The 576,716-nt window shown below is 35.2% G+C and overlaps 18 protein-coding genes, 2 long non-coding RNA genes, 1 other non-coding gene and 2 pseudogenes across 26 annotated transcripts; 6 read left to right on the top strand and 17 right to left on the bottom strand.

The window, feature by feature from the left end:
- Positions 1-32,726: 32,726 nt before the first annotated feature.
- LOC105233758 (C-type lectin 37Db-like) lies at positions 32,727-33,576 on the bottom strand. Its single transcript, XM_029548328.2, has 2 exons — positions 33,312-33,576; positions 32,727-33,253 (listed from the first exon to the last, which is right to left on the bottom strand). The coding sequence occupies exons 1-2, from the start codon at positions 33,498-33,500 to the stop codon at positions 32,825-32,827; spliced, it is 618 nt and encodes a 205-aa protein (XP_029404188.2). The 5' UTR covers positions 33,501-33,576; the 3' UTR covers positions 32,727-32,824.
- A 1,343-nt stretch (positions 33,577-34,919) lies between these two features.
- Positions 34,920-35,766, top strand: LOC125779036 (C-type lectin 37Db-like). Its single transcript, XM_049459436.1, has 3 exons — positions 34,920-35,101; positions 35,168-35,235; positions 35,294-35,766. The coding sequence occupies exons 1-3, from the start codon at positions 35,023-35,025 to the stop codon at positions 35,717-35,719; spliced, it is 573 nt and encodes a 190-aa protein (XP_049315393.1). The 5' UTR covers positions 34,920-35,022; the 3' UTR covers positions 35,720-35,766.
- Positions 35,767-36,401: 635 nt separating this feature from the next.
- Positions 36,402-37,092, bottom strand: LOC125778100 (C-type lectin 37Db-like). Its single transcript, XM_049454420.1, has 3 exons — positions 37,014-37,092; positions 36,880-36,947; positions 36,402-36,821 (listed from the first exon to the last, which is right to left on the bottom strand). Exons 1-3 carry the CDS (start codon positions 37,090-37,092, stop codon positions 36,402-36,404), a joined length of 567 nt encoding a protein of 188 aa, XP_049310377.1.
- A 111,573-nt stretch (positions 37,093-148,665) lies between these two features.
- LOC105223483 (odorant receptor 24a) lies at positions 148,666-157,081 on the top strand. Its single transcript, XM_049454417.1, has 5 exons — positions 148,666-149,212; positions 149,284-149,653; positions 151,180-151,278; positions 151,351-151,525; positions 157,053-157,081. The coding sequence occupies exons 1-5, from the start codon at positions 148,692-148,694 to the stop codon at positions 157,079-157,081; spliced, it is 1,194 nt and encodes a 397-aa protein (XP_049310374.1). The 5' UTR covers positions 148,666-148,691.
- A 15,659-nt stretch (positions 157,082-172,740) lies between these two features.
- On the bottom strand, positions 172,741-173,781 carry LOC109579377 (C-type lectin 37Db). The gene is made up of 3 exons (XM_049459444.1): positions 173,488-173,781; positions 173,348-173,421; positions 172,741-173,272 (listed from the first exon to the last, which is right to left on the bottom strand). The coding sequence occupies exons 1-3, from the start codon at positions 173,531-173,533 to the stop codon at positions 172,814-172,816; spliced, it is 579 nt and encodes a 192-aa protein (XP_049315401.1). The 5' UTR covers positions 173,534-173,781; the 3' UTR covers positions 172,741-172,813.
- A 1,645-nt stretch (positions 173,782-175,426) lies between these two features.
- On the bottom strand, positions 175,427-176,375 carry LOC105223480 (C-type lectin 37Da). Its single transcript, XM_049459449.1, has 3 exons — positions 176,116-176,375; positions 175,985-176,055; positions 175,427-175,913 (listed from the first exon to the last, which is right to left on the bottom strand). Exons 1-3 carry the CDS (start codon positions 176,198-176,200, stop codon positions 175,518-175,520), a joined length of 552 nt encoding a protein of 183 aa, XP_049315406.1. The 5' UTR covers positions 176,201-176,375; the 3' UTR covers positions 175,427-175,517.
- A 2,749-nt stretch (positions 176,376-179,124) lies between these two features.
- Positions 179,125-181,296, bottom strand: LOC125779027 (C-type lectin 37Db-like; annotated as a pseudogene).
- A 2,234-nt stretch (positions 181,297-183,530) lies between these two features.
- Positions 183,531-184,477, bottom strand: LOC105223482 (C-type lectin 37Db). Its single transcript, XM_019989318.3, has 3 exons — positions 184,317-184,477; positions 184,186-184,256; positions 183,531-184,109 (listed from the first exon to the last, which is right to left on the bottom strand). The coding sequence occupies exons 1-3, from the start codon at positions 184,399-184,401 to the stop codon at positions 183,645-183,647; spliced, it is 621 nt and encodes a 206-aa protein (XP_019844877.3). The 5' UTR covers positions 184,402-184,477; the 3' UTR covers positions 183,531-183,644.
- A 1,806-nt stretch (positions 184,478-186,283) lies between these two features.
- LOC125779056 (uncharacterized) lies at positions 186,284-186,822 on the bottom strand. Its single transcript, XR_007423091.1, has 3 exons — positions 186,664-186,822; positions 186,535-186,608; positions 186,284-186,466 (listed from the first exon to the last, which is right to left on the bottom strand). It is a non-coding gene; the product is annotated as an uncharacterized LOC125779056 (long non-coding RNA).
- A 9,390-nt stretch (positions 186,823-196,212) lies between these two features.
- On the top strand, positions 196,213-202,806 carry LOC105223479 (zonadhesin). The gene is made up of 7 exons (XM_011201216.4): positions 196,213-196,648; positions 196,811-196,975; positions 197,440-197,815; positions 199,380-199,615; positions 199,688-199,849; positions 199,930-200,523; positions 202,302-202,806. The coding sequence occupies exons 1-7, from the start codon at positions 196,363-196,365 to the stop codon at positions 202,700-202,702; spliced, it is 2,220 nt and encodes a 739-aa protein (XP_011199518.2). The 5' UTR covers positions 196,213-196,362; the 3' UTR covers positions 202,703-202,806.
- Positions 202,807-207,999: 5,193 nt separating this feature from the next.
- Positions 208,000-208,913, bottom strand: LOC105223478 (C-type lectin 37Db). The gene is made up of 3 exons (XM_011201214.4): positions 208,745-208,913; positions 208,605-208,675; positions 208,000-208,533 (listed from the first exon to the last, which is right to left on the bottom strand). Exons 1-3 carry the CDS (start codon positions 208,824-208,826, stop codon positions 208,090-208,092), a joined length of 597 nt encoding a protein of 198 aa, XP_011199516.2. The 5' UTR covers positions 208,827-208,913; the 3' UTR covers positions 208,000-208,089.
- A 3,908-nt stretch (positions 208,914-212,821) lies between these two features.
- LOC125775292 (C-type lectin 37Db-like) lies at positions 212,822-214,461 on the bottom strand (annotated as a pseudogene).
- A 3,644-nt stretch (positions 214,462-218,105) lies between these two features.
- On the bottom strand, positions 218,106-218,864 carry LOC105223477 (lectin subunit alpha). Its single transcript, XM_011201213.4, has 3 exons — positions 218,687-218,864; positions 218,553-218,620; positions 218,106-218,494 (listed from the first exon to the last, which is right to left on the bottom strand). Exons 1-3 carry the CDS (start codon positions 218,763-218,765, stop codon positions 218,141-218,143), a joined length of 501 nt encoding a protein of 166 aa, XP_011199515.2. The 5' UTR covers positions 218,766-218,864; the 3' UTR covers positions 218,106-218,140.
- A 2,868-nt stretch (positions 218,865-221,732) lies between these two features.
- On the bottom strand, positions 221,733-223,905 carry LOC125779039 (C-type lectin 37Db-like). The gene is made up of 3 exons (XM_049459441.1): positions 223,738-223,905; positions 223,604-223,671; positions 221,733-223,545 (listed from the first exon to the last, which is right to left on the bottom strand). Exons 1-3 carry the CDS (start codon positions 223,814-223,816, stop codon positions 223,123-223,125), a joined length of 570 nt encoding a protein of 189 aa, XP_049315398.1. The 5' UTR covers positions 223,817-223,905; the 3' UTR covers positions 221,733-223,122.
- A 3,455-nt stretch (positions 223,906-227,360) lies between these two features.
- Positions 227,361-229,354, bottom strand: LOC125779030 (C-type lectin 37Db-like). The gene is made up of 4 exons (XM_049459421.1): positions 229,140-229,354; positions 228,001-228,205; positions 227,875-227,942; positions 227,361-227,816 (listed from the first exon to the last, which is right to left on the bottom strand). Exons 2-4 carry the CDS (start codon positions 228,077-228,079, stop codon positions 227,388-227,390), a joined length of 576 nt encoding a protein of 191 aa, XP_049315378.1. The 5' UTR covers positions 228,080-228,205; positions 229,140-229,354; the 3' UTR covers positions 227,361-227,387.
- A 2,752-nt stretch (positions 229,355-232,106) lies between these two features.
- LOC105223475 (C-type lectin 37Db) lies at positions 232,107-232,939 on the bottom strand. The gene is made up of 3 exons (XM_049459425.1): positions 232,773-232,939; positions 232,639-232,706; positions 232,107-232,580 (listed from the first exon to the last, which is right to left on the bottom strand). Exons 1-3 carry the CDS (start codon positions 232,849-232,851, stop codon positions 232,155-232,157), a joined length of 573 nt encoding a protein of 190 aa, XP_049315382.1. The 5' UTR covers positions 232,852-232,939; the 3' UTR covers positions 232,107-232,154.
- A 2,138-nt stretch (positions 232,940-235,077) lies between these two features.
- On the bottom strand, positions 235,078-235,843 carry LOC105223474 (uncharacterized). The gene is made up of 3 exons (XR_007423093.1): positions 235,367-235,843; positions 235,216-235,287; positions 235,078-235,158 (listed from the first exon to the last, which is right to left on the bottom strand). It is a non-coding gene; the product is annotated as an uncharacterized LOC105223474 (transcript).
- A 15,178-nt stretch (positions 235,844-251,021) lies between these two features.
- On the bottom strand, positions 251,022-251,615 carry LOC125778099 (uncharacterized). Its single transcript, XM_049454414.1, has one exon. It carries the CDS (start codon positions 251,613-251,615, stop codon positions 251,022-251,024), a length of 594 nt encoding a protein of 197 aa, XP_049310371.1.
- A 13,852-nt stretch (positions 251,616-265,467) lies between these two features.
- On the top strand, positions 265,468-267,174 carry LOC109579378 (uncharacterized). Its single transcript, XR_007423094.1, has 3 exons — positions 265,468-265,714; positions 265,814-266,114; positions 266,203-267,174. It is a non-coding gene; the product is annotated as an uncharacterized LOC109579378 (long non-coding RNA).
- Positions 267,175-274,980: 7,806 nt separating this feature from the next.
- LOC105223481 (Down syndrome cell adhesion molecule-like protein Dscam2) lies at positions 274,981-565,686 on the bottom strand. Of its 6 annotated transcripts, XM_049459355.1 has the most exons (10): positions 565,183-565,686; positions 562,389-563,097; positions 401,538-401,739; positions 385,649-385,909; positions 381,805-382,001; positions 324,315-326,537; positions 323,122-323,562; positions 299,221-299,589; positions 278,379-278,422; positions 276,107-276,247 (listed from the first exon to the last, which is right to left on the bottom strand). In XM_049459355.1, exons 2-9 carry the CDS (start codon positions 562,417-562,419, stop codon positions 278,394-278,396), a joined length of 3,753 nt encoding a protein of 1,250 aa, XP_049315312.1. In that variant the 5' UTR covers positions 562,420-563,097; positions 565,183-565,686; the 3' UTR covers positions 276,107-276,247; positions 278,379-278,393. The 6 variants fall into 6 exon arrangements, with proteins under 6 accessions (XP_049315299.1, XP_049315301.1, XP_049315295.1 ...); XM_049459342.1 differs by lacking the exon at positions 278,379-278,422 and having other exon boundaries at positions 274,981-276,247; XM_049459344.1 differs by lacking the exon at positions 278,379-278,422 and having other exon boundaries at positions 274,981-276,247; positions 565,318-565,686.
- LOC105223472 (macrophage mannose receptor 1-like) lies at positions 450,562-452,692 on the top strand. Its single transcript, XM_011201206.4, has 4 exons — positions 450,562-450,854; positions 451,407-451,462; positions 451,553-451,661; positions 451,731-452,692. The coding sequence occupies exons 1-4, from the start codon at positions 450,782-450,784 to the stop codon at positions 451,985-451,987; spliced, it is 495 nt and encodes a 164-aa protein (XP_011199508.2). The 5' UTR covers positions 450,562-450,781; the 3' UTR covers positions 451,988-452,692.
- Positions 514,641-516,093, top strand: LOC125779022 (putative nuclease HARBI1). Its single transcript, XM_049459373.1, has 3 exons — positions 514,641-515,260; positions 515,316-515,463; positions 515,543-516,093. The coding sequence occupies exons 1-3, from the start codon at positions 514,848-514,850 to the stop codon at positions 516,050-516,052; spliced, it is 1,071 nt and encodes a 356-aa protein (XP_049315330.1). The 5' UTR covers positions 514,641-514,847; the 3' UTR covers positions 516,053-516,093.
- On the bottom strand, positions 516,191-517,729 carry LOC125779026 (uncharacterized). Its single transcript, XM_049459385.1, has 4 exons — positions 517,517-517,729; positions 517,264-517,456; positions 517,022-517,201; positions 516,191-516,937 (listed from the first exon to the last, which is right to left on the bottom strand). The coding sequence occupies exons 1-4, from the start codon at positions 517,543-517,545 to the stop codon at positions 516,392-516,394; spliced, it is 948 nt and encodes a 315-aa protein (XP_049315342.1). The 5' UTR covers positions 517,546-517,729; the 3' UTR covers positions 516,191-516,391.
- Positions 565,687-576,716: the final 11,030 nt, after the last annotated feature.

Raw genomic sequence — 576,716 nt, 5'->3', positions numbered from 1 at the left:
CTTAGTCCTTGTCCCAACCATCGCATCATTTCCATTTCTTGGACGGTCTTTGTCAGCCTTTACTTTAATGAGAACATCAACCAGCTGGGCAGCGGCATCTTCCCAATTAAGGAAGAATGAGCCATCGAAAACCGGTCTCAACGGATGCAGCATCTGAGACGTTGCCGCGGCTAACATTTTAAAGAGCTAGTCTTCAAAAAATAAATGCCGAAAAATAAAAAATCCCCAATAAGGTTTCTGTGCTTTTTAAAAAAGTTGGGAATCTCGACATGGGTCACTCTATAAAGCTTCAGTGTAGACAATTTAATGTTTTTTCCTGTTAGAAAATTATTCAATCCCATATCAAGGTGACTTTTAGGTAATCTATCTAGGCAGTTTTAGTAAGTATGTTGCAAAAAACGCGAAGTCAATCTTGACTTAATTAAAGTTCTCATTCGCGTTCTTTCTTCGTTGTTTCGTGACTTTCCACAGTGTTTTTAATCACGCAATTTTTAATTCGTCTGACCTATAGTAAACAAGTTACTGGGTAACTAACCTCATTTTAATAAAGTGAACAAAAAAGCTCACTAAACCAAATACATTGTACATATATTTCTAAAATAAAAGTTTCAAATTAACGCAAGAAATACGCTTTATGCACATTACTATTTTCACTTTCTTTTGGTGCCACTTCACACTCCTTCAAGAAGGCGGATATTGCTAAGAAAAAGGCACAATTGAAAAGCAACTAAAACGTGTGAGCAAAACGCTTGCGTAAGTGTGTGAGCATATGTAAGTGGCCGGACAGTAGCATAAACAATTGTGGCTCAAGTGTACGGAGCGAAGAGCATGAGTGATAGATAACGGTAAAGTGTATTTACATTACTCGGTGATAACTTAAATGGAAGTAGCCATCAGCTGGTGCGTGAAAAAGTCAAATGCTAAAGTTGCTAGTAAAAACAAACCCACATACTTATGTACGTAACGTAATGTTAATGCTACGTGGCGCTCACACACACATATATATACAAACATATGTGTTTAATATAGAAGTGCACAGATGTGCATTTCGGTCAAAACGTACTATTTTAATGGCTTAGCAAAAAACTAAAAAAATACACTTAAATTATGCTTGGTGTGTTTGCGTAAAGGCATGAGCATTCCCGTATGCGTAGATGGGAGCAAATGGACTGGGTGCGTGTTTTTACTTTTCAGCACCAGTTAGTACTGTTTTTAAAGTAATGCTAGTACTGTTTTCATAGTAATGAAAAATACGATATTAAGTTTCAATCTGCATATCGAAATATTACGTTCTTACTTTAAATAAAAAAATGCTTAGAGTACTATATGAATAAATATTATACTTTGTTTTCTAAAGTTATGACATTAACTTTTTTTTAATTTAAAACTCGACATAAGTATGAGTTGTGCAAAATTGCAAAATAAATGGTTTGCGGTTTCACATATTTTTTCGGTCCTCTTTTTAAAAATTTTCTGCAATTGCAATTTTTTTTAATATTTGTTTTAGATATTTTGTTTTTAATATTTTGTAAAAATATTTTTATAATACTTTTTTAAATATTTCTTTTAAATATTTTTTTAAATAATTTTTTAGATATATTTTTAAATAATATTTTTAGCTATTTTTTTAAATATTTTTTTTTAATAATTTTTTTAGACATATTTTTTTAATAATTTTTTTCAACATTTTTTAAAAATATTTTTTTATATTTTTTTTAATTTTTTTAGATATTTTTTTTAATATTTTTTTTTCAATATTATTCAAGACATTACACTTATTGACATCGTTGGTATATATGTATAAGGCCATATTTGTTTTAAGTACATATAATATTCTAAAATCTTTCAGGTAAAACAAAATATGTGTGTGAAAATTAGGGTGTTCGTAATTTCCCAGATTTATGCTTTTTATATCTTCTGAATTTTCAGTTTTTGTCTTAAAAACAAGCATTCAACGTAAACAAGCTTTTTATTTTCAATTTAAACTTTACCATACATGGGACACCACGTCGTATGAGTAATACAGAATGCGTATGGTGTATCACTTGTATGGATTCTCAGTACATTTGATAAATAATTTTTATTTGGGCTTATTCGAGCAAAATACAGTTTATTTTCGGCAATTTTTTTTTTTATAAAACATGAAATATTTTTTTTTTTCAAATTTTTTATTATTATTTTACAAAATGTTTTTAACTTCATTCTAGATTTTCATATCTAACAAAATGTGTTTTTAAGCATGCGAAACTACCATTGAAGGTAGTTTATTATCAGAAAAGAAAACTATTAAACTCTGAAGAAAAATGCTGTAAGAGTATAGAAATCACTTTCCTTACAGTTATGACCACCACTGTACGAGTATAAGCAACTCAGTTATTGCACTTGTAACAGCTGTTGTGCCCTTAAAGATCCTAGCATGAGTATGCTATTTTTCTACTAATCTCCAATTTATGTCTATACATAACCATATATAGTACCCTTGTTTAGTATGTAGGCTCTCTTTATATATTAGAGTACATAAACTTTGCCGAATTATAAATGTGTGTATGTTTTCGAAAGTTAGACGTTTGCATTTTGTGTTTTCAGTGTTGAGAGACATATTGCTTCCAACTCATGAACTTAACTGCTCACACTTTGAAATGTGCAAGTCTTTTTTTTGTCAAATTCTAATTACTTCGAATGTTATATTTGAAATATTCTGCTTGATGGTAACTATTTCGTAAGTAGCTAGACAAGTATATCGTCACCTAAAATGAAATAGAACGTATCATCAAAAAAAAAAAAAAATCGAAAATCACTATCAGATATAATAACCAATATATAACTATATTGTAACCAAAACTAAAATTTCTTTAAATGTAAGAGATTTCTATTATAACGTTTTCCTTTGCTTGTAAACTTATGAAAAGTGACGTTACATTATATTGCATTTTAGGTAACGATGTGTACCTATGTATGTACATATACATATGTATGTATGTTTGTAAATTAATTTGAAAGAATTTGTCGGTCTGAACAATCGAAGTTAATAAAGCTTAGCATTATTTTATCCAATATAATATTTACTAAGCGTATTATGCCAAATACGGACCTTTTAATACATTGTAAATTTTATGTTTATGATAGGTGGCAACCCTTTTTCATATAAAAAATTGAAATTTTAGTCTCTCTAGCCACTTTTTTTGATTTTTTTATGAAATCACTGTTATATACAAATGTATTTCGCACTGTTTAAGAATTTCAGATAGGTGGCAACTCTGTTTCAAACTATATTTAAATTAATCTAGTACCGTACCTTTTCCTTTAAGTCCTAATATTTTAAAGTTTGTAATGAGGTTTTTAACAGGTGGCAACCTTTTTACACACAAAAAAATTGAAATTTTAGTCTTTCTAGCCACTTTTGATAAATTTTTTATGAAATCATTATTATATACATGTTTCTCACTGTTTAAGAGTTTTTGATAAGTGGCAACTCTCTTCCACAATTTTAATTGGAAATTTTATTTTTAAATTAAAACTTTTGTGAACAATAGCAGTAAGGTTTTTCCTAATCCAATTGTAATATTTTAAAAATTTTTCTAAAGGTGGTAACTATTTTCCATTTTTTTTTAATTTAGCCTTCTTGCCATTTTTTTTGAAGTTTTCATAAAATAACTACTTTTTGCAATTTTTTTGCGGTGTAAGATTTTTTAGTTAGGTGGCAACTCTTTTTCAAACTAAATTTAAATTCAAACAGTCCCGAACATTTTACGTAAAGTTTTTCTATTCGTTCTCTGCCTTCCGTAATAATTTACATTTTTATTGAGTTTTTCAATAGGTGGCATCTCTATTCCAATTAATTTCTAATTAAAGCTGTGAATATATCCTAAAAAACAATTACTTACTTAGGAAACATTTTGTAATTTTTTGCTTAAAAACAGCGTTAAAATCAAAGAGTTTCCAGCTAGAATTTCCACGCCCATCGCAGGCATACAAAAAAATTTTTAGTCATGCTTTATACACAGTATTATCTATGATTGTTCTCTTTTCAGCGTTAAATAGTTATCATATGAAATTTTAATCGCAATTATCATAATCTACGAATATATTATACTCAAGTAGTTTCCCTTTCTCTAAAATGAAACATGAGTCATTGTGAATTGTGAATCACCCGTTACAAATGTTGAAACGTTTGAAATAGTATTTTGAGCGCAACTCAATTAAAAACTTTTCTCTCTATTGAATATGTTGTGGGTGAAACGCACAGTGCGATTACATTTACTCAGCTAAGGGTGGTACTAAATAGTTAAAGGCTGAAGTAATGGCTATGTTACCAAAGAGCCGCCTAAAGATAAAAAGGCATGACTGTGATTATTATTATCGCAAGCCTTCATAACTTTTAAAGTACTTTAGTAATATCTGCAGTATTATTCATAAATAAATTTTGTAATTGTGATCCATATTTTTTCTTTCAGATATGTAAAAATTCTTATTGGATTTTATAAATGGCTTACGTCAGAAAAAAATTCTAATATGCATAGATATAAAATGGTATTTCATTGAAATCATTTGGTAAGTTGAACATGCAATATTAACTCGACATTGAATTTTTGAAACAAAATAACTCGGCAGTCATACTCTTGTCATTATTTTCTCATTTCGCTGTCAAATTTCTAGCAGCTTTAAAAATGACAACATTCGAATATATTTTTTATAATTTGTCCGACTTTTTGTATGGTTTGAGGCAGTGCGGAGTATGTGTACAGGGTTCTCTAAAAAGGGTGATATGATTTCTTCAAAAAAAAAAGACACTAATATTATAGGAGATGTTTTTTTTATCTAATGAGAGGTAAGTCAATTAAGTTCTGAATATAACATCTTTCAAATGGCCTCCATGACTTCTTTTGCCTACGAATTAGATGAATACAATTTTCGAACACTTTTTCTACTAAATCAAGTCGTATGTCAGGAATATCACATTCACTATTGACCGCTAAAGTCTGAAGAGATTCTGATTAATTGCTAAAGACCAATGACTGCAAATAACCCCAACTTCTTGTAGGCCATTCAATCTCTCAATTTCTTGAAACAATCGAATTACCAAACTTTTTTCGCAATAATTCGGTTGTTGCATACGCTGTGTGGCACGTAACCGCGTCTTGTGGAACCAGAAGTTATCAAGATCAATTTGTTCCAATTGCGGTCATAAAAAGTTGAATGTCAGTCATCTATACCGCTCTCCATCACGGTGACACCAGTTTCATTTCGAAAGAAGCATGGATCAGTGATTCCACCAGACCCAATTCTTGTGAACGCCAGTGTTTGCTGGTACTTTATTGCGTTTACTGTTCCATCTATTTAGCAAAGTAACCTCAAACCATTCGGCTGCCTTCCTGCTCAACCGTTCTTCGGACGCTCTCTTCGCTATAGCGATGAATTCGATGATAAATATAAATATAGTTCTTAAAGAGTCTTATCTATCGAGTAGATATTTGGCATTAGTATGTAATTTTGATTTTATATATGTATCTTCTTAATGTGAATTCAGATAAAAAATGCTGCTACCAGCGTAACCTTTCTGATAATAATAACAGCAATAACTGTGGATCACTTATCGGTCCAATCTCCGAATAATTGCTGCTGTTTCTTCGTTTTCAACCAACATCAAGTCTATGTTGAGCAGTCCTTTGCGTAGGCAACTTTTGCAACAATTACATTTTATACGCCTCAACAGCTTACCATATATTGCAGACAGGGCGTATGAGTGATATTTTCATATAAGATATTTGCGCATACCATGGTTATGTCCGTACAGATGTACATATGTATATTGAGAACTATCTTTACTGATGGCTTGATTTGAATCATAAATGAACTGGTACACATTTTTTATTACGATAGATTTTTTTTAAATACATCCAATTTTTTTATGTATTTCTTTATTAAATTAAGAAATATAATAACGTATCGTAAAATAAAGTATGCTTTAAGGATAACAAAAATTATTAAAGATGCCACAAAGTGCTAAATTTACCTTTATCATTTATTTAATGTTTTTAATTTCGTACGAAATTTTTGGTACCAACCTAATATTGCTTTTCATATGCTCTCATACGCGCTGATATCCCGAAATGCTACGAAACAAAATACTAAAGTGAAATTAGATTTCAAACAAAATGCGCGTTAAGCTATTACGAGTGAAGTTTCTTCCCACACATACATACTTACATTTGCACAGATATATTTGTTTGCAATTTGCTGACTTTAATTATAATTACTCGCTCACACATTCGATTGTGTGCTTACAAAGTTGTTAAGTTGAAATGAAAAATTTTCAAAAGAAAGCAAAATTGATATTCGCACATTACTGCATTTAACAACAAGTGAAATGGTATACAAGTATATTTGTGTTTAAGAGTTTGTTTCAATTGAAAGGCTAAACATGAATTTATGAATTTTATTCAAAATCCTTTTTTTATTTTAATTGAATTGCACAATACTATTAAGCGAAAAAATTTAAGACTTATTTTTAACAAGAACATGAATAGCCTTGGTCGGAGACAATACTAATTTTATATGTACAATTAAAACATTTTTACTACTGTTATCGCTTATTTCTTTCATATTTAATATGTGTACTATGAAATATTTATGATTTAAAAAAAAAACGACTCACCTGACCATAAATATACACATAATAATCGGATCATAGATTAATTTTATATCGGTGATTTTATTTTAATTTTATAGGATCACCGTTTTCAAAAACCTTATAACAAGTCCCATCATTCTTAATCCACCTTAAAATATGTTAAAGTTAAAAAAAGAAAATAAGTTGAGAGAGTTACAAGGCTTTAAGTAATGATCTCTGTAAATATTCGAAGTTTGATGTCTGATCGATCCCCTATGTAATCGGATGTAATGGAGCTGGGCAATCATAGAAGAAGTGTCGAACCGAAAATATGGAGAAGGTGAAATAAAAGTTCAAAATATTTTTGTAGATTCAATACTTTATTGCTTTCCAATGATTAAATATTGTATATAAAAGAATAGTACTACCAACGAAAAAAGTTCTTTGTCAGTGGTTACTCATACGTAATGGTGTTCCGATACTTTAGCCATCTGCCGTCAAATTTCAGCCATATCTGTTAGCAGAAGGTAGGCGAAAGCGGTATAAAGATGCTCGTAGAATACCCCCATCCATACTCCACAGTTTATTTTGGACTCGTCGGTATAGATTGTGATTGCATTCCCCTCCCCTACTTAATTTCACCTTCATTCACGTCTAGAGCGTATTCTGAAAGTCACTATTGAAATCCGGGATTTAGGATATCACTATCTTCTTGATTCTTATTGGAGAAAATGTTGCCACTTTTCGTATGAAAATATCTATTGGCATTTAATTTCTTTTTATTCTCTAATATTATATTGTTTTATCTCTTTAATGCTGTCCTGCAGATCAGTGCAACATATTTTAGCAACATGACTAAATCTAACTAACTATATACGGTTTTAGGCCCCTATTATTGAGAATTCTCTTGCACATATAAAGCGCCATAAAAGCACTTTAAATACGTTTTATTCATTTATCAGCTTAGTTTGGTATCGATTTCGACTCCTAGATAATTTGACCTTTGGGACAGTGAAGTTGTAGTACCACCGAATGAGAGAAGATAAAATTGAGGTATTTTGGTGTTTTTTTGGTGAATAGCATCAGTTTCGTCTTACTAGGCTTAACTCTTAGTCTGTTGTTTGCGGCTCGTATTCGTAACCTACGCCTTCAAAGTTTTTTTCATAATCTCAGTGACTGTGGATGTAAGCAGACCTGGTACCATTAACACTACATGTCGTTTGCTTAATCTACTTTTTTAACTCCTCCACCATTGAGTTGAAATTAGTGTTCGTTCAATGCCACCACATGAGGCACTTTCCTACGCGGGGAAAGCATATCTTCCTTGAGGAGTCTCTGTGCTTACATAGCTGGATAGAGTCACTAAATCGTTTAATGCTATTATAGTTCTGTTCATAAGAATCTTTTATATCCATTTGCTCACTATGCCGTCTATGTCACCATATAATAAGGGCTCATTTATTGTGCGCTTAAATCTATATTGTTAAGAGCTCTCATTATATCCAGAAAGGCAGCTATTGTATACTGTTTGAAATGTAATGGCTTTACTATTGGCCGCTTTTCTTCGAACTTATAACAACTTTTTACTGCCCTCTTAATTAATATATCAACTGAACTTAAGACAAATTCTGTTGGCTAAAGTCTCTAAGGATCTGCTCTCAAGAGCATTTTCGACATCTTCATGCAGGAATATTCTTCTTTCTGGTTTTTTTTTTGCTTGAAAATTGTTTTTTCTTTACTAAAATCTTTCGCCCCTTTTCACATATCTTCATATTTACTGCCTGCTACAGCACAGGTTTTCAGCCAAAATACCACTTTTGAACTATTCAAGTAGGTAACTGCCACTGCATTTCCTCACTCTGGCACACTTAGCGTTACCTACGTTATGCCTGCATTTACTTTTCATTCTAAACTCGTATCGTAGCACTTCACGGAAGCTGAAGTATTACTCAGCTGCCTTCACGGCTTCTCCTATGCTTTTTATGCCATCCATATTTACCGTTTATTTCGCGTATTTTCGTGCAGAGTCCAAAAGTGTCTGCAAGCAACTGCGGCGCAACGTGTGCGCATCGTCTTCATATGCGTCTCATTCATATGAAAAGATAACTTTTTAGCTACTAAATGCAGCAACAATGCCGTCACACCTTTCGCATTGCCTGCCAATGCGCTTCCGATACGCTTCCGCCATTGACTGTCTAGTGGTAAAGGTAATGCACTTTCCATTACTTACTTACTGCCTGCATCCGCGCGCGTACTACTCAACACCAAGCCAAGCGCGCACACACACTTCAAGTGCAACTGCAAATGCAACGGATTCGATTGCCAGCGCGCCACACCGCCGCCGCCGCCGACTCATGGAATGTCCATGTAAGTGTATGGGTGTGTGTGAGAATATTTCGGAAAATGTGCTAAATGCAAAGCGTGGAGTGCAAGTGCGGAATGTGCGGCAGCACTGTATGTATTTGTGTGTCGGCGTATGTGTGTGCGATTGAATGAGTAACTTTTCAAGAGTGCTAACCCAAGATAAATACGTACTCAGGTGCTATAAATGATGGCATCCATCCATCTATGTATACGAAATACGGAAATCTGCTTTATGCATTGGCGCGTAAGGCACGTAAATGTATCAACATGCAAGTGTTCTAAGCTATGCGCATCACATTTGCACACAGATGCATACATACATACATGTTGCCGCCACACATACTATATAATATTAAAGTGGTTTTCTATGCACCCTGTGCCGAAAAAATTTAGAAATATTTTTGTGGATTCGATATTTTATTGCCTTGCAATGATTAAATAGTGTATATATTATAACAAAAAGTGCAATCAGCGAAAAAATTCATAGTTTGTGGTTACTCATACGCACTGGTGTTCAACTACTTTAGCAATCCGAAAAGGAAATACGGTTAGGTTGCTACTGTTTACATTGGTTTTGTTATAACATCGTTTTAACTTAATTTTGGAGAAAAACCTTTTTTGTTAAAGATGCATTTCATAGTACCGTTATTGTATTCTTTTTATTGATTTCACTCAATTGTTTTATATCTTTTCCAGCTAACAAGAACACTAAAGTTAGCGAAATGTGTTAATTTAAGTACATATTGCTGTAGTAACGTTGTCCTAATTCCTTACAAATCCTGTCGAATCTGAGATTTGAAGGAGGTACTATCGGGATCCCGAAATGCTTCTATTAATTTTGCATGAAAATGCCGAAATTTTATTTTACTTTTAATTTATGCCATTGGTGTAGTTTCAAAACACAGTTAATTTCGGGATTTGAAAAAGTTACTATCGGGATCCCGAAATACTTTTTTTAATTTTGTTTCGTGACGACGAGGTTTTCTTCTCCTCAAATTTAAGAGAGGTAGTTGGTTTCAAAAATTGCTTTAGGTAAAGTCGTGATCCCGAAATGTTTGTTTTAACTTCGCATTGAAATACCGAAATTTTATTTTTACTTCAAATTTATGAAATTGGTGTACTTTCAGAAAGCAATTGATTTCGGGATTTGAAAAAGTTACTATCGGGATCCCGAAATATTTGTTTTATTTTTGCAACGTGATATCGAAATTTATTTTTCTCATTAAATTTAAGCGATAGGAGTAATTAAAATGTGGTTATATTCGGGATTCGCAAAGGTACTATCGGGATCCCGAAATATTTTTTCTTTCATTTCGCATAATTCATATGTTGTATATATTATATTACTGTATATTATTTAGAATTTCGCATAATTATACAAAAACTTTGCTTTTTCATAAAATTTTTGCGGCACAATTCAAATCAGTTGTCGTAAACTCAGCTCAGCTAAGCCACATGCGCTTTACTATATTTGAAACTTTAATGCCGAGAAGCAAAGAATTAAAAATGCAAATACTACCAAGTTTAAATTATATTGAAGTTTTCGGGATTTCAGGCTTTAAATATTCGGGATCCCGAAATTTTATTGAATTTGTTTTTTTTAATAGAATATATTTATTTTTACACTACACATTATATGATACAATTAAGAGTTTTATTTTTGCGATAGAAAATTTAATAATGGAAATAAAATACTTAGTGATAAATAAAATATGTATATGTACTAATATATATAATGTAATACATGTACATATGTATATAATCTAATGTTTACTAAAATTATAAAAACAATTCTCCACCGTCAACTTTTCTCTACTGGGTGTATTCGCATGCTTCACACAAGCAGCTTATGCTCATTCTCTTAAATACCGAAATGTTTATGCAATTTTCTGAAAAGTTTTCATATCAATAAGGAAACTCATGCATAAGAAAGGAAAGCAATCGATTTCACTGCATTTGCCAAAATTGTGCGAAGCTCTTCTATTCGCATAGGAGAAGTAGTAGTATTAGAGTATGGTGGAATATAATAAAAGTATTTGAGTCCACATAGTTTATTCAAGCAAAATGTACGTGTGCAAATCGTTGGCTGAATTCTTGATGCTTCAGAATTTATTGAGCGATGCGCTTGCTCTTTTGAAACCGACAAGTGAATGGAAGAGAGAAGGTCAACATATACATAGATATATTTTAAGAGGAGGCAGGAAAAAATATAGGTATTTTTTCTGCGAAAAAATATGAAAATTAGAAGTTTTGGACACTAGCGAGTTAATTATGGTTAAATTTTTATTCTACAAATTGTCGACTCTGTTTAGATATAACCTCTGAGGTAGTAAGGAATTCAGTGTAGAAGGGATCTGAACAGCTTCAAGACGTATACTTATTTCAGAAAATGACACACGGAACTTTTAAAGGTGCTGAGGTAATATTAAAATCATGAAATCGGACTATTATTGCCGTTTTATTGCATCTAAGATCTGTTTCCTACTTGTTTACTTACCGTATTCCATGGCGTATGAGCAACATTTATTCGCATATCTACTTTATATGAAATTTCAATAATTTGAAGCATTCTCCATCAAAACTTCACATGTATTCTTCAAAATTAAACAAAATTCATTTGCATAATTTTTTTATGTGCTTTAATTACACTTCATGCCACTCATCCACCCGCCAATGAAATGCGCCTAGAGCAGGCTTTAATAAAAGCTTAACGCACACTCTCTCTTAAGTCTACGTCTAAGTATATGCATTTGTATTTTAAATCTTCACAGTCGCCTTTTTTTCTTCCTCCTCCAGCGGCACGTGCCTTTCAGCGCTGCTATGTGAGCATGCTTTGGCGAAAAACTGTGTCTCTGTGTGGCACATTTGTCACATGTGTGACACATGACTTCAGCCGCTGAGCGCTCAAGCGTACTTGACAAGCTCTTTCAGCGTGACTCGCTTGTAAAAGATTTCATTTTCTGTAGCTACTTTAGTGCATATACCAGTCGTAAGTGCGTATGCATATGCGTGTCTGTGTGCCTGTGTGTGCTTAACTCTCATATGAGTAAGCTTTGAATTAGTTTTTAAGGCGTACGCTCAAACAAAAAACTTTTTAAGTACTTTTACGAGGTCAATTTAGAATAAAATGGCGATTAACAAGTCTCAGAAAAATAATATCCGCATGGCAGAAAGCAAAAACAATAGCAATTGATGTGTAATAAAGCAAATGTTGAGTGCGTACTGGAGTTAATGTGTGCTTGCAGAAAGTGCGAGGGCTTAAGAGGAGAAAGGAATGCTTGAAGTGTAAATTTTAATTTAATAAACGAAAGTTTATTCATATATGTAGCTTATACTAATGAAATGTTTGATTTTAATGAGAAGTTAATATTAATAAAAAGATGTTTGTCTAGAATATACTAGCAAAATGTTTGAAATTCTTTTAGAGTTTAAATTAGTGAAATTTTGAATTTAATGAGCATTTTGAAATAATTAAAATTATAAATTTTGTGCAGCGTAACTCATTGTAGTTTGCATGTTATTACTAAAATTTAGTTCCTTCATGGTGCAGGGCGTATGAGTAACATTTAAGTACGTTATGAATTTCGCAAGGTATACATATACTTTCATGCACTCTGAGGTGTGCTTCATAATCATTTTTTTTAGAGTTCTTATATTTACTGTAATTTCCCTATATTTTTCTTTTTAGTAAATATAACTATGTATGAGTACATGGCGTATGCGTAACTTTTGTGCAGGTCTTAATTTCCTATTTTATGCATACAGGGTTTACTAGCTAAGAAGATGTAATGTTGAGATGAAATAAAACAGCAAAATTGTCCAAACTTAATTCCATTTCTGGCTATTTTCAACGACTCGGTGAAGCATTTCGGCTGGAGTTTCGGCACGAGGATTTCACTCACCACAATAGCGTCAATTTTGTTTGTTAAGAAGCCAGAAATGTGCCTCTTCTAAGACGAGCGTGTAATTCCTGTTTCGAATTTTCATCTCCATTTGGGTAGAAGAAAAGATCCCTAGTAATCGCCTGCAATTAAATCAGACCTACCTGCAAGGTATTATATTCACGGCAGAAGCCAAATTATACTGGGAGAAGCACTTCATTATCTTCCATGTAGGTCGACAGTCTTTCTTTCACAACTTTTTCAAAGATTTTTCTTACTAATGACAATAAACTTATAAGGCGGTAGGAAGCTGGGCATTCTGCAGCTTTGTTGAGCTTTAATATTGGTACATATTACCTTTGAAAGCTTCCACTGGGTCGGAAAATAGCATAAGCGAAGACATTCGTTTATAATTCTTGTGAGATACTTTAATCCACTATGAGGTCAGGTCTTCAAGCATATATTTTCCATATTATCTAAACCTGGCGATTTAGTTGTCTTAGAAATTTCGATAATCAAGGAAATGTCAGAAATATTTGATGAAAATATCTAAATTGCACACAAAGTTGGCGACTTCTGATATGGTTGCCTCATCGCTAAGGTTATTGGATTAACATTGATGACATTCCAGTGTTGTGTCTGTACTACTTTACAGTTGTGAACCCGTGTCTATAACCGACCACCTTACTTCAAAGTTTCAAAGCTTTGTTAACAAATGCTAGGTATATTATTAAATAAAATGTATTTTCCTCGAATTTCAATAATTTATCTCACAGATTGACCGATATTTTGGGCAGAACGTTTGCAATACGGACAGGGGTCCACATGTAGAATTGGGTTTGATAAGTTATAAGTTATACTACGATTTCGAAAATTTTTGTCTGTTAGATGAAATACTTTGACGGCTCTATTTGTGCAAAGTTTTAGCCGGATACATTAAATATGTTATGTAGGAAATTTGTCGTATTTTATACCCTGAACAGGGTATATTAAGCTTGCCACGAAGTGTGTAACACCCAGAAGAAAGCGTCGGAGACCCTATATAGTATATATTTAAATGATTAGTGTGTTGAGCTGAGTCGATTTAGCCATGTCCGTCTGTCTGTCTATATACGAATTAGTCCCTCAGTTTTTAAGATATAGTTTTGAAAATTTGCCATCGTCATATTCTCTTCAAGGAGCTGCTCATTTGTCGGACCACTATAACATATAGCTGCCATACAAACTGAACGATGGGAATCAAGGGTTTGTATGGAAAACTTTCACATTTGACAATGTATCTTCACAAAACTTGGCACATGTTATTTTCTAAGATAATAATGTAATATACGAAGAAATTGTTCAGATCGGCTTACTATAGCGTATAGCTGCCATACAAACTGAACGGTCGGAATATGTGCTAGTATGGCAAACTTACTCATTTGACGATATATCTTCAAGAAATTTGGTATGAATTATTGTTCATAGAAATAATGTAATATCGGAAGAAATTGTTCAGATCGGTTAACTATAGCATATAGCTGCCATACAAACCGAACGATGGGAATCAATGGCTTGTATGGGAAACTTTAGCATTTGACGTGGTATCTTCACGAAATTTGACATGGCATTATTGCTTAAGGTAGTAATATGATCTCCGAAAAAATTATTCATATCGGATTACTATAGCATATAGCTGCCATGCAAACTTAATGATCGAAAATAGGAAATTTTCTCATTTGACGATATATCTTCAAGAAATTTGGTATGAGTTATTGTTCATAGAAATAATGTAATCTCCTCTGCTCTGTGCTTTTATAAAGCAAACTGTAAATGTATGTATGATATATGTATATGTAATAATATACAAATATTATAATTCTTTTCCCATAAGTTTATGTTAATAATAAATCTTCTTAAAATTTTAAATAACTGTAAACGTCTAAAAGATCCATTTTTTTATTAAATAACCTTAATTTTAATCCGTCCTTACTTAAATTTTCAAATTTCTACAGTCACATCAAACATTATACTAATTATGTTACTCATACGCACTGTATGCCAAAAATATTCGGCGTACACATGCGAATGAGGTCATAACGAAACAAAGCGATTTTTGATCGATCAACTGCTGTTGATTAGCAGACATATTGACTATAGTTATTTTACAAATGTGAATATGACAAATTATAACAGCGTGAAGCTGAAAATTTACATTTCCTTAATCTGTCAATTAGACGCGGCTTCGCTGCGCGTTAAGCGAATTAAATTAATCGCCAGTACAAATTATGGCCTTCTAAATACCATGCAATATTAATATAATTTGAAATATGTTATATACGCAAGTGTGTGAGTGAATACGTGTGCGTAAGTCTCCAAATGCTGTAGAAACATGCTGTCGGTTTTTCATGTGCGATTATTGGCGAATTTGTCACGGTCATTATGCGCTAATTAATTGCTCACTCAGGTGTACACACGCACATGCACACACATACATGCTTCGCATACACCCACTTGTGCTAGTAAACGCATGTCTGCTATATAAAATTATATTTTAATCAATAGTTTTCATGGCGAGTGGCAGCTAAAATAGTTGAATCACCATTCGTTTGGCCTTTCATTTGCAAAAAGCTCATTTTTTGGTCAAATAAATATTTTGCATGCATTTGCACATATGTCTGTGTGTTTGTTGGCAAATTGCAATCAGCCTTCGTAGTCTCTGCGCCTCCCGCGTTGCACCGGAATATCTGCTGGCGATCGGCAATCACCGCTTAATTATTGTAATTTCTATAATTAATTGGAATATTATAATTGATATAATGACTTTGCATTTCTGTGTTTCGCATAAACGTTTTGTAATAAATATTCAATTGAAAATTTATTTCAATTTATCACTTGAATCGGTACGCATTTAATTTGTTAATAAGTATCTTGGTTTGTGTGTGTGTGTGTATGAGCGGGAAATTGCTATTAGTAATTAACTAACTGGAATAAATGGAAATTATAGCCCTACATACATATGTACATTTCTAAACTTATGAGTAGAGGCCTTATTGTGTTGGGTTGTGAAAGGTTGCTTCCACATGAACTGAAAGTAGGAAAAAAAATATTTCAAATAGTTTTTAAAAGTAGAAAATAAATGTGTATATACGACGTGACCGAGATTTTTTCTTTAAATAAATATATTCTTTTTGACTGGAACAAGTACTATTTAAATGTAGGTTTTTCTACTTTTACGATGCCCAAATATGGGAGAAAACTCTCGAAATTAAATTGCATTGGCGCGGTCTATTTGCTACATATGTACAGTAATTGCGCGTTATAATTATACTCCACGTTTCGTACAGTATCTGGAGATGCTGCCCTAGTAATCGCGACACACATTAGACCTTTTAGCTAAAAACTGCGTTTAAACGATAGAGTATCACCCACAACTCTAAGAGAAAAAAGCAGAGCAGATACAGTGAAGCGCAGGTAAGAACATTGGAAAGGCAGCCGAATTAGTCGCCGGACATTTCGACTAATCTCCAACATAAAGTCACGGCTAATAGACCGCACGGTGAAGAAGACTTTCACTTAACCCATATTCTCACAGAACACCGCTTTTTCCAATCATATTTAAAGCAATTTATAGTACACTAAGTCAACAACATATGCGATTATTTTAGAGGTAAGACTATTGAGAATTCAGGGCACATATGTATTGTTCCACTGACAAGAAGGATTTGGTGACAATTACTGTACAAGGGGGGGTTATGAGCCTAACAGAAATAGGGCTCAGAATATGCAGCGTGTTACTGAATGCATTAGGATCATCACGTACGGATGAGTAATATTCAATCATCCATTCTTCGTAATACTTGACGGTGGTACCGAGGGGATCAGTACAAAAGAATAGGATGTTTAATTTCGATTAAAGTTCCACACTGACATGGAGTTCCGGTTTTCGATGCCTCCTCTTCGTAAAAAAGGCAAAAGGTGATACTAACAATGCCACTTAAGCTAAAATAACCAAATTCGCGAGGGAATTCTTACCCACCCTGTGAAAATCGGTTATCCAGTGTGAAAATCGGTTAATCCAGATTATAACCTCGCCCACTCTTCATATAACGGTAATCTTAAAACTACTAAAAGTGCAATAAACATATATATAAATGTATCAGAGACATAAAACTTCACACTCAAGATGGTACGAAAGGCTTTATAGGATCCGATGTCACATTTGGACAATGGGTTGCCCAAATTTAGGTACAAATCCATAGCTCAAGACAAATTCGGTAGATAATACTGTGAGAATGAGCGAAATCAGACAAAACAAGTAAGGAAGGGCTAAGTTCGGGTGTCACCGAACATTTTATACTCTCGCATGATAAAGTGATAATCGAGATTTTATTATCCGTTATTTACATATTTTTTATTTTGCTGTAAATTTAATTAAAATTAAATTCTGAGAGATTTACCGATATTTTCGGTGAAAAATTAGGTTAGGTTAGGTTAGGCACTGAGTTCTACATGTTCGATATCAGGGACCTTGAAAAGTTATAGTCCGATCACGACAATTTTTCCACAAGGGATACCTCAGCTCAAATACCGTATTTGTGTAAAGTTTTATTCCGCTATCATCATTGGTTCCTAATGTATATATTATACAGAGAAGGCATCAGATGGAATTCAAAATAGCGTTATATTGGAAGAAGGCGTGGTTGTGAACCGATTTCGCCCATATTTCGTACATGTTATCAGGGTGTTAAGAAAATATTATATACCGAATTTCATTGAAATCGGTAGAGTAGTTCCTGAGATATGGTTTTTGGTCCATAAGTGGGCGACGCCACGCCCATTTTAAATTAAAAAAAAAAAATCCTGGGTACAGCTTCCTCCTGCCATTTCTTCCGTAAAATTTAGTGTTTCTGACGTTATTTGTTAGTCGGTTAACGCACTTTTAGTGATTTTCAACATAACCTTTGTATGGGAGGTGGGCGTGGTTATTATCCAATTTCTTCCATTTTTCAACTGTATATGGAAATGCCTGAAGGAATTGACTCTATAGAGTTTGGTTGACATAGCTATAGTTGTTTCCGAGATATGTACAAAAACTTGAGTAGGGAGCGGGGCCACGCCCACTTTTCCAAAAAAAAATTCGTCCAAATAGGCCCCTCCCTAATGCGATTCTTTGTGCTAAATTTCACTTTAATATCTTTATTTATGGCTTAGTTATGACACTTTATAGGTTTTCGGTTTCCGCCATTTTGTGGGCGTGGCAGTAGGCCGATTTTGCCCATCTTCGAACATAACTTTCTTATGGAGCCAAGAAATACGTATACCAAGTTTCATCATGATATCTCAACTTTTATTCAAGTTACAGCTTGCACGGACGGACGGACAGACGGACAGATGGACGGACGGACGGACGGACAGACGGACAGACGGACGGATGACGGACGGACAGACGGACAGACGGACGGATGGACAGATGAACAGACGGACAGACGGACGGACGGGCAGACAGACATCCGGATTTCAACTCTACTCGTCACCCTATCACTTTGGTATATAAAACCCTGTATCTGACTCTTTTAGTTTTAGGACTTACAAACAACCGTTATGTGAACAAAACTATAATACTCTCCTTAGCAACTTTGTTTGCGAGAGTATAAAAACACCTCTTCTTCCCTGATAACATAATTTGCAGTTCCATGTGGTTCTTTCACTAATAGTGCCTTTGAAGTTAGTCTTTGTGGCATAATTTTGTTTAAGTCGAACCAAAACTATTTAAGTTTCTTGATACCGAATTTGCAGATGTCTGTTTCTATTGCGAACTTTTCACCGAAAATATCGGTCAACCTGTCAGATATATGATTTATTGAAATTTGAATTAAGAATTTTTCCCTACTTTGATCCTTGCCAGTTGCCAGAGTATAGAAAGGTTGGTTATACCTGAACTTAGCTTTTTCTTACTTGGTAATTATCTATCAATATATCCAATCTTGCAAATTTTGCATCAATCATATTATAGCCGTTTTTTGGTAAGAAAAAGCTCGTTTGATTAGTATATCATACAGCCTTCTGCCATTGGCTTGACCACTGCACCAATAACTTTACCTATAATTGAATGAATTTAGCGATGATAAGTTTTTGCAAACCAAGCATATCCACTTGTTCCCTTTTACTTCTCAAAATATTTCTCAAAAAAACTCATATCGGATTGTATCATAAACACTATTTCTAGTAGCAAATCGACTATAGTACCACCCAACGGAATTGGGACAATATAGCAACAAGATATATCAATCGATACTTTAAAATTGCGGCTGGAAATGCCGGATTATACGATATAGTGATCAACGTATAGTAACTTTTTTACATAAATTAGGCATGAGGTACATGGTTTTCGTGTGTTATTTTTCCTCTCGTGTTTATCTTCTCAATTTATTCGTAATTCTCAATTAACTAGCCTCAAATCTAGCTACGCGTAAACACTTACATGAACACCCAAATGAAAAAAAATATTTCTAGGTGTGCTCGTTTTATAATTTAACTGCAATTAGGGACACAATAGCCATTATCGAAAGTGCAAATCGTTTTTGCAACAACATATTGACCAATTGTGTGCATACATGACCGCACTAATACCAATGCAAATTTCAGTTGGTCGAAAAATTCGGCATTAACAAATGGCGAACTCGCTTAATAGCGAAATCAATATCAGTTAGGCTCATGCGGACTCAGGTGTGGAAGCCTATCTGCAGGGGCATACATATGTATATGTAGGTATATCATGTATGCAGTTTATATGAACAATTGCCCATTCAAAGCAAATAGAATCTAATTAAATTTGGTGCAATCAGCGCCATGGTTTTTCCGAAAAAGAAAATACAGCTAAATGAGGTAAATAAGTGCTGTGATGGATTATAGGGTGCATTGAAGAAGCGTTTCCTGTTTTTGAGTTTAAATGACCGGGAATAATTTGAAAAATGGCTCTGACTTTACCAACAGTTAATGAAAGATTTCACTCTAATTCCTTCGCGAGCCGATAAATGGAAGCTTTGTCCTTGATGCATTGTCAACAAAGGTTGAGTTGTCGTAGATCGCTTGAATTGGAATCTTACTGTCTCAATTTATCCTTCAAAAATCCTATCTTATTTAATCTTATAAGAAACCTACAATGTGTTTCCTTATTTATAAACATCTGGTACAATTTTCTGATGAAATCATATTGTGTCACCCTTTGTATATAGTTATTAGGCTTCCTGTTGTTAGCGTAACCACCAGATATACTAAAGAAGTGCATGTGGTTTCATATCGAAGAGCGCTTTATGATTAATTTTTCCTGTGGTGTGGAAATCAAACACCGCCGCAGTGCTTCTGTTCTACATTCAATTCAAGTGACTTCAATTGAAAATTTTCGGCCTCTGTACCATATAGCACGTCGAGGATGATGAGCGACTTGTAGAATTTGGTCTTTGTTCATCGATAGAGAACTTTACTCCTCAATTGCCTACTAAGACCGCAGTGGTACCTGCTGGAAAAATTATACTGCATTGGATTTCGAGGCTGACGTTGTTGTTGGTGTTAATACTGGTTCCAAGATAGACGAAATTATGACTTCGAAGTTATGACTGTTAGCAGTGACGTGGGAGCCAAGTTGCGAGTGCGACGACTGTTTGTTTGATATTTAGTAGCGATATTTTGCCCTGCCCCCATTCACTACCAGACCTATTTGCTTCCTTTGAAATCAACGAAGAGGTGTTGTATGTTGATCCTCTTGTCACAGATTTTTCCAAGATTTGGCGCATGGTGAGTAGCTGGTCAGTTGTTGATTTTTCCGGACTACAGCCACACTGATGATATTCTATCAGTTTGTTGATTGTGATCTTTAGCCTATCAGACAGTACACTCGATAGAATCATATATGCGATGTTGAGGAGACTCACCCCACGGTAGTTAGCGCAATTTGTGGATTATCCGTTTTTGTGGATTGGGCAGAGCACACTCGAATTCTATTCGTCGGGCATGCTTTCGTAGAGTATCTAAAAAGAAGATGATGCATACTCCTTATCAGTTCTTCGCCGCCGTATTTGAATAGCTAGTCCGGCAATAAAAAGAGTGATCTCAACTCAAAGGTTGACTTAAGTTTCGAAAGACTTTCCATTTTCTGATATAAAGGTGGAATTCAGTTCCAATTAGCGCCGTAAACTAAGCGTTCGTCCAATTTTATCGCTTCTTCAAGAAAAATTATATTACTTATAATACCAAATTTTCTCAATTTCAACGCATAGTACTTCTCGGCATTATCTTCATAAAATAAGCCATTGTGACCCCACCAACCCGCTCCGTTTAACATTACTTACCATACATTCAGTCGTTATGAATATTTTATTGTTATTTATGAGCAGCCTCTTTACATTTATGCTCGTGTATGAATTACTCTCAGATCTACATACGGTAACCCTGTAGTGAAATAATCTAGTGCTTGATTGGTGTAAAATTGGTATGAATTGAATAGAAAACTAAATAGTTAGTCATATTTTTCTCTCGATATCGAGAAGTTATATATTTATTCAATATATTAGGAGTAAACACCTTAGAAGAAGTGAGAAGTATACAAGTCTCTTATCAAATTTAGAGAAAGAGAAAACAGAAAGAAAAAGTAATAGGAAAAAATTAATGTTTGCAGCTAAATGAAAATCAATATGTACAATATTATACTTACAAGTTTTGTCTGATTAAATTAATAAAGAACGCACTAATACACCGATATATGTATAAAGGACCAGTACTAGTTATTTTAGGGACAGTAATAATTTTATCTGATTAAATCAATGAAGAGCTCATTACTATACCGAATTATATTTGGTCCAGGTCTAGTTATTTTAGGACCAGTTTTATTTTTAAATTTTATCTGAATAAATCAATGAAGAGTGCACTGCTACACCGATTTATACTTGGTCCAAGTCTAGTTATTTTAGGTCCAGTTATAATTTTATAAATTTTATTTGATTATATTAATGAAGAATGCACTGCCACACCGATATATACATGGTCCAGATCTAGTTATTTAAGGGCCAGTCATAATTTCATCATTTTTATTTGACTAAATCAATGAAGAGTTCACTACTATACCGATATATACATGGTTCAGGTCTAGTTATTTTAGGCCCAGTCATATTTTTAAAAATTTTGTCGGATTAAATCAATAAAGAGCGCATTGCTATACCAACTCATAGGTGGTCCAGGTCTAGTTATTTTAGGCCCAGTCATAATTTTATAACTTTATCTGACTAAATCAATGAAGAGCTCATTATTATTCCGATATACTATATACATGGTCTATGTCTAGTTTTTTTGGTGCCAGTACTAATTTTAAAACTTTATCTGATTAAATCAATGACAAACTCATTACTAGTTCTTTTATGAAAGTCGTAAAATTTTTATTTTAAACTAATACTCTCCGGACTAGTCCGACTTCGGTCAGTAATATCGACTAGTATTTTTTTGACTACTTTCCACCAGCCACACCCACACATACTTTTGCTAAATATTCTCATGTTCTCATATTCCCTGCACCGAAGGCATCATCATTGCTACAAAAACTACTACAACAAAAAATGAAAACAACTGGCGCTCACGCGCTCGCTCACCACGCCATACGAAGTGAGTGAGTGTGTTACCGGGTCGTGCGTTGATTCCGCAAGCAGGTCAGGCGTGCACACACAGTTGCGCATGCTGTGGCCTGACACACTTGATGTGTCCTTTTAATGTGACAAATTTCAGCGAAATTGTTGCAAGGACAATGGGTGCAAATACAAACATTACTACCCGACCAACAACAACAATAACAACAACACACATGCATAGCGAAATAGTTGTATGTTTGCATTACAAAGTGCATTCGAGTAACTGTGTCATGGGTCGCGCCGGAGAGCGAGCGCGGGGCCGGCACTGCAATAAAGAGTTAAATGTAAGGTATGAGCAAATTGTTAATGGCCACGTCCACTCCTCACGCATACATGGTAAATGGTTGCCTATTAAAAATGCTTTTGTGGTCAAACGGCATGGTGCCGGCGCTGCGTCTCGTGTCATCACGAATGCAATAAAAACAGCAGTACAGCAGCAGAGCAGCAACAACAAACCGCATGTTTGCTCAACGGCACTGCAAAACAGCGGAGCGGGGGTTTAATACAACCATTTACGCACACAACAAGCGCAACAATAACAATTTCGTGAATAAGTTAAATACGTATGCACGCGGCGCGGCTCTCCGCCCATCAGCTTGTGCGCGCGCTGCGTTGTTGGAAAACATTAAATACTAATGAGCGTTAAACATATGACACAAAAATACTTATATAGAAAATACTTAGTGGGAATTTATAAGCGAAATATTGCAAATTTTCTAGAAAAAAAATATAGGAAATTTTCAAGATATTCTTTCCATGACTTATTAGTTTTTGAAAAGTTCTTTCATGCGAAGAAGCCAATTAGGGGCACGCTTTCAGAACGATCTCTTCAATGTTTGTTTTTCATGGATTGTCCAATTTTCACATTGTGATATAGAAATATGTCTGAGAAGAATGCTATGTACTAAGTTTAATCGAAATTGGTGATTTCATCAAAAAATGGACGGTGCCACCGGGTCGCAAAGCCTTCTCATATCATTTTGGAGTTAAAAAATAATGTCACTGTTGTAAGTAATTTTATTTCACACTGTCGATAATAGTTCTTATACGATTTGTCCTAAGTGAATTTGGCTATTGTGGTTTAAGTACTGTTGGAGATATGAATAGATATGAGGATGAGTGTTGAGCTATTTGGTCGAAGATACCGAAATCCATAGCGTCGTCTTCCTCTTACTCGGACTCCTCCATTTTGCCTTCTTCCTTCTTTTCGGCAGCAGTGCCAGCAAAAGCAGCTGGTAGCAGCAGCAGTAAAAAACTTGCTGAACTTGAACTCCTTGATGGTAGCAGCTTCCTTGAAACGCAGACATCCTGATAATTTATATACGTTTTAATTTCGTTATACCAGACATCCTCCAGAATTTTATCCAATTCAGCTAACGTACTGGTACTGGGAGGAAATCTTTTACCTAGAAAAAATAAAAAAAAAAAATATTAGGTTGTCAAATATTTCGCTTCCGCCTTGTTTTCAATGCTTTATAAAAACTGTTACAGTAATCGGACTTCGTTAAAATATACGCCGTTTCCTTTGTGAATCTGTTTCCATCTAAGACGGCAACTTCAGAATACCCCTCTCGTAGAAGCCCCCCTCCTTATTTGCGAAGAACTCTTACAGCCACTTCTCACAAGCCTCTTTTGAGTTCAGCTTAACACCAACAACGGCATTCGTCATGGACAGGAACAGGTGGTAATCACTTGGCGCTATATCCGGGCTATATGGTGGATGCGATAAAACCTCCCATCCGAGCTCCCGTAACTTCTGACGAGCCATCAACGTAGTGTGTGGTCTGGCGTTATCTTGGTGGAACACTACTCCCTTCATGTTGGCCAATTCTGGACGCTTCTGGTCGATCGCCTGCTTCAAGCGGTCCACTTGTTCGCAGTAGATGGTATAATTAAGCCTCTGGCCATATGGGAGCAGCTCATAGTGGATGATTCCTTTCCAATCCCACCAAACATACAACAAAACCTTCCTGGCCGTCAATCCCGTCTTGGCCACTGTTTGGAACGATTCACCGCCCATCGAACACGACCGTTTTCGCTTGATATTGTCGTATGTGATTCATTTTTCGTCGTCAGTCACTAGCCCCTTCAAAAATGGGTCAAGTTCGTTGATTCGGTCCAGAAGGTTTCTTTGCGTCAAATCATGCGGCACCGAAACATCAAGCTTTTTTTTTTATCCAGCCTTCTGCTAATGGTTTAAAATGGTTTGTTGGCTAACTCCTATCTTCTGGGCGATGTTACGAGATTTGTGGCCGGTCTAACTCGATGTTTTCCATGATTTGATCGCTATTCCTATGACGGTCTTCCGTCGGCTGGCTTATCCACGGTGTCGTTTTCACCCCCTCTGAATTGGCAAAACCATTCGTCCGCAGTTCGAAGTGATAGAGTGCCGAAATTCAAAAAACAAAAAGGTTGAAGGGAGATATTTGATAACCTAATATAATTAATATTCTTAATAAAATAACAATCAGACATGAAAAAGAAATGATACCTACTATTTTGGCACTATTTGGCACGATGAGATCGTTTTCTTGTGAAAAATGCTTTTCAATTGAAGGCGTTAAACATTCCTCCAGTATTTGCTGGTACTTAAGTTCGTTAACTGTTCTATCTATTAGAGCCAGTTTTCCAAGTCTATGATAAAAAAAGAATCTCCAAACCATTCAGCCGCCTCCCTTCGTTACATAAGATATTGTGCTTGTAGTCGAGAAGAGAAGATTACTTTCTAGCAATCGGCTGCATTCCAGCTTTGGTGCTTTATAGCCCACCGAAAGCGTTGTTGACGCATTTGCTTAGTATAAAGTGTATTTTGCAGATCGTCGAGCGTTCAGACTAGCATCTCGGAGTCTGTGTTATATATTTCTAGCAGTGATATCGGTTCAGAGTCTTCTGTGATCTGATATCTAATGTCCTCAGCGGTTTTGAGTCGATTCTTTAAACTAATGCTCTCTATTTACCGTTCCTCCCTCGAATCTGTTTATCTTGCTGCTCCTGAACCTGGTTTTCTACTCAAAGACTCACTGCTTTGAAATGTTTTCAAAAAATCCCCGAAGGCAGACTTCTTGAATCCGACTCTTTCACTGATCTTCCTTATGTTAAAATTAGGATAAAAATTGAATTGTAAAAGTATTAAATGATTATTTATCAATTGTCGAGAAACGGACGAAATTCGGGCTTCTAGAGTAGAATACACACTTAACTGACTGATTAAATAGGCACTAAATTATAAGGGATTAATTTTTCTTAAAAAATTAAAAAAAGACGGGATTTTCTTTTGCAGTTTTCTCAGCTTTCTATTCCAGCTCTACCTAGAACAGGTCTTATGATTTTAAAATCTTAACTGGGAAAGTTTTATTCAAATGCAGATAAAAATCCATAAGAGAAGAGAAATCACTGACTGAAAGCCACAACGAATCAGAATATCTCTAATATATAAATAATGATAAGCCCGTTTAAATTGTGTTTAGATAAAAAGATGAATTTCCATTATTTTGAGTAAAAATAAAATTTTAGAGCGCCCGTGGAGATTCGCCAATACAGAAGGTCCGGTTTTGGTGCTATTCTCGCATATTCATATGTAACGGGTGATTTTTTTTGAGGTTAGGATTTTCATGCATTAGTATTTGACAGATCACGTGGGATTTCAGACATGGTGTCAAAGAGAAAGATGCTCAGTATGCTTTGACATTTCATCATGAATAGACTTACTAACGAGCAACGCTTGCAAATCATTGAATTTTATTACCAAAATCAGTGTTCGGTTCGAAATGTGTTTCGCGCTTTACGTCCGATTTATGGTCTACATAATCGACCAAGTGAGCAAACAATTAATGCGATTGTGACCAAGTTTCGCACTCAGTTTACTTTATTGGACATTAAACCAACCACACGAATGCGTACAGTGCGTACAGAAGAGAATATTGCGTCTGTTTCTGAGAGTGTGGCTGAAGACCGTGAAATGTCGATTCGTCGCCGTTCGCAGCAATTGGGTTTGTGTTATTCGACCACATGGAAGATTTTACGCAAAGATCTTGGTGTAAAACCGTATAAAATACAGCTCGTGCTGGACCGGTCGCCGAACGATCTGCGACAACCTCGAATTTTCAGTGAATGGGCCCTAGAAAAGTTGGCAGAAAATCCGCTTTTTTATCGACAAATTTTGTTCAGCGATGAGGCTCATTTCTGGTTGAATGGCTACGTAAATAAGCAAAATTGCCGCATTTGGGGTGAAGAGCAACCAGAAGCCGTTCAAGAACTGCCCATGCATCCCGAAAAATGCACTGTTTGGTGTGGTTTGTACGCTGGTGGAATCATTGGACCGTATTTTTTCAAAGATGCTGTTGGACGCAACGTTACGGTGAATGGCGATCGCTATCGTTCGATGCTAACAAACTTTTTGTTGCCAAAAATGGAAGAACTGAACTTGGTTGACATGTGGTTTCAACAAGATGGCGCTACATGCCACACAGCTCGCGATTCTATGGCCATTTTGAGGGAAAACTTCGGACAACAATTCATCTCAAGAAATGGACCCGTAAGTTGGCCACCAAGATCATGCGATTTAACGCCTTTAGACTATTTTTTGAGGGGCTACGTCAAGTCTAAAGTCTACAGAAATAAGCCAGCAACTATTCCAGCTTTGGAAGACAACATTTCCGAAGAAATTCGGGCTATTCCGGCCGAAATGCTCGAAAAAGTTGCCCAAAATTGGACTTTCCGAATGGACCACCTAAGACGCAGCCGCGGTCAACATTTAAATGAAATTATCTTCAAAAAGTAAATGTCATGAACCAATCTAACGTTTCAAATAAAGAACCGATGAGATTTTGCAAATTTTATGCGTTTTTTTTTTTAAAAAAAGTTATCAAGCTCTTAAAAAATCACCCTTTATATACTCTAGCTAGAGCCCTACGATTAAGTACATAAGCATAAAATCTGAGTTTATATCGTCCAATAATAGTTGAATGGATAGCTCAACTATCAAGTTACAGATCTTGTATCGTCCTTCTGTGGTCAGAGTTAACCTTATTATATACTTATGTAAGTATGTCAGGACTAACTACTTACTAAAATTTAAACTTCCATCTGGTTAAAATTTTAACATTAAAACTATGTTCTCACCAGCTTTATTTTATGCAAATTGATCAATATTTGTATGTAAATTTATGCGTCAGTATTCAAATTTGTGTGCGATGATTTCCCATTAAAAGTCTGCGTGTTTATGTCATACGAGTAAATTTACACATTTCAATCACAATATTAAACAAATACGCATATTACACACATACAAAATGATTCAGTAACTTAAGCATCAACTACATATTCTAGTAATATATAACTGTAAGCATATATAAATATATCTATGTATGTAGTTGCTGGAAAACTCAGACGGAACGTGTGGACCTTCAAAAGTGTCGGTGCGTGAAGCAAATGTTTCGGGTGTTAAAGCGAGATGTAAAAAATATTTTTCAAATTGGAATTTATTAATTTTAAATAGAATTTATGTGAACGTAAATTTATGCAGATTTTGAAAAAACGGCATAATAATTTAGTCTGGCATTTCACAAAGCTTATTTTCAAATTTTACATATATTTATAGATTATTTGAATATATGTGGTATGTGGTGAAATTTATGGAAACAGTATTTGGAAATAAAGAATCCACAAAAGGGTTCATCGAATGGATATTAAGAAATAGTATAAGCAGGGGTTCAAAATAACTCTAATTTAGCTAAAAAGTGTAATTTATACATATTCTCCGCATAGACATTAAACTTCACATATTTCCACAGGAAAAAGTCTAACGGTGTGATATCACACGGACTTGGTGGCCAATTGAACAACCTTAAACGTGAAATTATCTGTTCACGGAAGTGTTTTCTCAATAAATCCATTGACTGATGCGATGTGAGGAAGATGGCGCTGCCTTGTTGAAACCAAATGTCGCCGAGGTGTTCAGCTTCAATTTCAGGCATCAAATATTCGTTTATCATGGCGCGGTAAGAGAAATATGGACCGATGATTCCACCGGCCTAGAAATCACACCAAACCTTGTTTTTTCTTTGTTTACATAGCCATTGAGCCATAAATGAACCTCAGCACTGAACAAAATTTGGTTCGAAAACGTCAGATCTTCTTGAAACTTTTCGAGAGCCTAAGCGTTGTTGCTTGGGAAGCTTGATAAATTCTTTCACAAACTGTATTTCGTACGCTTTCAATTTAAGATCTCGACATGCTGGACTTTCAAAATTTCATTTATTTTACGCAGAATTCCAAATTTATCATCAACGCTGGTTTTTCGATTAATAACTATACTCAATATTATTACTAATTTATATTTTTGCCCACAGACTTGTTCTGTAAGCAGCAGACAGCTAAGATATCTTTTCGACTTACAGAATTCTCCTCATTAGTCGTCTGTAATGTGAGGTATTTCACGATGCTTAGTAAGTTTCCCTTTCGACCCAATATCAAAAATTTTCGAAATCATTTAGAATCAAACTTACAGAAATTCGATGTCCAATATTGCCTTACCTTCCAGACGAAAGTGGACTTCGAGTGAGTTGGATAAGGACACAGGTATAAGTATCTATACAGATGGTCCAAACTAGCTATTAGAGTGGAAGGAGGTGCTTTTTCAGAAAAATTAGATACCAGAATCACCTCCCGACTGACATACCGCTGTAGTGTCTTCTCAGTGGAGATCTCGGCAATTAAATAAAAAGTTTCAAGAAATATATAAATAGCCAAGCGGTATTGAAACCACTAAAGTCTCATAGGGTTTCAGCGAAGAAAAAACGGAGATCTCATAGAGGATCTCACATCCTATTTCACGATAATCCTGCAATGGTTTCTTGGACATAGTGATATTCCTGGTAATTGTAAATCAGTTGAACTAGCCAAAAAGGACACCACCCTACAGTTACACTTCGATAAAGAAAAAATATATATGCCTCTGGCTACTTCTAGGCATTTAATAGACAAGAATGTTATAACTAGATCTAGCCGAGTCTCGCTGCAGTCAATTCCTAACTTTCTTAACTTTGGCATGAATGGAAGCCGAACGTGCTGACTATTCACATTCATAAGAAAGACATAAGAACTCTAGTAGGAGGGCTAATAGGTCACTGGCTTATTAGAAGACATATGAGCGGAACAGTCTGGTAGAAAAAAAAACAAGCTAAAGAACCTCTTCTATTCCAATACCTACAAAGCTTCGAACAGGAAAAGTATCGCAACTATCGGTCGAGAGTTCCTTGACGATGAAGTTGCACTTATAAATCGTTTTGTATGGATGGATATTATCAGGAGTACTGGTCAGTTCAGAGAATACATGATATAGAGTGAGAGACATTTAGTCCCGGTGGATCACAATCGATCTCCAAAAAGTCTAGGTGTATTGTCATTTCGTATTACCTCGCTGCTTACCTACTACACTCAAAAACTTTTTCTGGGCCTTTCATTTGCATTATGACAAAATTCCGCTTTCTGCCTATATATTCGGCTTTGGTGAAACTTTTCAAAATTACAATAACAACATTCCTTTACTACACTATATAGATGATCCAGTGTAATTTTAGAGCTGAATTCTCACCCAACCAAACTCAATCGAAATTATGATCTCAATACACACATGCTTACTTGCAACTAACTGCATATACACTTACAGCTTTCTATAGAATTTGGCACACATTCCCTTATACTGTCGTCTTAGCTGCGAACTTTTAGTACTTCAATTCCATTGCTTTCATTTGTTGCGCTCTAAAAAATTTCCAACTTGACAGGTGATAATCTATGCATGTGTCGTCGTAGTCATCGTCGTCGAGGGCGCTTTGAATATATTACAAAACTCAGAGCCAAGCAGAAGAAAAAAAGTGGCATAAGTTTCATAGAAAGTTAGAAAGTAGCAGCAAGTAGCGAACGACGCCACGACTTAAGCTGACGCGGGCGCTAACTGCAACGGCAAGCGCGACGGTTGAGTGAAAACTAAGTGACAGGTAGCGGTACGATGTGAAAACTTCACCACTAAATGCTTTAAGCACGCTAAGGACCTTTTCGGATTATCCTCCTTGTTAATACTTGAACCGTTGCGGACAATACCTGCGCAAGCTGAGTCTTTAAGGGCACTGTTGAGGCTGGTGTGGGTGCCGTGACAATGCACAAGCGCTGGTGTGTCGACTTTGTGTGTGGCTCATCCTCATGACTTGGTTAGTTAAATGCTTGGATGACTTGCACAGGGCTGGCTGTAATGAGTTTGTTAAGTTATTATGCAGCTTACACCGAATAGTTGCACAGTTGCTGCAGATCATTTGCAGCTGCCTTGATTGAAAGTGATGAGATCATAAATTATGATTCAGAATCCATAAATTGTAGACGGATTTAAGAAAAAATGTAAAATTGTAAAGGTCTTAATATAAGCGTGTTAGATGAACGTTAGAATGGTAGCTTCTTATAGTACTTTGACTAAAAAGAGGTTCTTTTAGAACATCAAAAATGTTTGTGAAGACATCCCTTTCATTTATAACATTGTCTTTCAATGTATTTTGTACTTTCTCCCATTATACTCATAAGTATTTGTGGTGCACCAGGAAACACAAGTATGGTGCTAAATGTCTAGCTGTAGATAGCAACGCTGAAAATAGCCGAAGGTGTATGTTCCCAAAAACTGCCCTTAAATTCAGATATTCTGGGCACTTAGATGACTGCGAGCCAGGTCATCTTAGAATACTCGCTCACTTTGTTTTCATTGCAAAATACTGGGCTAAGTAGGTTGCCGAGCCTAAACCGGGCTGTCGTTCCCCAGCTCTTATACCATCGAGAGAGGCATGGCATTGAAGTACTCGCTGAAGGAGAGGAGGGGTGCGGTTTTTTATGGATGGAATAAAGTTTGGTGGAGATGAACTTTCCATCAGCTCCAGTTTGAGGTTTCGTGATCATTGATCCTGGGCCTAAGGCCAGCTCAGCAAGCGTTGATCAACAAACAGCAACTGTGCTGTCGCAGTCCTTCTGGTCTGGTAAGAGGTTTAGGGAACTCCTCGCTCTCAATTTAAATCTTTCCGATCCGTTTTCATGCGGTAAAATTTAACAGCTGCATCAGCTGTGGCCAGAAACGATTCTTTTATATATGACTCAAGCAGCTCACGACTTCCGGTCTTTGACCAAGTATCCTCTGGGTAGCCTAAGAACATCCGTTTGAAGGCGAGCTAAAGTGAGAAGGCGCAACATCCCCTACATGGGGTTCTCATATTTCGGGACCCGCAACAACAAAATGCTGAAGAATCAAACGGAAGTAACTGAACCTTCGTTGGAGCCTAATAATCCTAATAAGGTAAATGTGGTGTTTAATTCTCTGGTTTTGGAAGTAAGTTCACTGAGAAGTGAACAATCGAAGCCGCTCACATTAATACAACAACTATGTGATGATCGAAATTCGTTAATCGTTAAGCTTTACGAACTTAAATAAGAGATCTGAGTATGGTTTATCTCGCTCCCGCTATACCGAAAGCAATCTCTGCCGCTCCGTCTGCTCCTTGCTCCACTCTCTCTGTTGCTGCTGATAATGGTACAAATACAGCTCCGTTCAACATTGCTGTTTCAGTTTCTTCTGGTATTGGCTGCGTGGATTACTGTGCTCCTGCGGCTCGACCTGCTGCTGCTCCCAATGCTGTTAATTATGCCAATACATATGCTGACGCTGTTGCTAGGAATATCAACATTCACTCGTAAACCAAAAACAATCCCACAGGTGCTGCTAAACCAGATCGTCCCTCAGTCGCTGTCAATGCTGCTCAATCAGTTGCCGTTGATGACTCTGTTAATCTGAACTCTTCTACTTCACTTACTGCTAATGGAAATTTGAAGTTGAAAGTGAGCACTAGGAACAAAAAATCCCCAGCTGCTTCAACTGTTATTGGTTTTAATGCCAATTGTGATCTCGATGTCGTCATACATGACTTCCCAACATTCGATAAATATATCTATGTCCGGCAATGACCAAAAAAATCAGAAACTTTTCCTCACCTTATGACATCTTTTTTCTGAGTTCCTCCTGGAGATGGGCTATGGGAACAAGGAACTGCAAAATTTTAAAAAAATAAACAACGTTTATTGAATTAAATGAAATTCTGTAAGTGCGAAATTTTTATTTCGTTCATTCTTGCATGTGAATATAATATTCTAACGCATTTTGAAACCCGTTTGGATGAGGTTTAGAAGTATAATTCTGAAACTGTTTTATACTACAAGTAAGCCGAATATCATTTATCTGTTCTGTAGGTCCTGCAAGTTCTGAACATAGTGGTAGTTCTACCTAACTAATTTTGACAGTATGGAATATTTGTTTGTTGCATAAATCTTTCCAAAAAAATTTTCAATTCACACACGTCACAAGTCTTCTTTGGTTGTCGCAACTCGCAGATGGCATAATACTCAGCCATGCAATTCTCATCATTCATTTCGAATATATTATTAACGAGCCAAAGATCTACACAATTCTCATTTCCAGCGTAATTCGTTGGTTGACCCTCTGACCATTTAGCATACGGCATTGGGCGTCCGTCTTTAATTGACAAAAATTTACCCTCCTCGGCCGAATCGGTAAGACCCAACCAAAATCTTTTATCAATATGACTTTCATTCGTAGTTAAATAGGAACTCAGTGCATTCATCTCAGCTTCCGATTCAATTACAGCCAAATCACTATCATATTTGCGACAATAAAGCGCCGCACCGAACCAATTCATCTGTAATTAAGATACTTGAATTACATAATTTTAATTGTGAAGCTTTAAAGTAAATTACCTTAGACACAGTATTTATTAGGTAATATTTACTACCGATCCCTATGAAGGGTTGTGTCTTATTTTCAACTGCAGAATAAAAGAGTTTATTAGGTTTACAGAATGATTCACCGGGCTTGGAAATATCAATACAATCGGATAGGACCCCCGCAAAGCACAAAATAAAAATACAGCATTTTGTCAAACCCATTTTGTCGTTGATTAATTAGTTTATTAACACTATATTTGCAAGCAAGCACAACCGACACCGAAGAATGTTCATGGAACAATGTGATTATAGACTGAAATACCAAATTTGTATATACAGTTTTTTGTATATATGTATGAGTTCGGATATATAACATATACATATATACATATGTATGTATATGTCGTTTCATACTTTTGCTGATATGAAATTTCGATTTTTATATTACTTACACCCACACAATTTAAAGCGTTTGATAATATGATGTGATCATCTAACGGAGTGATTTTGTTATATTTATGTGTGAACAGAAAATAGTAAGACTTCGAACCAGACCAGCTTTGTTTCATGGTAGTTTTTTACTTGCGTTTTGTTTTTATAAAATCAACAGATTATCGTTTTAACGAGTAACGAAGAAGTATAAGACTGGCAGGCATGATAGTTTTTTCGTTACTTGGTAACTTCTCTCGGCTGTTTGGTTTGCTTTGTTGCCCCAAAAGTGAACTTATTCATTGCGAACAAATATTGTATAAAGTCCGATGTCCACAAGCATCAGAGACCTAAAAAAATATGTATATTGGGTAGTCGAAAAAATCTTTTCGTTTTTTTTTCAATAGATTTCGTTACAGTCGTATATCTCCAGCACTAGCAATTACATTGTGTCATACCATATAGATGTAGAAAGGTAAAATATATGTAAATTCGGTGAAGTGGAAAAAAAAATTACAACTTTTCAAAAATTAGTGAAAATAATAAACAACAAAATGGAATAACGTATCTAACTGAAAAATAGTTGAAGTTTGATTAGACATACGAAGCGACTTTTTCGACTACCCAATATATAAATGATCAGCATGATGAGCAGAATCGATTTAGCCATGTCTGTCTGTCTGTCTATATATGAACTGAGGGACTAAGTTTTTGAGATATCGATTTAAAGTTTTGCACCTCTGCTTTTCTCAGCAAGATGATAATCATTTGTGGGAACGACCGACATGGGACCACTATAGAATATAGCTGTCATACAAAAAACAATCGGAATAAACCGCTTGTATAAAACTTTTTCATTAAAAAAAATTAACCCAACCGACATAGATGCAGTACAAAAAAATAGCAGCTTCCTATTTGGGTAATAGGCTAAATTAAAATCCAACTGTACAAACTAAAAGGCTCACTTCATGTAGGCATGAACATGCTTGTATTTAATGCTGATAATAGTCGAAGCTATTTACTTTTCAAAATTTTATCAAACTGCAGTTCCGTCGTATTTTGGTCAGCACACGCATTATTTCTGGAATCATGCGGAACACTCAATTTCTGTTGAACTTTGATTTGCTCACGCATTGTTGCGAGAATTTCGGAATTTCGTGTAAAATTCTAAATTGAGAAATTTAGTCGTTAGAAAAATCTATATAAATAAATTGGGTATTCCAGCCTATATTCACATTGTTCCGTGAACAATCTTCGGTGTCGGTTGTGCTTGCTTGCAAATACGGTGTTAATAAACTAATTAATCAACGACGAAATGGGCTTGACAAAATGCTGTATTTTAATTTTGTGCTTTGCGGGCGTCTTATCCAATTCCATTAATATTTCCAATCCCGGTAAGTCATTCTGCAGGAAGAATATGCAGTTTTTCTTCGGCAACTATAATTGTTTCCAAATTGTAGATGAGAATCAGACACAACCCTTCATAGAGATCGGTGGTAAATATTACCTAATAAGTACTACTTCAACGGTAATTTATTTAGAAGTTTCACACTTGAAGCTATATAACTCAGGTCTCTTAATTACAGATGAATTGGTTCGGTGCGATGCTTTACTGTCGCAAATATGATAGTGATTTGGCTGTAATTGAATCGGAAGCTGAGATGAATACATTGAGTTCCTATTTAACCACGAATGGTAACATTGGTAAACAGTTTTGGTTGGGTCTTACCGATTTGGCCGAGGAAGGTAAATTTATGTCAATTAAAGACGGACGCCCAATGCCTTATGCTAAATGGTCATTCGGTCAACCAGATAACACTGGTCGAAATGAGGATTGTGTACATCTTTGGCCGGTTAATAACATTTTCCATATGAATGATGATCATTGTATGGTTCTGCATTATGCCATCTGTGAGCTGCGACAACCAAAGAAGAGTTGTGACGTGTGTGATTTGAAAAATTTTATAGAAAAATTCATGCAAAATACAAATCTTTCAAACTGTCCAAATTAGTTAAGTGGAAGTACCAATTATATTAATAAAATCGTTGTTTCACAATACTACCTTGTTTTAAATATTTTATAGCGTTATTAATAACCTTGTCAGTGTCGGAGAATGTGATAAGAGTGTAAATATCATTGATTAAGATTGGATGCAAAATTGGGCATCGGCTGTGCCACCTCCAAATGTTTGCTACAAAATCTGAAGAATTTTTTCATATCGGATTCTTATATATTCATACTTATTTTTAAGATGAATTGTGGAAAAACGGTGTCTTATTAGAATACTGTTACACCACCGACAGAACAGATAAATGATCTTCGGCTAACTTGCAGTGTAATAAAGTTTCATAATTATACTTTTGAAACCCGTTTGGATGTGGTTAGAGAAATTATATCCACTTGCAAGACTGAACGAAATAAAAATTGTACAAAACAAAATTTCATATAATTCATATAATTCATACAATGATTAAGCCTCCTCTTCATTCGAAAAGCAAAGCCTTACATAAGACGCAAAGGGTTGATTTTTTTGTGTATTGGGCATGCATGTAAGTATTTGAGTATTTTCTTTGAAAATTTCAAGTTAAACGCGGAAATAGTTTCGGAGATCGCTAACAACGCTATAAAGTTTTTAAAACAAGGTGTTCTTATGAAACAAGAATTTTATTAATAAAACTGGTACTTCCACCTAACTAATTTTGACTGTTTGAAACATTTGTATGTTGCATGAATCTTTCAATCAAAATTTTCAAATCACATATATCACAACTCTTCTTCGGTTGTCGCAGCTCACAGATGACATAAAGCTTAGCTCTGCAATTCGCATCATTCATTTCGAATGTATTATTAACGCGCCAAAGACAATCATCAAGTAACGCATTATTATCTGGTTGACCATCTGACCATTTGGCATAAGGCATTGGACGTCCGTCTTTAATTGACATAAATCTACCCTCCTCGGCTAAATCGGTTATACCCAACCAAAACTGTTTACCAATGTTACCATTCCTGGTTAAATAGGAACTCAATACATTCATCTCAGCTTCCGATTCAATTACAGCCAAATCACAATCATAGTTGCGACAATAAAGCATCGCATCGAACCAATTCATCTGTAATTAAGGGACTTAAATTATATAATTTTAATTGTGAAACTTCTAAATAAATTACCGTAAAAGCTGTATATATTAGGTAATATTTATCACCGATCTCTATGAAGGGTTGAGTCTCATTCCCACCTACAATTTTGAAATAATTATAATTGCAGAATAGAAAGTTCATATTCCTCCTGCAGAATGACTTACCGCGATTGGAAATATTAATAGAATTGGATAAGACGCCCGCAAAGCACAAAATTAAAATACAGCATTTTGTCAAACCCATTTTAACGCTGACTAATTAGTTTATTAACACCGTATTTGCAAGCAAGCACAACCGACACCGAAGAGTGTTCATGGAACAATGTGATTATAGACTGGAATACCCAATTTATATACGTGGGTCACAGAAGTATCTTTTATAACCCTTACCATTCCTTTTATTAAAAATTTCAGTGGTTAAAGTAGCCAATTTCATTTATTTAAATACGTATGTTTATTTATTCAAATTTTCTTTTGAAAAAACTGTAAATAATGGAAATAAATACTGTCCCGTTATGTAGAGCAAACAAAAAATCGGCGAAATTTTGCGCTAATAAAATATTTTGCTTTTGTTTTCAATACTGCTAGTTGGTGCGAATTTTGTTTATTTATCTATTTTTCGATCATATTACGGTTATTAATGCATATTAAAATTGAATTTAATTTTAGTTGCATTCAGGCCGATTGTGATCGCGGTTTTGTAGATTTTAAAAATGCCTAAAGGTAAGGTGTTAACTGCTGCTGGGAAAAAAATTGCTTCGCCCCTTCACAATAGAGGGAAATCCATGAAATATATTAATGATATGCTTAGTCGATATCGCCAAACTATAGAAAGTTTGACAAAAAGGTGCAAAGAACGCGGTAACTTAGAAATCGCGGGCCCTAGTGGACGACCAGACTTACTGAAAGTAAGGGGGGAGAGTAAAATATTATATTTTATTTATTATATCGGATATTAATAAATAAGAGAGATTATCGCAAGCTAATACCTATAAAATTAAAGGTTTTGTGTTTTGGAAAACATTAATATTTAGTGACGAAAGTAAGTACTTTTTATTTCAACACGACAATGACCCGAAACATGCAGCCCACAACGTTAAATTGTGAATTTTCTTCAACACAAAATATCTGCCATCACCTCCACATTAATCCAATCGAAAATCTTTGGGCCAATCTAGAAAACAAAGTTCGGAATCACCAAATTTTATCAAAAAGTTTGCTCAAAAGAGTTTTGAAAGAGGAATGGGACAAGATATGCCCCGATTTTTGCCGAAAGTTGATAGAATCTATACCAAAACTTTTGGAAGCTGTCTGTAAAAATAATGGCTTTCATATGAAGTAGTATATAATTTTTACTTATGTTTCCATTTGACTTCTACTCAAAAACAAAATACTTTTGCGAGCTATTCTGAATATTTTATGGTTTTACAGAAAAAGACAGGTGCAAAACTTCAAATCGATATCTGAAAAATTTAGTCCCTCAGTTCATATATAGATAGACAGAGATGGCTAAATCGACTCTGCTCATCATGTTGATCATTTATATATTGGGTAGTCGAAAAAGTCACTGCATATATCTAATCAAACTTCAACTATTTTTCCGCGAGAGACATTTTTTCATCAGTGTAAAACTTTCATAAGTGCAAACCGAAATTTTGAAATTTCCAGAACGGAAGCGAGGCAACCATTGTTGTGCTACACGAACTGGTACAGCATCGTCTCCGTAAACTTTAAAAATTTCATTGGCGGCTTGCGTGGCATTCTTCCATTTTTTATACAAAAATTAAAAAAAAAATAGCGTATTTCTTCATAATTTTTACTCATCTTTGAATAGTTGTAATTTTTCTTCAACTTCCCCAAATTTAATTTTGTTAAATCAAGCTTAAAATCTCACCCTTTCAACATCGAATGGTAAGACATAATATGACTGGTAGCACTGGAGGTATACGACTGCAACGACATCTATTGACAAAATACGAAAAGACTTTTTCGACTACCCAATTTACATATTTTATTAGGTGTCTGACGCTTCCGAATTAAAAAGTCTGAATACACTCAATATTTTGAAGTATAGGTTATCACGCGAAATTTAATTTAAAAAGTCTTACTGTTTTCTGCTCACACATTAATATAACAAAATCATAAAAGTTCATTCAAATATTACGAAACAAACCACATATTATCGGTCTTTTGGTATTGCGAAAATATTCCCGAATTATTTCGATAACGCGTTGTTTTTATTGTGTATTGTATTTAATTTATTTTTATGTTTCTTCTGTATAAAAAGTTTGTTCTAGGTTGTGCTGATAAGAAATCCAATTTTGATATTTTTTTAGTTTTGTTTGGAAAGTAAACCAATGTATCGAAATAACACTCTAACTATATAACCACCAGTGTATACATATTTATATTTATGTATTTACATATTTCTGGCTTATCTTTTAATAAGAAAATAATAACAAAGTACTAGCTGGTGCGCCAGCGCATTGCTTTGCGGTTGAGTAAGAAAATAGAAATAATAAAATATAAATATATATTGGAGGTAAATTAAAAACGAAAACAACGATGCAGCCAAAGTCAGAGTACCTTTCACAAATAAAAAAAGTGTCATTAAAGAACTTGATCAGTTGGTTTGAATGCAGATATATCTTCTGCTTCTTTATACATAAAAAGTACGTGTCACGTTGTTTGTTCGCGATGAACTTCTAAACTCCCGAACCGATTTTAGTAAAATTTAGAACACTGTGTCCTGATCGAACCAACTTGGAAGATAGGATAGTGAAAATAATTCATAGTAAGTAGTATACAGTGAAAGCTCTATTACATAGACGCTCTGTTAAGCGGACAACCCTATTAACTACACAAAAAGACATTGAGAAAGCAGCCTTAAATTCGTTATTTCTTCCAATGAAATTTATTTTTATGAATATATTCAAAATTAAACCCCAAGTACAATCCCTTGGATTCTAATACCGCCAAAAACGTTTTCGTCTTTATTGGTAAATAAAATTTTCACTGTATTGAACAGTTTATTATATACTCGTATGTATGTATATGAATAGTATAAAATGTATACCACAGTAAAATATAATAGTGGTAAGCTTTGCGTGGGTACGAGGGTATACTATAAATGAAAAAATTTAGGTTATGGACAATTTCCTATTACACTTCACAACCTTACAACCTCTTCGCTCCATTACTGGAGTTTGACGACAATTTTTCCTAAGAACTGAGCCTTTTTACGATGAATCAAGTCTAATATAATCTAAGTAGACATTTTCTTTAGATAAATACGTGTTATAAGCAAATATAAGTCTGCTTGAAATTACAAAAGAGTTTGTATATGTATATTATGTCCGCCGTCGGGAAAAGGTGCTTAAAGTAATGCCAATAATATTAATATTGCTACAAATGAAACAATTAAGGGTTAATTAATGATTACTACAGCAGTTAAGTGATAATAACTCCCATAATGGGCAGCGAAATATTTCAACTTCCGCGTTTTAAAAGTTTTATGTGAAAAGAAATGTTCATACATATAGGTATGTGTTTACAGGGTGGATCAAAAGTTAGTTCATTTTTCAAGTTATGCTTTTGCGCTTCTGCTATCAAAATAATGGGAGAAGTCGCCTACATTTTTTTTGGGAAATTTTTTTTAGAGATATATACAGAAAACTGTCCAAATCCTGCAAAGACTTTTCAAGTCACTAGGTACCGCATATGTGGACCCCAGTAACCATAGTTGACCGAAAATGTCGGTAAATATCTGGGATATACAATTGAAATTCAGAGAAAACCTTTTCTGAATAATAATATCTCTGTGTATGAAAAAGGGTTGAATCGTGTCAATACTTCTCTGAGCCCCGATATATACATATTATATATACTTTCGAGCTTCCGGATTACTTTATACCATATATTGGGTAGTCGAAAAAGTCTTTTCGTATTGTATCAATAGAAGTCGTTGCAGTCGTATATATCCAGTGCTACTGTACCATACAATGTTGAAAAGGTGAGATATAAAGCTTCATTTAACCAAAAAAAAAAAAATTCGGGAAAGTTGAAGAAAAGTTTCAGCTGTTCAAAAATGAGTGAAAATAATGAAGAATTTTTTTATTTTAATTATAAAAAATGCTAGAATGCCACGCAAGCCACCAATGAAATTTGTGAAGTTTACGGAGACGGTGCTGTACCAGTTCGTGTTACACAACAATGGTTCGCTGGCTCCGTTCTGGAAATTTCGATGTGAAAGATGCCTATCTTGAAAAAGGTCAATGAAATTATGGAAGATATAGAACAGGATCGTCACATAAGCAGCCATGACATCCCTAGGGAACTTAATATTCATCACCAAACGGGCTTGAACCATTTAAAAAAGGCTGGCTACAAAAAGAAGCTCGATGTTTGGGTATCACATGAATTGTCTGTGAAAAATTTAATGGACCGAATTAACATCTGCGATTCTTTGCTGAAACGAAATGAAATCGAACCATTTCTGAAGCGAATGGTAACAGGAGACAAAAAGTGGATCAAATACGACAATAATGTACGAAAAAGATCATGGTTCAAGCGCGGTGAAGCTCAGCAAATGGTCGCAAAGCCAGGATTGACGCCTCGAAAGATTATGTTGCGTGTTTAGTGGGATTGGATAGGAATCATCCATTATGAGCTGGTCCAGCCTGGTCGAACGATTGATTTTACATTTTACTGTCAACAACTGATGAGATTGAAGCAAGCAATCGAAAAAACGGCCAGAACTGATCAACAGAAAGGGCTTCGTCTTCCATCAGGACAACGCTAGACCACACATATTTTTGATGACTCGGCAAAAACTGGGAGAACTTGGCTCGGAAGTTTCGATGCAATCACAATATAGCTCTGACCTTGCACCATCAGACTGCCATTGGTTTCGGTCTTCCATTAGAACAACGCTAGACCACACACATCTTTGATGACTCGGCAAAAGTTCGGAGAGCTTGGCTGGGTAGTTTTGATGCAATCACAATATAGCTCTGACCTTGCACCATCAGACTGCCATTGGTTTCGGTCAACGCAGAACTTCCTTAATGGAGTAAAGTTGACTGCAAGAGAAGTCTGTGAAAATTACTGGTCGCAGTTTTTCGTCAAGAAAACAGAAACATTTTACACTGATGGAATAATGTCTCTAGCGGAAAAATGGCAAAAAGTAGTCGATCAAAGTGGTACATATTTGGTTCACTAAAATACTTTCTAACTCATATTCTCTCTTTTTTTGTACTCGTCATAAAATTAAAAGTGCTTGTGGCTCACCCTGTATATTTACATAATTCACTTTTCAATTAACAATCAACACACTGCGTGTTTTAATTGATCATTATTATTTGTTGTTGTTTGTGAAATGCACACACTTAAGCAAATATTCATTTTTATTATAGAAATATATGAATAAACCGCATACGCTTTTATATAAAGGTTTGTCGGCATCGATACATACACTTTTTTAATGAACGCAAACTGTGAATTGTTTGCGGTTTCATTGCGCGGCACTCGTCAATATTTGCGCAGTTGATATGTAAATACACAGATATGTATGGGTATACGTACATATGTATGTTTGTGTGCACACATTTCAAGTATTAATGTGCATAAATGAATGTACGCATGTGTAAACAGGTGAGTGAGACATATATTTGCACGCATTTATTTATTTATATATGGGTGTGTGTGTCTTCTTACTTGCAAAAACGCTGTCGCAATATTTCTTTATTTAATATAAACATTTATGAAAGTTATACAGATATTTTTAGAATAATAAATAAAATCGTTCACAGGTGCATTTCTTATACTATAATGATATAAAAAAGCTTTATGTTGATATTTATATGAGATATGATACAGCGGTTCAATATAAATAGCTATATACTTCATACTTAATTGAGTCTTCCCATGCCCTTATAGGTATTACAAACTTTGTGGCATAAATATACCCGATTCAGGGTAGGAAAATATCTAATACTTATTGCTACGAAATATTATAGACTGTCTTGCAGGGAAAAAAAGTTCACAGGGCAGAGAACCAGCTCTCGGAATTTTCTCTTCGGGTGAAGACTGTTGAATTAACTGACTGAAAAAAATCGAAAAAGCGATATTTCGTCTGCTCATTGCTTTTTAAACGAATCCTTACCATCCGCTTCTATTTCACTGAGAAGGAGTCGGTGAAGTCAGTGCGTGTCTGAGGTTAGTTATGTCCAAAGACTTAGCGGCGTATGATTCGATGTCATCGGCAAAATTAAGGAAATACCTCTTGATGTTCTTAGAAGTTGATTCCGCTTCAGCCTGAGGGCTGTAAGAATAGTTTCCGTGAAAACATACCACCAGAACTCCATAAAGAGTAGCTAATTATGTTCCTTAACCAGAAGTATGAGGGCTTTGCTGTGCAAATATTAAACTGGCGATATCAAGAGGCATCCTGTGATAGTCCGGAGTGCAGTATTTTCACACGCCTGAAACTTTTTCGTCTGCGTTTAACTGCATCCAGGCGACCATATCGGTGCGGCGTAGTTTATGATCGGCTGGCCGTGAGCCTTGTATGTTAGTAACAACGTTTTTTTTGTGCTTTCCACAGAAGCTGCCGGCTAGCAAGTTCATGATCTTTACTTTAGTGTCTTCACCGTCGCATGGGTGAAGGAGCACAGGCTGTGCAATGTTAAACCTAAAATCTTAGGGTTATTGACAGTCGAAATTTTAACGCCATCGACTGTAATGTTAACATAGACTTCTGTAGTTAGTGGTGAATATGGTATATGTGTATTTAGTGGAGGAGAATGTCTTATTTTGTTGTAGATAAGAAGCAAGAAAGCTCGAAGCCCTTTACTTTCGAACAATTGTCATTGATTCCGTTGCCCGACGTCAACATCGTGCAATCATCACCGTAGGAGGTGAAAGATATTTCTGAGGGAGTTTCGAAATAAAGCAGTTAAACTGTAACGGGAAGAGGACACCATCCTGGAAACATCCCTTTAATTTTCTTCATTTAAAGTTTTGACCTCGAAACAGTATGACTGATTGTCGATAGCTCAGGTAGTTCATGGTCCACCTCTTGGATTGTTCTATGTCCTAAAATAGCGTTGTATTATTAACTGCGTCAAAGACTTTTGACAAATCCAACGCTACAAGGATCATCGCTAAAAGAGTGTCTTTTGATTTAGACTATAAACTATTTGAGCGTTTATGGCGCCAAGTGATGTGGTGGTGCCGTGCAGTTTGCGCAGATCATGTTGATGCTCTGTTAGTTTCCGGTGGTAAGTGAACAGCTGGAGAAGGTAGGCCTCTAGTGTTTTCACTATTGAGGAAAGGAAAGTGATCGGGTGATAGTATTTCCCTAAGTTGGCGGGTTTCCCAGGTTCAATGTTAGACCAGTTTACTGGTCATGCTTTAGCATGAACATGTTTATTCTATCTGTTGCAAGGGACTTGGATGATTTAGCCTTGTTGATGATACTCCGAAAATTCCTAACGGTGAAAGTAAGTGGCACGCAGTCTCCTGGCATTTTACGCAGCCGTTGGGTAACACATCGTTTGGCTTTGTCTGTCGAAGGCTGCTGTGTAAAATGTCGGCTAATATAGTTTGGGTCCGAGAAGGCATCAACACGATTGTCATGTCTCTTCTCAAAATAGAATTTTCAGCACTGTTGTTAATCCCACTATTTTTGCTCGAATATAATAAAATGGTAATTCCTAATCTTTCTTCGGAATATTGAGGTACTCGGAAGACTTGAAATTTCTTACTTTTTCTTTCGTGATAGGCGTAGATAACGCTAACACAATTATAGCCGAGTTTACAACAGCGCACCAGTTGTCCTTACTTTTCGCCTTTTGGCGTTAATCCAAGATTCCAAGTGTAGCCAGGTCCTTCTCAGTCTGGTATTTTCAACAGAATGGAGGTCTACCTCCAGCGGGTATCTATTCCATCCCGCACGTGCTGTGGTCGATTGTAAAGTTGCGAGGTCGGCAGTCTGCTTTCTCTCCATTTCAACAAGCCACTTCTCATTGTACCAACTATTCTTTTGCCTTTTCCTTTGCTGATGAGTACACTTCTCGACATCGAACCTTCATTGGGTTTGTGAAGTGCGTTTTTTGCTTCACAGAGGCGGGTACATATCTTCACTGCAACTAGATAGTGGTCCGAGTCAATCCTAGGATCACGGTACGTACGAACGACGAAATTTCTGGCGGCGTGTCTTTTATCTATCACAAAATGATCGATTTGGTTGGCTCTCCGCTCCGGAGAGAGTCAGGCAATTCAATGAATTTTCATATGCTGGAACCTAGTATTACAGATAACCATGGTTAACTATATAAAGTGAGGCAAATTTTAATCTGACGTTAATTTTGGTACACCCTGTACTTAATTCCATTTCTGTGTTCATTTTGGGACTCTCTAAGCCTGATCTATTACTAATTAGTTGATTTTCCTTCTAGAAAATCGGTTTTGAAACTAGTGTGTTTTTGACTAGTTGGACATCAGTCCAAAATTTTTCAAAATATTTGTTGTTGTAAATAATAAATTTAAAGTAGCTATGTTGCTCGCCACTTTGATGTTTGACTGCTGTATTGCTTCAATGTTGCTGCGTGTCCACTGCTCATTTTTCAATCGTCCGCGCGGTTCATGCTCATACTCGTGCCAGATTAGATGTTGTCGCAATGAATATGTCAAATTGGTCAACACCACCACGGGCACAACTCCCATGCGCTGACTGACCAACGTAAACACACAAATATATTTATGCGTATGTCTGTGTGTGCTCCCTTCGGGCGTACTGAGGGCGCAGCCAACTTGTCGAGAGCGTGTTCCATTGCCGTCTGCATGTTTACACTAATCATAAGTTGACATTAATTGGGCGCATGACAAATTGATGGCGAAATGTAGGACCCAAATACCGCACTGAATTCTATTAACAATAACAAAAACACACGCAACAGGGGTGGCTACGATGATATTTGTGGTCAACGTTAATTTTTTATGGACTTTACGCAAAGTTGCTATTAAAACAATTAATCAGTATAATACTTCGTGCGCGCGCGTGTGTGTGTGGTGTTTGTATGGCGGGTCAGCGCGGTTCATTTAAAACACATAATTTTTGCTAAATATTTTGCAACGGACATCCACGTCCGGCAGCTTGTTCCGCTTCCGGCTAATTTATCGCACTTTTATGTGGCAAGCGTCACCTGCGGTGCGACGGGCGGCAGAGGTGTTGCTTCGCATGTAATTTTTCGCACGCTGAACTGCAACAACAAAAAAGCAAGAAATATTCGAACATTTCTCATATTTGCTGTTTATTGCAGGTAGCTGGCAAATGCAAAAATAAGAAAAGTAAAACTAATAATATGTACTTCCCCCATAGACATAAAAAGTAAATTATTAAGGTGGAAGAAAGTGTAGAGAGCGTAACGCGAAGGAACGTGCAATATAGCAAGGATGTCCTGCTTCCAGTGTCACACTGTGCCGTTATAAATATAATTATCTGCAATTATCGCTTGGCCAACCGCGGCATTAAGGTTGCATTACGCTTATCTACCAACTTCCGGCAAACAGCAGACGTTCGAAGATGACAGACATGAGCATAGCGTCGACGATGAAGCTGAAGATGAGGGAGTGTAAACTATATAAATAGTAACTGGTTAGCGCGCATTCAATTATATTGGCAGTTGTGTGTGTTGGTTGTGTCTTCAACAGCAACACCTTGATTTTCCAGCTCTTACTCTTTCATCCACGGTCTTACTCTCCACACAAACTGCATGCCGCCTTGAGTGTTGGCTGTAGCACATATTTATCTATGTTGATATGGCTGGTAGGAACCGTCGAAGGTCGACTTAAAGTCTGTCGAAACTAATCTTTCAATGTAGAGTGAGGATTTCCAAACTATCCATATCAGTCCACAAGATAATTTTCTTTAGAGGATCGTCTTTTGTGTGACTGACTTCTCAAATAGTTGATAATACATCCTGCGATAATGGCCTGGAAACTTTCAATTTGAGAGTTTTCGTGATAATTCAGGTTAGTTCTTTCCTTTCAACTGGGTATGAGGGTTTTTCAGTTTAGACCGGAAACGAAAAAACTTACTTCGAGATTGTGGTATTTTACGGTTTTCTGTGGGAGATATGGGCTTAGTTCGACACTGCGGAATTTCACTGTTTTTTAATGGAAATTCCTTATTTTTATGAGTCACTCATGAAATAGTGAATACTAACTCCAAAAAATGTACTGTCAAGTTTCAAGAGTATTTTCGTAAAATTTCGGGTCAGTTCATCATTTTCCACCTGGGATTTTCAGGTTAGGTTTTTCAGGATAGGTTAAATTAGATGGCTGATCAGAGATCGCACTTGGACTACTATATGTAGTCCTTTGTGAGGCGATAGAAAAGAAAAACTCTAGAGGGCTAGCCTTATCGAGCGCAAAGAGATCACTGCATAGATCTATTGCCATCGATCTTGGGTCCAAAGGCTTGTGCGACAGCACATATACCGATTGTGTGCCAGCGCTGACCAAGGTTCCATTAAGTCCAGCTATTAGTAGTAGACCGCAAGAGGATACAGGAGCGCCGATCCACTCCTATTTTACCGACAGCAGTTCTAGGATACCTTTCCTTGCTAGCTCATCAGATACACACTTTCCTGCGATTCCGCTGTGGCCTAACAGCCATACCAATCATATCACAAAGGTACTCGACGCTATTGAGGTTAGGCACTCGGTATCAGGATAGATCAGAACGAAAAAAAAACTTAGTTGCAGATTCTGGTGCTTCACTATTTTTAATAGAAGATCGTTTTTAGGGTGACTTGTTCATGAAATAGCTAATAAAATCTTTGAAGACGGTCCGAAAATGGGCGGTAAAACTTTTTCACCAATTTAAGTGGAGGGTTTCAGAATGATTTCAGTGAAATTAGGTGTTGTTGCTTGCCAACTTGCCATTAATAAAACTGGAGTGATTCTATATGTCTCCACAGCCAAGAATACCAGCTTGTCGAGCTGAACGTGCGCCGGGTTTCCCATAATATGCCATTAAAGATAAAAGACAAAAGTAAAAAACAGATAAAAGATAAAAGTAATCTTTGAAAATCTTCAAAAGTCAACTCAAGTAGTGTTTTGAGCGCTTATACTGAGGATAGATCGAATATAGTATGATCTGCAAATTCGTAGATCAAGAATCCCCTAGCTCTCACTGTGAAATCCTGGATAGATAGATAGAAAATAATTGAGGTTTTGCAGTGTGACCTATGGTCTATTGCACCCTCTCCTACATATATCACATATGGTCACAAAGGTCCAGCACTCTGAACAATTCCAGGAGTTTGCTGGGCGCTGTGGAGGTAAAGTGATCCCTGTCCACATAGAGGGATCCAAGAGGCTTGAGCCTGCTTCTACAAATTTGCTGCAACCTATATTCAGGTGCTCTGAAGTTTTCAGTTATATGTCGACAAACCGGCAGCTTGCTGAAGAGGCTATGCCCATGTTGTACAAGTGTTGTGAAACTAAGTGGAACCCAAACATGAGTTAAGCCCTTACTATGAAACCAATCTATTATTATTTCTAAACAAATATTTCACCACAAGGCCTCTATATCTCACAGCAAGAGTGATCAAGTATCCTCTCAATTCTCAGAAATTTCTTGCTTGGCTCATTACTTCTTCAACGCATTCCATAAAGTCTCTACCATAAGCACACACAGAAATATGTATTTATGTACGTAGTGCATATAATTTCCATCCAGCTGGCTTGTTGTTGTTTTGCACGCACACACAGGTATGCAGTGTATTTGCAAAGTCTCAGTATTACTCCATTAATTTGTGTAAATTGCTGAGCTCATTTACGGCGCCACGACGTACACATATTTCCCATGTCGGTTGGTTCATTGCTTTCACAATAAATAGGCTGCTGCGGTGCTTTCTATTTAATAGAAAAGCGCCATTTACTGCTTTCACTCGCTGCTATATTTATTTTACGCAGCGGAAACGTATAAATTATTGCCAGTTGGCTGTCAGTTGACCAACTCGCATTAAAGTCTAGTGCCGCCGGTATAGCTACTACGCGGCTTCGGTAAACATTTACTGGTGTTCATGAGATTATTGATGCAGCAGTCGCTACAGATTTAATGGCAGAAATACGGGAAAATAAATATATTGAGGGGATGAGAAAATTTAATAACTCAAATGGCGTTATTGAGGAAAATAATAGGGCTAGATTTTGAGATTCCTCCTGGTATGTCTCTTAACTTCCACATGCACATAAATAGATCATATCTGAAATTTAAAAAACATTTTCACGTGAAGAGACTAGGTTATGTTAGGTTAGAGGGCTGGCTGTAAATAACACTTAGACTGTTGAATGCAGTCCTTTGTGAAGCCAGAAGAAAAATTTCTGTAGTTTGATATCAGCTATCGGCAAAATACGCTTTGAACCTTTCTCAAATTTACTTAGGTGTTTCTAGTTCCGCTATTTCACCTAGATGTCTAAAATATGAGATCCGAAGTCTTTTGAATTGTCCTGGCAAAAACGACACGGTGAGGTAGAGGTGGAAGTTTGACATTAACCTATTTTACCCTTTTCTAAACAGCTAATGCAACTAGAACCGTAACCAGTTAGAACTCTTTCTACTATTGAAAGGAGGACCCTGCTGAGAACAAAAAGTTCCCTACACCTACGATTTACTCTGGCCTAGAAAGACCTTACGACTGCACAACTGTTGGTAGTTGACCTACGCTTGCTGAGCTACTCTGAGGCCCAACAATCCAATATGGAACCACAAGAAGCCAATGAAGACTGAATTATCTGCCCTAGGGTGCCCGCAGAATGGACGCTTAAAATCGAGCTCGGCTGGGCTTTGAGCGTGCTCTCTGCGGGCACCCTTAGCAAGTTCATTAGCCTTAGAACTTTCTGGAATAATCATAAAATAACTATAGATTAGTAAGTAATATAGAAATCACTAGTAAGTAGGAGTTTAACCTGCTACGGTATCCAGAACGACGCTGCGCAAGGGTCGCTCTCATTCCTCGCAGCAATTCGAGATGTTCGATGAGAGACATTAAGAGGTATCCTGCCGTAGTCCTGAGTGTAGTGTTCTCACATGATTGCAGCTTTCTCGTCTGCATTTCACTGCTTCCAGGCCACTATATTGGTGTGACGTAGTTAAGGACCGGCTAATCAGCAGTGTGCGAGGTGTCATTCTTCTCAGTTTGCAGTTTTTACCTCGAAGTAGTAGTAAGGATTGACAACCACTCAGGTAGTTCATAGTCCACCTCTTTAGTCCTTGATGGAGTGTTGAACCCATTTAGACCGGTAAGTCTTAGTGCAGGACCGATCGTCTCCTGCGGCTTGGCCTCGTCGGCTTAAATTTAAACAAGTTAGCTTGCGCCTATAAATCGCCCTCAAAAGCTAGTGAATAGTATTACCAGGAAAAGTCGCTTGGAATGACCGCTATTAGACTTATGATGAGCGCGTTCTCCACCCAGGTCGAACACAAGTTGAGATCTGCATTAATCTATTTGTGATATATAATATGGAGACATAGTTTTTATTGAAACCTTTGCTCTCGCTATCTTTTATTTGTTCAGATGAAACACCTTTCTAACAAAGAAAGCTTACTAAAGATATTCTAAAAACCATCTTCGGATATATATTAATTTCCTAAGGTAATTAGCCAAGGCTACGATCAAAGCGACTAAATTTAGTCATAACCGCAAAGCTTTGCATACCAAATACAACCACAGCAAGTACAACAGCCAAACATTAACTGAGCTCACGGAGCTATTCAAGTGAATACTGAAATTCTTAGAGCCGCAATCAAACGCATTCAAGTACATGGATTTGTCAAAACATTAACATGTTTATTGTGACACCAGGACATGTCAACATGGCAGCATTCCAATATCGGTGACTGTGACTAACAAACTATGCAGCAGCGATAACCGCCAGCCAAACGAGTCGCACAAAATGTGCATAGGCAAACAGTTTTGGAGACCTTGGCATTTCGACAAATGTAAAAGCCACGCACAAAGTTCCAGCGGCAACCTTAAAGCAATGTAGACGGCACGCGGCAGTCAGCAGGAGGCCGTTCAGCAGTTGGCACACCAGATTTGGCGGTGGTGCGTTGTTGGCTGTTGCTTGCTGGCTCAAAACCAATGCACTATTACATGCATAAATAAAGGGGCGGATGAGCAAATGAGTTATGGACTCGTAGGTGTGCCGTTTTTATTTGCTAGCTTTGTAGCTGACATCATTATGCGTAAAATCTCCGTCTACCTTCTATCTAAATCAGCATATTTTGGACCAGCAATGGTCTATTATTTTTTCCAAGTTATTTTTCATATAAAATTACTTTATTTGTGAACCTTTTCGCGCTCATAGAGCACTGCGTATCACTAAGATATGTAACTCGAAGTGAATGCCAGTATTTCCCACTTGACAACTCTGATGTAGGCCTTACGTCTAGATGACATTATTATTGTATTTAATATTAAGATATGCAACGGTCGATCTTTATACTCATATAACTATCGAGTAGGAAATTTAGCTACATATTAAGGCAGATTGAATATTCGATACCAAGCTGTAGGAATCCAAACTTTGGAGGGTTCGTTATGAAGCGCTGCTTTACTTAACTTGTTTCTTCGAGAAAATATTAGGGCTGGAAAATAAGTAAATTCCAAGCGAAGCCAGGTCCTTCTCTACCTGCTCTTTTTAACGGAATGGAGGTTTTCCTCTTCCTCTGCTTCCCCCGGCGGGTACTGCGTCGAAAACTTTCAGAGCTGGAGTGTTTTCGCTTATTAGGGCGACATGACTTATCTAGCGTAGCCACTGTCTCTTAATTCTGTGAACTATGGCAATGCCGCCGTATATCCATAGCTCATCGTTCCATCGAATGTGATGTTCGCCCAACCAACGTAAACACCCATAAATCTTTCGCCAAACCTTTATATGTGATGTAGAGGAGGATTTTCCCACGGTAGTTTTTGTGGATTGGGCAAAACATATATAAATTACTATCGTCCGACATGCTTTCGTCCGACCATATTCTAAAAATAAGCTGATGCATGCTTCTTATAAGTTCTTCCCCGCCGTATTTGAATAGCTCGGCCGGTAATACATCGGCACTCGCTGCTTGTTCGTCACATGAGTAATTGCTATTCGAACTTTTTCATGGTCGGGCAATGGAACGCCCGCTCCATCGTCTTTGACTGGGGAATCGCGTGCACCATCTCCTGGTGTTATGCTTTCCCTGCCATTCAGCAGGCTCGAGAAGTCTTCCCTCCATAATTTTAGTATATTTTGGGCCTCAGTAACTACCGACCCTTTAATCAAAATCGTAAATATTTCATTGCTCTCAAGCGTTCTCGGAGAGTCTTAGAGGTCCTTTATTTCTTTTATTCGACGAGGTTCCTGTTCGTTCTATTCCCACTATAAAGCAGGTTATAAACAATTTGTATCTAATGAAGAAAGTACGTAAATTTGGATGCTGGAATTTCTTTACTGACCTTGACCTGATGTTTTGAGAAAAGAATGTATGAAAAGGTGCTTATGTTTCTGTCTCAAACTAGCCTATATAAAGTTTTAAACATCCTGCAAGTACTTCTGGAATCTGAAATCTGTTTTTGTATCAAATCAGTAGAATGGATTTTATCGAAATATGATCACTACTGTACGCTTTTTTAAATAATAAAAGTATACACTAAGGCGCCAATGATACGTCGACGATTTTTATGAGATTTGATTTCATATCAGAGTACGCTTAGAGATTTACTCGTACATAGTACATTGTTTGTTGAAGGGCAAAGATCCTTGGAATAAATCTGATATCTGATAGATTGCGTTGACCAAAATTGACTGTCATGCAGGTGTTTCAGCATCATCTACTATATGAAGTATACATCTAGGCGCCATCAAGTATCTGATCTATCAAGTTTTGTTTATTTTGCAGAAATAACTTATAGTACATACAGATAAGAGACTAAAGGGACTTTTAAAATAAAGTTTTTAGGTGGTTGTTGTTTCTTTTGGTTCTATAAAGTTTGTTTTTCTCACACATATGTTCGAGTATATCCTTGTGTATGAAGTATACATCTAGGCGCCGTTGAACATCATGATTTTTCTTACATTTTTTTGCAAGAATATATTGTTCAGGATTGTTTTTTTGCAGGAATATATTGCTCTGTATGATATAGATCAAAATATGACTTTAGCTATCGATCAGTAGACGATTTTTATGAGATTTAATTTTATATCACAAATACATTCGAAAATTTAGTCTTGTACTATACATCCTTTGTGTAAGGGCGTATATTTTTAATACAAATTTGTTCAGGTTTCTTTGTCAGAGATTGGCTGTTATGTGGGTATACCAGTATACATAAATGAAGTATACATGGAGGCGTGTTCGAGTTTTTGAGATTTTTTCGAAGGGATGTATTTCTCAGGATCTTATAGAGCAACTGCTTGTTAATGTTTTTGAACGTTTTTTTTACCTCTTTTCTAAGAGTTGGAGCCTTTTAGGTTAGGTTGTGTTAAAAGGTCGATCTTCCTAGGATCTTGGAGCCCCTTGTATAGACTATTAAATCTAGTCTTTGAAAGCGCTTGGAATAATGTTGTAAAAGATTGTTGTTTATGTTCGTACGTCAGAGATTGAAGTATACATCTAGGCGCTGTCGATATTTTGAAATTTTGGGATATTATAGAGCAACTACTTGTTAATGTTTTTGAACTTTTTTCTGAGAGTTGGAGCTTCTTAGGTTAGGTTAGGTTAAAAGGTCGCACTTTCTGAGAAGGAAGTGTAAGAAGGAAGTGTAAAAAACACTGAAGCTGATAGAAAAAATATAAGTCACGTCGCAATGCCAATTGTCGCCGAGTTGCAAAAAAATTGACGATGTGCTGTCTTGTTTTTGTTTTTTTGACAGCTAGCTATAAAGCTGTATATCTTTTATCCTTTAGTTGTATAAAACACCTCAGCACTGCAACCTTTTGCAATCACAACCTTTACTGCATTACCTGTGCACTTACCCACCGCCACACACACACATATATACATGCATGTAATCGGCGTGAGGACACGAGTGGCAGCAGCTGTCATAAAATACACAGTTGCGCTCATAAATTCACTTATTGCGATAACTTTTATAGGGAATGCCCTGCAACAGACATACACACTCATTCACATGTAGCTGTATTGTAGTGTAATAGATAAACTGGGAGATAGATAAACTAGCGCCAGCCGAGAGGGGAAGTTAATAGATATGCACACTTTGCTAACTGCAATAAAAGTCGACAGCAATCAAGTGTGACGGATTTCGTACATTTGATTTGAAATTATGACGCATATGCCGAAAGAATGACGATGATTCAGCAGCTGACAGCTGCAACAAAAGCAACCAAAGGGCTGTGATGACATGAGATGATAGAAATAAAAAAAACAAACGATTTGAGCCGCATAGTTCCTATGGCGAACGAGTGTGGCAGTGCAACTTTCGCATGTGTATGTGTGTGTGTCTCGGACAAGTACTTTGTACACGGCGCGCTCGACAATGTCCAGTTTATAGTAGAAACGTGACAACGCATACGACATGACACTCGGTCGTGCCTCGTGCGTAGTAGCGCCAAGTAAACTTGAGTCTTGGACATTTTATGACACTCAATAAAGGCAGCAATTTAGTTGTCGTTCAAGTGTCGTACTCAAGTGCATTTAAATCACACTTTACGAACATTGGCAGTATAATTTGCTTTTAAATGTTGCTGCAGACACATAACACAACACAAAGCCACATAGAGAGAGAGAGAGCGACACACACAAGCACAATGCTTTTAAGTAGTCATGCATATGCTTATGGTTAGTCACTCGGCCATTAAGAGCATTCGCACGAGTTGCCAATCTTGTATGACGTACACGCATACACACACACAAAAGCTACACACACAAAAAAGACGCACACACACATATAACACACACACAAAATACCCATTTCATACCCAAACTGCCACAAGAAATGTTTAAAGCAGCCGTGTGTGTATGTCTCTGTCCCAGTCGCCGTTTTTTAGTAGCTTCTATATATTATTATCCTGGATATCCTGTCATTTTTTTGTTGCTGCTAGTGTTGTTGTTGTTCTTGTTGGTGTTGCTGCTGTTAATGCCGCTTTATTGCTCTCGCTCTATTAACTCATCCTTAATTCGGCCATTGCCAGTGGACATAAATTTTATGATTATGCCGATTATGCGCCGCCAAAGCGATATGGAAATGCGCAACGAACAAAAGGCGACGAAACGCGAAGTGTGTTGAAAAAAATAAAGAAATATTCAAAAATTATCGCATAAAAAACTACCTACACAGCAATTACAATTTGTTGAGCGGCAAGTTGGGCATAATTGCGAATGGACAAAGCGAATTATGTGTGGCAATAAAGCATGGAAAATTGTGCAAACGTGCAAATGTGATAAATGTGTGGGCTTTGCACATATTTTCGGACTACTTTAAAATTGAGATAAACATTAATGACACTGTTTTGAGCATTTTTTGAGACTTTTATTGCTCGGATGTGAGCGCTTAAGGGCTTTCACTGAGCATATTCGTGAGTAATTGCTGGCACTTTTGAGTTGTGTTTGTTGGAATGGTTAACCAAACCAGAAAACTCTTATTAGTGAAATGTTTACATTTATAATTATATAACATATTTAAGAAATTTTACTCGCTACTCTATTAACTAGAATTTTTTTCATAAGTCCACCAAATATGGATTTATTTGCTTTGTACTGCTGCAGAGGAACTTGGTGAGGTGTCTCACCGACAGTAGTCCTTTGACTCTACGACATCATAGTAAAATTCATTATGTTATAAGCAGTGTTTGTGATGGTATTTATGTGGTGAAGGCGCTTAGAAAAGATGACACCTACACGAAAGCTCAAGAGCATTCAACGTGCGATGCTCAGCAGCATGCACTTAATGCCATTTTGCATATAGTACCTACTCAAAGATTTAGCCAGAAAGTGTATGGCCGCAAAAGCTGCTATCAGCCTCAGAGAAGCTAGGTTTTTAAATAAACACATATCTGAACATTCGGAAATCCTCACACACATTGACTTTATACCGGATCTTTTGGATCACGGAAACGCCTAAATAAATTCTGGCTCCCTGATCATGCGTTTAAGGCTGGCTAAGTAATACTCAACCTCGTTATCAATACCAGGCGATAACAGAATGATAGGCAACTGTAAAGCTGATGAGGTGGCAAGAAAAAGTACCTAAGACCCACTAAAAGTAGCCTCTCCCTAGTTGTGGGGGTTGTAACCGGTCATTGCTCTGTCCACATTCATGCTGTAAGATTGAGAATCTTACCCGACGCCACCTAAAGAAGCTGTATGAAGACGAGGTGGAATCATCTTTGCACTTCCTTCTTGAGTGTCCGGCGTTTGCGAGATTAAGACTTAACGACTTCGGAACCTTGAAAAGCAGTTGGTTTATAACATCTTGAGAAATACACTTTTCAAAAAAATCTCAAAAATTCAACGGCGCCTAGATGTATACTTCATTTTGAAGGATATGCTCAAACATACAATAAACGACAGAAACAGCAAACTAAAACCTTTATTTTAAAAGTTTTCTTCGCTGTATGCGATGTAAGCCCCCTGACTGCATTTCTAACGAAAACAAAAGAAATTGATAGCAGTCAGTTATTTGACGGCGGCTTATTATATTCTTGAAATAGTATATGAAACTGGTATACCTGTACAACAGATAATCTCTAACAAAGTAACCTGCATTATTTTGTTCTAAAAGTGTACGCGCTTACACAAATAATATATAGTAAAATACAAAACTTTCGAATGTATTTCTGAAATAAAATTTCATAAAAATCGTCTACTGATCGATGGCTTAAGCTATAGTCTTTATATGTAATTTATTTCTTTAAACAAAAAAATAAGATTGATCAGATATTTGATTGCGCCTAGATGTATACTTCATATAGTAGATGAAGCCGATACAACTGCATAACAGCCAATCTGGGACAACACAAATATGTTGTACAACCGCCGAATATATTGCTAACATGAAATCAAATCTCATAAAAATCTTCTATGGACCACTGATGCCTTAAGGTATACTTTTATTACAACAAATATTAGAAAATTTAATAATGTTCAACGGCGCCTAGATGTATACTTCATATAGAAGATTTCCGATTCCAGAAGTACTTGCAGGGTGGAATTCTTATATAGATTATTTGAGACAGAAAATAAGCAATTTTTTACGAAGCACGTCTCTTATTTGTATGTATTCTAATTTATTTCTGTCAACAAAAAAACAAGATAGATAAGATATTTGATTGCGCCTAAGTGTATACTTCATATAGTAGATGAAGCCGATACATTTGCATGACAGCCAACCTAGGACAAAAAAATATGTATGGCTTTATTCCAAGAGTCTTTGCCGTGCACAAACAGTATACGATGTACAACCGCCGAATGGATTTCTGATATGAAATCAAATCTCAAAAAAATCTTTTACGAATCACTGGCGCCTTAATGTATACTTTTATTGTTACAAAAAATTCACAGTATTTAAGTGATCACCTTCTGATAAAATCCTTTCGATCAACTTTTTATCATCAAGGCTCAAAGACTTCGAATCTAATAATTTCAAATGTCATACCGGAAATGAAAATATGGAATATATTGAAATAAAAACGCCTGAGTAAGTTTTTATCAATCAATGTTTCGATCAGTCACCTAACTTAACATAATCTACTTGAATTTTCCAAGTCGATTGTTTTGGCCGCCGAAGCAGGGGATTTCTCGATACGCGGTTGTCCATTGGAGGCTTTTCAATATTCACATTTTGATTTTCCGCAATATTTATAAGCACAAAGCCGGAGCTTAGGTTTCATTTTGGACTTTAATTGTTCTTGTAATTCATTTAGTGCTGTTGTTAGCACTTTGTGACACAACAATCAATATTTAGCTACACATTTTTAATTGACAGCTAGTTTTTCTCTATCCTCCATTTTTTTCAGCACTTTATGCATCAAATCACTTATTTTTTATGGCTCAAGCTTTCCATGAGCCACTGCCGTAACCTTGCCTTAAACCTTTGAGCTGTGCAGTTATTTACGATTGAAAACCTTTACGACTTAACATTTTATTACCAAAACGTACTTAAGTTGTATCGCTCAGCTGCGTTCAGTCAACATTATTGACCAAATAAGTCTGCGTTAAATCGTTTTTAGAATTCCTGTTTAAGCATTTTTAAGCTCCACCTCGGCCTACTTTTCTACTTCGTTTTTTTCTGCACCCTCATTCACTGTCATTGCTGATTTCGCTACTTCATATTTTTCGGTCACTTCTATTGGCTTTATTTCTGCTTTTTTCCAATGCTCACTTGTGGACTGGCAATTTTATTGCCTTTTTCCGGTACAGAGTTTGCATTTTTCAACTCAAATCTCCATACGATTTATCGACTTTAATGGTTTGGAATGAAAAGCCGGCGTTGTTCTTGTAAAATTTACGCACACTTCAGCAAGTAAAACTACATAAGTATACAGTAAAGGAAAAGCATACAAACCCTGTTGGAAAAATTTGTGGGTTTAAAATATTTTTTTTTTACTTTTTGGGTATTTCGAAGGATAGAGACTTATTATATAATTTCCTCTCATATTCGGGTATAAATATTCATTACTTAATTTAAAGTTTCTTTAAAAATGTAAGGAACCACGAAATGGATCACCCTTTAGTAGTGCTTTGCAACAAATCCGTAAAAGAGTCAAATTCGTCAAAAGTTTCTAATCCTTTACCTTCTAAGCCACTTAAAAACAAGACCTTCGCTTTCATACTCTCATCTTTCTATGAATATATGTATATTATATTATGCTAAAACCTTAGCTAAAACTTTTGTCTTGTCTTTTTTTGGTATTAATTTTGTGTTCCGTGTCTCTATTGGCTTGTGGCTTCCTGCTCTATCCACCACCATAACCAAAACAGCGTTTTTTCCTACAGGATCTTTACTAATTCACACACTTACGCATACTAATTTTGGTCGTTTTATTTTTTGAATATTCGATACTTTACGGCCATTAACACATTCCGACACAACGATGTCATCCTATCTTCGTGCACCACTTCTTCTCCACCTTCTTCACCTCCTCTTCAATTCCTCGATTTCCGTTTGTCGTTGATAAACGGAAGCTGCAAAGCCATGAAGCTATGCATCGTCGCCAGAGCTCGGTGATAGCATTTCTGAATGCCTTCTTGTAGACCGAAGTGCTTGTGGATTCGATAGGCACATGAGTTGTTGCCGAAGTTAGACTCTCTCTCTATAAATTTAATTTTCATAATTTTTTACTCTTTTAATTTTGCACTTTTCGACAGCCACTTCAGTATCGACCTGGGGGCAATAGTCAAGCCCGCAAAGTTTTCTATTCTGTGTCCTTAGCATGTGTAAATTCCAGTGCGGTGCGGGGGGGCCGCATTCAGTTAGTTACATCGTATCTTATTTGCACTTTTTCCATTTGATAGTTTTTGTTCGGAACTATTTTTTTACACTTGACATTTCACTTGCGATTACCTGTGTTTGACTTATGCATACATATGCATCTACATTCATATATTGGTAAGAATTGAGTTTTGACTTTTAGAGACAGAATATTTTGTTTTTTTTTTGGTTTAAATTGCTCTTTATTTTATTTCTTTTGACCGTTCTACTGTTTTGGCGATGAAGTATGTTGAATATGAGTACATAAAACTGGCATTAATTTTTTTGTGGTTAAACAGCTAATCTGTACTAAGATCTTTGTACGAAAATTATAGATTCAGATATTTTTGAAGTTAGTTCAGTGATGGACACATGCCTGTGGTGATAACGGTGACGCCTACTCTTGCTTATGAAACAAAAGAAGCAGGAAAGTATTTTTATTTGGAACGAAAATCCAACGCATTTTAAAAATTGTATCGTGGTGAATATAAATAGAGTGGTGAATATCTTTAGTGTGGTGAATATCATAAGTGTGGTGAATACCATAAGTGTGGTGAATATCATGAGTGGAGTGAATATTATGAGTGTGATGAAAATCATGAGTCTGGTGAATATACTAAGTGTGGTGAATATCAACCGTATGGTAAATTACACGACTGTGGTGAAAAGTAATATAACTTCATAATTTTTCTCACAAAACATAGTGATAAATCCGACAAAAGCTATCCTAAAGCCCTCTAATTAGCGCTTTACCAATGGACTGACAGATCTTTTCCTAACAAAAAGTGAAAAAGTCTACCAGAGTCACTCTACTACCGTTACTTTGCTGCTTTAACCAGTTTCTGCAATTTAAACGTAGAAAAGACAAAATCCAGTTATTTTCAGTTATATTTCCGATAACACCAAGCATAACACTGAACAGCTCAGCAGCTTGCGTCTTCAATCCACGTTCACGTTTCGCATCATTGCAACGTTATTGCTGTGTGACAAAAAGCGCAGCGAAAGTATTGAAAACTATAAAAGTAAAATGCGTACACACGAGTTACCATGAATTATAAAACCTGGGTTGACGGCTGTACGGAAGCACGGACCGAATACCTAGTGACCAGCCGCTGCAGCTGCAACTGTATTACCAGCAAAGCGTAAAAAAAGAAAGAAAATGCAAGACTACGGGCGAGCAGTGTGCGGCAAATTGAATATTTGCGCCTATATGTGTGTCTACATAGGTTTATATGTGTGTGTGAGTGTGCTGGTTTGCCAGAATTTATGTTTAATAAAAATGAACAGCACAGCTGTCACGCCCACAAAAATATTAATAATAATAGCAGCGGCAATGAACAGGCAACTAAAGCAAATACACGCTGAGTGTGAAACGGCACTATAGAGCGGAAAGGTGATTTTCAGAGAGGAATTTAAAAAAATTGACTAATAGATTTTGTTTAAAGTATATATAGTAAATCGATACCAAACTAAACTAGAAAATTGTCATTAAAAGGCATATAACGTCTTCTTCAACTACTAAATACTAATTAGCTGAAACTGGAGCCCTAAAAGAAATACTTATAACTATAGTCATGTGGTTATAGTATGTTGTTGTCATTAGACCAATTCTAACATATAAAGCACTGGTTTGGTGGCCAGCATTCAAGAAACACTAAACTAAACAGAAATTAAACGGATTCAGAGAGCAACCTCTGCAGATGTTACCTGACTGATGCGCTCAATATACCCTTGCATCAGCTGCCCATTGCCTACTTTATTCTGCTATAAGAAAAAAAGGAATGAGGAGTATGGAATAGGAAAGATTATAGATAGGTAAATCAAACTTTATGCTCCCAATATTAGACTTCAATAGACACTTCCGGTTGCGGATATCCTATGGACGTCAATGGAGGAGAGGAATCCTGCCTTATAATGATATAACTTCTATACATACCGACGGATATGGACTGCATAGTAGAGGCGGATCTATAATCCATTGATCTCGAAATCTCTCTCTATCTATCTACCAAGCTCTGTCTTAATTTTTCAATCGGAAGTACTGAGTATAGAGAAAGCCTGTGGTATTCTCTTAAATAACAATGGGAGACTATAGAAAAATATGGTTGTTAGCCAGACGTCATTGTCGGCCTTTTCGACGGCACTTATCAATTCCAGCATACTTAACAATTGCAGGAAGGCTTTAAACTCACTGGCAGGTCAACTTCACTGATTCATAATCTGAGTTCCGGTTGCAGAAAATGTTTCGGCAATGAAATAGAGGACGAGTTGGAGGAACCTCTTTAGAAGAATCCGAGGCGGAGTTAGTACATACCATGACCGCGGGGAAGTATCAAAGGGGATTTTTTTATGCACTTTGAACAAATAGTTCAGAATAGATGGAAATCTATAGCCAACTGCATTTGCGAGATATCGAAGCAGATATGGCCCAAATATGGTGAATCTAGAAGCAGGGTTTTATTACATAGGCACGGGAATAGTATTTGCACTAAAAATGGGTCTGTCCTATAAAAATATTTACTACGGTTGCAAGCTAGAAGCGTATAAGGAAACCGTGTTCAACTTTATTTGTGAATGCCCAGCTTTAACACATACTACACGCAATATACTTGGAACCCATTAGGTATAACTAGTTTCACTGAGAGCACAAAATGGTTTAGCGCAAAGATTAAACGAGATAGCCAGATTATAGAGGTCCTACCATGGCGCATCCAGCGCTTCTACCTTTCTGTAATTATGGTGCATACCGTTAATGTTTTGTTAAAATAAGTAATGAGGCGAGGCTGGCTGGCGAGGTTAAGTCCAAGTTACAAATGTTGTAAAGCTTGAGATTTCGTCAAAGCAACGCTTTTCTTTTCGAATCGACTTTGGTTAATAAGAAAAGCTCTGTATTTGTTCAAAGAAAATTTCTTTCAAAACTTTAATCAAGTGGCGAAAAAAAATTCTCTTTCTATCAATAATCGTCTGGGGTAGACTAAAGGTCAGGAATTAGTATTCAGATCCCAGATGACTTGTACCAAAAATCATTTAAAAACAGTACCCTTAGTCCAAAGTTTCAGGCACGCCCATATCACATATTCAATTTTTACTCCGCTTATTTGTCGCCTTAAACGGAGAAGCTTTAACTCAGAAATAGGACTCCGGTAGGTAATGGAATTCTCCGTTGCTCCAGTTATAAGTTTTGGGCTTATATTTATTGCTTAAGAGTATCAGACAGACAATATGGTAGCTAATCTAATCTGAACCGGTTATTTTAACTATAAATATGTATATATAAATGATCACCATGACTGTCTGTCAGTCCGTCTGTTATTATTTCCTCATATTGTGGTATATCTCTCCAGAAATTTGGCGCAATCCCTTTTCTCTCCAACAAGCTGGTCATTTGTCTAAGCCGCCTATAGAATCACTATAGCATATAACTGCCTTACATACAAACTGAACGATCAGAATCAAAAATTTGTATGGAAACTTTTCCTTCGAATATTTATCTTCGAGAAATTTGGCATGAGTTATTGTCTAAGACAATGGAGTTATGTCAGAAGAGAGTGTTGAGATCGGTTCACTATAGCATACAGTTGTCATACAAACTGAACGATCGTAATTTAGTGCTGGCATAGAAAACTTGTTCCATTGACGAGGTATCTTCACGAATGAAGTGTTTTTGTCTAAGCTAATAATAATGATTTTCACATCGGATTACTTTGTGGCTGCCATACAAGCTGCCCGATCAAAATCAAGTTATTGTTAGTAATGTTTTCTATTTTTTTTATGTTTTTTACTTGTTCTTCTTTTTTTATTTATATTTATTATTTTATTTATATTTATTCTTTTATTTTTATTCATCAGCAATTTCAATATTGCCCACTGTATGAATCCAACACACAGGTGAAATTTGTAATTGCAATTCTGCGTCACCCGCGTGTAGTTTTCACACTTATTTTAAACAATGTTCCAGAGCTGCTGCAAAGAGCATACCTATAAAGGTACATATATAAAGGGTGTTTTAGAGGTTTCTTTTAAATAAAATATAAAAGTATTATTGAAACGGCCAAGAATTTAGGCTGCGTAGTTCGCAAAATTTAAATGTTTTATTTTGTGAACGAAATTGGGAGGATAGAACTGCTAAGACTACGACTTGTGAAGACCAACCTAACCAGTTTTATAGCACTTTCCAGCACAGCTATCTATACTACCTATCTATCTAATTAAATACTGATTGAGTAGTTTCCAAGTCAAAGCTGCTTTCGTAAATTATATCACAGACTGGACTTATCCTGAACAAGAGAAGTCTAATAAAGTATGTTGATGACCATTGACAAGTTCATTTCTTGATAGGCTTCCGCAAACCAAAAGTTTCTTATAAGGATGTTACGATTTCACAAAATTATTCGGTTTTTGTAGCACCGAGTTAGAATATTTTAGGTTTCAGGTAATTGTATTGACGCGGGAAGCTAAAAAGGCGAGAGCTATTTGACTCAAGACTTCAGTTTTGTATGCGAATGGTACAATAATGCCATTAGGACATTTTGAATTCAAAAGAGCTTGAAGAATTTATCCAATATATCCCCTAGGCAGCAAAAAAAAAGTTTGCATAACACTTAAAGAACACCCTCTATAAAAACATACTCATCGACAGCTGGCCAGCAACAGCAGCTCCCCCACTCAACAAGCACATATGTACATACCCACAAGCACATAGACTTTTAGGTACGTAGGTTTGTATGTATATATATGTTTGAAGGTACGTATGAATGTATCCATGCATGTATGTTTGTATGTATATATGTTTGTGCACATAATAGCTGCAAGCGTGTCGCATCGTTATAATAAATGTTTGCAACTGCCCGTTTTTATGCCGAATAATCGTAATTTTTAATTGAAAACCACGCGGCGCAAACACCAGCCTCACTACGCGCGCGTGTGTGTACAAAGAATGTTTGTATTTATATATGAAATTGAGTTTTTCAAACATGTCGCCAACTAAAAAAACAACAAAAAACCAAAAAAAGAAGCATAACCAAATAGCTCCAAATTCACTAAGAACACAAACACAAATAGAGAATCAGCACTTAAATGTGTGAGAAAATATAATTTCGTTGTTGTTATTTTTGTGGTATTTGTAAAAAGTTAAAATGTATTTAAAAACTGTGAATGTCTATATATTTGCGTGCAATTTTAATTTTAATTGGAAAAGTGTTTTAAATCACAAAATTGAAAGGTAAAAAGTTCGCAGCCGAGCGCCGGCGCACGCGTCGCTGACTCTTCCGTTGCCGCTTATGGCATGAATGGTGTGAATTGCCGCGTATAAAGCGCAGGAAATCCGCAATTTATGTGTGAATGATAAATTTGCGCTTATATAAGTGGGACTACAACAAATATATGATATGCAGAAACAGAAACAAAAAAAGGAAAAAAAAGAAACAAAAAATGGCCACTCAATACTCATCGCGTGTTGCACGCTTGTAAAATCGACTGGCGCATTACTTTTATTGTATTGTTGTTGTTTTTCTGCTGTCGTATTGCCGTTTTCCTGTTGTCATTTCGCAACATGGCCGTAGGGAATTTTGTGGTAAGCAGCCACTTTGATTACGCCACTTTAACTAACTCATTACAATGCAATTAAACATTATGACAGCGGAAAACAGAGTCAGCGATAAAAACGGCAAACAACTGTTATTAACGATGTTCTTGTATATAAATAAAAAGTAGCATAATAAAAAGTAAGTAGGTAAGTAATAAAGTAACAAGTAAGAGAGTTAAACCGAAATCAATCGATTCTTAGTAGAGAGACCACAAAGAAAGTTTGATTCGGGAACACAAAAACAAAAACTATAAACTACGTGTTCCAAATTTCTGATCATTATCTCATTGTTTTTCCATATTACGTATACCTACATATATCTCTCAAAGCAACAACTTACCATTGTTTTTTATTCTGAAAAGAGCTTATTAAATGTACCATGTAGTTTGTAATACCCAGCGTGACATACTGAGTTGATTTACCCATGTTCATCTGTCTGTATATAAGCGAATTAATTCCTCAGTTTTTGAGATAACACTTGGAAATCTCACACACATCCTTTTCTCTTTAAGAAGCTGCTCCTTTCCCACAACCGTCAATTTCTTGTGTGAAAAACTTTTTTTTACAGACAAGATATCTTCATAAAATTTCACATGGATTGGACTTTCGCAAGCGACATCGCTTTGCTCTATGGGCTCTTGAAAAGTTCCAGGAAGATCCATAGTTTTCCAGCCAAATTTAGTTCAGCGACGAGGCCTATTTCTGGCTGAATAAGTATGTAAACAAGCAAACTTGCCACATTTGAGACGAAGAGCAGCCCGAAGAAATTCGAAAGCTGCCACTTCATTCTTAAAAAAAAAACGGTTTGTTGTGGATTGTGAAGCTGTGGAACCATCAGTACATAATTCTTCAAAAATGATGTCTGTGAGAACGTAACCGTCAATAACAACCATTACGCCGCCTGATAATCAACTATTTGACCCCTGAAATTAACGCTCGTGATCTCGGCAATATTTGGTTTCAGCAAGATGGTGAAACTTCCATACTTCGCATCAATCAATGGAGAGAAAACTTCGTTGAGGACATAATTTCACGCTTTGAGCCGGTCGATTGATCACCAAGGGTCTGTGATATCACACCGTTGGACTTTTTCCTGTGGGTATATATAAAATCTAAAGTCTATGCGGACAATCCTGCTTCGATTCAGGCCTTGTAGCAAAACATTATGGTAGCCACGACCAATATTTGAGATAGATAATCTTCAAAAAATAAATACCAAAGAATGTTCATTCGAATGATAATAGACATTCCCCACTAAGCTTGAAATTTCTGTGTTATTTCTGTAAAAAAAGGTACGGACCTTCGAAATGGCTCAATCTTTAGCTTTTGGTGAAAACGTTTATTCTTTTTTTATCTGATCAAAATTCGAATTTTGACCAACGTTTTTCAGAAAGTTTACGTAGAGTCACTGCGGCACTGGAGGACCGTGTTTTAGCATCGCCGGCGATCGCATGTAATCCGAAAAATATTTTATTTTCCATTCAAAACTTTTACTGCGTATTCTTAAAAAAAGTATAGATATCTTTAAAAAAAAAAAAAAATTATACAGCATTTACTTTTTTTTGACTACACTGGTACTATGTTTTTTTTTGTTTGAGTCGATGATAGTTAATGTATTGGATATTGACTATCATCGACTCAAACAAAAAAGTCAATATCAATATTGAATTTTATAGATTGCTTTACATATCTGGACAGAAAACATAACAGGCTGCTGAAGGATTCTTTACTCTTCGTTCGGTTTTTCTCTCTAATAAACATTCTTGACTCTCTTTAGGTTAAAAGTGCTTACCTTTGAAATACGGACGCGTTGTAGGAAGCAAAGATTACTATAGTATAACACTGGTACACTGTCTATGTATAGTTTAGCAGAATATAGTCGTGTCATATTAGTGAAGCAGTCGACATTGTAAATGCTTAACAAATGCTCCACAGGAGAAAGTAAATACTTTTTTCACACAATATCTTAAAAGCAAGGACATTTTTGATTATCAATTTCCGTAAATTACTCAATTTGAAACGTTCGCAAATAAATAACACATAATTAAAATATACCTTCTTTACAGATAACTAACTTAGTCTTACTCAAAAAGTATCATTATTGAAATATCTGTGTTCAATAATCAGTAATAAGTATGATAGTAACACATAATATACAAAAAATTGTGAACAATTACACGGGAATCTATAATAAAAAGTCAGTTGTCACTTATAACGCGAATTTTGATTATTATTGTCTATATTATGGTCTTATTATACTCTCGTTAGTGATGGTATATACTGGGTATGTGTCAAAAAGTTGATACTTTTGCCTTTATATTGAAATTTTGATTAAGTCTTCAAATAAATATTGTTTTATGCGATCAAGTTTGGTAAATTATACTCATGTTAGTTAACATACGTAAAAGGTGTTATTGTTTTTTAAATCTAACATACTACCAACTCCAGACTCCTCCACGGCACCACCTGACTAAGTATTACTTCGTGGGAGTGATAAGACACTACGTCACCTCTATGGCACGGGCTGACGGACGCCTATTTTGCTCTAAATTCAAACCGTAAAACTACCACCGAGTGCAGTTTTAAGTGTTTCCCTTGTACTTAATAAGCGAACGAAATAAAAGAATACATGCTCTTCAAAGCACTCTGAACATGTTGGGCAATTCGGACTAATGTCGTTGTACAGGTAGCTTTTAAAGCACCCATATACACTTAGTATTTCGGTTAGGTGGAAATCCAGGTGTTCGTGTCGTCTGTCGATTCACAAATAGATGTCTGGCATCAGTCTGTGGGTCCACCGTCCTTTGAGTGAAGTTTGCAACCGCTGCTAACCATTTGTTAAGCTTTTGACTCTCCATCTCTTTTGGCTCCTATAGACGGCTTTGATAACTTGTAAATCCACTCGCATTCGTCACTCTGGATGTCAATGGGGGTCATACTGGGTATTTCTTCTGCTTTGTCACTTGATATTGTTCGAAAAACACTGATAACTCTTAGTGCCGACAGCCTGAGAAATGTACCTATTTGTCTGACATACGAGTATGCCTAGCGCCTGGATCCATTTTGGAGCCACATATAACACAACCGATCTCATTATCTAGAAAATCGCCGGCTAAAATACACGTAGCCTCTATTTGCCATAATTTTTGATAAGGCTTTTAGGATTTTATTCAATTTACCTGCAGTGTATTCTAGGTGATCCTTAAATTTGAGTCTTGAGTCTATTATTACTTCGAAATGGTTTAATTGTGGTTGCGAAGGAATCTTACGCCCCCCTATGACGAGAGATATACTTTCCTCCACTTTTCTAGTACTTATGAGCAAGACTATTGTCTTTTGCTCAACCAGTTCTAAACTCATTGAGGAGAACCATTGGCGCAGACCGTTTATGCACTCATTGCATTTGCTCCGGAGGTCATCTAGGTACCCCATTATACATTAGGTTCCATAGAAGCGGAGCTAGAACCGAGCCTTGCTATACTCCACTCGAAATAGAGTAGGTCTTAGTGTTCTCATCAGTATCTATAATTTGTTGCCTGTTTTCAAAATAACTCATAATAATTTCTATAAGATATTGAGGGACGCGTGCATAATAGATGTGTTAGGTAACTAATGTTAACTATACAAGGTGGAATTTATAGGAATATTGCGAAAAATATGGGCCTTGAGCATCATGAATCCATTAAACCAGTTATAGGGTTAGTGACAAAGAAATTCTTTTAAAAAATGTGTAATCCTCTATTTTGTTTATTCGACTTCAAAGTGTTGTAAAGTAAGAGAAGTATTCTCACTCCCACCTTGTTTGTTGTTATGCACTTCCCTCATGCATGCAGAGTTGAAAATAATAAATACAGTGATAAAATGATCATCTCATGGAAATTTTGTTGTAATTAGTTCCATGTAAAGTCGCAGGTATTTCTCTCCAAAGTATTTTAGTGTCATGTAGATATTAGAATTATAACTCACCTACTTACACATTTACACATTGGAGACTGCCTGAGTTAGTTTATTAGTCGCCGGCTTTATCAATGTTACTCATACGCAGTGTCGTTTCGAACTACCTAATGTATAAAGACTTGAACGTATTGCATATTATAATTCAACTTGAGATTTCTTGCGGTGAGAAAATAAGATAATGATAATCCTATTAATATTACAATATCTATATACTCATTTTATTATTATTTTTTTTTTTTTTGATGAAGCTGTATAATCCTGAAAATGCGATGGAGTGTGTTATCTCCAGACATATAAAATTTTCCTTTGATACCTTTTATATAAATATACTCATAATATCTAACATATTTGTTGCTGCGTATTGAGGCAGCAACATTTTTGCAAACTTTTTTATTTTCTTTCTAAGCATTTTCTAAGTAATTCAAACGCCTTGATAGACGCCACTTTGTGGAAGTGATACGCTTACTTAACCAAATATGAGCTAATACTAAATTTACGCACACTTCGTTTATAAAACGTATATCACACACATAGTTAAGTGGTGAATAGTGAAAGTTTTCATTGGCAATTTTGTTGAAAGTAAATTTTGTGATATTTGCATGCGTAACTCTATAAGTATTTGCTACGCGCCAAAAGGAATGCAGCTGCAACTCAAAGTAACAAAATTGCCGTATTGCAGTTGTGGTACATAGTAGAGATTATGCACACCACAGCATGCATGTAAAGTGTATATATTAAGCATGTAAAATGCGCTGGCACAATTTTGTCGAGTTTGCAATGCAAATTAACGCTAAGTTAGCGTCTTCGATTAGAAAATTTGCAAGGATATGTTCGCACATGTGTGCCTATATGTACTTATGAACATGTATACTATGTTATATGGACATACATATATCTGTAGTAAGCTGAGCCACACGCAACTACTCAGAAAATAAGCATATCGTTTTCACACAAGCCATGGTGTGGCGCAGAATTGAATATTTTATATCATTATGCAAAACTTTAGCACAGTTAAAATATCGCTTGTGGCATTTTATATTATCTCACATAATTAGGGGTGCGCGTAACGCTTGAGCGTCCTATGAGAGTGAGGAATTGTGAATTTTTGCTCATTAACTAGGCGTTGTTTAAGAAAAGGCAATAAATAGTTGCTATAATACTTTGTTGCCAAATTTAGATGCAAAAAATAAATCACTTCACTTGTATAACGGTATATTATATTTTCATGTACTTTGCCTCCAGATTTTCTATTTATAGATATTTTATAGACTTCCATGACCTTATGCTAAGTTGCAAATGAACTTTTACCGTCTGATGTTGCTCATACGTCATGTAGTACCAATAAACATGTTATTCGCTATATTAATTAAAAAGTAGCAAAGCCATATTTTCGAGCTTCCAACCGAACGCAGAATTTATCGCAATTAATATATACATCTGTATTGTGCCTTTGTCTCTCTTGATACAGTCGATGTTGCTCATACGCAGTGCGGCACCTAACAATGTTTTTTTATTATTAAAAACTGTTAACAAATTCATGTTTATTTTCGCTTTTAATTATATTTTTTCAACTGAAATTACATCAAATTTTTTACTTGTAATGTATATTAAGATATAATCAGAAGTAGTGGCTATATCAATTTTGGTAAGCAATTTCCCTCGAAACTTTAGTTTTGAGATTTTGGTTTATAGAGGCTTCTTAATTCGTCAGAAACGTGCTCCGATAAATTAATATTAAATAAATATGATTTTATAACGGCTTTCAAATTATGCCATAGTACGATTTTCAACTCTGTTTGGTCTTCGGAGAGCGTGCCATCGTTTTTCATCAACCACAAAAGGATTGGTATTAATGTACCCCCTAAATTTTAAGAGTATTTAATATTAATACAAACGTGTATTTTGTATTTTATTAAAAAGTTATTAAAACTGGTTGAGAAATCACGAATAATAGGCATAAAGAACAAACTATCTGATAATTAACCGGTATAAGTAACTGGTACCACAGATGTACCAAACAGAATTTCCTCTAATCTAACGATACTAGCTATGCTGTTGTTTTTGATGACCCTCATTTTTCTTTACCTAGTTTAAATCTCGAATTGAAAGGCTTTAATTAAACTCTAATGCTTTCTAGAAGTGCCAAAACTAAATTCTTTCCAAGATGAAGTTACATATCGTCAATTAAAATGCAAGATAAGTTAACATCACTTTTCATAAGTTGACAGACAAAGCAAAAATAATAATAGAAACTACTCATATTGAAACAAAATTTGAGTTTTGGTTATAAAATAACCAATATATAGATTATACCTGACAGCGAAAGCTGAAAATTTTATGCTATAAACATATGTATATATATGTGGCACGGTGTAGTGAATCATGAGCAATAAAAAACCGAATTTTGATTTTTTGGATAATACGTTGTTTTGCATTTTTGGTGACGATTTGTAATGATGATAGGGGGCTGTGAGCTGCAAGCCTGATGATGTGATAAGGAAACACTCAGGAGAAGTTTTCTGTAGAAAATATATTAATTTAGCAAACTTTCTAACTTCTGTTAACATCTCTTCAATAGTGATTATTAGCGTTTACATATTTTAAAGATATATCAACCTTCTAAATTTGTTTACCATGTATTTTCTTAGTTCTCAAACTCATTATTTGAAAGTATTGAGTCCCTTGGATTATCTGATTACGTCTTTTTCAACTAACATCACATGACATTGAAATCGAAAACATCTGAACCGCATTATCGCATGGAATGAAGGTCATTTCAAAAAGGTTAAAAACTTTACCGCAATCGTCAATAGCTCTTAGCGAAGTCAACAACTTTACGGTTTATTGAACACGCTAAGGGTTGTTGTTCTCGATAAAAGTAAACTAAAATTTCACTGTACTGAAGATTTGGGCCCTTGCTAAATTTAAACATAAGGGTAAATAATGATCTCTAGGTTGGTGACTTCGCTAAAGTCAAACAAAGCGATCAACGAAAAGTAACTAATCGATTCTCAAAATCACTTCGGCAATTTTATTTTATTTTTGATTGACCCTAAAGCTATTGAATTTTTTGCCTTCTTCTTTTTTTTGTTTTCGGACCAAATTATAGGACAAATATATACTATCATATATGTCTCTAATCCAAAACAGAAGAATTTTAAGAAGCTCTATAAGGTTCTATATATAGCTCTGATTTTACACAGAAGAATATTAAGGTGTATGTAAGATTTGTGAAAAAATATCTGAAAATTTCGACGACTGATTCCAATACACTCCAAAGTGGGTAGTTTTTGGCATTGACATCGCATAGTGCAATTTACTATTAGGTTAATCACAAGCTTCGATGTAAAAATAGCGTTTGCTTTAAACTCGAGGCGCTCGAAATCAACTGTAAACATTCACCTTTTGATTTTCGAAGATTTGGAAATTTAAGGCAGATATGGTTTTTGTTAATAACTTAGGCCCATTAATGGATTTATTTATGCTATTTATTAGTTCTTCCTTAATCTGACTAAGTACTTATGTCTTTTTTGTAGATGAAAAGTACATAGTCATATTATTAAATAACTTTGAAGTTCATTTAAGATTAGTCGTTTAGTGGGCATCTGTATTTTTGCAGTCCAGCTGTATTTTTGCAAGCTTCTCTCACTCTCTAGCATTCCCGGATCGTTATTTTTTCCTCCTTTTGGCTAACAAGAGAAGCTCTTCACTTTCTGAGATCTATAATTGAACATGTTTTTGAGGTAAACTTTCTCGAAGTTACACTAGGACTTATGTCTTTTCGTTTAATGAAAGATCTGCGAGTAGGAAGAGTTCCTGTTATAAGCCAACATGTGAAATAAAAATAACAATCACGTCTTTATTAAAAATTATGAGCCGTGTTCGAAACGCGCTAGATATAACCCCACATCATGACGTGCCATATGTCACAATCATGAGGCTAAGGGAAGCTACTCATTATAGAAATCAATAACTCTAACTTTTTATTCAGCAATTTGGCTTCATTGAAGCTGCCTCAATTTGAGGAGAAATCCATGGAGTTGATATGAGTGCAGGAAAATGTACAAAATAGTCGGAAATGTGTGCAATATTGTATTTTTAGCTAGATTTTAGGCTTTGAAGCCAGTTTATATACCAATAGCTCATAAGTTCACTACTAAATCATAGTTTGAATCAAATTGGTTCGAAGTAAAGCCCTCAAAACAATCTCATTACATACATATATATATTTGGAGGTTACTTTTTGCCAGAAAAATTAAAATATTAGCTCGCGCTCCAATTCCACTCATAACTCTTATTCGTAATAGTTATCAGAAAAAATGCAAATAACCAATTATTGTCACCACAAAACGATTGCATGCGCAAGCAAATCACTGTAATGCATTCCCAGCAAATTAAAAAGCCAACAGTCAAGTGTGCATTACAAGAGGAGTGCAACAACAATGCACGAAGCATAAACGCGTGCGTGCAGGGATAAGTAATGAATACATATGTTAAACATTTCACAAATTAGCACAAATTTCTGTTGCACTATTTCCGTGTCAACGCTTGGCGGGCTCAAAACAGCTGTCATGCAACAGTCGCGGCACACAATGACCGACTGACACAACAACTGAGTGACTGAGTGCCGGCGCGTCTATGTGACTCTGTAGTAATCAACCGCTGAGGTATTTTGTAGTCGCTTGTGTATGTGTGTGTGTACGGTTATGACATCTCAAATGAAAATATTAGCCATAACTGCGCACATAAAAAACATAATACATTCCGTTAAGTGCAATTTATAAGCGCGGAGAATTGTTCGAGTGAAACACACGAAGGTTTGTGACGGTGATGAAAAAATTTACTTTAATTAAAATATCGTGTGACAGTTGAACAATTGTAAATCACAGCCTTACATATGTATGTATGTATGTATGTATGGGTGTCACATACCCCAGCATATAATTTACACATTTGAGGTTATGTCAACTTACATACCTGTGTGTGCACCTTTTACTCACACATACATACGTGTGAATGTATGTCTATACAGCAAATTAATTTCCCCATCACGAGTGCTCATTTTTTAACAATCCACACCCTCTACTGCCCACCGCACGCACCTCAAGGCAAATCCACACGATTCAAATTATTTATTGCATTGCCCTCACCGGGGCGTTGCAATGTAATGAATTTTCGTTGACATTTCATTTAAATCGTACTCCCGGTGTTTCAACCACTCAAACACGCACACATATATGTATATATATAATGACACACACAAATTTCTTCATAGCACCGAGTAGGTGTGCCACTAACTGCTTTAAATGACGCTTTGTTGGCATTTAAACACGCAAATCGCGTGGGTTCTCCTAAGTCCCCGGCAATAATAGCATGACATACTCGCACAAAAACAGCTAGAACAACCATAAAAAATTAAATCACATAAGAAGAAGCCTTTTCAAATGGCACTCGTTGACTATGACGAATTAGACGGGAAACGAGTAATTAAACATAATGACAGAATGATTGTGGTCACTCTTCTCTAACTGTGTGTAGTTGGTGCTCGCTGCCACGTGTGTGCATGAGTATATAAATATGTATGTATGTATGTAGGTTGGTAAATATATTTTTCCCTACTGCGCACCCACTCCCATAAAATTATGTTAAATTGCGTCCGTGGTTGTTTTTGGGTGTTGGTTTAGGTGAATCCAATTATAGAAATACCAAAACATTTGTATAAAAGACTCGTTTGTCGTTGGGTTTAGAGTTCCAAAAAACATATATAACAAAAAAATTCAGAGATAAATATTTATTTCAACAGTAGTTAGGTGAAAGCTGTAAAACTCAGCTTTAATTTCCTTGATTTTGAGCCGACTACCTTCTAGCATACACTTGGAACTGCTATGTATCTCTTTGTTATATTAATGCAGCAGAATATTAGCTGGGGATATGACTCTGTGGTCATTTCATTTCAAAGGCTAGACTGAGCTTAAAGAGTCCTTATCGCTGTGTAATAACAGGCAGTCAAATAAACATACTTGTATCATATTTTCATGAGTTTAAATTATAGTTAGTTTAATAGGTGGCGAGACACGCCCGCAGAATCGAGAAGACTGCAGAAAATGTCTAGAGCAAGGCCCCAAGTAAAGAATAAAGCATCTCTTGTGCATTTGTCTCACATTGTCCAGACTACGCTGTAAGCCTCTGAGGTCCCCACAGTACGATTTATTGGAAAAAGTATCGATAGTGAGGACTGTTAAAATTCGCGTCAAGCGCAGGCATTCTTAAGGATGATTTCTCCTCATGAACGTAGTAACTGAATTTCATCTGGTATTGCAAAGAATCAAAATAATCTGTCCGTGGCTCATTGGCCTATCAGACTAACCTAACCATAGTAGCAACTTCTCAGTAGCTAGACTTGGAAATCTTTTAGTTAACCAGATACGAGTGCGATCCGAAAATAAGATGGCCTCCCCAGCCAATAGCGTCACTACTATATTGTAGACTCGTAGACAATTTCTGTCAAAATTTCAACCAAATTGGACTCGTTGTGTTGGTAAGACTGCGTGTGAAATAGGTAAGAACTCGCTAGTTTTAGGAAAATAGGAAAACAGCAATATTGGTCGATAGTTTTCTTTTTTTTGTTTTGAGGAGAAAAAGAGCGCAGCGAAGTCAAAAAACGCTTGGATGCTGTAGTTAGGTAATCTCCGCTAGGATGGTAATGACTAGATAAGTTATCATAGAAGTCATCCAACGGTAGGCCCAGGAAATGTGCTGTTTCGAAGAAATCGGATCATAGGGAGAGGGGTGTGAGATGTATAGGATTAGCAGGGCATGCAAACAGGTGGTTATGGTCATTTGGGGGCTGGTTGCACGCTGGACATATGATGCTGATTTCTGCGATAGCACTCCAGCAGAAACTGCTAGGAGAGGAGTTCATTATGCACCTTAACTGAGAGCATACGAGCCTCACTATGCAGGTTTTCGATAGGAGACATCCTGTTGTGGTCCGGAATGCAGTATTCTGACATATCTGTAGCTTCAACGTCTGCGTTTCATTTGCCTTCATGCGACCACATTGGTGCGGCGTAGTTAAGGACCAGCAACGTTTCCTAGTCTTTTCCCCATGTGCTGCCGGCTAGCGACATGATTTTTCGGCACAGTACTTTGGCAGTAATCGCAGTGTGAGGAATGAAAGAGCACAGGCAGTCGAATATCACACCTTAAATCTTAGGGTTGTTGACAGTCGGAATTATAACGCCATCGACTGCAATATTAAAGTTAAGTGTGTACTTCTTTGCCCAGTTAGTGAATATGGTCACTGTGGATTTAATGGGAGAGAGTGTTAGGTTCCGTGCAGCGAAGAAGCGAGAAAGGACGAAGAGACAGCCATTTAAGTTTAAGCATGTCCCATCGATTCCATTGCTCGATGCATTATCGTGCAATCATCAGCATACGAGGTGATAGAAATTCCCTAAGGTGGAGGACGAGGTTTCGAGATGTAGAAGTTAAATGGTAGCGAGAAGAAAACACCACCCTACGGAACCCCCTCTTTAATTCTTCTCAAATAAGAGCTTTTACCTTGAAACAATACGAATGATTGTCGACCGCTCAAATAGTTCATAGTCCACCTTTCCATTCTTGGAGGCAGCGTAGATTTTTCGATGTCCTGAAGTAGTGGTGTCTAACCAGACCAAAGATCAAAACTTACTTTAATGAGTTTAAATATGGTCGTATATCCGTTTGTTGTCTCGAAATCGGCAATCACGAAGGAAAACTTCGCAAAAGTCCCTAATCTCATATTGGTAGGTTGGCGATTGAGTATGAGCAGAGTTATCGCGAGAAACTGCGTGTAAGTTTTGAATATGAGAAAGCTGTCGCCTTGAGCGATCGCGCCGCATTTGCTTTGTTTATGTGCAATCCCATTATCATCGACGTAACAGGGCTCGGCTGAAATGGACTAAGGAGCAGATACAACCTGGACTTAATCTGTTCTAACGATGGCAAAGACTGTGTGTTCGACAGCCTGGAGAAGGACAAAGGGACAAAATATTCTTTAATGGCAAATATATTGGGCCACTCGATGAAAAATTCCCGAAAAAACGTTACCATTTGAGGAAGAAAATCGTCTTCTTCTACTATGCCAACGCACTGGCTAAGATTTAAGCTCTTGTCACTGCCGCATGGTCAAATTAGGCTAGAAACTGCTGTTTCGCCCCCCAAATTCACCAGTTAAGGTACCTTGCCACATATTTTTTGTAACGGGTTTTTCAAAAAGAGCGGTGCAAAAGTTCCTGTGAAAGTACATTCGATGTCATTACGTATGTAACTCGATTTCTTTTGCATGGCAAACACAGGCATGCTTGCAGAAGTCTAGACGCTGAACCTAAAGTTTTCAAGCACAAATCGGCCAATACTGCTGCAAGTTCGATATTTGTACGAAGTTTATCAATCGTCGCTGGATTGTTGTAGACCATAGACTTGACGTGGCCAAACGTGGTCCGATTATGACATTCGCAGCGTGGCGCCTACCTGTTAGAATCACATATTTTCCAAATCCATATCATCTAATTCGAGCCAAAAATATTCTGTTATCGCAGAGCGGTAGCGATTCACAGTAACGTGTCGATCTTGGCATCACGGAGGAAGTACGGCCCAATGACCCCGCCGACTCATAAACCGCACCAAATCGTAATTTTGTCGGGATGCAATAGTGACTCATGGAGTAGGTGTGGATTGCTGCGTAACCAATAACGCATATTTTGCTTATTGACTAAACCATTCAGCCAGAAATGAGCCTCATCGCTGAAAATGATTTTTCATTAAAAATCTGGATCATTTTCAATTTGTTGCTCCATTTCATGAATATACGGCCATTCTGGTGATCAAGCGGCTTCAGTTCTTGTGTCAGTTTTATCCTGTAAGAATATAGGCCAAGATTTTTTTTTCAAAATTCGCCACAACGATGTCATAGACTGATTTAGGTCTTCCTCAATGGATGCCCTGGCGACAGTATTCTCGACACCATAGACACTTTTTTGTCTCACTGGCTCGGGATTATTTTATCGTCGTTTGCAGTCCTTATGGGTCTACTTGAAAAATTCGTTCATTTAATTTCCAAATTTGAGATTAACAAAAAGCACATGGTAGCCTCTAACTTTCGGTTCCACTGTACTACTTTAGGTTTAAGTTACTATTTGAGTAGAAGAATAGCACACTTGAAGCGCCTCAAAGAATAAAGTTTAATATTTGCAGCTCAAGGAGTTTGTTAGCAAGGAGCTTTCTCAAAACAAACCTGAGTATGTCATTATAAAAACTTTTAGAAAGTCAAAAATTACTTTTATATTCTAAAACCTCGTTATTTTAAAGCCAAATAACGTTACGCTGTGATTTACTTCCCACGTGCTCTGCGTTATATTTAGCCAAATAACTGTAACATCATAATATTCACATCACTTCAGCGTAAATAAAATTAACAGATTGCTTTACAAACAAGCAAAATAATAATAACAGTAACCTTTGCACTTTAGCAGCGAATATAGACAAACGATGTACACAATCCGCAGCTGCGTGTGAAGCATTTTTGCACAGATAAAACCACACAGTGCAGTCGCTCGCTCGCAAAACACTTTGCCATCAATATATTTGCATGCACAACGCCATATATATAGTCATAGATACATGTATATACATACGTACGTATGTATGTGGTCGAGCTGTGCTGTGCGTAGCTTCACCCACGGGCGTAATAATTTGCTCTTGTTTATTGTGCACTTCCACTTCCTCTTCCGGCGCCGGCTGTTGCATGCCACAGCTGGCTCTTGTGCCTGCATGTGTGTGTGTGTGTGCGTTTGCGCCAAACGGTCGCTATTGTTGCCATCGTAGCTGGAAACTTCCGCTCAGGCACAGCTGTTTTAAATGAAAATGTGATAAACGCTCGCATTCACCAGAAATTGATACGCAACCAAGCGGTGATAAAAAACTATGGGCTCTGTGTGAGGCTTGAGCCGAATATTAAATACTCTTGGCAACGGTAAAAATTTAAAAGAAATATATGACCCGATTTCATTTGCCTTTGGTGGGTGTCAAAAAATAATAATTTTATTAAAATATCTGAGAAATAAAATTAACCGGCGGGTGTGTGTTAGCTAGGGTAATATAATTCTAATTCTGTTGATAAGTTTTGTTTCCCTTGATCAAATAAGCTGATTATTCAAAACTTGGTTTCTGTGTTTTTGTAATGGTTGTTGTCTGATATTGATTGATTTGGACAAGTTACTTGTTAGAATCACTATCCATAATGTCTACGAGTACTTCTCTTCAAAGCTTCACCTGTAGTATTCTTCGAAAGTTCTCACGCAGAAATTTTCGAGTTGTGTTTGTCGGCACCAGATTCTTGGTCTTTCCTCGTCAACTTTCAGTTTTGTTGCCATTTTTTTCGTGTCTGACTAAATAGATCGAATATGTTCCTTACCTTTTTGTCTTCGATTTCGAAACGTTACAAGCAGCGGTTCTATCATATTTGATGTCTGTGCCAGAACGATCGATTCTTTTTGGAGAATCACGCTGAGTGAATGAGTTAGAGAGAGGATATCATATAGGAAAAATATCCCAATTATAAATTGGAATTTGCACACGGCTGCGATGAGTATCATTGTTTTGTCTGCTGTTCCCTTATTTGTTCAAGGTAAGAAATTCTGTAGGTAGCTGCAGTATTTAAAAAGAATGATGAAGATTGAGCTGAAATTGCCGTCGTAGCAATTGACTAGCGACTGTTTCATTCTTCAAGGCAGTTTTATTAGTCGAAAATGCTAACAAACTAGATCCCACAAGCAAAGCGTGCGCATCAAACCATCACTGAATTGGATCTTACTTTTGATGCCAAAATCACGACTAGAAGTAGGCTCTTTAATTGAGTAAAACTAAAATAGGATGCACAGGATCCGCGGAATGCAGACAGCATTATAACTATCATACTTTCAAACACGAAAAACTAGAAAAATGGTCTAGGATGTTTAATCAGATACAAACGTTCCCTACGGTTAAAAACACCGCGCTGGATGTTTTCTAAAATTCATAATATGAGAGATTCCTATAAAACCTTTCACCATAAATTCCTGCTTTCGAATTTCAGTATACTGCAATTTAATATTCTTGATTGTTTTGAGGTTATAGTTTTTGCTTAATATTTTACAATTAGTTGAATCAGGGAGAGAGGTCTATTTTTTGTCAAAGAAAACAGGTGGAATTTAAAAATACATATATTCTAAATTAATTACACTTTAAGTATTTGAGCTTAATTTTTTAGTCAAAAATTTCAGAGTGCGACTCATTTTAACCCGTATTTTATATGCTTTCGTTGTATCTTTGAGAACGGAACTTGAGAAGTTCAGTAAGTTGTAAGCTCGACAATAATACTTGTATGTGAGTTATACTGTCAACGACTAATTTTACTCTTATACGAAGAATAGCTGCCATGTTTTCTACCTTTCAAAGTACTCATCCCTGATATATTGCACTTCTGCTTTTTCCCAGTTTTTACAGCAATTAAAAAAGTAATTTTGTGTGATCTTGTTTAGCTCCTTCTTCGATGTAGTTTTTATCTCCTCAATCATAGCGTGACATCATCCGTTTATAGGAGTTTTAAATTTTGGCGGAAAACAAGGTCACAGGGCTGGTAGGTCTGAGGAATAGGGGGCAACAATGTGGATGGATATTTTTTGTTCTTTCACAAGTTTGTTCTTTGATACGCTTTTCTGGCGGTTTGCTTAACTCAAATTTCGCATAGTTTGCAGGTGATATTCTTTATTGACCGTATGAGCCTTGGCTACGATTGTTCGACGATTGATCAATTTATTTTTTCTTCACTTTCTATTCGTGTTTTCGTATTTTTTGACGTTTTCGGGCGTTCGGCGCGATCTTGGCTGGCGCCGTCTTGTTGAAACCAAATGCCACCGAGACCACGAGCTTCAATTTCAAGCATCAAATAGTCGGTTATCATCTCGCGATAACAATCGCCATTAGCGGTAATGTTCTCACCGGCATCATTTTCGAAGAAATGTGGACCGATAATCCAACCGACCCACGAACCATACCAAAACTATTTTTTTGTGGATGAAATGACAGTTCTTTAAACTATTCAGGTTACTCTTCGTGCAAATGCGACAATGTTGTTTGTTTACATACCCATAGGGCCAAAAGAGTTTCATCGCTAAACCAAATTTGGTTTGAAAACCTCGGATACAGCTCTTAAAGACAAATTGACTCAAAGCATTTACTGGAAAGAACGATTAATGAGTTGGTTAATGAAACTCACAGCAGCTAAAACAGTACCGTAAAATATTCAAAAATTCCCCTCATTGTAAAATCAGACTTACCCAGTTATCGTGGTATTAGCTAAAAACGATAAAAATCCAATTATTTACTCCAAACAATATCCATTAGAATATATTTAAAAAAATCAGCCAAAGACCGGAGCATTCAATTGTTTGCTATGTTAATGGTAATTGAACAAGTACCAACTTAAAACAGCCAAATTAGGCAGAAAATGTCGACGCAAAGAAGTCGTGTAATTCAATACGAACATTTAGCCACTTGTCCAACTTTCATTAAAGCATAACAAATCCCGACATGCCAGGTGAACATGTTCTACTTACGAAAAGCAAGCAACACGCTTCTGCTGTCAATTACGAGCTGCATGTGACTCACACCACGAACTTTAGGAGACCAACCGTTCAGGCTCCAAATTTCACTCTTCTCTTTAGGCTGCCTTTGCCTTTACGCTCACTTGCGCTTTGTAGTTGTAGCTGTGGAAGCGTTCATTTGACCGTTCAATGTTCAAGTTATTGTCATTACCATCAATATTTTATGAACCATTAAAAGTTTGTGAAATTGTACAAAAGCTTAGTGAGCTCGGATAGTTGGGTTTGGGGTAGCTGAGAATAGCACGAAAATTTGTTATCACAATCGCCATTGTCTTAACGGTTTTTTTATACCCTGAACAGGGTATATTGGGTTGGCCATGAAGTTTGGTAAACCAAAGAGGAAATGTCGGAGGCTCTGTAAGGTACTTATTCCTGCCATATCATTATATGAAATCTTATCGATCTCACACAAGTCCTTGTAAGGAAAACTTTTGTACTTGTCGAGATATCTTAACGAAGTTTGTCAAAGATTATTTTCAAAACACCAGCACTGCAATCTCTACGCAAATTATTCAGATCGTATCTGTATAGCATATAGCTGCCAATCAAACTGACCGATCAAAATTCAACCAATATCTTATCAACCTATTTGTTGCCATGAAAAATTTTACCTGTGAATGGCATTATAGCTTCGGTGCAGCCAAGGAATATTTTTTTTGGTTTCTGTGATGTCTACATATACGGGCCAACATTTGAGAGAGGTCCAGATTGTACATACATATATTTAGTATGTATGGTATATATCATTGTACGTTTTTTGGCTAATAGCCAACATAGTGCGCAGTTCAAAAAGTTCGAAACGTTTATGTCGCTGCTATGAAAATTAGTTTAAGTGTGTTGCCGTTGAGTGCATCTGTATTATACGTTCGAAGGCGGTACAAATGGGTTGAAATTTGAGATTAAAGGCTTAACTACGTATATATTTAATTCAACTATGTATATGCACAAGTAGAAGCTAATTACTTATCCGATCAATCCACTATTAAATAAGTCTAGTTAATATAAAACGAGACATCGTTAGTTAAGTCGAGAAACCAACGTTAGATATTTCGGAGAGTTTTGGAAGACCAGCTAATTAAGTCTCGTTATTAAGCCCCATTTAGCAGCTCTCTTGATAAATTATTTGAGTTATTCTCATCTCATTCTCACCAAATATTTAGAAGCCATTAAAGATAGTAGTCATGAAAGATGTCGTCCCTAGCGGCTGAAAGCTAGACATTCTCAAAGGCATTGTTCCAGAAAGTAGGAGTTAATTTGCCAATATTGCTTAGGTTGCTCTTTCATAAAAGTAAAAGCCTCTATGTCTGCCCATTATCGAAGCTATTCAAAAGCACTTTTGTGGTATAACCGGTTTAGCTGGTATTCCAAGTTCGTTAACCTCCACTCTTAAGTGGTAAATCACATGAAATTATCGTGACTTTTTTGAGGTGTGACAACTGGCAAAATAAGCTTCTATAGTGATGAAAACCAACGTCCTTAGCTAACTAAACTTTTTGGCCAATGAGTCCATTTCTCATGAAATCAAATCAAATCCGGCTGGTATAATATGACGCTGGCGGTTTTTGACATTGAGAACTTTCTCTTTTCTTGTGTGGACTCTCCCACGTTGTCCATTAATCTGCTAATATAGGAGCTGATTTTCGCTGCCTTTCCTTCAGCGTACTGGATTTGTACCCGAAAGGTTAATCTGGGGTGCAACCTTACGAGAGGTATGTGGTTTGTTCGTCAGCAGTAGTAGCTCTGTTTTTTCTGTAGCGAGCTGGGCGTTATAGGAGTCAAGCGTTTGCGTCCGAATCATGACCTGATTCAACTTTCTTCGGGCTTCCTCTGTACCTTGGGCTATGATTACGGTTACTTTGTCGTCCATATATCCGATTAAAATATAATTCGTCTGTTATTCCATAGGTCTGGACCTAAAAAGGGCCCTTATGCTGCTCCTAAGATAATTTCTATTTGTCGTGGTCTCTCTTTAGTGGTACAACAGTTTTCTGCTACTAAGATAGCTCCGGGCCACAGCATTGAGGTAATCGGGAATTCTAAAATATTTTTCTAAGGCGCTGATCATATCCGCCAATCTCGCGCTATTGAAGGCGTTTCGGGCGTCTATTGCATGCCGTTTCGGGCGTCTAAAGTCGCCAACAGAACTATTCACCTGTATTTCGGGCAACCTATGTGTGCGAACTTCTGCACTTTGTATGACGCTGCGGATAGTTCCTAGAGTTGACCTTCCGGGTCTAAAATCGTGCTGTCTCGGGGAAGTCCGTCCGCCGGCTTAACTGATCGCCGCTTCCAGTCTAGGTTTAAGTAGTTTTTCATAGAGCTTTCCCGCAGTGTTGAGCTTATACAGTGGGCGGTTATACTGATGGCAAGCTGGGATGTTTATTTTTCTCTTGCTGATTAGCCATGGTTTTTTCTAAATTTCAGGAAATATATTCCTGCTTTGAGGCAGGCGTTGTACATATTAAAGAGTACTCGCGAGTCGTTTCTGCGAGCGATTGTTTTCAGTATTTCTACTGCGAATCCCCTCCGGGCCGATGACTTGTTAGTTTTTAGCTTGCCAGCGGCCAGTTGCGGTTACTCGAAGGTGAACTTGGAGTCTTATAACGTCTTCTGGTTCACTGACTCTTTTTTTGTGCGTAAGAAAGAGCGCGTTAACAATGCCATCGATTCTGACAGCGTTTAAGTCAGATGGCTTGGCTCGAGCTCCAAGTTCTTCATAATTATTTTATACCCGATAGCGAGTTTTCCCGTCCACCAGTAAAACAGCCATTATTTCGGCATTAGGCTTCGAGCCATCCCAACAATTCGGCTGTGTAGAAAAACTGTCGGCTTATTATACTTCTTCTGGTAGCTAATGTAGGTGAAGTCATTTCTCTTACAATACCATAGTACAGACCATTTACAAAGCCAAACGTTTGTCTGTCGATTTTTATACATTGGGTCAATGTCCTTACAGCTCGTTCCCCTAAGCGGATTTTTCAGTTTCCAAAAATATAAAAATGCGCAGATTTGGCTTAAAGCGAATACGTTGGAGTCGCTCCAGCAGAGTTTGTTGACGCAGTTTAAATAGTAATGAAGTATATATTCAACAGTTGTCTTAGACTACTAGTTCTTTGGACATATTATACTAGAAAATTAATAAATATTTAGGATTACTTAGTAATCCAGCTTCGCAATATTTGCTGATTCGCGCTGCTTTTTAATACCATCTCGCGAAGTAGTGGAACCAGGAACGTGTGTTAATTTACTGACTATCTCTTTATATGTTGAAATCATTTTTTTTTTGGAAACACATTGCTTCCACTTGGCTGACTGTCAAGCGAAGTGTCGCTCATGAAATGACCTCTAAATCGTGCCGCTCAGCACCTTTTATATGCTTCAAATTAACGATTTTCTTTGCTAAGCGACGTGCACGTCTCACAATGAATTGCCTTTGTGAGACCACGTGCGCGACACATTCATTTTACAACACTTCTATAGCAACAAAATTCGCATAATTAAATTCTTCATAGAGTTTTTGGCGCACAACGGAAGTGCACATACTAACTAATTAAATTTCGTTTTGTGCGTCGGGAGTAAGACGTCAATCGAAGACGCGCGATAGTTAGCCCCATCTGCATATGTATGTGTGGGAGTGTGTACAAATGTGCATGTTTGCGTGTGAGTGAAGGTGTGCGTACGTGTGGCGAAGACAAGCGTTGGTGGAACTTATGCGCGTTGCCGTAGGCCAAAGACGCAGCCAACTTCAATCACATGTTAGCAATTTTAAGCAGCTGTCACCGATTGAGTAGACGCAGACGCGCGCGACCTCAAGGCATCAATGTGCGCATGTGTGTGTGTGTTCGTAAAAGTGAAAGTTCAAAGTTAAGTGCGCACAGGCCCATTAAAATTCCACAAAGGGATTTTAATCCAGCTGAGAGCAAAATAGTCTGCAAATATGTACCATGCGCGCGTGTGTGTGTGTGTGTGGGAGTGTGTTTACATGTGAAAAATTCCCTACAAAATGCAAACAAATGCGTATGTGTGAAGCTGTAAGGAATTTATGCGTTGCGCCTAAAAGCAGGCAACGCAAATCCCAAAAAATTGTTATTCAACGCACAAATAGCGAACGGAAAGACAATGACTGGTATGTCGTGCTATCAAACGATCAAAAATTATATTCGAATGACAGCGGCGCACACCCATTCGAGATTCAATATGTGCTTTTCGAAAAGCTTGTCAACCATTTAAAATGCCATAAAATCGCGTTTACTTTGGGTGGCGCGCCACAGCATAGCAGCGCATAGCACTGCTCATTGGTAATGGTTAGAATTTGACGCCATTGTCGTTAGCTTGTCGCAGGACATTAGCACACGCACACACACATGCACACGCTTGCGGCGACACAGAAAGTTAGCTGACAGCATGGCGCCGGGAATTTTATGGCTTTTGATGCACACTAATGGCATATACTCAAAAAGGTAGCGTACAAAATTGATAGTTGGTATGCGAATAGGGATTTCGGTTTTGGGTTCGAAATTTTCAAATTGCCGTCAGTTGTGTATGTATGTGTGTGTGTGTAAGTGTAACAAGGTGAATATTTATAGTATATACTCATTTCATGTAAAGCTAATTGCCCACTTGCGACTAATAATTGAAGGAGCATATTCGAACAAGCTGGCATATAAATTCAAAAAACAAAATTTGTGAATCCCGATTTTCTGGTTTTGTAAATTTTGGATATACAAAAGTTCACTGATAACACAAAATGCTGACTTGTAAAATGAAATATTGAAAAAAAAGAATATTAGATGCAGAAAAAATATAAAAACTGTTAATACCGAAAATTCGAATTTTTCGGGATTTTCGCAATCCCGATTTTGCATATCCCAATTTTGTTTTGTATTGTGTTGATGTAGTATTGGGAACAAGAATTTCTAATTTTTATGAAATTAAGTATTTAGTACTAAAAATAAAAAAAAAATTGTCAATCCCGAAAAATCGAGTTTTTTGGGTTTACCCATTGTAAGTAAAATTTGAATATAAAACTAAAGATTATGTGTAAACTAATATTATTACAATTTACTGAAATCTATAAACTGCAAAATAACTACATATGCTAGAGAAAAATCCCGAAAATCTTGAATTTTTGAATCGCTAAAAAATGTATTTCTCACTTTTTTTAAGAAAATTTTATTACTTAGAAATGATAACATAATATGTTTCTTACATACATTCTTAATACGGGATTTTTCGGGAGTTTTTCTTGACAACTCCAAAAATTCTTAAGCTATTAGAAATAAACCTAAAAAATGCAACAAATTTTATTTTTATTTCTCTAAAGTATATTTTTATGATATTATACATATCCATCTTTTTTCTAAAGCATTATAGTTCTAGTAAATAATTTTAAGTCATTGAAGCTTTTAAAATTTTTATACATTATGGGTTCAGCTGCTAGTCTGTCGAAAATTCATTATTTTTTTACTGCCAAATAATTAAAACCGAACCATAACTAGTAATTCAGATATTTAAACTAACAATACCGAAATTCGGGATCAATAAATTTCGGGATCCCGAAATTTTTTGTTTGTACTAAAACTTTAATGCAAATATATTATGAACAATTTATTGTTTGACAGCTAAAAACTGCAAAAACTACGCCACAGAAAATCCCGAATGCTTGCATCGGAAAAGAATGTATTCCTCTTTTCTTTTAAGAAAGTAATCGGCACGATAATTGATATTTTTGCGAATAATTGAAACCAAACCAAAATAAGTAATTCAGATATTTAAACTAAAAATCCCGAAAATCGGGGTCAATAAATTTCGGGATCCCGAATCATTTTGTTTGAACCAAAGCTTTTGCATACAATTGAAGACATAATATTGAAGTCTACATATCTTACTTTTGTAGTCCGGATTTTTGGAAGCTTGTTTAACAAACCCGAAAGTTCTGGATATTTTAATTTCAAACAAAATAATTGCCAATTTGTACGAAAATTAATTATTTTTTGCTACCGAATAATTACGACCAACCCATAATAAATAATTCAGGCATTTAAACGACTAATCCCGAAATTCGGGATCAATAAATTTCGGGATCCCGAAATATTTTATTTGCACTAAAGCTTTAATGCAAATCTATTTTATACAACCTATTGTTTGACAGCATAATAAGGAAGCATACACTTACTTAAGCACATGTATTTAGGCAAATTTGTGCTCTTCCCTTTGTATATTTTGCCGCGTACGGTAAACGCTTTTGATAATGCCGCACAAAATTGCTTCCTTATTGCCTGCAGCCATTTATAAAATTTTTAATCTCCACGTGGTATTTAATTTTAATGCAAATTTTACACTGTTTACTTTACAGATTACTTGGTGTGAGAATTAGCAACACGCGAAGTATCTTTTGTGTTTGGTTTTCCTCGGATTATACAAACAAAAATTAAAAATTCAATTCCGAAATATCTATGCATGTAAGTACAATTTAATTCAGATTAGAAATAATTTCGTTTGTTATTCATGCACGCTCCAGGCGTATGTATTCTTAAAGCAACACAATGAACGGCTTTGTTTAAGATACAAATTTGTAATTTTTAAACGGTTTTATGGAAAGACAAAGCGCCTTTAAGTATTTAAAGTTGTGATTTCCATAATTTATTAATATAGCTTTGTTGATGGATGCATTTGAAAACTAAATCTTGGTAGACACCTACATACAAATATTATTTTATCTCTTCACTGAAGTTCGCCCAGTAATAGTTGTTTCGATTCGCCGTGCACGAACTGTTCCAGTCGTTGAAAACACGCTGGCAGTCGTTTCAGCAACGGTATATTCCCTTCTAAGGATCAAATTTACATTACCACCTTGGGATCACATTTACATTACTTCAGGGTGCCGTTCCATTCTTTTCATTGAGAGATTTATATCTGCGTCCAAGTCTTGCTTTTTTAGTCCCCCAGTTTGCTTCACTCTCCAGCATGATGTTGAATTGTCCAAGTTTATTGGGCCAACTAGGCCCAACGGCGCCTCGCCTCTCGTTTCCAACCCACACATTTAAAGAATATGTGTTCATCGGCGTTTTCTGTCGCGTCGTTGTATAATCATACGGATCTTCGACTTTTCTTATTGTGTGGAGATACTTTTTGAAGTGTCCGTGACCGGATAACAGCTGGGTTGTGTAAAAATCGACTTATAACAAGTAAGGAAGGGCTAAGTTCGGGTGTCACCGAACATTTTATACTCTCGCATGAGAAAGTGATAATCGAGATTTCATTATCCGTCATTTACATATTTTTTTATTTTGCTGTAAAATTAATTATAATTAAATTCTGAGAGAAATTTGGGGTGAAAAATTAGGTTAGGTTAGCTTAGGCACTGAGTTCTTCGTGTTCGATATCAGGGACCTTGAAAATTTATAGTCCGATCACGACAATTCTTCCACAAGGGATACCTCAGCTCAAATTTGTGTAAAGTTTTATTCCGCTATCATCATTGGTTCCTAATGTGTATACTCGTATTATATAGAGGAGGCATCAGATGGAATTCAAAATAGCGTTATATTGGAAGAAGGCGTGGTTGTGAACCGATTTCGCCCATATTTCGTACATCTCATCAGGGTGTTAAAAAAGCATTATGTACCGAATTTCATTGAAATCGGTAGAGTAGTTCCTGAGATATGGTTTTTGGTTCATAAGTGGGCGACGCCACGCCCATTTTCAATTAAAAACAAGTAAGGAAGGGCTAAGTTCGGGTATCACCGAACATTTTATACTCTCGCATGATAAAATGATAATCGAGATTTCATTATCCGTCATTTACATATTTTTTTATTAGTAATTAGAATTGAATTCTAAGAGATTTACCGATATTTTCGGTGAAAAATTAGGTTAGGTTAGGTTAGGCACTGAGTTCTTCGTGTTCGATATCAGGGATCTTGAAAAGTTATAGTCCGATCAAGACAATTTTTCCACAAGGAATACCTCAGCTCAAATACCGATTTGTGTAAAGTTTTATTCCGCTATCATCATTGGTTCCTAATGTAGAAGGCATCAGATGGAATTCAAAAGAGCGTTATATCGGAAAAAGGCGTGGTTGTGAACCGATTTCACCCATATTTCTACATGTCATCAGGGTGTTAAAAAAGCATTATATACCGAATTTCATTGAAATCGGTAGAGTAGTTCCTGAGTTATGGTTTTTGGTCCATAAGTGGGCGACGCCACGCGCCCATTCTCAATTTTAAAAAAAAGCCTGGGTGCAACTTCCTTCTGCCATTTCTTTCGTAAAATTTAGTGTTTCTGACGATTTTTGTTAGTCAGTTAACGCACTTTTAGTGATTTTCAACATAACCTTTGTATGGGAGGTAGGCGTGGTTATTATCCGATTTCTTCCATTTTTGAACTGTATATGGAAATGCCTGAAAGAAACGACCCTATAGAGTTTGGTTGACATAGCTATAGTAACGGGTGATTTTTTTGAGGTTAGGATTTTCATGCATTAGTATTTGACAGATCACGTGGGATTTCAGACATGGTGTCAAAGAGAAAGATGCTCAGTATGCTTTGACATTTCATCATGAATAGACTTACTAACGAGCAACGCTTGCAAATCATTGAATTTTATTACCAAAATCAGTGTTCGGTTCGAAATGTGTTTCGCGCTTTACGTCCGACAAATTTTGTTCAGCGATGAGGCTCATTTCTGGTTGAATGGCTACGTAAATAAGCAAAATTGCCGCATTTGGGGTGAAGAGCAACCAGAAGCCGTTCAAGAACTGTCCATGCATCCCGAAAAATGCACTGTTTGGTGTGGTTTGTACGCTGGTGGAATCATTGGACCGTATTTTTTCAAAGATGCTGTTGGACGCAACGTTACGGTGAATGGCGATCGCTATCGTTCGATGCTAACAAACTTTTTGTTGCCAAAAACTGAACTTGGTTGACATGTGGTTTCAACAAGATGGCGCTACATGCCACACAGCTCGCGATTCTATGGCCATTTTGAGGGAAAACTTCGGACAACAATTCATCTCAAGAAATGGACCCGTAAGTTGGCCACCAAGATCATGCGATTTAACGCCTTTAGACTATTTTTTGTGGGGCTACGTCAAGTCTAAAGTCTACAGAAATAAGCCAGCAACTATTCCAGCTTTGGAAGACAACATTTCCGAAGAAATTCGGGCTATTCCGGCCGAAATGCTCGAAAAAGTTGCCCAAAATTGGACTTTCCGAATGGACCACCTAAGACGCAGCCGCGGTCAACATTTAAATGAAATTATCTTCAAAAAGTAAATGTCATGAACCAATCTACGAACCGATGAGATTTTGCAAATTTTATGCGTTTTTTTTTTTTTAAAAAGTTATCAAGCTCTTAAAAAATCACCCTATAGTTTCCGAGGATATGTACAAAAAACTTTTTAGGGGGCAGGGCCACGCCCACTTTCCAAAAAAATTACGTCCGAATATGCCCCTCCCTAATGCGATCCTTCGTGCCAAATTTCACTTTAATACCTTTATTTATGGCTTAGTTATGACACTTTATAGGTTTTCGGTTTCCGCCATTTTGTGGGCGTGGCAGTGGGCCGATTTTGCCCATCTTCGAACTTGACCTTCCTATGGAGCCAAGAAATACGTGTACCAAGTTTAATCATGATATCTCAATTTTTACTCAAGTTACAGCTTGCACGGACGGACGGACGGACAGACGGACGGACGGACATCCGGATTTCAACTCTACTAGTCACCCTGATCTCTTGGGTATATATAACCCTATATCTGACTCTTTTAGTTTTAGGACTTACAAACAACCGTTATGTGAACAAAACTATAACACTCACTCTCCTTAGCAACTTTGTTGCGGAGAGTATAAAAATGTACGGGCTTGTCCATAAGATCATACTTGTATCCTTTATTAGTCTGGCCGTCCATCTACCGCGACTGTCATGCTCCCATCTTTGTTGCCATGTTGTTATGCAACTCTGAGGGCTACAGGGCGGTGCACTCTGGCCACTACCTTACGTCGGGTTTCCTTTTTAAGCACGTCTACTCTCAGATCTGATTGAAGTCGACATTAGAAGCTTTCTCTTTTCTTGGCTGGGGCGTCCTGCCATTTCTGTGGCGTGTTGGACTTGTACCTAGAAGGTTAAACGAGGTCCAGTCTTACGCTTAGGTAGTTTACTTCTTTTTGTGTTCTAAGAATATCCGTTGTCGTTTGCATACTTATTTCGAGCGGTATGTGCTTCTTTCTTAATATTAGTAGCTCTGTTTTTTCCATATCATGACCCAATTATGATTACTTCGCGCTTCTTTTGTGTCTCTGCTGATGGTTTAATAACGACGTTGTACCAGGTGGTGTTTTTAACAACCATGTTTTCAAGTTCAACAGTTTGTTCCCGTCGAAAGGTCTAAGGCTGTTGTACTAAGTAGGTTTTTGTAGGCTAAAGTGAACAACCGTGTGGCCCAAAATACCTACCTGTCCGACCTTCGCAATAAACTTCTTGTGACCAATTTTAAGTTTGTGGGCGGCGCAGCGGTCATAGGTGTTCTCGAGATCACTGTAAGAGGCATCTTTTACTTCTTTTCCTCTAACGTTCCTTTTCCTGATTTAGAAAAATCGTTGCTTAAGACGTATAGTGGCTAGCGTTATAAACACTTGGGTGAACTGTGAGACAGTGTGGCGGAATTTCACTGTAATCACAAATCCTCATCAAAAATTACTCCGCTTCTCATGGTAGATTTTATCAGTGATAGCAACCTTTCACTTAGCGAGGGCTTCCAGCAGTTGGATAGAGGCACCTTCCCTATAAAATTCGGCATTTTCAAGTGGATATATTTAAGTCGTAGTCGAATATCTGTATCAAATTTCATCAGAATATCACAGTTTGTACTCGGCTTATTGGCTACATGGATGGTAGGACAGGGGCATCATTGATTCGTCTAACCATTTCGATAATATCGATAAATATTTGTAGCTCTACATCTTTCCAAGTGGAAATCAAAACTTATTCCCTGTGCAATAATTTAAGAGCGCATAAAAATATATCAACATACAAAGTTCTATGTGCGTTAATATCTCCTCATTGCGTCTCCTCAGAGAAGTCAATTCGTGTATTTTATCTGTCTCATTGCGATAAATCACAGTTTCCAGCAGCGCAAATAATTCCTGTTTATCGCTAATTGTTGGTTTAGCTAACGAAAAACGACAATGGGAGCGCCGAGATAGAAGAGTAGATAATGAAATTGCAGGTGGCGGTTGGCAGCTGGTGAGGCAACTCTCCGCGCTGGTTGCCCTGCTAATGAGCCATTTTAGGTTGGCTTAAGTTGAAGTAGTGCCTGCGGCTGTCGCTTTGACAGGATAAAGGATAATTAGTTGTAAAATTGTTGGCGAAATATTTAGGTATGCGTTAATTGCTTTAGTATTTATAATGTTCGTACTTTTGTTCTCAAATATAATATAATTAATAATTATCGTAATTAATACCCCCCATTTTACGAAATGATATATTTTGTGATTTGTGGAACATTTCAGTGTTTTTTGTGTGTAATGATGCCGATTTAAATTTATAGCAAACAAATATTATTTACTAGATGGTTTAAAGGATGGTACTCAGGGATTAATTGTAATGTCATAATAGACTGTTTTATTCCTTGTGATAGAAGGATTTAATTAAGGTCGTTAGGTTTACCCCAAAGATGTATTTTTCTTTTAGGTAATATTAATTTTCGTCTTTCAGTATGAAATCCATTTTCTATAACCCGAAAACAGAAATGTCGGTATGCTATCGCTACTTAATTTCAAAGGTGTCCCTTCGGATAACTCCATATGTATAATTTTGATCACATATACATACATATGTGCTTTGAACTACTTAGTCGTCCATCATCTTAAAGTTATTTTTAGTACACAGTCTGCCACTTCGTTCGATATTAAGTTGGAACCATGTAATCTTCAGTTAAACTCTAGAGGTTCATACAAGCTACTATTCCCAATAACATATTGACAGCCTCCATAGAGGTATTTTTAAGTTCCGTTCCTCCCTGTTTCCAACTAGGACCGGTCCTGTGTCCTCGCAAACAAATATTTCTTACTGTTTTCTAAATTAGTTCCATCGAACTTTGTATATATTGAATCTATCCGAGCTTTTTTTCACAACAAGCATCGCGTTGATCCGATCTCATATTTTCTTTATATTTAATTAGACAGTCAAAGAAATGTCTTCGAATATGTTTTTACTATGATAAATATTCGTACAAGATGCTTCAGGAGATCGTGGTTGCCCCATATATAACAGAAGGAACTCGGCAAAGTATTCATATGGGGAAAAGTATTAGCGCGAGTTAAGTATAAGCCATATCATTCTGCTGTCGAGCTGCAAAAGAATGTTGCAACTATATTCACACTCCACCATTTGTATCTTTATCAATCGTCATTTAATGTAACTGCGTAACATCTTATGTAGTTTAAATGTGAAACGTTAGTACCGGTTCTATGAGCTGTCTACCCTAGAATTGTATGCAACAGCTTTGTGGTCACACCTAACCTTGGAGAGATAACACCTTCAAATGTATAATTTTTTTTCCGCTGGCAGACAACTGGTTTGTGAGACGATATGCTCTAGACGGGCCTCCGCTATTTTTTTTTTAAGATCTGCTGATCACTTTTTGGGATGGCTATTAGCTCCTTCAGCGAACCTCTCGACCGACTTAAGCAGCTGCTGTAGACTGGTTGGCAGATCGTGTGCTCTTTTGTCATAATGTATTTTGAACCAAAAAAATATACAATATAAAAGGGTTTGAAGGACTGGCAGTCGTACGTTATAGCGAGTTAATCAGCTAAGCTCCCCACATAATAAGGGAGCAGAGAGCTTAAGAAATTCGACAGATGCAACCTGTTTTAACTAATATAATATATTAGTTAGTCATATTATGATCTAATATACCTATAATATTGTTTCAAGAGGGAGAAGAAAATCAACCTAGAGTAAAAAAATCTAGTCCAATCGCATGCAAACCCGAATTCCAATCAATCAAAGTAACTACTTACTGAAAAGGGAGAGAAATTGACATGTCTCTGAATTTAGGACATATACTTTTCTATAATTAACCGAATTTTGGTACGACGATTTGTAGGAGCTCTAGTGGTTTATCAAGTAAATTCCATTATCGGTTAATACGATTTAAAAGCAGTTGTTTGTGTTTGTATTTTTTCATGTTTTTGAGAGGATAAAATTTTCATGTAGACTCCATTTAGAAACACATGGAACATATGCCACATACCGTATATGTATACATATTTCCATGCCTTTTCCACTTCACAATCATTGTTCGTAGCACATATTGCCACGTCACGTGCAGAACTAAAGAGTTGAAGCTATTTTGCTTTTATATTACTTTTCTACTATGTTTGTGCTGTAAATAATGGATGAGTAAATGTGCAACAGCGGTTGCATGTGTTGCATTTCTCTTTTTCTTATGCAACTCCATGGCATACTTACTTGCATTGCTTTACTGACAGATGCTCACATAGGCTCATATACAAGTATGTATAGTATATGTGTAGGTTAGCAAGTTTTCTTTTATATAAACCTATTTTCTTAGTTCAATTTATTTTATATTGCATTATTCAATATACATATATATGAATACTCATAGATATATGTAATGAGGTGGTTGTTGTTGAAGCTACTTAGAGGACTTCCTTGGCAAATCTGTCATAATCCCTGACTCTCGCATCCAAAGTGCAAACGTTTTGATGAGTGAGTTTAGTTGTTATTATTTTTGTTGCTTCTGTGGGTTTTTTTTTTACTAAGCAAAGTTTTTTGTTATCGAATCTTAGATGGATATGGAAAATTCGACTAAATCACAGCTACTCAATCTTGTAATCTGGAAATTATTGCAAAGGTTTTGTTCATAAGAAAACAATTACTTACGGCAGACATATAAGCAAATCATTTGAATCGGTATTGGTATCCTCCTCACGGCTTTGCGCTACCACCACCACCACCAAACCGATAAAATCTGAATAAGAGGGAGAAAGTATAAGGTAGAATTCTCTCAGTGTGCTAGCAATTATTGTTATTCGATGCCGTTGTGATAATACTAAAATCTTTGACTGAGTTTGAAATTAACATTAACTTATCACGTCCTTTTTCTTCTTCTTTAATGCTAAGACGCCGCTTACGTGGTTATAGCCGAGTTTACAACAGCGCGCTAGTCGTTCTTCCTTTTTACTGTTTGGATTTTGCCAAATGGATATCCCAGTGTATCCCTCTCTGGCTTGTCTTTCCAACGCAGTAGAAGACTTCTTCTTCCTCTGCTTCCCCGGATCGTACTACGTCGAATACTTTCAGTGCTGGAGTGTTTTCATCCACTCGGACTACATAACATAGCCAGTGTAGCCGCTGTCTTTTAATTAGATGAACTATGTCAATGTCGTCATATATCTCGCACAGCTGATTGTTCCATCAACTGCGGTATTCGCCGCTGCCAATGTGCAAAAAACCATAAATCTTCCGTAGAACCTCTAAATCCATGAAGTCCATGCCTCTGCACCATTCAGCAGGACGGGGATGATGAGTGGACTTATATAATTTGGTCTTCATATTTTAAAAGAGGACTTTACTTCACAATTTCCTTACCCAATCCGTAGTAGCACCTCTTGCCAATAGTTATTATGCGTTGGACTTCGAGGCTGACGAAGTTGTTGGTGTTAAAGCTGGTTCCAAGATATACGAAATTATCTACTATTTCGAAGTTTTGAATGTCAACTGAGACGTGTAAAGTCACGAGTGAGACGACTGTTTGGCTGATGACAGGAGTAATTTCGTCTTGCCCTCATTCCCACATAAACCCATTTGTATGTTATCGAACGGCTCGGAGAGGTCCTTCAGGATCCTGACGGAGATTTTGGTATTGCTCATCACACTGATGCACGCTTCTTATCAGGTTTTCGCCGCCATATTTAAATAACTCGGCTGGCCCATCGTTTGCGCGAGAACTTGCTTTTCTTACTTTTTCATGCTCGGGTAATGATACATCGGCTCCATCGTCATTGTTTGGGTAATCGGTTTTAGCGTCTCCTGGAGTTATGCTTTCACTGCATTTGGCAAGATGGAGAAGGGTTCCCTCCATAGTTCATAAATCTGTCACTAGATCACCACTATTGGTTCTACAAGAGTATGCTCCGGTCTTAAAATCCTCTGTTATTCACATCTTTTTGTAGAATTTTCGAGCTTTACTCCTGTCCGCCAGTTTGTCAATCCCATCGCTCACGTGTTGTGTTCGATGCAAGGGAGACAGTCTGTTTTCTTTCCACTGCGACACAGCACTCCTCAATGTACCAGCTGTTCTTTTGCTTTTTTCGAGAACCAATGGTTTCGTTTGCAGCAGTACGTAAGGAGCTTCAGTTCCCTTATCCGAGTATGCTGATGAGTGCTTTCAAAGAGCAGGAGTGCAAGTCGAGTAGAAAATATTTTGGCTATTGTTAGCACCTCGGAGCGTAAGCACGTCTAAAATACTGGAGACGTGTCTTCCATCTATCACAACATGATCGATCTGGTTGGTGGATATTCGATCCGGAGACAGCCGCTCTCGCTGTTGTTGTATTTGGTTATCTTCACAGCAGTGCTCGGGTTTTTGTCCATTGTAAAGAAGACTTCGCGTTTCTTTGGCATTGCAAATGCATTTATTTTAAATGTTGTGATGACCTTAATGGCAATAGGTTTAGATGAATGGCAATGAACAATGAGTTCGTGTGTGTTAGCGTTCAGTATCAACACTTAAGAAAGGATAACATAAGAAAAATTTACTTACTTATATTGTTCTTAAAGGGACTATAATTAAAACTACTTATTGACAGCGGTCTATTTTTCCCTTCCCTTCGGTTCGTGCTGACCTTGATGGTGACCAAACAAACTCAGAATCTCAGAGAAGTCAACAGTTTAAAGTTCAGTTTCAAAAGTGTCAATCTGTGATTAATTCATTTAGGTTTAGTACTGTATTACTCATTTTAGGGTAGTACTGTATTACTTGCAAGAGTAAATTTCCCACATGCCTAGGCCGATAAGTCTATAGCTCCCTAGCTTTGAAGCGATTTTCTATGTTGAACAGTTATTTATTGTTATGTAACTTATACATAAATACACATATTGATTTCCCTAAATTAACTTAATTATGGCACTTGAAAAGAACATTCAACAGCAGTGCTTCCAAAACTGTGCCATAAATTATGCTTAACTCTTTTCCAAATCTAATAATCGCTAGAAGTGCTTTTGCCGCTTCTTGTACAACAAATTGCCCCAAATTATTAGTGATGTTTGAGAAGTGCAATGAAGCAGTTGCGCTGGCAGATTAAAAAGGCAACAACAATAACAACAAATGCAACAAACAAATTTTGTAAATATATTATTTAATTCGGAGCCACTTCAAGTGCCGAATACTTGAATAACTGCCACTGCTTAGCTTTCAATGCGCTCTCATGCAACGCTGAGGCAATAACTGACGACGGCAGCGCTTCGTAGAACGAGCTCGTGAAGGACACTTTCGTGCTCGCCTACTTATTTGTTTCATAATTATGCGATTCAAGAAAGCTGCGCTTTTCCACTTCAACTCATCAGCTTTGCCATGAAGTGCGCGCATACATAACTGTACATGAGTACAAGTACAGTTGCAATAATTCGCTAAGATTTGTCGAGATAATTTGCAAACATTGCGTACAAAACAGTAAAACAACGATGCAATAAAGACAACTTTGACACGCACACACAAACAAATATATAACTTCAAGTGGAGTGGAGAGAACTGGTTACATAGTAACAAAAATATTTCTTGAAGTGAACACAACTGGTTATAAAGCAACTAGTACATACTTCATGTGTAACTAGTCAGCTGATTTAGCTAATATTTTTAATTTTATCTTTTAAACGTGCGTCGTTTTTTAAGTTTGTTTTACTGCGAAATGTCAGTTGACATAATTTGGTCCGACATGTACTAGTACCATACTAGTTCAAAATGGACCAGTATTTTGAAAGTGCTTCTTTGCACTAAAATCAACATTTTGATATTGCAAAACGAGAATCAGAAAATAAATTTTAATTGATTTTTAAACATTAATAACTAGTTACATAACTAGTCCGATTCGGCCCAGTTCGCTTTCGGTCCACAAATTTCGTTTGACATTTTCCAGCACTCTTCAAAAACAACTAAGCAACTACGCATACAGCCATAGAGCGTCAGATAAACACAGGGATCAGCGCAAGCCGCGCGTACTTGCATTTGGCTGACATCCTTTCGTGTCCTTGGGTCAAGTGGTTGCGTGAAATGTTAAGCCATCATATTGCTGCAACTTAGTGCGGCGAGCGGTAACGTGGCGCAAATCGCTAAAACTTTCTTTCCAACTGAATTGACAAATAAACAGGCAAGCAAAGTTTGTGGCGCTAAAGCACTGTTGGGGAAATTGCTGGAAAAGTTGGCTCGCGCAAATGGCAAGGGGTACTAGTTATTATGAAAAAATATAGATGATTAACTAATGCTCACTGATGCTGACAGAAATGGAATTGTGGCTGACATATAAATATACATTGGTGTGTTAGTGCATATGTATATGTGATTACTAAGTAGTAGTTCGCGATTCAAGCAATTAAGATCGTGATGGATTTGCTAAAGACATGATTACCATTATAAACACGAAATATATATGCTATATATGTAGGGATTTCATAAAAACCTCCGGTGAATTGAATTACATGAGTCCGCAGCACTACTCTCTGGCAATTTTTCGTATTGTCATACTCACATCTTTCGAAAAGAATTGCGGTTTAAACAGTACAGTAGGATTTATGTTGGGTTAGGTTAATCTGGTAGGTCAATAAGACACGCATTGTCCAGTTTTAGTCCTTTGTAATACCAGACGTAGTTCAGTTGCTAAGTCCATGAGGAGTAGTCATCATTTGGTACGCCGCGCTCGACGCGAATTTTAACAGACTATGCGGCCTCACTATCGATACCTTCTCCAGTGTATCATACCGTGCGAACCCCACATGCTCACAGCGTAGAGTTGCCAATGCGGAACAAGTGCACAAGGGTTGCTCCATTGTTTCCCCGGTGTTCTGCTCTCAACATTACCTGCAGTCCTCTAATCTGTCAGCTCTATCCTACGGGCGTGTGTCGCCACCAGACAGTGACCAGTTAGTATTCCCATCATGTTCCTACAGTCTCTTCTATCGAGTGCCAATAGGAATTTTGTGTACTTCCGATCTACCGTTTTGCACATGACTTTTGCAGTTTTGCACCCAGGTAGCTCGTTCCATCGGGTTTTGATTTTCTTTACCATGCTTCTGTCGAGATCGTCGTATAGACAATGCATGGGTTTCGTCCACTATTTCATTGCCCTCGATGACTTTGTGGCCTGGCACCAAGTTGCTTGATTCTGGCAACACTGTTCGTTGCTGCCCTGCTTCCCAAGACACTTCTGGCCGATATGCGATACGAGTTTACTGCCTTGATTGTTTCTTGGCTGTCTACGTAGATGTTAACTCTGGACTCTAACTCTGGTTTGTTAGAGGCCAGCTCCACGGCTTTCACAATAGCATAGACCTCATCTTGAAATAATAAATGAATGATGATGTAGTCCGGCCACTTAAAAGGTTGCCTTATGCCTGACTCTGGACAGTATATTCCCGCACCAACTTTATCGACCAGTTTCGAACCATCCGTATAGATGTTTAGGGTGTTGTGCGGAGCTAATTACGCCAGCCATCTTTTTCTATGTTGACTTTGAACCATCCTCCCTAGTAAAAAAATGGGCTCATGTAGTCGCTGTTTGCCCAACGGCCATTACCCACCGAGCTATGCGCGAAAGTTCTTCATCTAATTTCTCCTGCATCCAGTAGTCTATCCCTCCGATTTGCTGCGCGGTTTTAAGCAAAGATGTCTATAGAAGAAGTACTCGAATAGAATTTGAAAGCCTCTGCATATTAGGGTAAATGAAAGTTTTAATAACCCACAAATGAATCAAACTTTAGCAGCCAATGCGGTTAGTAAATGTCAGGTTAGGTCCTATGGCTGATGCTTAAAAAGGAGATCATCTCTAATCAACCAAAAAAAGTCCTTTATGGGTCAACATCCGATGTTTGATTTCATTTCACTATAAAGCTTCTTGATAACAAAATGGTTTACATATTACTCTTAGAAGATTTAGTTTGATTCCACATGGATGACGTAAGATGCATGTTGTTTCAGCTTCATGTCGATTATCATCTGCCCCATTTTCTTCAAAATATCTTCGACAACAGGTAACCGATAAGCTTTTAGCGACGTGTAGACTAAGCGGACAATGATAATTATGGAAGAAAGATATAAGGAGCTCCGTAAGCCAATTGTTATGTACCGCCTAGTCTTATCATGTCGTAGACTTTTGTGAAGAAAACTACATTCCGCAGTCACACTTTAATTGCAGTCATCTCAACTGAAAAAACTTTTCTGGAAGCTTGTTTCTAGAATTCATGGATAGTTCCTGACAGTAATGCACTAAATTTTCGACTTTTGATATAATCTCTGACTTCGTGACAAAAAAACATATTATTTGTATTTTCTTCTGAAACTGCACCTTAAGTACTCTATTTATAGACTTTAACAAATCCTTACTCACACCCAACCAGCTCAATCTTTCTTCTAGCAGTTGTACAACAATTACATAGATCCGATTAATCGCAGACACTAAAACTACTCAGTTACGCTGCTAAAAGCCAATAATAACTTTTAATCTCTCGACGCACCCAACAACAGAGCTAAAAAAACTACGAAACTAATAAAATTGTTTGGAAGAAGCAAATGCTTTGTATATGGTATTCTTTTATAAGCTTGACGTCTGCATTTAGTATGGTATCCGGCAGCAACTTTTTAATATGCCAAACGTCATTCCACTTGAGCTACGCTTGTCAATCCGCAATTCACTCAGTCATTTGTTGGAAGAAACAGTGAATTTGATTAGCATGACAGGGGCAGGGAGCAGTCTCGTGTTGTGTTGGCAATATTTATGTGCATATATTAAAATGTAGACCCTGTTGGAATATAGTTTTGTTTGAAAATGTTTTTTATGATTACGGTAGTTTTGCAGCAACTGATTTAGTACCAAGAAGATTATTAGTCCCGTCGCTGATTTGTTCGTCTGTATATACGCGAACTAGTCTCTTAGTTTTTGAGATGTTGAACTAAAATTTTGTATATATACTATTTTCTTCAAGAAGCTGTTTTTTTTTGTCGGAACTGTCGATATAGGATCATTATAGCATATAGCTGCCATACAAACTGAACGATCAAACTGAAGTCCTTGTATGAAAAACTTTTTTGTTTGACGAGATATCATTACGAAATTTTGCATGGGTTATTGCCCAAGACAGCAGTGCAATCCCCGAAGAAATTGTTCAGATCTGGTTGCAATAGCATATAGCTGCCATACAAACTGAACGATCAAACTCAAGTTCTTGTATGAAAAACTTTTTTATTTGATGAGATATCATCACGAAACTTTGCACATATTATTATCCAAGGCAACAGTGAATTCTCTGAAGATATTGTTTAGATCGAACTACTATAGTATATAGCTGCCATACAAACTAAGCCGTCGGAATGAAATAGTTGTATGGAAAACTTTTTTATTTAAAGAGATATCATTACGAAATTTTGCATAGATTATTATCTAAAACAATTTGGCTATCTCCGAAGAAATTATTTAAATCGGAGCACTATAGCGTATAGCTGTCATACAAACTGAACGCTAAAAATTAAATGTTTGTATGAAAAACTTTTTTATTTGACGAGATATCATTACGAAATTGTGTAGGGATTGTTGTACACAGACACGTTACAATATCCTTAACAAGTTTTCAGATCGGACCACCATAGCATATAGCTGCCATACAAACTGACCGACCAAAATCCAGTTCATGTACGATTCTAAGCAACTAACTTTCCTAAAGGGTACATCTACTCTTTATAAATTCTTACAGCGAATGCGTAGTTATTGCCCAAATCCCTAACTAAACTTCTGCTTATTTATATCCCTTGCGCCCACACTTTCTACCCAGCACTCGTCGTTACTCTTCACCCCGGCATGACGTAATTTACTTTCCGTACGCGTAATCTCGTACTCACCTCAATTGTCAACAGCCCTTTGCGGCAAGCAGTATTTATGTGAAAGAAAAAAGTACAAGAATCACACCGTACCCTTTCCCACATCAACGCCGGCACACATAAGACTGTGTGTATGTGTATACACACAAGGACACCAATCCTTTCCACGCTGCAACGCACACATAATAACGAGCGCACGCCCGCTCATCCATATGCATATTATAAAATTATATTAAATTGTGGGTTGGCATGCGTTTGCTCCTTTTCTTAGCATTTAATTTGGTCAAATATATGCACCCCTCGTCCTTGTTGCGGTGGCAGACAGTCAGCCTGTGTGAGTGAGTGCCCTACTAGTAATTAAACACTCGAACGTCCAACGAGACCAAGTCCAACAGCCCGCCTGCCATACACTCGAGTAGTCACCCCTAAAGTTGCTTTGATTTTTGTGCTCTTCTTCATCCTCCTTCTGCTTCTTGTTCTTCTTCATCCTCCTTCTTTTTCTTCTTCTTCTCTTTCCTTGCTTCTGCTTAATGCGTCCGACTTCCGTTCACATTTATTGTTTATGTAAATTACCCCATCCACTTCAGGCAGAGTGCTCAGCTGAAGTGCCATCGCTATCATTGCCATTGCCACCACTGTTGCCGGCCGTCAGGCGCTATCAACAGCAACAGCAGCAACAAAATCAGCAGCTCGTCAACTGCCTTTTGTTGTTTAGTTCAATGTTGCATTGCAACTGTTTAAAGTGCAAGCAACCCTCTGCTCGGCTTGACTTTATGGCTTCGCAACATTTATGCCTGCTTGGCTGTCTGCCAACAACAATCAGCAAGCAACATTAACAACAACAACCAACATAGCAATTACAACAACTACAACTCATATATGTATGTATATGTAGTGAGCACATTGCTTCCGTTTCTAATTACTGTACATTGAAGCGCATAAATAATGAAAATCCACACACACACACACACATACAAAACACATGCACGAACGTCTCGTGCAGCTGCCATATTGTATTTGCACTCAGCACGTGCGTAAGAAATTCATTTGATTCGGTTTAGCAGGTTCGTTGAAGCTTGCCATATTAAACTTTCGAGTAGACGAATTGCAGGAGTAAGTATCAGGCAACAGCACACAAGCATACAAATATGTATATGTAAATAATACACATATATGCTAAATACATATAAATCCACATTCATGCAGCTGGGCATCAATTATATAATACACACTCACACATATAAATTTACTTGCTTAAAATGCACTCAAGCGCAACATTTGGCAATATGCACAAATATAGTTGTACATGTACCGTTAAGTTGCATTTATGCAATAATAATGCTTTCAGAAAGTTAAGTCCTAAATTCTGCCACACACAAGCGCATGTTTTGCATATTGCAGCACACACTTTTCTCCTTTCAATATTAACTTACAACTATTCGAGATATTAACTATAAATTTATATATTGTATACATATATAAATATATACATATATATATATATCTATTCACACATATGCACCGATTACTAAATTATATTAGCTCAACTGGTGAATATTGCTGAGCGCACTAACCAATATTCATAACAATCGAAAGTCAAGTGGAAATCAGTCTACCGAATCGTTTGTAAACATCTGCTCATTTATTACCAACAACAGCTCCACTTCTGTAAATTACAACAAATACTTATTAAGTCCATTTCACTAAATTATTAGTTATATAAAGGGTAATGCATTTCGAGGATCCCTATACAAACACAGAAACTTCAAATTTAGTGAAAAATGGTTATTAGCATTCGAATGAACATTCTTTGGAGTTTATTTTTTGAAGATTATCTCTTTCAAATATCAAATATCATTTTCAAATGATCCATCCGTTGAGTCCAATTTTCGATGACTCGTTCGAGCGTTTCTACTGTAAACTGTTGAATGGCACGCATGAAGTTTTGCTCCAAGGCCTCAATCGAAGCAATATTGTGCACATAGACTTTAGACTTTACATATCCCCACAGGAAAAAGTCTAACGGTGTGATATCACACGATCTTGGTGACCAATCGACCGGTCCAAAACGTGAAATTATCTGCTCATCGAAGTGTTCTCTCAATAAATCCATTGATTGATGCGATGTGTGGGAAGTGGCGCCGTCTTGTTGAAACCAAATGTCGCCGAGATCACGAGCTTCAATTTCAGGCATCAAATAGTCGGCCATAAATGGCGATACGGTCGCCATTCATAGCTACGTTCTCACCGGCATCATTTTGAAGAAATATGGCCCGATGATTCCTCCATAACAACACCGACCCAACTGTCTTTTCTGGATGAAATGGCAGCTCTTGAATCTCTTCAGGTTGCTCTTCGTCTTAAATGTGGCAATTTTGCTTGTTTACATACCCATTGAGTCAGAAATGGACCTCATCGCTGAACAAAATTTGGCTCGAAAACGTCGGTTCTTCTTGGAACTTTTCAAGAGCACATAGAGCGAATCGATGTAGCTTGGGAAAGTCGAGTGGCTTCAGTTTTTGCACAGCCTGTATTTTGTACGCTTTCAATTTAAGATCTCGACGTAAAATGCGCGAAGTCGTTCCATACGTCGGTACGAGTTGCTGCGATTGGCACCGAATCGACTCTTCACGGTCTTCATATGCCCTCTCAGCTGCGGCTGCTATGTATATTTTTTCACTGCGTACTGGACGAGGTCTTTTCGGTCGGATATTATCCAATAATGAATGCTGGGTCTCAAGATGGATGGTGTTGCGAATAGTACACTCAGTAGGCCGATAATGTTGACCATAAGTTCAGCGAGTCCGCCAAACACATTCTTAACAGAACGTAAATTTCCGTAATAAAGTTGAACTATTTTTAAACGTTGTTCGGGCGTAAGTCTCTCCATTATGAAATGCCAAAAAAAAAACACTGAGCAAAAATAGCATGCCATGGTCTGTAAAAAAAGGCCTTTGAAATAGTACCTCTATTTGGATCACCCGTTATAATAGTAGAAAGCTGAACTTAAGAGTATTGGAAGCGTTAGAATTCTAATACTTGATGGGAACTAATTGAAAATATGGGAGAATTGAATATACACATGCCGTCATCGTTTTAACATTTCTCTGCTCGTTACCTTAGAGCGCTACTCTCCTGTCAAAGAATTTGCAAGAATGAGTAACAAGGTAACTGAATTCAATATATTCTCCCTACCTCATTTTCCAAAAATCTAATTGTTTTGCTTAAAACATATAATTTTTAGAATATTCAACTATTGAACTACGTACGATCTACATACCCTGAATAAAGTACATATATTAAGTTTGCCACAATGTTAGGTTAGATTAGGTTCGATGGCTGATCCAGTGATCGCACTTCGACACCTAATGCAGTTTTTTGTGAAGCCATAAAAATATAACTCTCTGTAAGTGTGAGCTTCTGAATATTTTAGCCTTGATCCTGCGGGGTAATCAATGAGTAAATGTTGAGATTTTTCCACCACGTTTTTCTGCTTATAGCTTCTGCAGCTTGCGTTCGGTAAGATTATGAACCTGGCAATAACTGTTTGAATTCCCACAACTAGGGAGAGCCTCTCCTTACTTACAATGAGCTCACTGGATCTGTTACGAAAATGATCTTCTGACAACTCATGAACTGATAGTGGTCAAGCACTGGCCAAGCTCCCGTGAAGTCCAGCTATTCAGTAGTAAAACACAGGAGGTGATGACAGTCCTGACTCGTTCATATTCTACTGATGGTGCAGCTAGGATGCCTTTTCTTGTCATCTCGTCAGCTTTACATTACCTGCGATTCCGCTTTGGCCTGGCACTCGCACTAGTCTTCATTCAAAGTGACTCTAGTTTAAGCATTCCTTAATCGGCCTTGAACGCACGGCTAGTGAGCTCAATGCTAATGCCGCCTTCTTGTTACCAGACTGGATATTTACTACTCTGAAGGAGGCTGCAGTCCAGAGCAGTAAAACTACCACTACCTTAATGAGAGTTCTCCATCCATCTCACTCCATCTATTAGGTAAAGTTGTGAGACATTTCGTCATGACGCCACACATATAGTCCAATTTTAGTCCTATTTTAAATTATGTTCGTTACCCCTTGCACTCGTCGAAGCTTTTGTAATCGCATATGCCACCTCAGTGTAGTGTGTTCAATGCGAAGTTAGGACCTTTGGTCTATAATGCTATTGAATTTTAGCACTTCCATTTTTTTTAAATTTAGTCTATTTCCATGGTATTATTTATAGAATAATAACATCTTATTATTTCGATTGTCAGTATACTTGACTCTACAGTTCCTTGTAGTAGGTTTGTTTCCGAAGTGAGAATCTTCCATAGCTACTGATACTAGTAGAATGCAGCATGCACGATTCGTACTGCTCACCAAAGGTACACCCCATTTGGGACCACGCCTAATCAGTAATATCTTACTATATTGGACTTGCAAAACAGTACGTTTATGTGCTAATCCCTTAACCCCGTCATTGTAGGTTTGTGGAAAGGACCTGCGAGACCGTCGCTAAGCATAACATCGCATTGGATCATGTCATTAGCTCGCTATTCGTGGCTCTAGCTTCACTGTTTCTTTGTTGTTCGGGTTTTCTCAGCTCTTCCAGTATCAGAGCCGTCGTCCTCTCTATGCTGTACTATACTTATCACGTTTGCAGCACTATATTATCAGGTGTTATTCGGCCTGCAACTTCCATCTCCAGATCCCGTCGCTCTAAAGCCTCTCTAAATCTCGGGCTTTAGAAAAATATAGTTTTTTCTAGGTATTTTATCCAACTTTGTGCAAATGTGTGTGTTTCTTTTTTCCTTTTGTTACTCGATCTTTATCTTATCGGTCTCTACTAAATCATTTCAGTTGTAACCATCGTCTAACTTTCAGTAAACTCTCGTTCATTAACTCTCACTCATTCTACTTATTAAATCACCTCACATTATTCTAAATGTCAGCAATTTCAGGAAGACTTAATAGGCGGTGCATTTTTGGTATTTTTTGATTATCATAATATAATCTTCGTTTGCGTTGCAGCCTTGCTCTGAACATCTGCAAACCTCAATTAAGTTTGCCAGTCTTCTTCAAGGTAATTAAAATTAAATGCGAACCAAAAAAAATACGTCCAGCAGCATTTGCTTTCGAAGTTGTTTTTTAAAAATTTCAAATTTTTAAGGGTTGCACTGAAAAATAGCAATCAATTTCATCTCCCGAATTACACCATGCCACTTCTCGGCATGCCGCATTGTTGGCAACAACTCTCCCTGCTGTATTGTTTTGATAATAAACACAAAATTCTTGTAGTTCTTGCCTCACAATAAAAAATAAGTGAAAAATGTAAATATATATATTTATATATATGTATGTATATACATATATCTATACTCCATATTTGAGTGTTCAATTGAAAATAAAAATATGCCAAAGAAAACATTTACATAAAATTGTGCAAAACAAACTTTATTACTCTTTCATTACGCTTCATTTCATTTTAATTTTATTAGAGCCAACTTAACGCAAAATGTGCTTACAACAACATTGACAGGAAAGAAAATTACACTAACATTAAAAAATCCACTAACACCACTGAATAGCCTGCAGGCTGCCACAGACGCCGAGGCCACACTGCCATTAAACGGCTGACTGCCCCAGGCATAGCTGCTGTCAAGCCGCGGTCGTGAGTAGGCTTATTCAGCCGCTGGTGGCAGCACAGCGGAACTCAAACCGCCTCAAACAATAATTGAATTTATTTTTCAGTTAAATAAGCGGCGGATATTCAAATAACTCAGTAAAGTGGAATAGCTATTGGATCACATAATTTTCTGGATTTGCACGAATTATTTTTGTTCCAACCTCAAAATTATATAAATTTCAATACAGACGCTACAAGAGTAGACCGATAGGAACGACCAACGACGTCATATTTTTCCCGCTTTTTTGACATTTCTCTTCAGTAAGGTTTGCCATTTTATCTTGGAAAGATATACGACCCAACAACGAGTCGAAGTTATTAAAATTTCTTTCCGAAATTCGGAGTCAGTGGTCTCAAATTAAAGAGCGCTACGTCCAATTTATGGTCGTCATAATGGTCTTGTGAGATCAACAATTGAGTATCCAGAGGGAAAATATGAAACCACAGGCACAGTACAAAATGTTCTCGTACCATTGAGATAAGGAAGTGCTCGTAGTGTAGAGAATATTGCTGCCGCCAGCGCATCAATTGAGGAAGACCCAAATCAGTCTCTCACACGTCGTTCTCAAAAGGTGGGGTTGACCATTGGAATCGTCGTATGACGAAATGAAAATGATCCGGAATTTAATCGAAAAATCATCTTCAGCTATGAGGCGCATTTCTGGCTGAATGGCTTTTTCAATATGCGTTATTTTTCAGTCAGCAATCCACACGTGCTCTATGAGTTACCATTGCATCTCGAAAAAATTACATTTTGGATCAGTTTATGGGCCATCGGCGTCATTGGGTCGTACCTCTTCCGTGATGATCAAGACGTTACTGTGAATGGGGATCGCTACCGCTTAATGATAGCCAAATATTTTTGGCCCGAATTGGATGATATGGACTTACAAAATATGTGGTTCCAACAAAACGATACCACAAGCCACACAGCGTATGCCACAATCGATTTATTGAAAACCAAGTTTGGTGAACGCGTTATCTCACGAAATGGTTCAGTCAATTGGACGCCTCGGTCGTGCGATTTGACGCCGTTAGACTACTATATTTCATGTGGGGCTACGTAAAGTCTATGGTCTTTATCATTATTTAATTTTCCCTGTGATGATCCGTAGCTTTGCACCTTTGTAAATCTCTTTTCCTTTCTCTTCGTCTCTTTTTTGTGCTTGCTCTTTTAAGGAAGTTTATGTAAAAGATTCTTAAGTTGGTCAAAAATTTAATGAGGTAAAACTAAAGTGCCATTTGTCGGACATCAGGCTACTTCTTTAGATAAAGCAAATAACCTCGACTCCACTAACTTTAGGCACCCAAATTGGCAGACTCGCCAAAGAAAATTCCTCAGTTATTCATAAAAATGTGTAATTTTTCAAACGCAGCTGCCACAGGCATTCACAACATAATTTGAGAACCACTGACCAACAAATACACACACACATTCTATTCACACATATTCCGCAACTTGTTGGTTTGGCGCTCTTTCGCTGTTAGAATTACCAACCAGCGCGCTGTGGGCTCTTTAAAAGTGAACAAAACATTACGGTTAATTAAATTTTTTAAATTTAAAAAAAATTGAAAAATTATTAATTGTTATGCAAGCGTTGGTTTGCTTGTTGTTATTGTGGGAGTATTTTAAGATTATTTTTGCTGTGGGTGGATGGCGCCAGAGTTACGTGCAATACACTCAAAACTCGGAACTTCACTTTCGTTTGAATTTTGACGAATTTTCGGAACGTTTGGATAATAAAAAAAAGCTAACAGAAAAGGAAATTACTATAGCTAAACAATTTCTGCTCTCTTCGTTCTGAAATTGTATTTTTATCATTATTAAATATTTCCCTCCTTGAGTACGATATGTTTTCGTATTACAAATTCAGTTTTAATTTTAATAAGCTCACTGCCCTTAGTGGATTATGATAGGCGCTTTGGGTCAACGTTTGTAGCAGGCAGCGATTAGCCGATGGAAAGTACTGTTTTGAATTTAAATGTTGTTTAACGCGTTGAACTCCAAAAGACCAAACTCTATGATGTATGTTAGTTGAAATTTAAATGGAGCCGCATAAGAATGATTATATAATCTGGTGTGATAAATAACGAGTTTAATTGTTTTAATAATAATTTAATTGTGTAATGAAACAGATGTTGCCTTACCTTGTGTGTGTCCTTTTTGAAATGATTTTAAACATTCAACTTTTTAAAATACAGTCCACCGACTTCCCACATTATAAATCATCTTTATCAGTGAAGTGCATAGACGGAGATCGGGGGCAATTCCTTATATATAAAGAACTCGTTTTAATTCCGATTCTTTCATAAAATATGCGATTTTTCGTATTTGCTATAGTCATATATTTCTGGATCCATAGACGTTGACGAACTCATAGCTGAGAATTTTCGAATGTTTCTCTTAACAACGTCGTCTAACAATCGCTCAAGATAAATAGAAATCAATTGAGGATTGCACCGCGTCTTAAAGGCTATTGTTCTCTTCCCTCTGTTACACAGACTCGCAGCACATCACTTTGATAAATTCCACGATCCTACTGAATGTTTTCGAAGCGATATAAGTTGAAACAGAACCTTCATTTGTTGGGACGAGATTACCTTACCCTCTTCCACATCCTTCTGTTATCATGTAAAGCAATGCATTTTGGGTTGTTTGATTAATTGCCAGGTCTAGCGGTCCAGCATGACTTCTAGTGCATGACTACATAGTGTTAGTTTTGGGTACATTTGCCCTTGGTTTCGACACGCAAACGCAGTCAAATCTGTGCAGTTTCATTCGGGAGATCCTCCCGAAGTTTGCTTTCAATGCCAGTAGCACGGCTCCATATGTAAAAATTGGTCTCGCGATCATGATATACATCCACCTGATAATCCTTGGCTTGCAACCTAAGTGTTTTCCAACCAAACGATTGCATATCATGAGTGCTTTTGTAGCTTTAAACTTGGTTACATCCTCATGATATTTTCATCAAAGAGTGAAATTCAAAGTGAAACCTCAATATCTGACTTTTTTTGTCATCTCTCTGGACGATACTGGTTTACGATTAATTGATGTTTAGTCCAGCCGCATCTGACAAAACGCATCGATAGAACTTTATACGCGATGTTCAGGAGGCGTATCCAATAGTAGTTGGCGTAAATTGTAGTATCTTCCTATTTGTGGATTGGGCAGAGCACACTTAAATTTCAATGGTTGGGTATGCTTTCGTCCGACCATATTCTACAAAGAAGCTATTGCATGTTCTTTATAAGTTCTTCGCCATCGTATTTGAATAGCTTGGCCTGTAATCCTAATTGAACTTCATCACGGTCGGCCAGTGAAATGTTCGCTCTATCGTCATCATCACCATCTCCTGGTATCATTCTTTCGCTGCCATTGAGCATGCTGGAAAAGTATTACCTCCATAGTTTTAGTATGCTTTGTGAATCAGTTACTTGATCACCTCTGGAGGTTCCTTATCAAGCGTGATCACTCATTTCAGCCTCTCTCTATTTTTCTGTAAATGCGTTTCGCTTCTTCAACTATCGGTATCTATCACATAGTGTCGGGCACGGCGAAGCCTCAACCAATTTGGGGATGTTTCATCATGGAGGCCGAATTTAGCGAGATATTTTTCTTTTAGACATCCTTTTTAAGCTATTATGATTGGACGAAAACTTGCCCACGTGTGCCTAGATGTAATTGGTCACCCGGTTCTTTAATTAAACTAAGAATGTATTTAGTAAATATCTTAAGTGTGAAAATTTTTGGTGTTTATATAGAATGGACAATAAGTTTGTGTTTATATGTAAATAAACAATCAGCACAAATGTAGTGAATAAATAATGAAAATAAATAAGTTTATGCTGATATTTGCATCTCCGGATTAGTTGTGCTGACCTTGCTTAGATAATGCGCCTACATATGTTATTGCGTTTACGTGTTTGTAAATACAAATTTTTAACAGACGCAATTAGCTCGGTTATCAAATTATAAATTAGCTTATTTGACAACGACAATTTGCATGATTAATTAAATTTGCCAGTTTTGAAGCGTGGCCATGGGAATGAAAGCGCATATTTATATTTACAAAGCATAAATGTATGTATGTACCAATCGTAATGTGTTCTTTTGAACATTCGTCTAAAGTTGCGTGCGATTTTTCGTAAGCAAACAACAACGCCAACATAAATATGTGCGTGCTGACAAGCTTTTGTAAAACATATGTGGCTCCTATGTGGGTATAGCTGTATATTAAAAAGTTTATTTCGGCGACATTAATATTTATGTACTTATGATTATGTCAATGGACCAAACAAATAATAGAATAACAGCGATATTATTTTATCGCCCGACGAAAAGTCAATATTTATTTGGTCAGCAATACGCGCGAGCACACAATGGTTTTTGTATATAGTCTATGCATAATATATTGTGCCTTTGTTTGCATTTAGCTTGCAGCTAATCAAAAAATTTAAACATTTGCTAAACTTCTATTTGTTTTGTTCATTCAATAGCCCGACATACACACATGCAAACATACCAAATGTGTACTCGTATATGTTTCATAGTTTTGTTTTGTTTATTGGGCATATCAAGCTCAATACTTTTGGAATGCAAATGATGTCTGGTTTTATGTGATCGGGGTGCTAATATGAGTGACAAATTTAAAAATCCCGAAAAATTGGGAATTGTAATTTCGGGATTGAGAAAATTTTCTTCATAAAATTTTTTGCGTTTAAAACATATTTCTCACCGATTTAGGAAATCCCGAAAATATACGGTATATAATTGCGGGACTGCGGAAATTTTTAATATCCAATACTTTTGGAATTTAAATGTTGGAAATCCAATATAAGCGATGGCTTAAAAAATCCCGAAAATTCGGGATTTATGTAGTTTTAAGTCAAAAAATGTAATGTGTTGTAATTTCTTCTTTTAAACTGTTGTAAGTTTTATTACTTACATAGATACATACATATGTGTAAATCCCGAAAACATATTGGGATTATAATATCGAGATTGATAAATTTTTTTTATAAAAATTTTTTGCGTTTAAACGTATTTTTCACCGATTTTGCAAATCCCGAAAATATCGTGATGATAATTTCGGGACTGAAAAAATTGTTAATATCAAACACTTTTGGCTTTTAAATGCTGGGAACTTTAATATTAGTTATAACTTATAAAATCCCGAAAAAATGGTATTGTAATTTCGGGATTCACTAAGTTTCTTCTTCTTCTTCTTTACTGGCGTAGATACCGCTTACGCGATTATAGCCGAGTTAACAACAGCAAGGCTGTTGTTTAGTTTTCATTGGTACGGTTTTTACGTGGTGGATCCCAAACCCAGCGCACAACCCTGCGGAGGGAAGGTTTCGCCTTCTCACTTTAGCTCGCCTTCAAACGGATGTTCTTAGGCTGCCCAGAGATACTTTGTCTAAGACCGGAAGTCGTGAGCTGCTTGAGTCATATGTAAAAGAATCGTTTCTGGCCACTCCCAAGTGAATGGCAATCAGAGAACTTTCCTCACTTGCGTGAACTTCTACACATGACTCCATCCTCGCTTAGTTTTATGTCAAAAAATTTAATGAGTTTTAAACTTTTTAATTTTTTATTACTTATATGAATAAATCCCGATAAAAATTGGGATTTTAAATTCGGATTGTAATTTTTTTTTATAAAAATTGTGTTTAAGCCATATTTTTTACCGATTTTGGAAATCCCGAAAATATCGTGAACATAATTTCGGGACTGATTAAATTGTTGATATCGAAAAAATTTGGTCTTTAAATGTTGGAATAAGTGATAACTTTAAAAATCCCGAAAAATCGGGATTATAATTTCGGGATTTAATAGTTTTCAATATCAAAAATATAAATGATTTTATTTTATATATTTTTACAATAACTGCCCCTTATATAACTTTTGGATTACTAAATAACAAGATCGTTGCCTTTACGAACTTGCAATGGTGTCCTTTGTAAAGTCCGGTTAAGTTTAGATGAGATAGATAAAAAAAAATTTTGAACTTCACATCTTTAAACTATAAAACTAAAATAAACACTTTTTAAAGTAATACTAACATTTTACCTATTAAACCTCATAAATCCTCAACGGGCATTCCAAAGCAGTCAGTTTTAAAAATGTCTGGTTTCTTTGAAAATATATTAAATATGTTTCAATAAAATCGAGTCCCGAGTTTATTTGTCATCACTTAAATACATTCTTTTGTTGTAAAAGTGTTTGCATGCATATTTAACCCGAGGCTATTGAAATCAAAAATTCGCTTATCAAATAAATGCTCTTTATCATTTGCGTATATACTTTGGCGCACTCACCTTTACACCCCTGGCAGCCATTGTCATCAAACTAATTATGCCTATTTTATTATTATTGCTATTATTGTTTAATTTAAATGAAAACTAAATATTTTTGTTTCAACAACATTTAATGCAGGCAATTAGGAATGTGCATACATATGTGTGTATGTATGCACATATAAACAAACAATAAAAATGTATGAATGCTTAAAGGGCATAAATATTTTAATATGTACAAAAGAATACGAAACAAAACAAAGTGATTTTCAATTAAGCAATTCAAAGAAGAAAACGTTTAGAATAAAAGGATATACATACATAAGTATACCTACGCAAAATGTAGTTAAATGCCTTCTACTTCTTCTTTAATGGCGTGAACACCGCTAACGCGGTTATAGCCGAGTTAACAACAGCGCGCCAGTCGTTTTTTCTTTTCACTGTTTTCCGCTAATTGGAGATTCTAAGCAAAGCCAGGTCCTTCTGCACCTGGTCTTTCCAACGTTTTGGAAGTCTTCTTCTTCATCCGCTTCGCCCGACGGGTGCTGCGTCGAATATTCTCAGGGCTGGAGTATTTTCATCCATTTGGTCGACATGACTTAGCCGGCATAGACGCTGTCTCTTCTAAACTATATGAATGTCGTTGTAAAACTCGTACAGCTCACCATTTTATCGACTGAACCATAAATCTTCTGCAGAATATTTCTCCCGAAAACTCGTAAAGCGACTCATCAGATGTTGTCATCGTCCATGCCTCTGCACCACATAACTGGACGGGGAGGATGAATGACTTGTAGAATTTGGAATTTGTTCATCGATAGAGGACTTTATTTCTCAAAAATTCCTACTCAGTCCAAAGTAGCACCTGCTGGCAAGAGTTATTCTGTGTAGAATTTTGAGGCTGACGTTGTTGTTGGTGTTAATGCTGGTTCCAAGATACACGACTTCGAAATTATCACTGTCAAAAGTGACGTAGGAGCCAAGTTGCGATGGAGAGAAGATGATTTGTATTGCCAGATACATATCAGATCCATTTGCTTCGCTTCTTTTTCCAACTTGGAGATAACGGGTGTTATCCCAGAGAATGCTTTGTCTAAAGGAACGGAAAATAGGCCAAATTAACGCTTTTGCATTCTATGGGTAGGCTGGTGGTTGATGGGGATAGCGAAAGTCCTGATGTGTATTTATTTGATCCATGGTTTCATGTGGTTTCGCCCCTTAGCCCTAATATCCCTTTAGCGAAATCAGAAGGAGTAACTGAATCGTTTCTTAACCGTCGAATGAACATGGTTGGACTGGCGCACATAAGTGACCAAGGTGCAGTTGAAAGAGTGTATTTCATAAACGACACGTCGCGAACTGAGATGTAATGGCCATCGTTTTTTAAGATTCATGAGATATTAACTACATTGGCTACTTAGATGAGAGCGAAAACTTCACGGGTCTCTGCTTTGCCGAGTTATAGAACAAACGGACTAATTTAGAAAAAATAAAGTGTTCTTATATTATGACAACTAAACGGCTCAAACCTCCGCCGTCTTCTATGCCAAATTGCATGAAATTTAGGCCTGGTATGAGCTCTTTTTGATTTCAAATTTGAAAAAGACTCGCATCGGTCAGATCACCGGTTGAGTCGAACAAAAGGGTGAGCTTTTACAGACCGATTAAAGGTGTTGAGTCGCGCTAAAAGAGAGCTTACATTGAAAAATATCTCGCAATCTGTCCAAAATACTCCTTTTTAAGATTTTGTAAAAAAACAATCAGTCCACACTTCCATCACTTCATAATGTGTTCAGTTTCAGCGGCAGCTTTTTCATTTCCATACTCGCTTCGCATATACAACAGATCTCCTCAAAGAATACTAATTAAATTTTTAAGCACTTGAGCTTTATTTGTAGGAGGCCAGACCGCAAAAAAATTAATATCCGCTTATGTGTTTGCCAAATACAATACATTCGCAGAGGCTTAACAAAAGAGCATTCTCATCATAACAGCAGGCAATTACTGCTTTTGCGTCACAAACACATACACACACTCATAGGCGTATGTACACACTTTATGAGACCACAAAACACTCGACTATAAAATAAGTGAAATGAAATATTCACATTGAAACATCTACTACTTACATGTATGTGTGTGTATATGTGTAGGCAATTGTATGTGGGAGTGTGTTTGTCATTTTACATAATTGACATTAAAACATAACAAGCAGAAAATGCGCAGCTCTCTCGCTCTCACACCGTTAATATGTGTACACAAGCGCGTGTGTGAGGCTAGAAATTAAATAAACGCGCCACATGATGATGCCACAATAACAAATCGAATTAAAAAATGCAATTTATAGCACACACACTCTATAAGCTCACACCCATACACACATACATATGTATATGTAGTCAACAGAAAATTCACTGCTCTCCGGAAGCTTGGTTTGTGTGTTAAGTGTAAAAGCTTGTATGTGTGTGCGTGTGTGTGTTGTTGTAGCACTTGAAGTGTAGGCAAAGGACAGCTTGGCTGAAGTATCAATAAATCGCACAACCGCTGCAATTTGTGACCCGTACAGCGACAACAACAACACATGTGGCAACATGGGCGCAAATATTACAAAGTATTTATATAAAGTATACTTCCAATGCCATTTTTGTTGTTGGCATACGCTATTTTTTCACTTTTCCCATGTTGCACGCAACAATTTAACCACGTAAATTTCAAGTATGCGTTTTAATATTATGAATTAAATTTTTTTTTAATTGCAGATAACATGCGCCTGCTCTTAGTGGCGCACAGAAGTGCGGCATTTTTGTATGTGTGTGTTATATATTATATACAAGTATTTATGTGCATATAATATGTTTTGTATCTGCTGTTGAAATAATTTTATGCCAATTTTTGTTGTGCATTGGAATTTGTACTGCTTTCGTAATTTTTGTTGTTGTATATGTCAACCACAGGACTCATGTAAAACTGTACTATTTTCACCTCATGACCTCATTTAACTTTCTCCAACGCGTTTGGTTGAAACTGCTCAAATAGTTTATAAGATGTAATATACGATGTATGTACTACTATGAGCAAAAAATGATGAGACTTCGTTCGTAATTTTAAATTTCTTGATTTATTTTCCAAAACACATTTCGTCCCCTTCACAATACCAACGACTTTTCCAATCCTCGAAGTATGCGAAGGTGCATTACCGTGGAGCAAAAACCATGAGTTGTCGGCCCACAATTCCGGCATCTTCTTTCAAATAGCACAAATGACGCCTAACACTCTAATAGTATTCCATGTTGACAGTTTGGCCTTTCAGAAGGAATTCGTAGTGCACCATACCTCGATAAGGGAAGAAAACTGTTTAGTCTTAATTTTTGACCGCCTTTGACGTGTTTTTTTCGGATTCGGCTCACCTTTTTCTAGTCGTAAATATAAACCCAAGACTCATCGCCTACAATAAGTTTCATGATAACCTCGTAGTCGTTCAATGCTTGTTTCACAGATTAAAGCGATTGAGTAAAATTATTTCAAAATCATTCCTTCACTTTTTTTAGACCCAAATAATATTTCAAAATGGTTTTCACTGATCCCTTCGATATTCCAATGGTGTCAGTAAGATCTCTAACTGATAATCGTTCTTTCTCAAGCAACAATTCCTTTATTTTATAGTCGTATTGATCATCAGTTGATGTTGGTGGCCGTCCTGGACGTGGTTCATCGTCCACGCGTTCGCGACCCAAAAATGCCCGGGAGAAACAATTATCACCGAAGGCCTTTTCTAACATCTGAATGTTTTTGATTCCGAAAAAATTTAATGGATCACTGCATGTATGTACTTCAGAAAGACAAGCGTATACTAAACACTAATGATTATTTTGGTGGGACATTTGGCGGAGATATCATTGACAGTATTCCGACAAATGGGTTTCCACATCTATCACAATCAAAATAAAGATCTTTATGTACCATTTTATTGCGCTTTTTCTTGTTTTTTTTTCCTTGTCCATTTCGGTAATACCAACCTCTTCAGACAACGGCACGTTGAGTTTTTCATCGAAATATCGACACTTTTACTGAAGTTTTCACTTGTAGATAGGAAATCAATTCTAAATTATTTTATCTAGTAAATCTCCTCACTATGACCCCAAATCAACTGTGCCCATTTTTTTGAGAGGTTACAAACAAGTGTTTGGCGAACATGAAGAAATTAAGTGAGCAAAACCGCCAAATACATATGAATTTCTAAGTCAATAAGAAATGTAATCAATATTATTCGCCTCAGCGGAATCGAGATAATACGAGGGTGTATTGATCCATCCGTAGACGCTTTTGACATGAGAGGGAAGTGGTGTTTCCGCTACACCCTTGTGATCCCATGATTGGGAAGATTCTAATATACGGATACCCGAAGCAGTTAACCCTGCTGTTAGGTTAAAAAACTTACCAATCCTAAGTTAGAGGACCATTTGGTCCATGCTACAGTTTTCATACAAAATAACAATTTAATCTTAGGCTTTATATTTAGTTTGGTTCAATACTTGCTAAATATTATTATTTTATTATTTACTCAACTCTGGTAAAATAAAAACTAGGCGAGGGGTTTCCCCGTTTTGCATGTTGCAAAGAAAAAAATTGGACCAAGTGGTCCTTAACCTAACAGCAGGGTTAAACTTAAAAATTCCTTACGGAATAAGCCGAAGTTTGCTCCCGGCCAGCAATCCTCATAGCAATTGAGATTGCGAGGATACTGCACCTTCCCGCGGAACTTGACCTAACTTAACCAATAGACAAAAAAGGTTAAACCTCAAATTGCCCAAGAGACTAACTTCGCTGATTGATGTCGGAGCTGCACCAAACCGTATGATGGGCGTTAGTATCAGCTTCCACCACCAACGCCTGCTTTCTTCTACTGGATGTAGCCGATATTGAAGGTCAGCTGTCGATGCCTCATAATCGTGTGGCATAAAGCACGATAATAGGAATAGAGATTCACTGCCTTAACCGTCACATCATCTATGGAAAGACGAAAATCAATACAAAAAATAGACTATTTTTCACCAATATCGCTGATCTTACTTTGTTAATTACTCTTGGAATGTAAGTCGTGTAGTTTTGTGACTTCAGCACAGCGACCACGTTACCCGTTGCAATATATCGTTTCTAGATTAAAGCCACGTCGTAGCCGCCCTTCTCTAAATTGAGAAGAAGCTCGGTTAGGCCGTCTTACTCCTGTAGATGTTCACTTGGAGTACCCTCAGCTCTTAGTTTTGGACCATCCCACTGCTGACTGGGTTCTTTCTCCGCCTCAATCTCCTGTTGAACAACTGAATTAGTCATATTCTCTTCTATGCCGAGATCCTTTTCTACTTCATCCACCTTCAACTCTTCCTATGCCATCTTCCCGAAAATCGCGTATAGAAGATCCTCTGCCGCCATATTTGTTGATGGATTTAGCCTCGCTTAACCCTCTCCAGTCTCTAGTTGACAAGTTCGGATTCTATCTTTGTAGCAGCTGCAGAGCATCTTTCGGGTCCACCACTCGAGGCATGGTTACTTTCACTTTGGCCACCGACGAAATGCTGCTGCGGTCTACCACCTCCAGCTGCGCTCTTTCCCACAGGTTTGTAAGCGTACTGACTGTTTCCTTTACCCATGTTAGGGTCGGGCCGTCGTTGTATTTCAAGATTTTGACTCCGCTAAGCCATCCTGCTCCATAAAGTGACGGCTCGGGTGCGCTCGGTTCGACGTCCATTCTCGTGAAGAGGGCTTCCAATAACTTCATTTCTACTATTTTCCATCGCAGAACAACCAGAAGTAAGAAAAAGAATTTATCAATGTCTATTAAATGTCTAATATCTATTATTATATCTCATATTTTTGAGCTGTAAAAACAAGGACCATGTGATAAAACTCTCCTTTTTTCAAACTCTTACTATTCTCACGCAATTTCTTCATTTTTTCTCTGAACTACTCTCATGAAATACTGCGGTCACAAATTGTTCAAAGCTTCAGTTGTAAATATTTTCAGTTTTTCGTTCAAACAGAATTAATCGCTTCATTTATAAAGAGTTTAAATTATTTTTTTTAACAAATACATTTTTATAACTGGTTTGCACTTCTGTACTTCACTTTTCTTTTTCGAGTATTAACTTTTGCATAATTTTTTTCATTACACAAATTCCTTTTTGGCCGCCACGTTGATAGACGGTTTTATTAAATTTTATTACCACACATAATCGTACTTTTTACCTGTTTCATATGTTTCTGCTGGATTTGGTTAAATTTGATGTAATAATTCGATACAATTGGAATTTCATATGGCGTACAATGGAATTCCAATTAAATAACTGCCACGTGTGGGACTACGAAAATATACGATCATGAACTTGCATATACATATATAACATATATACTTCTCTACATTTATATAGAGTATATATGTATATGATATAATATGGCATGCATTTGTCAGGTGAAAAATTTATTCGCTACACTTGCCAAGTATTTAATGCGAATATTGTTAGAGCATTTTTTCAGCTGAAAATATTTCAATTTCAGCTTAGATAAGTTCTGGTGATGAATGCTGTGGTTTTCAAAAGCTTAAATCATGTCGATGGCGCACAGCTTATAATTTATATAACGCTTGTTTGTAATATGAATGAAATGCTACGATTTACGCAGTGAATAATCAAAAAATTTAGAATTGAAGTGACTTCAAAATTAATGAAAATTGACAATAATGGCGCCTATTTCCTATATAGCCGGCTTGTGACTGTCCTTAACTTATTTTAGAATAAAATATGAAACTAACGCATCAAAGGAGAGATATTCTTTATTGGCGTAGACACCACTTACGTGGCTATAGCCGAGATTACAATAACGCGTTAGCCGATCTTAATTTTCACTGTTTAGTGCCAATTAGAGATTTCTAGCGAAACCAAGTCCTTCTCCACCTGGTCTTTCCAACGAAGTGGAGGTATTTCCCTTCCCCCGGCGGGTATTTAGTCAAATAATTTCTGAGCTGGAGTGTTTTCAACCATACGGACGACATGACTTAACCAAGGTAGCCTCTGTCTCCTAATTCGCTGAACTATGTCAAAGTTGCCGTATATTTCGTACAGCCCATCGTTCCATTGACTGCGATATTCGCTGTTGCCAATGCGCAAAGGACCATAAATCTTTCGCAGAACTTTTCTCTCGACAACTCGCAACGTCGACTCATCATCGTTGTTGTCATCGTCCATGACTCTGAACCATATAACCTTTTGTTCCTACGAAAATTAAATAAAATTGAGTAAAAACAAAGTATTAAGGATTTGGTTTTACAATTTATTAAGTCAGCAACCCTTTCCAGGACCTCCATTTTGAATATACTGATATCCGTCCGATAAATATAAATTTTGGATATTACACGCTTGACCTTTATCATAAACTTTAGCAACAATTGTATAAATGTTTCGTTCAAACAACTTAGCTCTTTCTTACCTGAAATCATTAGCTTTGTTCTAGCACTGAAAGTATTTAACCCTCTGAAAGTAGTAGTATCTGTAGACTCCTTTAATGAAAATTATGTTCGCCTCCATATTGTATGTTTCCCTACTGTAACGTAAACCAAGGTGACACCGAATAAGCTCTAAATGGAAGGGAACTTTCTCCATATTGACAACGGGAAACTTCTCCGTATCAGAAACATGTTCGAAGCCGTTGCTTTGTTATCAACTTTAATGCCGACCGTATTGTAAGTCAAGCCTCGGGTCGAGTCTTGGATGCGTTTTACTGCAGAATGCCTGATTTACTCGGCCCTTAGAGATCTGGGTGGTATGGGGATTAGCTGGGCCGATGGATGCCTGATGCGATGTGATCTCCACTGGTCGGAATATCGAACAGAAGGGTCGTTTGCGCGTGTATTTTTTAAACGGTTCTTGTGTGAATAGTGTCTTCGTGTTATGTGCGTATGGATTCAACCTTTGGTCGTCAGTCTAGGGTAGTATGGAAGCGCAACTGGTAGTAATTTCGGCTATGAGTTCTGAGCGGAGACTTCACTCCAGTACCACGGGGAGCAGGAGCCCTTGGAATTCGCTCCAACCTGCTCATACAAACTGGACCTTTCGGAAGTATCATGATGGTTGTGGTTAAAATCGGAATGCGCGAAGAACTGATACTTTGTCTGTTGAATGGGAGTTGTATCGGAAACGTGTTCTGGACCTAAAGTACGGCAGAGGTTTTGGATGGTTAAAAAATGTCTGGCATTTTCAGTGCGCTGTTCAACGCAATGATTTCATCCGCTATGCTCTTGAGCGCCATGGGATAAAGTTGTCCTCAGCAAGTACTCCACGCTATACATGCAGAAGGCTTTACATTACATTCCAAGGGGTCATCGAATTTAAAAAAAAGGATTTCAGTCACTACGATCTGAAGAAGAAGTTCTTCAGCTATACTAAAATGATGGATGTATTATAATTGTAGACAAATTTATCAAGTTTTGGAACGAGTTATTTTATTTATAATAGTTTATCGTTGGTTTAAGAAAAACGTAAATTAAAACGCGTAAAATGTAATTCATTAATTTAAGAACATTTATTATCTGTTGAATCGTTCAGTGCTTGTCTCTTTTACTTACAACTACAAAATACTTTCCATATCAATTTTTTGTGTTAAATTTCACAAATATGTAACTGATGCCATTAACTTTATTGGTCACGCTTCGATTGATTTAAAGCCTTTTTGGAATGCATGAGACAGAAATCAGTGAAAAATTACAATTTTTCATGCAAAATTACACGCCATTGCAAGCTTTTTTCAGTTTTCATGAAAGACTCGAAAGGATTTTTTCTATTCTACTGGACGTAAAGTAAGCGGCTCATACAAGTATACCAATGTGTGTTATGTATCTGGCTCTAGTCGTTGGCTACTTAGAAAATATATTTAGATTACTTCCACCAAACATTGATCAGTTTCGCACCATGTTTACCCTAGTGGATAATAATGATAAGTTTCGGACCATTTTTACCCTAGCGGATACTGTAAATCCTCATTTTTCAAGAAACAGAAGCTATTGTTAAGACGCTGTTACATCCTTTAAAAGTCAGTGTTTGGTGTGCTATATGAGCAGAGAGAGAATCATTCTCCATATTTCTTCAAAACTGAAGGCGGTCATAATGTTACAGTTAATGGGGAGCTCTATAAAGGCTTGATTAATGACTTCGTGCTTGACTTGGAGGAAGTTGATGTGGCCTATCTTTGGTTGCAACAATACGGCGTTTCTTACCATACAGCCAACGAAACAATCAATTTGGGTTATATGAAGCCGCTTGTCTGTGCAGATCAGGCTTATATGTTGAAGTCTTGAAAGAAAATATTTGGCACGTCATTGCTGACATGCGTTCCTTATTGCTGTTAAATATAAAAAGTGGTCGAAAATTAGGCCTCTCGGCCGGCATTAATACGAGCCAGCCACGATAGTGACTTGCCCAAAATCATTTTAAAAGCATAATAACCAACCCTCAACTTTATAAATTCCTTTCCATAACAATAAATTATAAGCCTTTTATTCATTCTTAAAAACTGCATTCAAAAAAATATCCTTTATATAGCTGTATAAGCTGTATAAGGAGACCGACATTTCTTGAAATTATTACGGCGAAATTAAGTATGTTCTTGAGCACTTTCGCAAAGCAGAAACATTATAGAAATATGCAAGACTATAGCCAAGATTGATAGAATATAAGATTACGATATGCTGCGTCATTAACGAAGCGAAGTACTCAGCCCACATTGTAAAGAAAAGTTTTTTGCTTTGAAAAAGTAATGAAGAGCAGCGACAGAAATGGCTCAATATACTCACATACATACCAACACGTGTATACCTACTTGTATCTAGTCATAAACTAAACGTATTCACTTTGCACTTTAAGCATTGTTGCCAATTTTCCCCTCAACGTTACGCGTTACGTTCATGACTCGAAAAGTTAATATCGGCGGCAGGTTATATTTTTGACTGCGAAATTATTCACGACCAATAATTCACCGTTTGCTGGTAATTTGTTTCAAGTCGTAGCCTATCTGCCAATCTTTTTTATACTCTTGCAACATGTCGCTACGAAGTATAATAGTTTTGTTCACCTAACGTTAATCGAGATGGATATGAACGATCAAAATGAAAAGGCAAGTTCAAATCCGGGTGACTGTTTGTCCATCTATGCAAGCTATAGCTATAGACATTTTTATGAAACTTGGTAGACGTACATATGTCTAGGTAAAAAAGTAAGTAACGAGTTCGTAGATGGTAATCGGACCCCCAACACTCTGACAAAACACCATTAATCCAAAACGTATAAACTGCCTTAACTAAACACTAAACTAATATGCAGAACTGTAATGGCACATGGGATCGGGTAGCATAGAACATCAGTGGACTTAAAAGTTGGAAAAAGTTGGTATGGCCTTATACCACTTCAGCTACCACAATCAAATTCGCTCAGGATAAATCCCTTAGGCCCTAATATCGGGTTTGATTATTTCAAGTTGAAAGACTAAAATTATTCGGTTGCAGCCGAACTTAACCCTTCCTTACTTGTTTTTTGCATATACTTGCCGAAAAAATGTATCGAAAGTAAAATGTCGAAAGCTATGGAATTAAATTAAACAGCACATATACATATGTATGTATGCACATAGAAGTTTAAAAAATTATGTATTCTCTCATACCTACATGTATGTACATATATATATATTTTTAAATACGCTTCATAGGTGCATATTTGGAAGTAAGTTTTTCATTGAATGATTTTGAGTAAGTTTAACGAAATTTGTAGCAAAAAAAATTTTGTTCGGGGCTAAATTATTATATTTGATTAAATCTATTCGAATGGAAAAATCAGTGTGACAAATTGAGTTAGGTATTTTTTATATACTTATAACCGAAGCATGCGCTGAGCTATTTGCTTATGCACTTCAGTTTATTTTTTCTCATTTCATGGTATCGCTACACTTTTACTTTTTTCTTTTCGATTTTCACATTTGACCAACTTTCCACTGATTTTGTAGCCAGACTAAAGATTTTCGCTGTCATTGGTGGTCAATAACCATTCACACAATAGTATTTACATATAAAGAGACTTTTTTAAATTTGTAGCAGAACCCTGCAGGAAATTGTAGACATTGTTCTGTCGCTGTTTCTTTGCTTGTTATGTGTGATTTCCTCTCAAAAAATGTATACGTTAAAGCAACAAAAAGTTAGCGAGTAGCATTCGAAAGAAGAAAGTATGCAGATAACTCATCAAAGGGGCCAAAAGATCTTTCAAATGGTTTTTTTTTTCGAACATGAGTTTGTGAATTTTTCGAAGAATGCGAATTTTCGTAATAATTTCGGAGAATTTCCAAGCCAAGCTACTAAGTTCTCTTATTGGGGTGTCAGATCTCCCACATCCTAATTCTTAAGAATTCGGTGGGTTCTGGGAATCGACCACGCAACCCCAGCATTCTTATAGTCCTACTCCAAATTTGTTTCCTACCGAAATTTCCGGCAGGCCTTATTGTTCCATACATTTATTTATATGCGAACGCATTTGTAGTTGTTGTTGACGTCTAGTTAATGACCAAATCACGCTTTGTTCTCTGCAGACCTTTGCGAAGCTTCGTTAGGCTTCTCACAGAGCTTTGAACTCAACGTCGCAGACCCTCGCTGACGACTTGCACAAGCCTTCGAGCGCTGGAGGAGAGTGTTTACTCTTCTAGTGCGCTTTTAGGCGCTAAAAATTGTAGAACAGCAGCACCCCTGCCAGTGCGACTGCTGCACGTTTGCTGTGCATTGTACTCTGGAGTCGTCATCACAACTGGCACACGGCCATGCGGTTCAATGCCATCAACGGCGTAAAAGATATGCTTGAAAAGTGCCGAATAACGCGGCCACGTCAGTGAATAAGCAGAGCGCAAATGTGAAGAATAAAAGCAGTGCAAAACACAACAATAACAAAAAATCACGGAGGAAAATGTAAAAAAAAAAAACAGAGTAATAAAAAATGAAAATTAAAACGTAAGAGTGAAAGTGAAACAAAACATTCCGTGGTAGTTCAGCTGTGTCGCTGCTGCTGACCTCGCTGCACGTCGTCGACGTCGCAGGCAATGACATCGCCGCTGGCATTTTGACATTTCGCAAATCGCGACACCAAGTCGCTTATTTTTACGCTATTTTGCGTCTACTTAATGCCTTAGTAGCTTAGACATAAGATTTTCTGTATAAATATGCATGGGTATGTCTATATGTATGTATGTAAGTGAGCTCGCAAATGAATGATGTCAACAAAAATTCGTTAAGTCATTATTCACAAAACAGGCTGCGGAGGGCTGTATGTGTTTCTCAGTGTGTCTGTCTGAAAATTTAAATTCGTAAATCCAAAGTGGAGGCGTTTTTGGCGGCGTAAAAGATTTGCTGACGCAGCAAACAGTTAGTGGGCGTAAATAACAGTACTCGAGAGACGAAAAGCTGTCTTCACCTCTTTGCTGATTCACTCAGTTTTCCTATTAAGACTTTAATATTTCTTTCATGCGGCCAATTATTTTTGATTTTGTAAAGAAGTGGCAGACAGAATAAAAAAAATTTTCACTAGAATAAGCAGAACCTTTATTTTCCTAACTGCTCCTCAAAAGAGAACACAAGGCCACAAGATCCGCCAGCGGAACTTTCGATATTTTCACGGAAGGATCTAAAATCGCTATAGGAGTGCGCACTGGAATCTATTCCGCGGAGCTAGACCTCAGGCGATAGTGCAACCTGCAGTTCAGGAAATACGCAGGTCGCTAAAAACGATACACCATGGATTCCCGAAAGGGCTGAAAGACAGATCAGGGTGAGACTGAAAGGCTTAGGAACATTTTGGATCACCAAAATCATATACAAGGGAGTGGAAGGAAATCACGAAACTTTTCAATAGATCTCGAAAAGATTGAAGACGCTTGTAGGTATAACACTAGGTCACAACTTACTGGCATCACATGGGAGCTGTTATTACATGGAAACATTGAGAGACCAGGAAAGTAGGCATGGTAGAGACACTGGAACACCTCCACCTCAATCTGGCCATATCTAGAAATTTGTTTAGATATCTAGATGCTTCGTAGTTCTGTAAGAAGTATCAGAATAAGATATCAAGTATCTATTAAATCACGTAAAAAGTATTGACGTCCTACAAGACATAAGCTGCAGCTCCAATTAATAATGAACATCCTTCTGGCATTACAAAACACCTGTTGGCTAACATAGCCCAACCTAACCTAACAGGAGCAAAGGATCTCGACAAACTTATGCCACACAATTGATACCTATGATCTTTGCTCTGCCCCAGGTGACGCTAGCTTCGGCTAACTTACGCAGTATCGATCTTCTTCGTATTATTTTTGATCAGTTGTTGTTGTAGCGGCAGAATCGCTCCGGTTGCTCAAACCCGACAATCATGGAACGGATTTTCAATCGATCGCAACTTCTGCATCCTTTAGGATTCTGTAAGCTTTATATTGCCGTCTGTGGTCACTTATTGATGAGTTTCTGAGTGATGGAGTTCGAGTCATTTCATATTTCGTTTCTATCAAACGGGAAGGACTTCACGAATGCGAAGAATAATATACAAGTATGATTTCAATTTCTGAAGATTTGCAAGCTAACCCGCATCGATTGCAGTCCTCCAAACGCTACTCTATTTTACTCAATCAATAAAAAGCCTCCACAATATTGATATTTTCTTTCTCAGCGAAGAGTTTGTGTTAAGTTAAAAATATCGAAAGACCATTCCGTTGTCTTTTCCCGGTAGCCACACATATTAATCTAAAGCATAATTCCATTAGCAGCTCTACATATAATTAAGTTCTGTTAGATTTTTAATTTCTTGGAATTCAAAAAGATTTTAGAAAATATTCTTACACCCGTAAGACTATTCGAAACTATGGCCTTAAAATTGGCTATCGAAGAGTTGACGATATTTATTTTCATACCAGTCCTGGCTGATAGTTCTTAGTCCGAGTTTGTCTCTCTCCCTCTTTTGCTGATATCCAAAAATGAACCATCCCGTATGCTCCCTATAGTTCACACTAAAACGGGATAGCTGTTCGAGTTCTCAAGTTTAACCCTTGATCTCACAAACATGTAACAATGAAAGAGTAAGTGTTGAGATATTTCCACTCCATCTTCCTTAATGCAGATTCTGCAGCAGGCTTCTGGTAGGATTCTAAGCCTTCCAGTATATTGGACAATGCCCTGTTAGAACCCCCACATCTAGCTACCCTTAGTGAGAGCAAAAATCTCACTGGACCTCTTGCAACCGATCTTGGGTCAAAAAAAACTTGCGACAGCGCATGAACTGATGGTTGCCTAGTGTAGGCTAGTGTTCCCGAGTAGCCAAACTTTCTAGTAGTACCTCAAACAAGTAGAGGAGGCAATCGATTTCTATTTTACTGAAAGCGGCGCTAAAGTATTCTTCCTTGCCAGCTCTTCAGCTTAATGGTCTTATAACACAAATTGGCTTGAAAAACACTGGAAAAGGCAAGAAGTCAGAAACTAAAGTTGATAGAAAGAAAAGTCCAACAGCAGCTTAGAGCTCATCGGCTAGTACTAACATACAAGACAACTGGTAAAAAAAAACTCGTGACAAGCCCTGTTGGGGTTCTCACCATAAAAACAAATCACTTGACCTACTCCTCCAACCAGCTGGGGCTTTTCAATTTCATTGCGTCTATTACTTTGTTACTTTTTATTTACGTAATAAAGAAATACCTCTTCACCGTTTCGGCTTACGCAATGAATTTCAATATATTCCCCTACATAAATACTTGAATAACGGTTCTACAAACAAACTATGAAATCTGAGAATCGTACGACGGTAGTGACAATCGCGATGTCTGCTGTGCGGCCATCAACGCACATGTCGGTGTCATATCCACGTGCTGAGTGCCGCAGTCTCATTATGATTTCCCAGTTATTGTTGTTGTAAAGTGCAGCATGCAGGTATATGAAATACATATGAAAACTCGTATGAATATAAATATGAGACCGACTGTGATAATGCAAGTGAAAGCCGCTCATTGCAACGCGTGATTTTTCCTCTTCATTATGGCGATTGGCGCCTTGAAGTAATCGTAGGTAATCAGGGGAATGAAAATGAAACGCACACGGCGAGAAGAAATGAAATTTATATTTTACAATAAGCCATGGACTATTTGCACAAGTATGCGTGAACTGTCGCGTGCCAGCGTGCACTTACACATCTACATATATTTACATCGATGTACATATGTAGTAAAGGGTGATTTTTTAAGAGCTTGATAGTTTTTTTTAAAAAAAAAACGCATAAAATTTGCAAAATCTCATCGGTTCTTTATTTGAAACGTTAGATTGGTTCATGACATTTACTTTTTGAAGATAATTTCATTTAAATGTTGACCGCGGCTGCGTCTTAGGTGGTCCATTCGGAAAGTCCAATTTTGGGCAACTTTTTCGAGCATTTCGGCCGGAATAGCCCGAATTTCTTCGGAAATGTTGTCTTCCAAAGCTGGAATAGTTGCTGGCTTATTTCTGTAGACTTTAGACTTGACGTAGCCCCACAAAAATAGTCTAAAGGCGTTAAATCGCATGATCTTGGTGGCCAACTTACGGGTCCATTTCTTGAGATGAATTGTTGTCCGAAGTTTTCCCTCAAAATGGCCATAGAATCGCGAGCTGTGTGGCATGTAGCGCCATCTTGTTGAAAACCACATGTCAACCAAGTTCAGTTCTTCCATTTTTGGCAACAAAAAGTTTGTTAGCATCGAACGATAGCGATCGCCATTCACCGTAACGTTGCGTCCAACAGCATCTTTGAAAAAATACGGTCCAATGATTCCACCAGCGTACAAACCACACCAAACAGTGCATTTTTCGGGATGCATGGGCAGTTCTTGAACGGCTTCTGGTTGCTCTTCACCCCAAATGCGGCAATTTTGCTTATTTACGTAGGCATTCAACCAGAAATGAGCCTCATATAAATCGGACGTAAAGCGCGAAACACATTTCGAACGAACACTGTAATAAAAATTCAATGATTTGCAAGCGTTGCTCGTTAGTAAGTCTATTCATGATGAAATGTCAAAGCATACTGATAATCTTTCTCTTTGACACCATGTCTGAAGTCCCACGTGATCTGTCAAAATACTAATGCATGAAAATCATAACCTCAAAAAAATCACCCGTTATATGCCCTGCATACATACTATATACATATAGCTGCGTGTATGCGCCGTCAGCGCATTCGCAGTTATTTTCCACGTTCAGCAGAAATTGCATAATTATGCCGTTGATTGTTGCAACTGCAGGCGTTTGGCAAAAAGGAAAACCGCCGCTGTTGAATTGTTCTGTGGACTCAGGTGCACATATGCGCTTACATATGTACATACATGTGTTGGTGTGTGCTTTTTGCGTTGATTTCTGCTGATGTGACGCCATTGCCAGAGTCTGTGTTTTCCTAGTAAATACCCGCACAGCAGCGTCAGCTGCACAAAAACGTAAGTTGAGTAAATGTGGCAGATTTTGAAAAGCAATTACAGGGTGATACCGAAGCAAGATTTTTAATGCTTTATCTAAACTACTGAGTTTTATAGCAAATAATTGTTAATGACGAGGCAAGTAATCATGAAAAAACACAACGTTGTATATACCAAGCAAACTTTAACACAACACACAGAATTTCTCTGAAAACTCTTACTGGGAAGTACTTCGGAATACCATATAAAAAACGTTAATTCTTTATCTTTCTTGGGGTTTCTAACCTATGAATTAACAGCTCAAAAAAGAGTAGCCTCGACAAATGATTGCCATTTCGTTCTATTGTGACTTCGGCACCAACGAAAATTAAAAAAAAAATATCAAACTTTCAAAAGAAATTATTCATATTGGCCTTAAGGGGTTACATACAGCTAGAAGGCCGAAAAAGCGAATTTTTCACAAATTTCTGAGAAAATTTTCAAATTCGTTGATCCAAAATTTTTTCACATATTATGGTATATTTTAACTGTATTTTAGTACTTAGTATTAGTAAAAATATTTTTTAGGAAAGGAACTACAGCTGATTTCCGGAAGGTTCACTCCAAACAGACGATTTGCGCTGACCATTATAATTCTGAACTGGATCCTCTGGGGGTTTCCCAAAATAAAAATTGATTTTCGACTAAAATTTCAACTTTAAATTGTTTATTAAAAACTAATTTTATCAAAACTTAAATACTTTGTTATTCATATGCGCATATTTTCCTAATCTTTAATACTAAGCCTTTCATTAACTAGCTTCAATAAACATATTTATTCATCAGTGTCACCCTGTGAATGCTTCAACTCTGAAATTCTATCTGTGAATTCGTAATATACTGTTGTCGCGGCTGCGGTTTCAACATCCAATTCAAAGCAATTATGTTAAACATGTATATAACGCAACAGGTGACGCACCTGAGCTGTGGTTTCCACTTGGGAACTGGTTCTTTATGAAATTATCAGTATTCCCAAGATGACTTTTGGACTTCCAAAAATTCGTTATTTGATGATTATGGTTTATAAATATTTTCCTATATCTTTTTTGGAGGTGTATGAAATATCATTGTGGATGCTCAGAGTAGCATTCAGAATGAAGCTTGTCAAGACGAATTTTTCTCTTGGCGAAGCATAGATTCTAAGAAGCGAAATATCGCAAATATGTTTCGACATATACATTATGACAAAAACTTCGCATATTTAATTTTGTTTAATTTTATAAAATATCCGAATACTCCTCCTTTGCTTAACCTGAAAATCGAAGTTGTTAGTATAACTCGGAAATATTGCTATAAGCTGACTTAAGGTTTTTAAAACTATAATACTCGAAATGTCCTTCTTTTTCTTGATTGGCGTAGACATTACTCACGGGATTATAGCCGAAAAGGTCTCTTATTCGAGGTTGTTGTTTTCTTTTCCATCTGGGCGTTTTTTACGAGGAGGGTCCCAAACGCAGCGCAAAATCCAGGGGAGGGATGGTACACCTTTTCACTTTAGCTCGCCCTTAAATGGATGACTTTCGGCCACGCAGAAGATATTTGGTCTAAGACCGTAAGTCATGAGCTGTTTGAACTATATGTTAAAGAATCGTTTCTGACCACTCTCAAGTGACTGGCGCTCAAAGAACTTACCTCGCTTCTGTGAACTTCTACACATGGCTCCACCCTCCAATGTCCAGGATTGTATAAATAAAAATATGTAAGTCTCATCCATTCTTGTCTTGAACATACACAGTATTGTTATGATTTTATGAATGTACACCAGGGCGTATGAGTATCTCATTGAATGAATTTTTAGGCATGGTTAGGAAAGGCCTCTCGACAACAAGTGAAAATGTGTCCAATTATAAGGAAAAAAGCAGATATAAATTGTATAAAATATGTTTCAGTAAGATTTTACTATAACCAATTAATTGTATATTATTAATATATTCTCTGAGTTTAGTAGACTTAGTAGACTCATGGTTGTTTTGGATTGGGAAACGTGAATTATTGGCGTGCGTAAAGGGGAGGCGAATAATGACTACAATTTCTATAAAGCTCGCTCAAAAGGATATTTTTGGTGTTGTTGTTATATCTGCAGAAAACATTATATAAATCCTTATGAGCACTGCTGTCGACTTGTTGGTACTTCAGGAAGACTTTAACTCCGTTGGGAAAACCAGGTGGGGAAGGTGGCTATACTTGGAAGAGTCGAGTCAGTAAAGAAGAAGAAGAAGTTTGCAATAGAAATTCTCACACCAAAATAACATTAATTTTTCTCAATTACAGTTACGTTGAGTTTTCCCTACAGGTCACTTACAAGTGCGCCAAAATCCTTAAATTCGTCGAAGCCGCGTTCAGCGAAATGCGAATGTAGCAGCTCCTTGCGTTTGCGCTGCTATCATTTGTACTCAGCTTACCGTTTGAGGTGCGCTAGGGTCAGCAGATGCTACAGTGTGTCCCTTAGATTGTATGATTTACCACCGAACTATTTGCGTATGTGTGTGTATGTGTGGGTGAATAAGATGAGCGATTTTTCGCGTAATTATTGCATGCTCAATGCATAAGTGGTTTGTTGCAATCGTAACGGCATTGCTGTTATTAATATTACATAACCTTTGCGATAGCTGGCATTTACACGGGTGCATATGAGTGTATATGAGTGTGGTGTGTTTGTGTGTGTGTAAACAAAGTGTATTTCGAAAATGTGATGCAAATTGATTGCAAGCAATTCAGCAGACAATACTTAATTAATATACATACGTACAAATAAATTAAGACACTTATGCCAACAAGCTTGCACTCACACACACATACATATGTCCGCCTGCAGGCATTGTGCGAAGCACACCTTTCACTTTGCACTTTAATTCTCATTTATTATAAACACAGAAAGCGCTTTTTAAAACAGTTACACATACGCACACACACACACTTGGCCACTCTTACCGCTCATCACCCGTAAAAGTAGTTAATGAAAAATTTACACAACTCAATGCGATAAATCCTCGCTCGCTTGATCGATACGCTCACTCTCTTATGCACATGCGCGTCCAACGCAAACGTTATCGCTTGCCAATATGCGTATGCTACACCGCTATCACTGCGCGTGCGTGTGTGTGTGTGTGTGCGGCTTATGGATTCGTGGCAAATTGAATCCGCACTCAATCACTTCACTTAACGCAGCAGTAAATTATCGGTCGGCGATGTTTGTGAAATTTTTAAGAGATTTCCCGGAAAGCATTGCAATCAGTGCGCATTGAAAATGGTTTTTGAGGTAGCCATGTGTTTTACGCTTGTTAACATAATAATAATAATGTACCGTATTAACGCGTTACGTTTCACATAATTTATTGCATTTCGCGGCAAAGAATTGTTCAATAATGCTATATTCAACTGTGCGCATTAAAAGTACGTGACCACGACCATTGCGGACGGTTTGCCAACGGTTGGCATATAATATTTACAGCGAACTGAAAAGAAATTAGAATAAATACAGGGTGCGTCATACTCCAGGTCAGAGCTTAATGAGCTTTGTTTTATACATGGAACTGTAACAACCAAAAGAAAAGGTAAACAGCCTTTATAATATATGTAAAAATGACCGGCCTGATGAGCTGAGCCAATTTTGGTATGTCAGTCTGGTTGTCTGTATACTTATGTATATTCTGTCAAGTAATGATCAATAATATGTCCAGTTACCACCGGCGTCAATAATTGCCTGGCATCTCCGAGGCATGCTTTCTACTAATTTAACGCGTATACTAGTGGCAAGTCTGTTTAATATATGCCCACACATTTTCAATAGGGTTTGCATCGGGCGACTGCGACGGCCAATCCAATGTAACGATGCCAGATTGAGTGTTTAGGATCGTTGTCATCCTGCAGAATCCAATCTTCATTTTTTCTGATGAACCATCGTTTGGCAGTAAAGCCCTTTTGTAGATTTTTATCATTTTCTCGGCATTTATGTTGTCAGTAAAGAGGTACAAAATGCCGAATCCCTGCTTTGAGAAGCAGCACAAAGATGCACCTTTATTACATGTTTTACGGTCCACTAAACAAGCCTATTGGTGGAAGTTGGCCAGACTTGCGTGAGGACAGAACGTGCCCATATTGAAAATTCATCAGTAAAAATGACATATTCAAAATCTCTATCAATATTCTCATGCGCCCAAGCGAGTTGCTTTGTCACAAGTTTTTCAGTCAACAGACGCTTCTTCATTGTGTTATGGCATTTCAGATCATGAGTATAAAGAAGGGTTCGGATAGTTTCGTAGGATATATCTAAACCTTTAGCCATTAATTTAGCTTGTCCTTGCTGCAGTGTTTAAGAAGGATTCCGCGAAAATAGATTCACTATTCTTTTTTCATCTTTTTTGTTCACTTTTCCTATCGAACCACGTTCTGGTAAATTATCGACATTTTTCGACACTATATGTCGCTGTATCCACTTCTGTACAAATGCCTTCGACTTTCTCATATATTTAGCAGCCGCTGATTGTGACCTTTCGGGTGGATGCAAAGGAACACAGCTTCGTAGCGCGACGAGTACTTAGCACTCATGGCGTTTAACGTGATTCTCTTTCAAAAGAACGACGACAATTGAACCTTTGTTGACAATGCATCAAGGACAAAGCTTCCCTCTATCAGCTCGCGAAGGAATTAGAGCAAAGGCTTTCATTAACTGTCGTTAAAGTTGACCACGCCCTTACTTGACAGACTGTACATATATAGAAACTGGCTCCTCAGATTTTAAGATATCGCCCCTATCTGAACAGTTTTTTTTTTTTTTGAAAATATACCTTTGCTTCGAACAATAATCAATGCCAAATTTGTTGAAGATATTTTGTTAAAAAAAAATTTCATTACAAGGACTTGAGTTTGATCGGCCAGTTTGTGTGACAGCTATTTTCTATTGCGAGCAGATCTGAACAAAATCTTCTGAGATTGCACTGTTGCTTTGGCCAATAACCGGTGTAAAAATTTGTGCTGCTATCTCGTTAAATAAAAAAGATTTCCATACAACCATTTCATTCCAAACGTTCAATTTGTATGTCAACTATAAGCCATGGGTGCGATATCAGCAGTTCCGAAAAATGATAAGTTTTTTAGAAGGAAAAGACTGATGAATAGTTCCAGTTAACGTATATACAGACAGATAGGCCTACATGTTCATCATTTATATAAACATTTTAAAGAGCCTAAGGTTCCCTACTCTTCTACTCAGTTCAGAGTACAAAAATACCGATTTATTTCCCAACATAGCTCCTTTCAGCTACATACATTTGACCCAACGATACTCCAACCTTCATAACACGTCCGAAAAATACGTTTGGTGCAGGCGTGCAACATCCTGGCGATAACTTAAAATAACTTACCCTTCTAATGACAAAAATAAGTTCTTATCAATTTATCTTTTTCGTCTGTATCTTAGTCTCAAGCATATGCCAGTGGATTAATGTTTCTTCGACGGTCACTGTAGATATGTAGATGTTTCAGTTTAGTCTGATTGTTGTTGTTAGGAGTGAGCGGCTTTTAATCCTAAAATTTTATGAAGGAACGGTGTTTTGAGATTCCTATTGCCTCAACTATCTCGCACACCATGCACTTTACTCACACGAGATCGTAGACTTTTGTCACGTCTTAGCTGAGAATCGAATAACCGACAAATATACCTCATATTCCAATTATCTAAAATCACACGCTCAAAGCAAAACTACAAATGAGATTCAGATCTTATCCATCTACCAGAATGTATATTATTTATTTATTATAGAGTCTTTGCAATAGCAGCGCCAATGAACGGTTAGTATAGGTATTTGCGACCGTATGTACTATGTACTTCATTTACTTTCAGTGTCGTAATGAAGAAAATTTCGTCGCAAAAATATAAGGTTGGGTGAGGTTAATTTGATAGGCCAATAAGCCACGCATAGACCAGTTTTGGTTGCCAGGTCCAAGCGGAGTAGTCACCCCTTAAGATGCCTGCGCTTGACTCGAATTTTAACAGACTCTGTGTCCTAATTATCGATGCTTTCTCTAGTGTATCATATTTTGGGGACCCCAACTTGCCAATGCCGGACAAATGCACAAGAGATGCTCCTTTGTGCCTTTGGTGCCCTACTCTAGACATTTCCCGCAGTCTTCTCGATCTGTCAGCTCCATTCTGCAGATAATGCATGGGTTTCACAATGTTGATCCCGTTTTCGAAAGTTAGCCGTACACCATTCAATGTCGTCCACTATTTCATTGCCCTCGAAGCCGCTGTGATTTGGCACCAGGTAAAAGGGAAGTTGCTTGCTTCTGACAACACTATTCATAGCAACCCTGCTTCCCAAGACACCGCCTTGATTACTGCTTGGCTGTCTAAGTAAATGTTGACGCTGGAATTATCTCCAGGTGTACTAGAGGCCAGCTCCGCGGCTTATGCAATAGGAAAGACCTCAGCTTGAAATATATTGCAATGGTCCAGCAACTTAAAAGGTCGCCTTATGTCTAACTCTGGACAATATTTTCCCGCACCAACTCCATCGTACATTTTCGAGCCATCCCTATAGATGTTTAGAGTGTTGCGCGTAGCTAATATACCTTTACGCCAGCCATAGAAAAAACAGTTTTCCTTTGAACCTTCTTTGCCAGTTGAAAAGTGAGGTCCTGCAGTCGGTGTGTGCCGAACAACCATTTCCCACCGAGCTATGCCCGAAGGTTCTATATGTAAACTCTCCTTAGGTCAGTTTTCGGATCTATGGGTGGTTGGTTCAGTACTAGTTCAAGAACCGTCTTTGGATCCCGTTATGCAGCCTCTGAACCCTTTCCATTGGCTTCCGGTAGAGGGATTTTCGTACGCCTGTCCACCATACTACTGTCCGGTGAAGCAGCACTGGTCTAACAATAGTTGTGTAACACCAGTGCATGATAGAGGGAGAGAGCCCTCAGGTTGCCCGAGCATCTGCCTACACGCATATAAAGCATTGCTAGCTCTTCTTACTCTTTCTTCTACAGCAGTTTGCTGTATTTTCAGAACTATCTAAGTAACTGACTAAGTACTAGCTTTCTATTATCACTTACCTCATCTTTCCTTTGTGATTTTAATAACGATGCGCTTGAGAGCACTATGACATACTATGCACCTTAGACCATAAAATACCCAGCAATTTGGAAATTTCACTTTCCCCAGCTCCTTTTGAGTGATCCTGCACAGCTATCAAGTAATTAATGTGCAACAATAAATTGAATATAAATTTGTACTCAGTGTGACGAACGGAAGTTCGCTTAACAAACACGATGTATGCATGCGATGACGACGACAACGATGGCAGCGACAATGACGGCAGCAGCCAAAGTGTGTGTGTGTGAGTCGGAAGTGCAACAGCCGAGCAGCCACAACTGCTGAAAGGCAGACATTGCATGAGGCACACTTTCGGTGACGGAATACAAGCGGCGCACGCGGAAAGACGGATGTGCGCACGTGTTGCAGCAACAAAATGCGACAGTAAACAAAGCAACTGCCAGACCAAAGCTGCAATCAATTGAGCCAAGTTCAACTGAATTGACTAGAGCTGGAGTGGCTGATTGGGAAGTGCGGGTAATGGCATTGGAGTTCAAAGCAAGTGGCTGACACGGCTGATGCAACTGGTGGTGTGTATGTATGTATATGTGTGTGTGCCATTTTTAATAAACGCATATATGCAAATGTGCAGTTAATTATATGTGTGTGTGTGTCAAAGGAGGGGTGTGCTGAATTGCCACATTGTTTTGCGCCACAATGACGTTGCAATGTGGAAAGGATATGAGTGCGGCACGTTCTCGCCGAGTGTGACTTTCACGGCAAATTGCATTTATTAATGACTTCGAGTGGTAATTTTGTGTGTTAATTGAGTACGATGTGCTGAACGTTGAAGGCGAAGGATGTTGCCGGTGAAATAGCAGGAGTTGGAGATGGAGTTCTGAATTATACTTATTTTTGTCATATTTCACAATTACTGCCATCAGTACAATTTTATTCAGATGACAGATATTAAGTGGCGAAGAATTAGTTGTTAGTCAGAAAATGACATTTCTAACTAATTATATTTGAAGCCTTAGAAATATATATAAATATAAAGAGTGGCTTATTTTAAAGTTTCCTTACTTTTTTTTTAAGGAAAAATGTATAAACATGAAATTTAATGGAGAATGTTTTTTTTTTGTCATTCAAATGAACATTCGTTGGTATTTAATATTTTTAAATATTATGTCTACCAAAAGTTGACTGCGGCTACGTCTCAATAGTCCATCCGTTAATGCCAATTGTCTTTGACTGTTTTGCTCCAAGGCACTTTACATATGTATATGCTCACGAAAAATTCTAACGGTGTGATACCACTATCTTGGTGGCCAATCGATCGGCCTGAAACGTTGCATTATCCGCTCAGCGAAGGATTCTCTCAATAAATCCCTTGATTGATGCAATGTGTGGAAAGTGGAGCCATCCACTTGAAACCAAATGTCGCCGAGATCACAAGCTTTAATTTCAGGCATCAAATAGTCGGTTATCATGGCGCGGTAATGGTCGCCATTGACTGTTACGTTCTCATTGGTATCATTTTTTAAGAAATATGGACCGATGATTCCAATGACCCACAAACCATACCAAACCAATGTTTTTTCTGCATGAAATTGTGGCTCTTAAACCTCTTCAGGTTCCTATTCGTCCCACATGTGGAAATTTCGCAGGTTTACATACCCATTGAGCTAAAAATGGGACTTGTTGCTGAACAAAATCTTATTGGAACTCTTCAAGAGCCCATGGAGTAAAGACATGTCGTTTGGGAAGGTCGAGCGGCTTCAGTTCTTGCACAAGCTGTACTTCCCTTTCATTATGAAATATCGGAAGGTTCAGTGAAAACCATTTTGGAAAATAATTTGGGCTAAAAAAAATGAGAGCAGGATCGGTTTCAACATCCCTAAATTTTTTCGCGTCGCGTCGCGTTAACGTCTGTGAAACAATACTTTGCGATTGATTACCAGGATGTCATGAAACGTGTTATTACTGGCGATGAGTCTTGGATCTACGAGTATGCTTATGACCCGGAAACAACCGTCAAAGTCAAAAAACAAAAATTGTTGCCATTATGATATAATAGTCTTAAATGTGATATGATATCTTTTACATTATTTATTAAATGCTTTACATTCTTTAAATAAAACGCCACTACAATAAGCTTAGTTATTTATTAAATTTATAAATTTTATACATAAATATTTACTTCGAAATTGTTATGTAAATAACAAATTTATCGCAATAAATCTTATATAATATTTTATAATATATCCATATGTATATATTTTTTTTATTTTCAGACTAATCTGGCTGTTGGTTGTTTGCTTCACTTCCCCATATATTTTGCTTACATGTACTCGTAGTGAAAAATCTGTAGTGATAAATTAATCGCATGCGATCCGTAAATAAAAGTATCATGTAATAGAGCGACTTCTCATAACCACGATAGCGTGACATGTTATTGTTGCACATAACTATTAATTGTTGTATAGCAACTACACTAAACGAAGGAGCATCTGCATTTAATGAGTGTGGAAGAGCATAGACTTTGGTATGCACCTGTGAGAGCTGCAAAACAAAAAACAAAACACAAAAGAAATTATTGCAGCGTCATCGCTCAGTTGACAATTAAACTCGCAGTGCTTTGGTTTCTCATAGAAAAAGTGATAATATTTTTATTTAATATTTGCGCGTATATCGCCGGTGTAATAAATAAAATAATTGTATAATAAATGAAATATTAAAAGTGTGTAAAATGTTATAAAAGTGAAGAAATGTGTTGTGCAGTGAAATCAAAGCAAATAAGCTTACTGATTTAGTGAAATCTAATCAAAATGTGCTGCGTTGTCCGATTTCTTGTAATTCGATTCGAGTTTGTTTTCGGTCGGTTTAAAAGTTCTTAAATAATATCCGTGCGTACATATGTATGTATGTATGTTTGTTTAAAAAAATATCATACTAGCATGAGGACGGGGTAGCAAATCGTCGTGAAATAAATTTATGTGTGAAATAATTATATTTGTAAAAAATAAATCAAGTGTTAAGTTATTTATAGTGGAAAGTTTATTTAAACACTTAAATGTGCATTAATTTATTTTACTACTTTTGGAATTGCATTTTTCCTTTGGAAACTTACAATTAATACACAATGGTGAGTGTTTTATTTTTAAACATTAATTAAAAAAAAATTATTATATTGAAATGTTTGTTAATTACAACCAAACAATGCTCTTATGTGATATTAAGGTACATATTAAGGTACTCGTAAATACTAAAGTATCATTCAATAATTTTTAATTCTAGTTAAGAATAATAATAAAGTAGATAATAAGTTCTCTTTCTCATTTTAAACATAATTTTCAGATAAATTATTGAAATATTTGTCTTAATGTAATTTAATTCTTAATTGTAATTATAATAAAGTGTTCAATACTTTGGCTTCAATGATTGACACAGTTTCTGTACATATCAGTGAAATTTCTCAGACACGACACCCAATCGAGCCAAGGTCAGGCAGGACTGAATGAATAAATGTTCAGTTAAGGGAGGGGTTAGAGTTTCAAGGTAAAAAAAAACTTTTTTGCAAATTTTTTTCGTAAATATGGATAAAGCAGCTTTATTCAGTCCTTTTGTACATTATTAAACATACTTTTAACAATATAGGTTAATTTTTTCATTCAGAAATATTGAAGCATAAGCCGGTATCAGAGCTTTCCCCTAAACGTCTAGGGAAAAATACTGTTACCCTATATTGGAAAAAGTGTGCTCAATAATCTACAAAAGGTCCGAAGATCAATCAAAGTCCTTGAAACACTTTTTATCAGCACTTTTTGGGATAGCTTTCAGCTCCTTCAGCGAATTTTGTTTTATCTCTTCGAACGTCTAAAAACGGGTTCCATTCCGATGAGTTGTTTGCATATCAAACTCATAAACCCTTGTTTCATTGACAGTTATAATAATCTCTATGAATGTGTTATTTGAATTTGCATGATCAAACATGCCCTAAGAGACCTGTTTACGGTAGTCTTTTAAAAAAAATTCAGCTTTATTGGGACGAATCGGGCAAAATACGCGTTTCACACCCAAAATATCCACCAAAATCATTCGAGCAGACTTGCGAGAGATGTTGAGCTTTCTTATTTGATGAGTTTCAAGCGCCATATCCTTCACTTTTGGAATATTTTCATCAATTGAAGAGGTCGAAGATGGTCCAGAACAAGGAATGTCTTTAACGATCTCTTGACTCTCTTTGATGGCTTTGTACCACTCGTAGACCTAGGGTTTTTATAAACCTGAATCACCATAGGCCTTCTCCAACATTTGCAATGATTCCGCACACGAAATTTTATTAGAAATACGAAATTTGAGACAAATTCTTTTTTTCGGAATTTTTATCTATTGTAAAAATCGCAACGCACTACCGAGGTATACCAACTTAAGCAGCTGCTGTAAAAATACCGATTGACAGACTTTGATGTTATTTGGCATTATAATTAAGGATAGTCCTACCAACTTAGCAAAATTTATTTTTTTAAATATCATTTACCCAGAGAATTTAATTACAATTTTCGAGTGATTTTTCAGTTTTTTCATGCAATTTCGTTTCAAAAAGTCTACCACGACTGCGTCTTTTGCAGCCGACCTGCCAGATTGTGCACCACTTTTTCCAGCATAGCCGACATTATCTCGCTGTTAAAGCACTTAATTTTTGTAGTTTATTTGTCACAATAGGTAATTCCTTAGGAGTCAGATATCTGCAATATCTTACCTTAAAAATTAGAAATATTTCCTGTAACAACTGTTCCCTACATTTCGGCGCGCAATTGAATCTACTTCGTTGCCCACATCATACAGACCAAGGCGAACTATCCAAACATTTCGCTTATGACGCAAATAATCGTATAACGGAATCAGTTTACACCTCCACTAAACTCCGAGTAAATTTTCGGACGAACCAAATTCAATTGAGGTGCCGTCTCATTGCTGTACGCGATGCAGCTGCCACTCATGTGGCAATATTAACGAAATGCCAAAGTGCCGGGCACAATTCAATTTAATCCGCAGACCTGTTCAAAATTGTGGATGCCACAGCAAATACAAGGACGCTCATAGAGTGACATGTATGTATATAACGGACATAAAATTGTGAGCATGTATAAGTATGTGAACACATACGAGTTGCATTAATATGGAAAAGGTATACATGCTTTGATACATAGGTTCTCTTCTAGATGCTTAATCGAGCCTTCAGTTGTAGATGACCTGTTTTTTGTCGGATTAGAGATAGCGTCGGGATTCTTCGTAGTAGTTCTGGGTTTTTTGGTGACATTCCGCAAATATTTCACTTCAGATTGGTTCTCTATAATAGTAAAGAAGTCGCAAGTTTAAGATAAAGCGAAGACTACAACCTATTCGTTACTTCGCTATTAGTTAAAAACTACGAGACTCTAGAAGAGAACATGCGAATATTGATATAAGTCGACGAATTGCACAATATATATTATATTACATATATGAATACATATGCGATGGCATCGAATAAATCTACTTCCAGTCAAGAGGCAAAAGAAAAATGCAAAATTTACGTTCTCATTGGTTTAGGCCCTATTCGCTCAAAAATTTTATTTTAAGTTTTCATTGTAGGTTAGTCAAACGGTTGATCCAAAACTCGATGGATCTCCCTTGGACAAATATTTATCCTTTGTGTTACTCAGAAACTATTTAAAGTGTATCGCCTCATAGATCGACCAAGAGAGCACTAGATTGACAAGATGATCCCTCCTGGACTTACTTCATGCAGCTTTGACAAAGAGCGTCTGAAAAATAGTTAGTCGCTCCGCATGGACAGTGTTCAGACAGAACACCTACAATTACAATGAGATTGACTTTGCTAAGTGCAAGTTGTTTAGAGAACGTCTTCTGGATCATTTGATTTCGCAGTTCTGGTTGTTGACCAGCGTTTGCCGAGTCCATAGCTCCAGCGCTGGAACACAAGAGAACATCGGAAAACCAACTCGTGTCCGATCGGATGGAATTGTAGTAAGGTGCCCTGCTTTGCAGTTTCCGCCGGTTCCACTGTGACCGGGCACAGTATTCAATATGGGGTTCTCTAGAAAATCAGCCGAAGGAATGTTTCAACCGTTTAGACCACACTCGTATAAAGATTTAGGTTTGAAAAAATGTTCTATGTGATACCAAAATCGATAGCTTGCATCGGATTAATTTTAAAAATATCTAACAAATGAAGAATAGAACGACCACCAAACCTAAAATCTACCGAAGTCGAGCAAGCATCAGTAATCGAAACATCCCAATATCCGTCATTTGCGAGTATAAACTCAGATAATTTCGACATCTCCACTACCTTCATAAACATGCGAGTTAATAACCACTACCAATTTTAGTCCGACGGATTTCTTACAGGGTCGCCTACACACAATTGGTCAACTAAACCTCAACCAACGGTATTTCTTGCATCCATTGACTGTGTATACAGGCGGTGCTGCTCCACAGTCAAAATAACTGTCAGAACAGCAGTAAAGCAGCCTTAGCCGAAACCTTTAACAGCCACTAGTAGTCAATGTCAGAGATCGATAGCCCTTGCATGAGCGCACACAGCAACATACTGTTATGTGTATGACTACACGTACATACGTGTACACTCGCATAAACATGGTTGTTATGCGGCAGGAAATCGCTCTTCGCAATTGAGTGACTTTTAGCGTTGTTGGCATTGATTGAAATTCGATATTGCGAAGGCGTGTGCTTATGTCGGCATAATTTCGTGCGAGCGTGTAAGTGGCAGGCAGGCAGGCAGGCAGGATGCTAGCAAGTTTGTTATGCCTAGAGCAAATTACTGCTGAGTACTACAAAGTAAATGTGCTCGTATCCACGACTGAATTTGTAAGTGTCATGGTATATGACTATATCGTAAATGCCGTTTATATATAATATATGTGTGTGATTGTGCGTGTGGCCAGTCATAAAACGTAGGCGGGTGAAAATCAATGCGCCATTTCATAAATTGTTATATCGCATAAAAAGACGATGACAACACTTAATTTCGCAGAAACTCACTTGAAATATTTTTCACTTTCTTTTTTTGACGCATAATAAATATTGAACAAATGTGTACAAAAGGAGTTTAGCAAAACTAGGGTATGCAACAAATGATTTAAAACTAGAAATTTAAGTCACTTATTTAAGTAAAATTAGAATTTAGGAGAGGAGAGTTTACAACTAATTCACATTACATTTATTGAATTAGATCAGTCTAGAGCCCCCAAAAACAGCCTTACTTCTGCAACTTATTCTTGAATTAATATAATTGAACTCCTTTATTTTTGATTTCATTAAACTGTATTTAAATGTATGAACAGTAGTTGAGATTTTGAAACACCTAGGGAATACCTCTACAGTACCTCTATTCGTCTAGAGGTCAAAAGGCTTCTGATCCAGCGTTGTATAGCGGGATCAACACCTATTGACTGGATACAATTCACTTTAGATTCAGCAGAGTGGCACTTCCGCCATAATGTCCACGTTCAACATGGCTGAACTTCATGCATCCCCTAAAAATCAATTTTAGTCACGGCGCTGATAGACAGAGTGCATTCTGTAGCATTGCTTGAATGATTTCGTCCATACCGGGAAATTTGAATGGGTCGAATAGAGATTTGTATGGGTCGAATCCTATTTTATTCTCCATAAAGATGTGCTCGGGAACGTTTACATCTTCGTTGCTAGAACTTACTGCGTCCTTAGAACCTGGAAAGTGCGCTCGGACTAGGTCTTCCAGTGAGTCCTGGCAGTTGTTTTGCGAATTAGTCCAGGCGCAGCGTGGGTTTTGGATAATAGCTTCATAAGCCTCACCACCTCGTTGATATTTTCAAGTCCACTATGAAAGTTTTTCCATTTGCTTCCGATCGAAAGGATAAGAAGATGTACATATGTTATGGTCAGAGAACGACGGAGTGCTTAGCATTCTCCAGTTTTCTACCAATGCACCTCAACTTGTGTATAGAGTTATGTCTAGAACGCCTCTGGAAGTTGGTCCTATGTAGGTAGATTCCTCAACTCGTTTAGCTATCACTAGACTACTTTTTAAAATGTAATAGAGTAAGAACTAACCTCGTTGATAGATGTCGGGACTGCCCCAAACTGTATGAGGGGCATTAGCATCACCGCCCACCACCAATGTCTGCTTCCTTCTGCTGGATGTATCCGCCAGCCTTTGGAGCTCAGCGGTTGGCACCTCGAAATCGTGTGGCATACAGCAGGGTGCCAGTTGTAAAGACTTATATTTCGCACCCTTCACTATCATCTGTGGAAAAACTTAAATTAATATGGGAAAATAGGCTTTTCTTCACCAATATCGCTGATCTTACCTTGTCATTTACCCTCGGAGTGTATGTTGTGTAGTTTTGTGACTTCAGTCCAGCGACCACGTTACCCGATGCAATCCATGGTTCCTGAACTAAAGCCACGTCGTAGTCGCTCTTCTCTAAATTGAGAATAAGCTCGGCAGAGACGATCTTAGTTTTTTGGAACATGTTAGCGTCAGTTGTCGTTACATTTTAAAATTTTGATACCGGTAAGCCATCCGCTCCTTCCTTCAGATCACTTTACCCGCCGGTAGTATCAGCCTCAACTCTCACCGATGTTTGACTTGATACCCCAATCCACTTTGTTTCTTTTTTGACCTCCATGATGAGTTTTAAATTTGGGGGCCTCTACCCTTTAGCGTTTTATACCTACCGCCAGGTACCTCTTTAGCAATGGCCGTTGTATTACCCATTCACCTACTTTGCTTCTGGGGATGCATGTAAAGCAGTCCAACATAAGGAGATGATTGGAAAATCATGTCAGTATTCATTAGAAGTCGCCTGACTGCAATAAAAGGAGTCTGCCAGGAGCCAGCTTGATATCATGACATTGTAAGCAGCGACATCTACAGCTAAGAGGATTTTTGTCGACCTTTGCTAATATTAACACCAGACAAATTTTTTTTCTCACTTTAGAAGAAAAATGTAGAAAAACTTCTGTCACACTTGTCGGAATCGAACTTTTCATATATGTATCTAAGTAGTGGAGATCGTTCAAATCAGTCAACGGAGTACATCGTTTACATTGGAATATATATTAGTATATTGGTTGTAAAGAATATGTAAAAAAATTAATAGGATCAAAAAATTATGTTAGGGTAATAATATCCGCTGACGAAACGGCTTTTAAAATTACTATTCAAATAAATAATTTGGTGTACACCTTAAGGAATTATACCATACCAAATAACCACCAGGCAATAATTTTTCCATAAGTGGTTGAAACCACTTCTCCTCGAGGACGTGTAGTTAAACAATATTTAATTGCAAATTACTACCTCAAGCAATCAACCAACCAGGGTCATATTTTTTAAGCAGCAGGCTTATGAATAGATATTATATAAATTATAAAATTTATTTCACACAGTGAAAGTAAATGTAAAAGGATGTATACAAGTACCAGTGTACGTATGTATGCTTCTATCGTTTATAATATTTTTTTCACCGTTTTGATTAAATTATTATGATAAGTGCCGAGCACGCCCTATTTAGCGAAGTGTCGATTATGCATAGTAATGCTCAGTTTACTTGAATGAAATTTTTTGGATTATTTAACGAATACCCTGAAAAAAAATATCGTTTCAACTAAATTATATTGATTCAACATATTACTTTTTATAAAGTTCTTGGTTTCAATGTGTGTAATATATGGGGCGAACGATTAAATCCAAAATTGACACTATGGAATTCTATGAACAATGTTCTCCAAGTGTTTTTATGAAAATACTTAAACGTTTGGTAGTGAGGACTTGGGATTTCTCGATCTTTCGAAGTTTCTGTTTTCTTCAATTTTGGATTTTCTATCTCTACTTTCTATCATACTACTGTTCTTTTAGAAGCTCGGAGTGATTTTTATTAAATCTTAAAATTTATATTTACGAGTATTGCGATAGCATTCATAAATCGCAGATCGTAGGGATTTAAATGAAATTTTTGTAGGTCTTATATTTGATTGTTTGTTTAGCAGTTCAAATCTCTAAAAGATTTTAAGATCCTCCTAAACCTATAGCATAACAACTAAGATTTAGAACATTTCGATAAGTGCCTTGAGAACAAAGTCCATAGAAAAAACGGGAGTTTAAACTTAATTTAGGGACAAATGGTCCACATTTTAAGATGCCGTATTTTTTCAACCATTTCCTTCAGTGTACAATTCCTATTAAAGGGTTTCGTGCTTCAACTCAAATTGATTTGATAATGGTTATTACAGGCGTGAGCTAATCGTATTATTATAATTTCTTTGTGGTTGCTTAATGTTACACATGTTCAACAATTTTCTAAATATACTTCCTGCTAAACTGCCTATAAGTACCTCTGTTGAGCAGCAAGCCATTTCATACCAACAAGTACAAGCGTTCAAAATGTTTCTGAAGTTTCTATCGCAATCGTATCCAACGGAGGAAAATGTTTTTCTAATACCAAGGTTTGCTCTACGCATCGCCGGCTTCTACCCTGGGGATGGTAACTCTAGACGAATGCAAGCCTGGCTTATCTTCAATTTTGTCGTTCTCGTCTATGGTTCTTATGCCGAATTCATGTTTGGCATACATTATCTATCGATCGATGTGGTACGCGCTTTAGATGCTTTATGTCCGGTTGCATCGAGCATTATGTCGGTGGTGAAGCTGGCCTTCCTCTGGTGGCATCGTGAGGAGTTGGATCGTTTAATTAAACGTGTCACTGAGCTCATCGCAACACAAAATAGTCGCTTGAAGTTGGCCGATAAACGCCGCTACTTTACTATCGCAACACGTCTTTCAGCATCGGTTTTGTTTTTCGGCACCACTACGAGTACTTTATACACCATACGAGCGGGTATTGTGAATTACTTAAGCCACTTGCGTGGAGAGGAGATTCCATATGAGACGCCATTTAAAATGATGTGAGCACATACATAGTTACATATGTGGTTCAATTTCTATAGTCGATTTTTATTTTTGTTATGTTTTGCAGTTTTCCCGAACCGCTAATTTCCATGCCGATATTTCCGCTCACATTTATATTCTCCCATTGGCATGGGTACATCACTGTTGCCGGTTTTGCCGGCACTGACGGACTCTTTCTGTGTTTCTGCATGTACATTGGCACACTGCTGAAGGCTCTTCAATATGATACGAAAGATCTGCTTTCGGATGTTGGCTGTGGAGAACGTAAACACTCATCAGAAGCTGAGATCAAGGAGAGTTTAAAGATGATTATAGCGCGGCACAATGAAATTATAGATCTGGTTAAACGCTTTTCGGCCGTCATGTCGGGCATAACATTGGGACACTTTGTGACATCGAGCGCAATTATTGGCACTTGTGTGGTGGATATGTTGTTGGTATGATTAATTATGATGTGTGTTGTTATAGCGGCAGAATTCTGCCGAGTTTCCTCGGTTGGATAAAAATTCGGATCCGTTCCGTTTACGTAGGCCCGATTTTCGTCGGAACGGATTAATTATTATCTCTAATAGTACTGCTAACCTAGTAACCGGTACTTCAGAACCAGTTAGAAATACTTTGCTTTCGATTAAAACATAATTATTTTTCTTTATTCGCATAGACACCGCTTACACGGTTATAGTAGAGCTAACAACTGCGCGCCATTCGCTTCCGCTCTTTGCTATTTGATGCCAACTGGTGTTACCAAGTGCAGCCAGGGTGATCTCCATTTGATCTCCTCCAACGGAGTGGGGATCTTTCTCTTCCTTGCCTCCATCGGCGGGTACTGACGCGTAAGCCTTCAAAGCTGGGGTGTCCTCTTCCATTCGGACAACATTTCCAAGCCAGCGCAGCCAATCCTTAGATACGGTGAACTAGGTCAATGCCGGCCTATATCTCCCACAGCTCATCGTTCGATCGACTGCGGTAGTCGCCGTCCTACCCAACAAATATTGACATTGTCCATGCTTTCGCACCAAATATTAGGACGGAAATGATGAGGGGCTTTTGGTCTTTGTCCATCAAGAGAGGACTTTAATTTTCAATTGTCTACTCAGTCCAAAGTAGCAACTGTTATCAAAGTTTTTTTGATGTTGGTGTTAAAGCTGGTTCCAATATAGACGAAATCATCTATGACTTCGAAGATATGACTGTCCACAATGACGAATGAGCAAATCGCGAATACGGTAACTGTTATTTGATTTCTGCTGGTCCTTATTCACAACCAGACCCATACGCTTAGCTTCTTTATCCTATCTGGATAAAGCAGAGCTCTCGGCGCCATTGTTGAGCCCACGAGAACAATACGATCGACGTACGCCAGCAATTGTGAAGAAGATATATCTAGAGATTGCACCTTTTCTATTTTGGTCTGTAGCTCTTAATATTTTCTCCAGAAATTGATTAAAGGAGTCGAAAAAGGAGACTCTTTGTCTGAAACTTCACTTGGTATCGAGAGGAGAATACTGACAGATTTTTTGCTGCTGCCCAACGTCAGCCAGCCTTGTTGTCGTCACTCTTCTTTTCACTGGTCTTTTCCAAGATTTCGAGCATGGTAAAAATCTGGCCAATAATAAGTGATCTATGTCCAAAGCCGCATTCAAAAGATTGATAAGGTCCAATCAATTCGCTGACGGTGACCTTCATTTTCAACACACTTCGCTCGATAGGACCTTATATGCAATATTGGAGAGGCTTGTCCCACAGTTATTGGCACAAATTGTGGAGTTTTCTGACTATATTTGCTTTAGGTGATAAGTTTTGGATGAATCCTTGTCTTAAATGTAGCATAATTTGTCATGATTTCTGCAAACAACTTGAAAAGTACGATTAGTTCTCACAGTTCTAGCTTTCATATCATTTTTCTGTGCTGCTCATATATTTTACTTGACCTTGCACCTTTTCATAATTATATTATCTCTAGTTCTCCGATTACGGCGTTTTGGTTTATTTGGTTCACACCATGGCCGTCAGCACCGAATTGTTCCTCTACTGTCTGGGCGGCACAGTGGTCATTGAATGTGTGAGTAGTTAAATATTTTTCGAAAAAATTATTAACATTCTATTATCGGCGTTATATACTTATTTGTTAAAGAGCTCGCAACTGGCCACTGCGGTATACGACAGCAATTGGTATACTCATACTGTAGATGTCCAGCGGATGGTGCTTTTGATAATTATACGCGCTCAACGCAGTTTGGTACTGAAAGTGCCGTTTTTTGCGCCGTCACTGCCAGCACTAACTTCAGTAAGTAAGCAATTGAGGTTATGTAGGTTACTTATATGCTATTTTTTTTAGTAAATATTGGTAAGAATTGTTAGCGAATATTTAGTCCACAGACTTTATTTTATTCATAAATTGTGTTTGTTTGTATTTCCTACTTTTTCAGATTTTGCGTTTCACTGGTTCTCTGATTGCTCTAGCGAAATCTGTTATTTAATTCTCCAACTTCTTATAATTTGATTTTAAATTAATCAAATTTAATAAATTATATGAAAACTAATAAAAAAAAATATTCAAAATTATTTATTTTGTTTTTGTTTCGAGCTCTTTCAATCTGAGAATTTTTCACTGAGTCAATAACTCAGAATACAAAAAGTTGTTAAGGCTTGATACAAGTCGATTTCAGCCCTCTTTTCGAACTGTACCCTCCTTTAAGATCAAATGACTTGACGAGATCGTCTTCAATTTTAGATTTTTATTAAATTAGGATATATTTCGACCTCGAAGGCCGTTAAATAGTTAATAAGTTCTGCGTTTTTCGAAATTTCTTCAAAACTTTGTGTATAGTGTATATTTCAACTATGTTTCTAGTTAATGGGACTTAATCCCCTCCTAAACTCTAGCGAATACTATCTGATCGCTCGAGATGCACTCGTTGTTATGGTATGTTGCACGCTGAAATGATTGTTTAATGAACGGGCTAAGTTCACTTACAAGCTAAATAACAAAAACCTGTCCTCTTTTAAATGTTGGCCGCGGCTATGTCTCAGATAGGCAATTTCTCCAATTTTCTATGACTTGTTCAAGCATTTCGACTGGTAACTGGCGAATGACATGCGTGATGCTTTCCTCCAATCGAATCGGTATTGTCCGCATAGACCTTTAAAGTCTAACGGTGTGATATCATACAATCTTCGTGGCCAATAGACCGGCCCAAAACGTGAAACTATCTGCTTACCGAAGTGTTTTCGATGTATGGGAAGTGGCACCGTCTTGTTGAAACCAAATGTTCTCGATCACGAGCTTTAATTTCAGACAACGAAAAGTCTGTTATCATGGCGCGATAACGGTCGCCATTGACGGTTGGGTTCTTAGCGGCATTATTTTTGAAGAAATATGTACCGATGTCCAATTCTTTCCATGATGAAATGCCAAAGAATACTGAACAAATATACAACAGCTTGACACGACTTACACATGATCTGTCAGAAAAAGGCTATTGAAAGAAGTACATCTACTTGGACACCGTTTATATGTTCCTTGGCAAGAAGAAAAAGACAAGTTTGTTGATAGGCGTAATTGGACTACAGACACGCCCACAGAATGCCATTAACCGAAAACGTATATAATATCATAACACTAAATTGAGATATAAAACTCTCTGTCTTTCAAGTATGTCATCCTATGACCAGAAATTATCCAAACGTGACTAAAACTGTTCAAGCACCGAATATGCGGACCCCTATAATTGACTTTTGGCCGAAAATATCGGGCAATATGTGAGATCTATAATAGGAATTCAAGGAGAATCCTTTTCTGTTAGTAGTATGTATGTGTGTTTTAAAAGAGGTTGAGTCGGGTCAATAAGTCCCTGAACTTCCCTAACTTTAACCCTTAGCATTGCCAAGAGTATAAAGTGTTCAACTGCAACCGAACTTAGCCCTTCCTTACTTGTTTATTTATTGTTAAGAACCAAGAAACAGTTGAAAAAAGTTTCGACTATAGAAAAAGAGCAGATACACTTGGGAGATATCGTCTCATAAAAACAGAATGAATTTAGAGCTAGACCATAAAAGAGCTTCGATGATTTTCCAAGAGACTAATGCTAATCAAGTTGATTCGCACGAAAGTTGGTTCGACATTACCGCAAGTGAACTGGATTTGATCATATATTTTTAGCGATTTAAAGCTGTAAAATGTTTTCTAATATCTCTACGGTCTGTCCCATTCATTCGTTAGCTCGACCAATCTCAAACAGTGCTGCACAGACAATTAAAAAGACATAAAATAGGGTCATAAATTTAGGAACTCTGTTACACTTATTGGGTACTTACTGGTAATATTGTGTCAATATACTGACAGTAATCTTACTAAGCATACCCCAGTCGGTACATACATAGCTACTGAATAACCCTTTATGTGTATGAAAAATATGGTTTCTTTCTCACTGAGTTCTGAAAGTAAGTCATCCTTTTAACGTGAACTCTTATTACATAATAGGTAGGTGCATAAATTGACACCCCGTACATACAGACAGACATATTACCCTATTGTATTGCCACAACCGCATAACGCAAAAGGCAACCTCGTGCCGCGCACACAATATAGCTAACTGTTCGGCTTGACTACTTAGCGGCTGTGCGTAGCCATAAATTGTGTAAGTGACTGAACGTTTACACGGGGCACGTGGGCCTTCAAATGCGATAATATGACTTCATATACAATATTTTATTTAGTGACACTCTTGGCAAAGTAATGCCAGACATTTGTAAGTAAAAATATGCACGTGGTGTTAATAACTTCGTGGGTGTTTGGTCGAGTTCCTATGAGTATTGAGTATTTTTATACAATAGGAAACTGATTTTGGAACTCTGATGTATTTTTTGCAGGTATTCTTATTATATACATAGTACATACTTACTTATATGTTTCGAACTAGTGATTCACGTTGTTATAGTCACGCATTCAATGCACTCGGCTACAACGCCGAGCTCCTACCCACCTCATCGAGCATAATTTCATTAAGCCAATAAGATTGAAACGTATATCGCTTACGAACATATCTACTTACATGTGTGAAGACATTCATAAACAGAAATATGAAATTTATACCTTTTATTTGAGACTTCTTTTCAACGTCTTGGATATATATTTTCTCATAAAGCCTCCACAATGGCAGGCGTCATCATCGTTATTCCTTCTTTATTATTTTTTTCACACACCGCTACTTTTCATTGCCATCATCTTACTACCTCACTTCTATTAAGTCTGTTCACTCATCATTTTTCATAAGCCTCATCAATGCTGTAACATCGTCTATACAGTGGCATCAATAACGTCTTCACCATGACACTAACATATTTATTATCTTTATTCTCACATTATCTACATATAAATATAGTAATAAAGCAGTAACTAAGTGTTTAAAGCTACTCTTAACAAACGGCTGATCCAGGCAAATGTATCTTTTTCTATAACCTTGAGTAGTGTCAATTTGTCATGATATTTTTCTTCAATATTGTTTGACATTTCATGAAAAGGCTAACGTCGGAACAACGTTTGCAAATCGTTCAACTTTTGGTCAATATAATCGGGCAACTAAGCGTACTATTCGCAACATCATCACCAATCTTGAGACCCAGCATTAATATCTATGGGGTTTCAGGCATTGAAGCAAATGTCACTCGCCCAGTTACCAGTCGAAAGGTCAGGTTCGAATGAGTCATCGAAAATTGGATTGAACGGATGGACCATGATAGTAAAAAATCCCCATTAAATTTGAAGTTCATATGTTTTTTCTTTAAAACAGTAGAGAACCTCGAATTGGATCATCCATAATATGACATCAGTACTCATATTCCGCTCTAAACAAATTCTAAAATTAATGATATTTTGCGTCAGATCACTTACTACCGTTTTTTAAGCTTGCGAAAGTCATCTGAGCTTCCCATTCTGATTTGGTTTCAAGTGTTTAATAACTAGACTTCATAGAACCCTTAAAGCTGTATATGTCTTAATCTTACCATGATAAGTTACGATCAGAGGTAGACACAAGTGTGAGCTCTGAGAGATAATCGCCGCTGGTAGGAAAAAGTTTAAAAAGGGTCTCTTGCTGGACTCGAAAGTTTTTAACTTCTTGCACATGGAAACACCATAGCAGAAGACGCTACTCCATTAAAAATGCCTGCCTGATCGGTGGTCCCGTCATATTTTGAAAACCTTTAGTTTCGGTCATTACTTGAGCTTATCACAATCCCATGGGTGTAGCCAGTTGACTCACAAATCTTTGTTTCTTCACTTCCATTGGATCCGATGTGGGTTGTCGTTGTAGGTCCTCGAAAGTCCATTTAAGAGAGAAGCCTATTTGACAGCTGAGAACGGCAAGCCATTGTGAAACCTAAATTGTCCGAAGTATTGATCGAAAATCAAAAATTTAAACAATACTTCGAGCATGCTACAAATTTTTTTGAGACGGCTAATGTGAATGCCAAGCTTTTTCAATCTCAGTCTTGAAAAAGCGGGATAATGGAAGATGTTGGATGTTTTCAACTTACCTACCGCCATACAACATTGAATGTTACGGTCCGACAAGGTTTTCATCCTCAGACTTTTCTAATACGAAATCCAGAAGTAATCCTACAATTGCGGCAAGATCAACCTTGAAAGTAAGTAGTTCAGTGGATATCTTGCATTCTACTGTAGGAAATAAGCGCCTGCTAAACTCACGCGAAACTCAGGGGTCCAGCGCAATCCACTACTATCGGGACAAGAGCACCACTGCTACCAGCTCCTGGGCTTTGCAATTTTTAATACGCAAACTTCGTCAAATATGTATGTAAAAATATACATACATATATGTAAATATGCTTTGTATGAAAGTTGAAATAAATTCATCGCATCAATAGTTTCAGTGGGATAAAGAGGCCGCGCCGACATCGAGGTGAAACGCGTAAACAAAGTTGTGCCGAGCAAGGCGCCAGTTGTGAGCTTCAACTCGGCTAGAGCTCTTGACGTTACGTCGGCCAACTGATGGGAACTAACTATTAGCCGATTTTGTGATAAATTATGCAACATATTGCGCAACAGCTTTGCGACGCTAACTACCAGGCGCTACCTTCTAAAGTGCCACCTTAGCGAACGCACACAATCATAAGCACTCACTTACACAGCAGCTACTCGCTCCAAACACACCCAGGCATCTACAATGCCATCACTTGTGGCCTAAGCCAATGTATATTAATACAGTTAGAATTTTTCGCAACAGAAATCACAACAAAAGCAAGCAAACAAACAATTAAATAGGAAACTGTGCACACAATCTTTCAACAGCCATACAGCAACTTTTCCACAATGTCTGACGCGTCAGTTGGCTTGAATAGCCCTTTTACAATATGCGACCGCTTGAGCGCACACATTCCAGCAGCCAGCAATTGACTGGGCAGCGTATAATATATATGTATGTATGTGTATACATATAGTATGCGCATTGGTAGCAGCATTCTAGGCGCAGTGGTCAACAACGTCATCGCGGTAATCTGTGTGGACTTTTATTGATTTCAATGAAAGGATTTATTTGCTTGTGCCCTTTTGCAGCCGGGCAGAGTCGCGCTTAGCTTACCCGCGTGTATACGCTCATGGGTACATATGTACTTACATACACATGGTTGTGTGGATCTGTGTGTGCGGTGGAGGCAATATTTTTCGCATTGCAGTCATTAAGGCAATGCCTTGCCAATAAATAACTTTTCAGCTTACAAAAGCATTGCTTGAACCGAATGACTGGCTGCTGGGCTATTTGGCATTTGTTGTTTTTGTTTTTGTGCTCCTCTTCACTTTTACTGTTTCCTTTTTAGACCCGCGCAACATGTTGCATCAAGTATAAGAGTTTTATCAACTAAAGGTGGAATGAGATAAGGGAAGACGAAGGGTATGAATAAGAAGTCGGGGTAAAATGTTCAGTTGTAGTTCCATAAAGCGCCTTCGATAGGGCACAACTCATGCATTTTTACAGATATAACGGGTGATTTTTTTGAGGTTAGGATTTTCATGCATTAGTATTTGACAGATCACGTGGGATTTCAGACATGGTGTCAAAGAGAAAGATGCTCAGTATGCTTTGACATTTCATCATGAATAGACTTACTAACGAGCAACGCTTGCAAATCATTGAATTTTATTACCAAAATCAGTGTTCGGTTCGAAAATTTTTTATCGACAAATTTTGTTCAGCGATGAGGCTCATTTCTGGTTGAATGGCTACGTAAATAAGCAAAATTGCCGCATTTGGGGTGAAGAGCAACCAGAAGCCGTTCAAGAACTGCCCATGCATCCCGAAAAATGCACTGTTTGGTGTGGTTTGTACGCTGGTGGAATCATTGGACCGTATTTTTTCAAAGATGCTGTTGGACGCAACGTTACGGTGAATGGCGATCGCTATCGTTCGATGCTAACAAACTTTTTGTTGCCAAAAATGGAAGAACTGAACTTGGTTGACATGTGGTTTCAACAAGATGGCGCTACATGCCACACAGCTCGCGATTCTATGGCCATTTTGAGGGAAAACTTCGGACAACAATTCATCTCAAGAAATGGACCCGTAAGTTGGCCACCAAGATCATGCGATTTAACGCCTTTAGACTATTTTTTGTGGGGCTACGTCAAGTCTAAAGTCTACAGAAATAAGCCAGCAACTATTCCAGCTTTGGAAGACAACATTTCCGAAGAAATTCGGGCTATTCCGGCCGAAATGCTCGAAAAAGTTGCCCAAAATTGGACTTTCCGAATGGACCACCTAAGACGCAGCCGCGGTCAACATTTAAATGAAATTATCTTCAAAAAGTAAATGTCATGAACCAATCTAACGTTTCAAATAAAGAACCGATGAGATTTTGCAAAAAAAGTTATCAAGCTCTTAAAAAATCACCCTTTATATGGGAATATATAGATTTTGACAGACATTTTACTTACATCTTCACCAGATACTTGACTTAGTATTACTTACCTTAAGGGAGGCCACACTTAGGCCATAATTAGGTCCATTGTGCTCCCGGTTGGTAATCAAGTTAAGCCTCATCCAGTAAGTCCGTGGATTTGGTAAAAAACTTGATTTTTTTCCACCCTAGCTTTCCATTATCTCTTAAGTTGGTACGATAGAATCAGTGGAATTGATCACCTGGGTGAAGATAATGTTCCAGCTTCTCTTCATCGATCCGCTTATATAAACTGCAAAGATATTCGCCTTTGGTTGCGCTCGAACTTTGGCCGTCCTTTCTTGTTTTATTGTCTGTGTGAAGGATTTAAGTATTGGTTGGTGCACTTCAGAGGCTATTGCCGATTGTTGGCCTTTTCACTAATACCCATGTACATAAAGACCAGGCTCTAAAGTAGATATATAGACTTTCTCTAGTTACTTTTGATTTCTGATCCAGTTATAGATACTGAAGTTTTAACGCCTTTCTTAAATCAAGGGAAACATTACCATCTCCTGATTTCTTTAAAAACTATCATTTTCGCACAATGGGATAACTGAATTTGTGTGTTACGACTCTAAAACGATTTTACAATGAACTTCCGAAATTAAATTATTTTTATCCCGGGCAGAGACACTCTGAAATCCTTCACTGCTTCGATTACATTTCTGACAATCTGGATCACTGCATCGCAGAACCTTCTCCTGGCGGTTCCTTCTTAATTCACGCACCAGCGAGCGATTTGAGAGTGGGCCGTTGCCGTTGGAGAAGGGGTGCAGAAGCTTTTTCACGGATGGATCGAAGTTAAAAGCAAAATTAGAAGTTCTCCATCAACTCTAGCTTCAAACTACCAGACCATTGTGGCGTCTTAAAATGCGGAGATGGCTGTCATTATGTACCGCTCTGAAGTGCAACTTCCTTTAGAGAGCTGTACCTTCATTACGATAGCCGAACGGCTATACTGGCTTTGAGCTCGCCGACTGAGTACTCAAAACTAGTCAACGAGTATATGAAATCATTATAAATATCATCAAGTTTCTTCCATATTTTACTTGAATGATGAGTGACCTCCAATGGACTCAGGAAGCGCTGGTTAACAGCCAAAACTTCGGCGATTTCGATAGCCTTATGACCCAGACTAAACAGTAAGAGTAATCTCGTTGCATATATAGGTGTCCTGACTAGACACTGTCCAATAGGTTTATGGCTTTTGCCAGACTGAGATTGAAATAACTCGGTAGACACACCTTTGGCGAACCTAGAGAATTGGATGGGATTGATATTAACTGGTCTAATAAATTTGTGCTGAGCTCAATACGCTTCCACTTCTTAAGAGTTAATGGGTTACAAAAAGGGCGAATATATGTGAAAGTAAGATCTATCGATTGCGGACTAAACGACGACTAAACCTATCCTGCACCTAACCTAAAGATTCGACCGCAAACGATGACTATTGAACTGATTTATTATACATATAATTAAAGAGTTTCACAAGAACTTCAAATGGAAGTCTTTTCAGAAAAGGAATGACACATATGAAAACCATGTTTCGGAGATATGTATTACTCAATTTATAACTCAAGGGAATCCAGAGTGAGTCAGCAATATGCAACGAGTCACAATCGACCTTTGAGACACACGTGATGACACTCATCATGTCATGTCCGCATGCGACCTTGCAAACAGATACTTAACAAATGAAATAATTGTGAATATGTCATCCTAGGTACTGGCGATTGCTGGTTCGATTCGCCAGTTATCAATGTTTGACGAATAAACCCTGTTATGTCCATACATAAGTAATTAGTATACATTGTTCAAGTACATTGTTACTTCTGGTAGTTGTAGGTTCATTGACTTTTGCCTTATTTTGTCAACACAGTTATGACACTTCCGCATTGACTAGCTGTCATTCTATGCGCGGAACTGTCATTTTGTTGTCATAAACTTTTGTTGCCTTTGATTGATCAACAACAACGTAAACATTAAGAAAAAGGCCAGTTGGTGTCAGTGTAGATGGAGGAATTGCCAGCTTCCATGGCGTGTACCTAGCAAGTGGCAGTCATTCCACTCACGGTTTCTGATTACATTGACGCTGAGAAACCAACCAAACACTGTAATCGAAAACAAAAGGTAGAGCAATGTTATAGCAATTATTGCAGGTAACCACAGCGAATCAGCAAGCAAAAGTCATCCTTCAGTTAAACAATTGCGCAACCCTTCGGTTAGAATCAATAATCGTTACTTTGTTCACATTCCCTACAACTCCACTATGTCAGGCATGCTCGTTATATTTTGCTAAGGCTTTCGCTCTCTCTCTCTCTCTTTTTCGTCCACGCCTTTACTTCCTTCTTGCGCTGCTTCCGTGTAAATACTACAAATGTCAGCAATGGCTTTATTGACATTGATTGACACATTCAACGGTTGCACTGTTGTCCCTTGTGCTTCGGGTTAGTTAAGTATTTACCACTGGCCACAAAGGATTTGTGTGTGACCGGTGTGCTATGAGGTGTGAAATGTCCAAAATTCATAACAATTATCGATTACTACATTAAGTTTTTCTGGGTTTACGTGCCTGATTTAGTCATTTTCGGACGACAGTTCACATTGAAAGCATTTTTATTCGTATGACTGAGTAGATATAATATGTGTATGAGTATGTAAGTAAATTGGCGGTTATAGATTTGTGTTATATTGTAGTTTGGCGATGTCTCTGGTGTGCGTCTTAATCTGATGGTTTTTAGAGCACTCCGATTGGGATGAACTTTATACCAAACTTCTTTTATGAAAACTCTACGAAGAGAGTTGATAATATCTGTTCCAAAAGCTCGAGATATTTCTGAATATTTTACACCTTATTTAGCAGTATTGTTCTGAAGCATCGAGTTGCTATATGAGACTACGAATTCAGTAAGACCAGTAAGAACTTAAAAGAGAAAAGAGTACATTTAGTTTCCTACTTTTGTAAATTCAAACATTTTTCGCAGATTTAAATATAAGCTTTCTGGCCTATATCGTACAGAAGATTCTCAGATCAGTCTCTAATGGCACAATCATCGATTGCTCGCTACACAAGTTAGCCTCAATTCGAAACAACCCTTTGAAGTCAATAAAGCATTCCAATGAGGTCACCAGCTAATGTTTCATCAATAGCCTTCCGAGATTGTTCGTTCACAACACGTAAAGGTCTTTCTGTGAAGCCTCGAGTATCCTAAAAACCTCATATTATACAGTATAATAACATTTGAACTTTTTTACCTTATATCCCGATTAACATGGCTATAGGTCGTTCCCAAGCCTTTGTTGTAACAGTAGCAGGATTGAAGTAGGCATCCCGAATGGCTTCTGGTAAGCGTTACGGAAAGTAGAAGGAAGATGCGAACAATATACTCTGAAAGACCCATCCACTTTCAGCTTAATGTTAAACTGTACCCAACCAAAATGAGCGAAGGTGTCAACATTAGGATTAATACTCCAGGTCGCACCCACGTAAGTGTAATCCACTCAAAACTTCGGGTGTGGAAGGATCATTGATTCTCGAGGCCGAAACCTCAGTTTCAAACGAACGAGAAAACGGCCATTTCTATAGCAAGTGGTAACCCTCTCTTTTTACAAGAAAGCACAAAGCTTTGTTAAATATCTAAAAAATCTAAACTTGAGTGAAACCATTGAAAGCAGAGCTTCCCAAGCACTTCAAATGTGGAACTTCTGCAAAAAACCCATTGTATCAAAGTGGGGTTTACGACCCCCCTTTGTCTATTGGCTCTCGACAAGTACCCCATATTAATGTATGTTGCTTGGGCATGGTGGCAGAGGTACGCGATTAAATTCTGTGTGAAACTCGGTAAATCTGCGACAGTGACGTTTGATATGATCAAGCAGGCTTACCCAGATGTTGCTTTAGCAAGAAGAGGTGTGTTTAGGTGGCACTGGACCTTTTTGGAAGGCCGGGAAAAGGTCGCTCATGAAGACCGAAAGAATGAGCTATTCCAAAGTGAAAACTATACTCGTTGCCTTTTTTGACATCAAAGGCTTTGTCCACCATGAATTTTTTCCTCCTGGACAAAGCGTCAACGTCAAGTTTTAGGTGGAAGTCTTCAAGAAACTCAAACGAAGGGTAAATCGGGTCCGACAAAATATTGCAGCCGATTGGAAGTTGCAGGAGAATGCCTTCCGTGGCACCTTCCATGCTTGAAATTCACGCTGGCGGCGCTGCATCGACGCAGAAGGAATCATTTTTGAAAGCTTTTAAAGAATTGTAACGATTGATTCAATATATTTTTTAAATCGACTCAGTCCTATTACTTGCTGACAAACTCTATAAGAACATCATCTAGTTTTAATGACCTTGGTGCGGTCGCCTGCGGTCTGGCTCTTATAAGCCTTGCCTTTCGACCGACCAACATGTTGAGAGAAAAGGACAGAGAGTGCGTTATTTTGTTTTCGCCTAGAAAGCACGTTGAATTGCTTTATTTTTCCAAATTAGCTTTTCAAGACCAACAGTGTATTCGATCTACGAAACATTAGCCAATTGGTCGTGCTTTTCTTCAAATTTATAAAACAGTGCCGAAGGCGGTTCCGACCGACAACTAGTTCGGTTTCTTTATCACCCAAGACTATCTCAGAATGTGCAATGCTATACACATTTGGACATGGAATTCCAGATTAGCAATATACCTTTGCATACCCAGAAGCAAAAGTATCCTCAATCACTTCTTTAAAAATAACTATTAGCGGAGATACTTATAGTGTCTCCTTACTAAATATCCGTTTAAGTCTTACTTGTTAGCTAAATAATCAGAAAATAATTGATTTATCCTAAATCAGTAAAATAATATCCGCCCCTCTTATAGAAAAATTTAATGCTATTAAAATTAATTCATCCCCTCAATTGCGGCTTATGCAATCGGACACTCGGTGCTCAAACTGAGAAGCTGCAGCTGATGTAACTCGAAATATTACTTTAATTTATGTACATATATTTTTTCATAAGGCAATAAATTGCAGTGCAGTGGACCGCAGTCTCTAAGAGGGGGGTTGAAGCACACACCACCAACACCACTGCCTCTCCTTTACTTGCAACATTTTTCAGTCCACCATAATCACATAAATATGACTTAAGTGAATGAGCCAACCACCACAAACAACAATCGTAATATGAATAAATAGACTATGAAATTTCGTAAGACCTCCAAGAGCAACAACAAAAGTGATTACCTACAAAAACTAAAAGGAAAACGGAATTAAATAAGCCAAGCCCTTGGCCGGGAGGGGTTGACTAGAAAGGAAACAAATCTAAAGGATATGAATAAGGAAATAGTGCATGTGTATATATGTATGTATGTACACATTAAATCCGAAAGCGGGAAGTGAGCTGGAAAACACTACATTCGAATAGAGTATAAAAGATCTAGTGAAATCTCATTTACCAAATGCAATGCAACTCAATTCAACTGCTTCCATTTTGTGAGCATTTCAATTTCCCACATTTCTTTTGATTTTATTTCAACTGCGAAAATCATAATTTATTGTATTTCGATATTAATGTAGCTTGATGGTATTACAGAATGCAATCATTCAATTTTTTGAAAAGATAAATCGAACAAACGAAATGCCACGAAAGGCGAACGAGAATCGCGCGAAGGGCGCAACGCAACGAGCTATGTGCAAGCAACGGGATTTGTGCATGCTACGAAGCAAAAGCGGATTGTGCAGCATGCGAGCTAGCGAGCGAGTGAATAGATGGCGCTTCGGCTCTTCTGCGCTTGGCAAATTTATACACTAATCAGTTTTACACCAGCAGCAAACGGCAGCAAATAGAAGAAAACCCACAAATAAATAGAAACAACAAACGATGGGACGGGGTAGCAAACCGAAGGAGCTGCAATAGCAATCACAGTAGCAGTCATGTCAATGCAGCGACAGCAGCTGTTGCAACAACGTTTGTGGCAACCAAACAACGACGCTCGTCATTGCTGTGGCCGTAGCAGTGGCAGCCAGCCAGCAGCGTTGCAATTGTATAATATTTGTTTGGCCTTACAACAAGGAAACAATAGACGTACAACAAAGCGTATTGTGGCGGCAACAATTGCCACTACACAAAGTTGAAACATATTGAAGAGCACCGTACGATGGCGTGTTGAAGGAACGAAAAGAGTTAGAGGAATGAACTAAGGATTTCGCTAGTGAAGAGAGTTGCAGTAAATAGAGCGAGAAATCAAAACAAATATTGGCCAATGGTCAGAACGGATGAAACTTTGGCGCCAAAGTAAATAGTACATTGTCTTTATTGTTGCAGTCGCAAATGCACAATTCTGCTTAAATATTTCAAATCTGACATTGTTGTTAGTACAGATGCCTCTTGTTCTATGCTATGCTTGCAAGCAATGTAAGATGAGCGATAAGTTGGTCAAATGGTCGCGAGATCATCTTGTAAGGGTATACAAGAAGCCGTAATTTTTTTGTTTGAAAGATATTTGTTAAACAACCTTCTGGTTCTTGGGATGTAGGAGGAATCCATCTTTAGCATACCATAAGGTTAAACTATACTAAACCAATATGAGCGAAAGGTGACAACATTGGGATTTATACTCACGGTGGTACCCACGCAAGTTTGTAATCCACTCACAAGTTCGCTTGTAGAAGGACCACGCATTCTGGAGATCCCAACTCCGGCCATTTTGATAGGAAATCGAAACACTGTCTTTTTACAAGAAGAAGACAACCCTTTGTTAAATATCTAAAAAAAAACTAAGCTAGAGAGAATAGATTGAAAGCAGGGCTTCCAAAGCATTTCGAATTTGAAACTTCTTTTAAAAAAGCGATTGCCTCAAAACGGGGTTCAGGACCCCTCATTATCTTTTGGCTTTGCAAGATATTTACTAAATAACTATCAAAGCTTCCGGGACTTCTGTGTGATACAGATTTATGAGGCTGCCGCAAAAAGCCACTACTGACCCTGTGCAATGCTCCGGAGGATGTAATACATATTTATTCCGAGCGACTTTTCCTACAATAATCCATAAAAAATCTAACAAGATCTGTGAGAGACAATCATAACCTGAAACTATTTAGGTGAAATGAATACCTTAAAGTTGACTGCTTGTGAGATACCGCTCTGTCATTTTGCTGGATTTCAAAATTTCGTTTCGTCACTAAATGTTATTAACAGCTGAGTTCCGCATATTTTTCCAAATGCTCTGATCACTTAACAATAGTTAAATTAAGTATAACGCCCGTATAATTTTTTCCGGACGCAAAATCGTTAAATTCGTAAAATTAAAGGCTGCGAATAGTCAAACAAGTTCTTGAGTCGTGGATTTTCGGCAGACTTTCTTCGGAATATGTTTATTCAAATTTTCCTTCTGTACTTGGAGTTAACATTGAAGAAACTATGCAGCCTGTCGCATATACATTGTGACGAAAAAGTACCCAGAAATAGTAATATAAATTCCCCAAGTAAATGATATTTTAAAAATATGTCTTTTGCTAAGTTGGTAGGACTGTACCGTAAACAAGTCTCTTTGGGTATGCTTGATCGTGCGAATTCTGATCCAACATTCATGGAGAGCATTATAACTGCCGATGTGGCATGGGTTTATGAATTTGACAAGTCAACAATCATTGGAATGGAAGGAAAAACACGAACCGAAACAAAAAGAACACGCCAAAGCCGCTTAGAAATCTAGGCTACTCATTTTTTTTCGATATTCGTGGTTTGGTACATCAAGAGTTCGTGCCGGAGGGACAAAGTTCTATTTGAGGCGAGTATCCGTCGAAAACCGCCGAGCATCGTGGTTTGGTGCATCATAAACAGAGGTCAATAATGAGTTCTACATTTCTAAAGAAAATCCATCGAGAATGGCCGGAATTTTGAAAGCACAATTCATGGATTTTACGCGATGATAATGCACCATCGCATCGAGCCAGGATTGTGACCAAATTTAAAGCCAAAAACCCAATGAATATCATCGATCAGCCACCGTGATCAGCAGGTGTGATTTTTTCTTATTCTCCAAACGTTTTATTTACAATTTCTGGGTACTTTTTTGCCACAAACATTAAACTCTCACCGGTAGTGAGAGTTTTTAAATTTGAAAGAACACGAGCGGGCTGATGGTATTCTTCGTCGATATTTTGCCGATTTGACTTCAATGCGAATGTTGATGTCTTGTATGTAGGCAAGATCGCTTTATGTGGGGTGGGCTTCAATACTGGCTCCGAAAGCGATCGAATGATATTATTTTTACACCCAAACTAGTTCTTAAGTTTTTGGGATATCGTTCTGAAATTTTAGTGGTGGCTTTCTTTCAAAGAAGCTGCTCATTTGTCGATATTGGCTACATCAAACCAATCCTGGTGAGCTGTGTTTGGAAAAAGTCTTTAATAATGGCTCCCGAACAGCAGTTACAAAATGTATTTTTATTGGTTTCCTTACATGTTATAAGTATATATACCATGTGGTCAACCGATACACTAAAGTTTCAAAAGACTTCATATACCTATGTATATCCGTACTGTTTGGCTTTATGTCACACACATTTGTATGCATGCCGAAGTAATTGTTGTTCGGTTCACCTTTCATCTCTGACAGCGTTGATACCCCAAATGGACTTTGAATTGCCAGCAAAGGCACAATTCACAATTCGAATGTTAAGCAAATAAATTACGCATAGCTTTGTGTCAAAGTTACAGTGAAGTCGACAGGTGACAGGGAGTAGCGCAAGTCTAAGTTATGTAGTATATATGTATATAGACATGTTCGTTGGTGGTTTGGTAGTTGAGCTGCGCACATTGAAACTCGCTTATCGTCGCAATAAATCGACTTAATTTATTGTCAACGACAAAATTTCTAAGGAACTGGAGGTAACCGCTGTGGTTGGGCGGTCATATTTATACAAAGTTGTTGCAAATATAGAGTTGTCTTGTGAATGCAGTCGGGTTGTATATGCAATGGTTTATTGCGTGTTCGAGACTGACCTAACCTCTAAAGCCCTCTAACGCAAATGGCCAAGTTATGAGGTACTTGTTAGCGAAAGGTTGCACCGCAATTGCTGTCAGTCACTTTAAAAGGCTTATTAGTCCAGTCATTTAAGCTTAAATTAGGTAAGAATCTCGGAATTCGAGATACCCAGCTGTATGTCTGTAAATACTTGTATATTGACACATTGAGGTATACCCTACCATATGTAGGTTTTGAGACAACTTTAGGGTTTCAATATACAAGTATTTACAGACTTAAGGCCGTGTATCTCGAATTTCGAGGTGAACTTACTATTATGACTGGACTCTATTCGCCAACTCGCCACTCTCTAACGCTTTGTATTATAAGTAGAATATGGTTTTTATTTAGTTCAAGTCATCACTCGCACAGGCGGATGCTCGCGCAGACATGTACCTTTTCCATTGATCAATTCTGGCCTCTTTTGTTTAAGTGTATCATTTGTCCAACTGATCACAATACACTTCCGAATTAATCGTGTTATTGGCCCCTTGAAATCTCATCAAACAGACAACAAAACTTTTCTTCAGTGACGATGAGCCTTCAAAGTGACTTGAGCTGGTTCATTCTTTTTCAACCATGATCTCTCGCGTAGTTTTATTCTTCTTTATTGGCGTTTACAATAGCACGCCAGTCGTTCTTCCGTTTCGCAATTTGGTGCCAATAGTAGGTTCCAAGTGTAGCCAGGTCCTTCTCCTCCTGGTCTTTCCAACGGAATGGAGGTCTTCCTGTTCCTCGGCCTTCCTCAGCGTGTACTGCGTCGAATACTATCAGAGCTGTAGTGTTTTTGTCCTTTCGGACAACATGGCCTAGCCAGCGTAGCCGCTGTCTTTTAATTCGCTGAACTATGTCAATGTAGTCGTATATCTCGTGCAGCTCATTGATCCATCGACTGCGGTATTCGTCGTTGCCAATGTGCAAGATGTATTGTCCATCTTCCGCAGAACCTTTCTCTCGAAAACTCGTAACGTCGATTTATCAGTCAGCGTTGTCATCGTACATACCTTTGGAACAAATAGCGGGGATTATGAGTGACTTTGACAGAGTTTGGTCTTTGTTCGTCGAGATAGGACTTTACTTCTCAATTGCCAATTAAACCTTAACATGTTTGCAGTGGTCATTATCAAAGGGAGGGCATCGTATCCGATGCTATTTTGATCTCTTAATTGGCTGGGTATTTTTACTTCACGGGTCCCAAACCCAGCGCATAAGCCAGGAGAGGGATGGTTCCTTTTTCATTTTAGCTCACCTTTAAATGGATGTTTTTTGGTTATCCAGAGAATACTTGGTCTAAGACTGGAAGTCGCGAGGTACTTGAGCCATATGTGAAGCTGCGGTGCAGCTAAAGTTATTGCATTTTCTTTTGTTGTTTTTTTCTGTTTTTGTTGTTAAATGCTGTAACTTATACTTACCACATATGTATACATATGGACATACTCGTTAAGTGCCAAAATGTCCCTCCATTCGCGCAGCAATGCACTGCAGACCTCCTCATTGTATGTTTCCTGCACAAAAAGGCATTCTTTGCGCATTTTACATTCGGCTCTACTAATTCTATTTCGTTATCAGCTAAACATTATGGCCTGTCTGCAGCGACTTATGCGCCACAACCGAATACCATATCCAACTATGGGTAGGTATATGTGCATGTGTGTGTATGCAACGGTTGACAAGTATTTCCTACAACAAAGCGGCATTAGGAAAAACTATGTCAACTGTTCGTGTGTGTATGTGTGTAGGAGGGTAAAGCGTGTTGCTATCAGTATTAGTATTCACCAGTCGATTGCAACTAGTACCTCTAAGCGAGTGAAAACGGGCTGTAAATAATCGCTTATAAACCTTTAAATTGAACATGCTTTTCTTTATATGCGGTCGTTTAAATGCACAAACTGTGCTTGTTGTGCCACCAACAACCACACACATGCCACCTTTGAGGTTAGCGTACACTTGCGAGGAGTTTCATTTCGTCCTTTTGTAACTTATCTTTGTATGTTTTGGTTGTTTGTGTTGTTGTTGTTGTTGTTGTTGTTGCGGCCCGATGTCATCGTTTATTTTATACCAGCTTTATAAACTAATGCCTCGGTCATGTGCGAAATTGTTGAAGATGCTTATCAACGGCAGCAAATGTCGTTTGTCGTCGTCGTCGCCAGTGTTGCCGCCAACACATTTCACAGTTACGTACTACGCACACAAACATAGTTATAACTTGCATTCAGTCATATGTGTGGCGGTGTGTGCTGTTGTCCTTTCTACAGCCTAACAGTTTGTAGGGAATATTTATTTCAGGATACTTGCAATTTATTATCCTGCAACTGTGTATACATATGTATATGGGGAAATGCACGCATTCAGCGCATATATAACTTATAAAGTCTATATTTATGTATATAATGTGTATATATGTATGTATATTGAGTTATATTTATGTAATGTTATGTATGTAAATGTTTTTGTCGGCTCGTTTGTCCACTGAGGCGATGTCACCTCAGGTGAAGATTTATGCGATGCACAGGCACACACACACAATCACGAGATAACATACACACATTTTCAACTCCAACTCATATACATATACATCAGTAGGCCGGCACACCTTAAATAGCTGCGAACAATGGCCGAGAGCGACTTGTTGAAGGCTAAAATTTTAGTTGCAGCTCTGCATATTTAAATGCATAAGTATGTGTATGCATATACATATATTACATAAACACCTTCGTTCGCACGTGAGGCCTCATTATTGCTTCGAGCCGCTCGTGGCAGCACACAAAAATAACTGCTCATATGCCACTAACGCTAGAACTAGACGTTTCAGCATGTGTATATATGTATGTACATATACCCCTTCGTATATTTAATACTGCTGAGCGTATACTTATACGTATATGTATATATGTATGTATACAAATATATGCCCATGCAGTGCATCAAAATGCTAGTTGTACTAGACCATTTCCAATACAGAGCTATATACATATGTATGTATGTATGTCTCACCAGTCTAAGAAATCGGTGAGTTGCTATCTAAGGTTAAAGCCAAAAATTTTCGAGTAAGAAAAATGTTTAAATGGGTTCCACTCATGCTAGATACGATCAATATTAGCTATATATGCTTCAGCATGTATTAGAGAGTAGCTAATCGAACAAACTAAACTAGCTATTTAAACAGACCGACAAGCTTAGAGCCGGTAACATCTCCTATAACGAATTTTCCAATAGCGACACTACAAAAGTAGAACGGACAGCAAAAGGATGCCATATCCGCTCCATCCCGCTCTTTTGACATTTCTCTTAAGTAAAGTTTGCCATTTCACGACGGAAAGATCCAGTAACAAGTAAAAATTTTTAAAATTTACTATTGGATTTTTTTTGGAGTCACTGGCCTCAATTTTAAGAGCGCTACGTCCAATTTATGGTCGTCATAATCGTTCTGTCAGAGCAAAAATTGAGCGTTTAGTTGAAAAATTTCGAAGCCATGGGCACAGTGCAAAATGGTCCCGCGCCAATGAGACAAGGAAGTGCCCGCAGTGTCGAGAATATTGCTGCCACTAGCATATCAAATGAGGAAGACCTAAATCAGTCTCTCACTTGTCCTTCCCAAGCGTTGGGCATCTCTGTGACGTCGTTGTGACGAATTTTGCGAAAAGATCTTGACCTACATCCTTACAAGATCAAATTGAGTCAAGACCTGAAGCCGCTTGACCACCATAATCGTCGTATGTTCATGAATTGGACAGAGCAACAGCTTGAAATGATCCAGATTTGCATTGAAAAATCATTTTTAGTGATGAGGCTCATTTCTGGCTGAATGGCTTCGTCAATAAACAAAATATATGTTATTGGTCAGGCAGCAAACCACATGTACTTCATGAGTCACCATTGCATCCCGTGAAGATCAAAGCCAGCAAATTACTGTAAATGGGAATCACTACCGCTCATTGAAAACCGAATATTTTTGGCCCGAATTGAACGGCGTCACAAGCCACACAGCGAATGTCACAATCGATTTATTGAAAACAAAGTTTCGTAAACGTATTATCCCACGAAATGGCCCAGTCAATTGACCACCTCGGTCATGCGATTTGACGCCGTTAGACTATTTCATGTGGGGCTACGTCAAGTCTAAGATCTATGCCAACAAGCCAGGGACGATTGATGAACTTCGTATGAATATCGAACTTGAAATTGCAGCAGTATCGGCCGATTTATGCTTGAAAACCGTCAAAAATTACGCTCAGCGTCTGGACTTCTGCAAGAGTGCCTATGGTGGTCATGCAAAGGAAATCGAGTTTCATACATAATGAAATCGAATGTATTTTCACACGAGTAAAGAATTTCATTGTTATCCCAAACCGTTTTTATAGCGCTCTTATTAAAATTTCCATTAGTTTGCTGTTCCTACAAATACGTAGCTTCTTGTGGAGAAAATTTCAAATCGATATCTCAGAAATTGACAAACAGACAGACATGACTAAGTCGATTCAGCTCTTCATGCTGATCAGTTATATCCGGCGTATTTTTTTGGGTGTTACACACTTCGTGTCAAACTTTATATATAAATACCCTGTTTAGGGTATAAAAAACTTCATATACATATGTATTCTCTTTTAGAGTAGTTCATCTTTAGATTTATTCACAAAAGCACCGGTGGTTATAGCCATAAGATGAAAGTCACCCTCAGACTCAAAGAAGTTCGGTGCTAAGATGACGACGAGCCTGGGCACTCTGGAATCCTATTCCAGACTTCCTATTTTGATTTAATTTAAAAACAGTTCAGTGAACAGCTCGCCGTACCTGTGCGCTTAAGATGAGGAAAGGAATATCTAGACTTCTCATAACTTCATGAGTTTGCTAGATTAAGTACATCAGTCTCAGCTCCATGGACTTCTTGCAGTGCACTACTGGATGGGTGAGTATTGAACCAGTTCAGCATGCGTTGATTAAGTACTGGCAACTGTGCAGTCCCAAGGACAAGGTCTTTTGAAAATTGGACTCTCTACAAAAATTTTCTTTTTCATAATCCTCATCGCTCAAAAGTTATTAAAATTTAAGACATATTTATGCTTTCTTAATGCATTCTACAAGTCGCTAACAAATAAAATAATACTGATCAACCAGTTCGAGATTTCTTGCCGAATTCTTTGCATTTCAAGTGAACCCAAATTAAAAAGAAAAACTCAGAGGTGTAAAATTAGAGATCTGTTAGTGCTTTTTTGTCATAAGACCGCCAAAAATGTTTTTTTATAGAAACTGAATAGTATCAAACTAGCCCTGGTAAGCCACGCGTGCTCATCGTCCCTATTTTCGCGCGTTCGCGTCAAGTCCGTTGTAACAAAAACTCTTCTATTTAATAAGATATCTTCGCAAATCTCAGCAGAGGGTATTGCCCAAGACAACCATTTGTTTGCTCATGATACTTTCGATTTAGCTCAAAGCCCAAAATGATTTTAAGAGGAAATAAAATCATACCAGCCTTGTTTTCTGTCACAACGAACTAATCTCTTTTCATACAGCTCAACAGAATTTCTTAATTTTGCTATTATAACTCTTTATTCTAATAAAACCACATCAGAACACAAAGCAAGCTCAATATATATTCGAAATAATAAACAGAGATGTTTATTTACATATTATTATGCGCTGCACTTTAATATATTTGATCAGAGTTTAGATATACTTCCACTCGTTTTTTTAAACCGCAATTCCATGCTACATTCTCACAGTTTGATTTGGAGGCGGAATTACGATTGTTTAACGGTGAACGCTTTTCACAGATAATATACCTTTGTCTTTTAAGGCAATTATTATCGAACATAGAGAAAACGTTAGGTGTACCACCTACCATGAGTTCTGTACAATCCTCCGCATCTCCCGCATTGTTCGGTTCGCCCCGATGCCACATTGCATAAATCATTGGACGTCCACTATTCAGCGACATGTATGTTCCTTCCACCGACAAATCGTTGATACTTGTCCAAGCTCTAAAACGTTTTAATTTTAACTCCCTTAAGTGCAATAATACAGCTATTTCTTCAGCCCGTGATTCAATCGTTAGCAAATCACTGTTGTAAGAACGACAAAAATGAATAGCTTCGAACCAATTCATCTACAATGGGAGGACAATGTGTTTTATGTATGTAAATAAAATTGTAATGGAACTTAGGTATTTATGTTTGAGTACCCCTGTGGCCGGAGTTGTCACTAAATAATACTTGCTGCCAACTTTAATGAAAGGTTGCAATTCCACATCTTCACCTGTATATTTAAAAAAAAAAATAATAATAATAAAAATAATAAATTAATTAATAAAGTTTGTATTACGTTCTTGAACCGATGAACTGCATGTAGTATACATTGAGGAGTTCATCAAAAGGAAGAGCAAAATGACATATTGTACTTAATCCATCACTAAAACGTTTCGCTTAAGCGTCTACGCGTCTAGTTGGTGGTGAAGTGAAAATCAAATGAATTGTTTCAAATTTTAAAGATCATGTTTCTTATAAAAAACAAGCTTTAAATATTATATGTATACGTGTAAGTGTTTACCAAGCAGTGAATTCAACCAATTACTTTAACCTCATAACCTTGATATTATTCAAAGATTTCTTATTGTGGGCTAGTATTTTTACTCAATGACATAATGCTGTACTGACTACTTGTGCCATACGAGTATTCTGGTAAGGCACACTGATAAGAGTCCATCGCTTATCGCAGTTCGTGGCGAGATCAAGCAAAAAATTAAATTATTATAAATTATGATTTTTATAATTATCATTATCATTCTTATAGTGTCTGTTTGCAATGCTCTGCAAAATATGGTGCATAGGGTCTTCCCACTGTTTATAAGCTATCGCTTCGTACATATTAGCATATTAGTGTGAATTGATTTTTTAAATTGTATATACATATGTATATTATAATACGATTTATTTAAATCTTAAACCTGGAGAGGTTGTACCCTCCTAGAAGTAGCTTGGCGTATTCCTGCTGCCTGCTGCCAGTGTTGTTCTCTCTCTCCACTCTCTCCTCCGTGCGGAGCAGCTCCTTAATAGTGTGCGACCCCACCGCGTTGCATGGTTCTGGTTCCGTCATCTTGGACGCTGCCGCTTGACTGTTGCTAAGAATGGCGATGCCTTCCGGTGTTTTCGAGATGTCAATGTATCACTTAATAGTATTGTCTCTCAGCAGTGTGTCAAGCGTGGAGTTGTTGAAGTGGTGTGAACTCCAGTATGACTGCAAGCGCTGCTATGGAGCATGTGCGCATTGCCCTTAAAGCACAGACACAGGCAAGCCTTTGCAGCTTCGATAGTTTAAGGCATACCGAAGACTGCGTTGCCTTGGCAGCCCAAGCAACCGCGCCATGGTTGACAATAGGCATTACTATCATGATATACCGCAACCTAATGATACTTGGGTTGTATCCCCAGGATCTGTCGGCCAGCCGTGTGCATATATGAGTGCCTTGGTGGCTTTGGACAGCATTAGATCCATATATCTACTCCATAAGGATGAGTCTAATGTGAGACCAAGGAATTTGACATCTTTCGACATCTCCAACTCCCTGCATCCAATTGTTAGAGGCCTCACGCCCGGATGAGATCTCCGCTTAGTAAAAGGGATCACGGCGATTTTTGCCGGGTTGATACTTAGCCCTAGCGTGTTACACCATCCCTTTGCTAAACTTAAGCCACTTTGAACAATGTCGCAGAGTGTTCTCAAATTAGCCTCGTGCAATTATGACAATGTCGTCAGCATACCCCTGACAACGAATCCCATTGCTAGTGAGCAACTCACTGGTAAGGTTTGCACGGCCATGTGACTATATATGTATATATATATATACTAATAATAATAATCGATATATATATATTATCTAGCTGACTCGATTTAGCCATGTCCATCTGTCTGTTCCTCTATCCGTCTGTATATATACGAACTAGTCTCTCAGTTTTTGAGATATTTATCTAAAAATTTGCACTCGTCTTTCCTTCACCAAGAAGCTGCTCCTTTGTCGAAATTACCAATATGGGACTATTATAGCATATAGCTGTCATACAAACTGAACGATCGGATTCAAGTGCTTGAATAAACAATTCGCGAGTTCACTCCACAAAATCTGTCATAACTTATTGCCTCAGGCAAAGATACAATCTCCGTAAAAAGTCTGTCATAACTTATTGCCTCAGGCAAAGATACAATCTCCGAAAAAAGTATCGACTCACTGTAGCGTATAGCTGCCACACAAACTGACCATTCAAAGTTCTTGTTCGAAATAAAATAAATAGATGTTTATTTACATAATATTTTGCCCTGCCGTTTAAAACATTTGAAATTGTAGAAATGCCTGGAATTCAATCTGTCTTCTCACAGTTTGATTTTGTGGCGGAATTACGAGCAATTAATGGTGAACGCTTTTCGCAAATAATTTGCCTTTGTATTGAACACTTATTATCGTTCATTCGAAGGATACCACCGAAGCGCACGATTTCTACACAATCCTCCGCATCTCCCTCGTTGTGCGGTTCGTTCTGCCCCCAGAATGTATAAAGCATTGGACGTCCACTATTCAGCGACATGTATGTGCCTTCCACCGCCAAATCGTTGATACTTGTCCAAACACCCGTATTACTAAATAACAGGAAAACCCACAAGGGCGTAACTAAAACATTATGTTCATCCAACGATTCAATCGTTAGCAAATCACTGTCGTAAGAACGACAAAAATGAACAGCTCCGAACCAATCCATCTGCAATGAGAAGACAATATGTTTTATGTAATTAAAATTGTGATGGCTCTTAGGTGTTTATGTTTGAGTACCTTTAAGCCGTGAGCAAATAAATAATACTTGCTACCAACTTTAATGAAGGGGTGTAAATCCACATCTTCATCTGTATATTTAAAAAATAAAATTAATAGTGAAATAAGTGAATTGATAAAATATGTATTACCTTCTTCAACCGATGTACTGCCTGCAGTGAATAATAAAGCATTAATAAAAAGTAAAATAAACGGAATATATCGCACGTCTCCCATAATTCAAGTATATTTTTTAAGCTCAAAAAATAGTCAAATTAGTGGTAGATCTAAACTGCGAATGAAACAATCGCAAATTTTATAATTCATATTTATAATGATATGAAGACATATGTACATATAAGCAAGTAGTTTTTTTCCGTAGTGTGCTTTCCCACCGATTACGCTCTATCGCTTTACTCACACTGATGAGAATTTTTTTAGATGTTTAATATAAAGTGATAATCGAGATTTCATTATCCGTCATTTACATATTTTTTTATTTTGTTGTAAAATTAATTAGAATTAAATTCTGAGAGATTTAATGATATTTTCGGTGAAAAATTAGGTTAGGTTAGGTTAGGCACTGAGTTCTTCGTGTTCGATATCAAAGACCTTGAAAAGTTACAGTGCGATCACGAAAATGTTTCCACATGGGATACCTCAGCTCAAATACCTTTTTTGTGTAAAGTTTTATTGCGCTATCATCATTAGTTCCTAATGTATATATTATACAGAGAAGTCATCAGATGGAATTCAAAATAGCGTTATATTGGAAGAAGGCGTGGTTGTGAACCGATTTCGCCCATATTTCGTACATGTCATCAAAATGTTAAGAAAATATTATATACCGAATTTCATTGAAATCGGTCTAGTAGTTCCTGAGATATGGTTTTTGGTCCATAAGTGGGTGACGCCACTGCCATTTTTAATTTTTAAAAAAAGCCTGGGTGCAGCCTCCTTCTGCCATTTCTTCTGTAAAATTTAGTGTTTCTGACGTTTTTTGTTAGTCGGTTAACGCACTTTTAGTGATTTTCAACATAACCTTTGTATGGGAGGTGGGCGTGGTTATTATCCGATTTCTTTCAATTTTGAACTGTATATTTGAACTGAAGGAAACAACTCTATAGAGTTTGGTTGATATAGCTATAGTAGTTTCCGAGATATGTACAAAAAACTTAGTAGGGAGCGGGGCCACGCCCACTTTTCCAAAAAAAGATCGTCCAAATATGCCCCTTCCTAATGCGATCCTTTATGCCAAATTTCACTTTAATATCTTTATTTATGGCTTAGTTATGACACTTTATAGGTTTACGGTTTCCGCCATTTTGTGGGCGTGGCAGTGGGTCGATTTTTCCCATCTTCGAACTTAACCTTCTTATGGAGCCAAGAAATACGTGTACCAAGTTTCATCATGATATCTCAATTTTTACTCAAGTTACAGCTTGCATGGACGGACGGACAGACGGACGGACGGACAGACAGACATCCGGATTTCAACTCTACTTGTCACCCTGATCACTTTGGTATATATAACCCTACATCTGACTCTTTTAGTTTTAGGACTTACAAGCAACCGTTATGTGAACAAAACTTAGCAACTTTGTTGCGAGAGTATAAAAATTATTCCGAAGAAATCAATAACCGGTGGTTGGCGAAAGTATGAAGTGATGATCCTCATTTTTGTCTTATCAGTGTATAAATATTATATTGCTTATGTTGGAAATACATACAAATGTATGTATTTTAACCCCAGACAACCCAAGTAACCCAGCATATTAGTGCTGGTGAGAAAAACACAGCGACATCACAGTTATGTAGTAACGAAACACTTAATGCTCAGCGCAATATTTCCGTGCAGTTTTATTGAGAAATCGTTCATCCACTCCGTTATATGGGCCTTAGAGTCAACTTGAAGCAAGAAATTGTTTTAAATAGTGTAACTAGTTGTTATGCAAGGATCCTTAATACTCGATATATATGGAAGCTAGAAAATGTATGGAAAAAATATATTTCCGCCAGTTTGGATGTGAAGTGGAACACATCCAACTCATTATTTGTGAAAGTTGTCATAAATTATAATTCCGTTGTTGTTCCGTTGCTCATTTTCAAGTTTTGAAACACATGGAAGCTCGCTGCTTTATCCTCAATGTGAAATGTAATGCTCCCTATGTTTTCCTTCAGCCCGTTATTTACATGGCTGTGCTTTGATTCAATCCTGCCTACCTGCACAGAAAACCTTCTCAAAATGGCAAAGAACATCTACTATTTCTATATGTTGTCTCGATATTAATAAAGAGAAACACGAACATACAGAAATCGGATATTCAGCTCACCGTGTTTTCTGATCATTTTAACATATATGCATATATAATTGTATGTATATTAGAGTGGGTCAATTTGTATGGAGCAAAAAAAATACACCAAGCGGTTATCAAAATCGTATAACTATAACTATGATGAATTTTAAGAAAATTTGCCCAAGAAACCATGGGTCTAAAATCAAAATGGAGCTTCCGGTTTTTAACGAGAAACTTTTCATTTTGTTTTTTTTTTTCAATAAATGAAATGGAAAATAGTAACAACTACTGGAGCCGAAAACATCAAGCAGTGACCGTACAGGTGCTGCTACACCTTCTCATCAGCGTTCTTTTTGTGATGCATATCAAGTTGATCTTAAGAACTCTATATACTTGCAATTTTGAGAAAGTGCTCTACACAAATTTAAAACATTCAAAAATGTTATTGAATCTTTTAAGAAAACTAACAAAAATGGTTATGTCTGGATTTGTTCGAAAGGAAATTCCAAGAGCTTTAGAAGCTGTATAGATAACGGTCTAATTTTGATGTTTAGATTAATATTAAAAAAAAATTATGAAATTAGTCATTAAATCAACAATACACATAAAATGTAAAAGCTCATGGGTTTTGTAATTTTAAGAAATAAAACGTTGTGACCCTTAAAAATAAATTAGATATTTATAAAATAATAGTATTTAGATCGGGTTTTAAAAAGTTTCGGTGATCGGACGAAAACCGATGTATTCAGCGTGGTATGGTCGTTGGTCGCTTTGGTCGATGTGTGTATAAGTTACCTATCTACCCATAAAAATTAAAATAATAATAAATAAAATTTCAAACTTTAATAGCTTTAATCTTCCGCGAAATCGTATTGTTAACAATATCATTTTATATCTATATATAAAGCAAAAACTTAACTGTTAAGGGCCAAATATACTTCTAAAGTTCAGAATTAATTAGTTTTAAGGTCTTGTTTGCTGTCCATCCTAGATGTTGCGTTTCGACTTGCAACCGTGACTGCCATAACACCACCGCGATTTTTTTCTATAGTTCGACGTGAAACGCTAGTCAGCAGTTGCACAAAGCGCTCGGTTTCTTGAATATGTGGAGGAATTTGTGGATCCGGAAGTGGAGGATTGTCAAATTCTATGTATTCGAGCAAATGGTCATAGGGTATGATTGCAGTGAAGGGCGGCTCCGACAAAATGCTATCGTTATCTAAGTTTATCATCTCAACATAATCAGTGAAGTCAAAATTTATAGTTGGTTTTTTGTAAGCTCTTAATTTTGTTGGGTCGTAAAGTTTTTCACGATAGTACAAATTTTTTTTTTTAGAGCCCTCTGGCGCACTTCCTTTCTGGCATCAAAAAGCATTGTTAGTAGAACATTTTCTGAATGTGCAAAATATAAGTTATTTTGAACAACATTATTTACAATTTCGCGCAGATTTTGTGGTAAATATTGCGTTGAACAAATATATTTACATAAGAGTGAACTGCCATATATTACCGAGTTGTAATACTTAACATTAAAATACATAGGTACGTAAGCTTTCATGACAAACGTTGTTAAAATTCTTACATTTTCGGATGGTGAATTTGTTGTTACGTACAATCTACTACTCTACTAGTTTTGGTTAACCAACGAGAGCGAACGATGGGTCCAGGTTTAACGTTTCCTAAATCTTCTGGACAGGAGCCGTTATGAATCGCGTTTGCTATCCGATAAAGGTACTTAACGTCCGTTGAAAGAGTTTTTTCCTGACGACAAGGATACTCATGATACTTTCGATTTAGCTCAAAGCCCAAAATGATTTTAAGAGGAAATAAAATCATACCAGCCTTGTTTTCTGTCACAACGAACTAATCTCTTTTCATACAGCTCAACAGAATTTCTTAATTTTGCTATTATAACTCTTTACTCTAATAAAACCACATCAGAACACAAAGCAAGCTCACTATACATTCGAAATAATAAACAGAGATGTTTATTTACATATTATTATGCGCTGCACTTTAATATATTTGATCAGAGTTTAGATATACTTCCACTCGTTTTTTTAAACCACAATTTCCTGCTACATTCTCACAGGCGGAATTACGATTGTTTAACGGTGAACGCTTTTCACAGATAATATGCCTTTGTCTTTTAAGGCAATTTTTATCGAACATTAGGAGAAGATTGTCTCGTCGCGCGAGTTCTACGCAATCCTCCGCATCTCCCGCATTGTTCGATTCGCCCGGACCCCAGTTTGCATAAATCATTGGACGTCCACTATTCAGCGACATGAAGATGCCTTCCACCGATAAATCGTTGCTACTTGTCCAAGCACTAAAATGTTTTAACTTTAACTCCCTTAAGTGCAATACTACAGCTATTCTTTCAGCCCGTGATTCAATCGTTGCAAATCACTGTCGTAAGAACGACAGAAATGAACAGCTTCGAACCAATTCATCTGCAATGGGAAGACAATGTATTTTTTTAAATAATATTGTAATGGCATTTAGATATTTATGTTTGAGTACCCCTGTGGCCGGAGTTGTCACTAAATAATATTTGCTGCCAACTTTAATGAAGGGTTGTAAATCCACATCTTCACCTGTATATTAATAATAATAATATGTAGTGAAATAAGTGAATTAATAAAGTTTGTATTACCTTCTTGAACCGATGAACTGTAAGTAAACACTGAGAAGTCAGAAGGAAGAGCAAAATGACATACATATTGTGCTTGATTCATCACAATTAAGCGTCTAGTTGGTGGTGATATGAAACAACGCATGAATTGTTTCCAAGTTTTATAGATAATGTTTTTTATAAAAAGCTTTTATAACAAGCTTTTAATATTATATACGTATAAGAGTGTTTACCAAGCAGTGAATTCAACCAATTACTTTACCCTCACTCTCAAATCATATGAACCGTAAGCACAGGTCGTATTTTTCTCTCGAGCGATAAGAAATTTTGAAAGCCGGTGTCAATTTGGTAATTTATATGTACACTACATACTTATATAATATATGTATAACTATTTCATACTGATTCAAAATAGACAAAATAATTTGGTTCAAACCAAACTCTTTTTTTGAAGTTCTAAAAGTTAGGAATAAAAGCTAATTGAGTTATAACATAAAGTGAAAAAGATGTCTTTATTTTAAGTGCATTTTAAAAAAGAAATTCTTGTTGCCACCTAGTATTTTACTAACCAGTTTGAGTTTACTCATAAATACCTTATTGTGGACTAGTATTTTTACTCAATGACATAATGCTGTACTGAGTACTTGTGCCTTATTCTGGTCAGACTCACTGATAAGAGTCCATCGCTTATCGCAGTTCGTGGCGGGATAAAGCAAAAAATTAAATTATTATAAATTATGGTTTTTTATAATTATCATTTAATATTAAGTCGTGGAAAAAATAAAGTATGGGTATGTTTGCAATGCTCTGCAATATATGGTACATAGGGTATTCCCACTGTTTATAAGCTCTCGCTTCATACATATTAACATATAAGTGTGCATATTTTTTTTTTAATATTGTATATTATAATACGACTTATTTAAGAAAAGTAGTAGAAATGCTAATATGTAATATGATGTAGTCGGTCATATATCGATAACTTATTGGCATAAATTCTGTCTTATTAACTCAAAATGCACCTTAATATTCAAGTCATCAGTATATCACTATATCACTACATTCTTCATATTGGTGGTGTGGGGAGTCACCTACTGATATACAAATTCTTATTAACCGAAACCCTTAATGCAGTATTGCCAAGTAATTATATCGAAGCATTTTTCATTCATGTATTATACGGGTATATCTGAACCGATTCTACCCATTTTTAACTAACCACATGTTATGCAGAATAATGTAACCACTTAATTTCATGATCATAATAGACAAATTTACCGACAGTTTCAGTAAGAAGTTAACTTCACTACTGAGATCATCCTCTTTGTTTTATGGAAGCTAAAAAAGTAAGGGTATTTTTTGCTCATTGTTAAAAGAGAACTGGCCCATATGAGACTCATTGTCATAAACTTACATACATTTTTTCTCTGCTGTAAACCGAACTCATCTATTGTCAAATGAAAAACTTTGACATAAAATTGCATTTAACCCGGTTATGAGAAATTAACAAAAAAATATAAAACTTTGTAGAAAGCTGTGTGTGGCAATAGTAGCTTTCAACTTTATAAACACATGGAGCTTTCTGTGTTATTAGCTTTGTAGAATGTAATATTTCCAATGTGCCATTAAATCGTTATTGCCATTTAATTAATTTTTTACCCAGAATAAGGTACTTACATTAAGGGGTCACCAATCTTTTTTCAAGATTTTTTTTCTTGGGTTTTTGTGTTTCAGATGATCAAAACATGAGAAATCGTGTCCGCCAGTGAAAAAACGCATCTCATTCACACAGCCATTTCTCCAACAGATGAGACGTCATCAAAAAATTCCGAAAAACTTTGTTTATACACCCCACAATATACCTCATGATATGTGAAAAAATTTCTACTGTGGAATAAAACTTTCTATGGAAAAAGTGTCCAAAAAGCAGGTCAGATTACCCTACTGACCGCTTAAGGTTGTCATGATATGCGTAACGCCCAAAAGAAACATCAGAGACTGTATAATATATATAAAAATCTTAGGGTGTTTTTTGTTTGATCTCTTAATTTTTTCAATCCTCTCATGAAATTTCTTTGGAAATACACTAAAAAAAATTCCCTGAAATTTTAAGCCCTTAATATTAACATTTTGGACTAAACCAAGGCATGTACAAATTTTCCATTGAAAATACACGATAATCGTGATTTTCTATCTTTTTTTCTAGCATTTTATGGCATCGCTTTCACTTTAGACACATATTTCTCAGAATTGAACAGTCTACAAAAGTGCCCGTTGCGACAAAATCCAAATTCACATCGGCGAGGTAGTACGGGGCTCTAAAGTTAATTTTTCCACGAAATTCATATTTTTTTGTGTATTTATCTCGTAAATGTCAAAACTATAGAAAAATGTACATAACAAACTTGTAGGAAATTTTATTTGGTACAAAAAAGATCCATGGTTAAAGTCGCTATCATTAATACTTCTCGAGATATTTGCTTTTAAGCAAGGCTTTATAAAATTTTCATAGATGGTATGTAATCAGAAAGCTATGAAAATTCCAACAGCCTTACTCAAAAAGCCAAATCTATTTTGTTTTCTGTCACAACGAGCTCATCTCTTTTCATACAATTCAACAGATTTTCGGAACTTTACTATTATTACTCTTTATTTTAACACAAAAACCACAGCAGGTTACAAAACAAGCTATACAAGCATCACTATATTTTCGAAATAAAATAAAAAGATGTTTATTTACATAATATTATGCCCTGCAGTTTAAAACATTTGCAGATTGTAGAAATACTTCCACTAGTTTTTTTAAACCACAATTCTCAGTTATATTCTCAAAGTTTGATTTTGTGGCGGAGTTACGCGCATTTAACGGTGAACGCTTTTCGCATATAACTTGCATTTGTGTTGAACAATTATTATCGTTAATGAAATAAAGATCACTGCGTAGGATGACTTCTACACAATCCTCCCCATCTCCCGCATTGTTCGGTTCGTTCTGTCCCCAGAATGTATAAAGCATTGGACGTCCACTATTCAGCGACATGAAGGTGCCTTCCACCGACAAATCGTTGCTACTTGTCCAAACACGCATTTGACTAATTTTCCACAACGGCGACAAGTGCAAATATAAAGCATTCTTTTCAGCCAGCGATTCAATCGTTAGCAAATCACTGTCGTAAGAACGACAGAAATGAACAGCTTCGAACCAATTCATCTACAAAGGGAGGACAATGTGTTTTATGTAATTAAAATTGTGATGGCTCTTAGGTTTTTATTTGGTTTTTAAGTACCTCTAAGCCGTGAGTCACTAAATAATGCTTGCTACCAACTTTAACAAAGGGTTGTAAATCCACATTTTCACCTGTATATTAAAAAAATAAAATTAATAGAGAAATAAGTGAATTGATAAAATTTGTATTACCTTCTTGAACCGATGTACTGCCTGCAGTGAATAATAAAGCATTAATAAAAAGTAAAATAAACGGAATATATCGCACGTCTCCCATAATTCAAGTATATTTTTTAAGCTCAAACGTCTGCGCGTCCAGTTGGTGGTGGATCCAAATTGCGAATGAATCAATCGCAAATTTTATAATTCATATTTACATAATTTGATAATGATATTAATGCATAAAAACAATTACAAGTGGTATTTTTATGATACATGAGTGCATATGTATGTATTTATACAGTTGTGCAGTATTGTGCTTTCCCACTGATAAGGCTACATCGCTTTACAGATTCCTGCAAAAATTTATAAAAATATTTATACCGAAGAAATCAATACCCTTACCGGGTAAAAATATGGTGAAAATATGGGATGATTATCCTCATTTTTTTGTATATTTTAAACACAACCGACTCAAGTAACCCAGCCTATCAGTGCTGGGGGGAGAAGCCCAGCGACATCAAAGCTATATAGTAACGAAACACTTAATGCTCAGCGCTATATTTCCTTGCAATTTTATTGAGAAATCATTCAACCACTCCCTTATAGGAGCTTTGGAGTTAGGACTGTATATCCTTTGTGAAACTATAGAAAAGAAAAACTTTTGTGCTCGAACTTATCATTTAGCAAAACACTTGATATAGAATGCAAATTTTCACAGGCATTTAAATTCAACTCCTGCCTGTTCTGTGGGATAACTGAACGTATGCCATAAGTATTCAAGTCTTAACTTCTCAAATGCAGGACAGTCAAGAAGAAAGTGTTGAGTTGTATCCCCCTCATCCTCTTCCATACAGTTTCCGCAAATGGCGTCTGGTAAGATTTCCAACCTTACGGCATGGGCGCCAATAAGACAATGGCTATTAAAGGTCTGAATCTGATAGCCAATTTCGCAACCATACACCTTCCGACGATGTCTACGGGCACTATGTGCTAGATGGCGTTAACTATCATGGTTGGAGTGGACCTTATTGCACTCGAGTTTCTTTGTAAGTGTAGTCTTTTCCAGAGCCCTCCATCACATCAAGACACCATAGTACATAATGCGTTTGACTATGGTATCATAGAGCGAGGGGATTGCTTTCGGCGACTTTTGCTAATCCTCTACAGCAGTATAAGGCTGCCTTTTTGGCCATCTCTTTGATATTCGGCTTCCATGAAAGCTTCCTATCCAGGGTAAGTCCTAGATATTTCGTTGTTTTTGCCGGTTGGAGACGGATGTCTAACATTTGCGACAACGGTGCCACCGGGATCTTGTAACTTCTAGTAAATAAAACCATCTTATTACTTACATACTTGGGTTGATGGCGAGGCCACCTGCGATCGCCAAATTTGTTGCGACGCTGAGATAACTCTGCGTAAACTCGTACACAGTACGCTGTAACTTTCCTTTTGACCTTCGCAATCAGCTATGATCCTCAAGTTTTTGAGCAGATTCTTTACTATCAGGGACCAAAGATGAGTAGAAGGAAGCCCACCTTATGGGAGTTTCCTACTCACATTTCGTCGTGTGGCTTTAGAGTCAACTTGAAGCTAGAAATTTTTTAAATGGAGTACGAGTATATGGTGTTAGTGAAAATTCTGAATCGATTCTATAAATTGTTAGCTAACCACATTGTTTAGGGTATAAAGGATCCCTTATGCTCCGTATATGTTAGCTAGAAATTGTATGAAAAAAGATTGCTATAAAAGCTCACCGATCATAATCGCAATAAAAATATTTATTTTTACATCCTTTTATACCATAGAACAATGCACCCGTGAAGGGTATTACGAAAGATATTTCCGCTTCAACCAAACACTAGTATTCCTGACTTATTTGACATACAATATAGCAGACGTTCTAGACGACTAGCCTTAATACATCATCTAAAATACATTTGAAAATATGCGAGTATTTCCTCTTTTGACTTCGTTTCTCTTTTCGTATGGATAGTGTATATAGAGATTACTTTTCATATTTATTAGCACTTTTCATTTATTGTTCATATAAGACAAGATATTAAAAATCAATAAAAGTATTAACAACACATGTTACTACAGCAGCAACGCGGTCGAAAAATGAAACCACACACTAGCGAATATCTTGCCATGCAGGCTGGACGAGGGGAGAAAAAATCTAACTAAAACAAAAACATTTAAACCATTTTCAGTTCCAATTCCAATGAATAAAATCTAAGCAATATATTACTAATGATGTTCGCAGTCCTAAACGGAGACCGCCGTATATTGATCCATCAATTTCGATCGCATCCGCATAGTTTCCTGTATTGTAAGCCACTTTTAATAAAAAAATATTTGTAATTGAAAGCTTACTTACCTAAGAACTGTTGTGTCACGAGTGCCAAACACAAACACGAAATTAATTTTGCAAGACCCATTATAGCGATTCCTGGTGGGATACGTGAAGAAGTAGACAACGTAGTGTGGTGGACCTGCTGTGAATCTGACTAATCACGATCTTCACCTACATTACCGTTATATATACTCATAAGCTTACCTAAGCCGAGTACTATATATTAATGAAATCTTTTGTCTTTCAGAGAGAATCTTAATTGAAAACGTGACTTTTCATATTATAAGAAAATAAATTTAATTTTATATTTTCTGCATTTGGATTGTATAAACAATGCTTTAAATTACCATACGTGGACAATACCCATATTTGTAACCCGAGAACCATTGTTGGCTTGTGCGAATAACGGTGAATCGATAAGTTAGCTGCCGTTTTTACTTCTCTCGCCTACAAATGCAGAGCTGTTCCTCGTAGATAAAGAGTGATCCAATTAGATGTACATTTTTCAAAAGCCTTTTATTGACGGATTCTTCAAGATTCATGTCAAGCTTTCATATTATTTTTGTACAGTATTGTTTGGCATTTCATCATGGAAAGACTTACTTCTGAACAAATTGTTAAATCGAATTCACTTTTGTAAAGAACGTGTTTCGCGCGCTTCGCTCAACTTATGGTGAATATAAAAGACATACTGAGCGTACTGTTCGCAACACCATCACCGATCTTGAGTCCCAGCATTCATTACTCGACCGAATAGACAAAGGCCTGCACGCAGTGAAGAAAATAAAGCAGCCGAAGCTAAGAATGTACTCAAAGACCGTGGAGAGTCGATTCGGCGCCGTTCGCAGCAACTCGTGCCGATGTCGAGATCTTAAATTGAAACCGTGCAAAATACAGCTTGTGCAAGAACTGAAGTCGCTCGATCTTTTCCATGCGACATCGCGTCCCTCTATGGGCTCTTGTAAAGTTCTAAGAAGATTCAACGTTTTCGAGTCTTTTTTTCGGCGATGAGGCCCATTTCTGGTAGCATTGGATGAAGAGTAACCTGAAGAGATTCAAAAAGCGCTATGTAATCTAGAAAAAAGCACGGTTTGGTGTGGTTGGTGGAATCATTAGTCTTCAAAATTGATCGAACTATCCATTCGTATAGCAGCTATATTCTTTAGTGATCCAATCTGATGAAATTGCTTGGAGATTGTACCGTCGCTTCCGACAGTAATCCACGCCAAATCTCGTAAAGATATTTCTCCTAAAGTCTCCGCTTTAGGAAATTTTTCGAGCCAATCGCGATGGCTACTTGCCCGAATCATAATGGTATGGTATCTTTACAATAAAGTTATTTCTTGAGCATAACATTGAATTATATGCGTTATATTACCTCTTCAAACCCAGCTGTCTAAAAAGAACACACCTTATTTCTAGACATCTTTCGAAGAGTATATACCAAAAGCCTCATTCTTGTGAAAGTACATTCGATGTCATTATGTATGAAAGTCGACGGTTTTTCGACGGTTTTCAGGCATAAATCGGCCGATATTGCTGCAATTTCAGGTTCGATATTCATACGAAGTTCATTAATCGTCGTTGGCTTGTTGGTATAGAACAAAGACTTGGCGTAGCCCCACAAAGGATAGCCTAACGGCGTCAAATCGCACGACCAAGGCGGCCAATTGACTGGGCCATTTCGTGAGATAACACCTTCACCAAACTTGGTTTTCAATAAACCGATTGAGGCATTCACTGTGTGATTGTGGCGCCGTCCTGTTTAAACCACATATTATCCAAGTCCATATCCGCCTGTCGTGATCATCGCAAAAGAAGTACGGTCCAATGACGCCGTCGGCCCATAAACCGCACCAAACCGTAATTTTTTCGGGATATAATGATGACTCATGGAGTACATGTGGATTGCTGCTTGACCAATAATGCATATTTTGCTTATTTATGAAGTCATTCAGCCAGAAATGAAAAATCCGGATCATTTTTAAGTTGTTGCTCAGCCCAATTCACGAACATACACGATTCTGGTGGTCAAGCGGCTTTAATTCTTGCGTCAATTTGATCGTGTAAGAATGTAGGCCAAGATCTTTTCGCAAAATTCGCCACAACGACGTTACAGAGATGCCCAACGCTTGAGAACCACGTGTGAGAGACTGATTTGGGTCTTCCTTAATTCCTATGGGCACTTCTTTGTCTCACTGGCGCGGGACCATTTTGCACTGTGCCAATGGATTCAAACTTTTCAACTAGACGTTCAATTTTTGATCTGACAGAAGAATTATGACGACCATAAATTGGACGTAGCGCTCTTAAATTGTAGGCCATTGACTCCGAATTTCGGTAGTAAAATTTAAAAATATTGACCCTTTCCATTATGAAATTTCAAACCTTACTGAAGAGAAATGTCAAAAGAACAAGGAAAAATATGGCGTCGTTTGCTGTCCATATCGGTTTACTTCTGTATATTAAAACGGGCAGATTTTTTCTAATGTATTCAGTTCTTCCTGCGAAGAAGATCGTTATGTTTTAGCAGACTATTTTTATTCCGGCTAAACTGCAATATACGGTTACATACAGAAAATATCTTCGAATTATTTTAGTGCCAAAAGAAAAGAGCTTAAACTTCGACAGTCTAGTCAGTTTGTTTCCTATGTGATAAATTAGGGTTTAGAAAAAGTAAAAAACCTGAATAGTCACAGATGATAGATCTGTTGTTGCTTTCGTTTCATGCGTCAATGTGTTACAGTTCAAAGCGTGTAGAGTTAAGTATTGACAGAGGTGTCGGTGCATCTGGAAGTCAAATTTCATTCTTAGGGTACTATTAGGCTGCCTTTTCACTAATTCGTTAGCGGTAAAATAATCATGTGTGTACATAATTTCTTATACTCGTATATAGATTTTATATTGTTAACAGTGGCACTCTCCCCCATATTACCCACTTCCTACCAATAACAACGGCATCAAACTTTTCCATCTTTGACCTATTGTGTACTCTACGCATATAAAAGATGATCCTTCACGGAGTCAACAGTTAACCCTGCAATGCGTTGAACATGCTTCAGTAACTCAGGAAATTATGCAGCTTTCGCATACTTCCGCAAGGAGTTCAAACTGAACTGGCTTCCTTTTCGAAACTTTTCATTAGAAACTCAATCATGTTGAAATATAAAGCAATAGCGCAACTAAATACTCAACTGGCGGTGATGATAACTAAACGATTGCCACATTTCCTATGTATACCAACACCAGCAGCATAACTTATTGTGGCGGTATTGGTGCGACGAAGTTTGTGAAATCTCGTCGTCCATTGGTGTTTTCCCATTGGCAATAGGCATCAAGCGCTTGGCAGCAGGCAACCAGTTACGTAAGCCCACACACCGACGTTCAGCATTCGATCAGCCACACACTAAGCTCGCTAGTTAATGGTGAATCACTGCGGCAACGAGTCGAGTTTTGCAATCGCACAGATAATCACTCAATATTGACAACTTCTTATTGCCACTTCCGTTGTTGAGCTGGGGAGTGATGGCGCGTCGAATGGAATTGAACACAGTAACGACATGATGTGGAGGAGGGTGGAATTGCAGACGAGTTGTGAATGGCCGACCAGACGTTATGTAAGGTAATGCGAAGTGCGTTGTGGTGTACAGTGCAATGTTCAATACTGCACAACTTGGTAGGGTCGCTGGGGAGTTGCTTTGACTGGTAGCTATGACTCCGACTGTATGGCTTTGGCAGTGACTGTCGGCTGTTGGCTGTCGGTTGTCTTGCCACGCGTCATCTATAATTCACCATCATCACCGTTGATGCTAATGGCGGCACGTGACCAACGCACGCAGCAGCAGGAACAAGCACGACGGCAGGCAGGCTGCTAACACTCATCATTCTGGCGCAATCAGCGCTTGAGACTGCTTACCGGCGACTGGTGGCTTCTGTGTGTCGCCCGGATGCAAAGCAAAAAGCCTGTGGATACAGACATATACATACATACATACACACACAATGAGATGTTTGCATGTTTGTGTATATCAGCAATAACTGAGCGCAGCCGGAGACGCAGTTGTAATAATGTAATTCAATGTTTGCAATTTAATTGCCGCGAAAGCAAGCCAACTGTAATCGCACAAATGCCTAACTGGCATTGCACACTCTTTCATATCTAAATACACGCGGCTCTTGGCATTAATTTCTCTCTCATTTCGCTTGACAGTTTCTATACCCGAGCGCAATGTGTTGTACTTCTTTATGGGCATATTGGAGCTAAGTTAATGAATAAAAATTTGGACCGTTTGGGTCGGTGCGGTATTATCCGCATAGACTTTAGACTTTACATATCCTCAAGAGAAAAAGTCTACAGGGTGTATCATACGAACTTGGTGACCAACTGACTGGGCCAAAACTTGAAATTATCTGCTCACCGAAGGGTTCTCTCAATAAATCCGTTGATTGATGCTATGTTTGGGAAGTGGCATCGTTTTGTTGAAATCTAATTTCGACGAGATCACGAGCTTCAATTTCAGGCATCAAATAGTCGGTCATCATGGCGCGATAACGGTCGCTATTGACGGTTACGTTCTCACCGGCATCATTTTTGAAGTAATATGGACCGATGAATCCACCGACGTACAAACCACACCGAACCGTTCTTTTTTTCTGGATGAAATGCCAGCTCCAGGTTCCAGGTTACTCTTCGACATTATTGCGGCAATTTAGCTTGTTGAGCCGGAAATAGGTCTCATCGCTGAACAAAATTTGGCTCGAAAACCTCGGTTCTTCTTGGAACTTTTCATATGCTCATAGATCGACGTTATGTCGCTTGGTAAGGTCGAGCTGCTTCAGTTCTTGCACAAGCTCTATTTTGTACACTTCCAATTTAAAATCTCGACTTAAAATGCGCTAAGTTGTTCCATACATCGGTACGAGTTGCTGCGATTGGCGCCGAATCGACTATCCATGGTCTTTGTGTGCACTCTCAGCCTACAATATTTGCTTCAGTGCGTGCTGGACGTTGTCTATTCGGAAGAATATTATTCAGTAATGAACGCCGGGTCTCAAGATGGATGATGGTGTTGCGAATCGTACGTTCAGTGGGCCGATTATGTTGACTATGAATTGAGCGGAGCGCGCAAAAAACATCCTTTGCAGAACAGGAATTTTCGTAATAAAATTGAACGATTTATAAATGTTTCTCAGACAGAAGTATTTGCATGATGAAATGCCAAGCAACACAGAACAAAAATAGCATGACAGCTTGACAAGACTCTAGCAGAATCTGTAGAGAAAAAGTAATTGAAAAAAGTACCTTTACTAGATCACCCGTTACAACGAATCTTCATATATCTGAGACGATTTTTTGATCGTATTTGAAAGACGTCAGCAAATTTTCTACGAAACGACTGAACTGATTAGCTTGAAATTTCACTTGACAGATATGATAGATTTGTAAGATAATGTTCGACGGAATGAACTTTTTTTAAGTCACCATATTGTCGAATATGTCTATAATCTCTTAGCGTGAAAATTTTTCTAAAAACATAATATATATTTTACTAAATTGAACCGGGGTATAAAATTCGGTTGCACTCGTTATTTGTACTACCTTTTCGTTTGTATTTGAGCTCAGTTTTTACATTGTTTAATTTTCTAATAAGACTCATTGTTTGCTTTTGCAATGTTGTTGTTGTTGTGCTGCATAGTTTTCGGATGCTGTCACAGCTACTGTGGCAAATATAAATGTCAAAAGTATGCGACATTCTCTTTAAGGGCGGGTTTCGATAATAAAAACTACCAATGCATATATTATTCATTCATATAAACATACATACAGATGCACTTAAATATGTAAATATATTTGCATACTGTGTTTTAGTGGTTTTCCCGAACTGCACGTGCTGTGAACCTTATGATATTGACTCGACGACAGTTCACGTCATCTTTATACATCCCTCATATACATAGTTTTTTCTATAAATGTGTGTGCTTGTATGAATGTGTGTGTTTGTGTGTATGAATGTATGTGAGAGTGTATATGCACATTTTTTTTCGAATTCTCCAACTTCCATCAGCATTGCTGCCTGGGTAAATATTTACTGGTGATTAGCGAAAGTGGTGAAATGCCAGCAAAGCGAGTATAATTCGTTGATAAATTCGTGATTGGACCTTGGGGAATGCGAGCATTAAAGCGTGCGAAGTGCTCTTTGCGAAGAAGGCTTTATGAGGATGTAGATATTCGAGAAATTTAATACATATGATGTATGCGTTGATGCAGTTGGGTTTTACTGAAAGAGTGGTGGGGTGTGGTAAAACAATGCTGAGCCAATAGGTACTCGTTTACACCGTGGGAAATGCTAAACAAAGTGGAAGTCATAGTTAATTTTTTGAAATTAATAGTTGTATGGTTTGCTAAACTAAAGTATCATATTTAGAATTCTTAACCCCAAACCCTAAAAAGGCACATAACCTTTTGTAGCATGCTTCTTTATAACATATATTTGAAGACAAACATAAAATAAACATTCAAAAAGTATTATTTTTTTCTTCGAGAAGTTTTGATTTCTCAGTCCAAAGGCATTATCTCCTCTCAAATCGGTTATGGTAACATCGGGTGAGTGAAGAAAAATTTTTATGGTATGCGTGAGAGACATCATATTATAGATCATAGATTTTGCCCACATATCTCATTTTCGTTGACATGTTTGATATGATCGGGTTTAATCCTATCAAAGGATCTGCTTTAATTGCAAATGGAATTAAGAGTGCAGGCTCCGAAGAGATACTTTATGGAGGGAATCTCTGAGGCATACATTCACAAAACTCTATTCCGTTAACACCGTTGTTTGAACTTAAAATAAACCTATTTTGTGTAAAATTAATAATATCTTAAAAGTTGAAGATTAAGCCTCATTTAATTGTATTTTGAAGTGAAGTTCGTGGTCTGGCTGGTAATATGTGGCGAAAAAATCAAAGAACATTTGAAAAAAATCAAATCGAAAAGGCATAGAAAATTCCTTAAAATATTAGTATGCTTGTATGTACGTAGTAGTGCATGCTTTCTAAAGTAAAAGTTTGTAGAGACCTAAGCTTAAGCCCATATTTACTTGCAATAATTACTTATTATTTATTTCTGATAATAACTGACTCACTTCGCTACACTTTGCCGGCAAGTTATAAGTACTACTATGGGCAAAATCTAAAAAGACTTTGGTCATATTTTTAAAATTTTTGGATGGACTCAAAACGGCTTCCCCGAAACAGTCGTTTAAGTTTCCTGAATAGCCAGAAGTCACAGGGAGCTAAATCTAAATGCGACGATGCATTACCGTGATGTACAAATCAAGAATTGTCGGTATACTATATAATTCCGCCCTACTTTTTATGAAAAGCTTCGCGCAAACGACGCATAATACTCAAATAATATTCCTTATTGACAGTTTGGCCAGTCGAAAGAAATTCGGAGTGCTCCACACCACGATAATCGAAGAACTTGATTTTTGATCGGCTTTGATGTGGTTTTTCGGCTTCGGCTCATCTTTGCCACGAAATTCGGCCAATTGATCGTCGGTTTCCGGGTCGTAAGCATAGATCCAAGATTCATCGTCAGTAATTATACGCTTCATGACATCTTAGTAGTCGGAAAGTATGGTTTCAGAGATACTACGCCGTTTTTCGAAAATTTTCAGTGATTTTGGAACCAATCGTGCTTACACATTTCTTAGGCCCAAATGATCGTTCAAAATGGTCTTCACTAATTCTTCCGATATTCCAAGGATTTGGAACAGATGTTACTGACTGTCATACCAACCTAGAGAAAAAATATTTCGACGTATGGGTTTTCGTGCAAAATTTTAATTAAAAAGTCTTACTATTTTTTCCCACTGTAGTACACATTCTTATATACATATGTCATACACATACTGCTGTAGCCATCGTTAAATGAAAGACGATAAAAAGTCATTTCTTCTCTGGAGATATCAAACATTCTTTCACTTCTGGCACATACAGTATTCACTCGATAAACGATACATTTGGCGCTCACAGCCTCCCGCTTTAGAGCGTTATCTGCTTATCGTCTTGCTTTGAATTCAACGCGCTCACATTGTTGTTGCTTTCGCTCGTAAATGTTTTCACAAGAGAGAACAGCGCTTGAAGATAGCCCGCAGAGAAATGGCGTATTGATGACGGCTCTTATTTTACCATACATAGTGACAACTCAGTTAAACAAAAATTATGAAAGTGTGTGGCTTATTTCATTTTTAGAGATTTTTTTTATTTGCTTTGATATATAGTATACTATTTTGTTTTAAAAATTCTTAGAAACCCATATTCTTATGAAATATTTTCTCGTTTAAGAGTTTGACGAAAGTTATTGCACGATTACCATTAGTAGGAACTGTGGGTGTACCTGCTATATGTATGAACTGAGTCATGCGCATAATTTACTGTAAAAATTTCAGAGTCTTTAAGCAGAATTTTAAGTTATCCTTCGAGGTTCTTTCAATAACAGCATATGGAATTCATTGTGTCTCTGTAGAATCTGATTTTAAGTATGACTTTGTAGGGTAATAGGAGCTCTATTTGTAGGGCATCTTGAGTTGTTCACTACTACTTCAAAGATATTATAAAGGCACAGGTCCTGAAGTTTGTCCTGAAAGTAAGAGGACTGATTTCCTTCCGCCGCGACTTTGTTCCTACTGGACAAACCGTCAACGCCAAGTTTTACCTGGAAGTTCTCAAAAGACTCAAACGAAGAGTCAATCGGGTTCGACAAGATATAACAGCCGATTGGAAGTTGCACCACGACAACGCCTCGGCTCACACCGCTTTTCTTGTGAACAACTATCTTACCAGGGCCGGCATAACAACGCTTCCGCAACCACCCTACAGCTCAGATGTGGCCTGAAAAGGCCTATGAAAGGCAAGCATCTTGAGACGACAGAGGGGATCCAAGCAGCATGCACCTCGGCTCCCAAGGCCAATCCGAAAAATGCCTTTCGTGACGCCTTCAATGCGTGGAAATCACGCTGGTAGCGCTGCATCGGCACAGAAGGGGACTATTTTGAAAGTTTTTATAGAATTTTAACGATTGCTTCAATAAATTTTTTTAAATCGGCTCAGTTTTAATAGTTTTCGGACAAACCCTGCATATAACTATGTGCTATAGCTGTCTTATATCGACCTTTTGGTGAGAAAAGGACGTGTACTAATTTCAAACCTATGTCTCGAAAGGTGAGAGACAAGTTAGTATATATAAATAACTTTTATAGGGTTTCTGACGTTTCAAGGCTTAAATATTTTTTTACCGTTACTAATTCGTTGACTGTGAGTGTACAACTGCATCAATACATGTAAATTTGAAGTAATATCATACTGCTTAAAGAACTGGATGACTTGACGCCTTCAGGCTTATCAGCTATGTGTGCAAAACAAAGAGTAGCAAACTCTATATTTGTGTATGTATGTATGCTGGATATGCCTATATGTAAAAAAAATTTACTTAGTATATATATATATATATATATACATATCGTGGCTTTGTACTTGTATTTATCCATAATTATTTTCAGTTCCATCGCCCAGTCGCCAGTAAACTTATTAACCCCTATCAGTGCCCATTGTGGCTGTTGCGAGGAAAGAACTAAATTTGGAAAATTCTTTTACATTATTTTGGAGAAAGTATAACTTTGATTATTTTTATCATTTTTTTTGAAATCAACGGAGTAAAAAATGCCTCAACACCAGTCCGTGAAGCGCATTACTCACTTGCAACTGATTTTCATCTGTTGTCTAATATTTTACTGGATGCACAATGTGAGTGGCGCAATACGTCGCGTGCCCGATCGTTCGCGAATACCATGTGAAAATCCTGAGCCGCTACCAAATGGTTTTTCAGCGCTGCGACGTCGCAACATGATGCTGTTACACTATTGTAATTACGGCTTCAAGCTGTTCGGTGATCGGCGTACGACATGCAACCGTGGCAAATGGGTTGGCAATCGTCCAATATGTGCAAGTTAGTCCAAATGTTGTAGTTGTGTTGTCATTTTTAGCGACAAATAACGAAATGTGTGAGATTCTAGAACATTTTTGCACTTGTTGCGCTTGAATCTTTCTTACTTTCGCAATCTCAAAACAAATGATTTCATGAAAAAAGTATAACTTTCTATCGTTCCAGGCAATGTATGTAGTAGTCCAACGAAGAATCCAGAAAATGGCCGAATACAATATGTGGATCAGTATCATATCGGTGTCTACTGTTCGGAGGGCTTTGAGTTGGCTGGTAACCGATATGCATATTGCAACGGCACCGATTGGGATCGTCCGCTGGGCTATTGTAGACGTGAGTACAACAATCGAGCTTTAAATGCAACGAAAATTTTTTTTTGAAAGTTGTTCGGCTTTGCACTTAGACGAAGGTGACTTTTTTGTCCAATACCTCACACTAACAATTATCTAGCTTATTTAGACATTTGAGCCATTTAAATGTGTTGGTTGGCGTATGTGATCCTTTATTAGTTAATGACAATATTCATAGTTAAGGACCTATCCTACGTTTAGGTCCAGAGTTTATTGAGAGTGTTACATCTCGATGCCTGTGGTTTCCGCGTACTCGGCCTTAGTTTAATTTCAACTCTCAAAATATTGTTAACAAGCATCGTATGCATGTATCGTGTGAAGCATAGAAATTATGATGTCATCCACACTTTCAAAAACAACTTTTTCTAGATTGTCTTAGTCTTCGTCTTGACTATTTAAGTAAAAATGCATATCCACATGAATTTTTTTATTTGGTAATTTACACAGGACGCCCCGGCAGAGTGAGTCATGAATGTGATTTTGAGCCAGACGACAAGTGCGGTTGGGTCACGGACATAGCCGATGGTTTCCAATGGAAACGCACCATGGCCACTAATGTGTTCACCTCATTTCACACGGGACCGCGTCACGATCACACTACAATGCAAGCCAGCGGTGGCCACTATATGCTGATGGAAAGTTTCGGTGCCACATCAACGCCAGCCGCCCTCACCTCGCCCATATATGAACGTGCGATAAGCTTGAAGACTGCGTGTTGCTTTCAATTTTACTATTTAATGTATGGCGCTGGTGTTGGCAATTTAAGAGTCTACATAAAACCGTTGACGAAAATGCTATCGGAAGTTATTGACGACAAAGAAACGTAAGTAACGAAATTTGAAAGGAATTGTAGTATGATTGAAGATCTAGTGGCTTGGCACCGCTAATTTCAAAGTGATAGAAGATTCATTGTTTCCTTATAACCTTAATTTATAGTATGTTGGGTCTATAACTACCATATATTCATGCGGTTTGCGTAAGATAGCCTAACTTGATTAATTTGTCATTATTCCAATATTCGATGAAGCGTTGGAAAGCTACTGTACTTTCGCATCTTTTTGACAGTATAAATAACAATCATTTTTTCATACAAAAATATGTCGAACTTTATGTATAAGAAAGTTTTTTTGCGGAAAGTACTTCTTCATTACTTTAATACGAGTGAACCCTCAGCTGAAAGTTATCCTACTTTGGCGGTAGTTCATCGTCAACCGAGCGAATCTGTCGAAAGTGTTCTGATGCTGATATTATATACAATATTTGAATTTCGGCTCGAAAGACGAAGAACATTCTAGGCACCCAAACAAGTTTGAAGGTGAGGCATTAAAAGCCTTACTTACTAAACATTGTTGCCGAAAATGGAACCTTTGGAAGTCGCTCGAGCTGACATTTTCAAATGTTTAAAAGCAGTCGGAAAATTGGGTACCATAAGAATTCTATGATATCCTGAAAGGCGAGTTTGCATGTCAAAAATGATGCTTGAATGAATGCTCGAAAAAGAAGTCCATTTTTCAAGGGATTGTAACTGATGTTGAAAAATAGATCAATTACGTCAGCATTAAACGCAAAAAATTGTATGTGAAACCTGGCCACAAGGCCAAATCAACAGCGAGTTCGCATCTCTGTATTTGGTGCAATCAGAGAGGCATGTTTTATTATGAGCTTCTGTATCCGTGACCCCTCGGAAAAAAGATGCTTCCACATTGGCAGGATAACTCTTAACAGGTTCATCTAAAGTAAAAAATACGTGTTTTAGTTAAAACTTAACATAGAACTTTGACGAAGGAAAAAAGCAAACTGAAAATTGGATTTTTGACAGACACTTTTACAAAAAAATGAAAATTTCAGTGAAAATTTCGCCACATTTTTTTTTTTCAAAAAGTTGTAATCGAAAAAAATACCCTTCGTCAGAGTCCTTGGGAATTGTAGCACAAGGACCTGTGTAAAATTTCGCAAAGATCGTTGGAGTAGTTCTCGAGAAGTCTTGCCAACTGGCTTTAAAAAGACAGTTTGGAGAAAAACGCGTCTAAAAATGGCGCACTTAGCCTAGCTAGCCTCGAGCGCACGAGTTCTCAAAGCTGTATCTCCGAAACTATTACTCGGAGCAACTTCAAAATTTAGAACAATATTCTAGAGATATTGTAGAACTTAATAAAGCAATAAAAAATCGATTTTTTGAGACCCTTAAAACTATGTCATTCCTTAAAAAAGCTCACAGTATAATGGCTGGAAGTAATGCAGAATAATGACAAATACAAATTGAGATAAATAATAAAAAATATATTAAGAAGCTTCCCAGTCTTAGACCAAGCAATGAATTTATCAAAAATAAAATTTTAGTGTGTTTAGGGTATATGCATATATTTATTTATGTTTGTTCTTTGTAGCTATTTAAAATTCACCAAGTCTGGCAATCAGAATAGTAACTGGAACGAGGCGCACTTCAGTATCGACGAACAGGAAGACGATTTTCAAATAGTATTCGTCGCGGATGGCGCTAAGAATCACTTAAGCGACATAGCTATAGACGATGTGAAAATAATGTTCGGTACCGAGTGTAAGGCTTTGGATAATCATGATGATGAAGCCGATGACTCCGGCGAGTATGAGCCCACCACTACAGGTCAGCCGACTACTTTTTGCCAAATTTCATTCAATTGAAAAATATTTTATTAATACTTTTATGGTTTTGTAGAACAATCACTGTATGACACTTTATCGTGCGTGTCACGTTGCGGCACTGAGACGAATAGCGGTATAATGCGTAATGCTACACATTTGATAGGTCTTTGCAGTTGTCACGATAGTTGTATAGCGGACGATGATTGCTGTCCGGACTATACGAAAGTGTGTCTCGGTAAGTTGTGAAAGTCTCAAAACAAAATAAAATATTGACGAAAGAGAAATAATAAATAAACGTACTTCGGTTCAAATCAGATGCGCCACCGGAGTCGTCAACGGTAAATATACCGGAAACTACAACAACTACGGTTAGAAGTGATACGAAATCGACAACAACAACAACGTTAAAAGAAATTATAACCACAAAACCAACAACCACGTCAAGCACAACGACAACAACAACAACGACGTCAACAACAACAACCAAGAAACCCACTACAATAACCAAAAAAGCCACAACAACAAATACAACCACTACAACATTGCCTCCGACTACATCAACCACACGCAAGCCGACAACAATAGCAAAAAACACAACCACAACACAGAAGCCGACAACAACGAGCACGCGCAAGCTGATAACAACCTCATCCACAACACCGAAACCAAAGCCTACAACTACTAAACGCGCAACACCCTCAACAACAACAACAACTACTACTACTACCACAACAATTCGTACAATTCCAACAACAATAACGTCGTCTACAAAACGTTCCACTACGTCAACCACAACTTTACCTGTAACTCAGCCTTATACACTCTACACACAACCTATTTTAAGCGTGACCACCGTCGCAAGTGTTAACCGCAAAACTGCCGCAGGCGAGACCAAGGAATTGCCAACAAGTGAGTACTTAAAATTTCTTAATATTTCCAAAGAGCTTAAATTCCAAATCAAGCCAGCACATTTCTTAAATCATCAATAATTTATCATTACGTAATTTGAACTGATTTTGAGGTTAGAAATCTGTAAACTATGCTTATAAAGCGAGATGATCGTTGAACTTGTATAATCTTAAACTTTCCTTGTTTAATAACGGACCCGCAAATATTTTTCTGTACTTAAAATAAATAGCTCTGTTAAGCCCCCGATAAGTTGTAGTAAGACACCTGGTAGGCAGATCTATGTAGGGCTTCGTATATTCCTGAAACTTGTTTTTTCTTTTAGGGCAAAAGCTTGGTCAAATAAATGATTAACTACAGCATGGAAGTAGTTACTTCAATCTCAAACTTAATATTAGATTAGTATAGATGAGATTGTGGTATCGATCTTAAAAGGTAGAAAATGTGCTTGGAACGGCGTACTCGTAAATTAATAATTATCCGAAATAAATGTTGGAGCATCTCAGTTCAAGGCTTGGTCTGTCTGAGTATAGTGATCCGAATGGTATTCAGAAAACGAAAATGTCGATTTATTTCTCCAAATAGTCTCTCTTTAAATACACTTGACTGAGCGAGGCACCAACTTCTTATACAGACCAAAAAATAAACTTTCTTTAAGCCTGCATAGTAAGCTTCCGCAATGACAAAAACCTCCATATTGGACTCAAATTTCTGTCCGGTGAGTAACTTTTTCAATTTTGGAAGCAAAAGGGAGTTGCACGAAGCCTCAACTGGAGAATCCAGTTCGTTGCCCAATTTGATAACTTCGATCATGGATTCCACCACTTTTTTCTTAAGGAAATGGATCCGTTTTTTCTGCAATTCACCAGTAAGCCTTCTGTACTTTTCACCCTACTGTAGGTAGTGGGTTTAAAACAACCCTTCTGAAAACTATCAACATTATCTTTCAGGCCAAAAGGACAGTCTTCCCGTTCTTCTGATCAGCTTAGGACTGCAAATTTCATCGTTTAGACTGTTTCTTGGTCTCTGGTGTGAGACAGTGGATTCATGTTTAATCTACGGTCACTTTACGATGCAAAAACTTCTTTGGTTGCCCTGAAACAGTGTCAAACGTTGCTGTGCAGTGGTTCCACGGTTGCACTTGTGGCCCGGAGTGCTTAATATTTTATGCAGTATGCAATCCACTTGGTCTTTTGAGGCTAAGTACTTGTCAAAGCGAGGCTATTGTTTCCTTTTCATTGGTAGATTTTTTTACGTGGAGGGTCCCAAACCCAGCGCACAACCCTAAGGAGGGGATGTTTCGCCTTCAAACTGATGTTTTTTAGCTACCCAGTCAAAGACTAAGATCGGAAGTCGTGACCTGCTTTAGCCATATGTAAAAGAAACGTTTCTAACCACTCTCAAATGAATGGCGCTCTGAGAACTTTCCTCACTTGCGTGAAATGCTACGCATGGCTCCATCCTCCTACGCTAATAAAGAAGGGACTTGTCAAAGCGCCTGCATGCAGTAAACTCACTGAAGTCTAACAAGCTATGTTTAGGGTTTTCTTTCTAGTAATTGTTTAGTAGTTTTCGGTGCTCATTGATTCCTCTTTATTTAGAGTTTTGAAATAAAATATTTATAAAAGTAAAATTTAAGGTTTCTCATCATCATTAACACAAATGTACATTCAGCATTCATTACATCCTCATTCAGAAAACAAAACGAGCATAACGAGTCTCTCACACAATAAACCAATATGTCCTCAACACTTTCTCTCAATCATTTTGAATTCTTACAGAGAATCAAACGCAAACCAATGCCAACACACATACTTGGGAATGGCATCCGAAGCCAGAGTCAAACCCGCGCGAAAATTTGGTGTTACTATTTATATTTGGCGTACTGCTTATAGCAATTGCTACAGCAGTAGTATATCGTCGAAAAGAAGCAATCAAAGCCATTTGGTTAAGAAAGAATGAAAACGAGGGTGGCGCAGAAGACACTAACTCGATAATAGCAAATTTTGCAACCGACGACACCCCTCGCAATGGCGGCAATACGCCGGGTGGAAGTACAGCCGGAAATCATATAAAACTGTCATTTCCCGGCTTAAAGAAGGGCAAACCGGATAAACGTGCACGCTCAGATGAAGAACCATTGTTTAGTGAAAATCAAAGTGACGGCATACCGCTTCTCTGAGCAACCGAAGTATGCGAAGAGAAGGCCGTTCCACGCACAGCTAACCGTAACTGAGTAGTTTTTGTGAAATTGTTCCATAATAATCTAAATAAAGCAGCATATGTACATTTCTCGAAATTCATACGAGAAATTTTAAAGAAAAAATTAATTTTGTGGTACATCAGATATCGGTTATTCAGTTATAACAAATACTTTATATTATTTTATTTTATTTTTCATTTAAGAAACAATAATTAATACTTCCTTAGTGTAACGCCAATTTAAACTTCCAATAAAATCAAAAAAGTGTCAAAGTTTAAAGCAAAGAACTTTAAACTTTGTTAGATATTTGACCGAGCTTTTCGTCCAATCGCAGCTTGTATCGGATATTATATTATATATTGAAGGTCTCTGAGGCTCGCTGTTTGTATTAAGTATTTGTTTGTATATTGTATTAACGAATGCCTGTCCACCTTCAGGTATTTTTGTATTGATTATAAACGTAGTCGTTCCTAAAGGTTCCGAACAAATAAATTGATGCCTTTCACTGCCGTTGACACTGTTCGACAGAGTTTGTTAAGCAATTATGTGTATAAATCATATATATTGATGGGTAGTCGAAAAAAGATTTTCGTATGTTGGAGTCGTATATCTCCAGTTCTAGCAATCGCATTGTGTACTATATAGTGTTGGAAAGGTGAGATTTTAAGCTTCATTTAACCAAAAAAAGAAAAATTAATAAATTCGGGGAAGTCGAAAAAAAGTTACAATTGTTCAAAAATTAGTGAAAATAATGAAGAGATTCGGTATATTTTGAAATTTTTGCATAAAAAAGGAAATAAAAAAAATTTGTAAAGTTTACAGAGACCATGCAGTATCAGTTCGTGTGACACAACAATGGTTCGCTCGCTTTTATTCTGAAAATTTTGATATGAAAGATGCACCTCGCGCTGGTCGATCTATTGTTGAAAATGTCGATGAAATTACGGAAAAGATTGAGCAGGACCGTCACATAAGCATCACATCGGTAAGTTAGCTACAAAAAGAAGCTCGATGTTTGGGTATCACATCAATTGTCTGTGAAAAATTTGATGGACCGTATCAACATCTGCGATTCTTTGCTGAAACGAAATGAAATCGAGTAATTTCTGAAGGGAATGGTAACGGGAGACGAAAGGTGGATCAATTATGACAATAATGTGCGATAGAGATCATGACCCAAGCGTGGTGAAGCTCAACAAATGGTTCCCAAGCCACGATCGACGTCTCGAAAGGTTATGCTGAGTGTTTGGTGTGATTGGAAAGGAATAATCCCCTAGGGGCTGCTCCAATTTAGTCGAACGATTGATTCTACATTTTACTGTCAAAAACTGATAATAGTTAACCAAACAATCGAAAAAAACGGCCAGTAATGTGATCAACAGGAAAGGCTTCGTCTTCCATCAGGACAACGCTAGACCACACACATTTTTGATGACTCAGCAAAACCTGGGAGAGCTCGGCTGATAAGTTTTGAAGCACCATCGGACTACCATATGTTTCGGTCAATGCAGAACTGCCTTAATGGAGTAAAGTTAGCTCCAAGAGAAGCCTATGAAAATTACTTGTCGTAGTTTTTCGCCGAAAAACCAGAAAAGTTTTACACTGATCAAATAATGTCTCTAGTGGAGAAATATGGTTGACCAAATGGTACATATTTGGTTCATTTAAATTCATTATAAATATAAAAAAATAGTTGAAGTTTGATTAAAAATACGAAAAGACTTTATCGACTGCCCTATATATGTATATACATATGTTGCCTAGAGTTAATATAGGGGCTGAGATAGAATTGTGAATCTTATCGGAAAATATCCTTTTACACGTCTACATTGTTGTTCATTTGAACCTTTAAGTTTTTGATAGAAAATTGCTATATACACTAAATCTGGTAGCATTGTGATTGGCACTTTATTTCGATTATGGGGGCTTTGGAAATTTGAGCCGTTGAGTTGTCATGAGAGAATAGCAATTATCCTTAGTGAAATGAGCAAGACTTTTTCTGCAATTCGGCAACGAATTCGGTAATTCGGCAATGCGGAGTTCTGTGAAATTTTAGCTATCTTTAAGATATCCTACACTAGTGAAAACGATGGTGCTTGTATTTCCGGCCGAGCGAAGAGTTTTACCCTTCTTCTGATCAGCTTCACCTCTGAAGTCTATTGTTTCGACTGTTTTGACTGCTTCTTGATCTCTGGTGTTTAATAGAACCACATTTTTCCGACGGCACACATAGCGCCGAAAACTTGCTTATATTGTATACGACCCACTTGGTCTTGTAGTAGTCCAGGGAAGTTTGTTTGTATAGAAATTAGCTGTACTGATATAGTTAAAATTTCTCTGGGTATCCTTCTAATCCAACATAATTCCATCAAAAAAAAAATAATGAAATTATTACAAAATAAATAATTTTGCTCGCTCATATTCAATAAAAAAGTAATACTCTTACTTTCTAATTATTTTCAATAATCCGTATTGTCATTTTGATATTTCCAACCACTTTCTCTACATATGTATCTCTGCATATGTGTGTGCGGAATCGAAAATAATCCCTTATTGTGTGAAATTCTCAAAATACCGAAATACGATGGCAAGCGTAAATAATCGAATCATTACGTCGTTGATGCGCTAAATGAGGAACAAAGTGTCAGTTTCCACCCTCCCCGGGGGGCAAATTCGAGCCATGCACGCCTTCTTAGCATAAACTGGTGGTTGACTTCACAGCAAAAAATTTAGCCTCGGGCATTGACAGGTTTTTGTTGTTTTTTCTGTGCAGGAAATCTTGTCGCGTGCAGGCGAAGCCCTTATAATGTGTCGTACATTGAAATATTTGCAACCCTCTGTTGCTAACTCTGTGACATTTCGTTGCACGTCTGGCCGGCGGCGCAACGCCCGAAGGTTGACTGGTTGATAACGGCTTTGTGTGTGTCCGTTGGTGGGCTGGTCGGCTGACTGGTTGTTTTAACTGGGGATTATCGGTTTTGATTTAATGGTTGGGTTGCTTTTCTCTTTTTTTTTGCTTGGAATCTATTAGCTAGGGGGTGCGTTGAGATTTTCCTTGTATGCCTTTTGGAAATAGTTATTAGATTTCTTAATATCGTTTTAAGCGTTTTATGACATTTGGCTTGCGGGTATTTAAGGGCATTATACTTGTCAAGTAGTTATTAATGGAAAGTCGTTAGTTTGAAGGTATGTGTAACTACGAATTTTGAAATGCGACCGTGGGACATATTTACTAAAATTCGATTCACAGTTCATGTGCCTCACAGACCTAACCAGCACAAAAAAGATAGTCGTCTGCTAGAAGACAACAACCACCGTACATTTTATATCGCAACACAAGGAATTTGTTTCAAAGAATCACAAGTTCAAGCAACTAGAAGTTAATTCCGTCCATTGAATCCGATATCTCTGAATTCCGTTAATTCTAACTTAGTCTATTACCCTTTGAACAAGTGGACGTCCATATTTTTCTCAAATCACCAGATTTTTTTTTTGCAAAAAAACCTGTTCGTTTTTATCGAGAAAAATTCACATAGCTTCGCTTTTGGCTTGTACATCTACTTCAGATAACCAAATCTAGAATTTAGTGCTAGTATGGAGTCTTTTAAGGATCGGATTAATGGATTTACGAAAAGCTGAGTATCATGCTCACAAAATAATGTGCTGAAATGTAAGGATCAGACTCTTTAACAGTCCTTTAGAGCGAAGTCTTTCTTTACTAGTTTTCAGATCTTGTTCCTAGGTTTGTTTGAGATTCCATTTGTGTTAGAGTAAAACGGTGATATTAAAAATATTCATCGCCACTGAAAATTTCTAAGTTTCTTAACTCTGACAGCATGTGTTCGTAGGCACCAAGTTTCAGCTAAGCACAGGTATGACTAGTTTGTTCTTTGTGGAGAGATATCCATTACTGCTGGTAGATTATATTAGCCTCTCTCTAGCTCACTACGTAGACTATAATAATGGTTTCTCGCTATCTTATAGAGATATGTAAATATTTCAAAATATTCAGACATGACAATATAATGAAACTTTTGGTATACGTACTATTCGAAGTGTGTTCACGGTAATTCTAAAAATTCTTTCTAATATATTTTTTGAAGATTATATCTGAAAATTTTGCTGTAGCTACTTCTCAGATGATCCCTCCGTTGAGTCCACTTTTCGATGACTACTTCGAGCATTTCTGAATCGAAGTGGGACTGTCCGCATAGATTTTAGACTTTACATATTCCCACATGACATAGTCTAAAACTGTGTGCTATCACATGATACTGGTGGTCAATAGATAGGCCCAAAACATGAAATTATCTGCTCACTAAAATCTTCTCTCAATAAGTCCATTAATTGATGTGATGTGTGGGAAGTGGTGTCGTTTTGTTAAAACCTAATGTCACAAGCTTCAATTTCAGGCATCAAATACTCGGTTACCCAAATGCGGCAATTTTGCTTGTTTACATAGCTATTGAGCCAAAAATTGGTCTAATCACTGAAAAAATTTTTGCTCGAAAACGTTAGATTTTCTTGGAACTTTTCAAAATCCTATAGACCGAAGCGATGTCGCTTGGGAAGGTCGAGCGGCTTCTGTTCTGGCACAGACTGTATTTTGTACGCTTTCAATTAAAGTTCTCGACGCAAAATGCGTCAAGTCGTTCCATACAACGGTACGAGTTGTTGTGATTAGTGCCGAATTGACCCTCCACGGTCTTCGTATACACTCTGAGCTACAACTGCTACATTTTCTTTTTTATCAGTCCGTGCTGTACGAAAAGTACGCTCAGTAGGCCGATGTTGATCATAAGTTGAGCGGCGCGCGCGAAACACATTCTTTACAAAACGTGAGTTTGAGTAAAAAAGTTGAACGATATGTAAGCATTGTTCAGGCATGAGTCGTTCCATGATAAAGAAAATCAGTCCTATTACTTTTTTACTTTTCAACAGAAGGGGTATCGATTTTTTTTATCCCAAACTAAGGCGTTCCAATTAGACAAGAACTGCACAACCAGCAATTTACTAAAATCTTCCAAAATTTTCCCTGTCTATTTCTGCTTATCTTCAATACAAAAGTGCCTCCTGCAGTGATCTCTATTTTGCATTTCGGCAATCAGCGAATTTTAACATTTATTTATCAAAATGACTTAAGATAAAAAAAAATAATAATTTGTTTGTAATTGTGATTGAAAGAAATTGGAAAGAACACTTTAATGGCTGTGACAAGACTCGTTCGTAGTTCGAACGTTGTGTGTGTGATCTTAACAAAAAATTATAGTTCCGCGTTCCCTTTTGGTTATACTTTAATTCATTTATTTTTGCTCAAAAAACAATTTTCCGTAAACTTACTCATATTTGCATATATAAATTCCGCACTAATCGCGGCAATTCAATATGGGATATGCACTTCTCACATACTCATCTACGAGCTTTTTCAAACCATTTTTCGATAGTGCACTTTCACCACAACATTTTGGGCGCTGTCGCATCTCACAAAGAGCATAACCTTCCGAATAGCATGGATAATCATTCATAAAATATATATTATTAACGGGCCAAAGGTGTACGCAATCTTCTCTTTTTTGACTATCATCTGGTTGACCGCGTGCCCATTTGGCGTAGGGGATTGCGCGTCCATTGTAGTGTGACATAAATTTGCCCTCCACAGCCAAATCGGTGGCACCAAGCCAGAAAAATTTCCCAAGATTTCCATTTGTCGTTACATGGAAAGACAGTGCGTCCATCTCGGCCTCGGACTCGATTACGGCCAAATCACTGTCAAAAGTTCGACAAAAAAGGTCAGCCTCGAACCAATTCATCTGTATTAGTAAGAATGATGTCTTAATAATGCTTCAGCAGTTTAAAAATCTCAAGTGCGAGCAATAATCACCTTAACAGCTGCATTTATTAAATAATATTTACTACCGATCGGCATGAAAGGATGCGGGTCCGTCGAGCAGTCTGCAAAACGATATATAGTATTAATGTATTTCAGTTGATAAATGCGGATTTATTTGTCTGAAGACTCACCCGCACTTGGCGCACTTGTATTGGCGGTATTGCAGAGAACGCCAGTGAAACACAAAATCAAAATATATTGTACAAGCGCCATTGTGACCCTGATTTCCTTGCAAATGCGAAATAAGTGTATGCGATATACAGTGAACCAGTGAACGAGTGCGAATGAAATAAAATAGACCGGGCGTGTATTTTATATCGCCAAAAGAACACTGGTCAACAAAACACAATAAGAAATATTTCCTTTATTAGAGTATGCCAGAGAACAGCGTTGATAAAGAGTCAAATGAGACCTTCAACAACTCTCTTCCTAATGGGAACCACCGCTATTTAGTATACCAAAAGCGAATTGCCACAAACCCTTGACATCAAGTGGGCTTAGATCTGGTTATTGTAGTAGGAAATATTCCTATTTATCCAGACCTGCTTGGAGTATATCAAAGATTCCCTGAAACAATTATCCAATTACTTCGCTCTCTTGTTTAACCATGTCGAAATAGTTAATTTCTTTATGCCCTTCAGACACTGCATAAATTCACCACTTACTCCTTTTGGGATCACCTTTTACAAAAAATACTATTTAATGTCTGGTTCCAAACAACTAAAAAACCGTTTGTACGGTTTTCGGCCCTCAAAATGTTGGCAATCGAATATATATATATATTTTTTTTAATTTGGATAAATTAACTTTGAAGTCTGAAAAGTTATGTGTTTCAGTGTAAAATTTCCTGCACTTTAAAATATCTTTTTTTGGTTTTAGTTTGGAATTCTTACTGATTAGGTATTTGGCTTAAGTTATGGCAATGGCTGCAGTGTTTTTAAAATATTCGCATATCTTTTATATATTGGATTATTCATCAACATTGAGTGGGAGTTTTGCTTTTATAAATGAGGTGCGGCTCCTTAACTCTGAGGAACATTCTATGTGAATACGAGGCTCCATATTGGAAAAGAAAAGCAACCAACTGTCGATAGTTTCTTGACGTAGACCCGAAGGTTGTAGTGCTAAAACTTTTCTCACTGATGGATAGAGTAAAGAGACTTTAGTCCCGGTGGTACGTATATAACAATGAGCCTCCTGTAGGCCTGAGCTTTTCTCAGACTACCTACCTACCTGCCTCTACATAACAAAAACGGCTGTGTTAATTATGACGAGGAGAGCTCCCGAGAATTCCAGTTGTTTGTAAGTTCGTCGGATCGCCTTAATTCCCGCTCATTTATCCATTCGCCTATTTATTTAAGTTATAACTTAAGTAGAAATAGAGACATGAACTGGTTGGTGTTGTAGATTATCAAAACAGGGCACCCACAAGCTTTGCACAAATGGTGGGCTCAAAAATAGCTAAAATAAGGTCAATACTACCCTTAGCATACATATATCTCATATTAGCAAAACATAGTTAGACTTTGTTCATAATATCAGTATTCTTTTTTTATTCTTCAAAATCTATGTCGTCCCTCTCAAAGTAGTCCCCCTTAGCTCCGATGCACTTGTGCAAACGTTTTTTCCAATCCTTGAAACAGTTTTTAAAGTCAATTTCCGGCATAGCCTTCAATGCGTGTAGCGATTCACGTTTAATAAACTTCACTTGACTCAAAACAGTTTGCTCGGAGTGGTCGTTTGAGTTTGCTGAATAGCCAGAAGTCCCACGGAACTAAATCAGATGAACGCGGTGGCTGCAGTGCTACATACTTGTATATCGATTGAAAATTGGGCGAAAAACGCACGAAGAATCAGAGCAGTATTCGATGGTGCTTTATCGTGGTGCAAAAACCAAAAGTTCTCTACTAATAATTCCGACCTCTTTTTAGCAATAGCTTCGCGCAAGCTACGTATAACCCTCAAATAATATTCCTTGTTGACAGTTTAGCCGCTCGAAAGGCATTTGGAGTGCACTACTCGATAAACGAAGAAAACTGTCAAAATGTTTTCGGCTTTGGTTCACCTTTGACATGATATTCGGCTGATTGATGGGCTGTTTTCGGCTCGTAAGCATAGATCCAAGACTCATTGCTAGTAATAATACGTTGCATGACATCCTGGCAGTCGGAAAGCATTGTTTAACAGACGTTAACGAGACGCTGTTTTTCGAAAAATTTTGAGTGATTTTGGAACCAATCGTGCTTTCACACTTCTTAGATCCGATGTTTCAATGATGCCAGTAAGATCTCTGGCTCTTAAGCACCAATTCCTTTATTTTATTGACGTGTTGATTATCAGTTAATGTTGATGGTCGTCCTGTACGAGATTCGTCATCAATGTGATCTCAACCCTCTTTGAATAACTTGTTCCAAAAACACTTGCTCGCGACAAACAATTTTCACCGAAGACCTTTTCCAACATTCTGAACGTTTTGATACCAGAAATTTGATTTAATGTAACTTCTCTGTTGAATAATTTCACACAACGCAAAAGTCGCCGAATGCACTTGTTCAGCAGACATGATTATACTAAACATTAATGATTATTTTGATGTGACATTTGGCACAGATGTCACTGATAGTCATACAAATCTATATAAACAAAATTTCGAAAATTTTCACGCGAAATTTAAATTACAAAGTCTTACTATTTTTTGCTCACATATAAAAATAATATAATCATAAATATTTATTGAAATGTTAAGGTAAAAAACTATGCATTATCGGTCTTTTACTTTTGCGAAAATATTTTCGTACTATTTCGATATCGCGTTGTTTTTATTATGTACTATATTAAATTTAGTTTCTTCTGTATAATAGGTTTGTTCCCGGTTGTGCTGATAAGAAATCCGATTTCGTCTTTTTTAATTTTTTTTTTGCCCAACAAAAACAGTGTTTCAAAATAAAACAGATTGTATTTATATTTATATTTATACAGTTACATACATATTTCTAACTTATCTCTTAATAATAAAAAAAACAACAACAAAGTATAGGGTGATTTTTTAAGAGCTTGATAACTTTTTAAAAAAAAAAAACGCATAAAATTTGCAAAATCTCATCGGTTCTTTATTTGAAACGTTAGATTGGTTCATGACATTTACTTTTTGAAGATAATTTAAGATTGAAGACATTTAAATGTTGACCGCGGCTGCGTCTTAGGTGGTCCATTCGGAAAGTCCAATTTTGGGCAACTTTTTCGAGCATTTCGGCCGGAATAGCCCGAATTTCTTCGGAAATGTTGTCTTCTAAAGCTGGAATAGTTGCTGGCTTATTTCTGTAGACTTTAGACTTGACGTAGCCCCACAAAAAATAGTCTAAAGGCGTTAAATCGCATGATCTTGGTGGCCAACTTACGGGTCCATTTCTTGAGATGAATTGTTGTCCGAAGTTTTCCCTCAAAATGGCCATAGAATCGCGAGCTGTGTGGCATGTAGCGCCATCTTGTTGAAACCACATGTCAACCAAGTTCAGTTCTTCCATTTTTGGCAACAAAAAGTTGTTAGCATCGAACGATAGCGATCGCCATTCACCGTAACGTTGCGTCCAACAGCATCTTTGAAAAAATACGGTCCAATGATTCCACCAGCGTACAAACCACACCAAACAGTGCATTTTTCGGGATGCATGGGCAGTTCTTGAACGGCTTCTGGTTGCTCTTCACCCCAAATGCGGCAATTTTGCTTATTTACGTAGCCATTCAACCAGAAATGAGCCTCATCGCTGAACAAAATTTGTCGATAAAACACATTTCGAACCGAACACTGATTTTGGTAATAAAATTCAATGATTTGCAAGCGTTGCTCGTTAGTAAGTCTATTCATGATGAAATGTCAAAGCATACTGAGCATCTTTCTCTTTGACACCATGTCTGAAATCCCACGTGATCTGTCAAATACTAATGCATGAAAATCCTAACCTCAAAAAAATCACCCGTTACAAGTTGGAGCGCCAGCGCATTGCTTTCCGGTTGAGTAAGAAAAAAAAAATAAGAAAATATTAATATGTATGTTTACTGGAGGTAATTCCCAAAAGAAATAAATAAGGAAGGAAGGTCTAAGTTTGGGTGCAACCGAACATTTTACTCGTATACTCCTCGGATACTCCTCCTTTATTCAACAAATTTTTTCTAATATAAAAAATTAAATATTTGTTTAAATTTTTTGGTTGTTAAAAACATGCACTATTAACGAAGAAATTCTGAAATTTTTGGAAAAAAAAAAATTTACAAAAAAATGAAAATTTCACTTCAAGAAATACCCGTTCAAAGACGGCGCACTTAGCCTAGTTAGCCCCGAGCGCACAAGCTCTCAAGGCTTTATCTTTGAAACTATTACTCGGATCAACTTGAAAATTTAGGACAATATTCAAGAGGTGTTGCAGAATTAAATAAGGCAAAAAAGTAGATTTTTTGAAACCCGTAAACCCATGTAGCCATTTAAAGCCGGGGTGATACCTTAAGTTGTAAAAAGTTGCCTGGAAGTTCGAAAATTTTTACACTAGGTATATGAGGGCTCAGGGAAATATTGACCTGATCTAAACAATTTTACTACACAGAAATACTATTACCAGGAAAGGATTCTCTGTGAATTTCAATTGCATATCCCATACATTGACCGATATTTTCGGTCAAAAGTCTACTATAGATCCTGCGTTCCATATACTCAATACCTAGAGGCTTGAACAGTTTTGTTTGGATTCGGACAATCTTTGACTGAAAGGTGGCATACTTTACATTTTGGCAACATATTGCATGAATATAGAAACGATGTAACCGAAGTTAGCATACGCTTCACAAATAAAAAATTCTCTATTAAAGAGCTGATCAGTCGGCTTCCAATATGAAAAATTTCTTCAGATTTTCTAGCATCTCCTTAGACAGTTGGAGGTATCATAGTAATTCTTAATTTTGCATCGAATCTTACTCACCCTCTCTACAACAAATATTTAAAAAAGTGTAACATTATGAAACAACGATTTTATTAATAAAACTAGTATTTCCAACTGACTAATTTCGACACTTTTGAACATGTGTTGTTGCATGTATCTTTCCATTAAATTTTTCAAATCTGACACGTCTCAACTCTACTTCGATTGCCGCAACTCACAGATGGTATGAAAATAACCCATGCAATTGTTATCATTCATATAGAATATATTATCGAAAGCCCAAAGATGTACACAATCCTCATTTTGACCAGCGTCATCTGGTTGACCCTTTAACCACCTAGCATAGAGCATTGGACGTCCGTCTTTGAGGGACATAAATTTACCTTCCTCCGCCAAATCGGTGACACCAAGCCAGAAATAAAGGCTAACGAGACCTTCATTTGTGGTTAAATAGAAACTCAGTGCATTCATCTCGGCTTCCGACTCGATTACGGCCAAATCACTATCATAGTTGCGACAATAAAGCATCGCATTGAACCAATTCATCTATAATTTAGAGACTTGAATTACATAATTTCAATTGTGAAACTTCTAAGTAAATTACCGCAGTAGCAGTATTTATTAAGTAATATTTACTACCGATCTTTACGAAGGGTTGTGTCTCATTCGCACCTACAATTTAGAGAGAATTATAGTTGCTGAAGAAAAAGTTCATATTCTTCCTGCAGATTGACTCACCACGATTGGCAATATGAATAGACTGGGGTAGGACTCCCGCAAAGCACAAAATTAAAATAAAATATTGTATCAAACCCATCTTGTCGTTGATTAATTACTTTATTAACACCGTATTTGCAAGCAATCTCAACCGGCACTGAATAACGTATCGCGAAAAGTGTGATTATAGCGTAGAATACCCAATTCATATATGTGTGTATGTTTATTTATATGTATATTTGTTGATATACAGTACATACTTTCATATTTTTGTACACGCGCACAATTTGTGGCGATGGATATTATAACTTTGTTCGTCCACAGTTGGGTAATTACGTTGCATCATATATTCGCATAATCCCCAGATAACGCCACTCTTTCTTTGTATATTTCAAGCTATACATATTTTTAGTGGATCTGGTGAATCATACACTTATCATAGGGAGAGTCTGCATCGAAAGTGGTCCAATTAAGCGATTCCAATTATTGTCAAAATATTATCTGTTTGTATTTCGGTGAAGTTAGCATTTTAATTTGTATGGTTGCCTAGAAACTTCTCTAATACTCAAATAAAAAACCGCTTGATTTTTGTAAATTAGTTACAAGAGAACAACCTGTTTAAATCGTGGGCTGGTTCTGTTGTTGGTTCTGCCCGTTGTCCCGTGAGTAGCAATAAAATACGCAACAAGTTTTATGCCGTATTGGTCAAGAATATACACTGAGTCGAATTATCACGTCTGCGGGGTTGGGTGGTTATCAGTTCCACGGCTTATCAGATTGACAATTGAACTACAAGTACATCTCTAAGTAAAATTACACCATCTCAACATGTTGTTATAGAGGTTTGTTTACCTAACGGTTATTTATATCACCTAAAACTAATCGAGTTAGACATAGATTTATATATACATATATACCATAAATCAGCTAAATGCGGTATAACCCTAGTCTCCGCGAAGAAGAAATTCCTACACCCCTGCCAGCCAAAAAGCAATGCCGGCAGCCTCGGAACTAGCCTACGGTTGTGAGGACCAATCACACACTCATCTTAAAACTCTTGAAACTGATAAATACCTACATAGTGTTAGTCCTATGTTACATATTCAATGTTCATTACCGTTTTGAAAAATAATCTCTGGTAACTCTATCAGATTTCCTTCAATGTTTTCAAGGAAAGGGGTCACATTTGTTGTATATTCTTTGAAAGACTTCATTTACCATATAAAATTTGATTTTATTGTTGATGAAAGAAATTTGATAACTTGAGCCAATGGTTGAACCCGTAGTTTTGTAACTCCTAAATATTTATAGGAAGAATAAAACAGAACTGTGTGTTATAATACAATTAGTTTTGATTACCTATTAGTTGGTTAGACTATATTTATCAACAAAATGAAGGTTTTGGACCAGTCTAGAATATAAAAAGAAATCGATTTTGTTGGCTTAATTTATAATTAGAGGTCGTAAAAATATAAATCAGCTAGCATAAAAAGTTCTAGTTCTGCTTTCTCCAGACTGAACAAGGAAGCAAAGTAAATGGGTCTGGCAGTGAACGAGGGCAAGACGAAATATCTCCTGTCATCAAACAAACAGTCGTCGCACTTGCGGCTAGACTCCCACGTCACTGTTGACAATCAAAGATTTAAAGTCGTAGATGATTTCATCTATCTTGGAACCAGCGTAAACACCACCAACAATGACAGCCTAGAAATCCAACGCAGGATAACTCTTGCCAACAGGTGCTACTTCGGACTGAGTAGGCAATTGAGAAGCAAAGTCCTCTCTCGACAGACAAAAACCAAACTCTATAAGTCACTCATAATTCCCGTCCTGCTATATGGTGCAGAGGCTTGGACGATGACAACAACTGATGAGTCGACGTTGAGAGTTTTCGAGAGTTAAGTTCTGCGAAAGATGTATGGTCCTTTACGCGTTGGCCACGGCGAATATCACATTCGATGGAACGATGAGCTGTACGAGATATACGACGACATTGACACAGTACAGCGAATTAAAAGACAGCGGCTACGCTGGCTAGGTCATGTTGTCCGGATTGACGAAAACACTCCAGCTCTGAAAGTATTCGACGCTGCACCCGCCGGGGGAAGCAGAGGAAGACTTCCACTCGACTGGCGCGCTGTTGTTAACTCGGCAAAGCATGAAGAGTACGAGTTCAAATCCGGGTGACTATCCATCCGACCATGCGCCTGTGCAAACTGTTACTTAAGTAAAAGTCAAGAGTTCTTAATGAAACTGAGTATACATCGTAAGATGGTTTATATTGCAGTTGTGCGTAATCGGACCATAGCCACGCTCACAAAATGACATTAAGCAAAACGTATAAAATGCCACAACTAAGCTCCAAATTATGATAAAACACTGTAATTTGGCACAGTTGATCGCAATAACAAGGTGTACATTTTTGAGCGTGACCCCATCCTCATACTGTTTTATTGTAAATATCTCCTAAGACAGTTAAGCTAAATACCAAATTCGTTCAGGGCAAGTACCTTAAGCACCCCTAGTAACGTGTAAGAATGAATGAGATTGGAATAAAACTTGTACAAATCCAACAAAAAACTGTTCAAGCCCCATGGCTGACTTTTTGCCGACAATATCAGTCAATGTGTGAGAAATATATATGTAGGTTGTCAAAAAAGTCTTGCGGTATTTTCGCTAGTTGGCGCTGAAAGCGCGTAGTTCTAGTTTTATTCGTCGCATCGGGTCATGCTATACCTTTTTGGAAAGCTCAAGAAGAGAAAATACGGCATATTTTACAGTACTACTACGATAAAGGCAAAAATGCATCTCAAGCCGCCAATAACATTTGTGCATTTTATAGACCCGATACAGTTTACATTTCCACCGCACAACGATGGTTTCAACGTTTTCGTTCTGGTGTAGAGGTGGTCGAAGATGCGCCACGCTCCGGAAGGGCTGTCGTCGAAAATTGCGATAAAATCGCTGAATTGGTCGAAAGAGACCGGCATAGTAGTCATCAAACCGTTATGAACAGTTCGAAGAAGCTTGGAGTCACTAAGAAGCTCGATGTATGGGTGCTACATGAATTGATTCAATTAAAATACCGCAAGACTTTTTGACAACCCAAATTTGAAATTCAAGGATAATCTTTTCCTAATAATTTTATGTCTGTATGTCAAAAGTGGGTTGAATCAGGTTAGTACTTTCCTTAGCTCTCATATGCCTGAGATTCATGGCCAATAATGGACAGATGTTAACGTTTTCCGAAAAAAAAACTGAATGATTTTGCACCAATCATGCTTTCCTTAGGCCCGAACGATCTTTTAAAATGGTTTTCACTAATCCTTCCGATACTCCAACGATGCCAGAAAGATTTCTGACTATTAATTTGCAGGCAACAATTCCTTTACTTTATTGATGTAAATCGTCATTCTTTACCCTCCTTGAATAATTTGTATCAAGCAAACACACTTGCTTGCGAAAAACAATTATCACCGAAGTCCTTTTCTAACATACTGAACGTTTCGGCACCAGAAATTTGACTCCGCAAGCAAGACTTAATGGAACTTCTTTGTTAAACAATTTCACTCAAGTTACTTAAGAAGGACATACGTATGTATTCTAAACACTGATGATTGTGTTGATGCGACATTTGGAGGTGGTTATAGCCAATCCTCAATTTTGCATCGAATCTTGCTCATTGATATTTTCACTCGTGGCACATTCCGAGACACTGACAATGTCACATATAACATTATAAAATATTTATATCAAGGTATTGTTATGAAACACGATTTTATTAATAAAACTGGTAGTTTCACCTAACTAATTTTGACAGTGTGAAATATGTTCCATGAATCTTTCCATAAAATTTTTCAAATCACACACTTCGCAACTCTACTTCGGTTGCCGCAACTCACAGATGGCATAAAGCTTAGCCCAGCAATTTTTATCATTCATATAGAATATATTATTAAAGAGCCAAAGTTGTACACAATCCTCATTTCTATCGTAATCTCTTGGTTGATGACCCCCTAACCATTTAGCGTAGGGCATTGTGCGTCCGTCTTTAACTGACATAAATTTACCCTCATCGACCAAATCGTTGGCCCCAAGCCAAAAATTTTTACCAATGTGACCTTCATTCGTGATTAAATAGGAGCTCAGTGCATTCATTTCGGCTTCCGACTCGATTACAGCCAAATAACTATCAAAGTTGCGACAATAAATCATCGCTTCGAACCAATTCATCTGTAATTAAGAGACTTAAGTTACAAAATCTCAATTGTAAAACGTCGAAGTAAATTACCTCAACAGTAGCATTTATTAAGTAATATTTACTACCGATCTCTATGAAGGGTTGAGTCTCATTCCCACCTACAATTTAGAAATAATAATAGTTGCTGAAGAAAAAGTTCATATTCTTTCTGCAGAATGACTCACCACTATTGGAAATATTAATAACATTGGATAAGACGCCCGCAAAGCACAAAATTAAAATAAAATATTGTGTCAAACCCATTTTGACCTTGATTAATTACTTTATTAACACCGTATTTGCAAGCAAGCACAACCGACACCGTAGAATGTTGATCGAGAAATGTGATTATAGAATGGAATATGCTATGTATTTATATACGTATGTATATATAGATTTTTGTAACGTCTAAATTTCCCAATTCCTGCAAATCAAAATTCTAGGGAAATTGAGTGCGCGTGCTGATCTAAATTCGATGGAATTGCAGTTTGATCGATTGCTCGCTTCGCCGTTGTAAATTTCACATGAATTCGCGCGTTGCAAGTGTCGCAACAACTTTGTCGCCACCAGTATTAGGCGGATTAAGTATTTTGCCGCCCTAGGCCCTATCTGATTAGCCGCTCTTTTTAAAGGATGAAATTTTATTTCTTTGAGTCCGTTCATATTATTAAGATATAATATTTATTTCATAAAAGTATAATTGTTAAACAATACAAATAAATATTAACAACATAAATAACAGTCAGTTTTCTTTTTGAGAATGCAAAAAATTGTATATTCCTTGCGCGGAACGAATATCTTTTGTGTTCATTAGAGAATCTTTGAGTTGACAGTGCAAATGAATACATTCATTCGCGAAGGTATCTTCCAAATCATCAGAATACTTAGTAACTAGTTCATCTGCGCCAATTTTTAATTCATTGGTATCTATTTCATATAAATTGTCAAAAAAATTAAATTTTTCGTAAAGATTATGATAAGCACTTTTACGTCCTGTCAATTGTACATTAAAATTAAAATTAGATAGTAAACGTTGGTTCGAAAATTTTCATCTCCAGATAAAGCTGTTCTTTCGTTTTCTCGTGACTTGTCAGCCTGAAGTTTTCGGGTTTTTTACGACGGGTATCATAGTGGTAATAATTTTGAACTCCAGATAGTGCTTTGGCTTTTTTTCAGAATCAGAAAATTGTTTATCTCTCATATCTTGGAGAAATAATGCTAAAGAACACAGATGATAAATCAGCTTGAATCCTGAAGCTTCTTACTCGCAGCATAAAAGCGATCCAAAATTGCATTCCAAACAATGCCTAGAATTGCTGTTTCTAGATATTGTAATTTTTGCTGCAGTCCCTTAGCTTCATCTCGCGTAGTAGGTTTTTCATCTTTGTTTTCACCAATAAAGTTTTGTGCAACAATTATTCCAGGCCACTCTTTTTTTAATGTGTAGCATGCATCATGTCGAGCCGACCAACGAGTTTGGGAAGGGCTTTTAAGTCTTAAACTTGTATGCTGTCTTAAAATTTCCCAACGGCTTATGAAAGAAAATATACTTAAATGTTTTGGATTGGCCAGCACAAAGCCCTGACCTTAATCCCATAGAGAACCTATGGAACGATGTTAAAATTAAAATTGCGGCTAAATATTGCTCAAATTTTTAACATTTATGGGAAGGTATTAAGGAAGCTTGGTACTCCATCCCAAAGGAGAGGTGTGAGAAGCTTGTAGAAAGTATGGTACGCCCTAGGCCCGGGCCACGCCACGTTCTATATCGGCAGAATAGTTTAGACTTTAAGAAAAGAACAATTGAAATGGTGTCTTAAAATATCAATGAACACGAACAGTCGTTCTGTTAATTAATAAATAAAAGTTTTAAAAGTAAATAGCTTCGACTATTATCGGCATTAAATAATACAAAATTCATACCTACATGAAGTTAGCCTTTTAGTTTATATTAGGTGCGTTCCAAGGTAAACAGGAATCTTTGAATCTAGCGCCCCCTGGTGGCGCCATCTATATGTCGACTGGTGCGTTAAATTTTTCTATCTTTATCGACAGTCCAGTGAAAATTTGATTACATTTCATTGATTGAAAGTGAAGTTACTGCGTTTTAAGTGTCAGTATGTTTGTGTTATCGGTTCGAAAATGAGCTTCGGACAAAGAGCCAACATTAAATTTTGTTTTGAAATTGGTAAAACATTTACCGAAACGTTTCATTTCATGAAACAAGTTTATGGCAATGATTGCCTATCCCGCAGCAGAGGGAACGATCAACGTGTGGGCCAATCAAAATCCGTGATCACCGGAAATTCCATCAAAATTGCGCGTGAATTCATCAAAAATCAGCGGAAATAATCATTGAAACTCATGGAATTGGACTTGAACATCGCCAAAGCATCGATGTATTGCATAATGACTGAACATTTGGGCTTACGAAAGATGTGTGCACGGTTTGTTTCGCATAAATTGACTAAAGACCAAAAATTGCTCAGAATTCAAGATTCGAAGGACGAAGGACGACCGATTATTTGACCAAAAATCACATTCTAACCATTAACCACTCCCCGTATTTACCTGATATGGCACCGTGCGACTTCTTCCTTTTCGGAAAAATGCATTTGCCCATAAAAGGAAAGCGTTTCGCAGACGTAGCGGCCATTCAAAAGGTTTGCACCGGCATACTGGCGGCCATGCCGGCCAACGGGCTAAAACACTCGTTCGACATGCTTTTTGACCGTGCCAAAAGCTGTGTTGAAGCAGGAGGACACTATTTTGAATATCATAAATTGATTTTGCCGAAAAAACTATTTTTTCTGTTTTTTTTTTTTCAAAGTCCTGTTTAGTTTGGAACGCTCCTTGTATATAAAGTTTGCCTTTTAGTTTGTACAGTTGGATTTTGATTTAGCCTATTACCCAATACAAAGCTGCTTTTTTTTGTACCGTACCTACGACGGTCGGTTTTAACATTATTCCTTCGAGGACCGGTCAAATGACCGATTTTATATTTTCAACAGGAATTTCCTACATTTAACGTAAGTGAATCGTCATTTAATTTTACGACTTTTCCTCATATATTGTAAATGTACGTATCATACATTTTTCAATATTCACTTATTTTTTTATTGTTCATTTTCTGAGAAAAAATTTTACGGTCATTTAACAGGTAGAACGATTTATATATCTTTGTAATAGTTTCTCTCTAAGACTCAATACCAACACTATAAAGTCGTTACAAACGAAAGATAATGTAGCTGTGGCACTATTTTATCTGAAAATTGTCTTCCAGGAAATGGCTTACGGCACTTCCAAGTGTTTATACTCGTAGTACTCATTCGATTATCGTTTTCAAAGTGGTCGTGAGGACATAAAGAACGGAAAATTACAACAAGAAAAATTATGATCCACTTGAAACCGACTCGAACACCGTTGAGAACGAAGGGAATATTTCAAACGTACGTAGACTCTGAAAGAGAAGGAGATTTTTAGTTAGTTCCGATAGTGAGAATGAGGAAGAGGTAAGCGAAATTGCGATGGACGGAACTGAATTCATTGTTTTACGAGTTTGTAAGTAATTCACGAACAAAATTTCTCTCGCATCCCAAAAAACTGATGCCAAAATCTTCTTGGCCGATTTTCGAACACTCCGACCACTCCGAACAACTAGGTTCACACCTCTCTTTCGCCTCTTGTTTTGATTCAGGATCATGTTGATAGACCCAAGTCTCATCTATAGTGATCAATCGACGCACAAAATCCATTTTATCCTTTTTGAAACGCTCCAAATATTGCTGAGAAAGTCGCATTCGAATGTGTTTTTGTTCCATTGTTAGCGAATGCGGCAACCATTGTGCACACAGTTTTCTAAAACTCAAAATTTCACTTAAATCAAAAACGAATTGTTAAAAGGTTCTGTCATCATCTAAGCGTTTTTTGTTAGCACGATAATTAGCAGGAAACGATTTCACTCCTTTGAAACATCGTGGTTTCATTGCTTTTCCTAACACTAAGGGCTTAAGTTTTTCCGATCCGTTCATATTTACAGCAAATAAAACTGTCAACCTCTCTTTATTATGTTTTCCCCATGATATTTTTCATCTTTAAAAGTAAGGGTCTTGTCGGGTAAACTTTCGAAAAATAGTTCAGTTTCATGAGTATTAAAAATGTGTCGGCCATCATAATTTTCAATCAAGGTCTTCAATTTACTGTGCTAAATCCATTTTTTTTTTTAATTTGTAAGCCATCTTTCACTTACAGTTGAAAGAATATATGTATATTCAAATATATGTACGTATACTAGAGGTAATTCCAAAAAGAAAACAACGCTGCAACCGGAGTCAGAATACCCTTCACAATTAAATAAGTTTCCCCTAAAGAACTTGATAAGTCGGTTTGAACGCCGATATACTTGTATATACTATTCTACTACTATTTTCTAGCATTTTCTTTGACAGTTGGAAGTAGCATAGCCAATCCTCAATTTTGCTTCGAATCTTGCTTATTGATATTTACACTCGTGGCGCAATCCGCGACACTAACAAGTTCACTTATAACGTTATAAAATATTTATATCAAGGTATTGTTATGAAACAACGATTTTATTTATAAAACTGCTACTTCCACCTAACTAATTTTGACAGTGTGAAACATGTTGCATGAATCTTTCCATTAAATTTTTCAGATCACACACGTCGCAACTCTTCTTCGGTTGTCGCAATTCACAGATGGCATAAAGCTTAGTCATGCAATTGTTATCATTCATGTAGAATATATCATGCACTGGCCAAAGATGTACACAATCCTCATGTTGGTCTCTATTGTCTGGTTGACCGCCTGACCATTTAGCATAGAGCATTGGACGTCCGTCTTTGAGTGACATAAATTTACCCTCATCTGCCAAATCGGTGGCACCAAGCCAAAAATTTTTGCCAATGTGACCTTCATTCGTAGTTAAATAGAAATTCAGTGCATTCATCTCAGCTGCCGATTCAATTACGGCTAAATCACTATCATAGTTGCGACAATAAAGCACCGCACCGAACCAATTCATCTGTAATTAAGAGACTTGATTTACATAATTTTAATTGTGAAACTTTAAAGAAAATTACCGTAGTAGCAGTATTTATTAGATAATATTTACTACCGATCTCTATGAAGGGTTGAGTCTCATTCTCACCTACAATTTAGAAAGAGTTGAAATTGCAGAAGTAAAAGTTCATATTCTTCCTGTAGAAAGACTCACCACCATTGGAAATATTAATAGAATTGGATAAGACGCCCGCAAAGCACAAAATTAAAATAAAATATTGTGTCAATGCCATTTCTGACTTGATTAATTACTTTATTAACACAGTATTTGCAAGCAAGCACAACCGACACCGAAAAATGTTCATCGAACAATGTGATTATAGACTGGAATATCCAATTTATATAAATTCATTAAATTGAATATATGTATGAATATGGATATATGTACATACATATATGCAATATATATATATATAAGTTGGGTTTTCCCGTCTCTATATATGTATATATGTCTTTTTGTACTTTTGTTGATATGAAATTTATAATTTTATATTTCTTACACGCGCGTTCGTCTAACGGAAGTGTAATACATTGTATATATTCGTAAAAGTCCCAGAAATATACCCTAAATCTTTTTGCAAAGGATATTTTAGACAATAGTCCACAGAAAACGCTACAGTTTTCTTTTCGAATAGAACTAGTGGATGTCACCCTTATGATAAGAAGAATCGCTGTCCAAAGTTGTCTAAGTAAACAGCTTCGAGTATTATCAGCATTAAGTATAAGTTCGTACCTACGAGGTATGACAATTAAGTAATGAGACTGATTCCATAAAAACCGTATATTTGAAAATTATTCTACAACTCTGCCATCCCCTTCAAATTAGTCCCCTTGGGCAGCTATACAGCGATTCCAGCGCGTTTTCCATGCTTTGTAACATTTCTGGAACGCCTCGACTGGGATGTCCGCGAGTATTCTCGTCACGGCGGCCTGGATGTCCGTAATCGACTCAAAATGGGTTCCTTTGACCCCCGATTTTGTTTTAGGAAACAAAAAAAGTCACAGGGTGACATGTGAGCCGAATAAGGCGGCTGTTGTAACACGGCGATCCCTTTAGAGGCCAAATACTGGGACACGCTGAGGACGGTGTGGCACGGCGCGTTGTCGTGATGAAGGATCCAGTTACGAGCGATGTCTGGGCGTGCCCTGTTGACTTGTTTTCGCAATCTTTCGAGTACTTGGCAATAGTAGACTTGATTTACAGTTTTCCCGGTGGAACGAATTCTTTTTGTACGATTCCACGGCTATCAAAAAAGGCAATAACCATCGTTTCCACCTTCGACTTGCTCATGCGAGCTTTTTTCTGGCGGGGGGGCGCGCGGAGACAACCATTGTGAGCTTTGGCGTTTCGTTTCCGGGTCATATTGGTCTAAGAGCACTATCACCATATACTCTTACAATTCTAGCGTACCTTGCCCAAGTTGTTTCGCCCAATCTGGCGCAAAATTTTATCGCGACGCGTTGCTCTTGATTTCGTTTTTCCATTTTCATGACGAGCACTACAAACACACGTCTACTCAAATTGACGCAGCATGCGAACTAAACAAGCTAGAGCAATGGTACATATATCAATGGAGAGGGGATGGATGCCGGAAAAAGGTTTACCACAAGCGCGGCAATAAAATCAGTCTCATTACTTAATTGTCAAACCTCGTATATGAAATTTGGCCTATTACCCAAAAATAAACACCCTTTTTTTGTACCATCCAGATTTTTAGCCGGCAGAGGATTGTTAGTTCGGTAACATTCAACAAATTTATTTGAAAACTCTATTTAAGTTGTTTATAAGCTTTCGCAACTCGCAAGATTATCCAGTTTCATTCTGCCCAAGCTCAGTCCCTCCTTAGTCATACATCATAAATATTTTAAGCTCGAGAAAGGAAATATATTTCATTATCACCTCAGTCTTTTAACCACTACTTGCACACGCATATACTTGGATGGATTCATGCTTGCATTTCTCTTATAATAAATGCAATATACTATGTGATTGATAATTAGAAAACAAAATTAAATTTATTTATTTTCGAGATTGCATTATTGCCTTCGATAATGATCCAAGACAAATTTCGAGAAGATGTCTCGTTTCCGATTGTTCAGTCCATACTGTCCTACAGCTATTTACTATATTAGCGTGATATCGATCCTTTACACAAATAAAGATATTCTTGGCGAAAAAAGGACGAGTGCAAAATTTCCAAACGATATCTCAAAAACTTAGTCCCTCCGTTCATTTAGAGACAGACAGACGAACATGGCCAAATCGACTCTACTCAACACGCTGATTAAAAATGATATATGTACATATGTTTTATTGGATCTTCGACGTATCTCACATTTTATTTTAACAAAACATGAAAATCAGCTAGACAGTCTAAAATCACTATAGGGGGTAAATTAGGTATGGGCTTGCTGCATTAACCTTTAAGATTGCTCAGATATATTCAAGCAATTTCACGAACATATAAACTGATATATTGATTCACATATCGGCATATGATGAAAATCATTAGTATAAATCATTTCAGATATTCTCATCATTAAACTGAAGTATATCCAGTAGCATACGTTTAGTTAATTTTGCTAAGATCACTTAGATATTGACCGATATATACGGTCCAAAGCCAACCAGAAGTTTGAAAATCTTGTATTAGGTATATAGTAGGCAGGGGTAGGGGTATTTTTGGCATCACCTCATATTACTAACAGAAACAATGCTCTGAGTTTCATTAAGGTACTTCACATATTATCACCAAAATTAGGCAGTAAAGTCAACCGTAAACTCGAAAATTTTTCAATTAAATATGTGGGGATTAAGGGAATTTTTGACGTGAATCAATTCATATCATATTATTTATAGAAAAAGAAAAAGATTTTTTCGCCAAGGAACAAAATGTGTACCAAGTTTAATGAAGATATCTTAAATTTTACTAAAGTTACAGTTTGCATGACGAGCAGACGTACGGACAGACTATTTGTCCCGGATTTCAAATCGTCTCGTCATATATACATATACATATATATATATATTAGGGTGTTTTTTTTAACTATTCATTTGTATACCCTGAACAGGGTATAATAAGTTTGCAACACCCAGAAGGAAGCGTCGGACACCGTATAAAATGTATATATAGTATAAATGATCAGTATGTTGAGCTGAGCCGATTTAGCCATCATGTCCGTCCGTCTGTCTGTATATATACAAACTAGTCTCTCAGTTTTTAAGATATCATTTTGAAATTTTGCAAACGTCATTTTCCCTTCAAGAAGCTGCTCATTTGTCGGGACTACCGATATCGGACTACTGTAACATATAGCTGCCATACAAACTGAACGATTAGAATCAGGTTCTTGTATGGAAAAATTTAAATTAGCTCAGAGGCATTTTACGGCATCGTTTTGACTTTAGACACATATTCCTCAGAATTGAACACTCTATAAAAGTGCCCAGTGCGACAAAGTCGAAACTCACACCGGCGAGGTAGTGGGGCTCTCTACCTGATTTTTCCACGACATCCGCATTGTTTTGTATTTATCTCGTATACGACAAGAGCTATAGAAAAAATGTTCATAACAAACATGTAGGAAACTTTATTTGCTACAAAAAGGTCGAAAGGACAAATCGTTATCATTAATACTTCTCGAGATATTCGGCTTTTTAAGTAAGGCTTTATGGAATTTGAATAGATGGTATGTAATAAAAAATAGTATTACTAATACCACCAAAACATCCATGGATTTTGGGCATTCAAAAAGAAGGCATTGTTATGACACAACATTAATAAAACTGGTACTTCCACCAGACTAGTTTTGACAGTTTGGAACATTTGTATGTTGCACGAATCTTTCCATAAAATTTTTCAAATCAGACACGTCACAAGTCTTCTTCGGCTGCCGCAACTCACAAATGGCATAAAACTTAGTCATGCAGTTGATATCATTCATATGGAATATATTTTTATAAGCCCAAAGATGCACGCAACCCTCATTTTGAGAAGCATTGTCTGGTTGATCGGTTGACCATTTAGCATAGCGCATTGGACGTCCGTCTTTGAGTGACATAAATTTACCTTCTTCGGCCAAATCGGTCAGCCCCAGCCAAAAATTTTTGCCAATGTGACCTTCATTCGTAGTTAAATAGAAATTCAGTGCATTCATCTCAGCTGCCGATTCAATTACGGCTAAATCACTATCATAGCTGCGACAATAAAGCAGCGCATTGAACCAATTCATCTGTAATTATGAGACTTAAATTATATGATTTTCATTGTGAAACTTTAAAGAAAATTACCGTAGTAGCAGTATTTATTAGATATAATTTACTACCGATATCTATGAAGGTCTGTGTCTCATTCTCACCTACAATTTAGAAAGAGTTACAATAGAAAGTTCATATTCTTCCTGCAAAATGACTCACCACGATTGGAAATATTAATAGACTGGGGTAAGACCTCCGCAAAGCACAAAATTAAAATACAATATATTGTCAAACGCATTTTGGCGTTGATTAATTGCTTTATTAACACCGTACTTGCAGGCAATCTCAATCGACACTGAAGAACGTGTCGCGAAAAGTGTGATGATACAGTAAAATGCCCAATTCATATACGTGTGTATGTTTACTAGTAAAGGGTGATTTTTTAAGAGCTTGATAACTTTTTTAAAAAAAAAAACGCATAAAATTTGCAAAATCTCATCGGTTCTTTATTTGAAACGTTAGATTGGTTCATGACATTTACTTTTTGAAGATAATTTCATTTAAATGTTGACCGCGGCTGCGTCTTAGGTGGTCCATTCGGAAAGTCCATTTTTGGGCAACTTTTTCGAGCATTTCGGCCGGAATAGCCCGAATTTCTTCGGAAATGTTGTCTTCCAAAGCTGGAATAGTTGCTGGCTTATTTCTGTAGACTTTAGACTTGACGTAGCCCCACAAAAAATAGTCTAAAGGCGTTAAATCGCATGATCTTGGTGGCCAACTTACGGGTCCATTTCTTGAGATGAATTGTTGTCCGAAGTTTTCCCTCAAAATGGCCATAGAATCGCGAGCTGTTGGCATGTAGCGCCATCTTGTTGAAACCACATGTCAACCAAGTTCAGTTCTTCCATTTTTGGCAACAAAAAGTTTGTTAGCATCGAACGATAGCGATCGCCATTCACCGTAACGTTGCGTCCAACAGCATCTTTGAAAAAATACGGTCCAATGATTCCACCAGCGTACAAACCACACCAAACAGTGCATTTTTCGGGATGCATGGGCAGTTCTTGAACGGCTTCTGGTTGCTCTTCACCCCAAATGCGGCAATTTTGCTTATTTACGTAGCCATTCAACCAGAAATGAGCCTCATCGCTGAACAAAATTTGTCGATAAACACATTTCGAACCGAACACTGATTTTGGTAATAAAATTCAATGATTTGCAAGCGTTGCTCGTTAGTAAGTCTATTCATGATGAAATGTCAAAGCATAGTGAGCATCTTTCTCTTTGACACCATGTCTGAAATCCCACGTGATCTGTCAAATACTAATGCATGAAAATCCTAACCTCAAAAAAATCACCCGTTATATATAGTATATATATTTTTGTTCCAACTTTTGCTGATATACACACGCAAAATTTGTTGCGTTGGATATTATAACTTTTTTCGTCTACAATTGTGTAATTACATTGCATATGGATACTCGTATAATCCCCAGAAAGCGCTACTCTTCCTTTGTATATTCCAAGCAAGACATATTTTTAATAGAACTAGTGAATCGTATACTTATCATAAGGAGAGTCGGTATAGAAAGTAGTACAAATAAAAACTCCGTACTTTATAAAAATATTATATGTTTGTTCGTCTACTTAATATCCAAATAGACAACTTGTTTTTGTAAATTAGTTGCAAGAGAACAACCTCTTTGAATCGCGGGCTGATCCTGTTGTTGGTTCTGCCCGTTGTCCCGTGAGTAGCAATAAAATACGCAACAAGTTTTATGCCGTATTGGTCAAGAATGTACAATGAGTAGAATTATCGCTTCTGTGTTTGGGGGTTATCAGTTCCATGTCTTATTAGATTGACAATTGAACTACAAATACATCTCTAAGTAAAATTGTACCAGCTCGATTTTAAGCAAATTCGGTACTTTCCTGAAATGAAATAAAATTGGTGAATAATAAAAAAAGAATAAGGAAATTGATATGGTTAGGCGAAATTTTGTCTCGCCATTGACCTGTGAAGCACCTCTAACTGGGCATGTATAGATAAATACTTGTATGTAGATATCCATATGTCACTGAGTTTATGCATTAATACATTAATATAACTCAGGAATTATTTGAAAAATGTTCGATAATTTTTTCTAGTCCTGCAACATGTTGCTAGGGAGTTTTGTTCACCTAACGTTTGTTTGTATCACCTAAAACTAATCTAGTTAGATATAGGGTTATATATATACAAGAAGCATTCCAAAGTAAACAAGGCTTTAAGAAAAAAACAGAACAAATGGTTTTTTCGACAAATTCATTTTATTTTATTCAAAATAATCTCCTTCTGCTTCAAAACAACTTTTTGCACGGTCCAAAAGCATGTCGAACGAGTGTTTTAGCTCGTTGTCCGGTATGGCCGCCAATATGCCGGTGCAAGCCTTTTGCATAACGCTTTCCTTTCATGGATTTTTCCGAAAAGGAAGAAGTCGCGCGGTGGCATATCTGATGAATACGGGGAGTGGTTGAAGGGTAAAATGTGATATTTAGTCAAATAATACGTCACAAGATTTCATTCGAATCTTGAATTCTGAGCAATTATTGGTCGTCAGTCAATGCACACACCTTTCTTAAGCCCAAATGTTAGGTGAAAATAGAATAAATCGATGTTTTGGAGATGTTCAATTCCATTTTCATGAATTTCAATGATGGTTTCGGCTGATTTTTGATGAATTCACGCACAGTTTCGATGGAATTTCCGGTGATCACGGATTTTGATTGGCCCACATGTTGATCGTCACCACTGGTGCACTCTGCTACGGAATAGGCAATCATCGCCATAAACCTGTTTCATCAATTGACACGTTTCGGCAAAAGTTTTACCAATTTTAAAGCAAAATTTAATGTTGGCTCTTTGTTTGAAGCTCATTTTGGCACCGATAACACAAACATACTGACACTTAAAACGCAATATCTTCACTTCCAATAAATGAAATGTGATGAAATCTCACTGGATAATCGATAAAGATAAGAGATTCTAACGCACCAGTCGACATACAGATGGCACCACCAGGGGGCGCTAGATTAACTTTGGAACGCACTCTGTACTATAAATGATCAGCATGAAGAGACGAGTTCAAATCCGGGTGACTGTCTAACCGTCCGTCTGCCTGTGCAAGCTATTACTTAAGTATGAAAAAGTGAAGAGTTCTTAGTGAAACTTGGTATACATCGTAAGACGGTTTATATTGCAGTTGGGCGTAAGCGGATCATTGCCACGCTCACAAAATGACATTAAGCAAAAACGTATGAATTGCCACAACTAAGCTCCAAATTATGATAAAACACTGTAACTTGGCACAGGTGCTAGCAGTAACAAGGCGTACATGTAGGCCAAAAATTGTTTAGTTTAGCGCCATTCTCTTACTGCTTTATTGTAAATATAATATCTCCAAAAACAGTTAAGCTAAAAACCAAATTCGCTCAGGGCAAGTAGCTTAAGCACCCCTAAAAATGAACGAAATCGGAAGAAAACTTATCCAAATCTAACAAAAAACTGTTCAAGTCCCATGGCTAACTTTTTACCAACAATATCAGTCAATGTGAGAGATATATATTTGAAATTTAAGGATAATCTTTTCCTAAAAATTGTATGTCTGTATGTCAAAAGTGGGTTGAATCAGAGGTCAGTACTTTCTTTAGCTCTCAAATACCTAAGATTCATCGCCAATATTAATACCTTTCACGGTGTCCTGGTAGTCGGAATCATTTTTTCGCTGATGTTAAACATCTATTTTCCGAAAAAATTGAGTGATTTGGAACCAATCATGCTTTCCTTAGGCCCAAATGATCTTTTAAAATAGTTTTCACTGATCCTTCCGATATTCCACAGATGCCAGAAAGATTTCTGACTATTAATCGTCGATTCTCAAGCAACAATTCCTTTACTTTATTGATGTAAATCGTCATTCTTTACTCTCCTTGAATAATTTGTATCAAGCAAACACACTTGCTTGCGAGAAACAATTATCACCGAAGGCCTTTTCTAACATACTGAACGTTTCGGCACCAGAAATTTGACTCCGCACTCAAAACTTAATGGAACTTATTTGTTGAACAATTACGCTCATCGTAAAAGTCGCCGAATGCACTTTATGTACTTCAGAAGGGCAGACGTATACTAAACACTAATGATTGTGTTGATGCGACAATTGGAGGTGGCCATAGCCAATCGTCAATTTTGCATCGAATCTTGCTCATTGATATTTACGCTCTTGACACATTCCGCGACACTGACAAGATCACCTATAACGTTATAAAATATTTAAAACAGGGTATCATTATGAAACAACGATTTTATTAATAAAACTGGTACTTCTTCCTGACTAGCTTCGACAACTTTGAACACTTGTATGTTGCATGAATCTTTCCATTAAATTTTTTAAATCACACACGTCACAAGTCTTCTTCGGTTGTCGCAACTCACAGATGGCATAAAGCTTAGCCATGCAATTGTTATCATTCATGTAGAATATATCATGCACTGGCCAAAGATGTACACAATTCTCATTTTGACCAGCATTGTCTGGTTGACCGCCTGACCATTTAGCATAGAGCATTGGACGTCCGTCTTTGAGTGACATAAATTTACCCTCCTTGGCTAAATCGGTGGCACCAAGCCAAAAATGTTTTCCACTGTGACCATTCGTGGTTAAATAGAAACTCAATGCATACGTCTCGGCTTCCGACTCGATTACGGTTAAATCACTATCATAGTTGCGACAATAAAGCACCGCATCGAACCAATTCATCTGTAATTAAGAGACTTGATTTACATAATTTTAATTGTGAAACTTTAAAGTAAATTACCGTAGTAGCAGTATTTATTAGATAATTTTTACTACCGATCTCTATGAAGGGTTGTGTCTCATTCGCGCCTGCAATTTAGAAATAATAATAGTTACTGAAGAAAAAGTTCATATTCTTCTTGCAGATTGACTCACCACTATTGGAAATATTAATAGACTTCGGTAAGACGCTCGCAAAGCACAACATTAAAATACAATATATTGTCAAACCCATTTTGGCGTTTATTATTTACTTTATTAACCCGTATTTAGAAGCAAGTGCAACCGTCACTGAAGAATGTTCATCGAACAATGTGATTATAAAATGGAATATCCAATTTATATAAATATATTAAAGTGGATATACATATGTATGAATATGGATATATATATTTATATACAAATTATAATTCATATATTCATTTATATATATATATAGATATAGAAACGTCTTTCGTACTTTAGTTGATATGAAATTTGTATTTTTATATTTCTTACGCGCGCACAATTTAAAGCGTGATATTATAGCGTTGTTCGTCTAACGAAAGTGTAGTATATTTCATTATTTGGTTATATTCGTAAAAGTCTCAGAAATAGAAACGAAATCTTTTTGCAATGGTTTATTTAAACAATAGTCCACAGAAAATGTCACAGTTTTCTCTTCTAATAAAACTAGTGAAAACAACGCTTGTGACAAGAAGAATCGCTGTCAAAAATTGTCTTAGCTTCGAGTATTATCAGCATGAAATAAATAATGAAATAAACATTTGAGCTTTAATTCAGCCTGTTACCCAAATTGAAAGCCGTTTCCTCAATGGCCAAGTGTATGTAACCTAATTGGTGCCGGGTTTTTTGCCGACAGAGGATTGTTAGTTCGGTAATATTCAACAAATTTGTTTGGAAACTCTATTTAAGTTGTTTAATAGCTTTCGCAACTCGCATTATTATCCAGTTTCGTTCTGTCCGAGTTCAGTCCCTCCTTAGTCATTCTCTGATAAATGTTTTAAGCTCGAGAAAGGAAATATATTTCATTATCACCTCAGTCTTTTAAACGCTACTTGAAAACGCATATACTTGGATGGATTTATGCACGCATATCTCTAATAATGTATGCAATATATACATATGTATGATAGTTAACAAAAATAAATGTTTTGAGTGGGGAACTTTTGCTATTAACTTGTGGGAATCAAAACCAGGGAAATAAGGATTAAAACTGCAGACACATAAGTTTTGTTAAAAAAGGAAAATCAGAAAGTGTAGTACATATATGGGAGTTGGGGTAATATCGACTCAATTTTACCATTTTTCCCAATACCACACACTATTGACAAGCCACATACTAAAAAACCAGTCATATGGAGTAAAGTTGACTGTATGTTCGAAAATCCAGATATTAATTTTATTTGGGCTCGGTCATGATTTCGCCCAATTTTATCTATTTTAGACACAAAAAATATACTGTCATGAGTAAAATATGTTCTGTAAATTTCATTGAGACAACTCAAATCTTGGCTTATATACTACTGATCAAATTGAAAGGTGAATTTTTAATTTATAGTTTGCGTGTTTTTCGAATAGATAATTTTTTTTTCTGTGAGTTGGTAGTATTGTTAGTGGCATCTAAGTTAAATATAACGCCAAAATATTCATTAGTGTTTGAGATACGCGTCGTTTTGTCAGGCTTTAAAAGAAAGAATTCTTCGATTATTACTATGTCTGAGTTTATTGAACAAAGAACTGCGATAGCTCACTATTTTTGGTTTTTCGTGATCATTTCGCCACATTCTCAACTAATATCGTGCCGCAACCACCGCATTCGCCTGATTTACCTTCGTGTTACTTCCGGCTATTCAGCAAATTCACATGACCACTCCGAGGACACCGTTTTGACTCAATTGAGGATATGAAAGCTGAATCGAAGAAAGCTCTGATGGCCATCACGACGGAGGATTTTTCCAAGTGCTATGATAACAGGAAAATCCGTTGGCATAGGAGTATTGAAGCGGGAAGCGTTTACTTTGAAGGGGAAGAAATGTACAAAACTGACCTTTCAATTTGATCCCAGTAGTAATATAAAGAATCGTTAGTAAATAAAAAATTCGCTTCTTCTATAAAAGTAATATTTGTAATTAGGAACATTTGTAGGTTGCATAAATCTTTTAATTAAACTTTTCAAATGAAGTGAGTTGTGTGCGAGTTACCGCAGCTCACAGATGGCATAAGCCTTCTTCGTGCACTCATGATCATTCATAAGGAAAGTGTTATTAATGGCCCAAAGAAGTACACAATCATCACTTTTGCCGTAATCATTTGGCTCACCGCCTGGCCATTTCGCATAAGGCATTGGGCGATCATCTGTGAATGACACAAATTCTCCCTCCTTCGCCAAATCGGTGATGCCAAGCCAAAACTTTTTTCCAACATGACCTTCGTTCGTGGTTAAATAGAAATTCAGCGCATTCATCTCGGCTTCCGACTCGATTACGGCCAAATCACTATCAAGGAAGTGACAATAAAACGCAGCATCGAACCAGTTCATCTGTTATTGAGAAGCTTGAATTATTAAACTGTAACGTAATTATTGAAGCTAATTCACCGCCACAGTAGTGTTTATTAGATAATAGATATTTGCGGTCGATCTTTGTGAAAGGTTTTGTCTCATTCTCATCTGCAATTTAGCAAAAATAAAATTGGAACTAGAAAAATAAAATACTATATTTGTATATAATTATAATAAAATGACTCACCGTTATCAGTAAGTTTAAATGGTAATACCCGCGTAACGCACAAAATTACAATACAATATTTCAATAACATCGTATTTGGTGGCAATCGCAACCGACACTGAAGAATGTGGCGCGAAAAAATGTGATTATAGAGTGGAATGCCCAATTAATATATGTATATGTGTATGTTTACATACATATATTTGTTCCAATTTTTGCTGATACCAGGGGCGGATCCAGAATATAATTTTGGGGGGAACGGTCGAGGGGAGAACTATATAATTTTGTACTTAGAACTCAAAGTCCTTTTTTTTGGGCGGAGTGTCACATATGATGCAAATAATGTATAATTTTTAACTTTAGGGATCCGCATCTGGCTGATACACAGTATATATTTTCATATTTTTGTACACGCGCATAATTTGTAGCATTGTATATTATAACTTTGTTCTTGTACAATTGTGTAATTACATTGCAGTCTTCGTATAATCCCCAGAAAACGCTACTCTTCTTTTGTATATTTCAAGCAATATATATTTTTAGTGGATCTAGTCAATCATACACTTATCATAGGGAGAGTCTACATCAAAAGTGGTCCTATTAAACGATTCCAATTATATCAAAATATTATATGTATGTACTTCGGTGAAGTAAGCATTTTAATTTGTTCGGTTGTTTATCAATTTTGTCTGGTTCTGCCCGATGCCCAGTGAGTAGCAATAAAATACCGTAATGGTCAAGAATGTAACGGGTGATCCAAGAGGAGATACTTTTTTCAATAGCCTTTATTTGACAGATCACGCATGAGTCGCGCAAAACTGTCAGGTTATTTTTGTTTAGTATTGTTTGGCAATTCATCAAGGAAAATCTCACGCCTGAACAATGTTTACAAATCGTTCAACTTTATTAAGAAAATTCACGTTCTGTAAAGAATGTGTTTCGCGCGCGTCGCTCAAAGTATGGTCAGTACAATCGGCCTACTGAACGTACTATTCCCAACACCATTACCCATGTTGAGAGCCAGCATTTATTATTGGATAATAGCTGACCGAATAGGTCACGTCCAGCACGCAGTGAAAAAAATATAGCAGCCGTAGCTGAGAGTATACACGAAAACCGTGCAGAGTCGATTCGGGGCCGTTTGCAGTAACTCGTACCGACGTATGGAACGACTTGGCGCAATGGCTACAATGGCCTTGTAAACAAGCGAAACTGCCGCATTTGAGATGAAGAGCAACCTGAAGAGATTCAAGAGCTGGCATTTCGTCCAGAAAAAAACAACGGTTTGATGAGGCTTGTGCAACGGTGGAATCATCAGTCTATATTTCTTCCATGAATAAAGCCGGGGAAAACATATCGGTCAATCGCCATTGACCGTTATGGCACCATGATAACCGACTATTTGATGCCTAAAATTGCAGCTCGGTTTCAACCAGATGGCGCCACTTGCGATTCATCGCATCAATCAATGGATTTATTGTGATAAAACTTCGGTTAGCAGATAGTAGGAGGTTTGGGCTGGTCGACTGGCCATCAAGATCGTGTGATATCACACAGTTGAAGTTTTTGCTGTGGCGATATGTAAAGTTTAAAGTCTATGCGGACAATCCCACTTCGATTCAGATTTTGAAGCAAAACATCAAGCGTGTCATGCGCCATTTCGACTGGTAAATGCTCGAACGAGTCATCTTGCACTCAACGGATGCTACCATTTGAAAGAAGGAATCTCGAAGTGGGTCACCCTTTAAAATAAGTCGAATTATCGCGGCTGCGTTTGAAGGTTATCAGTTTCACAGCTTATCAAACTGACAGTTGAACTGCACGTCTAAGTAAAATTGTACCAGCTTGATTTTGAGCAATTGGGTACTTTTCTGAAATGAAATAAATACGAGTACATATATTGTATATTATTAGAAATCGATTTTCAGAGAGCTAAAAAAACAGAACAATCTCGTTTAATTTTCGGGATTATATAAATTTCTTCGTCAGTTTATAAGATACGCAAATGAAACTACCTACATACTAGGTGCGGTTTAGCATCCTACTGATCATTTTAACATAAACTACTTTATATAAGAAACGGATAACCTTATACTATACTTCCTTTACTTGTTATGATAATTGCGGTATATTGCTTGGTGGGTTTATATCTTTTTATATTTTTTATGGATATTTGAGTAAAATAGAACAGTTAGGAACTCTAGGACTTACCTTCTATCTCTGCCTTAATAACGCCTCAGATGGTGCTAAAAGTTTTGTGAAAAAAAAACGCTTATTGGTGCCATCAAAAGCTTGATATTCCTTTTCTACGGTGGCCGCCATTAGAAAGAAGCTTTTTATGTTGATCAAATGTGAGGTCAAACTCAGGCTCCATAGGTGTAACGTGTTAATATTTTTCCACTGTCAATGCCTGCTCGAATATAAAGCGCTCAAAAATTTTAATTTTACTGAGAAACGTGCCTAACCAAAACGGCATAAACAATTCCCGAAATACAAATGTGAGAACAAGTTTGAGTTGACAATGGTGGTGATTCGTGAACTTGAGAGTATAATCATAAGTCAAGTAGTTCACTGCCGATCACCAGTACATACCACATATTTACATACATACATGTCTTCAATTTGAGCACATTAATGAATTTCCGTAGTCGCTTTGTCGCCATTTGTGGCAACTTGCCTCATGCTCATTTAATGTGACGCTGGTCGGTTGGTGTGACATTGATTATGCCTGTGGCTACGGACATTTGCTTTAATGCCACGCTGACAGTTGCTTCATTTGTCAACACCCGCACATACATCTCTGTACACACAAGCTTCTAAAGAAACGAAATTTCACAACAGATTTGTCACCCTTTTGTTGCACAAAGCCTTTATAACAGTTGTCCAAACGCCGGGTCCGTTTTCTTGTCTGTCTCGCATCCTGTTGGGTCATTATTTGTTGTTCAAAGCCGCTTTCTCGGTTCTCTTTCTCTGGTATTTTCAAGTTTTTCATTATTTTATATGCCGAAGTGTAAAAAAACAAAAACAAAAATCACCAAAACAAAACTAAACACAACGCGATTTTCTTTACTTTGTCTCAGCTCCGCCGTTTGGCTCAAGCGTTCGATCATTCCCAGACGCCATTTTACTCGAAATAGAATTTTAATTAAAAAACATCCCTGCAAAGGCATATTTATTTGCTGCAACGTTGGTGGGCAGTGCGTTGGAGAAAGGACTATTTGTTTTGCCATAAAAATACGTAGAATCTCGCAGACAATCAATTTTAAGTTTCACTTATCTGGTTTGAGTGCACCATTTTAAAGAGGAAAAAAGTAGTGGAAAGAATTTACATTTGCCCAAATTGCTTGCAATCTGCTAACGGCGCGCACAACATTGACTTGGGGTTGAACGTGATTTTTAATTAAAAGCCGAACATTTTAAGTGCTATTATTTACATGTAAACTTTTTCAATCAAAATCGAAAGGAAAATGTGTGCTCCCATCTCTGCCGTGTCTTGGTGTCTGTATATACATACATAAGTACATATTTTCGCACAGATTTTTGGTATCAATAAATGCTATTAAAAGCAGACACTAATGCGCTCTCAACTGTTCACTTTAGTTTGCAATGGATCACTGAAAGAGTGCTTAAAGCGAATGTTTCGGCGGTTGTCTTAGTTAGCAAGCATTATAGAGCACGACGAGTATGTGAAATGTATCATCTGGCATCTGGTCCGCTATTGACCAGCGAATTATTGAATTCATCAGTTTCATCCAGTCTAACTCATTGCATGCCTCATAATTCACTTGTATGTACGTGTATTGGCTTAATGTCGAGGGTAACCTACAGAGCCTTTGTTGACATAGTTTTCAATACATCCTTTATCCCCAGCAAGCAGGCCTGTTCACCTGTGCCAGGGCCACTTTGTTCCATAATGCCATTGCACCATATGTTATTATGGGATGGACAACACTTGTGTAGAGCCAATATATAGTATCATGTGGAGTTGGAAACCATATTTTGGAGCAATGGCTCTTTTGCAGGAGTTCCAGTTTCGAAGGACTTTGGAAGCCCTGCACTCAATGTACTCTCTCCAGCTTCTTCTTCTTCTTTACTGGAGGAGACGCCGCTTACGCGGTAATAGCCGAGTTAACAACATCGCACCAATTTGCGCCAATTGGAGGAACCAAACGAGATCAGGTCCTTCTCCACCTGTTTTTTCCAACGGAGTGGAGGTCTTTCGCTTCCTCTGCTTTCCCCGGCGGGTACTACGTCGAATACTTTCTGATTTGGAGTATTTTCGTCTATTCGGACGACATGGCCTAACCAGCGTAGCCAAGGTCGTAGATTTTGGGGTCTCCCTTTTTGTGAATTAAATTTCAATCGTCGGTCTTGCATTTGTCTGACCATGTTCTATAAAGATGCTAATGCATGCTCCTTATCACTTCTTCGGCGCCGCATTTGAATTGCTCGACCGGCAATTCATCAGCCCCGCCGTTATTCTTCAGACGGATAATTGCTATTCGAACTTCTTTATGGTCGGGCAATGGTACGTCTGCTCTATCGTCATCGATTGAGGAATCGGATTCGCTTTCTCCCGGCATTATATCGTCCTTCCATCGGGGCGTGGTCATAAATCAGCGATATGTTGAAAAACTTCACTTTCATGCGGATTGTGGCTAGACATTCATCCACCGAGTTGAATACCAGGACTTGGCGACGGAGTTTCTCTCCCACCACGAATCCTACACCGAATTTGCGCTCCTTTATATGGCCACTGTAGTGAATGCCACAAGAACGTACTCGTCTCAGTTCGTGTCCTGTCCATTCCACTTCTTGGTCGACGGTGATGTCAGCATTTATTTTAACGAGGACATCAACCAGCTGGGCAGAAGCACCTTCCCATTTAAGGGCCCGGACATTCCAAGTTCTTGCCCTTAAATCATAGTCCTTATTATGTTTGCTGTGATCGTCATCAAAATGGAGGTTTCTCTTCCGAGGCTGTTGTTTCATTTTCATTGGGGCTCTTTTTACGTAGCAAGCGCAGAATCCTGAGAAGGGATGTTTCGCCTTCACTCTTTAGCTCGCCTTCAAATTGATGTTCCTTGGCTTCCCAAAGGATACTTGGTCTAAGACCGGAAGTCGTGAGCTGTTTTAGCCATATGAAATAAATCATTTCTGACCAAGTTTATGGAGCTTAGAGAACTTTCCTCACTTAAGTGAACTTCTACACATGACTTCATTTTCCAGCTTTGTAAATTTTATAGTGGAAATATAGCTGGCAAATAGCTAAAAGACGAACTTTTCTTAGAAGGTTATACCTGCTTAACTATTAATGTGCGTGGAATAGCTCAAACTGTCGGGAATTGTGTAAGACATTTTGAGAGTTATTGTTCTATAACCAATTACCTAATCGGCAAAGCTCAAATCGAAGAGAGTAGTGTGAGAGAACTCTTCGACACCAAGCCGAATATCTTTGCTAGAACTAAAAACGGAGGGAGTAATATAAGAAGATTCAAAGTCTCCGAAACTCAGCTCTGTGAGTTGTGGTTCCCACACTGATTGCCTAACAGATGGCTTCGTATTCGACAACTCGAGCATTATAACTGATACAGGAACAATATATTTTACCCATGGTACCTCAGGCTGTTTATTTAAAACTTGCAAAAATCGGTTCTTAAACCGAATATGATTATTTTCACCGGTGCGTCTGCTTAACTTTAGAAAATATTTTTCGAACAACAAATACAATTTTTTTTCAGAACTTTAATATTTTGCTAAGTGACAAAGATGTTAAGCAGAATACTATTGGTTATTATGTCTATATAAAAATTATACTAATATTTATTCGCCCAAATCTTTACGCGACTATATTGTAAAGTGATTCCACACGTGCTTGCTTGTATGTTTGTTTCAGCCTTATATTCCCGTGGACATTGTATTATTCACAAGTCAATGATCACCGCTGAACGCTTGCCCACTGACCATTAGCTTTCCAATGTTTAGCACACGGTTTATGGTTTTCACCGTTAAACCGGACCAGCTAATGAACGTGGTGAGCAGCTGGTGGTGGGGTTGGTGCCAAATGTCGCGCCATCATCCCTATAATTATCGCTTACAGCGCTGCACAGCCACCGGCTGGTGTTTAAGCTGCGGTAATGTGGGCAAATCGCTTAATTTGTTGGTCGTCTGACTAAACTTGCCGCATTTGTTCTGACCAAGTGAACTTGGACCACACACATATGTACGTGTGAACGCGCTGGCAACAATGTGAAATACTTCCGGTTGTACAACAACATTGAACACTCACTGCAATTTGCTAATTGTATACTTGATTATTTCATAATTAGTAGTCAAGTGCGGGAATTGGGTAACTCGCTCTACGATGGATCTTGGTTTTAAGCCACAGTCAGTGGCATAGCTGAAAATATTGATTATTTTAACACAAATATATTAAAACTTCGCCTTACCATTGAATCTGTATTTAGTAGTCAAGCCTTTATTAATTTGAAAGAGATATTTATGTGACGTAACAATAGCGATACTCGAAGAGAGTAAAGGAGATTTGTTAGTAGAGGAAAACTGTAGAAGAAAGTGTAGAGAAAAAGTAAGTCGTTTGCCACTGAGATTAATTGAACGACATGTAGAGTGGGTCTCTCGCAACATATTGTCCAAAGTATAATAGTTTTGTACAACTAACGGCTATTTTCATCACAAAAATCTAATCGAAATAGAAGTGAAGTTATGTCTGTTTTTCTGTGTGGCCGAGCGAGGACTTGAGTAAAAATTGACATATCTTGTTGATATATTCCCCCCAGAGGTCTTGTATTGCAATTTCGTGTAACAGAACCACTGCCACGTCTGCAAAACACTTTTAAATTAAAATCTGTACAGTGAGAGAGATTTTTTCAAGTTGTTAGAAACGAGATTTTAATTTTTCTATTTGATAAGAAAAACAATTGAAATCGGTAAGACGAAGAACCTTTGCGTTACAATTAAGAGCTCATACATGCAGAGACTTGCTTAGAGGTATCTAAGAGCCTCTTTTCATGCTCTAATGTAAGGAGTATTTAAAGACTTACCTCAACTCTGTAAAGCTAGAGAATCCAATACTTCATAGATTACCGCAAAACCCCTTTGTTATAATCTGGAAAAGATAGTTCTCGGCCTTGTTGTGGTTATTACTGCTGAAGCTCAACTTAGTTTTGATATTTGTAGATCAATATTCTAGAAACCGTTTTCTTCACGACTGATCACGAATTTCATCATAACCATTCGGAATTCCAGCCATTTTTTCTCCAATTTGATCCTACGGGTATAGTGCTTGGAACCACTTAACTCGTAGTCTGACTTTTTTCTTTAGGATTTTTTATATACTAAACGGAAATTAATATAGATGTGGCATCCGATGTCATTTGCGCTATATAAAAAATGTTTCCACAACATCTATAATATCTATATCTGTATATAATACTTAATACTTCAAAAAAAAAAAAAAAATGGCCACTGACGTATCTCTTTACTATAATCCTTTGTATTAAGTTAGAATTTTTGTTAGATATAGTTATTATAATTTGTTTAATGACATATTGTGGGCGAGGCAACAAGTCGATTTTGCCCATCTGCAGTACGTGTATGATCAAAAGGCCATGAAATATGTAACAATCTTTATTTTGTGAAGATATCTCAAATTTTATTCTGGTTATCAACCACAAATGTGGACCAAGAGAAGGTGAGCTACGTAGACATCGGGAAATTCGTATTCGTCTTGTCATCATTACCACTTTGATATATATAACTTAATATTTATGTATCTCGTTCAAGGATGGATTGAATTAAGTTTCAGGTATTACAAACAATCTTTGAGTAAACAAAACTATTTCTGTTCTTACGAGCATTTAAAAATATCTGAGATATCACCTGAGTCATTATCAAATAATAGCCGATGTAAAACCTTTACTTTTCTTATCAAACTGTTTAAGTTTTTCTTCACAAATCTATTTATATGAACTCAGTGCGCTTCTTCCATAAATTATTTCTAATTTGATATCCAGTTTAGATGCACTACAATTGACTATACCTTTCAGGCACTCATTTACTATAATTGTTCAACGCTAGAGCCAATGGTAAGCGTTTCACAATAATAAACTTTGAATTGGCGGAAATTTGCCGTTTCGTGCATTTCGAGTGCGCGATTGATGGAAATATTTAGTAGCTAAAAGCACAATATCAATACGAAAATATATTCATCGCTCTTATGTACTATATATAGAAATATACCTCTGTCTAATATTTGGCCGCCAAATGTATTTCGGCAGAAATATCCTTAACGAAAAGCGGTCTATGTGTGGGCTGCTCTCCTATGTGTGATTCACTTCCACTTTTAGCGGTATGACTCTTATATCGAAAGTGTTGTCCGATAAGTATACCCTCCCGTGGCGCCATTATCATAATAAATTGTATGTTACACTCTCAATGACAGCTACGATCAAAAGTTCAGCTAAATCGGACTCCTAGTTTGACCATGTGTGGAATTTTAGAAAAATCATAAAAGCAGTATCGGTTACAGTTTCGATTTTGGCCTTTGGATAATAAATCACGCATTGAAATGAATGATTGCTCTAAGCCATGAAGAATTACGCGACAATTGTTTTTGTATTGTCTCAGACTGCCTTATGAAAATGCGCAAGATAGTTGAGGCAGTAAGCACCATTTAGCAAAGTAAAAACGCTCCTCCACCGAGGCGAGGTTATGTAATCATATGGTCTCGTGTAACTTCTTTTCGTTTCCAGTCCTTCAAAATTTTCTTTCCGGGAAGTTTTAGTCGTTAGAAATCTGTCGAGTTGACAGTCTTTGGTTGGATAAAAATCCAGATCCATTCCGGCTACGTAGACCCGACTGTTACGACTGTGTTAACAGGGGAAATTATAGTCGAATGAGGCGGTTATCCCAGCCATAAAGCAATACTTTGCAGACCACCAAAAAAGTGACACAGCACTTTGAAGAATTGTTGAGTTAAGTGTACCGAGCAAAAGGAAATAATGTTGAGAAATATTTTTCCAAAATTTTTGTTTTTCGTGGGTTAACTTTTTATCGGACGGCGTTCGTATGTTACTGTTATGTGGGTATCGTTGTGGTAAAATAGAGACTATTCATTACATTGGTGGAAAGTTTTGATATCATGTTCATAAAACCATAATTCCTCACCTGTAATGATGAGATTGATGAAATAGCTGTTTGGTGCCAATTGGAGACTCCTAGCAAAGCCTGGTCCTTCTCCACTTAGTCTTTCCAACAAAGTGGAGATCTTCCTCTGCTTGCCCCGAGGGGTACTGAGTCGAATACTCTTAGAACTGAAGTGTTTTCATCCATTCGGACATCATGGTCTAACTAGCGTAGCCGCTGTCTCTTAATTTGCTTAACTATGTCATTGTGGTCGCATATCTCGGTCATCGTTCCATCGAATGCAATATTCACCGTTGCCAATGCGCAATCTTCCGCAGAACCTTTCTCTCGAAAATTCGTAACGTCGACTTATCAGATGTTGTCATCGTCCGATTTGGTATTTGTTCGTCTAGAGGCACTTTACTTCTCAATTGCCTACTCAGTCCGAAGTAGCACCTGTTCTTAATACCAGTTCTTGATTGGATTTGTTGTTAGTTTTAGAGGAAAGAGGTTAGAGGAAATATTTTGCGTAGCTTTGTAACTTTTCACACTTTAAGCTCACAAAGCTCACAGATGTTATAGGTCGTTCGATACGCTAGGCTCTTCTGTTTGTTAACTTTGTTATATTCAACAACTCACTGAAGACTCACTGAAGAAAAATATTTTTTTAAAACAAAATCCCTTAATATTACTATGTATCCTCAAAATTTCACACTTGTCTCACCTCATCGAGGTTGGGGGTGATTTTATAGCAAGAAATACTGTTATGCGTAAGATGCACAGACATTCCCACACTTGCGTTCGCATTCCGCCAGCGAGGTGCCAACGAAACCGTTAAAAGCTAAACTCAGCTCAAAATTCTGGCCGCGAAAGCACAGCAAATAGCAGTTAAAATAAGTACCTACTTCAATTGCATGCCCAGAATTGAGGAACACACACACATATTGTTGCAGTATATGCTACCCTGTCTGCCTACACATGCGTTTTTGACTGCCAAGCAATCCTCTTCCCCCACCCTACTTATTTGATGTGTGTATTATGTGTCTGTGTTGGGTATCCGACTCGTCACTTGCGCCGCCTAACAGGTAAATGCAGTTATGCGCTGTTTGCGAACTTCAGTGCAACACATCGCTCAAATTATTGGCTTTAAAGTGGCAACACTGATTTACTCATTCACATGTCAGCTTTTGACAGTTGCTACTCGTAACTGACTGACTAACTGTCGGCTTGTACATTTGCACCTTACTCTACCCCTTCCATATTTCCTGCGCGCTTACAACGCTGTTTGTTAATATTCGAACGTCAACTTTGCACGACAAGCTTTGCGCTGGATTTGGTTGCATTGCTTCCGTTCGCTCGAAGGTTGTTGGCAAAATAGCTGAGGCACTGCACCTTGATCGAAACATATACTATATACCATAAGTACATGTGAGGGTGTATGCGTGTGTGTGTTTGAACAGGTGGCAGCGGTGTGGTTGGCTGCTCAGTCGCGCAAAAGTAATTGAGCTTCATAATTGCTAAAAACAGCTTGTGTGGCATCTAATAAACTTAGAGTTTGACTTGGAAATTATGTTGTCGAATGTCGAAAGTTACTTTGCTTAGCTCTCGTGAAAGTGATATGTTAATTTTTGCACTTCAAATGCATATCGTACAAAGTTTTTCAGTTTTCTTGCATGTTACTTTAATAGGCTTCAGAAAATTTAAAGTTTTATAGCAGAAAATTCGATTTAGAAATTATTTATTTATTTATTTATAATAATTCATACAACAAAAGGAGTTTTATTATATAAATACATAAACGCAGCACTGGCTACGAGGCCTTCAGCCGCCTTGTAATTATAACTAGGTAAAAAATTATATTTGCTAAGGGTTAGTAAAGGTGTAAGTTGCTTAAATATGTTTTGACAAATCGTTGGTTTTTAAGAATCTATAAACAATCATAACATTTTTTTCTGAAGGTTCACTTAGTATTTTTATGAGATCAATGTTGCCAGAGTTGTGGGTTGTTGAGTGAAGCATCGGACAGAGTGTGAGTAAGTGTTTGATAGAGGGAAAATGGATGGGCTTTTACCCGATAGTAAGTGGGCGTGTGTTATGATAGTGTGTCTAATCCTTAATCGAGTATATGTCTTCATTGCGCTAGTTGGAACTGTTGACGAGTAGATTATTCGATTTCTGACTAGGTTTATGCCCGCGTAGTGATGTTTAAATGTTTTCCATTCGCTTGCGTTTTTTTGATGCCTTTTGTGCTTAATAAGGTTAAAAATGTCTTGCTTGTATGAGGCATAGTATGTTAAGGCAGGAGTCCTGGCTACATTTTTCGCAGCGAGGTCCGCAAAGTGGTTGCCTGAAATACCAGCATGGCCAGGGATCCACATTACTTGGATTTTCTGAGGGGCACCAATGACCTCGTCCCTGATAACTTCTATTATGGGATTGCGATTGGAAGGAGACGTTATCGCAGACATACACGATTTGCTGTCTGTACAGATGAGGAACTTTCCTTTAGTCTTTTTTGCGTGATTAACTGCGTGAAGGATAGCAGATCCTTCAGCGGTAAATACAGAGCTCGTTGAGGGGAGAAGCCAATTGCAAATAATTTCTCCTGTGGCAGTGACAACTGCTAACGAAGTGGAATCGATGGACTTGGAGCCATCCGTAAACAATAGCTTCCAGCCATTATTTGTATAATTAGATTCCAGTTCAGCAAAGGTTTGTTGAAAGACTACGTTTGGTGTGTTTTGCTTGGACAAAAACAAAAGCTTATTCTGTAGGATTTTGTCATTGATCAGCCAGGGAGGATGTCGTGTGGTGGATTTGAATTTTGCGTTACGTAAAATATTATTTTCTTCAGCGAAACTTAAGCATCTCGAAATAGCCGATTGTATTCTTGGAATTTTCTTTTTTTCGTGGCATGGTTGATAGTTGTACTTAGTAATGGGTTGGTGTTCTCAGCCGTTTTCGCAAGAATTTGGAGCGAAGAATCTATAATTCTATCTTGAATAGTTGGTAAACCAGATTCAGCCATTATCGTTTTTATTGGCGAGGTTGGAAACGCCCGGAGACTTCGCCGTATTGCGCAGTGGTATGGTGCATTTAAAAGGTTGATACTGCTTTTGGAGCAATTGCCATAGATGGGGAGCCCATAATCTATTTTTGAAGTTAGCAAAGCTCTGACAACATTGACTAGTGTGTTCGGATGAATAAATGAATGCTTAGACGAGAGATGTTTAACAATATTTAATCGTGTCATTAACGAGTTTCTGACATATTTACAGTGAGCATTAAAATTATACTTAGAGTCAAAAATTAATCCTAGTAATTTCAGCTGTGTTTTACATTCGATGTTAGTTTGGTTGTGGGTAAGTGAAATACCGTTGCAATTTTGCTTCCTACATACATGAAGGATATGTGTTTTGTCTAAAGAAAGTGAAGCACCAGACTCCAGTGACCAAGTCTCAATTCTGGCGAGTATATTAGTAAATAAGGGTTGAGCTAAATTAACGTCAGAGACTTTTGTGTAGATTAGGACATCGTCAGCATATGTAGATCTGGTGCTCAACTCCTTTGTAATTTTTTATCATCCTACTAATATCATCGAAAGCAATGATAAAAAGGAAGGCTGAAAGAGGTGAGCCTTGCAGCGTACCATTAGAAAGCGGGAGTGTTGAAGAAAGAAAACCATTTACGTTGACTTTGAGTTTTCTGTTTGTGAGAAAGTTGGTAATAAAACGTATCATATTCTGACTATTTTCCATTTTCTAAGTTGTCGAATAATAATATGGGCTCCAATTTTGTCGAAAGCTCTGTGGAAGTCCAGAGATAGTACGGACACGTGGTTTTTGCTGGACAAAGCGTTAGTAATGAAGTAGTCAAGTTGGATTAAAGCGTCTAACGTGCCTTGACCTTTTTTGTAGGCGACTTGATTCGGTGATATGAACTTGTTTCGCTGAGCATACCACATCAAGCGGTTTGCCACGATCTTTTCCAAAATTTTGCCCATACATGGAAGGAGGGAAATCGGCCTATAGTTAGCAAGTTCATCGGAGGATTTGTGTGGTTTAAGTATTGGTATAACACAGGACGTTTTCCAAAATTGGGGGTAGACACCAGTATTGAAAATTTTGTTATAAAGCTTTACCAATCGGAGCTTGACACTTTTCGGCAATGTCTGATAATTGGATAAGAAATTTTATCTTGCCCCGGCGACTTACCCTTAACGGTAGATGCAACGAACTCGAATTCAGACAGTGAAATGCTGGTTTCTATTTGTCTAGCAGAAAAAGAAAGAGGGGAGACAGAGTAGGAAGTGTCGGACAGTGTGGTGGTTTTAGAGGTTTGAAACTGTGTGCTGAATGAAATATCTGAGCTTGTTTCAGAATAGTGGTTTGCAAATAACTCGGAAATTTCGAATGGATTGGTTACCAAACCTGTTGGCCCCTTTACGCATTGATTGGTTAGATTTCTAGGCACTCAATAAAGTTTTTTTAAAGCGTTCCATATTAACTTAGGACTAGACGAAGTATTTATTTTGCTTGTGAAATCCTGAAAACATTTACGCTTGGCCTGTTTCGGGGAACGACGGAAAAGAGCATTGGCTTTCCTGAAAGATATTAAGTTGACTAGTGTTCGAGCCCGTTTGTACTCATACCAAGCTGTCTGTTTTTTTGCCCGCAATTCAGCGATTTCTTTATTCCACCAAGGAACACTCCTTGAACTTGCTGTTGGCTTTGTATGAGGAATGCTAACATTCGCTGCTGAACGAATAATTTTTGTTAAACTCGCACTTTCTTGGTTAGGGTTGTCAGATATTGGGGTATTATTGCTATTTATCTCGCAATGTGTCTGGAACTTGTCCCAATCAGCGTAATCAGTTTTGAATACCTTATTTATTTTGTGGTTTTTAGTTGTTGAACCTAGGTGCAATTTTAGTACAATGGGGAAGTGATCGCTTCCATGCAGGTGATAGAGTATACTCCATTCGCACTCTGTGACAAGTGTGTTGGTGCACATTGTAAGATCTACATGGGAAAAAGTGGAGTGAGTGGAAAAGTGCGTCGCGGATCCGTTATTCAAACATATTAAGTTAGAGCAAAGTAAAGCATCTTCAATGCATTTGCCCCTCTTGTTGGCTATTGGAGAGCCCCATAGTGGACTCCATGCATTAAAATCACCCGAGAATATTAAAGGAGTAGAAGCTTGGTCGATTAATTGGAGGATGTCTGTACTGGTAAATTGTTCGTCTGGTGCAATATAGATGCAGATAATGGTGATTTTTTTAACTAAGATAATTTCGATCGACATAGCCAGCAAATTGGATTGAATGGCATTAATTTTGTGTGGAATATCTCTTCTAATGAGAATCGCAATGCCTCTTTTACTTGTGCTAATATGTGGAAGATTGTGAAACATGCCAGTGTACTGCTTAGGAGTAAAAGCCGACAAGTTGAAAGAGATGTGAGTTTCATTTAAGAGTATAATAGCTGGGGTATGATCATGTATTAATAATTGAAGCTCATTGTAATTGTTAGTGTAGCCGTTTAAATTCCATTGTAATATTGGAATCATAAGATCTATGTAGGAAGAAAAGAAAAAGGGAAACAGAAGAGAGCTAGAAATTCAACTCGTATGAGCAGTCAGTTGAAGCTGAGTGTCACCAATTGAGTACTAGTTCAAAAGAGAGTAAAAGCTAAGCATATTTATTCTGAGTCAATTTCTATTTGTTCCGTATGTTCAGTAGAGTATTGATTATCGTTGGAAATGTTTGTTGTTGGAAAGAGATTTTCGTGATTAGGTGGATTAGATTGCACAGTAGTGTTGGTAGTAGTATTTTTGAGGTCAGTATATTTATTAAGCGAGTTTAAGGAGTTGTTTAAGTTAGAAATGAAAGAGGCTGTTGTTGGACTGAAAAGTTTGGGATTTAAGAAAGAGTCTTGTTGGGTACAGTTGTCGCTGATATTTTTAGCTGAATGTGAGACGTTGTTGTAGTCAGAACTGATCGATGTAGGCTTGTTGATGGAAATATGCTTATTGTTGGCGTTTGATGAGTGATTTTTGTTAGTTAAAGATTTTAATGATGAGTTGGGTGCAGAGGTGATCTCTGCGTTTTGTTTTGATGTAGTAGGCAAGTCATTGTCGGCGGTTATATGAGTATTTTTAGATTTTGTGGAATTGTTGATGGCTGAAATTTTTGTTGGTGTGGTGGTTTCAGAGGATACCTCTTTTGCAGGTTGAAGCACATGTGCAAAGCTAGCAGTGAGGGAAGGGAGGGAAGTATTTTCTCTATACTTTTTGAGGGCTTCGTGCATACTGCACTTTTCTAGTGTCTTTATTTTTAAAATTTCTTTGGTTTGCATATACTTTGGACACGTATAGTCAGAAGAGCGATGCTCGCCAGAACAATTCGCACACATAACTCGGATGCAGTCATTATCGTGTGGTGAGGGAAAATTGCAAATTTCGCATGTTGGGGAGCCTTTACAATGTTTTTGCGTATGACCCAATTTCATGACATGACCTGCATGGCATTGGATTAGGCACGTCGCACAGAGGTCATCCTCCATGCGATGTTTATTTTGTTTGGAAGGGAATAACTGTTGAATAATATTAGCATAACATCAGTAGGCTTTATAACACCTTCAACTTTGCGAGTGAACTTATAAACCGCGGAAACTTCGTAAGAACTCAGTCCTTCTATTATTTCGTTTTCAGGCACATCGAATAAGAACGGTGCATAAATGGTGCCTTTGTTACAATTAAGATGTTGATGATAGCTAGCGCTGACAGCGCCAATGTTGAAAAGACATTTCGTTTTTATAAACTTTTCTGCTACTTGCTTATTTTTCACTAGCAGTAATAGGCTGCCGTCGCGTAATTCACTAATTTTGTTTATATCTTTGCTCACGGTGAGTAAGGCATTGTAAACACGAAAACAAGAAACCTTCGAAAGCGGTGTAGTATTCTCATCGGATTTAATCACTATATACTTTGGGTCATCACTTTTTATTGGCGGTAAGTCAGGAAAAGCATCTTGCAGTTTTTGATACGATTTTTTACGTTTTGGTTGGGGACCTTGGGCCAGCGCAGCAAACCTGTTGTCCCCGAACTGGAAGCCCACCGGGGGCATAGTGGAAAAATTATAATACACTTATATAAGTATTGGATTATATTTCTCACTAAAAATAAGTGTTAATCGCGTTACTTAAGTAAGCAGACCGGTGTGCAAAAAAAAAAACACCAAAAGAGAGCTATACGAATAGCTGTAAACACAGAGAAATACGCTAACTCAACTGCTCAGTACGAGGTTTAGTCGGTGACTCCGATTTAGAAATATTTTAGTCGACTGTTAGAAAATTGGTTGTTTAGCATTCACAGTCCTCTTTAAGTGAGCATAATAGTTTATATAAATATTAAGATTAATTTATGAATATTTGACATAAAACTATCTTGGGCCTTCAACCTTCTCAGAAGGTCAAAGAAATAAGCCAACATTTATCAAAATTACTATCCAGACAATCAAGATATCGCAGCTTATAAACAAGTTATCGTTAGCAGAGACCACGAACAACCAGACATATGTATGTTCAGTTGTACGTCTCAAAATTAATTCATTTCATCATTCTCATCAGCCAAAGGTACGGAGTGTAGTGAGTACTGAATTCTTCTTGTATTTTATGCGGATGCCTTTATAAATAAAATCCTCTATCCTGTACTCAGCAAATTTCTTTATTGGCGTATACACCGATTATGCGGGTCACTTAGAACACCTCCAGAAAAGACATTTTCCAAACGAGTTGGAATGTAGCGAGCTAAAAGAAGATTGCCCTTGAATGATTAATATACGTCGAGTAGGGTATATTTAATTTACCACGAAGTATGTAATATCCACTAGCTGGGTTGATTTAGCCATGTCCGTCTGTACCTACATACGAGGCTTGATAATTAAGTAATGAGACTGATTTTATTGCCGAGCTTGTGGTAAACCGGTGACCTTGAAATTGCCTTTCTCTTTTTCCGGCATCCCTCCCCTCTCCATTCATATATGTTTAGTTCGCCTGCTGCGTCAAGTTGAGTAGACGTGTGACGAAAATGGAAAAACGAAATCAAGAGCAACGCGTCGCGATAAAATTTTGCGCCAGATTAGGAGAAACAGCTTTGGAAACGTACGCTAAAATTGTAAGAGTGTATGGTGATAGTGATCTTAGACCCGGAAACCAAACGTCAAAGCTCACAATGGTTGTCTCCGAGCGCCCCCCGCCCAAAAAAGCTCGCATGATAGTCGTGGAATCTTCCACAAAAAAATTCGTTCCACCGGGGAAAACTTTAAATCAGGTCTACTATTGCCAAGTACTCGAAAGATTGCGATAACGAGTCAACAGGGTGCCGACATCGCTCGTAACTTCCTTCATCACGACAACGCGCCGTGCCACACCGCCCTCAACGTGTCCAGTATTTGGCCTCTAACATGTGACTTTTTTTGTTTCCTAAACCAAAATCGGTGGTCAAAGGAACCCATTTTGAGTCGATTACGGACATCCAGGCGGACGTGTTGTGGGTACTCGCGGACATCCCAGTCGAAGCGTTCCAGACATCACTCGTAACTGGATCCTTCATCACGACAATGCGCCGTGCCACACCGCCCTCAGCGTGTCCCAGTATTTGGCCTTTAAAAGGATCGCCGTGTTTCCTAAAACAAAATCGGTGGTCAAAGGAACCCATTTTCAGTCGATTACGGACATCCAGGCGGCCGTGACGAGAGTACTCGTGGGTATCCCAGTCGAAGCGTTCCAGACATCGCTCGTAACTGGATTTTTCATCACGACAACGCGCCGTGCCACACCGCCCTCAGCGTGTCTCAGTATTTGGCCTCTAAAGGCCATGTCACCCGGTGACTTTTTTTTGTTTCCTGAAACAAAATCGGTGGTCAAAGGAACCCATTTTGAGTCGATTACGGACATCCAGGCGGCCGTGAGGAGGGTTCTCGTTGACATCCCAGTCGAAGCGTTCCAAAAATGTTACGAAACATGGAAAATGCGCTGGAATCACTGTATTGCTGCCCAAGGGGACTACTTTGAAGGGGATGTCAGAGTTGTGGAATAATTTTCAAATATACGGTTTTTATGGAATCAGTCACAAACTCTTCCTTCAGTTTTTGAGACATCGATCTGAAATTTTACACATGTCGGAACCTCCGAAATCGGACCACTGTAGTATATAGCTGTCAAACAAACTGATTGATCGAAATCAATAGCTGAACATTTTTTTTTAATTTACAATATGTCGGCCCGAAATTTCGGAAAAAATTTCAGGTCTTAAGCTAATAAAGTAATTTGAAACTTGTTTAGCATTAACATCAATTGTTAGTGTTATAATGCCGTGAAAACTGTCATTCCAACGCCTAAGCGCAATAATAATAATAACTTATGTTTTAATTCGACTTAAGCTATTCCTTTATATAACCGCAGTTAACTTTTATATAACTAAAGGGTGATTTTTTAAGAGCTTGATAACTTTTTTTTAAAAAAAACGCATAAAATTTGCAAAATCTCATCGGTTCTTTATTTGAAACGTTAGATTGGTTCATGACATTTACTTTTTGAAGATAATTTCATTTAAATGTTGACCGCGGCTGCGTCTTAGGTGGTCCATTCGGAAAGTCCAATTTTGGGCAACTTTTTCGAGCATTTCGGCCGGAATAGCCCGAATTTCTTCGGAAATGTTGTCTTCCAAAGCTGGAATAGTTGCTGGCTTATTTCTGTAGACTTTAGACTTGACGTAGCCCCACAAAAAATAGTCTAAAGGCGTTAAATCGCATGATCTTGGTGGCCAACTTACGGGTCCATTTCTTGAGATGAATTGTTGTCCGAAGTTTTCCCTCAAAATGGCCATAGAATCGCGAGCTGTGTGGCATGTAGCGCCATCTTGTTGAAACCACATGTCAACCAAGTTCAGTTCTTCCATTTTTGGCAACAAAAAGTTTGTTAGCATCGAACGATAGCGATCGCCATTCACCGTAACGTTGCGTCCAACAGCATCTTTGAAAAAATGCGGTCCAATGATTCCACCAGCGTACAAACCACACCAAACAGTGCATTTTTCGGGATGCATGGGCAGTTCTTGAACGGCTTCTGGTTGCTCTTCACCCCAAATGCGGCAATTTTGCTTATTTACGTAGCCATTCAACCAGAAATGAGCCTCATCGCTGAACAAAACACGCGCGCGAAACACATTTCGAACCGAACACTGATTTTGGTAATAAAATTCAATGATTTGCAAGCGTTGCTCGTTAGTAAGTCTATTCATGATGAAATGTCAAAGCATACTGAGCATCTTTCTCTTTGACACCATGTCTGAAATCCCACGTGATCTGTCAAATACTAATGCATGAAAATCCTAACCTCAAAAAAATCACCCGTTACATATGTAGCTTCGTATAGGAAAATAATTGCAACCGATGGTTTCTTGATGATGTCTCGGAGCTCGAACAAATAAATTTGTTTTTTTACTAATGAACTGCATCAGGAGCACAGGACGGGTTTAGAGAGGATATACAAGAGTGTTGGGATTTTAGGTTTCGCTATCGGCCTTTTAAAGGCTTAAGTGCGGTAACAGATATTCATCTTAACTTCCTGAAATGTTAACGCTCATATGACTATCATATTTTTTTTGGCAATTAGTTTTATATTTCATATGAGAAAATGGCAACCAATGCATTTTCTTTTAAATTTTCGCATCCTGTAGACTGCCAAGACTCAGACGATAAAACATAACCAAGAGAAATGCAGTAAAAAATATATTGGCACAAAAATAAATAAAGCGAAATATCGGTGGAGGCGGTTGACAATTGTCACTTCTGAATGTGTCCGCGGCGAATGCGCTCGCCTGTTATTATGACCAAAGAATTCAAGACGAAGACGTAAGCCACCGCGAAACCGCAGCTGTCGCAACCGTTTATTGTGTCTTGTTATATAACGGTATTGAAAGTGCATACACAGCGATATATTTATATGAACCAATAAAATAAAATTCCCATGAAAATCCAATTTTACACAAATACATACATATACTTTTATACTCACACGCACACACCACACATTCATATGTTTTCCTCCGAATGTATACCTTGGCACTTCTACCTCGGCGAATATGAATTTATTGTGCATATATGGTGCATACTTATTTATACGCTCGCCATCATATTTGTATTTATTTAATCAATTCGCATTGCTGCTTTTTCATGACCGATTTTCCGTTCTTCCTCTCCACCCATCCGCTGCTCTGTTTCCAATCGCAAAGTTTGTTTAATGAAGCAAACGCTCAGCGGCATCCTTGTAAAGGCAACCATGCCATTGTGCCACATAAATATGCTTGTATGTGTGTGTGCGTGTATATATTTTATGGTGGCACTTGCTGCAGCGCACCTTTACGAGCACATTGGTTGGCTGATTGGTAGAAAAATTGTTCATATGCGATTGTCTGTTTGATTGCTTGCCTGTTTCGTGGGATGGCTGACTTGCTGACTGGCTGTCTGCTTGGCTGACTGGTTGGTGGCGGTTTGGCTGTTTGGTTGACTCAACAACGTTGGTTGTTTATTTGCTGCCGTGTTTGGGTTTCATGGCAGTGTTGATTTGTCACATTTTCGCTTTTCGGCGCTAATGAATGCTGAAGTGACGTGTACGTTGCATGCAACGTCAGCATAATTGCACATTCTACGGTTACAAAAACAACGCACATAAATATTGGTGTGAATATATTTTTATTGATATTTATTTATTGGTGGAAATGGGTATATATGTACGTGCATACGTTCTTGCTACGATCGACCTTTTAACCCAACCCTGGGTATGCAGGTGTATGCCCTATAAAGCAAACATGAAAAAAGTAAATACTTTGACTATCCACATAACTCTTTAATTAACTTAACTATACCAAATAACAATTTGGTATTTTCCTATACTTTGTGGTCGATCGTTTATTGGCTACTACAGCCTCGCACCTACGTGGCATCGAGTCGACCAAGTCTTTTTTTTAAACAAAACGTTTGACGTATCTTCTTTAGTTTTCTATGAGGCTAAGATCCATAGCTGTGTCATCAAATCAATTTTTTCTTGGCTGAGCCAATTTTTAGCCAATTTGCTGGTATGTTTTGGATCGTTAACCTGCTGGAATATCCATTTTAAAGGTATATTTTAACTGGCATATGGCAGCATAACGCCCCTTAACATCTTCCACGTACACATTTTCATCCATGATCCCATCGATCGTAACTATTGGGCCCACACCGCTACAGGAAAAACAGGTCCATATCAAAATTTTAAAGCCATCGTGCTGCTCCACAAAACAATACCATTTTTAACTCATCTCTCCTAACGATATTGCGTCATTTTGATATTGGCCAGTTCAAATGGCTTTTAACAATCTCCAATCGGTCTTTGATTTGTCTCTGACTAAGAAAAGGCATCTTTCGTGGGCTTCGGGCATTTAAATTTTCATTTCACAGTCGTTATGGTTATGTTGCTTATCCCCAACTTCAGCTCCGCTTTTATTTCTCTAGAAGATGCAAAAGGTTTGTTTTTGCTAAAGCGCCCTCTGAGTCGGTCTTCTAAAATTGTAGTTTTGCGTAAGGCACCACGTTTTTCGGGCTTTAATTCATAATTTGCGGCATCGTATACCATCTTGGCAGAACGATTTTGTATTTCTTTGTGAGTTTTTCTCTCCTTTCTAAGCTCAACAATCAAAAGCCTTCTATCTTCCTTTGAACAGTGAGGTCCTCTACCCACTAAAATTTTATTAATATGCAAAAAAAAAACATTATAAGTATTCGTCTCTCTCGCACTGCTATTTCAATGAACACTACTGTATATATTTTATAGGATTTCCTTCTGGGTGTTACTAACTTCGTGTCTAACTTAATATTCCCTGTTCAGGGTATAAATGTATATTGTGGTCAAAATAATAGAAGTGAACCCTTCAGGTAAAATTTTATATTCTATAAGGTCTAGTAAAAATAAATCCACTTTTCCAATAGATGATCTTAGTTATCTGTTACGCTTTATGACGTTAGAAAGATAAAATTTTGCTCAGAAAAAAACCTCTCAGACAGCTTTGTACTTACTTCATCCACTGTTGTTTGAGCACGAGTCAAAAATGGACACCAGTATATAGGAAATAAGCCATATTTTACAGTTACTCTTGAAAAAGTTTTTACTTTCGTCGATTCTGTTGTGATAATTTTGAAATTTAAGAAAGACAACGTCCCAAAATGTCAAGAAAATAATGCAAATCGTCCAGTTCGACCTTTCTATAAAGGGTTACATGGGTTTCATTGAGTTTTTAAACAATATTTTTCTCATAGAAAACATTAAACATTTTTTTAGAATTTTTTACTGTTACATACAAACACTATTAACAAAGAAATTCTGAAATTTTTGGAAAAAAATACTTGGACGAAGGAAAAAAATGAGAATTGGATTTTTGGCAGACAGTTTTACAAAATAAAATTTAAATTTCTATGAAAGTTTCACGATATCTTTTTTTTTTTGAAATAGTTGTAATCGAAAAACAAATCCTGCATCCAAGACTTTAAGAATTGTATCTCAAAAACCTGTGTAAAATTTCAAGAAGATCGGTTGAGTAGTTCTCGAGAAATCTTGCCGACCGACTTCAAAAACCATTTTCGAGAAAAACGTATAGCTAGCCTCGAGCGCAGAAGTTCTCAAGTCTGTATCTCCGAAACAATTACCCGGATCAACTTGTTAATTAAGGACAATATCCTAGAGGAGAATTTTAGTCAGTTTTCCGAGGTCATTTAATAAATTGCAAGTGAAAATATTCGTTGTCGAATCGCGGTTAGCGAAAATAGTGGCCAAACCAGGATTGACGGCTGGAAAGGATTTAGTATACATATTTCAGTATGCGCGATTTACAGGGAATCGTCTACTAAGAGGTGCTCCTAACGGACAAAATTTTAATACAGACCGGCACTGACTACATTTGAACCATATGAAGGAAGCAATCGTCCACAAAATTTGGTTAATAGTAGACAAATTGTGTTCAAGCATAGCCACGCCAAGCCATACATATCGATAGAGACGCGCTTCGTTGGGAGTTTCATATGCATCCCCCTTTTACTCCAGACCCGACACCAAAAGATTATTACCGAGTTGTTTTGCTGAAAAATTCGTTTCAAGAGAAGCTTGAGCAAATCTGCTATGCCAGATATTCCCCCAGAAAAAACGAGGTTTTCTATGAAAGTGATATATATTATGATCTTACCTTCAAGATGGCAAGAAGTTCAAGATGAAATTTAAGGAAATATATTTGACTTAAGCTCGTTTGTTCAGAAAATATTCTCAATATATTTTATTACGATGTATGCTGTAAAGCTTTCGCCTAACAACAAAAAAACGACTCTGAAATGAAACTGGGGCTAAATTCTTCGATATTATTTCCCACAAAAGTAATACTTTTGTTGTTATGGTCTTCAACATTTCGATACCGATGTTGATTGTGAGGGGCCTGCCTATAGGTCTTCAAAATAGTCCCATGTTTCCTCCTGATCATTCACAAATAGTTTTTCGGCAAGCCACTTATTAAACTGTGAAAGTAAAAGTAGTCGCTGTGATCAGATCTGTAGGTCAAATTTGAAGAATGAGGGATCAATAATTCATCAAATTTATTGGGAGTATTACAGAGTGTATGAGATCGGTGTTGAAAAGATTTCCAATTTTTAACAATTTTTTTTTGTAAAAATTTCTATTCTTAACCAAATTTCTGAATAATATTTAAAGAGTTAATATCAACCATTGGCATTTGCACTTAAAGTACGTGAACAAAGTTCTGAGAAACAAGGTGAAACTCCTGGAAAAATACAAGTGGAATTCGTTAAAAAATTTTATATGTATTTAAATATTTATAAAAATAACTGAGAAGAACTCAAGAAGTCTGCGCTAACTACATATCCTTCCTACAATATATTTAAAACCTTCTCTGACCTCCTTCTGCTAACCTCTTCCGAGTAAAAAATTGTTTACATACTTAGGCGATAACATTTTGCATACTTACGGGCGCACCTGTAAATTTTAAAAATATTTTCCAACTACCGTTATGCAATTAGACGCTGCACATACCACACTCACACGAGTCTCTACCAACTAAACGTTCAATAACGTGGTTAGTTATTTCCATTTTTCCGAAAACAGCGCATGTAAAATTCATTGCATACCCACGAGGGGCGACATTTCATTGTAAACACTGTGACACCAATTGCTAGTTGTCGACGTCTAATCGGTTTCTTATTGTTTTTTTATTTACTTTTTTTCCAGTGAAGGGCCAAGTGATTCACCTACCTTCACCCGCCAGCCGCTGACACGATAGCCACAGGGTAACGAGTTCGTCGATGATTTTGTGGCAAATTGGTCATTGCTGCACGTTGCACATTATTGGTTGCCCGTTGTACGCGTTGCAAGAGTGCATTGCACTTCGGCTTTGTTGTCCATGCTGCGCTTCAGTGGTCACATGGCACGTAATTTGTGTTAGCCTACATTGCGTTTGAGAACTGAGTGAGTGCCAAGCGATTCGTTTAAAATGTTTATATTTGTATGTTTGTGTATATTTGAAAACGTATTCATTTACAAATCGATTGACAGTAGAAATTATTTTCTAACACAAGTTAAATTAAGAACAGCGGCAAACGATTCGTTTGAATTGATTTACATTTCTAGTTCTACTTGGGTATTTGACATTAGGATGAACCGATTGTTATACTGGAACAGGGCAGGCTAAGTAAGACCTAGAGTAAAACGGCGAGGCCTCTATAAAGTACAAGGGTTTCCAATAAGAATGATAATAACAAACACACTAATTGTTAAGATCGGTCCAATTAGGTTCTGAATATAACATCATTCAAATGACCTTCACGACTTCTTTTTGCAGAAACGAATTCAATGAACTAAATTTTTACACACTTTTTCCACTAAATCAAGTCGTATGTCATGAAAAGTACGTTCAATATTGATTTCTAAAGCTTCAAAAAAGTCTGGTCTATTGACTTAAAGTAACCCCACAAGAAGTAGTTTAATGGTGTTAAATCACAACTTTCTTGAGACTATTTAATATCACAATATCTTGAAATAACCTAATCTCCAAATTTTTATCGTAATAATTCGGTTCTTGCATGTGCTATGTGGCACGTAGCCCTGTCTTGTTGGAACCAGATGTTGTCAAGATCAACTTAATCCAATTGTGGTTATTAAAAGTTGGTTATCATCTTCATTTTAAAAGAAGTTGGGACCTATGATTCCATCAAAATCATTCATTTGACTGTAAAAAAGTGGTTCACGTTGAATCCCACATATGTAATTTATCAATCGCTCAAAAAATTGCTCGTGTCGATTGGTAGAGAGAAATGCTAAAAAATACAATTGCTCCATAATACATCTATGAAATTGTCACAGACGATGAATCTCAGTCAAATGTACATATGGGTATTTCAAAATAAGCCAAATCCAACAAACTATTGCGCGAAGCACTTCCAAGCAAATGGTTGCTTTTTTTATGGATAAGCTGGGCATTTGTTTACCAGCTTTTAAAAAATACTCGTATACTTAGTGCTCTTAGTGTTTTGGAGATACCTCAATCTACAGTGGCGTGCACAAATGAGTACATAATTCATTTCTTTACTTTTCTGAACGATAAAATAAGTAATAACAAAGAAAATAAAAACAAATATTTTTTCGTTTATTCGTTGTTCCATTCTGAATAAAACAACAAAAAATTCAAAACATAAAGCAACAAATTCATAGAGATAAAAAACCATAACAAAAATAACTCGCATGTACTCAATTTTGCACTTTTCAATAAAGTTGTTAGTGGAGCACTTTTTTAGTACTTGGTCCATAACCCTTTATTTTTTAGTACCATATTAATACGCTTTGGCATGCTTTCAACCAGTTCCTGTATTATTTCTTTTGGTACATTCTGCCACTCTAGCTGTACTCGTGCCCACAGCTCTTCTAGGTTTGATGGAGCTGATTGGTACAACCCCAGCCGTCTTCCCACGATTGACCATAAATTCTCAATCGGGTTGAGGTCGGGGCTTTGGGCTGGCCAATTCATCAGATGAAAATTTTGCTCACTCAACCATTTTTTCACTATTTTCGCAGTATGCTTTGGGTCACCATCCTGCTGAAACACGACTTCTTCTTCAGGATAGGCACACTTGTCAACGAACTCGGGAAGATGAGTCTGCAAAATGGTGAGGTAATCTTCCTTTTTCATTATACCTTCAATTCTGTGTAATGGCCCAATATGCCACCAAGTAAAGCATCCCCAAACCATGATGTTTCCACCACCATGCCTCGCAGTTTGCTTGACGTGGTGGCGTTGAATGCTATCACCAGGGCGACGCCAGCAGTACTGCTTACCGTCCGATTGGAAACGATTAAATTTTGATTCATCTGACCAAATAACTCGTTGCCAGTCATTTATCGTCCAATTTTTATGCTCTCTTGCAAATTTCATTCGCGCCTTTTGGTTCTTTTTGGACAATGCAGGTTTATTTTTTTTAACGGCTGAAATATAGCCAATGTTGTGGAGCGCTCGTCGTGCTGTCCATTCACTAACGTGCTTATTTTTGGCAACTAAAGTATTTTTCGGTGTAATGGTCTTGTTCTGCCTCATTTCTGCCATCATAAGACGTGCATCCGCGTCGGTCAACAGTTTGCGGCGGCCTTTGGTTTGCTCTTTGGGAGCAGTATGTCGTCTTTTTTGAACGCGAAAGACCACAGATTGACTAATATTTAACTCCTTGGCTATTTCCCGAGATGAAGCACCATTATTTGTTAAGGAAACTACATTATTCTCCACATCACGCGATAACTTTTTCATTTTTTTTTAAATACAGAATATTATTGCGGTTCACTTGATATAACACTTTATTTATTACTAATCACACGTTTTTACACATAAATTTGCATTATTGGTCGTAGACGATAGCAAACAATTCAAAACTAACGGTATAAACTGGCTTTATGCTGAGTACATACAAAAGTGCAAAATTGAGTACATACGAGTTATTTTTGTTATGGTTTTTTATCTCTGTGAATTTGTTGCTTTATGTTTTGAATTTTTTGTTGTTTTATTCAGAATGGAACAACGAATAAACGAAAAAATATTTGTTATTATTTTCTTTGTTATTACTTATTTTATCGTTCAGAAAAGTTAAGAAATGAATTATGTACTCATTTGTGCACGCCACTGTATATGGCACAAGTACTCCGACAAAACACTTTTCAGATGCTTGCAAAAGTGCTTAGAGCTTAATGGAGAATACGTTGAAACCCAATAAAGTGATTTTCGATTATTAATATTTATTTATGTTATCTAAGTTCTGAAAATATATAATCTTCGTATATGTGAGTAGATATGTTGAAAAAAGTTATGTTAAATTTCGAGGGAGACTTATAGGAATCATATAAATTATATTTTCCACATTTGCTTCCGATTCATTTCCTCTGAAATCAATACGACTGATACGAATTCCCAAATCTTCATCGTTATTTGCCAATTTATTTTTTTGCTTTCTAATAAAAATCTATTAATATATACCATACGTATGTATATTAAGGGATAGGTACAAAAGTATTGTAAAAATTTAAATTATTTGAAGGAAGTTCCTAGAACCATATACATATTTCCTTCAAAATTCCGTATAATAATTTACTTTAAAATGTCAAGCGAGCTGACAATGCCAGAAAGCTCTATTTTTAATCTCGTATTTGTCTTATTTATCACTTGATTCAACAGCATGTTGACATTTTTTACTACTACTTTTGCCCTTCACCTCTTTTATAGTACATTTTCTGTTTTTATAAAAAATTGTGTAAAGGTGAAAATTTTATTTCAATTTAAGTGTATTCTCTTTAATTTCTCCCTTAAACATATCTGTACAACTTCGACATACACCAGATGATATTTTCTATTTTTTATCATAATAAGCGTTATCATAAAATTTAATTATCAAATAAGTCTCAAATCTTTTGTTTTTTATTTTTATAAAGTACATACATACATATCTTTCAATTTTACTTCTCCAACAAAAATTACTACACTACTACATAAACTTTTTTATACGTATGGCTACAAGTGAATACATACATACCTTATGTGTTTCTTTACTTATTACTTATGTAGATCATCCAACAGAGGCTTAGAGCTCTTTGACTATTGCATACTTTTAGGCGTCGAGTTTCATCGGTGGCTTTATATTTTTGGCTTACTATACATGTGTATATTCGTGATCAATACGTGACATACGCTTGCGTTTAATTTAGTGCAGAACAAATCGTTTTACAGCCGCTAGAGATGAATGAATAACACACATTACAAGCGGTAAGTAAAAACCGACTCACTGTAAAAACTTAAATTTTAGAATATGTATTCTAACACACATATTGTGTATGGCTACTATAGTGACCATGGCCAGATTTGATTATGCATAGCTGCCGGCTTCTGATCATAGGCAACTGGGTAGCTAAGTCTCTTTATTATTTTGTATTACCAATCCTTATTATATATAGTATGCAGAAATGAACTGCCAAGAACAAGAAAATAGGAATTTCTTAATTTTTCTTTACCAAATTATTTCATTATTCATTATTTTTTCGATACTTTCTGAAAATGATTTTTTTTTTTTAAATTATTCCCTGCGCTTAAGACCGGAGATCATATAAATTTTATATAAAATTATAATATTGAGTCGATTTAGTCATTTCCATCTGTCTGACCGTTTGTACATATATACGCGAACTTCCTTCAATTTCTTGTAAGGAAAACTTTTTTATTTGACAAGGTATCATCACGAAATTCAGCACGGAAATAGCGCTACAATATCCGATGAAATTGTTCATATCGGATTACTACTTATATCACATATCTGTCATACAAACTGATCGTTCTAACTCAAGTCCTTGTATGAAACCTTGTTTTTATTTGACGAGGTATCGTCACGAAATTTTGGATAAGATATTGTCTCAGACATCGCTTCAATCTCGAAATGTGGTGTTCAGATCGGATCATTATAGCTTATAGCTGCTATTTAAACTGGCCGATCAAACTCAAGAAAAGGATCTCTTTATATCATTTTATGCTATAGCAAATGCACCTGTGAAGAGTATTAAAGCTTCGGTGTAGTTAACGTTTTGTTTTATTTTTACTTCATAAAGTAATTCTTTGCTTTTTGATACTATACCTTTGATGCTATAGACGAAACAATTCCGCTTTAAGGGATTATATGGATTTCCTCGGCTAAAAATCAGCCTTTTTCAGCAATTATATCCCACATAAAAAATTAAATATTTTATTAGAATTTTTTATTGTTACAAACATACACTACTAACAAAAAAATTCTGAAATTATTGGGAAAAAAATATTTTAAGCTTGGCCATTGCGACGCCATTTCATCTAAAGTGAAAAAATACGTGATTTAGTTAAAACCTTAACATAGAACTTGGATGAAGGAAAAAAACTGAAAATTGGATTTTTGGCAGACATTTTTACAAAAAAATTAAAATTGCAGTGAAAATTCGCCAAATTTTTTTTAAATAGTTGTAATCGAAAAAAAAATGTTTCCTCCACGACTTTATGAATTGTACCTCAAAGACCTGTGTAACATTTGATAAAGAACGATTTAACGAGAAATCTTGCAAAACAACTTCAAAAACACAGTTTCGAGAAAAATGCGTTTAAAAATGGCACACTTACCTAGCTAGTCTCGAGTTCACAAGTTCTCAAGGCTGTATCTCCAAAGCTATTATGCGAATCTACTGAAAATTTAGGACAATATTCATGAAAATAAAAAAAATTGTTTTTGTGAAACCAATAAGCCCATGTAACGCCTTGAGGTTACCTTTACTATATGTACGTATGTTAATAGCATCTATACATTATATATATTATATTAGTAACAACTATGCAGTAATCATTTAATGGGGGTGGAATATTAATGTCTTTTTATTATCGAAATATAAAATTTTATTTTTCATAAAAGTCTGTTGCTTATTTAAACTTATATTAAAGCTGTGGGTATGCCATTATAATTTATCATTTCTTATTTTCAATTACAGATGTTATAAAACTGTGCAGCATGCCGACAGTGGGAGAGATCGAATGTGAATGGGTGAATAAGTAACATCTGTCAATTAACAGCACACTGTCGCTGAACATCAGGTGAACATAATTCGAATGCATGCAAATATGCAGCAACAAATACTGTATAAAAAATGAGTTGCTCTCATTCTTTGCGAATTTCAATTGCTTTTTCTTTAGCACACCTAATGATGTTGTGAGCACAATTCGCAACAATACGGAAAATAACTGCTTACAGAGGCTACGCTTATTTTGCATAGGGACAAATGGAAATGAAAGGAATGCGTACATGACTTTGCTGGAAAGGACAAATATATGTATACATATGTATATGAATATATGCACGAAATTGTTGCTCGAAAATAATGTGAAGTGCTGCCTGGATGCCTGCGCTAAAACTTCTGATCGATCACCTAACATTATGACGATTTATTTATTATGGGCGATTAGTACCAATGAGTGGAAGCACGCAAATGTGAATGTAAGTAAAGCAAGATTGCATATTGCATTGTATTTTTTGTGCTTTTAAGTATTATAGTAATATTAAATCATATTATATATTTCCACAGATTTACCAGCGCACTACAGTCGCATATGGAATACCTACAAAAGTGAAAGGGAGCTGTAAACCTTTGTCTGATATCAGAAACTCCAAAAATGCAAGGAAGCTGTAAACTTCTGCCCGATTTTGGTGCCTCCAATAATGAATGGAAGTTGTAAATCTTGGACAGATTTCTGTTGGTATGATCGGTCTATATTGTTTAAGATTTATACATAATCTTAGGGACGAGACGAAATAAAATTAGCATTGTGGTGTTATAGCTCGCAAGCTGACTCCCGTCGAACCGCTTTATGATCGATCACCTGGTCCAAAATACGAGACAAGCTGTTAAATGGGAGCGCATATGGAATGAAGTTATTTATTGATCTAATGATAATATGATACGTACATATGTATGAACATACATAGATGATAGTACTTAAGAGGCAATAAAATCATTTTAAGTGGCTAATATATCTAATAAAAATCTATAAAGTCTGTATTAATTTCATTTTTCTTCTATAATTAGTGAAAATCTAATAAATTGGTAAGTTGCAAGATAATGTCTAGATTCTAAATTAAACATTTAAGAGTGTATTAGTTTAGAGCCGAATTTTATTTTTTCATCTACGGGATCCCACATATTTTCTAAATAATCTGGCGCCAGCCTTGCACCAGGAAAACAGAAAATATAGCAAGGAGCCTATTACACCGGCAACTCAAAGTGTTTGTTGTTGCTAATTTTTCGTAAATATGGGCGAACTGAGTGCTCATTCTAAACTTGTACTCAATACAACAACTTCAAAAGGTATTTGACTAACGGGGCATAATTACTACACCTTTGAGAGACGTAGAAAATTGAAACACATAATTTGTTGTTGCCATTATGGAAATGCGTTTGCATAAGAATTACACAAGAAATAGCAATAAAATAGAACACTTGCTGATCGTTATGAGCGACTGGTGATTTGTTGAGAAAATAATATTTGATGTGTGGCGTTTTTAGTTTTTTAATTATTTTTTTTTAATTCGCAGAATTTTCAACCAAATTAAACAGGTGCCCATAATAAAAACAAGCAAATCTATTTGAGTGCAGATCGTAGTGATTTTGGTGTTGGTATTTCTGGCTTCCAATGTTTGAGTGCAAATAAGTGCTTTTGCTACAAAAACTGAGAAAGGTATATACATATGTATACGGCAAGGCCAAAGTGAGAGCAAATTTTGGAACTTATATTTGTTGTTACTTTTTGGAAATACAAACGAATTGAAGGGACAGCAAAAATATATGAAACATCTATGTATTTGTTTTTATGCTTTTGGAAATGCATTTGAATTAAAGTGCACGGATCAGTGCTACACCTTATCCTTGCTACTTTTTTTGTTCGCCTGGTGAGTTGCTGCTAAGCTGGTAGTCGTTTCTAACACTTTTTTACTGTCTTGTTCTTCTTCTTTCTGTACCAGATTTATTTTATAATTTCTGCTGTACAACGAAAAACCACTAGGCGCCCATAACGCATAGCAGATTAGGACATTTACTTTTCTTTGTTTTTGCAGCATTAGTTCAGTTCTTGGTTTCCTTATGTCTAGTGTGAAATGTATTAAGATCGAAACATATATTTATTGTTTGGCAGGCTGGAAAGCATGTAAGGTGACCAGGAAAAATTATTTACTAATTGCTTTTGCTTACTGCAAAAGTCTGTTGGCCTAGTGTTTTGGGGGTCGCTAGAATTTTAAAATTTTGTTTCTCTTTCTTGATTGATTTGTTGGATCCTCCACGCTTCAGAGCAGTTTTCCCATCGACTCAGCAAACGAAAAAAAAACGCGTTTAAAATTTTGTGAACTGGTTAGAAGTTAAAAAATTCTTAAAAATATGGTCTTGACTCCGAAAATATTTACTGTGTCAATCTCAATGAAGAAAATTAATAGACTTCGAAGAATATTTATAGAATTCGAACAATATTCTCAAATATGTGTAAATTCGATATATAGTATCTACAAATTTCTTTTCAAGGCAAAATAACATTTTTCCTCTACTTCCTCATCAAGTCAACAGCAATTTTTCATGCTCCCCTTCATCTGACATTGGTTGCAGCACTCTTTAAAAGCACTTATCTGCTTTTAAGCTGCACAGTGAGGCCTCAAACTAAAAGTCCAAAGCCATATTTATATTAAAAATAAAGGGTGATTTTTTAAGAGCTTGATAACTTTTTTTAAAAAAAAAACGCATAAAATTTGCAAAATCTCATCGGTTCTTTATTTGAAACGTTAGATTGGTTCATGACATTTACTTTTTGAAGATAATTTCATTTAAATGTTGACCGCGGCTGCGTCTTAGGTGGTCCATTCGGAAAGTCCAATTTTGGGCAACTTTTTCGAGCATTTCGGCCGGAATAGCCCGAATTTCTTCGGAAATGTTGTCTTCCAAAGCTGGAATAGTTGCTGGCTTATTTCTGTAGACTTTAGACTTGACGTAGCCCCACAAAAAATAGTCTAAAGGCGTTAAATCGCATGATCTTGGTGGCCAACTTACGGGTCCATTTCTTGAGATGAATTGTTGTCCGAAGTTTTCCCTCAAAATGGCCATAGAATCGCGAGCTGTGTGGCATGTAGCGCCATCTTGTTGAAACCACATGTCAACCAAGTTCAGTTCTTCCATTTTTGGCAACAAAAAGTTTGTTAGCATCGAACGATAGCGATCGCCATTCACCGTAACGTTGCGTCCAACAGCATCTTTGAAAAAATACGGTCCAATGATTCCACCAGCGTACAAACCACACCAAACAGTGCATTTTTCGGGATGCATGGGCAGTTCTTGAACGGCTTCTGGTTGCTCTTCACCCCAAATGCGGCAATTTTGCTTATTTACGTAGCCATTCAACCAGAAATGAGCCTCATCGCTGAACAAAATTTGTCCGAAAAAAAAAAAAACCGAACACTGATTTTGGTAATAAAATTCAATGATTTGCAAGCGTTGCTCGTTAGTAAGTCTATTCATGATGAAATGTCAAAGCATACTGAGCATCTTTCTCTTTGACACCATGTCTGAAATCCCACGTGATCTGTCAAATACTAATGCATGAAAATCCTAACCTCAAAAAAATCACCCGTTATATATCTTTATTTCTAGCATTTGTTCCAGCTTCCTTTAATAACACTTACCTGTCTTCTATGCCACAGAGTGAAGGCTCCAAATAAAAGTCTCAGGCGATTTTTATATTTAAAAAAAATATTTATTCAAATTTCAAGAGATTCTTACAATTCGCAATATGCGTGTGTGTGTGTATACATATATATGTATATATATATATTTATGTATATATATGTTTACATAACTTAGACGACTTACAAGCAAATTTTCATATTCAAAACATGTTCTTTTGTTAAATAAAGTATATAAAATGTGTTTACATGTATATATAGTATGTGGAATTGTATGACAAACGAAGCGCAAAACAAAAGGCACACACACACACGTATATATGCATGTACGTGTAACGTAAAATTACAATATAACTATTTACAAAATAAAAAACGAAATATAGTTATATTTTATTTTGAGATGCTCATTAATTGTAATAAGTATAACTAGAGGATGGCTGCACAGCGCGCACACGCAGACGCACGTAGCATATATGTAGGCATGTACATATGTACATATGTATATTGTATATATACATATTATATATATGTATATACTTGTATATATACTTATGTTTGCATTTGCTTATGCCTCACAATGCCACTTGCATGGCCGCGCTTTTATGCCAGTTGTTGCTTTTGTTTTTTTGTACGCACTTTCACTCAAGCATCCTCAGGCGCGCGCTTCTCTTTCATATTCATATTTAACTACATTTAATTAAGTAATTATTTATTTAAAATATTTTTTTTTTGTTTTTGTTTTTTTCTTTTCTTACTTATTTCAACTCGCTTCGTACTGTATAGTGTATGCACTTAAAAGTTATCTATATTTATGTATATGTATAATATATATATATAGCTAAGTATACTTAAGTAAATAGCAAACGTTTCGCTGCATTTCGACGACTATTCAGTGTTTTAATTTGTTGCTGCTTTTTATTATTATTAATAAATTTCATGTTAATATTTCGGAAATTTGTTTGCTGCTTTCATTTCGCTTTTGTTTGTGTGTGTGTGTGATGGTGTGTGTGTGTATATATAAAGTAATTGCAGACATTTACAATATACATATACAAATATGTATGTGTAGGTGTATTAATAATATTATTTACATTAACTAACAGTTGGCGGTGTATGCGCATGTGTGTGTGTATCTGTGTGAGTGTGTGTAACACATATTTAAATTACAGCTTGCACTTGAATATGCACTTATTCATCAATTAGCCAATTTATTAGCAATTATTTAACTTTTCACACACAGTTTTGTTCGTTTTTGTTGTTGTTGCTGCACTTTTACGCTTAAGTCTAACTTATATTTAAGTGCTTATGCAGTTTATTCATTTATTTGCTCACTTAAGTTACGTTATTAGAAAAAAATTACACTTAACGCATTTGTTTAATTTGTTTGTTTTTGTTGTTTGTTGTTGTTTTTTGTTTCTGTTTCACTTTTCAACTGGCATTTTGCATTATTACATTTTCATGTTTCCATCACACACTTACAGTTTTGCATTAATTTTTGTTGCATGTGTGTTTGGTTGTTTAACATATAACTGTACTTTGCAAAAATATGTTAAAATTTCTTGCTTTGCTATTTTTCCATTGAAATTGTTCACCACTAAAACAACTAATTTAGCGCTAAAAGCAAATTTAACTAAGTAAAAAATATTTAATAAACAAACTTATTGGCAAAACGAAAACATAAATGCACTTTATTACGCAAACGCCACTTGCGCTTGCAAATTATTTAAATTTATTTAATATTCAAGTAATTTAATTTAATTAGTTTAGTTTAAAGTAGTGCGTAAACTTATCTATGCTGCCATAGAAATTTATTCATAATTTTTATTTTCATTTCTATAACACAAACAAAATAACCACAGTGTTGTTGTTGTTGGTATTGTTGCATGTACCAAAAAAAGATATTTAGTTATTTTTGCAATTATTTTCAATAATTAATTTAAAGCATTTATTAAAGTACTAAGCGCAAGCTGCGCTAGGAAACTCAACAGCTGTGAAAAGTGAGTGCAAAGTGTGCGAAATTTGCAAGGAAAACACTGAAGTGTGCAAAACTATGAGATTTGGTAAAAATTAAAAATATAATTAAATAAAAATATTGCTTGAAAGTTGAAAATTGATAAAATATTAAAAAAATATAAATATTTTATCACACATCCAAAATAAATATACAATAAATTAAAAAAAAAACATAATAAAAAAATTATTAAAAAAGGAAATAGAAAACTAAAAAAAAAATTTTAAACATAAAAATATGAAAAATGTATTAAAAAACATACACATATAATAAAAAGTATATACTAATAAATTAAAAAAATATATATAAACAATAATATATAATAACAATAGAAAAATTATTTAATACAAATTGTAATAAAATCTTAAATAAATTATTAATAAATTAAAAAACAATAATAAAAAAAATTTTTATAAAAGAAATATTAAAAAATATTAAAAAGCTATATGTTAAAAAAAAATGTTAATGAAAAAATAAATATTTAAATAATAAATATTAAAAAAAAAATAAAAAATATATGCCAATAAATTTAAAAATAAGTATTTACAATAAAAAAAATTTTAATAAAAAATATTAGAAAATCTTTAAAACATTTAAAAAAATTAAAAAACAACAATCGAAACAAAAAAAAATAAATAAAAAAAATATCTATGTAATAAAAGAAATAAAAATATATGAAAAAATATTAAAAAGATATATATTAAGAAAAAATTAATAACAAAAAAAATATATATATTCTATATTATAATAAAAAATTAAAAAAAAAACTTAAAAAAAAAATATAAAAAAAATTTTAATAAAAAAAAATATTTAATAAAAAGTACAAAAAAAATGTATTAATAAGAGATATTATGATTTTAAAAATGGAATAAAAAAAGTACCAGGAAAAATTTTACACAAATTCACAAAAAACAGTAATTAACGATATATTATATGTTTGATAAAAAAGATAACCCTCTTCTAAATAAAATAAAAAACAACACATTTTTTGATATCTCTTGGTAGCCAAAATTAATGGCCGTATAACTTTGCACTCTTTTTCTCCACGGCAGCACATTTTCAGCTTAAAGCAAACGGTTTGTATTTGAAGCAAATATTAAAGCTACAAAAGAGCATTTAAATTATAATTAAAGTTGAGAAAGCACTTAAAACGCGAAGCTCTTAAAACTCGAGTTTTTGAAAAGCGGTTCGAGCGGTGAAGAGGTTAAATAGTGTTCATTAAGCTTTTGGAGACAACTTTGGAAATCTTTTAGTGAAAATTCATTTAGGTGCAATTAAGGAACATAATATTACATATTTCTTAATATTTTTTCCCACAAATATTAAATATTATTTATAGTTGAAACGACTTTTAAACAGCCTGCACTAAGATTTTATAAAAACAACTCTAGAAACTTTTTAGTGAAAGCTCATTTTGGTGAAATTGCTACAAGCAACGTCATTAATCTTTATTTTTATTTTCAAATCAAATCAAATCGACATAACGTATAATTAGAGCTCGAATGGAAGCAAGTAAGTTCAGTTACTTATTAGAGCTTTCACTCAGTAGCTCACTCAAGCTGCCGCTATAGGTGGTATCATTTTAAGAAAATACGAAAAGTATAGAAATATGTACCTACTAATACAAAAATATAAGTTTTAACAACAGTACCGAAAAAATTTTCATATATTAGTAAAATAAAAAAGGGATATCAAAATTATCATTAAAAAGCGAAAGCTTTCGAAAGTTTGAAAATAATTTCCTAATGCTTTTAAAATCATACAAAGTTTTCTGAATTGAAATTTAACTAGTGCGTTATTTTGTATCAGTTTTCATGTTTTCGAGCTTACAAACACCGAAAGCTTTACACATTTTTTCTTTTTTCGAGACTTCGTTATTTTTCGGAACACCTTTTTTACTACCCTCAATTAAGCCAAAAATGTGCTGCCCAGCTTAGGTTCGCTTTGTGTCAGTGCTGCAGATTTTTGTTAACATTTCACTTAGCTTTCATTAACTATTCAATTGCTATTATTCAATTCACTTTCACTCAAATGTGGCACTTCAATGCTAAATAATAACTCATATGCTACAAAAAACTCAATATATTTTGCAAATATTGCAACCGAAGCAGCAGTAACAATGTAAACGAAAATTCTAAAAAAAAAATACTAAAAAAAATGTATTTGTGATTTAACGAAGTGAAAGCTCAAATAAAAAAGCTTCAATAAAAAGTTTAGTAACAGCGGTGAACAGCTTTCACATAAGTTTTTCGTTTTTAGTTTGCAATTGAAGGTGTGTCATGCTTAAGAAATTTATGGAAGCGGCAGTTCATCACAATTTTTGGAAAAAAAATTTTTTCTTGTTTAACAAACTTGAACTAATTTCGTAAATGCGGTGCTGTCTTGAACAAATGCAAAAAAAAACTAGTAATAACAACTTAAGTTTCAGAACAGTTTCCAGGTAATTTAAAATGCTGTGATCTGTGAAAGGAGAAATACAAATGTAATAATATATGTATGTATACTCGTATATATAATATAAGTAAATGTATAAAGCATGTATAGTATATGTCTATGTATGTACATATATAATATATATACATATGTGCTTGGTGAGAGAATTTTTGGTTTTTTGCTTTTAAAAAATATTAAAATCTTTGCTTATAAAAACAAGTCTAAATGTACCGAAAAAAATTTGTTTATTATTATTGTAGGAAAATATTGGTTTTTCAAATAAAAATTTATTATATGTGAAAATATTTACTATTTTTCTATAAAAAATATTTTTGGTGAGCAATATTATGCAAAAATATTGCAACTGAGTGAAAAAATGTATGTAAAAAAATAGTTTGAAAAATATATTAATAAAAAAAAAATATATAATATTTATTTGTGAAAAATATATGTAAAATATATAAAATAATTGAAAAAAATTTAGTTTTTTTTATTTGTCAAGGTTATGGTGAATTTGAAATTTTTTTCTTATCTTTTAGGTTATGTTTTGGCAGTTTTTGACAACTATGTAAAGATTTCATGGTTTCAGTTTATATATTGAAGCTTCACCTGCACATTTGTATATACACAGATACATACATGCTATACTTACATACATACTATACATACGTACATATATTCATATGCATTTTTGCAGTTTACTGTGGAAATTCGTTAATGCACGCCTTTGCAGTTTTCTGTGTACGTTTTTTCTTTTCCTTTCGCTTTTCTCCACTACGCCGCTATGCTACCTAATTAATAAGTATTTAGTAAACTTGGGCTGTTGCTTCTTATTCACGCTTAAATGCACATGCACTTAATTGCATTTAGCTTTTTCTTACTATTTTCTGCTTAACATTTTTTTTTGCAATTTTTGATTTTTTTTTGTTACATTTTTTGCTTTGTTTACAGTCGAAAATATGGTTAATGGTGATGCCACTGTCACAGCAGCATGTGTCGCAGGCACGTTCATACACTCACGCACACACACATACACACGTTTCACCGCTTGGCGCTGCAAAGAAGCCAGTGGTAAGGCCTCAAAATATAAATGAATAACGGTTTCTACTGCCAATATTTTTACCACTACGCTAACTACTACTACTACACTTGCAACATTTTTCGCTAGTTGCAGATTTTCGTAAAATAATTAATTTTTTGTAAAATAAAATAAAAAAAATTTTAAAAATATTTTGCTTATATACTTTAATTATGTACTAAAAGTTATAAAAAATGGCAACTTTCAAATACGTTGTTTTTATGTTTTTGTTGTTGTTGTCGTAGTTTTCGCTTTTCGTTGAATTTTTGAATATTTTTTTGTTTCGTTGGGTAAACAAATACTCGTAGAGTTAGTTGGTGTGGCTTAAAACGCATTCAATAAGTGCAAATATGTAATGCATGATTGGGTGAGAATTTGGCGTGTGTGGGTGTATATGAAATTAATGAGTGCGTGAGTGTGTGTATGAGTGAGTATGGAGAAAGTAAAAAAAGTGCGTGAACTGCAAATGGCAAAAAGCAACTTATGGCAGTTGCCTAAAATATACACACACACACATATACACTTATGCTTATGAAAATGTGTTTGTAGCTGCATATGTATGTGTGTGTGTGTATTTTGAAAAATAATCAAAATTATTTATACAAAAATTTATGCAAATTTACTCACACAAATAATTGGTATGTTGCCAGCTCCACATATACATTGCATATACAAGCGATGTTGCCACCCGTCGCAACTGCTGCACTCCAATTATTCAACATTTTGCAAGAAAAATCGCATAACGGCTTCTGCTGTTGAAATTTCGGTGCAAATTTTCTTATGTGTGTGTGTGCGTTGCATTGCCAGTACTTGACAATGTATGTGTGTGTATTTGTATGTATGGTATTTGTGTGCACGTATTGTTAAGTTGACGGTGCTCATTTAGATTTTACTCCACTTTTGTAAATTTTTCGTTCATGTTGTTGTATATTACTTATTTTCTTAAAAATAACACATAAAAATTTATAAAACATTTCGTTAAAGATTTCTGGCTTTTTGTGTGTGTGTGTGTGTTCCGCTCCTTTATGCACACGGAGACATTACAGTTTTAATTAATATTTTTCGCTTAGTTGCACGTGGTTGGCACTTTTACACAACACACACACACTCTCTGTATGTCGCTCCCCTGCCTCCTCATACGTTGTAATTTATACCTATTGTATAACGGTTTTCGTTCATTTCACTTTCTATTATGTTTAATGTTTATTTATTAGACGATAATTTCGCGTATGACACGACGATTCCGTGAATTGGGCGTTGACGAGTATTCACCCTCGAAACTGTCATCGTAACTCAGTGACATGTGCTGCTGTGGTGGTATCACTTCATCCTGTTCCATATGCTCCATATTATAGGGGTTGGGTAGGCCGCTTACGTCGTGATATGGTGAATCTGCGAGGAGAAGAGCAAAATAAAAAAAATTAATTAGTAATGTTGTTTGGGTAAGAAAGAGAATTAATTATTAGCTGTGCTTAAATATAGCTTTTGAGTGGTTAAAAAGAATAATAGTAATAAATATGTACTAAAATTAAAAATTAATAACTAATAAAATAAAAAATTAATAAAATTAAAAAAAAAATAAAATAAAATTTAAATTAAATTAAAAAAATTAAAATTAAAAATAAAATTAAATTAAAATAACAGTAATAAATTAAATAAATAAAAAAAATTTATACTAAAATTAATAAAATTAAAAAAATTAATTAAAATAAAAAAATTTTTAATTAAAATTAAAATAAAAAATTAATTAAAATTAAAAAAATTAATTAAAATTTAAAAAATTTTATTTGCAATAAATTTAAATTTTTTCAAACTAAAATCTTAATATGTCTGAACAACGATTTATTTTTATTGAATTGAAAAAAATTAATATAATAATAAAATAAATTAAACTAATTAAAATAAAAAATAATAATTATAATTAAAAAAATTTAATTTCAATAAAAAAAATTAATTAAAGTTGAAAAAATTTCAACAAAAAATAAAAGAAAAATTTGTAAAATTGTAAAAAATTAAATTAAACTAATTAAAATTAAAAAGAAAATTAATTAAAAAAATTAATTAAAGTTGAAAAAAATACTTCTAAAATTTAAAGAAAAATTTGTAATTCAAATTAAAAAAAATTATCAATTAAAGTTAATTAAAAAAAACAAATTTACGTATTTTTTAATAAAATCATTTGAGTTTCTTCTAAGAATATATTCATGTTCATTGTTTCTTCGTGAGATATACATACATATATACATATCGCCACCTAAAATGCAAAATAACGTAACATCATTTTTCATAAGTTTACAGGCGAAGGAAGAATCACGTAATTATATTGAAACAAAATTTGAGTTTGGTTATAAAACGGTTATATATTGGTTATATCTGATAGCGGAAGCTGACAATTTTATGTCGCAATATGATGTAGAGAAAAAATAGTCACTTAGTAACGGGGCACATACAATTTTTGTCGCAATTACAGCTCTAATATATTTATTTACTGAAGATTGAACTTGGATTACATACTCGTAGACCAATTATAGGGTATCTTTTTACCAGTGTGGAACCCTGTCAAATCAGCTGTCTAAGTCAAAATTTGAATTACGCGTTTTCTGTGGCAAAAGTATCTAAAAATCCATATATAAGAGCGACACGAGAGATTACTGGCTTAACTGGTAGTTAATTAACCAAAAATCTACATATATGTGAAGTTCGAAAATTTCTGAAAAATCTCTCCAGAAAGCCTGACTCCAGAAAACGATAATTTGTGGTGCTATTTACATTACGAACTCTTTATAAATTCCTACATTTTTCAACGCTCCTTTTATAAGTCATGTGATTTGGTGCTGTTGAATCACTTTTTGTACGGATAATGATTATAAGGAACATGAAATGTAGCTCAAGCTATTTAAATTAAAGCAGTGGTACTTGCGTATTTTAGCTAAAACTTTGGACTAATTTACATAAGTTATTATTTTTAATAAAATGTGAGGCTATATATGAATCAGAGTCAAGCTTTAGAGTTTTTAGTTAACTTTTTTAATTATAAAAAAAAAATATATTTTCTTTAAATAAAAAAACTTTAGAGTTATCTACATAAATTTTTGATAAAAAAAAAAAAATAAAAAAAAAAAACATTAAACAACTGTAGTTACAGAAAACTTCAAAACATATTTAAAAAAAAATAAAATAAATTTTATGCACATAAGTGCTTCGACATTATAATTTCAATATTTGTTTGCGTTTTATATTAAAATAATTGCATAAAAGTTAGAAGCAACTTATAAAAAATGTATATAAATATGTGTACAACTAATGTTCAAATTAAAGAAAATGATTTTTTATAAAATAAAAAATAATCGACAAAATAATTGGAAAATGTAAATTAGCTATTTTAGGTTCAATAATTCAATCGCAGGATATTAGTGTAATTCTTTGCGATAATATTTAAATGTCTGTATGTATGTATGTATGCATGTGTAATTGTGCGTATAGTGTGTTTACATGTCGTTTCATAAATACAATACAAACTTACTTCAGGCGCTCTCCGTTAGAGCGTAACATCCTGTATTATATCCGCTTTACGTATGCAAGCATTAATAGATAAAGAATAGGTGATAATATTTATAAATGAGTTAAATGCACAAAAAGCTTCGATTCAAAAATTTTATGCTCAAATACTTAAATTATATATATATTTATTTACATATGTATAATATGTATGTAGTTATGTATGGGTGAATATAAGACTACAAGTAGCAGAAATTATTGGTTTTGAAAGTCTAATGCTTTTGTTGTGTATAGATATATAGTACATATGTATATATAAAAAATATATATATAATGTTTTCAAATTATATATGCGTATATGTATATATATACATATATATATATTTTATATAACACATTTAAACGTATGTGACGATAATGAATAATAAAGGCGAAGAAGAAGAGTTATCAACCACAATTGTGTTGATTATTTTCCTCAGTAAGAGCCTTTATATAGTTTGTAGCAAATATGTATATACAAAAGTACATACGTACCCACATATGTATTAGGATATTAATTGGCATATTTTCCAATCCATAAAAACTAGCATTTGATACTGCAGTTCATTACATTCGCATACACATTCCTAAACAAGTATGTGCAAAGGTAATGCGGAAGTAACTGGAAACGGAAATGTGATTGCTCATGTTTCTGAGAAAGCAGCAAATGCCGGTCATGTGTCATATTACAAACAGTAACATGTGCGTATTTAATACTTTCAACTATGTCGACTATCTAAACTATAATCACGTGAAGCTAGCGGCACATCTGAAAAAAAAGTTTCTACTTCAAATTGTGCATATTATAATAGCTACTCGCCAAAATTTCAGAAATTTATCTTGCGCAATTATCTGTTGACAGTCGTTTTTGTGAGTCTATTTCGGTGATTTCCCCAAAATGGAAAAAATTGAATATCGAGCTGTAATTAAATTTTTATTTTTGAAAGGAAATACGCCTTCACAAATCAAAGATGAGTTGGGCTCTGTGTATGGTGACTCTGCACCATCGTTTACCACCGTAAAATTTTGGGCAACTGAATTTAAACGTGGTCGCAGGAGCTTGGAAGATGATGAACATCCTGGGCGTCCAAAAACTGTAACCACTAACGATAACATCGCTAAAGTTCATCAATTGGTACTAAACGACCGAAGGATTAAAGTTAGGGAAATAGCTGAGATTATGAAGATGTCAAAAGAAACTGTTTGTCACATATTAAACCAAGATTTGGGCATGAGAAAGCTGTCCGCGCGTTGGGTGCCGCGTTTGCTTACGCTAGACCACAAACGTGCGCGCATGAACATTTCCAGCGCTCTGTTGGCTCAGTTTAGAGGCAATAAGACCGAGTTTTGGCGCCGATTGATAACTGTAGACGAAACTTGGATTCATCATTATACGCCCGAAACAAAAAACCAATCTAAACAGTGGATTGAAAAGGGGAAACCAGCCCCAAAAAAACCTAAAGCTGTGTATTCGGCTGGGAAAGTGATGGCGAGTGTTTTTTGGGACAGCCATGGAATTATTTTTATCGACTATCTTGAAAAAGGAAAAACTATAACAGGAGCATACTACGCATCATTATTGGACAAGCTAAAGGAAGAAATTTCGAAAAATCGGCCACATTTGCAAAAAAAGAAAGTCTTGTTCCACCAAGACAACGCACCATCTCACACCTCAACAGTCGCCATGGCGAAAATCCACGAATTGCGGTTCGAACTGCTTGACCATCCACCTTATTCACCGGATCTAGCACCAAGCGACTTTTTTTTCTTTCCTCAACTTAAAACTGCGCTCGGCGGCCAGAGATTTTCGTCAAATGAGGAGGCAATCTCTTTCGTGAACTCGTATTTTGCAGACAAAGACGCCAAGTACTATTTGGAAGGGTTGCAGAGATGGGAGCATCGCTGGGAGAAGTGTGTGGAGTTACAAGGAGACTATGTAGAAAAATAAAAAAAAATTTTTTGAAAAAGTCGCGTTCATCATGGTTAGGTCGGTTATTTATCGGACAGCCCTCGTATGTAGACTATTCAAACTGTAATTATGAGAAATTTTACACTAACAACAAGTACAAATATACATATGTACGTTTGCAGCTTTCTGCTTCGATGACAGAGATGTATGACTAATGTAAAAATTTTTAATTGAAATACCAAATGTTCGTTAGCATGACAGACAAATCGAAATTGTTCCGAACTAACACATATGTATGTACATACTTTTAAATGTAGAAGTGATTGTGAATAGGAAACGCATCAATCACTCACAAGTGTAGAGGCCAAAAATCAACAAACACCCCTAATGTTCGTTAGTTTGAAAATTAATTTTGTTTTAATTGCAAATATTTTATAGGAAATTTTGTTGAGAAAGTTGTATATGAAATACTTCTCTAATCATAGTGAACTCGCATATGAAAATTCAAAAAATATATAAAAGAATATTAATTTAGTGAAGAATCGATTGAACTTTTACCCACGAATTCTAAATAATATAATATTAATAACATTGATATGCCCAAATATACCCATCGACTTTACTATAAACCCAAAAATAAATATATTTTTATAAGCTCAGATATACGTTTTTCACTTTCAACAGCAAACTGTTGAACTCATCTTAATAAAAGTGCATAAAGTAGGCATGAATGTTGCAGCAACATTGTTGCAAGACAAATCAAGTCAAAATAAAAACTAACCATATGAACCTGTGCTAGTATTTTAAATAAAATTTTAGTTGCTAAAAAAAGCGTAAGTTTTATGGTAAACATATGAAAATATATCTGTATGTATATCTACTATTTTTAATAAAATCATAAATATTTTTCCTATGCAAATAATGAAACTAAACAGTTTTGTTTTTTTGAATATATTGTATTTGCTAATTAATGCGTTTGTCAAATACAAAATCAGTAAAATAAAAACTATTATTCTGCATATAATTGAAAATGAATAAATTAGGAATATATATGTATACAAAAGATTGTAAAATATAGTATGCGTAGCACAAATGCAATATTAAAATAAGTGTTTATTTAATTCTTTGTACGGGTAATGTGGCAAAAACCGAAAATTAAAAGCCAAAAAATATGAAAAAAATAAAATAAATAACAAAAATAGGAAAAAACACTCAAGTTGATCTAAAATATTGCTCGGTATTATTTTCTCAATTATTTCAGACTAAAAAATTATATTTATATTTTTATATTAAAGCTGAAAATGCTAAAGTTTAGTAAATTATTTGCTTAAAATGGAGCGATTTGCCAAAAACTTCTGTAAGAATTATATTAACAACTTTGAAATATTAAATTTTTGTGCAAAAAACGCCGAGTTTAGAAAATAAGTCTGTTGAAACAACATTTTAAGTTTGGTTTTAAGAAAATTGTATACAAATATGAAATAGTTGAAGTTAACGGATGAAGAAAATATATTATACGAAAAAGTGCCAAAAAAGTACAAATTTAATTTTTAAAATAATAATTTAAAGTGTAAATAATATGAAATATAAATATAATACTGGCAAAAAAAATACTTTCCAACCTAAGTTCAAAAGCTACTAATACTATTTTTGAAATTACCCACTGCAAGAAAAATATAAAAATAACATAATTAAAATAAAATTGAAGTTTCTTACTTCACAGTCGACTATTGTGGGCTTAGTGTTGCCAGTTGACTAGTTGACTAGCTGGCTGACAAGCAAATGAATTTATTTGTGGACAGCAAACAGGAATGAAATTATAATCAAAAGGAATTTAATATTTCATATGTGCGAGTGCGGATGTGTGTGTTTTGGCTACAAAATGCTACAGTACACACAATTGGTGCAGACAACATACAGAAAGCATGTCAAACAAGCAGATTCTCTACTTTAACTAAGCACCGACTGACGAGACTAAATACTAAAACTGACGGGATGGAAATTTGACAAGAAAGATGTGAACTGCTGACTTTTGGGCTAATTGGTGCTTTTTGTGTTGACAATTCTTGAAAAATTTATAATACAGATTCACGAAGCAATAAAAATGGCTTTGTGTTGCATCATCACGCAGTTAGAACCGGTGTTAGAAGAAGAAATCAGATTGATTTGTGATAAGAAAGAGTTAGATTGTGTTTAGTTACTCAAAGTATGTGGATACTTGAATAAAAATGTTAGACGTATTCGATTCAACAAATCTTTGCTACTACTACCTACTGCTTTTGCTATTGGGACACTTCTCTCTCACTCTGCCCTCTCTTTCTCTCTCTCTCTTTTTCTCTCTCAGAAACTTATTTGTGAAAGCAACAAGTGAGTTAAGTGAGTTGAATTAAACACAAGAGAGTATGAGCATTCCTCGCTAAAGTGATATAAGCTGACAGTTACCCTATAGCTGCTTAATTTATACCAGTCTTTTACATTTATACCAGTTGTCTGTTCGATTCATTACACCAAAAATAGAGAATATAAATTGAAAGACTATCAACTATTGTTAAATGCAAATTTTCTGCAATTTAACAGTACGAGGTATAACAAATCCAATTTTTATCAATAGAGTTTAAGGTTCTAAAACTAGCAACTCACCTGTTTCTATCGTCTCAACAAATATGAGAATATACTCTCATATGGGAATATAGAAATACTATACATAACGGGTGATTTTTTTGAGGTTAGGATTTTCATGCATTAGTATTTGACAGATCACGTGGGATTTCAGACATGGTGTCAAAGAGAAAGATGCTCAGTATGCTTTGACATTTCATCATGAATAGACTTACTAACGAGCAACGCTTGCAAATCATTGAATTTTATTACCAAAATCAGTGTTCGGTTCGAAATGTGTTTCGCGCGCGTGTTTTGTTCAGCGATGAGGCTCATTTCTGGTTGAATGGCTACGTAAATAAGCAAAATTGCCGCATTTGGGGTGAAGAGCAACCAGAAGCCGTTCAAGAACTGCCCATGCATCCCGAAAAATGCACTGTTTGGTGTGGTTTGTACGCTGGTGGAATCATTGGACCGTATTTTTTCAAAGATGCTGTTGGACGCAACGTTACGGTGAATGGCGATCGCTATCGTTCGATGCTAACAAACTTTTTGTTGCCAAAAATGGAAGAACTGAACTTGGTTGACATGTGGTTTCAACAAGATGGAGCTACATGCCACACAGCTCGCGATTCTATGGCCATTTTGAGGGAAAACTTCGGACAACAATTCATCTCAAGAAATGGACCCGTAAGTTGGCCACCAAGATCATGCGATTTAACGCCTTTAGACTATTTTTTGTGGAGCTACGTCAAGTCTAAAGTCTACAGAAATAAGCCAGCAACTATTCCAGCTTTGGAAGACAACATTTCCGAAGAAATTCGGGCTATTCCGGCCGAAATGCTCGAAAAAGTTGCCCAAAATTGGACTTTCCGAATGGACCACCTAAGACGCAGCCGCGGTCAACATTTAAATGAAATTATCTTCAAAAAGTAAATGTCATGAACCAATCTAACGTTTCAAATAAAGAACCGATGAGATTTTGCTCTTAAAAAATCACCTATATATGAGAAAATACTCTTCTGAGCTTAAATAATTTCATACTTTACTCGTACTCTTACATAAATGCACCTTATACACCACTTTTTTCCTCGTAGAGCAGAAGCGAATGTGTACAAACTAAAATAGATGTAAGACATTACACTTCTACTTCATAGAATACATACTTTGAATTATTATTTAAACGATTCTTTTGTACCACCGCCAACACCCCAAACAAGTTGCCACGCATGATTCGTGTCTGCTGGTGCAAGTCGCATGACCTTACAAGGCCTTTAGGTTCGGAAACAGCAGACAGGCGTCTTCGAAATTCATGAATGTGTCCCTCGTCCCTCCTTCACTTTAAAAATACAGCCTTGATTTGAATTCAACACAATTGAAGCATAAAGTATAATAGAATAGAGAAACTAGTTTAATTTTCAAAACACAAAGGTTGAACTACACAAACACTTGCACAATGCATACCCGAAGGCTTAAATTAGTATTTACTTGTTTAGCAGCAGGCGATTCAATTATGCAATCCTTTTGCTTTATTTTTCCCCTTTTCATCTTCAATTGTTTGTTGGGCTTGTTTTGGGTTTCATGTTGGTAATTTCATGGAAGCGTATTTAAATGCAAAACTACAACTTAATCCTATCAGCCAAACTGCTTGCTTAACTTCATACAATTTGTTGTAAATAGGTGTTTGCTTTCATAAGAGGATTTCGGGAAGTGAATGCTTTTTTATTCACACTTATGTGAAGTTTAAGTGATAAGTAGCTATGTATATCCACTTTGCTATTTGATGCATGAAGAGAAGTTGATATCAAAATACTTGAAATTGAGACTTCAAAAAAAGAGAAATTTCATTGTTTCCATTTTGCAATCAGACAACCACACAAGTGGGTTTGTCTTCAAGGCGGATCTTCTGCTCAACATGTCTAAAGAGCCTGATAACTAACCCAGTGATGGAAAGATCAAGTCTGTTGTTTATGCTACGATTTAAAACCAATATTAAAAAAAATATATGAATAAGTGAATATCATAATCGACAAGTGTACGACCGAGTCCTCCAGGCATATACAAGTCATGTTCGATTCGCATTTTTTCTGCTCGCTAGCTGTGAGCAATATTCGTTTGTGGAAAGATCTTGATGTGAGAGTAATAACAGTGTTAGTTAGTTGAATTCAAGGCTAGAGAAAATGTGCTTAGGAGTAAGCTTTAATGTCATCAGCAGGAACATTTTTAGAAGAGAATAAGAAATGTTTAGAATTCACAATTAATAAGCTACAAAGTACTGCTATATACCGTTATACAATTATATCTGTAATATGATAAAAAAATAGCTTTCATACCGTACAGTATACTCTTTCCCCACAAATATTAGTTTTTGCTCAAAAAAAAGTCTGCATTTGGCGCCACTGTCCCATAGATCCAAAAAAATTTGTAAATCACTTAATTGAATGTTTCTTTTGAGTGGCAAAATCTAGTTAAATTAAGACGTCGTGATAATTCAACTCTAGAATTCTGTTTCAAGTTTCATAAAATCTAATTCACTTGAGAAGGGTTACAAAGGTTACCCAAAAAACAAACATACATTTTTCTACGGCGGTGGATTTGTTGAGCCTTTGAACTGAGCTGAGTTGAGCAGGCAAAGCAATAGGAGACGACATAAGTTATGCAAGTGCTTTACTTCATTGAAATGTGGATTTTTGACAAACAACAAAAGCAAAGAAAACAAAAAAATGTAGAAAAAAGCAGCAGCAAAACAGCTGCAAACAAAGAAACCAAAATAAAAAGAGCAACAAAAGTCAAAGCAAAAATAAAAACATAAACCAAAACCAAAACAAAAACTGCAAAAAATTAGCACAAAAATGTAAATAACAGTGATGGCATTCAAGTACCAACGACACAACAGCCGCACCAAAAAACACGATAGAGCAGTCAAAGTGGTAAAATAGATATCTGCCAGCGTGTCAAATGACAGCTAGAGGATTGTGTGCGCGGAGTGCGTAAAAGTATGTGGCATGCCTCTGATAAGAGCAACAGCCACGCCGGCAACACCAAAATAAAGTAAACAAGAATTAACAGAAAAAAACGTGAAAATAATACGAGAAAGGGTTCAAACAATGGAGCGATAGACATGATTTCGAAATTCGAAGACGACCTTTGGGAAATTGGAATAGTGGAACAAAGGAAAAAATAGAAATAAATTATTATAAACAATAATTTGAAGAAAATGTGCAGGTTTTTGTGAAAGCAAAACTTAAAAAAATTAATTCAAATTTTTTGTTAAGAAGCATAGTACTAGTTACCGACTAGTTAGTTTCGGATAAGTTTATTTGTTAATATATTTTGCTATTTAGATAGAAAATATGTTAATAAAGCAATTATAATATTTTCAAAAAACTAGTTACCAACTAGTTATTTTCGGATGAGTTGATTTGTTTATACATTTAGCTAGACAATTTTAGAAAATGTGTTAAGAAAGCAATTATAATATTTTTAAAAACTAGTTACGGACTAGTTAATTTCGAATAAGTTTATATGTTAATATGATTTTTTATTTAGGTAGAAAATCTGTTAAAAAAAATGATTGTAATATTTTTACAAACTAGTTACAGACTAGTAATTTTCGGGTGAGTTTATTTGTTAATATATTTTGGCATATCGGTAGAAACTGTGTGAAGCATACAGTGAATTTGTAATCTCATACAAAGCTCAATTCAATAAGGAAAGTTTTTTTATCACCTACATGTCCTACACGGCAATGCTTACAACTCTCCTAACACATACATACATGAGTGTTGCTGCCACTTCTGATATCGTTGTTAGCAGCGACGACGACGGCGCTGGCAAAAGGATTCACATGCAAAAGACCACTTAAAGTGGATTTATGCGTTTACAGCACACAAAAACAAACAATGAAAATTACAAAAACAAAAAACAAATAAAGTATAAAATAAGAAAAGGCAATCAGTACAAATCCACTGTGGCAAAGCACAAAAGCGCACGAACGGCACTACATATATACATCAGTCAGACAGGCTCATATGCTGCTGTTGCTGCTGGATAAGACGCTTATCCGACACCAGCCACAAAGAAATCCCTAAATACAGTGTCAAACATATACAAATGCGCACATTTGTACGAATGCGTGTGTGTGTGTGCGTGAGCATATTTTGATAACTCCATGCACATTTAGCATTTATCTAACTAGAAGGGTGTATTTAGTTGTCAAGGCGGCAATGTAAGAGTATGCGTGTATATTTAGGTGCGCGTGTGTGTATACTTTTATTTGGCTTTGTTTTTCACTGCATGCATAAATTCATTCTCAATTTGTTTACATTTCGACATTCACAAAAATTTACTAAAATGGTTTACTTCTAGCTTAGCATAATAATAACGAGAAATTTGCATAGGACTTTCGCGTTCGCCAGCTGACTCTCCGAATTGCATTGGATGCTGTTGGCTGGCTGTCTGACGCACTATTCGCTAGCACCAACACACTTGCATATATAGGGTGATTTTTTAAGAGCTTGATAACTTTTTTAAAAAAAAAAACGCATAAAATTTGCAAAATCTCATCGGTTCTTTATTTGAAACGTTAGATTGGTTCATGACATTTACTTTTTCATTTAAATGTTGACCGCGGCTGCGTCTTAGGTGGTCCATTCGGAAAGTCCAATTTTGGGCAACTTTTTCGAGCATTTCGGCCGGAATAGCCCGAATTTCTTCGGAAATGTTGTCTTCCAAAGCTGGAATAGTTGCTGGCTTATTTCTGTAGACTTTAGACTTGACGTAGCCCCACAAAAAATAGTCTAAAGGCGTTAAATCGCATGATCTTGGTGGCCAACTTACGGGTCCATTTCTTGAGATGAATTGTTGTCCGAAGTTTTCCCTCAAAATGGCCATAGAATCGCGAGCTGTATGGCATGTAGCGCCATCTTGTTGAAACCACATGTCAACCAAGTTCAGTTCTTCCATTTTTGGCAACAAAAAGTTTGTTAGCATCGAACGATAGCGATCGCCATTCACCGTAACGTTGCGTCCAACAGCATCTTTGAAAAAATACGGTCCAATGATTCCACCAGCGTACAAACCACACCAAACAGTGCATTTTTCGGGATGCATGGGCAGTTCTTGAACGGCTTCTGGTTGCTCTTCACCCCAAATGCGGCAATTTTGCTTATTTACGTAGCCATTCAACCAGAAATGAGCCTCATCGCTGAACAAAACACGCGCGCGAAACACATTTCGAACCGAACACTGATTTTGGTAATAAAATTCAATGATTTGCAAGCGTTGCTCGTTAGTAAGTCTATTCATGATGAAATGTCAAAGCATACTGAGCATCTTTCTCTTTGACACCATGTCTGAAATCCCACGTGATCTGTCAAATACTAATGCATGAAAATCCTACCAAAAATCACCCGTTACTTATGTATGTATTTAGATGACACTGAATGGTGTTCGAAATCCCTTTTTGTTGTTTTAGCTACACTTGAAGCATTTTACGTACAAACACACACACTCCCAAATAAACATACAAACATTTATGCGAACATATGTATAGTACGTCAACAATAGTGCTCAGTTCAACTATGCAGTGCGAAAAAGAGAGATTTTCGCCTAAAAATACACACTTGCAAAATTTGTGCTTAAAATAGGAGAAGCTTTTTGTTTTTTCACTTTTTATTATTGTTGTTATTTTTGGCATATTTTAAATATTTTACTTATTTCTTTGGTTCTTTATTCTTTTAGCGTTGGAATAAAGGATCGACACGCTCAACAATGATGAAGACATGTGGCAATGCTGTACTCGTATACCTCCGCTAGATTAACCCCTAAACACACCCACCGATAAATGGTTATGTAAATTAGGTGTAGATTGAAAATAAAGCAGAGGCTTACAGACTTAAAAGAGTGAATCTGCAAGAGGCTAGCAATCAGCGATTAGTATGCAAATTGATGTGTTGCAAGTATTGGAAAAATGGGTTAAAGAGGAAGGTGCTGAATTTTGACAAATACTTGCAATAAATGCTTAACTACACTTTCTATAAATGTATTGTAATATATGTATGTATGTATACGTATGTATGTGTGTATGCAATGAAAAACTCTGCTTGCTAGGCTCTGACACTTCAGTCATCAATTTCAATGACATACCAGGTGCCATTTTGCTCTGGCGCCTCTCTAGGACTATAAATGCATAAGCCATATTTCAGCTTAAACACCTACTGAGAGGGCTGATTTTTGATACAGATGATGGCACCAAGAGGTGCTCGCGAGTGGAGTACCCCAAGGCTCAGTATTAGGTCCACTATTATGGAACCTCATGTATGACGGGGTGCTAAGAAGACAGCAACCAACGGACGTGAAACTATGCAGAAAATATCATGGTGGTAGCAGTGGTCAAACAATTAGTCGAACTAAGACATAAATGCAACGAGTACTTAAATGCTATACGCCAATGGTTCTCTTCTATGAATGTGGAACTGGTGGAGCATAAAACAAAAGTTTTACTCATAAACAGCAAGAGCATGAAAGAACGAATTGTGCCAACCGTAGAGGAGTGCCAGATATATCAACCAACGCAGCTTAAATCTTAGTCAGTATGCCACCCATTGACTTCCAGGAATATAAACTCGAGTGATTATATCAGCGCCTAAAACAGTATCGTTAAAGACAGAGGAATCAATCAAAAACTGTTGCTTCCACCGAACATCCACTCAAGGATAGACAGACGACATGGGGACCTGCATTTCCATCTCACCTAGGTTACACAACGACATTAGTTCGAACTGTCCGACGTGTACAGAGTATATAGAAGACTCTAAACATGTACTATGTTATTGCCCCCTATTTTTAAATTCAAGTGGAAAACTAAAAATCACACTCGCTGGTAGTTTTACGCTCGATAATTTGACGAAAACTCATGTGTCAGTCGACTGAGACATGGAAAGTTGTTAGCAAGGCGACAGCATTTATAATGACAAAACTGATACTTGAAAGCTCCTGTCCCTCCCACCAAATACTATTTAGCCGGTGGTTCCATGGGAAAGGCCTGAGTTGGGAGAATGTTAAGTTTAGGGGATTAAAGTTCCGCACTCCGGCTTTCGATGCTTACCCCTATTATAAAAAAAAATTATTTCAACAATTTAATATTGCGAGGTAAATAAATTGCTATTGTCAAAACTTTTGACAGATTATTACTGTAGGTACAGCGCAGGAAATTCGACTATTGAAAGTTTCATGATCAACTTTTAAACAAATTATAAACAAATTGAGGTTATCAATGGCAGCAAGACTTTTTGAAACAAAATACTGTTATTTACCCATTTTATAAAACAGGAAATCTACTCGACCTAAATGTAAAAATAACGAATCATGGCGCAAAAACATGGTTTATTCAAAGAGTAACTCATTGAAGGGTTACTTGGGTGTACGGGTTTCAGAAAATTTATTTTATTATTTTTGTCTTATTCATCTCTAGAATATTTTTAAGTTTTTCCGAGTAAAAGCTTCGGAGATACAGCCTTAAGAAATTGAGCTCTCGAGCCTAGCTGGGTTAAGTGTGCCATCTTGAAGCGCGTTTTTCTCGAAACTGTGTTTTTGAAGTCGGTTGGCAAGATTTCTCGAGCTACTCAACCAAAAAAAATTTGGTGTTGTTTTTTAACCGAAAACTATTCTCGAGAACTATATTAGGTCCGATCAAACATAATAGCGTTCTCCGACAAAATTGAAAATTGTACTATACTGAGATTTTTCCACACTAATATCAACTGCTGATATATGTAAATTATACAGAACAAACGAAGAAGCTAAGCTTATAATCCTTAGCATCGAATCCAGTAGTGTGACAGCTGTTGCCCGAATCGATGGGAAAAGTAACACAAAAAGATATTTTCGATTATTCTAAACACAATAAATGAAAAGAGAAAAATTTGTCTTAAACAAATCGATCGGACTGGAAAATATTTAAGAGAAAAAAGTGTTTAAGGAGAATCGATCGGACTGGAAAATATTTACGCTCAGGAGTACGAACAAAATATTGACTAATGGAAAGCGAGGCGAGAAGTATCTCCACCAAAATAGCACAAGAAGAAAAAGGTGTGTTAAGAGACAATAATTTTTATATTTCGGCAACATAGGGAGAGCATTGCTGCCGCAGGATTCTATAAATCCATACTCGCGAAATTCTTAAAATTTTTAGAATGAGGCGACTCCAGCCGAACAATGCGTTTACAAATCTAAAAATACAGTTTCTTTAATCAAAGATAAAAGAAGTAAGATAAAATAAAATCCTGCTGCTGTACGCGTAGAGATAAGCACTCATAATTGTTTGTGTTGCCACCGCAAGGGGTTCAAGCGGAATATGCCAAGCTTACATGTATATTTACATAACCCTGAATATAAATGTAAGCACATCGTTAAGGTGACTTAATGCGGCATAAAACAGGCTTGTAAGTCTTCAACTGAAAGAGCAACTATGTCTATGCACAGATGTACACACATACATACATACAAAAGAAAAGGAAGCAAATAGAACGAAAAAAAGAAATAAAATTAAATCAAAAAAAGCACATAAATCTTTGCACATTCTTCAATGCAACAAAAGCATGCTATATGTAAACGCTAATTAGGCATGTATAATGGTTTTAGTGAAAAGAAACTGCCGGCAAAGCGCCTAGAAGTAGGCAATATGCCTCTGCAGCATGTAAGGATGTGTGTTTGTGCCACTACTTGTGGCACATGTATGACAACATTGCGCTTTTCACAGCACTTCAAGGATGAAACACTGCAATAGACTACGTACTAGACACAAAAATAAAACAAACAACAAAAAAATTGCATAAAAGAAAATGTTTGCGAATATGTGTGTATGTGTATACGTGGCATGTGTGTTTGTGAATATGAGTATTTTTGCAATTGTATGCGTGCGTCTGCAGGACTATATCTTGCTTCAGCTTTGGCTGTTGTAGCTGTGTTGGCTGCTACGCTTTTATTTCAGTTTGCTGTCTGCGGTTATCTTGCCACACATGCTTTATGGGCCGCAATTTTTGCTTGGTTTTAGGCAACGCAGGCTAAAGTCACAACACAAGCACGCATCTAGGCGCAAATATACAGCCGCAGACACAGACATGACTGAAATGAAGCTTAAGCTGAATACAAGTGACAGCAAATATAGAAATATATAAACATATATGAGTATATATTTACACATACATATGTATATAGGTGTTTTATACAGCTTTGTGTCTGTGTGTTTATGCTTTATCAACACTACTAGTGCCACTCATATGTGGCAGCGTGAAAAACTCAAAGTTGCTCACTTGTAAAGTTACTTGTTTTTATGATTTCTCTCCGCTGTCATTGCCGTTATTTTTGTATCTATTTTTTTATTATATTTTTTTTACTTATCTCCCTGCTCTTTTTCAATGCGTTATTTTGCATCTTAATGCCGCAGTCACTTTTTCAATTCATACACATCCTCCATGCATAGATTTGTGTAGTGTTGTTGTTGGCGACATAAAAAAATAGGCAAACAGCCGGTGTAAGGATAAGCCAGGCAAGATGGACGAGCTTGGCATGTATGTATAAGCAGCGAGCGCAGCTACAAGCGTTGGATCAGTGCGTTGCGCTTAGCTTGATTGTGCAAGAAGCACTGCTTAACTCTGTGCAATAAGCTAACGGATAGACGTATGCAAATGTGTGTTTCTTATAGCTGTAAATATGTGCACACAAACATCAACACACATCCGTTTTTATGCGTGTATGCTTGTACGCAGGATTTGCTCTGTTGTTCGGCATGCCTGCTTGTGGCTTTTGCAGCTTCAGTATTTTCATATGAACATGCTTGTTGCTTGGGGTTCGACAAAATCTTGCGGAAAATGTATACAAAGTAACAAAGAACAACAACATGTCTGCTTCAAAGGCAACACAACAATGTGGACAGGCTCTGGATGCTGAGTGCATACCAAAAGAGTCGTATGTGCACATTCAGGTCTCAATTCTACGGCATATCTTTATTACCACAACTGGCCTAAGGTGCTGCATATTTTTTACGAGCAGGAATATTTACATACATATATGCATACATACATATTACATATATCCTGTAGTGGAATGTATAAAAATGCTTTACTGTCAGCTCTCCAAACACCATTTGTAGTTTCAATTGTTATTATTCAAATAGCTATGAGCAACTGTAAGGGTCAATGACTACTCTATAATTATATTTTCTACAGTTTCTAGCTAAAGTCAGGAAAATTCTCTAGCTGGCGAATAAATCAGAGCCCCTCTTAGTCCTGCCATAAGCTCTGCTACAAGTTTAAGCGATAATAAAAATGAAGTCTTAATAAATTTTTAATGAAGTTAATTTTATCAGCGAAGAACGAAATTTTATCCTTAAAAGATTCAATAATTTATCAATAGCAGCAGACACAGTTTCTGTTGTTATTGACGACGCTGCTCACACAAAACATTTTTTTCCACTCTTCAAATATCTGCGGTATACACGACGGACCATGTTCTCCAACTCTGACCACAAACTGTAGTCCAGTAGATTCAAATCTGGACTTCTAGACAGCCAATCAACTGCAACTATAAAACCAGAAATATTGCTTTTTAACCAGTGCTGAATGGTTTTTATCTTGTGTGTTGGAGCAGAATCTTACTGTAAGATCCAAAACACTTCAACGAATATAGAATTTCTTAAATGCTTTGGCACGCCTTTTGAAAGATACTATTGGTACAAGATAGACATTTTGCCTTAGTTTCAACACTTTTTTTCACAGAAATTCAATTTTGCAAGAGAATCCCTACCAAACCATTTCAGCAGCTGTATGGTGATCACGTCGAACTCTTGGAATAACAATTTTTATCGTTTTTCACAATTTTTTACGCCTTTGGTATTTTTTGTTTAGATTTTGTCGTTTTGCTTATTAAAAACTTTTTCAACAATAGAATTTTTTCATGCGTAAAAATAATATTTTTCTAGTCATTGACCACGTGCAACAAGAAGCTGTTTGCAGCTGACAGAAGTTGACTAGTTGACGGATCATATCGAAAATGACTTGACATTGATCTGGTTAATATTTCTGTTGACATAATTATCTGCTTTCTAAGGCGAGGACGAATTTTAAGATTTCTATTTGTGATAAAGTGTAGACGTTTGTGGTCAATAATGCAACAAGAATCAAACATTCTCCATATAATAAGTTTTTTTAGAAGCTAATAAATTTCAGTTGCACTTTTCCCACACGATTTTCCTTAGCTGCCCATTGTAACAGAATTTATGGCAAGTCTAAGTAGTCAGTTACTTTGAGTAGCTAAGCCGCGTTGACTTCATATTTCTAAGAGTCTGGAGAAAATCGTCGTAAAAATTATGATGATATACAAAAAATCGTTAATAAAATAAAAATTTTGCAAAAAAATGCCGATGCGTAGCACAGGCTACATTTGGTTGATATCGCAGACCTCACGAACCATTCGACAAAATTGCAGCAAATCTCATTAGAAACCTATTTTCATGCTGTTAAAGCCGACTACAGCCACGTCTATTTTTCACATATGACACAAATTTAATTTTGTTTTAAAACAGAAAAACATCAAACAACATAGCATATATTATAATTTGACAAAATATTGATAGCAACTCTCATCCAAAAGTGATAGAAATCGAATTATGCCTCCCAGATACCAAATATCAGAACTTACATAAGTAACTATGATAGACATTATACAGCTTTATATCAAAAATATCGGTTAATGTGTATGAAATATAGTTCTAATATATATAATATATATTAATGAAACACCGTTTTCCGATAATAACGTCGAAAGATGCTGAAAATGGCTAAATCGTTGCAATAAGTCTCCTAACCGCCATATAAGCACCTAATTAAAAAAGGCTCGTTACTTTGAGAACTTTATACTATGTACATCATACTAGCATATGTTTGTGGTATTTTCATAAAATAATGTAAAAATCTTGTTTGAAGGCCAAATGTGGATAAAATTGGTACATACAGTACTCTGGCCGCCATCCCCTTGGGCATAATAGAATGATTTATCGCTCTCAGATTGACTTTATGCCTTATTATCAAATAATTTTATTAATACTGTGAACAAATAAAAGTAAAACTTTTATTTTAAATTTCGCGTGAAAACCCATTCGTGGAAATATTTTCCATTAAATTTTGTGTGCTGAATCAAATTTCTGATTCCGAAACGTTCAGAATCTTGGAAAAGATTCGGTGATAATTGTTTGCCACCAGCAAGTGCTTTTGATTGCTCCAAAATTATTTAAAGAAGGTCGAGAACGCATTGACAACGAATCACGCTCAGGACGGTCGTCAACATAAACTGTTGATCAACATGTCAATAAATTGATGCATGAGAATCGATGATTACCAGTTAGAGATAGGAATATCTGAAGGATCTGAGAAAACCATTTTGAAAGATCATTTGAACCTAAGAAAGCTGAGTGTACGACTAATCCCGAAATCACTAAATTTTTTCGAAAAACAGCATCGCGTTAACGTCTGTGAAGCAATGCTGTACGATTAAAAGGATGTTATGAAACATATTATTACTGAAGATAAGTTTTGTATCCATGCTTACGACTCGGCAACGGATGATCAGTCGGCTGAATATGGTGATAGGTGAGTTGTAGCCGAAAAAAAAAAACACGCCGAACCAGGCAATAAAATCAGGCTATGCTGACAGTTTTCTTCGACTATAAAGATCTGGTGCACTTTGAATTATTTCCAACCGGCCAAACTCCTAACGAGGAAAACTATGTGAGTGTTACGAGTCGTTTGCGCGAAGCTAATCATAAGAGATCGGAATTATGGGCCGAAAACTCTTGGTGTTTGCACCACGATAATGCACTGCTTTGAGTCTATTGAAGGCATTAAACGTGAATCAATACGCGAGTCGAAGGCTATTCCGGAAATTAAAGCCAACAACAGTTTTGAGGATTGTAAAAAACGTTGGCGCAAGTGTTTTTTGGCCAAGGAGGCTTTCCTTGATAGAGACGGCATATATTTTGAAAAATAAATTATGAACCAAGTCTTACACTCTTTTGCTCATTTGCGTATTATCAAATAATTTTTTTTTTTTGCTAACACCCGAAAATGTTTCCACCGCTTTATATCTTTTGGGGTATAAAATATTCGACTACGCCTTCCTGGCTTCCTTTTTAAATACAATAATTTCGAACTTTTAAACACACTATTATATAGTTATGTGTCACAATTTATATGTCTGTTTGTATTTCTGATCCAGTTTATTTTTTTAATTGCAGCATATCTAATTAATTATACGCAAATACGTATTTTTATACAGTTTTTCATTAAATGTAATCGTGTCGAATTTGTCATGTGCAAATTTATGTTCAAATAATAACGGATTTTTTCCCAACGGCTCTGAGCTGACATGACAATGTGAAAACTACAGATTGCATATAATTAGTCTACAATATTTATGGTCAATCGAGTAATTATGCTGGCGCATAAATATACAAGTATTTACGTATATCCGGTAGCGAAATGCGAGTGAGTGAAAACGCGTAAGCGCAAAATAAAGCTTAACAAATAAATCACCGGGCAAGTGAAATTAAAAACATGAGCATTTGTTATTTATATATTTTGCATATTCTTGAAATTTGCCATTTAAACAAGCGCCAATGAATTATTTTTAATGAGTAATGATTAAAATCACTTTTTTCATACGAAAGAGCTGGTGTGAGGAAGTGAGTGAGTGAGTGAGTGAGAAAGAGAGAGAAGCAGTGGCGGTGGCTGTTAATAAACAGGATTTCGTAGCTTTTTCGCAGCTGTTTTTTAATTGCAATTATATTTATCTCGTTGTCATTAATTTTTATAAAAACATGCTGCTTTCATTGGCGTTATTTTTCAGTTTTATTTTTTTGTTTTTTTAGATTAAAGTAAGAGTTTTCACTATCACTGCCATCAATTGTTCGAATGCAGCAACGTGAGTTCATTATGTCAAAATTGTTAATTAAATGCTGACTTATTGCTGTGCTATGTTTAAAATGTACCGTTATGCATGTTTTTAACTTAAAAATCCTATAGAGCTAGTGAGAGTGCAATAATGTGACATTTACGGACTTAATTCAAGTAATTATAGGTTTTAAGTAAAATCCCTTTCAATGTGGAGGCTTGTGCTAATTAAGCTGAAATATGCATGGCTTTAGATAAATCAAACAATCAAAAAAAAAAGAGCTCTCCGACCCGTACGCTGGCTAGGTATTGTCGTTCGAATATATGAAAACTCTCCAGCTTTGAGAGTATTCGAAGCGGTACCCGCCGGGGGATTTAGAGGAAGAGGAAGACCTCCACTACGTTGGAAAGACCAGGTAGAGAAAGATCTGTCCAAAGTTCGAATCTCCAAACGGCACCAAACAGCGAAACAAAGAACGACTGGGGCGCTGTTGCAAACTCGCCTATAACCGCGTTATCGTCTACGCCAATAAAGAAGAAGAAGACGTCAAAAAAGACTGTATGTATGCTAGGGATAATTTGTTATGTCTGAAAGATTTCGATGATAATACTGAAATATGAGCTTAAAAATGTTCTTGGTCCAAATAATGCAATATAATAAGTGATTGTCAATGGGTTCGCTGGTAATACATGATATATACGAGTACATTGATGACGTCACTTTAGCGTGCTCTCTGTAGTGTTCACAGCTGTACAGTTTTCTTAGCAAGCTTTTTTCAAAATCTCTGACTGAAATCTACCTCTATATTTTAGCTATAAGAATACATAAGCCATTCCAGCTGAGACACATGCTAGGGCCATAACAAAATCTGTATACTATTGTCATTACAACAGTTATAATTGTGAGCTATATAATTTATTATGGCCATGCCTTTTGACGTGATTATTATATTATTAACTGTATATGACAATTTCGAGCACAACGCTAAGGACGCTCATTGACTCAGTGATTTATTATCAACAGAGATAATTATGGTGAAATAACTTTCACTTGCTTTGACATATTTATTATCGTCTTACATTCATGGCATACTTATAATGATTGTTGAATGCAGTTGTTATTAGCTATTACCTTATTAGCAATAGATAATAATTCATAATGGAGTAATAAGACCACGCTGCTTATTACTTTACACAATTAAAGTGGACAAACAGTGGGACGAGACTGTAATATGGGGGCATAAAAATGCTTATATATATAGATGATAGAGAAAATGTACTGCAGAGTGTTTTAGACTATTGGTTAACGCTAGCAAAATAGTAGCAAGAATATTGCGCATCAATTGAGGAAGATATAAATCAGTCTCTCACTCATCGTTCTCAGGCGTTGGGCATCTTTGTGACGTCGTTGAGGCGAATTTTGCCAAACGATCTTGGCTTACATCCTTACAAGATCAAATTGAGTCAAGACCTGAAGCCGCTTGACTAACAGAATCGTCGTTTGTTCGTGGATTGGACTGAGCAACAACTTGAAAATGATTTGGATTTTCATCGAAAAATCATCTTCAGCGACGAGGCTTATTTCTGTCTGAATGACAATAATCAAAATATGCATTATTGGTCAGGCAGCAATGCATACATACTCCATGAGTTACCATTGCATCCTGAAAAAATTTGAGTTTGGTGCGGTTTATGTTTCTTCCGTGATGATCGAGATCGGCACGTTACCGAACCGAATATTTTTTGGCGCTACAAGATACACAGCAAACGTCACAATCGATTTATTGAAAACCAAGTTTAGTGAACATGTTATATCACGAAATTGCGCAGTCAATTGGCTAAATATTGGAAAAGTAAAAGCTAAGTTATGCTCCTTGCTCTTTTATAACCGATTTATTTCGTTCAGAAATTGTATACAGACAAGTTCTTTCGAACAAATTTGCAAACAAAAGCAAAATTTTTGAACACCGTAACAACTTGGCAACTCACAGAATTCTGACTGCAACCACGACCCACACTAATGTGCACCAGACGACTAAAATGTATGTCGCCAAATAGTCACACCTCAGATTCTCAGCCATAAATACTTATACTAGAACTCAGCGTATATCTAGACTACAATCACTAACAACATATGTTTTGAGTTTCGTCGACAAATCAATGCCTTCAGGCGGCGTACAGCCATACAATGCCAATGCCAGAACTTATTGCTTGTCATAAGGTTGTAATCAGCTGTAATACATCACTACCAATTGAACACGATTTGTCACCTAGCAATCCCCACTATTTATATGCTTATAATCTAACATGTAAGTATATATTTTCTATAACTACAACCTACTCATGCAATCCAGTTTTTGTAATTTATCACTTACCTAAATGCTGATCAACACGTTTCTTCGGCTTCTGCACCGAGGCATATGGATCGCTGCAGTAATCCTGTCTGGATGGATTTTGGCTATTACGTAAATTATGATATTCATCACCGTGTTGGCTTGGCGTCGCCGTCAAATGTGGATAGGGGGCATAATCATCGACAGCGCCGTAACCGCCGTGCGTCAGTGGATCATAACCATAGGTGGGCTGATGTTCAACATAGTTGTTGTGTGTGGCCGGTACGACCATACTTTGTTGACCGCCTGTGGCGGCGGGCATTTTCACTTGCCATAGCGAGTCTTGTGAATTGACGCTGCCGCCATTGTTCGAATTCGAGTAATTGTTCTCGATGTAGCCCATGTTGACCCCTGTGGAAGAGAAGAGCAAAGAAATTTATAAGAAAAGGCAAGAATGTTGTTTTGTAATCAATTTGAAAGGACGCAGCAGGGTAGCGGTATAATATAGTTGTATATAAAAGCGTAAATATATGTAACACAAATACATATACTTGTATATATCTTGCTGACTTGTGTTGTCACATTGTAAATTTATGTATATAAATGCAATATTCGCAGGAAATTAATAAATTAATGCCTGCTCATTATATTTAACGGTCTAGTGGTGTTGTAATCAATATGTCGTTGTTTTCGTGGTTGTTGTTGTTATTGTCGCTGCTGTGACCTCCACTTTCTCGCTCGTTATATTGTGCTTGGTTCATTGGCTACATTTTGCCGCGCCACTTATTACCACGGCTGCGTCCCTGCCTCTGCAACTACTACCCTACCCATCCTCGTCTTGGCTCACCTCTTATCCTGCTGCTGCTCCTGCTATCGCTTTGCTCAACTGTCTTTTTATTTATGATCTCATTTTGTATCAATAAAAAGTTGACTTGTCCGCTGTTACAGCGAAAAATTTGTGCGCATCATAAATAATGTAGCACAATTTATTGGAATTGTTGTAGTTAATCTTCAAAAACAGGAAATATATGAAATGCATAAATCCGCTACGCTGAAGCTGTAATAATGGCGTACATGGCGGTCAATGGGTAAGCGGGTAAGCGGCGAAACGCGAGGCATTGAAAAGCGCTAGGAAATGAGGTTATTTATTTATAAAATATTGTTTTCAGTTGTCAAGTAGGCAAAAGGGAAGAAAAGTATTCTGAAAACTGATGTTTGCGGCAATATGTGGCATGAAAGGTCAAAATAAAGTATTTTGTCGCTTTAAAAATTAGTCTTTATTTGTATTTTGAGCGTTAAAGCGTTCAATTTATCTTTAAGGATTGGGTAAATGAGAATAAAGTATGCTCAAAGACTTTCAAACTTTTGTATTGAGTTGGGTTAGTTTTTTCAGCGATTGTTGTTTTTTTGGTTTTTGGGAACGTTTTCCTTGTATTACCTTGTTTACCATCTCTCTCTCTCTCTCTGGCTCTTGCTAAAGTAATAATAATAACTTGGAGTTATTATTTTTAAAGAATTATTGATTTTCAAGCACTAGAACATGGAAAATTTTAAATTTTCCGAAGTTACTTAAACCGGTTGAGAATTTCAAATGCAGCTAAGTATAGGCGAAGGAAATCGATTTAGCTTTTTTTATTCACACTTTTTTATGAATTTTTAGAGTGTTACCGTATTTTTCGATTTTATTTATAAAAAAAAAAATAAGTGGCAACTATTTAAAAAGAAGTTTTTTGAGTATTTTCTATTTTTCTTTTTAATAAAAACGGGTACCTCTTTAAAAAGTTACCTTTATTATGAATTTTTGGAGTGGAGTTTATTTCATAATTTTTTTATTAAAAAAAAGTGGCAGCTCTTTAAAACAATTTTTTTTTACATTTTTTGTGAATTTTTGGGTCGGTACCCATTTTTGAATTTTTTAATAAAATAATAAATTTTATTTATTAAAAGAGTTGCCACACTCATTAAAATACAATTTTTGTATTTTCTCTAAATTCTAAGTTTTCTTTTCAAAAAATATGTGGCAACTCTTTTAAATGAAATTTTGATTTATTTTACATTAAAACTGTTATGTATAAAAAATTAGTTAAATCGCGTGGCAAACTTTTTTTTACTTATTTTTTAACCATAGCGAGCTTCCAAGCTTTTTATCAAAGAAAGTGACAATTGATAAAAAGGAAAATGTGACTTACTTGTATTTCACATTAAAGCTGGTATTTTAATATAACAAAAAGTTTTAAATGCCAAGGCAACCCTTTATGAATTATTTTTAAATCTACTCGAGCTTAAGAGCTTTGTTTTACAAAGACAATAAGTGACAACTTCTTAAGATGCCAATTTAGACTATTCCAAATTAGAACTGTTATAGTTATTAGAATAAAGAAGATTTTCTAAAACTTGTGGCAAACTTTTCTGATTTACATTTCAACCTTTCTGAGCTTAAAAGCTTACTTTTTATAAAAAAAAAGTGGGAACTTTTATAAAAGAAATTTTTTGGATCTTGTGGCAACTTTTCAACCCTTGATGGCTTCCCAATGGTTTTGACTCCATTAATAGCTTTCATGAGCTTAAAAGCTTTCTTTATAAAACAAATGGCAATTTGTAATAAAAATATTATTAAAGTATAATCTGATAGCCAGCTTTTTTGACCTACTTTATAACTTTTGCGAGCTTTAAAGCTTTTCGTTTTATAAAATAAGTGGACACTTGTAATAAAAAAAAAAATTACTTCAATCATAGAATCTTTTTGACCCTTGAGAGCTTAATTTTTTGTACCATTCATAATTGAATCTTATGGAATCTTTTCAACCCTAGAGGGCTTCAAAGTGTTTTTTGACTTATTTTTCAGCCCTTCAGCAAAGTTTTTTGATCTACTTTAAAATTTTCGCGAGCTTTAAAGCTTTTTGTTTATAAAATAAGTGGAAACTTGCAATAAAAGAAAACCCTCGAATGTTTTGGTATCTTTTAAACCCTTGAGGGATTCAAAGCTTTCTTTATTAAAGAAGTGACAATTTGTAATAAAAAAATTATTAAAATATCATCTCATGGCAAACTTTTTTGACCTGCTTTGTAACATTCCCGAGCATTAAAGCTTTTGGTTTTGTAAAACAGTAGAAACTTGCAATAAGGGAAAATACTTGAATTTTTTGGAATTTTCTCAACCCATGACAGCTTAACTTTTTAAACTTTTTTTTAGGCTTGGCGAGCTTAAAGCTTTGTTTAAAAAATACGTGTAAATTTGTAATAAAAAATAATACTGAATCTTATGGCAAATATTTTTCACCTTTTTTTCGATAGCAACGAGCTTAAAAGCTTTAAAGTATATTTCTAATATTTTTGGGTATCGCTGGTTGAGATCAATATATTTTCCAATATTGTATTATCGCTAAAATAATAAGTGTTATAAACTTCATCACATACAGTTTTCGCACCAATTTTATTCTTTTCAAGTTATGCAATAAAATGTTTACACTAGCAATTCGGTGAAAGCTCAATAAGCGCATAAATGCCAAGTAAACTTTACTGCTAAATTTTCCATAACATTTAAGGTCTTTGAGAATGCTTTTAAGCACTAAAAACATCAAAGAACCCTAGCAGTGAAATACTTCTCAACTTACACATACAAACGTCTGCTCTCGAATGTCCGTGTGTGTGTGTGTGTGTATGTATTACTTTATATAGTGCAAATGCGCTTTAAAGTTCAGTGATTATCAAACGCCAGCCACAAAAACCGTAAGAGACCACACGTGACCTCATAAATTCGACATGCACGTGTAATGCGATGTGATGGCATGAAATTTATTGCCACAGCTGCTGCAACGCGCACAAAGAAAACCAACAACAACAACATTAAAACACTAGCACTGCACTACACGCCGGCAATTACCGCATTACATGGCGCTTATTATGCATAGTACCATCATCATTTGCACATAATTTTATGATGTATAAACTGCCAGAACACTTAAAGGCGAATAGCTTTTACTTTCACGATAAATACACATAACGGTAGATGTGCTATCGTAAAACTAGATGCCAAAAAGCGAATGGAACAAATAAAAAATTGCACGCAATTCACGCACGTCGTGGATCACGCCAAACTATGCAGCAAGGTGATAACACGCAGCAGAAGAAAGTTGGAACGCACCAGAAAAACAAAAAAAAAGAATAAACTAACAATAATAACGATCATAAAATAATAAAGCAATAATATGAAAATGCGACAAAACTTCACATCAAATAGGTAATAATGCTTAAAATACCTTTGTGCGCACTAAATATGTACTTGGCGGCGAATGTTGCCAATTTTTGCAAAAAAAAATTAAATTAAATAAAAACTAAAAAAAATTACACGCAACAATTTCGCCTAACATTGCAATAAAAATGTCAAAAAGCGCGAAAAGGCGCTCGGGTTAGTGCGTGCGGCACGTGTATTGCGTCCTGTCTAACGGCGCGTCGGCTATTGTGCGTTGACAGCCAGACATACTCAAACCCTTTTCGCTCACGGTCGCTCGCGCCCGCCATTGTTCATTTCGAGTTGTCAACTGAAATGTCAAGCGTCGTTGGTGGCACACAACACAAAAACCAAGCGACAAACCCATTTTCGATGCTCAATTTTATTTTCATTTTTGTAGACCGAGCAGCAAAAGCGCTTTGTTCCTTTCGTTTTATTTTTTTGCTTGCTGATCCTTCGTGTTATGCGTTTTGCACGCAAGCAATAATAGAGATTGTATGTATGGAACTTGGCTATAACGGTGTTTGCTGCAAAATTTTGAAGCGTGCGTTTAATATTTATGAGTGATTTATCACGAAATGTAAAGTAATAAACACAAAATGTGAAAAGCGGGGGCACAATTGCTAAGGCGACGTAGTGAGTGAAGGACATTATTTCGACATATTTTCGGTTTGTTTGTGCGTTTTGGTTACAAAAGGTTTATGAGTTTTGTAATTTGGCTATGTGTATAGTGTTGCCGCTTTGTAGGAGTTACGAAAAGTTATCAGAATAAAAAAATAAATGTTTTTTTTGTAGTTCAGATAAAGGATATTTTACAGGACTTTGTCATATTGAATCGCTTTTCAAGAAGAATAACAAATATGTTGAAAAAAGAAAATTGTTGAAACATAACTATATACGATCTGTTCTCTGTATGTTGACTTAGATTCCGCTAGAATCGTAGACAATTTTCAAATTTGCGTTTACTCTTTGGAAAAATTTAAAAGCCGGCCTAAACCATTCAATCTATAATATCAAAATTCACTCAGAGCAAAAGTTCAATAAATCTAACATAAAATTTGGCATCCGAGATGGTACGAAAAGTCTTATAGGAACCCGTATCACATTTCAACGATGGGCATGGCCCGTCATATCTCGGGACTTCCTCGACCGATTTTAACCAAATTCGGTAAGTTATAATATCTTTATATTCCTACAGTTATGGTGTGAAAATAGCCGAAAAGAGGCAAAAACCACGCCTACTTCACATATCAGACAATTTTTAATTCCATCTGATTCTGGCACATGGATTGAGTAGGATCATAAATAAAATTGAGAGCGATATATATTTATAAAATTGCTTGAAAATATTTTCTTGAGTATACCGGAGTAATGTCAAAAATTTATGTAATCAGCCCAGACCGCTTCTGCCTCGATATACCTTATATAAGAATTTCCGACTTTACATTTACATTACGAGTACACAGTACACCGTTTAGGTTGGTCAAACTGTGTGACATTTTAATAGAATTAAGTGAACAGCGGTTAAGAATTTTGTGGTCTAGCGCTAAATATGAATATATATAGATCTTTAAGGATTTTCAGGCTTCAAAAAACCCATTTTTTATTATCTAATTAAATTCTACAACACCTCTAGATTATTGTCATAAGTTTTCAAGTTCATTCGAGTAATAGTTCTGAAGATACAGCCTTGAGAACTTGTACGCTCGAAGCTAGCTAGGCTAAGTGGGTCGTCTTTAAACACGTTTTTCTCGAAACTGTGTTTTTGAAATCTGGTGGCAAGATTTCTCGAGAGCAACTCAACCGATCTTCATGAAATTTTAGACAGGTCTTTGAGATCCAATTCTTTAAGACTTGGATGAAGGATCTTTTTCGATTACAATTAGTTGATTTGATTGAAAATTTTAATTTTTTTTTGGAAAAATGTCTGCCAAAAATCCAATTTTCAGTTTTTTTCCTTCGTCTAAATTAGACTTTAACTAAAACACGTATTTTTTCAATTTAGATGATTCTGTAAGGAGTTATCCTGCCAACGCGGGCGCATCTTTTTCCGTGGGGTCACCGGTAATGGCGTCGCAGTGGCCGAGTTTAAAATATTTTTTTTCCAAAAATTTCAGAATTTCTTTGTTAGTAGTATATATTTGTAAAAATAAAAAATTCTAATACATTTTTTTTATATAAGAAAAAAATTGTTGAAGAAAAAGCTGTTTTTTACTCGAGGAAATCCATGGATTATTTATTATTTCTGATTTATTAGTTTACTTCACCTTAACCCTTTTCCAATCTATTATGGTTCTGTTATAATTTACTCTATTTAAAAAACACGCTTTATTTGCCGCTGGCAACTCTCTCTCGCATTGCCACCGCTTTACCACTTTGCTTCGCCCATAAATTATTTACACAGTTAAAAGCGTCAAATGCTATTTGGTACCAACATATTTACAACATTATAAGCAGTTGCTATTGTTGTAGATACTAGTTTGTTGAAACTTTTATACTACGAGCATTTTATGAGCTAACAAAAAAAACAAAAACAACTATAATACAATAACAGTAGCATGTGTTGCATTTGATATATATGCCATAAAGAAATTTATGTCACATTTCCTCAATACTAAAAAGCATAAAAATATTACAATAATAGCGCAACAATAATAATAATAATTTAAATGTGTGTGGCAACGCAGCGGCAAGGCCAAAAATATTTAGTCAATTTTTCTACGCACACACACACATATGCAGATGTAATTCATATTTATTGGTGTGATATGGTATTTGACGTATGGACATGTTTTCCTGTTTATAAGGGTCCTGTGAGAATGTATGCAGAAATTATTTAAAAAATATATATAATATTTAGAATAGTTTATGCACAGAAGAGCATTTATATAGGCTAATGCCTGCACAAATTTTAGTGAGATGCAAATAGTTTGAAATGCTATGAATTGCCGACAATGGTCGATAAATAAGAAAATGAATGGCGCACATAAACGAATTTGGCCTGCGTTGTATTTTGAAATATGACTATGATTCTGGTATTGTAAATTGCTAACTATAATTTAGGTTTATTGAAAATTATTTGCAGAGTTTATGCAAAAAAAGGGAACCGTACAAAACTTTTATAAAAATGCTGAGTATAGGTTTATGCTTTTCCAGCAAACTGGTCTAGGACTTCTAATGCAGTGTTATATAGATATTTATTCGGGTAAGAATCAGTTAGAGTAGACATTTAAAAGCTGTAAATTTATATGACAAAGAAAAGCGAATGCACTTGTTCCGCATTAACAAGACTACGCTGTAAGTATCTGGGGTTCCCACGGTATGATACACTGGAGGAGGATAGTGAGGCCACAGAGTTTGTTAAAATTAACGTCAATCACAGGCATCCGAAAGGAGCTATTAACTGAACTCTATGTGTTATAGCAAAGAACCAAAACTAGTATATTCGTGGCCCATTGGTCTACCAGATTAACCTAACCTAACATAACCTAGCTGTCCTGCAAGAAGTGTTAGTTATTCACACGAAAGTGTTAAATGAACACATTTTTTATTTATTATTCAAGAATAAGTAGAAGATTTCAACACAGTGATTTCAATTATAGGGAGTAAATATTCTCTCGAAAGTTGTCACTTTCCGTATATATAATGAAGAAATGTTTTTAAAAATTGATTCACACTTCTACATAAAACAATTTAATTAATTTCATTTTATTAAGTAAATCTTCCAACTAAAGGAAAAGCGCACTTTAACATCGCTGCTTTACAATTGCAGCTTTAATTCTTCGAATTAACAAATTATTTGCGAGTGCTTTGAATAACTTATGTATACGCGAGTGAAAATAAATAAATACAAATTAAATAAATAAAATGAACTGAAGTGAAGTTGGTAAGTGAAGTGGAATAAAGTGCAAGCAAATGAAAAGAAATCGTTGAGGAAAAAAATTGTATACACTTGACGACGCTGCTAACCAAAGGAAGAAAAATGCGAAATGAAAAGCCATTCACAACAAAACTTTTCCATCCAACTAAAGTTACGCGATAATAAATTGGAAGCATTGCTTAACAACGCGCCAACAACAATGCACCGATAAGAATTGTGTCTTTCTGAAGAAATGTGCACAAGTGGCGGTGAAGTGGAGCGAGGAAGCGCCAACAGCAGCAGCAGCAGCAGGAGCGGCGGCGGAGGAGGGCACAACAAGCAAGTGCAAAGTGAACGAATACACGAATGGGTACAAGATAAACAACATTATAATGAATTGGCAATCTGGCTTGCAGTTTTCGTGTTGAGCGTCACACAGATTTAATTCGAAGATTTAAGTGGAACAGCAGCAGCAGTCAGCAAGCGACGGCGAGCAGTTGCTGCAAAAGCAGCAAGCATGGTGTAAGGATCAAAAGAGAGGTAAGAGAAAGTGAAGTTGAATACAAGCTGTATGTGCTTATGTGTGCGCGTTTATTGTGAAACGGAAGCTAGCCAAGTAAAGGTAATGTCGAGCGCGTGGATGACCAAGCAGCTGCTGAATGCGCGTAGCAGCGTGCGAAAGGCGAACGAGCGCAGAAAGAAATACAACGCAAATGGCAGCGCAACGGAAAAGGAGCCGCATTGTACGAAAAAAGGCGGAAGTTGTCAGCTAATGCGCGCCCGAGAACACGACAGGAAGTGCGATGCAGGAGCAGCAGGAGCAACAGCAATAGCAACAAAGGAAGCTACGCCAAGAAAGCATATTAGGATGAGAGTGAAAATAAGGTAGATTGCCTTTTGTTAGAATGTAAATAAAGCAGCAGCAAAAGCAATGCGATTGTGTGAGCGGCAATAAGTGAAAACCCGGAAGCCGTGCAGAATGTTACGTAAATGCTAAAGTAGATGCAAAGTTGTTTGCAACAAAAATACATTAAAAATGCAGTAGAAGAGAGTGAATGGAATGCGTTGATGTATAGAAAAAAGTTGGAAAAAATTTATAAAAAATAAATAAATATAAAATAAAAAAATAAAAAAATAAGAAAAAAAATTATTTTAAAATATATTTAAGTAAAAAATAAAATAAAGTATTAAAAAAATACCAATTTAAAAAACGATTAAATTAAGGAAAAAATTTAAAATTAAAAGTAAAAATAAAAAAAAAATAAAAAATAAAAAAATTAAACAAAAAAAATAAAAATAATATTAAATTGTAAAAGCCAAATAAAAATAATTAAAATGAAAAGTAAAAAAAAACAACCGACACAAAATATAGAACAAATATTATGAAGCCAAAAAAATCATAATAACAAAAAAAATATGACAACAATAAATATATTGAAAACAAACAAAAAAAAAGCAACGAAAAAAATATGTAAAATAATAAATAAAATAGTAAAATAAAAATAAAATGAAATCGAAAACCAAATTTAAAAAGAGGAAAAATATAAATATAAAAAGCAAAATAAGAAAACTAAATTATGTATAATTAAATAAAATAGTTAAAATAAATATTAAAAACAAAAATAATAATATTAACAAACAAACAAAAAACAAAAATTTAGAACAAATTAAAAAAGATATTTAAAAGAGTTCAATGAAAAATTAAAAATCGAAACACATTTTAATATAGAAAATATTATGGAAAAAATTAAAAATTATAAAAAAAAAAGTTATAAATAAAATAATGTTAAAAAGTAAAAGCGAAAAACCAGTATAAAAAAATTATTTAAATAGAAAAATAAAAAAAAATATATATATAAAAATATATATTAGAAGAAAAAAATATAAAAAAACTAAAATTATGAAAAAAATTAAAGGTTATAAAAATAATTAAAAAAAAAAAACAAAATATAATTAAAAAACACAAATAATAATAGAATTATTAAGACAAAATAATGAAAAAGGAAAACAATATTAAAACAAACTAGAAAAAGTTAAATACAAAAATTGAAAAATCGACAGAAAAATGTTAAAAAAAAATTAAAACAAAAATAAAAAAATTTAAAAAAATATCAAAAATTTTATTTAATAGTAAATGTAAAATAAAAAATAATTTAAATAGAGAAATAAAAAATATTTAAAAAATTGAAATATAAAAAAACTACAATATATAAAAAAAATATTAAGTGCTATAAAAATAATTTAAAAATTTAAAATATCTGTATTACAAATAAATATATAATATCAAAACAAAAATATTAACATTAACAAAAAAAAAGAAAAAAAATATATTGGAAAAAAGAAAAAAAATAAAAAAATATAATAGAATTATTAAGAAAAAAAATAATAAAAGGAAAAAAATATTAGAACAAACAAGATAAAATGAATTACAAACTTATACAATTAAAAGAAAAAACCGAAGTAAAATAGTAACAACAAAACTAATTTAAAGAGGAAGTCATTAACAAGACTTTCCGAGTTTGAGTAAAAAGTTAGAAAAAGCGGAATGGCGTAAAAGCATTAGCGCGAGTCCTTTTTCTCCTTAATAACCAAAGAAAAACAGCAACTAAAGGACAAATAAGCGCTGCACTTTGATTGCTCCCGAGCAGCAAAAAAACAATGAAAATTAAAGCAAGATTACACAACACAATTTTTTTTCGGATCTTTCCTACGCAACGAGTTTACATACACTTCGACCCAAGCTGTGAAGAGTCACAATAGTTAAGTACATAGTTAATATATACAAATATTTATAGCGCAAAATTCAAGCGACCAGCTGCACGAGGTAAACACCTCCACTCTGCTTCCGCTTACTAAATTGCTCGTAATCAGTAAACGTATTTGCTCGTTTTGCTGCTGCTAACTGCAGTGGTAAGGGGGAAAGCAATTGTTTACTGCTGAAATTTAGTAGCATTAAGCTGAAGGTGCGACTCATGCACGGAAGGCGTAATTGGTGAATATAAGAAAGTGTTGAAGAGAGAAAATGCTGATTGTCAAATATTTGACATTTTTAATAACCTTGGTACGCTTTTCGTTGCATTGCATTGAATTATGGAAGAAATAGTTTACTTTTCAGAGGTCGCACTTTTAAGAAGAAAAGAAGACAAGACTTTAATAAGATCACACGTCGCACATTTGCTATATTTTGCACTGGTTGTATGAGCATCAACAATGTGGCATCCAGCGTCTTGGAAAAGACGCCTAAGATATTCACAAAATGAGTTTGGATGGCTACAAAATGAAATTCATCGAAAGGGCTGACATTATAAAAATTATATTTAAAAGATATTCGCCAATTCACTATATCAGAAGTCAGTGAAAACTATAGAGAAATTGCATGATTTGGTCTTTAAAATGGTCTAAACTCGTCGTATTCATGGTACCGGGACCTCAACAATATTTTCATATTCATAGGATTGAAGAAAAAATGGTTGAAGAGGCATCACGAATCTGAGGTCTTTAAAGTAGATCATAAATTAAAACTTTGTCGACAAGTTGGAAGATCTACAAGCTATGTTACAATCGACGTATCGTCATCCAAGCTAAAATATCAAAGTTTTTCAAAAAAGAAAATGTTTTCCTTGAGGTATTCTGGTCCAGAAATATTTTTTTCTTCAAAGCTCAAATACTCTAAAATATAAGGATTTTAAACACTTTTTTATCGAAACTGTCTTTCTCAAAACGATTCCCATGAGTTCCCATGACAGTCGGTGCTACGTAACCGGAACAGACCCAAGTTTTTAGCCGGCCAAGGACTGTTAACTCGGCTGAGTCTACTGAATTGATTAGTTGATTTTTTAGGGATTCTTCTTTATAGACTTGTTTATTTCTGGAACTATTCATATCTTCCAAAACCAAAACTCGAAACAGTGAAAAATGTAACAAAAATTATGTTTTTTTTTTTAAGTGATACTATTTCGTGAAAAAAATTCTAATCTTTCCGTAGAACCAGACATAGCGACATGGTTCTAAGTTAATATTTTTTCTGGTTTTAGATTCTTAGGAGGATTGACATCATGACTGTCGTCATGTTTAAATTTTTTGAGATCCCCTACTTCATCAGCTGCTGATTTCTGAACATGGTTCATAGAGTAGACAACAGTGTGATCGAATTTTAGTACTTGTGGTCTAACTGTGGACTTCCTAAGGAAATGGATTCGACACCTACTAATAAATAATTCATAAAAAATCCATAGTAACAATATTATTTGCTTTTTTTACAAAAATCTGAGATTCATAGCCTTAGACCAGACTATCCCATTAAAATACTATTAATTCACTCAGTCTACTAGCTTTAACTATACTTTAACAAAGCTATACTAGATTTAACAGAAAAAGTAAAAAAAAAAATAAAACTTCTTTGGACTTCGGCAGCTATGGAATCGGTACACACTTAAATTTCAACAAATTTTCACTTTGAAATTTTCTGAAATCAAAAGCAATAAAACTCCCAAAAGCATGTCAAGAAAGAGCAGCTTGCAGAAAATTGGCGAAGTAAAATTAAAATCTAAGGAAGTAAAGTTAAATTAACACTCGAAAATGAGCGCGTTGAGGTCAGTGGCGGCAACAACGGAAATTGTTGCAACAGAGCCAAGCGATAACGGTGAAAACAATAAAAATGAAAAAATTTTGTGAGCATGCAACCGAGTCAGACGACGACCACAAACACAAAAAAAAAAAATCACAAAGCAAAAAAGGAAACATACGAAGAAGCAGCAACAGTAAAGCGTTAAAAGTGAAGAGCAAAGCAATGAAGCCGCAGTGTGAACGCGTGTGGAACAGAACAGCTTTTGAGCGCACCAATTAAAAGTGAAGTGAATGAGTGGCAATGATGGAAAAAGCATGAAAAAATATAAAGAAAAAAATATAAAAAAAAATTATAAATATACATATATATATATGTATATATGCGAGAGGAAAGGTAGCTGCAACAGTGGCAGCAAATTGGAAAAATGGGAAGTTTGAAAAGTTAAAGGGCGCAGAGGGGCCGACACCGTGCCAAACGTGTGCTGTAGGTAAGTAGCAGCAACACGAAGTTGCAACAATTTGTGCCAAGAAGGAATAATGCTGGGACAGCTGTAACAATTGTTGGTCTTAAGTAGCATACACAAAGGCGTTGCAAGGCATGCATATAAATAATTATATACATACTACTTATGCAATTAGTATATGTATTAGTGTGTGAGTGTGTGGCACGCGAAGCTACCCCCAAACAAGGCACCGCCGCGCAACTCAGCAGAGATTTCAAATTAAAGCCACCGCAGACACCCTGTTGCCGCTATTAACAGCGAGGTGCTATAAACAGGTAGTAAAGCGCCACAAGTGCAACAAATATATGTACGTACATATATGGCTGGGATAGAGACGCCGCCGTGTGTTGTGCACTTGCTACTTGAGAGCGCAAAGTCAAAGCGCTTTGTAGCTGACTGACACTGTTAATTGAAGCAAAAGTATTTTATACTTATTCGGTGCGAGTAAGTTGCACGCTGCTTGCGGCAGCTGGCAGCGTGGCAACAAAGGATTCACAAGTTGCGAATTTGCAAGCATTTTGGAAAGAAAGTAGCAAGTGGAACGTTGCAATTACGTTAAATGTTAATGGAATTTTAAGTTGTTATTGCAAAGTATAGCGAGGAGGTGAAGATGGTAACAGCAAAGATTGGAGTTAAGGGACCTGTTAGGTAAACATATAGATGAGTATGAGTATAGTTACTTACATACCTATTTTTTAGTTCAAAAGTGGGTATATAAATGTGGTAATAAGCAAAAATGTAAAAATTTGCTTTTATGGTATATGAAAAGTATATGAAAAGGGTTGCCACATATATTTAAATTAAAAGTAACATATTCAAGTCGAAATTTTTTAATTGAAATAGAATTTAATAACCGTCTTTTCTGAGGAAAAGTGGTTTACTAACAAAAAATAAAGTAGGGTTGCCAATTTATGAGTTTTTTATGAAGTTTAAAGTTTAATTAAGCATATAAAAACTTATGCGTATTAGTACTCGTACAATGTAACAACCTTGACTTCTGATGACAAGTGGTGCATTATTATTGTGCATATCTATGGCAAAGAAGAACCTAAAACGCTAAAAAATTATACACGTAAATATTTTATTGAAGTGTTGCCACCTAATAAAATTTTAAAATGTTTCAAAATTAACACATTTCATGATATATACAATCTACACCAGAAAAAATATAGTACACACTTTATAAGAGTATAAAAAAATGTTTAGTGGCAACCCTTTTATGTTTTCTTTTGGCGTAGGAAAATAGAAAATTTATGCATATTCCACTTGAATCAAGATTATAAAGCGATGCAAAATTCACCAACATTGTATAATAGAGTTGCCACTTTTTATAAAACTTTAAAATTGTTTAAAAATTAAAACCTTCGACAAATGTATATACACATTACTCAAAAAAAGGAATCACACACTTTATAAAATTATAAAAAAAATTGTATAAAAAATTTCAGTGGCAACCCTTTTATGTTTTCTATTTGCGTCGGAAAAATTGAAAATGTGCGCATTTTCCACTTGAATAAAGATTACAAAGCGATGCGAAATTCACCTACATTGTATAATAAACTAAAGGTTGCCACCTAATAAAATTTTAGAATTGTTAAAAAATTAAAATCTTACATTTTATGTACAATTCACTCAAAAAACCTCACACACTTTATAAAATTATAAAAAAAAATTTAAAAAAAATTTAAGTGGCAACCCATTTATGTGTAACATTTGGCGTAGTAAAATAATACAATTTTTGTATTTTTAACTAATTAGAATCATGATTATTAAGTGACTTTACAAAGACTTTATAATAGAGTTGCCACTTTTATGTTTTTCTGTACATTATTAAATTGATTTAAATATTAACTACTTGATAAAAATTGCGAGAATATTACATTCTGGGATAAGTTTTGACCAATATATAATTAGAAAAATGAACCAAGTGATTATAAATATAAAACATAAAGTAATAAAAATAAAACAAAGAATAAAAAAATAAAAAAACAAAATAAAAAATAAAAAATAAAATAAAAAGTAAAAAAAAATAAGGAAAAAATTTAACAAAAATAAAAATCTCTTCGATTAAAAAAAAAAATTAAATATAAACATAAAAAACTTTATTGTAAAGCCTCAAAGTAAAAAGTCATCAGTGGCAACTCTATAATGTTTAAAATTTTGTGATAAAAAAACAAATTTTTTTAGATGCCATAAAAGTAAGATATTTGCAACAGACATTAAAAAAAATGTTCTATTATTTTTAATAGGGTTGCCACCTATATTAAAATTAAATCTTTTTATCCACAAAAAAATTTTATTTTTGATATTGTTTGCAATATAAAATGCTGTTTGTAGCAAGAAAAAAAGAAAAAAATTTCTACCACTATTTTCTAATGGGTTTGCCACCTAAATCAATTACATTTTTTCATTACTCAAAAAATTTTAATTTTTAGATATTTTTTTGTAATAGTATAAAATGCTAGCTGTAGCAAGAAATAAAAAAGTACCAATATTTTTTAATAAGGTTGCCACCTATTTTTTTAATGGTCAAAAAATTTAATTTTTTGATATTTTTGCATTATAAAATATTTTTTGTGACACCAAGTAATTAAAAATATTTACCACTTTTGTGCATCTAAAAATTGCATTGCAAATATTTTCTGAATTCCTATGCCAATTAACATTTTTACCAAAACAATCACAGCTGTTTATGTACGCCAAACAATTGTCATTATGTTTTACTTTCATTGCGCTTAAACCAATTAGCGGTCGCAAAAACAAACGCAGGGCAACGCATTTAAAATAACGGTCATAATAATAATAATGGCGAAATAACAAACACAACAGTTTGCACAGCATTCGAACAAAGCCGGCGCCGTTGCATTGGCGTGTAGGAGCGCGACCGCATATTAAGCGGATTTTAACCACCCACAAAAACCGAAAAGCTAACAACCTCAGCTGATTGCAATGCAGTTGGTATTTAGTGGAACGCCGCCATACCTTAAAATGGCTATGCAGCGTAAACGGAGGAAAAAATAAAAAATAAATGAAAAAATGGAAAATAATAAAAAAATGGACAAATATAGTGCAGTTAAGCAACAGCTGCAAGGCAAAAAATTGCAAATTTTTTCGTTGCTGAAGTAACAGCGTTTCTAGATGCTCGTTGCCGCTTCAGAAAAAAACAACTCCAGAGTACACGGGTTGCGCGCTGCAGAGTTGCCATGTCGCGCGGCTTTGCTATGCAACATTTATGTGCCGGATTTATTCCGCACGCAAAATGCATAGCTAAAAGTAGCAGGAACAACTTCGGTGGCGAAACGCGAGCGCAGCGAATATTTCATATGTATGCGCGCGGCATATCGCGGCAAACATGTACATATATAATTTGAATACATATATGTATATGCATTTTTACATATTTTTTTGTCTAAATTAACCGGTGCAAGTAACGGCTTTGCGCGGCAATAGCCGAAGCTGACGCGCGCGCAAAACTAGGTTAGGCGCACATAAGCGCCGCGCTATTCTAGTATATAATAAAGCAGTGGACATTGCGAACGCGTTAGGCGCGCGACAGCACGCGTTGCCAACAAAGCGCTAACGCCCACCTTTTTGTACTTCGTGGACAAAAAAAAAAAAAGAGTTTAAACAAGCAAACCGGTCACCTTATGGTCTATATTTTGGGTTTACGTTGTTGCGGCTGCACACAAAGCATTAGGCGTTTGCAAATATTCGATTTTCTTTTTCAAATTTTTTGCGCGCTCAGCACATTTGTCAATGCTTTTAAGCGTGTTTACCATGTGGTATTTTCTGTGTTTAGTTATTTACGCCGTTTTTTCGTAGCGCGCTCAACCGACTGCATTGCGTGGTGAAAAGCGTTGGCGCTGAACTCACAACGCCAGCTTTGATTCGGCATTTTTTCATGGCAAATCTAAATATTTTTGTTTCATTTCATTGCAAGGCGCGCGCTTTGACAGTTCGAACTAAGCATCAGCGCACACGATATGCTCAAAGCTATCGACTTGCATAAGCGCCACCACTGGCGCGCTTCATTCATAACTGTCTGCCACAGACTTCACTGCATTTAGGCTGCTGCAGAGGCAAAAAGTGAAACATGTCTGATAAATTTCACAGAAGCTGCGCGTAAGAAGTTAACAAAAACGTAGCGTTTTTATTATGATCTGCAGCACACAGCTGCGCACATTAGCATTGCAGTCTGCAGGGAGACGCGCATCCGATAGTATGTTGGTGCAGCACAAAATGTTGCACCACAGTTACAATGCGCCGCAACGCGCCGATGAACGCGCGCTGATATCCTCAACGCTGCTGCTCACTGAACCGTCGGATGGCTGCTTGCACTTTTATTGTTGTGAAAATGTGGCATTTTTATATACGTATGTATGGTGACTGCCAGCAGTGTGGCGCTTACTGGGACGCCGCCATAAATGCGTGATAAATGTAGCTGAAATTTCAGTCAATGTTATCACTAACGGCAGCAAGTGCCATTTATTGCCGACAGGGAGAAATGACAGCGCATTTTTGTTTTTTGTTTGTAGCTTTTGTGGCCCGAAGTAGCGCGCAGTGGGAAGTGGATTCGCTATTTTTGCGAATCAATTGAAATGTCCTTCATATTTGGCGTAAAATACTATATAGGTATGCTGGTGGCATGGAGTGGTACTCAATAAATCTTTTGGTTTGGGAAAACTGGCTTTTATATGGCTGCTAAATCACTATTTAAGTAAAATTTTTGCCGTTAAATGGTGGCATATTGAGTTTAATGGAAAAAAAGTAAAAATTTAAATTAAAAAATAATTTAAAAAAATCATTAAAAAAAATTATAAAAAAAATATAAAAAAAAAATTCCCAAAAATTAAAAAAAAAAATTAAATAAAAAAAATAAATTTAGAAAAACCAAATTTTAAATTAAAAAAAATTAAATTGCGAAAAAAATTTACAAAAATTAAATTAAAAAAATTAATTTTTAAATTTAAAAATTAAAAAATAAAAAATAAATAAGATGTAGAAAAGTAAAAATTTAAATAAAAAATATTAATTAAAAATTACAAATTACATTACAAAATTGAAATTTTTAAATTAAATTAAAAAATAACTTAAAAAAATTTAAAAAATTATAAGAAAATATTTAATTTTTTTTTTAATTCACAAAAATTAAAAAAAAACCAACTTAATAAAAAATAAAATTTAGAAAAGTAAAATTTTGAATTAAAAAACAATTAAATTACGAAAAAAATTTACAAAAATTAAATAAAAAAATTAATTTGTAAATTTAAACATTAAAAAATAAATAAGATTTAGAAAAGTAAAAATTTATATAAAAAATATTAATTAAAAGAATACAAATTTCATTACAAAAATTAAATTAAAATTAAATTTTTATTATAAATATTGAAAAAGTAGAGAATATTAATTAAAAAAATTTACAAAAAATAAATTAAACTTTTAAATAAAATTTTTTAAATTAAATAAGTTTACATATTTTTTATAAAAAAAAATTAAGGAAAAAAATTAAAAAAAAAAATAGTTTTAATTAAATTTAATTTTTATCATTATTTTTTTTTTAAATAAATATTGCAAATGAAGAAAAAGTTAAGACAAATGAAATGTGTAATGTTTTTAATCTACTAAGCGGCTTTATGTACGATAGCGAAAACATGAAGATCATCAAAAAAGAAAAAAGAGAGAGCCTTTCCATTTTCAACATAGCACTTTTCGTTTCGCGAGCGCTGGAGAGTGTCAAATCGAACAAACTCAACTAGCTGTTCAAGCACTTTGACAGCACTTTTGTGATAATGCTTCTATTTAGACTTTGTCTTTGTTGAAGAAATACTTCCTCAATCGCCAAATTACTTTTCAGTGACCTTTTAATTTCGAATTTATGGTAGAATTGATCTTACATTTTAATGGAACACATCAACTGATTTCGAGTTTGAAGGTTTGAATACCAAAAAATTAAATATTTTTTTTTCATTTTGACATTAATTTATCAATTTAGTCATTCAAAATGATAAAATTAGCATAAAGCCGGTAAAAAAAAACTCGGTAGCATTGCAGAAAGCGGTTATACGAGTTGAATAGATTATTCGTATAATCTCTTGTAACGAATTTGACAGCCTAACTGTTTTGTTGCTTTGAAGAGAGCAACGGCGAAAGATAGCGAAATGACGAGTTGAAAGTGGCTTATATTTCCTCGTACATATTGGGTATTGGAAAAAATCTTTTCGTATTTTTTTTGCTTAAGGGTGTCGCCAATGCGAATCGTGCATATCGTCCGGAAAAATTACGATATCTCTTAAGATTCCCCCTCCGAAAAAAATACTCAACAACTACAAAACTAATCCACTTTTTTAAATTTCAGCGTTGCCACTTTAAAGCACTCCATATCGAAATATGAGACGCTCAAATAGGCGATACCCAATTATACGCTTCCCTAGCGGCAATTTCCAAACCACGCTAGGCGAAATGCTTAATACGCACCTTTAGGTAATGGCGGTGTGCACCTATCACATTATCGCAAAATGCTAATGTGCTATCTAAATTGCCGCCACAGCGCAAATAAAAAGGTTAGATTAGGTTGGAGCGGTACATGATCTAAACCAGAACACAAGCCAGCAGGGCAATTAATAATGAGTATGTTTACGTGCACGTGTATATGTGTGTGTGCGGCAGTGTATGGTAACCGCAATGAACAGCTCCTCGAAACCGCAGCAGTCGATGTGGCCGCTGTGGCGTGGCGTGTTTGTGGCTCATTGACTCGCCACTCCTCGCCAAATCGCCAAAAACAGAGTCATTTGCCACCGTATGCGTGACGCCACACACAAACACATAAAGGCGTGTAGCATGTAGAAAATTTAAGTTGTCCGTAAGCAAAACCAAAGGACACAAACACATTAGCATTAAATGTGTCGTGCGCGGTGGGGTGGGGGGATGGTAATGCTTGCGGTCATGGCGTGTGTTAGCCGGCAGTTTCCCCAGTTTCCGGTAATGCGTTAATTTTGTTGCTAACCATTTTTACATTTACATTTCACCTTAACGGCACTTGCTACTCACTGCGACAAGCGCTCTATTTCAGGCGCTCACTTTCACTATTTTTGTTGTTGTGTTGTTGATAAATCGCACAAAAAAGAAGTGAAAAAAGTGAAAAAGTAAAGCTCGGACTTATTTTAATGCCAACACTAAGCCTATGTTGGGCACCAGCCATAGCTTGTGTGGGTTTGATGTTTGGCAGAAATCTATACAAAGTGACAAACACCGTTATTTGTATGCATATATGCGTGCATAACAATTTGGTGCCGTTTGATAGCGCTCTTTTGACCCAGAGTTCCCGACCACAACACCCCAACAGCACAGCCCACCACCTACACGGCACAGCGGCGCACACAAATGACACAGTAGCTGCGTTGTTGCACAGCACAGTATACGCCGGTGTTCATCACAACCACTTGATCGATGTGTCCTCATCGATTTGTTGTGTTCACCATTCCAATGCTACACGTTGCGCTTTCGCTTCCTTGCACACTCTATATTCGCATCGTTAAGGACCTATTTATTTGTTTTTGTGCTGATGTTGCGCGTTTCGCTTTTTACCATTTCACCATTTTTTATTGCATCTATGTCTGTAGTTATAGTACTGTTGCGGAAAGTGTTGTTATGCCGTGTTTTACTTTTTCATTTTGGCTCCGCAAGTGTGCACACTTTTGTGCCACTTTCCACCAGCGTGTCAGCAAACAAATGAAAAATCGCCGAAAATTGTGTTGAACAACCGTTTTTCTGTGTGTGTGTGTGTTTTTTGGTGGAGGTCATGGCAGCCAAACCATAAAAAACGGTGGTTAAAGTTGCCAGATCGACTTTTTCTTGCTTTAGAAAATTTTAAGATTTATGGAACTGCATTTTGGCGTAGGCCACAGGAGATAAAGTAGAGAAAAGTATAGCTGAAGAAGAGGTTGTTTTGGAAAAGAAATAAATAAAATACTTGTAGGTGGAGCGGGATTAGGCTGGGACATATGGCATGATATTTATAGCTTTAAATAAAAGAAGGTGATATAGTCGTAAGGTTCGAGTTGAAATAAAAGTGTTTTCGAGTTGACAATTCTTGGAATGGGAACAACTGGAACATGTACTTGAAAAATTCGAGCAACTAGTAATGAGGAGGATTTTTCAACATTGGAATATGTTTAAATGAACGAATTCCTTTATTAAGGCAGATAGCTTTATTAGAAGTAAAAGAATCGAAATTTTTAAGGTATTATCTACATCAGACACACGCTAACCTGACGCCATCAAAACAAACATGCCTGTGTACTTCATACGAAACTAGCTATGGTTTGCATATACCATAATATATAGTCGAGAACTTTTTTGAGTAATTTTTAACCCAAATATCTTAAAAAATATTTTTTACAGACTGTAGCGTCGATAATTTTAACTACTTCTGAAATATCTTATGGGAATACTAGTTACCTTCACAAAGTACTACGTTTATCAGTCCACGTGCGATCTTTGATCAGCCATCTAACCTAACTACAATACTTACCTAATCTGTTATTTTGGTTTGATAAACCGATATAAGTGTCATTTTCATGAGACATGCGCTAAAGTGACGTCATCAGAACAGCCATATTTGTTTCTACGTTCGTCTTGTAACGAAAGTAGCTACGGTTGGCATAGAAATTGTGTGAAAATCTTTTTTTGGGCATTCATTTTCAACCTAAATACAAAATAGACTTTATTTCGTGACAATTCCAATTTCGGACTCTAAATATATGGATACTAGCTGCCTAATCGGGCCTTCAGTTTGATGAAACTATATAGGCAGCCATCAACAGTATGCAAATGCTAACGTAAGTTTATCAAAATCGACATAATCGAGACTATATTCGCATTTGCGCCGGAACGAGCTTTCTTAGCACACTACTACGAGCAAAAAATAGTAAGAATTTTTTCATTATTTTCAAATTCTTAATTTATTCTTCAACATCTACATATGTTGGCCCATATACACTTGTACCCCGATTCCCGTTTAGTGTCTTCAATAGACTCAAAACAGTTTCCTCGGAGCGATCGTTTGAGTTTGTTGAAGAATAGCTAGAAGTCAAAAGGAGCTAAATCAGGCGAATACGATTGTTGGAGAAAAACTGACAAAATCCAAGACTTCTCGGTTCATAATTCCGGCCTCTTCTTACGAACAATCTAATTGTATTCCTTGTTGACAGTTTGGCCCTTCGGTAAATATTAGGGGTGCGCCACAACTTGATAATCGAAGAAAACTGTCAACTTAATGTTGATTTTTCACTTGTTTTGGTGATTTTTTCGGCTTCCGCTCACCTTTGCCGCGAAATTCGATAAATTGATCGTCTCTTTCCAGGTCGTGAGCATAGATCTAAGACTCATCGTCAGTAGAAATACGTTTTATGACAACCTGGTAGTCAGAACGCGTTGTTTCATAGACGTAAAGAGACCCTGTTTTTCGAAAAATTTAGTGACTTTGGAACCAATCGTGCTTTCACTTTGCTTAAGCTTGAACGATCTGTCAAAATTGTTTTCACTGATCCCTCCGATATTCAAATTACGCCAGTAAGGTCTCTGACTGTTAATCGTCGATTTTTAAGCACCGATTCATTTACTTTATTGATGTGTTGATTATCAGTTGATGTTGATGACCGTCCTGGACGCGATTCGTTGTCAGTGCGTTCTCGACTCTGTTTGAATAATTGGTGCCAATGAAAAACACTTGCTCGTGACAAACAATTATCACCGAAGGCTGATGAGGCGCACACAAAATTTAATGAAATTTCTTTGATCAATAATTTCACTCATCGTAAAAATCGCCGAATGCACGTGATGCAGTTCAGAAGGACAAGCGTATATTAAACACTAAAGACATTTAGCACAGTCACAGACATACCAAACTAGAAACAAGCTATTGCGACGAATGGTTTTCGCGAGAAATTTGTCTTAAAATCTTAATTTTTGCCCACCTTACCAACTAAATCGTATAAATTCCATCTCCATATCTAGGACCTAAATCCCTAAAAAAGCTAGCTGCTTTCACAGACCACATTAAAAAAGCAAACCTTTTGACGTTTCTCTTCCTCCACACATGGGAAACTTGGTGCAAAAAAAAAAATATTTACTCAATCGAACGTTCAGCAATACATACATCCGCGAGAAACAGAGAATACTAACTTCAGTTCGAAACATTATTTCGCTCATTACCAACTGTGAGCTCATCGCGCCACTCGTTACAAAGAAGAATATGGAACTAAAGTGCCTGGCTTCATATCACCCATACAAGTACAAATTGCACGCAATTTTTCCAGTGCGTAAATATAAATTTCTGCTTCGAAAACCTCACAGCGAAACAACTTGCGAAATCGGTATTGTTTTCTCGTTTCGAACTTTCCGCAACTCTGGCTACGTTGCGATTTAATCTTGACCACAAACCGCAAAAAATTGCATTCGCTTACAAGTACTCAAAACTGTTATTGCCAACTATGGTACGATTTTAGACACACACACACGCACACAACCATTACCAACAACACTGCTGTGTGAGCCTTGAAAGCACATAGCGACGGCAGTTTGTGTGGCATTGATGGCGTTGCAGCGCGAACAATAACAGCAAGTGCGGGTACTTGTGAATTGTGAATACTCGTAAGCGTACGAGTATGTAATGAAACATAAACAACAACGACAGCCACAACAACAACAACAAAAGGGCACCGCATATTGACATAAAAACAATAGCAAATCGTACAAAATGCAACGCTTACACCACTATTACTTACATTCATTTCCCGGCAACGTGTGTCCCGTTAGGCCTTGCATGCCGACACCACCGCCAACAACGCCGCCACCGACACCAACACCAACACCGACACCGCTACCCGGATGATAGCTATAGCCATTTTGTGTTGCGTAAAGTGCACTCTTTTGGTCCTCCATGCCCAAGGCGAGATCCATCGAATGCTCGAGTGCTTTGTTATCGAGTCCACTTGCCGGGTAATATGGTGGCGGTGGCTGACTTTGTTGGGCGGCAACAATTGATGGTCGCACCGAGTCCATTTCGTAATCCTTGGCGGCGGCGCTCTTTTTCGATTGATTGCGTTTGCAGCGACAGAACATCAACAATAAACCGACAAATAATGCGAATACAATGCACGAGACGATTATGGCGATCAGCGTGGGTGTGGCCAGGGCGGAAGCCTCCGCAATGTATGTGCGGCCAACTGCAAAAAGAAATAACAGAAAGAGATGTTGTATACAATAAAATAAAATAAATAAAAGCGAGAACTACGAAAATGACCGAGTGTGTGTGGGGTCGCCTACAAGTAGGCGGCTGGCGTGGTAGGGGCTGCGTATTTCTGCAAATGAAACGTACGTATCACCGAGTTGAAGGCAGCCACTCAAATGTCCATAAGCCTTGGTGTTTGTGCGATTATAACGGCACTTCAATGTTTGGCGGCAGCAAATGGAATGCTGTCAGGAAACCAACACAAGACATGGGGGGCAGGAAACAGCTACGTGTTGGTACAGTTGTATTAACAAAGCATTTCCTACACGCTTGCAAGCCACACACCCCTATACAAGGCTTATATAAGGCTGTGTGTGGGCGATAAAGTAGATTGATGTGCTGTTAATCGGAGGCATTTGAAGGACGTCAGCAATGAGCTGTCAGTCAAAGCGCGTGGGGACCAACAAATGGTCAAACCGACACAGTGCTGAACAGAAGTTCGAAGGCGCACGATTTTTAATTGAAAATTTCAAGATGCCAAAGAACTGTTTAACAGTTAACAAGTGGCATGACGCATGTACGAAAGCTGAGGAATGTGACAGAGGCGTCTGTAAAGCTGTTAATTACAGGTGTTGCCACTTAAATACCACAAAAGCATTACCACACACACTTACAACTAAACAAATGCTTTAAATTCAACCTACAATCAATAAAATATATGTATGTATGTGCAATTGCTCTACTTACTCTCCGCATTTGTGTGCTTGCCGCAGTGCTCCTGATTTGAACGCAGGCATAGTTTCACACGCACCGTCGGTTTATTATCATCGGCCAGCGCCAGCGTGTTCATGTCGACACCCTCATCGTCATCTTCGTCGCCGCCACCAACACCATCATCATGGCCGCCAATGTGATTGTGACCCAACGAACGTCCACCGCCGCTGCGATATGCCGGTATATGGCGATCAATCACGGTCTCCTTAAATGTCGGCCCGTTGCCGGAGAGTTGTAAATTCACAGTGTCGACAACTTCCCACTGCGCCATCGGTGTATCCATATTGACCATGGACTCCACTATGGCCACCAACGATAGACAGGTGGCGCCCACATTTATGCCCAAAGTGTGTGTATTCGGATCGTAGGTGACATGTAGTGGCGGTGGGATTTTGCTAACCTTTGTGGTCGTCATAATCTCATTGGAATACGGTGAGTTGCCTTTCGTGTTGAGTGCGTTCACCTTGAAGGCATAGCTTTGATGTTGATCCAGTGAGGTAACCTTGCAGGGATTATCGTGTTGGCAATCGAATTCCAGCCAATCGGTGTTGCTGGTGGCTATGGTGGCACAGTCGGGTATCAGTTGTTCTTCGCGTGGCATTGGTACACGCCGATAGCTAACAAAGAATTTCGTATTGCTTAGACCACCATCGAAGCCGGGATCCCAGCTGAGCGTTACATAATTGGGACCCACATCAACGGCACGTGTGTTGGTCGGTTTCTCTGGCGGGCCCTTCTGTTGCAGACGTATTGGTGCACGTATTGTATCCAAGGCATTCACAACACGACAAGTGTATTCACCATAATCGGCATGTGTGAGCGAGTTGATGCGCAGCACCGAAGTGTAGATATCATTGTTATCTGTGGTCGTGCTAATTTCATAATGTCCATCAGAGGACATTGTCAGCGGCGAAGGATTGTTGCCGAATTGCCATTGAAATTCGGGTTTGGGATAAGCTTGCACTTTGCATACGACCTCAGCCGTCTCACGTATATCGAAGGCGACTTTATTGTATTGATGCAAGACAATCGGTTCATGCTCGATGCGCAACTGCATGCTCGAATTAGCCGAGTTCACTTCGTTCTCGTAGAGACAAGTGTACAGGCCACGATCGCCGGGCACCAGCTGATTGCCGTTCGGACGTGCCTTGCCGCGGAACTTCAGCATGCTTTGCACCGTCACCATGGCGTTGGGACCCTGATCGGGGTTCGTCTTAACTTCGTATAAATTGAGTTCGGGCAGTATTTCGACACCGTCCTTCAACCAGCGTATGCTGGGCGCAGGCTTACCCTTAGCGCTGCAAGTGACCGCATAATCGGTATCGGCGACACGGCGCGTCATATGTTGTTGTAGTTTGGCCAGGAATTGTGGTGGCTGATGTATCTCAAGCACTATAGTAGCTATTTGACCATTACCCAATTCGTTGACGGCATGACAATGGTATTTACCTTCGTTACCGAGATGTGCTTTCGGTATCGAATATTGTGGTCCCTGTGCCAGCACTTTCTGTGTGCTCGAGTACTCGCCGTCCATGTCGCGGAACCAACGATACTGTGGCACCGGCCAACCGGGTGGATTTGCAGAACAGGTTAACGTAACGCCATTACCCACATGCACAATCGGTTTGTTCGGTGTTATGAATGCCTGACCGGGACGATGTCGCACCAACAGCGCTACGGTTGAGTTGCCAACACGCTCACTACGTTCTTGTCCGTATGACTCCATTATATTCACAGCACGACAAATATAACTGCCGGCATGTTCGGCACGTACCGACGACAGTGTGAGCACTTCGCCGGAGTAACGGAATTCGGGTGAGCCCTCCTTTAACCATTCAATGGTAATTGGCGGCGGATTTGAGGTTACATTGCAGCGGATATTAACTGTCTCGCCTTCCTCGGCCTCACGCGTTTTCGACTCAATAACGACGGTTGGCGGATATAAGATGTCCAATATGAGTACACTCTCACCCGATTTGCCGAGTCCATTATCTGCTGAGCATGTATATTTGCCAGCATCTTGCGTGCTAACACGCTGTATGCTATGCACTAGGGAGGAACTAATGAAGCGGCCATCGCGTGTCCAACGCACATTAGGCACTTTGGGCTTAGCATCGACATTACACTCCAATTTGGCAGTACGATCACGTTCCACACGAAGTGGATTTTCCGGACCAACATCGACGCGGGGAAAATCTGCAAACAGAAGAAAAATTATTGTCCAAAATATTAATAAACATGCATACAAATATTTATATATTTAGATATGGGCGTAATACATATTAGAGGTTGATAATCAAAAAGTTGTAATTGAATTTTTTACTAAGCGTCGAAGGAAAATATGTCGGCATCCGAGCGTTGTGATTGTCTCGCTTCAGACACAAGACAAATTATAGCATTGCTTGAGCTTCTCGGTTGCAAGTTGCAACAACACGTAAACACATACGGTTGATTAATGTATGTCGCCGGTTGCAGGATTGTAAGGACTCGTCGCAGATGATTAGGCGAAAATTTTATGAAAAGACACGCAGCAGCGTCAATGAAAGCAGTGATTATGCACGAACTGCTTTCGGGAGAAAACTTAATTAATACCGAGAAGCAGTAAAATCTCTGTTAATAAACAGAAATATACCGTTTGAATTGCTAAGCAGTGGTAGCCTTAATTGGACATTAAAGAAGTAACGAAGGGATTAATGAGTGGGAGATAACCAAGTGAAATTAAAGAACCAGCAAGAAAAGGGAAAATTAGTAATATACATATGTATGTCAATGCAAAGAAAAAAATACGAAACACAGACTCGAATGTTTTTTCTGTTATTTCTCCAGTTTAAAGACATAAATGAAACATAGAGAAGGAGGAACTTGTAGTATATATTCGCGTCCTACTATATAGTGCAGAGGCATGCACTTTGGCAACATCTGTTGAGTCGGCGTTACGAGTTTGGAGAGAAAGGTTCTGCGGAAGATTTATGGTCCTTTGTTTTTTGGCAGCAGCGAATATCGCATTAGATGGAACGTTGAGCTATACGAGTTATACGACGACTTTGACATAGTTCAGCAAATAAAGAGAATGCGGCTTCGCTGGCCAGGTCATGTCGTTCGAATGGATGAAAATACTTCAGCTCTGAAAGTTTTCGACGTAGTACCCACCGGGAGAAGCAAAAGTAGAGGAAGATCTTCACTCCGTTAGAGAGATCAGGATCTTACTTGCGATAGTAAAACAATCAAGAAAAGTCGATGATAGTTGTACAATATTCCTCAGAATGAAAATAATACGCTTATTAGTCGGGAAGAGACTCCAGCTTTAGTTACACATAAAGTTACCCAGATGATCTGTCTCTCAAGAACTTGAGTTTTAGAGGTATTTTTGTTAGATAAGACGGAACTCATGCAGGATAGAGTCCTGTGTAGAAGTTCACGCATGAGGAGAAAATTCTCTGATCGTCATTCTCTTAGGAGTGATTCTTTTTACAAATGGATCAAGCAGCACACGACTTCCAGTCTTAGACCAAGTATCCTTTGGATAGCCAAAGAACATCCGTTTGAAGCCAAAGTGAGAAGGCGAATCATCCCTACTGAGGGTTGTGCGCTGGTTTTGGGACCCGTCACGTAAAAAACGCCCCCAATGAACACTAATCAACTCGGACGACGGCTATAACAGGGTAAGCGGTTTCTACGCCAGCAAAAAAGAAGAAGAAGACAGAACTCTCAGTAGTAGCAACAAATATAATATGATTTTGACCACCTTCGAACCATTCTATTTTTTCAACAGTTTTCCTTTTTATACTCAATATCCCCGACAACTCTCTTCCTACCACTGCGTCCGCATTACTACTAAAGCACTTGCAACAAGCGAAACGGTCTGTGATATTTGCTGCCACAGCGTAGTAATTAAAATGTCTCATTCGCATGCTGAGTGCCCGAAAGCAACTGTCAACAAGGTGTCGACTTTGCTTTTGCTGTTGCCTTTGCCACGCACAGCAGCAGGGGAACTCAGCAGGCAAAAAGGCAGAAAAGCGCGACAGTTTATTTGCAACAGGAGGTGCACAAAAGGCAACAAGTGCCCAAGCCTGAGCCCGGGAGAATAAAGGTGCTGCCACACATACACTCTCATGCAGTTATATACACACAAAAACACATACATACGCACACGTACAAGTAGGTTTTTAGTGGCAGCAATAGTTTACGTTTAGTTGGCCTAAGCATTGTTGCTGCTGCCTTTATCGGCGAGAGCGACTGGCTGGCGTATATTTCTTAATGACACTAATAAAGTCGCGAGCACTCGAAAGCCAGAAAGCAAAGTGCTGGCATAAAAATGAGGTGAAGGAGTGGTAGCAAGCAAGAACTAAGCAAGTATGCAACACACACACACATATATATACATATATATATTATATATTGCACCGTCGATTTGAAATTGGAGCATAGTGAGCGTTGAGAATATAAAAATGCCAAGCGCAAGAAACAAAGCAGAAAAATAGCAACAAAGTGCGCGATTTGCAACAACTCGAGACTGTGGCGCAACAAACCAACTACTAAGTGGATTGCTAAGCAGGCGAAGAAGTAATGCGAATATTACATGATTGTCGTCGCGTTTAACGGTACTACTTGTTGCCGTTGGCGATAGTGCAACGCAAAGAAAAATGCAGCTTCCTTTTATGCGTACTCACTGTGTGTTAGTATGCGTGTGTGTGTGTGCGTGCACGCGTGAATGCCTGCATAAAACACTATCAGGTGGTTAGCGTGGTGAAAGGCAACTAGGGGCGCCGTTGAAGGGAAAGTTGCACGCTCGAGAACTAATTGCAAAAATGCTGGCCTGCAGCAGTTCCTTTACATAGTTGCATTTCTTCTGCGCAACCATTTATAATGAGTTGCGGTGTGCTGCGATTTTATTTAATTATTTTTATAATCATTATCTGCTTTTTGCTCACTCACTTTCCAATTTAAAGCAAAATGTTGCCAAGATTAATGAATATGGGAGAAAGTTCTATTTGAAATGTTAGTTGAAACAAAAAATGTGCAAGAAATGAGTTCAGGGTTGATCGGATTAGTTGAAGAGTGATTGTCGACAGGTTGAAATATTAGATAGGCGGAGATAATGAAGCGGTAAATAAAGTTTATCAACTCTTTATACGATATATGAAAAAACTAGGGGGTTTGGTGAACAAAGTGTAGTTACTGATACAGCCAATCGGTTGGTAGGGCGCTAGGCAAGTAATACAACCGTAAAATATTAAATTCATAGTAGAAATAGGAAAAATTTATTCACACCTTCTAATGGTACACCACTCATGACATAGTCAATATTTTTACCCTTAAGGAAAACTGATCAAAACTACTCTCTAGAGACACCTTTTTCATATTTGGCGTAAGTCTTGACCAATTCAAGAGCAAAAATATCAAAGAAATGTTAAAACATGTGGTAATCGAAGAACGACGAACTGAGATTCAACTTTACTCTGTTGAAAATGCGATCTCACTTGGATAGCTTAAAATGCCGGCCTATTGTGGTAGCTCAAAATCAAAATTCCAATTGAACATAAAGACGCTCATAAATCGGCAAAGCGCTTTGAGACTATAACACATTTGTTGAGGCAGCTAATATTAGTTTATGCACTGCAGAATAAGTCTTGCCAACAGGTGCTACTTCGGACTGAATGGGGAATTGAAAAGTAAAGTCTCGACGAACAAAAACCAAACTCTAGCTCTGAAAGTTTTTGACGCAGTACCCGTCAATGTAAGCAGAGGAAGAGGAAGACCTCCACTCCGTTTTAAAGATCAGGTGGAGAAGGACCTGGCTGCGCTTGGAATCTCCAATTGGCGCCACCTTGCGAAAAAAAACCACTGGCGTCGAACAAGAATATCAGCTTCAGCCATATTTCCTGGTACCTCGAAAGTATGTCTGCGGAGATGTTTTTACCTCGGTCATATAAAAGCTGGACACTGAGTGAAAAAGTGCCTGATTGTGTCACCTTCTTCCAGCAACTTTTGACAACTTTGGTTTTATAAGATGTTTAACCTAATCGCATGAATGCCTATTGGACAACGTTAACTAAGAACTCCTACGATTGCCAACTTTTTTAAGGCCAAATAGCTCAGTAACTCTCCTGTCGTACAGTAGTCGATCAACGCCTGCTAAAGATTTATAGGTCCAACGTTAAAAGACAACATGGAGATTCAACTCATTCCCAAAGCAATATGAGCACAGAAGGCTCTTTCTAACTCATCAGTTCTACGGTTTATAGCGATACCACTATACCAAGGCATCCCCATTCATACCTCCTATAACCGGAACGGACTCGGACCCTTATCCAACCAAAGTACTGTCAACTTGGCCGCTAGAACAACAAATCAGGCATCCAAACCAGCTTTAGACTCTTTTTGACTAACTTCGAGCGCACAGTTAACGAGTTAGCGAGCTCAAGATCGAGCACGATAGTATTGCCGTTCAGCAGTCGTAGTGTAAAGCTCATCTCCCTGAAAGAGGTTGATCTTCGGAGCTGTACAGGTACATCTACTGCTTCCTTAAAGTGTAGGAGCTACTACCGCCTGAAAAACATTACAGTGGTCCGTTAGCTCAAAACTCGACGGAGAGTTTCTTACAGAAATTTGATGGAAATTTTTCAAATATTACAATAGTAAATTTTCAGCACCGTTCCTCTTTATAACTTTGCTGATGATAGCCAAGAATGTTATTAAAAAGTACCGAAACCGTCAAGCTAACTCCGGATAGTTGCGATGATTAAATTAAAACACCGTGCTTTAGCTAGTTTTCTAAAATCGATATCATAGGAAGATTTGATCAAGTGAAGATCACGATAATCCTAAGATCGGAAATAGTAAAACTTTCGGTCATACTTTGAATTCTATTTTGCATGTTATATTTTCTGCCAAAGAATCCGAAGTAATGATTATTCGATACGTTTTTTTCAAAGCTATATAAGGATCGAACTGACTAAACCCAGGCTCATAATGAAAAGTCATACAAAAAAAATATTGAGCATATTATAAATATTAAAGCTAAGAAGAAAATTAATATAGGACAAACAGCTTTTCTAATTCCGATAAATAAATTGCAAAAAAAAAAATCCGCTGCTGCTGTTTCTAGAGCTCCACCAGCTGAAGATGCTGCCGTTGTGATGAAACAATAAGCGAGCGGTTACACAGCTGCAATACAAGTTCTACAAGTTAAGCTCACTAAATGTTGATACATGCCAAGTCAACACCGGCCAATACAGCTAGTACTACGCGAAAAGTAGTTAAACAAAGAAAGCGGATGAAAGCAAGGCAAACGAATAAACATATGCGCACACGAAGCGCACACACTTTGAACCATGAAACAAGTTTCGGGAAACAAAACAATCGCGCTGAGTATGAAGGAGCAGTAACAGCGCCAACAATGGTAGAAGAAAAGCTATGGTTAAGCCAGTTAATACGACTACGGGTCAATAACATTAACACAAGAACACACTTCAAAGCGTGTGTGCTACGCGAAGCGTATGAGAGAATGCGCGCAAATGAGAGAAACAAAAACGACGCTTTCCTTAGACCACTAAAGACGATTTATGTAAGTGACTTTGGCCTTTGGATGCCAACACAGAGGCACACTTTAGAAGAGGAGTTTTATTACATATGTATAACAAGAATAGCCCCACATTGTTTAAGCCTTTTTAAAAGAGCAGCAGGGTCTTAGCTTCAGATGTATGTACATATATAATAAAGGGTGTTTAAATAGTAATGATAGTCCGCTTTGGATTTTTAGTGGTTATGAAACTTGCGTCTGACTACACTTCGAGGAATAATAAAGGTGGAAAAGTAAATTTCGTGCAGTTATCTGATTTGGAGCGGTTAGTTTGTATGGCAGCTATATGATATAGTAGTCCGATCTAAACAACTTCTTCGGAGGTTGTGGCATTTCCATAAACAATATTCGATCCCAAATAACGTGAAAATATCCCGTCAAATAAAAGAGTTTTCCATACAAGGACTTGATTTTGATCGGTTAGTTTGTATAGCATAGACAGATTTCTTCGGAGATAGTAGCCCTGCATTGGACAATAACACATGCCAAATTTTGTGAAGATATCTTGTCAAATAAACAAGGTTTCCATATAAGAACTCGATTTTGATCGGATTTTGTATGGCAGCTATAGGCTATAACGGTCCGATATCGGTAGTTCCGACAAATGAGCAGCGTATTCATTATTTTCTATAGATCGAAAGACAGACCGACATGGTTTGACTCAGCTTGTCACGCTGATCACTTACATTTTTTCGGGTCTTTGACGTTGACTTCTGGATCTTAAAAACTGTATTGTAAACTTAACACACCACAATACCATGATTATAGATATACCGATTTGTCAATTTCATGTACAAATATCGGCTATATTCCCGATATAATGAAATAACCTATTCAACAACATCTGAGTTCTCTAACTTTCTTCTCATCTTCTACCCACCCTTTATAAACCAGTATACTACCAACCAAAACAGCAGAGGCAAAAGATTTGAATAGATGAATGCTTACATAAGTGAGGTTATGTGGCATTTGGTGGAGGCAGCATTTTTTTTTTGGGGGGGCGACAGGTTGAGGTCAATGCGAAAATGCATTAAAAACTAGATTGTAGCGCTCATATATCAATGCCTGCCTACAAGGGTCTGCGAGAACCATCATTAATTGTCAGCTTAGTTGAGAGATCTTATAACATGGAACAGTGTAACATGCCACACACACGTAATGTCAACATATTTGAATGGGGTTTGGCAGGCTTTGGATGTGGCTGTCAAAATGTGTTTACATTGCCTCTCTCTGCCGTTGCTGAATTTCGCATTCGCATTTCAATTGCCAGCAGCATTCAATTTGATAGCGTTTCAAGCTTATGCCACATGCTATGTGTTGGTAGCTTATAAATGTGGCACACATACACACACACATTTAGCAGTGAGCTACACGCAATGGCAGCGCCACAATTAATTTCCTGTTTCAACACAAATGATGCCACATCAAGTTCGGCGAAAAGGCAACGTAGTGCGTATGTGGTTAACTTGAGCCAACTGTTGTTGTTGTTGGCAGCACATAATATAAATGTATGCGTGTATGTGTGTGTTCATGAACATTAGTTGCGTCTGCGGCATGATTCCGTGTGTTAGCGGCAGCCTTACTACTTTTTAATCTCATATTCATTAGCCACAAGTGCGCCGCTCGTCGAAGCAGCTACGGACCTTGAATACCCAACCCGACCCTTCGCATCCTCTGACCCGCAAATCGTAATTTCTTCTGCTTGCCAGCCAGCCATCCAGCCGTCAGCTGCGCATAAATACATGTGTGTGTATGTGCGCATTTAATGTTGCCATATCAATCTTTTCACCCTCTGACCGCTTTGCAGCTCGCTCCGCCAACTTTGTGCTTCCATGCGGCGCTTTCGACGGCTTATATTAAGTTTTTGCTTCGAGCGCAACATTCGCGCTACTTGGGTAATTTTACAATTAACTCAATCAGTTCGTTATTGCGCTTTTGTTGTACCGCTTGCATGTATGTATGTGTGTATGTATGTATATAAATTTATATACGAATGTGTGTATGTGTTATAGAGTATGAGTTAAGTTTTTGGTGGCTTAGCAGTTCGAGCGCGTTTCGGAGCGGTGGCAGTAAAGCAAATGCATCACTAGGGGTGCTGGAATGCTACAAAAAACTAATTTTCTTCACCCCCTTTATGCTTGCTTATATACTACATACATATATATAAATATGATAAGTTTATGAGTAATATATTGTGGATGATCCACAAACCATTATTCTTAAAAGAAAATAGTCAAATAAATGACTAGTTCGGTACTAGTATGAATTTTGTTTCTATTATAAGATAGCCTAAAAGTATGCAACGCGGATATTGTATGTTTTATATGGCCTACTTATGCGCTGAATGACTCAAGATCACAAAATTTCGGGGAATCAAAAATGTACTCTCGCTTAGATTGATATTTCAATGTCGGAAACTTTCGATCTACTCCTATTTTAGTGTTTCTTACATCTTCAGCGTCTTCCAAGCAGAGCTGACTGACATAAAGGCGTTAGGCTGGTGACTGTCATCTCTGATAATAGAGCAGCGATATAAGCCTTGAGTTCGCTGACTGTGACTAGTGATGTTTAGACACCTTATATTTAGCATTGAGTTATTTTATGACTAGACTGGTTCGGATACAGTGGTTTTGCAGGAATCTGTAGGGCTGATGAGCTTACTAGGAGAGGCATTTCAGTCGCAATAACTAATTAATGGAAAAAGGAACTTCATTGGCTAGAAGGCTGATCCCTTAAGGCCTCAATAACAGCGAAAAAAGAACGAGTATGAAAGCCTTGGCTTCCCACGGATCACTACCGGACTATTAGACCTCAGATCAAATCAGCAAGCGCTGATCGACACCAGCAGCTTTGCAGTTGCAAGGTACTCCTGGCGCAGGAAAAATCAGAGTAGGTCTAGGAAGCTCTTCGGTCCCAGCTAATGCTCACTTTTCAAGGGTTGTACGAGTTCTAGCTAGACACGAGAATCTTGAACATCTTACCATCATCATGTATACCTTCCAAGCATAGATAATTGTAAAATATGAATTAGTAATACTTAGTCCAATAGAATTAACTATTGTACTAGGAGCCAACAAGGGCCTATCAAACATTTTCTGAGGATTAACTAAATTAACTTTTTTTTAGAATTTTTAGAATTAAAGCATGGACAAGTGTACGCTTAATGAGGGTCAGAATACACAATAATATCTTGGGGCTGTTTATACAACATCACAGTGCCTCTTTTATTATTTGTCCATAATATAGTGCTTTGTATAATGAACTATCTCTACTTCCTTGCTTTTGACTCCATCTCTGTATCTGACGTTCTGACATATTTTCTAACCACTTTCTAACCCCTTCTCTGCTAATATCAAAACTTTGCCTACCATATTTACTTTCCTTATCATGTGTATCTCCCGCTTCCTCTTTCAATTTCCATTTTCGTCTAGTATTTCCAGCTTTTCACTACCGTTTCGCTCTATCCTCAACGCGACATATTTCAATCAAAACTATTCATTGCTTAGTCGCTTATCTTCTTCCTATAATCCATAAAATTTCCAAACCTTAATTAAATTGAAAACATAGAGAAACAAAATGCCGATTTCCTTAAGTAACAGCCGCGTATACATACTATATTCTACAATTTACATACACATACATACATATGTACTAATAATTTGGTACGCAGAACTTGCCGAAATGTTATTGAAACTCTCACTCTAAGTAACTCATATTTTTAATTATACACTTTCCAGTTTGCCTTCCGCATGAGCTTCATTCAAGGTTTCCCGCGAAGAGTTGCAACCGAGAAAGCACACATCGGAAACTTTTGGCGAAAATCAAATACAACTACAAAAACTGTATGTATGTGTGTGAGCTTAAATTACGCTTACATGCGTTTATGCATGTTTGTATGTCTGTGTATGTGAACTAGATTAAAAGCAGCTGATGCGTTCTGTTTCAAGTGTTGCTTGATAATTAGCAATTATTTTCCAGCAATGTGGTTTATAGCCGGCATTTTGCGCTTATGCGTATATTGGAATACAAAATTACGTTTTCGCGAAATGAGTTGCTATCGTGTTATTGCTATTTTTCGTTTTTGCTTTTGCATGCCACATGATTAATGAGTGCTCTGCGGATTCGAATGAACAGCGTTCATAAGAACTAATTAAATTTTGATTTAAGGAAAAAATTTGCGAATTTGCGCCTGAAGGAAATTAAAGAGTGGAAAATTTGCAGAAAATATTTTTAGCATAATCTTGAAAGGTGTCTGCTTGATAAGGCTCTTTGCTATTTTACTGACGAAAATAAATTTTTCATAAATATATATCAATTACTTTTTTGTAATCTATTTTTAGCCGGCAAGTGCATGAATCATCTGATTTTTTAGTAAATGCGCCTAAAAGTATGCAATTACAAGAATTTTGTGTTTCAGAACGGATAAGAGGTTAGTTTTTGGAGTATGCTCGTACTAAATTCTCAAAAATTTTATATTACGTACTTCGAAAGTAAAAATTTACAGTTTAAAGGCAAGTGCAGTATTTCAGTTTGGTCCTTTTACACACTCAATTTCTATTTATTATGTATGTATGAGTGTCAAGCGGTAGGTAAACAGATTTTTTTTGTGAATGCTCAGAAACTTCCAGGTCCAGTATGCTATCAACCATGCCAAGACGAACCTGCTTTCCTTGTCCAAACAAGTTCATGTGATTAAGAGAACGTGCGTAGGAGCTAAAGCAGGCAGTGAGCTTCTCCAGAAGCACACGCACACATGTACCACATATAGTGATGCTTACGGACCCCATACACACACACACTGTGCATGTTTGAGTAGCTAGAGCTTATAGATCAAGTGAGTAAATGCAATAATGAAAGAATGGCAGCAGCAGCATTGATGACAATATAACAATAACAAAAAAAGGTAACAGCAACAACAATAAAAAGCAACAACAACAATAAAAATGTAACAAAAACAACAATAACAAAAAAATAACAACATTAAATGAAAAAAATTGCAAAAACAACAAAGAAAAATTACAACAACAACAGAAACCAATATGTAATAAAATAGCATATTAAGCCATCCATCAAATGACATGGCGATATGCCACTAACCGAATACAAACAGTTTGTATCAATGTTCATATGAAAGCATATACATACATACATTTGTATGTCCCGTTAAGAGCATCTCAGCCTGCTCAACATTTTTTGTGTAGTGAGTGAATGACTAAATGAATAAAGAAATGAATTGTATGCTGTCTGACAGCTGGAATGCCACGTGGACTAATGCCATAAAAAAGCGGGTAATCGCCAGAAGAATTGCTACACGAATGAAATATAACTCCAACTACGCACATGCAGAAACACGTAGCAAGTATCCTTATCGAAATTAGCTAATGTGCTTTTTGATATGGAATCTAATAATAAATTAAGTAGGTAAGTAAGAGGGTACAGTTCGAAGATATTTTCAGGGACGGCACTTTTTTTTGCTATTTTGGGCACCCTGTTGATTGAATTTTGATTATTTTATTTCTTATTTTAATATTTATTTTTTTTTTTTTTTTGCTGTGCGTATTACTTTTTCACTGCAGCATGTGAGTCCAATTTTAGACGCATGCGGGTGGCAAAATACAAATTATTGAATTACTCATTACGACTTTGCAGATGGGGTAATTGCTTTGACGTTAGAAAATTTTTGTATAAATGAATTTGTTGAAATTGAAATGGAAAATTTTCGAAGTGTTGAGTTCCACAAGTGATTGTGTTACATTGTGCATATTAAAAAATTTTTGCAGATTATTACATTAGAATAAATGAAATATTGAACTGCATGCTAAATTCTTGCTAGAAATTTCGATGAAAAAATTTTTAGAAAATTCGTATACAAATTTTTCTAAAAATTTCGAATGAAAAATTGTCTAGAAATTTCGAATAAAAAATTTTCTAGAAAATTCGTATAAAAATTTAGAAATTTTGATATGATTTATCGAACATTTTCAAATTATTTGGAAATTATAAATTTCTTTTAAATATTTTCAGTAGATTTTTTTTTATATATAAATTTATTTAAACCAGCTAATAATACCAAATAGTCAAAACTCTAAATGTTTACTAAAAATGAAAGCGTATCTATTTTTGTGGCCAGCAGTGTATATGTTAAATAATAAAATTATAAACAAAAAACGTTTACTTTCAGCATAAAAAAATAAAAAAAAAAACTGTTTAAATAAAGTTTATTTTATTTCAAGCACAACTAGCCTGCAACGGACTGGTTGGCGATAAGTACATTATGTACAAATGAGTAAAAGTGTTTTTCAGCATAAGAAATTAATAATACTATTTAAATTAAGTTTACTCTATTTCATGCACAACTAGTCTGCAAGGGACTGGTTGGCGACTGGTCCATTATGTGTATATGAGTAGAAGTTCGCCAACCGAAATTGTTTTCAGCATAAAAAATTATTAATACTATTTTAAAGTTTATTCTATTTTATGCAAAACTAGTTAGAAACGGACTAGTTGGAGTCTAGTACATTATGTGCATATGAGTTTGCCAAACGGAATTTCCATCAGCATAAACAACTAATCATATTTTTTAAATCAAGTTTATTTTATTTCACGCACAACTCTCCTGCAACGGACTAGTTAGAATCTAGTGCATTATGTGCAAATGAGTAAAAGTTCGCTAACCACATTTTTTCAGCTTAAAAAATTAATAATACTATTTTAAAAAAGTTTATTCTTTTTTATGCACAACTAGTTAGAAACGGACTAGTTGGAGTCTAGTCTTTTTCTGGAGTAAATGCTGTTGAATTTTCAATAAATTGCACTAGAAACCATGTTTTGCAAAAAAAAAAAAACATACGAGTCAAAGAGAATATATTTTGTACTTCGACAAGATAACAATTTTAATAACTTCTTAAACTGACAGTGGGGAATTAAAGTTTAATATAATATTGCGAACTTTTAAGCATAAATACAATAGAAACTAATTATTTGTATGACGAAAGTCAGCTAAAGAGATCGGACCCTGGCCGAGCAATAATAGCAAAAAACAACAAAAATAAAAAAATAATAACAAAATAAATAAATGAGTGCCAGAAATCCACAGAAAACTTGAAAACATTTGATTTGCCTTCATTTTCTCATTATATAACACTACGCAACAAATTGCTAAACTGCCGTATTATAACAGTTTACGCAAGTAATATAATTTTTATAAATTCAATTAAGGTCCCACAAGTATTTAGACCGCCCACGTGCATTTTCTATTGAATATTTTTGTTTACTCGCTGTTGTTGTTATTTGCTAGGTATAATCCGAATTTCTGCACACACATAAACAACAATAACCAAAAACAGAATAGAACAATTTAGAAACGCAACAAAGCTGTCTTTAGTAAGCAAAGTTTAGGGGCCACAAAGTTATGACCAGCAGGCGAAGTGGTCAATCGTTTGCGAAAGCGGATAATAAAAACGAATGCGCATCGCGGAGGATGGGCAGCATAATAAAATAAAGTAGCAAAGGTGGGTTGAAAGCAGGGCGTGGCAATAGCAGCACAAATCGAACTGTTTAAAAGTGATAAAAAAATTCAATTTAAAAAGCAACAACAATAAATATGAATTGACAACAGACGCAAAAAACGTGGCAACAATGAATGGACGTATGAAATTCTATACAAACTCATATAAAGCAACAACACACAATGCAACTCAGTACTGGCACAAATGGCGGCTATGAAGTTTGTACACAATTGCAAAATTTCAACATTTGTCGTTTGGCGGCTTAATTTAAAATTGATTGGAAAATATTTGTGCTGCGCAGCGTGGAGTTTGAATGGGAAGGTTTGGAGAGTGGGTGTGTGGCTGCTACATACTTGTATATATGTATACACATATGTATGTATGTATGTTGAAATAGAAATGAAGTTGAAAAGATTTTGGGAATGTATGTATTGAAATATAGGACTTCAAATGTACATACTTGAAATATAACTGGTATATATCGGATATATAGCGGTTAAAAAAAGTTAAATGATAATTTCACTTATTTTTGAGAGTTATGTCAAATAGTGTGGATTAAATATTCTATTTAATTATATAACTTTATTTTTTTACTAACTTATTGTAAATTTAATGGTCTGATGGATTGCAAAGGTCTGATTTATTACAGGTAATTATGTAGAAAGCTTGCTAGTTTTCAAACTCTTGCAAAATACTCTTATGAGAATTTTATAAACCAAATTGATTTCGATTCAAGAGTTTGTTAGATGTAAAAAATTATTTGTTGTTGTTATAGCGTCAGAAAGAACTTCTAAAATTGTTTATATGGACGTTACCGAGGTGACAGTTACTGGTCGAATATAAATTTGGCCTCATTCTGAAATTTTAGACCTAACTTTCGTGGACGCAGTAAAAATTTACTTAAGAATGAACACTAGTAACCGAATTACCGGTTACCTTTAATAATATTTTACATATTTTAATATTTTAGTGTAAGGTGGCAACATGCTATGGCCTTAATATTTGTGTAGACGATTTTTGAAACATTTTTGAAAAATTACAGTTCCAAAAGTTTCCGTCAAATTTTTAACAATCTTTAGGTATGTATGTATTGTTTGCCTTCGGGATCTTCTGTATCTGAAGTAAGTAGTCCAGTTATTCTGATTTTTCATGATATAAAAACTTCTATATAAATCGATTATTTGACATTATAACCTACTGGGGATCAAGGATCGAAAATTGCGTATTTTTTTTCTAAAATTTTACAAAAGCAATTTTTGAAATACTTCAGGCGAAATGTTGAAATTTTCTTAAAATTTTTTTTATCACTTTTCAATCTTCCTTTTTATAAACAATTTAATTGATTGCTAAATGTTATGACATTCGCAATTAATTTCTCGAAACCTATACTCTAACCCATTCTATTTATTATTTATTTTTTCCTTAATTGCATTGAAAATTGAACATAAAAAACATACACCAGTGGAAACAAGAAACTGGAGAGCAACAATGTAAGCATTAAGCGTCGCCCATGCCACAAAAACAACTCCCTACCAAGACTAAGCTTGTAGCTACAAAAGTATCTTTGCATGCAGTGCACACACATACACACCCTCTATGAGTGCGCAAAGCTGCAATTAGACTTGGTATCACGAGCCAAACCGGTTGGTCAGGTCACAAATGCCGAATTTGCGTGCATCTCAGTCGTTCGCCTGCACACATTCGCCCAAATATACCCACTTGAGCTTAATGTTGTCGTTAAATTGACGATTATACAGGCGTATATATGTACATCTGTGTGAGTGTTTGTGTATTCGAACAAACAATGCATATTCACAATTGACGTAGTTCCCCACAGAGTGTTCAAATTGAAAGGAGTGCAGCGCTTTTTCATGATATGCAAACATTAAGCGGCATTGCGGGGCAACATTAGAGTGGTTGGGTTAGGCAGCGATTGTTGCAAGGTATAGATATTGGTTTGCGTTCCAAAGTGGTTTGGCTCAAAGGCAGTGAAGCAATATTTAGAGGTGAGTGAGTGGCTTTGCGCGTATGGAAGTAACATACATTTTGTGGCAAAACTAATTTTTCCATGTCTATAGATACTCTCATATGTATGTATGTATTTTTTTTATTTGCATGTACATATATCATTTCATGTTTATGCTTACTTTCGCATTAACGCTAATTATAGCAATAAGAAGGAATGTAAAATAATATGTATATACATATAAATAATATATATACATACAGTTATACATATATCATTGTTTTACATATAGACATAGCTAAGTAAATACATACTTTTATCGACAGCGCGCCTGTTATTATTACGGTAGTAAAAAATCTATTAAGCAGTCATTTTGAGCAACATTATTTTTTAATGTTGCAGCCATTTTGAGTGGCGCTTTTATTTTTATAAAGTAACCTATTTTTACCACTCCTTTTTCTGCAGTTTAGTTTTTATTTTAGGCTTTACTTGGTAACTGTAGCGTGTTAATAAACAATTGGTAGACTAATTGACATAATTTTTAGTATACGTAGCCATGTAAAAACAATTAAGCTGGAAAAAATAGTTTTCGCCACTATAATTGTTGAACCATAAAACGGTACATGACTTAAAATTACTATATTTTTCAACAATTTTGTGCGAGTTTGCCTTTAAACTATGCTAATTTAGTGAGATGTAGCTTTTGTTTGCAGTGTTTGTATTTGCGTCGACAGTGCGTATACGTAACATTGTTAGGGTTATTGAATATGCGATTAATTCGTAATTTTTCAGCAAATTACTTGCTATTCAAACTTAAAAAATATTATTTGATTTTTATGAAGTTTTATTTTAATAAAAAATGGAATTATAATTAAATTTGGCTGATGTCAGTTTAGTGCTTTTTTGGATACTAAAATTATATGTGCATATTAATTTAATTTTAGGAGAAAAAATATTGAAAAGCAAAAAAAAAAAATATTTCGAAAATTATCTAAGAATGCTGGAAATGCGATACAATATTTTTTATAAGCTAAAAAATACCGAAAAAATAGTTCTAAAGTCAAACTTGAAGTTATTTTCCGTTTACGAGGCGCTGCAGTGGTAGTAGGCAGTAGGCAGCGACACTGCACATCCGCCATTTTGATTAAAATGCCAAAAAAGTTAAATAAAAAACTCGTCTCAGTATTAATTAAATGTCAAGAAAGTTAAGTAGTGAACTCGCCTCAGTATTATTTAAATTTTTAGCTCTTTGGGCATACAAAATCTATTTTTTCTTTTGTTCGTCAGTCGGTGCATACGCGAATTAGACCCTCAGTTTTGGAGATAGCTAACTGAAATTTTGCACACATTCTTTTCACCCCAAGAAGCTACTTATTTGTCGGAACCGCCGTTATGGGACTACTATAGCTTATAGCTGTCATACAAACTGCACGGCCGAAACCAGGTTCTTGTATGGAAAACTTTTTTATTTGACGAGATATCTTCACAGAATTTCACATAAAGTATTACCTAAGGAATCGTGACATAATCCGAAGAAATTTTCTGCACCGGACCACCATAACACATGGCTGTCATACAAACTAAATGAACAAAAACAAGTTTTTGTAAGAAAAACTTTTTTATTTGACGAGACATCTTCACGCAATTTGGCACGGATTATTATCTAAAGCAATATTATAAATATACGAATAGATTTTTCAGATCGGACCACTATATTATATAGCTGCCATACAAACTGCTCGATAAAAATCATTTTTTTTATGAATACTGCTTTAATTGCATTCTAGATTCGGTACAACAACAACTTATCATTAAAAAAATTTAAATTTAACTTTTTGTTGTTTACGATGTAGCATAAAATTTTCAGCTTCCGTTGTCAGGTATAACCAATATATAACCACTTTATAACCAAAACTCAAATTTTGCTTCGATATGAGTGGTTTTTATCATACCGTTTATCCTTCGTCGGTAGTTACATGACTGGAAATTTGCAAAATTCTAAATTCTAATGAATTTTGTATAATTTTATAAACAGCTCTATTCAGTTATTATACCACTTTTTACCCAAAAATAGTATCAAGAAGCTTCATATTAGTAAAAACACAGATATACTTTTTTCAATTATTATTTTTCAATATTGTTTGTAGAATCAAAATGCCTGCAAATTTACTTTTGACCTCATCAATAGCACATATTTATGTACAACTCCATTTAAAACTAAGAAATCATGTATCTGCTAACCAAAGCTAAATAAACAACTGCCGCTAATATTTACTGCAACCTAAAGTTCCTCTACTTCATATTTGCTTTATTTCTAATATTAGCTTACCAGCATGCAATTTTGTATTTGCACTGCATGCCTGGCTGAGGCACTAAACAAAACTCCGAACGAAAAATAAAAGCAGAGTAAATACCAGATGCCCTGGGGCGTGCAAGCACAGACATAAACTACATGAAAGCGAAAGCAACGAAGCCAAAATAACAACAAGGTGCAGTGAAAAACATTTACTAATGTCAGAACATAAACAAATTTCCAGAATATTTTCAAAAAACAAGAAATTTTTACATTTCTCAAAATTTGTTTATTGATTTTAGGCGTGTGAGCGCAAGAATCTCGTCTCACAGGGCATACAATGTGCCTTTACATGTTGGAAAATGCCGAAAAACTTCAAAATTGCTGTTAAATATCACACAGCAAATATTGTGTAGAAATAGTAAACAGAGAAAATTAAAAGTTAATGGCAGGAAACGCCAAAGTACAGGTGTTGATGTGTTCGAGTGTGCGCCACAACAAATTAAGAATAATAAACAGTGTGGCTAAGGAATGTTAGCCGCAGCAGCAGCGGCTGTTGCTAATAATATAAGTATATGGTACATAGCTAGTATATATATTAGTATAGTATATATGCAAACCCCTAACAACTGAGTAAACAATGAGGCGCTGTTTAGGCGGCGTAGCTTTGTTGCTTCGTTTTGGGTACTTTCCCTAAATAACGCGCTCACAGGGAGCAACATTTAAACTTAATTTTTCCGTCATAAATATTATGGTTTAATTAAATATTATCAAGTTACTTTATATTTCAAAATACTTATATTAAATAATTTTTATTTTGGTAGGTATGCCTAGTTAAGTATAAATAATTATGAAGAATGCGAATTAGTGAAAATATATCATGTGCAAAAAATAATTTTCGATAAAGAATCGGAACTAAAACAATTCTTAAACTATGTAGAAGAAAATTGTGAACAAAACCACCTTCAAAACAGCGCTGTGACGACAGTAAGATCTAAAGAGGTAGAGAACAGCAGAAAAAGCTATGAACTTAAACGCCATTAGCATCCAAGTTCATTTGCTTTATGGCTTGTCACAGTCCAGTAATCAAATCCACTTTATAAGTAAATATCTACCAGCCTTCTAAAAAGCAAAGTGTCACCAAACAGGCCCAACAAAAACTTTCAGCTTGTCTAGTCTGAGAGCAAGGCATCAGAGCCACTACTACAACCTTAAGCTTGACTAGTTTTAAAGAGAAAAAAGGTCAAGGTGCTTGGTGCAGATCTGGATTTTTTGACAAAATTATTTGAAGAATGTTCCGACACTAGAACAGCAATAACAAAACACCATAACTATTGTCAAAAGCACGAATAACTCGCTGTAATTTTTGATTTTGAGACACAAAAGTTACCGCGTCTGAACACAGACTAAACGCAATCATTTAAAATTTATATCTTATAAACATTCTCAAATGTTTCCTTCATATTTACCATTGAATGTGTGAAACGTGCAGTTAATTTAAACAAAAAAGCAACCGAAGTATGGAGCCATACAAAAATACTCTCATTTTCAGAATATACCCATAAATACACATAATTACTGCTATATAATACACAAGAATTTGTATACTCTGTCTATACCTCACACATGCTTTCTTTCAATATATGAAATTAATAATTTCAAAATTTGAAAATTTACGATGCCAAGAAACAGCTATGGAAAATGCATGCTGCACACAAAATGTGGCTGGCAGCAAAGCAAAAGTAAAAGAGCACACAGTTCTGTTTATGCAACGAACGGATTTTATGGACGTGTTTTCCCTAAATGTGATTGAAAAAGCAGCGATGCATTGAGCGATGCGCCAGCAACAAGTAGCGGGGTAAGGAGCTAAAGGGGTAGCTATGAGGTCTAAACAACATCAATTCATGAGAAATACAGCTAATGACGTTGGAAGCTAAATTTGTATTATGAGCAGCGTTAGAAAATCAATTTGTGGCATTCAAGTAGGGGGGTAAGCAGCATATTCATAAATTCATGTCTGGTGGTTTGGCCAAATGCGCACTGAAATTAAACAATAACTTTCCAATGAATATAAAATACTATATGGTTGTGCATGCACCGTTTCTCATGCCACGAATGGTGCTAGGAAATATTTATAAATGGATGAGTAAATTATGGGTGGTCAAGTATATATTTATGATCAAACTTGAAAGGAGGAGGAAAAATTTAATGAAATGGAATAAATGGAACATGGGAACCTCCATGAAATATTGCTGAATATAAAAAATTGGAAAGCAATTAAAGACAAATAAAAGGACAATAACGGTCCTTGACTTATTGCTACTGTTCCGTAGAAAGTTATAAAAATATAAGACCGATAGATGGCACTAGAGGCAATTTAACTACAAAATCGGATATTATCAGACATATATGTATGTATATATTACTTGAAACGTGTGTTACAGCTACACAAAAATCGCCAGCTTTTTAAAAATTTGAACTAAAGAGACCAAACTTTTAAGCTTATATTATTTGGGGAGTGTTGGCACCCTTTTCAAATTCTTAAGACTGAAAATCCTTGAAAAATACGAGACGTAAACTGCAAACTGAAAAAATTTACGAAAACTTAGATTTGGATGTTATTTTTTGTGGAGAGTTGCTATACGAAGCAAAATTTTTTTTTCAATAAAATTAAATAGAATTGTAAAGAAATTAAAAAAAACATACCTATTACAACTACAAAAATATAATATTCAAAATATCATTGGGAAGCGCTGCCACTTTTTTTTTTATTATATTTTTGTATAGATTACGCAACAAATTAGATGGCTAAAATGAGAATATTAACAAAACCTTAAATTTGCATACTATTTTACGTGAAGAGTTGCCACCTAAAATTAACAAGTAAAATTTTGTATTGAAGGCAATAAACTAAAGAGGGTCAGTGGCAAAATAAAAACATTTATGAAGTCTTGAATTTAATTTTTTTGTGAAGAGTTGCCACCTAAAATTAAAAAGTTATATTGTTTTGTAGAAATAAGATATTATATAAAATAATTTTAGTGGCAAAAAAAAACATTTATAAAGTCTTAAAATTCAATATTATTTTGTGAAGAGTTGCCATATATATTTAAAAAATTTAAAAAATTATATTTTTTAGAATTTAGTCATTAAATTAAATAGTGTCAATGGCAAAATGAAAATGTTTATAGAAGTTTACATTTGAATTTTAAATTTTGAGCAGAGTTGCCACCTGTACAAAACATTTTATACAATAAAATTGAACATACATATGTACAAAGTGTAGCGAATATAATGCAATGTGAGTATTACATCAAAAAAGATGTATCTCAACTTTAAAATAATGTACAGTAAAAGCGTTGTCACCTTTTTAAATTATTTCTTGATTGAAAAAATAAATTAGTTTGTGCATTGTAGGTATCAAATGAAGTGAAAAAGAAAAATTTCTAACAGATGTTTTTTGAGAATGGTTGCCACCTATTTAAAAATGAACACAAGGAAAAAGAATTATATTTTTTTTAATTTGTAAAATATTTAATAATTTTGTATTATTGGTTTCAAATGTTTTTTTTTTAGATTTCTTCAAGCTCCTAAATTCAAATATCCACAGATGCTATATTTTGAATATTAATATTTATACTTTTTGTGTAAATAGATGTATGAGAAAAATCCAAATCTTTTATGCGCACGTTTAGCTTTTCATGCCTCCACTAAATATAAAGTACCGTATACGATATTGTGCAATATTTCGCAATAAACATAAAAGGGTATAAAATACAAATTCAGTATTCAATCACTTCGGATTTGATTAAATTATTAAAAACAGCATCATTGAACGGACACTGATGCAATTCCCCCATCACTTCTAGTATCTAGAAAACAAAGGTCCATTGCGATAAAAATAAAACAGCCATAATCAAGCAGATGAGAGCCAATTCAATGAAGCACTCAGCCAACAGATAAGCTTAGAACTCATAGGCGCTTGTATTGTACAGGATAGCAACTAAGGCTGGACATTAAACATAAATAGAGAGCAGAAAGAATAAAAAACAAAAAAAAAACAAGAACAAGAACCGAAGAGAGCTATACAAATCAACTTCAAAAGCGAGCGCGCTCAACTTTATAAATTTAAGTGCAATGAAATGAAATAAAGCGGCGGTGCGGGAGCAACACGATGAATGCTGCTGTTTGGATGCTTATAAAGGGTGATTTTTTAAGAGCTTGATAACTTTTTAAAAAAAAAAAACGCATAAAGTTTGCAAAATCTCATCGGTTCTTTATTTGAAACGTTAGATTGGTTCATGACATTTACTTTTTGAAGATAATTTCATTTAAATGTTGACCGCGGCTGCGTCTTAGGTGGTCCATTCGGAAAGTCCAATTTTGGGCAACTTTTTCGAGCATTTCGGCCGGAATAGCCCGAATTTCTTCGGAAATGTTGTCTTCCAAAGCTGGAATAGTTGCTGGCTTATTTCTGTAGACTTTAGACTTGACGTAGCCCCACAAAAAATAGTCTAAAGGCGTTAAATCGCATGATCTTGGTGGCCAACTTACGGGTCCATTTCTTGAGATGAATTGTTGTCCGAAGTTTTCCCTCAAAATGGCCATAGAATCGCGAGCTGTGTGGCATGTAGCGCCATCTTGTTGAAACCACATGTCAACCAAGTTCAGTTCTTCCATTTTTGGCAACAAAAAGTTTGTTAGCATCGAACGATAGCGATCGCCATTCACCGTAACGTTGCGTCCAACAGCATCTTTGAAAAAATACGGTCCAATGATTCCACCAGCGTACAAACCACACCAAACAGTGCATTTTTCGGGATGCATGGGCAGTTCTTGAACGGCTTCTGGTTGCTCTTCACCCCAAATGCGGCAATTTTGCTTATTTACGTAGCCATTCAACCAGAAATGAGCCTCATCGCTGAACAAAATTTGTCCGAAAGAAAAAAAAAAAACCGAACACTGATTTTGGTAATAAAATTCAATGATTTGCAAGCGTTGCTCGTTAGTAAGTCTATTCATGATGAAATGTCAAAGCATACTGAGCATCTTTCTCTTTGACACCATGTCTGAAATCCCACGTGATCTGTCAAATACTAATGCATGAAAATCCTAACCTCAAAAAAATCACCCGTTATAAGAAAGTAAATGCTGCATAAAATATGTACATATGTATGTACGGCGGAAAATAAATCGAATTTTTTTCCCAACAAGTTGGCGAAAAAGTTAATACATTCAGCGAGCAGGAATGAGGAAGCAAAAGTAAAGCGCGAACTCCAATAACGTTGTAAATACTCGTATAAAGTTATCTATGTATGTATGTATGTAAGTATATGTGTATGTATATAAGTAAATGTGTGTGTGTGACACTGCTATCAACGCTTTTGCGCTGCATAATTAGATTCTAGAAAACTTTTATCTCTTTGTTGTCGGTGTTAATCTTGGCCGTAGCCAACAGCAACTCGCGGAGTAGGAGTACGAATGCCATGGCTGTGTAGCGCAAAAGCAGTCGAAAAAGCAGCATTAAATGTAATGCAATATAAAGGAAAAATCAAATATTTAATGACTACAAAAGTGAAATACTTCAGTCCATTTGTAGGGCCAGCTGGAAATACAAACTGGCGCTGATGAAAGCAGCTGCCCAGCTAACACTCACGCTATGGTGCCTAGCAGTAAGTATTAGCATGAATTTTTGCGCTTATTTTTGCCTTAATCAATAGCGTTTACAAGCGCGCTTAAACTTGATAATTTTTTTTCATTTCCTTCCGCCACTCATAGAAATCACGTAAATAGTTCAAAAGCAAATGCGCACATTGAAGGATGCAAAGAGAGGTAATGAATGAATAACGGAAGTTGGGCTTATTAATTAAAATAAAAAATAAGTTTAAAAAAGTAAAGTGGTGCTGATACAACTATTTAATTACTTTTCAGTGAGGAAGGAGCGAAGAAACTGTCAGTTGATTAGAGATTGGTGGGATAAGCAATTGTCTTACTAGAGCTGGTGGATTTCTTATAGTGTTTAGCATTTTTCTAAATTTTTATTCTAAGAAAAAAATATTAATGGTTATGAATGAATTTTTTAATATCATAATACCAATTTTTTGAGAATTAAAAATAAAAACTAATTGCCAAATGTCAAAAAACTTAAAAACTAGTAGAAAGACTAAACAAAAACTTTACAAAAAATTAAATAAAATGTAAAATATCAATAAAATGAAAAACGAAAAATTAAAAGCAAAAAAAAAAACGTGAGGAAACATTTAAAAATACACGAAAAAAATTATAAAATATTTTTACTAAAAAATCAAAAAAAATAAATAAAAATACAAAACAAAGCAAACAATAAAAAAACAAACAAAACAAGCAAAAAAAACAAATAAATGAAAAAAAAACATAAAAAATTAAAACATAGAAAATATTTATTAAAAAAAAAAATAATTTTTGGAGATAAAAGAAGCCGAAAAAATAGATAAAAATAAAAAAATAAATAAAACTAAATAAATAAAAAAATAAAAAAACATAAAAATAATAATAATAAATAAAATAATCACAAAAAATAATAAAAAAATTACATTTTATAAAAACAGAACAAATAAATCACAAAAAAATAGCACAAAATGTGTTGCTAAAAGGTAAAAATTTTAACTAATTCTATGAATACTCATAATCTCACAAATGTCTAAAAGTGAATATAAAAAAATAATAATCTTAAAAAAAAACTTTATATAAATAAACTCAATATAAAAAAATATATATACATATAAATTTATAAAAAAATATTAATTAATAAACAAATTTAAATTTGAATAAAGTAAGAAAATTATGATTAAAAAAAAAAATAAATTTTAATTTATTGCAAAGAAAAGAAAGTAAAAAGTAATATAAAGTAAAAAAGTAATTTTTTTTATTAAAAAAATAAATTTAAATTTATTTCAAAGAAAGAAATTAAAAAGTAATATGCTTAAGGTTTTTTTTTAATTTAATTGCTTTTTAATAAATTAAAATTTATTTTTTAATAAATTGAAAATTTTTTAATAACTTTTTTAATAAATTTAATTTTTTTTAATAAATTTTAATTTTTTTTTAATAAAAAAAAGAAATAATAAAAAAATAAGTTTGAATGAATTTGAATTAAAAAACAATTTTTTTTTAAGTAATATGTTTAAGTGTTTTTTCTTTAAACCTTTTTTTAATAAATTCATTTTTTTTAATTTTAATTTGTTAATAAAGTTAATTTTTTCTAATAATAAAAATAATAATAAACAAATTTTAAAGTATTTAAAAAATTTAAAATATAAAAAATTTAATTTATAAAAAAAAATTATTTAAGTGTATTAAAAAAACAACATATTAAAAGAGTAATATATTTAATTTTTTTGTTTTATTTAATTTTTTGCTATAATAAAAAATTAAATTTTCTGCAAAAAATAAAAAAAAATATTAAAAAATACTATCACAAAGCTTTTTTTAATATTTAGATGCTAAATTTTAAAACCAGTTAAATCAAAAATTTGAAATTGAAATATTAAACGCCAAAAACCATCAGCAACCTCCCACCATATTTTCAAAGCGTCCGTTCTTTGCATTTCAACCCACGAGTAATCACTACAATTATGCAAATATCGAAGATTCAATTAACCAACCAAGCGATTTGGCTAAACTAATCAATGCATGAAGTCATATACCAACAACTAAACGCGACATGCAGATAATATAGCGTTTATACGCACACCCACACAAGCTTTGAATATCTCATTTAGATAAACGGGCATTGCATACGCGACATGTATGTGTGGATGCGTGTATGTGTGTAATGACAATGTATAGTTTTAGTTATGTAGACTCGATAACAATAAGCGGGAGTATATAATACACGCGTAAACACAAATGAGTCGGATCATAATAGATAGCGGTATGTGATGTCACAGAGGTGATGCACCACACACACATACACATGTATTCAAATGCATTTACGCATACGTTTGTGTTGCCCGCCATATCCGCCATAATGCTATAGATGTACATACATATGCAAGTTTGTAGTTATAATGGTCGCAACGCTGTATTATTGTTTTTGTAAATGCAAGCAAGCAAGTTTTTCTGTGGGTTTGTGTGTTTGTGCATGGGTGTATCTGCTTAGTCAGTCGTGTTATGCATAATTAGTAGATTATGATAATATATTGATTGTAAACAAACAATAATATTATTGATATACTTGCTAAATAGAGATATGTAAATGCACAAGTAAGCGTGTGTGTGTTTGTGCGGGTGTTGCAAATGTCAAAACTTGTACGAAAGAGACAATGATAAAGAGATGCGTTGTATGTTGTGTTGTTGTTATGTTTGTATTGCGCTATCGCTAGAAACTAATTAAGCGAATATCGCGAATAAATAAACGACGTTTATTGGTATGGGTGCCAATGTCTGTGTGGTAGATAATTACTCGAATGGTGATACAATAATAGATGTTTAAAAGCGCGACATAATATTTTCAAGGCAAAGGATGTGTAGGAAAAGCATACATACATATATTTAAAAGAGTATAGTTGTAGTTTTACGCAGAATGGAGTCAAAATTTGCTGGTTGAAAGAGTAATTAAAACATAAATACTTGCAATAATCGGCACCAAAATGTGAAATCCAATTTGCTTTTATTGCAAATAACTAAAACTTAAATTGACAATTGACCGACAACTAAAATATGACAAGATATGGAATATTTTAGCGTCTGCTTATACCCACTGTAACTTAATTTCTACTGGGTGCCAGGCCATAAAGAGCAATGAAACAGTGGACAAGATTGCCAAAAATGCTGTACGGCTAACATTCGAAAACATAATCAACGTTGGGAAACCCATCTCATGCATTGTCTATACAACGATCTTGACAAAAGCATGATAAGCCCGGTGCAACGAGCTACCTGGGTGCAAGACTGCAAAAGTCATGTGCAAAACGGTGGATCGGAAGTAGACAAAATTTCTATTGGCAGTCGATAGAAGAGAATGTAGGAACAGGTTGGGAATACTAACTGGTCACTGTCTGGTGGCGACTCACGACCGCAGGGTGGAGCTGACAGATCGAGAAGACTGCAGGAAATGTTTAAAGCGGTACACCGTGGAAACAATGTAGCATCTCTTGTGCTCTTGCCTCGCATTGGCAAGACTACGCTGTAAGCATCTGTGGTTCCCACGGTATAATGCAGGATGTATCGATAGTAGGGTCGCAGGGTCTGTTAAAATTCAAGCGTAAGCTTCTCAACGGATGACTATTTCCCTGGAGCCTAGGACTGAACTCCATCTGGTATCACAAAAGACCAAAACTGGTCTTTGCATGGCTGATTGGCCTATCTGATTAACCTGATCTAACCTAAGATAAATATCTTTTTAATGATTTTTAAATTGAAATGTATGTACAAAATTTAAACATTTATCTCAAAAATTGCCTTTGCGTATGGTGGAATTTCTGTTTTGCTAAATAATTCACCAAGTTTTGGTGAGTTTAAGTTGAAATGGAAATTCATTAAGTCTTGCCTTAAACAATAGTAACATATTCGAGGTATACTTTTAGGGTTACATTAATATTATTTCGGTACATTATGCATCAACTACCTAAATAAATATGATTTCATTCATACACCAAAATTTATAAATGAGGCGGCGTATATTAATTAGGTCAACAGCATGTTTGCGAAGGTCGCTCTTCATAACTAACTGCAAAAATATATAAATATCAAGTACATGAGGCACCTCTATATATACATATGTATGTATATAAGTTATTCACACATGAAAAATCCAATTCAAATATGTGCTGTCAAAATTTTTACGAATATACGAATTTTATGCAGCTACATGTATGTATATGGCGTAGGGCTCAACAACTAACAGTATGAAAATTGTATGCCAAATAAAGAGAAACGCAAAGCTAATGCGAACCAACGCGATTTTCATATATACATTTGTATATATGGTATATGTATGTATTGTATACAAATAAATTTAAAAATATTTTATAAATATGATATGTGCGAGCGGCAAAATTTGTTGCAAATCAATGCATTTCAATTGAATTCTATTAGATTTAAGCGCACGTGAACTAGATATTTAGCGAACTGACAGTATGCAAATGAATTTATATAGAGTCAAGTGCAGATATATACAAATAAATATAATATATACATATGTAAACACTTTGTCTATAGCAACAAATTCGGATGATAGCTCATTCCATAATCTAATATATAGTATCGAAGCCCCTATTAACGCTTTCAAAAATCAAATCTTCTTAAAGAGATGCGAAACCTCTACTTACCAATTTAAAATAGTATTCCCAACGTATCATCGCCATATAATAACGGAACCAGAATATTCTCAAGCAAATCTGATTTCAATCCTAAAAAGATACCTCAACCCTTCGGTAATAAATTGTATTAAAACAGAAGAATCCATAATGGGGAAAATACAAGAACTATACCCCTTGCACTTTAGTAAGTATCGCATTAGATTCACTCAAGCAGAAGTCGAAGATGTAACTAGTGAACAAGAACAGGAGGAACTCATAATTAGAACACATAACAGAGCTCATAGAAACAGCAAAGAGAATAGGACACAGATTTTGGAAAAATACTACTTTCCCGGAATGGCAAATAAAATCAAGAAAATTATTAAAATATGCGCCACTTGTAAAGAGAACAAATACGAACGACACCCACCCAAACCCCAACTACAAAATACGCCCATCCCAAAATTTCCAGGACAAATAGTCCACATAGACATATTCTTGGTCGGTAAAGAACTAATTTTAACTGCTGTAGACAAATTTTCGAAATATGCAGTAGCAAAACCCATTCGGTCTAGAGCAGCAGAAGATATCAGACAACCAATGAGGGATATTCTTTTCACTTTAGTACCGGAAACAATAGTGATGGACAACGAAAAATCCTTTAACTCAGAGACACTAAATTTTATGATTGAAAATGAGTTTGGTATTGAAATACATCGAACACCCCCATATACGAGTTGTTCAAATGGACAAGTAGAGCGGTTTCACTCAACCCTTCAAGAAATAATGCGTTGCCTTCAGGTCGAAAAAACGCATCGAACATTTTATGAACTTTTAGAAAAATCGGTAAAAGAATATAATAATTCTATACACTCTACCACTGGAAGGAAACCGATAGAAATTTTTTTCGGAAGACGCGTTAGTAGCGATCCCAAACTGCTAGATATTGATAGGCAAGAAATAATTAAAAAACTAAAAGACAAGCAAACCGCCGACCTTTCTTTCCATAATAAAAACAGATTGACACCGAAACAATATTCGGAAGGCGATGAGATTTTCGTAAAGATAAATCGTAGATTAGGAAATAAATTATCAGCTAGATACAAGAAAGAAATCGTAGTACAAAATTATAACACTACAGTCAAAACAAAGTCAGGGAGAATAATTCATAAAAATAATATTAGGTTATCATAAGAGCTTAATTTTTCTTTTCCTACTCTAGAAAAATGAGCACAGCAATAAGACTTTTGGTCATAATAATGACGATTCTCACCACCGTAGCACAACAAATCGACATACAAGACTTGACAAATAATAACGGATATATTCCCATCAAGACGGAGGAAATAAAAGTAATCGATCACTATAGCAAAATTCTTCATATTGTTAATATAACTGCGTACGAGGACACAGTGACACTAATCCTACACAACATACAAGGACTAGCCGCCAATAGAATAGAAAGCAAGCACTTACTGGACACAGTCAATAAGAATTTTTTATTATTAGAAAAGAAGATTGAGAATCTTAACCCACACTTTAGACATAAAAGAGGCTTAATAAATGTATTAGGAAAAGGACTTAAAGTAGTAGCAGGTACTATGGACAGTGACGACGAAACCAAAATAAAAAACTCTTTAGAATACCTCTCAAACAACGGAAAAATCTTGACGGATAGAATCCATAATCTGACATTCGTAAATAATTTACTATCATCCCAAATACAAAACATTACTAATCACATAAATAACAAACAGATTGTAATAAGTGACTATTTGAACAAATTCAAGAACTTTATCCAAAACAAAATAATGACAATAGAAGACGAAATTGAATTTATGCAACAAATTTACCAAGTTAACAATGACATTTCCCTTTTACGTGACCACATTGACGACATTGGTCAAATAATATTTTCAAGCAAACTCGGAATAATTCCCACCGATATTTTAACAGAGACAGAACTCAACTTGATTAATGACTTTGACAGCTACTCTAACATCAAAGTTTCCGTCGCCGTACAAGAACAGAATATTATCATAATCCTTAAAATTCCTAACTATTCACGAGATATCCTATCCAAAATCCTGTTCGAGCCTATCCCTAATGCCAAAAATAAAACAATCATATTGAAAAATTATGAAATACTAGTGGATAATATGAACAATATTTTTAATGTAAATGTAAAGGAAAATCTGAAACAAAATTTGAAAAAAATTGTAGATGATTGTTTAAAGAATATACTAAACTTCGAAGAAGCATACTGCGATATGCAAATCTTTGAAGAAACCGTTGTAAACGAAATTTTACCTGGTATACTAATATTTAAGAATTTCTATTCTGAAATTGTACACAATTGTAATAAAACGAAAATAAAAATTAAAGGAAATTTTCTTATTAATTTTGAGAACTGTGAAATTAAAGTAATGAATAAAACCTTTTCTAATGTAAAAATGAAAGCATTCGATCAATTTATTTTGCCAAATATGATAACAAAAATTAAATACGAAAATACATCTTTTCCAAATCTAAAGTTGAAATCTTTGTACTTAAAACAATTAAATCAAGATGATCACATTAAACTCTTAGTGAATGAAAACTATAAAACGCATATAATTAGTCTAAGCACTGATGTCGCACTAGTATTTATTATAGTACTAGTGGTATTCATTTTGGTATTCATAATTAAGCACAAGCACAAGTTATATGTATCACCAGTATCGCAAGGAAAAACTGAAGACGTCTCAAATTTAAAAAACGGTCCATTTTTACAAGTCGCAATATCTTAGAATATTTTACAAAAACGCCGATTGGGGACAATCGATTTAAGAGGGGAAGAGTTAACACCAAAGATGTTAGTAACCCCACAGCCAACTTCCGGCACGTGTCTTAAGAATAGTTAACATTCAAATTCCCGGAATTAATTGCAATATTGGTTGTGCCAATTTTTATGCAACGGAAATCAATAATATTGCATTATTGCAGAAATATTAACTTTCCAAAGAATAGCTTGCGCAAAGCGCAAACGGAAACAATATTGCTGTTGCAGCAGTCTTCTCAGTACAATAAACTGGTGATGCAAATAATTAAGTGCATAGCCCTAGCTTTAATATAAATATAAGTACTTGTAAACTACATTGTTGGGCAGTTGTTGATTAAAACTCAATAAACGCGGAATCGCTGTCCGCCTAAAACTAAAATTGTATTTTTTTTCGCTCTCACGAAAGTGATAGCGTAACTTGTATTTATGTATAAATGTGTGTACTCATATCAGTGTACGCCTATGACTTCATATATTTGCAAAGATAAACAAATAAATAAATAAATAAAATAAAATACTGTTATGGCATATTGACAGGTTTTGGCGCAATTCTATGCAAATTCAAAATTTCTCGGAATTTTATTTAATTATTAAAATTTATATTGTTGAAACAATTGTTTAAAAATAACAATACAATTAAATGAATTTGAAATAATATTTTTTAATACAAAACTGATTGCTTGCTAAATTCCACACAACTGTCAACTCGCTAGACTTTTACTATTTCTAAAAGCTTATGGTCACACACACACACCTACACACATACACCGTTGTTGTACGTCACTTCACTACGCCATATTCGCAATAATTTTCAATTCCTCGAAAACCAGTCTGCTGCAATGCGGTGCTGACAGCTCATAATGCGTAGCAATACACACAAAGCGTCATAAATCCGCTATACGGCTTGACTATGGCGCCGGCTTTAGTATGTGTAGTGAGTACATATGTATGTGTGTATCAGTGTTTGCAGATCAATATGATTTGTGCAGTGTGTTCGAAGCCAGCATTTTGATGTGTTCAGCAGCGAAATTTCGCATTAATTTTGGCGTAGGAATAATGAACTGCTCGGTAACAATTGAATGCAACTAGCACAAACGAACGGCTATTCAAACTAATTGTATGTGTATATGTATAACATATGTGTTTGCAACGTAAACGCTGGTAAGAGGCTGCTGGGAAATCGGAAAGGGTGATCGGGGCTAACTTAAATTTCAGTATTTGTTTTTCAAATTTTAAATGAGTAAAACATATAAATTAATGAAAAATAATTTCAAAATAATTGAAAAATTTTATTATTTATATGGCAACATTATAAGAAAAAGTTGCAAATAAAAAAATAAATATTCAACAATTTTTTAAATAACTTAAATTTTTATATCTAACCATCCCCTTCCATGTGCCTGTTCGCAACCTTAGACAACAGAGTAATTTTTTACTGCAAAATTTTCCTGCAGGGCATGTATGCGCCTAAAACCTGCCCTATTTACCAATATTTTGCATTGTTTTCGGATACAAGCCGGTTGAGTGAGTAGCTGGCGAAGGTAAATACCCACACACACATACACAGATACCTATATACTCACACAGACACTCTTATACGGCATTAGCATGCATTTTGCGTTGCAGCGCAAAGTTTCGGTTGGCCAATTTTTGGCAATATTTGTTGAATATTTTTGAAATGTTGGCATTATTAGCTCATAAAATGGCCGTATTGGGCGGGGAATGTTCGCCGCGCGTCATGGCAGCAGCTTGTGCAGTAATTTCATGTAAATTCATTTGCCGGCGCGGAGAAATTTGTGTTTCCGAACTAAAAATGTGTTTATGCGTTGTTACATACTGGAATGCAAATATACGGTGCTTTGAAAAATTTCGAAGCAATTTCCATACAAATTATAAATTTCACTAAAACACAAAAATTAAAAAAAAAAATGCAAAAATAAAATAAATAAAAAAATGTTGAAATAAAGTTATACAGTAGATGGCGCTGGGTTTAAAAACTTCAATAAATTGTAGAAATATAAGATTGAATCATTTTCTAAAATTCGAATTTAATTTTCGAAAAATATAAGTTTCTAGGATTTTCTAAATCAAAAAACTAAACATTTGGACCTCGCTACTTCTTTAATGACTTTACAAATACTTCAATAACGTAGAATTATAATATTGACCCTGTTTCGAAGATTCGAAGTCGATATTTGAACAATATAATTGTTAGTATTTTTTGTATTTTCAATTTAAATATTTTCGGTACTTCTTTACATTTAACCTTTATGGAAAATTCGAAGTCACTTTTCGAAAAACAAAAGTTTTAAGGATTTTTCTAAAAAAAATTAAACATTTGGTTATTTTCGCTACTTTGTAAATTGTCTCACAATGACTTCAATAAATCGTAAGACTATAATATTGAACTTTTTCCGAAAATTCGAAAAGGATTTTCGAAAAATTAAAGATTTTAGTATTCTTCGAAATACAAAAAAATTAAACATTTGTATATTTTTGCTACTTCGTAAATTGTATCACAATGACTTCAATAAATCGTAAGATTATAATATTGATCTTTTTTCGAAAATTCGAAGTCGATTTTCGAAAAATATAAATTTTTAGGATTTTTCTAAATACAAAAATAAACATTCGAAATCGATTTTCGAAAAATTTAAGTTTTTAGATTGTTTTTAAATAAAATGTTTAAGTTTAATTATTTTAAATTGCGTCGAAATAATTAACGGAATTCCAGCAGTTTAAAACACGTACATATATACATACATACAACCCTTTGTACTCGTACAATGAAAAACTTTTTCGGATTCTTGTTTGTCATTTTCGGCATGTTCCTCGTCTCCATATTACTTTCAACTAAATTCATATGGAATAGTTTTCTTTACTATTGACTTTTGCCAGCAGCAGCAATGACAGCTTGAAATCATGACTAAATAAACTACTTTGGCACTTAAAAGTAGATGAAAAAGTCTCGAAAGAACAAACATATTCATTTGCCACAAGTAAATATTTTCAAAACTTTACATTTGCGTGCACAAATACATGCGCACACACGCACAATTCCATATGTAGTATAACACAACTGTGCTCGAACTAAATCATTTTTGAATTTTATCTACATATATAACTGTATAGAGTGTGTCTCTGCGTGTCGAGGAGTGCCAGCTAAGCGCTTAGACACACACAAGGCAAATGGTTTGTAGACAAGCGGCGCGTAAAGTGAGTCGAATGGGCAACTATTACTTTACGATAAACTCAATTCAACTACACTTGAAGTGGAAAGCTTTTGCAACATAGCCATGTGCATATGTTTATGGCAACAAACATTATGCGGCATGCGGCATGCAGCAATGGTGATGACGTCGTGCACGGCACATGCAAGCGGGCAGCTAACAGCCGCAGCATGCTAAGCGGTTCAAAGTTTATCGAAATCAAAGCAAATATTTGAAAGCGACAAAAGAAAAACATACAACTACGATTTGATATCATTTTTTGATTGAACGCTAAGTAAATATGCAAAATGACGTTGAAATGTGTATGTGTGTATGCGTGTATGTGCCATATGCAGCAGGCATGCATTGGTATAACATTTTCATAACAGCATTTGCTTACCGAAATGAACTTATATCTCTTTGATATAATGCGCTTGGCTGCTGTGTGACGTGGCGTATACGCAACGCCTTCTTCTTGCTCTCGCCAAATGTAATTCTTGTTGATCTCACAGTAGTTGTATCAACATATCACTGGCATTTGTATACATATTTATGCGCACATTTGTTTATTGACAAGCGTGTAGTGTGCCTAGGAGCGTGCTGCCTGCCTATTTTACTTTTTTCCACTATTTTTATTGCTATAAATTCTTTTTCTTCAAAACGCATCATTGGTTTATTTACTACTTCGCATACCTTTGATGCTTGTAAATATTTCTGCAGCGTATACGCAATGCTTGCTGTGTTCTGATTATTTTGCTTGCTCGAATGAATCGCATTTGGAAAGTGTGCAATAATATTCTGGGTGAAAGGCGGATGTTTGCGGTATTTCAGAAGCTATTGCTGCGTTAGATTGTTGATGAGTTCATACATATGTATAGTAGGAAACTATTCAACGTAATTTAGATGAGTTAAAAAAAATTACAAGCACCAAACAAAAAAGTTGTTGTTGCAAAGCTATTATAAGAATTTAAAAGTAGATGAAAGTCACATTTTGTTTTTAAATGAAAATGGATTTTTTTTTTGAAAAATTTAAATTTTGAATAAAATTATTGATGGTGAATAATAATAAGTAATGTGAAATACTAATTACTGACATAATTAATATTAATTACCTTTAAGCAAGAGAAAATTCTTCACAAATATAAGGTATTCCTCACCGGAACTTGAATTATTGAATTTAATTATTGGCCAGATTGTATGGTATATATGATGTAGTCATCCCATCTGAACAATGTTTTCGAAGATTGCTCCATTTCCTTAGAAAATAACCCACGCCAAATTTCTTGAAGATATTTCAAAAAATAAAAAAGTTTTGCATGCAACAACTAGACCTTGATCGTTCAGTTTGTATGACAGCTACATATATGCTATATTGATCCGATCTGCACCAATTTTTCAGAGATTGCACCAATGCTTTAAGCAGTAGCCCGTGCCAAATTTCTTGAGAATATCTTGTTAAATAAAAGAGTTTTCCATACAGGAATTGGATAATGATTGCTCAGTTTGTATGGCAGCTGTATACTATAATGGCTCTATATCGGTCTTTTTCGACAAATGAACAGCTGGTACTGCCAGAAGCGCAAATAGCAGTAAACAATCACACAGATCATTAAAAAAATGTAACTGGTAAGAAAGCGCAACAAATATTTGACTATATTAAAGACAAAAACTAACAAATAATAATATCAGTTGATAATATTGAAGCGAAGAATAAAGATACATATTTGTACACATACATATATAATATATATCTCTATACGTAGCGCCAAAGTAATCTCACGTAACAGGCGTTAGAAGTTTAAGAGGTCATAATATACGCCTATATGTACGTATATAGACAATAAGAGAAAATCATTGAATGAACCAAATGTTACGTATACGACATGGTGGCCAAAGAGCATAGAACATATGCATAGCTACATAGCTAAATAATATTAATACAATGATGATTGCAAAAATAAGCGCTGCAAAGGAATGTCGGTATGTATGTTACTTTATATGTCTGCGTATATTGAAAACAAACGCACATAGAAAAACTAAAGTGGAAAAAGTAAGCAAAGTGAAAATAAAATGAACTGCAAAAATAAAATAAATTTCCAGTTGAGTGCGCATTGGATGTAGGTAGGTGTATAAGTGAGTGAGCACGCCTAAAAAGGATACACTATTTAGCAAAGGAAAAGGATATATTAAATTGTGGCGTAGTGCCATATAAAGTTGCCAGACGACATGGAATGAAACACTCAAAGGCGGGAAGTAAAGGGTGATTTTTTAAGAGCTTGATAACTTTTTTAAAAAAAAAAAACGCATAAAATTTGCAAAATCTCATCGGTTCTTTATTTGAAACGTTAGATTGGTTCATGACATTTACTTTTTGAAGATAATTTCATTTAAATGTTGACCGCGGCTGCGTCTTAGGTGGTCCATTCGGAAAGTCCAATTTTGGGCAACTTTTTCGAGCATTTCGGCCGGAATAGCCCGAATTTCTTCGGAAATGTTGTCTTCCAAAGCTGGAATAGTTGCTGGCTTATTTCTGTAGACTTTAGACTTGACGTAGCCCCACAAAAAATAGTCTAAAGGCGTTAAATCGCATGATCTTGGTGGCCAACTTACGGGTCCATTTCTTGAGATGAATTGTTGTCCGAAGTTTTCCTCAAAATGGCCATAGAATCGCGAGCTGTGTGGCATGTAGCGCCATCTTGTTGAAACCACATGTCAACCAAGTTCAGTTCTTCCATTTTTGGCAACAAAAAGTTTGTTAGCATCGAACGATAGCGATCGCCATTCACCGTAACGTTGCGTCCCACAGCATCTTTGAAAAAATACGGTCCAATGATTCCACCAGCGTACAAACCACACCAAACAGTGCATTTTTCGGGATGCATGGGCAGTTCTTGAACGGCTTCTGGTTGCTCTTCACCCCAAATGCGGCAATTTTGCTTATTTACGTAGCCATTCAACCAGAAATGAGCCTCATCGCTGAACAAAATTTGTCCGAAAAAAAAAAAAAAACCGAACACTGATTTTGGTAATAAAATTCAATGATTTGCAAGCGTTGCTCGTTAGTAAGTCTATTCATGATGAAATGTCAAAGCATACTGAGCATCTTTCTCTTTGACACCATGTCTGAAATCCCACGTGATCTGTCAAATACTAATGCATGAAAATCCTAACCTCAAAAAAATCACCCGTTATATGTAAAATACATACATATAAATATGTACGAATACCTATGATAATATAAAATATCTTTCATGATTATGCATGAAATAAAAGGAAACAAATGAAAAGAATACGAGCATAATGACAACAATGCTTACAACAACAACAATAAATAGTAAAGATGTGGGCGATTTAGCGACTGTGGGTGAGTGAGTGTAGCGTGGCAAGAGTAACTTGCTTAGCGATAAAAGGGATAGATGGTGAGGGCGTGGGGATAACAATAAAAGTAACAGACGAGGCAGAAATAATAAGCGGAAAATGTAGGAAATGACAGCTGTAGAAATGCGTCTCCGGTCCGAAAACGAGCAAGCAGTCAAGTGGGTTTAAAGACTCAAATAGACAAGTTAGAGGATTAGGGAGTAAGTGGTGGTGTGATAGAAAGCGTTGCAATAAAGAGGTGAATATTGAAGGGACCAGTGAAACGGAGTGTAAAATAAAAATAAAAATATGAAAAAAAATTTAAAAAAAAAAAAAACATTTAAAAAATTATTTATAAAAAATTTAAATGAAAAATATTTAAAAGAAATATAAAAATATAAAAAAAATAAATTACTAAATATACAAAAAAAGATAATATAAAAAAAAAAAATTTTTAAATGTACAAAAAATATGAAATAAAAAAAAGAAATAAAATTAAAAAATATTAAAAAAAAATGGAAAAATATCGTTTGATAGAGGAAGTATTATAAAAAGCGAGGCATACTTTTAGGCTTGGTATACAAATATACAAAAATCATAGCTAGAATTGAGGCGCAAACAGTACACAGAATACCAAAAATAACCAAAAGAATCGACATGTTCGATGAACAGCCCACGCGAAAAGGATCAACACTCACATACTTATCTACATATGTAAATGCGCGCCAACTATTGCCTAGCTATGTGCTGCATATTTACACTTGTAAGCATATTTGTCCGCACATAATTGTGGCGGTACAGCAAGAGGCTCGTTATCCTTTTATACGCTTGCATTTGTATGCTTCAATGGCAGTGTATTGTATACATACGCTTCAGTGCCTATATGCTACAAGGAGCTAAATGTTATTTAGCTACAAAAGGAAGAACAGCAAATCAACAATGTTGTGGAGTGTGCTTGTATGTACTACATATAACAATTCTTATCGAATTGGCCGAAAAATCTATGGCAAAATAGAAGCATACGATATAGTAACAAGCGTTGGGAGCTCAGAATGCATGTTATCCTGCGGTAACCGCAACTTGTTATTGGCGTATTATTATTAGAGACTTTAGTGGTGTGCATAAATGGGGATCAGCTTGTGGCTGAGAGGATAGAAATACACATAAATATATGTAAGTACGAGTGAAGAAAATGCCTGCATATGCTTGGTTGGAGCACTGACTACCAGCGTATTTTCTTTATTTCTTATCTAGCATATTATGAGCATCTTCAGTGCGGAGCTCTCATGAGGGAGAATAGACTGGTGTTTGTGCGATTGCTTGTAGTGGCATGCCGTAAGACTGGATATATGTAAAAATGTATGCTTATCATTCGCATCTTTTGGTTTATCCAATGCCCAGCAGCTTTGCTACACTTATTTGTTGCTTCGTTTTTCTGGATAAGCAGGGAAAGGTGGTTTGGCTGGGTGTATAAGAAACATAGGAATATATTTGCAATATTGTTATTGTTGCCTTTGATCCATACTACCGTGACACAAATTCCCATAGCGCTTCAACGATTTACGCTTAATGCCACTTTATGGATCAAACACAACGCCTAACTGCACGTATGTAGGTACAGGGGCAGGTAGACAAGATATATATGTGCGTGTACAAACATTTTTACGTGTGATATTTACTTTTTTCTCGACTTTGGAGTTTTCATGCTATGCTAAGCCTTGAATGTTGTTCAAAAATGTCTTAATAAGAATAGTGAGAGCAGAAAAATAGGTGAGTTATATTAATCGGGAGAGTTGGAAGGTCGGTAGTAAATTCAAAATTAGTAAGCCTGTAGTTATACTTAAGAAGAAAAGGCAATGAGGAGTTACGAAGTTCACTTGTTCATAAATTATTGATATAAAAATAAATATTAAATATTTTTGAAAGATTTTAAGTAAATACACAGTAAAAAATTCTGAGAGTTTTAATGCTTTTTTAAGGCAAAACCAATCTTAGTTGAAAAATTGGTAAAATAAATGCTAATATTAAATTGAGACTGGAAAGTTTGAGTCATGAGAAAGAATCGCGACTTCTTGAGACTTCAGTCATCATCATTTAGTATGATAGCAATTATTATTATATATCGATTAGTGTGACAAAAAGTATGTGAAAACATAAATTCTAAAAAATTGGTGCCGAAGTTGATATAAAATCGAGACTTGAATGAGCGGAGCTGCTTGAAAAGCTTGAAATTTCGAAAAACATAAAAATCGGGCTAAATAAATTCGAACATTCTAGAATATTGGATAATAAAAGTATTGGAATAATGATAAAAATGAAAAAAAAAAACACAGTTTATAACAATGGAATTATTGACGAAAGTCGAGTCTCGAAATGCGATAAAGAAGAGCGAGTCTAGAAGTGATATATAGATAACTGAAGTAATGTTAAAAGCAGTTCATATTAAGAAAATAGCGCAGTACGTAGGCTGCTATATATATCTCTGACGTAGGCAACACTAAGTGTTGCCAGGTGCAATCTGACATTTCCATTGGAAAGTTTGACATTTTTTAGCATAACATCACTCAGAACGTTTTGTCATTTAATCGTGAATTGTTTTATTTACAGGGAATTAAAAAATTCATCTCGGCCAAAAAATGGAATTAACTCGTGAACATTTTCGTGCGATCATTTTTCACAACTTTCGACGTGGATTATCACGACAAGAGTGCATCGATGAACTAAAATCTTTGTATGGTTATGAAGCACCATTCTATAGCACTGTGAAAAACTATTACAACGAATTCAATCGTGGCCGACGCTCGCTCAAAGACGAATTCCGTGAAGGTCGTTCAAAAACAGCCGTTTTGCCAGAAAACATCGATGCCGTACGTGAACTGATAATGTAAGACCGTCACGTAACATACCTTCAGATAGAGGCATGCGTATGCATTTCTCCCACCAGCATACATTCGATATTGCATGAACACCTGGCCGTAAAAAAGGCTTGTTCTCGTTGGATCCCGCACAATTTGACAATCGCTCAAAAAAAGGCTAGTGTGGATTGGTGTAAAGAAATGCTGAAATAATACGATCGCGGTGCTTCAAAAGACGTTTATAAGATCGTCACAGGTCGTTTATAAGATCGACCGTATGGGTCTTCCAAGACGAGCCAAATCCAACGAAAGAAAGAAAAAAAAACATTTTCGTTGATAAATATGCCTATTTACATTATTAGGCCAGAAATATATATAGCAACCCTCGTATTATATTAAAAAATAAAAAATCGAGTCTCGAAAATGTAATTTGTTAGATTAAGAACGAGTATCGAATTGATATATCGATATCTAATGAAGTAATATACGGATATCCAACGATAAGATGAAAGAGTATTAAAATGGATAATAAGAAAACGATGTACGACATTAACAAGGAAAGTAACAAAAGTCGAACCGTTCGAGTCTCTAATCGTAAACAATTTTGCATAATTCTATTTTTATTATTTGAAATGGAAAGTCAGGAAATTTCAAATTTGACCTTTGTCTATTTTTGTTAATAAACAATTTAAAGATATCTTCAAAGAAAATCCAATTTTCAGGATTTAAAAAGTTGAATAATAAGCCTATGTGGGTGACACTATATCCAACTCATCCTCATATGAGAAAAAAAAACCAAAAGCAGTTGGATTATTGCTATTATTTGTATTTGAGACCTTTCGACACATACCACGCATATGCCTATAAATAGCTGACAAACAAATACGAAATAACAACAGACTTCCAAGAATTCGAGTGCTACATTTATAATAAAGCCGCAAGCGAATAAGCTTTTTTGGCAGCTGAGAAATAGCTGAGTTTGTTATAAGTAGAAGAAGGGCAAGTGAAATAGAAATTGGCAGTATAGGAAGTCACGAATTCATTTGGAGCTAAGCAACAGCGGGTTGCAGCAATACGATAAAAAGGGCGCATAACAAACTTACCCCAAAGCGGAAGGGCGCGTAAGTATAGCGCTGGGAGCTATATATCCACAAACAGGGTGTTGTCTGGCGAGTGTTGGCATATTTTGTGGGAAGGTGAAAGCCAGGCGACGCTAACGGAAATATCATTACAGTACAAAGCAATAAATTAGTGTCTAGATTAGCGTAGGATTTTCATGCCTAATAAAGGCAGTGAAATGTTGCTGTCACATAGCGCCGGCACGTGGGTGGAGAGCAAGCGTAGGCGCGACCCAAATAGCTACGGGTGGTAGGCAAAACTTCGCTATAAACAACCACACACACACAGAGACACTGTGTACTTACAGAGTTATTTCCGCTTAAGCCGGCTTTCCGGCAGTTTATTAACGCAAAATTGAAAGTTTTATTTGATTTTCGCACAAATGCCTGTGATGCCAAACGCACACACATACACACACGCACGCATACAGTCACTCACTTTTGCGGTTTTTATACAGCCATTAACTGCTGTTACGTTATTGAGGTCGTCGCACTGCTGCCGCGCACGCTTTTGATGATGACTTTGACATTTACTCTTTCGCTCTTGACGTAATCGGTTAACGGTTAGTGCTTGTGGTGCTATTTTGTGGTAACTTGTTACTTCGTTCTTGCTTACAAGTAGACTAGAGAATAAGTGTATATATTTATATAGATGTATATAGTATGCATAACTGCTTACGCTTCTTTGGCTTAGCAAGGCGGCAAATTTTAATGACCTATTACCGGCTAAGAATTATTCAAAGCGGATTAGCTTGGTGCTGCAACTTGATTAATTTGCTGGTCAAGGAAATGCGTTATTAGTGGCGCAGTTGTTGCTGTTATTGTTATTTTTTGTTGGTGGAAAGTCGGTAAGAAGCATTAGTTTGCGCTAATTTGCGGTAGAGTGGAAATTATAAGGGATAAGCGTTAATGAGCATGAATACACTAACAACATGGAAACATGAAAAAATGTGTTGGCGTGTTAGTGTAGGTTAACATTAATGTGAGTTTGAAGAATTTATATACCAATAAAATCGGTGAAATTTATCTTCAGATTATCTTTTTTTTTACTTTTTTATCTTTCTCCTGCTGAGTCACATATTTTTTCTAAGTTCTGGAAATTTGCCAAATTTTTCTTGCTTTTTCAACTCTTCAGTAAAATCCTTCGAGAGTGTGTTCTAGTAGAGAGTAGGAAACCACATGAGAATGGTGATCTAGAACTTTCATTCCTTAAAGAGGCTTCCTTTTGAAGCCTGGAAGTAAATATAAATATAGTATTCAACGAAATCTCTCCAATATGGAACTACTACCTTATCACGAGGTATGGAAGCCAGCAGGTAAGTTTGGTAGTATTTTAATGAAATTTCTTCTTTTAGGGTCCATTTTAAGATTTAAAGAAGATCTAAGTACCTCACTCATACGTCGAAATCGAAGATCACTTTGGAAGACCGGAATTTGTTTACGTTGATGACCTGTTCACCTTGACAGAAACAGAAATCGGAACAGACAGAAACAGAAAATCAACAAACCAGAACAACAAATATAATGCAAAAAAACTACACTACTGGGTCAATCAGCGATAAGAATTTATGTTTTTTTGACGTTTACAGAAACAGAAATCAGAACAGACAGAAAATCAACAAAACCCAACATAATACAAAGGGGACTCCGGTTCAAAAAGCGATAAGAATTTAAGCTCGTGTTTTGAAGAATACGACAATATCAACGACTTGTTCTCAATACTCTGATAAGCAGACAGATTTGCTTTGAATGTGGACCACATACAGAACTAGAATCTAAACAAAAGCAAGAAAGTTTCAACGAGCAAAGCAGTCTCTTCTACCTGGAAACGAGCTATCCAGAAAGCATGGGTGAACCACTCGGATCTACTGCTATTGATGCTGTACCCCAGAGATCTCTAGAGAGAATGTACAGCCCTAGAAGATGCAGAAAGCTAATTTTTGGTAAAAAAGCGACGAAAATCTTCAAGATCCAGTTGCTGCAAAGTGAAATTATAAGGATCACAATCAGCAAGTAACTGCGTGAGACGGTAAAACCAACACACATTATACATAGTAATTTTCCACACTGTTAGTTATATTGAAGTAATCTTCAAGCTTTACAAAGCCACACACGCACACATACACGAACCGCCATACGGATTAAACTGCTTGCCGTTATTATTAACAATAGAACTTCATAAAATTCACTAAACAATAGAGCAGTAATCACATATGCCAGGGCAGCTTAATTGGTATGGTCCAACAGAAAGGGACTTAGGAAACTTTTACTATTGACCACAACAACAAAACTGCAAATATTAAATTTCTGTACGTATGACCTACTTTATGGCAGACAAACAGACATTAACACACAATAAACTACAAAAAAGATAAAATTCATATATATATGCATGTATGTGAAAAAGGATATGTGCTTTGTTGCTGGCGCAAAGATAGGCCGAGCGGAGGCACAGCATGGCAAAACAGGTTGTTGACCGAAATTGATACGCATCACTGACGCAAAGTGACAGGCTTCAATTATGCAAAATGCTTATAAACCGACACACACGAGTGTGTGTGTGTGTGTGCTTATGTTTGTTTTGCCTAGCAGGTGCTGTCAGCACAGGCATCGATGGAAGGGCTTAAATACACACACACATATATATATATATAAAGAGAGATATGTTTCACAAAGCATATGTTGCATGACAGGCGTGCAAACACAGCAGGATTCACAGCTAACAACAGGAATGCGTATATTATTTTTTCTATATGCAAATATGCATATGTCCATATTTATGTAAGCAACAATTTATTTATAGTTATTTAACACTTTTTGCCGGCCGCTAGCCAGAACTACAAGCACACACATGCAAGCTTCATAATCGTCACGTGAGAGGCAAACAGCGATGAAATAATAACGGTACATATATTTCATGTAAGGTGAAATATTTATGCATACACTTACATATTTACATATATTTTATCTCCAACAATTAAATAGTTTTATTTACATTTTAGCGTCGGTGTTGCATACTTGTAGGCGTGCAAGCGCAAACAAATGAAAACATTGCAAATTTATGTGCGATGTTAAATTTACATTACACAAGCCAGGAAGGCACAGTTATTTTTTACACATTGCTACACAAAAGAGACCGCGCACACCTTTACAACATTTATTTGTTGCCTTTTTATGATTAAAATAAGCTCACACTTACCAACAGCTTGTGCGCATATTTTGCGGCAACGGTAAACTGTGTGGCAAATAGCTTTGGTAAGAAAATCCTTTGAAATTGGTGCAGCTTGTGAATAAATATATATATTTACATACCAATTTGGGTATACACATATTTATTTTGTGGGGAGTTAGTACAGTAAGGGACGGAAAAATGCGGCCAGGAGCTGTTTTATTGCTCAGCTGCAATATTTAGATATTTATGGTGGATTGCTAGCAAAACTAAGAGAAATAATTTATTTTAAATTATTTATTATTAATTTTATTACTTAAAATTTTTAGGCGCCAAAATGTAGGCAACAATATTTTAAAAGAAAACATGATAGGTCTGGCGATAATGTGGACTACATTTAGGAAGAAGTGAGTTATAAAAAGCAGAAACTCTTGCATACAGATTCATATAGAACTATTCTTATGTTATCGGGAACGAGTATGGCGCGAGGCAAGTTAAAAATTTGGTTAAGTTAAAGGTTTTTGAAACCGGACATCTATGTCCGTAAGTTCTACATACAAACACTTGATTCCGGTGGTTCAGTTTGTACGGTAGCTATATGTTTTAGTGCTCCGGTATCGGCAGTTCCTACAAGTAAGCAGTTACATGGAGAGAAAAGCAGGTGGACAGAATTTCAGATAGATATCTCTAAAACTGAGGGACTACGAACATGAGTTAATCAACTCAGCTCGTCACTGATCATTCTTATATATGTATATTTTATAGAGTCTCTGAATATTTTTAGCCACATGCTTTCGAAACAGTACTAAATAAATTAAGGTTCATTACATTTCCGACAAACAATACAACAGAGAATTGTTTATGGCAAAATCTAGGCTTAGAAAATCGTTGCCTACATTTGGGATGATGTGCGAAAAGAAAATTATATTCAATAGTGTTGATAACAATTGTTATCTACTACAAATAACTGGACACTAAACTATGATATAAATACAATCCGGCAGCTTTCAATAAATTTTGTAAAAGTATTATCAATAAGTCCGAAAAATGTATATCTGAAAACGCATTGCCTACATTTAGGATGGCATGTGACACCGATATTAGAAATTAAATAATAAAAAAAAAGAAAAATTAAAGCATTTTCTCAAAATGAAAACTTTTTGGTGTTTTTAGATGATGGAGACCATTAATATAAAATATTTACTTAATATATATGTAGAAGTATAACCACATTTGGAGCCCAACAATTTAAAACTAACCTCGCTTATCTTAATTTCTTCCACCTTCGCTATGGATAGTGCGATAAATACATATTTGTCCGAAACTAAAATCTCCACAAGCTCTTTATACAAATTGTTATCCGTAACACAAACAACAAGCGCACGAACAAGAGATGTTACCTGAAGCAAGTGACAGTGGATAAAGGAAAAAGAGAGCTTCACCGAACGCAAGTGACCGGGGCGAGAGGAAGCAGTTGATAGCGGCAATCTGCTGCTGTTACGCATACATACATATGTATGTAGTTCAGTGCCTGCCTCTTTACTTAAGCCATTTATAAATGATACACACTCGCACCCACACAAATCTATAGCAACAACGGCAAACAACGTGTTACCTTAGAAAATGTCAGCATCCTTTTTCAACTGCATTGTATAATTGCTACAAACAGATATCAGGTGGCACAAAACTGGCTGATTGCCTGGCTTTGCTCTTAGCTTGCACGGAGCACGGACTTGGCTTGGCTTGGTTGGTAGGATAAAAGTAGCATACGGATCAGGACACTTGCTGCAGCACTTAAGGATATTAAAGCGTATATATGTTGACATGCATGTATGAATGTGTATGTGTGTGTCGTACGAGTGTAAAGATAAAATGCAAGGGGGGTTAATATGCCGTTATATGGCATAGAAGTTTGAAGTTGCAAGCAGGAGTAGTAACAGGCAGATAAGAGTAGACGCACACATACATATTTATCTGCACGTGTGTGTGTGTAACTGCTTTGTATCACCCACTCGTACACGGAAACCACAATTATTTGTAATTTGCGCAATGGCGCGACTATATATTGCTGCAACTGACAGCCGGGACAGAGGCGGAGAGTCAAACGAACGGCAAGATAAGACAAAATGAATGAAGGGATGTATGTAGAAGAGTAAAAGAAGGTTAGGGCAGTACGTAAAAAGAAGTAGAGTGGGAGGTGTAAAATTGCAGAAAATTAGAAACAAGCATACAGTCACACATACTCTTACATATATGCGCATAATAAATTTTAAAGCCGGAATTTCAGATAGAACAAGCAGCAACTAGTGCAAAATAAAGGTTAAAATACACACTCTCTCTTTCTCAGAAATTAAAAAAAAAACTAAAAGCATGTGCGTGTGCTTGTAATTGTCCTTTGACCCATTGTTGTTTACACATGTTTAGCAAATTAAATAATGCGGTTACTTCGTAATTAAATTTCACTATTTTTTCAAAGCAAACACACACACCCATACACACATACACAAATAATATGATTTAAAGGATAAGGCATTAATCCTGCACGTGCTCTAACAGCCATTTGCAACAAGTTTTTTAGTTGTTGTTTTCTCTTTTAATTTTACACTCATTTAAGTGGGTTATCTGAGTAATCACTCATTTTAAGTTCGCTCGTAATTTTAAGTTGTGTAGGTGTGGGTAGGCGCGCCGGAAGGTTGTCTGCGTTGATAATTACTCGGACAATCCGACTTATTGCAGACATTAACGCAGCACTTGACTTTAATTGCTAGAAGCTGTATAATTGCTGGGCGGATGGCTGTTGCTGGCATACGTGTAAACAAAACAAAATGGCGGAGAAGTCAAGGTGGAAAATAATTTCGGTTCCATTGACCTAGGGAGAAGTAGTACTTTGAAGTTGCGAATTTACGTAAAAATATGAATGAAATGAAAACTGAAAAAGAGGATTAACATAATAAATCGATCAAAAGGGCAACTTCAGCATTGATGTGGATAGGGTTGCCAGCTGATAAGTTTTAATTATTTGAAATTTTTTTATAAAATCTCTATATTCAATATGAATGTCAGGGTGGCTATGCCACCAAAAATTGTTTTATTTTGGACAGGGTTGTCATTTAAAAACTGGGTTGGAAAAAAATTCATATATTTCAAAATTTTAGGCAAATTTTAAATAATTGACAGTTTTTTATAAAAACCCTATACAAAATATTTTAGTTGAATGTCAGAGTTACCCTGTTGCTAAAAAATATTTTAAAATCAGCACTTAGGTGAACAGGGTTGCCATATAAAATATAGTTTTTGAAAAAATTTTAACATATTTGGAAATTTTAGGCATCTATATTTGTATATGTATGTACGTATGAATTTCAGAATTTATGTGGACAGGGTTGCCAACTGAAAATAATTTAAATATCTTAAATTTTTTTTATAAAATCTCTATATAAAACATTTTAGTTCAATGTCTGGGCTTACAAGGCACTAAAAAATATTTTGAAATCAACACTTAGGTGAACAGGGTTGCCATATAAAATACTATAGTTTTGAAAAAATTTTAACATATTTGGAAATTTTATAAAATATTTTTTTAAAATCAGCACTTAGGTGAACAGGGTTGCCACATAAAATACAGTTTGAAATTTTAACATATTTGGAAATTTTAGGCATCTATATTTGTACATGTATGTATGTATATTTGTATTTCAGAATTGGTGTGTATAGGGTTGCCAGCAGAAAAATTTTACATATTTGGTAATTTATTATAAAATCGCTATATAAAATATTTTAGTTGAATGTTATGGTTATAATGCCACTAAAAACTATTTTGAAATCAGTACTTTTTTTAACAGGGTTGCCAAATAAAAAAAAGTTTGGAAAAATTTCAACATATTTGGATATTTTAGGCATCTTTACATGTACATATATATGTACATACATATATGTACGTCTGTTTATCGCAACATAAAAATTTTTTCATATTTACATTAGGATCAGGGTTACCATATATTAGAAAAAACAGTAAATTCTCCATTTAAGTACTTTACAAATATCTATTGCAGTTTTTTAGTCTAAATTTGCATAAAAATGCGAGTTCAAAGTTCAACTTAAGAAATACAACTAGCACCTGCGCAAAATCTTACATTTATTATAAATATTGTATATGCGCTAATGCCCTCATACGCCAAGTTTCCTGCAAAAGTTTTAAAGCACTTAAAATCGCGAAAACTTCCATGAAATTTAACAACTCGCACTCGCGTTCATTCTCCAGCACTTCAAAAATCATAAATATATATTTTTTTATTTATTCCCCCCAAATTTGCTTAATATCAATTTGTATTCAAGTTAAATTGGCTTAGAGTTTTGCCAACAAATTTACTTATCTAACAAAAGTTTGACGAAATCAAAAATATTTGGCTTTATGCACACTTTAAAAGCCGCTACTGGCTACAGACGCTATGTCCTTCCTACCCTCTTACCATACTGCCATAACGCCCCTCATAAAGATGACAAATTCAACAAATTCTGTCTGGTGATTCGACCGACCGAGCTTAAAAGCTTAGAACTTCTGCAGTCACACACATACATACACACACACATATAGCGTTATTACATTGAGTAAATTTTGAAGGCAGATAACTAAAACACAGCAAAGCCAAAAATTATACATTCACAAAATATGTGTGTATGTATGTGTGTGTATGCATTTGCATAGCGCTAAAACAAAAGCAACAGCATTTATTATTGAGTGCTTTAAAATAAATTATTTAATTATACCCTCTACCCGCTGCCAAAAATCGCTGCCTCTCTACCTCACTCACTCCTCCCACCAATATCCGTTATTTTATTACTAAATACCGTTGTGTTCTTGTTTTCGTTGTGATTAATCGCTTTAAGACATTCAATCTTCTACTACTTATACAAAGTCATGCTGGCTTTACTTGCCACTCTACCTGAAAACAACAACTATTTGAGCGTGTATAGTATAATTGTTTGTAATTTGTTTTTTTTTGTTTGTGGGCGACGAAATTCTTGGGTGCGACATTTTAGTCGGTAATGAGGTGCTGAAACACCGAATGGGTTATGCCTATGTAGTTGTATGCATATATGCAAAAAACGGTCCGTTTTTGTGTATGTGTGTATAAATGTCACTTTGTAGTTTAATAGGGTCACTTTAAGGTATTCAGACGAAATATTTCAAACTGACAGCGGATTTATGTGTGGGACTAATTTTTGAGGAAGGTCAATAATGAAATTTAATTGTTGATTAAATTAATATAAATGTGGCATGCTGACCATTCTATTATTGACATATTAAAAATTAATTAGTATCAGAGCTGATGATTTGTCGCAGCCACCGATATCGCAACTCTAAAGCATTTAGCTACCATACAAACTAAACCATCAAGGACAAAATTCTTGTATTTAAAACGAGATATCTTCAAGCAATTTGGCATGAATTGTTATTCAAAGCAACATTATGACCTCCGAACATTTTTTTCAGAGCGGACTACTGTCATGATAGCTACCACGCGAAAAGGCTTGTACAGAAATTTTCTTTATTAGATGAAATATGTTCAAGAAATTTGTCGGGGATTATTATCTAAGGCAATAATGTAGTCTCCGAAGAAATTTTTCTGATCGGATCACTATAACATATAGCTGCCATACAAACTGAACTATCGGAATAAAGTGTTTGTATGAAAAACTTTTTCCTTTGATGAGATATCTTCACGAAATTTGGCATGAGCTATTACCTAAGGCAATAATGTAATCTCCGAAGAAATTTTTCTGATCGGATCACTATAACATATAGCTGCCATACAAACTGAACTATGGGAATCAAGTTTTGGTATGGAAAACTTTTTCATTTGGGAAGATATCTTTACGAAATTTGGCATGAGCTATTGTCTAAGGCAATAATCCGTCCAGCAAAGAAACGGTTCAGATCGGGTCACTATATCATATAGCTGCCATGCAAACTAAGCAATCGGAATCAAGCGTTTGTATGGAAAACTCTTTCATTTGACAAGATATCTTCATGAAATTTGGCATGAGCTATTGTCTAAGGCAATAATCCGACCAACAACGAAATGGTTCAGATCGGATCACTATATCATATAGCTGTCATACAAGCGGAACTATCGGAATAAAATGTTTGTATGGAAAACTTTTTCCTTGGAAAAGATAGCTTTACAAAATTCGGCTAGAGTTATTGCCATATATAACAATGCAATCTCCCAAAAAATTGTTCCGATCGGATAATTATAGCATATAGCTGCCATACAAACTGAACAATGGGAATCACTTCTTTGTATGGAAAACATTTTCATTTGAAAATACATCTTTACGAAATACATAATCTATATCATACCAGCAAAATCTTTGATAAATCTCATCTACCACACGTATATTCCATACTTATTTAACGCATGCTCTCAAATATAATTCTCACTGAAAACTGTAATTAATACTTATGCACTTGTATGAGCTCGTTCCAAGTGAGTGCGTTGATTAAAAGGTCAGCGAATTACCATGAAATCCATGCGATTATTTTAATTATATTCGTTGTTAATAAAATGCGCAAATAAAGTTGTCTATATATTTGAAAATTTGAAAATGCATGCCACCAAGTATACAACCACATTTATCCACATGCCGTTTAATGTTTGCTCATCAATGCATTTTAGCTTTTCGCATTAGTTGCGTGGTTTTCATGCAGAAAAGCAACAACAACAACAACTTGTGCGTCGCGCTCAAAACCCATCATTTAATTTGACCAGTTTTAGCCAACAACTTGCTGGCGTTTAGCGCAAGCTTGTTGTTTTTGTTGCAGCTGGCCGCCATTGCACACACGCAAGTGCAATTAAATAAGCGACATATAATTTTCCTATACTACCATAGAATTAATTACACATTTAACGCACGAAATTCAAAAATCAATTTTTATTTTGACTTTTCAACTTTCGCATACGCAGTCGCACGACCACAACGCATTTTCAAATGCAATTTTTGATTTATGTGAACACTAAATATTTCAAACATATAAAGTATATATGTTAATATTTGATTTTTAGTTAAGCGTGTGATTATCGCGACATCAAATCACTTGTTGTCAACGCGCCACGAGTCTTTAATTACGGTTTTTCTCATAAAATTGATATTGCAGGCGGTTAGAATTTATTTCGAAATCACTGAAATTTATGTTGTTCGATAATAGTGGGTTTAATTTTTAATTTTAAAAATCGTGAGTTGTACGTGGGTAAATTTAGTAGGTCAACTCATTTTAAGTCTTTTCATGAACTCACGAGGTATATTGTTAAGTACTATTGGCCTGTGGAGCTCTCTTAGGGGTCTTTAGGTGTTTAATTTTGTTTAAATTTTCAATATTTATAAAAATTTCCATCACGTAAGTGGTATTATTTTATAACCAGCTATATTTTTATTGATATTTGGAACTAAGAATATTTTCTTATATTTTTATTCTTATATTTCTTTTTTGAATTTTGGAAATTTTCAATTGAATTACAGGCTGCAAAATTCATTTTATTGAAAAGTTATATTAGACGCTATCAATTCGTCATTTCTTTACTTGCTATGCTTGAATAGCAATCTGTTGTCAAATATTTTACAGGTAAGAGTTTAATTTGAAAGGAAAAAAATGTAAGAAATCCGATCTGTTCGATTCGCTACTCTCTAACGCTTGGCTGAGTGTATTATTTTCAATGAATTCCCGAAAAAGTTAAAAGAATGGAAAGGTGACGATTTTACAACCAAAAGTTACTAAACGCCGTTTTTTAGTCGTGCCGTTGGAAGATGGAGTCTTGTTCTTGCAAGTGAGGAAGGTTCTCTGAACCCGATTTTTACAACAAAATTTTCCTCGGCGAGGAAGCTCACTATTTGGTATGCTCTATGGATGGAAAGAAGTTCCATTTTTCTTCGAAAATTCCACATTTCTTCAAAAAATGAGGCCGATCATAATGTTTCAGTCAATCCGAAACTTTAAATAGTAAATATTATTGACTTTTCGTGCTTGAATTAGATAATATTAATGTGGATGACATTTGGTTCCAACAAGAGGGCGTTACATGCTATATAGTGTATGAAACAATTAATTTGTTGAAGGGAGCTTTTGGTGAACGCATTATCTCAGGTCGTGGACCTGTAGCGAGGCCTTTGATAGTTCGATCTATATCGCTGTACTAGTTTTTTTGAGGTTATATGAAGTCGCTTGTTTACGCATTTAAACCCGAAACGCTTGACAACTTGGAAGAGAGTATTCGACGCGTTCTGGCTGACACACGGCCCCAATTGTGTCAAAATGTGGTTGAAAACTGCGCCTCTCATGTAGAATTTACTAGGGTAGGCAGATATTTTGAGGTTATGCGGAGCCTGCAACAAATCCTTACTTTAGAATGAGAAGCATGCAATATATCGTTAGTTAAGAATTATTTTAGGAAATTTCGACCCTTATTTTTAGGCCTCGAAATTCGTTTTAGAAAAAAGACAATGTCTTATTTTGAGATCATTCGAGCCAGTCGCAGCGCTCAGTTGAACGAAATCAATTCGATAAGGCTAGCGCTTTTCTTTATAATAAAGCTAAATTCTTGGCCATAACATTGAATTAAATGCGCTTTATTGCTACTTGAAAACCACGTGTTCAAAATAAAACCCTTTATATGGCACCAAACAACTTTTTAGGGTACAAGACTCATATTACTCTCAAAGGATAAAAAAATATTTCTGAATAAAAAAAATATAACACAGAAAAATTAAATTCCTGGATTGATAACTCTACTAAAAAATTATAAAAATTATTGTTTCGGTATATCAACTACAAAACAATAAAAACAAAAAAAGTATAATAATCACATCCCAACATGATTTGCAAACCAATCAAAAACCACAGTTATTTTAATTAAAATAACATTACTAAAACAATTTTTTGAAAACTCATTTATGCTTATATATCTAGAACACAGCATTTTGTCACCGAAAGTAATAGCATATTAATTTACACCTGTACGCAGACAGACATACAGACACGTTTGCGTAAAGCACAGCAATGCATGCTCAATTAATAATTAAAATACCAACCAGCGCGTTTTACAAATGGGACAAAAACGAGAGCTTTTTGTCATTGAGGTGAAAAACTGTTGACACCCACAAATATATTAACGGTACAACAAATAACTAAATAAAATAATAGTTGTTATGCGGTGGTGACAAAGTGGCATATATAATTAACGAAAAAGGTCACATTTATCACTATAGGAAAGCGAGTGCAATGCTAGTAGGAAAAAGGTTGGTTGAAAGAGAGATAAAGTGAAGAGAACAGATTGTGAAGAAAACAGACACTATTACCAATAACTTTCGGGTCCAACACATTTTCTATGGAAATTTGATTATAACGTATGAAAAGCTAAGAAAATGAATCTCCAAATGAACTAGCAATCATCAGCTGATTTCAAATTTATCACTTTAATTTCCTACTGGGCCTCATAACACACCAGCGAAGCTTCATGAATAACAGAAAATCATTACGCCACTGTTCGGAGCTATAATTATGAACACTCAATCGTAATATTGAATGCAACACATTTATTTGGGTGGCAAATTCACACGAGAACAAATGAAATGCGTGCGAATGGACGCTCCAACCGACACGCTCACACACAAGTAAATAGTCCCCAAGAAAGCAATAGCAGGCGATGGCACCCAAAAGCAACTAAGCGTAACGTTACGTTATTGAAGTGGATGTGGGTGTGGGGAAGGGCATTATAATGTGGCTATAGCCAGATATTAGGTGTGTTAGAGCATAATACCAGAAGTTGGTGAAGTGTGCCTTGGAGAATACGGCAGGCTATTACGGCACGCGTGTCCAAGTGTTGCGGGCGGCTGCGGAATTACGAAAGTGTATGGTGTGAGGTGGGACTCCACGCAATATAATTACTTAAAAGTCAGTCGGTTGAGTGCAAGGTAATCGATTGCGTGGTGGCTTGCAGGGGTGGCAAATGTTTAGACGACACGTCGGTTAATTAAGATGCGCAGCCAATTTTTATAATTATGTTTTCATATGAATAGGTAGGAAGCAATCACATAAGGTCGGGAAGATATTTCGAGGTTATGTGGAGGATAGAACATATAGTTACTTCAGAATTATTTAAAAAATTAGATTGTCATTACTTTTTTCAAAATTTTTCGATTTTGAACTCTAGTTGAAAATGGAATAAAAAGAGAAGGTCAGAAGGTATGTTGAGCTTATGCGATATTTCGAGGTTATGTGGAGTATGTAAAATATTATTATTTGGAATTATTTTAGGAAAACTGCAAAAAAATTCGAACCTTAATTTTAGACTTCGAAATTCGATTTAGAGAAAAGACAAGGTGATATTTTAAGGTTATTTTGAGGAAGTAGTATATCGGAATTTTGGAATTGGATAGGAAAAATATAGATTCTGACACTTATTTTTGATTTCGAATCTCAATTTACCTTTAAGACAAGGTCAGTAAATATTTTGATTTTATATATTATTAAGAGGTTATGTTATATTTTGAGGTTAAGTAATATTTTAAGATCGCGTGGGGCAGAAGAAATTCGATATTTTGGAATTAGTTTAGGAAAACTATGAATTTCGATATTTGTTTTTCGATTTCGAGCCTCAGTTTATTAAAAATATTTTTAGGTTAGAGGGAAACCATAGATTTCGACACTCTTTTTTTCAATTTTGAACCTCAATTTAGCAAATAGAAGTTATTTTGAGGTTAACTACAGTGTTCGATATCGAACTTCGAACCTCAGCTTGGCAAGAAACAATGTCAGAATATATTTTTAGGTTATTTTAAGAAAATTTAGGATTCCAACACTTCTTTTTCGAACAAACAAATTTTTTTTAGGTTAAAAGTTATTTTAAGGATTTGTGGAGAGTAGATTCGAACACATTTTCCTTTCGATCTTCGAATTTCGAATATGAGCCTGAGTTTAGCAAACAGACAAGGTCAGAAGCTATTTTGAGCTTAACCACAGATTTCAAAAGTTTTCGATATCGAACTTTGAAAACTCAGTTTTCCGGCAGGTAACACTGTCAGAATATTTTTTGAGGTAAATTAACGAAAATTTTGGATTCCGACGCTTATTTTTCGAACAAAAAAAATTTTTTTTCAGGTTACGTGTTACCTTAAGGATATGTAGAGCGTAGATACCGACACATTTTCTCTTTCGAATTTCGCATATCGGTTTATGTACAACACTTTTTCGTTCTCTTCGTTGATTACTTAAATTAAGTATAAAAAAAACATAAACATTTCTACTTACAGTTAACATTCAATGTGGCGGTCGCTTCCAATCGTTGACCATCGTTCATAGCACGATTTCGTACGATACACTTGTATTTGGCGCCATCGTCTTCGCGACGCGGTTGCAGCGTAAGTGTGGCATTTGTTGGCTGATCCTTTGAGCCGCCCGAACGTACGACGGCGTGCAGTGGCGTATTGGTGCCCTCGCGATACCAACTGCAGCAAAAGCGAGGAAATGCAGTGCAGATGTGGTCGGTGAAAATAAGCGCATGAAAAGAGAAAGTTGGAAAAAGCGAACAGTTAGTTGTTGTTGTATAATGAAAGGAAAGTAAGTATGGAATGCCATGTGGAATAAAATCAGGGCATAATATATAGTAGATATGTGCATAGATGTATGTAAGTCAGTGTGGCACGAAAAACGTTGCAAGTTAATTTGTGCACACTTTGCATTTGGGCTTCTTCCGCGTCGTTCGTGATTATTTCCTGCTCGTTAGCTGCATTCGCGCTTGCGAGAAAAAAATTCTACTTGCATTTGTGGACTTGGCTTGCTGACACAGAATTTTCTACGTTTTTATTTTATTCTTATTCTTATTTTCATTTCGTTTTATTTTACTTAGTATCAGCCAGTTCTATATTTCTTTCCCTGTTTTGGCACAAGCAACCACAATTAACTGTGTCGTAAATATTTGGGGATTGCAAGACACGCCAGCGTTTGTCGATGTCACCAGTTAGCGCAGGCAGGGTTGCATGTAGAAGAAAACATGCTTTTTGGCAGTTGCCACGACATGTGGAATTAAGAAGTTTTATTGCAAATTTATTTCTTGCTTACGCGAAAAATAACTGTAAATTCGCGCTCGCTAGCAAGTCCAAAAATAGTATAGAAATCAGCGTTGCATTTAGAGTCAACGGGTGAAAAACGAAGGCATTGATTATGAAAGTCGAAAAAATACTCGCGTAATAAATAAATTAGGAAAGAAGCAACTGGAAGACTGTATGAAATAGGTGAAACGAAGGCACAAAATTTGGCAAACTTACGAAGCTAAGCAAATTATTTACATGTCATTTGAAAGGCTTTGTCGAGAGTGAATTGCGGTTTAACTTTTTATCATGAATATCGTAGTATGGTGTTGAATTCCAAAAGATCTAGATCCTCTTTAATTTTTTGGCACGATATGATATTGATATCGCTTAAGAAGATATTGATATCAAATATTTAAAGAGCATATATTAATATATTATAATACAGACTAGCTTCCAAGTAGACTTCTTCACCTTTTTAATTGGCTTAACTCAAGTATCCTTGCTATAAACTTTGTAATTAGCGTTGGCTGAGATTGGCTTCAATGAGTTTTGGTTTTAAGCGATTTCAGCCTATTTTTGAAGCGCCAATAGATAGATTGTTGGACACTTTTCACGTCGTATTCATAAACTGGCCTTTCGACACCACTTTCTACCACGTCTCATGCCTAAAATATTAATTGATCCACAAGAAATGTTGAGATTCTTAGTTTTCTCTCAGATGACAAGCCAAACGCTCCTACTATTCTTATTTATGGTAGAAATCTTATTCCGAAATAAAGTATTAGAAATATGGGGGCTTTGAGGAAGGGATGCATAAACTGCGACAATTTTTGGTCCAAAATTTTTGCACAACAAAATCACACGTTGTATTTAAGGGTTAAATGGGTTTTCGAGTTTCAAAAATTTGATTTTTGATTGCCTTATTATACCTCTGGAATATTATCGTCAATTTTCAAGTTGATCCGAGTAATAGTTTCGGAGATACAGCCTTGAGAACTTGTGCGCTCGAGCCTAGCTAGTCTAAGTGCGCCGTCATTAAACGTGTTTTTCAAGTCGGTTAGCAAGCTTTCTCGAGAACTACTCAACCGATCTTCATGAAATTTTACACAAATTTTTGAGATAGAATTCTTAAGGACTTGGACGAAGGACTTTTTTTCGATTTGAAAAAAAAAAAAAAATGTAGCGAGATTTTAATTTTTTTGTAAAAATGTCTGTCAAAAATCCAGTTTTTAGTTTTTTTCCGAATTTAAAATATTTTTTTTCTTAAAATTTAAGAATTTAGTTGTTAATACGTAGCGTAGTGTATGTTTGTAATAATAAAAAATTTTAATAAAATATTTCACTTTTCGTATGAGAAAAAATTTGTTGAGAAAAGGCTGTTTTTTAACCGAGGAAACTCATGTAACTTCTTAAGATACCTTCATTAATGCTTATAGTACCAATTCTGTAGAGCAAAGACACTAACGGGCACTGAAATATCAAACTTAGGCAAATGGAGCCTCATTCTTCACAGTTTTTACCAATGTGAAGCGAATTAGATGAAAATATGATCAATTAAATTTGATTAAAATCGGCCCGGCAGCTTATGAGATTTAAAACTCATCCTAAATGTAGGCAATGCCACGCCAATTACGTAGTTTTTGAACTCAACCACATGACTGCATCACAACTGTGGTTAAATTTAACCTTTTTGATACTATTCTAGACGACACTTTTAGAAGCACCTATAGGGCAAGTAGGCGTGGCTTGATTGCCAAAATTTTGCATTTTAACATAAAATGGTGAAAAGAAAAGCGTTTTTAAAAAATGGCATTAATTAATTTGAATTTAAATAGGTCCAGTAGTGCAGTTTCTCCTAAATGTAGGCTACATATCCCGTATTTTTTCCTAAATGTCCATTATCTACCTTTTGAAAGAAAAAAATGACTAAAAAAGTATAAAATTAACATTCCTGTCTTTAAGATTCCCTGAAACTATTATAATGGCTACGGCGCTTAGAAAGTAGGTTTGGAGAGGTAATTATCCGATTCCCATCCGTTTCATATTGTAACGGAAAACTGTGAAAAAAATGCGTCTACCGAGTTCGGTTGAGCCTTAGTAGTTTGTATATTGCATAATATATATTATATAATAACATATGTATATTAAACCTGCAAGACTGTGAAGCCATGCTCACTTTTCTAAGCTTTTAAAGTCAAATATGCTCTTTTAGTTGAATTTGTGTACCTTAAGCGGCAATCAAAACAAATCTTTTCCGAATAAAAGCAGTCTGCGGGCGTTTCAACGGCGCGATCCAACAATACTAGTTTCCTCTGGATACCTCAATTTTCAGGCAATTGATCGCCTACACTGCAGACTGGCATACGCAAAGCAATTCTTCCAATCTTTTGTATATATACATGTGACTCCCTGTCTATATTGGTTTCTTTTACGTCTTATTAGCAACTATTACGTGGATAGAACTTATTAAGCTTCTGTGCAATAAATGAGATCAACTTCCACTGTAACTGGTTTCAATGATGATATGACTCAATTTAAAAAATTAAATGTCATTAAATTGTTTAAGCTTATAAAATTAAGTGAATTATGCCAATGGATACATAGACCTACATGTATAAACATTCATATGTATTCATGTAAGCATTTGGCTCGTTGACTTGCATGTAATGAATGCTCAGTTAAAGTTACTCAACGTTGGGCCCACACTTGGGCGCTCAATTGCACCTCTTCAGCGCGGATTAAGGACATTTTCATTTGGCGCTACTTTAAAAAAAGCACATCATATATACAAATGTACGTATGTAAAAAGCGCGCACACTTAGCTGCTCTACAATCCAAGCAGCTAGAGCCAGTCTGGCTGGCCAATCGGCTAGTAGCCTGCACATAATGACAGCGAAAATCCTTTTAAACAGCCGTGGCAGGCGGAAGTGCAAGCGGGCACGGCATTCAATTTACATAAATTTAATTTTAAATTAATACGGTATTATTGCCGCCCACAACGGCTTTTGGCGCAATGTGCGGCAACACACTCGCACTACTGTGCTGGCGCTGTGTGTACTTACGTTATCGTTGGATCCGGTGAACCGCCAATACTGCTGCACGTCAGCTCCATTTTTACATCCTCAGTGGCAATGGCCACATTACCGGGCGAAATGACGGGTGGATGCGGTGGTGTGAGGACGGTTAAATTGTAAAACTCTTGATGGACATCGGCGCCCGTACCTTTCGCTTTAATGCGACACTCGAAGCGTCCATTGTCGCGAATGTATGAAGCGTTTTTAATTTGCAAATCGTAAATGCCGTGCTTCGGACGGTAATCGGGTCTGCAAAGAGAGAATGCGAGAGATAAAAAAATATATAAAAACTGCGTAAAAAATGTGTAAAAATGTGTGTAGAAATGCGTAAACGACGCAAAGTATGCGGATATTGTAGGAAAGAGAAAAAATAAAGGCAAAAAATATTTGTTTTTGTCGTAAAAAATGAAGAAATTAAGCGAAAAAATTGTGCTTACAGAAATTAAAAATGTTAAAAAGCAAGCTGTGGCGAAAGGGTGCGCGCCATCGCTGCCGCTTGGTGTTACAATTTTCGGTGGTGCTGTTGGTGGCTATGGAAAAAGTGCTTATGCAGAGAGATTACTAAATTGAATTAAACGCAATTAAAGGAATTTTGTGCGCACATTAACAAAAACAAATAGCGCTGCTGTAAAAAAAAGAATAAAAAAAAAGAAACTGTAATGACACTTTTTGATTGGCTGGCTTAAGCGGATTAAAATGCGCGGATGACGTAAGGGCAAACAAGAAAAATTGCATGAAATATTTCAAAATGACAGTTGGGTGCTTGTTAAGGAAGCAGTTATAATGTTACTCGACAATAACAACAAAAATAAAAACCATTACGCAATGGTCGGATATTTATGCAATTATTCCTATTAATTTCTAAAGGCATACACGGCGTATACGTAACCTTCAATATGTACATAATATTTTGTTTTTTTTATAGATCAAAGAAGTTTCAAAAAAAATATCTAGTCTTCTACCGTATTAAAAAATTTTTAGCCAAAAAAAATTAAATATACATTTGAGTTATCGATAATATATTTTATATTAACAGTAGCGATTCCGATAGCTACTCAATAGGATTTTAAAATTTTTGATTTAACTTAAAATACATATATTAGTACAATATATTAAAAACGTTGATTGATCGATAATCAATTATCGATAATCTAAATTCATCGATTACGTTGTTATCGATTATTTTGTATAAACATTTTTGTATATGCTTTAGAAATATTGGTAGGTCGATAATCAGTTATCGATAATTGAAATTTATCTATAGTAAAACTTATCGATGACGTTGTTATCGATTACTTTGCATCGAAATTTTTCTATAAGCCTCCAACTATAAAATATATGGTTTGAAGTTCTTTTCAATCTAATTCCGAATTAAATGGAAAACAAAAATCGATAACAGTCAAAAAAATATTTTTTTGACCTTTTTTTTCAACTTCTTATATTTGATCAATACTATTGTTGCAAATTACATATTATATTTTAGAAACATTGGTAGGTCGATAATCAGTTATCGATAATTGAAATTTATCGAAAATCGAAATTTATCGATAACCGAAATTTATAGATTGCTTTGTATCAAAATGTTTGTATATGCTTGTGACTGTAATAACTATTTTTTTTAATCTCTAATTTCGAATTTTACGGAAAGCAAAAATCGATATCAATCAGAAATATATATTTTTTGAATACTCTTTTTCAACTTCTCATATTTTACCAATACTATTGTTAAAAATTTACAAAATCGATATCCTCTCATACAAAAGAAGAAACCATCCAGCAGGCGTCTAGACAAATTAAAATATCTCACACTCTCACTCTTTTCTGTTCCCTTTCATAAGTTTGCGCAAACTTTTTGAAGATTAAAATTCTTACTGTTATGCGCTGCGCTAAGTTAAATTAACGACTGCCAGAGTGGCGAAGTGGGTAACGACTATGAAAATGCATAGCTGGTTGTAGGGGCGAAATTCGATAAAGTTTTGGCAACTTTGCACTCAAAAGATATTTACACAAAATGTCAAGCGCCAATCTTGCGGTTATGACAGTTTATGTGACAAATAATTTTTGCCTTCAAGCGCAGGCAGGCAACCAAGCAGGTGGACGAGCGCTTTGTTGCACTTGGTATGCCTTTAAAGAGCAGACAAAAGCGTGAAGCAGGCGGACTGGTTTCTTTTCACTAACTCTCGACCGCCCACTCTCTCTTTCTCTCACTTAGCTGCTTTCGTTACCGCTGCTTTTGTAAATTTTTTGATAAATTTCTTAACCCTTCCGTCATTTAGTTCATTCACACTCCATTTATAGTGCAGACATCAACCACTTTGTCCACTCGCATCTTTAAACTAGTGTTTGCTTTCTTTTGGGTTCTCGAAGTATTTTCCTCGTTGCACTTTGACAATTGGCGCAAACTTTTATTGACGCGCACAAATGATAAAAATAAATTCCTTTTTTTGGTTTCTTTGCAGCTTGAAAGAAATAACTTGCAGTTAGACCGTTTTGCTTTACGTTTTCAACACTTTTATATTTTACTGTCAAAATTATTGACAAACGATTTTGTTAAAAGAGGAATTCTTCAGTCTATTATATAGTCAAAGGGATGCCATGAACTGAGTTAGCTACTCTTCTCTTACTTTCTGGTATCCTGTCGCGCCACATCACATGTAAGGTATAATAGTTCAGTGTGAGGTATTTCAACAGAAAGTAGAAAAATGCGACAACTTTTTTGATGTTTGTGGATTTTTTCTAAATATTTCAATCACTCCAAAACTTAGCGTTTTATATCTTTTTCCCTATATTGTTAAAAAAAATTAGAGTTTACAAAAAAAAAAAAATTAAAAAAAATCTTTAGAATTTTTCACAAAAAAACCGGTTTAACTGATTTATAAAACTCTTATCCAACCGAGAATTATTAGTTTAGTTATAATTTTATGGGGAAAATCATAAAAGATAATAATTATATCAGAGCGCCACCTAGTGAGAGTTAAGGATAAAGTCAAATCAATTCAATTATTATTATTATTATTAATTAATTTTTATTATTCAATTTTGAGGTTATGTGAAAAAATTGTTAAGACAAGAGTGTTAGATCTTTACATTAGTCACAACTTTGCAATATAAATTTTTTCTATAAGTTTCGCAGTTTGGCTGGAAATCAAGCTAAACCAATAGAACACTCAAAAATTCAACCACGCTCCTTTTCCCCTTCGTCTTTCTGACCTCCCAGCATCCGTAAATTATTTTTCTTTCATTTCTGTTATTTTGGCTTTCATGTTTATTGGCTTTCAACTATGAATTTCTGAACTGTTCTATAACCGTTAGCATACTGGTTAATTAACCTTAATAGGTTATATCACCTCTTCCCGAGCTCAGATCGCCCGTAAATTATCTTTCCTTTCATTTTTGTTATTTTAGGTCTCGTTTTTAATAGCTTTCAATCTACTATAAACGTTTTTCACTTTTAAAATTTTTTAAAGGTTTATGTAATGGTCTATAACCCTTATAATAATGGTTATGTAACCTTTATAATACTGGTTTTATAACTATTATAATACTTGTTATGTAACCTATATGGTTTATACCTAAAAGCAGCTTAGATTTTAAAGCTTCAGAAAAAATAAATTGTAATATTAACAGCTTCATTATGCCACATATTTCCCATGCTTTTTTGTAATCCAGAACTATTCAATGCACTCTCCCACTAAATGTTCTGTAAACCGCTTTAAAACTCATCAATTTAACAAACCAAACAATTTTATGCAAATATTTTTATTGAAGCACACAATCACCGGCACACGCATGAACAACTAACTGTAAATAAGCTTTTACCAATTACTTCAATATGCTAACAATTTAAAATATAAAATTTCATGCATTTCATGCATGTCCGGCATTCACTTATGGTCATTAGTCTTTTTCCAGCTCATAAGCCACATAACACTTACATATGCTACAATTTATTAAAAACCAGCACTGGAAAAGGCCACAGAGCAAGAAGCAGCATTTTAGAAAATCTCTTGTTTTTCTTTTCTTTTTTCCTGTTTTTTTGTTTTGTTTTTTTGAACAAATAGAGGCAATCAATTAGAAGTGATTTGGTGTATGAAATTGTCTAAGCAAACGACAGGTAACCGCAAATATTTGTCTACGCATGCCGAACAGTCTTCGGATTTTCTGTGTAGGTATGTGTGCGTGTGTTTTGCTGCACAAATTTTGTGATTTCCTGGTACAATTTATAAGTTTACTTAAGTCATAAGTCAACGGTGTGGAAGTTAAATACTGTTGGCTTTTTTCTAACTCACACTCGCTCACTCTCTGTCATTCCTACTCTGCGTTGCACAAATAGTACGAGCATACTCAGCCGTGAACACTCGTCTATACAAATGTTTTAACTACTTTTGGAGCGCTTTGATCAATGTTGTATATTCATTTAAAATGTTTTTCTAAGCATATGGCAAATAAATAAGTGTTTGCTCAAAAGAACATAAATTGATTTTAGCATGAAAACTTATTTTTTGATTGTTTATGAATATAGTTAGTAGTGGCTTGGGAAATTGGGAAATGTTGTGTGACGGGAAGAGGCAGGTCTGCGGTTGCAAATGTTGAGATTTCTTATTGTTGTTGAGTTATAAACTTTGGCTCGTGCGGAAATTGTGGCATTTACAAAATGTTTACAAGTTGTGTGTGGGAGAAAATATTAAAATAAAATAAAGCAGTTGAGAGGGCAGAAATATGCAGAACGAAAGAGATAGACAAACTGAGAGGAGAGAGATTTAGTCTAATATAGGAGAAGTAGAACTCGAAAAGCGAGTATTGGTGAGTGTTGAGCATGACAGCTTTGCAATCTGAGGGTACTAGTAGTTTATTAGCAAGAACGAGACAGTTATATAGTAAAAAAATTTAAATTTGATGCACTAAAGGCCCGTTTAAAGAGACAGTTGAAGATATAATGATTTTTTACGTTTCAAAATTAATGAAAACCAACTTAAAATGATAAATAAATTTAAGAAATGAAATAAAATCCATCAAATTCTGGTAGAATCATTGCAACATGAACACACTTTATAATTATTTTAGTGAATTGTTTCAGCCTCAACAAAAGAGCGCCCTTATTTACTTACAAATTCAGATAAAATCTCAGCTTATGTAAGATTTGACGAACAAAAGCATAAGTATTTGTGGCATGCAATTATGTACGCATGAAAAACTGTGAAGAATGGCTCTTCACTTGCATAAGATTAAATAGTTGAAGTAGATTTGGAAACAGCTTTCTCCATTCTATTATTTATTTTATTCACAATATACATATCTATGAGATTCATACTAGATATAATTGAAAGAAATGCTACAGAATTTTCAATTGTGCTTGGCAAATAAACTTAATTCATAAGAGGAGAGTTGCTATACCGCCTAACTTTACAATGCAGTTGTTTTGCAAATGCATGTGTGGTCACAACAGCAACAACAAAACTTTACATATATATATATAGTACATATATACATATTTGTTGGAATAATGGCAGCCAATATGTAAACTTAAGGCACACAATGGAAGGCAATAAAGTGCATTTGTTGGCGTTTGTGTTGCAATTGTGTGGCGCAAAGCTCAAGCACTACTGTTAGGGCTTAGTTAACGAGCTGATAAGTTTTAAGATTCAGAAAATACTAATGCGAATTTGTTATTTAGATTTCGTATTTTATTTAAGTGTTTTTACGCAAGATGTAGTAGGAAGGTATGGAACTATGGAACTAGTTAGTATTACAGGGGAAAAACAAATATAATAAAATTACATAATTAACTTAAAATAAAAAATAAATTAAAAAAAAAAATTATATGAGAAGAAAAAAGAAAACAGAAATCACTAGAGAAAATTATAAAAAAAAATTTTTCAAACTAAAATAAAAAATTTAAAAAACAAAAAAAAAAAAACTTAAAATTATAAAAATAAAAAAAATTAAAAAGATTTTAAAGGTTAAAAATAAAAAAATTAAAAATGTAAAAAAAATTATAAATATTAAAAACAAAATACAAACACAAATTAAAATTATAATTATTATTTAATTAAAAAAACTAAAAAATTAAAAATAAAAAAATACAAAAAAAAAAAAATATATAAAATTAAAAAAATAAATAAAATAAAAGATTTTATTTTAAAAAAAATGTAGAAAAAAGAAATATTCGAAAAAAATATAAAAGCAATTTAAAACTATAATTATTATTTTAATAAAAAAAATTAAAAAAAAAAGAAATATTAAAAAAAATACAAAAAATTTTAAAAAATTAATTTTTTTAAACAAAAAAAAATTAGAAATGATGAAAACAAAAAAAATAAAAAAAAGTTAAAAAATACTATTGATATAAAAAAAAAAAAAAATTAAAATAAAAATAAAAAAAATTCTAACAAATTTTCAATTTCTTTATAAAAAATTTACATTTTTAATTATTGAAATAAAAAAATATTTTTTTATTTTTATAAATATAATAATAAAAAAATATATATTTTTTTATAAAAATAAAAATATATTTTTTTTTTTTGAAATGAAAAAAAATTTTAAAAATAAATAAAAAGTTAAAAAAAATATAGAAATAAAAATATTAGAAAAAAGCCAAAAAAAATGTTAATATAAAAATAAACAAATCTAAAAAATAAAAAAGTAGAATAAATACAAAAAAGTTCTTACAAATAACGAAATTAAAACAATGAATGTACAAAAAACATGACCGCTTGATAGGAAAATTAATTAATAATTTATTTTTTTATAAAAAAAATGTTTTTTTTTTTTGAATTATTGAAACAAACACATGCAAAAAAATTAATATAAAAAAATATAAAAAATTAAAAAGGTAAAAAAATATTATAAAGAAAAAAAATAAAAATAATTATAAAAGTAGAAAAAAATAAAACAAAAATATACAAAAAAAAATAAAAAAAAAAATTTTAAAATAAAGAAATTAAAACAAAGAATATAAAAAACTGCCACAGCTTAATAACACTTTTTGCGGAATGAAATAAGCAAAAGAACAAAAAACGATATTTAGCTTTTTTTTTATTTTTACGCCTTCTTAAGCCTTTCGTTTAACGAACCTCATGCAAAATGTACTAAATTTTTACTCCTTGCTTCGAACTTCGACTAAAAAATCCCTGCAAATTGTGGCTTTAAACGTCATAAACAACGCTGTCATATTAAAGGAAAATAAATACTAAACCAAATCACTTCCCAACTATTGCTAGGTGCATAAGTTTTCACGCCGTTGCACCGGAACATAAGCGTAAAGGATTGTAGCGACTGAACATAGAACCCACAACCAGAGAAGAAAAAGGCAAAAGCAACAAATACATGCTAAAACTAAAGGTAGAAAAAAAGAAGCGAAACACAAATCAAAGTAAAAGGAAAAACAAAAAAAAAACAACAACAAAAATGTTACTCAAACCGTTCAAGCGCGCTTTGTCATAGTCAAGGGTAGATAAATGAAAGTAATCCTGCTTTTGTGCAATTTAGTCAGGCGTGTAGGTGCACGGAACCGCAAATATATGTATATATAAAGAACGCTGATTTACTAATACTCCTGCTGCAGCGTAGAGCGTAGCTAGGTAGCAGCATGTTTTCAAGTGCGAACTGCTCATTTAACTGCGTTTATATTACAGAATTCCCTCAATAGCTCTTACTAACGTCCCTAGCACAGATGCAGCGATGCTGTGCAATGCCTGTGGATGACAGCGACACGCACACACATATATATTTATATAAAGGTATACATTTTTAACTGCTTCTTGCTCGTCCGCGTTGTCAGTCAGCGCTGTGCAACAATGCACCCAACTCCCAAAGCAACAGCGCACTCTAATGTTGCCATTGTTCCTTCGCAACGCCAACGCCGGCAGCGCTGCCACTGCTTTCGCTTCAAGGACGTCTTTATGCGCTTTTGGCGCAATGCACTCCTTTTCGCTATATTTTTTATATGTTTTTTTAGTGTTTTTTAATATTTTTACTTTTATGCTGCCGTTAAGTTGTGAGGTATACGCTATACAGCTACTTCTTTTTGCTTTTTTTACTACGCATACTTTCAAGTATGCATGTGTATATATAAATATAAGCATGGTAGGAGCGTATAGCTGCTATATTTTTTCCACGTTTTTTAACTTTTTTGTTGACAAATCTTTTGGTTGCAGCGCTTTCGCTCGCAATATCCTTGCAGCGTATTTGTTTCAATCACAATTTTGATGTATCTATATAGCATGCATAATATATCATATAAAATACAGCATGTATATAATATATATAGGTACTTGTTAATATTTGTTGTTATCTTTTTCGCTACTCAAATTCAATTGCTCCACTTGATAGCGTTTGTTGTGTCTTTTGTTTTTGTTATTGCGTATTTTTTTGTTTTTGTTTTGGTTTTTCGTTGTTGTTTTTGTTTTCGTTTTTGCTTTTTTTCGCTTTCTGGTTCAAGCTGCTGCTTTGTGACTACAATTGCTAACAGTATAAGGCAACTCAATGTGATCAACAGTGTTGTCGCAATTGAAACAAAATGTTACGTATACGCCATGTCGCTCGCATAAGACTTTGCGTTAAATTTATAATGTTGGCAAATAAAAGTGAATATGTAAACAAGTATTTGCATAATAGTATTAGTGAATAATATGTATACTGCACGTAGCAAGCGTATTGAAAGACAAGCATGCTCTTTATAAATTTTCAGATTTGGTGGTTCACTAAGGAGAAGCGGTTTACGTAAAGAGAAAATTCTTCGAAAAGCTGGGAGTATGATTTTTCAGCAAAAATACTAGTAAATGTATAAGAGAATATAAAGAAAAATGTAAAGTAAACTAGTTCTTGGTATTAGGTTCACTAGCAACAACAACTTTTCACAAAAGTAAACTACTCGTATTTTTATAAGATATGCCTAGACCTTTTATGTGCTGATATTTGTGTTAACAAGAGCAGGTAAAATTTAAATATATAAAATTAATTCACACTTTAGATAGAGAAGGTTAATAAAAGTTAGAAATAATGGCAGATAGTTTAAAATTTTGATATCCAAATAGAAACAAAATATAAGAAAACTTAACTATTATTATAAGAAACGAGTTTTCTCCCAAAGAAATTCTTAAAGAGACTACAGCTCAATACCTTACTGATAAAGTTTTTTCGGTTTCAAAATTTTATACATATTCTCGGTTGCATCCAAGCTAGAATACGCTTCACAAGTACAAACGGTTCCTTACAAGAACTTCTATCGGTCAGTTTGTATGGAAGCTATATGCTATAGCTATCCGATCTGAACAAATTCTTCGGAGATAGCACCGTTGCCTTGAAAAATAAGCCACGCCAAATTTTGAGTAGATATCTTGTCAAATAAAAAAGTTTTCCATACAATAACTTGACTCTGATCGTGCAGTTTGTATGGCAGCTGTAAGCTATAGATATCCGATTTGAATAATTTCTTCGCAGATTGAAACGTTGTTTTTGAAAATAACCCACACCAAATTTTGAGAAGATATCTCGTCAAATGAAAAAGTTTTCTATAAAAGCACTTGAGTCCGATCATTCAGTTTGTAAGGCAGCTATATGTAAAACTGACGCGATCTGAAATATTTCTTCGTATATTGCTTCATTGTCCTAGGCAATGTTATATGCCACATTTCTTTCAGATATCTGGCCAAATGACATGGCTTTCCATGGAAGCACTTTATTCCGACCATTCAACACATACATACATATGGCAACTATATGCTATAGTTATCCGATATCGGCCACTCCGACATATGAGCACCTCTGTGGAGAAAAAAGGACAGGAGTGAAATTACAGATCGATATCTGAAAAACAAAGGTACTGGTTCTCATATATACAGGCAGACGAACTGGCAGACAGACCGACATGGCTAAAACGACTCCGCTCGTCACGCTGATCTTTCATTTATAAAATATAGGTTATAAGGTTTCCTTTTGGGTATTACAAACATTATGCCAAACTCTATATACCCCGTTCAGATTATAAAAAAACATTGCCTACCTTTAGGCTGATGTAGAATATTAGAAATGGGTAAAAGAGCAAATATCAGGCGAAATTATAACTTCATCTTTAATGAAAAAATAAAAACACTACCTAAACTGAGATATCTAGTACAGAAAGAACATGAATAAAGCTTGAGTTTTCCTTTAAAAATATAATGTTGCCTATATTGAGGCGTGTTTTTATAACAAAAACTTGACAAGACGTCTTGAAACAATGAAAGGCGTGGAAATTAGGCATTTTCACTATATCACCAGACATGTGAAATTGAAGGACATATGTATATCGCACACTCAATCAAGCTGTCAACTCACACTTCAGGTCACCACCACTGTCACCAACACAATAAAAGAACGATTCCTCCAATAAACAATTGCGCATAAAAACTGAGCACCCGTTTCACCACTAAACAGCTTGTGTAGACGCGCTAGGCAAGCATCTGCTTGTCTGCCTGCAGGAGTTTCCAAGCATCTACTGCTGGCTCACCGCCTAAAAGTCGACTATTATTTTCCACTTCTATTGCTACGTTACGTCGCACTTTTATTATGATTATTGCGATTATTAAAATACTTTTTCTCCAGCATTTCATTATATTTCTGTTGCTGTTGCCATTTGCTGGATGCGAAGTGGTCGCGTTGCCTTGCAAATTGAGCAAATGCAAAGAGGTCGCCATGAACCGCGAACTGAAACAAAAGGGGCGCGCACAAGGACACGACAATTTTGTGCTTGCGAAACACAAGTGGTCGACGTTGTTGCAAAACCCAGCTAAAGTATGGCTCAACAGCGAATTAGCAAAGCTGTAGTGGCGAATTGAGTAGGCGGTGGCGCTGAACACCGCGCTACGGAAGTATCTCAATGCAGTAGCAGCTGTCGCCGCGCTGTCATTTATGCGCAATATCTACGGCTGCAGTAGCTACTCTATGCCATGACAATGGCAGCTGCTGTTTATGCGGCCATCAAGCGCGGCGCAAACGCAATAGACTCATACTTATCGAGCTGTCGCCGGAGCTGCGGCAGCGCGTTTAGCTCGCCATGTTCATGATTACGATTAAATGTCGAGTACGTTCAGCGCGCACTTCACGGTGTGGACGCAAGAAGTAGAGTTGTTGAAATGTGTTGTTGGCTTTTTATTTTCATTTTGCGTTTTTTTTCTATTTTTTGTTTTCCACTTTCCCCTTATGTACGCTTTGTTTGCAGTGTTTCGCCAGTTTTCCACTCGGCAGTTGTTATTGTGATTGCTATTGTGCTCATCGTAGTTGTTGGTGTTGTTGCTGTCGCAGTTATTTTGCCAGCGCATTGTTTACTGTCGCTCGCTATTCACAATCGCCATTGCCATAATGAAATGTTAAACGAGATATTAGCCTTTAGGCCTGACAGCGTACAAGCGGCAAGCCAACAGCAACCAGCAACTGCAACAACAATGCTGCTAATGCTGCTAACAGTAGGCAGGCAGGCAGTAAGCTGCGTCTGTCTGCCATTCAAGCGACGGATTTATGCTGTCATTTTGTGTTGTGTGTAGGCTTTTGCAGTGCGCATTGTTTGCTTGTTGAAAATTCATTTTTTTTTTAATGTTTTTATTCGCATTCATTTTCTGTCAAAGCCTTGCTGCTGCTCATTACGTTTCATTGCCTTTCATTGCATGTGTTTATTTTGTTTACAAGCGCATTTTATAGGCGAGTTTATGCACCATAAAGGAATTGATAAAATGAGCAAATTCCAGTGTCGAGTGGCGAAAAAAATATGTTTTTATTTTTATGCTTCATAATAAACATGTTTATGCCAGTTTTTATCCTTCAACGGCTTAGGCCATTCATACATACATATAATTGTTCATGTATATGTGTGAGTATCGCTTTTAATTTGGCATAACTCTTTTCCATTTCCATTTTGGTGGTTAATAGGCACACTTCAAGCGCTGAACTCATACTCCAGCTGGGGTTAATCAGTTTTATTCTTTCTTCTGCAGCAAACATATAAAAAATATGAGCGAAGAACCGTGAAAAACAGTAAAGAAGAAATACAAAATGCCACCGTGCGCACAAACAGCCAGTGGTGGTGGCTGAGACATTTAGCACGATGTAGATAGAGCTGAGCGTCGCGAGTCGAAATGAAAAATAATGCGCATTCATTTAGTTTCGAGTGGCAAGAACTTGAATAAAAACTTCAATGCCAGGAAAAACGCTAAGGCGACGTGGAGTGCCTTGAACTCATTTTTTTTGTTTTGGAAATAGAGAAGTAAGAACACAGCTGTATTCGGTTGCGACCAGAATGTATTTTTTTTTACTAATTTTACTATTATTACTATTTTTTGGAAATTTATTACATTAGTTAAATGTCAAAAAGAAATATTTATATTTTATAAATGGCAACACCGATTTTATCAAATTTGTAGAAAAACCAAAAGAAATTGACAAATGTCTAATTTTTTTTTAGATGGCAACGCAGGTTTTCCACATTTACGCTTTCGAGCGCAAGCATGTGTTTTTTAAGCAAAAAAAATTATTGAAGAATTATAGAAAGGTGGCAACGCCAATGACAAATATTCTTAAATTAACGTTAGTGATTTTCTTTTCATATTTAAAAAAAAAATAAGAGTCTGGAAAAATTGCATTCTTTTGAAGGTGGCAACACTGGTTTTCCATACTTCCAATTTCAAGCGCAAGCATGTGTATTTTTTTTAAGAAGTCACCTAATCAATACTGATTTCAAATTTTACAAAAAGTTTAAGGAAGCGTTACAGAAAGGTGGCAACGCTAATGGAAATTATTCTCAAATTACCGTTCATGATTTTTTTGCTTTAAAAAAAAATAAGAGTCCGAAAAATTACTTAACAACATTAAAGCAATACTGATTTTAAAAATCACGCAAAATTTATTGTAAGTAATTAGAAAGGTGGCAACGCTAATGAAAATTATTCTCAAATTGAAGCTAGTGGTTTTCGTTTAGTGCTTAGAAAAAATAAAAGCATATGAAATATATGTAATTTTTTTTGTAAGTGGCAACACTGGTTTTCCAAACTTCGGTTTTCAAACGCAGGCATGTGTTTTTTAAACTCCCCTAATAAGATAACAGACTTTAAAAACCACAAAAAATTTATTGAAATATTATAGAAAGCTGGCAACGCTATAGGAAATTATTCACAAATTGATGATAATGATTTTCTTTCGCATGTTTTAAAAAATTAAAAGAACCTGAAAAAAGCAATAAGGATTTTCAAAATCACAAAAAATAGTATTAAAGGTTAGTAGAAAGGTGGCAACGCTAATTGAAAATATTCTCAATTAGAAATGAAGTATTTTTTTGTGATTTCTGAATTAAGGATTTTACAGTTTTTGTTGAGTAAAAATACCTAAAAGCAAAATTGATGGGAACTGTTACAAAATTGAGCTGAGTTTCGAACGATTGCCATCTTGACGCGCCTGTAAACCTTTTGAAACTTTTTTTCTATCATATTTAACTAAACTTTATTTCTTCATACATTTGGGAACACTTTTCTTTGGACTACCAATATATTGGCAACTTTTATAAATTTTCGTTTTTATAATAGTTATACTTTCGTACAAGCTGGCAACCCTAAATAATTTTAAATAAAATATTTTTGATCTTTTAGCATTTTAGCATGCACTATAGCATTTTATGATTATAAGACACATTTTAAAAACAAAAAAAATTTAAAAAGATGGCAACTCTAGTAAATATTTTTTTAACGCAGCTACATAAAATTTTTTTTTAAGTTAAATAGTTGAGGTTAAGTACACATAAATATTTTTTCCACTTTCTTTTATAAATTTTCACTTCAGTTTCGAATAAGCTGGCAACCCTAAATAATTTTAAATACAATATTTTTAAACTTTTAGCATGCACAATAGCATTTTATGACAACAAGACACATGTGAAAAAAATTTTATTTAAACAGGTGGCAACTCTATTAAAAAAAAAATATAACGCATCTACGTACCAACCCTTTTAAAGTTAAATTGTTAAGTTTAATTACAGAAAAATATTATCTTTCACTTTGTTTAGTACCACAACTTCTCGGTTGGCCTTTATGCGCATCTAATTTCGTTTATACAGACACACACAACACCGCAACACACACAAACACATCATCTCTTAAATACCTTTAGAAAAGTCTAGTGCAATTAAACTTCATACAATCTTGCGGAGACAAAATGAATATGGCAATTAACAAGCAACGAAAGAAAACTTCGTGCAAAAAAGCAAGAAACGCAAGTGTCACTTGACTTGTGGCAAGGCAGCCCACTTCAGGCGCAACAAAGTCGCTGTCAGCGCCTCTATTCACATAAATTATGCACAAGTACGCCGCTCACGCATACACAAACAAATATATAGGCATATATATATACAGTATACAGCACAACACAAGCACGTGTTTATAAATACAAAATGCGCTAGCCTAATGACAGTTGTGAATTATGGCTGCTCGACGCCAGAGCAACACCGAAAACAGTTAGCATTGTATCTCTTTAGCATTTAGTGTGAAATTGAGATTAAGTCAAGACTTGATTTTAATTAGAAGCATTATATATATGTGTATGTGTGTGTGTGACCGCCAAGCATATGATAGCGGTCGCACAAGTTCAGGTTACTGAAAACAAAGCGCAAGTCTTACGTTACGTATACGCCACGTTGACCCCTAAGAGAGTTGAAATAGGTTAGAGAAGTGTTGAATATAATGAGTATTGGAGCGAGTAGAGAAAAGTGAGTGAATGAGCAGTTCTATGGAGTGGCAGAAGTAGCAGCACTCTTTATGTAAAGTGAAGGCGGTTGACGCTATACCCAGTAGTAAAGGATGGAAGTAAGAAGGAAGCTGCAAAGATATGAATTGCGTGTGAAAGCGTGCTCGCTGAGCACTTGGCGCTTACGCAGTTCGAATTCATACAACTGTGAAAATGTGTGAGTACTTAAGTATAAGTTGGTTGGCTTCACTCAGCGAATCAGTGTGTGAATGTTGCCACTTCCTTGGTATTGCCACTATTCTAACTATGCTGCTGTTGCTATTATTTTCGCCAATCGCATGCTGTTTCGCGTGCACATTTAATTAAAATAACAAATGAACGTGCAAATTATAATATTTTTCGCTGGCTCATGCCATTTTATTAGATTGGCATGCTGTGCTGTGCGCACAACTTAGCTAAATTGGAAAGTAGACGATGGCGAAAACTGCTTGTTAAGTGAAAGACATGATATTTAAAATATATTCTACGGATTGTAGAAAGTGGGTGAAATTAAATGCGAACTTAAAGCGTAGATATGGAGTTGAAAGGAAAATGTTTAGTAAGTGAGGACAAATTTAAAGATGAAACAAAACAAAAATTTAAATAAAAAAATATTTAATATTAAGAAAGCATTAAAATAGAAGTAGACGTTTAAAAATATTATTGATTTGTTGCATTGTTTAAAAAATATATAAACTTCTTGCATTGTTAAAAAAACTCTAAGTTTTCAAAATTTTTTAAAAATAAATTTTCTAAATTTTTTAAAAATAAATTTTCTAATTTTTTAAAAATAAATTCTAAAAATTTTTTAAATTTAAATTTTTTAAACTAAATTTTCTAAATTTTTAAAAATAAATTTTCTATTTTTTTTTTAATTTTCTACCTTTTTTAAAGATAATTTTCTAAATTTTTTAAAAATATATCTTCTTAAGCTTTTTAAATTAAATTTTCTAAATTTTTTAAAAATAAATTATCAAAATTTTTTAAAATAAATTTTTTTAAATTAGATTTTCCAAATTTTTTAAAAATAAATTTTCAAAATTTTGTAAAAATAAATTTTCAAAATTTTGTAAAAATAAATTTTCAAAATTTTTTAAAAATAATTTTTTTTAATAAATCTATAAATTTTACTCACTTGTAACCCGAATTCAGCGAGACATCATGTATGGCCACATTATCGAATTGCGCGGGATTGGCGGTCCAACGCGCCCAATAGAATGTGAAATCATTGGCATCGTAATGATCTGTGAAGCGACATTTCAATGTCAGATCGGCATTTTCTCGCGTATCGAGCGATTCGTCTGCCTGTGAGGAGGTTAGTGTGGATAATGTGAGTCCTGAAAGCAGAAAAAATGTGCATAACATATTAGAAAGTTACTAAAAAATTTATTAAGAATATTTTGAAATAAATCGTAGTGGCAATTCGAACTGAAAATTTAGTTAGGTAGTGACCTACCTTTACATACAAAAGCTTTATGTAACGTCAACCTAAATGTAGGCAGCATTTTTGCAATATTAAAGAATTGAACCAAAACTGTTGCCTATATTTAGGCTAACTAATATAAATACAGCTTTTTTCATATATACTTTTAATAAAAATTGAGTTTGGCCAGTAAGTTACCATTTCATTCAAAAGCTTTATATAACATCAGCGTAATTGTAGGCAACATTTTCCTCAATATTAAATAGATTAATAAAAATTGTTGCCTACATTTAGGCTTACTGACATAAATACAGCCATTTTCATATATACTTGCAAGAAAATCGCAAAATTACTTGAGAAAAAATTACAGACAGAATTTAACGTTGGCAAACTCGCATTATTCCAATAACGTGCCATAATATCTTAAGCTTGAAACACCAATCTCTAACAAAATAAAAAAATATAGCATCGAAAACAAATCTAAAAAAAAATCCTAAAAAATATGTAAATCAATCTTTAGGCCGCTCAAACCAATAAATATAATTTTGACACATTAACCATTGTATACACTACATATACATAATTCATGTAAGCACACTCGCAGTGTCCAAAAAATTGAGTTCATGAAATGTTATCTACGCCTTTTGATTGCTAACAAATCTCTGGCAAAATTATCCGTTTATCCTTTTTGACCCCACGCCTTGTGCAGTCGGGAGAATAATCACTACGTTTTACCATGTATTTCCTAACAAATCCGACAAATCATTTTATTTATTACAATAACAAAAAAGAGCTTGAACGAGGCGTGAATAAAATCGTCAATCGAAGAGAAATTTCGGAAACTGAACCCAAATTGATGCAGTTTGAATTGGAAATTTTTAGAACACTGATACAAAATAAAGGTTTCTACGAGTACTATGACGGACGAGAATAGCTGTGTGAAAGGAAAAAGGTCCAAAGACATAACAATTGCGAAAATTTCCAATTATTCAATTCATCACACACATAAACAGTGTTAGTGCGGCGGACAGCGTAGCTATTGCGAAAAGGTGTCTAAATATATGCAAAAGGAATTTTTTCCGTTTGAAGCGGAAATGCCTGTGAAAGGAAGCAGTGCGAAAAAATATTTGGTTGGTGAAAAAAAAACAAGAAAAAACCAGTACCAATGGGAAAAATAACAAAAACACAAGCAGCAACATTAGGAATCACAAAGAAGCACCAGCGACCCACATCACCTGATGGCAGCGCTACAAGGCGTGAACTATATGTAAGCAGAGATGATCGCCAACGAAGTACACAGCATGTTTCAAACCCAAACGCACACAACTATATTAAAAAAATATGCCTCGGTGCGTTTCCGCTAGGAAAATGCTTGTTTTAGATACAAATCACTACGCATATACAGCCGCTGGCGGACGATATGTGAGCGGATCGAATTTCACCATGATAGAGATGTGTTTTCCCTGCTGAAATAAAAAGGCAACCGGGGAAAAAATAAAGCAAAAGTGTTTGTGGTCAATCGCCTGTTTAAAGTAAATTCCACATTTATTTCCTGTTTCATGCGCACACATATTTGCTCAAGGCCATACGCACGCACAAGCATATCGCTTACAGTATTTTGGGATATTGCTTATGCAAGGGCAGTTTGCGGACAGCCACACAAAGTGACCCAAAAAAATTGCGAGAAAAATCCTTTCGGCCGCCCACCTCCGTGTAAGGAATTTAGGAGCAAATATGCAAAAACAAAAAACGCCAAATCGATGGGTAAGCATCGGGTGCCCTGTTAGTCGCATCGATGCTCATGATTAAGCTGTCGTATCTTATTCATTTTATGACTAATCGCCCATTTGTCGGACGAGTGGTTTACTGTGGAAATTTTGAAATTTGCTGCATAGAAAATAGTTATCCTTTGCCTGCGCAGAGAAAAAATAAATAAATAGGATGAGATATGTTTTCATGAAATTTTAATAAAAATGTTATTGGCACTGAGTAAGGTCAGTTTTGTGGACGTAGTTTGATAGCTTACACGTCACTATTTACGGCGCTAATAATGAACACGTGCGTATTTGAAATACTGCCTGATTAAGTGATAGGATGTCTAAATAAAATATTAGTTTATGAATGGCGCTTGGATTTACAACGTATTGCGTATTTGGTTATTGAAATTGGCGCCTAAATGTATATTAAAGTTGAGCCCTTGAATTTATTTACTTATGCGACGTTGCCAATTTTACATCATAAAATGTATAAGACTTAATAATGAGATATAAAATATATATTTTACCACTGTTGCTTTCGAATGAGTCTTCGCTTTGACTTCACAAGGTATGTATTTAACTCAGTGAATAGAGACTATTTATTTTTCAAATGAGTTTTTTGATGAAAAACTGTTCACATAAATATTGCTTTGTCTTCGCAAGGTATTTAATTTTGTGAATTATAATAATAATAATACCCAACGAGTAACCTATTCTCGCACTGTAGACTTTTTCTTATCGTTTTTAGAACATATTAATTTTATTTGCTTTGTTGCCAAGTTTCACTCTTTAGTAATAATATCATTGTATTATTTAATATTAATATTAATGAAGCTTTTAAAGTTCAAAAGCTACTTGCTACACAAAACAGAATGAGATAAATAGATTTTTGCAATGTTGCCAATTTTCACTGCTATACATAGATTAACGGCATCGACGTAACCTCATTTAGTTGATCGTTTGATTTCCTAAACCAGTTCATTAATCTTTGCATTACAGTCCCAAGTTAAAAAATAATATTTTTAATACAAAGTCTGCTGAAAAAAATGATAAACTTCGTCAAACGTTGCTACTAAGCTGTCTATAATTCAATCTAATGTATGCCCTTCTCTGCAAAAAAATATAAAGGATATTTGAAGAGATGCAGACGTTATCAACGTTTCGAAAGTCTTTAAGAGCATTATTCTAAACAAAAATCAATGAATTTTAACAAATATTTGGAAACGAAACCATTACTTGTTTCAACACCGTTGCCAGTTTTCAATTTATGTGATTTTATCATAAAAATAATGAACTGCCTGTGATGGCATACAAATGAACATAGAAAACTAATGAGAGCAACAACTCAAAGCCCAAAGCCATTTATTCAGTCTTCAAGCATGGCACCATAAATACCACTATTATTACCACCATTAAAATATAATAACAATAAAAAGCCAATACTAACTTGCATATTATTATGCGTATAAAAGCACGCAACGACATATCTCTAATAAAGAAAATATTCAATAAAGCACACTCAGCGCAGCAAAGCAATAAAACCCAATTGAAATGACATTAAACCCATTTGCCGGCATAAAGGCTAATTTACGATTAGTTAGTTGTAAGCGCATAAGCCAAGTTATTTAAATCCTTTGCCACTTACTTTTGCATGATAAGGCACCTTGTGCCGACTTTTGTTGGCACCGTTTCGGCCATTCCGCCAGCTGGCGTGCCAGGCAAAAAGTATTATGGAATATACGCAAAGCCAGGCGCAGCTTGCAACTGGCTAAGTGGGAGCACATTGATTGGCTAATACTAGCCGAGAGGAGGTGAAGTGCACGTTTTGCAGAAACGCCTATTGGGATTATGGCATTGACACGAGGTTGAATAAAGTAAAAAAGGGAATTAAGAGCGTGAGCCACATGCCGAGCAAGTAAAAAAAATGGAAGGGGGAAGCTTTTAGAGGCATAAGCTTTATTTGATAGGATGTCTGCTACAGCTGACGCTACAGCTAACTATGTATAACCGGAAAGCGCACAAAAAATTAAGCAGCAGTAAAATTAGAGCGCGCAAATTGTAAATGCACAAGCAGGCAAATTAATCTTCATAAACTAATTTCGCTGATAGTCCGTCCGCAGGCAGAATGCGACGGCTGAGAGTCGGCGCTACCGCTTAGGTGTTGCTGCCGCTGGGAAATATTGGGGTAAGCGCAACTTTGGGTAAACACTTTTGCGCTGTGCGGCACTTTTTTCGCCCTGCGACCGCTTTGGGTGTAAGTGTTTATGAAATTTTCATTTTAGTTGCAATCAAAAGGAGAAAATGTCGCGAAATGAAATAGACAAGCCAGCAAGCTGGCAATGTCAAAGCAGCGTAGTGGACGCGCGACGAAAAATGTCAACGAAAGAACGGAAGAAAATTAAGTCGGGAATAAATTCGAAACAAAAAAATAAATAAATAAATACAACACGAAGACACAACTCAAAGCGCCGGCTACCCATCTCCACTCTGTGTGAAAAAACTTTGTTGCAACTACAAAATTTGCAAAATGTTTTAAAAATGCAAGCAACTTCTCGCGTACACGCTACTTCGTAGGGGTCAGCTGGTTAAAAGACCAAAAGGGTATCATCTGCTGACGACGACTAGCAGCAAAAGCGCCCAAAGTAGTGAACCACAGCAGTCAAGTGTCGGCCAAGTGCATCAACAACTCAACGCGGGGTGTCACCCTTCTAACCAATTTGCTGCCTTCTACTGCTGAAGAGATACGAAACAGACAATGTACTTGTAGCTAGGCGTAACGTACTTGCACTGGCTGGTCGTCTGGGGTCACGACTCCCTAAAGTATGCAACGCGCAGTGATTTCATTCAACAATTTGCGTGATTCTCAACTGAGTGAAAGCGATTTAATAGGAAAACTTTTCAAATTGGAAAATTATATTTGCATGCGCGTAAATGTACGCTGCGCCAGCGCAACATGCAGTAGTAGTTTAATGGTAGGGACGGTAATTGACAACGTCAACTGGATGGATGAGCGCTGAATGCCCTGAAAATACATATGTATATTTATTAGGTAATGTTGGGCGAAAAATTGTGTATCGCTTTGCAGTGCAATCTGAATGCTAATTTGTGGTGTTTCAAGTATTACTTCGATGAATTTAATTGGCCATCCTTTAAGTTGTAACAAAACGGAAAATTAATTTTATAATTGCTTCTTACGTCTGTTATTATATTTCTATACAAATACGGGCAAATAGATTTTCTCTTTGTACTAAAAAATTCGTGAATTTACTAAATTATTGAAAATATGAAAATGAACCGGCAGAGCAAGAGAAATGGGAATTTATTTCTTTATGCGATGTTGCCAATTTTCTATCATTCAACATATTTAATACGAAGTATTGATGTATAAAACATATTAACTAGGGGAGGGTGTATAGAAATACATTAAGATATAGCTTTAAAGAGAGTTAAACCCTTTTCAGCCTTATTTAGTTTAATCCTATGTCTCTTTTAATGAAATTTTTATGGAAACTGTTTACGTAAATATTGCTTTGCCTTCGCCAGGTATTCAACTTAGTGAATTACAGTAGCCTATGCTCGCAATTAAGAACTTTTTCTAATTTTCTGTTTTGAGAAAATATTCATTTTATTAAGGATTGCGCTGTTGCCAATTTTCTCTCGTCTACTAAAACCAAAGGGTGCGGTTGCTTTGTTTCCAAGTTTTACTCTTTAGTAATAACATTAATGTAGCTTTAAAAGTTAGTTGCTCGTTCAAAATGGCCTTACTCAACAAAACATAACCAGGTAAAATGGCTTTGTTGCAATGTTGCCAATTTTCACTAAAGTTTGAGTCTGTGATTTTAAAACATCTAGTTGAGATATCAGAAAGCAGTTAACTAAAGTTCGCACTTCAGTTGTAAATTCTCAAATAGTTTTTATATATTTTTTAATTCTTTAATAATTTTTTCAATTTAATTTCTATTTTTTTTTTTATTAGTGTGCTTACTTTAGGAAAAATCACCATATTTGGGCGAATTGAACGCACAAACGCAGTAAATCGCCTGGCGCCAATGTTCAAATCACACTCTTCGCACAAAATCTATACTTGCAACACAATGCAGAGAAAGTTTACTTCTTTGCAGCCACAGAATTTTATTTAGACTCATTCGGTGGTCATGTAAACAAGCAATTTTCATTAAAATTCAATGAGACACACGCACGCACACACGCAAGCACAATTTGAGTTTACGTCTGAATGCATTTTAGTTCGCCTTTCCGGATTTACTTAACGAACATTGCTTGGTTTTGTTGCTGCCACAAACAGTTGCACTGAATAAGAGTAGGCAAGTCGGCATTTGTTGGTGTAGGAAAACAGGGAGCTGAAGGGGTGAGTCGGCTGGTAAAGCTGTGCAAGGAAATGCACAAGCATGCATAAGAGCATGTGTGAACTTATGCAAGAAAGCAGCTCATATGACATGCTACAAGCTGCATTCTCATGCAATGAGCAGAAGTGCAACTGACTGCTGTTGTTTTTGTAATTGGTGTAGATTCTGCTGACAAGCGGCGCTCAAGTGCAAATTCCACAGTTGGTAATTAAGACTGAAATTCCATTATAAAGCTTATGAGAGCATACAACGGCGAAACAACAAAAACTGCAACAACAACAACAACTGTGGGAATTAAGTGAGTGTAGCAACAAAAATAATGAGAGAAAATAAAGTTGGAAAATAAAAGTAGCTGCAGACGAGCTCCCAAAGGACTTGCGTTGGCTGGCGAATGATAGCAGCGAGAACCAGGCGAGCGACAGTGATGGGCAAGAAAATATGTACACTGCATATATGCATATCTATACTTTACGACATTGGCGGCAAACAAGCAAAGAAAGTACAAACAACAACACTACCAATCAGACGCATGCTATTATTTGTTGTTGTTGTAGCATTTTTGCGCACATTGTTGCATGGTGGTGCTAAAGCGATATGCAGAACATGCAATTAAGCGCAATTCCCTCGACTCAGACACTTTAAGCGGCGAGAGCTGTGCGACTGGCTGTCACACAACGACTTGCCTCAACGACGGGTGTCTCCATTAATATATTTAAAAATGCGTGTGTATATGTGTGCTTTTAACAATACTTAAAGTTTAATAGATGCATAGTATGTACATACACATATACATGCATTTACGTAGCCATAAGACTTTGTTACTCGCCTATGTAATTTTCGTGCAACCGAGCAACTATTGTTTCGATTCGAGCGTAATTCTCACATTATAATTGCCACAGCATGCAGCAAGCAGCGTTTTAAAACTATGCACAAATTAATTCATATATAAGCGCATATTAAATTGCAATATAAACATGCAACACACATATGTACATACAAAAATATTCATATACACACATACATGGTGCATGAAAATTCTCTCGCTTGCTTGTCAAGGCGTTACGCTTGGAAATTTCGCCAGCCACTGGTAATCCGAGAAGTCCCATGAAACATGAAGCTTACAGTCAACCATCCGCACATACACACACACACATACGCTCAAATGCATTTCATATCAGTTGTGTATGTGTGCTGTCAAGTTTAGTGTCCCTATGAAATGCGTGTGAAGTCAATGTGTGGAAATTATGTTCTAACAATAAAAAATGCTAACTAACAATCAGTTAATTTACTATTGCTGGCATGACCGAGTTTGCCTAATGCCGTAATATAATCATCTTCGTAGCTCTTATATGTATTCGTAGCAATTATGGTCATACAGAGATAAGACACATGTACGAGACGACAAAGAGATTAAATTTAATTTCCATGCATAAGTTAAAACCGAATTTAGTTTGTTTGTGGGTACGTGTGTGTAAGTCAGCTGAGAAAATTATATAAAGCAATTTGTGTAAATTATTATAAATTCCTATTGAAAAATTACAAAAAAAATTATATTAAAAAATAATTGCAGACTCGTTTGTGTAATTAAAATTTTACTAAGGAATTACAGCTAATAAAATCAAATTTACAAAAAAAAAAGTTAGAACAGTTTTGATAATTGTCTTTATTTTATAATTTGGTTTTAACTAAATCATCAATAAAACAATAAAAAACATTAACCTTGGTTGCACCGTTTACAAATAAAGAAATTTTCATACATGAGCATGATTTTGATCGGCCAGTTTGTATGGCAACTATATAATATAGTGACCCGATCTGAATAATTTCTTCGAATCACGCAACGAGACTTTGGATAAGAATCCATGCCAAATTTCGTGAAGATATCTTGTCAAATAAAAAAGTTTTTCACACAAAAACTTGACCTTGATAGTTCAGTTTGTATGGCAGCTATATGTTATAATGAACCAATTTGCATCATTTCTTCGAATAATGCACCGTTGCCTTAGACAATAATTTATGCGAAATTTTGTGAAGATATCTCGTCCAATGAAAAAGTTTTCCATATAAGAACTTTATTGTGATCGTTTTGTTTGAATGACAGCTGTATGCTATAGTGACCCGATCTGAACAATTTCTTTAAAGAATGAACCGTCTTTTAGGACTATAATCTATGCCAAATTTCGTGAAGATATCTCCTCAAATGAAAAAATGTTTCATACAAATACTTGATTTTGCTAAGTTAGTTTTCATGATCGGATCCGAAAAATTTTTTCAGATATTGTAGCGTTGCCTTATTCTGCCTAAGTTTCATGAAGCCGTCTTGTCTTGATTTTGATCGATTAGGTTACATGGCAAGGATTTTGTTGAACACGAAAACCATAAGGCAATGTCGAATTTAGTCTAACCAACATAGTAGTATGAACAACAAAGCTTTCTTAGAATATCATAGAAAAATTTAATGGCTTCTTTAGAGGTTCAACGATCTCCTGTTTATAATTTCTATCTATACGAGTACATAACATAGAATTTTTTAGAGTTCTCGACGACAGAACTTTTTTGAAACTAAAAGAAATCGGTAAAGTGACGTAAAAGAAATATTTACACTCTCAAAATTAAGAAACTATAAGCAAATTCATTAACATCAACCATAATTTATTGTTGTTATTGTTGAACACGAAAACCATAAGGCAATGTCGAATTCAGTCTAACCAACATAGTAGTATGAACAACAAAGCTTTCTTAGAATATCATAGAAAAATTAAATGGCTTCTTTAGAGGTTCAACGATCTCCTGTTTATAATTTCTATCTATACGAGTACATAACATAGAATTTTTTAGAGTTCTCGACGACAGAACTTTTTTGAAACTAAAAGAAATCGGTAAAGTGACGTAAAAGAAATATTTACACTCTCAAAATTAAGAAACTATAAGCAAATTCATTAACATCAACCATAATTTATTGTTGTTATTGTTGAACACGAAAACCATAAGGCAATGTCGAATTCAGTCTAACCAACATAGTAGTATGAACAACAAAGCTTTCTTAGAATATCATAGAAAAATTAAATGGCTTCTTTAGAGGTTCAACGATCTCCTGTTTATAATTTCTATCTATACGAGTACATACATAGAATTTTTTAGAGTTCTCGACGACAGAGCTTTTTTGAAACTAAAATAAATCGATAAAGTGATGTAAAAGAAATATTTACCCTCTCAAAAATAAGAAACTATAAGCAAATCCATTAACATCAACCATAATCTACTACTTCAAACTGCAGATTTGAGTAATCCTAAGACCAGATCCTTCACAAAACTATGCAAAAATAATCATACAACACATCTAAAAACTTTCGGCATAAATTTTTAGTCGAAAAATTGTGTAGTTGAAGGTAGTGTTTATTCTGACCTAATGTGAATAAATCGGTCAAATGCAAATATTTGAGAAATTAGTATACATCTACGGTCAAAACACAGAGCAGATAATAGTAACCTATAAATAATATGTAATTTACACATACTTAGTTGCAAAAAATTATGAAATTTGATGGTAAAGATAGACAGAAAAGTCTCCTGTTAAGAGAAAACGATTTACGGAACTCTTAGTGGAAACTCTAAAACAGTTTTCATTCGAAATCATATTCTCCATAGCTCCTCAACACTTATCTCCCGAAACACACATTTTCCATATTTTCCACATCTCTCGAAATAATATCTTCCATACCGCTTCAACACCTTGAGTGATGCACTTTAATCAAAAACTTAAATATATAAACCAAAAAGTCGAAAAAAGTTTACCAAACGGTAAAAAAAATCCACTATCCAATAACTCTTAATCAATTTAAGCTAAAGCCAAAACTTAGTTGAAGAAAAACTCACAAAAATAACAGAAGAAATGCCACTACACTTCCTCTTCTTTGCTGCTGCTTTCATTAAATGCTTTGCTTTGTTTTTTTTTCCACACAGTTTCTAACTCAGCATCCGCATCGGCTTTTATCGCCAAGTTGAGTGAACTAAATTTGTCAAGTTATTTGAATTTATAAATGCAGTTGTTTGCAGAAATCCTTTTTAGTGGTTAAACCAGAGAAATGTCCATTCACAGAATTGCCATTGTTTTTCGATGATTTGTTGAATTTTAGGCAAAAAGGAGAAAAATAAAACGAAAAATGGCGCCAATGCTACGATATTACATGGAATCAACAAATTTTACTAGAGAGGAAACAACAGCAAGCGAATGGCTGTAGTGTGGAAAGGATGTGCGACACGCATAACCCAGTGGGCGAAATGATGAAGACGGAAATTTTTCGGAACTTTGTTTGGTGGGGAGAAAAATTTTCGTTGATGAAATGAGATTATTGAAAAATAAATTTAAAAATACAAATTTATTAAAAAAAAAAAATAACTAAATAAAAAAAATTCAAAAGCAATAGAAAAAAATTAGTTTTGAAAAAACAAAAAATAAAGATTTTTTCTAACGAAAAATTATATTAAAAAAAAATAGTTTTGAAAAAAATATTTTCAAAAACAAAAAGAATTTTTTTCAAACCAAAAATTGTAATTTATATTGTAAATAAGAAATAATAATTTAATTTCGAAAAAAAAATTCAAAATTAAAAAAAAAATTTATACACATTTTATATTCCATATAATTAAAAAAAGAAACAATTTTAAAAACTATATTTCACAGTCAACTTGAAAATTATAAAAAATATAAAAAAAAACAGAAAATATTTTCGAAAACAATAGAAAAAATTTATTTTTGAAAAACAAAAAATAAAAAACTTTCAAAAAAAGACAAAAAGATTTTTTCAAACGAAAAAATATATTAAAAAAAATAGTTTAAAAAAATATTTTCAAAAACAAAAATAAGAATTTTTTTCAAACCAAATTGGATTTTATATTGAGAATTCGAAATAATAATTTAATTACGAAAAACATTTTTCAAAAATAAAAAAAATACAAAGATTGAAAAAAATGTATTCAAGTTTTATATTCCATATAATTAAAAAAAAAAAAAAATTAAAAACTATATTTTACAGTCAAATTAAAAATTATAATAATTAAATATAAGCTATTTTTGTAAAAAAAAAATAATATATGGTATTAAGTTAAAAATTTATTTTTTATACAAAAACTATATAAAATACAACAAAAATTGGCTGCAAATCAACGCAACCTACCGAATCCCCAAACATTATATGCCGCAATTTCGTAAACAAGCTTCGTAGCCAAAGCGTTGGCAGCGCAATGTAGTCAATTGCCCACAGCAAAAGATTTTATAAATCGGCTCAACACAACGAGCAGAACACCACTTGCATGCACTAGGAATGCGTTCGTTTCATTTGTCATACATTTTGGGCAACGAGTACGAGTACATAGAAATAGTTGTTAGGCGCAGTCGAGCGAAGAGTGAATAACACAGCAGCAGCAGCAGCCGAGTGCTAGGATGTGAAAGTATGTAGGTAGCAGAATAAGCTGGACTTGTGTGTCGACTAGTTGGCTGCCTGGTGTTTAAAGTATGAAAGGTGCAATAGTGGGTGCACGAAGCCCGATCAACGCTTATATGTACATAGTGTACCAAATATATGTACATATATATGTATGTAAGTAGTTGTTGTAGCGCATAACGGATGTAGGTGACTACCGCCGGTCTCGCCTGCCCTTCAGCGCTTGTGCCAATTCAAAAACCACAGCTGCTATGAAATAAGCCGAAAAAATTAACTTTAAGCAGAAAATAAATTCTGATTTTGCCTTTCCCATTGTTTTCACTTGCTTGAACAGCAAAATGGCTGCGGTCACTCGGGGCGAATGCGAAAATATGAAGTGCTGTTCAGCAAGTAGCAGAACAGCAGCAGTGAGCTGCAGTGAAAACACTTTGATGTGGATGAGGCAATTTTCGAAAAATTTCACCAAAAAAAAATTATATAATGCTGAAAAATTATATATAGAAATGTGTGATGTTGGAAAAAAAAATATATATGATGCTGATAAAAAATTGAGTAAAAATGTTACAAAGCTAAAGAAAGTAATTACTACTGAATAGCACATGCCACAAGCGGCTTTTTTCTTTACATCAGCTGTTTTTCAGACCCACAAATTAAATGAAATCAGGTCAAGGTAATGTGGAAAGGTACGTGCGGAGCAAGATTTTTTATGTCAACATTAAAGGCTTAAGAGCACGCGGATTATTAGAAAAAAATATTTTAGAAAGAAGTAAGAGAACTCTATGCCAAATTTCGTAAAGATATTTTGTCAAATGAAAAAGTTTCCCATACAAGGGTTCGACTTTGATCGGTCAATTTGTATAGCAGCTATATGCTATAGGGGTCCGATCTGAAGAGTTTCTTCGCGGATTGTAGAGTTGCTTTTGAAAGTGACTTATACGGAACTTCGTGAAAACATCTTAGCAAATAAGAAAGTTTTCCATACAAACACTTAAATCGGATCCTTCAGTTTGTATGGCAGCTATATGCTATAGTGGTGCAATATCGATGGTTATGACAAATAAGCAGCTTCTTGAGAAGGAAAAGATGTGAGCAATATTTCAGACGAATATCTCAAAAGCTGAAGGACTACTTCGCATATGTACAGACAGACAGGCGGGCATATCTAAACTAACTCAGCTCAGGGTATTAAAATTATATTAAAAAAAATAACAAAAAATTAAAACAAATAGATCCTATATCAAGCTTGCTTCCAGCTTAAAATGTATATAAAAAAAACACAACAACAACAATAACGACTTCGGTGTTATTTTCATTTGAAACATTTTTTCATCTTATTTGCCATGCAGCTTCTAATTTGCATTTCCCCAGCTTCAAATTTTAATTTCTTTATTTTTGTGAATCTCCAGCAGTAAAATTGCGAAAGAGTGAAATAAAAATAAAATAAAAAACACCGTTGCCAATGACGTCTGTCTGTCTGCGCTGAGCACACCACTACCAAAGCGTCTAACCGAAACTACGCACACAATTAGCTATGCAAATATTTGCATGTCTCAATGACGGCTCCAGTTGTGAATCTGCTAAGTTTTAGCGAATGAGTATTTGCGGATTTTGCGCTAATTGGGCTTAGTGCTGTTGTTGTAATTGTACAAATTTGCAGTTGACAAGGAATTGAAGTCATTTTGAAGGGGAGCCGAAAAACAGAAGGATGCTACAAAAGACAACGGTACATAATTGAATTAAGGAAACTATAAAAAAGTCGGTTAAATAATGTAGAATTTTAAGTCGAAAAACGGTAATAAAATATTTCATGTTTTGGTGTTGTATTTTTTGTTGAGTAAGCGGTTAAATGGAAGCACATAAGTAATGGTAGATGCAATAATTTGTGATGAATTTGACTGGGAATTTGATTTTATTTTTAATGAAGTATATTTTGAAATATTTTGTATAAAATATACTGATGTATAGTTATATAATAAAAATGTCAGCATTTTTTTTAGTTATCTTGAGTTAAAATTTAAAGTTTACGATTTTTTTCTTACTTTTTACTTCTTTTTCAGACTACTAACAATATTTCAAATATATTCATTAGACACCCTGAACTAAGATATGGAAGAAATTTTTCTTTGTAAGTAACTTGAACATCTTAAGTCTAAATGTAGGCAACATATTTTGTTTTATCAGCAGACGTTGCCTACATTTAGGTTGATATTTCATTTATTTTGTATAATATATACTGTTGTATAATTATATAGTAAAAAAAAGTCAGGGTTTTTAATAATTTAGGTTTTAGTTAAAATTCAAAGAAATAAAATATTTTTTTTTTTGATTTTTTTTTTTCATAATTTAAAATTTTTCATAATTCCTTATTAGAAACCCCAAACTAAGCAACTGATATTGATGACATTTTTTGATTAAGTAACTTGAACATCTGAAGCCTAAATGTAGGCAACATATTTTGTTTTATCAGCAGACGTTGCCTACATTTAGGGTGATATTTCATTTTCTGCCATTAAATCTAAGAATCATAAAAATAAACAGCTAAATTTAAAAGATGCTGATGAAATAACGGGTGATTTTTTTGAGGTTAGGATTTTCATGCATTAGTATTTGACAGATCACGTGGGATTTCAGACATGGTGTCAAAGAGAAAGATGCTCAGTATGCTTTGACATTTCATCATGAATAGACTTACTAACGAGCAACGCTTGCAAATCATTGAATTTTATTACCAAAATCAGTTGGCAGAAAATCCGCTTTTTTATCGACAAATTTTGTTCAGCGATGAGGCTCATTTCTGGTTGAGTGGCTACGTAAATAAGCAAAATTGCCGCATTTGGGGTGAAGAGCCCAATCCCGAAAAATGCACTGTTTGGTGTGGTTTGTACGCTGGTGGAATCATTGGACCGTATTTTTTCAAAGATGCTGTTGGACGCAACGTTACGGTGAATGGCGATCGCTATCGTTCGATGCTAACAAACTTTTTGTTGCTAAAAATGGAAGAACTGAACTTGGTTGACATGTGGTTTCAACAAGATGGCGCTACATGCCACACAGCTCGCGATTCTATGGCCATTTTGAGGGAAAACTTCGGACATCAATTCATCTCAAGAAATGGACCCGTAAGTTGGCCACCAAGATCATGCGATTTAACGCCTTTAGACTATTTTTTGTGGGGCTACGTCAAGTCTAAAGTCTACAGAAATAAGCCAGCAACTATTCCAGCTTTGGAAGACAACATTTCCGAAGAAATTCGGGCTATTCCGGCCGAAATGCTCGAAAAAGTTGCCCAAAATTGGACTTTCCGAATGGACCACCTAAGACGCAGCCGCGGTCAACATTTAAATGAAATTATCTTCAAAAAGTAAATGTCATGAACCAATCTAACGTTTCAAATAAAGAACCGATGAGATTTTGCAAATTTTATGCGTTTTTTTTTTTAAAAAAGTTATCAAGCTCTTAAAAAATCACCCGTTACAAGCGTAATTTAAACTAAATTTCAATAGCTCAAGCGTTTTTGACTGTGAAGTTGATGATATAGAGTAGAAATTTTGAAATATCTGAAAAAATGTCTTACATATTTTGACTGTTTAGATACTAGAAAATATTTCGCTAAACGATTTTTCAAAAATAGAAATATTTTCAATATTATTTTTATAATTTTTTGGTTGATTTTTTCTTATAGTTTTCTAATGTTAATTATTTTATTTAACAAATAAAACAGGATTGGAAATGCATTGCTTGTCTTACCTCTTTAAACACCACAGAAACATAAAAGTTTTAGAACTCTTTGATATAACGCCTCAAAAAATTTATAAAATTTAGAATATTTCACTCACAATAAACCAAATCCAACATAAAGAAAGAGAAAACGAAAAGCACTTGCTTTCAGTACATTTCTCTATATGATACATGTTGTAAGAAAACCTTAAGTAAATCAAATTTTTTACATTATTTTAGCATACAAAACCAAACAAAATTTTTCTTGCAAAGAAAAGTAAAACAGATGCGAAATCAAGAAAACTGGAATTATTAAAAAGCAAACCAAATATAAAAGTCATGTGATAGACATGCAACCTTTTTTTAATAAAAATAATAGAAATTATTTCCATAACACGAATGCAAGTATTTTCTGTATATTTATATATAAGGCCTTTAAAAACTTAACTCAGCAGAAATAAGCTGCAAATATATTGGTTGTACAAATATTTCATACATTTCATTTAACCAAAAAATAACACAGGCTTTCTGCAAGCATTTGAACAACACTCACACGGAGCATATGCAATTAGAGATGTGCATACAGTAAAAAATATGTTTTCTCCGATAGAAAAAATATGATTTTTTTTTCAGCAATTTCCTTAAAATGAAAACTTATACATTTGTGTTGCTTGTCGGCACACAAAGCTGTATCAATTTCCATTGCATCTCTGGTTTATCATGAAATAACAAATATGCTTAATGGAAATACAAAATTTTGCAATGATTTCTAAGCTTAATGTGAAGACATGTATGATCAAAAGGCACATCATTTATAAAGCTTTTCAGACATAGGCATTTTATTATAGGCGTATAGGTATTAATAAACTTAAAAGAGAAATGAAATCAAGCTATGAATGATTATTGAATATAGTTGTGTTGCATGTTTGCATTAAAATCATGAAAGCTGTTGAAGAAGTATGAGTGAATTTGCTTTGGATTTTATTTCAACAATATAGGCAATAAATGAATGAGTTTTGGATAGCCGAAACTAATGTATATGATGGGTTATAGGTGAAGTCAAAGCTGGGTAAAAAAGTTTTAAATTTCCATACCAAAAAATATGTGAAAATATAAGATTCGTATCATCTATCAAACAATGCAAGATAATGTGGTGCAAAGATGTGCTAAAAAATTGGTGTATGTCCAGACTAAACTCTAAGGCATAACTAATTTATATGGCATAACCAATAATTGTTTGATAAATAATACGAAACTTATATTCTAAACTATTTTTGATTTTAAAACTTTAAAATTTTAACCAGTTTGTTTCTGGTCACGTTTGATATCTCAATAGCATATTTAGTATACCTTATGATTCCTATTTCATCAATGTGGGTAATAATTGAATATATTTTAGATAGTCGTAATTGATACGGTGGGTTACAGGAGTACCTAAATCTACAACATTAGTATGAAAAAGTTGTAAAATTTCCAAATATATTTATATTTTAGATGCTTGTCACTAGCTGTTTCGAAATTGAGTACAGAAAGGGGCGAGCATGTGGTGCAAAGACATGCTAAGAAAAGGTGGTATGTGCACTGGATAAATTGTTAGGTATAACCAGTCTGTTATTAGACACAATATTGTTGTCATCTCATGTTAACAACTTATTTTGGTCAATTAAAAGTTGGCGATCGATTATGGTGCTTAAATGTTTAACTGGAAGATTTGAGCTATTTTAAGCACAGCACTAAAGCCAGCTTTGCTGGACTGAGAAAAGTTCTCTAAGTGCCATTCACTTGGCAATGGAAAGAAACGACTATTTACATATGGCTCGAGCAGCTCATGACTTGCGGTCTTAGAGCAAGTATTCTCTGGTTTGCCAACAAACATCCGTTTGAATTAGAGTTAAAGTCAGAAGGCGAATCATCCCCCCCCCTAGGGTTGTGCGCTGGGTTTGGGACCCGCCACGCAAAAACACCACCAATGAAAAAGGTGTTAAGCTATTTACTTCTTGGAAAAACCATAAATCTTCTTCTCGTACTCGTTGATCGTTAGAATGTCTAAATTCCGCTATATATCTGCAGTTCTTTGCTAGAATAGCTAACACTCTATTTTTTTTTTTAAATTCCTAAACGCGAACGTGAGTTAATTGAACTGTAAAAGAAATGCAATTCAAAATGTCAATGCAAAAGTGGTAGATGAAAAGTGGCAAGTAGTTTCAATGTTGCACAGCCAGCAACGAGTAGAATGTCGGAAATAATGCATGAATTGAAAAAGTCCTATGACCTAAAGTAAAGGTACTCAACATGTCACAAGTTTTATCGAGTGTTTCAAAAGAAAGTTAAGCAACGAAAGGTGCCATGAGCACGTCGAGAGAAGGAGAGCGAAAGAGAAAGTGGCTACAACATGTGTGCAGAAAATGGGTAGAAATAAATCAAAATTCGGACGAAAACCGCAAAGCATTTTGGTGCAAGCCGAAAAGGCTGCACAAAAAAAACGAAACTTTTGAGGTTGAAGGTAAACAGAAACTTTTGCCTTTCATTTATATGCATACGCACATATACATACACTAAATGTTGCATGCTGCGTGCCTGCGCTGGAGCATTCTTGAAGTCTTATTGCAACAGGCACACGTGCAGCACAAGTATAACTCTGAAGCACCAAGCAGGTGGCCGGCTGCCGCAGCTCATTGGCGGTGGGTGCACTGGGGGTTGCCAGTCATACATACGTACGGAGGCAAGATAGGCTGACGTCCCGCTGTTAGTCCTGCCGCTGCTGCTGTTGCAATTGAAGTACTCAACCACTGAGTTCTCGAGTATGGCAATGTGCAACTTTGCTCTTGCTAATGCTGACTTTTTAGTCAGCGCCAGAGCACTGAAAGCGCATATAAAGTTCAGTTGCAGTCACCCACGAAGTTGAAGTTTTACTTGCTGCACATACTCATATGACAGTGGCAGAAAAGGAAAAAAGTGAAAAAAGAAGGCAAGCAATATTTGACAAGGAAAAGTAAAAACAAAAAAGGCAGCAAAAAAACGAAAGTTGCGAACATGCAACGCGCTGCAGTGGCTGCAAGTTAAGCACTGCATGCAGCGGCGGAGTGCGGGTGCTGGGTTGTAAGCGACAGAAATTCGGTTTATTTCACTTTCGGTAACATAAGTAGAAAAAGTTAAGCATGAAACCAAACAAAAATCCGCAAACTTTGCGCAAGCGTCTATGTGGCTTTGCATAAGTGGATGGCATATACTATACATACATAGATGCTAAGTTTGGTGTGTGTATGTGTCACCAGGCATTGACTTCTTGTCACACACGCTTTTGTTTTGCAGGAAATTAACTTCACAAACAACCAAGCGCATACCCAAAGGCAACATTTAGTGTTTAGAAGATTTCAGAATGACCTCGTAGGGTTGGCGAGAGGGGAAATTCAATATCAAAGGCGCTATGTGTAAACTGCAAGTCGTCTGTCGTAGAATAGAGTGCCTAGAGAGTAGCAGTGAATAAAGTTGAGCTCAGGAGAAACAAATTTGCTTTAAGGAATAGGGTTCTAAGCTTAAGACGTTGAGACTTATGTAGTTGACAGTTCAGGACTTGTTTGCTATTTAAAGTGAGAAATTTTTTGAAATTTTTGGAAGACTGTTGAATTCTACATTTTATACTATTTCAGCTAGTTTTTGGCATCTCATTTTATATAAAACTTTTTGATGAAACTTTTCGCCACTTACAACAACAACGACAACGACTATGTACGGAACGTGACGAAATATTGGAAAATCATCTGTCAAACCACGAATAGTTTATAATTGCGAAGGCTAAATCCCCTCTGTACTCTTCTTTAATGATCTGAAAAACATATTTCAAGTCATCGTGGTTTTCGTATTTCAGCAAAACTAATCCGAGAAATTAATAAAAAGTGATCAAGATTATCCGAGGGTGTTGCTTCGTTTTCATTGGGGTATAGGTCATGTCGTCCGAATGGACAAAAACACTCCTGCTCTGAAAGTATTCTACGCAGTACTCGCCAGGGAAAGCAGAGGAAGAGGAAGACCTCCAATCCGTTGGAGAGACCAGGTGGAGAAGGACCTGGCTTCGCATGGAATCTCCAATTGGCGCCACATTGCGAAAAGATGAAAGTACTGGCGCGCTGTTATTGACTCTGCTACGCCAGTAAAGAAGAATAAGATCAGGTCCATCTTTTATTGAGAGATCGTTAACACTACTTGAAAACTTTGATGTCGAGAGTTGTTTGAGAGCTCGATTTTTGGTGAAGGGTGATATCCTTTTAGGAACTCAAATTAAATAAGAGTAGATCTTTCGGTTAATGATAGGGTGTTACTGACTCTGCTCGTTTATAAACGAATCTTGTGCGAAATCATGCACTGAAGAAATGTGGTATAGGAAATTTACACACTTAACGATCTAGTAAGATCACTTCTTGGATAAATTATTAAGAACAACTATACTTTTGTCCGCTTTGACCACAGAAATCAGCTTCTTGAAAACAAAAAATCGTTTTCGCTCTTACCACAGACCCGAATGTAGGAGAAATAAGAATAACTTCAGTTGAAACGGGACTTTTTGCAAGTTGAAAAGTCATTCTCAGCCAACTCACTGATACCACATACTGAGAACCCAGTCTAAAACTAAGAAAAAATCTTCCTTTACAGTCTTGACACTTCCCCAGTTTCTCAGCAGAAAACTAGGTAAACCAAAATTCTTATTTATATTTATACTATATACATATATGTAGGTATGTAAATTTAATGACATTTTCAGCCACACAAAACTTGTGGCATAAGAAGCACCATAAACATATGTGAGGACTGTAAAGCTTTGGTGTTTAGTGCTAAGCCAACTGGCAGGTTTTTCTTTCCCAATGCCATTTCATCACACTCACCAAGCCATTACTTAGTCAACTTTTTTGCTACAAGCGGCTAATACAACAAGGCTAAGCTACTATATGGCGCTACCTAGTTTAGAAAACAAAAACAAAATAAAAGAAACTTTGGAGAGTTGAAGTTGGCCACCTAACCTGATTTTCTATAACATTAAAACTTATATATGGTAAATATATATGAAAGTATGTATATATGCGTCCTCAGTACGATTGTGTTAGCTGGCAACAATGCACTATACTTAAGCAGGTTGGCAAGGATTTGCAATTTTTCCATGTAAACTATTTTTTATGTTTTCTTCTGCTTCTTCTTTCTCTGTTCTACTGGTGTTTGTATACTCGCTGTTTCTTGTGTGTCAGTGCTAAGTGAAGTTTTAGCTGACGAAGTTTTATAGTTTTTTAGTTTAAGCAGAGACTTTCTGTGTACTACCTATGTTTTACGTAGACACCTCACTGCAATCCATGCTTTGGACTTTAGAATTTATTACATGAGCTTTAGTTTAGAACATGTCGGCACTTATGTATTGCATTTTCGAAGTTATACATGGCTTTGCATTAATTTTTTTGAAGAAAATTTAAGCTTTAATAAAGTAGCATGATTATTTATGAACAATAAGTTTGCTGGGATTCACTTAAGAAACGCTTTTAGCTTTGTTTCACTTCGCACGATTTCTACCTTCGTTTAAATTTTTGTTAACACATCATTTGGTGCTTTCTTCGCATACATTACGTCACATACTCACATATCTGTTGTACTCTTTGTTACCAAACTTTTCATAACTTTAATCACTTTCCCTTTTTCTTGGTGAAAAGGCAACTGTTGACACTCACCTGGAACGAGAGGAAAGAAGAAAAATAAAAAGGTTAGCTTAATTGTTGTCTACCCAAAAAGTTTGTTAATTCATTTTTGTTTTGGAATTTTGGTATAATTTTAAATAAATTTTACTCAGGTAAAGTTATGCAAAGGAATTATAAATTTCTGGAATTTTGAGAGTTTTAGAAAATTTGTGTCGGAAGTTCTTTAGAATGCTGTGACGTGTGGCATGATTTATGCGTGTGATTTCCTGAGCATAAATTAGATTGCGTACGACTTTGTTTAAGAAATTTTGCATTTACTTACGAAATAATGAAGGAGGAAAAACTTAAACAGGAGGATCAATAGGTTTTATAAAAAATTAAAATAATATTAAACAAGTCAACAATCAACAGAATGGAGGCCGTTTCCAGTCGATCGAAGAGATAAAACAAAATTCGCTGAAGGATCTGAGGGCCATCTCAAAAATATTTAGAAATCGGATAATTTTATTTTCCTTTGTAATGCCAAAAACTCGCTGAAACTATATCTAAGCCTTCACAAACCAACAAACTGCTTTAAACAATTATAAGCCTGCAATCTTATTGTAGATTTAGGTAGTTCAGTCGAAGTCTCGTCAAATAGGAGCAGTGAAGAAGAAAGTGTTGAAATGTTACTTCTTTTTCTTCCAAGCAACTTCGCTGGAACACACGCCAGACCATCGATGGGAACGAAGTATTTACTGGCAATCTTGTATTTTACGCTGGTGTAGAATTTTAGAATGTTGTTGTTGTAGCGGTTACCTAGTCCCCGCTCGAGTGGTTAGGTTCAAGTTAGCTGTCATCGAAATCATCTAACGGTGTGCCCAGGAGTCGCGCTATTTCAACGGGATCGAACTATAGTGAAAGGTTGTTAGACGAGAAGGGTTCACAGGGCATGTAAAGAGGTGATTAGATTCATGCGGCAACTCATTCCACGCTAGAAATATATTGGTTTGACGGGTGGATTCAAGAGCTATTTGATCACGAATCGGTTTAATAGCTCACGCAATTTCCACGGAAAGTACTATGTATTGCCGAAAAATAAAAATCTGATAATGTCACAAAAAAATATTTCGCATTACAATGAAGCAATATTATTGGATGGCTAGCGAGGAAGTGTTAGGAGATGACTAACGTACTCTAAAAGACAAGTCAGTTGTAGAACTTTAGAAATTTCAATAAATTCAATAATATTCTGGGAGAAAAAAAAAATTTAATGCAAAAACTCAGTGGTTTATGTTGAGATACAATATTTTACTAAGCTGAGGCCAATATTTTGCACATAATGATTTAAATATTGTTTTTTTAATATTTTCTGAGGTATAATCCTCAACAAAATTCACACATGAGGTTTGCTTATTAATTAAAACATTCAAATTTGCAACATTTTTTCCTTTAAAAAACGTACTTCTTTATCTGTCCGAAGTCATCTGATTATTTTGGAGCAGCAATGAGTCTTTTCAAGCCATCAGTCATAATTTTGAATAATTGCGCTGAAATTAATGCAGCACACAAAGTGTTAAGTCTCTAATTAATACCAGAGTAGGCTTGATTTTTTCGCTTTTCTTTGCCTATTTTTTGTAACAAATCCACATCACGTTTGTAGCCAAGTGCTCATAGCTTATGAGCTAATCTCAACGTGATATCAAGAAAAAAGCATGTATTTGATATACACATGTACAGACACACAAATACATGTATACAGCGTAACAATTATACCGCGCCACATTCATATCACAGAAATGCTATCGCATTACGAATGCACGAACGAGTTCTACATGCTACTAAATATCCGCCATATCCGTTCATTTCCCCAAACGAGCAGACCGAAAATTGTGTGTGTGTGTGCTCAATCAAAGCACAATCGGCGTAGTGCCAACCAACCAAGGCTTATGATTTAGGCAGTTGAAGTGGACGACAAAAGCTTGTGCGCCAAAAAAAAAGGAAAAAAGTAAAGAAAGCAAGTGGCGGCAAGTAGAACACACACTGCTCCACTTAAAGCTGTCAACGCGCGCAATCTCAGATCTTTAATCATGGCTCATGTGCCGGACAAGCGTACGAACAGCCGTAAGAATGTACAAATGTGCGCGGACGGACATAGAAATGTGACGGAGCTGCTAGATTGTTAGGTTAGTTAGTTTTTGTATTTCGTTAGAAATGAAAATAAAATATAAGAGTAGCCAGTGTGGCAGTACTTCATTTCCGCATTTCGAAAGTGTGCGCTGTTTTATGTCGCTTTTTTTGTTATTTTTGTTATAGCTTATATTTTTCATTTCATTTCGCTTTATTTGCGGTGGTCGACGAAATCCAACGCCTTTCGAATGTACAACCTTACAGCGCTTTTCACGCCTTCGATGGCGTTCTAAACCGCAGCCGGTCGCTGCAAGCTTGTTGTGGCATGCTTTTTGTTGTTTCTTTTTTTTTCTTTCTTGGAAATATGCTTGTACAATAGTACAAGCTTGCTGGCTGGTTGACTAGCTGACTGTTTGTGCCAGTTCCGCCCAATCTTTGCTACATTTAATGTATTTTTGTTTGTAACTGCCAACAGATTGCCACACCGGTCAACGAATCAAGCGTGCACAAAGAAAATACAACAACAAAAACATGTGAACTCCTAAGAATTGGCGCGGTAGATCGTGCAAAGACCAGCATAAGAACATTAGTTTATTTGTGCTTATGTATGCAATTATGAAGCCAAAGCTACCGATATACATACAAACATATGTACATATATGTATGGTAGCAAGTAATTTTGCAAGAGCGACTATATACATAAAATATATACATACAGATAAACAAGTTTTTAAACACATGAGTGTTGTTTCACGTCTGCGGTTGGGTTTATGCTTTACAGAAAGCGTGTAAATGACTATTGCCACAACTCAAATGTAGGTGTATGTATATACATACGTAAGTACATTTGTAAGTATATACATATGTATGTGTATTACAGCGGTTGCAACACCAAGCAACTACCAAAAATTCAACAATTATTACTATGTAGTGGCTGCAAACTCTGCTTGCTGCTGGTTGGTGGCAAGCTTTCCTAGTTCAAAACACTACTTTATGCATACCAAACATGTACTTGTAGTTGTGTGTACATATGTGTGCTGTGTTGATTTAAAATTGGAGCATGCTAAGACATACAAATCTCAGCAGCGTAGAAAAACGCGAGAATACAAACTAAAAGTCAAGGCACGAATGTGAAAAAATATGGGCAGGCAACTGCAGCGGGTCAAGGAGGAACAAAAAAGAGAAAAAAACATTCACTAGGTAACATTGGAACTATAATACCCTTCACAGGTGCACTTTTTATAGCATGAAAGGGTATAAAAATTGAATTATCTTGCTTTTGGTTGATCAGTTTGTATGGCAGCTATATGATATAGTAAACCGATCTGCAAAATTATTTCGAAGATTGTAGCGTTGCTTTGGATAATAATATGTGCCAAATTTCATGACAATGTCTTGTAAAATAAAAAAGTTTCCCATACAAGCACTTGATTTCAATTGCTCAGTTTGTATGGCAGCTATATGCTATAGTAGTCCGATTTGAACAAAATGTTTGCATATCGTAGCGCTGCTTTGGACAAAAATCTGGGCCAAATTTCGTGACGATATCTTGTCAATTAAAAAAGTTTCCCATACAAGCACTAGGTTCCAATCGCTCAATTTGTATGGTAGCTATATGCTATAGTACCCCGATCTGAAATTTTTTTTTCGGAGATTGTAGCGTTGCTTTGAACAAAAATCTGGGCCAAATTTCATGACGATATCTTGTCAAATAAAAAAGTTTTTCATACAAGCACTTGAATCCAATTGCCCAGTTTGTATGGCAGCTTTATGAGATAGTGATTCGATCTGAAGAATTGTTTCGAAGATTGTAGCGTTGCTTTGGATATATTATAGGACTCCGACGTTTTCTTCCGACTCTTACAAATTTCGTGGCAAACTTATTATACCCTGTACAGGGCAGGCAACTGCTGCGGGTCAAGGATGAACTAGATTCAACTTAAAGATTGAAAGAAAAATAATAATAAAAACCCAAAAAAAAGAAATACAAAATTCTACTGCTTACACACGAAAAAACCTAAACACATTTTCTTTGCATGCCTGCATAGTAATTCCGTTACAATTTTGCAACACCCTACTTCTTAAGGTTCATATCTCCTATACACATCATATGTGCCGCAAATGAAATCGGCAAATTGTATGGTATTTGAGGCAAAACTGCTGGTATTTATTGCTTCAAATGGAGGAAATTAATGACCTAAAGCATTTAGCTGTTTTGGCTGCATATGCAGGTATGCGATTAGGCTAAGTAAAGTATAAGTATACAGTACGCCTCAATTTGGAAGTGATAAACAAGTAATAGTAGGCAAAAGTACAGGAAATGTTAGCCACAATTAGGGTCAATAGCAAAAGTGGCAATAATTGTTAAATTTGTGGGTTTCGGAGGTAACAGCACACAGCCAACTGTTATTTGGTGCAAGCAGATGATGTGATTTTTTATTATGTGAGGTGATCTCATATGTTGTGGAGTATTTTGAGTCAAAATTGTGCTTTAAAAAAACTATTTTTTAGTTTAATTAATAACATGTGATGCCACGACGTATGATGTGATCTGTCATGGCAGTTTATTATGCAAAATATGTAAAAATATTAGCTGATTAACTGCTGCTATGATTTTCTGACTGAAAATTGTGTGTAATAGAAGTGAATAAATAATTTTTTAACATTTTCCGTGCAATTTAGCTGAAAAGAGGTCACATCACACGATGTCACAACTCATTATCTGGCAAAATATCATTATATGTACAATAAATGTAAATATTTGGAAATTAAATGGAAATGCGATTTCGATATTAAACAAACATGATATATATCACGTGATGTGCCATATCACGATGTAATCTGTTGTAATAATGACATGATAATATTTAACTAAAAAAATATTTTTATTTATATAATAAATCGGAGTAATGAGAACAGATCACAAGTATGTTGTATGCCATATCCCATGAAGTCACAACTCATGATCTCAGCTGTAAATATATACATTGGCAATGATATTTTTGCAGCAGATGTAAATATTTGGAAATTAAATAAACATACGATATCGATCTGACAATAAATAAATACAATATGATATGACATACATCAGGTGATATGTGCTATCATGATGTGATTTTTTGTAATAATGACGAGATACTGTTCTAAAAAAAGATAATCTTACATAATAATAAATCAGAGTAATGAGAATAAGAAAAGATCACATGATGTGCAAAACGTGATGTGACATATCACGATGTTTTAATAATGAAATGATACCATTTTGCTTAAAAAAGACACATTTTTATAAAATCGGAGTAATGAGAGCAGATCACATGATGAACATCACATGATACGTCTTATAATGATGTGACTTGTTATAAAACTGGCATGTTATTACAAAACAACTACCGTTTTTCTTTGCTTTCCACGCATACCGCTTAGATGAACTTCTTCAAACCGTCAATATCATCAATATACTTGCAGTTTTGACATCATTTGTGATCATATCGTTAAAAAATGTGCCAAATGTATTTAATTTTCATAAAAGGCTCATTTGAATTAAGTTGCGATTCGAGTTTAGGAGTAATATTGCAATATGACTCATAAATTACATAACCCTTATAGTGATATGATGTTTCGTCACACATCATGCAATGTTAAGTATAATTTTTGAGTAAGAAAATATATTTATTTAGCCGATGCTTGATGCATGAATGAGATTTATGTATATATTATTAAGTAAATGAATCGATGCATATAAATTTTGTAATCATATACATACATATGTATGTATATAAATCATCTAGTCATCACATCTCACAACATTAAATAATGTCACATACAGTTTTTCGCATATGAATGACATTTAAAGTATAATTTTATGCCGCCCACATAACTTTCCTTCGATAAAATATGACTTTGCTGCACAAGCTTTCATCACACGCTGTGTTTTTATAAATCATGTGATGTGATTTTATATCACATCAACAGTATAAGTATCAAAAAACATATTTTTGTTTAATTTTTGCACACTTTCTGAAACATGTCTTATTCACGGCACATGATTTCGCCAATCAACATGACATTCGTATACGTCATATCTGATTCGCTATACATGAAATTATGAATCGTTTACTTTTTATCGAATATTTGTTTGATAATATGAAGAGGTCGGCAAATTACGCCACTCAGCCTTAAGTATTTGCTGTTTCTTCAATTACGGTTACATTTGAGAGAAAAGCAATATGTAAGGCACTTTGCTGCGTGCGTGTGATGTATATGTATGTATATGTTTCACCAGCTCAAGCACTGATTGCATTTCAGCCACGTGCTCTTGAAGCTTTCCTTACAGCCAATTGCCGCAACAAACATGCGACCATTGAACTACTCGACATTAATGGCTACCACTTACCGTTAGACACTTCACATGTACATATGTGTAGGTATATTTATACCACATACACCCACATATGTATGTTCAGCGTGCCGCATGTGTTGCTTGTAAGCACACACGCATTTGGTTTGTGGAGCGACTCGTGCTGAGTTGGTAATATTTTTGTTTATGAAACTGTGGTAATTAGAGACGACACGTGGCACTCATGTGAAAGCAATGCTACACAATCGATTATTTAATACTTAATTTTGAGTTCAGCAACAGCAAGTCGATATTTATGGCGTATCGAAGAAGTGGCACGAGAATGCGGTACTAAATAACTCAAAAGTCTAGAGGGAAAGTGGAAATCCAATACGAGCTGCCTAATTTGAAGCAAACGTCACAGCAACAAAAAAAAAAGCAGGAAATCATTGCTTCCGTAAATGTCTTATTTCTTGTGAATTTCTTGTGAATAGTATTGAAGTATTTCAAATATTTTTCTAAATATTTAGAAGCCCTGTCGAGGCGCGCAAATTCTACCAGCTCAGCGGAAATATGCCGAGAATTTTTTGCCCACACACTACCAGCTTTCGACTGGCCTTCGAATTTTCACTTTTCTACTTTATGTAGTTCAAGCAATTTAGCAAATATTTTCTGCCGTCACTTCCGCACACACACATACACACGCATATCGCTAGCAGCTCTGGCAACGTCAAAAAGATTGTCGGTCAAGTTTATTTAAGTTTTGACTTAATTTTTCATATGCCTAAATGTGCATGTAATTTCAATGAGCTTAAGTTGTGTGTCCGAGCAGAAGTCGAGGAGTGGCGGCAAGAGTGCTGACTTGACTATGCTACGTCTCTACAATTATGTAAACAAGCACGTAAGTTGCGTTAGTTTGTGAGCACACTCAGGGGCATCGTAAGCAATATCCACAGAGCTTTGTTGTTTATAAAATAAAATATAATTTTTTCAATTCTTCGGCGCTGCGCAAACGTTGACTGACGCACACAACAAGCATGGCGGCGGCTCGAGCCGTTGGTTGGCTCAACGCTGCCGTGTAGCGCAGTGAACGAAAGCACGACGACAGGCGCAGCACACTGCCGCTCACAGGCTGGCCAAATTGGGAACTAGAAAAATCAGCATTTTCTATATTCATGGCGATGGCTGCGTTGAGGCCAGCAATTTGGTTGTTTGCCATGCTTTCCGGTAGAGCATTTTCAACATTCATATACTTCTTTGGCATTCAAAGAGAACTTTGTGCAAAGCGCAAAAAAGCAAGAAGAAGAAGAATATATATTTTTTATATGCAAGTAATTTGTTGAATTTTTCAATTACGTGTCTGTGCGCTAAAGCGGCACAGCGGGAATTTGGGAAATTATGTAACTTTAATGGGACTTTGGAAAGTGCGGCCGCAATGTGAAGAGGAAATGTAAGATTTTTATAAAAGTGGCACAAAGTGGAGATATTAGAAGGTATATCAAATCTAATTATCGGTAAATTTTATGATTGGTGGCAACTCCAGTTGCAATAAATATTTACAAAAATGTGGCAACCCTGAAAATTAGTTGAACAATTAATTTTTTGTAATTCAGCTATTATATGTTATATTTTGAAATTATAATATTTTTAATACTTAAACAAATTACACACAAAAAAAATGTGGCAACAGTGTTAAAAAGTGTGGCTAAAATACAAAAATTTACCACTTCAAGTAATTGAATTATGAGCAAACTTTATGACGTGTGGCAACTTCAACTACAATTAATATTTTCAAAAATATGGCAACCTTAAAATTAAAAATAATTGTTTGTATTTTATTATAATATACTTTGAAATCATATTTTTAATACTTCAACAAATTACATATAAAAAAATATTAAAATATGGCAACGTTGTTACAAAATATGGTTAAAATACAAAAATTGATCCCTTCAAGTAATTGAATTATGAATAAATTTTATGATGGCTAGCAACTCCAACTACAATTAATAATTTCAAAAATATGGCAACGCTGAAAAAATTTTGTAAAGTGAAAATGCTTCTAGAAACATGAAGAACAACATTTTTCTGACAAGATATTATATGAAAATATAATTGCATACTTTTAGGAGCTATCCCGAAACCAAATTTTCTAAGGAATACATTTCAGGAATAAAATTAACGTTCTATGGTATTTGGTATCATTTATTGACTAAGGAAAGCGATCAAAATACACAACAAATTATAAAAAAAAATCCAGTGAAAATATTTTTTCCAAAAATGTTTGCATACTTTTAGGAGCTACTCAGAAGTCGAACATTCGAAATATTTTAGGCTAGAAAAAACACGTAGCAATCTATGTTAGCATTAATTGGCTAAAAATAATTTTTTAGTTTAAGGGCATGGTCCTATTACTAATTTAAGGAAATACTTTTGGTTTAAGAATGTGGTCCTATTCTTCTTCTAGTAAAACTCCTTTGTATTAAGAGAGCGGCAATACTAATCCTCTAAAAAATCTTGTTGGTTTGAAAGTACGGCCTTAATATTTGTCAGAATAAACCCTTTGGCTTCAAGATGCGGCTCAGTATTCTATCGAATGCTTCTTTCCAAAGCTGTGTAGATGAAGGCGAGGTAAAATCATCATCATCATCACGTCAAACGAAGATCTGATGATCTATCTTTTAGACGTTGTTGACAAAGCACGAATTTCTGTCCAAAAAAGATTCATCGACGTTGGATCAACCCCACGACCAGACTAACTTAACCCGTTGGTTTAAAAGTACTATTAGTCCATATTAAAATATTATTTCAAAACCACGACTTTCCTACAAGTCACCACAAAGCGGCAGCTACCAGCAGCAGCAATGACCTTTCAAAACTGTAGTTTAATTTTCTTCTATACCCAACATTCATACAAACACATATGCACACAAACATGGATACAAACATGTATATATGCGCACTTTCTCCATAAGCTTTTACCGTAAAAAAACGCCTGACATTCCTTCTCTTTCAGCGCCTCTCAAGCGCAGAGTTTTTGATTTTAAAACAGCAAAAACCGAACCAGCACACTAAAAGCGCATAAAAATATGCCCGGCACTATATAAATTTCTAGTATATAGCAACAAAAACGACAACAACAACAACAACAACTGGATATTGCATACAATTCTTTGAATACCTCGTGAACGGAAGGAAGTTATTATTCATGAGGCTCGCCTGTGCTTGCGCTTCAAAAATGACCACGAGCCTTGCGGAGCGTAGAAAGCGACGCAACAAAAAGTGAGTAGGCGAACAATATTAAAAGATGCGGCCTTCTTGCGCACAAAAACGTACACACTTTATACTGGCATGATTTTTGAGCAAATATTTTTTGCGCGCTTCTAAAATGTATATGCACGTGTGTTTGTGTATATATGCAGGTAGTAAAAGTAGAAAAACTACGAGTAGTTGCAGCAGCTACTATTTCAAAGTTGTTTCTTACCGAAAGTGAGTGAAATTCATAAGGTCAGTAAGTTGAGTTGTGTATGAAGTACACCTGAATTTAAGGAGCAAAATTGGTGAAAATTAATAGCCAAGCATTCGAAGTGGAGAGAAATTTGGAGAGTGTAGAGTTTTAGATAGTTTGAAATTTTCAAGTACGAAATTGCATAATTAAATATACGTATGTTATATGTTGTGTGGTACATGCGGTGCATTTGCTAGTCACATGGTGCGTATACGTAACTTTTTTGTTTCAGGTTATATTCAATGCTATTCTTCGTCTATAAATGAATGTGGAATGGAGACAAATTTGAAGATTGGTGATTTTTGTAAGTATTTTAGGAAATATGAAAAGAGAATTTTGGCTTTTACAAACGTTCTTGTGCGAACATAAGGGAACACATTGCGTATACGTAACTTTTAGAATTGGGTTAGACTCAGTTGTTTATTTTCAAAAGAATAAAAAAAATATTTTAATGTCTTAACCAGTCAAAAGTATTGCTGAGTAGATACAGGAAAGGTTGTCTTCCATCAACAAATAATTTTTAATACTTTTTCGAAAATACCTACAACTTCGCGAGTTTGCAAATGTCTGATCTGAAAATCTATTGTGGAAAAAATATAATAGAAAAATAACGGAGGCAAAAATTAGAGTAGACAATAGAGTTTTGGGAACAATTTTTTAAAATATTCTCTTTCACACCTACTCATACATATACATATAGAGTGCATATTTTATTACCACAGTGCGTATACGTAACTTTTTAGATACAGTATATATTCAGTTGCTACCTTTGAGATACAGATAAAACTTTTTTTATTTTTTGGTTTTGCTACATAAAACAAAATTATTGTTTAAAATATAATTTTCCACGACTAATAATTTTTGAAATTTTTTTTTTGTTTTTTTTTTCGAAAAAATACGGTCGAGTTGGCAAAAAACTCAGGAAAGCTTAAGGAAATAGACAGAAAAATATAAAGGGAAGAATTTATGTAGACAAAATAATGATGAGCAATTGTTATAATTGCAATCTAGTAGAATTTAGACTACTTTTAGAGCTTTCAGATCAAAATATATTGAAACTATATACTTAGGATGGTAAAGCTGAAGGTGAATGAACATGAATTTAAACCAGAAAAACGTACAAAAACTCTTCAATTTGAAAATATGATAAATGTATGTACATATATTTCTAATATCACGCACATATGTATATTAATTTACATACATATACCCAGCACACAATCACATCTTCAAATTTTTTAAAATTCCCACGAAACCAAAAACTTTTACGATATAAATAAATTGCAACCAAAAAGGTATAAAAAATTAAAAAGGACACCATTAAATTATGGCGTATGACCATTGTAAAGTGTAACGAATGTGACTGCTTGTCCCATGGCGCAACGGAAAATAAATACCAAAGCCTACAAAAGGTGCTACCAACTAGAACCTGAACACGTTATTCGATTTGGGAAGGCAGGAAACACAAAAGGTGCCCAAATATGCAAACACAATATCTAACGGAATAAACGCTCACATGTAAAACTATACATATACATAATACATATGAACAAAAGTAAATAAAGCGCACATGTGATAATTCAATAGCTGAGAGGAGGCAGTAGGAAGCTGACTTCCAAATTACACACACTGACGCTTAAAAATACTGCAAAGGAAGCAAGGGAGCACAACAAAAAATGCGCCACAAAGAACGGTAAACACTTGCGGAGGGAAGGCGCGTCAAATAGGCGCATAAAAGCAACGAAAAAACTTAAAACACACAAAGAAAAACAAGTACAGCAGCAAAAAACAAAAAGTAAAAATATAAAAGAAAAATAAAAGAAACAACAAAAAATTAAAAATAAAAACCACAACAAAAAATAATATAAAATAAAAACAACAAAATATCACAAAGTATGGGTAGCATAAAAAATTAAACACAAAAACAATTTGTCGCAAGAATAAAACACACAAGAAACGCCGTTAAAAAATTCAATTTCCCGCAATCGCAAGTAAGCTGAATTTTTCTGAAGTATTTATGTGTTTTTTGGAGAGCAAAAATAAAGCGCGCCAGAGGAGTGAGCGCGGTGGCACACCCGCAACAATTTGGCCTGTCGCCGTCACAGCGTAGCCGAAGCCATTCTTCTTCGTCCTGTTGACAGTTTCGTGTGCGCTTCCGGTCGCTTGTTGGCTGCTGTTGTGTCTCGCTATCTTTTGCTCTCTCTCTCTCTCTCTCTCTCTCCTGCCTTAAACTCACTTGATTATATTGTGTGTCTGCGTTGATTATTTTTTGCTGTTATTTACCGTTTTTTTGAAAGACGCGCCGTTGACATTTTGTTATGCCATCTAACGGTCGTTGGTCCGAAATAAGAACAACATACATACATATATGCAGTTTGTTATTGCTGCTCATCAGGCTCTTGGAAATACTATGTTTAAATATTTATAAGTTTAGCGAAATATGTCATAAATAAATTAGAGTCTTTTAATTTTGTAGTTGTAGTTTGTGGTCTTGAAGCAATTTTTTTTCTAAAATATATTTCTTAGTAATTATTCGAAGATTTTTTCTCACCGGCAATATTTTTTTATAAACAATTTTACGTGTACAAATTTGTGGATCAAGTTTTCTCAGAAAAATTTCTCGAAATACCTTTTCCTTTCGGCCTTCAAACTGTATATAACTCCTTAAAGAAGAGTTTAGCTTAAAAAAAATATAATAATCGTCATAGCCTAACAGACCATAAAATAAAGAAGAGCAAAACGATCGTAATGAAAAGAAAGCAGTAAACTCCTGTTAATTTCAGCAATACCACTGTGTGGTACAAGCTCAGCCAGAGGAAAATATTTTTAGTGCATTTTTATGCCTTATTTGATCGGTCAGTTGTATGGTAGCTATGCGTTATAGTGGTCCGATCAGAACAATTTCTTCAGAGATTGTAGCGATGCAATGAATGATGATCTATGTCAAATTTCATGAAAATAACTTAACAAATAAAAAAGTTTTCCTAAGAAGTACTGGATTTGATCGGTCAGTTGTATGATAGCTATGAGTTATAGTGGTCCGATCAGAACAATTTCTTCAGAGATTGTAGCGATGCCTTGTATAATCATCTATGCCAAGTTTCGTGAAGATAATTTAACAAATAAAAAAGTTTTCCGTACAAGGACTTAAGTTTGATCGGTCAGTTATATGGCAACTACACGCTATAGTGGTCCGATCTGAACAAAATTTTCGGATATGGTAGCAATGCTTTGGATAAAAATTTATGCCAAATTTCTCGTAGATACCTTAACAAATAAAAGAGTTTTCTGTACAAGAACTTGAGTTTGAACGATCAGTTTGTATGGCGGCGATAAGATACGGTGGTCCGATCTGAACATTATATTCGAATATCGTAGCGATGCCTTGGATAACAATCTATGACAAATTTCGTGGAGATAGCTTGTCAAATAAAAAAGTTTTCTATACTAGAACTTGAGTTTGATCGATCAGTTTGTATGACAGCTATATGCTATAGTTGTCTGATTATGGTGGTTTCGACAAATGAGCAGCTTCTTGGTGAGAAAAAGAGGTGTTCAAAATTTCAGACCGATATCTCAAGTACTGAGTACTGTCACGCTGACCTTTTTGTATATACATTTTATAGGGGCTTCGACGTTTCCTTTAGGCAACGTTAATATTCCCTGTTTGTACAAATGGATTACTGATGGTTTGAAGTAGTCCCTGCTCTATTCAGTGCGAACAACTTTGAGATAAGTATTAAAATAGGATATAAAAGTAACTAGAAATGGTTCACTGGAATGTTGAAGTATCGAACTAAACACAAAATAATACTGTTTTTTATCTAAATGCTTAAGGGGGAGCCTGCTTCGATTTTTTGAAGCTTCTAAAGCAGCTCTCCCCTTAAACCAGCCATTTTATTAGCCCCCACATTTTCGCGCTTTCACATTCATGAAAAAAAATTTATAGGTATTTATTTGAAATTTGAACCAGCAATTGAACTCCCTTTTACTTTTACTTTTCACCACAATTTTCCCTACACTTTTCCATATTTTTTTAACATAATAAATTTCATAACTTCGCGCCTCTATGGCTTCACCTTTACCAAATAAATCAGCAGTGGCTTGTTAGCTTTGCCTTTTGTGGAGGTAACTGCACCCATTGTATGCGAGAGCAGTTCAATAAATGGCACCAGCATAGTCTGTACAGCCATACAAAGTGCCAACATATTATTATTAACGTTATCAGCGTTGCCACGTCATGCAACGCTGCAAAGCGTTGTTAGGTGAGGGAGTGTTAAGGTATATAAATATAAATGAATAAATGTATAGGATATTTGTTGTATATATTGTATATATGGATATATTGGGTCTATATAAGTAAATAAATATATGTATATAACAGATCTATATATGCGCCTTTCTATGGCCACATTTTTACTTTTCTTTTACACAACAACTTGCAACGTGCCACTGTTGCACAATTCAATTCAATTCCAATGCAGCAGCGCAATGCTCGTGTGTAATTTTTCAATTTGAAAGCGAAACTAATTCATTCGCTCACGTTCGCCTGCCGTTGCAGATTGTTTGCTTGATTGCAGCTGCCTGTTGATTTGTGTGTTCGAATGCAATTGTAACTTTATTGCATATTGTATGCACATACATACAAACATATATACATACATATAGAAGTATAGGTATTGTGTTGCATTACTCATTTATTGTGACTTGTAAAGTTGAACTATGATTTTTATATTTTTACAGCACAATGAAAAACACACTGTCAATAGAAAAATGCATTTTTTTGGTTTCAAATTGCTATTTTATAATATTTTTCTTTAGCTGTAATATAGCTGCATAGTTACATGCATTTCCGTTACTTTGGAAAGTAAGCAACAACGCTCTGCGCTCTCGTTGGTTGTTTGACGTGTGAAATGAAAATTTGCATATTTGCTTATAAGCGACATGGCGGCACTCTCACGCCGGCCTTGCACCGGAAACATTGGAAGCGAATATTTATTTACTTGCAATTGTTTCAGTTAGCGAGTTTATTAACACTTCATTTAAAATAATCTGAAGTTAGTATTCAATTCACACATATGTACAATATGATATTATAAATATCACAATTTAAAAATCTGGTAGATTTGGATTTTTTGGGTTGTCAAAGTAAGAGATCTTAAATTGAAAGCATACAAAATACAGCTTGTACAAGAAATGAAGTCGCTCGACCCTCCAAAGCAACATAGTTTCGCTCTACGGGCTCTTGAAAAGTTCCAAAAAGACGTTTTCGAACCAAAATGTCTTCAGCGATGAGGCTCAGTGTTTATCTAAACAAACAAAATTACCGCCTTTGGGACGAAGAGCAACCCACAAAGTTTCAAGAGCTGCCATTTGTGGTTTGTGGGCTGGTGGAATCATCGGTTTATATTTCTTCAAAAATAATGCCAGTGAGAACTTAACCGTCACAAATTGCCAGCTCAAATTGCCATACATAACGTCAACGAATGGATTTATTGAGAGAATACTTCGGTGAGCAGACAATTTTACGTTTTGGACCGGTCGATTGGCCTCAAGATCTGTGGCATCACTCCGTAAGATTTTTCCTGTGGGGATATGTAAAGTCTTTAGTCTTGGCGGTCAAATCCGCTTCGAATCAGGCCTTGGAGCAAACCATCACGCATGTCATTTGCCAGTTAACAGTCGAAATGCTCGAACAAGTCATCGAAAATTAGACACAACGGATGGACCATCTAAGATGTAGCCACACCTTCAAATAAATGCCTTTCGAATGATAATAAATATTCCTCACCAAATTTTGAAGTTTTTGTGTATTTTCTTTAAAAAGTAGGGAGCCTCAAAATTGATCACCCTTTACTTATATGCCATTTATATATATTGAAAGATTTTGTACACGCTTATACTATTTTCATACAAAAGGTTATTACGACAGCGCAGCGTGCAGTTTTTTTCATATCCGTCAGCAATTCCAGGAATTTGTGAGTAATTTGCTCGTTAAGCAGCTTAGACACATATTCCATGAAGGCTTTTAGGCAAGTGCGATTCGAGTGCAAATAAATGGAAATACTTTAAGTATTATATAAGATATACTAAATATTAAACAACTAATATTCCTTGAAATATCCTTATTGGGAATGGTGAGCAAAAATCAAATCTGATTAAACTCGAATGTAATTTATATCCTTTTACTGAAATACTCATGCAATAAATATACATTTTAAGCTCTTTTCGAATTAAGTACAAAAGTAAGTAGAAGTTCGCAGAACCACACACTCAAAGCAGCAACCAGCGGAACGCCGTGGCAGTGCAACAGTGCCACGGCAACAATCCCTCACGCTAATTAACCACTTAAATTGTTTAATTTTTCTATGCGATTTCCCTTTGCAAATATATATTTAATGCCAGTATCCTTTTGTAGCAACCCAAACCGCGCCCACAACGCGTAAGCAACCCACTCTGCTCGCGTCAGCGGTACACAAGTTAACGATGATGAATACAATTGTGAATTTAATTTCCGACAAGTTTTCGGAATTAGCATTTTTTTTTGGTATATGCGCACGAAAACTTTTCGACTACAAGGGATTGTTTCTACTTTACTACTTTTTTTTTGTAATTTAACTTTTACTTTACTGAAATTATTTTACTTTCTACCAGACGTCGTAGTTATGTATGTATTTACATGTGAGTGAGTGTGTGTGTGTGTATATATGAATGTATGGAAGTCACGGCGTCGTTAGGGGCGGCAATAACAGCAGTGACGTCAGTGAGTTTTGCAACATAAAGTGAATAAAATATATAAACATGTGTTTGTATGCATGCAAAGTTCACTGGAATGCGACTGCTTCTCAAGTGGGTCATAAAGAATATGAAAATTTTGCCTATGTGTGTTTCTTGCTGTTTTTTTTTTTGTTGTGGCATGCAACACACTAATTTTGCTTTACTGAATTATGTTGCTGCAGGCAAAACTTTTATGGATGCACTTGTGGGCTGGCTGGCAGGCAATAAGAAAATGAAAGCGCACCAAAATAGGAAATAAAAACAACAGTGGAATATGAGTAATATAAATGTTTAATTAAAATTCATGCTTTTTGGAGAATTAAAATATGAAAATAAAATTTAAAAAATAAATAATATAATAAATTTAAAAAAGAAAAGAAATCTAAACAATATTAAATAAAAAAATTAAATTATAATGAATAAAATAAAAAATATTAAAATAAATAAAATTAAAAATAAAACGAAAATATAAAACATTAAAAAAATGGTTCTTGGAGTAATAAAATATTAACTAAATAATTAAAAATTTGTATAATAAATTATAAAATTAATGTAAAAATTAGATTAATCAAAAATAAAATATATCAATATAATATTAAATTAAAAAATAAATTCTCATAAATAAAATAAAAAAAATTAAAAAAAAAAATTAAATAAAAAATTAAAAATGAAAATAAAAAATTAAAAATAAAAATTTAAAACATTCTATTTAAAAAAAATTGTCCTTCGGAACAAAAATAAAAAAAAACAAAAATAAAAAAAAACAAAAATAAAAAAAAACAAAAAAATTGAAAATATAAAAAATTAAATAATGAATTATAAATGGAATACAAACAAAAATTAAAAACACGATATACTAAATTTAGAAAAATATATAAAAAAAAACGAAATTTTAAATGAAAAAATTAATAAAGAAATAAATTAAAAAAAGCTCAAAATAAAAACATTGCATTGAAAATGCTTCTGGGAAAATGGCAGAAAATAAATAAATAAACAAATAAATAAATAATGAATTTTAAAGAGAATATAAAAAATAAGAAACCAAAACATTAAAAAAAATTTAAATTACTAAAAAAAATAAAATTTTAATCATTAAAAAAATATTTTAAACTAAAAATAAAAAAAAAAATAAAAAAAATAAAAAAATATATACATATTATATGTAAAATAAAAAAAATATTTTAATTAAAAAAATACTAAACCAAATAAAATTAAAAAAAATTATAAAAAAAAATGTTAATAAAAATATTTCAAAACAATATAAACTATATTACAAAAAAATATAAAAAAAAATGATATTTTCAAAACGCGAAAAACACAAACGATCTGGCAACATTTGCCAACTTAAGCGGAAGAACTTAATTTGTAGCCAGGCACGTACATACTACATATGTGTTTATGTTTCTGTGTGTGTGCACGTGCAACGCAGCAATTACGTGGCACACTAACGCAATAAACCGCAGAGGAAAGGAGTTTAGTTAGCTGCCACACCGCACAATTGGGGTAACCTTTTTGTATTTTTGTTGTTGTTCCTTTTTTTTGCATTTTTGGGCCTGCCTTTTGGGACTTTTGCGCACAGTTTCGAAGCCTTCGGTTAGCTTTCGATGCGAAAGGGCATTGGGCTACACGAAAAGTTTTGCTTTTACTTAACACCCTTGCTGCCGCCTGCAAGCAAATAAATGCGAAAAACAAAACAACAAAAAAGCGAAAACAAAAAAACTTTTGAACAAGCGCACATTTGTTGCCAAAAGTCAGTGAGTGGCGTACACACTCAACCAACCACCCACAGCCGCACAACTCTCGAAAAACTGTTATTACAACAACTTTGTTGCCAAAAAGTTCTGCATTTCCGCTTGTATTTTGATTATTCGCTTGGTAACTTGCAAATGCTGCACGTATGGGCTGGCAGGAAGGCGCAGGACACAGGATGCAGGACACACGACACACTCGGCCGAGCGTTTGCGGCTAACTCGCACACGCCGCTCGGTTGGCAGACCAACTCAATGGCCGGTCGGTTGACTGTATTGTGGTGCGTCGGTGCTTGTTGTTGGGGTCGTCGTCTTGTTGTCAGCTACGGCGTTAATATGCTGAAGCGGTCAGCTGTGCGTACAACCATTGCAACAACAATAAGAAAAAACAACTTCACCCAACATTCTAATGTGGTCATTGGTGTTAAATGCTTCTTCACACTGCGGTTCATGGCGTTCGGGCAGACAGTCAAACTTTTATTTTATTATTATGATACAGTGCTGACACTGTTGTTGCTGTTGTTCTTGTTGTTTTGGTGGGACTAAAAGGATTAGGGTTTGTTTTGGCACACTTTAAAAAGTTTAGTTTGTAATTTACGATTTTTTTATATTAAATTTAAGGTCAACCGTGTGTTATCGTGCCGGTCACTGGAGCGCCATAAAACTTTTCCGAATATGTTTGTAGGTGTATGCATATAAATTTTGATATTCACAAATTACATGAAGCTAAATTTAACTGTTCAAATAAAAAATAAATAAATGATAGATATGGACTTTGTCTATGTATGTGTTTTGAGAATTATGGGTCACTTAGTTATTTATCACTTACAATATTTTTATATAACCAAACTTCTGTGGATTCGTTTGTGGAGCATGTATAGAACTTACCTGAAATGAGAAAAAAAAAGAAAACAAATTAATGAACTGCTAATAAAGATATATTAATTTTAAATATTTTTGCAAGAGTTGCCAACTGCTTACAGAATAAAATTTTAATCAATATGTTAATTTGTAATAATGAAAATAACTCAAATAAAAATTTTAAAAATATTTTCCAGCAGTACATATTAGATTATAATATGGCTTAACTAGAGTTCACACATTTGATTTAAAACTTAATTAAAACAACAATGTATATTATAGTATGAAAAATTCTTCTAAACAGAGTTGCCAAACTAACAAAAAAATAATTTTTTCCTCAATGCATAAGTTTTTGATAAAAATAGCCATCAAAAGGGAGATATTTCAGTTTTTTTATGAAAAGTTACAAAAAAAAAGTTGTGGCAGAGCTGCCATATTTTCAAAATATAGCAAATATTTATAAATTTCACACAAAATACCACAATACAGTGTCTGAAACTGATATTTGTGAAGGCATTAGGCTCAAAATTTTCTGAACAGGGTTGCCAACTTACAAAAAATTCTTTTTATCCTCAATACGTAGGATCTGAACAAAATACACACCAAAAGGGAAATACTTCACGTATTTTAAGAAAAATTACGCAGTGAGTTTTGCCAGAGTTGCCATATTCTAAAAATATCAAAATTAAGCTAATATCTATATGTTTCACATAAAATTTTTGAAAACAGCGTCTGAAACTGATGTTTGAGAATAGTTTAGGTCAAACCAATACTAAACACAGTTGCCAACTTATTAAAAATAAATATTTTGTCAACATATGTAAGGAATAAACATCTAACATGAAAAATTTCCTTTTTTTACAAAAGCTTGGACCAAAAATTAGTTTATCTAGAGTTGCCAGCTGTTTAAAAATAAAATTTCTTTTAATATTTCTAAGAACTGGCAGCAAAATAAGCAATTTAAATTTTTTTAAATGGAAAATTATGACCAAAACTAGGTTAGCGTTGCCGCATAAAAACAAAGAATGAATTCAAGTAATAAAGTACGATTTTACATGATATTACCACAATACAGGGTGATAAATTGGTGCTTAAGAATGCTTCAGGTCGAAAAGCTTCTGAGCAGAGCTGTCAACTGTTTTATAAATAAATTCTATATCAACATATATAAATGTACATCAAATGGGAGCTTTTTTGAGAACTTTAAGTCGAAAACTTTCTGAACAGAGTTGCCAGCTGTTTAAAAAATTAAATTTCTTTAAATATTTCTATGAACTAGCAGCATAATAATATTTTAAATTTTTTTTTAATGAAAGATTAGAAAAAATCTATTTTTGACAGTGCTGCCACATTCTTAAAGTATAAACGTGCCACTTTAATGTGTATATTTAAACGAAAATCCGATATTAGACAAAAAATATTTCAGTTTATTTTAAGTTAAACTTTAAAACAGAGTTACCACCTATTAAAAATCTGTAAGTGTACTAGTGATTCAAAGCCTTCAAAGGCTGGCGAGAGATCGTTGAAGACATGTCTCGTTCTTTACGGCCTTCGATGAAATAAAAAATAATAAAAATATTAAAAAAGTGAAGGGTATGGTGCTTGAAAATCGTCAGGAAAGCGGCAGAGAGATGGCAAGAATTTTCGGTGGATATTTTGGGTATGAAACGCGTTCTTGCTCGAATCGAACCTTTCTCATTAAATTCCACGTAGTAATTATTATTATAGAATTCTATTAGGTTGAAACTACTACAACAATAAGTATAGTTTATTTATGCACACACAGCAACTCAAACAAACACCTTCACAAAAACAGCTACAATCTGTACCATACATATTTGTACCTCAATTGCCCTCCAATAAAACCTCAAATACTCAAACACTTTTCATCTTTGGCAATTCAGATACCTTAGCCACACAACAAAACAATATGGTTTATCAGCATGCCATCACGCGCTCCAGCTACATCATCAACATCATCATGCCCAGCGCACATTTTTGGCAATTAAGCACAATCGCGCACCTTCCAGGCAGGCGCAGGCAATTTCTGCTCCATTTACTGCCTTTTATTGCGCTGTTGTTGCTATTGCTTTTGTTGTGTGGCTTTGTTTGGCACTTGTTTTACTCTGTTTTTGTGCGCTTTGCACCCACACCACCCCGCGATGATTATTATTCTTTCACTTGAGTTGCGGCCGAAAGCGTTTAGCGCTGGAAAGCGTGTATTTCGCGCGCGCTCGTTGCTCGTCGTTGCCTTTTCTAAGCTGCAAGCTAACAGCTGCTATTATTGCTTTGCCAATTTTTTCTCAATGTTTTGCTATTTTTCAATTCTTATCGCTTTGAATCCTTCTATAGTAGGCAATTTCTTTGTTCGTACATTTCACTTTTTTCTTTTCATTTTCTTTTGCACGCATTTGTTTTGTTTTGCTCTGTTCTGTAAATACCGTTCTTTTGCTTTTCGTTTGTTTGCTATTTTGGCCCATTTTTCGCATTTGTAGCTTTGTTGATTGCCACGAATTGGTTTTCATCTCTTATCCAGGTTATTTGGGGAATCTTTTGTGATAAAGCAACTTGGTAATAATCTTGCGCTTGCGTGGGGTTGCCAGATCAAAGCAAAGAGTGCATGGCTTTTTTGTGTTTTTTTCGCAGTTTTTCATTTGAATGAATGGACTTTCGCGCCTTGATCTAAATTGAGAGCACACTTTATTTTGTTTTTGCTGTTTAGAAATTGCTAATTATTTCGGGTTCACGGATGGGAATGATATTTTTCTTTTACTTAATATATATGTCAGTAAAAATTCCTAAGGAAATAGAATACAAAATTAACACACTTTTTGGCCGTTTAACCCTATCATCTCAAATCGAGCTTAAGAACGAACCTTTGTTCTGTAATTTCTCAGTATGAAGTTTTGTATATTTCTGATATTAGGATATAGGCTTCTCTTCAAATTCCTTTCAATTCATATCATATCATATCTGTACTTGGAAATAATAATCGTTTATACAAGGCATCTTAGCCCTAGATAAGTAGTTGTACCGTGATGTCCTACATAAGAAGCTGACCCACTAGAGAAAACCTTAATTTAATATCCGTCCAGTCCTTCTCGTATGGTTTGGCCATAACTCAAGTGTACGACTCTGGTTCTATTATCTCAGGTGAGATTTGGACATCAAGCCCGAAGATCTGCATGCCAGCGAAGTGGACTTCAAGGAAGCTGGTACCACCAAGGAGTTCATCAAGGACCCCAGCAAGTTTGTTGCTGCTGCTGCTGCCATGCCTCCAGCTGCTGGTGCTGACGCTGTAGCCGAAAAGTAGGAAGAAGCCAAAAAGGAGGAGTCGGAATCCGAGGAAGACGATAATATGGGTTTCGGTCTCTTCGTCTAAACAACTCAACACTGATTATATTTTCAGTTTTCGTTGGATAACGAGTAATAATCAACAGTATCGTCAGAGCCTTACCGGCCAATAAGAGAGATGACTGGTTCGAGAAACTTTCAATAGTCATAACATTGCGATTATTCAAATAGTCGTTCTACTGGGGCAGTTCGATTAGTCGATTAGTGGAATACAAAGAGCTTTAATTTAGACGATGATTTACTGACATCCTTAACCTCAAACCTTGTGAGAGAACCTAAACGGCTCTCAGGCCGAAATATTAGTTTGATAACCAGGGGGATTTCTAAATTCCTACTAAGGTTCTTTTAATTTTTAGAGCATATTTAAAAAACAATAACTGCATACATATATACAACCCCAACGTGAAATTTCCAGGCGATCTAGGGAAAGGGAAGAACCCCTCATATACACCCTCACACACCAGTTAAATATCGTTGAAACTATGTACATACCCTAACCTTTAAAGCAAAATTTAGTACGGAATGTACGGAAACGAACAAACCAGTAACAATTTAAACACCAAGCGACTATAATAAAACCATGAAAAGTACCGTTAAGCAGTCAAGTTGATTGCCCTGACAATCGGTAGCAGCTGTTGTTGACGATGACTCCCGACGAGCGTCGAAATGGACATCAACAATATTTTAATGAATGCGGCGAGCGAAGGAAAATGCTGTTTGTACAGCAGCAATGCTCGAGAGGCTTGAGGGGCGCTAAAGCAAAGGCACAAGCTATTAGTTTTCCCTTTTAGCAGGAAATTTTTAGCTAAGCACTCTTCCTCGCAGCACCCTCTACTCACATCAGTAAAGCAGTAAAGGCAGCCGCCAAGGCAATACGCACACAAGCTTGAAGTGTGTCAGCAATGGAGAGCGTGCGGCGGAGGCGGGTAAGCAAATAGCTTGCGAAAAGTAGCTATTAAATGAGGCTGAATGGAGTAGCATAGTACAGCTGGGTGCTGGAGGCAGCTTCCAACACAAACTGGCAGCTGCCTACCAACGGCTCAAGCAAGAAAAAAAAAGCCGCTTAGCAGGCAACAATACGCCGCAGCACTCAAAGCTATGTGCGTAGTAGATGCATACATATGTATATATATTTGACTGTTATTCGCAATATATATGCTTTCGTTTGTTGAATTATGCTCCACAGCACATTATGTAAGTGCGTTTGTGAGTTTTATGTTGTAACTTGATTAGGCAAATATTTGAAATTAAAGATGTTGCCGGGAGAATAATACTGCGCATATGTTTGTATGTTGCTTTGGAGATATAGCATTCTCAAAATTTTTGTCTATTGGAGAAATGGAATATTACATTTCGTAATATTTCATATGTGGAATCAATAAGCCATATATGTATGTATGAATATGTCTATGGAGTCTGCGGAAAAATTGATGTTTTCAAAGAAATAAAACAATTGCGTCGTATCGAAAGCCAATTATTCCGGTATCGGGAGAGAAAATTTAAACAAAATTTAAAAAATAATAACCGTTAGAAGTTGAGGAACAAGTAAATAAATACTTAATGACATATGAGTGATTTCATACTGGGTAAATAATTTTTACAAGAAAATATGTTGAAAGTACTCTAATTTAAAGTCGAAGGTTCGGGCTAAGTACATTAAGCAATGAACTAGAGAATTCCTTCAAATATTGCAGCGTTGCCCTGGCAAAGTCCGTGCCAAGTTTCGTCAAATAAAAAGGTTTTCCTTACAAGATCTTGATTTTGATCGTTCAGCTTGTATAGCAGCTATATGGTATAATAGTCCGACCTGAAGAATTTCTTCAAATATTATAGCGTGACTTGGACAATAATCCATGCCAAATTTCGGCAAGATATTTGGTAAAATTAAAATATATTTATTTTATTATGCCAGTACCATTTATACCAATAGTATGTTCGATTCTCCACTTTACAAGGTTGGGTGGGTTTATATTGCTGCTCGGTATTCCATTTCCATTAGGCCAGCTTATACAATTTATACCACTTGTGTGTTCGAGCCGCCACTTTACAATATTGGCCTCACTGAAGACTGTTGATATTGAGAATATAGTATGAAAATATACACTCACAAATCAAAATAAAACGCTGAAATTTATTTATTTTAATGAACAAAAAATTTATTGGTATAAAGACTTTAAATTAACAGTCATAATTATCTGAATAATGCATTATGTGATTCGCTTTATTTCATGATTTTTGACCCTTGAAAGGCTTTGCTTTTTTGCTACTGGTTGCAAAACACGATGATTATTAGTCGAATAGACTTATAAAGCATGTCTAGGGTTAAATTGATAAAAGGAGACTCACAACTAGTTGCTGTAGTATAAAAGCAAACAAGCTTAGAAAAAAGACAGTGTTGGTCTATTGAGATAGATTCTAATTTCTACATAAAAAAATTTGCAATAAAAAATAAAATAATAATAACTCTGCACGTTTGATAGGGGATATTCATTTTTCGGTCAAATCAATTATGCATTCCTGAAATATTGACTAAAAATTTAACATATTTGAAATTCAGATCATTCGATGATAACGAATATATTCTGAAATAAATTAGAAATACGAAAGCAGGCCTCACGAAAAACATAAGTCAGATAAAGTGATTGTCAGGAAGTCGTATTTCATGTTTTTTTATAAATATAAAATATTAAAAAAGTACTTTTTTGAGGTTATGTCAGGAAGAAGCATGTATATACAAAAGTTATATCTAATTATTTTCCATAGGACTCGTACTTTCGCTGGAAATCGACATAAACATTTTTTAACCCTAAAAAATTCAACCCCATTCTTTCTTTTTTCCAGACATCAGGTTGCCTGTATTATTACTTTCATTCTTATTATTTTATCCTACGTTTCCAATGCTTTTCCATCTACTGTTTTTTTTTTTGTGTTTTCAGAAATTATCTACCCTAGTCTAAGTAGAAAGGATGACCCACTTTCTGGCAACATTATTTCACCATTTAGACAAATTTTGTCAGATGAAATAATAAAAATCAAACATAAAATACTTTTGCTTAAGGAAATTTGCTTTCTTCTAGACAATAATTGCATTGAAATAAGGTAATTCCCCTTAAAATGCATTTGTCAAGAGCATAGATCACTTGTTATTACCTAATTGGAATGGTTATTTATGGCAGTAGTCTGTTCGATTCGCAACCAAATCAGCTTTGGTGCAGCAAATGCGATTTTAATGGTATTCTTTTTATTTTTAAAAAGTTTATATTAAGATATTATATATTAAATCATTCTTTTTTTTTAATTTACTGTCCAAATAAATTTACTGAAATTTCACAAAAAATATGTCATACAAATTTAATTTCTTCAACAACGAAAGTTCGTTCAGGAATAGCAAAATTTTTCAGAAAAAATTAAATTCGAATATGTTTTCTTTTATGAAGTTTCGGGTAATTTACTTGAACCCCGATTTTTTTTAATTATTATTTATTCTCATTGAAATTCATTTATTCTTATTTGTGTAATGCCTTTCAATAGTTTTCTCTTATCTTCTTATGACTTAAATATCTTCATGAAAACAAATTTCAATTAAACTCGCAGCACTCACATAGAATCAAATAAATTCTTACTAATCAGTTGACGTTCAACTTAAAATCTTTAAATATTCTTCGATCGCTTCAACAAACCTGCTGGTCGGCAGTGCAGTAAAACAACGTCAGAGCAGCTGATAAGCAAATATTTGCAAATACCAAATAAACACAGCAAAAGTTAAGAATTTTACAAAATATTCAAGCAACCACATGTGCTTCATTGTAAAGAAACACATACATGCATGTACAAGGTACAGGTAAAACGCATGTGTGGACGCGCTTATGCAAATTACAAGTAAATGTCAAGTGACGTAATCGATTTGTATGCAAATTCAACGAAAACTGTGTGGCGGCAGCTGTGAAAAACATTATCTAAAGATAATTGAATAAACTGTTTTATTTATCATTGTGTGCTTACTACGTTACATGCTGACATATGTATGTCATAAGTGAAGTGGCATTCAAAAACAATATGCACTGAGAGCGTCAAAAATAAGTTAATACCAATACTAGCAATGTTGATGACGAGTTTGTGAGATAACACAGTCACAAGAGGTGGCAGTTATACTAAACAATCCATGCTTTTGCAGGAAAATAATATTTTACCACGAGCAGCGTTTAGCATTAATCGAACATATCAAAAGAGCTAGTTAGGAACTAGTTTCTCAACTAAAATTGGACTAGTCCGGAAAATATATGACTTGATCGAAATGTGAAACACTCCTAATAGTGAAAAATATCATTTTAACTACAACAAGCAGCTCCTAGCATTAATCGAACTTACCAAAAGAGACTAGTTAGGAACTAATTTTCGAACAAAAATTGAACTAGTCCGAAAAGTAGCTGATTTCATCGAAATGAGTTGGAAATACTATGCATTCACTACTTCAACGTACCAAAAGAGACTAGTTAGGAACTAGTTTTCCTACGAAAATTGAACTAGTCCGAAAAGTAGTTAACTTGATCGAATTGTGAAACACTACGCATGAGTTATTATACAATTTTTTTAGCATTATTAGACTATTTACTTAGCATTAGTATAGCAGAGAATGTTAGAAAATTCAGTTTAATACAGTTATTGGTAAGAAATTTTAGGACAGTGAGCATATAATCCCCGAGACTGCACCCTGTTTTGAAGGAAAATGTCAATTGTACTATAATAATGTTAACCAAAAATAAGATTATTATAACCGGTGTATGGGTTACTATAAACATCGCTATATTCTGATTATATTCCTAAGCTAAAGAAGTCTGTTTTGTGTCTTTTTTGAACTAGTAGGCAACTTTTATAATTATGGCCGAAATCTTTCAGTTAATATCGTACTAAAAATGATATCGAAGAGATCTAATATCGCAATAATTGGTATATCGTTTATCGAAAATCGTATATAGATAAATTTTAGCTTTCATATGATGTGCTAGAAATGGTTTAGTGTTTTCTTTTCAACTAGTATGAAACTGACACATTTCTAACCAAAATCTGTCAATTGCCAACTGCAACTACTTGCCTTCACTGCAGGGATGTTAAACAATAAATTTTTCATTATATTCACAGCTATTATAATCGAAGCGTTTCGAATGAATTTATACTGATTTGCTGCAGTTGAGGAGTATGTGCATGTAAATTTATGAATTTGAATTCAAAATCAAATAGTGAAAATATATTTCAGTTAGCGAGTGAATTTTAAACAGAATTGTTATGTAGTGCCAAAGCATAGAAAAATGATTGGAAATATTTTTCAGCGAATTTTCATAAGCTGTTTATTATACCGCTATGCATTTTCACAGAACACAGGTACTTGAGTACGAAATACACTTGTGGCCACGCAAACTTTACCACTCAAAATTTTCAAGTATTGCGCATATTTGACTAAACTTTATAGCGGCAACTTTTGCGGTATAGAAATTTTTCATTCAGAAATAAGACATGTTATTTATAAAAAATATTAAAAATTAAAAACAAACCACATTTAGCTATAGATAAATCAATTGAAAGATAGTGAGCTTTACAAAATGACCACGAAATGTAAGAGACTGACAAGCGATGAAAAATTATATAGTATATATTTTTTTAAAATTAAATTCATTTACACTATAATTGAAATAGACATTTTATTTTATTTAATTTTTTTTTTTTATTGAAATTAAATTGAATTAAAAAGGCCAAAAAAATTTAAGAAAGTATAGTGGTAAGGTTTGCGTGGCCACGAGTGCATAAGCTGAAATATAAAATTGTTAAAATAAAACAAAAAAAGTTTTGTATTGCAAAAAGTTTAAAAACTAAAAAAGATAACAACAAAAGTTAAAAAAAAATAACACGAAAATATATATTTTTTTTTTCAAACAGACATCCACGTTTTTAGAACGGATTATGACGAGTTCATAATATTCAACAAAGCCACGGTAAGTGATAAAGAAATTACTCAAAAAGCAAAGAGGTTCCAAACTATTACTATACTCTTTTTAATTCTTCCGTAAAATCATAAATCTTAGGAAACCTGGAAGGATGCACGCGATATATGCCGTGAGCACACAGCCAATTTGGTCTCACTCGAGTCACAGCGAAAGCTCATAGCTTTGCATATGTTTTTATTTGCCAACGGTAGGCGCATATTGAACATTTGTTGTTGTAATTATTATAAGAAAAAATGCAAATAAATTACTTTTATAGATTTCTTCCAAACAACGGTTAATAAGGCAGATCGTGCTTTTATATATTGGAGCGGTGGCAACGATCTAACACAGCCAGGTACTTATGAGTGGGAGGGCACGGGCAAGGCATTTAGTTATACACACTGGCTAAATGAGCAACCGGTGCATATTGAAAGCGGCGGCTGTATACAATTCGGCGATGGTGGTTTTGGACGTTGGTCCATAGAAAATTGCGATACTAAACGGTTATTTGTTTGTGAGCGTATGAAAGATTAATTATAAAAAATATTTATTTCTTTTTTTTCTAATTTTCGTACGAGAGGGGGAGTTAACACTTTGTTTTTAGTAAATTAAATATTTATAATTAACATTATTTCTGAATTTTTAAATTAAATATTGCTGAATTAAAAGGAAACCCCGAAAAAATTGAAATATGCGCCCCCTTTCAGCAACTAAAGGCAACGCTAGCTGAAGGAGCGGTTGGGTAGTTGATTTTTTCAAGTAGTTAATTGGCTGCGCACAAGTGGCATAATGGCCCAGAGAGCAAGCAAGTGGAATGGTATGGAATGCAGCGCAAATGTATGCTTACAAGTAAACAAAAATGCGCAGCGGCGTTGTGGCCGGCTGTGGTCAGCGCTGCCAACGGCACTGGCGCATAATAAGCCACGTTGCAGCAGGAGCCGGAATGAGTGCAGTCGTAGGTGAAGAGCAGTGAAGTGTGGCGGAAGGAAGTGAACTGCAGTGGATCAGATTTATATGCATATATGCGCATATAGCTGTGGGTTTTAAGTAGCGCATAAAAGTGGGCGGAGGGTAATAAGGAATGAGGAAACCGCTTGAGTATAGGAACTTCAGTAAATTTAACGCCGTTCGACCGATTTTGATATGCTTATATATAAAATTCCTAGTTTTATTGCTGGATAAACGATAATTTAATTAAATAAAGCTAAACTTGCTTAGCTTTTCTTACCAAGGAGCTACTTATTTTTGAAGTTCGTGGGCCGCGACAACTCAATACATTCTTAAAAAGTCTATGAGTTTTGCTTTGGTAGAAGTATACATTCGTGCGCGCATTCATATTCCAAAATACATTGCATACTCAAAGGCACAGGCAATATATAGTGCACAGAAAACCCTAGAAGCCTTGAAATTAACGCAATTAGGACTTGAAAAACGAATGACAAGGAAGAATGAATAATAATCTCGGCTAAGACGTCAAAAATTATGCAAAGTTAAGGGTTAGTTTAGAAGAAAAAGCAATGATCTCACCACGCCTATGCCTGACCATAAGTGACACTAATGAAAATGCTTTTGCAAGAAAGAAAGCAAGAAGAACGGTCTTAAGTAATTCGAGTAATAGATGAATATTTAGTTAAATTCCTAAATGAAGAAGATTTCCGAAAGTACAATGTTGCCTACATTTAGGCATGAATACTAAATAGACTAAATACTAAATAGAAAACTGACACATGTGAACTCAAATAAAATGTCCCAAAAAAATAATAGAAACAAGGCCGAAGATCGGACGACTATATCACTATATGATACAAACAACTGAACGATAAAAATAAAGTTCTGGTATGAGAAACTCTTTTATTTGAGGAGATAAACGCACGAAATTTCACATGGATTATTGTCTAAGATAATGCTACAATATATGAAAAACTGTTTCAGATCGAACGATTATATCATATAGTTGCCATACAAATTGAACGAACAAAATCAAGTTCTTGTATAGAAAAGTTTTTAATTGAGGAGATAAATGCATGAAATTTGGCATGGATTATTTTCCAAGACAGCGCTACAACATGTAAAGAAATTTTTCAAATCGAACCACTATATCTTATAGCTTCCATACAAACTGATGGATTAAAATTAAGTTCTTGTATGGAAAACTTTTTTATTTAACGAGAAATTTATATTAAATTTGGCAAGAATTATTGTTTAAGACAACAATATAATCTCCGAAGAAATTTTTTAGATCAGACCACTGTATCGTATAGCTGCCACACAAACTGAACGATCAAAATCAAGTTCTTGTATGGAAAACTTTTTTGCTTGACGAAACATATTCACGAAATTTGGCGAGGATTATTATCCAAGCCAACGCCATAACATTTAAGAAAATTCTTCAGATCGGAGCACTATATCATATAGCTGCCATATAAACCAAACCTTATAAATCAAGTTCTTGTATGAAAATTTATTTTTTGTGGGGATTATTTTAACTTTATAGAAACTTAAGTTAACGTTTTTATTGTTGTTGTAATTTTTTTGTACTTTTATGCTATTAAATATTATTCATATTGCTTAAAGTACGAACTTTTAATACTTTCATGGAAACTATATATGCCCAGCACTCATATTACGCTTGCAATCAATTATGTTTTCTATGCCACACACTTCCGTTATGTACATGACCAGCGCTGTGACTGCACAATAGCTTATTGCATTTTCTTTGATTTCAATTTTTAATAAAATTTCGAAAATAAAGTTTACCAAGTATGAAACTTAAAGTTTTAGCACGCATGCACACGCATATGTACACACAATAATAATAATAACGGGTGAATAGCAAGGCAAGCATGTTGCTGCAATATGGACTACTTGGGCTAGAGCAAACTTAGGTTACAGAATGCATACTCAAACACACACAAATGTTTATGATGTTTGTGTAAAATATGCGGAGATGCACACGCATTGCGTTGTATTGTGTGCGTATGTGTGTGTGTACGTGGTGTTGCAATGCAATCTGGCAACATTGTGCAAACTTTATTGTTTTCCAGTTACAACAAACACAATATAAAGTAAGCACACAGCACAAAAATAATGCAGCAAAGAAAAAGGAAGGCAAAAAGGCGTAAATATAGGAGACAAGCAAAACTCAAATACAAACTACGCTAAAGTGCGGCAAGCATAAACATATGTGTTGCAACAACAAACACCAGCACAGCGGCAATATCGGGTTGCTTGCATGCATGCCACGTCGTCCGAAAGTATCGAGAATTTACCACTTTGTTATAATTTTATTTAAATTTCAACTGCTGCGTGCCGTAAAAGTTTTAGTGCCCTTTCAAGTAGCGCCCCCCACCAACCGCTCGCACACCAGTGGTTCGCACAGAGCAGACAACACAGCTTCCACCCACCCAAGCACGCAAGTACAAAAGCTTTTTATGAAACTTTTTGCGCCATTTGACTACTGTGCATATTTACATTTGCCCCTCGTAGCTGCCACCGCGCCTTGTGGGCTCACTTATATTGCTTGTGTGCGTGTGTGTTTAAATGGCATAGTGGGCAACAATATGCTTGCAAAATACTACAATCGCATGCGGTTGCACAAATCGCATACAAATTTGCGCTTTTCACATAGAAACACACACACAAATGTATGCCTCAAATGCCAGCGTGAAATGCTCAACTGACTTGCCATTAAGGCTGCGTCCATATTCAAAAGTATTACACATGCGTTTATTATTTATGTCGCCATTATTTTGAGAAAAATTTCTTATCTCCACTTTTGTGGCAAGGGGATGGGGCAACATGCTGTTTGTTGAGCTCATATTTTAAGTAGCAAATTAAAAAAATGTGAAGTAAACGAAAATATGCCATAAATGTGTTTATGAACAATGGAACTGAGTGTACGCAGATATACAAAGTTTTTTTTTGTTACAAAGATATATACAAATATGATTCATTTCATTTTTTAAAGTAAAAAGACTGACATTTTAAATTTTAGAAAACCCGCCTAAAGGTAGGCAACAAAATTTTATTTGCAGCTTTGACACGTAAGAACCATGTATGCACATTAGAACTGTTTTCTAAGTATGGTTCCATTAGAAAGAAGACTCGTAAGAACTACATTAAAAATTTCTTCTGAGAATGTTTCCATTAGAAATATAGCCATATGTCATAGAACAAATCAAAAGCACTAGTTCGTTTAAGCATGAAAGTTTACTTGGAGAAATTTTGAATACAAATTTGTAATCGATAATCATCTAATAGTGAGATGAAATTATCAGGAAAAATCTATATATCAGCATAACATAGTTGACGTTGACCATTAACCATAAAATCAATGATCTTAGCAGTGTGTTTTCCAAAATTCTTACGGACATAGCGCCTCGATTAAAACTGGAGTTATATGGAGCCTCTCAGTATCATAATATTTATAGAATTCCATATTAAGCACGAAGCCAAAGGATTTTCAAACAAAAAAATATCAAAACATTCTCCCAATAACCACGCACAATATTCTGGGCTCAAGCCCACTTGGCTAGCAGCGTGGCCATAATTTGCACATTGAAAAGCATTACCCATAAAAGTGTATTGAATAGAAATAGGTGGGAGTAGTAGTAAATTTCCAGTTAACTGTGTACGTGCCAAATAGCTGTAGTATAATAGGGGCTTCATGTTTATATGTGTACGCCATTTGGAAAAACTAGTTGCTTGCGCTGGAGGCAGGACAACGAATGTACAGTGAATCAATTTGATAAAAGCATTCTTTAAACTTTTATTTTTAAACTAAATAATTTTGTTAACACAAAGTTAGCGTTTAGTTTTTTATATGTATAATGATTAGAAATAGATTTTTTTGCTATTTATAACGGTTCGACATTTTTTTATACAGATGATATGAGACACTCTAGATAGTATGATATTCCAAAAATTTAAAGCTGAGTGCCAAAAACAACAACGAAAAATTAAAAAAAAAATACATATTTAGTAAATTAAAAAAAAAAAAATACATATTTAATAAAAAAAAATAATAATAAAATTTTTAAAAAGTAGAAAAAAATATTTAAAAAAAAAATAAAAAAATTAAGAAAATATTAAAAATACATAAAATATACAATATTTTTGTTTAATGTTTTTTAATTTACAATTTTTTTAATATTAGTTTTTTGGGGGTTTTTTTATGATTTTTTTAATTCTCTTCATTTTTAATTTAAAATTTAATAATCTCAAAATCAAATTTTTTAAAGAAAAATCGAATTGTTTTATATCTTTTTAATTTATTTTTGTTTTTTATTTTTTAAATATTTTTTTTTTAATAAACCGCAGTTTTATTTTAAAGTTTCGTAAATTTGTAAACTGAGCAATGTAAAACAGAAAATAAATAAAAAAATAAATACATTTTTAACCTCTTATTTTAATATAAAAGTTATGAAATAAAATATGCCCAAACCAAAAAAAAAAAATATTTTTCATGCAATTTTTAATTTGCTGTTTTTTTTTATTTATTAAATTTTTTTGTTTTTGGTGAATTTTAGTCAGTTTCTATATAACGTATTCTATATATTTTTAAAATCTCGTAATTAAAATATAAAATAATTTAGCAAAAAATTAAAAAAAAACTAAATTTTTATTATTTTTTTTTAATTTTTTTTTTCTAAATTTTTATTAATTTTTTTTATTTTATTTTTTCTAAACTTTTATTGATTTCTTTTTTCCAAATTTTTAATAATTTTTTTTCTGAATTTTTATTAATTTTTTTTTCCCACATTTTTATTAATTTTTTTTCTAATTTCGAAATGATTTTTCAATTTTGTTTTTAAATTTTATTTCTGTGTTATTTTGTTGTAGTAATTTTAGTAAATTTTTTATATGAATATCCTAATTTTTATTTTAAAGTTCAGTAATTTCAAAATAAAATTCGTTAACAAAACATTAAAATATTTTTATTCTAGGTTTTTTTATTTTTTTTTTCTAAATTTGAAGTGTAATTAATTTTATTTAATTTAAAATTAGATTTAGTAAATTGATTTCAAAAATACTAAACCTAAAATTAAAAATTCAATTAATAAAAAAATTATTTCAAAATAAGAAAAAAAAGATTAAAACAACTAACAAAAAATATCAATAGAAAAATTTATATTTTAATTTTTTGTCAAAGAATTTTAAATTTCATTTAATAAAATATTTAATTTAAATTTTATTTATTTTACTGTTTTTTTATTATTTTTGATTAATTTATTAATTTTTTTGTGGAAAATTTGCTAAATTTGAATAAATTTTTAATAAACTCCAGTTTTATTTAATTGAAAGTGTGTAGTTATTTTTCGAAACCTATATCTAATCTACACCAAAAAATCAAATAATTAAAAAAACAATCTATTAAATTTAATTTTAGAATTGTTGGTGTAAATAGAAATCTGACTAATTTTTTTTAATAAATTACTTTTTGATTCTTTTCTAAATTTTAATTTGTAGTTTGCTTCATTTTCAATGTAAGGCTTGATGAATTTAAATTTTTTTCTTTCAAATTTAATCTTTTAAGAGATTATTATTAATGTAACCTACAAAATTAACCGAAACTATGAAGAAAACCCTAAAAACACTCGATTATATAAGTGTTTTATCGCACCTAGGGTTATAGTTTTTGATTGACATACGAATGTTAAAAAAAAAACAGAGTTCAAAGAGAATGTAAACATTTTTTTAAATAAGAAAAACTCAAATCAAATGTAAAACTATTTCCAAAAATCAAAATTTTAGTTATCAAAAATAAAAATATAAAATTTTTTCATTAAAAAATATAAAAAATCAAAAAGCAACTGCAAATATTTGCCAACGCAAGTGCACTGTGCAGCATTAGAGTAGTTACTTAGTAACTGGCATACAGAGCAACAGAGTGGCGCGGCCGCCAACGCTCCATCGTCGTCGTCGTCGCTGTTGCATTCGCATTGCTTTGTTGTCGCCATATACGACATTTGTTTGAGAATTTATTTACCAGTTATATTTGAATTGAATTTGGAAAGCAAGTCACGTTCAGTAAATGCCATCGTCATAAACGCACGCAGCGCGCAGAGAGATAGAAACACAGCAAGCGGGAAAGGAGCGACTTGGGAGCACAACGAGTGACGGGGATAACGCAGTTGCTGGCTTTAAAGAGGCAGCGAAAAACATCAGCAACATTCACAAATATATTTACTGTCTAAAATCTTAGTTTTTGTAATAACAGCAGCAACAACAGCGCATTGCAAGTGCAACAAACAAGCAGCTGCAAAACAAATCCACAAAAAAAACAGCTGAAGACACAATAAGACAGCGTGTTGGAGAAGAAGCAACTCTGCAAACACCAACCAGCATTTGCATGGAGCACGCGACAATGTTGGAGTGCACCAAAGCAGCAATGCTGCCGCCGTCATTGCCGCCAACGGCGCAGCAGGCACAATCAACAGAAATGCAACGCATTCGTGCCGTTCTCCCAGCGGTAATAATATTTGTGTTCGCTTATATCTCGGTGTTGTTCATACGTTCGCTGCTCGCCACACTCGCCTATTTGGCCATATTGCTGGCGCTGTTTCATTTCTTCTACAATATGGTGTTCTGAAATGCACGAAAAGGCAGGTAAAGCCATTGATTTGTTCGCCAGTGGAGATGACGGCGCCGCAGTGGTAACATGTAACCAGGAAACTAACGTCTTGAATGACAGCTGTGGCATAGGTGAGCAACGATGGGCATAAAAAGCGGGCAGAATGTTGGCAAAGGGTGCCACAAACATAATCGGCGATTGGAATCTGGATACGGAAAAACAGGTAGCATGAAAGAAAGAAGGGGAGAAAAGTTGTGCTCGCAATGAAAAAGCTTGCTCTCGGACAGTATCCAATATCCAATCTCCAATATTTTAGTTATTTCAATTTAGTGTCGCATAATATTGCCGAACTTTTGTATCGAATTTTCTATGCATTTATAATATTGTGTATGTACGTGTGTGTATGTGCTGTTTTTGTTTAGTAGTAGGAAGTGTTGGACACCAAAACATAAATACAAAAGTTTATTACTTTAGCCAAGTTGGTTTGGTTTTGGGCAATTTAAATGTATGCAAGCTTTGTGGCCAGCCAAAAGTAGAATCGCTGCAGTTATGGAAGAAGAAGAGAAGGGGAAGATAACGAAATTGCTGTTGTTTTTGTTTTCGAAAGATATTCGCTTTACTAAAAAAATAAAAAATAAAAACATTGTAAAAGATGGCGAAGGAGTTATGAAGTCTAGTTGCACTCAATGAACTTTGTTATGGGTTGCTTTGGTGATTGCACGCGCCTAATTGTATGCTACGAGCATATAAAAATTAATAAAAAACAAGAAAAAACATTAAATTTGATTGCACCGCATCTACAATGTTCTTCTTTTTTGTAGGCGTTGACACCGTTTACTCGGTTATAGTCGAAGTTAGTATACCCTTTACACAAAAAACTGATTTTGATCAAAAGCTTTGTATGGCAACTATATACTATAGTGGTCCGATCTGAACCATTTCTTCGGAGATTGCACCGTTATCTAGCCGAATAATGGATGCCAGTTTTTAAGAAGATATCTTGATAAAGAAAAAAGTTTTCCATACAAAGATTTAATTTTGATCGAACACTTTGTATGGCAGCCATATGCTATAGTGGACCGATCCGAATAATTTCTTTAGAGATTGTACTCTTGTCTTAAACAGTATTCTCAGCTAAATTTCATGAAGATAACTCATCAAATAAAAAAGTTTTCCATACAAGGGCAAGATTTTGATCGTTCGGCTTGTATGGCAGCTATATGTTATAGTGGTCTGATCTGAACAATTTCCTCAGAGATGGTACTCTTGACTTAAGCAATTATCCCAGTTAAGTTTCATGAAGGCATCTCATTAAATTAAAAAGTTTTTCATACCAGGACATGGTTTTAATCGTTCCGTTTGTATGGCAGCTATATGCTACAGTGGTCCGATATGGGCGGATCCAACACATGACAAATTTCTTGACAATAAAAAGACGTGGGTAAAATTTAAGAGAGATATCTCAAAAACCGAGGGACTATTCTTTTTTTAAAAAAAATACATTTACTTTGAAAATCTAAATATTAGCTGTATAAAATATATAAAACCCGGTAAACAACCATCATCTTACCTTCATAAAAAAAATAACAATTAAAAACTTGCAGTCATTATATTTTCAAATACATACTTATGCGCACGTACATACATATCTCTAGGTATGCATATATTGACATAAGTGAGCGGAAATCTGCGCACAAAAATGTAAACAATGATAACTTCATTTTTGCGACTACTCTTCCATTATTTACCGCATAACTTATTATAATTTTTTCGCGACGTTTTTATTGTGCTTACCACGTAACTTTGCGACGCTGCAAAGTTTTCTTCGCTACAAAAACAAACACCACAATGCGGCTTATCGAGACGAGAGCCAAGCAAAACGTCAGCACAAATACAAACGCTCGATGACGCCACCCACACACACGCTTTTTTACATATAAATAGGTAGCTATGCGGCATTAACTGTAGAAATGCGTTGCTACCTATGCACACACACAACGCAGGCATTTACATATTTAGAGCTTAAGAATATTTGTAAGTTGAAATTGAATATAATAAGGTGAATTTATATGTATATGGAATTGAAGATTCTCGGTGAAAAATAAACAATGATAAAGAAAAGGTGGAAGTGAAGTTAAAAATAGAACAAAAACATGAAAAAATATTAACTTTGGCAACACCGGAGCTATAATGCCTTTCACATATAAGAAAGTTTCCATACAAGAAATTGATTTTGATCGTTCAATTGGTATGGCAGCTATACGCTATAGTGGTCCGATTTCATAAATTTCTTTGCAGATTGTACTCTTGTCCTAAACAATAGTTGAGGCTGAATTTCGTCAAGATATCTTATCAAACAACAAAGTTTTCTATGTATACAAGAACTTGATTTTGATCGTTCAGTTTGTATGGCAACTATATGCTATAGTGGGCCGATATCGGCGTTTCTAACAAATGGACAGCTTCTTGGGGTCAGGTTGACTTACGCAAAATTTCAGAGCGATATTTCACAAACTAAGGTGCTAATCGCTTTATCTCTGCGTGCAAACTTAATATACCCTGTTCAAGGTAAAACAAAAAAACAAAAACAAAGAACACGCACTGGTAGAAAATGTTTACGTAAATACTTAAATTAAATCACTCAGCGGAAATTTCATTATAAACAAGCAACAAGTACCTACATACGAGTAGTGTATATACAATATGTATGTATGGATATTTGAATAAGAAAGCAAAACCAACAACGTAACGGTGAATTTGAAAGACAAAAAGTTGAAAAGAACTCAAATAATGCAGTTGGTATGCAATTTATTAATTGTGCGATTGCTTGCTTTTTGCTCAGCTTTGTAGGTATTTTCTGCGTTTAATGCGCAATATTGCGATATACACAATGTGTTCGTATATAAGTACATACAGCTCTAGGTACCTACATATGTATATGTATTGCAATATGCATATGTGTGAAGCTATACATGTACATATATACATACGTATGAAGGTATGCATGCAAATAAGTTACTTTTTGCATGATCACTTGAAAAATATGTAGGTGAGGCGCAGCACCAGGTGTCTATCCGAAGAAAGCCAGCTGGCTCACGATTACAGTGGTAAATATAGAATATATGCATAATTAATATGTATGTTTGTATGTGCAGTTATGCATACACCCACCTTGTATTGCAGTGTAATATATTCCGAATTTTTTTTAGTGCGAATTGCCAATTAATGAGTTTTTATTAACCTTGATTGGGTAGGCAAACAATTGTTTCGCAGAAAAAAACAAAAAAAAAATTCACAATAAAAAACATAAAAAAATCAAAATAAAAAGCAAAATGATTCAAAATAAAAAATCAAAAATCAAAATAAAAAACAAAAAAAGTAAAAAAAATAAACAATTTTGAAGAGCTTTAACCGAGCTTTCTACAACTAGACTTTCTTTCTAATATTTAAAAACTCTGTTTAACCTTTTTTTGTTCCAATTTGAGGGCTCTGATATATTTTTATAACGTTAATACGAAAAGCTTTCACTGTAATGAATAGTTAATTAATACTTTATAGTTTTATGTATTTTTTAGTAAAATTCGTTTCAACTCATACGACTTAACGTTTAAAATTTTCACTTATATAAAACTCATACATATTTCTACTTTTAATGAAGCTAATCTAAAGACTTAAGCGACTTTAGCCATAGAACTTTAGGAGCTTTTTAAAAAGATTTCACGATAATTCATTTCATTTGCTATTTACAAGCTCTGCAGGGATGATTATAATTTTTATCGCTTAATTTTAATATATACAAACACGCCAATTCGTGTAGCTTTCAAAGAGCTTTTGTAAGTTATCTAACGAAAAAAACGTATTTCGTGCTAATGAAAATGTTTATCAAATATTGAATACAGCTACACAAGTTTTGGGTACTATGATTTAACAATTGAAAGTTTTTGGAACTGCATTCTATTAACAGTGATTTAAAATGGGAGAGAGTTTTCTAAGCTTCATTAACACATGGATTTAAAACAAAAATAATATAAAAGATTATTGTACGATTTTTGGAATAGTCCTAAGCAGCTTCCTAGCATATGTAACAATGTGTTAGTGGCTTACTCAAAATTAAAAAATACCTTTTACAGCATTTTTCCATGTTGTAATTAATTAGTTTAATATTTTAAAATAATAACGAGCACATAAGTACACACTTTTTTTATTCAAAAGCTTTCATATGCAGTATCCAAAAGCTTTCGTATTCGACATATTTGAAAATTTTTTCGTTCGGTATAAAGGACAAAAACAGCTTTTTGTGACTTTTCCGCTTTTAAAATCTTTAAATATTTTAGTTATCATTCAATTTTGTATGAAATATTTTTTCGTATTATAATTATAATTGATATTTGCACAACTATAAAAGAGTTGTAGTTTTTTCATTAAATCGGAAAATTAGACCTTTCGGTAAGCTTTTATGTGAAAAAAATTTTTTAAGCGATATCTGCACTTAAATATTTAAGCTCCTTTTTGCAGATTAAGGCAAACTGAATACTTTTGAATTTTAGAGTTTTCAAAGAAAGTTTTGCGTACTAGAGCTTTCATAAAGCTTTTATAGAAAGTAATTTGCAATACATTCTCTGCCTTTGAATATTAAGTTTACGTAATTTGTGCTTGAGAACATATGATATTGTTGACAATCTGCATATTAGAGCTTTAAAAAATATTTTATATGTCACAATTTTTGACGCACAATGTGCTCTTGCATACTGAAGCTGCTTCTTAAATCTTAAGCCAAACTGAATAATTTTGAATATTAGAGCTTTCATAAAGCTTTAATAGAATAGTAGAGCTGTCATAGAAAGTAATTTTCAATACAATCTCTGTCTTTGAATATTAAGTTTATTTAATTTGTGCTTTAGATATGATTTTGATGACAATACATATGTATGTATATTAGAGCTTTTATACACATGTAGCAATTTTTGACGTTCTATCTACTTTTGCATATAAAAACTGCTTCTTAGAACTTAAACCAATATGTGACCTGGTCTACGAAAAGGGAGCTAACGTGCGAAAACTAGTTTTCTGGGAAACAGAAATTGATTTTTTGACACCTAAGCCCCCTTTCCGTAGACCAGATCACATATGAATAACTTTGAAAATAAGAGCTTTCATAGAACGAAGTTTGTAATACACGCTGTTTCTTCGAATATTTGAGTTTATTTAATATGGAAATTAGAACAAACGTTCAAGTTTTTGACAATTGCACCTTGAAACATACTCACATGTACATATGTATCCACACGCACGCATATCTCCACATCTCCATAGAATTTAAAACTTAATTTTAATACCATTTAAATATATTTTAATTTAAGAATGCTCTTTGCGCATAAGCTCCTTTCATTAATTAAAATAAATTCAAAAGCTGCTATATCTTCAAAACGCACTATGCATGTGTTAAGCTTTCATAAACATTGCTTAGACTAATCGCATTAAGTTAAAGTTGCTGCTTTGTATGATAAAATATATGAATAATAATAGCGTATTAGTTATGCATAACACAACACGCTTTGATGAAAATACGAACGCTCGAAGCTGTGAATAAATTGCTGCATAATATTTAAATATTTTCCAGTCCACACTAACAGATATTAGATATCGTTCTTTAAATCACAAACAAAACAAATCGCCACTTACCTAAAATGAAAAGAAAGAGAAATAAGCGATTAGTTAAAATTAAAAAGAAATTGTAGCAATGAGAAAAATAACAAAATTTAATTATAATTCTAATACTTAGATGATGGCGTATGATAGCAGTTAGCATATATACAATAACCATACAGATTAACATTTTAATTTAAATAAATATTAGCACAATGGCAGCATTAGCTTGCGAAGAACACACATATCAAAGTTTAATATCGAAAGCGGACGCTTTTTGGTTAAAGAGAGACATTATCGTTATCGACATCAAGCCACCAATAGAGTTGCTACTATACGTCTGTAGGTAGGGTGATAGGTAGGTAGGCATATGCTTTGACAGTCAAAAAAGTTGCACATCCAATTAAAAAGATAAAAGCAAGCGCGGACGACAAATTCCAGCAGCAAACAAGAGGCGAGCGCCTGCAAGGATGCCTTGGAGAGAATATGCGTTGATTGAAGCGAAATACCTGCGAGAGAAATGAAAGCGAAATGCCGCGCAAGAATTTGCGAGATTTTCATTTACATTTTCTTTTTTTGTATTTTTTTTTCGTTGCGTGTTTGTCTTATAAACGCGGTGCTTTGCTTAAACCGTGCTTTTTCTGCGCTTAAATAACATTGGCTAGAGGCACGCCTGGCAGCCAGCCATCAGCTAACTAGCATGGCTTACCTTGACGGCGCTTGACGGTGAGCGTTCTACGGGCTATGGAAGACAGCTACAGCAGCGTGGGAATAATTGCCAAGTCATTGATATAAAAAGGATAACAGAAGCAAGGGCGCTCCGCTGTGTGTGTCTATCTGTATATGTGTGTGTTTGTGAAAGATATGCGCGTGAATATGTATGCAGCCATTTAAATGAAAATGCCTTGCAAAAACGCAGAAAATTGTATTAATTCGAGACAGTGAGGCCGTCTAACATAGAACAGGCAAGAAGTGAGAGCCATCAACTGAGTGTTAGGCAAGATTAGAATTGCGGAAAAGTATGTATACTTGTATATGTAGAGAAAGGGTGTAGCGCCTTGGACTCTGTGATGGAGTGAATGTCTCATTGGTGTCACTCGTCGTTTGCGCTCGTTGGTGTGAAATTTCATTTAATTACTTTAATGCATAAGTACTGCGGAAATGTGACAGGCATTTCTTGCTATACGAAAACAAATAATCACAGTTGAACGCGTACATATGTACATACGAGATATTCTCATAAACGAGTAATCTTTGTTTGTGTGGCAACATCTTGCCACAAAGGCAGTATGCAGCCTTTGGAGGTTACTTCTGAGGTTGGGTTGAGCTCGCGGTACAACTAGGCGATACAAGGTTTGGGAGAGGAGCGTGGGGTCCATAATTAGCGCTGAAAATTATCCATAATGACTTAAGTACGTTATTGTTCAAATTGCTATAAAAGGTAATGATATAACAGGAGGTGAAAACGATTTTTTTAGAACAGAAGAGAAAATTTATTATGGGAAATAAAAGCTGAGGTAAAATGGTGCTTATTATGCATTGAAAAATTAATATATAAATAATGAAAATTAAAAAAATAAAAATTATAGAAAATAAAAAATTACAAAAAAAAAATAATAGAAATAGCATAAAAAAATAAAAATAATTAAAAAAACATTATTTATAGCTTGAATTTTTGAAATAAAAAACTAATTATTCGTAATAATATATATGTAGATTTAGGTAGGTGTCTCAGCTAGTGTCAAGCTGCAGACTGTTATTTTACATTAGCATTCAGCTTGTTGCCTACATTTAGGGCCATGTTGAATTACGGGATCTTAAAAATAACATTTAATCATTAAAAAAAAACAAATAATAAATATATAAAGAAAATAAATAAATAAAAAATTATAATAAAAGCAAAAAAAAAAAATATTAAATTATTAAAAAACATTAATTATAACTTCATTTCTTATGAAAAAAAAACCAATTTTTGCAAATAATTTACAAATTTAGGTAGGTGTCTCAGCTAATGTAAAGGTGCAAACTGTTATTTTACATAAACACACAGAATCTTGCCTACATTTAGGGCGATGTTGAATTACGGAAGCTTAAAATGACATTGTGGAGAACAATTTAATAATAAGATAATGAAAAATTTGCTAATATAAAAAAGTATTCATAAACTAAAAATTTATAAAAAAAACTTTTTTGGAATGTTGAATTTTTATTTATTATCAAAACCTTTAAGGTTGGTGTCTCAGCTTATGTATATATGCGAGTAGATTATTATTTAAGACGATAAACATTCAGCGAATAGCGTGGCGCCTAAAGTTACACGAAATAACCAAAAAGAAGAAGATATTGAAAATAAATTTAAAACAAAATATAAAAGGAAACTTTAGATTTTCCTTATAAGCAACATTTAAACATATTTTACTCTCAAAACACAGATCTTAGAAACCAAGCAGCAAGAATATAAGCTCAGAAGCAGTGAGGTTTACGACTAATAATCGTGCTTTCAATGCGTTATAGATCACCAGTACAAAATGTACGAGCAGATATATTAAAAGCAAAGGAAACTTGAAAGCCTACGAAGTGTATTGACTTCTCATATGAAAAAAAATTAACAAAAATTACAAAAAAATTAAAAAAAAAAAAATACAAAAAAGAATTAGAAAAAAAATGAAAAAATTTTCAGAATTAGCAGCAAGAAGACACATATCAAACAAAACCGAAAACGGAGCAGATAACCGAAAGAAGCAAATCAGTATAATGTCAAACATCGCTAACAAGCAGGCGGCTTACAACCAAGCTAACTAGTGGCATTAGCAACTTGAATGAAAAAAATTGGCATATACACATACACATACCAAAAACAGCAAAAGCGGCAGAAAACAATACAGGAATATGTCAGCAAATATGAAAACAAAAGCACGACTGTTGACAGCACCGCATGGGCACCGCATGGGCACAACAAGGAGCACACATGGAAACCCGAAAAGCCAACCATAAGAAGGCGAGCATTAAAATGCCAAACAAAGCGAACGAATAGTCAAAGCAGAGGATAACATGCAACAACGCAGGGTAAGAAAGCAACAACACAGTGAAAAGAAGCAACAACACAGTGAAAAGAAGCAACAACGAAATGTGAAGAGGCACCAATGCTTCCCAAAAAAATATGTATGGAGAAGGCAGCAAGCGCCAAAAGAAAAAATGCACAACAAATTAGCAGCAGCACAAAAAATGAGCAATGAGGCAGAGTGAAGTAAAGGAAGATATGTACGTATGTACTGCTATAATGAAATTCTGCGCCTGCTGTTGTTGCTGGAGTGGCAAGGCATCATGTTGCTAATCGAGTTGATGATGTATGCTTAAGAAGACGCGCCGGTTTATAGATGTATATATGCACAAACTTATACATATATTTATGTATATAGATATACATATGTAGTTAGTGAATATGTCTCTAAAAATATCCCAGCTGGTGGGTTTTTGCTACGTAATAGGCATATTTTAAAGATATCAGTCAAATTACAATGAGGACGCCTCTTAAAGTGAGCTGTAAAAGCCATCAAAGAAGTTGGCAGTAAAAATTTTCAAAAGATAACCTAAAAAAAATATAATTGCCTAAAAACGAATTTCAATTAATTTTGAAAGAAAAGCATAAGTGAAAATTTTAGACGATTTCGGGAGGAATTAGCAGTGATCTGAACATCGTTCGAACAGCTTAAGCACCTCTGATACTTGATATAGGAGAATCAATTTTCATAACCTAACCTCAAAAACTTTTCTAAAAACGAAATTCAAAAATTTTTGAAAATAAAAGGATTAAAAAAATAATAACAAAAGAGCTAAATAATAATAATTTTAATAAATAATAATTTTCGAACCGCTGAAACACCTCTTCCATCTATAAAACTGAAAAATCTGTAAAATTAGGCTCGCAAGGAGCTAAATGAGCTTGGAAATGTCTTGAGTCTTGTTGACTCGAGATAGTTGATCAACATTTTCCTATAATTGCATTATACTTAGATGTCTAGCTGTTCAGCAAACAGCTTCAATTCCGTCAAAATTACTACCGCTAATATTAGTCACAGTTTAAAATCGTGCTTCGCTTATTTCCTGCTAGGAAATTATGCAGCAGACGAAGAGAAGACGACCTTAAGGAAGTATATCTATGTCTATATGTATCATATATACATACATACATTCACAAAAGCAAATAATCATCTATAATGATGAACTCCAGATGACAATCAACATAAACAAAGACAGAGCAAAGCAAACGACTGAGACTGAGCAGAGCATTATAATAACTGTATATTTGTATGTAAAAAAATATGCCAAGTTATGCAAAAAAAAGTGTAGAAAAAGTCAACGAAATGCCAGCAACAGCAGCTGATACAGGAAATTCGGTGTTGGATGACAGCTAAAGCTGAAAACACCAAATGGCAAAAGTTGCGGCGGCTAAGGCTAAGAAGCTGCCACAGCAAACATAAGCAAAACAAAAAGGCAGCAGCATATAAAATAACAACAATTAGTTTGTATGTATGTGTATAGACACATATATTTATTTTGCATATAATTCAATGCATGAATATTTCGCCAGCAACTGCTACACAGCGCGTAGGAAGTAGTGCGTGCGTGTTTGTGTGTGTGTGAGTGCGCTGCTTTGCTTTTTGCGCTTGGCTACAACAATGTTGGCTGCTGTCGAGTCTTTGTTATGGCAACCAGCTTCGCATTGCAATGCAAAAAAGATGCAAATGTCGGAACATAAACAAAGATTTTTATCATTCGATGCCGTGCGCTGGCTGGCATTGCGGGAATTTGGAGCACACTGGAAGGAATGTTTGGAGGATTTGAGAATTTCCGAAAAGAAATTGATGAATAAATATTTTTCGCTTGCGCTTGCAGTTATTTTCATAGTTATGCGATCGACAGGGGATATACTTTTTTAGGGTATAGTATAATAGTACTTATTTCTTTATTATTTTTTTTAGACTTTAACTGCGACAGAAAACAGTGATTTAAAAAGGAAGTTTGACCGCTTTTGAGTTTTTGTAAGGGTTCACAATGTTTTTTGCTTTAGTTGTTGACTTTTATAATAATGACCAAAATTTTTCGCGCTCTCCTGCATAGTTTTTCGTATTTTTAATGAAATAATAAGATAAAATGAAGCATATTTTTAGGAGCAATACGGAGTTTTTTACAAAATAATATTATACATTAGTTCAATTTTAATCAAATCTCATTTCTAGTTATATAAAGAAATTTGTATGACAAATAATACACGTAAAAAATGTTGCCTACCTTTAGGCTGAAGTTCATTCTTTGATTTTTGTATAAGCAAATTTTCAAATTATATTCAAAAATTTATTTTAGACAATAATAGCTTCACAACCACTTTTATAACTTCAGTATCACACTCTAATGCTATTCATTTAGGCTAACTGATAAGAAAACTTTTGGAAATAACCAATACGCTAAAGATTGCCTACCTTTAGGCTAGTGATTACAATATTGAAAATAAAAATGAAAGATCAATTAGGTTTTAGTTTAATTTTAGTGAAAACGCATTTCTATAATGTGTTAAAATTTATATGAATAATAATACAAAGGAAAAAATGTTGCATACCTTTAGGATGTGGTACTCGTTGCAGATTTTATAGGAAAAAATGTTAAAACAAAGTTTTTTTTGCTCATTTGTGGTCATTCAATGAAATTTATAATACAAAGAAAAAATGTTGCCTACATTTAGGCTGAAGTTCATTCTTTGAATTTTGTAATTTAAAATTTTCAATTTTCTGATTATATTCAAAAATTTTATTTTAGTGAAAACTAGGTTCATAACCACATGTGTAATGTCGGCCCTAGAGCACTCCATGAAATCTAACCCATAAGAAAGCCTTCGAAGAAAATATATTACATATTGCCTACTTTTAGGCTAATGACTATATTAATGCTAATAAAATTGAAAAGTAGTGAGATTTGAGAGATTCTATAGGTCCGTGATACAAAATAAGTTTCAAATCTCTGAAATTGTTGGTAAAAATTATATGCAATGGAGAGGAGAGACTGAGACTAAGGTAAGGAACTTGTAATAAATCTGAAAGCGTTTTTAAATCTTCAAGAGAAATTGAGAGAGGATACGATGATATACATATACTTGACATGATGTTAACCTCTTTTAGTGAAGGAAATGAACGACGAAAGAAAATTTATTGTCATATATCGAACAAAGTTTTTGAGTTCCAAAATTTTTAAAATCTATAAAATGGTTTTGAGTTTCAAAGAATTTCAGTTTTATGTACATAAAATGCTCAATGACTCAAAAAATCTCTTGTCGGGCAACTTTGGCTGTATAAAAAATTTTTTGTAAACCGTTGGAGAATTACAAACGCTTTTGTCTTGAATAAAAATCCAAGAATTTTACTTCAACAAAGCTTTTTCTCAGTGCATCAGCTTCACATGCTATTTCTAAGAGAACCCAACTGATATTTTCTATATTCGCTATACACGTATGTATGTATATATCTCATATATAAAAGAATATGGTAGTCACAGCAGCCGGCTTCAAAGCAACCGAAGTAATGCAAGCTATGCGAAATGAGGTTGCAAAAAATATGCTTGTTATAAATTATGATATTTAAATGAAGGAAAAGACTGCGTATATATGTATATGAACATTTATTTATGCGTGTGTTTGTGCGTGGAGCGCTTTTGACTGCTGGCTGCCTTATGTGTGGCAAGCGCATACATTCGCATGTACATACATACATCCGTGTAATTTAGCAGTGATAGCAATCTGGTTTAAACTTTCCCAAATAAGCCGTTATTTATTTGGCACAAACAAAGGTGCAATAAACATATTTCAATATTTATATGCACGGCTAAATGAGTATGCAAATGTGTGCGTGTATGCCACTTGAAATGCAGAAAGAGAATAATTTCACATGGAAAGTAAATATATGGGAAAAAGTTGATAAAGAAATTTGTGAATATTTATGTACATATGTATGTATGTATGGATGTATGAATGTATGTAAATATAGGTGCGCAAGTGGCTGAGAACATAAAGTGAAAAGGAGAAGAATTGCAGTGGCAGCAAAATCAGCGGTTAACAGGTAGCAAGCATTTAAATGCAAACAACACACATACATATAAGTAAGTGTATATATTTTTTACAAATTCTGTACATACATATGTATGTATGTATGCATGCTTTTCAGCAAAGCACAAAGTCTGTTTGGCTTGACTTTCGCCAACGCTGCGGACTTGCTTGATGGCTGACAACAAATTACAGGTAATAATTGCTGATGCCAATCAACAGCAGGCGACAGATGCTACCATTGTTGCAAGGCGATGTTTTTTATAAAGCGTTTGTTGGAAGATAATTGCAATCAAACGAAAAAAACGGATTGCATGCATGCCACACAACGGCAGCAGTGGCAACACAAGCAAATACATACTTACATGCATATGTACATATACAGTATATCAGTAAATGTGTGTATACATAATATATGAAGCACTGGGTGGCTTTTTCATTATATATGTACATACATACATACATATATACATATATATGTACATAGTTATTAAAATTCCACAGTAATTGCTGTGTGTGCTGTAAGGCGAAGTGATTGCTGGTTGCCAGCAGCTTGCTGCTCTTCAAAATCAGTGCAATCAACATTTTTGCTGCAACACTTTTAAATGGGCGACAATTACGCGGCTAAAAGCAAAAAATCACATGAAATTAAATTTAAAGCAAATATGCTGTGGCGCTGAGGCAAAAATAGGCGAGTTCATTAGCGATTTCACGCAAATTAATTGGTTAAGGTAGAATATGTTTTTTTGATGAAACACCGAATTGGTGTGCAAATTGGCAGGCAGAGAGTGATATGTAAAAGAAGCAAACCAAATATTTATTTTTCCAGCGATTTCGGGCAGCTAGTGTGAAGAACTGGCATTAATACTGCACATTTTTTCGATTTTACAAAAGTAAATAAGTATATATGTACATATGTATATATAAAAGTGTCGATATATTCGTAAATATGTATGTTTATATGCATATACGAATATATGCATACAATCAGTGTACAAATGACGTCTAATAGCGGTGAGTAAACAAATGTGGAGCAAAATTGAACGGCAGCGTCGCCGTGCAAGGCAATACTGGTGGCAGCGCATGGCAGATGTTTTTCTCCAATATTGACGTTAACAAAAACAAACACACGCGTTCTGGCATATACAAAAACACACTCATATGTAGCGATTGTGTGTATAAGATAAAATTATAGGTACTACAAAAGCAGCTGCTGCTGCTGTGGAGCACTTAAGTACAGGGTGAGGATGGCGCAGGCCAACAGCGAAAAATCAAATAAAATATTTTAGAAGATATAAGTAATAATAATTTAAAAGATTTAAATATCTTTAAAAATTAAGTTATGGAAATAAATATAACCAAAAAAAATCAAAAGTTGATTAAAAAACAAGAAAAATGTTAACTACGATTACAACGAAGCTAGAATAAACTACAATATGACGGCTATATGCTATAGTGAACGGATCTGAACGATTTCTTTGGATATTGCACTGTTGCATTGGACGATAATGCATGCCGAATTTTGTGAAGATATCTCGTCAAATGAAAAAGTTTTCCATACAAGAACCTCATTCTGATTGTTCAGTTTGTATGGCAGCTGTATGCTATAGTTACCGGATCTAAACGATTTCTTTAGATATTGCACTATTGCATTGGACGATAATGCATGCCGAATTTCGTGAAGATATCTCGTCAAATGAAAAAGTTTTCCATACAAGAACCTCATTTTGATTGTTCAGTTTGTATGGCAGCTGTATGCTTTAGTTACCGGATCTGTACGATTTCTTTGGATATTGCACTGTTGCATCGGACGATAATGCATGCCGAATTTCGTGAAGAAATCTCGTCAAATGAAAAAGTTTCCCATACAAGAACATCATTCTAATTGTTCAGTTTGTATGGCAGCTGTATGCTATCTTGTCAAATGAAAAAGTTTTCCATACAACAACTTAATTGTGATCCTTCAGTTTGTATGGCAGCTGTATGCTATAGCGACCCGATCTGAACAATTTCTTCGCAATATGCACCATTGCTTTGGACAATATCATATGCCAATTTTCGTAAAGATATCTCGTTAAATAAAAAAGTTTTTCATACAAGAACTTGATTCTGATTGTTCAGTTTGTATGGCAGCTGTATTTTAAAGTGGTCCGACATCGGCAGAATCGACAAATGAATCGATAGTTCAAAGAAAGACTACTTCTATAAAAATGTATATATACCCTGCTCAGGGAATAAAAAATAATATAATCCTGGATTCGTATATAAAAAAATTAAAAATAAATATATGGAAGGGAAATATAAATTTAAAAAAAAAGTAAAAATAAAAAATATCCGTATACTTACATAAATTTTTTTAAGGTATGACCTCTAACTGGGATTTTAGCCGTTGTGTAAAGTAGTTTAATTATGTAATATTATTAGCTTATGTTTTTAATATTCTTTTTATTCTATTATTTATTTTTTATTAAATTGTTTTTATTTGTTAGTGCAAATAATATTAAATTCTTATTGAAGCCCCCCCAAAACTATGCTATTAATTTTTTGTCTATCCGCCTAAATGTAGGCCATCATAAAAAAGTGGAAGAAATCAAATAAAAACGTGATAGAAAAACCCAACGAAAAAAAAAATAAAAATAAAAAAGCTTGGAGGGAAGGAGTGAAATTAAAATGAAAACAAAATACATAAGTTAATACAAAATGGAAATTTTTAGTGACGAAATATCCGTCAACGAAAAGTTAACCAAACACAATGCTTTAAAAAATAAAATTAAAAAAACATAGATAAAAATTACGCTGAAAAAAGTGTTGATTACTGAAGTAAATATTTACAACTATTTTCCAATATCAAACACATTCCCGCGAATAATTGTAAATAGCGCCTCATTCAATCTAACAGCCAGTGCTCTAATCCAAACAGACTACAATACAAAGCCTACACCATTAAGCTATCAATCGCCGAGGCACTTCATATTGAATGTGCAAAGCGCAGCCAAATCAACTCCGATATACTTATTTATGTATACAACATGCCTGTTTAATTTACAAATGTATATACACGAGCAAACCATTACGTAGTCTATTTGTTTAGAGGGGGGCGAATTAGTAGTGGAGCACATTTGAGTGCAGCACGCGTCCAGTCCAGCCTCAGACACGCGCTAAACAAGCCTTTTTTCACGAGTCTATAAAGGCATGCTTGTATGTATGTATTTTTGTTGCTATGTTAGTATAAGGCTTTTAAGTGTATGCCTGTGTAATACTAAGTTGCTGCTTTTTTCTAACACGCTGCCTGTTTTTTAATGTGGAAATATATTTTTGTTTAATTTTCCACAACACACACATGTACATATGTATATACATATACACACATAAAACACTTGAATATCACAAACGCATGTGTGGTGTGTGTGTCTATGCACTGAGTATGCCTGTGTAACAATTTTGTATATGTATATATACAAATGACTGCCTGCCACTTGAGTTTGAATTTATTGCGGGAAAATTAAGTGTTATTGATATCCGATCGACGTAGGCAGGCGCGTTTGTTAGTGAGAAAAATGCCTCGCATTAGCAAATCAGTGCATGCCTTTATACATATCTATATATATACCAAATATAGTGTATGAAACAGCACACACATAGAGGCGGCGAGCGTGAATTAACATTCAATTCGTCTGAAAGCCAGGCAGCCGCACGTCTAGACACACTGTCGGTCTGGTAATGAACGCGTGATGAAACAATTCATTGGCGTTTTACGGATTTCATTGCCCTATAATGGTGCGATACTTGTATTACTACAAGTGTCTGTAAGTGTGTGTGTGTCTACGCGCTTTTCACTCCTTTTCATAAGCGCTGAAGGATCGTATTTCCTTTGCTGCGCGCTGAAATGGCTTTTCATTTAAGTGCAGTGATGGATTTATTTAAATAGCTAATTGTAACATGTTGCTGTGGTTTAGCTAAGTTGCTGTTGTTGAAGCATTGAGGCTACACAAGTAGGTTTCTAGTATTATTGAAGCTTGAAAAATAATTGAGACTTTTATGGAACTCTTGATGAGTGGCATTGAGTTTATTATAACTATTTTCAATACAGCTTAGAGCCATTGAAAGCATGGTTTTGTAGTTAGATTTTTTTGTTGCATAGTATCAGAAAATATAAAAAAATATTATCAATATCTATGCAGCCTTAAAATCGTGCATATTTACTTTAATGTGGAATTCAAAAAATTAAGTGGGAAACGACTGTTCCTTCTAGCGCTTTTAAAAATTAAAAAAAAAGTGAATCGTTGCCTACATTTAGGCAAATGGCCAAATTTAGCGAAGACTCATACCTAAAAGCAACAATGTTTTCTTTCTCGATTAAAACAAAAACAGTTAGTCGTCTACATTTAGGCACAATTTATCGAAGACTCGTACAATTATTGTACAGTATTGGACAAATTATGTAGTAAAATGTTTAATAATTACTTAGACTCAAAATTATCCATATTAAAGTTAATATTTAATTTCGATATAAATAGAAAACAATTTATTTTTTTAAATGGATTGGAGTAACAACAGAAATAGTGACTCCTTGCCTACTTTCAGGCATATTTTAGCCGAGACATTCACTTTATTCAGATAAATTAAACGTATTAAGTTGGGAAGCCCCGTAATGCATTATGTTGAATCATATGAAAAATTGTTATATAATTAATTATATGAAAGTTTTATGTAAAAAAAATTATGTTCAATGTCTATGCAGACTCAAACTTATACATATTTACTGTAAACTTTCTTTCTAAAATAAGTTAAAAAACAAGCTCTCGTTTAATATTGATTAAATGTATACTGTTGCCTACATTTTGGCGTACTTTAGCGTAGACATATACCTTCTTCGATTAACAAAAACCGTTTAGCTTCAAAAATATAAGGATCAGTATGAACAGTCATAGTCATAATTATATGGCGATTTTATTGTTGCATAATAACAGGAAAAATATTAAAAATTGTAGTTTTCGTTTCTAAAATAAGTTACAAACCAACCTCTCATTTAATATCGATTAAAATAAAAAAAAAATCAACCGTTGCCACATTTGGGCGTCGTACTTTAGCGGGGACATGTACCTTACTCGGTCAACAGAAACTGTTTAGCTTCGAAAATGTAAGGATCAGTAACCATGGATAGTTATACTATGGCGATTTTATTGTTGTATAATAATAGAAAAAATATATTGAAAATTGTAATCAACTTTACTTAGATAATATGTTTTGATGTATATTGGAAAGCCCTCTACAATCACTATATTCTCAATTTTAAGATATATGTATGTATAATTATAAACAAACTTACTCTCAATCAAAACACATGATATGGTCAATTGTTGCCTACATTTAGGCAAGTCTTAGCGAAGACACATACTTACCCAGCTAATTTCACTAGCAGTTGTAGCGGTAAGGTATGCATTCAGAGCTCGGTGAGCCAAAGGCATGTTTTGTTATACTTTCGAACTTGTAGTTCTCACTTCACTTTACTTAAGTACCGTATATAAACTAAACATAGTCTTTATAAGGGTTTTGGAAAAGCATTATTTTATTATTTTAAGAAAAGGCTTCCACCAGCCACCAAAATTAAAAAAATAATAATTTCGTGCTTTCTTTGCTAACAAAGAATGGAGAAAACGATTTAAAGTCCGCAAACAATACAAACATACTTAGTTTTTAGATATAAGTATGTCATAACAGCAAATGTTTCTTTAGCTATCAATTTATAGCAAAAAAATTTTCTGTGCGCTCTACAGAGATGCCATTTTATACTGAAATTGATATTTTGTTGTACAAAATAACCTTTTGATTAACAAAACCTTTTGCATTCATGAGATCTTACTAATAATAATATTAAAAAATTCATTGGAAGCATTTTTTCTCCAAAAATCTTCGGCGAATATTTCCAGAACTATAACTGTCGACCACATATGAGCGCATTACCCAATCAGTGGAACTTCAGTTCCTGGAAAAAATCTATGCCTGTGAACTCGCCGCAAGGTACACCACAATCTATATGAATACTTAATACATCTGCATATATACTGGCATACTCAAGGCTATAGCCTCAAGAAAACAGGTAAATATTGCATGTTCAGCACAGAGCAGTGCGCACCACATCATACATATATTATGTATTTATATTTTCATATATAACATGGCGGTAACACATACACAACTGCCGCTGCAACAATATAAACATTGCGAGGCACGCAGTGATTGCATGGAAGACGTTGATATGGTGGAGCTGAAGTAAGGCAGGAAAGGGTCAACAACAAAATGATATACAAAAGCAAGTTGGAGCAGATGTTATGCGGCTTTAATTACAGTTGCTGGCAGGCAAGACAGTTGGCGTCGCACCATAGCACCATGGTGACTGTGACGGTGACGGTGACGATGATAATAATGATAATGATAATGATGGTGATGGTGATGATGACAATGATGTTGAGGAAGATAATGATGATGAATATAATGATGATGAGGATGTTGATGGTAATAATGAAGATCAAAAAAAATGTTTGTGTTGTTGAAGAAAATGATGTTGCAGCTAAAGCTCGTGCACCATCAGGAGACTCTGAAGCTGAGATACACATATGTAAGTATATGATATATAAAATCAAGCAGATGGTAATAAAGCGCAGCAGCATGCAACAACACTATATACATATGTATGTACCTATGTTTATTTTATATGTGTTGCATACATTTATTAGGTGTGTATGGCGCTGCATGCCACCGTCAAGCCATATTAACATAGAACGTGGCTTGCTGCTGCAATAATAATGCTCATGCTTGTTGCGCCACGCACGAGTGTGTGTGTCATGTATTCGGTGCACACAGATACACATATACATGCATGCATAAGAAGTATTATAGACTGCAGCAGAGAGCATTAATTTTGGGGCAACATGTGCTCGGAAATGAAACTGACTAGTAAGAGAAATATTTTGAAGAAATAAATGCAAGCAACAACAGCACGGTTTTGGAGCATGTTGCACGCATAGAGATACATATGTACATATGTAAATAAATACAATATACTTCTGTGTATACTGATATACATATACTTATCTACACTACTCCACGCACACGCATTGTTTCAGTTGCTACGAAACCAAAATTTAAATTAAAGCTCGTTTATGGCTCCAGCATGATTCTCAATTCGAGCTGTACGCGCTCTGAGCCAGCAGGTAGCAGAACAATAAATTCGTGATTGCTACAACAACACAAAAATATGAATAAATTTATTATACAACAGCAGCAGGCTGACACATCCACTTAGACGCTCAGCTCAGACAACCACAGCAGTCAAGAACACACACACAGCCACATGCGCCCATAATCACGATAAAAAGCTTTACTTTTCAGCTGCCGTCGCCGCAGATGAGCGCTAACTAAGTAGAAATCTCTTTAGCCGCTTGTCGCCAGCGCAAGAAACTCCGAAACAAGGCAAAAACAAAGTAGCCAAAAATGAGACTGCCGTTGGCAGGTGTTCCACAGCGTGTTGTTGTACTACGGCTGGAGGGTATCCGATGAGCCTTCCATGTCGGATCACTCCTGGATACTCTTCAGCATCCGCGAGAGGTGCAGTCCGCCTCTCACATACCGGAACCCTAGAAGAACGGCATGGGGAAAATTTACCAGTATAGCAACAAAATGCCTCGAAAAGGGAGGCAACAAGAGTATCAGTAATCCAGAGGAACTAGATTCAGAAGTGGAGAAGTTGGAAAAAATCCTAATCACCACTTTTAATAAATCTACTCCGCTAACAGTTTTGAAAAAGAGAAAGTCTCTTCCTTGGTGGAACAGTGAACTCAAGAATTTGAGAACACAACTAAGGAAAGCTTTCAATGAGAGTTTTAGAACTAAAATATGGCAGCCATATAAAGACCTTATGAAAGAATACAAAAAAGCAGTCAGGAAAGCTAAAAATGACTCATGGCGATCTTTCTGCACATCGATTGAAAGTTGCAGAGAAGCCGCTAGGCTGAGTAAAATGCTATCCAAAGACCATATAAATACTGCCTACATTAGGGCGGAGGGAAGTGATTGGACCTCCTCGGCAAAAGAGTCTCTGGAAGTACTAATCACAACACACTTCCCTGGGAGTCAGCAAACACCTTCAACGAGGGTTCAACCGGAATCACCGGTGAACGCAGCTGACTATCGAAGCCAAATAGTAGACAAAAGGAAAATCAAATATGCCATAAATAGTTTTGCACCATTTAAAGCGGCAGGTCCTGACGGGATTATGCCCATAATGCTGCAGAAACTGGTAGAACCAATGGTTCTAAGGCTTGAAAATTTATACAAAGCAAGCATTCAACTATCTTACATCCCAAGAAGTTGGAAAAGGAGTAAAGTTGTGTTCCTTCCGAAACCAGGCAGAAGAACGCACGAGAACGCCAAGGATTTTAGACCTATAAGCCTTACCTCATTCATGCTGAAGGTACTAGAAAGGCTAATAGATATACACGTAAGAACAATAATGGCGGAGAAGTTATCGAAGTCCCAACATGCGTACATAAAGGGCCGATCAACCGAAACCGCCCTTCACGAGGTGATAAGTGTGATTGAAAAATCACTGCACCACAAACAATACACCATGGCTGCCTTTCTAGACATAGAGGGCGCCTTCAATAACATAGAAGTAAATACGATAGTTAATTCTCTGGCGCATGGGGGCATAGATGACACTGTGTGCAGATGGATACTATCGATGCTTGAGAATAGGAAGATTATAGCTTCAAACGGCGCTGCAACACAAATAAGTTATGTGAGTAGAGGGACGCCTCAAGGGGGGGTCCTCTCTCCGCTTCTATGGGTTGTAGCGCTGAACGAAATACTCCTCCAATTAAACGGTGGTGGAGTGAAAGCAGTAGCGTATGCAGACGATATAGTGTTGTTGGTATCAGGTATGTTTCCTTCAACAGTCAGCGAGATTTTGGAAAGAGCACTTCGTAGGTTAAACCTATGGGCTAAAAGCAATGGTCTAGGAGTTAACCCGAACAAAACAGAACTAATGCTATTCACTAGCAGAACCAAAATACCTCAGTTTCAACTTCCGGTACTAAACGGCACAACACTCACTCTATCCCCAACAGCTAAGTATTTGGGGGTGGAGATTGACGCCAAACTGTCCTGGAAAATAAATATAGAAAAAAGAATAAACAAAGCATACATGGCCTACTATACTTGTAAGAAAATCGTCAACAAGAATTGGGGCCTCAAACCAAGTATAATCATGTGGATGTACACGGCGGTCATAAGACCCATACTCACATATGGAGCTCTGGTATGGTGGCCAGCGCTAAACAAACTGTACAACATTAGAAAATTAAATGGAATACAAAGAGCAGCATGTGCGGGTGTTACAGGCGCAATCCGGTCATGTCCCACGGATGCGCTCAATGTGATCCTGCATCAACTACCAATGGACATTTTTATTCAAAAAACTGCAGCTATTGCGGCGATAAGAATAAAAGAATTGGGAGGTTGGAATCAGCAGAACTACGGACATAGTGTAATCCTAAACAAACTCACTATGACCAAATCAGACTACATTCTCCCAAAGCTGGATTTCAATAGACACTTCCAGGTGAGAATACCATCTAGACGAGAATGGAGAAGAGGTTCAATTGCAGAGGAGGGTACCACCTCAGTCTATACCGACGGGTCCAAAATGGACTGCGGAGTGGGCACGGGGGTATTCTCCGCTGATTTGGGCATATCTCTCTCTATACGTCTACCGAACTCGGCTAGCATCTTCCAAGCAGAAGTACTAGGCATAGAAAAAGCCTGCGAAGTTCTATTAGAAAACCACGGGAATATAAATATAGCAACTATATTTACGGATAGCCAGGCGGCCCTCCTGGCATTGTCTTCACCCATGACAAATTCCAGTATAGTTCATAACTGCAAGAGAGCGCTAAGCTCAATAAAAGACAAGCTCCAGCTAAACTTGATCTGGGTTCCCGGCCACAGGAACATTTTCGGTAACGAAAAAGCAGATGAGTTGGCAAAGGCAGGAGCTTTCCTCAATGAATCCGAGGCGGAGCTCATACCCAGCCCGCTAGGATCGATCAAAGGAGAGATCAATAGACAATTTCAACAAATTGCTAACAACAGGTGGAAAAACATTACAAAATGCGTCATAGCTAAACAATTATGGCCAACATACGACAGGAAAAGAACCAACGACCTATTAAATAGGTCAAGAAAAAGTATATACAGAATAACAGCTACCACAACAGGGCACTGGCCATTTGGGGAACATGCGTCCAAAATGGGTATGCCCTACAACGACATCTGCCGTGGCTGCGGAGTAGCAGGGAACAAGGAAACAATCTTCCACTTTCTCTGCGAATGCCCAGCTCTGGCACAGATCCGACACAAAACACTCGGAATCCACCAAGCACCAAACCTTGAATGGATTTCCACCAAAAGCATATCGGACATAAGTAGTTTCATCGAAACCTCAAAATGGTTTGAGAGAGAAGGTGGAACGTAACAGCAGATACAGGAGGTTTCTACGAACAGTGTATCAAAATGGCACATCAGTGCTAATTGAGCCCGATAGGGCTGCACTCCTACCTACCTACCTACCTACGGCTGGAGCATAAAAGTTAAGATTGGAGCTTACAATGGCTACTAGGTAGCCAGCACGCCAACAAGTATGTGTGTATGTAAGCCGTAGCTTCAAAAAAACAAGAAAGCAAAGAACAGATTAGTGGCAAAACAGTAACAGCAGCGCGATGAAAACGCAGATCAAAATAATATCACAAGTATATGTATATACATATTTATGTTTATATGCTTACTTATGACGAAATAACTCGAAAAAGAGAAAAAATGCTGGAATACCCTTCACAAATAAGAAAGTTTCCATACAATCAAATCATTTTGATCGTTCGGTTTATACGAGAGCTATCTATGTATATCCTGGAATCCAACGCCGAATCACTCTTGTCAACGGGTGCTATTTCGGATTGAGCAGGAAATTGCGAAGTTAAGTCCTCTCTCGACAACTCCATATGGACTATGGACTATCAAATCAACTATGGTGTGTGTCTTAGCTAGCTAGTGGGTACAGGACTTAACTACACGTGTTATTCGGAATGATGATCATGGGTTCGTCTGCCAAATAATAAAAGAAACTTTAATGTATGGATCGCTTTACATTTTCGAGTACAATTTATGATATTTCGAGTAATACATTATTCAATAACCAGCGAACACAGAAACAACCTTAGTATTATTAAGCTTTAAACGGAACCGAATTCTAGGAGCATCAAGAGGTCGTTTCTTACCTACGTCGACGACGAAAGACAGTACGCCGACCAGACTTCGGACGCAACTAACTTCAGACACTTAAAGTCATTTAAAGTAGAGCCATAAACACCTACACAAATCCCTCTCAGTACCTGTCAAACTATCACCCATTGCGAGAATCGAGTGACCTTTACTGTAGCAGGTTACTCTCCTACTTATCCATAATCGACCCCCATACATACCAAATATATGTCCAGCATATAACGAATCCCTCATTACACTGATCACCTCTTTGCATGCCCAGATAACCCTACACATCTAACACCCCTCTCTGTATGATCCGACCCCATCGAAACAGAAAAACCAGCCAAAACAATTCCATCAACAACGCTCGCTGGGTGTAAAAATTCGGTTCCACTCATTGCTGTGCCTCCTTCACTGGTATTTTGCATATTTTTTCTCAACTGCATACTTAATTTTATGGCGTGGCCTTAAGAAACTTGAGATTTTTATTTTGTTTCTGGTATTCTCATACAAATTTTTCGTGCAGTCAAGTCAAGTTTTCCTCTGAGTGTTTACAAAATCACCATACACACTGCTTTGGTTACGAAAAATCAACACTGCGATAGCTCAACTTAACGGTAGGAAGTGTGTCTCTCACGGCTGGAGTCATTTGCATATTGTTCGGCTGTTAGCCTATTCGAAGTGACGTTGGAATTTACGTTGTAATCAAATTACGAAGATCAACTATATACATTTATATGAAAACGACACTGAAATGTATGTATGAAGCGCAGCGCTGTGTCTGTAGTAAGCCAGTGCAGTAAACGCTTAGTTCGTTACGCTCGTAAAATCTTCGGCCATTATTAAAAGTATACATATTACAAAAGCCTTTTGTCTCGCCAAGCAAAGGCTACCTAACATAAACCAGCAACACTAAACACATGGTGGGCATTGTCATGTAAATTTCTGATTACGTTGTGTATTATTAATAATTTGGTATTTTTTCTTAATAAAAATATTTAAGCTTACTTAAAAGTGTTTAAATCGATAATGACAAAGCGCTTTCGAATTCTTTTTCCCATCTTCTGCTGAGAAGAGCACCATAATTTACGTGACACGCCGCTGCTGTTGTTGCCACATTGTTAAGAATAAAGGTTAACTTCAGAAAAATAAAACACTAAGAATGGTGGCATTGGCCGGTAAGTGAGAGCTTTATATGGCATTAATAGTTGTGGAGTTCATAAGAGAAGCTCATTGTATTATGACATAATATTTGCTGCACCTGAATCGCTCCATAAGTAGGTTGTCCAGGGAAGTTATTCCATATTTTCTTTCACCTCAGCTCAAAGCTAGCTTACTTTTTATACTCTCAACAGGATATATGTATATACTAAGTATGCCACGAAGTTTGAAACACCAGGAGGAAAGGTCGGAGATCAAATAAGGTATACATGTGTATGCATCTATACAAGATCAGCAGGTCAAGCTCAGTCGATTTGTGTATATATGCGAACTATGTAATACCGCAGTTCTTGAGATATCGATCTGAAGCTTTACACAAGTCTTTTCTCTGTGGCAAATAGCTGTCATACAAGCTCACCAATCCAAATCAAAACCTTGTTTAGAAAAATTCTTTATTTGATAAGATATCTTCCCTATATTTGACATAGATTATTATTCGAAGCAGCTCTACAATATCCGAAGAAATTGTTTAGATCGGGGAACTATAGTTTATAGCTGTCGTACAAACGGATCGATCCAAATCAGGTTCTTGTATAGAAAACTTTTTTATTTAGCAAGATATCTTCAAGAAATTTGACACGGCTTATTCTCTAAGGAAGCTCTACACTCTCTGAAGAAACTTTTTGGATCGACCAACTATAACATATAGCTGTCCTAGAGACTGACCGATTGAAGTCAAGTCCTTGTATGGAAAACTTTTTTATTTGACAATGTATTTTTATGAAACTTGGTACATATCATTATCTGAAGTATTGTTACAATGTCAGAAGAAATTCATCAGATCGGACAACTATAGCATATAGCTGTCATACAAACTGACCGATTGAAGTCAATTTCTAGTATGGATAATTTTTATATTTGACAAGATATCTTCCCGAAAAATGGCATAGATTATTGTTTGATGCCATACTACAAACTCCAAACATATTGCTCAGATCGAAGCACTATAGCATATAGCTGCCATACAAACTGATCGCTAATAAACAATATAAAAATCGTATTATACCCTTTAAAGCTATAATAAATGCAACTATGAAGGTGCTTCAGCTTCGGTCCAGCGGAAGTTTGCTCTTTTATCGTTTTATAATAATTTTTGGCTTTGTTGCGTGAGTGTTGTTTGGGGTCAATCAACAACAACGGCTAAGAGTATAAACGAAGTTGGAAGTTAATGAAACTTGAGTGAAGAAAGAAACAAAGCACAAAAAGAACTTACGAAACAAGCAAATATAAATTAATAAAAAATAAATAGAAATAACAACAATAAGGAAAAAATAATTAATGCATAGAAAACCACCAACACACACGCAAAACTTCACGCGCAACCATTTGATTACAGTTAATTAGTCAGTCTCTATGCAATCACACGAGAAAAATGTGAAAAAATCGAAGCCGAAATAACGTGCGGCACACAAATATAATCAACGAAATAAGCAATGAGTAAATTGATACTTAATTATTTTGAAGCAACAAACACTAGCAAAGCAAATCATGAGCATCATTACCGCAATGATGATAGGATGATGACGTTGCTGTGTTGTTACTAATGGCTAAGCTGGTCGCTAAGCAGCGCAGCGCAGCGCATGAGTAAGAGACTAAACTCTGTAATTATTGAGGTAAGCGACACGCCTGAAGAAGAACTGAGGTTATGAAATCACATTTCCGAAATCAGGTAACACAGTTCGTCGTTTGTAACGCAAACGCAAGTGTAACAGTCTCTTGTGGGGGCATTGGCATTGGTCTCATTTCGTTGCGGCCGGTGTCATGTGGCGTCGCATATTCATTACGGCGAGCCGAATGGAGTCACACGGCGGTGTTGTTGTCCAATTTGTTGGTCTTTTATAGAAAAAAGTAATAATTTCCCTTAATTATATGTATGTATAGGCGTATAGATGTGCTGCGTTAGGCGTACAGCTAGAAGAGCGCGGAATAAATGTAGGTAGCAGCAAGAGAAATAAAAATAAAATCTTTGGTTAGGGGTAACCAGGGCAACGTGTGGTGTTCGCAGCGATTTTGTTTAAATTTTGTTTTTTTTTTTTTGAGTAATTTTTGGAGTTCTTGCGAACATAAGCAGGTGGAGTGTGAAATTAATTTAATTTTCTCTTATGAAGCTACGTCTGGGTGTTGCTAATTTAACGGTATTTATTGAATACTAAAGTTTTTTTTGGTTGTTCCAGCGTGACGGAGGGAAATGCGTGTAAATAATAAATAAATAATTTATATTAACTACTACAACTATTTGATGCCTGAAATTGAAACTCGTGATCTCGGCGACATTTGGTTTCCACAAAACGGTGTCACTTCCCATAGAGAACGCTTCGGTGAGCAGATAATTTCACGCTTTGGTCCAGTCGATTGGCCGCCAAGATCGTGTGATATCACATCGTAATACTTTTTCCTGTTGGTATATGTAAAGTCTTAAGTCTATGCGGACAATTCTGCTTCTATTGAGAACTTACAGCATAACATCAGACGTGTCATTCGCCAGTTACCAGTCGAAATGTTCGAACGAGTCATCGAATATTGGGGTCAACGGATGGAAGAACAGAGACGTAGTCAACATTTGAAAGAGGTAGTCTTCAAAAAAGTAATGCCAAAGGATGTTCTTTCGGATGATTATAAACATTCCCAATTAAATTTTAAGTTTCTTTGGTTTTTCTTTAAATAAGTAGGGAAATTTGAAAAGGATCATCCTATACAACATACTTTATAACGTGGAAAAGTCCTTAAGGTGACTGTATTTCAATACTACACTACGAGTATAAATAAAAAATTAAGTTTTCTTACACTAATTTTTTCAACAATAACGGAAACATATTCCTGATTTTTCACAGATTTTCACATTAGACGGTTTTTGGACCCCTTAGTGTAGTCTTAAGCATTCAAGAAGAATGTGGAACTCGCAAATTTGAATAATACGAAAAAGGCGCCCTGGAATCGCTGGAACTAAAGGAGTTTTTCTTACCACAAAGCAGCGGTCACCAGCCTTCGCAGTCTTACACTGTGGAGAGTATCACTTGTTTCAACATAATCACTAATCTCTCAAGAGACCGATAGTATACTCCTTCGAAATTGACTACGAGGTCACGCCACGCTATATTCTTAATGTGAACTGTAGCTGAGTAAAAAAACACGTGCTTCAAAGTGTTGAATTTAAATATATACACAATTTTTCAACGGTAAATAAATGAATCTATATGTTTTAAGCCATACAATGTAGAAATATATATGTACAAATGATGTAATATATCTGTACATATGTACTTCTCTATATGTGTCAAGCGGGAATGCAAACTCTCACCTAGCTTTTCCCATTACTGCTCCCAATTTGCCGCTTGTCAACTGTGGCGGAACTGCACACGCTCATCACACATGTGTGAGAATGAAAACGAATTCGCGCGCAACGCGATTCAGCAAGATAAAAGATGTGGAAAAGTCACAAAAATCTGTGAAAAAGCAAACACAAAGGCGCACACATACACACATGAGCATGTGAATAGAGGAAAGGTGAAAAAATCATACAACTCGAGCGTCAAGGAGAATAAGCAAAACAAGCTTTGCAAAAAAACAAAAAGAGAATAAAACGACAAAAAAATAGAGAATAAAACAACAAAAAAATATAAAAGCAAAATACAAAAAAATAAAAAACAAGAAATACAACAACAAAAACGCTGCAAAAACAACGACATTTAAAGGAAAAAAGAAAACTAAAAGCTGAAGGCTGCAAGTTGAAAGCTGAAAAATCCAGCAATTTCGGTTGGGGAAAATTGTGCCAAAAGCAATGCGCACAACTACAAAGTAAAGCGTGCATCAAACCGCGTCGCTTTACGGCCAGCAAATGTATAAAATTGTAAAATAGCAAACATAAAAGTTGCAAAAAAACACAGAAATCCCAAGCAACGCACGCTGTAGCACGCAACAAAGGCGGGGAAGGCGTTGAAGGCGGCAGCGAGCAAATGAAACTGGAGCGAAATTATCTCACCTTTGTGTTGACTGCAATTTTATAGCTAAAAGACAGATAGTAGAAGGTTTTACGAGTGCGAAATGGAAGTTCTTATTATACCGCTGCTTTGTCTCTGCTGCTTGAGTGCGCCAGTATGCGTGCGTGTGTGTGTGTGTGATGCGGAAATGCGCCTTAAAGTGAAGTGAGTGAAACTAGTTTAAAGTGTGGCATGTGCAGCGACGACACGAAGCTCACTGAAGCCAGGCTTCAGGGCAAATGAAAAGTGCTAGAGATTAAAATGTATTTAGAGAAAAGCATATATAACGCATTGACTTCTCACACAGCTGTTGCAGCAACACAAAAAAATTTGGTCTCTTTACGCGACGACCCCAAAGACTAGTTTCGTAGTAAAAGCGCACCGAACAAAAAAAATCAGAAAAGCATAGTAGAAAGGCAAAAACAGAGAAAACAAAACACTTTCATTTAGCGCGCTCCGGACAACTCCCTTTCAGCCGAGTGTTAGCATAAGTATGTTGACAGCAAACAACAACAACAATAGTGCAGCAACAAAAATTGTTGATAGCACTGCAAACATAATGTTAAGTCAACGCTAAGTTTTTCGAACTAATTGCAATTGTTGTTGCTTACTATTTTGCCAGCTTTTGTTGCCGGCTTGAGCTCGAGGTATGCTACAATCCCAGCAGCGCACAACACTCTCTTTCATTAAAAAACAAAAACAAAAATTGTTGTTATCTTAGTTTTGCTGCTGCGGCTTTGTGACTTCCTTTCGCACATAACAGCAACAACAACAAAAAGTAACAACAACTGCACCTGCTTCCCAACTACTCACATTCTGTGTAGTTTCCGTTGAAGCGAATTTTTTTTTCGCTCTTCATTTCTTGCCTAGCTTCCACATCCTGTAAACTTCTAGTTGTTTATAGTCTAGTATATATGTATTTTTATGTATATGTAATGCATGTTGAGTAGTGTTGCAGTCAAGTCATTTGCGTGTTGTGTTAGGCGAAATGGGGCAAAAGCCGGAATTTTTCCACACGGAATTGTATTGTGTAAGGATTTTGTCTTTATTTGTGCCTGCCCCTTTTAATAAGGATTAACAAGTTTGTGAGTACACAGGATGTGCGGTAAATTTTTAAATCTGCTCTTTTAATTGAGGCTACTCTTTTGATTTTGTTATTTATTTCAAGGAAGTAGTGCAGTTCTGGTAATGAGTTTGGTTTAAGGTAAAATAACGGTAATAAGTTGCGTCTGACGAAACTATATAAACAGATATGTAAAATATATAATATATTAAAAGGTTTCCATTTATTAAAATTTTAAAATTATGAGTGCTTTTTTGAAAAAAGTTCTATTGAACAAGTGGAACACCTATTAATACCAGTTAGAGTAACAATCAAATAGATTTATTGCACTTTTTTGAGTGATTTTCGAGGAAATGATTTATTGAACAAGTGAAACACATAGTAGTTTTGTACTACAGTTGATTTTTTTTAACATTTTTGTGGCAAATTACTACAGTAAATTGATGATTTTAATGTGTCAATGCAAAAAATAAATAAATATTGTTTTTGAAACAATTAAAATCAATTAAACTTGCGCAGCATTCGAAATAATCTAAAGAAATTACTTTTTTATTACATAGAGACATACTTCTTTCAAACCAGAGTTTGTAACAATTGTTTTTTATAAGAAAGAAGTACTTGTTCGCAATTCTGGAGTTATTTTTTATGAACAAGTGAAACACGCATTCCAGTATTTGGTATGAACTTGTGAAACACTCATAATCTAATCACTGTTGTATTACATTTTGAACAAGTGAAACACTACTCAAAATTGCTTTTGAAACCATCATTTTACTGTTGAAAACTAGTGAAATACTTTTCACGTGATAATAATAGGAACTCGTTTCGATTTATTGAAGATATCTTCGTTATGAACAAAAAAGGTACTAATTTCTTGTTTTTGAGCCTTCTCAACATTTTATTAATTTATGAACTAGTGAAACGCTCAATATTTTAAGGCTTAACTATCGAATAAACGTTTTATAGCATACGAAAAATTTAAGTGATTAAAATCTCAGCTTTTCAACACTATATGGTATGACACAAAGTGATTGGTAGCACTGGAGATATACGACTGCAACGACAACTATTGACAAAATACGAAAAGACTTTTTCGACTACCCAATTTTATGAGGAAATGAAACACTTATTTATTAAAATGTTCTGAACTTTTCGGTATAACTAATTGATTTCAACTAATAATTTTCCAGCTAGGCGTATATTGCATACATGAAATCCTCTTTACGAGACAGATTTGTGATCGTTTTCAATCTACAAATACATCTCTTTTCTACACTTGAATTTCTAAAGGTATTGTCGTATTTAATGGACAAGTGAAACAGTAACCAACCAATGAGTATGTATTTTTATTTAACATTTCCGGTCTGAATAACATAAATAGAAATAAATTTGATATCCTTTGCACTTCTTCATGGAAATTCAGTCATTTCAGAACAAAAAATTTTGGGTCTAATAAAATAAATAGAATAAATTGATCATACGCAGAATTTTTTTGGAAATTGAAAGACCCTCGGTGCAAAAAGTCAGCGCAAACTAACTGTAATATTCAACTTTATACTGAAATTCACTAGAAATTCCGCTTAAATACTTCCGCGCTATATTTTTAGCGCTAACTTCAATAATATTTCTATTTTCTCACATCCTGTGGGCTGCAATTTTCATTTTCATTTCCATTTCACTTCCATTTCACTTTCGTTTCACGTGTATTTACTTGCGTTTATATTTTAACGCTGTCACATACTTTAACACGCTCATCCTGTGCCGCAATCCGCCTGCTATTTATTCGTTTTACATTTATCTTTGTGATTTTTTCTTTCGCTTTTGTATTTGTGGCATGTGGTTGTTGTTGCTGCTGCTGCTGCTGAATGCCGGTGAATTAAAAACGTGCTGTTGACAGTGTTTAATGTCTTCACAGCCGCAGAATGTGCACACACACACGAGCGAAATTGCATATACATATAGAATCATATGTGTATATTTATATAGAAAAACTGTACTTTTGAGCTATACATACACAATATGCAGGTAGCACGCACGCAAGGATCTGTCCGACGTCTGACTGACTTACCTACACAAATACAAAAGTGCTACTTACATACATACATACAAGCAAACAAACTTTTGGAGTGGAAACGGAACTGACATGTGTGCGGCTTAGTTGTCCACACACATGCGGATAGCTGGCCTCACTTTCAAATTAAAATATCAACCAAATGTGGGTGTGTGTGTGTGCATGTGCATGCAAGTAAGTGAGTGGGTCCAGTAGCAAGGCGATGCGGTGTGACGCATAAATACATATGTATGTATGTACATATGGAGGTTTGCAAAGGTGGCTCTTGAAGCCATTTCGTTCTACTTTTTTGAGTTTTTCTTTGTATTTATTGTTGCTGCTTAATCTTTTTTAAATGTCTCTCATGTGCTGCTACTGTGAGCGTTCACTACAGAAGTTGGTTTTGGCGTCACCCAGTCTTCTTCTTCTACGCGGTTGTGGAATATAGTCCACACTTTATGCCTTTGTATGCAGATAAATTTTTAGCGGTGCAGGGAGGGGTACGAAAATGTGAGTGCGACATAAGTATGTGGGTGTGTATTGGTATGTGATGTACATTTAATAATTAAAATGCTAACACTAGAGAAATTATTTAAATGTCAGCAAGAGTAAATAGAAATAAGTGCGCCTCTGTGGCGGGGTTTTGATATGTACATACATACTTATATTCAAACATGCATGTAAGTATGATGTTGCAGTAATGCAGTATGTATCTACATATGTATGTCTATATTAGAAGAACACAAGTAGCTGTAATATACTAGGTATGGGCGCTCAGTGGCTCTTTGGAAGATTTTAACCTTTTTTGAAAGGTTGAAATGGTCGCTCATATTTGGAAAAAAAAACGAAAATAATATGTTTAATTCTAACTTTATAGCTATTTCAAGTCGATTTAGACTAGTTACAAAACTCACCCTAAAGTAACTAGTCATCAACTCTTTTGTTAGCAAATAATCGGAAAGGATTTGCAGTGTATTTAATTATAACTCCAAAGCTATTTTAAAGTACATTTAAACTAGTTACAAAACTGACTCTAAAGTAACTAGTACCGAGCTACCTTGTTATAAACTAGTCCGAAATGATCTGCAGCTTTTTCTCTAGTAATTAGTAAATAAATATGTTTTTAATTACATAACCGCATTTACTTATGGTGACTCAGTGTAATTTTTTCCGAAAAATCGAAGCGGAAATCAACAATCATCTCCACAACGTCTTATATACAACTTCAACTTTGTACTCTTTCATCTTACTGCGTGGCATACCAAGCGTATATAGTAGTTACACACCCATACATTCACACTCAGCGCACAGGTATAAAGCTTAAGCCGCTCATTTGTGCAAGCCGCTGGCCGTTAAACCAAAGTCGGGCAGTTGCTGCCCGATGACGGCATAAGCCAAATAACCAAACCAGCAGCTGAGCCACGCTTTGCTCTCAATTAATTGTGGCGTGGCGTAGCACAAATGTGCGTATGCAACATTGTATGCCGCTGAGTGGCAGGATGTGCTCGAGTACAGCAGCTTATTCGCTTTGCACTCATCAAAATGAATATATGTAGTATGTACATATGTATATCTGACGAGCACTGAATGAGCACTTACCGTACACACATATGTACATATAGTAGCTGCGCTGTCTGTTGCATGCACCCACGCATACGCGTACGTGCAACATGCAGGTACCTTGATTTGAGTGCTTGCTTGTTGTTGCTGTGAAATATTTTAATTATTTTTGTTACTACTTTTACGCTTGACATTTGTTTGCGAACGCTTGGACGGCGCTGAAGAGCGGCGACGTGCCTTACTAATGTGCATATATTACGAAATACACTACGTCTCTGCATGTTGCAAGTACTTAGGCACTTTTGTAGGTTATTATTATTTTTTTAATTGTTGTTGTTGACTAAATTAAGTGGAAAGTGGTCGCCGCGCTCGCTGTTTTCCGCTTAAGCTCGCCAGCTGCTGACACTTGCATACCCGCACACATACATTCGTAAGCCAAATGTCACTGTCAGCGTGTTGCATGTCACATGTTGTGCTGTGGTGAGTTTTCACGTATTTTATAGGACATTTTGAAGTGTCAACCCTCTACCACATAACTGTATACAACCACATAGCAGTTTAGCTGTGTTTAAATATTAATCATTTTTAGCCATGAAATTTGCATTTGTGGTTAGCACTTATATGGAAATTTTGCCAAAACTAATGAAAACTCGTAATTGTTTGTGGTCTGCTTTGTAGTTTGTGAAGGAATTCATAAAAATATGATTAATTAAATGTGAAAGGCGATGCTTAGGCAAAAAGTACTGGTATTTTAGGCAAGCCTGAGCAGCTTTTTCACTAAAATCACGAATAATTTAAGAAAAAAAAATCGCACAAAAGTACTTTTCTTTATTACAAAAATTTAGCGAAAATTCAGTTATACTCTCGAAAAATATTTTGACTCGCCGCTTTGATTAAGCGCCAATCGCATCAATTGACATTAATGCGAATTTATTGCTTTTTCACTGTAATATTTGTATGTAACAAGTGTGGAGATGTGTACTACATATGAATGCCCTGTAGGAAATCGGGTCAGAAAAAAATATGTGAAAGTTCCAAAATACATTTTTTTTTAATTTTTAAAAATTAATAAGCATTATTAAAGAATAATTGCAGGATAATTAAAAATGGCAGGCGTTGACCAAAATTCACTGGTCGAATTTTTAAGGTTACAATATTTTATTTGAAAAAAAAAATTTATTTAAGGAAAAATGAAAGTAAAAGCAAGAAAACGGTTAAATTTGGTTACACCGATGCTAGAATACCCTTCACAAGGCAAGTTTTTATACAAGAACTTCATTTTGATTGGTCAGTTTATATGGCAGCTATAATCTATAGTGAGCCGATTAAGAAAATTTCTTCATATATTGAAGTGTTTCTTTGAAAAATAATTCGTGTCCAATTTTGTGAAAATATCTCGTCGAATGAAAAAGTTGTCTATGCAAGAGCTTAGTTTTGATAGTTCAGTATGTATGGCAGCTATATGCTATAGTGAACCGATCGGAAAAATTTCTTCAGATATTGTTGCATTGCCATACAAAATAAGCCATACCAAATTTCATGCAGATATCTTGTCAAATAAAAATGTTTTTCATACAACAACTTGGTCTTGATTGATCAACTTTGAGTCCTTATATGAAAAACTTTTTAATTTGGAAAGGTATCTGCAAAAAATTTGGCATAGATTATTATTCTAGGGAAACCTACAAATCTCTAAAGAAAGTTTTCAGATCGGACTACTATAGCATATAGATGCCATACAAACTGACCGATAAAACTCAATTCCTTGTATCGAAAATTTGTTTATTTGACTAGGTATCTTCCCGAAATTTTGCATGGATTATTTTCTAAGTTAGAGTTGCAATCTCCGAAGAAATCGTTTAGATCGATGTAATATAGCATATAGCTGTCATAGAAATTGACCGTACGGAATCAAGTTCTTGTATGCAAAACTTTTTTATTTGAAGATATATCTTAGAGAAATTTGTCCAGGATTATTGTCTAATACAATAGTGCATAGGCTGAAGAAATCGTTTAGATCGGAGTACTATAGCACATATGTAGCTGTCATAGAAACTGAACGTTCAAAATCAAGAAAAAGATATTTATATACCAATTCATGCCGTATTATAGCTGCGGTGCAGTCGAAGTTAACTTCTCTTTGTATCCACATTCATTTTGAAAGCTAACTGGTCCATTATACAATACATTGCAACTAGTTGTTTTTGAACCAATAGTGGTCTAATTGTTTTTGCACTTGCCATCAGCACTTTAAAATAAAGATTGAAGTTATTTACACATAATACATAACAATAACAATTCGCATATAGTGAAAATTCGTACAGGGTCCATCAATGTACACTGTAATGCACGAATGTGAGGAGTTGCCATACTTTAAACAACATGACTGCATGATTTGAAAGAGTCTGCAATTTCATTGCTATAAATGCGTATCAATATATTACTGCTGCTTTTTGTTGCTTTATTTATGTCTGCGCACGCTTACACACATACCAAAAGCAAGCAATTCGCTGGTCATTTAAGCGTGTTGATGGTACTTTCTTTTTCATTATACACAAAAAAGAGCAACGAATTGTGTGTGATTTTGCTTTAATTCGTTGTTCATTGGCGACGATCAACTTGAATTGTAATCGCATGCCATGTTTGTAAGAGTATTATTTTTTTTTACAAGCAGCTTGGCTCATAACAATGGAAAAGACGATTCGTGATGCTTTCACGCATCGCTTTTGCTGCTGATGGCTATGCTGATGTTCGAGCTACTACTGCTGCTGCCACAGATGATGGCGATGAAGAAGCAAAGCAGTGAAGCGACCGTGGAGAAGTGTGTGTTTTTGCTGTTGGCCAGCAACAAGCAAAAGAATATATTGTACGATTACGCAAGTATGTGCGTGTGTGTGTGTGTGTTTTTCACTTGCCATTTTATTGATATTGCACGGAAATTTTCATTTTCTACTCATGCAAGCAGCATTCCCATTGACGCATTCACATTGACGCTCGCACATTTTTACACACTTGTCGCGCAGGCAAACATGATATTCAATTGAATTCGCATTTCTGCTCACATTACTCAGCAAAGAGTGCAAGCGCAAAAAAAACGAACGGAAAATGTCGCCAATAACAATAAATACACGACATGCTCGCTCGTCCATCTGCCGGATGGTCATCGAATTCCTATGCACACAAAGCGACAGCGACAGCATCAACGGCAACGCCAATGGACCGCAGCGTGTGCGAAAAGGAAAATTATTTGAGAAAAACAGCAATATTTCCTGTCGCTTGACGCAACACACCAACATACACACACGCAGCATACTCGCACTCGAAAATATTTATGTGCATGTGCGCCGGGAATTTTCCCTCGCATATTAAATTTTATGTGTATTTTTCACTTGTCGCCACCGAAATTGGCCACTTTACATTGTGAAGCGCTTGCAACGCCTGCTTACGTTGTAGTTGTTGTACTGCGTTCAAGTGCTGCATGCATACTTTGAAGCCAGGCGACAAGCAATTGTATGTTTGTATGTATGTGCAGGCACTCAGCTCACCTACTTAATGTTGACTGCTCGGATTACAGTGATGCTCAAATTTCTTAAACTGTTATCGCCCCTTTCGATCTGGCAGTGATTTTTTCGTGAACTCCTATTGCGTTTGCTGATTTTGCTGTTTTTTTTTTTCTTCTTTTTTTCTTGTGTTTGCAAAATATTTATTTCTGCGTCTTCCGCTGCCATTTGTTGACAATTCATTTTACGTTCAATTTTTTCTCTTGTGCTCACAAAGTGGGTGCTTAAATTTTATTAATTTTTATGCAATCATTTCAAATGTGCTGATGTGACAAGTAAAAGCATGCTTTTCCTGCAGTGGCCATTAGTATTTTTTATTTTATTCCATTCCGGCTCCATTGATGGGAAATAGGGCGGCAGATGTCGCCCTCATATGTACAAAAATATAGATTTTTATATATGTATATGTGTATGTATATACGCATAATATATACATACATATAAATATAGATATACATGTACTATTAAATTTGTTTTAAATCTAGAGGCCCAAAAAGTATTTGTATTCTAATATTAAAGGTATTCTCAATTTTATAGTATACATTTAGGAGTGTATCATGCAAAATACAGGCAATATTGGATTTGCTGTAGCATACATTTAGGCGAAAAGGTGTTTAGGACGACAAAACTTTATATGCCTGCTTTTAGAAACTACTTTTTTTGAGTTGGTTAACATGACATCTCAAATTCTACCGAGTTTTCCAATAGCTTTGATATGATACCACAACCTGGCGTATTTTGAGGCAGAATTTGGGCTGCAATCGTATAAAATTGTTCTCACTCAAGAACTGAAGTCCTTAGACCACCGTAAACGTCGTGAATTAGCTAATTTTGTCTCGGAACAAAATGAAAACGATAACGAGTTTTTTAAGAAAATCAACTTCTCTGATGTGGCTCATCTGAGTGGTGCGGTAAATAGGCAAAACTGACGATTTTGGTGAAAAGAAAACCCACAAAATATTCATGAACCACTTTTACATTCACCTAAATTGTGTTAGAATCTTCGGTCCGTAATTCTTTCTAAATGAAGCTGGTGACATTAGCAGTATAGATTGATGATAACCAACTTTTTATGGCCGGAATTGGAAGAAGTTGATCTTGACGACTACTGGTTTCAACAGAATGGGACTACGTGCCACACAGCATGCGCGACAACTGAATTTTTGCAAGAAAATTTTGGAGATTCGATTATTTTAAGAAATTTTGACATTGAATGTTCTACAAGAAGTTGTGATTTAACACCATTAGACTACTTCTTGTGGCCTTATTTGAAATCATTGGTGTTTAAGAGTAAACCAGACTTTCTTAGAACTTTAGTAGTCAATATTGAACGTGCTAAACGTGCTTGATTTAATCGAAAAAGTACTCGTATATTGGGTTCATCGAATTGGTTCAGGCAAACGAAACAGTAGAGGTCATTTGAATGACGTTATATACAGAACCTACACTTTTAGAATATTAAAAATAATTCCGTAAGACGCTTCTGTTCGGATAAGAATTATAGACGCTTCTCAGTATGTGAATGAAAACTTGGAACAGCAACAGAGAGTACGACCAGATTTTCGTATAAAAGGGCTGTCTGCACAGAAAGAATGCAAAAAGCGTTAAAAGTTCATAAGAGCGTGTAGAAATTAAGAAAAAATAATTGATTTGATCTCTTTTGGACAAATAAAGTACAAATTCGTTGGCAATAAATCGTCAAGAATCGAATATCTTTCAAGAAATGTTTGAAAAAATACCTCCAAACCTCCATATTTGACTTCCCCTAACCACATTTTGTGGTAATAGTTCACAAGCAAACTCAACGACAGCAATACTTTAAACATTGATGAGCTCAAGCTAACTTTAAAGCCGAAATCATGAATATACTGTCCAAACTGGACTCTGAAGGGTATGTAAAAAAAAATTTAAAATAAGAGGTAATTCTGCTGAGGCCAAGAAAGGTGGCTTGAATATTATTCAAAAAATTATTTAAAATTTTAGATGGTGCATGCTGTAAGAAATATTATTTTTGTTCCTCAAATAATTTTTTATTTAATTTTTGGTAAAAATTACTTGTTAACCGCCTTCTTCGACCTTTCTCCGATTTTAGTGGCACATTGTGTAGAACACTTACCTGAAAGTAAAAAAAAAGTTACATTTTTATTAGTAAAGTACATTTTAATAAAAAGAGAGATGCTTAGCAAATATATCTAATGTAATTTAAATATTTAAGAGGCCACAATGGGAGCATAAATCAGTTTCAAATATCATTGGTTGCAACATACATATGTATGTGAACCCAACACTTACAACTACAGTTCGCTTACATGCCCTATACTGATTTCCTCTCCGCCAGCGCTAATGAATTCAATAAATTTTCCACAGCTATCTGTGATTTGGTTGACATTTAATCTATCAATGTTGTGCCACGTTTGTCACGCGAACGACGGCAACTTGACAGCAACGGACATGCATTGGTATTAGTAAATACCAACAACATGCATAGCCACATAAGCTGCATAAGAGTGTTTACTTTAAAGAAAGCGTGAAGAAACTTGAGGGAAAGCTAAACACATGCCAACGAAGTGAGCAGAAGAAATGCGCATCTTGGTTGTTTAAATGATGCTGCTGCTGCTGCACCAACAAGATTTATTGACTTTGCTGGCTGGAAAAGCGAGGAAAAAGATAGAAAAACTTGGCAAAAGAAAGGGAGCTAAAAAAAACAAACCAACAATGGAGCGCACTGTTTGCACAAATAATTTACGAAATCATTTATTTACATGTGCTTAATTAAAAACTGTTAGGAGGGAGATGTAAAGTAGTTGGGTAAATGAGAATAAGTTTATGTTTACTTTGTGGGGGATTTTTAATGAAGGGTGGAAGTTGAAATGTGGAAAAAGTATTAAATAAATGCAAAATTTAAAAATTTTATTTTTTTTATAAATTCATAGAATTTTTTATTTTTCCCTACTGGTATTTGAAAATATTTATCACAAAAGATTTTCAAAAATTTTGAAAAACAAAATTTAATTTAAATAAATTTAGTATAATTAAAAAAAATAATTTTTTTTCAAAAATAATTTCTTTTTTCAAAATAATAATTATTTTTTTATAATTAAAAAAATTATTATTTCAAAATAAGCTTCTGATTATTTTATTTATATTTCTTTATTTCTTCAAATAAAAACCAAATAAAGTCATAAAAAATACATAATATATTTTTTTTATTTAAAGGATGGAAAAATATAAATATAAAAAAATAATAATTTTTTAAAATTTTTTTTTTTGTATAAATTATACATATCCAAAAAATTTTCAAAAATCTTAAAAAAAATTAAATTTAAGTAAGTTTATTATAATGGATAAAATAATGATTTTTTTATAAGTAAAAAAAAATTAATTTATTATAATTAAAAAAAATAGGAAATAGATAAAATATATATATTTTTTTTGGATTTTAAGGATGAAAAAAATTAAAAATATAAATTCAGAAAAAAACTTTTCCTTTTGACTGGCATTTATTTTATTTGTATTAAAGAATCTGTGGAATCATATCCAATACTGGCGCCTTACTTTTGTTTTTCCAAATCAAAGCTTAACCTAAGTTCTAAGGTTCATCTTAAGGGGCCAGTGCGGCAGCTGACAGCAGGTTTGGAGAATAAAACTCATCTGAAGTATGGGTTTTTTGCTTTTAAGCTTCCTTTGGAAATGTTTATGCTCCAAAACTAGCCATCGACAAAATATTCCCTTGCGTTCCGTACTATTTTTTATATCCATATACATATGCTATGCCACCACACTATATCACTTTGGCTAGAGCACTTACTTTTCCACTTTAAATCTAATTTTTTTCGCGCAGCTCCCACTCCGCAGCTAAATAACAAAATTATTTCATCATTCAACAGACTAAGCAGACAGCCGAACTGTTTACGATCAGCACAGCTGAAGTGGCTAAAAAGGGTACGAGAAAAGCAACAGGGCAAGGCTATCAATCGCAAAAGCGTATATACATACATACTTATATGAACAGTCCACAAAAAAGGAAAGCAAAAATGGCAAAAAAGGAAACCAAAAACGGTAAAATGGAAAGCAGCGCATATACACAAACACAAAAATTGCAAAGACGACACAAAAAAATGATGGCCACATTAACGAGAGCAATGTAGTCATAATTTTTTCAGCAAACCATGAAGCATGATATACCGACTGACATGCATACATACATATGTATATATGGAGCCACATCATTATACGTGACAGTCAGAGTAAGAAATTGCAGCTTTTTAAATGCAATACACTTCCAGCGCATCCACCGACGCGACTTTTTCGAGTGCGACAACTTGATGACTACAAATAAAGAGAGACGACGTCCGACAACGTCTAAGAAGTTCTGAAGATGAATCGCACACTACGCTCGTGAGCAGCGCGCTGTAGTTGGCACCGTTTAGCGGTGGGTGTGGGGGTGGGTAGTCAAGTTGAATGTTGCATGCATTTCACTTGGCGCGTAAATTGATGTGTATTTTTTTGTTGCTGCGCCGACAATCGTAAAACATACTACACACAGCAACAAACACCTAAATATGGGCGCATGTCTCCAACGGTGCAGTATTTGACTCGTGAACTTTGCTTAAATGCAGAAACTCTTAATGAACGGCTGGATCTTTGCCGGGTTGACTGCGTGCGTGTGTGTGCGTGTGTGTGCGTGTTGTGTGCCTGAGTCAGCAACTTTTGGCCGTTTGGCAAATGCTGAGTCAGCGCATTTCGCTGTCTGGGAAGTATAAACTTTAAATTAACAGAGTTTTCCGCTCGTTGATGGGTGGGTTAATAAAATTCGTCTAAGAGACTAGTGGTAACACGTAAACCTCGGCTGGATATAGCGAAATCGAATGAGTTTTTATTGCAGGTGTAATATTAAGTGTAATGTAAAGTGTCCAAAGCTTTCTTCCCGAGCCGTTGGGTTGGGCTTTAATTGTATAGCTTTCAGTACCAGATCACGAAGCGTTATAAAGTGCAGAAATGATGTGCTGAGATATAAAATCAATAGCTCTTTGTTGTTATTGTAGATCCAAAAATATTCTCGAAATAATTTGCCGAATACTACCGTATTGATAACTCTTAAACAGGTATAAACCCGGTATTGTTACGGTTAGTATAACGGTAGTCGCAGGTTTTTTTTTTTAATGGGTCGATCTGAGGAAATTAATAATATTGTGAAATAATTTGCTGAATACTGTCGTATTGACAGTTCTTATACAGATATATATCCGGTATTGTGACGGTTAGTATAACCAATAGTAGCGGGATCAGCTAATAAATGAGTCGATCTGAAGAATTCAAAAAGAACTTTGTGACTAAATTTTTATTTCTGAATACAGGTGAATAATTCAGCGCTGAAGCCTTTATTTTATATCTAAAAATCATCTTATAGATCTGGTAAAAAGTGTCCATAGGATTGCTATACTTTGCTTGCGAATGGATATTTAACTTTGCAAAAGACCACACTATCGAGCTATCCCTTTGATGATTTCTAACTTAAGTTAGAGTAGAAAGTGATTTAGATTAATTAAGTCGAAGGAGGAGAAGTCAAGTTATGTGAGTTAGTTGCGAAGTAAGAACTAAATTTGTAAGTGGTAGATCGCTTGGTATCAGGCAAGAAAGTGCTTAGATAATAACGTATTTTAATGATCAAGATTTAGGATTATCTTTTCTTATCTTGCGATTGGGATCAGGCAGCTTCGACAAACATTGACTGTTCATGAGAAGTCAAGAATGGGAATTGGAAGTCATGGTTACAATGAAAATTGTTCCAATAAGTATAGGTCTCTTAGTTTAATGACGGAAACTGGTTAGAAGCTAACTTTTGATGCTTAATGTGGGATCCCGATTTTTCCTTCGTATCAGGCCAGAAAGTGCTTATGCTAAAGATGCCTGTGCTAAAGATTTGGGATCACTTTTTCGTATCTTATTTTATGGATCGGCATATGTATTTGACAAGCATTGTTCGAGAGATGTCAAAACTGACAATTGGAAGTGAAATTTACATTGAAAATTTTTGTAAAAAAATAGTAGGTTTCTTAGTTAGATGACAGAAATTGTTTATAGCATAATTTTTAATGCTTAAACGGAGATCTGGATATCACATATTCGTATATTATACTCTGGATCTGAAAAGCTTTCAAAGTTATCGATTGTTCGAGAGTTGTGAATACGATACTCATATTTGTGGTCGCTCGAAGAGTATTGGAATCGCTTAGTAATGATATATAATAATAATAATACTCAACGATTACCCTCCTCCCGCCCAACCGACGCGAGGGGCGCATTCCGCGATCGAGAGGAATTAGCCAAGTCATAAAAGGCAAGAGAGTTTTAAGCGTTGCGATCTTAAACAGAAATTAAAATTTCAACAGCCAAAATTATGTAAGTATATAAAGAGAAATAAATGCTCTAGGCTTAGTAACTTTTATAGATTTCTTCAATGGTCCACTCGAGCGAAGTTTGAAAAATAAAAGTTACTTTTCCAAAGCCGCAATTTTTCTTATTAATCGATATATATTTTAAGGTCCAATGAAGAATAATATTCCAAAAACTAAAATTTCCAAAATTTACAGTTAAATAGCTTTTCAGCTAAATAACTTATTTGCTTAATTTTTTTAAGTTTTTTTTGCACTTTCTGAGCACTTCTCATTCACAACCTCACATCACTTGAGTTTCGCTGAAATTATTATGCTTTCATAGCCACTTGAGTTCACCGCTTAACCGACGCATATAATCTGCTGTCAACTTCTAAATGCAGTTCAATTTAAAAATGTCATTGTCTCGACGACTGTTGGCTGTATGTTCCAATGATTTACATGATTTACTTTTCATTCTTAATTTAATTTTTACATGCTGCGCTGCAGCAGCCAATTTACTTTCAATGTCAAAAAGTAAGAAGAAAAAACAAAAAAAAACAAATGAAGTGCTGCTGCTGCAGCTAAAAGATCTTGTTGATCAAACCCTGAAAACGTAAGAGACTGCGACACAGCATGACGCTTAAGCAAGGAGCAGGCAAGTCAAGTGGAGTGGAGTGAGCTGAAGTGGAGTTGAGTGAATCAGCGGGGCTGCTGTTGCTGCTGCTGCGGCACTTTGACAGTTGCTGGTTGACAAAATGCGCCACACACCAACAAAACTAAGCGCATAATAACATGTATATATGTATATATGCAGTGCTTGTAAGCTTGTGTGTCAGTGGCACGCCCTCGAGTGCATTTTTAGATGAGAACTCTCTAAAATAGCGAGTTGACGCCATGAAAAATTAATAGTGGCAGCAGCAGCAACAGAAGAGTAAAGGACACAAATAAATTGTTGGTATGAATTTATGTTGCGCTACATATGCATATACGAAAATATATGTATATATGTATGTATGTATGTAATATTTTTGTTGTTTGTGGCACTTCCGATGCGCGCTGCACATTTCATATGACATTTGGAAATAAGCAGCTCAGCGAAAGCACAAACACACAAACACGTAAATACGTATAAATTGCAGGCGTCTGGCGTTGGACAGTGAGAAGCTGCCAGAGTGACGGCATTTTAAAGTAGTTTCCACACACACATACATCCGCAGGCAGTCAGCTTGTAATATACACCCAACTAGAGCGCACTGTACTTGACACTTGCTGCAAGCGCTATTTAAACGCTCTGCTAGCCACCCAACAGCAGCACCACAGCACTTCGTGTGTGCGAGGGTGTTGCGGGGTCTTTACGCTGGCGTTTGCTCGCTTCTGCTCGAGCGCATTCACACGGCAATTAAGGCAATCACTGTTGACAAACTAAGAATTTGGTAAAATTATCTTTATGCGCACACATACAAACATACTTAACTGTGCATGCGCGCACATAATATATATACATACATGTATGCATATGTGTGTATGTTTCAAGCAAATTTATGGGCGGAAAGCAGCGCAGCGTGGCTCACACAAATGTTCATTACTATTTTATGGCTAGTTGCTTATGCAAATTAATAGTTTGTTTTCTTTTCGAGTCACCACGGGCAACTGCCTCGTTTTCTTTATTATCTTTTTCTTAAATACAATATTTTGCTTAAGCCTAGATACAAATATTAATCTTACATTCTAGGAAGTATATCTACAATCCACTTGAGATAGGACATATGTAGGACATATGTTTCAAGTGGAAAGATTCATCTTACAATTATATATTTATATTTTTGGACCACCTAAGGCGGACAGTATTAGCAAAGTACATATAATGTTTAAATACGGACCATATGGGTCATAAGTGTCATGTTACATATTTATGACAGATAAAGAATATGTTCATGTAATATGAACTGGTGGTATTAACTCCCCCACCTCTAAATTGAAGCGTCCCGATTCAAAGGGATATAGTACGTGAGGCTATTGACTATTTTATCAATTTAAACAGTTCCATTTTAAAATCTTAATTTATATGTACAATTTATTTAAATTTGACTCCTAGATACATTTTATATTATCTTTGACTTATAATTATTTTTTTGATTGAAGTCTTTTTAAATGTGACAACTTTTAGACAAAAATTTCTTTTTCTTGCATATTAATTTAAGATTTGATATTATCTTTATGTATTATTCTGTTTCTGTTTTGTATTTTAATTGTATTTCCTAAATCTTCTAATACTACTTGTCTTTTGTACTTGGGGTTCAATTTATTTCTTTCCCCATAAATTTTTTCATAAATAATATCTCCTTTTTTATAGCTTTTCTGAAGCCTTTTCTTGTTATGATGCTCTAGCATTTTCTCTTGAGCATTTTGTAACACATTTTTCATATTTTCGTGAGGCTCTTTATTAAATAAAATGTTGCAAGGTTGTTTACCTATTACAGAATGAATTGTTTTATTATACTGTTGAACTGCTCTCATAATTGATTCAAAATTACTAATTAAGCTGTGTTCTTGCTTTAAACATCTGGAGATTTCAATCAGTGTTGAATGAACTCTTTCTATTTGGCCATTACTTGTGCTGTGGCGTGGTGTACAATAATAAATTTGCACATTAATCCTTTCCATTAAAGACTTGAACTGTATCGTACTTAAGCCTGGTTCATTATCAATAACTATACTTTTAACATTTGGAAATGTTTGTAACAGTTCCAAAACTTTTTCTTCTAAATTTGATTTGTCTTCTATATATTTTACGATTAGAAATTTGGAATATGAATCTATACATGTAAGAAATTTAAGCTTTTGTGCGAAAAAAATATCTATATGGAGTTGTTCTCCCTCTTTGTTTGGTATTGGTGCTTCTCCTATTGGAATTAGTTTCGGATGTCTTTCATATTTATTACTATTACATATGCTACAATTTTTTGCGTACTGTTTAAATTGTTTTATCATTAAAGGCCAATAATATTGCTGCCTAATTTGTGCCAAATTTTCCCTATAATTTCTATGTGCTCTATTATGTGTTTGCTCGATTATCGATCCTTGATCTTCTTTATTGCATATATCATTAGGGAATAGTTTAGTATATAGAAATTTTATCGTGGGAAATGTCTCCTTCAAAATGTTTTTTACTGCATATAGCACTTCAGGTGTGCAAAATATTCCTGTAACTACTTTTGGATTCATATATTCTTTTAAAATACCAATTATATTTTCTGGTCTGTCATATTCAATTAAAAAACGTTTTTTATTAAAAGAAGAAATAGTCTCTAAGACAGTAATTCTTGCTCCATTATCGATTACTATCTGCTGCTTAAAATGATTCAAAGGTTTTTTTGTTTCATGAATTTGGTACTCATCGCTACTTTCTGCGGAATGTTGGGTTTCTATTAGTGATTCACTTGAGTCACTCGACTCACATGAACTAGTTAAATTATTTAATACTTGTCTTGATAATGCGTCAGCAACTACATTTGTTGTTCCCGGTTTATAAATAATTTTTGGAGAAAACTCTTCAATAAAAGCTCGCCATCTTTTCATTTTAACATTTGGATTTTTTTCGGACATTGCAAATGCTAATGGTTGATGATCCGTATGAATTTCTAAATTTTTTACTGCATAAAGATAATGGCGTAATGTCTTTAATGCCCAAACTATGGCGAATAATTCTTTTTCGTTTGTTGCGTAATTTTGTTCGGTGGTATTTAATGTCTTTGAAATAAATGTTATTGGTCTTCCTTCTTGGGATAAGACTGCACCTACAGCAACATTAGATGCGTCAGTAGTTAAAATTAATTTTTTCTCAAAGTTTGGTTGAGCTAATTCAACTTGTTCTTGTAACGCTTTTTTTAAGGTTTCACAAGCAACAATTCCTTCTTGATCAAGATTAATAATTGTTTTTTTGGACATATACTGCGATATTTTACCATTTTCTCCCTTTAAGTGTTTTGTTAGTGGTTTAGCTATTGTTGCATAATTTCCTATAAATTTTCTATAGTATCCCGTTAATCCTAAAAATCCTCTAAGTTGTCGTAACGTCTTGGGATATGGGTAATTTTTTATTGTCTCTACTTTTTTGGGATCAGTTTTTATAACTTTATGGGATACAACGTATCCTAAAAATTCCACCTCGGTTTCTATAAATTTAGATTTTTCTATAGATATTTTCATATGGGCTTCTTCGAGGGTTTGTACTATATATTTCAAATGAGATATATGTTCCTTTAGAGTTTTTGAATATACTATTATGTCGTCAACATATACGTGACAAAATTTTCCTATAAATTCATGTAAAATATTATTCATTGCTCTCTGAAATATACTTGGAGCATTTTTAAGTCCAAATGGCATTCTAAGGTATTCATATTTTCCGTTATTTACAGAAAATGCTGTTTTTTCTATATCGTTTTCTTCCATCAATATCTGATGGAATCCAGACTCTAAATCTATTGTGGAAAAGTATTTTGATTCTCCCAAATTAAAAAGTATCACCTCGGGATTAGGCATTGGGTACCTGTCGGTTATTGTTTTTTCATTAATTTTTTTAAAGTCGATGACCAGTCTTAATTTCGGACTACCATCTTCATTTATTCCTTTTTTTGGAACGACCCAAACGGGAGAATTATACGGGCTTTTACTATGTCGTATAATCCCTTTTACGAGTAAACTTTCGATTTCCTTATTAACAAAATTATTTGCAGATATAGAATAAGGATATTGTTTGGACCATATAGGCTTGTCATCCTCAGTTCTAATTTCTGCTTTAATATCTGTTCTAAAAGGTAAATCCATGTTCACGTTTTGATGAGCTTTATTTATTATTTTAATAACATCCTCTCTTAGCAATGGAATGTTGATATCTTTCCTTTCATTGTTATTATAGTTATACGTATCAGCAACTTCGTTAGAAATTTCAACATTATTTATTTTCAAAATGTTGCGAGCATTTGCTTCATTAATTTTTCTATCCTTAGTATCATTTTTGCTAATATTATTATTGACGGGTGCCTCAGGACTTTTTTGTCCCAAGGGGTTTAGTATAATTAAATCATTGAGAAAATTTATTTTCTCTGTTTTATTATTCCTATAAATCAATTTTCTATTCGGAATATCAATTGTCGCTCCGATTTTATTTAGGAAATTAATTCCAATTAAAAGATCGCTCTCTAAATTGTTAATTTCATAAAAACGTTCCTGTATACCAAACAGATTGATATTATGAAAATATTTTATTATGGTCGAACCATGAATGGTTCTAACCTTCTTCTTAATTACTAAAATGTTTTTATTATTATAAATTCCGGCCCGTATATATGAGCTGGTTGCTCCCGTATCTATGAGAATTCTAAAGATTTGCCCAGTTTTTGTATCGGTTTTAATAACATACGGCAAATCGGAATTTACCCTTAAAAAATGGTTCTCACCAATATTATTAATTCGTTGAATTTTTGGTTGAGGTTGTGCGCTTATTTGTGCACTTTCAATTGACCTTTTTGGTATGTTTGTTGGCTGATAATTGGTCTGCCAATTACACCTGTTACTCCTAACATGTGGTTGGTTTCTTTGCACATGACTGGGTTTATTTATTAATTGGATTGATTGATCCACTTTCATAGGTTCTGGGTGATTGGAATACATTTGGTATGAATTATTATTCATTTGGGGGTACCTTAAGATATTCTGAAAATTCGAATATCTTCGGTTAGCTTGAGGCTTGTTTCGTGAACCAATTTCATGATTGTTTTTAGAAAATTGCAAAGCAAATTGCGATCGTATTTGATTTGAATGAAGTTCTTGTGCTTTAGCAAGAGCATTTGGCAAATCGGTAGGTGTTAATGCAAATAATATTTGGTTTAGAGGGTAATTTAAACCAGTTATAAAAGTTCTTAACGCGGTTTCTCGATTCTTGATATTTAATTGTTTTGTAATATCTGAATTGGTGCCGTGCGTCATTATAGTTTTATTTATTAGTAATGTCAATTTCTGATTGACTTCATTATAATAATCAATTAAGGATGTCGATCCTTGTCTCATAACGCTCATCTCTTGATCAATTACGTGAATTGGTCGTCTGTCGGCGTAAGCAAAATCTAATCTTGCAAATATTGCTTCTAAATTCAAAACTGTGCCATGATTAGTTAACATATCATTGGCATTACCTACAATCTTATTTCGGAGGATAGTTAGTGCTCCAAAATACCTTCTGCTACCTTCAATATATAGGCTCATCGAATTTTTTGCAGCTTCTCTCCAGCTGACATAAGATTTACCGGAAAATTCTGGCAAAGACTTTATTATGTCTAAATTTTCGTCACATGTTATGGAATCATTAATTCCTTGGGTTTCATACTCAATTACGTGTGACGCATCTGTTAGAATTTTAATTCTATTACTCAACTGAGCTATCTCAGTTCTAAAGTTTGCGGTTTGTGTAGCTATTAATCTAGCTATATCGTCTACAGTAAGAGTATTCACTGCCATTTTGAAAAATTATAAAATTATCTTGATCTCTTAAAAATTCTTTATTCCTATCGCCTCTTTTTTATAATTGTTATTTTTTGGGTTTGCCCTTTTTTATATACTATATGTATTTGTGAGTTTCATGAAGCAAATTAATACTCACAATAAACAATTTGTATACTTAATTTAATTAATAAATACATATGTATAAGCCTTACTTACAACTAATTTTATGTTGCTGCTTCTACTGCTGCTGTTGTTACTGTTGCTATTGCTGCTGTTGCTGCTGTTACTACTGTTGCGCTATTGTTGACTTTGCTGCTGCTGTTGCTTTTTAAGTTGAATTTTGGCGGTTGGTTGTGCAATGGTCGTCGTTGGCGGCCGTGTGCGAGGTTTAAATGAAATCAGTTTTTTGGTGAAATTTCTGATTTACAGAATTTTTTTTATTTATTTGTTTTTATGTGGATAGTTTATAGATCCACGCACTTTCTTCTATTTGTTTGAAATTTTCAAAAATTTTCACTTTTTTTGGTTTTTCAATTCACATTTTAAAATCACTTTATTTGTGAAACTGTTGTAGTTTGTAGTGTGGATCACACTTTCTTTTATTTTATTTTTTGAAATTTTCACAAATGTTCACTTTGAGTTTTTTTTCAATCCAATCTTTGAAATCACTTTATATGTGTTGTTATAGTTTCTTGTTTTAAAATTTTTATGTTTTTTTTTTGTAACGCGTACGTTTGCTTGTTGTTTGCTCGTAATCCGTTTAGACGTGGCGCGTTCGATTGGCAATTGGTGGCACAAACACACACTCGAAATTCTCTCAGTCTCTTTTTGGACTTAGCGTTTTTTCAAAATTTGTTTGTTTTTACTTTTCTCCTCAATTGAGGATACTTGATTGTTTTTCAAACGGTAACACGGGGATTTTTTGTCCCCTTAAATGGTTACCGCCGAATATTATTGTTACATTTTGGTCCAACAGGAGTTTTACGATACTCCTGGCAGGATCGCCAATTAATAGTTTGTTTTCTTTTCGAGTCACCACGGGCAACTGCCTCGTTTTCTTTATTATCTTTTTCTTAAATACAATATTTTGCTTAAGCCTAGATACAAATATTAATCTTACATTCTAGGAAGTATATCTACAATCCACTTGAGATAGGACATATGTAGGACATATGTTTCAAGTGGAAAGATTCATCTTACAATTATATATTTATATTTTTGGACCACCTAAGGCGGACAGTATTAGCAAAGTACATATAATGTTTAAATACGGACCATATGGGTCATAAGTGTCATGTTACATATTTATGACAGATAAAGAATATGTTCATGTAATATGAACTGGTGGTATTAACTTGCATGTGTTTGTGCATACATATGTATGCTTTCAGTTTGTTGTCATTGTTGTGTTTTGGGGCACTTAGCAATGCATAAGCACATAAATACATAGTTTTTGTTGTCGACAATTTGGGTTAATGAAATGACTAGTTGTTAGCACAGCAAATGAGCCACGCCAGCCAAAGCAATTAAAAGAAATTTATTATTCTCGAAATTTTTATATATGTATTTATGTTTACAACACATGCTATTTATTAAATTTTAGGCACATTTGGGTGATGACACTTTCACCTGTTTTGTCTTGCTTGATTTAAAGTTAATTGATGGCACATAATTTCTCCAGTTATTCAATTTAAGTGCTGAAATGTTTATGAGCAACATGTTGCGGAAGCAATAAAAATTTTTGTTATAAATATTTAAAAGAGGAAATATCATAAGCTAATGAGGTTGCACTCAATAATGGCAAAAAAATAAAAGAAAACTTATTTAAAACAATGAAAAAATGATTTTTAGTGCTTCGCAACATGTTGGAGAAATACTAAATTATTAAAAAGTGTTCCAAAAAAGTTAGAAAGAGTCTTGAGTATATAAAAAAATGCTTATTTTTTATGGTTTCAATGTATATAAATGCTTTTAAAAGTAAAAATGTTGGTGAAAATGTGTTGGGATGAGTCCAAGATTGTTGAGCAACATGTTGCAAACAAAATATACTGTACATATACTTGCATTTGAAATATTTTAACAGAATAAATGACAAAAAATAAAAAAAAAAATAATTTTGAACAATGAAAAAATTACTGTGATTTAACGCAACATGTTGCAGAAACACTAAATCGTAAAAAATATTCCAATAATGTATCTATGAGAACGACATGAATATATAGAAAAGCTTATTATTTATGCTTACGCTTAATTCCAAAGCTTCTAGAAGTATACAAATAATAGCAAACAAGCGTGTAGAGGAAGTTGAGCAGCATGTTGCAGACAAAATATAGTTTTTAATAAACTTGTTTGTGATTAATTTTAATAAAAATAAAAATTTAGGTAATGAAATGACAATCATTACTGACGAAAAACAAAAAAAAAAAATAAAAATAAAATTATTTGTAATAATGAAAAACTTATTATGTCAGTCGCAGCATGTTGCAAAAATCCTAAAACAATAAAAATTATACAAAAAAATTTTGAAAAAAGTGCTGAGTATTGATGTTAATACTTATTTTTATGGTTAGAGTTAACCTTAAGGCTTTAATAGATAAAAAATGTTAAAAATGGCAACGGAGTAACTTGAGCAACATGTTGCAGACAGAATGGAGTTTATGTGTATTACAAGAATAGTATAGTTGAAGTATTTTAATAGAAATTTAATCGCAAGACGTTCATTGTCATCTAAATAGTGTAAGAAAAAATTATTTAAACAATTAAAAATAATATAATATTTATAAAAATATATAAAAATAAAATATGAAAATAACATAACTTTTTGCAAAATGCTGAAAAAATAATAAATTTCAAATTCCTGAAACATACATACATATACAAAAAAACTTGCCCATACTCAACCCTAATATTTTCTAAAGCAAAAATGTTTATCAAAATATGTACATATGTATAAAACACATTGCGCAACATGTTGCAGAAAAAAGTTTTTTATATATACATATGTGGCTATTTAAAACAGCGAAATAATTTACAATGATTAATGTTGAAATATTATATTAAAAGAAGATTTACTCTAATTAACAAAAACATTAAAAAGACTATTTGACAGCGCAACATGTTGCAGCAATATTAAACGCTGAATAAATATGCCAGAAACTTATTCACTAGTGTAGGACATATAGAAAAAACTTACTATGCTTAATGTCAATCTTCATTTTCAAAAGTAACTAACTTAAGCAAACAAAGCACGAAATTAATTGTGCAACATGTTGCAGAACAATCTAAGACAGTTTATATTATATGTACTTGTATGCGGCTATTGAAAATAGAAAAATAATTAAGATTATGAAATGGGAGTTATTAATGTTGAAATATTCGAACCAATATTATTACAAACAATAAAAACACGAACATAATTATTGTGAATTTGCGCAACATGTCGTAAAAATATTAAAAGCTGCATAGAAATGCTTTAAAAAAAATATAAAAAATACTATATAATAAAAATGCTTATATCTGATAGTGAAAGTGTGTGTCAATATAGTTTGAAATAATTTCAGTACACTAAATTCAAAAAGAGTTGTGCAACATGTTGCTGAAGCATCTAATCACATTTTAGCTTATTGTTTGACAGTGAAAGTGAGTTCAATTTTAGTTAGAACTAAACAATTTCTATAGATAAAATTCAGACATACTTGTGCAACATGTTGCTGAAGTGGCTAATCATTTTTTAGCCTACTGTTTGCTGACTAAAAAAGTTCTTATTTTTTTAGAATTCTCAAAAGCTTATAAAGCCTTTACCATAAACCAAAAAATCTAAAAAAAAAATAGAATTCGTCTAATTAACGCATTTTAAACAACTTTTGAGAAAATATATTTTTTTACAGAAAATTATATAATATTTATTAAAGCTTCGTTATTAAAAATTTAACTAATAATTTAGTCATAAACCGCTTGTTACCAAATCAAATGATAAGTTTGCAAATTCGCAGATTTTAGTGCTTTGTGCTTTGCGCTTTTAGCAGAAGTTTGTTTATGTGTGCATATGTCAAAGTTTAACGCAAAAAAAAAATTAAAAAAAAAGAGTATAAAAAAATGGTATTAATGCAGTTCCATATGCAAACAGATATATATATAAATAATTAATCACCACACAAAGGCTTTATTCCATTTAAAAAAATTAGATATTTTATAATAATAATCATTTTTTAATGGGTCTGGATTAAATGGATTTCATTAATTTGAATTCATAGGCTAAATAGCGTTGAGCTCAATTTCACTAAGCTTTTCAGCACAACTCACTCAAATTTAAATGTTTTAAATAGCAGCTCTTGAGCGCTTTAGAAGTGCTTGAAAAGTGATAAAAATTTTAATAAAAAAACAGAGTAGACGATTCAGTTGTGTAAACAAATGTATGAGGAGTATTTATATTTATGTATACATATATGGTACTGAGAAGTAATGCGCTTACTTAAAAGCACTCATACACACACAAAAGAAGATTTAAGCATTAAATAATAGTAAATTGGTAAAAAAAATACTAAAAAAAGTAAAATTTAAAAAGAAAAAATTTAAATCAATAAAAAAAATTACTAAATCAAAACAAAAAAGTTAAAGTTCCACTAAATCAATTTGAAGCATTATTTGAAAAGCATTATAGTATTATGGTTATGCAGTACACTTTGTTTTTGTTATGATTGTATAATGTAAAACAGCATGACATTTTTAATCCTAAATTACGGCATTTTAATAACCATGAGTGTTGAATTTACATTTTTTGCACAGCTCAAAGGTGGCAAAAAGGTTAGGCCAGAGCACTACTTACACAATAAATCCAAATGGAAATGGTATACATATTACAAAAAACAAATTAAATATTATTATACACTTCAACAAGTTTTCCTTTTTTTACTTAAATAATTATTATTAATTTTTAGTTACCAGACACCTTTATTAGGTATCTACCGACTAAATTCATACTTTGGTGTTGCCAGACCCAATTGAAAACAATTTTTTAAAGATTTCGTATTTAACAAAAATTAAATATTTTTTGTGGAAAGTTATTTGACTACTTTGTATAAATTAATTAGAAGTGCAAGGAAAATTTGCGTGGTTGCCACCTAAATAATTTTGAATTTTATAAACTAATAAATTTGATATTTTACTTATTTAATTAATTTTTGGCGTTAAGGGTGTCAAATGGAAGTGCTTGCAGGGAATAACTAACAGCCCTATTCTCATGCCCTCACAAAAGTCACCAACCTCACTACAATGATGTTTCTCACTGTAGTGAGGGTTACCTTATTCTGGCGAAAATTCAAAAGCTCAAATGCTCACTATTCTCACAAATATCTGTGACGTGTGAAAGCAGGCATCATAATACAAAACATCTGTGTTTGTTTTGTTTTGCATATTTTGAATTTTTTAAAATATTGAGAATTGAGTGTTATTAGAATGGAGGAATTATTATTTGTATATGCGGCAATTGTTGAGGAGGAGGAATCGGGAGGTAGGAGAAAAATTTTAAAGGGTTTGCGAGACAAAAGCGATCCCTTTACTATGCAAGACACTGCATTTATTAACACATTTCGATTCCCAAAATCGCTATGTAAATTGCTGATAAGTGAATTGGAGCCGCATGATGTGCAGAAGTCAAATATTCCTTTTGATCTGCGTTTCCTGACGAGTTTATATTTTTACGGGCATGGCTCGTATCAAAAATGCGTTGGGAATAATTATATGCTCTCTATGAGCCAATCCTCAGTATCAAGAGCTCTGCACTTTATTTCAAAACTAATTGTTGATGTTAAGGGAAGTGAAATTTGTTTTCCTTCAAGCGCGCAGGATGTGTCAGATGCAAAGAAGGGGTAAGATAAATAAATAAAAATAAATATAAATAAATAAATAAATTTTTTCTTACAGATTTTACACGAAATTTGGGATCAAGGGGACAATCGGCGCAATCGATTGTACCCATATTGGGATTGTTTCACCCTCAACTACAGACGCCACTACTCCTCTCTCACTGTTTATGAACCGGAAAGGATTTTACAGCCTTAATGTAGAAGCAGTACGTAATGTTCTATATTATACAAACTATTTACCAATCTTTCTATTAATACATATGTATATATTTGCATTTTTGGCAGGTTTGTGATCATCGACTTCTGTTCACCGCTGTCAACGCGAGATATCCCGGGTCTTGCCATGATTCTGGTATTTGGACCACATCCCCAACACGTATGCACCTCACAAATACCTATAACACGCAAAGTGATTCGTGGTTGTTAGGCGACCAAGGATATCCATTGGAGCCATGGCTGTTAACGCCAGTCGCTGAACCTTCAAACGCAAGGGAAGTGCGTTACAATAAGTTGCACGCCAAAGCACGTAATACCATTGAGAGGGCCTTTGGTGTTTTGAAGTCACGATTCCGGTGCCTCTCAAAACACCGCATTCTTCATTACAGCCCTGAAAAAGCGTCTTTGATTATTTACGCGTGTACAATTCTTCACAACATATTACTGAAGCATGGTGTGGCTGCAGACCTTGGCTTCGAAGAAGTTTTAGAAGAATCACAAGACACCGAAATTGTTTTCGAAAACCCCAATTTTAGGGAGGGTGCTAGAGTAAGAGAACGTTACATTATGTCTTTATAATATACATATGTATGTATATATTTCCAGCGGCGTTATGTACTATAAATATATATATATAAATATATATACATATATGTAAGTTACTTACTGTCTCTGTACATTTTACTTCCTCTAAGAATGAATAAAAACACATCTACATATGTTTAAATAATTCATGTTATTTTATTTAATTTTTTTTTCATTTTTTACATTTTTATTTCATTTTTTACATTTCTATTTCATTTTTTACATTTCTATTTCATTTTTTACATTTTTATTTCATTTTTTACATTTTTATTTCATTTCTTACATTTCTATTTCATTTTTTACATTTTTATTTCATTTTTTACATTTTTATTATTATTTATCCAATTTTTGGGACAACTTAGCCATAACCTCTGACAGCGAGGTTAGTGCCTGTGTCATTTGAGTCAGCACCCCTGCCATCTGCGCATTTTGCTCTACAATTTGCCTTTGTAGAGCAATGGTTTCCTCCTCTCGCTTTTCTCTGTCCTCCATTTTTTTTAGCACTGTTCCAAGCATCTTCGCTGCAGTCAACTTTTCGGGAGGGATATAAGAAGGCGATGGCATAGAAGAAGATAATATGGGAGGAGATAAGGAAGAAGATGGAGGTGATGGTGAAGAAGAAAAATGAGGTGATGGCGAGGAAGAAAAATTGATTGATAAAGCAGGAAAAGCTGGAGCAGGCGATGTGACTGCTAGTGAAGATGCTGGAACAGGCGATGCGACTGTTGGTGTTGGCGCTAAAGCAGGCGATGCGACTGTTTGTGTTGGCGCTAAAGCAGGCGATGCGACTGCTAGTGAGGGTGCTGGAGCAGGCGATGCGACTGTTTGTGTTGGCGAGGAAGCTGGAGCTTCAAGTGTATTTATATACAACGGCAAAACCTGTAAGTATAAAACGGACCAATTATTGCCTCATGTAATTAAAAAAAAATAAATAGTCCGACAAATATTAAATTAAAATATTACCTGATGACCCAAAGTCGCAACACCCGGCAATCCATCTACCGCTGCTGCCCCAAATGTTGTTATGGCTTGCTCCTCGAATGGAGTCATTCCACTTATCGGAGGGCCCCCACCAGTCGCTTGCGAATGTGCTTTCAGTTTGCGCGCTCGCGATCGCAACTGGTGTTTCCAATGCATTAATGACTATGGAAATATATGTATGTATTTTAATAATATGACACAAACACAAGCATTTATTAACTTACCTCCTTCCACTTGGCTGCCGACCGCGTTGGGCCTCTTAATGCATTTAAATTGTCTGCTAACTCCGACCAAAGCATTTGCAGCCCTTGAGGGTTGGTCGGAGTTAGCTTCCCGCGTTGCAACTCAGGATGCTGCTTGCAAAACATTATGTAATGCTGCAGCTGCTCCTGAGTTGTTCTCTCCGTTTTTGTGCGCCTAGGAATATATAAAATTATTGTATATATATATATATTTAAAATTTGCAAAATTACTTACATATTCTGATTATCCATTGTTGTGTCCATTTTTGTATGCTTATTTTTCTTAAAACAGCTGTTTGACAGCTAAAAGCTTTTTACCTCACGTGGTGACTTTTTTAAGCTTTTTTCTTATGAGGTTTGAGCTAGAATAGCCTCACAAATTATGCCTCACAAGAAATCTCTCAAATATTTCCTCTCAACTCAGTTGAGAGGTTTTTTCAGAATAGGGCTGTAAGGTTTCTATATTAGAGGGTTGCCAAGAGTTTTTAGATTTTATTTTAATATTTTTTATAAATATGAACTGAAAAAGATCTAGAAAAAATTTTAGCTGAACGTTTTGAGAGATTTTCCATCTACATGAAATTTCTATGATAATAAGTAATTAGTACATTAACAGCAAACAAATAGTTTTTAAAAAGACGAATATTGGATATAAGCATTTTGTGAATTGATCTCTGTAAATTCATTCGAAGTGAAGCTTTTTTTATTCAGTCGAAATATTGAACAAACTAGTATTTATTGAAGATATAAAATTTATTTCTTGAAAGTAAAATAAAATTTATTAAGCCAATCCAGTAAGAAGGCCTAGTATTACATTAAAACGTGTTGATTCCAGGATCATAAATATATCTAATAAATAGGCTCTGCAGTTCGGAGAAGGGAAAAGTGCACCGCCTTTGCCTACGATTTGTAGACTCTTACACGAAGGAGATATGTACGATAGAGCACCAAGAAAGATTCCTTATATGAACAAGGCCAACTTGGCAAAACGGATGAAATTTTATGGAGATTATGTATTGAAACCAAATAATTTTTGGTCAAAAAGACGGACGAATCAATGATAAGGATGAAATATAGTTGTGGCCAAACGTATGTGTGGCGTAAAATAGGCGAAACAGTGATATTCAAGTGTGCAAAACCTCCACTTAAAGAAGACAGTAGGACCCTCTTGTATGGGACTGTATTTTTGCCGAGGAGGTAGGCAAAATAGTAGTAGTATGAAAGAAGTCATCATGAGTGAAGCCAGGCGATTAATTGGCGAGGATTTTATCCAGGTCTATACTGCCATTAATAAGGGCGAAATTTTAGTCGATACCTTGCAAATAGCAACGTGAAGTTGCTGGAATGGACCATACAAAGCTCCTACATTTTCCCAATATAAAATATATTGGAGTGTTTAGATTCCATGAACGGTAAAGATCGGAATCACTGCAACAGTGTAGGACCTTTTCGAAAACTATAAAAAATTTTATGATAAAGAGTTACTATGTATTCTCTTACGATTTATATAATATATTTTAAAAATTAAAAAAAATGCCTTTTTTAGTCTAGGAGTGCAATTTAATATAAATTAAATATATTTTGATTCTCTAAAAATTAAAAAAAAGTATTTTTCCTGGTAGGACGTGGCTTTCTAAGTTACTACATTTTAATAGATAATTCGTTTCGCCCTTTACACTATATACATTTTTGTTTTTCTTAAGATACTTTACACTGTTATTTTTAATTATCTTACGTTATATTTTTTTACAGTTGTGCTGTTTTTTCGTTAAAGTATACGCATTTGTATTAATATAGTTTTTTAGTTTTTTTTTTTCATTTTATAATTTTTATTATTATTATTTTTTTTTTTTTGTTTTGCTTAAATATTACACTAAACTGACTTTAGCGTTAGTTTTAATTTGCAATGCTAGTTTCATTTTGTATTTTTAAGGAATTATACAATTTTATTATAACTAATATTTTTTGGTTGAAATTAAATTATAATATAACTGTGTTTATCTCTGCCGCACATTTACTTTCCACAATGGTCCTAGACGACCATTCACAAAAACTTTCCACTTTACGTTGTTATTTTATTTTGGAAAAAAATGCTGTTAAAAACAAAGAAATTTTTTGGTCTAATTATTACAACACATTAAACGCTCATATAACTCAAATATAAACGTGTGGATAGGCAAATAAAAATGGTAGCTAAAATATTTAATAAAACACAATTCATTTGTATAAAAAAATAGTAAATTTTAATTACTGCAAACATAAGCGCGGCTACAGCTTTTTGAATACTGCTGAAAGCAGGATACACTTTTTTCTCTTTTTTTATTTATGTAAGTTTTTTGAACGGTACAAGTAAAAAAAGGTATATTCATGAAAAGGAGATTTCGATATGAAAATCAAAAACAAAGCGCGCAAATTGCGAAAAGCTTTGTCAATCAGCAAATTGTGTTTAAGTGTGATATACAGCTATTCATTTCGCATTCAACTTTTTTGGCAAGAGTTTTCAACCAGTTTTTTTCCAAGCGCCCTTGCGTGCACTGGCATTAACAGGGCAATGACATATGAAAGGTAAAAACTGCGAAAATTTGAGGGAAAAAGTGAGAACAATTTACTTGATGTCAAAAAATATTATCTGAAACATGTTTGATAAGAAATAATTGCAGTAACGGATGCTTGAAAGAAATAACGTGACAAATATAAAAAGAGATATAAGGATATTTTCAAGTGTTCGTATATGAGTATCTATCAATTACAAACAAACTGTTCGAGTAGCACAAAAATATATTGATTTTTTAAAATTTTATTTTTGCGGATTTTTTTTATTTTAGTTTAACAGTATTTAGTGGATCTTTATGGAAATATTACCTTATATAATACTAGCATTACGATAACTGTTATCATGGATAAAAACGATGACTTTTAGAGTTATAACATTGCCTAGACGGATTGCTGTCAAATCAGCTGTCAAAGCAACATATGTTTTTGACATTTAAGTTCAATATGGCTGTCATATGGTTTTGACATTTATGTTTAATACGGCAATTTGCTATGCATAAATGTATGGTATATGAGAATTCGATTGAAAAATCGAGAAAATTTATTGCAAAAACTAGCAAACTGTGATCTCAGGACCTTTTTTGTGAAAATGGATACGTATGTAAATAAATTTAATATTCATATATCCGAATTCTGTGACAACAACAAGGGTCTCAAGGCTCACTTGCTTCAAGGAAAAGATACTGCCGGTCGAACTTTTTATTCCGTATTTATTTTTGAGCTATACTTCTTAAGAATTTAGTATGGAACCAGCGTTGGTAACACTTCCAACCAAAGATTCACGACTTTTGGGTTTCTCACGTCAATCTCAAATGTCATATAGTTCAGCGAGTCAAAAGATGACTATATTGGTACGAAGTTGGACTAAGTTATTTCAAGAATAAGATCGGTTAATTGTTCACCTAACCTACATCCTCATAAATTGAGAACGTTCAACTACTTTTGGTGGTGCAAAGTCATATAAATCACCTTTGCTGATGAACCAGCTTCAAATGTCCAGGTGGAAACCAACGTGCGGCGTTTTATTGGTGAGGCAAGCAATGAAGCTGAAAGAAGTAGTCTCAATTTAACTACCAGCTTGTGGTTTGTAAAAAGCAGTTATCATTAATTCCATTCGGACACTAAATACCACGAAACTAATAAAGCCAAAATATTGACATTTTCATAGATCGTTCACATTTTATTTGAAATAAAAGTTCCATAAATCAAAAAATAACACTCTACGATAGTCGCAGCCTCAATAAAAAGATCGTTATAGTTTGCTTCTAATTTTTTGTTCACATTTAATATTTTTTTTAATAATATTCACACACTAAATGGCTCTAACTGCCTCTTTACTTGACTGTTTTCTTTATTTTTTTTAATTTGGCCTGTTGTTAGTCTTTTTTTAAGCTAAGCATTGTTATAAAATCACTCAAACAATAATTTCACATAAAAAACTATGAAATTGAGTAATCATGATTCACCAATTAACTTCAATTAGTTGCCCAAATTAGCGCGCATAACTTTTTTTTCGCCCAACATACATTAATTAGGCATATGAATATGCATATGGTCTGCAAACTTTTTAGACACAGTGTAATTTATGTAAAACACAGTTAACTTAATGAAAAATAAACTTACTTAAAGCTTGGGTTTCAATAGCAAAACGAAGGCAAATAGCGTAGGTTTCTATATATGTATATAGTTCTATGAAAAATAATTTAAAAAATGTGGTTTTTGTTGTTGGTAATATGAGCAATATTGTGAAATAATATTAATAGAAATATAAGATATGTACAATGTATAGAATGTACATAGGTTAGGTATGTATGGCATTTTATTGAGGAAAACACTTGGGTAAAGACTTCTATATTGGCGTAGATATATGCTGTATATATATATACATATACATATGACTTAAATAACATTTAAAGCTAGTAGTAAGTGTAGATATGTATGTCTGTAAGTAGCTATGAAAAAAATTATTACAAATGGCTAATTAAATAAAATTTCACTTGAATAAAAAACATGATTTGAACATGAGTAATATCTTTAGTACTTTTTTCTCACTCTCTATACATACATACATACATATATAGGTACATACATATCTACATATGTTCATATATCATTCATTCATATGCATACATATCTAAATGCATATAAAAGTAATATTTTCACACAAGCCAGTTGTTGTTTAATTTTTTTTTCTCTTCGCCTCAAATGGTTTCCGAAACGGTAGCCACAAACACTTGTTGGTGAAATTGCGCGGGTTTTTTTTTCTCTCGTTTTTTTCACAGTCAGACAAGCTGCCAGACAACCAGCTTATTATTACTCATTTTCGCTTTTTTCTACGACTATTCGGCTTACTTTTTTGTTAGTCATATTTCCCACATTTATTTGCCATTTATAAAAATATATTTTTTCTGTAGCTCAGCCAAGGCGTCAGCTGGCTTTGGCTGCCTTTTTAGCTGCATATACAAAAGCAACAATAAGAAAAAAATAATAGGAAAAACAGAGCATAAGAAAAAGAAACGGTAATTGCTTCTGTTGTTTGCATTTGTTGCCAATAATGTTACCACATTGACGGCGCGTTTTGCTTCGGACCGACTCTAAGTGTCTGCGGCTGCGTGCGCCGCGGTGCGCAAGAGCGAAAATTTCGTTAATCGATTGCGGCGGTAGTTAGCAAGCGGCAGCTGCTCGAGCGCCTGGCGCCTTAAGTGCCCACTTAATTGCCCGAAAAATGTGCTTAAAGCATCTTAATTTTGTGGTTATATAATAGGCGCTGGCTGAATGTGTAACATGTGTGTTTTTATTTAATGCGAAGATAACTTAGTTGGGCAACAATTTGCAGTAGCTTTCGAAGAAAGTGGGTAAATAATTGAGTTTAAATAACAGTAAAAATTGTAAGCGCGTGTAAATTTTGCGTATGTGCATGTAACAGCTTTATAGTATAAAAGCTTTATAATATAAAGAAATAGTTACGCAATATTACTTAACCCAGATATGGCTGGATGTGTAACACTTATTCAGCACCAAAGCAAAAAAGCAAAGTTTTTCAGAGTACCAAAACACAATAAATAAACTTTCTAGCACAAAGAAGGCTTTCTCAATGTTTGGTAGGATTAGTAGGAGATCTTTCGGTTAAGTTGTGGTCATCTTAACCAATACTCCTTCTATCGGTTAAGCTTCTTTTTTAACCATAACTCAACTGACATATTATTGCTAACTAGACATCGAACAAACGGTCTTAGGCCTTATGTATGTATGTTTAGAGCTTTAATTTCAACTTGCACTGGAGCTTTCATTTTCGAAACTTTTCAAATTTATTTTAGAAAAAAATTTTTCATCAGGAAGTTGTGACCTACCAGACTGCAAGAAGTGATTTAATTGTCTAAAATTGTCAAATATAGAGCTCTGCTGTAAATATTTAAGAGAACTTCCATTTCCACAAGGGTAAACAGAGAGCTTCAATTTATAAGGGAGCTTTCGTTTTCGATGAGTTTAGAAAGGAATGCAACTGAAATCGGGTTGCCCAACCATAAAGCATTATTCCTACAAAAATTTGAACGAAGTTTTTTAGCTTAAATTTATAGAAGAGCTTTCATTCTTCAAATTACGTTTAGGAAATTTATAAGCTTAAAATCTGGTTTTAAGCCTTTTTTATAAGTTATTACCAAATTTCGAAACAGACAACGATGCTTTCAAAGCTTAATGGAACTGCCAAATCCATAAAAATCTGGTTTAAACCTTCCAAGCAACAACTTTTAACCAAATTTCAGAACACTTAACATGGAAATTGCTATTCAACACAAAGAAGCTTTCAAAGCTTAAAAGAACTATGAAATCCATAAACTTTCATATCATTTTCAGTTTATGATAAGAATTTTTTTACTTTCTTGTTTTGGAAATAAATTAGATCACAAGCTAAAATAAAATAAAAACAAAATTTTACTAAAAGTTAAAGCTTTCAGATCATCATAATCAATTCGAAATTGCGAGAGCTTTCATATATTGGCTCTAAAATATTGCCAGTCCTTTTGCACATTCGGCTTTAGAAAAAGATTAAAGGCTGTAAGAGTTTTATTGATAATATGCGTCAAAAAGTTTTACAAAAAGTTAAAGCTTTAATGTGAAATCATCGTTTGTAAAATAAGGAGCTTTCATCTATATACTTGCAAATACTTATTTAAAATTAAGATTTCACAAAAAGTTTAGGTCTTTATGTACAACAAAGCTTGCAAAAAACAGCTTTCATGTTTATACATACATATGTATATTTATTTAAAATTATACTTAACAAAAGTTTTGTTACTTCATTAGTTTTTATATTGTGTTTAAGTGTTAAAATTTGAAATAATTATGTCCAAAACGGAGCTTTCACCTAACAGAAGCTTTCGCCAAAAAAATTATAAAAAATTTTACTATCAATAAATAATTGGAGTGAATTACTTAAAATAAGCTTTCACCTAAAAGAAGCTTTCATCAAAAATCCGTATGAAAGCTTTTAACACTGTATTACTGAGCTTTCACATCAATTTACAAAAGCTATAAAAGCTTTATTTTTGTCAACAGAGCAAAGAATATATTTTTAATATTATTCATTTTTCTCTAAATAAATTCTTTTTCTGCTCCATTATTTACATTTCACCATGCACGCGTTGCGCAAATATTCAAATTCTATGCGACATTTACTGTGATTAAAACATGAGAAAATGGTGTAGGAGTTTAATAAAAATTAATGAGCATTGAAAAGACAAACACAAGCAGTTAATTTTTCATGGCAAACACAATACAAATTAAGAAGTTCAGATAAATGCGCACACACATACATATGCATAAGTTTATGGCAGCACTAATCACATACAAATATTTATTACTAAACACAACAAAGAAGCAACAAACACAAAAGCAAATATGTTGCCGGCAATAATGATATGCAAAAATAAGACATCTGCGCATTTGACTGCCACCGAAGTTACCATCAGAATCTCAGCAACCTAACACCTACCACCAACTGATGTGTGAGTCACTTCAGCGCTTGAGAAAATTTGCGAGATACTTTCGAGTATGTATGTTTGCAGCTAATTTTATTGTTTTGTCACAGTGATTTGCGGCGGCGCGAACATTTGCACAAAATATAAAATTTTTGTTGATTTTAATTTTAATTAATGCGAACGCGAGGCGCTGATGAGAAAGTTTCACGCGCAATTTCGAGGAAGTTGGCTGAAGCGAATCAAAAATGCAAATTCTGCAAGAGCCGAAACGGCAGTGACACAAGAACACATACACAATCAACTAGAAATAAAGACTAAAGGAAGTGCGGTGGAAGCTAAGCGCACAAACACACACCCAGCAACACACGCTGGCACAAAAAAAACAAACAATTGCTTACAAATTAAATCACTCTCGAGTTGTAGCTGAAAGCAGGCAACTTAGCCACACACACGCAAAGGCACACATACACACAAGCTTGAGAACAACGCGCAAACTTTTTTATTTGTGGGTTTGGGGTGGTGGCAGGAAGCTGCCGGTGCCAAGGTGGCAGCCAAAGTTCGCCAAAGAAATAGAAAACTTCGGCGCAACACAGCAAATGTGAGTTTATTGTAATTGCTTTAAAGTAGCGGAAAATTCACTATTGTTGTTGCAGCATTGTTGTGCAGCACAACAAAAAAGAAGGAAAAAAAGCCGCTGTGTGGAAATAAGAAAGCAAATTTGTTGTAATTAAAATTTAATAAGACACGAAAGTGAATTGAGTTTGGCCGCAACTTAACAAGCGCTGAAACATGTAAGGCACAGGTAAGTAAGCGGTACAACAACAAATTTGCTAAAGGTAGTGAAAGTAAATGAAAAGAAATACATTCACATTAAGTGGCAGCAAAAAGCGCTGAAAGCGAACTCGATGTGGCGCACAATGGAAATGAAAAATAAAGCATATAGTGAGGGCATAGCCAAGAGTTGGGAAAAAATGGCAGTGAAAAAGTGAAAAATATGAGCACAAAACTACATAAATGTTAGTGTGACGCGATAAATGGAAATAATGCAGCGAAATGTTGTAAAGGAATTAAAAATAATTGCTGTGAGCGAAACTAAAGGACGTAATTTCACCGTGTGCTTGTAATAACCTATAAAGAAACGTGTGAGAAAGCCAAAGCTGGTGCTGAGATGAGGCGATAAGGAAAAAGTGATGAAGAAAAAAAAATATTTTTGTATTGAATATATTTTTTCAATAAAACTTTATTTTGTATTGAATAACTTTTCCTGTTATATTTTATTCATATTTACTATATTATGTACTATTTTTTGGTCTATAACACTATATTTTATTTCCTGTTAATAATTTACTACTTTATTATGTGTTTTGTATAACAAAATTTTTCGAAATTCTTTCAATTTTACAATTTTTTTAATTTTATGGAAAATCACCCATAAATCCAAGGCAAAAACTCTGCTTTTACGAATATAATGATCGATCTACAAGAAGATGCCTAAAGCCTTGATCCGCTTCAACCAGCAAAATCATTACCTTTCTATTGAATAGCCGGGAATAAAAAGCCATCCATCGATCAAGATGGGCGCTCACAGCTTAGTTATATCCAGAGGCAATCAAGAGGCTTTCACTGAGGAACATAGCACATTAGGTTTTTCTATTACTTTCTAGGCACTGTCGGCAAATTCTTGAGCTCCTCGAAAAGTTGCTTACAGCTGTTGGACACAAGAGGATTTTCATGGGTCTTGTTCAAAAAATGTCGGAAGTTTTCGTTTTTTGGAAAAAATAATTTTACTTTTTCCAATCGAAGAAACATGTCTCAAATTTGATTTTTGGCATAGCCTTTAGCTCAATCAAGAGGCTTTCACTGAGGATTTAGGTGCCCTATCAGTTTTTCATTAATTTCTAGGCACTGCCGGCAAGTTTGAGTTATTCGAAAAGCTACTTACAGTTGTTGGACACAAGAGGCTCACCTTAGGTCTTTGAAAACTACTAATATACGACATACCAAAAATGACTTTAGAGTTTTTTAAAGAGGTGTGCTCAAAAAATATCGGAAAGCTCTGGTGTTTGTTTTTTTGAAAAAAAAAATATTTTTCTTCACTTTTGGAATAGCCTTTAGCTTTTTCAGGGATTTTCATCTATCTTGTAATTGCACTTTTAGGTTCTCTTTATTCTTGGAAAAAGTGGAAAAGAACACAGGGCCTTGGGTGGCGAACAGTTTGGTTTTCGGCCAAAATTCACCAACAAGCAACGAAGTGTGAACTTTTAACAAGTGAAAATCGCCAATCTCATAATGATACGTTTAACTTTAAGGATATCAACAAAATAAAAACATCAACAAAACAAAAAAAACAATAACAATTTCACTATTCGAACTCACGAAATTTTAATTTTGAAACCTTACAAATGGTGTACGAACAGAAAAACATCCAAGTTGAAGCTCTGTATTATGGCAAGGGCCACGTAGACCACTTCTCAAAAAACCTGGTAAACGTCAGATTATTGTCTTGTTTGGCGAATGTCTAACCTTCCGTCAATTGGTACGGAATATTATTCCAAGGGCCCCAAGAAGCAATTTAAAAGAAGCTGAGACACGTGATGTTTACTCCAGATCACTTCTTAAGAAATCGGGTAAATGCCGGAACATTGCGAATGCCAAAGCCAATTGATACGGAACATTATTTCAGGAGCCCAAATAAACAATTTAAAAAATGATGACCAACTAAGGTGAAAAATCTCAAGCACTGTATTAAAATGACCTGCTAAATGGTGAGCAATTGGATCTGACCACAGCTTACTTTTTACAAAAACATCAGAGTTAATCAAGCTGATGAATTAACTTGCTTTCCAACGAGAGCAATACAGATGAGTAGGTCCATGAAACTTATGTTTAAGATATTAAATATTAATTACTAATATCAAATTCAGTACAAGCATAATAAGTTTCTGGAACTTTTTGATATAAACTCTCCTATTCTTATAAATTTGAAGAACGCACTACTTTAAAGTCTATTTATCCTCGAGGTTTGAAATTAGGTAATTTTTAAAAGATATTGGTTTGCCTCAAGTATGGATCCTAAAATTCAAAGTGAAATTTCAAATAGTTCTTCAATTCTATATCCATTTGATATATGGCAATTACTTGTTCGTTTGACCAGTATCAAATTTCTAGATAATCTCTGATACATAGTTATAGTAAGCTAATTTTTCCATAAGGCATTTGAGAAGTACATGCATATATATTTATAGACAAATGAAATCTCAGCAGCACCTGAAACTATTCAAAAAATCTCTGCAGAAAAAATTGATGATTGGGAAATGAAATCAACTAGACTATGCAAGCGGTTTTATATCCCTAAATTTATGACAGACGGCATATCAATCCGCTAATTGTTAAATTTATTGACCTGCAATAACTATCAAATATAATAATCAAAATAAGCTTATTACATTGCCATAACAAAATTATTATGTCTACAAATGAAACCATAGGGATGCCAATAGTTTAGCGCTTTGTAAGGATAATTGCTGTAAAAGGTCTCTGTTGTGCTGTTTAGTGAAAACTAGTGCTGAAACAAGTAATATATGTATTCCACTAAAATGGGGTGTCGATATGACAACACAAATGACAAAAATCGAAAATATTTACAACGTCAAAGAGATGAGCTGAGCGCTGAGGAAAGCGACCGAAATGGGGACGATATACCGTTACAGGCTTACAAAGCAATGAACGAACCACACAAAGGGACTCTTGAGCAGTAAAATTTAATAGAAATGAAGAAATAAAAAAAGGTATAAAACAATTTGTGACTCCGCAACAAGGGCTGCTGCCTGTTGGCTGCTGCGGGAAAAGGTATTTACGCTGTCACAATGGCAGCAAATCCCATTAATTGCGAAAAATCGCATTTAAAAGGGATGAATTTGTAAAGCGCAGCGCACCGCATGCTGCTATTGTCAGCGCAACAGAAATATTTACGGTTTTACAATTTTACAAAATGCCATAAAATAATCGTATGCACGGCAAAATGAATGTAAATGCCAAGTTTAAATGTAAAATGCACGCATGGAGAAATTTCGAAGGGAAGCGTTGAAAATCTAAATACCAACTCACTCACTCGGCCATGTAAATAATAACGGTTAATGTAAGTTAGGGTGCGTGCGCTGCGAAGGGTGAGCGTAAAAGTAGATACATTTATTATGCCATTTCGTTGCGGTGATTTGTTTGAACGTTCTTGAGTGCCGCAGAGGGGTTTGGCAGAATTGCTTTTGAGGGGGGCATAACGAGTGCAGTGACAAACAAATGAGCTGTGTGGACTAGCAGGCGGAGAGAAAGAATTCAATTCACATGATTTGTTGCTGTAAGGGTCGTTTAAGTGTGCAGGTGTGTGTGAGAGACAGTGATAGTTACATGATCAATCAGCTGTAGCACAGTGGTGCTCAAAAGGGTTTTGAATTTTTTAATTTTATTTTATTTTTTATTATATTTATTTTATTTTTGCAATTTGTTGATGTAATTGTTATAAATTTTATGTTTTCGTATATATGTATGAGAAAAAATTATTATGAGAAATCAATACGTAGAAATTTATGACAGATACAACAAATTAAAAAAAAAATAATTTTTAATTTGTATACAAATATAAAAAGTATACAAAATCCATAAAATATTAATAATCGTTAACGAAGCGCATTGATGCTCAAATTTGACCCGGACTGATAAAAACGAACAAAATTGTAAATACTTAAAACATATGCTTGACACGATTTAAAACAACAAAAAAATATTTTTAAAAAATATTAAAAAAAAAAAATATTAAAAAAAAAATATTAAAAAAAAAAATATTTAAAAAATTTAAAAAAAAAATATTTAAAAAAAATATTAAAAAAAAAAATATAAAAAAAAAATATTTAAAAAAAAATATTAAAAAAAAAATATTTAAAAAAATATTTAAAAAAGTATTAAAAAAAATATTAAAAAAATAATATTAAAAAAAAAATATTAAAAAAAAATATTTAAAAAAAAAATATTTAGAAAAATATTTAAAAAAATATTAAACAACAAAAAAAGATTAAAATAAAAAATATATATTAAAATACGTTAAAAAATATTAAAAAATAATAGTAAAAAAATAAAAAAAAATTAAAAAATAAGAAAAAAAACATTTAAAAATAAAAAAAATATTTGTTTATATAAAAAAAATAATTTTCCAATACACGTTTAAAAATTATAAAATCTTGTAAATAGATTAAAATTATTTTCCTTTAATATTAATTTTGTAAAAAAAACACTAGTGCTGGTGGAAGATGCAGGGTATAACCTAAACTACAAAAAACGCTTCTTTAATATACGACGCCAGTAGTTTTCATCCCGCTCGTTATGCATCCCCCGATTTCATTTTGCATGTCAACGCCCCTTCAAAGCAAAAAACGGATATTTATATTCAAAGAATATCTATGCACATACATACAATGTAACAGTGTGTGTGCGGCGTGTAACAATATCTGTCGCCTTGTGTGGCAGGCTAAATATTCCTAAGCACCGGCATTATCCTCATTAGTTGCAAAGGACATCCACGCATACAGCCTGTTAATATATGCCTTTTGTGTGTTTATATCCTCCTAATGTTGTTGTTGTTTTCGCTTCTTTTGTCCCCAGACATATCAATATCCTGCATGGCGGAGTTTTTGTTTAAAGCTGCAACTTGAATTTGCGCTGCTGCACTACCTTTACGGCGCTTGCAACTGCCACTGCTGCTACTACTACAACAATGACGGTAGCTGACAATTTGCTGCCGTTTCGGTATTTTTTTGTTGTTGCATTGCCTTCTTTACGTTTTGTTGCTACCCTAAAACACAGTAGTGTGCGTTTTGGTCCCCTGGTTACCCTCTTTAAGTTGTTTGTGTTGAGTTTTTATTTTTATATTTTATTATTATTTTTTTTTTGCTTTGAACTGCTTCTGCTTAGTTATTCTGATTTTTATTTTCCTTTTTTCTGATTTTTTGTAATTGCTTCTTGTATTTCCCTCGCTCTTTTGTATGTCCTTTGTCGTTGTAAAATCGCCAGGGAGCATTTGATGCACCAAAAGCTAACAAGCGCACATTTACACGCTCGCGTGTGCGTATGTGTGTATATGTGCGTGTGTAAAAAATATAAAAATACAACGACTTCCGAATTCTCAGTCCTTTCGCAGGCAGTTCGTATGTACTAAATGATACTTCAGAGAGCTCCTCTTTCTTCTCAAAATTGATTGCCTTTTAATTTTTTTATTTGTTGTTTTTATTGTTATTGCTGGTTTTTGCTTTTATGCATGCGCTTTAAATAAAGCTGTAAATTTTAAACGTGCGCTTATGAATATTTAAAGAATGTTCGCTTTAATGAAATTCCACGTGATACGTGGGCAGGCCGCAGAGAATTACAGGCTTGTATGTAAAGTGCGATATTTATGTATGAAAGGAAAATTTCAAGGTAACTGTTTTTATATTTACGGATATAACGTTTCTGAAAGAGTTTTAGAAGCTAGCAAGACCTTAGTTTTGTATTTAAGTACTTTAAAACTCATAAATATAGCGCTGTACTAAATTCGAGAATCGATATCAATCAACTTGGTCTTCTTGACACAAATATTTCTTATTAATAATAAATTATTTCTTATTAATAATTTTTCTTTACGAACACATTTCAATATATTGAATTCTTTGCAACTCGATTATATAGTTTTTAAGTTAATTTCAATTCATTCCACAAAATAGATTTTTCTGAACGTACGATTAATCGATAATATAATTTCGATACATTTTATCGATAATTCTTTAATTTATATTCATTTAGCAAAATTAAAAAAATGTTTTTTTTTATCACACAAATTAATAGATTATATAAGCTCGATAAATTAAAAACGATATTATTTAAATCTCAATCCATTCGTTGTTGAGGATTATATAATATCGATAAATTTTAGTACTCAATTACTTAAATTTCAATTTGTTTCACAAATTATAATATTTTGTATTTGTATTGATAACTTTTAATCGATATAATATTAATTCATACAACAAAATATCAGTCGGATCTTTTAAAATTGATTTTTTTCATAAACCGATTGATCGATTAACTCATTTTTACAATTTGAAATCTTTATTGCTGTAATTTAGATATCTCCATCAAACTATCTAGTTTCATCTCGATAAAATCAATATTGAAAAATCGATGGAAATATAAATATATCGATAACTTTTAATCGATATAGGTTTAACTCATACCACAAAATATGATTCGGTACTTTTAAGATCGATTTTTCTCATCATGCGATTAATCACAAAGATAATTTCGATAAATGATAATCGATATTACTTTAATTTCAACATATTCCGCAAAATTATAACATTTTGTATTTATATTGATAACTTTTAATCGTTGTAATTTTAATTCATACCACAAAATATCATTCAGTAATTTCAAAATGGGTTTTTCACATCATCCGATTAATCGATTGTATAATTTTGATAACTTTTAATCGATATTATTTTACTTTTAATAAATAAGTAATAATTTTTGTATGTTATACTTTTGAAAAATCGATTAAATTATTACGATTTAATCGATATAATTTGAATTGATACCACAAAACTATCAAAAATTTAACACGATTTTTGATGTTATTCAAATATATTTTTATGGCTTTTCTATTTTTTCAATTTATTTATTTACTTTTCAAATGAGAAAAAGAACGTGATCCTGATGAAGTTATACATTTTTGCACCGATATTTTTCCGATTACAATATTAACAATGTATTCTTATTAATATTTATTGCAAAACAGAGCATTTTAATGACAATAGGAATTAATTTCTACTTTATTTTTAGAACAAAAAAATTAAAATAAGAACATTTTATGATAAAAAAAAGGAAAACGCTTATAAATATTTTCAATAACAAGAAAATAATTTTAAACATTTTTGAACAAAAAAAATATTAAAAACTTTTGATCAAAAAAAATATTAAAAATTTTCAATAATCAGTAATCGACATTGTTCTGTCGATTATGTGTAATCGCCATGTGTTCTATAAAATTGGGAAGCATTATTATTGTTGGATTTTCATTCCAAGACTTTTTTCCAATAAAATTTTGTAATTCTCATCTTATTTATAAAAGAAGTTATTAAAATCATTTTTGGAAATAGTTTCAATTTTTTTATGGATTATTAAATTTTTCGTTTTTAATTTTTGAATGGTCAGTAAATATTCGCTAACTTTCTTCCATGCATATGCTAAATAACAAACTTAATTTAAATTTGTTTTTTTGAAAAGATTTATAATAAAAAAAAGTATTGTCTGCACATTAGATATTTTATTAAGAACTTTTTTATCGAATTTATAATTTTAAAATTTAATTTTCACTATTAATAAAAATTAAACCGATTTCAAAAACTTATTTTATTAATCAACATTATTGATATTACTATAAATATTGCTATTATTCTAACTATTATTGCTACCATGGTCAATATTTTTATTATTATTATGCCAATTTCGCATTTTTTAGATCTTCATCAGCTAACTAAACCGTCCTTGAGCTCTCGATTTCCTTTTTTCAGTATGCCGAATTCATATGTTTTTTAATTTCTCCACGCAAAGCTTGATTGTTTACTTTGAGTTTGAGTTATTGCTATTTTGCGTGCTTTTTGCTCAGCTTTCATGCCTGCAACTAATAAAAGGTGGCAAATAATTCAATATTTAGTGCAATACCAACAAAAAAGCCACGCACCGCGCATATAAGTAAAAAGTTGCGTACCCGTCGGGCTTGTTTAAATTACAGCACATATGCTGGGTAAAGAAAAAAATACATGCAGCCTGATCCTTTGACGCAATCAGCGTTGACCTAACAAATTGCAGCACGCTTTTAGGCATATTGCCTATAAATTATGCACACTTTGCATTATCTGTTGTGTAATTAAATGCTTGCGCCTTTTGGCAGCAAAACGCCGACGTTGAAGCGACTTTTTACATACATGCGTATGTGTTTGTGTGTGTGGCAGAACGCGCAAATAAATTACATTTTAATATGCTCACCGCCAAATACCCCAGAGGGTATATTGTTCATTAAAAACGCATTCGATATCAAATCAATGGGAAATATCGAAACCTGTCCACATTGATGGCAGGCCTGCAGACACACGCACACAAATCCACAAGCAAATGCAGATACATATACTTGTGTAGCTATTTTAGTATGCCGTATTTACAAAAAAAAAGCGCGCACTAAGGAAAACAATGTGCCACAAAGCGTGGCAACAACAACAATATTTTCAATACAATATTTTTTCTTTAATTTAAATTAATTTCGTTACAATTTGCATAATCACATTTTAATTAATTAATGTGCAAACCACTGGCACTGCGTTGGCCTTATGTGCAGATGCCTGTGAGCGTGGGAATTCGGCGGTTAAATAAGCGCTGACGTCGCAACACACGCAAAAATGTCAGCTGTAACGGGTTTTTGTTTCCATTTTTTGCATTATTTTTTGTTGCGATCAATTTAATTAAAAAGTGATAACTAATTATACATTATACTTTATTTTGAAATTGGAGTGCTTGGGGATTTGGCGTGGGATTTTTGCGAATATTTATTTATAACAGGCTTAATGCATTTAGCTTTGTGCTTTTTTTTCTTATATTTTAGTCTGGTGGTCAGGATAAAAGTTTGCAGACACTTTTGGGTTAGAAAAGTTTTTAGAATTATTTTTAGAACGTTTATTTTTCACTTAATTTTGCTTTACTGCTGATTTCGGAAAATGAAAACTCAAGTCCTAGTATGGAAAACACTTTTATTTGACTAGGTGTATTCATGAAATTTGGCAAGGATTATTGTCAAAGATAATGGTGCATTCTCCGAAGAAATTGTTCACTTCCGATTACTATAGCGTATAGCTGCCATACAAACTGAACGTTCGGAATGAAGTGCTTGTATGGAAAAGTTTTTCGGATTAGGAGATATTTTCACGAAATTTGTCATATATTATTTTCTAAAATAACAGCGCATTCTGCGAAGAAATTGTTCAGATCGGACAACTATAACTTACAGCTGCCATACAAACTGAACGTTCGGAATGAAGTGCTCGTATGGAAAAAATTTTCGTTTTAGAAGATATCTTCATGAAATTTATCACAGATTATTCTCCAAGATAATGGTACAATCTCCGAAGAAATTGTTCATATCGGATCACTATAACGTATAGCTGTCATACAAACTCAACTTTCGGAATCAAGTGCTTTTATGGAGAACTTTTTCAGTTAACGAGATATCCTCACGAAATTTGGCGTGAGTTATCCTTTAAGGCAATCATACAACCTCTCAAGAAATTTTCGAGATCGGACTACAATATCATATAGCTGCCATACAAACTGAACGAACAAAATTAAGTTCCTGTAAGGAATCCTTTGTATTTGTAAAGGATATTGTAGATCTGGTGCAAACGATAGCAGTTAACCCTTCATCTTGCTTTATTTCACGATATTTTCTCGTCTTCAAAGTCGATTATTTTATTGAGTATTCAAATCTATGTACCAAAGGCGGACCAACAAAAAAATCCCACGCAATTGTGTTACACAAAATTGTCAGCAAAACACCTTAATTTGCTGTGCACTCAAGCAGAGCGGTAAATAAAATCGTAACGAGTCATTTTAGTTACAGTTATGTATTTGCCTAAATGAGCGGAGACACGCAAACGGAAGCGTGAATAAAGGATAGACACGAACACGCACACATACACATATTTACATAACTTATGCACACGGAAGCGATGTAGAACAAGTCAAAGTCAAACGTAGAGGACACAGTTATATTATATTAAAGGGTATTGTATTAAAGGGTGCATTGAATCAGTACCAAAACCAAAAACAAAACAATGTGCAAACAACAAGTTGTAAGGCAACAAAAATTGTATAGTTTTTTTCAGCAACAGCAAACACAGTTATATAAGTATATATGTATTTTAGCAATCAAATATCCACAAACAAGTCATAATAATATGCTAAGGACAACTCACACCTCACTTGAGGGCGCACAATGTCTGTTAGTTGGCATGCTTTTAGGCGCATTGCGTGCTTGACGAGTTATTTATTTGTTTACATGCACTCCAACCAAACTTCAACACATTAAATGACAGTATTTTTGCAGCCTTCCAGAGTTTAGCGCACTTTAAGCGTCATTCAATATACAATTTAAAGCATATTTATAGGCGTACAAACGCGGTGCATAAATTGTTTGGCTGCCACAAGCGATTAGCGCTGATTGACATAATTGTATAGGTCTTTTTTGTTGGTTTATAAATATGCACACAAAAATTTTAACTGAAGGGCATAAAATTTCTTTGCAATCAAGCGTCTCGAGGTGAACGGCTGCTATGCGTTTGGTGCATAAAATAACGTTAAATATTTACGACAGCAGTCAAAGCGTAATGACAAGCAATTCATTACTGGCGACAGACAGCCAACCTGGCAGCCAGTCGGCTGGTCGGCCGGTTAATTGGGGAGCGAAAGCACTTGAGAGTACGACACTAAACTCCTGTCGTTTGCTGCTAGAAATTTAAGTTCATAAATTTTATGTAACTTTTCGGAAGTTCAGTGCGTAAATCTCACACCAGCGACAAGAAGACACACGAAACCACCTACATACATATATACAGGGTCTTGCCCCACCACACGCATTTCACGCTAATGCCCGCAATTTAATTTCGTTTTCGCCACCGCTGAGCAGTGTGTGGAGATGGCAGAGGTGCGGGACTGGGCTTTGGCGCAAGGCCACGGTGTTCAGTCAAACTTAAACTCAGCTCAACTGTGCTCAGAGCGTATGGAGCGGAAATTTCTTACCCATTTATCCACTTAAGATGCTGCTGCCAACAACACAACGCTGTGTTGAAGCGCGGTGTTTCTCAAAAGTAAATAATACAAAGCAAAAAAACTGAAACAAGTGAATGGAAAAAACTTTTCATTGTTTGCTTTCGATACATGTGTGCGTATGCGTGTGCAACGTTTTGTCTAAGCAGTATGTATGAAGGCAGTAATTTGCGCCAACACCTGCAGGCTACGTACCTGCAGACGCCAGCACACGCCGCATGCACGCACATATAGTGCCGTCGTCGCTCGTTGAGACGGCATTGAAAAAGACGTAAAATTTTTAAGTACTTTTACTGGCTTTTAACTTTTTTGAAAGTTTAAAATTTATGTAGTCTACTTTTTGGCGCGAACGCGCGTAAAACAGCGGCCTCATTGTGCTGCGCAGCGTTTTGGGTGCGTGTGTGTGTGTGTCGAGGTGTGTGTGAAAGCAATTTGCGGATTGCTGGCGGTGACTTGAGTTTTGGCGCACGTGGCAAGATTCAAAGGCTGAAATGTCATTCTTACTGAAAGTGTGTTGAAGTCTCTAATTTGGTATATAGTACATATACTATATGTATGTATATACATATGTAGGTGTGTGTGCTATTTGGCACCTGCTGTTGCTGTTGTGCACTAAGCTTTCACCTTTAGAATTTTTTTAGACTCTTTGGTATTTTTCCTGATTTTATCCTTTTCCGCTTTTCATTTACGACCTTTCCTTTACCGTTATTTATTTTTATATGCATATACGTATATACGCCTTTATGCCTCTTTGTTTAAATTCAATTTCCGTAAATTATGGTCGTATTTTTTGATTTTCGATTTCTATAAATTTAAGGTCAAGGGTTAAGGAGTTTTAGTTTGTAAATTTGAAAAATATTTACGAAATATTTTTAAGGAAGTGAAATTTAGTTAGTAATACTGCTAGCTTAACGGGACTAGCAACATAAAGTTTGTTAAGAGCTGGCTTCGAAGCTTAGTTTATTTTTTATGAATTCATTCCAGATGGTCTCTGGACCAGACTATGTTTCTCACGGGGACTTCTGATCACTTGCGACCAACTTTTCTGTATCAAAATCGTTTTTAAGTTAAATTAAGTTAAGTTAAACTAAGTTAAGTTAAGTTAAGTTAAGTTAAGTTAAGTTAAGTTAAGTTAAGTTAAGTTAGGTTAAATTAAGTTAAGTTAAGTTAAGTTAAGTTAAGTTAAGTTAAGTTAAGTAATTTATGTTATGTTATCTTATGTTTTTTTCTTATGTTCTGTTTTGTAATGTTAAGTTATGTTATGTTATATTATGTTATGTTATATTATGTTATGTTATCTTTTGTTATGTCATGATGTGTTATACAATGCGTTGTTATGTTATGCTCTGTTAAGTTACGCTTTGCTGTGTGATGTATGTTTTGCCAGATGAAATTATGTTATGCTACACTATGTTATGTTACCGAATTTTGACATCATTGAAATTAGCTCATAACGACGGTAATTTGAAATGCTTACAACAACAACAATAATCAGTGCTTAAACGATAAAGCAAAACTATTAATTGCCTTGAAACATTTTACATTTTCATTTTCGTTTCCATTTCTCTCTAAACGGGCGCAACGCATCGTTAACTTTATTTTGAATGGTAACAACAACAACAAGTAAGCCAGCAAAAATATTAAATTCAATTTCAACATTTTTTCCGCCAACACTACCAACTGCCCGGTTGCCGCTACCGCGAGCGCGCTAACTGAACAGTAGTATGTACATACATATGTATAAATGAATGTATTTGTGTGTGTGTCTTTGTAGTAGTAGTGGCTATTGAATAGCAGCGCTTTTTGTGTTGTTTTAAACTTTGGCGATTATTTCTACTATTATTACAATTGTTTGTGCAGCAGCTAATAATACTCGTACATGAGCGCCACACTGCTTTCGTAGTTGTGGTAGTTGCAATGTAGTAGCACTTGTTGTTGGCGTTGTTGCGCAATTGCTTTTGTTGTACAACACCGCAAGCACAAGCACAAGCGCTTTTTATTATTATTATTTGTGCATAGAGCGCAAAAATTTTACAGACTAAAATGCGCTCAGCTGTAAACGAGACACATTATCGTGACCGGCACGCAGGGGGGGTGGTGGCTGAGTGGTTGTAGGAGCGGGTGGTAAATTGCCAATTGGCTGAAGCGTGCAGCAGATGAGCACAGCATTTAGAGCAGCAAATGTTGCAGCAACAATATGCGCGCTCGCAAAGCATACGTGTGTTTAAATATACATACATACATATTTACAAGTATAGGCGTATGTATGCGTGTGTTATGCAGTAGCTTTGCTAGTAAATCCCTTTCGCTGTTCTTTGCGCTTTTCATTGCTACAAATTTTTGGTTGATGATTCTTTTTGTGCCGCCAATTTTATTGCTCATTTTTTTGCATGATTCGTGTGCGTGTGTGTGTGTGGGTGTGTGTAGGACATTTCATTTTTCATTTTTGCTAAATTTTATATTCACTGTGAATTCATCTAGATTAGGCTATGAGCCGGCACCAACAACAACAGCAGCACCACCACCACCGCTGACGCCGCTCAGCGGAAAATCCATTAAAAATCGCTTGTGCAGCCAACGAATTCGGATGCGTGTCGGTGCGGCGCATGGTGTCGGACAGCAGGGGAGGTGAAGTGGTGCGAATGCAGAGAATTCTCATTTGTTTTGGCATTATTAACGCTAGAATGCATAGAAAAATATTGCTTGACAGACAGCCAGCACTGAGGAAGCGGACAAAGCACAGCTGCGTTTGGGAATATTTGTATGAAGTAGTATTTGTATGCAGGGAGATTGCGGGTTGTGGGCCCGCACAAAGGATTGGTCACCATTGAGGCGGTTTGAGTTTTTAATTTCCGAAAATTTGTGAAAGAATTTAAAGTTTTATAATTGAAACGCACAAGAAGTGTTGTTTGGTTGGTAGTGTTGCGAGTCTTGGTCCAATATTTGAACCTATGAGACTATCAGAATCGAATAACTTCAACACTTTTCGAAGCTAGTTCCATAAAACAGTCTTTTAAAATAAAAATAAAAAAAGTTCATAAATTAAAATAAAACAAATCACAAGGGGAAAAATTAAAAAAAAAAAATTATATTAATTATTAAATAATAAATTAATATTTATTAAAAAAATAATAATTAATATTAAAATAACTAAATTAATTTTTACATTTTTTCTAATTTTTTAAAATTAATTGTCTAATTTTTTTTTAATTTTTTTGCATTTATTAGGTAATTAGTTAAACAAATATTAATATTAAAGTATTTTAAAAAAACTTAGATAAAAAAAATTAAATAATAAATTATGTAATATTAATTATTTTTTTAAATAAATTTTAAATTTCTTAACTAAATTTTCAATTTTTTTATTAAATTAAAAAAAAACTAGAATTTTTAATTAAAAATTAAAAATTAATATTAATTAGTTTTTCAGTTAAATTTTAAAATTTTCAATAAAATTAAAAATTAATATTAATTTATATTTATTAATTTATTATTGAATTTTTTTTTCAAGTTTTCCTATTTTTTCTGTAGTTGTTTAAAAACTTTATTGTATATTGAGTCTATATAAATAATTTTTTTTTTTTAATTTTTTTTTATATTTTTAGTTTTTAATTTTTTACTTAATTTTTTTTATCGATGGATTTTATTTTATATTTTTTTCTTTATGTTTTTTGTATTTTTATTTTTATTTTGTCTTTTTTTTTAATTTTATAATTTTTTTTAATTTGGTATTTATATCTTTCACTTTTTGAATTATGTTTTTATAGGATTTTTATTTTATTTTAATTTAATTTTTTTATCGTTTCAATTTACTTTAAATGTGTTGTAGCGTTTTATTTCATATAAATAAAATTAAAAACCTTAAATTCTATTTATTTATTTTTTTATTTATTTGAAATCCTTAGAAGTTGCAAGCGTATGAAATGTTCAGTTATACTTGAATTCAGCCCTTTCTTACTTGTTGTTTTATCAATGCATCCATTTCTTCACTCCAATTTACATATTTTGTATATTATATACTTGAATAATTTTTGAATTTTTTTTTCGTTTAATACTTTCATCTCACGACACATAATTTCCATTATCGCTTAAAACCAAAATTGAATAAACATAAGTTTAATGAAAATGTGCTTAAATTCATTAAAGTTTATCTGCCTCAAATTGCTCAAAAGCAAAAATTATTAACACAGAAATTAGTAGAACAAATTGTTATTACCGCTTTGCACGCAGCAAACTACAATAAATAAGCGCTTGCATTTGAAAAAAAATTAAAAAAAAAATGAACATTTTTTAATTCAAATTTATGTTAATAATGCGTCACAAACCAACAAAGCTGTCGCGGTGGCAATAAAAGAATTTCCCATTTAAATTGATTGATTGTCATTATACACATGCCTTCATGTTGCAGTTATGTGGGCAGATGGCGAGTTGTTTTTTTTTTTCAAATATTAATTGTTCGCCGTAGTGTCCGCGCTTAATTGAGTTTTGAGACACAACAATGCTGTGGATTAGCGGATCAAATGTGAATTTTATGATTCTTTTATTCATTTGTACATCGCTTAAATTTTTAATTTCATCGGATATTTGTGTAAAATGTTAAATCGAGGGGATAAATAAAGTAGGAATGTAATGAAAATGGTCGTGGAAACATAAAATATACTTAATGATGATTTTATTATTTTAAGGGGAATTTGTGGTATAAACACGCCCGCATTTGAAAGAGAGCAAACGTTTTCAAATGAAATTCAATTTGTAAGTGATTATACTCGTATATTATATTTAAAAAAAATTAATTTTCGTTGAAAGATGATTTAGTGGTGACTGATAATTTTAAATGCATAATAAAACGAAAAAAGAAGAAGATTGTTCTCATTGATTTACAAGAAATAAATTTATGGATGGGACGAAGGCCTATGTTGTCAGTTCCCTTAGTTTTCTAGACTGTCTGTAAATTTATTTACAGGTCATACTTGATCAAAATTCAAAAAAAAAAAATAAGAAAAAAATTAAGAAAAAAATTAAAAAAAAAATTTAAAAAAAATATAAAAAAAAAATAAAAAAAAACTTATAGACTTGTAAATTTAAATATAAAGTTTAGAAAAGAAAATTTTGAGAAATACCTGTGAATCTCTTTAGATCAATATTGTGCGGAGCAAGGCTATAAGTTTGAAGTAAATTTAAGACTTACCTGAAAAAGAAAAAAATAGAATTTTAGTAACAAATTGTTTTTGTTTAAAAAGTTAAATGAAGCTAAAATAGAAATAAAGTATTCAATACTTATAATTTTTCATTATTTGTTATGATATATACTTTTACATAAATATCTCGCAAAACAGCTTAAATCGACTTAAGCCTTTCATCTCGAATAATAAGCCATGATCTTATACAAACCAAATTACGACACCAAATGCAAGTGATATACATATATGTACATATATAGTCATTCTTAAAAAGTTCCGAAAAAATACCTTAAAGTACACCGTGGTGTAGTTGAGTTGTTTATTCCAATAAAAAATTTAAAAAAGTAGTGAAATTCTATGTAATTTACTTATTTTTGATTTTATTGAAGAAAACGGGAATTTTCCCAGTTTTATTGACAAGTGAGGTCTTGCCATCATAAGTGAAAAATTTAAGAATTTCAAGATGCTGTGGTGAATTTCAATTTTATTTTCACCACGCTGTGGTGAATTTTTAAATGCACTTAAAAACATTCAAAAAAATTAATCATCAGTTTCCATCACATTTTTATTTTTTTTATTATTTGGGTGAGTTTTATTATGGCGAATATTAGTGTGGTGAGTTTAAACATATCGAAAGAGTTTAAATATAGAATAAGTTTCTGTTGAAGAAAATTAATGTGCTTTTTTTAACATAGAGAATATTCATTTGTGGTTATGTTCGAGAGTGAAATAACATTCGAAGTGCTAAACTGTACAAGCCGGAAATTGAAAGCTTATTGGCATGAAATTCAAGATAGGAGAAATTTATAATTTGTACAAAACTGCTAGCTTAAAAAAAAACCTGTTTTCTGAAACATCTAAAGTCAACTCTCAGTGGAAAAAGGGTTAATTCTATGACTTAATAAAAGAAATTAACTTTCTGTGAAGATAGCCAAGTGCGTATGAAAAAACATCCTCTCAACTCTCTTCAAGAAACGGATCCTTAACTAAAGCAGACATGTGCAGTGACATGTCTAATCTCTATTAAATTTGTCATAAGCCAGACGAAAGGTTTCAGATTATAGAAAAAGAATCGTGCCTACACAATTTCAAACCAAATTAACCACGCCTTGCCGGCTGGGTGCTTATTACATCTGTTACACAAGAGAAAAAATTTAAAAAAATATATACATATATGTTATTTATACTAATTGTTTGCCACACACATACATACATACAAACATGTATAAATATACATAGAAGTAAATGTATATACACATTTTTTTGTGCGCCTTTGTGTACTTTATGAATTACAATACATTTTCGTTATCTAAATAACCAAAACACCGAGCAAAACGGGAGCAGCATAAGAAAAAGTTAAAAGGTACTTACAACCAAAGGCAGCAGCAGCCAAAGCAGAAGAAAATGAACCACAAAGCAACTTCATCATTAGCATGCCGTGAAGAAGCTGCGGCTGTGGTCGCCTATACGTGGTACGAACCACAAAAACCACATTAGAGCAACTCATAGCGTAAACAGCAAATAAACAACAACATCAACAAAAATTTTACAAGCATATGTACGCATGTAAATATGCTGGTAAATGGAATTTAACGCAAATCAAGCGTAGCGCGGTAGCAACACCAATCAAAGCCTCAGACAGGCGCGCACACATGGACGCGAGGAAAATTTCGTGTCTGTAGAAAAAGAATAAATTACAGAATAAAGGAAAAAGCAAGAATTGCTAAGCAAATGTGCTTGAAAAGTTGTTGATAGAATACTACACAGGGTTGGTGAATTGGTGGACTGGTGGACTGGAGTTGGTGCTGGATTGGCAGCGAGGCGTTAAAGAAAGGCAAACAGTACAACACCAAAGTACACGTTTTTGTGGCCACAAATGGCATACACACATATATGCTTATATAGCTGCACAACAAAAAAATTGACTTAATACAAAAACGTGTGTTGAGTTAAGCTTTTAGCCAAAGCCAGCGTGGCATAGCAGCCAGCAGCTGGCAACGGTGTCCAATGACCAGTGGTGCTCGACGCGTACACATACTTTCGACTACTGGAATTCACACCCAAAGTAAAACAAGTGAATGTATCTTTAAGATACACATCGACCAAAGATAGCATGTATGTATGTGTGTGTGTGTGTGTGCGGGTTAGTTATGCTGGTTTGCCAGCGGGTTTACTTAGCATGAAAACCAATCAGGCTATTGACCACAATATTTGACATGCTACGCATACAAATTTTACGTCAACACTCACACACACAAGTAAAAGTATGCTGGTGAATGGCTTAGAGGTTTGTAACGGGTGATTTTTTTGAGGTTAGGATTTTCATGCATTAGTATTTGACAGATCACGTGGGATTTCAGACATGGTGTCAAAGAGAAAGATGCTCAGTATGCTTTGACATTTCATGACTATAGACTTACTAACGAGCAACGCTTGCAAATCATTGAATTTTATTACCAAAATCAGTGTTAGGTTCGAAATGTGTTTATCGACAAATTTTGTTCAGCGATGAGGCTCATTTCTGGTTGAATGGCTACGTAAATAAGCAAAATTGCCGCATTTGGGGTGAAGAGCAACCAGAAGCCGTTCAAGAACTGCCCATGCATCCCGAAAAATGCACTGTTTGGTGTGGTTTGTACGCTGGTGGAATCATTGGACCGTATTTTTTCAAAGATGCTGTTGGACGCAACGTTACGGTGAATGGCGATCGCTATCGTTCGATGCTAACAAACTTTTTGTTGCCAAAAATGGAAGAACTGAACTTGGTTGACATGTGGTTTCAACAAGATGGCGCTACATGCCACACAGCTCGCGATTCTATGGCCATTTTGAGGGAAAACTTCGGACAACAATTCATCTCAAGAAATGGACCCGTAAGTTGGCCACCAAGATCATGCGATTTAACGCCTTTAGACTATTTTTTGTGGGGCTACGTCAAGTCTAAAGTCTACAGAAATAAGCCAGCAACTATTCCAGCTTTGGAAGACAACATTTCCGAAGAAATTCGGGCTATTCCGGCCGAAATGCTCGAAAAAGTTGCCCAAAATTGGACTTTCCGAATGGACCACCTAAGACGCAGCCGCGGTCAACATTTAAATGAAATTATCTTCAAAAAGTAAATGTCATGAACCAATCTAACGTTTCAAATAAAGAACCGATGAGATTTTGCAAATTTTATGCGTTTTTTTTTTAAAAAAAGTTATCAAGCTCTTAAAAAATCACCCTATAGTATGTACAGTTTTGGGCATAAAAATGTATATTTAAGGAAAAATAATGAAAAAAAATACCTTATAATACCTTAAAGCTTTAACGTGGTGTAGTAGAGTTGTTTATTCAAAGTAATAAAAATAAATAAAGTTATTAAATTTTATTTTTTATTTATTTATGTTAAATATTTTTATTTTTGATTTTATTACAGAAAATGGAAATTTTCGCAATTTTAATGATAATTGATGCTTTTCCCTCATACGAGAAGAATTTAATAATTTCACCATGTTGTGGTGAATTCCAATTTTATTTTCACCATGCTGTGGTGAATTTCAATTTTATTTTTTGATTCACTCAAAGAGTTATTCAAAAAAATTTACGCCATCACAAACTAGAAAAACTATGTATTTGGGACAGAAGAAGCTAAGTTTACTTCGAAAAATTCGTTAAAGAAAAATGTTTTTTCTTCAAATTAAATAAACAATTAATTTTTGAAATAAAACTACTACTCTACTAATTGTATAATGTTTTAATATTTTTCATATAGTAATTTTCCTCAAGTGTCCCACCTTCTATGCCCACCACTGTAGATATATGCATGACAATTTCAGTTAAGAAAATCAGTTGGTATTTATTTGTAAGCATTCCAAGTCAATGCTTTGGGCGTGTGTTGTTAGCCACAGCAGTGGCAGTTGGCAGTATCTAATTTCTGCAGCAAAGACAACGCCAAAGGCGGTAAATTTTGCTGCTGACTAGTTGGGCGCAACCGGGTTGTTTCGTATACTTTCTATATATTATATTTTATGAACTTTTTGCCATAAATAAGGTAAAGAGGGTAGAGTGAGGCTTTCTTAAGCCTACTTTTGCTGCAATCAGCAGCAACTGCAAATGCCGTTATTTTTTTATTTTATTTTATTTGTTGAAAAACAAAAACTTTTGCTTTCCTCTTGGCTGACTAACTGGACTAACTCGAGCACACTACGCCTTTATATGCGCTGACTTTTGGTCAACAGCTAAGAAAAACATAACCTTAAAAATCTCAATCAGCACAAGCGAGAATTTGACTTTTTCAAAACCTTTTTTGGGTTGCGCAGAGTTTGCCTTTTTTCTGTTTTTGTTTGTGTTCTTTTTTTTTTTGGCAGCGCCTATATCATAATAATTCAAAGCGCAGGCAGACAGACAACAGTAGAAGTAGAAGAAGCAGCAGAAGAAAGTGCAGCACGGACTCGCAGACAAGTGAAGCCAAGCCAGTAAAAGGGGGACAATTGCCTGGCAGCCAAAAGTCCACTAACTACCGAAAATGTCTACTAAATAGCAGCGAAAATGGCGCTCAACACCAGCAGCCACCAGCCACCAGCCAACAAGCAGCAGCAGCATAATCACACCAGCTTTGGACGCAACGGCGGCTAAACAGTTGCGGCGTTGGGACGCGGCGGCGGCATATGGCAATGTTGATAGACGATTTGAAATTCTCTCACGTGTTTGTTGTGGTGCGGCGTAGCGTTTTTCTACTTGTAATGTTGTCGAGTTGCAGAGCTTGTTACAATTCGCCTAGTACGGCGGCGTTGTTGAACGTTGTCAAAATACGGTATGGTATGTACGGGTAAATACCGCTTGTTATTGTTGCTGTTGCTTTTGTATTTCAGTCGTGCGGCTGCGGCGTGTTCGGAATTGAAATTTGATTTTATGCGCTTTTTGCTCTTCAACCAACATATTTCTCTTGGCGTTCGCCTGTTTTGCTTGCTTTATCCATTTTTTTCCATTTTGCAATGCTGCTCCTGCTTTCTATGATGCCCCTACGCTTTGCAAATCCTTTTATCCCTTATTTTGTTGTTTTTGGTTTTGCGCTAACGATTGCAGCAACCGCTTGTGCATTTGTGCGGAAAAAAGTACAAGTGAATGGCGTATTTTTTATTCATACGAAATGCAAGCACGCAGTACTTGCCTGTTGTTGTTAGTTTTGTTGTTGTTGTTGTCTGTATGAGTCTGCACTAAATTTTTTATGCGGGTTAAGGGTCAATTAGATGGTGCCAAATAGGGGGCAATTGCACTGCACTTAACGGTACGCTAATGGGTATGTTTGTGTATGAGTGGTGGTAAAAGAGGAGCGGTGTATGGGTTCAGATTTTTTTTTTTTTTTGAATTTAAGTTTCTTAAATTTGCGGTAAGGATTTTTTTTATAAAAAATATATAGAAATTTGTCAAAATATGTCAAATAAAAGCCGTACAACAATGAAAGTAGGCATAGAAAGAGTAAAACAGTGTCGCTCAAAAGTAGGAAGCTTGAATTCTGGCCACTCAATGTTTAAAAAAAATTTTAAATTTGTTTAATTTTTTTTTATTTTTTTTTTTTTATTTTTTTTTTTTTTTAATTTTTTTAATATTCAAAACTATTAAAGTATTGAACATTTCCAATGTGTTTAAGTTAGAAATGGCAACCTTATCAAGTAGTCAGGCAACTCTAAGCACTAAAGTGGTCGAAAAATATGTATCTGGTTGTGCTTTTGAGGACCGAGAAATCAACAAGCTAGGAAAAAAAGTGGAAAGGATTTCGATAGGAGGATGCTTAGGTCTAAATGTATGTATCTTAATCTAAAACATTAAATCTTAGTAACGATATCAAAAATGTTGTATGTGAAGAAACTACTCAGCTTGTACTCAAAGCACCCAATATGCAAATTCAGTGTCCATAAGTAATATTTAATATACAACATAATATATAACCCTCTGAAGAAAAAGAGACAAATTAAGAAAAACCGTTTTATTCGGTTGCAACGAAGCTGGAATACACTTCAGAAATAAAAAGATTTCCATACAAGAACTTGATTTGGCCGTCTAGTTTGCATGACAGTTATGTGATATGGTGGACCGATCTGGATTTTTTTTCAGATATTTTGGCGTTGCCTTAGTCAATAATTCATACTCAGTTTCGCGAAGATATCTTGGCAAATAAAAAAGTGTTCTATACAAGAACTGCACTTTGATTCTTCAGTTTATATGACAGCTGCATGCTATATCGATCCGATCCGAAAAAATTTCTTCAGGTATTGTAGGGTTGCTTTGAATATAAACTTATTCCGAATTTCGAGAAAGTATCTCATCAAATAAAAAATGTTCCCATACAAGGACTTGTGTTGGATCGCTGAGTTTGTATGGCAGCTATAAGTTATAGTAGTCCGATATCGGCGGTTCCGACACATGAACAGTATTATGGGGAGAAAACGAAAGCTGCAAAATTTTACAGCGATATCGCAAAAACTGAGGGATTAGTTCGCATATATTCAGACACAAGGGACATGACCGTTTAAATATGTATACTCTTCATATGGTTGCTTTCAGGGTGTTAGAAGTTTCCTGGCAAACAGTATACCCTGTTTATAGTATACATATATGATATATATGTATCGCTAGATGTCGCTGTACTCCAACTACCCACAAGTATCCATATGTATATACTTAAAGAATATTCGGTAAAATTACTAAGGGTTATTTTTAATGATGTTGTTGTTGTGGTAACGGTTAGCTAATCTTCGTTAGGATATTAGGGATTAGGTAAGTTATCATCGCGGTCATCCAACGGCAGGAGACGTGCTGTTTCGATCTGATCGGACCATAGGGAGAGGGATGTCAGAAGTATAGAGTTAGCAGGGCATGCAAAGAGTTCGTTAGTGTGATGCGGGGACTTGTTGCACACTGGACATGTGTTTGATATGTCAAGGTCGTTCTGGATAAGTAGGATTTTCACCTGCTACAGTAACCCCAACGAAGCTGCGCAAGGGTCACCCTAGATTCTCGCGGCAACTCGAGAAAAATTACTCGGTGCCGAAGGAAATGCTTAGAGTAGGTCATAAATTGTAAAAAAGCTGATCAAGAAGAAGAAATAAATTGAACAAGGATTTAGGCTAATACCTAATATGTCCACTGCTGGTTTTTATTTTTCCATTTTCATTCTAAAAATTTACTCTGAAGATAAAATCGGATACTGATCAAAACGAAAAGTTTTTGCTAGAGAGTTACTAGCGGGAAATTTAGGAGCCAGTATCAAATATTTGCGGTTCCCACGACAGTCGGGTCTAAGCATTGGAAACGGAGTCGGATTTTTATCCGAACAAGGCCTGTCAGCTCGACAGTATTCCGCCAAATTACTTCAGCGATGTCTTCTGCCGCTGCAACATTGACAACTAAAGGAAAACTTTAAAAAAATTTTATAAAATGTGTCGAATAATCGAAACAAAAAGTTTCTTCCTCCTTTCCCGCACGAAAATTCCATTGAAATGCAAGCTTAAAGACTGCCAATGCAAAATAAATGACGGCCGGTAACGATAGTGTCCCTTTATTTGCAAGTGAAATGTGTCAAATAAACCAGTCAAACAAATCTGGGCACGCTGAGAATTTATTTCAAATCCGCATTTATCAGCGTACCGCTCAGAGCGCCCAGTGGCATAGAATGCAAGATATATGTAAAAGCGGGATTAACACAATTATTTATTGATTAACACAACAAATAAAGATGTATAACCAGTGCGGGTATTGTCACTGACCCCAATACAGACACACATACAGACGTATGCAAATAAATGCTTAGCTAGATAGTTAAATACTTGGAGCTACCAACAAAAGTTCAGAAGGCGTTGTGAGCTTTGGCTATTGTAGGCGTCTGCTGCCCGGTACTACGGGACGAAATGAGGGCATTTCAGCAAACTGTGGCAATCACTACTTACATACTCTCTCTTTCTCTGCCTCGCTTTCGCCCGCTTTATGCTACGCTTGCCAGTTGTAGTAGTGATAAACTTAAAATTCTTGTTGCATTTGGCAAACAAACTAGACAAATGTTTATTTAAGTGTTGGAATAACTATGTTGCACAAGCTGAATATTTAGTGTACACGGAGCAATGAAAAATCAACAAAAGTGAAAAAAACGTTAAGCAACAACAGCAAAAACCATAGTGATGCACAGATGCTGAGTTAAAAAGATACTTTCACATATATAATATGCATGTGTATGGGTATGTGTGAAAAAGTTGTTCAAAACAAATGCAGCTGTATCTTATGCACACTCACGTACAGGTATACAAACACACAGCCATACATACATATGTATGTATGTATGCACCTCAATAAGTAACGACTTATTTATACAACTGCTTAAACGCATACGAAATGAGTCAGTGCTCGAAAACAGCATGACTAGCTGAGTGGTGAAAGGAGAACTTCAGAAGTGATAAAAAGAATGCGATAAAATTTTCGGATGTGTAATTTAGTTAGTACAGTGAACCTGCCGGTAAAACATTTAACAGGCAGTGCTGCTGAACACACAACATGTACTCATTCCTTGCAGTTTTAATCATCGGAAATGCTGCTACGTACTGCCAGTTACGATATTCATGCAATAATAAAATTTTAACCAACTAGTTACAAACTAGTTGCAAATGGACGAGTTTGAATATTAAGTTTATAACAATTGTGTGACTTTTAAAAGCATTACAAATTTTAGTATGCGACGTTTATGTAGTAATAATGTTTTTTTGGGAACTAGTAGCAGTTTGAATAACAAATTTATAACTATTGCGTGACTTTTAAAAGCAATAAAAATTATATTGATTGTAGTGAAAGCTACTAGACTGCTTATTATAATGGAATTGATACTCCGATCTCTTAATGAAGAAGAAATTAGCTTTATCTTTGAAGTGAGGGTTCCAGCATTTCAGATGGTATTATGAGTCCGGTTCTTGTTTCGAATGACGTATCATACATTTTCAGTATATGAATAGAACTGGCCTCATGTAACTATTTACCGAACTGGTTATAAAAGGCCAATACAATAATTGCAATTTTTGTCGACACAGCCAAAAGTAAACAAAGCTTTTAACAAGCTTAAACAACCAAAATATACACAAAAATTGTAAATAGTAACAATTTTTTTTGGAAATAACAAATGGCAACAAAAACAGCGCGAAAAAATAGTCAAAAAAATTTGCTTGCAACCAAAACAGCAGCAAAAAAGAAACACAAAACAAAACCAGCGAGCAAAAAAGTTTTGTAAAATACTATTTTCAACAAAAAATCGAGAATTTTTAAAGCAAAAAATCAAAAAGTTTTGAAGCAAAAAATTATCAAAAAAATCAAATAGGTACAAAAATGCGCCACGGCGCCTACTATTGCATACGCACTGCAGCAGCGCAGTCGACGGCAGTGGAGCGGGGCGCTTATAGCTTGCTGACGACGCCTGAATTTTTTGTAGTGCCACTTTTTAGCTAGAGTTTTTGCTAAAACGCCAGTCAAAGTTATTGAATTTTTATAAACAATTTTGTAAAATTAAACATTTACACATTTCGGTAAAAAGCCGAAGAGCAATCGGGCAAAAAAGCAGGGCGCATACACACACACTAGTAAATATTAATTTATATGAAAATAACGAGTGTTGGTCGGAAGATTTTCGTGGTGCTTCGCAAATGTGTGCGTAGCGTTGTATGCGCCGTTGTGGGTCGGCGCGGCCGCCTAGGCAAGGTAGACAGGCGAAGTTCCAATGCCGCGCTGCGCTAAGCACTTTGTTTGATCAGCTGAAAATTACTTAAATGGCAATTTTTTTCGGATTTTTTTTGTTCAAATGCAAAAACAAGCACATGGGACACACATTGTTTACTTTAAAATAAATGGAAAAAAATTAAAAATATTAATACTTTTATTATTAGTAATTTTTTGAGTGCAAAAGCGAACCTTGAGTAGATTTTTTTAACATTTTTTTTGCATATTTTTACCCTCAGTATGTTTTTCTACATAATTATATGTGAAATATGCGCATATGAGTTGCCATAACCACTAAGAGGATGAGGTTATGAAAACATGCTAAGTGCTTGAGTAAATTGTCTGGAAACCAAGCATCATGCTTGTTATTTTTGTTTTCCGTTCTTTTTTTTGTGCATTTTTTTGCAGTTTGTTTGAAACAATGCAGGGTTTTGTATGCAACGCTCCCTTGAAGTGTCTTTGAAATGCGTGTGTATATGTTTGTTTGCAAGTAAACTAATACATACACACATTTTCGTATATATTAAATTTTCGTCTGCGTGTGCTAAATGTACATATAATTGATGGTCAGTCGGACCCGCAAAGCTTGTGGCTGCAGACAGTTGAAATGAAAGCTTTTGCGGGAGGGAAACATTAAGGGCGTCAAGAAGGCATTGAGTAATGATGGTAAGCGCAGAATTAATAGATTTACGCAGCGGTAACTATATACTTATGTATGTACATACTTATATATTTTCGAAGAAAATTAAAATTTTGTGTAAATGGAGTTTGGAGTCAAGGCTAATTGTTTTTTTTTTAAGCCGAAGTTGATAATTGTGTAATTTAGAAGTAAATGAAACCAAGTTTTTTTTTATTTGAAAAGGAAAAAATATTGAAAATTGAAAAAAAATCAATATTGTAAGAAAATTTTAAATTAGAAAAAATATTAAAAATAAAATAAAATTAAAAAATATAAATGATTTGTAAAAAGTACAAATAATTTATCTTAAAAAAAAATATTTATGAAATATTTAAAAATTTTGATTCAAACTATAAATTTTAAAACACCAAAGTTTCTAATTTGGAAAAAAAAAATTTCTAACACTAAGCTTTTGGAGCGATGTTCGGCTCATAACTCAACTAGTCTCAAGATTAAATACTAAAAGAGTACCATTACCATGAAAAATATTGTATGTATGTATATTTAAAAAATAAAAATATAATTTAATTTTGAAAATAAAAAAAATTGAAATATTTTAAAATTTTTATTATGAAAATATTTATAAAAAATTTACAAAAAAAAATATTTATAAAATAAAAAAAATAATGATGAATATGAAAAAAAAATATTTTTTTACAATTTACAATTAATAGGTTTTCGACTAAAAAGTAGTCAAGTTTCAATGATATTTATAAAAACTCTTTTGTATAGTTAAAAAAAAAAATAAAATAAAATTTTGAAAAAATTTAAGTTTTTAAATTCTTATCATGACAGTATTTATGAAAAATGCACAGAAAAATGCATTTATAAGATAAAAAAAATATTTTAAAAAGCTTAAGTTTCGAATTTGGAAATAATATTTTTGGAACATTTCGTAATTTATAGCGTTTTTGGCTTGCATCTCAACTATTTTCAATTTGGAACAATATTTAAAATATATTTAAGCACAGTTTTGTATATTTAAAAAACAAAAAATTAAATTTTGAAAAAATTTTGAAGAACTTTTAAATTTTTATCGTGCCAATATTAATAAAATGGACAGAAAAAAATATTTGTAAGACAAAAAAAAAATTATTTTTAAACATCTTCAGTTTCGAAATTGGAAAAAATTATTTTTGGAACACTTTGAAAATTATAGGGTTTTGGGCTTTTAAGTCAGCTATTTTCAAGTTTAAATACTATTTGAAGGAGATTAAAAAGCAATCTATATATATAAAAGAAAGTTGGTGTTAGTTACACCATTTATAACTCAAGAACGGCTGAACCGATTTGGCTGAAAATTGGTGGGGAGGTAGCTTAGAGCCAGAGTAAGGACACAGGATACCTTTTATCTCTTTATGTTAGAATCCAATACAACTCATAAATACAAAAATTATATTTTAAATCATTAGCATTTGTTCAAAATTCATGTTTGTAAGAATCAATTGAATATATGCGTACAATTTTAAGTAGATTCGTCCTCAAAACTGATACAATTGCTAAGTATTAGGAATAAAAGAAAAGAACTGCAACCAAATATGCAGTGTAATAGATTATAACTGGCTCAATAAACAGGCGCTGAGTACGTGCATCTCCAGCGTGCATTTTCCAGCCGCCCTTTTCGTCTTTCCACGCCTGAGAACCGCTTCATCATGTGCAGTATACTGGACTGACTGTCGATTGGACTCCAGTGGGAAATGATGGAGCTATGTTTCTATCACCGACGCAAAAATTCGGCTTTATTCCGATTAGAGAGCACTTAAACACTTCTCAGAATCAGATGTTCGTTGTTTTGGTTGTTTTTGTTGGAGGCACCTACTTTACTCATTTCGCCTGCTTTCAGCATAGCAAATATCTTTTCAACGGTGGATTTCCCTGATGCAGACCCCAAATTCAACAGTATTTTCCCAAAAAAAGCAAATAACACACGAAATGCTTTATAATCCATTTTTTTGTAAACTAAAACAAGTTGCTTCACATTAATGCTATATCTCATTAACTAATAATTATAATCCAACTAATAGAAATCATATAGATGGTAGTAGTAGTAGTATTATCTATGTATCAGCCACAGTGAAGCGTGGACGGGTACTCTAGTTATTAATATTTAAAAACTATTATAAAAAAAAAAATTTTTGAAAAAATACTTTTTAGGCATTTAAAAAATTTGTTTTATATAATATTTATGAAAAAAATTAAAAATATAATAATATAAAATTTTAATTTTTTGAAAATTTTCTAATATTTTTTTTTTCAAATTTAGTGAAATAATGGTTTTTGACTCTTTTTTTATTTTCAAATTTAGCTGAAATAATTATTTTCGAAACTTTTTTATTGTTCAACAAGGATTTTCTTCGTATAAAGGTTCGTAAAAATTATCGGTATAAAAATTTCTTTGAAAACTATCAAACATTTTTAAAAACATTTTTCACTAAAAAGCAAAAATATAATTATTAAGAGTAAAAACATAACATTTTCTTTTAAAAATTGCAAAATTGTACCAAAAAATAATTTTAAAAATTCGAAATTATTGGTCATACATTTTTACATTTATTTTACATTTTTAAAAAAACTAATTATCTCTTAATTAAAAAAATTAACAAAAACATTATAAATTTCAAGCGAGTGTTATCTTAGGAACAACAGTGATACATATGTACATATGTATATATGTAAATATGCTTGAAAACACACACACACAAAGTAAAATTTCAGAATACAAATTATGAAGAGAAAAGAACCTCAAGTAGAGAGTGTAATACGTACGAAAACGGTGAATTTGAAATCGAGAAGTACTCAAAAATATTTTTATACATAAATAATACGAGTATCCATCAAACTACCTCTACAAAGCTGTTTTTGTACCACAAAAACGTAAAAAAAAAATATTTATTAAAAAAATTTTAAGCGAATGTCTCAATAAACCCTACACAAATCAATAAAAAAGGAAAGCAAACGTTATTTTTTTCAAAAAATTAAAGATACAATCGCACATATTTTCCAACTCGCTGCAACCATTAGAGGCGCACACACCAACACAAGCGCACGACCATTAAGCTGAAGTGGCAGAATGGCTAGAGTGCTCGAACTCACTATAAAATTCCGCAATATTTAAACAGCAATATTTACTCATCAATTTTGCAACTCGCTCTATAACTGTTTGTCGATGTAGGTGTGTGTGTGTGTGCGCGTTACTGCGCGCTGAAGGTCAAATTGTGGTATTTACGAGTAAATGCCCTGGAACACTTTCAAACAGAAGCGCCACATGGACCACACTGAACAAATATGTATAAATGTGGAGTCATATGTATTTATGTGTGCATGTATGTTTATTTGTGTGTGTGTGTATGTGTAAATAATGGTATGAGGACGCTAGCAGCGAAACTTTGGGCAAAAACTGGATAAGGCAAACAAGCAAACAAACTTTAAGGCAAACATATATAATATATGTATGTATGTGCGCTTATAGTTACTTAATAACGCTATATACTTATATATTTACGTATATTTATGTATGTATGTTGCTCTAACAGCGCTTGTGACCCCAGCGGGCAGACCAATCACAGTTGTTCAAGTTGAACTGTGAACCCTGAAGTGCCACCCACAGGCAATTAATATGTGCACAAACAAACAAAAACAACAACCTGCAACATGCTATGTAACATTAATAGGAATATGAACAACAAAAGCAAAGCGAATAGCTAAATGGATGAAGAGCAACAATTCATGTGAGTTAAAATAAACTTGTGCGAATATAAATTTATTTACAAGTACATGAGGGTGTTTGTGTGTGTGTGTGCATGTGTTGTATATAAATAAGTATGTATGTATATGGATATACATTTATGTTTAATACATTATTCATAATGACTTTTGGCTGTGCATGAAGTGAAGTGGATGCGACGAACAAACGCACGCACACATGCGCACAACAACAATAACAACACAAGTGTATGCAATTGTAGCAAATCAGGCACTCAAGAGCTTATATACATACAAATATACAAAATTGCAAGCATGTATGTATGTATATTTGTAAGCCAAACATTTGCGGGCACCAGGGCGCTGCATTGTAGGCTTTATATACATACATATGTACTAAAAATATATACTTATTTATACATATGTACATACATACATGTCCATATGTCCGTCCATTTGGGCAACGCAAAATTTCATAAACTCGCGCTGAAGTGGCGAAGCGGCAAGGATTCATGAGCCAGCGCCCGCGTGCGCCCTCAGCTATAATTCATGTTTATTTTAATAAACTCATGCTGAAGCGCAGCAAAACTCAACGTACACTCGAAGCAAAAATAAAATAAAAAATTCAAGCGAAAAAATATACTACGTGTGTGTAAGAAATGTTACAAATTGGATAAGAGCAATAAAATCGCGGCAACAAAACCAGTTATGACCAAGAGTAAACATTTCATTTAGTAGCATACTTTTCGGCGCAGCGCTTTTCCTACGCGAGCACTTTTTTATTATTGTGTGCTTTGTTGTGCTTTTATTTTATTGTTGCTCGTCGCGCAACAATGTTGAAAGGATAATTTAACTTGCAGCAAATAAAAAACCAAACACAAAAAAAAACAAGAAATACGAAGTGCAATGAAAAAAGGAAGCAAAATAAAAGCGAAAACTCTTAGGGCGAGTAAATTGCAGAAAAACAATGCTAGCTGCGCGCTTAAAAGTATGCTTTATGGAAAAAATGATGGTCATATATACCACTCGGGCATGCTTGGCGGCGGCAATGTTGAGGCGAATAATATGCGCAGCCAGCTGAAATAGCAACATGCATTGCTTTAACGCTTGCGAATTAGTGCCCTAAGCAAAGGCAACAAAATTAGCCGTAATAACGGCGGGGGATTTATGTGGAGGGAAATTGCGGTTAAAAAGCAAGTACGAAATGCTCGTAATAAAGTTGCATAAATAAAGACAAAATCAACTAGCAAATGTGATGCTTGCTTAGCATTAAACCTTTGTGGTTAAAAAAATTAAAAAAAAAAATGGGTAGAAAAAGGGACATAGGCGACCTAATAAAATATGTTTCTGAATGTGATGAGCAGACTGAATAAAAAAACACTTAAATGACTGGCAGTTTGAAAAATGTGATGACATAATTAGAAGCAAAAAAATTGAATGTAGAATTGTTTGGAAAACAAATAGAAATATAATTTTTAATGAGAATGCTAAAAATTTTTTTATAATTTAAGATAACAAGCAATTCACAAATTCATAAAAATATGTAAATTTTGAGGAAAATAGTTGAACATTGCATAACTTTGCCCTGAGAGTAATGCAGTTAAGATCATTAAATGATAAAAAACAAGAAAAAACGTTGACTTCGGCTAAACCGAAGCCATACTACCATTGACAAGTGCATTTTTTTAAACATAAAAGTGTATAAAAATATATTTTCTTGAATTCGATCGGTCAGATTGTATGGCAGCTATATGCTATAGTTGTCCGATCTGAACCATTTCTTCGTAAACTGTTGCAATGGTTCGGGTAATAATCTGTCCCAAATTTTTAGAAGATCCCTGGTCAAATGAAACAGTTTTCCAAATAAGAACTTGACTTCGATCGGTCAGTTTGTATGACATTTATATGCTTTAGTAGTCGGATATCGGCGTTTAAAACAAATGCTCTGAGCACAATTTCAAGTCGATATCTCAAAAACTGGGGGATTATTTCGCGTTGTAAAGGTTCTAATGGATAACTTTTAAATATTGCTCAGCGAATATACATACTATACATGAATGATGAAGATAAATCTTTAATAAAAACTTTAGAAAATTAAGGCCACAATTAAGGAGACGAAGCTCCTCAAAACTGATTTTCAAAATCCATATAGGCCGAAGAACACCCTAAACGATTAAGAAGACAAAGCTTTTTGAAACAGATTTTCCAAGCGTTGATCATCTAATTCGAAGAGCTGAAAGTCACTCCAAAAATGATTTTAATATTTAAGAGACGAAACACTTCTCCTTCAGACTATCTTAATCTTAACCAACTCATTTGAGTAAATCAAGAAACACTCCAAATATGCGTTTAAAAATTTATAGATGATGATATTACGAAAAATTACTATTTCGAGACATGTTTGCAAACCGAAGTCTGTTCCAAAATTGTCGGAATTAGGCAAAGAAAAGTCAAAAACAAATACTTTCAAAAAGAAGTGATATTTGAAAAATGATTTTGAAAAAATTTTGGTGAAATCCTCAGTGTTTTTCATTCAAAAAATGTTTTTTTTTTTTCAAAAATGATTTTAATACGACCTATTTTCCCAATAAATCAAATAAAAAAACGAATACCTAAAATATTTGACGTGTTTGCGGCCTTCTATAAAAGCGTAAATGAAAAGATAATAAAATAATTAAAATCATTATTAATTTTTAAAATAATTTTAATGACTTTTTAATAGCAGCGCCCAAAAGCAAACGCCGAGTTCAAAGGAAATACAAACAACAAAGCGAAAGCACTCACGCTCAAAACTTACATAACTCAATAAAAAAGATTTTCTAATAAATTGCATATGTCCCCCGAGGTTGAAGCTGCTATAAACATATAAATACATATGTATATACATATATGGATATGTTTTGTATACATACATATGCACAGACATACATATATTCCACAGCGTTTAAATTCTGAGCTATTGATTTCGTAGCGCAGCTTTTTGCTATTTTTTATATGTATTTTTTCGATTTTTGTTTTTGCTATTTTCCTCAGTGACAACTGCGAAAGTCAACAAATGCTTTGAGTTGTTGTATCGTATAGTAAAGCCAACAACAAGGCACACAACCTGCGAAGCAAAGCAGCTGACGGCAGCACAGTGTGTCAGTGGCAATTGATAGTTTAGGGAGCAAGCAATGAAATCCAAGTAGCCATTGGGGACTTTGGTGTTAGAATATAATTTTTGTTTTGTGTTCTTGTTGTTCTTTGTTTTTGCACAACTGTAGTTATATGGCTGTATATTAATGCTTTGCAATATTTATGCAGTGCGTTAGAACAAACACATTTATAAAGTCAGTTAATGACATATGTTTTTGAAGTTGAAATGGTTTGATTGATACTTGAAGAAAGTACAAAATCATTGTTTATTGAAAATTGTAGGAACACATGTCGTTATTAACGGTTTTTACATTATGTAAGTTTTTTTTATAATTTAAGGTTTTTAGTTTTAATAACAGATATCGGTTAGACAGACATTTTGTATCGCTTAAGGGGTTATACCACTCGCATGTCAAGAAAATCGCATTTATCGAGATTTTTTCTTTTCTTTTGAAGGAGAATATTATTGCATATATAAATCAAAATAAAGTATATTTACAATATTTAAAGGACAGGTGTTAATTCATTTTGAAAAACTTTGGATCTTCAGGAGACCCTTCAAAAAATTTTGTCTGGCGGAGAGGAGTAATTTTCTGCTTCAAATCCAAAAAGGTATTGAACGAAGGGCTAAGGCTAATAAAAATTTGATACTCATATTTGATATAATGTCTTCTTCTTGGAAAACCGATTTTTATGAAAAATTTTATCTCAAAGTGGTTTCAAAAATCGAAATTATTATCAAAAATCTTATGCCTACGACCTTTACTTGGCAAATTTATCTAAGAAGATCGCGTGGATTTTTCAAGTCGACAGGATCTGAAAAAAGTGTTTCGAGACAAACGAGTTTAAGGTTTTGAGAGCCGACTATACTAAGACTTTTTTTAAATTTAAATTTCTTTACAAATACGCTCATATCTCCGAAACTATTCACCGGATCAACTTCCAGTTTTCAGAGAACATCCTCAATAGTATGTCATTCAATAAATATATAACCAACAAAAAACGTCGATTTTTTTTAATTTTTAATTTTTTTATTTAAAACATTTTTTTTGTGTTTTTCGATTCTTTATTCATATATATTCAAAAATTTTATTTTTGAGAACTTCTATTTCTTGTAAGCGATGATTATAGAGGTTTTCAATTACTTCGAAACCATTTTTATAGTACGATTTGTCTTCAAAAAAAATCCTGGGTTATGCGTTTACTACTTCATGCCTTCCAGTGGGCAATTTCTTGAGAGATAATAACATGAAAATTTAAAAATGATCCAGATAGGAAGAATACTTGTCATGGTGAAGTGATTTGGAGCCCGCATTATATAAAATATTGAGCGAATAGGGTTACGCAATTATCATTTTTGGCTTCCTGCAAGATAGAAGTATTCGAATTCGTGATCTTCCACTATAAGTTAGAGGACTTTCATCTAAAAAATGTAGCTTTAGTAGATTTTCATAATCGACTATAATTTTTTAGTATATGTATTTTGACAACTTCTGTCTAAATTACTAGCATAAGTTTTTTTGTTGTAGCGGCAGAAAACATTTCTGAAGTAATTTCCAGGCATGGTGCTGAGATGGCAGTCATTGGCCGGATAAAACTCCGAGTCCGTTCTGGCTACTTAATCTCGATTGTCGCTGGAAAGAATGATGCGATGATTTTTTGTGTTTCCTTAGAACATCTGAGACGTGTTTAGTATTTTCAGAATTTCTAAGACATATTTAATATTAAGCTGGAAGCTTATATGTATATGAAACATAAAGTCTTATTGAAAATGGAAGTCTTATTGAGTTGAATATGATATTACATTTATTTGAGAGGGTCGTCTACCTTCGAGGTTTAAAAACACCGAATTATTTATTTGCATATTTTTAATATTGACCCTTCCGGTACATAGCACATTTCTAATTCTGACCCTACTTGAAACATGCTCTGTAGGATATTTTTAATGGTGATATTGCCAGAAACGTGCTCTATAAGAGTTTTGAACAAAGCATTATCAAAATAGGCCCGAAATATAAGGTGAAGGTTAAAAACAAGTGAGAAGCATGGTTCTTAAGCAGCTGCATGAAGTGCACATTTCATTAGATGGGCCTTTATTATTCAGAACTTTGAAAAGTGTGTTCTAACTATGCAAGAAAAACTGGAAGACTAGGAGCATTGGTGATATTTCAACAATTTAACACTGAATTCGAGGAGATAACAAGAAAAATTATCATTTCTGAAAGCTCTCTCTCACCTCGTATAAATAAATAATCTTTATACGCAGTATATTCCGGGTTCATAATCACACAGACTGCCACCCTATCAACATTCTTCAAGAATTACATACATATCTGGCGAATGTTTCACGGCATTAAATCGATACTTTTTTGTTCATAAGCTTTTAATTGCTACTTTTACTTAAGAATTACACGTAATTTCAACTAATACTGTGAGAAATATGCGGTTTTTTGCAAAAAGTCATTACAATTACTCAAGTAAAAAAAAATTATGTGACATTCTCAGCTTTTAGAACGTTGCTCAACTGTATAACATGTTTGCAATAAGTGGAGCGGCATTTAAAAGCAACTATTTAGCTATTGATGACGATAATTAAGGCAACAAGTAGACATAAACTTAATTACAAATATATTTAGCGGTAATTAAATTGTAATCACAGAGAATTGCAAAGAAATAATTGAAGAGAAAAGGATACGAATGTTAAAAAGAAGTGAAATACAAACGAGTTTTAAATATACTTCGATTATTTTTGCACAATCCACGCACAAGGGGTATACACTTTCAAACCACAAACGGATTGCAATAAAATAGGAGAGAAAAGAAATTACTATTACTAGCAAATACTTAGAAACAAGAAAGCATATTTCAAAGTTAAGAGAGTGAAGATGAATATATAGCAAATAACTGGTAGATCAGGGGACAAGTATGTGAGTATAAAAATATGTGTATATATTGCTGCTTTTAAAATACATATTATATATATATTTTTTGTATTGTATATATGTATGTATAAAACAACAAAATATACATTTTTCATAGTGAAGATAAAGTATATAACTGGAAATCTAACTGATGATCTACCAGTTATATACATAGGTCATCAGTTAGACTACCAGTTACATATATACATTTATCTTCACTCTGAAACATATTTTCTTGTTATCTAGTATATACATACATATATGTATAAATATTTCTTAACTATCTGCTAATTTAAAGGCAATAGCGACTGCAATTTTCCCGCATAAAGCTTACCGATTAAAAAGTATCTCCACATTGCAATCATTTTGTTGTTGCGTAGTTTTGCTGTTGTTGTTGTTGTTGATTTTAAAGATGGCTCTGCTAGAATGCTTTGCTGTAAGCAATAATATATAATGTCTCGTTGTCGTCACTAGGCTGCTACTATAAATGCATTAGTATGAATTGTTGTTAGTTGCTGTTTGTTATTGTTGTAGTAACCAGCTTTGCGCTTAATGCTTGCTGTTGCTGCACACTTTTTATTGTTATGCTAATAGCAGTGAAGCACTGTTGCCCTATTGTTGTTGTTGTTACGGCGTTAATGTTGTTGTACCGCATAAGCTGCCATTTAGCTGGTGATTGTGGTTAATTTAGATTTTTTCATAAACACTTTTTGTTGTTTTTAATTTTTCGTTTAATTTTATGTTTTTCACACTAAATTTTAACACTTTTCGGGTTTTACTGCATTTTGTTAAGCACAATTATGCACTGTAAGCGTTTGAAGCACTTTGCGCAAACTTGCGCAGCAAGCTGGAAAAAAGTTTGTGCAAATTTGTGGTTTGCACAACTTTTTTTTTATTTATATTTGTTTTGTTGTTGTTATTGCAAGTTGCAGGCAAGCATTTTTGATTATTTTTTTTTAATATTAGTTAGATTTATGGTTAGTAAGCGCGCTGCTTCAGTCTAATTGTACACATTTTCGTTTATATTTCGCTGCACTTTTTCACTGAAAGGAGATAACAATTATATTTTTTTATATTAAACAAGATTTTTAAGGTATTTCAATTCATTTTTAACACAAATAAAAACTTTGTTGTTGTTTGCACGCACTACTTGGCATATAAAATCCCTGGCGTAGCGTTTTATTTGCCAGCAATTGATTTACTTTGTTTTTGTTTTTATTAAATTTTCTCACTTTTTTATTTTTTTAATCTGTGGCCTACAATTTTATAGTTATTTATTATTTTTTTCAACACTTAAGCTGTGACGCGCACACAAAATGGCTTCTTCGCCTTAGCCCTTAAAAAGTAAGTTATTTATTTTGCTTTGTTTTTTCTTCGTGCCATGTTCACTATATGGACAGACATACATACACACATATGTAACTACAACTGGTTCTTGGTTAAGTTGTTGTTGCTGTTGTAGTTGTTGTGTCATTTACTTTTCTTATTTCGCTCACTGCAATGCGCCACAAAACAATGACTTTAATCAGTCGAAGAAATCAAGCAAACCGACTCAAGTTGGTCTGAGCGCTTCTGCATACATGAGACACACACACACACATGTACACATATAGGATAGAACACTTATGCAGCATATGACAAGGGGCGCAAAAGAAGCGTATACAAAAGGTAGGGTCGCCTGAGCCAGGTAGCAGAGCAGCACACAATATAGCCAAGTGAGCGTGGCTTGTCTCAGAGCCAGCTCGTCCGTCCGGCCGTGTCAAGCATTACAGTAAAGGAGAAAAGGTAAGTAAATGTAAAATCCGTTGAGTCGTTTGAAAGGCTTCCAAGAAGTAGGTATGCGTCGTAAGCAACTTAAACGGCATACACAGCATGGACTCTAATACACGTTGAGTTATTTGCGAGTGTGTTGTTAGTGCATTTAGCGTTTGTATGTGTTTGCTGTGGCTTGCTATGAATTCTATTCCGTTTTCATTATTGCTTTCTTAACAAATTTCGCATTATTATGCGGACGTATTTCAAGAGAAACGCTTAAACCAAACGCTAAGAGGCACACACGTACTTATTTATTGAAATACATACATACGTATACACAACGTATCAAAATAAACGCGCCAGCAGTGGCAATATTGATGCGCTGCTGATGATATTGGAAATTGGTAGGTGAGGTAAGATGGACAGCTAACTATGATTGCTGACTGGTTTTTACTGGTGACGACGTCTCAAAACCGTGACGCAAAGCTTGCTTGCTGGCTGGCTTGGCATGTTGGCGACACACAGCGCTGCCGAGCGGACAGACGTTATGTATTGAAAACAGGTTTGACAGGTAAGCAAACGTAAGCACAAAGCTGAAATACAGAAAAATGCTGCCAGCTAAGCCACTCTACAACTACATAAGTACGTATGTCTATCAACACATTTGCACATGCGAGCGTCTTGGCTGCTGGAGCACTTTGTAGGCGCGCTCACGCGTCTGAGCTGAGCACGGGTACAGGTGAGCGCACACGGCTAGATAAACAAACAGATATATATAAGGAGCGCTCAGAAAACCCCTCCAACACGCCGGCACTGCAAACAAGTTACGCTGCATTATCCGTACGCGCACAATGTCTTGTCTTATGCACCAAGAAAGGAAAATAGTGGTCCAGCGGAGTCGTGCAATAAAGATTTCTCTGCCTCTGGATGCTGTGTGCTGCTTTTTCGACGAGTTGTAAGTTGGCACCATGCAACTGGCATGCACTCGAGTGACTTTAATGTCTGCACTTCACACATGTAAATATGTATGTGTATTTATATGCAACTGCCATTGTTATTGTTGTTGGTTACTTTGATTTTTGTTATTGTTTTTACCTGCACTTCACACATGCACACAAGCTCAAGCAGAGCAACACTGTTACACACACACAAACACAACGAAGTAGGGGAATTTGTTGGCAGTAAAATAAAAATTCTCGAAAATCTTAATGTTTGAATCACTGTTTCATTAAAAAATGTATACTTCACACTTCAATGTATGTGTATGTATGTTTGCACATATTTATTTAATCGAATGTATAATGCCTTGCAAATACACTACGAGCACAATTTAAAGGTGTTGCCTCACATTTTATTTTTTTGTATTGATATACCTTGAAATTTGCACACTCGCAATTCCGCAAACTTTGCGTTTCACCGTTTGCTCGTAGTAACAACAAATCGCCTTAAGCGACCACACACAACATTTTTTTTCTTCTTCTTGTGATACTCGTTACTTTGCTTTTTACTTTATATTCCTTTTCTTTGCTTACCGCACACTCTTATACACTCAATTTGGTATTCCCGTTATTGTGTGTTATTCAAGTAAATTTATTTTTGTTAAACCAAAATTTAATAAAAATTATGTAAAATATTTGCAATTTGTCAAACACAAAAGATCCACTTGCATCACTCACTAATCAACTACACAGTGCGTATAATTTCGGGTCGGCTGCTATTTTTTGGCCGCCTTACTTTTTTTTCGACCGTTTTTCAGCTGCTAAATTGCTGCTGCTGCTGCTTTCCGTACAGCGTTCACAAACAAAAAGCCACACACAACAAGTAACCGTTGATTGTATCCGACACTGTTGAGAGCACAAATAATACTAAAGCAGGCACTATTGTACGCATATGCAATGCTACGCGCTGTTGAGGCTGCTTCTTCTTCGCCCATTTACTCACTCGCATGCACAATCGTTGTGCGCTCTCATGAAGTCGTTTGTACGGTCGGTTCGTTTATTTTAGCAGTGCATTGCACAGCGAAATTCTCAGTTGACTGCATTTGCTGAGCATGATTTGCTTTGCAGTGCAGCAGCCCTTAGCAACATTTGGTAAAAATAATAGCAACATGTATTGCTGAAGGGAGAGCAGTGAAAAGGCAAAAATTTGCTCTGAAATTGCCAGCAACATTCACAGGTGTTCTGCAACATTATCTTATATGCGCTCTCTTGCTGATTTTGTATAGATACGTTAAGAGAGAGCGCAGGCAACAATGTTTATAATGCAAAACATATACAAATGCTTATAAACATAAACGATGTTGCTTTGGATTTATTGCTTAAGGTAGTTGACCTTATCAGCAGGAAAGATGTGAAAAAATTATAAACTTACAGAAAACTACAAGAAAAAAAATAATTATTAAAAGTATAAATAAATGATAAAAATATCAATTAAATATTTAAATAATAAATTAAGTGATAATTACTTCAATTAAATTAATAGTTTTGGTTTATATACTTAATGTATAATATACATATGTATATACAAAAGAATTTGAAAAAAAAATTATATAAACAAAATAAGAAAATCCATAAACAACAGCCCACTTTATTAAATAAAAAATAATTTATTATAAAAAATAATAAAATTTCGAATAATTTTCCTCCATCCCTACCCCTATCAATATTACCAGCAACTTGTGCTGAAACACAAAATTTGTATCTGACAAATAGTTGCAGCACATTTTACTATGCAGGGAGTGCTGACTGCCGCTGGAAATTGTCTCTTAGACCAATATTGCAATTTTCCAAAGCAACGCTTGCACAATTTGCCTCTTCGCATTTGCCGCCTTTTTCTAGGTTTGCCGCGCTCTGGCGTGTTTCGCTATTTCGTGCTCATGCTTTTGTTTTGATTTCTATTTCTTTTTTGGTTTGGTTTTTGTTTTTGCTTCTCATGTTGCATGAACTATTATTGGCAATTTCGTCGAACCGGTTGCACTGGTTTTGCAGTTGCACTTATGTGCAACTAATGTGCGGTGGTTTCTGAAAAGAAAATGCATTACCGTTTTTTGTTTTTTTTTTCTGCTGCTTTCAATTGCTTTTGTATGGCAAATGCAGGTAGGGGTCAGCATAGTTCACATTAGGTGAAAGAGATTGTGCTAAAGTGATTGACTTCTTAGGAACTTAAGCGGAATAAGAAATTAGATTCAGGAGATAACTACGTTTTTAGCTAAAATACATACCTACGATAGTATGAAAGAAGTATATTGAATGATATGCAAAGAAATTTTATTAAAATGTTTATAGCTGTAAAATAACTAGTATATGGCGGAAATACACTTAAAAAAAAGTTGAGGGACCATTTTTCTCATATGTATGACGTTAATCGAAATGGAATATATGAGTCAGAAAAAACAGAGTGTTGGAAACTGTTATAATTCTATGTCGCGAGCAAGTGCTTTTGATTGATACAAATTATTCAAAGAGGGTTCTGACGACGAACCATGTCCAACTGATGATCAACAGGTTAATAAAATAAAGGAATTAGTGTTTGAGAAACGACGATTAACAGTCAGACTCAGACACTGACATCATTGGAATATCAGACCGCTCAACGAAAACCATTTTTAAATATCATTTGGGCCTAAGAAAAGTAAAACCACGACGAGTGGTTCCAAAATCACTAAATTTTTCTGAAAAACAGCATTGCGTTAACGCCTATGAAACAATGCTTTCGAACGACCAAGATGTCATGAAACGTATTATTACAGGCGATGGGACTTGAATCTATACTTTCGACCTGGAAACAGACGACCGATCGGCCGAATATTGTGTCAAAGGTGAGCCGAAGCCAAAAAACCACGTCAAAGCAGGTCAAAAATCAAGGTTATGTTGGCAGTTTTCTTCGATCATCGAGGTGTTGTACACTTCGAATTCCTTTCGATCGGCCAAACTGTCAACAGGGAATACTATTTGAGTATTATGAATTACTATAATCACACATGAATTCGGTCCAATTACCGCACACGGACACTTTATTGGTAATATTTCGTTCAAATTATCTCTAATAAACCGACAAGATTTCATAAATAGTGCCAAGAAAATTGTGTATAATTCTTGGTTCCCATTTATTCACGCCTGGCTGACATTGGCTCGCATTCATGAGTTCAGTAGAAATATAGTTCTAAGTTGCAGCTTCGGACTAAGCATACATTTTAAATATACGTTTTTGCCACTACCTCATTTGTATACAGTTTCTTTAGCCAGACAGAAACACAGAAACGGCTAGAGGTTCGCATATTTTATTACTATACGTTCTCTGGTCACACTTTGGCAGGTAATGCGAAACCCTTTGACATATATCGTCCCTAAAAAGGGTTCCCAAAAAACCCAACAGCAATTCAAAGTCTGATTGTAGGTGCTTAGACTTAAAAGAGAAACTAAAAATCTGTATGTAAAATCTCGAAAGAGCGTCTCGGAGGATTGTAAGTGTCGGTAGTATATATAAGTATGTATATAAGAGTAGTCTAGCTCATTTGTATACGGCTTTAATCTTCGTTCGTGAAATTTCCCGGTTTGAATTAGACCACGGCTTCTTTGAGACAGGCTCTTTCTTTTTTCTTTTGAATACAGATATATCACGTACTATTAATATAGAAAGTTTAGCCATCAGAACATAATCTATATTTGTCTAAATCTAAATAGGTGGAGTTTAAATCATACGATGACAGAATATTTTTTCTTTGTACAGATGTATTGTATTGCTTCTTTGTAAAGTCTGTTTATTTTAAAGGTTAGAGAAAGGCACTATACAGAGGAAAAATGTACTTTCTATATACTAAAAAGATTAGGGATATACAAAAATGTATGTATGAGGAAACTAAAAATTATACGCGAGAAGAAATGTACAATACATTTATTGGTAAGGGCTGTCATAATGTAGATCTTAGCAAACCTTCGAGTTTTACCCATAAATTGTTAGCTTTCCTTATTATTTTTTAAAGGTTTGAGAACAACTTCCAAAATAGGTACGTTTTGATCAAAGATATAATAGATATTTGTCAAATATTTTCTAAAAAAAAAAATTGAAAAAGGATTTATTGATAAGAATTGAAAAAATTATGGCTTTATTCGTTTCTTCAATGAATTTGTGAACGATTGTATGTGTAAAATACATATATAGGACTGATCCATTATAATAAGGAGTTACATGTGTTAACGGGTTTCAAAAAAAAATTTTTTTTTGTCTCGTTAAATTTTACAACACCTCTAGAATATTGTTTTGGATTTTCAAGTTGATCTGAGTAATAGTTTCGGAGATACAGCCTGTCAACGAAAGGTCATCGGAAATGCCGAGGCAATGACCAACTTTAAAATATTTTCCCTAAGTTTTAGAATTTATTTTTTAATAGTGTATGTAGTAAAAATATCTTGTAAAATATTTAACTTTTTATATGAAAAAAAATTGTTAAAAAAGGCTTTTAAAATCCATTTTCCAACAAGATTTGTTAGCAACCACCAATCTTTACAGCAACTTTGTGCAAATCCATTAAAAATGTTTGAATCAACAAGTTTCTTTATTATTGTTCGTTGCGAACAAGTTTTCAGCTTAAAGCAACAAAATTGAAGCAAACCGGGCAGCAACACGCTAACAACTCTGTCTTTGCGCCAAGCAACAATATTGCCAGTGACGAAACACCAGCAATAGTGTTGCTAAAATGTATTGCGCAAATCGCACACCAGCAACATGTAACTGTTCCCAGTCGAAACAGCAAGCAACATCAAACTGGTGTGAATGTGTTGAGAACATGGTCGCTGCGACAAAAATGTTGCAACTGCTGTTTGTTGCCATTGCTGGAATGGATAAATGCCCCCAATTGAAAAACTGGCATACTGCGATTAGAGAGCGCCAAGTATACGAGCTCAGCTTACTTGGTTGGGGAACATTTGTAGCTGGGGTAGAGCAACGTCGCCAAGCCGGTTTTGAAGTTATGTTTAGTCACTTCGTTTGTGAATATGTATACTTACATATATGTATATGATTGTATGTTAAAGGGGAGCTTGTTTCCAGCTCAATAGCTGCAGTAGCAGTGGCTAAGATGGCTGCTATTGCGCTTGTCATCTACGCAAACAAAGTCAAGCTTGTCTCTGTGTATTGGTAAAACCACTTTAAACTCGTTCGCTTGAAGTACAAGACAAATGTTGTTCTTTTTATGTTAATTCTTTTTGTTCACAAGCTACTTTGTTGCTGTTTTTCTTTTGTAGCTGGTAGCAATGCTTGTTGTTGTCATTTTTTTATTGTTAATCTGTTTTGAGCCGTCTGCTGTGTAGACTTGGCTTGAGACTCATGTTTATTTCAACAAATCTAGCGCTAGCTGCTGGTTGACTGCCAAGCAACGAGCCAAGAAACGAGTTTCCACAACGAATTGAGTTGTGCTTAGATACACATTTATGTAGATATCTTCTAAGATTTAAAACCCCTGGCTTAGAGCGATTTGATTGTGCGTCTATATACACACATATGCAGCTACTATATTTGCAGTTGTGTGCGTGTAAGCCTTGAGTATTAATACAGAAAACAAGTTTCCCGCATTGTTGCTGGCCAACTTGGCCCGATTTAAAAGCCAGCGACGCCGGCGTGCACCCAAACAGAATACTAAGCACCTTTGTAGCTGCAAGTGGGTTCTCAAAGTGTTGGAGAAGCTCTGCTGTTTGGCGCTGCAATACTTGGCACCCGCTAAAGGCAGCAGCTGGATTTGCCAAGGCAGCTGTAAATATGAGCATTGTGCTGTAGCTGAGAGTTGCAGTATGATATGCGGGTGCTAATGAAGAGAAAAGGAGAAATCAGAAAAAAAAAAACAAACAAATATGTTATTGCTTCGGTAACCGAAGTTAAACATTAGCCTTCAGATTAAGATATTTTAACTACAAGGACTTAATTTTGATCGATAAGTATGTATGGCAGCTATATGATATTGTTGTCCGATCTCAACAATTTATTCAGAAATTATAATGCTGGCTTAGTCAATTATCCCTGACAAATTTTGTAAAAATATTTCGTCAAATAAAAGGAGGTTCCATACAGCGACTTGATTTTGGCAGTTCAGTTTGTAAGGCAGCTATAGGCTATGGTGATCCGATCTCAACGATTTCTACGGAGATTGTACCGTTAGCTGGGTCAATAATTCAAGCCAGTTTTTGTTGAGATATCTTGATAAATAAAAAAGTTTTTCATACAAGTATTGGATTTTGGTCAAACACTTTGTATGGCAGATATATGCTATAGACGTCTGATTTGAACAATTTCTTCGGAGATTGTACTTTGTCTTAACCAATAATCCATGTCCAAATTTTGTGGAAATATATCGTCAAATATATAAAAGTTTTACATACAAGAACCTAATTTTGATCGATCAGCTTGTATGACAGCTATATGCTATAGTGATCCGATATCGACGGTTCCGACAAATAAGTAGCTTCTTAGAGAGAAAAGATCCGGTGCAAAATTTCAGAACGGTATTTCGAAAATCAAGGGACTTGTTAGAGTATGCTTAGACAGATCTCAGCTCGTCACCTGTCTCCAAAGCCTCCGTATGGGTAATATAAACTTCGAGGCAAACCTTTATACCCTGTTCAGTGCACAAATATATACATATATAAATACATAAATGCTTATACCATTAGTATATGTATACATATGTATGTAGTAAGCAATCCTTCTGACAATCAAACTGCACAATCTCTCACAAATCAATTCTTCACATTTATGACTGCCATATTCGCAGTAGCCATTCTTCGTTGACGCGCATAAAACATAGCGCCTACGCCCACGATTTCAGGGTTCGTAAAGCTGCCGCTGCAATTGACTGCTGCTGCTCCTTGTTGTTGTTCTGCTTCTTCTAATTACAACAACTTCTTAAAGGCGTGCCATTGGAAATATGCATTGCCTGTCAACCGTTTGCCGCTTTCTCTTCCACCACATAGTTGTTGTTGTTTTAAAGTTATTCTGAGCATTCTTGACTGATTTAGTAGCCTTTCCACGTTTTGTCATATATGTGCGCATACTAATTATGGGCATATCTATAAGTCTGCATACGGGTTGGTACTATCTTTGAGAATATCTAGTTAGTTATTATTGTTGTTGTGTAGAGAAGACAAAAGTGGTGAATACACGCTTTATTAGCCACTTAATATTAAATTATGCTAATTTTTTCCACAGCACATACATACAGCGATGTATAACACACATGTATGCACATGTATGTGTGTATGCGTGTGACGATATAAAATTTTAAATTATGTAAGAACTTCCTGTAAAATGTAAATTCTCGGAATATTTATGTGAAGCAAGCGACGAAGTTTTATTACACGCCTTAAGAAATGCCCAAAGAAAGAGACTGTGGAAGCTCAAAAGCTGTCAAACTGAAATGGGTTTGGAAAGAAATCTGTAAATATAAAACGAAAGCGGCCAACATTTGTAAACTTGATTTTTTAGGTAAAAATTATTACCTCAATAAAGTGAAATCTTTAAGAAATACCGCGCTTGTATTTTTCAAAAAGATAAGACTCTAGTAACTAGCTTAGCTTCAAATTCTTAAGAAGAAACTACAGTCGTTGTGTAACCCCGCGGTGCCTATAGATCACAGCAATGTGTTGGTCAGCGCCCCGAAGCAAGTATTTTTTGGTTCAAATCGGTCGGGTGGAAGAAACACCTATTCTCCCTTGGTCGGGTTCGAGGCCGATATAAAACCTTTGTCGTGCTGTGGGACCGGCACCCGGTCGCTTGCGACTCCACACTAAACTGAATTTTCAATTCTACCTGCCTTTAGGGTCAAACCATAGCTCCTCAAAGGTCTAAACCTATTGAGCAGATTGAAGTGAACTGCTCTCCGTGATACCAAATTTAAGTTTATGGTCAGACCTTATAGCTTTCGCTACTGCCAGCTAGGCACCCTTCAATCTCAATGACTGGTGACACTGAACTTCAGATGTCTTTTCATTAGATCTCATTCAAAGTCTATAACATCAGTTCAAGCCCTATCTCTAAAAAGACTATAGTGAAAATTTGAGGCAAGCAAATAATAGACATAGTGCATGTTGGATATTAGTCGCCTCTTACGACAGGCATACCTTACCGCGAGCAAATTCTACCCCCTGTCCGCTGGGGGATCTTAAGATACGATTCGTCTTCAACCGGTTGAATTGTGAATTTTATTAAAAACTCCCCGCAGCGAATAGGTGCCAGAAAAGTGGGTTTCACGCCGTTGACCTCGATTAGACAGCAGTTAACCTCAAAGACGATCCATATATGTTGTTTTTCATGTCGATCACCTCAATTGTGCACCTGTCAGTAACAAAAGAGACCAATCAATCAAGATTTGGCAATGTTCAGCTATATTTGGACCTCCGCCAGTATTAGAAAATAGTCTGATATGTCAATTTGGAGCTCATTTACCCAATTTGTTTAATTATATGTGAAAATCAATACACGATTTAACCTACTCAAGAATTGAAACCCGGCGACTCTAGCCAATCATATGAGCTCACTTAGTAGCGGAAAAAAAAGTTGGATGAATAATAGATATATTCGTTAAGATGCTTTCATTCTTCTTCTACTACAACCGTGGGTCTGCACTTGGTCTTTCCTTTGGCTGCGTGGGCGCCCTTGATTACTTTATCCATGTATAAAATGTTCGAATCTTTTTACGTATGTCATATGATATTAGAAACTGTAACCCGACAATACAAAAGGAATCAACACTATCTATACGCAGACCTCAAAAACGTGAAATCCTTTTGTTACTTGGACAGTATACAATGTGGTCTTGAACTCTGGTTCAGGCATGTTATGAGACGAGGTCAATAAAAAATTACCCCGAACTCTATCGACTGGACTCCACAAGACAGCCATGCCGGTGGTGTCGGAACGGCCGACCCGCTTTAACCTGGAGAATAAAATGGAAAGAGGCTAGCACTAGATCGAAATAAATGGAAGAGTGGGCATTTACTCCTCCATATGGTATATGAATGTCTGTATAACCTAGTCAACGAAAGAGCACAGTGGTTTAATATGGTTTCTATCGATCTACAAAGAAGACGGAAGCGATACGCATTTGCAGACAAAAAGAGAGAGAGAATGAAATGCGTAAGTAAGAACAGCTGGACAAGCTGGCATTCAGTGGGAATGTGATGTGGTGACTGATGACCAGAGCATACTGAAATTATGGAAGGAACACTTCTCCAGTCTGCTGAATGGCAGTGAAAGCATAACACAAGGAGATTGTGAACCCGATTCCCCAATCGATGATGATGGGGCAGACGTACCATTTCCCGAACATGGAAAGGTTCGAATAGCAATTACCTGTCTGAAGAACAACAAAGCTGCGGAGGCTAATGGATTGCCGGCCGAGCTGTTTAAATAACAAAACTGAAAAGGAGCATGCATCAGTGTGTTCGTAGAATATGGTGGAACGAAAGCATACCCGAAGATTGGAATTTATGAATGCTCTATCCATTTAAAAAAAAGGTTACCACACAATCTGTGCCAATAACCTTGGGATAAACCTCCTCAACATCGCATATAAGGTTCCATTGAGCGTAGTGTGTGAAATGCTGGAGCATACCGTGGCTTCAGGCCTGCAAAATTAACAACCAGATATTCACCATGCGCCAAAACTTGAAAAAGTCTTGCCGTGATCGACAGTTGCTACTTCGGACTGAGTAGGAAATTGAGAAGTAAAGTCCTCTCCCGACGAATAAAGACCAAATTCTACAAAATGCTCACTATCCCCGTCCTGTTATGTGGTGCAGAGGCGGACGATGACAATATCTGATGAATCGGCTTTACGAGTTTTGAGTGAAACATTCTGTGGAAGATTTCTGGTCCTTTGCGCATTGGCTGTACGAGATATACGACGATATTGAAATGGTTCAGCGATTTAAGAGAGAGCTTGGCTGGCCTGGTCATGACCAGATGTAGAAGGACTTGACTACACTTGGAATCTCCAATTGGCGCCAAACGACTGGTGCGTTGTTGTAAACTTGGCTATAACCGCGTAAGCGTTGTCTACGCCAATAAAGAAGAAGGAAAAACTCAGAAGACTTAAAGAAATACAAAGATTCTACCTCCACAGGACTTGTATTTTGCTATTTTGAGGAATTCTAAGTAATTTTTAAATACATATACCTTTATGTATGCGTACAGTGTACAGTGTACAGTAGCTCCTTGGATATTCATTTGAAATTTCGATAGACACAATCTTTAAAAATATCACTAAAATCTTTAAATTGTAAAATAATTGATGCCGTATTTTTTTTTTAATTCCCAAAAATTTTAATTTTTTGTCACGTGTCCCTTTACTGTAAGACCAGCCGCCTACACACGCTTCCGCGTAAATGCAGCGATTAAGGCTCACTTCTGCCTTGATTTCCTTTCGAGTACTTAAAAAAGTACAAATCAGTCAGAATTCTAGGCATGTGTAACATTAAAATTTCACAAAGACACAGGCACACATGCAACAACACAACCATTTCAAATAGAATGCAAATACAAGGGCATAAATATTTATAGGGTATAAATACATTTGAGTAACGATTTGAGGCCTCAAGTCTACTGAGAATATATCAAATGAAAAACAATGGTCATCAAGTCTAGATTTAACACAAATGACCATAGGCGCAGGATGAGCGATGGCTGTGTGTGTGAAAACCACAACGTATGGGTGCATGAGTGTGTGTGTGTTTGCAAGGGAATTAAACCAATCGAATGACCCCGAGCCACTTTATATTACAACAGGCGAACAACAAACATACCAATGAACAAATAAAATAAAATGCATGCAAACGTACACACAGACAAAAAACAAAAAACAACAACGAATGCAACCTGAAGCACTTGAAAGGCGAACGGATGGTCCGGAGTAGCGCTCGAGTGGAGCGAAGAGGTGAATTGAAGACACAAATGAATGTAGTTAAGGCTGAAATGGAAACAGGCAGAAAGTGTGCACTCAAGCAAACGAAAGGAGTATATTGAAAACAAGAGCAACAACAACAACGACAAGGTAAGAACAATAAAAAACACTTAGGACTTTACAAAAGCATTCGCTGTGCGAGCTGGAGGAGTACGAATGCTAAATGCGAGGTGAATTCTTGTTGTTGTTTTTGAGTTTTTTGCTCAGCCGTTAGCCAAAGGAAAGAAAATAGCAGAAAACACAACGGCGAAACAAAAAAAAAAGAAGAACAACAACCGTAAAGGGAGTAGCAGGGAAGTAGCGCAGGAAGAGCAACACGCAGAACTTCATCAAAAACATATTAGGTTACAAATTGTACAACAGGTATGGAAGGTTGAAAAACAACAAAAAAAGATACACAAAAAACAAAAAACAAGAAAAACGTTAACTTCAGTGGCACGGAAGCAGTAATACCCTTCATAAATAAAGAAGATTCCATACAAAAACTTGATTTGGGTCGTTCAGTTTGTATGGCAGCTATAGGCTATAGTGGTCCGATCTGAATAATTTTTTTGTAGATTATAGCGTTATCATGGGAAACAATGCGTGCCAATTTTCGTGAAGATATATTCACAAATAAAAAAGTTTTTCGTACAAGGATTTGAGTTTGACCGTTCAGTTTGTATGACAGCTATATGCTATAGTCAACCGATCGAAACAATAAGTTTGGAGATTATACCTTTGCCTCAGACAATAATCCATGCCAAATTTCGGGAAGATATTATGTCAAATAAAAAAGTTTCCCATACAAGAGTTTGATTTTGATCGTTCAGTTTGTATGGCAGCTATATGCTATTGTGGTCCGATATCCGCAGGTCCAATAAATAAGTAGCTCCTTAGAGAGAAAAGAACGTGTACAAAATTTCAGATCTATATCTCAAATACTGACAGGCACACTGACAGATGGATCAGGACTGGCTA

This window comes from Bactrocera dorsalis, chromosome 1 (assembly GCF_023373825.1).
Source record: "Bactrocera dorsalis isolate Fly_Bdor chromosome 1, ASM2337382v1, whole genome shotgun sequence".
NCBI lineage: Eukaryota > Metazoa > Arthropoda > Insecta > Diptera > Tephritidae > Bactrocera > Bactrocera dorsalis.
This window is presented reverse-complemented; position numbering and strand designations above follow the sequence as displayed.

Excerpts from the sequence above, each read along its gene's own strand:
- LOC105233758 (XM_029548328.2), bottom strand. The coding sequence starts at position 33,500 with ATGGGTTTGACAAAATGCTGTATTTTTATTTTGTGCTTTGCGGGGGTC. Across the intron at positions 33,254-33,311 it reads TAATAAATACTGTGTCTAAG|ATGAATTGGTTCGGTGCGGC; the intron begins GTAATTTACTTT and ends TCTTAATTACAG.
- LOC125779036 (XM_049459436.1), top strand. The coding sequence starts at position 35,023 with ATGGGCTTGACAAAATGCTGTATTTTAATTTTGTGCTTTGCGGGCGTC. Across the intron at positions 35,102-35,167 it reads CATTAATATTTCCAATCCCG|ATGAGAATCAGACACAACCC; the intron begins GTAAGTCATTCT and ends TCCAAATTGTAG. Across the intron at positions 35,236-35,293 it reads TAATAAGTACTACTTCAACG|ATGAATTGGTTCGGTGCGAT; the intron begins GTAATTTATTTA and ends TCTTAATTACAG.
- LOC125778100 (XM_049454420.1), bottom strand. The coding sequence starts at position 37,092 with ATGGGTTTGACAAAATGCTGTATTTTAATTTTGTGCTTTGCGGGCGTC. Across the intron at positions 36,948-37,013 it reads TATTAATATTTCCAATCGCG|GTGGGAATGAGACTCAACCC; the intron begins GTAAGTCATTCT and ends TCAAAATTGTAG. Across the intron at positions 36,822-36,879 it reads TAATATATACAGCTTTTACG|ATGAATTGGTTCGATGCGAT; the intron begins GTAATTTATTTA and ends CCTTAATTACAG.
- LOC105223483 (XM_049454417.1), top strand. The coding sequence starts at position 148,692 with ATGTTTCTGAAGTTTCTATCGCAATCGTATCCAACGGAGGAAAATGTT. Across the intron at positions 149,654-151,179 it reads GTGTGGTGGATATGTTGTTG|TTCTCCGATTACGGCGTTTT; the intron begins GTATGATTAATT and ends TATTATCTCTAG. Across the intron at positions 151,526-157,052 it reads AAGTAAGCAATTGAGGTTAT|ACCCGCGCAACATGTTGCAT; the intron begins GTAGGTTACTTA and ends TTTCCTTTTTAG.
- LOC109579377 (XM_049459444.1), bottom strand. The coding sequence starts at position 173,533 with ATGAACTCCTCAATGTATACTACATGCAGTTCATCGGTTCAAGAAC. Across the intron at positions 173,422-173,487 it reads CAGTTCATCGGTTCAAGAAC|GTGAAGATGTGGAATTGCAA; the intron begins GTAATACAAACT and ends TTAAATATACAG. Across the intron at positions 173,273-173,347 it reads TGACAACTCCGGCCACAGGG|ATGAATTGGTTCGAAGCTAT; the intron begins GTACTCAAACAT and ends CTCCCATTGTAG.
- LOC105223480 (XM_049459449.1), bottom strand. The coding sequence starts at position 176,200 with ATGGGAGACGTGCGATATATTCCGTTTATTTTACTTTTTATTAATGCT. Across the intron at positions 176,056-176,115 it reads CAGTACATCGGTTGAAGAAG|ATGAAGATGTGGATTTACAC; the intron begins GTAATACATATT and ends TTAAATATACAG. Across the intron at positions 175,914-175,984 it reads TATTTGCTCACGGCTTAAAG|ATGGATTGGTTCGGAGCTGT; the intron begins GTACTCAAACAT and ends TTCTCATTGCAG.
- LOC105223482 (XM_019989318.3), bottom strand. The coding sequence starts at position 184,401 with ATGGGAGACGTGCGATATATTCCGTTTATTTTACTTTTTATTAATGCT. Across the intron at positions 184,257-184,316 it reads CAGTACATCGGTTCAAGAAG|GTGAAAATGTGGATTTACAA; the intron begins GTAATACAAATT and ends TTTAATATACAG. Across the intron at positions 184,110-184,185 it reads TAGTGACTCACGGCTTAGAG|ATGAATTGGTTCGAAGCTGT; the intron begins GTACTTAAAAAC and ends CTCCCTTTGTAG.
- LOC105223479 (XM_011201216.4), top strand. The coding sequence starts at position 196,363 with ATGCCTCAACACCAGTCCGTGAAGCGCATTACTCACTTGCAACTGATT. Across the intron at positions 196,649-196,810 it reads CAATCGTCCAATATGTGCAA|GCAATGTATGTAGTAGTCCA; the intron begins GTTAGTCCAAAT and ends CTATCGTTCCAG. Across the intron at positions 197,816-199,379 it reads GTTATTGACGACAAAGAAAC|CTATTTAAAATTCACCAAGT; the intron begins GTAAGTAACGAA and ends TGTTCTTTGTAG.
- LOC105223478 (XM_011201214.4), bottom strand. The coding sequence starts at position 208,826 with ATGGCGCTTGTACAATATATTTTGATTTTGTGTTTCACTGGCGTTCTC. Across the intron at positions 208,676-208,744 it reads TACAAGTGCGCCAAGTGCGG|ACTGCTCGACGGACCCGCAT; the intron begins GTGAGTCTTCAG and ends ATCGTTTTGCAG. Across the intron at positions 208,534-208,604 it reads TAATAAATGCAGCTGTTAAG|ATGAATTGGTTCGAGGCTGA; the intron begins GTGATTATTGCT and ends TTACTAATACAG.
- LOC105223477 (XM_011201213.4), bottom strand. The coding sequence starts at position 218,765 with ATGGGTTTGACACAATATTTTATTTTAATTTTGTGCTTTGCGGGCGTC. Across the intron at positions 218,621-218,686 it reads TATTAATATTTCCAATAGTG|GTGGGAATGAGACTCAACCC; the intron begins GTGAGTCATTCT and ends TCTAAATTGTAG. Across the intron at positions 218,495-218,552 it reads TAATAAATGCTACTGTTGAG|ATGAATTGGTTCGAAGCGAT; the intron begins GTAATTTACTTC and ends TCTTAATTACAG.
- LOC125779039 (XM_049459441.1), bottom strand. The coding sequence starts at position 223,816 with ATGGCATTGACACAATATTTTATTTTAATTTTGTGCTTTGCGGGCGTC. Across the intron at positions 223,672-223,737 it reads TATTAATATTTCCAATGGTG|GTGAGAATGAGACTCAACCC; the intron begins GTGAGTCTTTCT and ends TCTAAATTGTAG. Across the intron at positions 223,546-223,603 it reads TAATAAATACTGCTACTACG|ATGAATTGGTTCGGTGCGGT; the intron begins GTAATTTTCTTT and ends TCTTAATTACAG.
- LOC125779030 (XM_049459421.1), bottom strand. The coding sequence starts at position 228,079 with ATGCGTTTGACAATATATTGTATTTTAATTTTGTGCTTTGCGGAGGTC. Across the intron at positions 227,943-228,000 it reads TATTAATATTTCCAATCGTG|GTGAGAATGAGACACAGACC; the intron begins GTGAGTCATTTT and ends TCTAAATTGTAG. Across the intron at positions 227,817-227,874 it reads TAATAAATACTGCTACTACG|ATGAATTGGTTCAATGCGCT; the intron begins GTAATTTTCTTT and ends TCATAATTACAG.
- LOC105223475 (XM_049459425.1), bottom strand. The coding sequence starts at position 232,851 with ATGGGTTTGACAATATATTGTATTTTAATGTTGTGCTTTGCGAGCGTC. Across the intron at positions 232,707-232,772 it reads TATTAATATTTCCAATAGTG|GCGCGAATGAGACACAACCC; the intron begins GTGAGTCAATCT and ends TCTAAATTGCAG. Across the intron at positions 232,581-232,638 it reads TAATAAATACTGCTACTACG|ATGAATTGGTTCGATGCGGT; the intron begins GTAATTTACTTT and ends TCTTAATTACAG.
- LOC125778099 (XM_049454414.1), bottom strand. The coding sequence starts at position 251,615 with ATGCCCCCGGTGGGCTTCCAGTTCGGGGACAACAGGTTTGCTGCGCTG.
- LOC105223472 (XM_011201206.4), top strand. The coding sequence starts at position 450,782 with ATGATTGGAAATATTTTTCAGCGAATTTTCATAAGCTGTTTATTATAC. Across the intron at positions 451,463-451,552 it reads TAATATTCAACAAAGCCACG|GAAACCTGGAAGGATGCACG; the intron begins GTAAGTGATAAA and ends CATAAATCTTAG. Across the intron at positions 451,662-451,730 it reads TATGTTTTTATTTGCCAACG|ATTTCTTCCAAACAACGGTT; the intron begins GTAGGCGCATAT and ends TTACTTTTATAG.
- LOC125779022 (XM_049459373.1), top strand. The coding sequence starts at position 514,848 with ATGGAGGAATTATTATTTGTATATGCGGCAATTGTTGAGGAGGAGGAA. Across the intron at positions 515,261-515,315 it reads GTGTCAGATGCAAAGAAGGG|ATTTTACACGAAATTTGGGA; the intron begins GTAAGATAAATA and ends TTTTTCTTACAG. Across the intron at positions 515,464-515,542 it reads ACAGCCTTAATGTAGAAGCA|GTTTGTGATCATCGACTTCT; the intron begins GTACGTAATGTT and ends CATTTTTGGCAG.
- LOC125779026 (XM_049459385.1), bottom strand. The coding sequence starts at position 517,545 with ATGGACACAACAATGGATAATCAGAATAT. Across the intron at positions 517,457-517,516 it reads ACAATGGATAATCAGAATAT|GCGCACAAAAACGGAGAGAA; the intron begins GTAAGTAATTTT and ends ATATATTCCTAG. Across the intron at positions 517,202-517,263 it reads CGGCAGCCAAGTGGAAGGAG|TCATTAATGCATTGGAAACA; the intron begins GTAAGTTAATAA and ends ATATTTCCATAG.
- LOC105223481 (XM_049459342.1), bottom strand. The coding sequence starts at position 562,419 with ATGATTGCAATGTGGAGATACTTTTTAATCG. Across the intron at positions 382,002-385,648 it reads TCACCGGATCCAACGATAAC|TTGGTATCGCGAGGGCACCA; the intron begins GTAAGTACACAC and ends CTTTTGCTGCAG. Across the intron at positions 326,538-381,804 it reads CGCCACATTGAATGTTAACT|ATTTTCCCCGCGTCGATGTT; the intron begins GTAAGTAGAAAT and ends TTCTGTTTGCAG.